Source organism: Acipenser ruthenus, chromosome 1 (assembly GCF_902713425.1).
Source record: "Acipenser ruthenus chromosome 1, fAciRut3.2 maternal haplotype, whole genome shotgun sequence".
In the NCBI taxonomy this organism is placed as follows: Eukaryota; Metazoa; Chordata; class Actinopteri; order Acipenseriformes; family Acipenseridae; genus Acipenser; species Acipenser ruthenus.
This window is the reverse complement of record NC_081189.1, coordinates 78756567-79333282: the sequence shown is the minus strand read 5'-3', so window position 1 is coordinate 79333282 and position 576716 is coordinate 78756567. Positions and strand designations below refer to the sequence as shown.

The window sequence follows — 576716 nt, the reverse complement described above, 5'->3', positions numbered from 1 at the left end:
ATTATTCAACAGAAACCCCCCCTATGGTGTGGCGTGGTGGTACAGAATTTGTTCCACTGGTTCCAAACAAATGAATCAAAACAATAGTATATTGTTTTTCTAATTTAAAATTTTAGATTTTCTCACTCAAAAACTGTTTCCTAAAAAAAGCATAATATTTACTTTTAAGAAAATATAACCTAATTATAAATCTGGTTCAAGGCATCAGTGAACTTTAGCTACATTTTTTTTATAAAAAGACATAGGGCAGATTTGGATGAAACGTGAATTTGGTTTATGTCTGAGGGGGACTGCCCGTGCTCTTCCTGTTGTTTTGAAGGGAGTTTGAACTGACACGGCACAATTCTGTTAGCACTGGCCAATGAAGAAAAAGTGGGAGGTAAAAGCAGCAAGCAAATCAAGAGCAAAAGACTTTCCCTTTAAGCAAACGATTACGCTAGCAGTTGCATTTGCTATGATCTTGAAGAAAAAGTTACTCTTTTTTGCTATATTACCATTTGTTAACGGAGTAATTAAATACCTACATTCATTAAATTGTTTTTTGTGAATGTGATTGCAGTGTTTTGCTATATTCAAACTTCTTTTTTTTTAATTCATAGGCATACATCTTAGTCGAAAGTGTTTTGAATTTGAATATTCACTTATTATTTTGTTGTCATTATTCTGAATATCCACATATGTGTTTGAAACCAAACACACAAAGAATGGTGCACAAAATTATATGAGCTGAAATAAATTCCTACACACAGCTATGAATTATGGGCTTTATAATATTGAAGAAAACAATTCTAGTTTGTTAGAAGCCTATAAAAGTTAATGAAGCCAGTACCCTATCATACTGCAGAGTCATGTCTGTGTTAGTCTATACCCAATGATTCCCAGCAATCATTTACACTTGGAGGAATATTTATATTTAGTAGGGTCTATAAAACGCATGCTGACATGTTAGTTATAAATGAGTTGCGTAATTTTGTGTTGTGCAAATTCTTTATAAAGTCAGTTACTTAAGTTTTAATCCAATACATTATTTGAAAGGCTGAAGCCATTGTTTAAAATGTGGTTATTATTTGTATATGATTGCTTTAAGAAGTGACAAAACTAAATCTAAAAAAAAACCAGTATCAACTATACAAATGAAATAGACTTTGATGATGGTTTGAGGACAGAAATGTCTGACACACTTCCAGTTACATTACCATTTTGCTGGAGGTGAGACGGTGGTTGGCAGTAAAGGTGTGGACACCACAGCAAACATTAATAAAACTGGAATTGTATGTTTAGAGATACAAATACAGCTATGGACAAAACATTTGCATCACCTTATAGAATTAACACATTTTGCTTCATAAATTTTATATTAAACCTGCTGTTTATGTCGTGTTAACACATTGAATTACATCGCACTTTATACTTAACGGAAAACTGACAAAAATTGAAAAATGTGGCATTTTGAAATCTAACATGAAAAATAATGCACTACTATTATGGTTTCTGGTAGACTTTTTCGATATCATTTTGATTACATGATGTTAAATAAAAAATCTTAATTATGTTCATATAGTTCATATATATATATATATATACATCCTAAAATTCTAGGTGAAACAAAACTTTTGGCCATAGCTGTAGAATGATAAACCAAACAATTTGTAATACTGCAATACATCAGCAGGTGGCAGCAACACATACTGCAGCTCTACAATCTGAAGTGATTGACAAGACAACAAGGACAGCACAGTAAAGAAATGTGCATTTTAAAGGACAACATCTTTTTGAACTTCCCTTGTAAAGCCTGAATACGCTTGGATTAAAAAAGTAGCTATTTCACTTTCATGGCATATCTTTAAACTTACTTGTCACTAATTAAGGACAACTCTGTGGTTTTTCCTTACACATTGATGGAAGGAAGTGCCTTCATGCATTATATTTTTAATTAGTTTGATTTCCCTTTTCTGTCTAGTTTCTTAAGACCAGTATGATCTTAAAGAAACTCAGGATGGAGGGATTGGTTACGTTCAAGTATAAACAGAGAGACGAGGAATCTCTGAAGCAACTAATGTCCTGGGTGAAGGAGGCAAACTGAATATAAAACGTCATATTATTTGGGTACCTTTCTAGAGATAAAGCTGTACTTGCTAGCACCTTCTTGTCTTTCTTTCACAGGCATTTCCTGCAAGTTGCCACCGCAAGTAACTTTTAAAAGATGGTAGATATAACATACATCCTTGACTTCCTTACTGCCTTTTTGAAGTTGTTATTATTATTATTATTATTATTATTATTATTATTATTATTATTATTATTATTATTATTATTATTATTATGTGTGCTTTTTTATTGATATGCCATTATATTTATACCAACAGTATGGCTGTAAAAGTTTAATGTTTAGCAAACAAAAAAATCCTACAACTAGTTATTACATTATGTCTGAAAACAAAATAAATCTATGTTGTCAAAGAGCTAAAAATAATATTAGGTATATTTTCTTTCTACCAAAGAGCAGATTCGCTAAACACTCATAAGCCTCTTTCACACTGGTGCTCCTACCCGGGTCCTGACCCAATGTTCTGGCTACCCGGGTCACAATCCTGCCTAGTGTGAAACCACATACCTGGGTCTTACCTGGGTCAACCCGGGTCGGCAGTGACCCACTTCAGGATGCGGGTCGACAAATATTAAAAAAGAATAGTTCTGGTAGATTTTGCCGACTCCATTTATCTCCATACTGAGCAGATTACCACACTTCAATATGTGTGCTATGATTACTCAATATAAGAAAAGATTGTAGATTTTCAAATATACACTTCCAGAAAATTACAAAAAGGGAAATCAGCATGCATTGAGTGCTGATGCAACTATGGTGACTCATTCTAGTGCAGTATACTGCATCTTTAGCGGAAGCAAGTGGTTTATGATATTTACAGTCATCCTAAATTGCTCCCTTGGCAGGAAGCTTCTGGACACAATCCAAATTCATGATGAGTCAGACTTTTTTTCATGCTGCACTATGTAGAAGTCTACCATCTTCATTATCAGATACATAAAGTGAGTAACTTACCACATTGGTTGCACTGATTCCAAAAAACCAAACCAAACACAATTAAAAGCAATAGAATACTGTTCTCATTTTTCTCCAATTTAATTTTTTATGTTACATCACTCAACCTTTCCTGTTTTCTAAAAGCGTGCTTGGATGTTTACCAGGCAGCAATACTCACCATACTCGCTGTTTCCTTTTATTAAAATAGAGACAAATTACAAAGCAGGTTCAAAGCAAAACAGACTAGACTCAACACCCACACTTCTAGTGTCGCCATGGTAGCTGCTAAAAACATGACTCATAGTATGCCTTAGGTCCACTAGGCATAAGATGTCTAGGGACTACCTGAAAATGTGATAATTTATAGCTAAATAGTCACTGATTCCAAAATGACTTGTTGCCACATGAGACGTGTGCACATTCTTTCCCCAGAGTGCTTTGAAAATGGGTGATGGGGTGAAAAAAGAGTGTTTTTAACATGTGGGCCGGTTTCAAGCTTATATCAGCTTAGCGATAGCTTTTAGCCTATCGACTTGACACTATAAAACTATGAACCTAGTTTGTGACCATGATTTTTCAGGAATCTCAGTCAACTAATAACAGAGTTATAATTAAAGAAAATTGGATAATTAGGCTGCAATATCGTGATCTGGTCCATGACGGACAGGCTATATATGGCAGATTAAGCATCATGTGTCACCTGTTCTTAGATAGTCTTGTAATATGTTCTGAGCTGTATACAATCCTGGATTTTCTGCCCCCAATGTATGAAGAGTTAAGGGGTGTGTCAAAATGGTACAGATGATCCTGTTTTTTGATCTCATTAGTACAATCGGCCCCCGGAGATCAAGAATCCATGTGTTTTGCTTGACACCGGTATGGAAGTAAAGATGACAGCGACATGTGTCAGGGCTACTGATCACAACATTAGAAAACTGAGCAGCTGCATGTTTGCTATGAAGAGCTAATCTGGTGTCAGCTTCCTCATGATCACAGCCAAGTTCTGGCACAAAAAACTGTTCCATCCTTGACTTGAATTTGGTGACAGATTTCACCATTGGCTATGAAGAGAATTGTACCTGCCAAGGTGGATGGGCTGATCCGACACCTGGAAACAAAGCAAAACTCAGTCAGAGCCTCCTTGTTTTGTCCATTCATGAGGAAATTTGTCCGCTGTTTTGGAAGCCTTTGATCTGCTCCATAGATCTGTCGAAGCTGGGATCCTGCTGAAGACCTCCGGATATGTTCAGCATATTTTTTGCTGATTTGACGGGTATCGATCACAGACAGCATCGACACAACGATAATGTTGTTGTCTGGCCTGATTAAGAATCTGTTGCCAGATAAAGACAACAAGCTCTCGAAATGTATTTGGCAGTTGTTGTGGGAGGGTATGGATTAAAGCCATTGCATCCAATATCAATGCCGAATTTGCTGGGATGCTATGAACCAGACGGTCGCTGCATTGTTCTTCGATGTGATGAAGACGTGTTGCTTTGGTTGTTTTAGCCAGCGATCCACTGGCCCGAGTGTATGAGAAAGAACTTTCCTCAAGTCAAAATTCCTTCTTCGACCAACAATCAGCAGTCGCGCAAACAATCATCTGAAGAACGACTTCCTTCCCCATCATTGTTGCTTTCAGTTTCAGTTGTTCAGAAAACGTTTGAAGCTTCACCTTAGGAATGGGATCATGGAAGCCAACTTTGTTCATTTAGATGTGATCACTCATAAACTCATTAAAATGCACTATCGCCTCGATCACGGGCATCCAGCAGGTCTCTACTGACAGATGCCATGGCAACAACTTGGGAGCTAATGCTCAACAGTTCAGAATTAGCATGACTGAATAGATTGCACATCTCATCAATACATTCAATGATACTTTTCACAGCTCTCTCATCTCGATTCCAGACTGTTTGATCAAGGTCCTTCCGCGATCTTTCAGAATCATGAAGGCCAGCCATCTTCTTATACCCACGTGCAATGGCAGCTCGCTCACTCTGCGACAAGATCCATCTGTTCACTGCACTATAGTTCACTGTTACACCAGTGATGCCCCCTGCCATTTTACAATCGCGATTGCAGGTCTGCTCTAAGACCTGATCACGAGGAATTCTCATTTTTGTGCATTGTTTGCTCGTGGTAACAAGTCTATCAATGTTGTAAAACACACAAACAAGTTATTTCAGTTGGAATCAGTTAGTCCCTCGCTCGGGGTCACAGGAGTGAATGATAAATGGTCATCACTTATGGTCTATAGCATTTAACAAAAAGTAAAGGCAGTTATCAAAATGTTATTCTAATGACAAGGCATTTTGTTTGATGACCGATTTAATGAGCAGGACGTTGGTTAAGGACTAGAAAGACTACACTCCCAGTCCTGGGGATTTTAGCCAGCACTGCAGTTGTGTCCTATTATAACACTTGTGTGGTGACACAATGATCAAAACACAAAAGTGCATCATTCTCTGTGAAAAATGAGAAGCACACACTTCAGGACCTTTTGCAAAGCTGAACCAGAGTAATACTGACAGACACCACAGTAAGTCCTTTTTAGTTTGGATCAAAGTAAGTTAGTAAATTAAATACAAAAGTAGGTTCCTATTAATTTTCACAAAAATCTGTTAAACAGAAGAAGTACGTCATGCTTACCATCTTTCCTAAGGCAAAGTACAAAAGCAATGACAATGTCTGAGTAAAGTATTGGCAACATATACTAGAATACATGATTCTAGTATATATTAGCAGAGACCGTTACCCAGGGTGACTTACAATTGTTACAAAATATCACAGGGCAAAGTATACAGGGCAAAATATCACATTTCAGAATATCACATTACAGAATATCACATCACAGATAAGGGCAGTTGTAAAGTGCAATAAATTCAGTAGCAAAAGATCACAGTCAAATAAGAGCAAAAAATAGAGAATACAGTAAATAATTACATGTAAGAGTGAGTTTGACTAAGAGCAGTTAACTGATATTAAAAATATTTGCTTATGGAAGTAAAGTCCATTAAGAGCACATAGTAAGTACGATTAATGGATGAGAATGATTTCAAATAAGAGCAATTACAAAAAATGTGTATACGGTTACCTATGAGAGTAAATTCAAATACAAGATACAGGAAATAATTATAATTAAGAGCAGTGCAAGTACAAGCTGATGCAAGTACTGGTACAATTGGGTGCCATATAGTCCAGTGTAGTCGAGAGGTGTGAGGTTTACAGATGCTGTCTGAACAGGTGTGTCTTGAGGAGGTGCCGGAAGGTGGTCAGGGACTGAGCAGTCCTGATGTCGGTGGTGAAGTAGGGATTATAAGTTTAATAAACTAATGACTAACCAGGGTGTGTATATAGACATTACACCAGCTGCAGCCACCAGATGACATGTGATGGGAAGAACACCAGGAGCCGAAACTAACCGTGGGCTATGTATGTGATAAGCTGCATGCAAGGACAGAGGGAGAACTACCCCAGAGCCAAGTACAGAAACTTCCAGAAAGTTCATCTTAGACAGCCCCTGCAGCAGAAGCAGAACCAATCACTAAGTGACAAATGGACTCACATACCTATGCGGCAAACTTTAACCAATAAGCGGTACTAATTGTGCAATCATGATAAGGTATAAGTAATGTTGCAAACTGTTGTTCTGAGAACTTGCCTTGTGAAATGCCATTCGTGTAACCTCCCGGGCTCGTGATTAAAGCTTTTCCTTTCTACAAAGACAACGGACTGGTGTGAATTTATTTCCCCTACATCAGGTGGGTAGGTCATTCCACCACTGAGGGGCAATGGTGGAGAAGGAGCGGGCTCTGAAAGAGGGGCAGTGGAGGAGGGGACAACTAATTTACCGGTGGTGGAGGAGTGGAGTGGGCGAGACGGGGTGTAGGGAGAAATGATAGTCTGGAGATAGGAGGGAGCAGAAATGTCAAGAGTTTTTAATTTGATGTGAGTAGCAATTTTATTAACACCTCTCCCCCGCACCCCCTCCTGCTCCAACCCCTACACCCACTGCATCCCCTACTAACTCACCCTCCTTCTCCACCTTCTCTCCCCTCTCAGACTCTGACCTCTCCTCCCTGATCCAGGGTCTCAAACCCACCACGTGTGCCCTGGACCCCCTCCCCACTCACCTCTTTAAAGCTGCTGCTCCTGCTCTACTTCCCTTCATCTCCTCACTCCTCAACACCTCTCTACTTTCTGGCATCTTTCCCTCTGCCTTCAAAAAAGCCTCTATCACTCCCCTCCTCAATCGACCACACCTCCCTCTAGAGCTACCATCCTGTCTCCCTCCTACCCTTCCTCTCCAAAACCCTTAAGCGGGCTGTACACCACCAGCTCTCTGCTTTCCAGTCCAACCACTCTCTGCTCGACCCTCTCCAATCCGGCTTCCGCTCTGCTCACTCCACTGAAACCGCCCTCCTGTCTGTCACCAACTCACTAAACTCTGCCCGAGCTACCTCTCTCTTCTCTGTCCTAATTCTCCTCGACCTCTCTGCTGCCTTTGACACTGTCAATCACTCTATTCTACTACCCTCTCTCGCTGACCTGGGAATCTCTGGCCTGGTTCTCCTACCTCTCCAACCGCACTTACCAGGTAACCTTGCGTGGAGCAACCTCCACACCTCACCCTCTCTCAACAGGAGTCCCCCAAGGGTCAGTCTTGGGTCCTCTCCTGTTCTCTCTCTACACCCGCTCCCTGGACCCCCTCATCGCATCCTATGGTTTCTCATACCATTTCTATGCTGATGATGCTCAGATTTTCCTCTCCTTCCCCACCTCTGACTCCACCATCCCCTCCCGTATCTCTACCTGTCTGTCTGCTATCTCCTCCTGGATGCACTCGCATCACCTCAAACTCAACCTCTTTAAATCTGACCTCATGCCTCGCTTCTCCCACACAACTCCACTGCTCTGCTCACTCCACTGGCTCCCGATCACCGCTCGCATCCAGTTCAAGACTCTTGTAGTAGCCTACAGATCCCTTAACCAGACTGCACCCAGGTACCTCCAGACCTTCATCTATCCCTACACCCCCACTCGACCTCTCCACTCCTCCTGCACTAGAAGACTGGCTCTACCTCCTCTACGCTCCCCTGCCTCCAGAGCCCGCTCCTTCTCCACCCTCACCCCGCAGTGGTGGAATGACCTTCCTACAGATGTCAAGACTGCCCAGTCCCTGACCACCTTCCGGAGCCTCCTCAAGACTCTTCAGACAGCATCTGTAGAAACTCCTCTTTTTTTCCCTCTGGACACTTATCACTCTTCCTTAAATGTGCTTTATTTGCTCTTATCTGCCCCTATTTTACTGCATTTAATCCTGTACTTTAGAGTACTGTAATCTGTCACAAGTGTTATTTAATCTGTAGTATTTTGTATTTAATTATATCCTGATGTGACTATCACTGACACTGTTATCTGCTCCGTTATTGAATCGTATTTTGTCATACTTGTATTTGCTAGAACCAAAGTCATTGTATTTATCTTGCTCTTAATTGTATTATTACTTGTACTGTGATTCTTGAAATGTATTTTTGTTTACGAATGTAAGTCGCCCTGGATAAGGGCGTCTGCTAAGAAATTAATAATAATACTATATCAGTGCCTTGCAAAAGTATTCAGACCCCTGACTAATTCTCTCATATTACTGAATTACAAATGGTACATTGAAATTTTGTTCTGTTTGATATTTTATTTTAAAACACTGAAACTCAAAATCAATTATTTTAAGGTGACATTGGTTTTATGTTGGGAAATATTTTTAAGAAAAATAAAAAACTGAAAAATCTTGCTTGCATAAGTATTCAACCCATGTTTCATTTTTGTGAATTAAAAATAGTGCGTTAGCGCATAAAAATCCATTTGTGTGTGTATTGGGTCAGTTTTTAAAGGGGCAACGAACCTGAGTGGAAGCAGCTCGGTTACTATATATATATATATATCCCAGTGTCAATGTCTAATTTAATAAATATCACAAATTTGCTAAATGTTCTGAAGAAAGAGTGCATCCCTCCTGGCACATATTTGCGGTTAAATTCTGCTGCTTAAGAACATAAGAAAGGTTACAAACATCTTGCTTGTTTGGTTGTTCGTAGTTTACTGATTATCTCATCAAGCAGCTTCTTGATGGAGCCCAGGGTGTCAGCTTCAATAACATTACTGAAGAGTTACTTTCATGCTACCCCTCTGCTTCGTATCTTCCACTGGCTACCTATCTCTTCTTGCATTCAATTCAAGACCCTTGTTCTTGCCTACCGCTCTCTTCACCACACTGCCCCTCCTTTGAATCCCATGTTCAAGACCCTTTTTCTTGTCTACCACTCTAAACATAACTTGGTACCATTTTCATTCTCTGATTGTTGGAAGGTCAGGACTATTGTCAAGCAAGACAACACAGACAGATATTGTCCTTAAAAACTTTAAAATAAATAAATAATATGTATAACTCTATAGACAGCAGTGTATATGGTACTGTATAAGCAGAAAATGAAATGGACTAATTGACCTTTTGTTTTACATTCCCTTTATGTGTACAGTGCTTTCACAGAATGCCCTCCAGCCATTTTAGTTACAAAATGTACATGCAGAATAATACATTTACTAGTTTCATCCTCTCCTTGAGAGCTTCTGTTTGATTTGAAAATGAAACTTTATTTTTAGACCTCTATTTGAATTGTATATGCTTTCCACAAGTACCTTGTTTCTATGGAAATACATTTATTATGCCAAACCTTTTATCTCAGCCACCCCCCCCCCCCCCCCCCACCCCCACCCCCCACCCCCACCGCCAACCTTTTTCTTTTTTCCCATGTAATGGCAGAGATTAAAAGGCATGATCAGACAAGATCCTGTTTGAGTAACACCTGCTGAGAAGAACTCACTAATAGGAAAGATGTGCGGTATGGAATAAATAGATAGTCTGTTGTTGTTGTTGTCAAGCACACAGGATACAGTGGGATTTGTAGGCCTAATTGTTAATAAAGAAAAAGGTCATCCTTACTAAACAGTTTCAACGCATTTTTTTTTTTACTAAAACGTTACCCAAATATGTGGGATCTGAAAAGTTTTTGCAGAAGCGGTTTATTATAAATATATAGTGCAAGGTACATGTAGGACCCTTCAGGGTTTCCAACTGAGTGATGCACAGAACGTTGTCAGCTGGTTTCAGCTAAGTGTACCAGCCTGCTGAGTCCTTTGTGCATTTGGGGGAGCCTCTATCTGCCAAGACACGATTCAGGTAATTAGACTGATTGGACAGGGTCCCATGCAGGTTGTGTGTATTTAATTGTTTTAAAATTGCGTTGTTTTTGGAGGGACAGCGATAATACAAAAATGAGTAATCAGCAATGACGTCAATAAGCGAAGCACTGGGACTGCAGGCATGGTACTTAATAGAGGTCATTATTACTGCCCCTCTTCTGTTCATTTTTTGTTGTTGTATCTTATAGTTCAAGTTGGAACATGCAAATGAAAAGGTTTGGCTGCTTTCAGGTACCTAATCACTTCAGGGATTATTTTGTCTTGGCTTATATATAATATATTTTTTTAAAATTATTTTATCTAATTTTAAAATGATGCAAACATAGCGGGATTGCATATACACCTGACAACATTGCACACTCTAGTTACATGCTGTGTCATTGGGTTTTCATGCACATTAATAATTTTATATAGATTCCCTGAAATGTCACCTCCTGTTCCTTGTCAGTTTCCTTTACAAAGGGCAAGACAGGAGATTAAATATCTAATAAGAAAGTGGATAGGTGATTCCATGCCCAAGACTGAACAAATTACTGTACATTGTAAACTGTTGGGCAAAAATTATGTAGATCTGCAAACATTGAAACATTGAAACACCAATGATTTTTCTGTTGCCATTAGAGAAGCAGACTACTCAAAGTATTGGTCATCAGACACCAACTACAATTTTCTTCCTGAATTTTGTCAGTCTTAAATATAATTTCACAAATGTCATCGGTTTTATGAATGAAAAAGAAAAAAAACTTAAATGAACATTCAAGCAGAGCATGACTAGAAATGTCACAAAATACAGTCTTTAGCCTTAGAAGAGGTAATATGTCAAAATAAAATCGTGTTCATGTAAATAGATAAATGCTACGCTTCATTAAAATAAATGCTGTATGTATGCAATTGTACCCCTGAAAAGGGAATGAGTGAAATAATGAAAATGCTGCGTTGTGTGCTTGCTGCAGGAGTGACTTTATCAACAAAATAAAAGTTTAGTCATTTCTTTTACACAGAAAATGTACCACTTACATCAGTAAAATAGCAAGTATCCTTTTAGTTGCACCAGCTCAAAAAGAGAATAAAAACGAGAACAGAACGAGTTTAGCTTTCCGTTCCTATTTTTCGACTCAGTAACTTCTTTATTAGTAGTTAATAGTTGAAATGGCACTGGCTAGTATGCTATTTTATTTGCTGTGACAAAATAGATCTTACAAGCTAATCACTTGTACTGACAAGTTCGTAAAACACATCATAAACACTTGAACAGAATTATTAGTAAAATGTACCTTTCTCATTTGCTTTTTGTAACACCGTACACAGCTGTTGTCATTAATTTTGAATTTCAACAAATGCAAATTATCGCAATAACTTGGGAGAGACTGTTGCTGTGGCGTTTTTATATATAAAATAGAAACCATTTTAAAACATAGAACAGCACTTTTGGCAAGAAGAAAGATAAATACTTCATTCAACAACGTTACGTTGTCAGACTAGTCCCGAAGCATTAATACTGTAGCGATCTTGGTTCCCACAGGCAAGCGCATCACACAGGGTGAGGGCCGGAGCAAATCCGGGACCTTTCGCACTAAAGCACAGCGCCGATACCGCTGTACAAAAGAGCCGGCTTCTTTGCAAGTATATCGGGCTTCAAGTCTGTGTGTGATTAGGTCACCTACCAGCCCTACTGCTGCCCCCCCCCCCCGTGCACGCTACAATACTTTCCTTTAATCCTTTTAACTTCTCACAGAAACTGCCATTTGGGGGCCCCCGGGCGAGTTTGGTGGCCCTGCGTCACTAGTTTGAAAAAGTAGCGTACCATATTTGCTTTCGTGCTCAGTGAGTGGTATACAGTACTGCATTTTGGTCCTGAATTTAAAAAAAAACAAGGTCTTTCACACTATCAGTGGTTCACACTAGTAAGAATGTCTGCCCTAACTCCTCCCACTTCTCTTGTTGCAAAATTTAATATTTATGAGTTGACCGGTTCTTGCAGTCAGCATGATTCAGGGAAATTGAATACAAGTTGTGTGCAAAGGGCATGTTTCTTCACTGTTCGTTTAAGTAACTTCCGTTTGGGTAAAATCTATGGAGCATTAAAAGGGTCAAAATTAAATAGTTAATTAATTTGTCAATTAATAAGTTAATTTGTTCATTAATTTGTCAATTCATAAGTTACTTCGTAAATTCATTCTTACATTTATGTATTAATTTTTAATTTATCAGTCACGCTGAAATCCAGAGACCCCAGATTACTGAAAAATCTAACCCTGGGGGAATTCGCCCTTGCCTTCCCTCTCTACAGAGATGTTGTGGTGTATGTTGTGGTGTGTATATATATATATATATATATATATATATATATATATATATATATATATATATATATATATATTTTTGCCAATTTTCCTGGTTCTGCAACCAATTAGCATGAGGGGGTGGGTCAATGTTTCATGCATGTCGTTGCCCTGTAGGATTCATTCTGCAGAACCAAGAGTGTTAACAGGCATGTTGTTCAGTTCACATTTTTCAGTTTAGTTTGTGAGTGACTTAATTATGAGATATGAAGCATTCTAGTGCCACAAGAAAGTATTTGAGTGGTGCTCAAAAGCAGAAGAATAAAGAGAGAGAGCAGATACTTAAAAGCAAATTGCAGAAAATAACAACTCTAGTTAGGCCTGCTACCCGTGATTTGGAATTAGCATCATCATCATCATCATCACAGCTAAGCCAGAGTTACACCTCAACCAAACTTCGTTATCCTGCTCCAGTCAAAACACAGACAACCCTGATGATATGCCACTAGCAACTAATGATGAGGCAAGTACTGCAAATAATGAAACTTTGATTGAAAACAAACAAGACAAACCGGAAGCTGAAACTAGCGATTGTTGTCCAGACGACCCGTTCCCAACTGATAGAGAAAATTATCCACTAAATATCGATGATGCAAATGTAAAAAAGTTAATTATTAAAAATGGGTCTTGCAAGCCCAAAGACCCATTCCCTCGAGATAACAAAAACAGATGTTTTTCAAGTGAATATTATTACAAAGTGACTAAGAATGGAGATAAGGTTCCCAGGAAGTGGCTGTGTTATTCTTTAAAACTGGCTAGTGCGTACTGTGAACCGTGTTGGCTGTCTGGAAATTGCAAACATGCTTCTCAAAAAGCATGGGCAGTTGGAATAAAAGATTGGCAGGGCATTTTTCGCGAAAAATGAAAGAACATGAAATGGAGCGTTCACATTTAGCAGCCTGCGTTATTTACGACACATGGAGAAATGACAAGATTATCGACCTGGAATTAGAAGCTGAATACAGAGACCAGGTGAGCTGCTGGACACAAGTTTTACAGAGTCAATGACATTACGCTTACATTGGCTACTTGCAATCTACCTTTCCGAGGGCATCAAGAAAAGTTAGGAGAGAAAAACAGTGGAAACTTTTTGTCAATCATAAGTAAATATGACCCAGTTTTAAAACAGTTAATTGAAAAAGACACCAAAGTAAAATATCTTAGCCCACGAATACAAAACCTGCTGATTGATTTGCTGTCAATAAAAATTCAAAATGAAATAGTTATTGAGATAAAAGGGGCTCAGTTTTATTCTGTTATTATGGACACAACACAAGATATAAAAAGGAAGACCAACTTAGCCAAGTTTTTCAATATGTGACGGTATCCCATGATGTTAATTAAATTCCAATCAAAGTGAAAATCAATGAGCTTTTTGGGTTTCCATAACACTACAGATCAAAGTGCTCCGGGGCTAGAGACCAAAATAGTGAAAATGATCGAAGACAAAGGCATAAAAAATCTGTTAAAAAATGTAGAGGACAGGGGTACGATGGAGCGAGCACAATGAGTGGAATTTACTCTGATGTCCAGAAACGAATATGTGAAAAAGAACTCAATGCTGTCTATGTGCACTGTGCTGCTCATAATTTAAATTTAGTAGTGAATGACGCTTGCATGAACATTTCTGAAATTAGGGAATTTTATGACAAAGCATCAAACGGTTGGAGGTCCTTACTAAAGTAACGTCTTCTGCAAACCCGACGCTGAAAAAACTGTGTCCCACACACTGGGCATCCAGGCACGATGCTCTCCTTGCTCTCCTTGATGTTATGAAAGTACTGAGTACAATCATTCTACAGGCTAAAAAGACAGATGAGCACTCAGAAGCAATTGGACTGAAAAAAACGCCTGGAGACCTTCGAGTTCGTTCTCATGGTTGTGATCCAGTCCAAAGTGCTAGAGACTGTAAACATTGTATCGAAACTTCTTCAGTCTAAGGTCATGGACCTTTTTCTAGCAGCTAAAATGTTATATAGTGCAACGAGACCTTTACAAGCTTTAGGAAGCAGTCTGGAGAAACTAAAGCTACAACATCTGGTCTCCACACAGCTCCTGTAGTTGTGTGATCCCATCAAAGTGTGTGAAACTATTGTCTCCAGAGCAGTTAGCAGCTAGTTCCCTTGCTAAGTGAAGGGAGTTATTTAAGGGTGGGAATCTAGTAATTAGTTCAGTCTACAGGTAACCAGGGACAGAGGCAGATAGATAAGTTCCTGCTTTTAGTATTTGTAACTAACTACATTTGGTGACATTGTAAGGTGGTGTTTGAATTGGCTGAGTTAGTGTGTGATTAGTACCAGGTGAGTGGCTAAATTGATTAGCAGTTGATTTTGCTATTTGATTGGTTTCCACACAGTTTATTTGGTTCTTTTGCCAAGCAGGTGTAACATTTAATCAAGCAGCTTATTTCAGCGCCAGCACGAAGCGCCAGCAAACTGAAGAGCCTCAACAAAAGAGCCGGGAGTCTAGCTGTGGGAGTCCAGCAAGGGGAGGCCTGCGCTGAGATGCTGTTTGACTAGATCCGAACCTAACAGGCCTCTAGAAGAAGCTATCAACTACTATCAACTACCACACTCTCTCCCTCTTCCTCAGCTAAGAACCTTGGAGTCACCCTGGACCCCTGCCTCTCTTATTCCCAGCACATCTCCACTCTGGCACGCACTTGCCGATTCTTCCTGAGCAACATCCGAAGAATCCGACCCTTCCTCACCAACTATGCTACCCAGCTCCTGGTCCAGGCCCTGGTACTCTCCCGCCTAGACTACTGCAACTCCCTCCTGGCTGGCCTCCCTGCGTCCGCCACCCATCCACTCCAGCTCATCCAGAACTCTGCTGCCCGCCTGGTGTTCTCTCTGCCTCGCTTCGCCCACGCTACTCCACTACTCCGCTCGCTCCACTGGCTCCCGATCACCGCTCGCATCCAGTTCAAGACTCTTGTACTAGCCTACAGATGCCTTGATCAGACTGCACCCAGCTACCTCCAGACCCTCATCTCTCCCTACACCCCCACTCGACCTCTCCGCTCCGCCTGCACTAGAAGACTGGCTCTACGTCCGCTACGCTCCCCTGCCTCCCGAGCCCGCTCCTTCTCCACCCTTGCTCCGCAGTGGTGGAACGACCTTCCTACAGATGTCAGGACTGCCCAGTCCCTGACCACATTCCGACGCCTCCTTAAGACTCACCTCTTCAAACAGCACCTGTAGAACTCCTCTGTTGTATCCTGGGACACCATCACCCTTCATTTAAATGTGCTTTATTTTGCTCTTATCTGCCCCCTATTTTACTGCATTTAATCCTGTATTTCAGAATATTGTAATCTGCCAAGTGTTCAACCTGTAGTATTTTGTACTTAATCGTATCCTGATGTATCTATCACTATTATCTGCTGTATTATTGAATTGTGGTTTGTCACACTTGAACAAAAATTATTGTATTTCTTGCTATTATTGTATTACTTGTATTGTAACACTTGAATATATTTGTATTTGCTTGCGATTGTAAGTCGCCCTGGATAAGGGCGTCTGCTAAGAAATAAATAATAATAATAATAACATCTTCACTTGCAAGTATACTGAGCATCAAAAGAAACGTATCACTATTATGACACATTTATTTTTGGAAAAAATAAGGTATATAAAATGATGGACATTGAAGAAATGTTTTTGCTTTCTTATTAATCACTCGATCATTCATCATTGACCATGACACGCTTGAGTGACCATGACTGAAGCATATGCACTTAATCACCTAATTATTGAGACAGTTGATTGGATGTTGATCAGAGTGATTTCAGCTGTTGAATTGCAAGCTTGAAAAAATGCAACAAAGAAAATCACAGAAAAACACTATTATGCCATGTCTGTTAAGAGAGCAGTGCCTTTGTGCAATCGGTATGTTTGAGGCTGGACTAGGGCAGCGTTCTGTGGCTCGTCGTCTTGGGTGCTCACAGCCAGCAATTTCAAAACCTGGCGAGACGGTCTAACCAGACACACTCTGTCAATGACAGGCCACAAACTGGGAGACCAAGAGTCACAGCACCTGCCCAAGATCGACAGATCATTATGCAGCATCTTGGTGATCGTTTTCGCACTGCTAGTTAAACAGCTTCTGATACTGCAGGTTGTAACAATCCACACATCAGCAGTTCAGCTGTATGAAGGTGGTTACACAGTCATCATCTACAGACCAGTTGACCACGCAGGGGTTCGGTTCTCAGCAATGTGTACCATCGCAACAGGATGAGGTGGTGCCGACAACACCTTAGGTGGACTCGCCTTTAGTGGAGCCAGGTCCTCTTCAGTGACGAATCGAGATTCTGCATAGACAGCCCTGATGGATATCAGCGAGTATGGCGTATACGTGGTGATCGATATGCTAATTGTTGTGTACGAGAGACCAGTCGGTGGGGAGGTCCAAGTGTGATGGTCTGGGCAGAAGTGTCTAGTCACTACAGAACTCCGCTGGTAGCGGTTGATGGCAACATGACTGCACAGTGATATGTTGACCAAGTCCTATGGCCTCAGTTGGTGCCCTTCTTGTAAGCCCATCCTAATGTGACAACATTCCTGCAAGACAATGCACGTCCACATGTTGCTCATGTCACGACAGCTTTCTTTCAGAATGCGAACGTGAGAGTCATGCCATGGATGCCATATTCCCCAGACCTGAGCCCAATGGAACATTTGTGGGATGAACGGAAGACGTGTGGCTTCTAGGGCTCGGAAACCACTGCAGGCAGATGCTTATCCAGGCACTACAAGAGGAATTGGCCAGGGTTCCACAAGACAACATCCGAAACCTGATGCAAAGCATGCGTCGCAGATGTACTGCTTGTGTTGCTTCCAACGGTGGCCACACACGCTACTAGCCTGTGACTTTCACAGTATCCCCCCGTCCCCCCATAATTATATGCTCAAATATAAGTGATAAGTTTATTTTGATGCTCAAATATAAGTGATAAGTTTCTTTTGATGCTCAGTACAGTTGGGGAATTGAACAAAAGTTCAGTTCCAAGCAAAAGGTCAGACAGTGTTTTTATATATTTTGAGGGGAAAGCGTTTGGATTCATAGGGAGGGGAAGTTTTAAAGGAATTAGGATTTAAAGGAATTGAATGATTTTGTTTAAGTAACTGTTGTTCATGTTGGCTAAAAGTTAAAAGTGTTTATGTGTGTGTGTGTGTGTGTGTGCTGCATGAGAGGAGGCTCCTCAGCTTTGCTGATGCCCTTAGGGCCCCCCACCAAATTTGGCGGGGTGGCCCCGGCATTTTCTGTTATGCCACTGAAACAGATATGTAATAATTTCAATTTCGGTATCTGCTCGATGAGGCAATGCAAAAATATCCATATGTGCAGTTTCTACGGGGACGCTCATTCAAAAGCTATCTGCCCAGGAGCTCCAAAGTGACTTTCTTCAACACTCCACTCCTATTAATATTCCCATATTGAAACAAAAACTTCTGGATCATCCAGATAAAATATTTGTCAACTATTTACTTGACAGACTAAAGGTTTTCGATCAAGTCAAATCCCTCCTTCCTCCATTCAAAGCAAAAACCTCCATTCTGCTACTCAGGAGCCCAAGACAGTACAATCTCTTATTCAAAAAGAGATTTAAAAAGTATTTATGGTCAGCCTGTTTGCAGCTCCCCCATTTCCAATATTCAGGATTAACCCCATCGGCATCGCCACTCGGAAAACGTCAGGAAAAAAGCGTCACATCATAGACTTGTCAGCACCATGGGGATCAAGCACCAGTAGCATCAACTCGCTCATTCCTCGAGATCAATTTTCTCTACAGTACATTACCATATCGGATGCAATTCATTCAATTAAATTGGCAGGTCGTGGCTCCTGGTTAGCAAAAGCAGATATATCAGACACATTTAAAGTAATGTCAATTCATCCTTCTCTTCGCCACCTGTTTGGGATATGCTGGGAAGAAAAATTCTATTCACCACGACGCGGACCTCGTCCTGTCAAGGGCTTGGTCCTAACTGTTGGAGGCTCTCCGAGAAGTCAGACGACACCACTACAGGTAGCCTGGCTCCCACCTCATGAACCCATCATTGAAAAAGTGAGGGGGAAATGTCCCCTATGTAAATCACGCCTATGGTTCCTAGTGTATGTCTGCAGACCGAAGGCTCAGGAACTGTACAGCTGAAGATCGTTCGCACATGTGGCGTCAACTGGATTAAAATAAGGTAAGTAGTTTATTAATTTGTAAACCTACCGCATGCACATATTTACGTATTTTAATAGCTGAAAAAAATTGCTTAAATATTTTTATATAATATATATTATATGTACCCTAATAGATAATTACTATGGAGTTCTTTATTATATATTTGGTTCGTGGTGTGTATGGTTCAATTCATGTAGGCCTGTGTGACAAATGCTTGAATGATCCCTAAATAATAAATGTACAGTGCGATAAAATACGCCACACATCACAGTAATGTCAATGACACATTGATCCCATTGCACTGTTAGAAAAGTACACATCTATGCAACAAAAACTGATTCATTAATGGGCAATTAAGCTATGTGTAAACACAAGCAAATGGAAATTAACCAAAAAAAAAGTGAAACGCAGCAATCTCAAAATGTTATTTCTGTCACGTAATAAACCCCATTTTTAATGATAATCTTATTCCTATATTGTTGAGTTGACGGTACTCCTCGTAAATATAAATAAATATAAATATTTAAAAATATAAAAAATAAATATTCATAAATATATTCAGTATAATACGTTTCCCAACCATGCACACCACGAACCAAATATATAAAGAACTCCATTGTAATTATCTATTAGTTTACATATAACATATATTTAAGTAATGTTATCAGCTATCAAAATATGTTTGTGCTAAATATGCGGGTCTGTTACAGCCTGAGGGTAAATATGTGGATGCGGTAGGTTTACAAATTAATACACTACTACCTTATTTTAAACCAGTTGACGCCACATGTGCGAACGATCTTCAGCTGTACGGTTCATGAGCCTCCGGTCTGCAGACATACACTATTGGAACACAACGACATCACGAAGGCAGAAACAATCGATTGTACACACCCCCTCGTGTGATTGACAGTGCTGAAACATAAGCTCTAAAAAGGTAAATTGCTAAATGAAATTGAAAGTTCAGTTGGCAAACAGCTCATTTACGATTTAACGTAAACGACAAATTAAATTACAAATTAATTTATATATTTAAGAATTAATTTATAAAATTTATAAATATAAGAATTAATTTACGAATTAAACTTATGAATTGACCAATTAATTTAAGAATTAATAAACTTATGAATTGCCAAATTAATTAAAAATTGAACTATTTCATTTTGACCCTTATAATGCTCCATAAAAATCACCCAGTGTGTTAAAAATAAAAATCACTGCTGGCGGTGGTTAGCAGGACTTGCAACTGCTAGCCAGATTCTTTATACATTTTGTAGGCAGTATAGTTTCTGTAAATTGGTCTCAGTGGTAGAGCTCATACTGCAAGACGTTGTTGCAAACACGTCCTTTAATGATGTAATGATTGGGAAATTGGATGATTTGGGATGGGGCAGCTGACGGGCGACTAATTTGATTTATACTAAGGTTAAAGGTGGGGCATGTATTTTGTGTTTTGGATTGTATTGTATTGTAATGGCTTATTTATCTTCCTACACTGTTGTTTTTAAGTGAAATGTCTGCAGTGTTTTGTTTTTTGAACTATCACCACTTTTATGTTTTTTAAAAAAGATCATGTTTTCTAGAAATAAAAACTTAGGAGTGAAAAAGAAGGTAAAGCACAAGTATGTCTTGGTGAGGGTTGCATGGAAACCGTGAAAGCAATCAAATCAACAGCCGAGTTGCTGCTTCTGTAAATTGTAAAGGGGGGACGGGACGTGTGGTCTTTTTTGTCTGTTGTTGTTGTTGTTGTAATTTTAGGCCTGCATACTGTTTACACACACACACACACACACACACACACACACACACATTAAACCCCTCGTGTTCTGCCTGGATCCGTGCATCCATCCCATGGGATTACACTGAACAGAGTGAAGGACAGCAGGTGCTCCTCCACCTACTATAAAGAGCCTCAGTTTTAATAAAAAAAAAACAATCCGGTCACACTTAACCCAGTAGCGGTTAAACTACAGCAAGAAAAATCGAGACACATTTCTTCTTTTCAGTTTAAGTGCATTTTTATTACCTTATACAATAATCCAGGAAAAAAAATGGTCCATGAAATCGAGGATAAGGTAAGAAAACATTAGTGTACAGTACTTCACTTTGGTTTTATAAAATCTAAGATAGGGCATTGCAGCCATGTGCTAAATTAGAGTAATTGTTAATTACATCAGTGTTCTAGTAAAAAAAAAAAATGAATAGGATCTGTAGACATAAGCGATGCAGTGGATTATTGATATTTCATATTATTGCATTGTTTTTATGCCTGCATCCATTAATGAGCAGACAGCGACAAAGAACAGAACACAATAAAAACACACGACAAGAAGACAAATTAATTCTGAACAATGACGACTATAAAAACTGATACAGTAAGTTTGGTGAAACATGTACCATTTTTAAGCTTGCATTGACCGTTTTGCTACATGTCATTAGTTATATATTTTGATAGATAAGTGAGCAATGATGACAACTTACAGGCTATGACTGTTGACCTCTTTCAAATAAGGAATATCAGGATTTTATTATTACTATATTTTTAGTATTGCTGTATTTTATTTGTGTTAATCATTAAAGCACGTATTTGCTTAATCTTGACGCTTCACCTACTGTCAGATTTCTGTATCTCTGCATACCACTATAGGGGTGAGACCATAGTCTTGACAAGAAGCAGTGTTTCCAAAACAAGGCCTTGTCCTCACAGATGCAGTGTAAAATATAAGTAGTTGGATGCCCTATGAGTTAATCTAGAGTAAAATGCATGTATTGTTTGTGTTTTATTGGCAGTTTGAGGTTGAGGCAGTTCATTCACTGTTACTGGTTGTAACACTGGTTCTCCAGGAAGAGATTTGAAGACATCCTTCTTGTCAGTCCTGTTCCATAGACATTTCTACACACAAAAAAAAGTAACTTGGGCCAACAAAAACAACAATTCTATTTTGGTCTACCACAATCAAGTTCAATTTCCTACTAAAACATGACTTTTGGGTGACACTTGTTTACTACGGTCTTCCATAGGACAGTATATTGTCCTGAAACCAGACATGGTTCTCTTCAAGTTTGTTTACATAGCCTATGACGGTTTAGGCTGCAGCCACACAAGCTCTCTCCTTGCTTGAACTAAAGCTTACTGTGTACTAAACACCCTCCTGTAACTACAGGGGGGGGTTATACTGATAACATTTTCGGAGCGTCAACTCTGAAGCTAATATTTTTTCAGCATGAGCATGTGAAGTAAAGTTTGGTACCCTGGCACTGCACAACTACACTTGGGATATACAGAGTCTGTTGTTTATCCAACTGGCTGTTTGTACCTAACTGATGAAACCGGCTAAATACATTCCTTAGCACAATAATCTGGTGGTATATGAATTATGAAGAGCTCTGTCAAACTTACATTTTATATCTATATATCACATACATTATATCATGATGATCTACTTTTTCATTGTGCTGATGGGTGCAGTTTTGAATTTACAACTGTGACTGGAGACATTCCTGTTACTAGAGCAGTCTGCAGTTTTGAGAGTACTAATCAATCTGTCTTAGACTTGAAGACAGCAGGGCTGCATAGAGTAGCGCCATCAAGTTAACCTTTCAGTGCCCAGTGACAGCACCTGTACATTTTAACCCTTATCAGAAGACCAAAGGCAGACCAGCAATTTGACAAAATACTCCACCTGAACTCAAAGGAAGCATGATGACAAAATGTTCCTTTTCTTATGTAACATGTTTTGATGTACTGATGTATTGTAATGAATTTTTTTTTTTCTTTAACGTTTTTGTATAACAGTCGTTAAAACTGTCACTATTACCTAGAATGTTTCATCTTCATAAGCTATGCAGTCTGTCCAGCAAAGTTGAATTTGGCCACCTTAGATGCCATGAAGCCAATTTCCAAAAGAAAAGATGGCTGGTATTATTTTTATGTCTTTGGATACATTTTAATGTCATAACTCTATCTCTCACTCTATTCTTTAACAGGATCAGTTTGACAAAGCTCTGAAGAATGCTGGTTCTAAACTGGTCATTGTGGATTTCACAGCTACGTGGTGTGGGCCATGCAAGTCAATTTCCCCATTTTTTGATGTGAGTTTTTCCTATGGCTCAGGACTTACAGTCAATCCTAATTCCCTTGTCTGATTCAATGGGTAACCAGGGGAAAATTAGATGGTTATAATTAGTCTACATGGGAAAGTGAAAAAAATAACACACCAGCTAATCTCTAATTAACTCTTTTTCATCCCTTCTATTTATGGACCAGTTAAACTCCAAGAAAACAGTGTTTTTAAACTAGGAGAAACTGAGGTTTTAGACTTGAAGGCAGGATGCTTTACTTAATTCAAGGAATAGAGGCGATACAAACCTAGACTTTTTGATGAAGTTTAGTTTTTGGATTTACGCTTGGTGTGTATAAATTATCAAGGGGAAATTTGATAATTTTAGCTAAATTCGACATCAAACATATATAGAAAACACATAAACTCAATCAAGCAAAATTACCTGGCAATGAGCCAAGATCTTTCTTTGTTTTTAAAGGGAAAAAAGTGTATTGTTTTTGAAAAAATAGTTAATATGCCTATTGCATCTTTTACAGGCATTGGTCTTAATGGACATTCTAATTATCTTTAATACCAACATTTTACAGTACGTAACTGAAATGAAGCAACGTAAATAACATTTAGTGCTGTATCATGCTTAAAAGCTGTACCCCAATTAAATTAGCCAACATGAAAAGCACCAGTCGATTTCACCTCTGGTTGCAGTTCCAAAGACTTGAACAAGCAGATTGAATACATTCTTTCTTAATTGGCGTGCTGTAGCCAGGCAGCCGCTCAGTGTGTGTCTCCTAGCAACTGTTTTGGAACATAAAGAAAAGTCTCAGCTGCATGAACAGTATACTAATTAGAGATGATTACACTTTCAAACCGTATTGGTCGAATGTAGAAAAATAATTTTATCTACAGTGAGTATGACCATATTTTTAAATTGCAGAAGTATTTATTATTTGATCAGGGACACTTCTGCAATTTAGTTCAGCTAGTTTTGTTGGACCACAGCTGTATAGTCAGCATCTGTTGTACATTAAGGCATTTGCTTTTTGATGAATAATATGTAATAATATTTATCTCATTCAGTCTGTTTTTATCACATTTAGGCACTTGCTGAAAAATATAAAGATGTCGTGTTTCTAAAAGTTGATGTGGATGAGGCTCAGGTAAGCTACAGTTTGTATTAATGTTCAGAGCGCATCAGCACTTACATCCATTTCTTAACATGCACTGTACATGTTATACTTGCATGATGGGAGAGATTAAAACTTTCAGTTTATTTTGCAAAGAAAAATAAACACAGCATTCGCCAAAAACTACACCTTCTGTACCAATATGCAAGATCTACTGACAGTACTGCCAACCACACTGCTGCAGAAATCATGAGACAAACTCTTAGAAATCAGGCGTTCGATTTGTGAGATTTTATTTTTCAAAACATAAACCAATATTTCAATGCTGAGAGACAACCAATATTTTCAGTTGTTTTTTAAACCTTGCTAACAACAGCTTATATTGAGTCTATAACACCTCAAATCTCTTCAAACCTCTATTAGTGCTTCTCAAAATGCATAACAAAACCAGACAATCCAGATCACCATTGAACATTACAAACAACATTATCTATTATCGTACCTGTTACTGCTGTGCAGACAGCTGCTGCAATGACAGCTACTGGAGTGTTTCATGTTTAGCAATATGAAGGAGCTGGAAAGCAGCTGCTCCAGTCTGGGTTGAATTTGCATCTACAGTGTTTGTGCTTCTTTGAGTCTTCTGCCATGACTAACATATATATCTTTTGAAAAGCGAAAAATCCAGAGATCCAACAGTACTGTCTTAATTTAACAGCTCTTAATTTAACTTAGAAATTGCGTGTCTCGCGATGAATTCGTGAGAGGCGGCAATACTGTACTGAAAAAGTATTTAAAAATCCACAAATTATGTAAGTCAGTGAGTTCAGAGAGTTGGTGCTAACTATGTACCCTGAACTTCTGTTACGGCTGCAGATTATAACTCAACCAAAATACTTCCAGTTAGCGAAATAATTGTGTGTGGAATGAATACTATAAGTTTTTTTTTTCCTTAACCGCCACTTGTAGCATTGCCTTTTGTAAAAGTTGCGATGTTCTTGCTATTGGTTTGTGGACCAAAAACGAACCTTAATGGCAGGTTCCCTTTATGTAAACACAAATTAGCTGTATATAGCCTTTTCGTCTAGCTTGTTTTATGTTGGCCAATCAGATCACTGCATTTCATTCATCAGGGCACACATTTCTGCCAGCAGGTTCTTTATCCCAACACCTTACAAAACCACACCTCCATTTTTAGATTGCTAGATTAAACTCAAAATACCATATCAGCATCTATGAACTAAAATATACAGCCAATTTCAAAACAGACATCTGACATCCCTAACCAGACTTCCTATTACATTTGTAGATGCTATATAAAAAATGTTCATGTTGTCTGGTCTGATTTATATCTTCAGTAATTGTCATCCTGTCCCTGAGATTTAGTCTGAGCCACCTCTACACAATGTATTTAAACTCATCACTCTTACTCTCTGTTGTTGTGATGAGCTTGCAAGAGACATGCAAGTCGTGCCCTGTTAGCGCATTATGTCGAAATCATTATGTTTTGAGACAAAAATATGATTCTGTAATTGCTTTTCACTTTTCTGTTACATTGTGTATTGTAGGAGGAGGGCTTTTGCAAGAGAGGAAGTGTCTAGATTTCCTAATGCAGCCTTTCATGTGTTGCATTAAATGTAGAGTTGTTCATAGGTCTGCTGTATAAGGAGTTTTCAATTGAATATCGACATTTTCCACTTACTGTTTCTTTTCCCCCCAAGGATGTGGCTGAAGAGTGTCAAATCAAGTGCATGCCCACATTCCAGTACTACAAAAAAGGCAAAAGGGTACCTTTCATTCTTTTACTTTTATATTTTTAACTGTGTACTGCAGCACATGTTTCAAACCGTACCTGACACATGAAAGGCCTTTCATTTGATCCTGTTTCTTTTACAAATGAACTGGGAAGAGGCAATGCCCGAAGAATGTCCACAATAACCAGCATGCACTGCAAGTAGTAGCTCAAACGTACCCTTTTGTATCACAGAGTGACACCACAGAATAGCCAAAGTGATCCTTCATTCAGCCTGGCTGGAAAATGTATTCATATGTTGTCGAAATAAAAATAAAAAAAATAACAAAGGAAACTTGTTTAACCTGAATTACTGATCATTTAAGATCCCCTACTATACTGAGTGTCACAGAAGTTACTCCTTGCAAGTTGGTCCCTGTTCTGTATTGCTCTACCCTATTTGTAGATAGCATGTATTTTTTTTACTGTTTTGTAGCTTGACTGTTTTTGTACAGATATTTTTGGTGATATAATGTTTTACTTGTCATTGGTCACTTATTGGATGTCATTGTTCTTTTTTTTAATTAATTTATTTTTTTGTTTACAGATCGATGAGTTTGCAGGATCCAACAGGGAGACGCTAGAACAAAAGCTTGTGGCTAATAAGTAAAAATATATAAACAAAAAAACGAAACAAAAAATTAGAATATTTCATATTTTGTGTTCTCAATTGATTCGAAAGGAATCTTCAAACTGTTTACAATAAACTATTTTTGTTGTTGTTGATCACTTCACTGCAGTACTACAATCACACTACATACACTCACATTTTGTGCTTTATTCAGTTTTTGTGAACAATGGTCATTCAACTCTAGTTCCAGACTGTTGGCTTAATGAATTAGGAAAGTTTCATGAATGTCATTACATTTTATTTCATGAAAATAGACCTTAAAAAAAACCCAGACATTCTTTAAATATGGGTTTGTCATGATTCAGTTAGTCAAATAAATAAATAAATAAATAAATGCTTGACTATCTGCCAGATTTTACAGTAATAAAGGGGGAAAAGTTTAATTTTTAATTGTAAAGCTTTTATGTATTTCTAAATTATATCTTCTGACTATGAAAAGCTGTCGTGGCAAACAATAATTGAATATTAACTAGTCTGTCAGACAGACCTGAATAAAACATTTTTAAAGGCCAGGAGCTTTTTTTCTGTTTGAAGGTTGATCATTCTTACAGAGGTTTTATATAAAATTTTGGCAGCATAGATAATACTACCAGGTGCCACCAGCAGCACATTTATCCATTGGTAGTAAAGGACTATGTTTCTATTGAATGATTTAAATATAATAATCTTGAAATGCTAAAAAATCATAATCTGTTGAACATCTGCATTTCTGCTGTATATAAATTGTATAACTTTGAGGACTCCACTGCAGTGGGATATTTCGTAGACACGAGACACGAGACATTAGACATAAAGTGATGATGTATTGCATTTGGATTGATTTTGAGTAGGGGGAAACAATTATGAAATCTGTGGGAATTAATACATTTTGTGAGTAAATTAGAAATATAATAGATGCATGTATTCTGTGCAAATTTAGCTCTGCAGTTACAGATTTCATGTTATCCAGCTGTTATGTGCAAGAGGAACTTGCATCATTTTGTTCTGAGGGTTATACAACTTTTTATGATTTTAAGCCACTTAAGCTTCCTATAAATTATTATTATTATTTATTAGCAGATACCCTTATCCAGGGCGACTTACAGTTGTTACAAGATATCATGTTATTTTTACATACAATTACAGAATTTTTATTTTTTTACCTGCCACTGTTTCTTGAACTATCTCATAAACCTTTTGAGATGCCAACTTCATATTTTTTATGTTATGAAAACTTTGCACCAACAAAAATGTAAACCTTAATAGAACTACCATTGCAGGCTTATACAGACGTGCTCAAATTTGTTGGTACCCCTCCACAAAAAACGAAGAATGCACAATTTTCTCTGAAATAACTTGAAACTGACAAAAGTAATTGGCATCCACCATTGTTTATTCCATATTTAATAGAAATCAGACTTTGCTTTTGATTTTTTATTCAACATAATATTGTAAATAATAAAACAAATGAAAATGGCATGGACAAAAATGATGGGACCGCTAACCTAATATTTTGTTGCACAACCTTACGTTTCGCTCCAGAATGCCTTGATAGTCTTGAGATTTCATTGTGCCCTGCACAGATTCAAGGCACCCTGTACCAGGCGCACCAAAGCAGCCCCAAAACATAACCGAGCCTCCTCCATGTTTCACTGTAGGTATGGTGTTCTTTTCTTTGAAAGCTTCATTTTTTCGTCTGTGAACATAGAGCTGATGTGACTTGCCAAAAAGCTCCAGTTTTGACTCATCTGTCCAAAGGACATTCTCCCAGAAGGATTGTGGCTTGTCAATATGCATTTTAGCAAATTCCAGTCTGGCTTTTTTATGTTTTTCTTTCAAAAGTGGAATCCTCCTGGGTCTTCTTCCATGGAGCCCACTTTCGCTCAAAAAGCGACAGATGGTGCGATCAGAAACTGACGTACCTTCACCTTGGAGTTCAGCTTGTATCTCTTTGGCAGTCATCCTTGGTTCTTTTTCTACCATTCGCACTATCCTTCTGTTCAATCTGGGGTCGATTTTCCTCTTGCGGCCGCGCCCAGGGAGGTTGGCTACAGTTCCATGGACCTTAAACTTCTTAATAATATTTGCAACTGTTGTCACAGGAACATCAAGCTGCTTGGAGATGGTCTTGTAGCCTTTACCTTTACCATGCTTGTCTATTATTTTCTTTCTGATCTCCTCAGACAACTCTCTCCTTTGCTTTCTCTGGTCCATGTTCAGTGTGGTGCACACAATGATACCAAACAGCACAGTGACTACTTTTCTCCATTTAAATAGGCTGAATGACTGATTACAAGATTGGAGACATGTGTGATACTAATTAAAGAAACTAATTAGTTTGAAATATCACTCTAATCCAATTATTTATTATCTTTTCTAAGGGGTACCAACAAATGTGTCCAGGCCATTTTAGAATATCTTTGTAGAATAAACAATAATTCATCTCTTTTCACAGCTTCTTTGCTTTATTCTATGACATACCAAAGGCATGCAAGTATACATGATAAAATAGCTTTTAATTTCATCACTTTTCAGGAGGAATGAAGCATTATTTCAATGAGCTGTAAGGGTACCAACAAATTTGAGCATGTCTGTATAAATACAGCATTCTAAAGATGATGTGACCTTGTCCTCTAGACCCAATAAATCCTATATATCAAAGTCATTTGAATTTTTAGGATTCTGTAAGATGAGACACAACACACACTGAGATATTGTCTTCATTATTTGGTATAGGGCTTTATTCTCAGTCAATTTCTGTTACAGTTGTTGTCCAGTAAAACCATATCACTGCCTCATTTTTAACCTCTGGCCATATGAATGACAGATCACAAATCCATTTAACTTTTCGTTTACAAACCATTCAAGCAGAACAGCTATTCCTCTACATTAGGACCCTGATGGGTTGGTATAGATTCCTATAGCTCTACAGCAGCAGCAATGATCTGAATATTCACACCCACCTCCAGCAGAAGGTGTATTCCTTGAGGCACTGAGCATGTCTGGGGGTGTAATTACTAAGATTTGCAGGATGAAGTGGGTGGTTGGGCTTCAAGGACTCATCTGCACTGCAGCCTTGGGGGCTAAGGCAGGTAAAGAGGTGCATTTAAGTGAATAAACAAGAAAATTAAGGGTCCATCTTACAAACTAGGAGGCCAACATTTTCAACCTCTTTTCCATTTCAAATGGTAACATTTATTTTTCATTACTCATGATTATTATTAATATATATATATATATATATATATATATATATATATATATATATATATATATATGCCTTGCAAAAGTATTCAGACCCCTGACCAATTCTCTCATATTACTGAATTACAAATGGTACATTGAAATTTCGTTGTTTGATATTTTATTTTAAAACACTGAAACTCAAAATCAATTATTGTAAGGTGACATTGGTTTTATGTTGAGAAATATTTTTAAGAAAAATAAATAACTGAAATATCTTGCTTGCATAAGTATTCAACCCATGTGCTGTGGAAGCTCCCAGCTTACACCGATGAAAGAAATTGCCCTAACGAGGACACAATTACCTTACCATTGGCCTCCACCTGTGAACCATTAAAGTTGCTGTCACATTTTCAGGATAAAAAACCCACTGTTGAAGGATCATTGGTCAGGCTGTGAATCTGAAGGAAAATGAAGACCAAAGAGCATTCTACAGAAGTTAGAGATAAAGTAATACAAATGCATAGATTAGGGAAAGGGTACAAAATAATATCCAAGTGTTTGGATATCCCAGTGAGCAGTTGGATCAATTATCAGGAAGTGGAAGCTGCATCACACCACACAGGCACTGCCAAGAAAAGGCCGTCCCTCAAAACTCAGCGCTCAAACAAGGAGACTTGTGAGAGAAGCCGCAGAGAGGCCAACAATCACTTTGAAGGAGCTACAGAGTTCAGTGGCTGAAAGTGGAGTAATGGTGCACCAGTCAACCATATCAAGAGCTCTGCATAACACTGGCCTGTATGGGAGGGTGGCAAGAAAGAAGCCGTTACTCAAAAAGTACCATCTGAAAGCACGTCTGGAGTTTGCCAGAAAGCATGAGAGTGACCCAGCTGTGATGTGGGAAAAGGTTTTGTGGTCAGATGAGACCAAGATAGAGCTTTTTGTCCAAAACTCAAAGCGCTATGTGTGGCGCAAACCTAAAACTGCCCATGCCTCAAGACACACCATCCCTACAGTGAAGTATGGTGGTGGCAGCATCATGCTGTGGGGATGATTCTCATCAGCAGGGACTGGGCATCTTGTTAAAATTGAAGGAAGAATGGATGGAGCAAAATAAAGGGAAATACTGCAAGAGAACCTGCTTCAGTCTGCTAAAAAACCAGGACAATGATCCCAAGCACAAGGCCAAAGCAAAATTGGAGTAGCTCAAGAACAAAAAGGTGAATGTCCTAGAGTGGCCCAGTCAAAGTCCTGATCTCAATCCCATTGAGAATCTGTGGCACTATTTGAAAATTGCGTTCCACAAGTGTCGTCCAACCAACCTGAACAACCTGGAGCAAATCTGCCAAGAAGAACGGGCCAAAATCACTCCGACACTGTGTGCAAAGCTGGTACATACTTACCCCAAAAGACTTAAAGCTGCTATTGCAGCGAAAGGTGGCTCTACCAAATATTAATGTGTGGGAGTTGAATACTTATGCAAGCAAGTTATTTCAGTTTTTTATTTTTCTTAAAAATATTTCCCAACATAAAACCAATGTCACCTTACAATAATTGATTTTGAGTTTCAGTGTTTTAACAGAACGAAATTTCAATGTACCATTTGTAATTCAGTAATATGAGAGAATTGGTCAGGGGTCTGAATACTTTTGCTAGGCACTGTATATATATATATATATATATATATATATATATATTGTAACACAGAAGGGAGGGGGTTAATATCCTACCTGCCAAAAACATAATTGTTTAATTGCTTCATTAGTTAATTATGACATGCACCTGGCTATTATTGTAAATTAGTGCCAGGTGCAGGGTATATAAAGAGAGCAGCCAGTCCCTTCAGGGCTGCTGTGTGGAGGGCCTGGTTGACTGTGTTTTCTTCCGTAATGGCAAAAGGTAAAGTGAAAAGCCTTTTTGTGTTGTCTGAAAATGATGTGTGTTTGGTTTCATTTTATGCCGGTAAACAGCTTAGTTGTCTGGCTTATTAGATAGGTTTTAGTGCGTGATAGTTTAGTGCTCAATCAGAGTTAGGTGTTTGTTTTGTTTTTATTTATTTTGTATAATTAAGTGTGGGTCAGCACTTACTCTTTCAAATTCAGTGTGTGTATAATATATATAAATAAAATGATGATGAAAGATTGAAGTTGGTCTTGTGTTTATTTAAAGCAAACTATATGTATGTGTCAAGGAGTTCAAAGTTAGTAATTGGGCAAAATATGACTGGAGCAGTTAACATTTATTGAACACCTTTTCAGAAATGTGGGTGTTGTTTCACATGCACGATAACTGAATAAAGGAAACTGGGCCGACATGAACCAATAGTGTTTATTGTATATGGTTTTTTTTTTTTTTTTTTTTTTTTAAATTCAACAGCGGGGAACAGAACACATTACTTCTGCATTAAAAAAAAAAAAAAAAAAACTACTTGTATTTCATTAGCATTTCTGAAAGTTTGTCCTTGTTGGCTCCTGAAAATTCTTCAACCTGTAACAGACAAAAATAGGCCTACATTACAAATAAGTAACAAAGTAGTTAAACGGTATACATACAGTACAATCTGGAGTATTGGGTGCTGTGATCATGCAACAACCCTGGTATTTGGCAAAATGTACAAAAGTAAAGCTTTAGGCCAGTTAAATTATTATATGAAACACCAAATCAGAAAAAAAATAATAATTTTACCATAGTTGTGATTTGTCAATTTCAAATAAAGAGTTGAATAAAAGTTAGTAATGACTTTTTTGGGAAGTCTGGCCCCAACATGCACAAGCGTCCACATTTCAACCAGAATGTTATGTGTTGAAATCGATGCTTAACATGAGTTTAAGAGTGAAGGGGGAAACGACACATCAGTAATCTTAAGTGTAGAAGTAACAGCATGACACACCTTCTGGCCATTTTTGAAGAACTGGAATGTAGGCATGCTGCTGACTTTACACATCTCAGCAACGTCCTAGGCAAATAAATGGAGACAAACGTAAATGCATGACAACATTCACAAGGGTTTGTTAGCCCCTAACCTGCAACAAGAATCCTAGAAAAAAAAAGTGCATTGCTGGAGTTTTTATGGTTTGAAATAAGTTATTTGCTTGAACATTTTAACATGTTAAAAGTAAATGCTATGTAGAGGTAGTGCTTAAATATGTAGCTTACCTGAGCATCATCCACGTCAACCTTTAGAAACACAACATCTTTGTGCTCTTCAGCAAGTTTCTGAATGAGAAGAAAATAGAGGCAATTATGAAGCTCTAAGGAGCAATACTGCATGCTACAGTATATAAAAGAGGGTTATGTGGTCCAAAGCTATTCGAAACACAAGTCCAAGGTGGAGTGTCCCTATGTTAAACTTACAAGGTGTTTTTTTTGTTTGTTTTTTTGTTATATAATTGCTGTGTTCTTAAAATGCACTTTTAGTATGCAACACTATGGACCTTTCGTGCAAAGGTCCATAGTGTTAGTTAACATTTTCCAGACAGTGAACAAAAAAGTGAAAACAGTGTATATGTCAATTTAAGATCTGTGTTAGTTTTGAAAAAAAAAAATGTTGATTTACAGTCATGCATTTTTTTTGCCTGTTAGTGTACACAAGGGAAAGATTCCTTTGTGCAACCGAGGCAAACTTAGATCTAGAAGCACTATATCTTAAATTTCTGCTGTAGTATTTGCTAGAAATAATTACTTCAAGAAAACAGACAACTTAACTCTATTAAACAGTAAGTAGCAGGGTTCCAAAAACTATAGCGCTGCACGTCCCTACGTGTTGCTACGACTGTTTTAAATAACCTACCTGTCATTTCTCTTTTCATTGCTAACATGCTGACAACTTTTTACACTTAACTTTAAAGTCGTTTTTAAAGTTATTTTCAAAATCGCCTCTAGTGCACTGGGGTTTGTCCTCTAAATCACTGCAGGAAGAGCGATAAAAACAAACAAGTGTTCCGGCTTTTCTGTTCCGTATCACATCATGGATCGTTACACCTGTGTTACCGGTTTGACAATGTGGGCAATAATCCTTACATATCAGTGCACTAGAGCGGACACTTTATTTTCATTGTCAGAACAATGAAAGTAATTTTTTTTGGAACCCCGGTACTCTAAACACCAACTCATTAAAAACGTACTTCAAAAACTGGAGAAATCATTTTGCATGGCCCACACCAGGTGGCTGTGAAATCTACAATCACAAGCATAGAACCAGCATCCTTCAGAGCTTCTTCAAACTCAGCCTGTTAAAAAAAAAAAAAATAATAATAAAATAAAACAAACATGGTTCTGATATCACCCACACATCTTTTTATATATATATATATATATATATATATATATATATCTAAAACATGGCAGCAGAGGGCGTGGCCCCAGTGTGTGTGGCCTTTAAAGCAAGATGTTACAATATGTAACACGTTAAAATAAAATATCCCAGGAGTAAAGAATACGTCGTGTAGGGCTTAATTTACTCCAGTGAATTAACTACAAAACAAAGGATGCCACATAGCAATTAAAGTTACACGTTGTTTTTATTTGAAATAAACAGTACATAAAAATGACGCTGCATTTTTTTATTCCTTGCCATTTCACAGTAAACGGTGGCCATAGACACGTTTTCATATAGTAAATGGAGGTATCCAGATATTCCAACGAACATTTTTAGGTTTACTGTGGACTCGCATGTCAAATTTGCATCCCTTCTAAAAGCTACAGTCTGTCAGGGTGGATATCATTTGCTAAATTTGACATTTATCTAGTTTACGCAATACCATTTCCTCCCATTTGCCTACACACGTACTTGCAAAATGCATACCTAATTTTGGAGCCTATTGCTGTGCCATCATTCTGTTTGTAACTTCTATTTCCAAATGTAAAATAACGATTTTTTAAAACTGTTGATCATATTTAATATATAATTTCTTCCCTAGGTATTATGCTCCTATCTACTCTACTGCTCAGTGCCTCTTTACATGCTTCTAAAGTTCCATGCCTGGGAACACTGGGGTAAAGGGATTTTACATCCCATGCAAAATAAAATGGTATTCTCTGAAAGTTTAACCTTTTATATTATTAATCCTTTTCAGAAAATGTGTTGTATCTTTAACATAGCTAGGTAAGCTAATCAAAATCGCTATGCTCAAATAACTATCCACATTCAGAGAGTATTTGGTAGCACATGGCCACATGTCTCAATAGTCATATGCCCTTCCTAGTACAGGCCGCTAACTACCACAAAACACATTTTCATACAGTTGTAATATTGGTATGCTTGTACGTGACTCGTCACTTTGGTGAGAATATATATATTTATATACACACACACACAATTTTATTCGATACAAAGCGATACATACTAACATACATAATAATTTTACAGCCATGTACCACAGATGTTATGCAACTACCTGCATTGTAATGTTACTGCAATAATTATTCCTAGTGCGAAGGCCTTTAGCGTTACCCTAGAGACACTTAGAAATACCCTATCATATAGTTATTACATCTGATGTTGGGGGTCGGACGTGGTGAAAAAAATATATCAATAATTCTGATTACAATTTTACAGCTTTATTACTGCTGTTCACGCGTTGTTAACCTAATGCAGAAATGATTACTGGTTCGGAATGTATTGGTCCTAGCAATAGCACAAATAATCTTACATTAATTTATATCCCCGGCCGAGAACTGGAAAATAAGGCTTTGGTAGCCGCATCATAACAAATTCAGTTTGCTGTAAATTAGCCAACAAAACTTTTTTTTTTTTTTTTTTTACCATTAAAATCGCTGATGTCATTGCCTAACATTCTAAACAAGTAATTGAATTAGGCGGTACTCGATTGCAAGTATATCAAACCAAAAGCAAAAAGTGTGATCTTACCTTGCTCTCGATGAAACGAACCATTTTGATAATGCGACAAGGTTAGCCTTGAATTACAATACTTTAAACCAGTCTGTGACACTGTCCCAATCTTGTCTCTTCCTTAATCGATTCAGTGATTCCAATATGTTTGCATAGGCGGAGCTCCAGCTGTAACAGTGGTATCTAGGACTTTATATAGTCCTAGGTAAGAATGAGGAAATGGGTATAACTGCAGGGCGGAGGTGTACTCTGCGGCGCTGGTCTGTGAGAGGACCGTCTCTGGGAGGCCTTGCCTGCGCAGCTTCCAAAACGTCATCACTACCTACATTTATTATAAATAATAAGCAACAATGTAGCAAAGTGTTACTTTCAATTCCACCTCGTCTTTAATCTGTACATTGCAAATTCAGTCCTATAAAATACCTTGTGCATACAGGCACTAATAAAAGTGTCTCTCTTGGTTTTATGTAACTGCAGTTGTTGATATTGCTGTCGTGGATACCTCACAAAAGATAAATTTGAGTGACCAAGTAATTTTACATTATCAGTTAGAAGTGTGTTACATTATCAGGCAGGTCAGAGTTATTACATTATCAGTGAAAAATTATTACATTGTCAGGCAGAAATTTCTAACTATCAGTTGTGTTGAGTGATTATTACATTGTAGGCAACATTATTGAGGATTATTACATTACTGGGAGAGTGTAACAAACATTAATGTAATAATCATACTTCTGGTGAATTCTTCATAATTAGCTAAATGATCTACCACAATCCCTGCAGCGAGAATGTTGAATCCCGAATACGGTCAGCTGCTTGCAGTTGTTTAAAATGTATTTTGTTTGACGCTGAAGCAACTGACCGTATTCAGGATTCAGTATTCTGACTGCAGGGATCGTGGTTAATAATTTTTTTTAAAAAAAAGCACATTAAGCACTTACAACCCTATAAAATACATTAATAAATAAATAATACAAGTTTTAGGTCAGATTAAAAAAAACATAAATAAAAACACAGCAAACAAAGACAAGCATTTAAAAGACTATATCTTTCAATTTAAGAACACAATAAAAAAATTAAAGTGTTCATAAGTGTTACACGGGCCATTTGCAACAGGGTAGTTCGTCTTCATTTTTCAATTATCACGTGATAGGGGTGTACGCCTTCAGTGTCAATTGTCACGTGATAGGGATGTAACGCCTCAGTGATATTTTGGAGTCTGTGCGCGCAAGGCCTCCCACAGAGACGGTCATCTCCCAGAGACGCCGCCACAGAGCATGCCTGCAGTTATACACTTGATAATAAGACAGATACATGGGCGCTGGCCTCTGGTCAGACAGTAGTCATGGGACTAGGGGTGGGAGTGCAGAATACATACTGTGTAGGACAGGCTATGAAAGTTAACATGGTCATGAGCATGACAAACAGAAATAAAAATATACATTTAGTAACGTTCCATGGCTAAAAGTTAAAAGTAATTAATATTGACTTTATGTATGGTGTTTTTTGTGACAACGTTAGAAGAATGTGATTATATTTGGAGAGAGATGTGGCATTTTGACAGATGAATATTCCATGCAAAAAAAATCATTTTGGAGGCTTGCAATCACAAAGATAATTATGTATTACTACTGATACCATACTATATCCTCTGTTAATACTGTTTGATTATCAAATCAATTAAATAGTTAGTATATGATACATTTAATGAAAACCAGTAATATACATAGCTATTATAAAATGGGTATTTTAAATACTCGATCCTGATTGGTGAAAACACGTCTGGGGTGTTGATATTACAGAATATCACCATAGGTCGGCACTTATTTTTAAAAAGGGGCAAATCACTGGTAGATATCCATACGCCACTACAACTTTTGGAGAAAAAAAAAAAAAAAAAAAATGGCAGCCGTTTTATTGCAATAAAAGTAACTAACCAGGTTAATGTAAATGTTGACCTTTTGGGAAACCGAAGTGTTGGTGAGATTTTGAATGATTGAACCGGACATCATTGACTAATTCTAGTAGGGGGGGGGGGGGGGGGAAGCAAAGGTATTCAAATTAATTCAAAACTCCCTATTCTGATCACTCTGCCCCTTCTCTCTGAACTCTGCCAGAAGTACACGTTTCCCTATCCCATTCTGAAAATGCTTAGTTTTAAACAAAATATCTTACAACTAATTTTATTTTTTTTATTTTTTTTAAGATTTGGGTGGCTCCAAGTGCCTTTTGTGGTTAAATGGATGTTTTGTTGCCCCTGATCTACTGTGTACTCCTTCGGTCGGTAGCATCTCCTGCCCCACACAGCTGTGTTATCGATGAGGCAGAGTACTTATAAAAGCATCTCCACAATTCCTGCCGTACATTTCTCTCCACATAAATTCGTCCCGGACCCGGTACAGTGGTATCATCTCTTCTGCTGGGCCTGCATTGTTTTAAATTGTTTAACACGGGACCAGTAGTTATCTACGTTGTCCAGCCATAAACCACAAAGTCCGTTTTATTAACCGGGTATTCCATAATGAAAATAACGTCTTTCTCGCCACTGTGAAGCAGTAGCGCTAACCTGGTATGGATACCGTCTGTCACTTCCATGGAAACAAGGACGACTTAAAAAAACAAACAAACAAACAAACAAACAAAAAAAACACCGTCACATGACACTGTCGCAGATCCTGTGAATAAAGGTCTGGGTGACTAAAGGCAGACTCATTTGTGCTGTGTCATGATGAACATGGACAGTAATATTCAGTATTGCCAGATCCCCCCTCCAAAAAACCTCTAGATGAATGCAACAAAATCTTTAGAACTGACCCTAATACCTCTAAAAATGATGTAGTATGAGGGCTCAAGTTCCTGTTTTTCTAATTGTAAACAATTGGCTAATGAAATGTTCAATATATACTGAATTTATTAAGACAATTCATGCAAGTAGCACTGAAATACAACTTTAAATAATATCAGAAGCACATCATATAAAGTCCTATTACAGTAGATGCCTGTTAATTGCATAGCCCAGGTGCCTGCTGTAACAATTTTATGCAATTATCAGTGATCTTATACTGGGCAGTCAAAGTAAATCGAACGTCTGGAGAAATCAGGGGTCGCAGCTGCCAACTGGCATGATGTCACAGTGCATCCGCCATCTTAGTAAAGGAAGGACTTAAACATTATGAATACATCTTAGGGGAACATAATGTTTTCAGACTGAAAAAAAAAAAAAAAAAAACTTTCAAAAATCCTCTAAAATTAAATGTACCTTTAAAAAAAAACTGTCCATTTCTTACCTCCAGATTGCCCTGAGCAGAAATGTGAAACCTCTAGATCTGGAGGGAAAACCTCTGATCTGGCAACGCTGGTAATATTTTACTTCAAAATGTAATGAACAAACAAAGAAGTACTGCACTTAATTCATTCCTATTCAGTTTGTCAATTTCAATGGCAATGTTCAATTCAACATCTATAAATCGCCTTTTTTTTTTTTTTTTTTTTTTTTAATTAATGCATTTTTTAAGTTACTGTATGTTGGAGCTATTTTTTTTCTTAGATCAGTTTAGGGCGGAAAGATATAAATCGAAATTACTTTTTTGTTAATTAAAGTTTAACCCATTTTATAAGCACAATAAGGTACTTCAGTGTGTGTGATGTACTCTAATATAACCACGCCCCAGCTCTGCTTCACCTCTAATATTCACACCTTGTGGAACTGAAAGATTAAAAAAGAGCAGTCACAAAAGTGACTAAATCTCTCAGACAATGGGGTATAAAAACTGCATCCCCACTTTTCCAGGTAATTCCCCACATTATCAATGAATGCTGCATAAGGTTCTGAAACCCACTCAGCATCATATTACTAAACTATAGAGAAGATGGAGCCAAACTGGCAAGCAGATTTATTGCTTACAGAGTGACTCATTTGACAGTGTACCAAATACAATATTTTAAAGTGTGGTCTGTGTCATTGTTTTGTAGACAATATCTCGGTGTGCTATCTCTATAATGTAGGCACCAACATGGCAGACATTTGTCACCTTTACAGATGCATTTAGCATGCAGTATTTATATAACTTGTATAAATGCTTACAACTTCAGCAAAACCGATGATTCTGTCCTGCTGGTTTGCTATACTCTTTCAGAGATACTGTCAGATTGTCAAAGCTACTTATTCCAAATCATCATTAGACAAGTCTTTTCTGCAAGGACAAAACACTAAATAAAATACATTCTGCAGTTTGTTTATTATTTTACTGGTATATGACTTGTTCTAGGCCAATGCTGGCTTCTCCAGCAGTCTAGAATAGTTTCATGAATATCAGATTTTATTCATAACACACATTCCTATTCATAAAACATTATTTAAATAACTTGTGAGTTATAAGCTTTATGAACAGAGCCCATATTTGCTGGACAGTGCACCTGTTTTGAAATGAGTAACCAGGAAAATATTTGCATTACTAAGCTTTTGGCACTAACCATGTTATACAAGCCAGTCTTGACAACATATGCCTCAGACTGCCTCATGCTGGGTTTAATTGGAATTCAAATCCCCCAGAAGTAATTAAATGAGAGATAATAGGGAGTAATTATGGTTTCAAGACATAGTATCACAATTACATTTAGAAAGTAGGTCTCCAAATACTCTTCAAAGCAATCTCTTCTTTAGGTTTACACTACGGTGACACAACCTTTACAAACAAAACAACACTTAAGGTCCATTAAGTGAAAATGTTAATTGTTGATGAAACTGCATTGTAAATCGGTTGACTTGTTTGTGTGTGTGAGCATTATAGCGAGGGAGCACTGTGTGTGTGTATGTATGTATGTATGTATGTATGTATGTATGTATGTATATATATATATATATATATATATATATATATATATATATATATATATATATATATATATATAATAATTTACGTACCAGTACTGTATATAAATGATATATACACATTAGTCCAATTAACTTAATTGAGAATAGTGCTTATTTATTTGACTTTAAAAGCCCCATTATTAAACATGTGACAATTGTTTACACACATATAATACATAACATGTTTTTAACAAAAACAATAAAAGTGGTAACATAAGTACAGCACCATATACTCCATACTGTATATCAGAAAAACATACAGCTTTATTTTACAATAGAAAATATAAAAAAAAATATTAAACAGACATTTTGTGGTTTAAAATGATCATGTACTGTGATCATGTTCTGAGTGTATGGCAGCAATCGTAGAAAATGATTCAGAAGAAAGGGTTGGTTATGGTTTTTAAAAATGATACAATCCTGTTTTTCTTTTCCTGCAATGAAAATAGTACATGTAATGTTAGTATCATGAAAGGAAGAAATACATTAAACATGCAATCATTTCTTTGAATTGCATTACCAGATATTAGCAGCTTTAAAATAGACTTTTGTTAGAACCCTTATAAAAGTTTACCATAGTAAAAGCACAGCAAAGTGTAATAAAGCATATGTAAGCATTGTAAAGTATATGTGAGGTTTGGTAAAACATTTTAATAAACATGGCAAACCAGGGTAAACTATGCATAGTATAACCATAGGAAAAGCATGGCAAAACTGCAAAAATACCATGGTAAACTTTCCTAAGGGAAGAATGAAAGTAATAGTTAATATACAGGAAAAGAAACAAGTTCACCTAATAACATGCTTGAGCCTATATATTTTTCTATCATTTAAATCTTTAAAGTATGCTGCATGCACCACAGTTACACCAAGCAAGTTTTTAGGAAGTGTCTTCCATTAGCTTTTCAAGCAACTTGTAGTAGATGACATTTTCAAGAATTTTTCACTATGTAGATTTATTTTGTGGCTTGATCTTTTAAAATGTCACCTACTGTACTAGAAGTAGTTGCCCAAAAGTTGCCTTGAGTTTCATGGGCTTTAAAGTTGATACATTTGTGGCAAGTATCTACTGTACCTGGAACAGTCGTGACCACTCCACCCTGGGAGACAGTGGCATCGATTTGGTCTTATGCATTTACCACCATTTAAACAAGGAGACTGGCATACAGCTGAAAAGGAAACAGTATTATATTGGATTGGGTACAACTGTCGGTAATCAAATATTGGTTAATGCTGCTGTACAGCTATGGTCACAAGTTCTGCATCACCTAGAATTTTAGGCTTGAGACACAATAAAAAAATAATATATATATACAGTGCCTTGCGAAAGTATTCGGCCCCCTTGAACTTTGCGACCTTTTGCCACATTTCAGGCTTCAAACATAAAGATATGAAACTGTAATTTTTTGTGAAGAATCAACAACAAGTGGGACACAATCATGAAGTGGAACGAAATTTATTGGATATTTCAAACTTTTTTAACAAATAAAAAACTGAAAAATTGGGCGTGCAAAATTATTCAGCCCCCTTAAGTTAATACTTTGTAGCGCCACCTTTTGCTGCGATTACAGCTGTAAGTCGCTTGGGGTATGTCTCTATCAGTTTTGCACATCGAGAGACTGAAATTTTTGCCCATTCCTCCTTGCAAAACAGCTCGAGCTCAGTGAGGTTGGATGGAGAGCATTTGTGAACAGCAGTTTTCAGTTCTTTCCACAGATTCTCGATTGGATTCAGGTCTGGACTTTGACTTGGCCATTCTAACACCTGGATATGTTTATTTGTGAACCATTCCATTGTAGATTTTGCTTTATGTTTTGGATCATTGTCTTGTTGGAAGACAAATCTCCGTCCCAGTCTCAGGTCTTTTGCAGACTCCATCAGGTTTTCTTCCAGAATGGTCCTGTATTTGGCTCCATCCATCTTCCCATCAATTTTAACCATCTTCCCTGTCCCTGCTGAAGAAAAGCAGGCCCAAACCATGATGCTGCCACCACCATGTTTGACAGTGGGGATGGTGTGTTCAGGGTGATGAGCTGTGTTGCTTTTACGCCAAACATAACGTTTTGCATTGTTGCCAAAAAGTTCGATTTTGGTTTCATCTGACCAGAGCACCTTCTTCCACATGTTTGGTGTGTCTCCCAGTTGGCTTGTGGCAAACTGTAAACGACACTTTTTATGGATATCTTTAAGAAATGGCTTTCTTCTTGCCACTCTTCCATAAAGGCCAGATTTGTGCAGTATACGACTGATTGTTGTCCTATGGACAGTCTCCCACCTCAGCTGTAGATCTCTGCAGTTCATCCAGAGTGATCATGGGCCTCTTGGCTGCATCTCTGATCAGTCTTCTCCTTGTATGAGCTGAAAGTTTAGAGGGACGGCCAGGTCTTGGTAGATTTGCAGTGGTCTGATACTCCTTCCATTTCAATATTATCGCTTGCACAGTGCTCCTTGGGATGTTTAAAGCTTGGGAAATCTTTTTGTATCCAAATCCGGCTTTAAACTTCTCCACAACAGTATCTCGGACCTGCCTGGTGTGTTCCTTGTTCTTCATGATGCTCTCTGCGCTTTAAACGGACCTCTGAGACTATCACAGTGCAGGTGCATTTATACGGAGACTTGATTACACACAGGTGGATTCTATTTATCATCATTAGTCATTTAGGTCAACATTGGATCATTCAGAGATCCTCACTGAACTTCTGGAGAGAGTTTGCTGCACTGAAAGTAAAGGGGCTGAATAATTTTGCACGCCCAATTTTTCAGTTTTTTATTTGTTAAAAAAGTTTGAAATATCCAATAAATTTCGTTCCACTTCATGATTGTGTCCCACTTGTTGTTGATTCTTCACAAAAAATTACAGTTTCATATCTTTATGTTTGAAGCCTGAAATGTGGCAAAAGGTCGCAAAATTCAAGGGGGCCGAATACTTTCGCAAGGCACTGTATATAACGAAATTTCAATGTACCATTTGTAATTCAGTAATTTGAGAGAATTGGTCAGGGGTCTGTATACTTTTGCAAGGCACTGTGTGTGTGTGTGTGTATATATATATATATATATATATATATAGTTAATTCTATAGGGTGATGCGAAACCTTTGGCCATAGCTGTACAATGAAATGTAATCCTCCTTGTTTGATTTAATCCAGACACATCATGCTATCAATGTCATGCTGACTTTACATTTGCTGTTTACAAAACACAAGAGGTCAACTGTTCGTAGCTTTATAAAGACAACAGTATAAACGCACCCAAAGCAAATACATTTTGTGTATTACAATATTTTTCAAAACTGATATGGAATGCAGCTATCCTAAATCCACCATGAAACATTTCTTTTTTCAGCTTAATGTGTTTTGAGTTTGCTTAAGGTCAGGGATAGATGATTTGCATAAAGTAGACTGATTCATTTAAAAAATAGCTGGGGAGGGCTCCCGAGTGGCGCATCCAGTAAAGGCGCTCCACGTGGAGTGCAGGATGTGCTCTATAGTCTGGACGTCGTGAGTTTGAGTCCAGGCTATTCCTTTGCCGACCGAGGACTGGAGCTTCCAGGGGCTTGCCTGTAAGCTGCCCGAGAGCTGCTTTGTCCTCCGACGCTGTAGCTCTTGGGTGGTTGCATGGTGAGTCCGCAGTGTGAAAAAAAGCGGTCGGCTGACGGCACACGCTTCGGTGGACAGCTTGTGTTCGTCTTCGCCCTCCCGAGTCAGCGCAGGGGTGGTAGCGATGAGCTACGCCTAAAAATAATTGGCCATTTCCAAATTGGGAGAAAATAATAAAAATAATTGGCAACGACTAAATTAAAAAAAAAAAAAAGCTGTGGAAAAGAGCTCTGTGAACAGATTACGGAACAAGCACAGGCTACAGGCATTCCATGCATTGTTAAGTAAAGTAATCCCTTTTAGTTTTAAACTGGAAATATAGGTAGCAGGGTTGCATTAAGTATGTGTAGAGCCCTGTGTCTTTCGCAAATACGAAATAGCACAAAATAAAACGAAACGAAATGCAACATATCAAACGAAATAAAACGAATAATCACTATAAGGGCATTATAAGGGAGGCTTATACAAAAAATACTTTAAATAAATACTTGCAATCGTAGTTGTCAAGGCTCAGCCGTTACCACAGACACGGTCTGAAGGGAAACAGAAGCTCTCACTAGCACTTGCGCAGATGTATAATTTGGAGCGAGTCGTTTGGGAATTCAAATTGTGATGGAAGAGAAGAGACATTTGTTTCTAAAATGCCCAAACCGCACATTAACAGTGGCAAAATAATGATGTGCAGATTTTGCAACTGTTAGCTGGAATGAGAGTCGAAAGATACTGTCGTTAAGCATTAGCTGTTTATTCCTTTTGGGGGGAAAATATGGCTTGTTTGCTTATATTTGGTATTAGTATGCTAATTATTTGTTTTATTTCAAGTGGTGCAAACTTTGCACTGGAGCAGATGCTGTTTTGGTTTTCAATGAATGAATCTGCTTCGTGTTTAAATACTGAGAAACCCCAAGCTTGCTGTATACTGTTAGATACTCGTATACCTTCCCAAGCTTGAAATAAAATTCCAATTGTTTTTTTTTTAATGGATAGATTGCTGTATGTATTATTATTATGACAGCCCCACAATAGTAGGGCAGTGTAAATATATATATATTTCTTTTTTGATCTTGTTGTATTTTTATAGAGGGCATGGGCAGTATTTACTGTAAATAGGCAGTTTATTAAAAAGTGGGGGACTGTACATTACTGTTACTGATGCTGATGAGAAATTATGCTAACTAAATGATTTTTCTGTGCGAGGTCTGTTTATTTCAAAATGTTATAAAAAAAAAAAGCAGAAAATGTTTAATAAATATGTATGTAGTTAAGATGATGTATACTATACTATTATTGATATACATCTATTTGAGTTGTTTTATTAATGTGTGTATCTGTAATAAAATTAAATAAAACAATTTGTGAAAAATAAAACAAAAATTATAAAATCTAAGTGTGCTACAAAGATATGTTTTTATATGAGGACCTGTTTAAATATTAGCATTATACAATTTAGCAAGTACCACATGGAAAAAAATCTGTGTTTTTTGGCAGTTCTGAGTTATGTTTATTTATTTATTTATTTATTTTTAGACATTTATTCCCCCTTATGTATGGAAGCTATAGGGAAGGCAACGTCACCATGGAGATCAATCCTGGGCATGTTGTTGTTATTTGTTATTTGTTATGTACTGTTGGCTCTCTTTAGCCTCATCACGACACTTTTGCTTTGGTTGCTCAGGTATTCTTCTTGGAATTTTATCATTAAGAAGGTGCTATGAGTTTGGTGTGTCTTATTGCTTAGTTTGACAAACATTATAATATACTTTACCTCATGTATTTCAGAATTGGTATTCTAGTTATATTACCTGCATGGCAGCGTGTGCCTGTCCAACCGGCTGGGCATTCACATTCATATGGTGCAATACATACGCCTCCGTTCAAACACGGAAGTATACACATTGCTAAAAAGAACAACAAAAAAATCAACAAACATTACTGAACATGATCAGTAGTTACATCCACATAATATACTTTTTTTTTTTAACACTAATTATTCAAATTCATAAGAACTAGACAGCCAAAAGTTGCTCTGTAGCAGGTCTTTATATATATACTGTATATATATATGAGCTAAATTTATGTTAATAAATTGACTACGCCACCTTGTGTTTATTGACAAGGACCTCGAATGGTTGGTTCCTGCACAAACTCTTTTATCCAGGAGAAACCAAGCAATCATACATCAAAAATAATCGTTACAAGTTTTTTTTTTATTAGTAATAATTGTTTTTAAAAATCTCAAGCACATTAACAGTAATGTAAACCATATGACAATGCCACCTTCAGTTCACAGTCTAACAATTGTCTAGTATATATAGGGATGATACAATAAAACAAACTCAATCTATCAGTTTCTTGTAGTGAAGTTAATTAAACTAGTTACCACAGATTATAGTATTGCAATTTATATAAAATACTTGGATCTATCAGTTTCTTAGTGTAAAGTTAATTAACCAGTTCAGCAGATCTGTTCTTTTTGCGATACATAAAGTAGACAACAACGTCAGCAATTGAATGATCTCGTTACAAACTAGACTACATTTGTAAAGTACACAGTACCAATTTCCCCCAATCTATTTAAAATGAATATATAAAACAGCTGCATGCAGACAAGAATAAAATAAAATATAACAAATAAAACAGAGGATTCCTTGCTGCAGGAGCGGGACAACTATCAAATAAACCACACAACGTTAACAATAAACTAACAGGCTCACTGACCGGGGAACCCCAACAGACACTATACCTCGTGTTGGAAATGATACACTCACGGTCAAACACAGCCTTCCCTGGTGTGCTACACGAAGCTATAGTGTCTCACCACGTTCCAGCTCCAATCTGCAGCAAGGAATCTCCTTTACAGGTAAGGGCAGCAGTGTGGAGTAGTGGTTAGGGCTCTGGACTCTTGACCGGAGTGTCGTGGGTTCAATCCCAGGTGGGGGACACTGCTGCTGTACACTTGAGCAAGGTACTTTACCGTGATTGCTCCAGTAAAAACCCAACTGTATGGGTAATTGTATGTAAAAAATAATGTGTAAAAAAATAATACAATTGTATGTAAAAATAATGTGATATCTTGTAACAATTGTAAGTCGCCCTGGATAAGGGTGTCTGCTAAGAAATAAATAATAATAATAATCTAGTAAATAAAAATGGGAGGTTTTATCAATGTGCACATTTCTTTTTATTGTTGTGTAATGACATTAAAACTTACGTTCTTCACAGAGTTGGCCCATCCATCCTTCTATACATAAGCATGTGTTAGGCCTTTCACATGTTCCACCATTTTGGCAGGGGAACCTGCAGACAGCTAGAAATAACAAAATCCATAATTATTTTGATGGCACTCATACACTTTGTATCAGGACTTTGTCAAGATCAACATCTCGTAAAAAATATCTTTTTTTTTTTTTTTTTTTTTATTATCGTTTTAAAACATTTAAACTGTAATCATCAAATTTGGACAGAAATGTAATGTAGAAAGCTAGCGTTGCTGTTGAAGAAACTTAAATCCATATCGTTAACGATGGGACAAATTCACGAAGCAATCATTCCAGTGCTGTCTAAATGGAAAAACAAACTGATGATACTCAAAAACCTTTTTAAAATGAATGGGGGGGGGGGGGGGGGGTAATATGATGTTCATATTTCTTGCTTCAGTGTAACATTGTTTTCAAAAATAATTATATATACACACACAGTGCTCCCTCGCTATAATGCTCTCGGTTATAACGCGCCTTGGATAAAACGCAGCAGGTCCTCCAATTCCCTATACTAGTGATTCATGCAGTGTTTCTACAGTAAATACAGTACCAGTGTTGTTCGGACTGTAAACAACTTCTCAGTCTAACTTCTGTTTCTGTGTCTCCCTTTTGATACAGTATCTGAACTGAAGAAATGCTGCGCTGGCACTTTATAACACAGACATCTTATTCAGCATTCATTTTATAACTAAATAAATATTAGGCCTACTGCGTGGTTATCTTTCCTAATGCATTTACTTTTTTGCTGTGAGAGGAGCTGTGGCTTTCTCCAGGAGACGAGACACTTCAGCTTTGCTTCAGCCCCGCTCCGGCAGCCAAACCTGGGGTGACCCGCTCTCCTCCTCGCACTTGGTTTGTCTGTCGCTTCGAACTGAACTCCCGACCGCCGTTTAGCCAGGCTATTTATAGTTTAAAAACTGTACATTATCTGTATGTTTATATCCGGTAATCTATGAAAGCATGTTTTGTTATCAGGGAAATGGCTTAGCTGTCCTGACAACGTAGTCAGGGACCAGAACTGATTGTGAAGTTAGCACTTGAGTACGAACTAGGTTCATTTTGTTTCTTTTTTGTTTGTGTTGACAAGTGTCAAATATCCCTGTGTGGGGCAATTAATAAAACAAAGACCTGTGTTGCAACTGCATAACCTGTTTATAAGGTATACCTTGGTCACACTGTCACTATATATATATATATATATATATATATATATATATATATATATATATATGTTAGGTTTTTATCATAACCCTAATTCCCTGAAATACAAATGTAGCCATTACCGTACGGATATTTACCTCCTAAATATCCCGAAACCTGAATAAGATATATCAAAGCTGCTCGCAGAGCCTGTGACGCAGTCATGGCCACCCCCAAGGGTATAAAAGTACTGCGCTCACAGATCTCTGCGTCATTTTCCTCCTGAGACACCACCGCAGCGTCCTGGCTACACTGGTTAGCAGTCACCGTGTAGCACTGTACAGGGATGCCCACCTGTACAAGCCACTGGCAAAATCACTCAATCAGTACACACAAACACACACGAAACTGAGGGAAGCTTGCTTGTTAGGTGGTACTCAGCCTTCCTAATGGTGATGCTAAAAGCAGTCACCAAAACGGTATCAAGATACTGTGGATGGGATTTCAAGCAATCAACACCTGAAGGGTGTATCTTGGGCCTGTGCAGTGCTTTTTGCTGCCTGCGCATAGTCTCTGTAAAAAGAAACCAAAAAAAATAAGGGAACTTCACTACAAAACAGTAATAAAATATTACAGTATAATAAAATCTTGTAGTAAAACTAGAATAGAATGTCCTGTAACAAAAATCGAGAAATAATAACTCCAGTCGGAGCTATGCAGCCTGGAGGGAGGGCACAAGTCAGCCGACTTACGTTGCTGGATCCCTGGGAAGGAGCGACTAAGCCGCTGGCTTCATGCAGGGCACGTGGCAGGGTGAAAGCCCTGCCGGTGCACGTGTGTGTGTTGGTGTGGGGAATATTGGGTTGGCAGGGAGGGGATTAAATTTCTCCCTGTGAAACACTTGGGAATGTGGCTCGGGGGTATAAAATGGGTGTTCACGGCAAAAAGGATTATGATTGATGTTGGTGATAGAGGTGGAGGGCTGTGTTCTGTGGTTCGTGTTCCGTGCTGTCTGTTTATTTTCGTGAGTTTTTGTCAAACCTTTTGTTTTGGCCCTTGTGCCTTTTATTTTGACCAGTGTGGTTTTGTTCGTGTTTTGTCCATTTTGTTTAGTATATTTGTTTAATTAAAATGCGCATTAGCACATTTAACTGTGCAGCTTTCTGTGTCCGAGTCTTTATCCCTGCAAATTTCATCTGGGCTAGGAGGCTACCACGCCACAGGGATGTAACAAGCAACAGGCTGTAGTGCACAAATTATGTATAATTAGCGAAAACTATTACAGCGATTTATTTTAATATCACATAAATGTTGTGTAAAAACACAATATATGCAAATTATATAGCATATAGCGGTAACAAGTACTTATCTGAACAAGGCTCGTATGTCAGGTCAGTATTGAAAGGAAAAACGGCGCGCAGATCTGTGAGCGCAGTGCTTTTATGCCCTCGGGTGCGGGCCATGACTGTGTCACAGGCTCTGCAAGCAGCTTTGATATACCTTAATCAGGTTTCCGGTTCTTTTGGCAGTAAATACACATACGGCAATGGTTACATTTCGTACTTAGACATATATATATATATATATATACACACACACACACATACACAAAATAAAAAATAAATAAAAATATATATTAGTGCTGTCGCTCAATTAACATTTTTGATCGGTTAATTTCTGGGCATCTGGTAGATTAATCTGTGCACATTTTTAAGAAAGGTAACGATCTTATAGCGGCTGTCCTGCATAGCAATACTTTAAATCAATAGAAACAAAAAAATTATGAGCCCCATGGGAATTTGGACTTTTTAAAAGCATATTTATTATTATTTTTATTTTAGTAAATGTAACAGATTTTCACAGAACAACGTCAATCCATGAAAGAGTTTAATAGCAAAATATAATGCACAAGAACTGAGAATGGATTTTCTTTTGTCTTTCATGCAAACATGAGTAACAATCAAGGACATTTTTATATATACTTTTTTTAAACAAAAGATGTGCAGAAAAGTGTACTGGTAAATTAAAGCCTATACATCATTTATTTATATTTATGCATTCTCTGAAATAATACTGAAAAAATAAATTCCTTTTAAAATCCTGTTATACATATTCACAGGGATGTAAAGGCTAAATAAATGTCAATCGCCATCTACCATTCTCTTTATTAATCTGCTAATAAGTGCTTTGTAGTAATAGGATGACCAATTCAAATGGTTAAAGTAATTTGGGATGACTGCAATTGATACTGCAAACTACTCACATTCCCCTTGTATGAAATCTTTGCTTGCAAATGAAACAGAACACCCTTTCTTTTCCAGTTGGGTCTAATTTATACCCACAACTAGATTTGAGTTTTCATTTAATGGTTTGTAACCCACCATTTTCTGTTCTCTCCAACTATCTCCATGTGATACTGTTTGTGACGACTTGCGTAATTACCCACGTGTTAGTTACTTTGGATTTTAACCCTATAATGCCCAGACAGAAAATAAAAAATCAAATTTTGCACGATTAAATTGTAAAGAAATTAACTGTGATCAACTCTAGTCTCTCTCTCTCTCTCTCTCTCTCTCTCTCTCTCTCTCTCTCTCTCTCTCTCTCTCTCTCTCTCTCATATATCTATATAATGCCTGAATAAGGCCCACAGTAGTTCTATAAAATGTATGGCGCCGTACCAACTAAATGACATTTTTCAATAAAAAACAAAATGATTTCAGACTTGACTAAGCTTTTGCCAAGCGTCATCATGCTTTTATAAAGCCTATACCATGCTTATACCATGCTACCCAATGCTTCCACATGCTTGGCTGTGCAACCTGACCTGGTGTACCCCAGTTAATAAGATAGGAAATGTGTACACTGAGACCACAGTTTGGACAAAGTGACATCAAATCCATCCCTTGCCCTGAACAATGGAGCAAGGTAGTTCTCTGTACCTTTGCATGCGGGTGGTGGGGTCCATGTCCCATTTTCAAGGCAAACACTTCTACTGGATCCCTCCAGCATGTAGCCACCATAACAGGAGTATGTCACCATGTCTCCATATTGAAAAACTGCACCCCTCGCTAAAGCGCTGGGAACATATATGGGCGTACCACAGGAAATTCCTATACAATAAATAAACATTGCATTATATTTATATGTATTTACTAAACTATTAGAACCAGCCCCTTTCCGTGATGAGTTGAGGAGGATCAGTACAGTAAATTATGAAATGGCATTCGATCCTTCATCAATGTACACTACAATGGTTTTACTATCTTTCTTGCTATTAGTCATTCCTTATCCCTTATCCATTCTGTGATGTGTAGACATTTCAAAATGTTCCGTTGTTTCTCACATTGATAGCTGCGCAGGCAAGCCAAACCTTTAACCCTAAAACCATGCATGGTATATGTAAATGCACTACATGATTAGAAGAAACTACCAGGTCTTTCAAAAGCAAAACTACCTGAATTGCTCAAGATAGACTTGTGTTTTGTATTTTTTGTTCAGTGTTTTTTTGTATTTTTTGTTCATAAAAATTATGTAAAATTCACAAAAAATGCACCAATTTACAATATTTTCTTCTGTAAATTTGCATGCATTTAATGTCAATTTTTCACAGTACGATGACTGTAGTAACAAGTGATGGTGTAACCACCTGTAAATACATAAATAAATGTCACAACCTCGCATGTAATTTGCTGTGTAGGAAATTGTTGTATTAGTACATAAAAGCAGCAAATGAAACATACAGTCCATTACAAGCAATATGTATTATGTTAAACTGTGTAGTATCACAGTATTATTGGACTCTTGTTTTGTATAGGGAAAAGTACATGTCAAAAAATCATACATAAAGCTAGCTAAATATTGCAATGCAATTATTCTTCCAGATATACTTGAAAGCAATTGGATCACAAGTAGGACTGTAATGATGTACCTAGTGCGGTTAGAAACTCACACTAATCCTGGGTTAGTTTCACAACTACCTTGTTTATGTATATTATTGCAATTACCAGGTTCCTGTGATTTATCACCCCCCTGTTAAATCTGCTCTGAGTTCACTTCTCACAGCAAGAATGAGTCTTTAGGTTTATTAGTAAGAGCTGTTCATGCAGCTAAAGGGGGATTTCTGTGATGACTCAAACTCCTGGCTCGGGATCATTTAAATAATATACAATATACTCTCTCTAATCTGAATCACTTGGGACTGGAACCTAATCAGATTATTGATTTGTTTAGGATACTGACCGTGATCTCTACCATACTAAAAATTGCTTTTGATAACTACATTTTATTAATTAATCCATGTGCTTATACACTTTACTATGAAGCAGATGCAGTTTTTTCCTGCATTTAAATTCTAAAGTTTAAATTAAGGACATATCTAATTGCATTAAAGTATTGCTCTGCATGCACATGCACTCTAAAAACTCTTATCTTCCTATGTATATCTTCATAACATTTACAGGAAAGCATGTGATGTTGTGATGTGGGCTTGGAAAGTCAAACACATAGCAAAGTGTAACAAAGCATAGTGAAAGTAGGGTAAAACATTGGCATGGTAAAGCAAAAAGAAGTGTAATTAAAAAAAAAACAGTAACGTTTGGTAAACTAGAAATATAGGTGCTTCTGTGACCAAAAACAAGTCGCACATGAGGTAATATTGTATGTGGACTGGCACCTCTAAACGAATGGCTTGAAAATAAAAGGCAGTAGTTGTAAAGTGTATTTGAGTATAGACAGTATGAAGCATGCATCATACATGGTTGGGGGGTTGGGGGTGGGGATCAAATGTGGTAACAAAACAATAATTACAGTATGATTCGGCAGTGAAATGGTTCATTCTTAATGGATTTTTGTATGGGTTACTTTTATAAAAGGCAGACAACTATAATGCTCTATTCGGTCATTAATTTATCTAAAACAATATTTGACTGTCTTTTCTAAAATCATACAAATAAAAATATCAATACAGTTCATTTAAAAAAAAAAATATTACATTATTTTACTTGACAGTTGATTGTCCCTAACATACATCAGCTAAAATCACAAGGTTGTCCAAAAGAAACAAAAAGATGGTATGAACAGGGAGAGATAAATATCCTCTATCAAGGTGAATAACTAGAGAATCGTAATAAATGTGGTAAAATCGACGGAAAGGGGTAAAAAGCAGGTTCACTGGTATCATGGATTTACATACTTTCACATTTGACGTCAGCTGATGTCCAGGTCTGATCAGTCTTGCAGACAATTGTGGCAGTTCCATGGGGCCGGTATCCCATTGGGCAGCTGACAGACACTGTTTGGCCAACAAAGAAGACATCCTCTGAAAGGGTAGCTTTTTCAGAGAGGCCTGAAGGTGCTGGGCAGGGTTTTGCTGTGGAACCATTTATTTTTGTCACTTCATTTGCAAAGGTTGTAATTACATATTTTAAGACCACATAGTTTATTCATAATACAGCAGAATTTGCTCTTACTGCTTTTCATATACTGGTAAAGAACATACCAACTGATATTTGCCTAGAGAGAAAGCAATAGTATCTGGGATGGTTTGTAAACATGAAGCAAAATGCATATGTGAAAAAGACTTGTCATTTATCTGTCAAGAGGTTAAAACGACATGGCATTGAAACAGTTCAGTTTTTACTGAACAACATGTGCAATAGAACTTTACTGATAGAATTCTTTGAATGAGCCACCAAGCCTGTGATGTCACAATCACCCGTCTACCTTAGTGAGTATTACTAGTTGCTTCTTAACAAACTGGTGTTTGTTAATTTCCTGTTTCTCACAATGATAGCTGCGCAGGCAAGCCAAACCTTTACCCCTAAAACCATGCATGGTATACATAAATGCACTACATGATTAGAACAACCTACCAGGTCTTTAAAAAGCAAAACTACCTGAATTGCTCAAGATAGACTTGTGTTTTGTATTTTTTGTTCAGTGTTAAAAAAAAAAAAATGTAAAATTCACAAAAGATGCACCAATTTACAATATTTTCTTCTGTAAATTTACATGCATTTAATGTCGATTTTTTACAGTACGATGACTGTAGTAACAAGTGATGGTGTAACCACCTGTAAATACATAAATAAATGTCACAACCTCGCATGTAATTTGCTGTGTAGGAAATTGTTGTATTGGTACATAAAAGCAGCAAATGAAACATACAGCCCATTACAAGCAATATGTATTATGTTAAACTGTGTAGTATCACAGTATTATAGGACACTTGTTTTGTATAGGGAAAAGTACATGTCACAAAATCATACACAAAGCTAGCTAAATATTGGAATGAAATTATTCTTCCAGATATACTTGAAAGCAATTGGATCAGAAGTAGGACTGTAATGATGTACCTAGTGGGGTTAGAAACTCACACTAATCCTGTATCTGATCCTGGGTTTCAGAACTACCTTGTTTATGTATTATTGCAATCACCAGGTTTCTGTGATTTAACACCCCCCTGTTAAATCTGCTCTGATCAGATTATTAATTTGTTTAGGGTACTGACCGTGCTCTCTACCATACTAAAAATTGCTTGCCTGGTCTCTGTTTAATGCTTTTGATAACTACATTTCATTAAAAATAAGTAATTAATCCATGTGCTTATACACTTTACTATGGAGCAGATGCAGGTTTTTCCTGCAAACTTCTGGTCTTGTTTTAAATTCTAAAGTTTAAAGGCAGTGGTTGTAAAGTGTATTTGAGTGGTTGTAAATTGTATTTGAGTGGTTGTAAAGTGTATTTGAGTGGTTGTAAAGTGTATTTGAGTGGTTGTAAATTGTATTTGTATTTGAGCATAAACAGTATGAAGCATGCATCAGAAATGGTTGGGTGGTTGGGGTGGTATTTATATAATCCTGTATATAAGTGTGACAGAGAGCGAGAGGATCTGAGCTCCAAATCTCCCTCCCGACCCAAGAGGCCACTAAGCAGAGGTACTCACACACCTGTACTGAGACGGGCCTGCTTGGAGAGAGGGGCGGAAAAGGAAGTCGGCCATCTTAGTGCAGGGCGGAATGATCAAGATTACTGTGATCAGCTGTGCTGCATTAGGTAACTGGCAGGTGTGCCGAGTTGCGCTGATCATGAGGTGGAGTCTCCTAGTATATAAGGGCTGTCATTTTGTAAGTGCAGGGCCTTTGAGGTAACACTGAACCTGGGTTGCTGAGCCGTGTTTTTGGTTTCTTTATTGTCAGGACCGGGGTCAGAGTGATCTCTCACGCCAAGGAGCTGCCGCACTACTGCCAGCACTTTCACCTTGGACCTATGATTCATATTTATGTTGCTTTGGACTGTGTTCCCCGTCAATGAAGTACGCACCTCTACCATTGTTGGTATTAGGGTTATTTGCACCTGTACCCGTGACTCTGTGACGTGTTTTCCACCACCACACATCACTACCTCAAATAGTCTAGATATGAAGCCAATATCTCAGTGTTAGGTCTTTGTCATCCAAAAACCAAAAAATTCACATGACCGCAATACATAGCATAAGCATGAGTAAAGCATGGTAGATTTTTGTAAGGGTTGCTTTTATAAAGGCAGACAAGTATAATGCACTATTCAGCTATATACTGGTACAAGATGGACATGCTAAAAACAACAGATACAAAACTATGAACAATCTCATCATGATTTTCATGATAATGATTCTCATATGTTGCATTGTTTATTAATCACACTAAATATATGAAATTACAATAGCATTATATACTACAGAATCTATAGTACTGAAAAAAAACTTAGTATACAATCAATATTACATTTGTGCGTGACATTGTTTGCATGCCGAGATTCTTTGAGAAAGTTGAAAAAACTCACCTTTACAAGTTGGGGTTGGAGAACTCCAGGTCCCGTTACCTGTGCACACTGCTATAGGCTCTCCTAGGAGTTCATAGCCCTCATCACACTGAAACTCCACTCTACTGCCTGCAGTCAGGTTGTTATATTCAGCCAGCCCGTTCACCAGCAAGCCTGGGCTTTTGCATGTGACCCCTGGGTATTGATAATCATGATAGGTTATTAACAGCAAAAACAGGTTTTTCTTCAATAAAAAGTCTGCATATTGCAGCGACCGTGGTCGGGTTTGGTTAATACTAAGACCAAGGGGAAGCCATGAGGAAGCTTTAGGAATTGTGTGGCTTTTATTTTGGTTTCATGATAGCTTAATTTCAGTTTCTAACTTCCAGAGTGTGCAACTGCAGAGTGTAAGCTCTTTCAAAACTGGCCAGGCTTATCTGAATAGTTTAAAGGCTACAAAACTCCAAAGAAATCAAATAGTTTCCTTGCTTAGATTTAGATTTCCTGCCCTCAAATACATTTGGTATTACACATTGTAAACACTTTGCGATAGGGGGGGGGGTTCATAATTTCACTTTTGGTAAATCACACCTGTACATTTGTTTTTATTATGTTGTACTTCCTTATAAAAGTTTACCATAGTAAAAGCACATGGTAAAGATGTATGGTATAGCGTCATAAAAGAAAAAAATATACGGTAAACCGAAATTAAACTATGGTAAAGGCAAAGTATAACTGTGGGAAAACTGCTAAATGACTGTATAACTTTTACTGTGGTAAACTTTTATAAGGGATGTGACTGTAATCCCTGTCTGAATATATTCTATTATTGGAAAAAAAAAATTGTTGTACAGTACTATAGCAAAAGTTTATGTGAATTTCAATGTAAATTACATGCAAAGTGCAGATGATACAAATGTAGGAAGTTCTTATACCGAGAGGAACAGGTAATCTGGAAAACTCACAACTTTTAAAAACAACAACAACAAAAAAAAAGTATTGCTCTGGGCATTACGAAAGAGGAAGGTTAGGAAAGTCCAAGAATGGCCTGATTTATAAGGCATGGGCTATCACCATATAATAATTAAACCTGCAGTTATGGGTAACTTGTAAAGCTGAAACTAAAAGTAACCAGAAGCCTTTTCTAGTACCTTCGCACACTGGAGTTGGTGTGCTCCATGAACCATTAGCCTGACAGGTAATGTTCTGAGGGCCAGATAGATGGAAACCAGAACTGCACACAAAGCTAATATTGTTTCTGTAGGTGTCTCCAGTTGCCAAGGCCACTGCATTCTCAACAGAGGGAGGAGTCCCACAAGATATCTCTGAAACAAAGCCACAAATGATCACCTTTACACTTTAGTATTTGACATACTGTATAACCAAGAAAAGGTTTTTTAACGGAGAACTAAGTAACTTGCACAAAGACACCCCTAATCTCATCTTAATTAGTTAAATAGCTTCAGTGTCTTGTAATTAGGGCTCCTGTTTTTTGGTTTTTATTAATTTCATTTTTCGGTGCTTATTTGTAGCTATTTTTGAATTTATGTAAATCTTTTTTTGGGGGGGGGGGGCTTTCGCTTTTTATATACTGTATGAAATTATTGTTCTCGGTTACTTTCCAAAATTCTTGGGCGTTTTTTTCTGTCAAAATATGTATAGTAATAGTAACAGTATTTGCACACTTAAATTGTACCTTATTTCCTTTGCTGTCTTCCACAACGCAGTCCTTATGGTCACAGGCACATTCTTCTGGGGTTTTTGTGTGTAGGCATTTTTTTACATTTCGCCACAATTTGCAATTCTGTTTTACATCCTCTGTATCTTAACTGTAATACAGCTTTAAATCCAGCAAACAAGCCTCCATTCCTAATTGTAATCTCGTTTTATATCTTGCAAGCAGAGTCTCGGTAGTTGGGGATAGTTTAAAGCAGGTTCCCAACCCTGTGTCTGCTGGTTTTCATTCCAACTGAGCGCTTAGTTACTTAACTAGACCCTTAATTGAACTGATCATTTGCTTAATTAGACCTTTTTAATTGTTTTCAGCTCTTAAACAGTTGCAGCGTTCAAGTTACTTATAAAATGGTATGGCTAACTTAAAATGTGCAACTGTTAAGAGCTGAAAACAATTAAAAAGCTCTTGATCGGAGGGTTGTGGGTTCAATCCCCAGTGGGGGACACTGCTGCTATACTCTTGAGCAAGGTACTTTACCTAGATTGCTCCAGTAAAAACCCAACTGTATAAATGGGTAATTGTATGTAAAAATAAGGTGATATCTTGTAACAATTGTAAGTCACCCTGGATAAGGGCGTCGGCTAAGAAATAAATAATAATAATAATAATAATACTCAAAACTGGGCTGGATTATTGACTATTCAGTATAGATAAGTTATTTTTTCTAGACCTATTTAGATATCTGCAGTGTTGAAAGAGTTAATAGCAATACCAAGGATGGAAATAAGACCCATTTCATAGCAATTGGATCCATTTCTGGTTTTACTGTAAGTGTAATCAGACACACCTGACCTTGTTACCTACAGTATACACTGAGGCTGATCAAGCTTGTATCAAAACCTGGAATACTGCTTTGCAATAGGAGTCTTGTTTCCATCCCTGAATATGCTTAATGGTTTCCTGGTACAGCAGAGTGGTGTAATGAGTGATGTTAAAAATATCTTAACCATTATCCAAACACACACACACACACGTTATAACTCTCCCAAAACGCAGCAACATTGACATTGTTACATGTTAGATCCTCCCATTACTTACGCACACACAGTGGGGCTGCTGGACTCCACTGTTTATTAGCCTTGCAAGTGCTTTTGCTGTGTCCCTGGAGCTCGAATCCGGGGTTGCAGCTATACACAGCCTCACCCCCAAGCGTGTAGTCATTCCCCTGAACTGAGCCATGCTCTACTGCTACAGGCTTCCCACAAGATACTTCTATAAAAGAAAGACTAAATGAGATACTTACAGTAATAACACTACTCCTTGCAAAACCTTGTATTTAAAAGTGTTTATTTGTAGAGGAAGTTGATTAAAAAAAAAAAATCTGTTTAATTGATTCCAACGTACTGTGCAAATCCTGGTAGCAAAAGGCTGCATGCAAATTAATATTATACACAAATATCCCTGCTGAAAATGCCAGCCATGACTAGCACACAGCCAGGAATGCTGGTTTTGAGCTGGTTCTGCTAGTTAATAAAAACACCAAACAAAAATCAGTGCGTTTACATAAGCATAAGAATTCCGATATTTTTCGGAAAACTAATCAAAAGTCATGTAAACACAGTTTTCGGAAAATGTATTGGAATATTCCGAAAGTCCGTTTTCGGAAAACAGCACCAGAAATTTCCGATTAAATTCCGAAAACGAACCAAATGTATATCATGTAAACACACTTTTCAGAAAACTTATTCAGATGTGCAAACTCTGACCTTCATTCTGCGCCTGGTTTTAGAAAACAGAGAAAATAATAATAATCTGCAGTCAGTCTGCATGCATCCATTTGTCTAGTTAGGGATAAAGTAATACATTTGTTAAAGTCCGTATGTATTTGTTAATAGCCCATACTGAAGCAGCAAATGTTTTCCAGCTTTAAAATTACGTGATCATTTTAAATAATGTCTGCAAAAGAAACTGGTAATATAGAACAGGATGAGCTGTTGGAAAGGCTGATTGCACATTGTGGGGAATCTGAATAGAGGTATAGGATAGTAATCTTTGAATTTAGATGAAGTACTGTATTGGATTGGTCTCCGTTCTATCGCAGAAATGTCCGGTCTTCAAATTGTACTTGGACTGCTACAGTACTTTGCATGCAAAAATATCCTGCGTTTTCCGAAAACTTCAATCTATGTACACAGTTGAAGTCGAATTAGATTTTCTATCGTTAATCATGTAAACACAGAAAAGTGATGTTTTAAGAAAATCAGTTTTCTAATTCAGTTTTCCGAAAACATTAATTTTCGGAAAACGCTTTGTCATGTAAACGTACTTGATATGTGTTCCAGCTCCAATGGTCAGTTTTACTTGTTTGTTTATTTTTTATTAAAATCAAATGTTTCTGCAAGTATTACAAGTTTAATAAAAAATCCACTTATGTCTTCAATGAGGAGAGCTTATTTCTGTTAATCTATAACAGGTATTCATATCCATGTGACGTTAGATCTATTCAGAAACATAAGAATAGCATTTTCTCCACCCTTTATTGTAACTTAAGTATTCATAATACTTGTTGAAGCAGTTAACTGCTTTGAAACCGCCCTGATCTGTTGTATTTGTATTACTGCAGTGTCATGGTCTTGAAATTCACTACCTACTTGCACAAACAGGTTGCTTTCCACTCCACACTTTGTTTACTAGGCAGATTCGTTCAGCATCACCCTGGATAAAAATAAAAAATGTTGTTACATAGTATGCAATTGTAACAGGCAGTGTTGTGAGATGCACTGCCATCAAGGATCCTGTCCCCTATCGGTAAGATGAGATAAGGTAAAAAACTGTATAACCATGAATGCTGCTTAATTTGGTAACCATATACTCTTTCAAACAATGCTGAATTCCTGTTGATAAATGTTTTTTTTTTTTTTTTTAATGCACTGAGCAATACATTGGCTTGTGCTGCACATGCCTTTGCTGTAAAACAATACCTGTATTTCATAACCTGCATGGCACATGTAGAGCACGTTGTCCATAAAATGGTATCTGGTTCCAATCACAATGCCATTCTGTGGTGGACTAGGTTTCTCACAGGACACAGGGACACAAGAATCAGAAGAAAACAAAGGGGTCCAGGTGCCATTGGGCTAGAATAAATCATAACCAGTTGAATTAGCAAATGATCATATTTTTCACTGCAGCAATCAAGAGGACTGAAGACCAATAGGAAGTTTCCATGGCCACTGTGAACTGAAAGCTTTGTTTCAGCTTCTGAGCCTAAGCAACAGCTGTTATCAAGCTACTGAACCTAGGAGTCACTGAACCATGATCTCCTTTTTTATTTCCCTAACCATCTCGCTGGAGTGCAAAGGCAATTGCAGTGCTCCCTGTGGACCCCTCACCACTGATGATTTTCAGTTATATAGTAATAAAAAGTATGTATGTATGTATGTATGTATGTATGTGTGTGTGTATATATATATATATATATATATATATAGGTACATGTTACTAAAAACATTAGCCTTGTATGGTAGGCCATGTCTTTTCAGGTGTTTAGAGGTGAAATATGTTATGCTGATAATTTAATTCTGAAAGTAAAACTATAAACATAAATGTTGACCAACCACAACCTTTATAAATCATAGTAAAATGCATACAGTAGCTGCTGGCACAACTTGTGAAAAAAAAGTATGTTACACCTTGTGAAAACATCAAAATATCACACATTTACATGTCAATTTTAATATCTACTTGCCTGGCACACAGAAATATAATCTCCAAGCAGCTGATAACCTGCCACACAAGAGAGGGTGATGCTACTATTTAGCGTGAACTCTGTCCCTGTGATGATCAGATTTTTCATCAGATTCAATGGCAATGGACACGACTGTGGTTTGCATCTGATATCATGTGTGGACCAGGCTCCATCTTGCAAACAGCTCTGGGTGTCTGCCTCTGTTTCAAGCTCATATCCTTTTAGACATCTGCAGAACAAATGAGGTTATAAAATAATAAAACACAAGTATACTTACTGTATACTTATTTAGTTCAAGATCAGTAGCTTCATATTTAAGTTGGCACTATCTTAGAAGTTCAGTACAGTTACTGGTAGTGAACACTTTAGATGAAAAAGCATAAGGTAAACAAATCATGTGCATGCACTAAACCATACCATAAATTAACATTCTTGGGAACCTGCTGAGCTTGTAAATTTAATTGCAAACTTGTTTTTCATACAGCTTATCCTTACAATGTTTAGAAATATGATGAGTTTAAAATTGTTACCTGCAATTAGATTAAAGTAGGTACATAGTCCCTTCATCTGAAGTAGATCATTTTTACTGTTATTACTTATAAATGGTACGTATCCTCTAAGTCACCAGGCTTTAGCATGCAACACACTTTAAACTAGTTGTTCATATTGTTAAATGTTGAACACCTCAATTACAGACAGATGTACTTGCACAGTATGTATCCTTACCTGTACTGAACTTTATTCCCAAATGTATATGCATCACCTATAATTTTGGCATTGGAAACAGAAGGAGGTGATCCACAAGACACTGGTTCACATACTGGATATGGTTTACTCCAAATGCCATCCTCTGTACAGATCACATGGGAATTGCTGGTCATCACGTATCCAGACATGCATCTGTATGTTATAGCATTTTGGTACAAAGAGCTGCTTCCATTAATAAATGCGTTGGGGACTGAAGGTGGGGATGCACATTTAATCTCTCCACAATATGGAAAACCAGGATTCCAGAAGCCCCCACTTTCACAGGTAGCTTCAGAAGGTCCCAGTATCCTAAATCCTTCTTGGCACTGGAATTGTACCTGATTTCCACAGTTGTAATCTTTTCCAAGGACAACTCCATTTTCAATAACGGGTGGCTGACACACACAAGGCTGACATAATGGCAATTGTCCAGTCCAGGAACCATTGGTTGAACACTTCAGAATAGCACTCCCAATTAGTTCATACCCAGGGAAGCATATATACTGAACCAGGTCACCATAGCTGAAGCTAGAACCATTAACATACCCATGGCTTATATCTTCAGGGGGATCACAACTGACAGGCACACAGCGAGGAACCTCAGCATCCCAGACCCCATTACCCTGGCACACCAGATTTGATTTCCCTTGCAATGTGTAACCTTCTTTACAGTGATACTTGACTTCCCTTTTATAACCCAATTCAGATCCAACAGTTTCACCGTTAAGAATGGGAGAAGGTCTTGAACATACTACTGGTCTGCAAACTGGTGTTGCATAACTCCAGCTGCCATTAGCAAGACACAAGCTGACACTATCACCTTCAAGGATGAATCCAGTATTACAGCTATATTCCACTTGTTGTTGATAAGTATATTTGGTTCCAGTCATGGTGCCGTCTTCAGGAATAAATGGTGGACCACATGAAATGGGTATGCACAATGGTCTAGCTCCACTCCATTTGTTATTTGCTTGGCAAGTGCTTGTATTCAGTCCCTGGAGATAGTACCCAGCATCACACTCATAATATATCACACTCATAAAACTAAATGTGTTGCCAATGATGAAGCCATTGGCAATTTCTTCAGGTGTGCCACATGACGCTATTCTACAAATAGGGACTGCACCATTCCACTGTTTACCAGAAATGCATTGTCTGATAGTCTGTCCCTCAAGTTCATAGCCTGGGTCACAGCCATACTGCACTAGACTCCCGAGCATATTGTCTGTCAGACTGACAAACCCATGGTCTGGGGCAATTGGAGGTTCACATTCCACAGGGAGACAGACTGGTGCACTTCCATTCCACAAACCATTATCCTGGCAAACAAGCATTGAGGGACCACTAAGTTCATACCCAGCGCTGCAGCTGTACATAATCACAGTGCCATGTAGGAAGTCCATCTCCAAAGGATCCATTACATCCAATTTGGAAGTTACTGTGGGTTGGTGCTGATTACCATGAGAGTGGCTCAGATCATACACTGTTTCCTTCTCCAGTGCACTGTTTGGGTCGAGAACTTTCACATATTCTCCAAAGTCAATGTGTGGAGGCAGACCACAGTCTGTAGGTAGACACAGTGGTGTAGAGCTGGACCAACCTGACTCTTCACATGTTCGCAAGGCATGGCCAGTAAGCTGAAAAGCAGGAAAGCAACTGTAGATGATGGTGGAACCATAGCTGTGATCAACCCCTTCCACAAAACCATTTTCTATAGGTTGGGGTGCCCCACAGTAAATATTTTTGCAAACTGGTGCCTGTGCATCCCACTGGCCTGTCTCCAAACAAGTGAGCTGCCCTTGTCCTTCTAGCTGGAAGCCTCTGTTGCATGTATAGGTCAGTCCATGGCTATATTGAAGTTTTGAATAAAACACCTTTCCATTGTCTATTTCTACAGGTTTTGGGCATTCAATGGGCTTGCAGTTTGGTATACCTCCTACCCAATTACCATCTTCTCCACAAAGAATAGTGTTGTTTCCAAGTAGCTCATATCCAGGTTTACAAGTGTAGAGAGCTGTGCTGAGGTATGTTAGACCCTGAACATCTACAATACAATTCTGAATCTCTTCAGGCTGTGGGCACTCAACTGGAATACATTCTGGTAAAGGTGTGCTCCATAATCCATCAGCCTGGCAGATAACTGGTAACTCTCTCTTTAATGTAAAGCCATTCATACAAGAATATTTGACAGTGCTACCAAAATACTGATGTGAGGATGATGGTTCTCCAAATGGCACATCTGGAGGCCTACCACAAGACACAAGCTTACAGACAGGGAAGGAGTCATTCCACTCTTGTGAGGGCATACACCTCATAACTGGGGAGCCATGCAAAACATATCCTTCCTCACAAGAGAGCTTGACAGTTCCAGATTCGGAGTCTAGCCCTTTGAGGACTAAGTGATTTTCTTCTAAAGGAGGTTCCGGGCACTGTACTGGAGTACAAACAGGAACTTTTGTTTTGCTCCACTTTCCATATTTAAGACAGGTCCAAATGGCATCTCCTCGGAGCTCGTAGCCTTCATTGCAAAAATATTCTATCTTACTCCCCACTTCAAATGTACCTCCTTTGTAATGACCATGTTCAATAGACTGAGGTGTTTCACAGGTTAGGAGAACGCATGAAGCAGGAGACTCACTGGACCACTGGCGATTGGCTCGGCATACCCGGACTGAGCTACCTACCAACGTGTAGCCAGGATCACAGCTATAGGTCACTTGACTTCCATATACTAAAGTGCCTTTGCTCTGTGGGGTTAAAAAAAGAAATGAAAATGTCAATGCATTGTAGACACTCGGTACTCTGCAGTATTAATTAAGAAAAGACGAAACAATCACCCAGAACTAATACGCACTAAGTAGTGCTGTAGTACATTTAGAAATGCTAAAACAAAATCCTTTAAGAACTCAGAGACAAATGTTTCCATGACATTTCCAGTTAAACGTTTTCATTGAATTTATTACATTTCTTTTAGCATTTCTGTAAGATAAAATAATTAATTGATGCACAACATACCACAATGTGCCCATTTTTTATCTGAGGGGGCTCCCCGCATGGTATTGGTTGGCAAGTAGGCAGATTTCCACCCCATTCGCCATTAGCTTCACAGGTCCTCTTCTTGTCTCCTTTTATATAAAACCCCCTGATGCAACTGTAAGCAACCACTGCCCCAAAGCTGTAGTTGGTTCCGCTCACATAGCCTTTGTCAATGCTGGAAGGTTTTGCACAGCGCACAGGAATGCACTGAATGGCAAATGGAGAAGGAGTCCACTGGCCTCCTCTAAGGCACCTCAAAGTAGCTGTTGTGTTGAGCACAAAGCCCTCCTTACACTTATAACTGACCACTGAATCAGTGGCATACTTGGCTTTGTCAGTGGATTCCAAGATGGCGTGGGACAAGTCAGACGGCTTTTCACAAAAGTCTGCAATACAACGAGGCATCTCTTTTCCTTCAGGGGGAGACCACTGACCCTGGGCATTGCAGACAAGCTGAGAGCTGTCTGCCAGACTGTAGCCATCAACACAGAAGTAGATGGCAACATCCTTGTACAGTCGATGCCCAGTCTCTGGGAAAGCATTGTCTACATGTGGGGGGTTATCACATGAACGTGGGACACACTGCGAAGAGTCATGGCTCCAATTGCCGCTGGGTAAACACTCGTTACTTTCTGGGCCAATCAGGGTGTACCTAAAATAAAAAAAAACACATGTATTTGCTTGTACTGTGGTGTTTTTCAATAAGTAAGGCTGTATTTTTCTCACGGTTATTAAGTATTTCAGGATTTCTGTGAAATGTACCCATTGCTGTGTAATATGTAGTTATATACATATTTTTTATCACTTAAAGTAAATACAGTTTGCCTTATCGATACACTACCCTTTACACTGTATTTAGGAACCTGGCAGTGGGTTTAGTTTACTTCTGGTAAATGACTGAACACATTGCATAGGCCTGCACGATTTCTTTAAAATGTCTTCAACGAAAAAGACACCAGTAGGATCAAAGATCAGAAATATTTCCACTAAAGATTGCTTTGTCCAGTACAAGAAGGGGATTGTGGCAGAGCAAGAGCTCTGCCTGTAAATATTGTGGTGTTTTGTATGTTTGGTGGTGGTTGGCAGGGATGGGGTTAATTTCTGTCGCTGCCAAAAACATGTGAGAATGTGGCTGCTCCTTTTATAGAACGTGGCTGCTCCCAATTAGCACCAATTATTCTATTAAGGAGCAGCCACATTCTCACATGTTTTTGGCTATTTCAAGTGTCTTGTTATTTTTACATTTATTCATGTTTTTTATTTTTTTGTTGATAATTCACTGATGGTGAAAATAGAATGTCTTTAAAAGGTGGACATAAAAAACAAAATATTCTACAATTCAGTATTTATTGCTTTTCAGGTACGTATTTAAATATTTAGGAACGTTTGTTGTATAACACCTGTACAGAAAATTATCAATTTTGAATGTACAGTGCCTTGCATAAGTATTCACCCCCGTTGAACTTTTCCACATTTTGTAGTGTTACGACCTGGTTTAATTGGGATTTAATTGGGATTTTTTGTCACTGATCTACACAAAATAGTCCATAATGTCGAAGTGGGGAAAAAAATCTACATATTTTTCAAAATTATTTACAAATAAAAAACTGAAAAGTTTTGATTGCATTCCTGTACCCTAAATTACTTAATTGGACCAATGAAGTGCTTATTAGAAGCTTAATTGGTCCAATGAATCAATTTAGTGTACAGTTAGAACAAAAACCAGGAGGGACAGCGGCCCTCCAGGACCAGGGTTGAGTAGCCCTGACCTAGGCTATACCGTATAAAGGAAGAATACTTTATTAGGGCTTTATTGGCTATTTTGATTGAATTGCCAATAATACTTCCACCAATCAGAGGGTTGCCTACAGTACTCGTAACGTCCCACCCTCTGTCAGACTGGTATACAGAACAGATTAAAGAAGCGCTGGACAAGAGAAATAATGTGTCAGATATCAAAGTGGATATGAGAATGGCAGTGATGAAGTCAATTTGCTTGAAAACGTCAACTATCACAGACAAGAGGAAGGGGGGCGTGGCCCAAAACCACTGCTTTAGTACATGACCTTATAAAAGTTTCCCATAGTAAAAACACAGTGAAAGCATGCTAAAGCATAGGTAAGCATTGTAAAGAATATTGAGTTATGGTAAAGCATATTAATAAACATGGCAAACCAGGGTAAATACATAGTAAAACAATGGAAAAAGCATGCTAAAACTGCAAAAATACATTTTATATAGATATGTAATACATATTAGTCTATTACATTAGTTCACTGGTTTGCCGTTGTAAGTGGAGTTATCTTTCCTAATATATTAGAGCATTCTGCAGGTCTTTCCTAGACCGTTATACAGGTCTGCAGCGTTGAAAGAGTTAATATAACAAACATTTTATCAACACACATACTGTAGGGTAAAAAGGAATACACTGTGTTCCATCTAATAATGTCTGACTACTTCCTTGAACTACATTCCAGGCATGCTTTTCAGATATGAACAAATAATTTGAATTAGAAAATACTAGAGCTTGATATAGTGATATAGATTTACTTGTTTCTTAATTTGTTTTGCCATTATTTATTGTAAAGGCAAAAACACTAGTAAATGAATAAGCAAATTACCCTTCTTTGCAGGTATAGTAAATCGTATTCCCCAAAGTGAAGTTGTCCCCAATGATGTCTGCGTCTCTCGCAGCTGGAGGTGGCCCACAGAATACCATCGTGCACACTGGGGCGGAATCATTCCATTCACCAGATGCTTCACAGGTTAATGTTGAAGAACCCTGCAATCTTAAAAAAAAAATTAAATTAGTGATACCCACTGCCCAAGACGATCTCATTATACTTTTGAGAAGCAATGCTTATAGTGCCAGTAAATACTGTTGACATCAGTTTATCCTAAGAAGACTTGTTAATAAAACTAAGGTCTCAATTTACTTCAAAGCTACATTTTAGAAAATACAAATTGGCACAATATATAGAGAAAATGGGGCTCAATACTTATAAAATGTATTGTAATTTAATTGAGCTGAAACAGAAGAGCAACCTAAGAAATAACTGGGGCTCTACTCGATCTAAATTAAATAAGATTTTATCATATTGCACAGATTCATGAGTCAGCTATTAAAAGTGTGATTTGGTTAAAAGTATTTAAATATGACCCTATTTACCCCAAAAGGGTTGCACTGAATTATGGGTTGCTAAGCAACAAGTGTTTATAAAACACATTACAAAAATTTATCTAGTAAATTATTTGAACAAGAGCTAAAAAAAAAAAAAAAAGAAAAAGAATTCCCCCACACTTTTAATATCAAACAGCAACCCTGATTGAAACCAATGTACAGGTTAGGCACTGCTTACCTGTATCCTTCATTGCACTCATAAGACACAGTGGAGAGATATGCTTGTCCACTGAGTTGGTAGTTTCCATTCTCAATGTTCTGTGGATTGCTGCACATTACAGACTCACATTTTGGAGGTTCTTTATTCCAACTACTATTAGCAAGGCAATAGATTTCTGGCTGCTCCGTCAGTATAAATCCTGCTTTACAGCTAGAAAGGACATATTAATTAATTTATTTTGTAATATAATAAATACGGCAAACACTGAAAAATGAATTTACAAATATCTCTTCTTTTGCTCATAATTAGGTTCTTATTCCTAAAGCATTAATGTGCAACTTAATGCATAGGGAGACATTGCACTCCTTTTTTTCATGCAATTTTTTTTTCTTAAATACTCAGAGTGGATTAGCCGCTGCATGAGAGTTATGAAATACAGAATAACAGAAAGCAATAAAAAAAAGACATCAAGACGTTACCAAATCGGCCTGAAGGACTACCAGTTATTTCAAGACAAACTGCCTAATTCTGTGGCGTAATGGAAAAATACATGTTGAAAGAATTACCTGAAAACCACCTTCTTGCCATAAGTAAAGTTGGATCCTTTCATGACAGCATTATCTGGAACAGTTGGTGAGTCACATGATACCGCTTTAAAAAGCAGAAACAAAACAAAAAATGTGAAGGGTTTTTTCAAGGGAAGGCCTAGATCAACCCAATTTCCCAGTTCTACTAGACCTTTAGCAGTGGCTGATTCCTGAAATTTGCTTTTTTTGCACAAACAGTATACCCACAGCATTAAAATCTGAAAGAACAGGTGGAACAGAAATGACAGAAATCCTAAATACCTTGGCAGTAAGGTATAAGGTCACTCCATGTCCCTGTCTCTGAGCATGTGATTTGGGCTGTACCGATCAGCTGATATCCCTCTTCACAAGAGAAAATCACTTCACTACCAACCATGTAGATACTGCCATTTGCATGACCAAACTCTGGAGGGCCTGGGTCCTTACACTTAATGGGCTCTGAAAGGGGCCCACACAAACAAACACAAAACAAAAGGGAATTAGACAAGTTGACACAGTTACTTTACACAAGACCATTGTCAAAAAAATCTGGTTCACTATTGGAGTGCTCACCAAGTTTTTCAAATCCATTTACTTACCTCTTATTACTGGTTACTCTTATTTTGTTCAAGATGCTTTGTTTCTTTAGTTGTATTGTAATACTTCAGTTTGGAAAATGCATGTAGTTCAAAGACAACGCTACAGATGGAAAGTGGCTGTTGTTTCCTGGTACTTGAAATATGTATATCCTGAGCTACCGTAAAATAAACAAGTGAAGAACCTAAATATTCTCAGCACAGTAAAAGGGGAGGCGCTAAAAACGTTAATACGGCTAAAAAAAGTTATTTATTATTTTAAAGCCTTGGTTAGCACTCTTTTCAAAGTTATGGTTTATGTATTCCAAAGTGCGATGTACAGTACATGGAAGTGTTATGCGTTCCAAGTCAGTCATTCCTCTGTAAATTACATTTTTTGAATTAAACAGCATAATAATGTACAGGTAGTATTTTACCATCAGTACACTGCTTTGTATGTGAAAGCAAAACACAAAAATAAATACATAACAGAAACATGCACATAACCTTTTTATATTACCTTGTGACGGGGTACACCCCACCCCTGTGTGTATTTTGTATTATTTTGTATTATTATTATTTAAATGTATGGTTTAGGGTTTAAATACACAATGTTTTGTTATTGTTGTTTGTGACAGAGATTGAATGATTCTTGGTGCTAGATCTCCCTCCTGACCTGTGAGGGCGCTGTGTAAAGGGAACAGAGTACCCTGGACTAAATGGCATGACAATTTATTCCTTGGGTTAGGTGGTAGTCGGCCATCTAGAAAAGGGGTGGAGCTACGGAACCCAAACTCAATGACCCGGACGGGAAATGGCGTGGCATCCACAGATTGGAAGAGCAGATGCGCTCGTTAACCTATGGGTCATGGGGGAGGGTATATAAGGGTCGTAGTGTAAGCAATCCGTTCCTTGGTAAATGGTTAGATACAAACCTACAAGGAGTCGTGTTATTTGCTGAGAACCATGAGTTTTTGTCTTGTGTGTTAGTGTTTGTTGTAACTGTCTGTTTGTCTTAAAAACTAGACTACCAATAACATGATCTGGAGCTGTAGCGCAAGCCAGCATCAACCCGGACATCACTTTCACCCCTGCATTCACAGAGAACTGTATTACACCACTAGCACCTATTCACTGTCACTAAAAACTCTGTTTGTGTTTTGTGTTTAGTGTTGGTGTACGAAACTGGACTTTTTGGTTACAGGTCAAACCCGGGGATTACAATGATCGAGTGATACATGCTGCTGTATCACTCCATCATTATTATTTACAGATGTTTGCCATAAGGCTCTGGACATTGTTAATCAATCAATAAACACCCTTGCACCTGGAAATCATTGTCTGTTTTGTATCCGCTCTGCACTGCACTCACCTGTATTCACTTACCACTTTGCCACATTGTTTTACAGCATGGATGGGGTTGAAATCACATTATACATTATTTCACTACTAATTTACTACTAAAAACCTGCTGCTTTGGCTGAACGAAGTTAGTGTGTTCAGAGGCGGAACGAGAGACATGTCATGAGTAAAGAGGGCAGCAGTGTGGAGTAGTGGTTAGGGCTCTGGACTCTTGACCGGAGGGTTGTGGGTTCAATCCCCAGTGGGGGACACTGCTGTTGTACCCTTGAGCAAGGTACTTTACCTAGATTGCTCCAGTAAAAACCCAACTGTATAAATGGGTAATTGTATGTACAAATAATGTGATATCTGTATAATGTGAAATAATGTATAATGTGATAACTTGTAACAATTGTAAGTCGCCCTGGATAAGGGCGTCTGCTAAGAAATAAATAATAATAATAATAATAATAATATATGTATGTACGATACCACACATCCGAAACTCTAAATAAGTAAGACTAATTTTAAAATAAATGCGTTTATATACTAAAACGCACATATACCAGCTGACTGCATAAAATAAATAAGAAAAATCCCTGGGGGAACACTGCTGTTGTACCCTTGAGCAAGGTACTTTACCTAGATTGTTCCAGTAAAAACCCAACTGTATAAATGGGTAATTGTATGTGAAATAATGTATAATGTGATATCTTGTAACAATTGTAAGTCGCCCTGGATATGGGCGTCTGCTAAGAAATAAATAATAATAATAATAATAATAATAATAATAATAATAATAATAATAATAATAATAAAGAGAACTGAAAGAGAGAAAACAATTGCTACCCGTGCTGGTTTCACACCGGTCTCTTCCTGGTCTGACGTCACGCACAAGCCTATCCGTGACATATGGGCACTCATTTACTAAAGGTTCTTAAAAGTAGCCATAAGACGTGTGTTAACACAATCCCGTGATACGTGTCTTAAAACTAGAAATTAAGACGTGTGTTGTAGAAATCATTAGCATATTAAGACGTGCCTTATCACAGAAGATAAGGTACGTCTTAACGAAATGACGACATAGGGGCCACAGACTATAAAGGAATGAGCAGAGATTGAGATATGCAGTTGTCAGTTCTTGACTTTTACTAAATATATGTTTTAAATACTCTATAACGATGTTGAAAGGCAGGATTGCAAAAATAAATAAATAAAAAGTTATAAACAATCCTACCTAGACACCATCATGGCTGTACGGTATATATAAAAAGCATTTATACAGTACAGTAGCCCATTCTTTTTTTTTATCCATCATTGATTAGATCAGTCTGCAGCCCTTAGGCTACATGAATGAAACTGTGAATACAACGAAGTATGGAGTTGGCATTTAGACCAGGTGGCATTTTTCAGCGATTAACGCATTTCTGTACATTGAAATGCCGTTCACGTGTTTTACAACGTGGATCTCGCAGACACTAATTGCAATACACTGTGTAATCTTTTGTAGCTAGACAAATAATCATTTTGTACAGAAAGGTGCAAATCGGTTACGCTGAGAAGGTAGAGAATTATTTGTACAGAAGTAAAAGCAGGTATGCAGAAGGTATCGACCCCAGTGCCAGCCGACACATGCAATGGTATAGCTGTGCCCAAATCGTGTGGAGAAGTGCACTGTATGCAGGTATGTGATTTAGGAGAACTCTTCCTTCTTTGATATTACGTGCTGTTGTGATTGTAAGCCCAATTTTCTTTATTTATTTATATTAGTGTTTCCATTATGTCTGTATGTACGCAGTTATGTCTTTTTTTCATTTCCATTTATTTCCAATGTCCAGTTACTCATTTTGTTTGTACAGTTTTATTTAATCATAATATACCTGTATATAGATGCATTTCTGTTTAAAAGTTGTTTTTCTTATTTATTTTATGCAGTCAGCTGGTATATGTGCGTTTTAGTATATAAACGCATTTATTTTAAAATTAGTCTTACTTATTTAGAGTTTCGGATGTGTGGTATCGTACATACATATATTATTATTATTATTATTATTATTTATTTCTTAGCAGACGCCCTTATCCAGGGCGACTTACAATTGTTACAAGTTATCACATTATACATTATTTCACATTATACAGATATCACATTATTTGTACATACAATTACCCATTTATACAGTTGGGTTTTTACTGGAGCAATCTAGGTAAAGTACCTTGCTCAAGGGTACAACAGCAGTGTCCCCCACTGGGGATTGAACCCACAACCCTCCGGTCAAGAGTCCAGAGCCCTAACCACTACTCCACACTGCTGCCCACAGTTTCATTCATATACAGTGCCTTGCGAAAGTATTCGGCCCCCTTGAACTTTGCGACCTTTTGCCACATTTCAGGCTTCAAACATAAAGATATGAAACTGTAATTTTTTGTGAAGAATCAACAAGTGGGACACAATCATGAAGTGGAACGAAATTTATTGGATATTTCAAACTTTTTTAACAAATAAAAAACTGAAAAATTGGGCGTGCAAAATTATTCAGCCCCCTTAAGTTAATACTTTGTAGCGCCACCTTTTGCTGCGATTACAGCTGTAAGTCGCTTGGGGTATGTCTCTATCAGTTTTGCACATCGAGAGACTGAAATTTTTGCCCATTCCTCCTTGCAAAACATCTCGAGCTCAGTGAGGTTGGATGGAGAGCATTTGTAAACAGCAGTTTTCAGTTCTTTCCACAGATTCTCGATTGGATTCAGGTCTGGACTTTGACTTGGCCATTCTAACACCTGGATATGTTTATTTGTGAACCATTCCATTGTAGATTTTGCTTTATGTTTTGGATCATTGTCTTGTTGGAAGACAAATCTCCGTCCCAGTCTCAGGTCTTTTGCAGACTCCATCAGGTTTTCTTCCAGAATGGTCCTGTATTTGGCTCCATCCATCTTCCCATCAATTTTAACCAACTTCCCTGTCCCTGCTGAAGAAAAGCAGGCCCAAACCATGATGCTGCCACCACCATGTTTGACAGTGGGGATGGTGTGTTCAGGGTGATGAGCTGTGTTGCTTTTACGCCAAACATAACGTTTTGCATTGTTGCCAAAAAGTTCGATTTTGGTTTCATCTGACCAGAGCACCTTCTTCCACATGTTTGGTGTGTCTCCCAGGTGGCTTGTGGCAAACTGTAAACGACACTTTTTATGGATATCTTTAAGAAATGGCTTTCTTCTTGCCACTCTTCCATAAAGGCCAGATTTGTGCAGTATACGACTGAATGTTGTCCTATGGACAGAGTCTCCCACCTCAGCTGTAGATCTCTGCAGTTCATCCAGAGTGATCATGGGCCTCTTGGCTGCATCTCTGATCAGTCTTCTCCTTGTATGAGCTGAAAGTTAAGAGGGACGGCCAGGTCTTGGTAGATTTGCAGTGGTCTGATACTCCTTCCATTTCAATATTATCGCTTGCACAGTGCTCCTTGGGATGTTTAAAGCTTGGGAAATCTTTTTGTATCCAAATCCGGCTTTAAACTTCTCCACAACAGTATCTCGGACCTGCCTGGTGTGTTCCTTGTTCTTCATGATGCTCTCTGCACTTTAAACGGACCTCTGAGACTATCACAGAGCAGGTGCATTTATACGGAGACTTGATTACACACAGGTGGATTCTATTTATCATCATTAGTCATTGAGGTCAACATTGGATCATTCAGAGATCCTCACTGAACTTCTGGAGAGAGTTTGAAGCACTGAAAGTAAAGGGGCTGAATAATTTTGCACGCCCAATTTTTCAGTTTTTTATTTGTTAAAAAAGTTTGAAATATCCAATAAATTTCGTTCCACTTCATGATTGTGTCCCACTTGTTGTTGATTCTTCACAAAAAATTACAGTTTCATATCTTTATGTTTGAAGCCTGAAATGTGGCAAAAGGTCGCAAAGTTCAAGGGGGGCCGAATACTTTCGCAAGGCACTGTACCTGTACCTTGTGCTGACAGACAGCTTTAAGACGGATCTCGGCTCGTAACACCTGCTTTCCATCAGTGCTGTCTAGCACGCGATGTATGGTGTGCTTCATGGTTAGCACAGTTTAGTAAATATCGTCTGAATATCATTAGCCTCATTAGTGCTCTCATGCCACTTCATTTCAAATGCCACCATGCATTTTGCATATTTAGCAGATGCTAATGTACCCATTGTGTTATTTTTAAGGCGTGCATGCTAACTCACGTCTTATGCTTTGAGTCGCGCTTTATCATGGTTGATAAATACAGGATTATCTAGCACGCGCCTTATCCTTGGATAACACCTGTGTTATCGCATAAGAACCTTTACTAAATGAGGCCCATGGTGTCAAGAAGTGGGAAACAACGCCTTCATATACGCAGGCCAGGAATAGTACTGCGGGTGGATTTATTTTTGAAAGAACAAGGTTTTTTTGTGAGTGTGTGTGTGTGTGTTTTTTTTTGAAGAATGGAGAAAGTGCGGGAATATATGCAGCAGTGGCATGCTCGTCAGTGTGAGTTGAAGGAAGGAGGGCTAACATGGTGCCTTGTCTGTCTGGAGCATGGGCACCTCCCAGACGTGTGCCCCTACGAAGACCCCATTTTGTGCAGGCCTTCGATGGGGGTGAGGTGGAGACCGCGTAGGAGTGGATCTGCCTAAAGGCTGTACCATCACCGCAGGCAGACCAGGATACCTGCCTCACCTTCCAAAAAGGGGAGAAGTGGTGCATCGCCTGTGTCGAGCCCGAACACTCCATCACATGCAGTCTCATGCACGGGTGCCTTCCGCCACCGGCTCCAAAGAGGAAAGGAAGGAGCATCCGTCCCCGGAAGAAGGGGAAGAATCCAGTGCAAGAGACAGGGCCCACAAGGGAGGAGCCCGAGTGTCCAGCGCCCACGAGGGGGAAGCACGGGCATCAAATGTCCTCGAAGGAGATCTTTGACTGGCTAAGGGACCCTGAGTGGAACTTCCAGGAGGCGGTCGACCTGCTGTGGGCTAGAGATTGGGAGCAATGGGAAGCCTGGGAGCAGCAACATCGCATCCTAGGCATCGCAGCCATGGTGATCAATTGCCCAACGCCACGGTCAGTTCGCCATCACCTGGGGATGCATGTACGTCATCGCCCAGGGCTTTGTTGTGTCCAGCAGCAGCAGTTGCACTGCTGGAAATTCTGGGGCCGGAGCCCAAAAAAAGGGAACCGTCGGTTACAGAGAAGGAAGGAGAGGAGAGGAGACCACCTCCACCCACAGTAGTTGCACTACCGGCATACGCAGTGCTGGCGGCACTTCCGGAGTGTCCCGCGCTGAGGGCAGCGTTACCGCTGCCAGCACCACCGCCACTTCCAGAGTGCACCGCACCCCTGCAAGACCTGCCTTTGCTGGAGGATCCAGCCTTGGCACTGTCAGCCTTGCAGTCGGCATGTCGGCTGCCAGAACCGCCTATTCTGGAGGAGCCAGCCTTACTGCTGTGAGCATTGCCACTGCCAGCATTGCCAATGGCAGCATTTCTGCTGCCAGGATTGCCACTGGCAACATTGCCACCAGTGGGCAAATTGATGCCTCTGTTCCTGGCCCAGGACTATGACTGAGACTGTTGGGTTTTTAAGAGGGGAGGTGGCCTTTGAGACCATGTGTGCTGCGCACAAGGGGGGGCATATGTGACGGGGTACACCCACCCCTGTGTGTATTTTGTATTATTTTGTATCATTATTATTTAAATGCATGGTTTAGGGTTTAAATACACTATGTTTTGTTATTGTTGTTTTACAGCATGGATGGGGTTAAAATTTCCCCTCCATGCTAAACTCTTGCAGAATGTAACTGTCTCCAGATTGATTAATTAAACAGAGACATGAGTCGTGAGTAAAGAGAACTGAAAGAGAGAAAACAATTGTTAACCATGCTGGTTTTACACCAGCACGATACTTGTTTGTTCCGTGTCTATTTATTTTGGCCATTGTGCCATTTTGTTTGTGTTTAGTGTTTTGGTTCCTGTTTTGTTCAAACCTTTTATTTTGTTTTGCAATAAACTTTTGCATTTGACCCCAGTACTGTGTCCGGTCTATTCCTGGTCTGACGTCACAACAAGCCATCCTTTCCACTCATGCATATAAGTAGTATATTACCTGTACAGTTTTTACCATCTCCATAGTAGGGTGGGATGCATGTACATGTGTAAGACCCATCAGTGTTGTAGCAGTTAGAATGCTCATCACAGTCTGATCCCAGAGCACACTCATCTACATCTACAATAAAATACACAACAGTCAGATGGATGCAATATTGTATATAAACTAGGCCTATATTTGATCTCTGTGCAACCAAATATTTAGGCCAACCACAACTATGAAAGAAAATACTTTAAAATTCCAAGTTAAATTCTCACATACAGGTCTAACTGTTTTGTTTTGATTTTTGAACATCTGTTCATAGAAGATGAACTGGAATTTTGGCAAATATTTCACTATGATTGGTTGATTACTGATATGTGCTTTATAATAAATAATAATGCTTACTTAAATTAATTGGAACTGTTATCCAACTTACAAAATAACTGACTGTTGTCAAGTACATATCAGTCAAACATGTCAGTCCACAATATGGACAGTGGTTTATAAGATGATTTCATATCCTCAGAAGTGGTTTCATTCTTACCAAGACAAGATGGTGAATTGCCATTCCAGTTGCCACTGTCAATACAGAATACTTTGGAGTCCCCCAGCAGATAAAAACCATTGTTGCATTGGTAAGTAACAGTGCTGCCAGCGTAGAAGTCTTCAGCTAAGTAAAATCCATTTTCCAAGAGAGGGGGAGGGCCGCAGCTAATTCCTTTAGACATATTCGAATCATAAAGAACGTAAGTTGAATATATATATATATATATATATATATATATATATATATATATATATATATATATGCAATAAAGCCCGACAGGGTGTCCATATACGTCTCAAGATGCCTCCAACCCCCAGAGAAGTCTGTATATTCAACTTATACAGACACCCTGAAGGGCCTTATTGCATTTATAATCCAATAGTGGATTTGAAAAAAATAAAACAAAGTAATTTTTAGGGCAAAAAATATACTTTTTTTTAAATTAAATATCCTTACGCCAATAAAGTAGTCCCATTTATAACTTTGAACTACACACTAAGTTAAGCTGAATCAATTGATTGAATTGAAATATGCAAACGTGTAGGCCTAAATATTTATTTTTGATAAGTTGAATTTGACATTGCCATTGAAAAGATCCAGCAGGAGGTAGAGTTGAGACAGCACTGAATTATTTTTTTTTCTGTGAGTTCAAGGCACTGTTGTTTCAGCAGAACGGGAGTAAAAAAAAATAAACAAATAATGGCGTCTCGGATTTCAGTAATTTTTCAAGGTCTGTGTCGGAGAGGGGTGGATAATGTGCAAAAGTGTCTTTTTGTGTTTTTCTGTAGTGTTTACAAACCGTTAAATACTTTATTTGAAGTGACAAAGTCAAGGTTAAGTGAGTATGAAGACAATGTTTTTTATATTTTTAATTTGTTTGGTATTTTTTTCTGTTTTGCTATCTTCCAGTTCATTTAATTGTTCTTCATCCAAATCGGCATGTCTACTTACTACTTTCAGGATTTTTTTTTGCTGGTAATTGGTAACTCAGTTTTATAGTTACTGTACATCTGTAAACAAGATGGCTACCGGTACTTTAAATTCTGTGAGGCAGCGCAGTGACTTTGAATATGTGACAAGGCTCCAATTGTCCATATCCATCCAATATACAGACAGCTGGAATCTTGCTCGACCAATCACATTGCTTGTTTCTTATTCCATTGCCAGCCCTGGATTATAAATATAAAGTCTAAGTCCCAAACATTTCTGACAATGAATTCCATCTATTTTGAGATATGCAAGCCAACTGAAAACCATTTATTTTTGGGATATAGAAACTGAAATATGGATAACCTGTTCTCTATTCAATTAAACACACAGGGTTTGTTTAGGTTAATTTCTGTTATAACATTGTTTGCATTCCGACTGGTCATATCGTGACATGTGTAATATTTTAGGAATTTTCCAACACAATGTATTTCTTCTGAAGTGTTCACAATATCAAAATAATTTAGATACTCACGACATGAGCAGCGTAAACATTTCAACCACAACTTTGTAGCTATAGTAAGTCTTGTAATATTACAACATTGTAATCACAGAGGAGCACACTATCCCATCAGAGCTTACTTTCACACTGTGGAAGAGGATCCCTCCATTTCCCTTGATTGTTACAATGCTGCTCACGATCTCCCACCAGATAGTAACCATTATCACAGAAGAGCTCCACACGAGATCCAGGGTTCACATCTGTACTTGATGATCGCAGGTGAGGAACCAAGTTTTCTAGCATGGGACAGTCTGAGTTCAAGATAATCAAGAACAGGGAATTCATATTACTGCTACACAGACAAATACTAAATCAACTAGGGGTGTTTTATTTCCTTTCAAGGTTATATGTTTTAGACATGCAGTTGATTTCAAAAATGTGTTACACTATAACACTTCTTACCTGCACAAAAACTACTCTGAGGATTCATCTTAACTCTTCCAACAATCCCTGTGAGGAAATCTGGCCATGCCAACACGTTCCCTCTTCGTAGCTCCTTTGGGCAGCTGCTAGCCAGGGCCTTGATCTATAAGGAATAGGGTTACAGAATTCAGGAGATGATTTCAGAACAGACAACTGATACACGATAGAATGGAATGGTCATAGGTACATTCATCTCTATCATTCCAATTCATATTCAGAGAGTTCATACAAATTATACAGACTGGGCAAAATGAGAATGTAGGTAGATAGATATAGACTGTATGCAACTATTCAGTCAGTCATGGGGAAAGCCCAAAAAATGGGTTTTCCTGGAATGGCAACTTTGTAGAAAACCACCACCGGTGAGTATTATGTATTAAGTATTATGATAAGCAAAAGACATGCCACAGAAACCTTCTAAAATTGAACCAGACCCATCTGTTTACACTTAAACAATGTGTCGGTACCTACAAGGTCCATATCACTGTTAAAGCCATACTCGTATTTTGCCTATCGTATTTGAACACATGATAAAATGTATACCAGATTAGTATGTGGCAGTTAGGTTCATTGCCAGAAAATCTACAAGTCTGAGCCTGTTCTCCTCCAGGACTCTTTGAAAACATGGTACCAATTTGTATCAAAAAGTTTAATCCTGGAGCCCCAATTTTTTAATAAATAAATACAGTATTTTATTGTCTATTAGCTTTTCTTCATATTAACTAACTTTAAAGAATGTTTCCCAGCATTCTTTAAAAATTGTCTCTTTTTGTTAAAAGAAATGTCTTGCATGGTTGTTAACTTGTAGTTCATTCACAAACACCCCAGTACAATTGTATTGTATACTATACATTACAACCACTTTACGTATACAGTATACAAATGCATAAATGGAAAGAAGATGTACCTGCTCTGGTGACAGACTAGAATTCCAGATGTTCAATTGGCTTATGGAGCCCACAAAAGATTCCACAGGGTTGAATCCTTCACCCTTCTGATCCTGGTCTTGTCCAAGAACCAGGGTGCCACCACCTGTTAAATAAATAAGATCACAGAAGAAATAAAGAAACATCTTAGTCTAGTAAGCATTTACATGTTGCACCCAATCAAAGGGCTGCACAGAATTCTTGGAGTACATCTATTAAAAGATTAGAAAGCAAGGGATAAAGTAGGTAACGAAAATACCTCACCTCCTAATGCTGTAAATGACATGGAAATAAAAAGTACTATGTTACACAGCAGTGTAGGACACACTGATAAATGGACTGTAGTTAAATAAATAAATAAATAAATAAAATGGATTACCTTATCGTTCCCAAGCAGCCGTCTGTAGAACAGAAGAAAACTAAACTCCTTTATATTCAATGTTAAAAGGCTGGACCAGCACAGTACCTGGAATAGTGGTGCCCATTGATAAGCCCTTCCCTCCATCTGAGAGCTCCCCATCAATGTAGACCTTCCAGTCCCCATCTATACTGTTCCAGGAGACACCAACGTGATGCCATTCCCCATCGTTCACTGCGGGGCAGTCAGTAATCCTCTCCTTTCCATTGACATACAACACCCAACTTGAAAGAGGAATAAAGTTGTGTTATTTTTACGTTGACTTTTACTGGGTCTAATTTGGTTTTTCTTTTTAACATTTAAGCAGAAAGCCTCAGCATGGAAGATACTAGTAATAGGCAGCAATAATAAAAAACAAAAATTTAAAAATTGTTTGTGTTTAAAAATTGCATTTACCTGACGTTAGCCAGTGAAAAACCAGAAGCAGGGGCCATAATGGTATTTCAAAATAAATTATTTTGTTGTTATGAGGTATAAAGCAAAGGAAATAATCTCTATTTGGTCATCTGGGGTTCTGATGGGCCTAAAGGTCATGCTATGTTAAACTCATCTTGTTATCAACACATTTAGATATACTGTATACTGTAGCTCTGAAGATTTTACTAATGCTTTATGCTGTACATTGTATTTATATTAACTATGTAAAAGGAGGTTTACCCATTGTAGTCAATCAGTAAAAAGGCATTGTCGCTTCCTCTTTCCACGGCATAAGAAATTGGGGTGCCATAGTTGGTCGTGTCAGACGATTTCATCCAGAATGTGCAGGTTATCACAGACATGGAAGGAATTTTGTTTTCCAGAATAACATAGCCATAGATACCAGAGACTTCGAAGTCCAGGTTAAAACTAGAGGACATCTCTATGACAACGGAAAAAAGCAAAACAGAGAAAGCTTGGTTTCACTGTGAATTTGAAGAATACGTTAATAAGTTTAAAACAAAATACACATATACTTCTGTAAAAGGTACGCCTTTTATTTTGAATATATACCTGCTTCACATCTAGTTCCATTAAACCCAGGAGGGCATTTGCAAGCATATGAGTCCAGGCCATCAACACAGGTGGCTTGGTTCAGGCACGGACTGGCTTCACATTCATTTACATCTGTCTCACAGACCAGCCCTGTGTAGCCAGGAGGGCACTGACACCTGTGGAACATGGAAACATAAACCCATTCTAATGACAATCCACTAGCCAAAACCTTAAAAACATGGCCAAAAAATCTCAGAGAGCAGTGTAACAACTGATTATAAATATTCCAGGATACTATAAACTAGTGGGCTCAAACAGACCATCGTATACTGTAAACAGAGAACAGCTTCTTACAGTTTAGTCCAACACACAAACCTGGGAGCGTGGAGGAGGACACCCACAGAGAATGAAATTGGGTGCACTGTAGACAATGCTGAAGCACAGTTCTACTGATAAAGTACAGTATTTATTTAATGGGCTGTGGTAGGAGGCAGTGTGGTTACTGTTTTTAAAAATATTACAAGTAACACATTCTTAGTAGCTAACTACTGTATAAATATGAATCTCTGTTTACCTGAAGCTGTTGATATCATCTGAGCACGTACCCCCGTTTAAGCAGGGTTCACTGTCACACTCATTGATATTTATCTCACATCTAGCTCCAGCAAAACCAGAAGGACACATGCATTTAAAGCTCCCTATCAGGTCTTCACAGACACCGTTGTTCACACATGGGCCTGGCTGGCACTCATCGATTTCCAGCTCACAGTGAACACCTGTCAAGAGAAACACATCAACATTCTGAGCAATAATTTATTTATGTGCTTCACTTAAACTCATTCCTAATAAAATTATTTCCATTTCCAATTGAAGCAAATGTCTTGGCAAATGATCATTTAGATTTTTTGAAAAGTGTGCCTGTGCACAAAATTAAAATATACTGTATTGCTTGAAAGGCACTGTCCATGTGGAGCCCCCAATAAAGAAATTGTTTTGAAGTAAAAGTAATGCTGGGCTGGTGATTAATGCTGAGCCATTTACTTATTGCATTCATTATTCAAATGAGGGACGGTTAATGTGTAGAAATATTTGTGTAATATTAATGGCTGAAATAAATATGTTAAGCATACTAAACTTCTTCCTACCTGTAAATCCATCAGTGCAGCTGCAGGAGTATGCGTTGATGCCATCAACACATGTCCCATCATTGAAGCATGGGGAGGAGCTACACTCATTTACCTCTAATTCACATAGCATTCCTAAACAGATTATACAAAAGATTTATTTAGAAACAAGGAAAATGTAGAAATAACCAAGCTACAGTCAAAATAGGGAAGATTCAAAATTCAAGAGATCATTGCCTTGTTTTTAAGCCTATTCATTATTTCAGTGTACTGTAAGTTAATGCAACTTTACAACATACCCACATAACCAGGTTGACACTGGCAGACAAACTCCCCCACTCCATCTTTGCAGGCAGCACCATTTTGACAAGGAGCTGATCCACATTCATCAATGTCACTTTCACATCTGGGCCCTGCAATGCACCAAACATCACCATCATCATTGAGAGGAACGGTAGTTCCTCGCATCAAAGAGAACTGCCAGAGACTCTATACAGCAAGGATAGTTTATGTGTTTTCAGGGTATTGGCACAGCAAAAGTAAATCAGCCAAAAGCACCATTTCACTTTTAATTTGTAGTTCCCAACACTTTAGGTGAAATGTAGAAGAAAAAAGTAAATACCTGTCATACAGTAAGAGAAATAAGTTGCAGACCCCAGGCACTTTTATCCACGCATATGTATATTACAGGACATCCAAGTTTAATGACAATTAACTTGTTTTGTCAACATGGAAATATACTAGGGAACACATTTATTTTGACGTCTGTATCGTTTATAGTGAACGATTTATTGATATTTTAAAATGGACACAGTGCACGCAGTGTAACGTTCATTGTGGTCCCTATTGGCGCAAGGAAGTACGGTTTCCTCTCAATACTGGTTGATGAGAGTAACGCTATTTGTGGTCCCCACTGAACAAAAAGGAACATTCATTTCTGAGAATTAGCTATGCTGAAGGGTATCCTATATATTTGGTAAAAGTAAAACATAAATAAATAAATACATTAATAAATATTGAAATAAATGCATACATAAATCAATACATTGACACTTATTTCTTTCTTTATCTATCTTGATATTTATTTATTTATTTTTCACTATCAGATATAAACACTGCCATTTAATACTGTATGAAACGTAAATAAATACACAACACCGTGTATTAGTGAAGATTTTTGTACATACAGGTCATCATGCTTTCATATATTTTTACTTTCAAATTAAAATATATATTGTAACGACCCAGACAATTGCTTTGTTGCAGGACTTGTTGTCTGTTCAGTTTGTCTCGTCTGTCTTTTATGTTACATGTATTGTAAGGGGAACGGGCCACACACAATATCAAAAATGCAAGCTGTTAGATGAAACAATTGGGGCAGCACAAAGCAAATAGGCACAACTGTAAAAGCGGTGGGGGTCAAGGTTGCCCCAATTGCCCACAAACTGAACAGACAACAAGTCCTGCTACAAAGCAATTGTCCAGGTCGTTACAATATATATTTTTTTTATTTTGAAGGTCAAAATATATGAAAGCATGACGACCTTTATGTACAGAAATCTTCACTACCATAATATACAGTGTTGTGTATTTATTTTCATTTCATGTTTTTCGCTTGTGTTTTTCATGCACAATAAAAGCGCTCGAAATTACATCAAAAACACAAGCAAAGTTTGTATGAGTATGAAGTCAATACATTGCAACCCGCTTAATATCCCCATTACCGAGTTATTTGGGGATATTATGCGGGTTGGGATATAAAACAGGGTCTCAAGTTACCCTATGGTGCCACCACGCAGAAGAAAGTAAGGGACATTTAAGCACTCCATATTCAACCGTTTTACATATAAACAAAGAAAACTGAATATAATCCATATCTGTACGTCTTATATTGCAATATTGTACTAATATTACAGTACTATAACATCAAATAGATTTTTCTAAAGAATGTTTACTTTAATTAAACAATAGCAGAAATGAATTATTTGTCTAGATAGCTCAAACAAACGCGAACAATTGCTGTCTACTTTAATTAGCCAGATGACATTACATCAGTGCAGGGGAAACGAGTCCACAAAACACTTACCGCACCATAAGCTTACGTTTATTGCTGTAACGTAACACAATTACTGTTGCTAACAACTCAGACAACGCTATGTGTACAATCAAATAAAATCAGTAACAACAAAGCCAGCCCCCGATTTCGGTAGAGTTTACTATCAGGGGACCGATCAATTCCGAATTGTTTTGCAGTGTTTTGATGTGAAATCTTTGGTGTTCCTTCACAGAGACGTATCATTTCCTGTTTCTGATTGTCTGTCAGATCTTTTTCTTTTTCAAATAGACATTTTTGCTTGTAGCTAGCTACGTACACTTACAGTACATCAGGCTATTTATGTTGCCAAAGTCAGTTTAACCGACATTTTGAAGGCGTGATTTCTGAAGTAATGCCATTCCAGTACCGCTTTTGATAGGGTTTACACAATGTTTAATAATCTAGGGATAGTATAATTGGTTAAATAATTTATTTAAAACGGTACACATCATCTGCGCAGCTTTGGTAGACGACTCAAATGGGGATAATAAGCGGGATTCCTAGTGATAATAAATGAGTTAATTTAACATAAAAACCTATGGTGAGTGGCAAATGTTTTTTTTTTTTTTTTTTTAAACGTGATAATAAGCGGGTTGCGACATTAACCGGGTTACATTGTATCTCGTTAAAAGTCACATGACCACAATATGGCCACCATCTTAGAAGCTGTTTAAGGAGTGTTTAAGGAGTTTATGAAGTCAGCATTTCAACGGTTTATCTGATATTAGTAGTGCAAACACAGGTGGCAGCAGACATGTCTTCCCGGTACAAACATCCCTCCTGGGGAAGCCTGATTATGTGTTTATTCAGGAAGTATATACAGATATTTTAGCAAGGAAATGGAGACTCTGATGTGCCTATGGGATGTTATTATACTTACAGAGACAAACAAGTTGTCCTTTATATATGTGTGCAATGACCTCTGCTGTTTAAAGCAGGATATTGCAGCTCAGTTTTTGTTGATCTTATACATTAGGAATGGTGAGTGATTTATTAGCTGGTGAGACCAAATGCAAAACTGATGTGTATAAATAGTGTATATTTCATTAAAAGAATATAATAAAGGGAAGGTATATGATGGTTATATTAAACTTTTGCAGTTTTTTTACATAATCAGTCATACTGTACAGTACATGTGATTGAAATGTTGAAATAAGCTACTGCATGTTTTTTTTTTTTTTTTTTATGTGAACCAAAACCATTTCATCAAGCACCTGACTTGAAAAATGACTTATGCAGTACCTTCATAATAATTTTTTCTTTTTATTTTTATACTGTACTTCAAACTGCACCTTGAAGCATTTGATTAAAAATAGTATTTCTCATGTTGTACTTACTGAAATATTATTTTTTTTAATTGAAATAAAAAATAAATAAATAAAACATCACTTTCCTGTAAACCCAGATGGGCACAAACAAACATATCCAGTTCCCACTTCTTCACAAGTTCCTCTGTTTTGGCATGGATTCAGGAAACATTCATGAAACACCTAGGAAAACAAAAATGAAGTGATTGAGTTTCACAACACTATATCGGTTTATTTGTGAATACCACTCTTTTTTTGTCACCAGTTCTGTGCCCACTCACAACAAAAAACAAACAAAACAAAGCTAATTCATCATAGCTCTGTTGTATGCAAGAAAAAGAATGGTGCCATGGGCACACTGGAATTACAGAAGACTTGTTTAATCCCACTATTCAGGCCACAACCCTGACCTCCCCCTGGAATCTGAATTTACAAAACAAAAAAGTTAGATGAATGCAGTTGGAACCCTACCGACACCAGGCAAGTAAATTACTCCTAAGAAGAATATGAAGTTAATTTAACTGTCTCAGTTACTGGTACACAGTAGTACAGAGGAGTCATCTATTTGGGTGATGAAATAATGTTTTTGAAAGCTGTTGGAAAGCACACCAAGATGATCAAAAAGATAACAAGCTGGCTGTCCTGCTCAAAGGCAGGGCGGACTGTCCAGGGATTCTTGTACACAGCCTTTTTCGCTGGCGGGAAATAACTTGTGCGTTCAATAGTGCAGACTACATGAACAGAAAGGCAGTGCAACGTTAAAGAACTCACACATTCAGACAACCAGGAGCACAAAGAAATCAGGACCAGTAAGGTACCTTATTAGATAAAATAATTTTACTCTGTATTTGTTGACATTCGTTAGTCTGAATTTGATAATCGGAATCAATATGGAGGCACATTTACATTATTGGTTTTCATCAGATGTTGTTGTTTTAGCTAATTTTTGTGCACATGTATGTGCTTTATCTTTCTACTGCATTTATAAAAATGTAAACTGCGCTTCTACTCACAGATTAAATGCTACTCTATACAACTGAGTGTGTCGGGTATTACAGTATAAATTGAACTGTTAATTATAGTGGCGCGGTAGCACCACAGTTAGGGCTGTGTAGGTTTGTTAAACACCAATTTTTGCACTTTAATAATTTTGACCCTGTTACATGGACTGGCATGGTCTTGTAGTGTAAATGTCTGTTGATGTGGCCAAATTCGTTCCAGTCAGATGTGCAGTTTTTGAGATCTTTTTTTTTTTTTCTAAGAGGCCTAGCCCTGAAATGTTTACGGTAGGAAGGGGATGGCCCAGATATGGTGCTTTTACTGGTAATACAGCAATATTCTTCTTCGTCGTGTCTCCAGTCCAACCTTCTATATGGTCTTCTCTCAGTATCCTGCACAGGCCACCTCTTCTGGTGTTGGTATTGACAGATCTTGTGGAGTGCATTGTGGAGCTGCAGGGCATCTCAGGAGATGGTCCATGGTTTTCTTCTCCTGACATACACAAAGGTCCCATTATTTCATGAAAAAGTTGCATCTGCCGAAACCCACTCGCAGTCTGTTCAGGCCATGTGTGCCATTTGTAATTGAGGCCAGATGCCAACTCCTCACTGGGGGTGATTCCTCGCCAGCTCCATTCAACAGCTTTGTCACTCCGTTTCTCCCATTCTTTTTGCCAGAGGGTAATTCTGGCAGATTCCGGTAAAACAAAAATATTAATATTTGGCGTTTAAAAAACACTGCATTTATAGCGAATTTCTGTAAATGTAAAATGGTGAAACGTCAGCCTACTCTCAGATCTGTAGTTCTGTGGGAGTCTTAAACAATGCAAGCTCTCAAGAGTTCACAGCACACAGCTTTTCAGAAAGTTTGGTGTAGAAACGTCTTACATTTCCCAGTTTATATAGCACAGATTTTATTCTCGATCTGAAATAATTAATCTTTTAAATCTGTATTTTTTTTTTAATTCTACAAGAAGAAACTAGGATTTTTGTGAATACTGGTGGTGTTTTTCTTGAAAAAGATTGCTCTAGCTAAAGTGTATTTACAGAAACTTATGACATCATGAATTAATAAGAGGGGCTATTTTGTACTTGTGTTTATTATTCTTCTATGAGTCTGCAAGCAACTTAAAAAGCATTATTTCTTTCACAAAGAGCAACATACAATATACAAAGGTAAATACATTTGCATTCATGTTGTATTTTATGTAACTTTACCAAAGTAATTTTTGTGCATTGCATTTAAATCATCTAATTTTAAATGTTAGCCTTTAGGCGTAATTCGGGGGATGCCGTAGAGGGCGCTCTCCCGCTTTGCGCTCCTTTTTTCTTCTTATCCTATTTCCTTTTCTTTAGCCTGTCTTACTTTCCCTCCGTGGCATCCTGCCCGGTAGCGTCCGCGATCTCTTCCGGGTGGAAGCTGATCCCAGTTCAGCCTCATTTAGTATTTCCAGCCAATCGCACAATGCAGCGCTCGCCACGTCAATTATTAGGGCATGGCCAGCACTGCTCCACGTATGTGTTATTGGCTGCCCCTCCTGTCTATCTCGCTCTCTTTTTCTACTTTAACCCAGCACTATTTCCGCTTCCTTGTCTGTGTTTGTTTTTTGTTCGTTTCTCTGCTCTTCGCTCGCAAGATAGTATCAGCTATTTTCCTACCTGCTCAGTCTGCGCCGTTCAAAACGCAGCGTCATTCTCAACTTGGTCTGCGTTTTCATCAGTTCAATGTCACCACTGCACTGCAACTGTTTTACACCGGCGCCTCACAGACCATGGTTACCACGGCAACGCCTCAGCGAGTGACTACTGGGAGTGGTAAGTTGCTACGGCGACCAGGCAGCTTTAACAGACAATGAGAGCCTGTGCCACACGACTGCAATTTCTGGCTCCTGCTGCAGCGCTTTTGCAACATGAGAGCTTCAACTCGCCGAATTGTGACATCTAAATACTGCAGGCTCCTCTTCTAGACCTACATTAACTTACTTATATCATCACTAACTGTTCTAAAGCAAATGCTTAATACATAGACAAGGATTGTAATCGCAATAACCAAATATATGCTACCCTGCTTCACTGAAGCCAATAGTTTCAATTCCAATCAAAACCTTTAGATGGCAGCATAACACCACAAGCTCTACATAATTTAAGATGATTTGCTATCGCTGCGAATCTGGCACTCTCCAAACCTTCTATCAATTCCTGCAGTTTGTTGTCTTTTTGAGGGATTCTCAGTACCCTCCTGCCTCAACCTCTTTTTCTACATATTAACTTGAATTTTTTCAAATCCAAACTCCTCCCCTTGAGAACCTTGTCATGAAGCCATGCTTATCAGCTTTCTGAGATGTTAAGAATCCACCGTCACATTAATTTACAGCTTCCCTGCATCAGGCCATTCCTGCAACCTTCTTGTTCCTGGATTTGCACTTCCTTATTTGCCCCCAACTTCATCAAGGCACTTGATATAACTTTCAAAGTCCATTTCATTCAATTTGAGCTACCAGTCACATTCGGAAACTATGTGCTACGATTATCAACATTTCAGTCAAGCGTCCTCGTATCCCGCAATACACTCTTAGACTGCTCCTGATCAAATCAATAGGTTTTGTAGCAGCCTCCGAGCAACGCATTCCTATCCTCTCAGGTTCTGCAGCGGCCTCAGATCTATGCATTCTTCATTTCTGCCCAAAGGCAGCCCCATCGCCGACATCATCTAAAAACGTCTTAACTCTCAAATACCAATTTTCACCGCATTCAGCAGCTCTCTGCTCTCTACAGCAGGCCACTGCAGACTACTGACAGCATTCCATCGTTTACCCCTCAGATCTCTGCCCGTTCAGCAGATCTTGCCTCTACTGTTAATATCTCCTCATTACAGCAAATCTCGGCTCCCTCTTCAGATCTGCTTCTATTGCAGCATACAAAAGTGGCTTTAGTTTACTGTTCAAATCTGCAACTGCTCTCCTCCAGAGCTTCCAACACTCCAGCTTTCCTCCAATACCTGGATCTAAGATATATATATATACACGGAGAGCTTGACTTCCTCAGCAATTTAGTCATATGTCCGCTCATCTTCTCAGATACTACAAGCTTTAATATATGGTACGAGACTGGAAATCTGTTTGATTTATGAATTAAGGAGTTCCACTATTTGGAGAATGATTGGAGTTGTGAAACCCAAATCTCTGATTTATGAGTTCACCTTTTCCATTCCAAACAGACAAGATGGTAGCAAACCGCTGATCAATCCCGTATTAACTAACACAGGATGGTTGGCATCTCAGCTCTCTGCCTTAGTTTTAAAAAACATCTCAGCTGTCGATTTCATATATTTGTTCAGGTCCAGCTGCCACCTCAGCCCTCATCAAACTCTGCAACACCAACATCTGCCGTTCAACTAAATACAACACTCTCCAACCTTCTGCAATCTGCTCATCACTACATGGACACACTCTTAGTCCCAGCGACCAAATCTTCATTTACCTCTGGATGGAAAACATTTACAACTTTCTGCACTCAAAATACATCCCATTCTGATTTAATGAGCAACGGATTCTAGCCTCCATCGCCCATGCAAGGGATTCTCTTCACTTAGCCCCCTCTACCGTTAAAGCCTACATCTCCGGAATTTAGTATTTCTGCCGCCTCATCTCCGTCCCTTCTTCAACACTTCTATCCATCCCATCAGTTTGCTTGACACTCGGAGAGATCCTCAAGAGCCCCCCCCCCCCCCCCCCCCCCCCCGCTGCTCCCTCCTGGCTCCCTATATCAATAGACATTCTTCACTCTTTAATATCTACCCTCAGAAAAAGCTGCTCTGTCTATGCAATGACCTTACCTTGGAAGTACTATGTCTAACTGCTCTTGTGAAGCACTTCCTCTGCAGGATTCCTGAAGGAACAGAGTGCACCCTGTGAACTTACCGTGACAACACCTGTGATTTACCGTTTAAAAAAAAAAAAAAAAAAAAAAAGCAAGAGTACCAAGACATCAAGGGGAATACAATGGATAGACTCTGACCGTTAAGCCATTTTCAACCATGAGGTCTTGTGAACCATTCCACGCACCCAGATACTGGACTTTGGCCAGCTGTAGTAATTTTACTACAGAACACTACACCTTGCAGTTAAAATAAAAATAAATAAAAAAAAAAAAAAAATCAGGACTTCATCAGGACTTCAATACAGACAGTTACATCAAGATGCAGAAGTTCTTCAACCTGGTCCCAGGAGCAGACCCCAACCCTCGTCTCGTACTACCTTTCAGCAAAACAATATTCAACTGAATAACTCTCTCTCCGGCCTCCTTCAATCACCACGTGGATTCATGGAGAACGCTCTCGCCCCATCTACCGTTCCTCCTACTCGACTGCCTGGTCTTCATTTACTCACTTTTGCGAGTAAAAAATAAATAAATAAATAATTAAAAAAAAAAAAAACGGATCTCAAACCTCTTTCAACCTACAGCACCTCCACGCCTTCATCACTCACCTCAGGCTGTCTCTATGTTTAGCCCCCTCCTCTATTTAGATGCTACCTAGCGGGCATTCAGTATCAATTTCGCCTCCAATCTTTCTCCTCTCGTCTGTTCTAGAGATAGCGGATCTAGAGAGAACGCTCAGAGGTATGGAAAAAAGCCTGCTCCCCTCCTCTCCATCAAGTTAATCAATCTCTACTGACCTTCTCCTTTGTCTCATCACTGCTCTCTGGCAAGGATGCTTCAACCTATTCAACGACATCGTCATGGAAACCCTGTGCCTGACCGTCGCCTTTGGATTTCTCCGCTGTGCAGAATTCTCAACTCCATCAATTTCCAACTTCCCAGCTCTAGGCCTCAAGTGCTCAGATCTCTCTCAAATCCCCGGAAACCACTTTATCCTCCTCATCAGATCTTCAAAAACGGTCCAATTAAGCCGAGGATTCAGTATCTTCTGTCAGATCCCCTCTTCGACAGCTCCAGATCTATACTTACGAGTCACTGGTTCTCATCCCGTTTATGCACCCTCTCGTCACGGATCGGACTTTCTTCTACTATTTTTCCCCCCATTCATTCTGGATCGGAGCAGCTGCCTCCGCGGCTAGCGTAGGTATCAACACTTTGATTAAGTCTATGGGGCGCTGGATCTCTTCAGCTGTGAACTTTTATATTAGATCATCCTCTGCAGACATCGCCACAGCTCACCAAGCACTTGTTAGCTTGCCCGGAGTGGGGGGCGCCCTCTCCGCCAGGCCCACCAGAGGTTTCCTCCCTGCAGGGGGTTTTTTCCTCTCCACAGTGCGGACGGCTAATAGGCATAGGTTGTCTACTAACATCTCTTGTCTTTTCTCTTTTCTTCTAGCTTTTGTTTATGTGTGCGGCTCTGCGATCTCTTTTCTATCCCACGGTGTGGTTCTTGCGGGGAGCCGGGGGTCCTCTTTTGGGGGGAAGTGAGTCTCACTCCCCCGGCTGTCCGGGTCGGCCTCTCGTCTCAACCACTGCCGCCCGGCTGTTCCTCGCCGGCCTGAGGGGACCCCCGGCCACATCCTATTCTTCTGCTGCTTATGCGCTAAGCCTTCCAGGCCTCAACCTTGCTGTCCCATCTCCTGTACTGTTTTACACCGGCGCCTCACAGACCATGGTTACCACGGCAACGCCTCAGCGAGTGACTACTGGGAGTGGTAAGTTGCTACGGCGACCAGGCAGCTTTAACAGGCAATGAGAGCCTGTGCCACACGACTGCAATTTCTGGCTCCTGCTGCAGCGCTTTTGCAACATGAGAGCTTCAACTCGCCGAATTGTGACATCTAAATACTGCAGGCTCCTCTTCTAGACCTACATTAACTTACTTATATCATCACTAACTGTTCTAAAGCAAATGCTTAATACATAGACAAGGATTGTAATCGCAATAACCAAATATATGCTACCCTGCTTCACTGAAGCCAATAGTTTCAATTCCAATCAAAACCTTTAGATGGCAGCATAACACCACAAGCTCTACATAATTTAAGATGATTTGCTATCGCTGCGAATCTGGCACTCTCCAAACCTTCTATCAATTCCTGCAGTTTGTTGTCTTTTTGAGGGATTCTCAGTACCCTCCTGCCTCAACCTCTTTTTCTACATATTAACTTGAATTTTTTCAAATCCAAACTCCTCCCCTTGAGAACCTTGTCATGAAGCCATGCTTATCAGCTTTCTGAGATGTTAAGAATCCACCGTCACATTAATTTACAGCTTCCCTGCATCAGGCCATTCCTGCAACCTTCTTGTTCCTGGATTTGCACTTCCTTATTTGCCCCCAACTTCATCAAGGCACTTGATATAACTTTCAAAGTCCATTTCATTCAATTTGAGCTACCAGTCACATTCGGAAACTATGTGCTACGATTATCAACATTTCAGTCAAGCGTCCTCGTATCCCGCAATACACTCTTAGACTGCTCCTGATCAAATCAATAGGTTTTGTAGCAGCCTCCGAGCAACGCATTCCTATCCTCTCAGGTTCTGCAGCGGCCTCAGATCTATGCATTCTTCATTTCTGCCCAAAGGCAGCCCCATCGCCGACATCATCTAAAAACGTCTTAACTCTCAAATACCAATTTTCACCGCATTCAGCAGCTCTCTGCTCTCTACAGCAGGCCACTGCAGACTACTGACAGCATTCCATCGTTTACCCCTCAGATCTCTGCCCGTTCAGCAGATCTTGCCTCTACTGTTAATATCTCCTCATTACAGCAAATCTCGGCTCCCTCTTCAGATCTGCTTCTATTGCAGCATACAAAAGTGGCTTTAGTTTACTGTTCAAATCTGCAACTGCTCTCCTCCAGAGCTTCCAACACTCCAGCTTTCCTCCAATACCTGGATCTAAGATATATATATATACACGGAGAGCTTGACTTCCTCAGCAATTTAGTCATATGTCCGCTCATCTTCTCAGATACTACAAGCTTTAATATATGGTACGAGACTGGAAATCTGTTTGATTTATGAATTAAGGAGTTCCACTATTTGGAGAATGATTGGAGTTGTGAAACCCAAATCTCTGATTTATGAGTTCACCTTTTCCATTCCAAACAGACAAGATGGTAGCAAACCGCTGATCAATCCCGTATTAACTAACACAGGATGGTTGGCATCTCAGCTCTCTGCCTTAGTTTTAAAAAACATCTCAGCTGTCGATTTCATATATTTGTTCAGGTCCAGCTGCCACCTCAGCCCTCATCAAACTCTGCAACACCAACATCTGCCGTTCAACTAAATACAACACTCTCCAACCTTCTGCAATCTGCTCATCACTACATGGACACACTCTTAGTCCCAGCGACCAAATCTTCATTTACCTCTGGATGGAAAACATTTACAACTTTCTGCACTCAAAATACATCCCATTCTGATTTAATGAGCAACGGATTCTAGCCTCCATCGCCCATGCAAGGGATTCTCTTCACTTAGCCCCCTCTACCGTTAAAGCCTACATCTCCGGAATTTAGTATTTCTGCCGCCTCATCTCCGTCCCTTCTTCAACACTTCTATCCATCCCATCAGTTTGCTTGACACTCGGAGAGATCCTCAAGAGCCCCCCCCCCCCCCCCCCCCCCCCCCCCGCTGCTCCCTCCTGGCTCCCTATATCAATAGACATTCTTCACTCTTTAATATCTACCCTCAGAAAAAGCTGCTCTGTCTATGCAATGACCTTACCTTGGAAGTACTATGTCTAACTGCTCTTGTGAAGCACTTCCTCTGCAGGATTCCTGAAGGAACAGAGTGCACCCTGTGAACTTACCGTGACAACACCTGTGATTTACCGTTTAAAAAAAAAAAAAAAAAAAAAAAAGCAAGAGTACCAAGACATCAAGGGGAATACAATGGATAGACTCTGACCGTTAAGCCATTTTCAACCATGAGGTCTTGTGAACCATTCCACGCACCCAGATACTGGACTTTGGCCAGCTGTAGTAATTTTACTACAGAACACTACACCTTGCAGTTAAAATAAAAATAAATAAAAAAAAAAAAAAAATCAGGACTTCATCAGGACTTCAATACAGACAGTTACATCAAGATGCAGAAGTTCTTCAACCTGGTCCCAGGAGCAGACCCCAACCCTCGTCTCGTACTACCTTTCAGCAAAACAATATTCAACTGAATAACTCTCTCTCCGGCCTCCTTCAATCACCACGTGGATTCATGGAGAACGCTCTCGCCCCATCTACCGTTCCTCCTACTCGACTGCCTGGTCTTCATTTACTCACTTTTGCGAGTAAAAAATAAATAAATAAATAATTTAAAAAAAAAAAAACGGATCTCAAACCTCTTTCAACCTACAGCACCTCCACGCCTTCATCACTCACCTCAGGCTGTCTCTATGTTTAGCCCCCTCCTCTATTTAGATGCTACCTAGCGGGCATTCAGTATCAATTTCGCCTCCAATCTTTCTCCTCTCGTCTGTTCTAGAGATAGCGGATCTAGAGAGAACGCTCAGAGGTATGGAAAAAAGCCTGCTCCCCTCCTCTCCATCAAGTTAATCAATCTCTACTGACCTTCTCCTTTGTCTCATCACTGCTCTCTGGCAAGGATGCTTCAACCTATTCAACGACATCGTCATGGAAACCCTGTGCCTGACCGTCGCCTTTGGATTTCTCCGCTGTGCAGAATTCTCAACTCCATCAATTTCCAACTTCCCAGCTCTAGGCCTCAAGTGCTCAGATCTCTCTCAAATCCCCGGAAACCACTTTATCCTCCTCATCAGATCTTCAAAAACGGTCCAATTAAGCCGAGGATTCAGTATCTTCTGTCAGATCCCCTCTTCGACAGCTCCAGATCTATACTTACGAGTCACTGGTTCTCATCCCGTTTATGCACCCTCTCGTCACGGATCGGACTTTCTTCTACTATTTTTCCCCCCATTCATTCTGGATCGGAGCAGCTGCCTCCGCGGCTAGCGTAGGTATCAACACTTTGATTAAGTCTATGGGGCGCTGGATCTCTTCAGCTGTGAACTTTTATATTAGATCATCCTCTGCAGACATCGCCACAGCTCACCAAGCACTTGTTAGCTTGCCCGGAGTGGGGGGCGCCCTCTCCGCCAGGCCCACCAGAGGTTTCCTCCCTGCAGGGGGTTTTTTCCTCTCCACAGTGCGGACGGCTAATAGGCATAGGTTGTCTACTAACATCTCTTGTCTTTTCTCTTTTCTTCTAGCTTTTGTTTATGTGTGCGGCTCTGCGATCTCTTTTCTATCCCACGGTGTGGTTCTTGCGGGGAGCCGGGGGTCCTCTTTTGGGGGGAAGTGAGTCTCACTCCCCCGGCTGTCCGGGTCGGCCTCTCGTCTCAACCACTGCCGCCCGGCTGTTCCTCGCCGGCCTGAGGGGACCCCCGGCCACATCCTATTCTTCTGCTGCTTATGCGCTAAGCCTTCCAGGCCTCAACCTTGCTGTCCCATCTCCTCTCTTCTATTTCAGGTCCAGGACCATTTCAGCCCCCTCATGCAGTAGGCCGTGCCTCCACCTGCCGAGCGGGCCCCGACCGAGGGGGGGGGGGGGTTTCTCTGTTTTCGTCTCTCCTAAACGGACCCGAGACACTTTTTCCTAAGCTCTCCACGCCGCCCAGCTGCCAGCTTAGCTGCCTGAGGATGCTGCACTGAGTTGCGAAGGATCTGTCCTTTTGTCCTGTTCGTCCCCTTCCTGTCTCTTGCTCCACTAAACGCCCAGCAGCCAGAGGATGCTGCCTGACCCGTCGGGAGCGAGAGTCAGTTTGTTGTATGTTATATGTCTAAACTTTGCTCTCTCTCTCACTTTTACGTCACCCAGCAGTCGGAGGATGCTGCCTGACCTGGCGGAAAGTGTTTATATCTAATTCTTTGCTCTTCTCATGTCTCCCTCTCTACGTCGCCCAGCAGCCAGAGGATGCTGCCTGACCCGACGAGAAGGGAAAACTCTTCGTCCCCCCTATCTTGTCCTGCTATCAGTATCTAACCTCAATGTTACTAAGCACCATTCCCAAACTCCAGCCCTCAATCTCGCCATCCCTCAAACTCGTCTCACTCTTAAACTCTCAAATGTCTCGCCCCTCTCAAGCCTCCTAAGCAATCGGAAAAATCCTCTCATCTGGTCTCATTCTTAATATCTCACTCCCAATTTCGCCTCCTCTCAAGCCCTCGTAGGCAACCAGTGAAATGCATTTGCTTGAAGCAGTGTATTAAATCAAAGTTCTTACAATGAGAATGCCCAACTGTGAATATCTTTTTCTTGCTTTGTTTTATGTGTGGTGGTGCAGACCACTTAATTTGAAAATGTTTTTAGAACAGATTTTTTTTTTTCTGTTCATAGTTATGTTCTGTGGAGGCTGTGTGGTCCAGTGGTTAAAATAATGTTTTGGAACCAGGTTCCTGGCTTTAAATCCCCAAAACCTTGAGCAATTCACTTAACCTCCTTGTGCTCTGTCTTTAGGATGAGGTGTGAAACCAAGGTCCTATTCTAATGACCCTGCAACAGTAATTGTTGTTGCATAGTTCACAGCTTAGCCTCCATAAGCTGTCTTGGATAAAGGTGTCTGTTAAATAAATAAATAATAATATTATTATATACTGCTAATACAGTTATTCATTATAAATAACATGTTTAAATCAGGAAACTTGTTTTCATGTCTTCTACAATAAAATCCTTTTTATACTTTTACCCAACTCACTAAGTTATGCTTAAGTTTAAACTGAGTATAATTAAACAGCTGCTGCTGGCCATTTACAAGATTGTAATACTGTATCTGTAGTTAGGTGTGTCAGTGCTTCAGCTCTGCAGCCACACAGACCTATGTTTTGTTTGTTTTAAATAGTTCAGTTAGGTTGGAGCAGTGTGTTTAACATGCACTTCATTACTGTAATATGTCAGTAGGTGACATATTTTGTTTTATAGTTTACACTTCCTGCTCTACTTGGTTGTGGTTGTTGTTCTTTGCAAAGTATATTTCTAATTGTTTCAAGTATGTTGCTAAAGCACATTTTATGACTGCTTTTTTCAACTTTTATTCCTACATGTTCCTCTGTGGTTAAAATAATTCTATAGATGTGGAGACAGTAGGTAACGTGTATTCTTAAATTCCACAGTCTGTGCACTTGAATAAAAGAAAGATCAAGTGTAAACGCAATAATGTGATATCTTGTAACAATTGTAAGTCACCCTGGATAAGGGCGTTTGCTAAGAAATAAATAATAATAATAACCTGAAAATGATAAGGATCTCTGCTGCCATCTGGACCTATGCTGGCTTAAGTCTGAGTTGTGAATGTAAATGAGGCTTAGCAGTATAATAATTTGTATGCTATACAAAACCATGCCCCCCCCCCCCCCTCCCCCCTCCCCCTTCCGAATTAATTCTGTGGACGCCCATGCTTACATATAGACAAAATTGTAAACACAGCATATACAACATTCTTAGTTTCAATAACATTGATACCTGTCACACCAACGTGCTAAAACTCTTGTTGCACAAACCTGGCTGCTTGCTTGGTATGATTTGCTGATGTTTTCTGGGGAAACTGGAACTAGTACACTTTCTTCCTTGGGGGAGTAGCTGGAACCAAAACCTGCATATACAAAATATGCATTTATTTTTTGGATTTATTTAAAAATGTGCCTCCCCTTTAAGTTTACAATTTGTGGATTTTTTTCTGTTGCTTTGCTTAGCCTAGGCGTTACTGTATGAGATAAGAACTGGCAGGATGTGGGCTGTTAGATGTAAGGAGATTGTTGACATAGTTACCCATCCCCTTTGGTAGGCAGTGCTCATGCAGTGTTGATGGGACCAGTTACCTAGACACACCTTAAATTCTGTCAATATTGTAGCAGGTGATTGGATTAGCAACAGGTGATCGACAGATGGAGGATTTTAGGTACAATACAGGACAGGCAGGAGATATTTTGTACAAGACCATTCAGTTTCATTCAAAGGATTTTCATTTTACAAAAATTGCCTCATTTTTGCCTTCTTTTAGTAACCCTGAATGAAATGCCCTGAACTAGTGAATGTTGTTTATAGCATATTTCTGTGAAGAAATAAAGGCTGATTATTCATTGTAAAAGCTATTTTAGTGCTGTGCATGACATTTAAATGATAGTAAAAAGCATTATTAGAAGCTGTGCAATTTATGGTAAATGCAGAATATGATAAAAAAAATAATTTAAATTATAAATGTACTACAGACAGTAAATACATTTCTGGGCACTTACTTGAACAGTCCTGAATGGCAGTAGCTCCAGTGATGGTGGTTGTACCATAAAAAGGACAGGAGAGGCAGTAGGACCTGCCCGAATCAGGCTGGTAATAGTCTCTAGGACACGGATAGCAGGGCATTAACCCAGACCGGGAAAACTGCCCGGCTGGGCATAGCACTGCATAGAAGAAATAGGACAGGATATTTATTATTGCTTATTTAATATACAGATGTCGCCTCTCCACTGACCAATACAGCTTGGCCACTACAGTACATACATATTATGGGTTATTGTGAGTGATAATTGGTGGTTTATCCTGTCAGTCATGAGTTGTCTGAGCCAGTGGTCCATGATATAATGTTAACAGTAATAGTCCGGGATACAGATATCCCACTAGTTGGGCTGTCACTATGATGCCCTTTTTACATTCTGATAAACCTGCTTCTTGATATTTAATAGCCAGCTAACAAAAAGCTAACTGTTTCTCTGTCTTACATACTGCACAACTGATCACTACATGGTTCAGCTTTGTCTTTTCAAATTCCTGCTTTATTTACTAATAATTACTAGGTGGCAACACCCAGTCTGTGATTAAAATCAATCCGGAGAGTACATTGCAGCCCTTGAGTTAAGTTATTGTTTCAAAACATGTAATATAATATGTTACTTTCTCATTATGCAACATAGCCAGAATAAGGTTTATGAATTAGGATAAGACTAAACAGAAATAATGGATAATATTTTATCCCTGTGTTGTACATAGCATATTCACACATGATCATGCTAATTCTTTTGTATAATGGGTAGGGGTCTGCAGAAAAATAGTTTTTAACTTTGACACAATTAAAGCTGTAATTATGGTATTTTCATTAATTCTGACTTACCCCCACATTCAGACACACCAACAGCACCCCTGTTCACAGTAGACATGACTTCAGGGCAGGCCACACAGAATTTAGATCCAAACACAGGCTGGTATTTTCCTAATGGACATGACTCACAGGTTTCAAGACCATTGGGTGAATATGTTCCTGGCTTACATTGTGCTAAAAAGTAAAATAAAATATATTTCAATATAACACTGAAAATATTATGCCTTGGTGTGGAATAGCTATCTCTTTCCACAGTTCAGCCTTCTGTTTCCAATATTTTTTTTTTACCTTTTCAACTAAAAAAAAAGATAATGTTGTTAATGCTAATCAAATGTTCAATGGTTACCACTTCTTTAAAATCTACAGAACAATAATCAGAAATAAATTTGAAGTCATCATCTAGCTATCGTACCCAACAAGCGATGGGTTTGGAGACACTTTCAATGGCACCACTTTTTAAAATGTATAGAATTATAGAATGTGAAGGACCTTACCTTTGCATTCGGCAGCACTTCTTGAATGCATGTAAACTGTAGAGGATCCGGCTGGACAGTTCTTACATTCCAGCTGCCCTTCTTCATCCTGATAGGACCCAATCCAGCAGCTCTCACAAGCTTTATGCTCCAATGAGAAGTACGTTCCTACAGGGCAGTTCACTGTGGCAACGGGAAGACAGACACACAAGCACTTAAAAATAGGAACCTTATGAGAAAGTATGTCATAAAAGCAGGTCACTATGACTTTGTCAGAAAATGCCCATGTTCATTAAAATCAAACCACTTAATAGCTAAGCCAATCATTGACTTAAAGCCTTCATAAACCATACCAATAGCCAGAACTTGTCCAAAGTACATCGAGATATGTTAAGGAATGGCAGTGACAGGTTTCATCACATTTGAATGTACAGTTTTACATAAAAAGCTTAAAGAGGGATATATGTGTTCGTGGGCCTCAACTATATCCAGGAAGATTATAAGAATTACACAGCATTACTCACCACACATTCGACCCTTCAACACTGAGCCAGGTCTACAGAAAAGAGCTGCTTTCTCACTCTCCAGAGATTTGGTGTCAGCCACAATCATTTCTGATGCCACTTGGAAGGTATACAATGGTTCTTTATTTAAGGTCCTTTTCAGTCTGTTGGTGATGTTTTCCAGTGCTAGGAGTAGCTTATTCTGATTCTCTGCTTCTAGGGAGTTATTTTGTTCGGCTGGCAAAGGTATGCTTGCTTTAAAAACAAAATGATTCTACCATAAAACTCTACGCAAGACAAGGTACAGGTGTGTTAACCACATTGAAATACTTTAAGTGTTTAAAATGAAGATAACTATTATCTATATTAAAATACTCAGGTATTAAAGCAATCAAATATCAGTATTGTTTTAAACATTGAGGTACATTTCTGACCATTTATTTAGCTGAACAAATACAATGGATCATCAAAGCTTAAGTTTGCAAAAGGGTGTAATGCTTTGTAAATATGGTCCACTTTCACAAACAGTCATGTGCACATAGGCATAACCAAGGCATTTTGTCTTTATTATTTTTGTCTTGAGCTAGGTATGTCGAGAATGGAGTTAAATGTCTATGCTGCAACGAACAGAGAAAGGCACAATCTGTGGAGATGTGTAATTAACTCCCAGAGCAGTGGAGATCCACTGGAAACAGGTCAAAAATTCAAATAACCTAAAAATAGCTTTTGTAGGCAAGATGGGAACTTGACCAGTCCTTATTGCCAATGACTTCCTTGCGATGTGAAATACAGGTAGGCATATTGTTAATGGCACATTAAACCCACTTTACTGAAGTCCTGTATCTGAAAGGTTAGACGTGAAATCTTTTCCCTAGGATATTTCTGTTTGTTTACTAGTCTGCATTTACATACCAGTTATATTGAAAACAATGTGTATTTTCTGGTCCGTTGCTGGGGCAGCCTTCTGGCGATGCCTCTTCCTCCTCAGAGGGGCCATTTTAGGAGAGACAGTGAAGGGCTTGTTTGTGTCTGGCTGGTCATTCTGTAGCTCGGGGTAGGCATAGTCCAGTCTGCCCTGAGCACCCCAGTTTCGGCCCCAGCCACCTGGACCTATAACAGTAAAAAAAAACCAAAAAAAACACAGCTTTAATGACCTAATACAAGTACATATGTTTTATACAATATGTAAAGAAAATAGTTTTTTTAAGAACCCTAACCTACAAGAAGTTGGTAAACTTTCAGATCACAAATCAGTATTTGCCAACATTTGGTAAAACCAAACAAAACAAAAAAACTCATGAAGTGTGCGTTCACCTGTTTCCATCTAATTAGCTAATTCTTGTTAAGTAAATCACCATTAAATAGATGTGTTATAACTTACCAATGGCAAATCCATTGTCATAGTCATAGTTGTATTCTAGGCATTGTCCATGGGGCATCACTTCTAGTCTGCATGCCACATCATCATCACTGCAAAATGATGGAACCTGAAACATCAACAAAGGAATCAAAACCTTAATCAGTTAACATGCATATTGAACACATACTAAAATCTAACAAGGGGCCAATTCTCATTGGAATATATATATTTTTCCTTTCTGAATTTGCACAACAAGGTCTTCATCTGCAACACATGAAGTGATTGGGTACCATAAAGAAGCAGCAACGCAAGCGTTGTCTTTTAAATATCTGCATATTCCAAACTGAATGAAAATATTGATAGTGCTGATAAGAATGGATTTGCTGTGCTTGCTAGGGGGTCCAAGAACACCCTAAACAAATTGCAGTATGTTCAAAACTCAGCAGACAGGGGTTTGACTAGGTCTCGATTTGGTGATTATATTACCCCTGTTCTGGAATCCTTACATTGGCTTCTTGTTAAGTTGTGCATTGATTTTAAAATCTTGCTATTGACTTTTATGGCCTTGAAGATTGTGTCTCCCCCTTACATAACTGACCTTTTGTCTATTTACACCCCTAGACGCAATTTGCAGTCCACTGATGTTGGACTCTTATGTGTCCCCATGACCAGACCATGAACTGTGGGTGATTGGGCCTTCTGTTCCTATGCACCTAGGTTGTGGAATGACCTTCCCAAAGAAATGAGGGACTCTGAATCCTTGGGTGTTTTTAAATCTCACCTTAAACTGGCTTTTTTTTAGATTTATTGTTTGATATTTTTCTTATTGTCTATTTGTATTTGTGTTCTTATGTGTTCTTATGTACAGTGCTTTATAAACTAAAGATTATTATTATTATTATTATTATTATTATTATTATTATTATTATTATTAATAATAATTTGTTAACACTCCTTTAAATAACGCTGATCTGGTTTGACGTAAGCAATTGCAAATATGCTCATACCATGCTTCCAAGCGCAGAGTAAAATTTTTCAGTGAAGGTTTCGAGCAGATTGAGGTCCTCACATCTGGATGCCTTGAACAGCATCTCAAAGGGTTTGAAGCCATGGTTTGCAAAGCGGTTCACTGTGAGGCATTGGGATAAAAACAGAAAGAGGATCTGGACCCATTTAAAAAATATTTTACACAGATTCCAATTTAATCCTTAATTCCTTTGGCGATACACTCCAATTAATTACGAACATATGGCCATTTTTTGGTCTGTAGAACATGAACATGTACTGTATATGAAAAAAAAAGGTATTCAGATGTTATTCCTATGAAAATGTTTTGGAATTCATATGAATTTTGTTGGTGAGGATTTTACACTTTCAACTGTAACTTACTTTTGATTTTAACACCTTTGGAAAGAGGTGCAACAAAAAGATATTTCGACCCTATGGTTTCTATAACACACAGGTCACAGTCAGGTACTTCTGATATTCCTCCAGTTAACCCATGTTGTATATCTCCAATGCATGTCTGCACAGCTCTACCTTTTGCATGAGAGAGGCTGAACAGTGGACAGCCCAGTAGGTGGTGCTAAAGAACTATCAATGTTATTTAATTGTAATGGGTCATTACAGTATTGTGGTATACACGTGTCCCTATTGCATTTAGTCTAAACCCAGTACAATGTTTAAAAAGCAGGTAATTATACTTACAAGAGCAGTCTGGCCACTCTGCAGAGTAAGGAGGTTTCCACACTCCATCATGGGCACAGAGATAGCTGTGAGTTGGCTCATCTGTGAAACCATAACCATCCATGCAGTACAGAGTGCAGTTCACACCCGATTCCTCTTCAGTGCAGGAAAACTCCCCATTTACTGGGTTAAAGGGCTGCTCACAAGCCGATCCTAGTTGTAAAAGGATAAAAGGACATTTTAGTTAATATAATGACCTTTTTAACTACACTTGCCCTATGCAGCTATGAAGCTAATGTAAAAGGGCTACCCTAGTGAAGAAACAATACAAATAGACCAATCATCGTCTCAGGATATTGTACTCACTGAAAAACACTGGAGAATAAACAAGTAAAGGCTTCTTCAAGTTTACACTATAAAATAATTAAAATTTGGCATAACTAATGTGAAGCAACATTAGCGTATTTTGGAGCGAGTTTCAGAAGGTTGAGTTTTGTTTCGGTACTTCATTTAGGCGACACCATGAAGGCATCCTTTCCATATTTATTGAAATCGATAATAATTTATAGGGTGGATTACAGCATACTTAAAAAAAGTCATTTTTGAAAATCCAATACATACCTCTAATGATGACGTGTATATCACAAGTCCTGTTGTTGCCTGATGGATCAGTAGCGGTGTAGTGAACAACCGTCTCTCCACGGGGGAACAAGTCTCCAGGAGAATGAGATTCTGTGATGGTCAGAGGAGCCCCTGTCATGCAAGCACATTGTTCATTATTATAGTACATGGTGAATGCTCAGGTTGGAGGGCTTTTTCTCTTAGTTTTGGTTTACACCCGTTCTTTTTTTCATTCATTTTACATTTCTTTTAAAGATGACATTCATGCATACAGACATACATTTTGTTTTAAAAGCATTTAAAATACATTTAAAATTATAAAAGCTGGAACAGCAGCTAAAATAAACCACAATATGCCACGAAGTAAACCTATGCTATAATATAAGTGTGATATGGCATAACCATAGCACAGGAGACAGTATGTCACCATTACAAATGATATGTTATGGTCTAACTGTGGTTAAAAATGGTGTATGGAATATTCCCCACAGTGACGTACAATATCCTTTGGCACATATCCGTAACAGCTGTGGTCTTTTCCTAATGAAAACACATTTCCCTTTTAGTAAAAGCAATACCTGAATTATCAGAGAACTGTGGTACCTCCCACTCTGCAGTGAGCTCACTCTCCACTGTCTGGAAGGGGGGAGGTGATCTGCACCTATCAATGACAGGGGGCTCTGTGTCTAAAAGACAAATAGACATATCAAAGGTATGGAAACATGTTTTTTTTTTATTTTATTAGCTGTCTGTACTAGATATGAATCACTTACAGAGTCACTTACAATAGGGCCTTGGTTTTACGTCTCATCCATTTTTTAATTTTTTTTTTATGAAGACTCCATGTAGTCTGTCCAATTGCTCCAGTCTACAGTCACGAAACAGATTTATGCCACAAGTTGATGCTATTGACCACACCACTTGTCTGGTAAAAATTCATCAACTGGACACCAAGCAGTATTTTCTCCAAGATGTGAGTAACAACAATCATAGTCAAAAAACCTTATGACAGTTCTGGTATTACGGTAATAAACCATTCAGATATCTTATATAGTCCAGGTCTACATAGACTATTATTTATTTAAATTAAACTTTCACGTACCAATCACTTTCACGATGAAAGAGCAACTGTCCCTGTTTCCTGATCTGTCAGTAGCTGTGTACGTGATCTTTACTTCTCCAATGGGGAAAGGGTGAGGGGGGATGAATGTTGGAGTAACTTGAATGGATACCTTGAGTTCACAATAGAAACACAGAGTTATTAAGTTGTGAGAGTACACTGTGGAAGTAATATCAACATACTCACAAAGCATTTACCAGAATTAGCATGAAAAAATGAATGTGCATGTAGTCATCTAACCTAGCAATAAGGTAAATGCTTTGTGAATATGATAAAGGGCAGATCTCTATGGTCATCAAAATGTAATTAATGTATTTTTTTTTTCTTTTAATTTAGTATTTAACAATATATATTGTGTGTGACTTATGTTGGGTTACTTTTCCTTTTTTAGACCCATAGGTCTAACATTTTATATTTTGACCAATAGATCATCTTATAAATCCGTCCTTAAATAAATAAAAGGGATAATTATATATATATTTTTTTTACTTAGTTGATTCCTAATAAATTAAGCATAGTTGCCTTTTTCTATTATGGTGTATGTATAGGTCATAGGATCACAATTTATTAGACAAAAACACAGTCAAACCTTACCTCTTCTCCAGAGTTATCTCTGGCATTGGGAATGATCCAGCTTATACTGGCTGAGCTTTGATGTTCCATTGTTTCAGTCACAATATCCTTAGGGCAATTAATTTGAGGTGGCTCAGTATCTATGTTTTCAATAAATAAACATTATTTATGAAAGACAGACTAGTTTTAAAATAATGATTAAGAGAGATACAATTATTTTACCAACTGTTATTTGTTTTAATAAAAAAAAGCATTTTTACTTTTACATTTTAATTTTTAAATAAAGTTTTTAAAATGCTGTGCAAGTAGTACCTTCCAAAAAAAGAAGCATATCTACAGTAAAATAATGCAGTGTACCTCTACATTTGGCTTTGTGGGCATTTTTGCTCCATTTTCCAGAGGTCAAACATTGAACTTCTCCTGTCACCCCTGAAAGACTGTATCCATGGACACAGCTGAGTCGACATACATCCCCTGCCTTCACTTCCTCTTCTCCACAGGTAGGGGGCAGAATTACCACATTTTTAGGCCTCTGTAGTGTGGGACAGTGGATTTCTGGAAGGAAAATACAATGGATGTGAGGTAGAAGATTCATTAACTCTGACCCTCTAAAAACAGCCAATTCTTAAATAAACAACAACAAAGGTATATATTTCTGGATACACAATTAAGAAATTGACCCCAATGACTCCTCTATTCTAAGCCTCTAGGTCTACATCTGGGGGTTTGTCTGTAACATTGAAGCAGGACTCAGGAAGAACAGATTTTTTCTTCCATTTTCTGCACCCTCCAAACAAGGTGTAAAGACCATTGTGAGATAATTTGTGATTTATAAATAGTGTTGTTTTTATTATGATGAAAGCTCCCAGACATTCTCTACACATAAACTTGGCTCAGTTATCCACAAATTGAATGACATAGAAACTACCACAAGAAGGGAGAAGTCTGTGGTTTTCACTGAAGAAGCATGTATTAAAACATCTGTGTATGAGTGGTTGGTTGAGTTTGGGTGGGTAGTGCCAAATTGTCAATGAATCAGCTTCATCAGAAAAAAATAAAAATAAAGCATTTGTTAACACTGTCTGAACATGTTACCTTTAGTAGTCACTTTGAGTATACCTGAGTAAAACCTAAATTACACCGTGTGACAATTATTTTTTTTTTGGTTCCTGGGTAGTAAGTGTTATTTCCTAATTGCTTATGCCTCAAAAGTACAGAAAATGGCTATTATTCCCCACAAACTTTGCTTTTGTGACCAGGACAGTGATATTTTGAAATGTACCTGTTTTCCAGAACATTCCAGATAGATTCAGTGCTGAGTAAACTTGGAGTAACTTCTAGAACTTTCTAGAACTTTCCAGTAATATAAATAGTAGTATAAATACAGGGGCCTTAAGCCCACCAGTTCAGTTTAGTTCCAGCTGCCTGAGTGGATACATATCTGCATTTTTCTGAGATGGCATCAATGTGACCAGTCTGTTCGAGGCAATCGGAATCGCCTGTAACCAGAATGAGTGGCGCCTCTTCATTGACAGCTCATCCAGGAGCCTCAAAGCCGTGCTGCTCCATAATGGTAACAAGTACCCGTCTCATCCTCTGGCTCACTCGGTGCACCTCAAAGAGGATTACAACAGCATCAAAACCTTGCTGAACGCCTTGAAGTATGATGAGTACGGCTGGGAGGTCATAGGAGACTTCAAAATGGTGGCATTCCTGATGGGTCTCCAAGGCGGTTTTACCAAGTTTCCCTGCTATCTTTGCCTTTGGGACAGCAGGGACACCAAGGCGCACTACCACAGGCGGGACTGGCCACAACGGACCGAGTTCTCTGTGGGGAGGAACAACGTCAAGTGGGAGCCACTGGTGGACCCCTGGAAGGTGCTGATGCCACCACTGCACATCAAATTGGGCCTTATGAAACAATTTGTCAGAGCTCTAGATAAGGAGTCGGCAGCCTTCAAGTACCTTCAAGACTTCTTCCCTAAGCTGTCTGAGGCAAAGGTCAAAGCCGGTGTCTTCGTCGGACCACAGATAAAGAAGATCCTGGAGTGCAATGAATTCCCCAAGAAGCTCACTAGTAAGGAGAAAGCGGCTTGGAACAGCTTTTTCACAGTGGTTTGGGGCTTCCTGGGTAATCACAAGGCCGAAAACTATGTGGAGCTGGTTGAGACTCTGGTGAAGAACTATGGCACAATGGGCTGTAGGATGTCCCTCAAAGTCCATATCCTTGATGCTCATCTTGATAAATTCAAGGAGAACATGGGAGCGTACTCGGAGGAGCAAGGCAAGCACTTCCACCAGGATATACTGGACTTTGAACGCCGCTACCAAGGACAGTATAACGAGTACATGATGGGAGACTACATTTGGGGGCTGATTCGTGAAAGTGATTTACAGTATAATCGTAAATCTCGAAAAACTACTCACTTCTAAATCTTTTGTAGTCATTTTTGTATTACTTTAGTATAAATACATGTTAATTTGGATTCATATGTTGTTTTTTGACTTTATGTGAACGAAGAGACACAAATTCGCCCGTTTTCTCACTGGAAATAGGTAAATTTCAAAAAATCACTGTCCTGGTCACAAAAGCAAAGTTTGTGGGGAATAATAGCCATTTTCTATACTTTTGAGGCATAAGCAATTAGGAAATAACACTTACTACCCAGGAACAAAAATTGTGTTACATAGTGTTATCAACAACAATTACCACACATCACACACGACTGCCTGTAACATGCTTGCATGCACTTTGACAGTAAATTGCCAGAATAATGGAAGGGCACTGTCACTCAACTTTTGTTCATGGTGTGTACAGCTATGGACAAAGGTGTTGCATCACCCTATAGGATTAACTAATTTTGCTTCATAAAGTCAAATGAAATGTGCTGAGTAATGTTACGTTAACATATTGATTACATACCGCTTTGTTGTTTTTCATATACTTAACAAAAAACTGACAAAAATTTAAAAAATTGACATTTTGAAATCTAACATGAAATACTGTACTACATTATGGCTTCCAGTAGACATTTGCGATATCAATTTGTAGTTTGTTTGATTACATGAAGTCAAATAAAATATCTCAATTATGGTCATATAGTTTTATTTTTTTCAATTATATCTCAATCCTAAAATTGTAGGTCATGCAAAACTTTTGGCCATAGCTGTAGTTAGTTCGACATTCACTAATAGATGGCTTTTTGAAACTCTCCGATTCATCCAGAAATTCGCCTTGACATTTGGGCAAATACTTGTACTTGCCCTTTTCTTTCCTGCCGCAGCCCAGCACATATATCAAGAGCTCAGTGTCCACCTTTTCTAACCAGCACAAACTTGTTTTACATAATAGTTTGAAAAAGAAGAGCAATGATATAACACTTTCGGATGTGATTTACTAAATGTTCTTGTAAAATGCAGACCATATGTTGAGCTACACCGGTATAACTGACAGATTTTATAATACATGTGTCATGCATGGTTGCAGATTTGCAGCGACACAGGATCTAAACAGTATTTTATTGGGCAATCAGGTTTACTCAGATAGTTTAAATATGCTTAAAACATGTTCTGAATAGTGTTAATACAATGATTTTACAGATTTGACCCATTTAGTGTATTGAATACAATAATACAATTATTGTATAGAATTATATATGTTAGCCATATTCCTTTTTCAACTTTCCTTTATGAAGAGACGTCATTGATACTCTGAATGGCACAGGTTGGAATCTGTAGTTACTGTAGGAATTGACATGTTTGACCCGATGACCATTTAGTAAACATGAAGCTTAACCAAAGTGGTGGATTCAAGACTGGCATACAAGGCAAAGGCTGCGGTTGAGGCCAGAAGCCTTAGGTCTTGCATGAGGCAACCACCCTCAAGGCACAGCTGAGGCAAAGACCTCAGCAACTCCCAATAACAGTTTAGGAGAAATAAAAGTCCTCCAATCCTACCAACAAGCAATTTTCCTTCCCCATGGAACTCCCAGCCAAGATTGCTTACTTGGCACCAGCAGAACACAAACCTCCACTCCCTGACTGCATGACTCTCCCTGCACATCACTCGAGGTTCTCAGAACACGAACCTCCACTCCCTGACTGCATGACTCTCCCTGCACACCACTCGAGGTTCTCAGAACATGAACCTCCACTCCCTGACAGCATGACTCTCCCTGCACACCACTCGAGGTTCTCAGAACACTAACCTCCACTCCCTGACTGCATGACTCTCCCTGCACACCACTCGAGGTTCTCAGAACACGAACCTCCACTCCCTGACTGCATGACTCTCCCTGCACACCACTCAAGGTTCTCAGAACACGAACCTGCACTCCCCGACAGCATGACTCTCCCTGCACACCACTCGAGGTTCTCAGAACACGAACCTGCACTCCCTGACAGCATGACTCTCCCTGCACACCACTCGAGGTTCTCAGAACACGAACCTGCACTCCCTGACTGCATGACTCTCCCTGCACACCACTCGAGGTTCTCAGAACACGAACCTCCACTCCCTGACTGCATGACTCTCCCTGCTGCCTCCAACAACAATGCTGCTGGTTTTCTGTATCTAAAGTAGCCATGCTATAGTCAGTGTTATAGGAGGGAGCATTATTTTGTTTTCGGTTTCATTCCCCCACTGTTTTAAATACCCGGAATTATGTTGAAAAATAACAGAGTTAAGGAAAGTTTTACAGCCCATTTCTTATAATCACTACAGGGTATTCTTGTAACCCTTAAAGTGGTTGGACATTTCAGGCTCCTTTATAGGAAGCCCCTTCCATGCTAGTTGCTGTCACTGTTCACTCCTGTGTCCCATGTTGGCTGTTGAGCTCTGTGGATCCCTCATACCAAGCAAGCTGGAGCTGACCTCACTATCCAGCAAACTACCAAACAGCAAAATCCAAAAAATGTTTTGCCTTCTAGCACGGATGACATTAAATTGAACTTGTCTGAATAGCACAGGCTAGGACCTATTCAATGAGGTAATCCTCAGTATACTGCTTAGAAGTTATTCCTCACGGCTAAAGAGTGTTTTGCCTCATATAATCTCGACTGAGTCCAACCTACCAACACACTGAGGCTCTGGAACATCCCACTGAGTGTTCACCTGACAGGTTAGTCTCGAGCTTCCTTCTAGACGATAGCCCTCTTCACAGGTCACCTGACACACTGTTCTGTATGATGTGTCACTAGCTGAGCAGTTAATGTGGCCGTGTACAGGTCTATAGAGTCTTGGACACATGCGAACTATGGACAGAAATAAACAAAGATGTGGAATTAGAGTGGTGAGCTGGTTTGGTTCTCTCAAATGCAGTAAGAACAGGTGCAGTAATAGTATTACAAACTCTTACAAAAATCTTATATGGTTTTAAACGAAAGTTTTATTGATGGAACATGTGAGGAATGGCAGCCAATGAAAATAAATTACGAATATGTAACATTTGTATGATATTATCAGATTAAAAATACATAACAATGAGTGCAAAACAACATAAAAATATAAATAAAATACAAAAACAAGTTCTTGAAGTAATAAATACTCAGATAACTTTAAGGATGTACTTTTTAAAATGGATTTCTTCACACAAAGTAAAGGTCAGTGTCTCCCTTAGAAAATGTGCACTGTAGGTACTGCAACTGAAAAATATGCTATTTTCTCAAAACATGAAACATGAATTTAACACGTTTATATTAGTGTTTAAAGGCTTTTCCATAAAAAAGACAAGTAAAAAAAAAAAAAAAAAGATTATAATACGCCTCTGATCACAGTAAAAAATATTTTGGAACATACCAGTACTGTATGTTTTACTTGGAATATGCTCAATTAAACTATCCTTATTACTATTAAATTAAAAAAATAATATTACTTAAAAATAATATTCTTGATCTTAATATATGCAATACTAAAGTTGCAGACAAAAGTATTGGCACTCTCTGCTTATACCATAATTCAAGGTAACAGATTACGGACAAGCATTTAGTAAACTTGAACCACTCTTTTTTATAAAACAAGCAAAATACAAATGTCTAGTAATTTAACAAATAACCTTTATCAAATAACAAACACAATTATTTGATTTAAAGTATTTGTTTATGACAAAAATGTTGGCATCTTTGTTTTCATATTTTGTGTGCCTTCCTTTTGCTTTTATTACAGCTTTCAGATGCTTATGATAATTCCTAACCAGTATATTACATATTGTTGGTGAAATCTGGGCCCATTCTGTCTTGCATATCTCCTTCAGCTCAGACAGATTGGATACACAATGCTTGGCTACAGTCCAAAGCACTTTCATTAGATTGAGATCTGGTGATTGCAAAGGCCATTCCAGAACTTTTATCTTTATTATTTCTTCAAGAATTCCAGAGTTGACTTAGCCGTTTGCTTTGGGTCACTGTCGTTGGAAGATAAACTCTGTACTTTGCAGAATGTTTAGATACATGGCTGCATTCATTGTATCTTTAATCACATAAATGTCTCCAGTCCCTGAAATGCTAAAACACCCCCATATTATGATCAAACAACTCCATGTTTAATTGTAGGTACTGTACAAGGTTTTCTTCATTGAAGGCTTTCCCTTTTTTTCTATAAACATACTTTTTGGGTAAAAGTTCTATTTTAGTGTAATATTTCTTGACAAATTTTAGATGGTTTGTTTTATTAATTTTCTTTAAAAGTGGTTTGCAGCGAGGTCCACCTGTATACAACTCTTCTGTGTTCAGGTGCCTTTGGACAGCTCTTTTATGCATTATTATGCCTGATGCTTCTAAATCTTTCTTTTTTTTTTTTTTTTTAGCTGGTCGGACGATTTTCCTACCTGCTGTACCAGTAATTTGTTTGGACGTCCACTTCTTTCAAGTGTTTCAGGTGAATTTGCTCTGTGGCACTTCTTGATTATTACTCTGATTGGGGATTTTGGTATTGCACATTCCTCTGATACTGTTCTGTAGCCATTTCCTTTGTTGCAGTTTACTACAAGTGATTTTCTCAAACATGAATCCAGCTGCTTTGTCTTGACCATCATCTGCTGTGTGCCAAAACGTTCTTCTTCAACAGATGTTGGAAATAATGACCTTGTTTTTTGGCTATTGACTTAATTACTGTGTAATGGTTTTCAATCAATGAATATATTTTTTAATTAGCTCTATAATACTTTTATAGACTTGTAATGTAAAAGTGCCAATACTTTTGTCATGAACAAATATTTGAAATTGCTAAGTGCTTTTGTTTGTTTATAAAATGTTTGCTAACCTACCAGAAATTGTGCAGTAGCTAATGTTCACTAAATTCTTGTATTTAACAAGTTTTCTTGACTAATATTACATCCCCTTATATTATATTTTTAAGCAGCTGTACAGCTAATAGAGCTAAAGCAACATGTCATATAAAAAGCCATGGATTAAAATTTTAAAAAAACCTATACCACCTCCAATAAATACACTTGCAGAAGCTGCATACAGCAAACCTTATTTTATTCACATGCCAACAATTTTCTTATTTTTATTTATTGTTTTGTCTTATACGGTACTCAATACAGCAGGTTTTTTAGAAAGTCTCCTTCCAATCTCCTATTTAAGTGTTTTAATCCTCAATCTGGTGCTGTGTTCCATTTAGCTTTTTAGAGTCATTGTCTTTATATACTTCACTTACTTTCAGTGTAAGGGTGTTAATTTAAGTTCTTCCATAACTTGTAACCATATATACACAATTAGTCCAACTTGTAAATAGTGTTAGCATTAGCAGGTCTTGTATTAGGAGTTGTTATTATTACTGTCTGGAACTGTTTTGAGTTTGAGGTACACTGTGTATCACACCAGCATTTTTGAATGTGTGGGGGGTGCTTCTGCCACTCTCGATTTTATTTAAAGAAAGTCAAAATGATTCATGGTCTGCCAGAGTACCACTAAATTTCCAGTAGCTGTTTACTTTACATTTACTTTGAAAACATATGCAAGCAATCTTTTGGATCAAATTGCGGAAACTCCAAGCCTACTCGGTGACTATTATTTCATTTCAGTGACTTTTTAAAAAGCAATATACAAGAAAAAAACAGCTATGCTTTCATAGAAAATAAACACACAGTTATATGAAAGGAAGAAAGCAATAAATAAAATGTAAGCAACTCCAGGACCTGGGGAAAGACAAAAATATGCAAGTATGCTACACTGTGAACCACTCTTGTCATTAGGGTTGCCACCTGGCCCCATAATTCAGGAACACTTTGGGACGGGTCAGGGTTTTTAAGTTGCCCTTAAACTGAAAGCAATAAACACATGAATTGAGTGCTAAACACTTGCTTTATTTATACTGCTTCTTAATTATCCAAATCATTGTGATAATACAAATCTTACAAAATAAAAAAGCATCTTGAATAAATATGTTTGTAGGTTTATTCAAAATACTTTTTATTTTGTAAAATTAGTATTTCAGTTCTCAGTATTTAAAAGTTGCTATTTATATCCTGTTAATTAGTAATATATAGCCCTAATTCACACTGACTCTCCCAATTAAATAATAACACTGATCAGGTGTTCACGCTGTCTGGTGTCAGGAATAGTGAACAGCTGGTCAGTATTAATGATTTGAGCGGGAGAAGGCGATATACTGTTAGAAACTATAAAGAAACTTTAAAATATACAGTATATATTTTAAAACTATTAATAAAATAAATAAATATTGATGATAGTACTTATTTATTTATTTAATTTGTTAAAAGCTATTATTGTATTGTCATGCTGCCTTGAGATAACTAATCAACAGAATCAATTTAGCGAAGGTTTAACACTCAGTTCACGTGTTGATTTCCTTCACTTTGAAGGCAAATTCAAAATCCTGTTCTGTCTCCCAGAATTATGGGGCCAGGTGGCAACCCTACTTGTCATGAATGAAGCAATGTGGGGTTTATGACCAATATTTAGACCGCTTTTCATCTTTAGCTCAGGCCTATTATGCCTGATAAGCCCTAAATCTAGTAATCCCTTCTAGGAATCAAATTAGTTGGTTTCTTCCTTTCTTGTGCTATGGTTGCCTGTCACCCAGGCTGCCAGGGATTATGGACTATGGTAGGCCTAAAATATATTAGAGTACAAATAAACACTTCATTTTTTTGGCTACTGGAACACATGTATGGGTTAGTTTTCATTGACTTGGTAAATCTTCTGCCCCTCAATACAGTACACGATTGGCAGCATTCAAAAAACTAATTTTGCATCAGTGAAAAAAACACACGTAAAAACAAAAATGTGAATGGATTATATAATAATTCAGTATTGTATTTTAAAGAATGCAGCATGCATATGGTGCTTAACAAAAGAAACTGAGCAGGCACAAATGTCATCTTTTGAAGGTCATTAGATGAGCTCATGTTGCTAAGCAGGGAGCAACATGGTAAAAAAAAGCACAGGCCAGCATGATGGCAATGTAAACAGGCTAACTGGATAGTTGATTGATATAGAGAATGTGTGATTAATTATAAACATATTTGTGTAATTTCTCACTGAATGTGTAGAGCTGTCATCATTAAGGTTTCCTCACAAGTAAGTCAAAACAGACATACACTGCTAAGATCCAAAGGCAGGCTTCAAAAAACGTGTTCAGGTGCACAGATCTTGCATGATAAAGTGAAATGTTCAGATTTATAATACATCATGAAAAAGGGTCAACCACTGTACACTCAGTCTGTGACTTCAGTGAAAATGTGACGCATGTATGATGTATAGAATAAGAAAATGTAAATCCTTACCTCTGCATGTTGGTTCAGATCCTGACCACTCACCACTGGGTTGGCACAGTCGTATGCTGCTTCCAACTAAATCAAAACCCAGCTTACATCGGATTCCGCAAGCTGCATTGAAGTGGTTATTGCAGACGTTCTGGATAAAAAAGCCATTTTCTGGTGGCTGAATCTCTGGGCAGTGAACCACTATTCATCGAAAGAAAGACTCGGATTCAAAGGTTCACATTGAAAATATTGAATGATATTGTTTCAAATAGAAAAATCAATTCAACAATAAAGTTTCTATTTATTAAGTTTTGATTCATTATACTGTAAACTCTCGCTAATCCGAACCCTGGTAGTTCTAGACTGACATATCATTCGAACCATGGAATGGATGTTAACAGCAGCAATGGTAAGGCTTTTTAGTAAGGTATAGATTTAGATCAGCACTAAACAGGGTTAGGGCTAACTGGTCCACATGTACAAGTGTCTACTCTACCTGCATTTTACAGTTTTATGTCGTCCCCATATTTTCATTATTATTGTCACAAGACCTACCTTCACATGACTGGCCTGCTGCACTGTAGCCATCTTTACAAACACAGTCCTCGACAGTAGTGCTTCCAGGTGGAGAGGTGTGATGCTTGTCAGGGCAGGGAATGCAGGAGCCCATTCCCCCCGGTGTACTTTCAGGCTTGTATGTGCCTGATGGGCAAGCTGGGTTAACCAACAGAAAGAACAAATTAATGCATAAGGAGTGAAGGATGTTTCTAAAAAAAAAAAAAAACACATTCCCTCACACATTATGTATGGTTTTCCTGCCAACATTTCTCTCCAAGGTCTTCAAACTCTTCGTCTGTTTTGTTCACATGCCCTGACAAAACTTTCCAAGTAAAACATCAACCTGAGAATCCTACTTGGTCTCAGAGTGAAGCCTTTTTCTATCTATCTAAGATTTCTATACAATCCTTTTCATCACTGCACCACATGTGCAGTAGACTTTTTTAGTTAGATTGATAAGTGAGACAGAGGATATAGATGGACCATTCAGAACAGGCTGCTGTAAACCATTTTAATTATAACTGTAACCATTCTGTTGATGTCAATTAGTCACTTGCATACAGTATTCTTTTTTGTTAGAGCTCCGGGGAACACTTCTAACTATTTTTTTTAAAGGCTTGATGCTGAACCCTTGCACTGATCATCTGCTACCCTATTTTCAGATGTAATTTTGAAAATACTGTGATAGATATTAGTTTAATGGGTTGTTACCATTAATTAATTTTATAATACATACAGACCAGACCAAATTAATTAAATACACATAAAACAGAAATGTTGACAGTGAGAAGGACTGAAATTATTTTTAGGAGCATGTGAAGATTGCAGGCTTTAGAGGTCATGAAAGCTCAATATGATTAATTTCCGTTATGCATATACTGTATTACATACCATATTGTGCGTGGCAGACAATATAAGCACATATTAAGGATGAAAAATAGGTAACCCCTTTCCTAGTATAGACTGTACAGGAATTTTGGATATTTGCATGTTGCTATCACCTGATACTTCACAAATTTTACATTAAAATGACTAGTGGGCTGACGCTTAAATTAATTTCTGTGATTGCTGTATACTTTTTTTGTCATGTCAAAATTGTTTCTCTAACATTCCGCTCCTGCTTTAGAAAGTAGTTTCCAGTCAAAGCATGTACTGTTAAATTTTTCTTTGCCTCTCAACCATGAAGAATGTTTATAATTCTGTCAGGAGTGTGTAACTGTGTGCTGTTTGAAGGGAGATTATACACTGAGACAGTATGAGTGATGCGACAGCACATTTATTTTGACAGACTTGCTCTATTTCATGTGTTACACAAAACAATTATGCTTGTATTCATGCATAAACAGTATGCCATGTGGATATTGTAAAGGCCATGCAGTGTTAAGATAAACAGTTCTTTGGTCAAATTGTTAGTGTCACATAATCAGATTTACAAGTAGCATGCCTGTGTCACATATTTTTCTTTTGTATATAATAACTCATATTGAATAAACTCATTTTAAGTGTCACGGGATGGTATCCAGTTCAGTTTGAATGACTGTGTATTGTAGTTTAGATCACCCCAAGCCAATGCATTCATTAATTTTCCCTACTGACAATTTGTCAGAGTAAAAGAGACACACTTGTACACATGTCTCTTAAGAAACATGTGGCTGTGCCAAGATGAACCCAATTATATGCCAAAAAAGAAACATATTACCTACTGTACCTAAAATAGATGAGGTACGGTACAGCCAAAAAACTAGTAATTAGCATTACAGACATACAATAAAAAACAGCCCCATGACTATATTGGAGGCTCTGTGGTCCAGTGGTTAAAGAAAAAGGCTTGTAACCAGAAGGGCCCCGGTTCAAATCCTACCTCAGCCACTGACTCATTGTGTGACCCTGAGCAAGTCACTTAACCTTTCAGGTGAAATGTAGTTGTAAGTGACTCTGCAGCTGATGCATAGTTCACACACCCTGGTCTCTGTAAGTCGCCTTGGATAAAGGCGTCTGCTAAATAAACAAATAATAATATCAAGTAACACAAAGAATTCCAGATAAGATAAACTATCAGGGGTTGTGAGGAACTGGACCTTTGGTCAACCTCCTTAAAACTCCACTTTAAAATGACGAACATTAGGAAGTAGTTTTGTTAAAAACATAAACCATGTTTACCGTTTAAGTAAAATATATATATATATATATATGTGTGTGTGTGTGTGTGTGTGTGTGTGTGTGTGTGTATTGACCTTTCTATTTACTGTACTTTATAACTTTAATAGCAGATACCCTGGAAACTAGCACAGAAAATACTTACTTATAAAATAAATATCTCAAAATTAGCTTAATCCTCAAGAAACCTTTTCCTTATACATCCATTTTACTTGATTCAGTGTTTTATCAGTCTTTAAAATGTTCCCTTTTTAACAATATTTGTATACTGGGATAATAACAATGTTTCCAGTAGTTTACCAATACGACCCTATATAATAACAACAATCTTTCAGATTCCTTCTAATATACTTATATTTTATATTATTGTGTAGTATTTCCTAAATCTTACAGACTGACTGATTTCGGCAACGGTCCATAACATATATATGTATACAAATACAGGTAAGAAAATACTAGTGATTATAAGCGTAGCTATCATCACCCACAACACAGCAATGTGCAGAGAATAATAAACATCGGTTTATCACCCACTCTGATTAGAATCAGTCGATTGAATGGGACGTTATCAAGGAAAATCGTCCCATAGGAATGGGCCAGTGGGTACTTAGTAGCCTCCCAACAGGTAGAGTAGGTCTGGATCAAGAGCTTAATGTACGTCGGATGGAGTAGCCACTAGAGGGTACCAAACAAGCGGTGCTGAAATAATAGTAACAGTTAGTTTAATAGTAACACAGTTAGGTTTAGGAGTAGAGATTACGTTAGTGGTAGACATTAGGTTTAGGGGTAGAGGGTAGATTTATGGGTTAGGAGGCTAGTAGTTACCTATACAGTACCAACTGATTAAATATGGGGTCTTTACCTAACTTCTTAAACTTAGCCCAGAAATTTTGCAAGACCGATGTGTGTTATTGCAGCTAAAAAAAAACACACACACACACAGCAGCAGTATGCAATATAAATGAGCTGCTGTCCAGCTTTCTTGTTATTTTGTCATATGTGTTGTTGTATTTAAACAGTCTTTGAGTCTGTCACACACAGAGAAGCAGTATTTCACAGTTTGCTGCAGGCAGTGCTGATAATTCTTTGTATAAATAAACAGCATGTGATTTGTTTGCAAAACTATCACACAAGTAGCAAATCATACAGACTTCTTCCTCCATAATCCTAACAATCTCACAAAAATATTATAATTTATACAGCAAGTGTAGAGAGATCTAGCTACAGAATGGATACACTAGAACCAGTCATATCTGATTGAATTGGTTCCAGGGGTCCGGGGAGTTGCTTTATTATCGTCGGGGCATTATAAATGATACATCAGTGTGTCTAAAACACCAAAGTATGGCACGTTTACTATAAGAAAATCAGGGGAAAATATTGCAAAACAAAGCACTGTAATACAGAATTTGGCAATTTACAAAATAGCATTCCAAAAAAAACAGTTCTTAACCTGCTTTATCATTCTATGTCAAAGTAAACCGACTTTGTTTTTTTGCACCTTGTGTGTTAACCCAAAGCAGAAACAACAAGAGAGCACGAACACAAACTGGCTTAATCCCTTTTATTTAACACGGTTAAACTGGGCAGTTACGTGAAGTAACATTATGTAAAAAGTAAAACAGAATTCCCTTTTTTTATCTGCAAATGAATCCATTCTATCCTGCTATGAGCTGAATTTACTGTTTTAAACCCATAATGAAATGTACATTCATCAGTACCGTTCCGTTGGTAGCAGCATGTGTAAATGACACATGCCAGAGGACCATCGTTAATAGAGAGTATTGTATCTTACAGGATTGGATATGACATTTTGAAAACACAATTTATTTTCCATACATTGCACTTGTTATACAGTATAAACAGAAGAATAATCCATGAACGTAGATGGAGTGCTGTGTTTACTTCACGCATGAGTATGGTGACAAGCAAGGTTTTACAGTTGTACTCTAACAGTGGCAAACTCAATCACCATGTCCAAACGTGTAATTTAGAAAATCATTCAGAATGGTTTCAGTCAAGTTTTTGTTCTACTAATAGTGATTTGTTACAAATGTGTTCTTTTGGAGAAGATACTGCAGCTTTTTATTTATTTATTTATTTATTTGTTACAAGAAAAGGACACACCAGTAACAGGTTTTCATAGATTTACTTCATCTTTTAAAAGATGAAGTAAATTTCAGGGGGGACTCTTTGATTGAAACCATGCCTCCTTGTCTCAAAGGTGACTCTTGTAAGATTTAAGATGTCATTCTGAATAGCATTTTCTACATTTTCTTTTATCTTTATACGTTTCTAAGAATGGAATACAGTAGCACAAGATGATGTACAGACTGGGGATTAAACAGGTACAGAGAGGCAAGATAGGTACAGCACAGCAATGGAGAACTTGGCTCTGGGCATGCTGGGTAACTGTGCCAGAGCATTCCATTGTTCCTGGATGGAACACAATCCACTAGAGACTGAGCTAAAACCACTTTGAGACCTGAAGGGGATTTAAACCAAAAATTCAGGCCATAAAAGAGGAAAGCAATTTCCCCACATCACCTTCTATAATATTTTCTCAAACATGAATCTATCAAATCTTCCACTAAAGGTTATTTCAGAGTAAAAATCATAAATTGTAGTACGAACCACAATAACATATTCCAGGATGTACAAATATGTTCCAAAATAGGCTTTGCAGATATTAGACCATATTTGATTACCCTGTTGTGTGTTACTGATTTCTTAGCCAAAATGGTCTGCTATTGGGAATTGAACTGATTAAACAAAGTCTAGTCAACACCAGATAATTTCACAAAGAGGTTATTCATCTCATTTAAATGGTATTTGTTAGTTAATTTTATTGCTTTTTTATATTTTTTTACATGTACCGAGAGGTTGTATCACTCATGATTTATTTGAGGAGTAAGAATTTGAGAATGGAATGTATACAATTGCCAGTGTTGCTATTAACTTGCTGCTAATACAGGAAGGCAGTTAACCTCAGTGGCTCTTTCACTCTCAAAACGAAAAGCCTTCAAACAAACAAAAACTGGACATCCAACAAAACAGCTTGACAGTTTTTAATGGCCAGTATGACAAATTCCAATGTTTTCCACAATTGAGACAAAAATAGACTTCTCGAATGCTGAACAATCCACAGACATCCCAAGTTACACATTTGCTGCTTTAACATCTGCTGTTTTATGCATCACTTGAGAGCTTATTAAAAAAAAAAAAATACATTCTTGAATTAGAGTAATAGTTGACTGGTTGTTTCTGCAGTGTCCAGAAAATCTCATTAAAGATTGGTGATCCCTGGTAGATTGCAGTTATGACAAGTGCCATAGATTTTCTATATGTTCACTTCAAAAAGTTTGTGATTGACCTTTTATATAGCAATAAACACAGTGTAAATCAAGTCACCTTAAACTTGCATCCTATTTCTTATAAATTGTATGCATTTGCCAATTGGCCCCCTACAGTACATTCTACTTTGAGAAGTAGAAATTACAGTACAAAACTGCTATTTCTTCAAAAAAACAAAACTGAGCACTACAAGTTGAAGAAAAACTAATTATACATCTTATCAAGGCCTATACTGTATTTACCGGTACTTACTTTGATAATAACCTCATTTATGTTTGTGTTTATTAACATGGAACATATCAAAGTTGAGCCATCAAGCAGAACTTTTTTTTTATCAGCTCTGATGAGTTATTGCACTCTTGTGTGCGACCAGAAATTGAATTTACAGGACTGCTTTTTTAATAATGCATAAAAACAGCTTATAATATACTAGGCAGTAGCTGTAGCAGAAACTTACATGTGCACCCCTTTTCAGTCCCTTTATGTCAACTTAATCGAACCATAACATTGTATTAGTCTGTATTTGAAAATACCCCTAAAGACATCCTTATTATTCCTAAAAGCATGTTCTGACATCAGGGTGATCTTTTTACATGCCAGTCAGAAGTATACCTTGTTAAATAACTTGTATTTTTTGTTCAACTGAGCAAACTTGCCTGGAGCCAACAGTTAATAACTACTTAAATAACCGAGGCGCTCCATAAATATAAATATTTTCAGATTTTATTTACATTTTTGCCCCATTTCCTAAGATTTCCCAAATTAACCAGACCATATGCAACAAATAGCTAGCTGCAGTGATTCAAACCATCTGGTTCCATTGCTAAACAATGTATTTGTTTTGCAGCCAAGGGCATGAGAGTCAGACAACTTCAGTTAGCTTGATGAAGTAGGGGCACACGCACTGGCTGAGGCCTAAAATTAGGATATTAATGAGCAGGATGTCTGGAGCTGCCTTGAGATAAGGCCGTTCATCCCAACCACTGCTGCTCTGGGCTTCAGTTCTGATCAATTGTAGCTTGTTCAGTGTAAGCGAAAAGGAGAAAAGAGTGACGTTTTATCTGACTGGTCTTCAAATCCTCGCCAGTGCCCCATTTTTCAAAACATAAAGACCACAGAATAGCTGTGGCTCCACTGAAGTCTTCTTTAATGTATTGCCCAGTATTGCACTCTGAAAAACACTTTACAGTTAATTAGAATGACTGTTTTATTCGGGGAGCGTTCTTGGTGTAGTGTTTTAAGTTAAACTTGCTTATAAAGGACCTTTTTTATTCCTATGTATATTTCTTGTAGTTATAAAAGATTTCTCTATGAGTTACAAGCCAAATAAAAAAAAAAATTAAAAAAATGGTGGACAGTGATAGTTTACCTTTTCATTACTCTTGAGAAACATGTTTTTAAAATGTTTGTAATCTAACAAACAACTCTTAATAATTGACTGAATATAGCAAATAGTAAATTGTCATTGCAATACATGAGTCATAAGGTGTGAACATTTGAAAAAATAATAAACTTAAGTTACATAAAGGCTTTTTATAAGAAAATAGCGAGCGTTACTTGGGAAAAACACAGACATAATGTATATAAAACATTGTGTTAGATAAATTACTCAATGTAATAGGTACTCATGTATTTTGTAGATACATACAGTACTTATGCATCAATTATACTGTAATATTTTTCATATGCATGCCATTTGAGCTCTTCAAAGCATACATTCAGTCAAACTATTTTAAACGTTTTGTTTATAAATCTAAGTAGTCCTTGTTGTATCGCATCAAAAGGAGCTGAGGTTACTGAAGAGCCTGTTTATGTACCTGTCGGGATCTCTGTTATGACTTTATTAAGCTCTGTACTCAAGCCAGTTAATCCTGATTGTGCGCACACATGCAATGAAAGCTGTGTTCAGGGTTTCCATGTGTTCAAGGAAAACAGAAGTTACGTCTTTAGGGACTGCTGTAAGCTGAGTTGCTTGTGTTTCCAGTTTGACGGCGTGTCATACTGACTGTAAATACAATAAACAGCAGTTCACATTTACGGTTACAACTGAACTGAAATGTACTTGGTTTTAAAAAAAGAAAAGACCACCAATGTAGGTGTATAACAGAGAAATTATACTTTGCGGAAAGTAACTGTAACATTATTACTCCCATTAAAAATATAACACGTTATATTACCTTGTTATTGACAAAAGTAATATTATTACAGTAACGTGTTACATAAGTAATGAGTTACCCCAACTCTGCTGATAAAACAAAAAGACCACCAAGTGTACACTTTTATACAATCATAATGTCTTAAAAAAAGGCTCATTGCATGCACACCAACATATTTTAATATGGAGCAATATGAGAATTATTATTGACCAAAATTAATTCATTTCATATTATTAAATATACACGTGTCACTGTCTGTTGGTTGTTTTTACATGCATCTTTGGTATAAGTTATGCTGTGTTTGTGTTACAAAAATTATTTATATGCTTTCACATTTATCATTGCTCCTAAGAGGATGCCAAGCTTACATTGACCTCTGAAGACCATGTACTAATTTTCACCAAAAAATTAAATAAACAAAATTCTTTTCGTAGCTCAGTTTGAGATGTTTCTGATGTTACAGAATGCCTTCTTGTTGCACTGTTAGTATTTGTCTGCCAAAACTTCAAGTGGTTCATAAAAGCTTGTTGAAAATCACTTATTGTTTACAGGAAGAACCTATTAAACCATACCAAAATAGTAGCTTGTGCAATCTCATAATGAGGTACTTAAAATATTTTTTAATAAAAAAATAAAAAATAGATAAACGCATTATTTAAAACGAATTTGAAAGGAAACTGTACATCAACAAAGAGGATGTTGTTTTAGCCACAAAAGTAATTTTATTTCCTTATTAATCATCTTTTAACTCTCTAAAAGTGAAAAAATAGTCCCTTTTCAATTATGCTCAAGCGCAGTTGGTTAGTGAGAGCAGGCCCCTATCCTGCTAACCTGCAAGTCCTAGGCTCAAATATGTACGGAAGCAGTATTTAATTATCATAAACAGCTTTGAACCTTTTAAAGGTGTAGAATATAAGGAACCAGCACCTCCCATACACAATTTAAAACAACCCCTCTCACCAGCATCTGTCATCATCAGTGGAGTAACATTTTGGGAGATCAAAGGCTTTTAAAAATCAAATTTTCTTTGGACTAGTGATCCTGAAAAAATCTACCAGAAAGTACCGGAAAGCTGTCCTGCATAATACTGTATACTTATTATAGAATTTTCAAGCCTACCCATTATATCTTTCATATATTTTAAATGTTTCTGGCAGGTTTTAAAGGAGTGCTAACCAATTTAATGTTCTTACCTATTTTTTTGCACTACCAATATATCACAGGCCAACCTTTTCTTTTAGTTCTTTGCTTGTATTTAATAATAATAAAATAAAAAAATAAAAAAAAACACTAACGGTACAAGGATTCCAAAGTTCAACTACACTATTTTATATTTGTAGTATTTTAATATTCTGTATTCAATTACATAAAAAGAGGATTCTTTGCACAATATGTTAAGCTAACAAGAGTTAACAAAATGTATTTTAAACAATTAGCTACACGTCCTTTAAGACAGAGGTTCCGAAACAGGGGACCAGGGACCTCTAGGGGACCGTAAGAGGACTTCAGGGGCGGGGCCGGGGCGTGCAATAGGGGATCAATTAATAAACATGAATGCTGCTGTTAGCTGCTTATTTCTAATGTAACATTGACATCAACTTGTGCAATAAAATTATTTTATACAACAAAAGGGCTAATTGTAAGCAGAACAAAATAGGCAATTATACTAATGCTCTTTATAATTACAGTATAACATTATTTTTCAAATTAAAATCAATCAATCATTAACAAAATAAATAAATAAATAAATAATTTCTGCCAATGTATGGTTTCGGTTGAGGTTCTTGGTATATTTTCTTCCCCCAACATAAATAAAATAAACCTTTACAGGTAGGCATTTTCATTCAGTAACTATGGTGCATAATGAAAGCGGTTGTACTTCTACCTTCTATCAGAATCAAAATGGCAGGTGGGTTCCTCAGTCAGGGTGCCTAATGTCATTGTGGGCCTTAAGCCAAGAACGTTTGGGAACCCCTGCTTTAAGACATTAGTAATATATGAATTATTTTATAATTCTTTTATTTTTACTTAAAAATGTTGAACTAGACCCACATTCTTGGCAAACAGATTCTAGGAAGTCAACATTAGCTGTTATTCAGAGCCTAAAAACAGTTGTGTTTATCAATTTGGGAAGCATCAATATGGGCAAGAGGATACAGTGGTTTAGCACTTTGTATTGTGTTTGTAAGAACCTTTTCTGGGGGTCTGCATGCTAAAGATTCCTTACACTTCATGGTTTATGTTTTATATTCATCTTGGGGCTGCCTTGAGAAATCCTAGGAATCCTGTCAAGAATACTTATTTACAGTTTGCTTTTTAAAGAAATAAATACTATTCATCTCTTAGTGAGCTGGATAAGTGCTCCGCAGATGTTACAGCTGGCACACATTACTTGCAATAACATCCCTGTGGTAATAAAACTGTTATTAACCAGTGTTTCCAGGGTTTGTTAAAAATAAAATAAAAAGATAAGCAAGCTTGACCAATTTAAAGCTATTTTTACAATGTTATGCTGCAATACCAAAGCAATAACTCATGATTGGCTTCAACCTGAGTAGCGATAAAAGACCTACTTGACAAGTAAATAAAAGCTCAATGATGATATAAGCCAGAAGGGAGTGCATGTTCATTCAAGGCTTTTCTTAAACCAATTTCAATACCTTAATTCTGTCTGAATTCTAGCCCCCTGGTGTTTAAATGTGAAATCAACCGGTCTTAAGGAAATCTGTTACGTTATTGTTAAAATGTCCCAAATTAATTCATTCCAAGATAAACTTGTTTTTTTATTATTATTATTATTGTGAGCAGATCCAGTCTTTTACCCAGGCTAGTCCAACGGTTTTTTTTTTTTGAGGCCCATGGAGGTCAAGTCCTCTGCTCATAGAAATTATGAAAAGAATAAATATATATATATATTTTTTTAACTAGACTTGTTTACATTACATATTTATGATGATGTATTTTATATAAACATGAAATACCAAAACCAAACAAGTCAATTAAATAATAATGAGATCTAATCCAGGGGTGGATACCATATTTTCCACAGGGAGACTCACAAACAGGAGAACATTGAGCTGTACTGTAGCTTTAACCACAAACAAAATATCAACCTTTTCAATTATTGCGACATAAACAAATTTGCTGTACAAAAGGGCCTGAATTATATGTGAAAAGTGCTGGAAAACTGCTAGATCAGTAATTAATAGTGTATAATTAATAGCTTAAAACAATTTACAGTGCAGACTGGCAGCCACTAGTTATCTAGGCTCACCTGAAAGCTCAGGGTTTTGGCCTTCATTGTGCTGTAACACTTAAAGAAAATACTTCCATCGATCAAACGATATCCTTCACTCTTTTGTGTAACATGGGAAGCTGGATGCTTAGAAAACTCCATCATCCGCATATGGTACTGACCAAATTTTGACAACATTTCAAGCCTTCATAAAGCAGCTTCTTCAGACAGCAGGAGAGCGCCTTCAACTAGCTGAACCCAAGACTGCCTTGTTAAAGTCTTTTGATGACATAGCTAATAATTTGTTTCAAATAACAAATTGTCAGAATGAATACATAGCGCTTTTATTTCAAAAGATTGTGTAAAAAAGTTGAGATTTCATGTTCGACAAATATTTTAATCCAGATGGGTTCAGATTCATTACGTGGGATGTTTATAATAACGTCTTGGCATGTTCATTGCAATAACTCCAACAGAGACACTTATTAGTGTCTTATTTTCCACATAACAGCCTTTTCATCTCCTAAATAGCTGGATCCAATATCAAACCATTATGTGTCAAATATTAATATAAAAATGTAGATAGTTTGGACTGAGTTACCTATTGCAGCTTCTGCTTATACATGTTTTAATTTAGTAGAAAAAGGCAGCATGTCGCTATATGTGTTGTTGGATGTATTAATATAACCTTTTTTTACAATTTATATATATATATATATGTAAGGTATAAACCACGATGGGCCGTGTGCTTCCCATGATATATACCACGCCTGGAGGCATAAGCCAAGGACCATTAACCACCCCAGAAGTAGTATATATCATCGGAACCGCACGGGCCAAAGTGGTTTATACCGCTTATAACACGGTTACCTGTCATTTGGGGGATGAAAAATAATTAAAACACATTTTAAATTAAGACAAAACCAGAAACTTCTATTGTGTATACATCCGCAGTGTAATATAGTCCCAAATTTAATTTCATTTAATTTATTGTTTGCTTATTAAAAATAAATTACACATGTTAGTTTATTGTGAATTTCTGCATCAAAAGTGGCATCTCACTAGAAACTGGAGGACTGAACACAAGCTGTGATGGGCGGAGTTTCAAATGACACTAAGTAAGCAAGGGGAGCAGCTACCATGGATGCCTTAGCTGTATCTTGAGGTGAGTTTGTGTCCTCGTTATATACACATTTAAAAGTCAGTTTTCATCCTTTTGGATCTCAAAATATGTTTTTGTTAGTTGTCGGACACCCTCGCGTCCAAGTTGTGCCAGATTAAGTTGAAATTCAAGTCAGACTTTATGCACGAATCCAACCGTGGCATCAGGAGACAGTGCCTCAGTTTCCCACAGACGCTTCAAATCCAGGCCGGTAATTCGGGGGGGTGGTGTCTGGCCTTGTTTTTACCTGCTTTTATAAAAGTTTTCATGACTGACAGGAATACGTTCTTGTTGGTTTTAAACTCGCTGTCAGCAGAGATGTTAAAATTTCTACTGTTAAAATATCTATTTAGTCCAGCTCAGCATTAACACAATTGATGTTTGATGACACCAAGTGACTTTATAACCACCATGTACAAAAATATATATATTTCTGACAGTTGTGTCTGGTCTTTAAATGTATGGATGAGGGTTGAATTAACAACTCCTGATCATAGCGAAAAGTGTGTATATGTAAGTGTTTTCTTCCTAGCTTTAAGCAAACTAAAGTCAGTGACTAGGGCTGGGACCAAATCAAAACTTTGGCAACCCGCTAATCGCACTTAACAAAACTGTATTTAATAGCGTTTTCTTTTTATGAGTAGAAGAAATAAAATACTTACAAAATAAAGAAAAAGCTATTGAATACAGTTTTGTTAAGTGCGATTAGCAGGTTGTCAAAGTTTTGATTTGGTCCCAGCCTAGGTCGGAAAAGTGAATTTCTTGGAGTAAAGCTGATTCAGCTGCCACCAGCGACAAAGCATTGAAGTGGCTTTGCTGCATTGTGGATCTCAGTTCATTAAAATACTCAAACTGTTTTCAAGGCAAGGGGGTGTCAAGTGTTATTAAATAAAAATGTACAGTATTTCCTGCTACTCAGTGATGTACACATGATATATATATATACATCACAACCTGATTTTATTGAGAAATATTATTATTAGTCCCAGAACAGCAAATTAACTGCAGAGCCTATATACATGATTAATTGTCACTGAAGTCTCAGATTTCGAAATGAGGTTTGTGCAATTACTCCAAAAAGGGGTGTTTCAAAAGGTTAAGCCTGTGCCAATCTTTGCGATCTCATTCTTGAAAAGTTTTGAAGTTGAAGGCAGTCCAGCTGTTGTAAAACCCTTCAATACCCTGGCTTTTAAATTAACACATAATTAAACTTTAAAAAAAAAAAAAAAAAAGTTGATGCAAATATCTTAAGGGTTTTTAAATCTTATGAAAGAAAAAAAAAAATTGGTCACATTGACAAAAATGTGTGTTTTTACTACTTAGCACACTCTTCTTGTAATAAGTAATCAATTGTTCTTTGCCAGGAACTTAATTGAAAATTCTCACTCAAGTGTTTGCTATGCAAGGGAACACATTTTAAAACTTAAAAAGTCCCAGTTGGAATGCATTTTAGGAAAGGTTACCATAGCATTGGTCATTTGTCATTACACCTTGTACAGTACAGATTTGGCCAAAAGTTTTGCATCACCTAGACTTTTAGGATTGAGACATAATTAAAAAAAAAAAAAAAAAAAAAACTATATGAACATAATTTGGATCTTTTGTTGAACATCATGTAATCAAAGAAACTACAGAATGATATCGCAGACGTCTACCAGAAGCCATAATAGTAGTACAGTATTTCATGTTAGATTTCAAAATGTCACATTTCTCTATTTTTTGTCAGTTTTGCATTAAGTATATGGAAAACCACAAAGCTGTATGTAATTCAGTATGCTAATGTAACATTATTCAGCAGGTTTCATTCGACTTTATGAAGCAAAATGTGTTCATTGTGTGAGGTGATGCCATTATGGCCTGGCAATTAATTATACTTTATAAATAAAAATACCAGCATACTTTTTCAGTCTGAGGAGGATATTAGGAAAGTTGATCAAACGTTCACTGTTACAAGTTGCCCCTGCTTGTACTTTAGATTTCCATGTTTTTTCATACCTGTGCACTCATGTTGCAGACCTTTCCCATAATATCCTCTCTCACAGACACAGTCATACTGGCCTGTGTGGGTCCCACATTTACAGCTCGCCATCACATCACAGCAGTCCTGCCCTGCTTCACACAGATACGAGCAGCGGGAAACATCCTCTTGAATGTAATTTCCAGATGGTAGATCTGAAAATCAGAAAAAGTATAGAAGTATAAACTTGTTTTCCTCCTCACCAATAGCCAGGTCTCAAAGGGACATGACATTTTTTTTACTCCCTCCCCATGTATGGTAACAGTGATCCTTGAAACTAGCTTGTAAAAGCCTCATGATTTACCTGCAGTCCTAATTGTCCAGTTTGATATCGATCAGATGGACAGATTTCAAATCACTTTGAACTCCCAGTGGCAGATGCTCAAAGCAATGTTATTTTACTATACGTTGCTCATTTACTTCAAGGTTTTACAGCTCCATAAACAGTTTAGGCTATAAACTTACATGCACCAGTGAACACAAGTAATCATTTTCCTCTTTAGCATGGCTCTATGCTGTTTCATTCAGCAGAACAGAATTTGTTTATTAAGAATACAGATTTATAACTGGTACTATTTTGGCATAGTTTTATAGTTATACCCTTCAGGTACTTAGACTTGACAGGAGTTGTCATTGCAGATACTAAAAATCAAAGTTAAAGGCGGCATAAGAATGAATAGAATTGAGATATTTTGAGGTCTAAATTGATTTGCCAATAATGACTGGACCAGCTATCCTAAAGCTCTGTGAATTCTATGCCAAGTTATATTAAGCAACATATGTTTTGTGTTGTCCTAGTGATTCTATTAATACTTCTGGATATTTAATGAAAAAGACATTCACAGACTACTAGCATAACAGTTTGAGATTTAGTCAGTGATTTTCAAAGTATTTGAGTTAAAAACTAAAGAATCCGATATACAAGACATTTTCACTCATATTTTTTTATGACATTATTCATCCATGAGTACGTGGTGGTTCTGAAAAAATAAAAACAAAAATAAAAAATAGCTTACTTCATGTGACCTTCAAAAGCATTTCAACGAACCAATCCTTGATTGGCATGTTTCACAAGCACTAATGTTTATTACGTAGTTCAAGATTAGTGCTAATCTGGGTTTGTAAAATAGCCATAAGTGTGCTTTTATTAAAAAGCAAGTTGCTATGATTATTATCTTAACTAATGAATTTGTCTTGTTGTTTTGGTTCACTGTGTATAATTATTTTGATATTTCTTACCCTTACCAATTTTACTTCAAATACAGTAGGACTCCTCTCTTCTGACTATACAAGGGTTTACCTTCATGAAGTGCTCGACGAGCTAAAGCCTCAAACTCAGCGAAGTTGTGCACAAGGTAGCAGTGCTCCTCCTTCGAATGGGAGGCCATGTCATGGAGCTCTCTGATGTTTCCTTGCCATATCCCAAATGTGAAGATCTCCACCCCTGCGTCGCGAAGAGACGCTGCGATGGGTCGAGGGTCGCCACCATTGGAATACCCGTCCGTAATTAGGAATATTACCTTTGTTGCGTTTCTACGTGAGTGCCGTAGTATTTGCTGAAAGAAAGAATTAAAGTAAAGTTAGATCATTTCAGAATGTAGCGAATGAAGGGCATCACTTGATTGTTGGTTTAAAAATGTCAAGGCTCCTGGGTCTTTTAAGGTCAGTCTGAGTTTTACAAATACCATAATTGACTAATAGATCAGTTTGGCTAGCATTATATGAGTTCATTTTTATTTGATGTTTATGTGAATTAATGAATGAACAAATACAATTACAGTGTTCATCCACCTTAAGATGTCACATCTTGCATTCAAGGAGATGCCAGGAAAATGACTATACAGGAACATTAAGTAGTACATGTACCTACAGTAGCTACACAGTATATTTTCTGCTATTCACTATATGCGCTTAACACATAATTATACTGTCAAGATAACCAAATTATAGAAATGTACAAACAACATGACAATGAACAACATAAAAAAGAATAGTTATACTGTGTATCAAACAGTATATTGTATACCTGTTCCAAATATTATGAACATGTTTACTAATGCAACACACTCTTAAGATGCTTTAACAGCCTATACTTACATTTGTAATACAGTGTACAGTATTGGAGTTTCTATATTGCTACAGGGCTAGTCCATGGAAATTCTACTGTGCTAGGTCATCAATACCAGACCAATGACAAGCCCATTCATTTTATGGTGTGGGTCTACCCTTATTATACAAATGTTTTATCATCAAAATGTTTTAGGCTTGCCAGTAGCCTTACTGGTGACTTTTCCAGATGGACTAACAGTGGCAGGAAAGTAATAAACCACTGCCTAGTCATTGGTAATCTTCACACACTCTTTACTTAACTCTTGCTTCTGAATAGTTAAAGCACCTTCCAGATGTCTGCAGTTTAGTAGGAGTTGTGTGAATTATAAATTACTTCCAGTATATAGGTGAACTTTTAACGACCCCTTCTCAATTGCTGTACATACCTAACATTCATCTCAATTATATGGAAGAGGGCCAAAATGTATTTAACAGAGCTAGCTAAATCTGACACCAGTGTACAATTATGTCATGGTTTTTGTTCCAACCTGTCCCCAAACATTTAGTTTTAATCTGTATTGCATCCCAGGGAACATAGCCAGTTTGCAGTCATTACTTTAAGTTATGCATCTATGAAGCCAAAAAATATGTATAATGCATACTGAAGGGTTATACTGTATCAGCTTTCACAAAATGTAGCTGTCACAAAGACGGCCAGAGTGGGTGGCGTCAGACCAGACAGGAATACACAGACAGAGACGGTGGTTGTGATGAGCTGAGTGCAATGGCTGCACTCAGCGTTTAATAACAAATAAAAGGTTTTAAACAGCACAAAACAGGACACGGCACTGGTAGCCAAAAGAAACATATAAACAAAACGGACTAAACACTTAACAAACGGTGCACGGAGACAAACAAACACGGTGAGTACAAACAAAACACTTATTATACGCTTTCTATTTACTTTACTTTCACTACTCTCTCTCTCACCCGTTCTCCTCTTCCGAACACCCAACCCTGACTGAACGAAATGTGCGTCTATATATACTATTGTGCTGGGATTCAATTACTAATTAATTATTCACTTGAATCCCAGCACGTGAATTAATTCTGTGCAACCCCGTGCTCACATATTACATTTAACCAGCACGTGAAGTGATTTGTGCTCTCCTCGTGCCTAAATACAAATCTACACTTTAAATACACGTGAAACACAGACCCGTTTATATCCCGTGTACCAATCTATACACCAACATTAACACACGCACGCAACATACAACACAGAACACACAAATGCACACAGGGGCGGGGCACTTTGCCACAGTAGCATTATATCTTGCAAGCTATCTAGTACATAGTTTACAATCTACTGTGTCAGGAACTGGTATCCCTCTGTGGCAGTGTGGCAGGGTAAGAGCCCTGCTGGTACACGTGTGTATGTGTTGGTGTGGGGAATATTGGGTTGGCAGAGGCTGGGGTTTAAATTTCTCCCTGTCAAAACATGTGGCAATGTCGCTGGAGCTGTGAATGGAATAAATGATTAATTAAGGCTCCAGCCACAGGTGTATAATAGGGTGATCACGGGTGTTAGAGAGAATGGTTAGAGTTAATGTTGGTGTTGGAGAGAGGGTATGTGTTTTTGGGTTCTTGGCTGTCCTGATATTTGTTTATGTTTTTGTGAGTGTTTTGTGTAGACCTTTTATTTTGGCCCTTGTGCCATTTTATTTTATTAATCTGTTTTGATCTGTTTAGTTTTTTGTTTATTTGTTTGTATTAGACATGCACATTAGCACTTGAAACTGCAACTTCTGTGTCTGAGTCTCCCTTCCTGGTCGAAACAGCATAGACAGTGACGCTACCCTGCCACAGGTGGTGCCAGAGTGGGATAGCGCCCCTATCAGAACAGGAACTGCAGATTTGAAGAAAAAACTGCAGCCACCTCAGAGCTACAGCGTCGGAGGACAACGCAATACTGGGCAGCTTACTGCCAAATCTACAGGCACCCGGCCAGACCACAGGGGTCGCTGGTTCATGGTGAGCCGAGGACACCCTAACCTCCACCACGGCCCCAATCACCAACCCGCCAACAAGGATCCACATGGGGAAAGAGGGACATGACGCCCACTGCTGCCAGACACAGAGCATTGGGTGTTGACACCTCAAACAGGCACGCAGATTTAACAACACACAGGTGCTGCCACTAGGGTACCAGCAATGGTAGCTCTAGTGTCAGATTGAATAAAGAAAACAACAAAACAAAGCTAAAAAATAAAAGTTTGCCATACAAGGTGAGCGCTAGCCTCACTAAAAGAGAGGAACCTACTAAACTATGTTACCCTCTTTATACTGGTTGGGATCAACATCCCCTAAAATAACCTACTGCTGTTGCTCCAGAAATCCCGGCCTCCCAGCGACTCTGGGTCTTTTTGACAGTCCTGGCTGGCCAGAGCCTTCACAAGCACCATCTTGCGGAAGGGTTCAGTAGTAGTTACCCTGTGGAGCGGATGCTGTCCTCCTTGATGTAAACAAAGAGTCTGTCTGGGTAGCATGGCAGCACAGTCACCACGAGCAGTGGCGCAGAGGCTTTTTTGAACTGCGTGCAGCCTCCCCATGTAAACCCCCCAGCTAATCTAGACCCGTTCAGCTCAGCACCGGGCTCAATTGGCCTAGCAACGCGTCTCCTGTTACGCATCCCAGCTGGACACATCCACGCAAGAACCAGCAACAGGGTTCTCCAGAGCGAAAAAAATCACTACGTTTTTAATTGAATGATACTGGCTGTTATAAATAGTCTTTATATGTAATTGGTCACAGGGAGGTAGTCTACTGTACCATAAACATACAAGGGGCTGTTTCCCTGTCATACAAATAGGATCATAAGACTTTAAAACCTGCCTCAACACATGCATTAGATTTAAAGCTAAAGCTCACATATTAACTGCATACAAAAATACTGCAGTTTTGTCAAATCCTACAATTAACAGACCCACATTAACAGCCACATTTTATAAACCATGTTGTTACGACTAGCTAAGCAGAGCACTAGTCTGCACTTTATGCACAAGTTGTTTAACAAGCATAATACAACCATAATGAACACAGCCCACAAACCCGCTCCAAATCCAAATTTAGTGACAGCACTACATGCCCCTTATAATTAAATACATTTGAATGCCTGCAAGATGACAATAAAATACAAAAACAAACTTTAACTAAAACTCATGGAGTCCATAAACTAAAGGAGGGAAGCTAAGCTGAACAAATTGAAAAGCTAAGGTAAGCTAAAGTTTTTAGACAAGTATACCTGCTTCTGTACATACTGATGAAATGTATATTCCTGACACTCAATGTATTTCCAGAAAAATAACTGAAACAACAACAGAAACATATAATTTGGCACTGTGTTGGAGAATATTGTGCCACGATAAAGTAAATCCAAATTTGGCACTGTCTTATGCAATGTAGTGGTAAGACAGTAGAACACTAATGGTGTCTTGAAATCTAATATAAGAGGTGTCAAAGAAACAACAGACTACAAGAACAAATTAAATTAAAAAAATAAAAAATTAATTTTTACAAATACCAAATAATGATTATGATTCTTTTGAACTAGTGTGCAAACTCCTCCGGAGTTCATTAGCTTAGAAACATTTGTTGCTTTGGTTAGGAGAGTGGAAAGAGGCAGTGGGACTTTTGTGCATTTCACATTGGCCTGGGTGTTGATAAGAGAGATACTGTGTATAACAATATTTTTAATAACTAGTGTGTATGAAATAGCTTTTAAACTAGTCAAAGGTGAGAACTGGTGTAAAAGAAGGTCAATGACCAAGAGCGTGACATACATACAGCACTGACACTGAAAAAGGCTTCTATTCGAAACATTTGTCATTGAGTTTCGGTTTCATTTAGTATTTCCTAATAGCTATGGATGATACAGACATACAAACATATGTACAGGCACATCCATTCTCACCAGGGATTAGCATACCCCGCAAGGGATAACACAGGAATTTGCAGAACTGAGTCGCTCATAAAGTAATGTTTAGGGTATGCAATGACCCTTTAAAAGGAGGGAAAACAGTTGAGCAATTAAGGGATTTGATTGATTGCCTTCTGACACGTGAAGACAACTGTTCTATAATCTCACACTTTGGAAAAATCTGTGTCAAACCACTGTGTTAAAGCGTAAAAAACAGCAATTATTGAAAACACTTTGATTGCACTGTTGGCTTAATTCATCCAAAAAAAAAAAAAGTCTCCAAATCCTTAAAATGGGCTTTGGCATCCACACATATTTTCTACACAAAACACTGGCTATAATGATTAACCACCATGATCTCAGCATTTAGAGGACCAATAATGTTATTCCCTGGGAAAATGTAAGTACTTAAAATAACACGACAATTACTTTGAAATTGTACTAATCCTAATGGGAATAACAACTGATTTAGTTTATTTCTATTGAACGCCTGACAATATAATTAGAAGGTATTAAACCGTTGTTCTTTTCTCATTGCCCTGAGGTAGTTAGCATTTTTTTCTTTATTTGACAGTACTCTGCAGTTGTATTGGCAGTACATACTGTTTTTTAGTTAGAAATGCATTTTTTAAACAAACGTTTACCTCTTCTGAAACAAAGGTACTGGTGCTCTTAATTCTGCCCATTTTTATTTTGTAACTTGGATAAAATCTAAAACTTGAATAAAGTCTAAATCTGTGAGTTTTTTCAGACTCATTAAAATGTAATTTAATGAAAAACTATTGTGAACAAAGGCTGAACATTATCTGAATTGCTAGTACAATGACTCTAGAATGATTTCCCCCTCACATCAAATCATGTACTTGTTTTTCATGTGTGGTTAGAAGCAGACCTAACTTTTCATTACACATAGCCAGACCATAGAATAATGTTTACTGTGGATAAACAGGCAGACGGACTGTAAAAATAATTGTAAAATGGGTACTTGAAATAATCTGTCCTGATTGGTCAAAACAGGTCACATGGGGGTGTTGCTATTACAACATCTCACCATGGGTCGCCACATTTTAAAAAAACAGGCAAACAACTGGCAGATATCCATACGCCACTAGAATTTAAAAACAAAAACGGCAGACATATTGAAATTTATCTCAATAAACATGACCCATGAGATTTAAGTAAATGTTGAACTTTTGGGAAACCGAAGCGTACAGAGATATTAAATGAATCTGAATCGGACACCAATGATTAATTAAAGTAGTGAAAAAAAGCAAAAGTAAGTATTCAAATCAATTCAAAACTCGCCATTCTGATCGCTCTGTACCTTCTCCCTGAACTACGGCATTTCCCTATCCCATTTTGAAAATAAATAGTTTAAAAAATATCTCTTAGACTTTCAGCTTTTCACAAAAGATTTGGGTCCTAAAAGAGACTTTGTGGTTAAAAGATGTTTTGTTGCCGTTGCTCCTGCTGTCCGTTCTTCAGTCTGACTGCCTGCTGCCACTGGACCCACCCCCTGCGCAGCTGCATGATCTGATGCTGAACATTTATAAATTAATCTTGACAATTCCGGCTATACCTTTTAGATGTGTCCAGGTACAATGGTATCATGTCTTCTGCTGTGCCCTGCATTGTTTTACATTGTTTCTTAACACTGGCCCTGTAGTTATCCACGTTGTCCAGCCGTAAACTACAATGTCAGTTTGATAAGTAACCGGGTATTCCATGCAATGTCTTTCTCGCCACTGTGAAGCTGTAGCACAAATCTGGTATGGATGCCTCCTGTTACTACCCCGGTTAATAAAGGATGATTAAAAAAACGCACTCTCACCTGATACTACTGCAGGTCTTGTGAGGAAGGGTCTGTGTGATTTAAAGGCAGACTCATTTGTGCTGTGTCATGATGATAATGGGCAGTAATATTTTACTTTAAAATGTAATGAATAAACCAAGAATTACAAGAAATGTAACGAATCAAAACTGCACTTTCAATGGCAATGTTCAATTCAACATCTGAAATTATTTTTTAATTAATGCATTTTTTTTTTTTGTTTTTTTTTATGTTTTAAGGGACTATTTTTTCTAAGGTCAGGCAGAGGCGGAAGGATAATTAATAAAAATGACTTTTTTGTTAATTAAAATATGTTTTTAGGGTTGTTTTTTTTTGTAATGTTGGTTTATCCATTTTAAAAGCGCAATAAGGCATGACAGGGTGTGGGATATACTCTAATATCCACACACCCCGGGCTGTTAAAGCCACTCGGCTTCGCCTCGTGACTTATAACGCACTTGGGGCGTGTGGATATTAGAGTATATCCCACACCCTGTCATGCCTTATTGCTTACTTATGAAAATATTATATATATATATATATATATATATATATATATATATATATATATATATATATATATATATATGCCTAGGTATCGTGGTATGGGTATTTCACAAGATATTTGACAATATTTTGATCATTTGTAACGAATATACAGTACTGTTTTTTAAAAGTTTGCAGGAATGTGGCAGGCATAACAAGTCCTCAGTGAAAAAGAGTGGGCATATTATACCCAATTGTCATTCCTCGACCCATACATAACATCCAGCAAGTAAGCTGAAATAAAAAACAACCAAAGTGATTCATCTTCCATTTCTGCTCAAATACTTCATTTACAGTGTGTTGATGGACGATGACAGTATGTTGATCAGGCAATAATCGAGTGACAGCCAGCTGGGTTTTCAGTCGAGCGATGGAGTGTAAACCGACCTTTACACTGATGGGTGATTGGAGGGTCCAAATGCTTTCCAAATCTCTACACGGTGGGAGGTTTCTTTAAAAAGCACAAAGACCCCCAGTTCTTATTATGTTACTCGTGCACTATAGTGAAAGTTTTCTCTTAAATTATTTTAAGGATTTGATACTGTGTTTTTGTAATGCACTTTAGTAAAAGATTTGAATTGAACAATGTAAAAAGTACAGGCACAGAAAGAACACACATGTTTTATTGGTGTTGCTGTCAAAAACTGAACATTGAAATACTTTATAAGCCCATGCATTTTTTTTTTACAACTAAAATGATAGTCTTGTCCCAACAATTAATACATTTTTAAATCTCCTGGACATTGAGGTATTGGGCCAGAAGTATAATGTTAATTATACAGTGTTTAGACAAGAAGCTGTCGGCACTATTTGAAGCCACGCAGGTGGCTGTAGCATGTCATTCATTTCCAGTGTTTGTGTAATGACATCATCTCATGTCACATTGCATTGTATGAGTGCTAATAGATATCAGGTTGTGGGGTGGACTGATGCCAGACTTTTTTTCTACTGATAAAAGAGATTTTGTTTATTTACATTGTTGTACTTCAAGGCATTCACTTTTGGGTGTACACCACAAGGCAAGAAAAATCCTGGTTGTCAACCTACTTAAACATGCCATACAAATTGAGGGCATCTAAAGTTTACCTCGTATTGTTTATCTGTAGGCAGGTACAGTATGTTACTTACTTATCACAGTGCATTAGACACAATTACTGGAGATTACAACTTCGACACCAGCTGGGGAAAAATACATGAGACAGACAATAATGATTTAAAGCTTAGCTATTTTAGAAACATGATACTGTAGAAATTAACAACATTCCTATAGTTCATCTCAGCAGGACCTGCAATTACTGGACAGCAACATACTGTGAACTGTGGTATCCAATAGTTGTAGTTTAACAAAGCAGGCTGCAGTATTTTCCTTATCAAGCTACAGGGTCCCCACAATCATGCACAATTTCATTGGTGTCTGTTCATTACAGTTTGCCTCAGTTTAGCCTTTGGTGCATTTTTCTTTTTCAGAAAGCTGACCCTATGTTACTTAGGTTTTTGTTTTACTTGCTGGCATTTTTGTATTCTGAGAGAAAAGAAAGCAATAGTTCAGTATGTGAAAGAGAAAGAAAGGTTTATATATTTGATGTCAACCTGAGTTCTGAAAGATAATTATTAAAATGAATAGGGAGGTTTAAACAACCCTGGAAAAAGGAGTAAGATCTTGACAAAAGTTAAAAGGGACAGGGTGCACGCTGTATTCCTCCAGGAGACTCATCTTTCTGACTCTGAACATGTTAAATTGACACGCATGGGATTCCAGAAAACATTCTATTCCTCTCATGGATCTGGACATAGACGTGGTGTTGCCATCTTGATACTGAATAATTCTAATTTTGAATACCTGTCAGAAATTAAAGATAAGGAAAGTAGATTCATTCTAGTTAAAGGGAGAATGTGGGGGACCTCAGTTACTTTATTTAATATTTATGCCTCTCCGGGGAGCGACAGAGTTTTCTTTAAAAAAATATTTGATTTAATGGCCCTGGAAAGTGTTGGAGTTCTAATCTGTGGAGGCGATTTAAATATTTATATGAAGCCCATTCTGAACTCCTCTGAAAACAATTTAAAAGCCCCTAAACCCTAACACATCAAATACAGTGCCTTGCGAAAGTATTCGGCCCCCTTGAACTTTGCGACCTTTTGCCACATTTCAGGCTTCAAACATAAAGATATGAAACTGTAATTTTTTGTGAAGAATCAACAACAAGTGGGACACAATCATGAAGTGGAACGAAATTTATTGGATATTTCAAACTTTTTTAACAAATAAAAAACTGAAAAATTGGGCGTGCAAAATTATTCAGCCCCCTTAAGTTAATACTTTGTAGCGCCACCTTTTGCTGCGATTACAGCTGTAAGTCGCTTGGGGTATGTCTCTATCAGTTTTGCACATCGAGAGACTGAAATTTTTGCCCATTCCTCCTTGCAAAACAGCTCGAGCTCAGTGAGGTTGGATGGAGAGCATTTGTGAACAGCAGTTTTCAGTTCTTTCCACAGATTCTCGATTGGATTCAGGTCTGGACTTTGACTTGGCCATTCTAACACCTGGATATGTTTATTTGTGAACCATTCCATTGTAGATTTTGCTTTATGTTTTGGATCATTGTCTTGTTGGAAGACAAATCTCCGTCCCAGTCTCAGGTCTTTTGCAGACTCCATCAGGTTTTCTTCCAGAATGGTCCTGTATTTGGCTCCATCCATCTTCCCATCAATTTTAACCATCTTCCCTGTCCCTGCTGAAGAAAAGCAGGCCCAAACCATGATGCTGCCACCACCATGTTTGACAGTGGGGATGGTGTGTTCAGGGTGATGAGCTGTGTTGCTTTTACGCCAAACATAACGTTTTGCATTGTTGCCAAAAAGTTCGATTTTGGTTTCATCTGACCAGAGCACCTTCTTCCACATGTTTGGTGTGTCTCCCAGGTGGCTTGTGGCAAACTGTAAACGACACTTTTTATGGATATCTTTAAGAAATGGCTTTCTTCTTGCCACTCTTCCATAAAGGCCAGATTTGTGCAGTATACGACTGATTGTTGTCCTATGGACAGAGTCTCCCACCTCAGCTGTAGATCTCTGCAGTTCATCCAGAGTGATCATGGGCCTCTTGGCTGCATCTCTGATCAGTCTTCTCCTTGTATGAGCTGAAAGTTTAGAGGGACGGCCAGGTCTTGGTAGATTTGCAGTGGTCTGATACTCCTTCCATTTCAATATTATCGCTTGCACAGTGCTCCTTGGGATGTTTAAAGCTTGGGAAATCTTTTTGTATCCAAATCCGGCTTTAAACTTCTCCACAACAGTATCTCGGACCTGCCTGGTGTGTTCCTTGTTCTTCATGATGCTCTCTGCGCTTTAAACGGACCTCTGAGACTATCACAGTGCAGGTGCATTTATACGGAGACTTGATTACACACAGGTGGATTCTATTTATCATCATTAGTCATTTAGGTCAACATTGGATCATTCAGAGATCCTCACTGAACTTCTGGAGAGAGTTTGCTGCACTGAAAGTAAAGGGGCTGAATAATTTTGCACGCCCAATTTTTCAGTTTTTTATTTGTTAAAAAAGTTTGAAATATCCAATAAATTTCGTTCCACTTCATGATTGTGTCCCACTTGTTGTTGATTCTTCACAAAAAATTACAGTTTCATATCTTTATGTTTGAAGCCTGAAATGTGGCAAAAGGTCGCAAAGTTCAAGGGGGCCGAATACTTTCGCAAGGCACTGTATGTTAATAGATCTATGGAAGAGTTAGGCATTCTGGATGTATGGAGGGATCTGAATCCTTCAGGTAGAGACTATACACATTTTTCTGCCCCTCACACATCCTATGGTAGAACAGATTACTTTTTAATGTATAATAAGGACAGAGCTAAGATTAAGGATTGTGAGATCGGAACAATTGAGTTATCTGACCATGCTCCAATCTATATGACTTTGGAATTAAATTTAAAGAAACAAAAAACTCTATGGAGAATGAACTCTGGCATTCTAAATGACAATACGATCAAAGAACAAATCAAACAAGAAATCTATACAAAATAATGATACAGGTGACGTATCCCCTGCGATATTATGGGACGCAGCTAAAGCTGTGATCAGAGGAAAATTTATTGCAATTAATTCCCATAGAAAAAAAATCAAAAGAAGCCAAAATGATTGAACTACAATCTGAATTAAAACTTTTAGAACAAAAACATAAAAAGTAACTTGCCCCTCACATGAGGGAAAAGCTCCTGAAAATTAGAGCAGAAATAAATAATATACAAACTCTTGAGGTGGAGAAATAAATTAAGTTGATAAAGCAAAAATATTACGAATCTGGAACCAAATCTATGAAAATTTTAGCAAGAAGACTATGTAAACAACAGAACAGGGCTACAGTTCATAAAATACAAGACCCAAAAACCAAGCGGATATGCTCCAAATTAGAGGAAATCCAAACAATCTTTGTAGAATATTATAACACTTTATATGCACAACCTGAGAATCAGAATAGACAAGATGCTGACTCCTTATTAAATTATCTTAATCTGCCTAATTTGAATGTGGAACAAAACAGATTTGACAACCAATAACTATTGAGGAAATTAATAAAGCTATATTGAATCTTAAATCTAATAAATCCCCAGGGGCTGATGGCTTCAGCAGTGAATTTTACAACATTTTTAAAGATCTAGTATCCCCTATGTTGCTGTCCACGTGCAACTGGTTACGGGAAGGGGGAGGACTCCCACCTTCTTGGAGGGAAGCGAATATTTCTGTAATTCCAAAGGAAGGAAAGGACCAGAGAAAATGTGGATCTTTTCGTCCAGTTTCTGTCCTCTGTGTGGACTACAAGATCTATGCTTCAGTTATAGCCAAGAGATTAGAGAATATTTTACCTCAACTAATACATCTAGATCAGACAGGTTTTATTTTAAATAGACAAACACAGGATAACATTAGGCTTACACTACATATAATGAATCATATACAAACAAAAAAGACAAGCGCGATAATGGTTAGTCTTAATGCAGAAAAGGCCTTTGACCGGGTTCGCTGGGGATTCTTGTATCAAACACTAAACAGATTTGGTTTTAAGGACAAATTCATTAAAGAAATGCAAACAATATACTCGGATCCACATGCACAAATTAAAATTAATGGTTACATTTCAGACAGATTTAAATTGAGTAGAGGTACAAGACAAGATTGCCCTCTATTTTCTTTATATATCGAACCACTTGCGCATTGATGTTCTAATATATATGGAGCGACCTGCTGCTTCCCTTGAGGGGTTGATGACTCTGGAGGAATTTGGTAAGGTCTCGGGATACAGTATGAATATAGAAAAAACTGAAATTTTATCATATAACTTCCACCCATCAGCCCAATTGGAAGAAAAATATAATCTGAAATGGCAGTCAACATCTATTAAATACTTGTGAGTCCACCTACCAAAAGACCTGTCAAAGTTATTTAATCTAAATTATAACCCCTTGACCTATAGAATCAAAGAGGATATTGCAAGGTGGAATTTGCTTCCTTTGTCTTTCATTTCTAGAGTGGAGGCTGTTAAAATTAATGTTTTGCAGAGACTACTGTACCTATTTCAAACACTGCCTATAGAGGTCTCGTTGGGTTAGTTTAATGATTGGGATAGACTCATTTCAAGGATAATTTGGAATGGCAAAAAGCCAAGAGTCAGATTTGATAACCCTTCAGCTATCCAAGAAAGGGGTGGTCTGGCATTGCCTTGTCTCCAGTCTTATTATTGTGCTGCTCAGCTGAGGCCTCTGGTATGTTGGTGCAACCCTAGATATGTTGCAAGATGGAAGGATATAGAAACCTCAATAATACATAGATTTCCAATACAAGCAGTTTTGGGGGATAAATCATTGATAAAGGATCTAAATAAACCTGAAGTGCCATGGGTCATGCCTGTTAAATTATGGTTTAAACTTATAAAGAAATACCACCTGGAGACGGATGTGGCATTGTTAAAATGGATTGCTTATGATCCAGATTTCCACCCTGCTCAGCTTGACCAGAGATTTAAATTCTGGACTGTGGGAGGTATTACTGCGATATGCACAATGGTCAGGGTCAGATGGAGCGCTTTCAAGAGCTGACACAGAAGTTTAATTTGGAAAGACAGGATTTTTTTAGATACCTCCAAATACAACACTATTTAGGTAAACATATAAAATCTAGAAGAACAGGGTCTAATACTAATGACATTCTTGATATATTCATTACTGCCTATCAACAAAGCAATCAGAAGAATATTGTATCTAAATTATACAACAGCATTCAAGACAATAAACAAGAATCAACAATATATATAAAAGCTAAGTGGGGAAAAAGGCAACAATATTGTAATATCCGTTGAACAATGGGAAGGAATATGTAAATTTCAACTCCACTAATTCACGAATTTGGAGAGAATTTGGCTGGAAAAACATAACTCGTTTTTTTATTAGTCCCAAAATACAAGCACTTCAAAAAGACAAAACATCACAGTGTTGGAGACTTTGTGGAGAACAAGTAGCGACTCATACACATATTTTCTGGTCCTGCCCAAAGATGTAGCAGTTTTGGCACTTCTTAAATGAAGCTTTTAAAAAAATAACACATTCTGATGTACCATTTGATTTTTTGTCAATGTATTTGGGAAGTTTCCCCAGTGAGGTATTTGAGAATAGAATGAGATACATCCTGGGTATTCTTCTGGTGGCCAGTAAAAACGCTATCACAAGAAAATGGCTTGCTCAAGAGCCTCCAACATATGTATATAGTTCTGCCCTCTTTATAACCAAAAAACAAGTGAGAGGTTAATGTGTATTTGTGGCAGGATGGCTTGCAGTGGTGAGGTGTGGTGACGTCATGGACCAGGAAGTAACCGAACCAAAACAGTGGATGGGCGGGTGAAAGGTGAAACGTTACGGCGTTCAGCTGCTTTTATTAAATCATAATACAAAACAAAGGATTTAAACAAATAACAAAACACAAAACAAAAAGGCGCGTTGGCCAAACAAACAGAAACAAATAAGCGTGCTGGTTTTAACCCAGCACGATACTTAGCAGTTGTTTTATTTTATTCTCCTCGCTCTCTCCGCTCCCCTTACTCTCCTCTGTACACTCTCTCCCCGCAGCATGGACAGCTGCAGGTTCTTATACTCTGGCCGAGGGGTTAACTAGCTGTTAATTATCTTATTATCCCTTGGCCACAGACTGCACAAGTTTAGTAAGGATGCGTGACTGTCAGCTAGTTAAATAATCAGTAGCTGAACAGCCACACATCCTCACGAGGTTTTTAAAATATAAATAACAAATAACAAAATCGGCTTTCACCGTAATAAACAAATCATAATAAATAAATAAACAAAGGGGCGGAACACTCCGCCACACATGCCCCCCCTCCAGCCACAGTATTTCCTGCCGCATGGCAGGACTGGTAGTGACCCCAGGCAAAACAGGACCCTTGGGAGGCGACAGCAGCAGCTGCGGACCCACGGCAGGCGACGGCAGCAGCAGCGGACCCTCGGGAGGCGAACTCGGGAGGGGAGCCCCCTGGCCATGGAGGCGGCAGCAGGAGCTCCACCTCCCTCGTACCCTGTAACTGGTGGCTCTCCAGGCGATGCGGAGCAACAGGCAGCCCCAGGCAATGCGGAGCAACAGGCAGCCCCAGGCGATGCAGAGCAGCAGGCAGCCCCAGGCGATGCAGAGCAACAGGCAGCCCCAGGCGATGCGGAGCAGCAGGCATCATTGGGTGGTGCGAAGCAGGCATCCTTGGGCGGTGCGAAGCAGGCATCCTTGGGCGGTGCAAGGCAGGCATCCTTGGGTGGTGCGAAGCAGGCATCCTTGGGCGGTGCAAGGCAGGCATCCTTGGGCGGTGCGAAGCAGGCATCCTTGGGCGGTGCGAGGCAGGCATCCTTGGGCGGTGCGAGGCAGGCATCCTTGTGCGGTGCGAGGCAGGCATCCGTGGGCGGTGCGAAGCAGGCATCCTTGGGCGGTGCGAGGCAGGCATCCTTGTGCGGTGCGAGGCAGGCATCCGTGGGCGGTGCGAAGCAGGCATCCTTGGGCGGTGCAAGGCAGGCATCCTTGGGTGGTGCGAAGCAGGCATCCTTGTGCGGTGCGAGGCAGGCATCCGTGGGCGGTGCGAAGCAGGCATCCTTGGGCGGTGCAAGGCAGGCATCCTTGGGTGGTGCGAAGCAGGCATCCTTGGGCGGTGCAAGGCAGGCATCCTTGGGCGGTGCAAGGCAGGCATCCTTGGGCAGTGCGAGGCAGGCATCCTTGGGCGGTGCGAGGCAGGCATCCTTGGGCGGTGCGAGGCAGGCATCCGTGGGCGGTGCGAGGCAGGGCAGGAGCAGTCCTTCCCATGATGGTGGATGTGGAACCAGCAGGTATTCACCTTCTGCTGGTGAAGGTGGAGATGGAACCAGCAGGTATTCACCCTCTGCTGGTGGAGGTGGGAGGGGCAAGCAGTCCTCCCACGGTGGCTGAGGCGGAACCAGCAGGCATTCACCCTCTGCTGGTGGAGCTGGGAGCAGCAAGCAGTCCTCCCACGACGGTTCAGGCGGAACCAGCAGGTATTCACCCTCTGCTGGTGGAGGTGGGAGAGGCAAGCAGTCCTCTCATGGCGGTTGAGGCGGAACCAGCAGGTATTCACCCTCTGCTGGTGGAGGTGGGAGGGGCAAGCAGTCCTCCCACGGCGGCTGAGGCGGAACCAGCAGGCATTCACCCTCTGCTGGTGGAGCTGGGAGCAGCAAGCAGTCCTCCCACAACGGTTCAGGCGGAACCAGCAGGAATTCACCCCCTGCGGGTGGAGCTGGGAGCGGTAAGCAGTCCTCCCACGGCGACTGAGGCGGAACCAGCAGGTATTCACCCTCTGCTTGTGGAGGTGGGAGGGGCAAGCAGTCCTCCCACGGCGGTTGAGGCGGAACCAGCAGGTATTCACCTTCTGCTGGTGGAGGTGGTGGAGGCAGAGGCAGCTCCTGCTGCTCTGCTCCTGGTGGTGGTGGAGACAGAGGCAGCTCCTGCTGCTCTGCTCCTGGTGGTGGTGGAGATAGAGCAGCTCCTGCTGCTCTGCTCCTGGTGGTGGTGGAGACAGAGGCAGCTCCTGCTGCTCTGCTCCTGGCGGTGGTGGAGACAGCGGGTGAAAGCTGAAACGCTATGACGTTCAGCTGCTTTTATTAAATCATAATACAAAACAAAGGATTTAAACAAATAACAAAACACAAAACAAAAAGGCGCGTTGGCCAAACAAATAGAAACAAATAAGCGTGCTGGTTTTAACTCAGCACGATACTTAGCAGTTGTTTTATTTTATTTTCCTTGATCTCTCCGCTCCCCGTACTCTTCTCTGTACACTCTCTCCCCGCAGCACGGACAGCTGCAGGTTCTTATACTCTGGCCGAGGGGTTAACTAGCTGTTAATTATCTTATTACCCCTCGTCCACAGACTGCACAAGTTTAGTAAGGATGCGTGACTGTCAGCTAGTTAAATAATCAGTAGCTGAACAGCCACGCATCCTCACAAGGTTTTTAAAATATAAATAACAAATAACAAAATCGGCTTTCGCCGTAATAAACAAATCATAATAAATAAATAAACAAAGGGGTGGGACACTGCGCCACAGTATTACAGTATTTGTGTACCTTTTTCTTATAATAAATAAAAAGTAAAAAAAAAGAAAGCTGACCGTTTGTTTAGAGTTTATTTGTTTACATACTGTGATGGGGTACACCCCGCCCCTGTGTTTATATGTATGGTTTTGTATTTGTGTTGTGTTATTGTTATTTAAATGTATGAATGTTTGGTGCGCACGGATGTTTTAGGTCGGCAAGGAAGGAGTAATTATCTTCCTTGCTAAATCACCTGCATGCAGACTGTGCCTGGGCCTGATTGAATGATTTAACAAGCAACTCAGCCCAGGCACAGCTGCATTAACGGGGTTGGGTGTTCAGGGAGTAAGAGCACAGACATGAGTAAATATAACAAATAATAATAATTGCTACATGTGCTAGCTTTAAAACAGCATGTTACATGTTTCTGTGTTGGTTCACTGTTTTGTGTGTCTGTTGTTTTGGCCATCATGCCTATTATTTTGAAGTGTGTTGTTTTGTTAAAAACGTTTATTTAATTAATAAACCTGTGCACCAGCGTTTCATACCTCGCAGTATTGTTGTCTTTCTCTTCCTGGTCTGACGTCACCACAAGCCATCCCTGCCACACATACCAAAATAAATTTTGAACTGCTGGGACACAACTTCTTTTCCTCAATCAATATAAATTGTTAATACCCTTATAAAAGTTTCCCACATTAAGCATAGCAAAGTGTAATAAAGCATAGTGAAAGCATGGTGAAGCATACCCAGAGAGGCATGGTAAAGCACATTAAAAAATGTGGCAAACCACTATTACTATGGCAAATGTATGGATAACCCTGGGAAAAGGATGGGAAAAAGCAAAATTCCATTATTTTCAAATAACAAAGACTGAATAACTACAACGGAGGTCAGAGAGCCACTGGCAAACTTCCTGAAGTTCTTTTTAAAACTCAAAAAGTAACGACTAAAGCTAAAGGTTTACAATTTTAAATAGAAGTAGATTGGAGTAAAATAGAGAAAAAATCTACAGAAAAAGGAAGGCTGTTTTTCAAAAATGTAGTACTAGAAGCTCAAACCAATCCCAAAAGTAGACAAATCAAAATCTAAAACAAAATGGGCAAAATGGTTTAATAGATCAATTTTTAAAAAATTGAGAACAAGGCACTTTAAAGGGCGTTTAAAAGGGACCAAGGACAAAGAACACAGAAAGAGTACTTGGAATTGCAAACTCAAATCAAAAAGGCCAAGAAAGAGATAGAAATGAGCATTGCTAAGGGGGATGAAATCAATTCCAAAAGTTTTTCCAATATTATAACAGCAAGAGAACATTCAAAGAGGGGGTAAAATGTCTAAGAGATACAAATGGCAAAATCATAGACAAAGAGAAAAAAATAGCAAATATACAAAATTATTCCTTTCACAAGGTTTTACAAAGGAGGATAAGGACAACATGCCCCACATGTCGACCTGTTCCTATCCAGTTTTAAATAACTTTAGCATAACAGAGGCAGAAGCGTTAAAGGGACTAGGAACTCTTAAAATAAACAAATCCCCTGGGCCAGATGAGATCCTCCCAATAGTACGCAAATAAATGAAAGAAGTTATTTACAAGCCGCTAACCAAGATCGTGCAACAGTCTCTTGACACAGGGGTTGTACAGACTGGAAAATTGCAAACGTAATACCGATCCACAGAAAGGGAGACAAAACCGAACCAGGTAACTACAGACCAATACGCCTGACTTCTATTATATGTAAACTTATGGAAACTATAATAAGATCCAAAATGGAAAATTACCTATATGGTAACAGTATCCTGGGAGACAGTCAGCATGGTTTTAGGAAACGGAGATCATGTCTAACTAACCTGCTTGATTTTTTTGAGGATGCAACATTGAACATGGATAATTGCAAAGCATATGACATGGTTTATTTAGATTTCCAGAAAGCTTTTGACAAAGTACCGCATAAAAGATGAATTCTCAAACTGAAAGCAGTAGGGATTCAAGGAAATGCATGCACATGGATTAGGGAGTGGTTAACATGTAGAAAACAGAAAGTACTGATTAGAGGAGAAACCTCAAAATGGAGCAAGGTAACCAGTGGTGTACCACAGGGATCAGTATTAGGTCCTCTGCTATTCCTAATCTACATTAATGATTTAGATTCTGGTATAGTAAGCAAACTTGTTAAATTTGCAGAGGACACAAAAATAGGAGGAGTGGCAAACTCTGTTGCAGCAGCAAAGGTCATTCAAAATGATCTAGACAGCATTCAGAACTGGGCAGACACATGACAAATGACATTTAATAGAAAAAAGTGTAAGGTACTGCACGCAGGCAATGAAAATGTGCATTATAAATATCATATGGGAGATACTGAAATTGAAGAAGGGAACTATGAAAAAGACCTAGGAGTTTATGTTGACTCAGAAATGTCTTCATCTAGACAATGTGGGGAAGCTATAAAAAAGGCCAACAAAATGCTCGGATATATAATGAAAAGTGTTGAATTTAAATCAAGGGAAGTAATGTTAAAACTTTACAATGCATTAGTAAGACCTCATCTAGAATATTGTGTTCAGTTCTGGTCACCTCCTTACAAAAAGGACATTGCTGCTCTAGAAAGAGTGCAAAGAAAAGCGACCAGAATTATTCCGGGTTTAAAAGGCATGTCATATGCAGACAGACTAAATTAATTGAATCTATTCAGTCTTGAACAAAGCAGACTATGCAGCGATCTGATTCAAGCACTCAAAATTCTAAAAGGTTTTGACAATGTCCACCCAAGGGACTTTTTTGACCTGAAAAAAGAAACAAGGACCAGAGGTCACAAATGGATTATTAGATAAAGGGGCATTCAGAACAGAAAACGCATTCAGAACAGTAAACGCTATACCACTATGCCTAAATAAATATAATCAGATGAAAAACAAAGGCACAGAAAGCGAAATATACCTAATTAGTTACACATCAGCAATTGATCAAGCCCACCGAGAAGGGAATCAATTATAGAAAAAAAGGTTGAAAAAACATTTCAAAGCTATGGTGCACTTGTAGTTTTAAATTATGCACCCAACCCAGTTGGCTGTTGACAATCATTCAGCCCTTCAATTCATTATTGGTAACCCACATATATAAAATTTCCCCCACTCCTTTACTGCAGTAAACCTCATGATGTCAATGCGGGCTTTCTCTGCATATTATAAGACAGACTTAAAGAAAAACACAATTTCCTGTCTTTTTTTTCTCAATATGGTTTCTCAAAGAAATGACTGTCTTATTGTAAATTCTACATATTTTTGGAGGGAAAAGCAACACAATCTGTGAGGAATTTATTATTATGCACCACTATAGTGTTTCCTCATGTGAAAAAAAAAAATCCAAGAAGCATGATGCCATATACAACATACGCAGCCTTTAATTGTGGGTTTTGAAAACTGCCAAGCAAGCTCATGCCTTCCATACATTCAGTAGAAAAAGAACCAAGCCGTGCAAAAAAGGGACACAAATAAGCACACATAAGAACTCTTAGTGAAGATCATTAGCACAGCCCACTCCTCCCTTGTAGTTCAAACAATTAAGCAACAGGGTGTCTACAGTCTGTGTGACACAGGTATGAGTTATTTGACCCATTGCAGATTGGACAGAAAATAGAAAAGGCATGAGTACAATTATTGTAAAATGAAAACATTTTCATTACACAAAGACAGGATCATCACTTATTCAAGCTTATAGGGCTTTTAGGCTAAATTGGATTTTGGGCACACTGTAGCTAAATTTGTACAGAGAAAGCTGGCTTGCCAAACCATTTCCTGTTTTTCTCTTCAGTGTTTTGTTTTGTTTTTTTGTATCCAGAAAAAAAACATGAGTGAACCCCACAAGGTACCCCTCAGTCATTACTGTTAGGTTTAAATGACTGGTAATTGGTCATGGAGAATACTATAACAATCGTAAATAGTGGTACCAGTAATTGTTTCCAGGTTAAGAAGACTGTTACCTTACATGCCCATACTGAAAATGCTGTATTAACTCTATAGGTGTTTTATGCACTAATATGGTGTCTCATATTAGTATGAGAGAGGTGCCATTTGGTCTTTTTAATGGTTTTGGATTTTGAGCTTGACAGACATGTATAACCACCTTATGCCACAAGTAGCATCAAAAGACTAGACATATTTTACCTCACAGAGTAATTAGTTAGCAACTGGAATTTAATGTGCTGTATATTTTAAGGGTGAAGAAGCTTGTTTTCTTAAAACTACCTTGTAGGGGAAAGTAAGCAAATGTCTTCATCTTGACAGCAGCTTTAAATCTGCACAGATAACATCAGTTATGTTTTGATGTTGTTCATGCATGAGAGTAAAGACTTTTATGACTGGTACTGAACCAGTACGGAAAATGCAGTAACTATAGCAAAGCAGAAACCATGGAGCTGTTGTATTTTAAGCTTTTGATGTAAAGACCTACATATAAATTATATTTTAGTGCCACTAAAATAAACACTGAAGTGTTAACATATAATCAACCCTATACTTAATTACAGGATCGTTTTGCAATTTAAACATATTATTCTTTAAAAGAAAACAACCGGGCCACACCAACTGAATCAAAAACACATTATAAAGATCACCAATGGATTTGGATTTGGCACGAACACAACTGTTAAACCAACCAAGGGATGGAAAAAGTACAAGTAACAGGAGTACGACTTAATAGACCAAGTATGGATAGCTGTTTGGGAAGTTTAAGAAATGTGTTTTTATTGTTTATCTTAGTCTGTCAAAACATAGAAATCAAAATAAATGAGTGGACGAAAAACTGGGAACACAGAGCAAATTCCAGCGAATGCAGATCTCATGTTAGATTACTTTTTTTTTTTTGTTTTGTTTTTAATAAAACTTCAAATAGCACCAAAAATAGATGAAAATGAAATCCATTGCACACCCAGCACAGCTTTAAACCCCATTAGGCATTTTAACTACATTACCAGTTCAGCACAAATTATTTTATTAGTGAATTATAAGTAATCTGCTTTACAGGATACATATTAACTATTACCTGACATCTTTACACAGAGGTGGTAAAAGCAAAACTCTTGAGTAGTATATTGTTTGCTGAAATGAGTTTTAAGCCATTATACATGCTAAAAAGGGTTTTATAAAGAGTTATATCCTTTTATGTGCCTCTATATCAATTGTTTCTAAAGTCTGGGTCCTCCCCATCATTTCAGTCTTTGTTTGAACACAAGTGACATGAGTGAAAGCAGAACCCATTCCTGAGTGAACGGTCCTTATTCAGATACAAAACTAAACAACTGAATCCAAATCTGTTTACTGAAATAACAAGTATTTAATTAGTTGATTCAGTATATTTGTATTCAAGCAGTTCTTTACAGTATCCAAAATGTATGTAAACCCTACATAACATTTTATTTCAACTCATTACAGTGATAGTGGCATGTATGTTAGACATATCACCAATGACAGTCTTTGTAATTTCAAAAACATGATTGGAAACTGTGACAGAGAGACAATGATTCTTGGTGGTAAATCTCCCTCTCGACCTGTGAGGGTGCGAACTAATGGGAACAGAGTACTCTGGACTACGTGGCCTGACACTTCGTTCCAAAGGGTAAAAGGAAGTCAGTCATGTAGAAAAGAGACGGAGCTGCGGTACACTAACTCATTGACCCGGAGGGGAAATGATGTGGCAGCTGCAGATCATAAAAACAGCTGCAATCGTTTACCAAGGGGTCATGAGTGACAGTATAAATAGAGGTCGAAGCAATGTTATCTGTTCCTTCGTTTTGGTTGTGTCATTTACCTGGAAGGGCCCGTACTGTTTGTGAAATAAAGCAATGGAGCCGGTACCATCTCCAGCGCCAGAGAGAGGAACTCCCTGCCTAAGTTTCAGAAAGGGAGGTGCTGCCTGCCCGAGTGCCAGAAAGGGAGGTGCTGCCTGCCCGAGTGCCAGAAAGGGAGGTGCTGCCTGCCCGAGTGCCAGAAAGGGAGGTGCTGCCTGCCCGAGTGCCAGAAAGGGAGGTGCTGCCTGCCCGAGTGCCAGAAAGGGAGGTGCTGCCTGCCCGAGTGCCAGAAAGGGAGGTGCTGCCTGCCCGAGTGCCAAAGGTTGAGGAGCCGCTGTTGTCTAAAGAGCTGGAATGGGAGGAGCCTCTGCCGTCTCCAGTGCAAAAGGGGGAGGAGCTGCTGCCGTATCCAGAGTCGGAATGGGAAGAGTTATCCCCGGCTCCAGAGTCAGCAGGGCAACCTCCGGGACAACCTCAGCAGCCGCTACACCTGTTGCTGAGTGGAGCAGGCAAAAGCCAGTCGCACATTCACATCCGTGCCCAACACCCACTCTGCTGTCAGTACCACTGCCAGAGTGCCCAGCATCGCTGCCTGCGTTGCCATTGCCGGAGTGCCAAGTGTCACCACTGCCAGAGTGCTCTGCACTGCGGGCAGCGTCACCACAGCCAGCATCGCCACTGCCAGCATCACCACTGCCTGGAGTGCCCTGCGCCACTGCCAGTGTCACCAGCGCCAGCATCATCACTGCCAGTGTCGCCACTGCCGGAGTGCTTTGCGCCGCCGCCAGCGTCGCCACAGCAAGCATCGCCACTGCCAGCATCACCACTGCCGGAGTGCTCTGCGCCGTGGGTAGCGTCGCCACAGCCAGCATCACCACTGCCAGCATCACCACTGCCTGGAGTGCCCTGCACCACTGCCAGCGTCGCCACCGCCAGCATCATCATTGCCAGTGTCGCCACTGCCAACGTCGCCACAGCCTGGAGTGCCCTGCGCGTTGCCACAGCCAGCATAGCCACTGCCAGCACCACTGCCTGGAGTGCCCTGCGCCACTGCCAGCATCGCCACCGCTAGCATTGTCACTGCCAGTGTTGCCACTGCCAGCATCGCCACTGCCGGAGTGCCCCACACCACTGCCAGTGTTGGGACAGCCCTTTATGGAAAAGCCCTGAGCGGGGTAAAGTCACTCGGGCTTAGGGGGTAAAAGGGCGGTTAAACTGGCACCCTCTCAAAAAAGCCCAGGGGTCACAAAAGGGGTTAAACAGGCGCCCCTTTACAGAAGCACAGGGCTAGTCACTGGGGTTAAATGGGCACCCCCTTATAAAGCCCAGTTTTTTTGCTCTTGTTTGATTGGGTGATTCAGACGACTCCGTACAACCCCTCACTCTTCCCGGAAGAAAAATAAACAAAAAAACCTCAAGGAGGACTGTGGCAATGTACCCCGCCCCTGTGTGCATATTATGTGTTGTATGTTGCGTGCGTGTGTTAATGTTGGTGTATAGATTGGTACACGGGATATAAACGGGTCTGTGTTTCACGTGTGATTTAAAAAGTGTAGATTTGTATTTAGGCACGAGGAGGGCACAAATCACTTCACGTGCTGGTTAAATGTAATATGTGAGCACGGGGTTGCACAGAATTAATTCACGTGCTGGGATTCAAGTGAATAATTAATTAGTAATTGAATCCCAGCACAGCAGTATATATAGATGCACGTTTCTTTCACTCGGGGTTGGGTGTTCGAGAGTGGAGAACGGGTGAGAGAGAGAAGGAGAAATAAGTTTAAAATATCAATTGCTATTACGTGCTGGTAGGACCAGCACAATACTTGTTTATTTAAAACTCACCGTGTTTGTTTGTGTGTCTGTCAGTGCACTGTATAGTCCGTTTTGTTTGTCTCTTTATTTTGGCGTGAAGTGCCGTGTCCTGTTTTGTGTTCAAACCTTTTATTTTCTGTTCTGTTTATTAAATGCTGAGCGAAAGCATTCGCTCAGCTTCACCAAACCACACATCTCTGTCTGTTTATTTCCTGCTTCTGGTCTGACGCCACCCACTCCGGCCATCTTTGTGACAAGGACTGACTCGAGGAGGGTGAGGATTGACTCGAAGAGGGGTGAGGACTGACTCGAGGAGGGGTTAAAGGGGTTAAAATGTTAAATAACTAAAATAATCACAGCCGTTGTTGCTGGGGTCACTGATGAATAAATAAGGTTCACAGATACATTATGTTACTGTGCACTGCCTCTGTCTTAATATATGACAGATATAAAGTATATACCTATTCTGTAAATTATTATGGTAAACTTTTATAAGCTGGAGTGCGCCACACAGCTTTCAGTATTTCTACTGCCAGCTTTGCCGCTGCCAGCTTTGCCTTTGCTGGCTACAGGTCTGTAGGAGCTAGCCTTTCGGCTGTCAGCATTTCCACTGACCGCATTGCCACTGCCAGTGTTGCCATGAGCAGTATTTCCGTTGCCGGAGTGGCCCACACAAATGTTAGCATTACTGCTGTCAGCATTGCCTCTAGTAGCATTTTTACTGCCGGAATACCTCGCCCTATCGCAAGCCAAATGATCATTTAGAGATATCTCAAATTGAATTACAGATATATTTAAGGGTGCCGTTTTTAAGATATCTAAAATTAATTTTAAGATCTCTGTAAATCAACTAAACTATCTGTAAAACAATTAGAGATATCTAAAAATGAAATAAAGATATCTCAAATTGATTTAAATTAGGGCTTTAAAGATATCTCTGAATCATTTGAAGATCTATCTAAATGGCTTCCTGTTAATTTAAAGATATCTCTAAATCATTTAGAGATTTCTAAATAACTTCCTGTTCATTTGTAGACATCGCTAAATGATTTATCTCTAAATAAACAGGAAGTTATTTTTTAGATATCTTCAAATGATTTAGAGATATCTTTAAATAATATGGAAACCATGTGGATTTTGCAAGCATGGTATGCTAAACTGTCATTTAGAGATATCTTAAAATGAGGCTTCAGAGCTGTTAAAACAACTACCAGAGTTCAAGCAGAACAATGAAGAAAATGCAATGTTATATTACCTTGTGGAATACTATCCATTTCAGTAATGCTGAATTTCCAGGATAATCACGCAGAGCTTTTAGCAGGGGTAATTGTAGTAATTTGTAGATAATTGGAACAGCATTTTCTTTTAACACCACATTTCTCTTGGCACCCTAATGAATGTTATCAGGTCAGCTGTTACAGCAGAATAATCAACATCTGTCTATTAAACTTTAGGGAAAGTCAGCATGGGCACAGTAGAAACAAATATGCTCTCCTGTCCTGCTATATGGAAATGTACAGTAATAACATATTTAAAGGAACTGTTATGTCTGCAATGTCCATATGTATACTATCTCCAGACTTTAATCATTTTGTTTTTATACACTGTACCTTTGCAAGAACATCTTGTTAGCATGTACAAGTATGTATCCCTCAGTCATAATTAACCAATTCTGATCTGCCAGTGTTATAATCGTACCCATGCTGGTAAAACCCAAGTCAACCCAGCCTATTGCATGTCATGCTAGATTTAAAGCTTAATTTTATTATTTTCTAGACTTCATTATATCACGCTGAGAGTGCTTTGAAAGGAACATGTGCTTTGCAAATCATTGAAAACAATAAACTTTTCCAGAGCAGCTATAAATCATGTGTCCTCATTAGCCAATCTGAGTCGCTGCATTTCATTTATGAGACAACTTATTTTCTGTGTACAGATGCTTTTGACACTCTTCAAATCTATACAGGTCCTCCCATTTTTAAAGCCCAATTTCAAAAGCATCATCACCAGTAACAATATCAAAGAAATTGAGACACCTACAGCAAATCTGGATACAGATATGAACTTTAGTTTATTCGAGAATGCCTTTACCAAAAAATGGGGGGGGGGGGGGGGGGTTTGGGGAACAGACGGACGGTAGACAAGTAATACATTTCTTTAATAAACAAAGTTGTTCTACATAAAACAAATGTATAAACTTATAACAAGAAAGCAAACCAACAGGCTATAAGAACATACAGTTACCATACAAAAATGTAAACAAAGAACTACAGTATACAAACTGACAAAAAATACAAATAAAACCCCTCAATGTGGAGAGCAATGAAACCTATGCGGTAACTGAAGACCATGAGGAAGAGGATGGTGACTGTATGGGGACACTGAACCAATACCTTATTGACATTCTATGAAGGTACTCCCTATGATGCAAGGTACCAGTCGAGTACAATATGTATTTGGCAGACTGACTCTGGTGGTTCTTTATAAAAGGGAGAATGCTGTGAGTAGGAAGAACAGGCGGCAGACATATACTCTCATTTGTAATGTTTGTTTGTAATAGTTGCATAGCTTATTGAACTGTTTTCACTAATGTCCAGATTTCAGTCTAGTCCACCCCCCTCCTCACATGATTAATTGTTCATATACCAACCCAGCCAAGAACATATCACTCCCAGCTGACTGAGGTCTGATTGTAATGTTCTCAAGAACATATCACTCCCAGCTGACTGAGGTCTGATTGTAATGTTCTCAAGAACATATCACTCCCAGCCGACAGGTCTGATTGTAATGTTATCAACCCAGTCTTCTGGGAATTACTCTTCAACTCCCAAACGCTTATCTCAGCTCTTGTTCTCTCTTGTTGCTTCTAATAGAAAGCGCTGCTAGTTCTCTTGACATGATCAAACACCCCCACGGGGGGTGGTGTTGAAGGAAGGATATGAAGCAATTTGTGTGAGAGGTCACATTAGTTATCTTCACATTCCCTAAAGAGTGAGACAAAGATGATTTGGTCTGTTTTCATTGCATTTTCTAGGCCTTTGATAAGTTGATTGTAATCAATAAAACAACATAGCCTTGGTGATCTGTAAACAAAATGTATTTACTTTCACCCATATCTTTTCAACATCTACATCCTGCTGTTCCCAGTTTTATATACATGGAAGTAATTTAATACCTAACAGGAGTAGATTGATCGTTTACTATATTTTACTGTTCTTATCATGGTTCAGTACTAGGCCTGCTCTCAGATAAGCACATTTTTCTTGGATAAAGATCACTAAAAAAAACTTGTGTTATCAGTATAAGGAACTACAAGGGAATTTTGAGAGTGTCACTAAAAGCAGCTATTCTTTATCAATGGAAGTCAAGTTGACACCTACCTTGGTGACCAGTCAATCATGTGTCAGTTCCAAGATCAATTTCATAAGGTATAATGTGACAGGATAATTTGCTAGTTAGCATATTGTAATTGGTATTGTATTAATAAAATGCACTCATTTTCAAATGTTCATTTGCTCAATCCTTAACTGAAACTCCTTGTTCAGAAATTAGGAGTGTGATGCAAGTATAGGCACAGTGCAAATAATTGCAGATGCAAAATTCAAATTGCATTGCACTGTGCCCTATGTAAGCTTAAGAGCAATGCAAATTACTCAGTTTATTCAGTGCGCACTTGCAGAGTTAGGAGTACAGAGAACAGTAGTCGCTGTATGACATTTGTGGAGCATGAAAATACAAAACAAAACAAAATATGTCAGAGGAAGGGCAGCAAAGTCCTTTTGGCACACAGAAAAAAAAGAAAAGTTTTCTGAGGAGGAGCTGAGAGTCTTTACGGCATGAAACGAAGTTGTTTGGAAAAGCCTCAGCCAACATCAGTTAAGCGAATATCCTTAGGAAATTATATGTGTTGGCCTGCCCTTTTCAGCATGACATCCAGAAATGTGCCTAGCACTCTGGAAAAAGTGGATTGGGCTATCCCTCCAGACATTCCAACTGGTCTAAAAGGAACCAGAGGCTAAGTAGTGCAGAGAATACAGCACTTTCACATGTGCAGGGATAGCGGTCCCTAGATTGACACTGAGGTCTGGCTCATCCCTCAATTCAGCTATTAGGTCTAGGATGACCTGCGGAGTGAGACGATAACACTTTAGCACCACATTTTCCGGCATCCCAAACAAAGTGACCCTGGGACTGAATATGCATGGTCTTCTTCTTGCCCTTCTCCTCCAAACGTGTTTCTGCCCCTCCTCAACAAGAGCCAAGTGTTGCCGCATCAGGAAGTGTACCACAGCAGCCATCCTGAAGCCAATGACAGGTCTCTGCAGGCGTATGCATTTTTACAGCTCTTAGTTACTCGCTTCTACAATAGTTTGCACCTTGTAAGAAGAGGTGTAAAGTTTTTGGAGGGTCAGCAATTGCCTAAGTGCAAGGCAAAATCCTTACATCACATTATAATGTTTGCACCCGCTTAGTATCCAGATCCCGCCCAATTCCATGCTCTTTTCTTTATTTGAATGCATTTCAATATCATTTTAATGGATTAATGATGGCAAAGTGCAAATTTGATAGTAGGTGCAGAACGCAGGTGAACACCACTCTTTACATACGCTGCATTTTTAGTGACCAGTAAATCAGACTTTACGGCTGCTAAGCACGATGTATGGCAGCACCCGCAAATCACTTTGATGTATCCATACATCACCCCCTAGATTTTTTTTTTTTTACATTACAATGCATTTAATAACTTCCGCTGTAGATTCAATGCAAGTGAACATATGTAAGTGAATTGCTTATCTGTATTGTATAAGTGAAATTTGGATAAAAACTAAATAAAGTTGACAAACGTTTTGACAAATGCCTTCATAAGCTTAATTTAAACTTATACATTTTAAACCTAAAATATTAAACCAATAGTTGGCTAAAAAGATAATGTATTGTCCTGAAATTATCTATTATCTACACTTCACTTCAACTACACCTCAGTTTAGCTTACGTAAGTTATTCATCTTCAGAAAAGACCCTGTGATAGTATGCAGTACACAAATACTTTTTCTGAGTTTATATTCAACATTCACATGGTCCACTTTTTTCAAGGCACAGTAGAAAGATGAAAAAGTGAGCATTCTGAAATTTAATTCTGTAAACAAATCATAATTACATTTTTGATAAGTTAATTAATATTTAAAAGGACATGAAGGCACACACTGGGAGAAGACCATTTTCTCCAAGGTAAACCAGTAAATGGAAAAGTAGATGAAACAGATATGTAAGATTTCCATTGTTTGTTTATAATGCCTGTCCATGTGCACATTTTTGGCTTTCTCATCACAAAGTGCCTGGCAGTAGGTATATTTTTCAAGCCCTGAAAAAATATAGACAGTACCTAGGATTCAGCCAGTATGCCCGCATATACATGCATGCATAACATGTTTTACCACATTTTGTATTAATACATTATTATCACAAAATCGCGTATAAAGACTTCTCATACTCAGTTGTCTGATGGGTGGTCTATGCTTCAAAAAAACGTAATCACATTCTTAAATGTCACCCCTTAGGGCCCATTGGTTTCACACTTTTCTTGCTTGACAAACTAGCATATCAATTGCAGAAATATACACATGTAAATGAATAGTACAAATAGTTGTTTTGTTCACAGTGCTGCATTCCACATATACATTCATCATTATGACAATTCTGGAAATATATAATGTCCAGTCTCTTGTTCGCTTTTACAGCATATGTTATAAAAAGAAAAACTTACTGCAGCTTGCTGGAAAGCCCCTTTGGTGTAGGTACCTCCTCCCTTGTAGTTGATGGCTGGGATCTCCTGGTTGAGAAGTGAGCATTTGTGCTGGTGCAACTGAGGTGAGGAGATATAGTCCACTCTGGGAACCACGTTGTTCTTGGACGAAAAGGTCACGATGGCCACCCGGGTAGCAGAGGGCACCACAGGGAAGTCTGACAGCAGCTTCTTGACAAACTTCAGCTCGCTGATGAAGTTGGCGCTGCCTACACTGGAGGACTCATCCACCAGGAACACCAGGTCTAGGTTGTGGCTCTTCTCCCTCAGCTTCCTGACATTGCGTTTGAAAAACTGCCCCAGCCGCTCCACTTTGCTCTCTGTGTTCTCCTGCTGCTTCATCGTCTCGGTCAGCTGGAAAGTCCGAGACAGATTCAGGTGTGGATACTTAAACAAGGAAAGCTGCTGAAAAGGAGGCCAGCAGCCAACCACCGGGAGACAAAAGCAGAAAGCCAGAAGCCACTGCATTGCAATGTTAATTCAACCAAAAGGAAGGGGTGAAAAACAAACAAACAAACGTGCAGCTTTGTTCCTTTATTCCTTGCACAGTTTCTTTTCACTTTGCAAAAAAAGTTTCTTGTGAGGTGCAAACTGTTCTGTTAGATGACAGAGAGTTCCATCTCACCTCAGGCAGTGCTGGTGTATCTGACAGAAAATGCTTTCCCCGCTCTCTTTCAAAACCATTTTAAAAGTCTTAAGAAAAAAGGGGGCAGTCACTGTGATTTTTTTTCTTCCTCCTTTTTTCATGCTTGAGTTGCTGAGATTCCATGTCACCAGAGCCCCATGTCTGTCAGACTGTCAACATTCCCAAAGAAAACATCAGCACCACAAGCCTGATTGATCCCATATGTCTGGCATGAGGCTGCACAGACATCCACACAGCAATCCAGATACCAGAAGTGCCATTGTAATTAGAAACACTTTGTACAGCAAGCACAGGGATAAATGGTTTCAGTTCACTTCAAATGAGGCTTCAGTTTACAACCCTACTGTTTATAAGAACTCAATTGCAGGGATATGCAATTGATTTAAATACATTCTGATTTCAGGGGCAATAATGTATAAACAAAACTAAGTCTTTCTATATGACTAATAAATCGTTTTATTTATAAATAACCAATAATAGCCAATAAAAATCTGATTTTGGCTCTTGTGAAAATATCTATTCTGACCTTAATATAATATATGATTTATTCTGACACAATTAGTACATCAATCCTGAATAACTTGACAGTGGATTAAGGTTTGTGGCAGATTTATTGATGACCAGTTTTGGAGTAATTATATTTGGCCTTTATCAGCACATTATACTATTTGGTGATGAGGGCATTTTTCTTCCTTAAAAATAACAAAATCTTTCATTAGGTCAGAAAATATTACTTGTACACTGGTTTTGTCAAAACATACTTCCCCATTGTACGAGAATTTTAACACTAATCAAAGTCGCCAGACCTTCAGCTGTGAATTCTCTTCCTGACTGTCACTACAGAGGCTCTGTTAAAATGGACTGTGAACACAACAAACCCTACTATTTGAATTGCTGCAATGGTCTTAAAGGGTGACTGGAGGAAGGGGGGGGGGGGAAACTGAAAGTCTTTTTATAGTATTTTATCTTGACTTTCCCTGGACTTTAATTGTCTATGTCATTTACACAAAGATAGCTACAACAGTTACATTGTTTAATTTTCTGAAGGCTCCTCCTGGTTGTTAGTACAATTCTATCACAGCTAGAAATCACACTGTGCTGACCCAGGCGCTCTCTGGCTCAAGCACTTTCAGCTTAATGCTTTGTGCTTTCAGTATTTCAGACAGGAAAGATTAATTGTATAATCTGAAAAACATGGAATAATTAAATTGGGGCCATGCACTTACTTTGCAAGAGGCAGAAGTAAATTGAAACTGCATAGCTGAAGAACTAAATTATTACAGTGTGCTCCATTTAAGCTTCATATACTATACAAAAAAAAAAACTGTAAGTAATAATAATAATAATAATAATAATAATAATAATAATAATAATAATAATAATAATAATAATAAATAAATAAATAAATAAAAATGCATTAAAAAATTAATTAAAAAAATAACAACCACTGACCCTATGGTTTTGGTACAGGTAGTAAAACAATGGTAGTAAAATTTCAATTGGGATCATACTCAAAAATCGAATGAAAAAGTAGTACAATGCACTAACAAACAATGCTAATGCTTCAGGGCTGTGGCCCAATAAGTCTTAATACAGTACGACTAATACCAAAATAAAGGCTAAAAGTGAAAAATATACATTTGACATGTGTGACCACTTCTTGAATAGTTAAAAAATAAAGTCACCTCATCTCATTTCCCAAAGTTCCATTACTACTGTGTTTTAAAATAGTTAAACAAACTCAAAAGTACCATCCACTAAACTTCAACTTTTGTATAGTTATTTATCCATGAAAAAATAAACAACAAACAGGGTTTTGCCAAGTGGTAAGGGCATAAAAATGAAGATAGTTTTACTATAGTCCTGGCCAACTGGGGGAAAGCTAACAGTATTCTTTTTTTAAATATGACAATGAAAGAAGTTTCTAGAGTTGAAAAAAGGTTCCATATCATTTTATGTTATAATGTTACAATGACCCCTTGTGGCACTTTAGTGATATTGTTTCCAGTTATAGTGCACTTTTTTTCTTGCCAGAATTGCATGTTTTACAATATATTGAGTACCAAGAGCCAAAATAGCTGTCTGGTTTTGGGAATGAAATAGCATAAAACTCATGAGTATCTACAAACTACCTATACTAGCTATTGTCCAGGAACTGATTTGAAGACCATCATACTGTGAAAACAGTGGGCAAAATATAACTTTTTTGGTAATTTAGTAACTAAAAGAATTGCAAATGCATATATATTAATCATAGCACTGTATTTTCGATGTTCATATCATTGATTTTCAACAGCCTGCTTCATATTGGATTACAGATAAAAAGCACTGTAGTTCACTGGAATCTTTTCTTATTTTATTTTATAAAGAATGGGATTCAGGAATAAACACTTACTGAGACCAATCTTTCATACGTAGAGCATACTTGCTGCAGGAGGTGCCACATACAATAGTTTCAAAAAACGTACTGTACAACAACATAAAAACAATAAGCAGGCACTGTTACATACATATTGCATTCTGTGAGGTGCCATACTGCCATCCTGTGTCTTGTATACAGAGGCCACAAAAGTAACACAATTGCTTCTCTGTTAGCAAGCATTGCTCCAGGTCAAATCATTAGAAGAAGAGTGCAATAAGTATATGCAATAAGTATATGTAATTGAGGTACAGACAATATGAAATATATAACACATTCCTTACAGAACCTAGGTGTCAATGGAATCTGTTTTGGCAAACAATGTACTGCATTCTAAGTGTTATTTATGTGTTTTTTTTTCCATTTATAAATAAGGGTCACAATTTAAAAATAAATATATTATTCAAAAACAATAGGCAATAGTGGATGATGCAATATATTGAAAGTTTCTATATTGTTTCACACATATACAGTACAAGGCATTTTGTAATCTTAATATTACTGTATGAAGAACCCAAATATTGTTGATCAATATCTGACGCAGTACATTAAGTATCCTCGGTCTATAGATCATGACAGCTCCAGAGAATATTTGCTATACACCGGGAAAATGCATAGAGACATTTTTAAAATGTGTTTAAATATTAGGGTTACATAATAGAATGCTGGGACCAATGCAACTAAAATCCTCTGATACTGTCCGGCACACCTATAGTCCTGCCCGATACCGTACACACTATGTCCCGTCCAATAAATCTGACAGTGTTCATAACCTACTGCTATTTTTATTTTATGTTGGTATGAGTAAGAGGTATGAGTAAGACTTTCTTTGCAAATGCAATTAAAGACTTCAAATTCAGAATTATAAGTCCACATCTTGCGTTTCGACCCACTGGAGTCCATCAATATTTCTGAAAGCTTGATTCTTAGTGTCGGTGGGTGTAGTTGACGAATTGCCATACAGTGCCATACAGGGCCGAGATATACCTATACTTGGGGAATTGCTGGGAGTACCTAAACCTTGTACTGTAGTAACTACTAGAGCACAGAGTAGGAAGCAGTTTGAGTCTCTGGGTGAATTGCCATTTTCTGATGTAGAGATAGAAACATCAGAAATAAGACCTAAAAAGTCAAGGAATCAGAGACGCCAAGAAAAGTTCAGAGGAACAGCTAACTCAGACAGAAAAGTTGAGTCAAATCCAACCTCCTGTGTCTGTGGAGTGGGAAGTTCTGGACAACCTAGAATAGTTACAGAGATGTGACTTTGAAGTCTCTTTATACTAGACTGTCTAGTATTGAGGGGGAGCAGGGAGGCCATAATTTAAATGATGCTTAGTTTGTTTTAATTAAGGGCCTACTGTACCATCAGAGTAAGGAGGGAGAGGAATTGGTCATTCCCAAAGCACACAGAGGGAAGATTTTGACATTGGGGCATACGATCCTGTGGGCAGGTCATTTGGGGAAGCAAAAAACACTTGCCCGTATTGCAAGCCGCATTTATTGGCCAGGCTTATATACAGAAGTTGGGGATTTTATTAAGTCTTGTCCGATGTCATGTGCAAGGGAAAAAGTAACTAAGGCCCATCTCTCCCCTCTTTCTATAATCAGTACACCATTTGAACGCATAGCAATGGATGCGGTTGGCCCCTTGGAGAGGAGTAGATCAGGGCATAAATATATACTGGTCATATGTGATTATGCAACTCGTTATCCTGAGGCGTTTCCTTTGAGGAATGTCAAGGCCAGGCAGATAGCTAATGTATTAATGCAGTTGTTTTCAAGGGTAGGGATCCCCAAAGAAATTCTTACGGATCAGGGCACATATTTTAGATCTAAACTATTACACCAGGTTTACAAGCTGATGGGTATTAACCCTTTGCGGTCCTATGTCGGACCAGGTCCGACATTACAATTTTCCCTTTCCGGTCAGATGTCGGACCCTGTCCATCATTAAAAAGACGTAAAGCACAGGTCTCTAGTCGTTGTTTCTCCGGAAAAAGCCGAGAAAACCATTCAATTGCCGAGTGAGACCGATAGGAGCCGAGAGAAGCCGAAAAAAAGGGGGCCGATCTGAGCAATACACATAGCCCCGGCACCACAGAGATAACACAGCCATAAACAAACAAGATAGCTGCTTCCGCATCCAGCGCTCAAAGAATATCACAGACATTTGCAGAGCTTTTTGAGATGTTTTCATAATAAAATAATGACTTGGATCGCATTATAGAGGAGTTTGGTGATAAAACGAGTAATCAGGAGATGATTTATCAGTTTGCACGACTATGAAGAGGTATGTGAAAAATACAGCGAACAAGGGGTGGGGCGGGGCTGGAGATGCAGTATTGAGTGTCCTGTTGATATGCCTTTTAAACCTGTTTACTGTGAAAAAAAAAACTTTTAAACAGCGCGTCTAAAATAAATAGCGCGTGTGAAAATAAATTGGACCTGACGCACCTGAGACGGGCTGAATAAATGGTCCTATGTTGGACCTGGTCCGACATCACAATTTTCCTTTTCCAGTCCAATGTCGGACCCTGTCCGACATCATCAAAACGACGCAAAAAACAGGTCTCTAGTTGTTTTTTCTCTGGAAAAAGCCAAGAAAACCATTCAATGGCCGAGTGAGACCAATAGGAGCCGAGAGAAGCCGAAAAAAAGGGCGTATCTCATGAATACTGATAGACCCAACACCAAATAGATAACACGGACATAAACAAACAAGATAGCTGCTTCCGCATCCAGTGCTCAAAGAATATCACAGACATTTGCAGAGCTTTTTTTAGATGTTATAGTAATAAAATAACGACTTGGATCGCATTATTGAGGAGTTTGGTGATAAAACAAGTGATCAAGAGGTGATTTATCGGTATGTACTATTATTAAGAGTTATTTGAAAAATATAGCGAACGAGGGGTGGGGCGGTGCTGGAGATGCAGTACTGAGTGTCCTGTTGATATGCAGTGCCTTTTAAACCTGTTTTACTGTGAAAAAAATACTTTTAAACAGCGCGTCTAAAGTAAACTGCGCGTGTGAAACTAAATTGGACCTGACGCGCATGACACGCGCTGAATAAATGGACCGCTAAGGGTTAAAAGCATTAGGACCACACCTTACCACCCTCAGACAGATGGCATGGTTGAGCGTTTTAATCAAGCCCTGAAGGCGATGCTGGGGAGATTCATGTCCAAGACAGGAGGAGATTGGGATCAGTGGATACCATACCTTCTCTTCACCTATAGGGAAGTCCCTCAGGCATCGACTGGGTTTTCACCTTTTGAACTCTTGCAGGAGGCTGTGTGGTCCAGTGGTTAAAGAAAAGGGCTTGAAACCAGGAGGTCCCTGGTTCAAATCCCACTTCAGCCACTGACTCATTGTGTGACCCTGAGCAAGTCACTTAACCTCCTTGTGCTCCGTCTTTCGTGTGGGACGTAATTGTAAGTGACTCTGCAGCTGATGCATAGTTCACACACCCTAGTCTCTGTAAGTCGCCTTGTATGAAGGCGTCTCCTAAATAAACAAATAATAATAATAATAATGGCAGACAGGTGCGAGGGCCATTGGATATCCTAAAAGAGACCTGGGAGTCAAGCCCTGCGGAAGATCAAACTGTTGTCAGCTATGTTCTTCAAATGCGCGACCAGCTGCCTTCCTTTGGTTTAGACCTGGGGATAGTTTGGAGCCCAGTAATAACCTCACTGTTGGAGCTGAGTATAATTTGGTTTTGCACCAAACTCCACCTGTTCCTGAGTGTTTCCCTGCACAATAACACCAGCCGCTGGCTGCACTTTCCAACATTGGGAACAGGAGAGCTAAGTGCCAGTGCAATCAATGCTTAGAATCTACAAAACCTTTGTAACAAAAATAATGTGCAAAAATAAACATGATTTATACATAGTGTAAAATCAAAAAGACAAACATTAAATCAAAAGTGACAAATCAAACAGCGCATCAACTACCATCTTTAATAAAATGTGCCAAATTAAACCCATTTACATATATAAAGATTATTTTTGATAAAATTGTGCAAATGTTATATATTGTAGGCTACTGAAAATTTTGTAATTGAAAAAATATATATAAGAATAAATATGAATAATAAATAACACAGATATATATTTACAGATTAATTAATTAATTAATTATTATGTAAACAGATAAGTAGGTTCATCTACCTCTCATTCAAAACCATAAACAGCTAGTGTTCGCAACGTTCCTACTTCGAGTTCTGCCACTGCAAAAACTAGGCTATGTAAAATATATCAAATGATGTTTAAATATACATCTGTATCTGTAAGAAGCTATTTATTATTAATATGCATATGTGTATTGGATGGTATCGGATGGTACAGGATGGGTTTTAGTCACACCCACTGAGACTGCTTGGCGTTTATGTCACCAGGCTTCAATACTGTTTAAGTACTGCAGTAACTCACCTTTTAGAGAAATTGGTTTAGCCAATTTGGGCTCCTCATCGAAACACCATGAAACCTGTTAATTCGTAACCAGTTTTAGGCCTCGTACACTCACACTGCGGTTAGCGCGACAACCGCATTGTGGCGAACCGCGGTTCCTGCAGGCAGGGGTTTCTGACAGACGGAGGTGGGGCGTGAACCGTAAACCTCCCGCTAGAAGCATAGCGCTGATAGCTCCCTTGCAGTAGCTGGTATCGGGCTTATGTCTTCATATTTGATTGCGTCACCTACCAGCGCTGACCCCTATCCCCGTGCATGCTACAGTATTAACAAACAGCTCTCTCGCTGTGGTTGTTTCCACGTCTTTCATTACTCAAGTGAGTGCACTCCCGTTTAACAACTGAACTCAGACCACCATTACAAAACATTTGATAGGTTTGTGTGGTGGCAGCATGCAGGCTGTTTTTGTTTATATTCTTTTGGAAGAAAGTACAGTATGTAATCGATCAAGAGCTCGTCAAGCGCAGCTATTCTCTTTTATGCAAAACCAGTGGAGACGCCGTTTAGATTTTTCTGCAATGCTGAATACAGTAGTGATGATCTGTAGTACCATGATGGATGAAAGAAACATTGGGCGATCTTCGGACCAGAAGGCTGGTGGGAATGGCTTGAGTGGTCTCGAAATGACTGGATTAAAAATGTAAGCCGGATTCGTATATGCGTCTTTGTCATTTACCGAGACCTTTCCTGGAGTGCCAAAACACACAGATGAGACGTTCAGTATTGGTGGAAAAACGAGTTGTGGTCACTTTATTTTTATTTATTTTTTTGCACTTTTTTTTTTTTGCCTGTGCTTCCTCTAAAGACATTGATTTTATTGGCATGAATTTGTCATTACAGTGATTCCTGTTGCTACTTCATGGTTTTCAGTGTGCGGATTCTTCCATACATCAACTATCTGCGAATATTGAAGTTCAACGCACCTGTTTATACTATCTGTTGGACTTTGTTTTTGAAGGCACAATAATACATGATAAATCATGATTAGAAGTAGCCACCGAACACTTACAGTATTATACAAACATTTCATCTGCATACAAACGTGTGAAGGTGAAAGTGTACGTTATACATAGTACTGGGGGAGTCTGACAACATTATGAAATACGTTTAGGCAAAATCCATGTCAATGATCTCGATCACATTCCTAGTGCATCACTGTGTGTCCTTGACACCTGTTCTTCGTTCTTGTGTGGATAAGACACAGGTGTTAAAAGTGTCCAAATAGGCTACAGTTGCATTGATAATTTCTTATAACATTACACTGGGTGCAAATAACGGTATATCATTTTAGCAATACAACAAACGCTCCGTAAGGTTACAAATGGTTAAAATAAGTGAATAAATCTCATTCATAACCACAAGTATAGAAAAGGCAAAAATATTTTCATTACTAAAAATATTGAATTATCGAGGTAGAAATTAACCTTGATCCTGTACACTCACTCTCTCTCTCTCTCTCTCTCTCTCTCTCTCTCTCTCTCTCTCTCTCTGTATGCCAAAATCAATCATAACAATGCCAAAATCAATCATACCAATTTCTTGATTAACACTGGAGTTTACGAACTTTTGAAAATCCTGCCCCAGAAAGCTTAATAGCAGTTGAAGAATTAATTACGTCCACAGTCTTTGTAGATACTGGCAGATTCACCTAAAAAATGGCAAGATGAACAGAAACAGTAAGATCTAAGGTTATGACATTCTTATCAGCTAAACCACGAGAGATTACCAGATCTAAAGTATGGCCACGATTATGCGTAGGACCTTTGACATGCAGGAAATAATCTAAGGAATCCAGTAGCCTAAAAAAATCCAAGGATCCAGTAGTCGTGTGCAAAATTATACAATGTAGCAAAAACTTGATTTCATATAGTGTATAAAAGGTTTTATTGAAAGCAGGATGGCTGAAAGGCTTCCACAGCAATTCTGCAGCACACAACTGCATGGAATACACTGATAAACAGATTTAATGCTGCCTTTCCTGTGAAGAGGCTGAAAGTAGAGACACTAGAAAGTCGTACTGGAATTATTTATTATTATTTGTTGTTTTTAATATAAAATAAGCCTATGTTAAGTTGAATAAGTTGAATAAGGATGAAACTGCTTTTGTTGCAAATGTTTTGACATTTGATTTCAAATCATCCTATATAATTTTTGGTTATTAATAATTCAGTTTCATAAAAGTTGTCAATACGTTTGGGGATTTTTTGTATTTGTTCCAATTAATACGATACCAGTCTTTAGTCTACACATATATTGCTACACAGATATTGTGTTTTAGTATCCTGAGTCTAGGGCAACAGCAGTCACTTTGGATTTGTTGCAATTGAGACCAGCCTTTGAACATTCCTCATAAAGTGAGTGATTTATTACATTATTTTTGAGCACTATGGTTTTTTTTTGGTTTTTTTTGTTTTTTTTTTTAATATAAAGCAACTATTAGTTATTAGTTGTTCTGTGAAATAAAGTGAACTGGAGAGAACAAGAAGCGCAAGGTGCTGTTGATTACTGGCTTAATTACTTAAATCCTATCCAGACTTGATTTTTTAAAATCTGTTCTAGCCCTTTTCTGTTTAATTCTGTTTAATTTCTGTTTAATTCTGAAACTTAAACAACCCAGAACACTAATTTAAAAAATAATCACTTTTCCCACCAGAAAACTGTACTTTCTATCCCCATAATATTGTGAGGATCTCTTTTTAACGAAAAACAGGCATACATGTTAGAAGGTTCAGAGGCCTAGCTTCTATAAACATCATCAATAAATATAACAACTAAACTTCATTTCACCAGACTCAAGCACAACATCACCTTTTTGTTTAACCAAACATGTAACCTGGGTTGTAGCCACATTTACAATTGATGTGATTACAATTGAAGTGTTTGCAATTGAAGTAATACCAGTATTAGCTAGTCAAATTAGCCCAAAGGGAGGAGGACTTCATTGTTCATTTTTTCGGGCTAATTTAACAACATTTCTAGAATTTACAGTGTGCTTGGTCATTGAAGTAAAGGCCAAAGACAAGTTAATAGCTACAGTGGTGAAAAAGGTAAAAGTGTTTTTTTTTTCCTAAAATAATAAAAGTCCTTAGGCTTTAATAATATTTTGCATATTTTTTCTATTATCTGTATTTGAATGTTCTTTCACCCAATTTACTGCTGTTGTGGATTACTAACTAGCTTCCCATTGTCTTATTTCTTCATTTTATAAATCCATGTGAGGATGTGACCTTTCAGATCTGTTGGGCCTCTTTTTTTGCTAATGTAGAGGTCCTTGTTCATGTCTTTGTGTCCTCTTGTTTAACTACTGCTATGTCACTTTGGCTTTTCTCCCTGCGTGTACAATTAAAGGTTATAGCTGGACCAGGGGGCGTTAGGAGCCATTAGGAGGATTTTAACTGCCAAACTGACTAAACACATACAGAAACTTACTTACTTGGTTCTCAATTGATTTGTCTCCTGTGTGTAGACATTTCGGCTCGATTTCCCTCTGCAACTATGAAGGCCTAATGTGGTTTTGGTTACATTGACTACAAATCAGCTTCCACATTAACTGCAAGGTGTCATCCATAAAGCCCTCCAGAACCTGGATCAAAGTTATCTTTTGGTTTCAGTTATCCCCTGCACCAGTTGAGGATGGGGTGTCCTGGCATTTAAATTCGCTACCTAAGTTAAGGTCATGGTGTTGGTAGTTATGTACTGTATTTGAACCAGTCCTGTCCTTTTCTTTGTATCTGTGCTGCTGGTACAGGACATGGCCACTAGATGTCAGACTGAGAGCGTATACTAGATCAAGCAAGACAGACAAGAACAAGAATAATATGTTGCTTTATTGGTTCTGATTGGCTGCTGAACTGCTGCAGTTCATTTTGACCAATGCAACCACCATACGCATCTACATACATACATTTACATGGATTTGCCATGTTTCTTTTTTTGTTTGTCAGTGCTTCGTCTATTTCACTCCTGTTTTCCTACACTTGTTTTATGCTTCCAAAGGGTATTTAAGACAATCAAAGGGTCAACAATACTATTCGATAAGAGAAAATTAACTAAATCAACAGTCTATGAATACCACCACAGGACATACCTGTTCAGAGACCAGCAGAACGTGCAGGCGCAGCTATATGTTGACACCATTGACAGCAAAATAATCAAATGGAATTTAATATCGTAAGATAAATCAGTTTGTATTCAATTACTGCACACAGGTATGAAGTATGATTTTTTTCATCATTTAAAAAACGTTTTTTATTAAAGGGTAAATCGCTTCAGATTTGCTAGCCCTTTCTGTGGATATATGGGTGTGTCTGAATGTCCTTACATTTGTTCATCTGTATGGTTGGAAAAACGTTTATTAACTTAGTATTAACATTATTTAGCACACGTTTTTAGGAGTATCAGATTGTAGGGATTGAAACCCAGTGGGTAAAATCTAACTGCATCCTTCACTTTCACCTGTGACCTAATCTAGACCGGGTCATGTGACTTTTTGGCTTCCAAATGATAAAGACCTAAGGTTTTGAGATATTCGCTTCAAACTCAAAATGCACATGTATTCTGTGATTCCCTAGTCAAAGTTTCACCCTAGGTGTCGTACAAGAAAAAAAAATCCTTTTCATAGCAGTTTTTTTGCAAAGCTGATCTCACCAAAGCCTTATATTTAAAAAAAACCAAAAAAAAACATTTGAAGTAGTAACTTCATCTTTTTCAAGGGACTTTTTAGTTGGTACACAGTTCCATTCTATGAGTCTCTCAAGTTCCACGACAGGTGGTGTCCAATCAACATTAACCGTTTCAGTTCCACATTCTTTTAACATCTGACTATATTATTGTTATAGACCATTCGCTTTCAGGACAGTGTATTTACAAGGTGTATTCTATGAGTTTGTTAATAAAGTTCCATAAAATGTAGTATCCAGTAGAAATGATCCTTTTCACAGCCGTATTTTTAACCTCCGAGATCAATTATACAAATCTTTTTTTTAATATTCCCTTATTACATGGTTACAAACAATTCCACTAACACCTAACATTAACACCTCATTTGCTTAACTAATAACATCTAGGTCTTAAATATCATCCAATTTTCATTAACATACTAATTTTCATTTCTTATTCTATACTATTTTGTACATACAGTTACTGTTGATATACATCATGGTCTTTTGGCCATACAGTCAGCTGTAATTTTAAAATTACAACCGTACTAGGGGATGTTTGTTACTGACAAACTTGTAACTAGTAGGTTTCAAGATCATGATGCTGACAAGCATCTCACAATCTGAGCCCTTTTGTCATTTAAAGCAAAAATACTATGTGAAAGCCAGATTCTTTCCTTTTCAGTTTGTGTAGATAATTATACTCCTTGACTCTTATCTATTTTTCTTTTGTCCAGATCCAAAACATATTTTTCTTTGCCTGGTTTACTTAGTTCATTCATGTCAGTAAATACTGGCTTTAGGTTTACAGGAAGCAAGCAAGGCCGGCCAGTTCCAAATTAATTAATTCATGATGTATCTGAACTAAAACATTTCAGTTGCTTTGCTTTTGTTGCCAAGCAAGGCAAGCTTCCAATGTCAGTCTTTTTTTTTTGCAAAAGACTGTATGAGATAATATCGCTAGTTTACACATCACATTTTCTTTATCCCGAAACCAAAACTCGTCATTTCCAGTCCGCGAATGTGGAGGAGAGAAGTTTCGGGACCGCCAAATGCAACATGAAAACAGCTGTTGACCAGTCCCTAGCCGGAATTTGTGACCTTTTGAAGGGGTGGAAACAAGGCAGTAACAAGCATAACAAAGGCAAAAGTGTTAAAGGGACTAGGAGCTCTTAAAATAAACAAATCCCCTGGGCCAGATGAGATCCTCCCAATAGTACTCAAAGAAATGAAAGAAGTTATTTACAAACCGCTAACCAAGATCATGCAACAGTCTCTTGACACAGGGGTTGTACCGACAGACTGGAAAATAGCAAACGTAATACCAATCCACAAAATGGGAGACAAAACCGAACAAGGTAACTACAGACCAATAAGCCTGACTTCTATTATATGTAAACTTACGGAAACTATAATAAGATCCAAAATGGACAATTACCTATATAGACAGTCAGCATGGTTTTAGGAAAGGGAGATCGTGTCTAACTAACCTACTTGACTTTTTTGAAGATGCAACATTGAAAATGGATAACTGCAAAGCATACGACATGGTTTATTTAGATTTCCAGAAAGCTTTTGACAAAGTCCCGCATAAAAGATTAATTCTCAAACTGAATGCAGTAGATATTCAAGGAAATGCATGCACATGGATTAGGGAGTGGTTAACAGAAAGTACTGATTAGAGGAGAAACTTCAAAATGGAGTGAGGTAACCAGTTGTGTACCACAGGGATCAGTATTAGGTCCTCTGCTATTCCTAATCTACATTAATGATTTAGATTCTGGTATAGTAAGCAAACTCGTTAAATCTGCAGACGACACAAAAATAGGAGGAGTGGCAAACACTGTTGCAGCAGCAAAGGTCATTCAAAATGATCTAGACAGCATTCAGAACTGGGCAGACACATGGCAAATTAAATTTAATAGAGAAAAGTGTAAAGTATTGCATGCAGGCAATAAAAATGTGCATTATAAATATCATATGGGAGATACTGAAATTGAAGAAGGGAATTATGAAAAAGACCTAGGAGTTTATGTTGACTCATAAATGTCTTCATCTAGACAATGTGGGGAAGCTATAAAAAGGCTAACAAGATGCTCGGATATATTGTGAGAAGTGTTGAATTTAAATCAAGGGAAGTAATGTTAAAACTCTTCAATGCATTAGTAAAGGGGCATTCAGAACAGAAAATAGGAGGTACTTTTTTACACAGAGAATTGTGAGGGTCTGGAACCAACTCCCCAGTAATGTTGTTGAAGCTGACACCCTGGGATCCTTCAAGAAGCTGCTTGATGAGATACTGGGATCAATAAGCTACTAACAACCAAACGAGCAAGATGGACTGAATGGCCTTCTCTCGTTTGTAAACTTTCTTATGTTCTTATGTTCTTCTTAAAGAAACTCTGTGTGAGTTTTATAAAATTAAAATGCTAAAAATTGGGGTGAATAGAACATGCAAAAACCAATGTAACACTGTCGCCAGGATCAGTACCGGTACGTATTATACAATAAGAAGTCAAAACAAATGCTATCCAGTGCCGTGGAAAGAAAAAAAGTTGATTGCAGATTCATTTTTTTTAAAACGGACAGAGTTGGGTAATTGTATTTTATTATTATTATTATTATTATTATTATTATTATTATTATTATTATTATTATTATTATTAGTTTGATCGAAGTTCAATGTAATGGAGCACTGTGCCTTTAAGAAATGAATCATTTGAACAGAGGTAGGTGACATCACAGATGACATACGAGTATGTCCATGGACTTAAAAATAAAAATTTACCGTAGTTGTCGCTTACTAAAAAGATGAGAAGTAAAAGAAAATATATATACAAAGCTTTACCATCACTGAAAGAGACACTGCTTCACGTAAAGCTCTCTGTGAGCGGAAAAGAGTTTATTGTTTGTACGTATTAAAGAAATAATACGTATAGCTTTATTAAACATTTAACTCCAACTGTGGCAAAAACAAACAAAAAAAGTAGTAGGCTAAAGAAGAAAATGGTCTTGTGCGTGTTTCGTTTAAGGGTGCAACAAACACAACATATATTATGCTAATAATAGGAATAATATATATAATAATATTTGATACTGTAAATTATTAATTTTAAATTATTCAGTGTTATGTGCAAGTGTTTGATATATGAGGTCAGTGGAGTGTCTTGAGGCACGTACTGTTTTTTTTTGTTAGTTTTTTTGCAATTATGAGCTGCTTTTTGAAGGGCGAAAAGGGCTTGTTTTGGTTCCACGAGATTTCGCTTGGAATTTTTCTTGTGTTTTATTACTGCGAATGCTTCCGCGTCCTTGTTCGCTAAGTGCTAACTTTGATTTGGTTCAGCCCTTAGTCTGGTAGGCTAATGTCTTAATGTGTCGTTTTCAGGGTCTACAGTATTTGATTTCTTATTTATCTGATAATTTATCCCTCTAATCGCCTTGCTGTCATACAAAATAATCACACACTTAACCAAAATAACTTAACACAATAATACAAAATAAGCAACAATGTACTTTGGGTACTAAACAAAAACGTAACAAATGTGAAAAAAAACTAAATACTAATATACTCTGAGGGTTCCACCTTTGGAAGTCCTTTGTTTTTTTTTGTTTTTTTAATTTATGTCCAAGTTTTTTGGTTATCTTTTTGTCTGGGCCTCAAAATAAAATGTTTTTTTTTTTGCATTTCTGTTGCTTCTCCTGACTGTTTTCTGCACAACATTAGCCACTTGACCACACTATCTTACAACAGGTATCAGTTCTGTGACTTGGTAGGATTCATGGATGGATAAAAAAACAACAATTCACATGTAGACAATTGAGTGCACTGTGCACCAAAGAGTCAAATCTCTTCCCTGGAATCACAGTTGTATTTAACATTCTTGTTAAACCACTGTGACAGTTGTAATGGCTCATTGAACTTGCAATAACTGCATGACGAAGTTCAGTCCTGTTGGGACATGATACGTATAAAACCAGACACCATGTCTGAAAGGCATGCCAATTGTAAATAACTTTTCAATGTGTGCATTTCCTATTTGTCTTTGGACAGGAAATTAAAGTAATCTATCTGTTATCCTCTCGATAGATAATGTGATCCTCTCCACAGATATTGCTTTACGGCTTCTTATGCACTTATAAATTACTTTTGTTTGCTTGCTAATTTGCACTGCCTAGCGAAAGTGTCAGAATAACAAACCTTGATGGAACAATACAGATCCTCCAAGACTTAACAAATATGGACAAACCTGGTTATTGTTGTGTAGAAATAAAAAATAAATCTAGCACTGGACGTGTTAAGTCATTTTGTCACAGGGTTGTTTTTTTTGGATGGTATGAACAATTCAAAAGCAAATTAAAGGCAAGAGACCATTACTGGGTATATATATATATATATATATATATATATATATATATATATATATATATATATATATATATATATATAAGCTTACTACTGCCTTTTTATTGTTAATGAGCAAATGTTCTTTTATTAATCTTATTTTTAAAAAATGGATATGTCTTAAAGCAGTTGTTGCTGCACACAGCCACAGTTTCCTGTCAGTAGAGAGCTCTGCCTTGCACATAGCACAAACTAGAATTCGGAACATGCTGAGCAGGTTATGGGGTAATGTGCTTGCTTTTCGTGCTAATAGAAGTATACCCATTTCCATTGATTTTATGTGCATTAAAGGAACTTGATTCACATAGTAGAGAATCAAAGTTTCCATAGAGTTAAGTTCATGTGTATTTTGGAAATTTGAATAACAGCTAATTTATGTAAATTCAGCCTGTATCCATTGGGCTTGTCTCACTTTTAAGTGCCTAGTAAACTGGAAATAAAAATGGCAATATGCATGTCCAGATGATTAAGCACTAAAAGAGTCTCATCCTAACTTTTCTGTCTGTCTGACTCGTTAATTGAAGTTACAAATTACAAGCTGTTTTACATGCATTTGTAAATTAAACATAATATATTGTTTTATGATATCCACTGTAAGTTTCTACTTGGCCTCCAAATACTGTTGTAAATTAACAGTGTTTAATCGTGCTATGAGTGATTACTGGTTAAACACAAACATGAATATCCTTGGCTACCTCAAATCATGTTGAGCGTTGTTTCTAGTACATGTTTTGTTGTTTCAGGACCTCCAGTCGTTAAACTTGTCATAGACATTCACAAGTACGAGACACAACCTTCTGTAAAATTATCTGTGTAGTTGCTACTAAAAAGTCAACATGATTGGCACATTTTTTGTCTTTATTTTTAAGTTGTTTTAAAGCTTAAAGTGTGATTCAGCACATCATTTACTGCTTCCAGCTACCAACACTAAAATGAGTCTCAACATTGTGCGCTTGCATAAATTGCAAACACTAGAGTTAGTTTGCATTGTAGTGTGATGTGTGAATCATGACAAATCAAAGTGTATTTCTTTACACTAGTAGCATTGTTCCACATTTTGACACTAGAGGGCAGCTGCTTTTCATCAAAGAAAGCCATGCTTCACCAAGACCGAATCCTGATGTCAGTAAAGATGTGTCAACTAGTTTCCTTCAGTCACGTGTGATTATGGCAGCCACTGGTATGACTCTCTCCTTAATCCTTCTTTGCTATGGCACCTTTTCAAAAGGTCCCTGGGACTGCGGTTTTACAAAGCACAATTAAAAAAAAAAATGTACAGGTTGTTCAGATACTGCCTCCAGCATGACACTGTATGAAAAGCTTGATTGCAGGGAAGCTCCGTGTACTAAAAGACATTGGCAGTGCTTTAACAATGTTCAGTGTACATTTTGAATTTATTACATTTTTTATACACATTTTTTTATACAAAAAAAAACATAATTCATAATTCCACTCTCTATATACAGTAAGCCTAGGTCTCAAATGTGAGGCGTTGAAAGAGACACATGTTAAACATGTATTTTCATTTATAAAAAAACACCTCTGTTGCAAACCTTGCTTTTAGATTGTCTGCCTGGTCCTTTCACCTAGAGAGTGAAATTGTTCCTAACTCTTCAAAACATGATTTACTGCAATAACTAACCAGTTGCTTTCCCTAATGACTGAAATTCTTTACAAGCAGTGACTTGCTTTGTTTTGCTTTGTCACAGTGGACACTGCTGGAGTGAATGACCTAGGAAATGAAAGTAAAGCAAACCAAGGCTTTCTTTAACATTAGAATAATACTGTAAGGGGTACACAATTAAATTAGTCTCTCACCCACATATGATTCATTGTATTTGGATTCTAATTCTTGTTTTATGGCGGGGTGTATAGACCGCACAGTGTGAAAATAGGAATTCAGGGATGTTTAAAAGTTTGTCCCATGTAAAAAGTGTGTGGTTGTACAAGGCAGCCTATAAATAGGTTTGTAAATACCTGTTGTAAATATTTGTATATATGGTGTTTAACTTTTGATCTGGCAGAAAAGGGGTTACAAAAGGATTTCAGTCTCCTTCTCTCATTCATGTAGCAGCAGGTCCTAATTAGCAGATGAGTCCAATTCACACACAAAGAAGCCAGTTGCTCAAGGCTGTTGGAATACCTGTGTTTAAACAATGGGCTTCAGGTATAGAGGGACATCATTAATTTAGTTAAGTGTGTGAATTACCAATCATTGGTTGATTGGTTGGCTACTTAGCTTGATAACAAAGACTCTATCCATGTGTCTGACAAGCCCAGAGCTGGACAGTACACTTTGATCAGAGAAAGACAATTTTGTTTGCTTTTCTTTTGTGGTTCAAAATGTCTTCTTTAATTTTGACTGGCAATAAAAATGTGCAAGCAACACTTGAACCTAAAATGACTTGTGTCCGCAGCTTTATGAAAACACATCTGATTAACTTGACCTTCTACATGTTTCCATTTTTATTACACCCTTGATACTTATTTTTAGATTTTTTATTACTGTGAACCATGCTAAGCTCAAGTTTGTAAGTTTGAAGCATGTAATGAAAAATGGAAACAAAACAAGAATTAGAAATCAATTGGGTATGGTTATTATTTAATTTGGAATCTATTTGTTCTACTTTTAATCTTGTACAGAACCTGATATCATTATGTTTTTAAAACTGAAAATAAAATGTGCTTCTTTCAAAACTGAATGAGACCTACACAATAGTGAATGGAAGTGCATGTCTGGCTCTGGAGATGGCAGAGGCTCCTCCCCCTCTGGCTCTGGAGACTGCAGAGGCTCCTCCCCCTCTGGCTCTGGAGACTGCAGAGGCTCCTCCCCCTCTGGCTCTGGAGACTGCAGAGGCTCCTCCCCCTCTGGCTCTGGAGATTGCAGCGGCTACTCCCCCTCTGGATCTGGAGATGGCAGCGGCTCCTCCCCCTCTGGCTCTGGAGGCGGCAGCAGCTCCTCCCCCTCTGGCTCTGGAGACGGCAGTGGCTCCTCCTCCTCTGGCTCTGGAGACTGCAGCGGCTCCTCCCCCTCTGGTTCTGGAGACTGCAGCGGCTCCTCCCCCTCTGCCTCTGGAGATGGCAGCGGCTCCTCCCCCTCTTGAGTTCGGGTATGGGCATTCTTACCATCCATGCCCAAACTGTTTGCATAGTCTACACCAGTGTGACGTGAGATCAGGGTCTCTCTCCACTGGTGACCCTGTTCCCCATAATAGTAACACAGTCTCGACATGGCCTGAATCAACTGCAGCAGGATCACTTGCTGTTCTTGGTGGGCCTGAAGGGACTGCTGCAATAGCTGTTGACCCACCTGTAGTTGCTGTTGCCCTTCTGCAAGCATCTTAATAACTTGCTCCATTGCAGTTTCCACCTGGGTCACAGTGGCATGCGGTCTAGGCTGGCCAGCGGCAGAAATAGCAAACCCACAGGTGACAGATTCAGCACTTTTGCGCACTTTTATTAACAAAACAAACACACAAGCAAACCAAAAATAAAAAACAGCACCCAAGCTACACCCTACTGCTCCCAGTCTGTTTTTTCTCTATCGTTCATTCTTTCTTTCTCTCCCTCCCTCCTCTCTTTCTCCGCTGCTCAAATAAACATTTCTTAGTTCTTTTTATAATGTGGTGTCTCAGATGGCCAACTGACTGATTGATCGTCCAATCCAGAACTGCATTCCTAGCCAATCAATCAGTCAATCAACTTCCCCTTAAAAGACAGCCACAAAATGTGCAGGTCCTCTGCCCTGTCACAATGCCCTAGTATATTGTGTCTTGACTAGCCTGCAAAAATCACATGATTGCCACTGAAAGTCAAACATGCCTGATTATAATAGCTAACTGCACCAAAGGTCAGATGACCTGACTGCAGCCAGACCTTTGAAGACCTTTGAAGTACATGGAGTGGTTATATGTTTTTGGTAATAAAGTACCAAAACTAAAAAGGCAAATCTCATTTTGTCTAATTACTGCAATAAATAACTGAACACTGAATGTACATGTGAACTGAAATGCAGAATACTGTTAAAAATGAGCTCAAGATTGACTCACAATCTGCTTACCAAGTTTTGAAAATATCATCCACCCCCCCACTCCCACTCCCACTCCCCATGCCGTATATAAGCTGCCATTACAACATATGAGTGCATGTTTGCCTAGGGGCAAAAAGTTAACTTTCCCGAATTTGACGCACATGAACAAGTGCAGACTTGCACAGTGCCAAGTGAAATGCACTGTGGATGGTTGGGTTATGTGGAATGTGCTACATCTCTTCCGTAGCTATCCCATTATTTAGAGGAATTGGTCATTGGAATTTTAAGAAAATTCAAGGTCAATTCAGCACTCTTAAGTTGTTTTTATTTCTCATATTGTAACATTTTCTCCTTTAAAAAATAGCAGTAGAATACTTACTTAACAACTTGAAAGACCAAGGTGTTTTTTCATGTCTAATGAAAGAAGTTGGGGGTGGGGCTTTTTATTACAGCTCATATTAATGCAGACAGTATAGTGATGCTGAAGTATTTTATATTTATACCAACAGGTGGAATTTAATCAACATTTATGAAACTGATCTAGAAATTGCAATTCCAGAAATGGAATAAGAGTGTTCTGAGTTACAGAATTGTGGAAAAAAAATGATTAAATGCTCAGTATAAGTGCTAGAATTATGAAGCTATCTTGGCTGAGTAAGGTCCCTATTTTCAAAAGATCTATTTTCAAAATGTACAATAAAGATCTGGAAATGCAGAAGTGCAACCTGACTAAAGACTGTTATTTTATTCCACAAAAATAGAATAAATGTTTCATATTTTCAAAACAAATGTGTAACAAATAATTACTTCATAGACTGTACACTATATATAACTCAGTCAACTGGTTGTTTGGGATTTCCAGCTTCTGGGATTTCCAAGTGGTTGTTTATTTCTGTTGGGGGGAGGCTCTGGTCTCCTCATATTTGACCTCTATCCTGTCTATGCAAACTCTCTGACAATGCTCAGTAATGCCACTTACTGTGAGATGAAGGGTGATGAGTGTTTTGTTTTTCATGCTTTGATATGACATGGTTATTTCCATTTTTATATTTGCTGATTGTGTTATAATGATCTAGTTTAGTTATTTTCCATTGCCTATTTATATGTTTTCACATGCTAGTGTAGTTTAATTTAGTTTTTGTCTCTGATATACATTTATTAAAGAATCTCCTCATTGCTCTTAGACACTCTGGTATTGAAGTACTGCCTTACAGTACATGTTTGGAATTTCCTTCTTTTCCCATCTGTGTTTTTTGGATCTATTTTTATTGTGCTGACAGTGTGATTTGTGGTTAACTTGTGTTTCTTTTGCCAGTTTTGCCATCTGGCAGGTCATGTGCTATTCTGTTTTTTCACATATATTATTTTTTATAAAATATATTATGTTTTGGTGTGGTCACTGCTTGCATTCAGCCAGCGTATAGCTTCACATCTGATTCAAGCAAAATCTTCTCCAATGGTATATAGGTAGTAGAACAGCCAGCTGACTGCTAAATTCAAGTACATATGTTTTTAGGCTTTCTGATTTCTTGTTATTAAATATGTGAAATATTCCTTTGAGATAGTAAAATAATTAAAATATAAAATAATAAAAACACTATTGACACCATAGCATATTTATTGTACCCCTGCAGCTTTATGTACCTAAAATTGAACTAAAAAAATAATATATAATTAACCTATTCACTACACTTCTTGAATGATTTGATGCTTACAAAACATAACTGCATGTGCTGCAAAGACAGGGGAGATACTGGATGTAGAAGTTCAAATAAGCCCCAAATTTTTATTTTTTTTCTACCTCTTGAAAGTATTTTTGCATTGGATCCTGGCCAGTAAGGTCCGGTGAGGAGTAGTGTTTAAATATTAAAACAAATAGATAATCAAGTACAAAAAACTCCTAATTGGACCGTTTTGAAATGTAATATCCCTTTCCTAAACTGCAGTAAAAACGAAGAAGTAACTAACCGACACTCAATGAATGAAAATATTTAAGTTACTGAAATAAATACACATCAATAGAACCCAGGTACCGGTATAGTATTTTCATGGAAAACTTGCAGAAAATAAAAATACCAATATTGTCACCTTCATAACAGGCACCATAAACCTGCAACATATACTCTCATTTAACCCTGTTAAAAAAAAGGTATTTCTTCAACTAAAAGCATTTCAATGTCTTGACCAAAAATGTAAATCAATGTAAAGAGAAACCCCACTAAGATAAGAAAATAATGTGTTTTAAGCACATCTTGAAATTCAGCCCCATAATGTTCACAATAGTAAACCAGAAATTAAAAAAAATTCCAATAGAAAACTCCTATTCCTGAAAAAGTACAAATGGGTTTATGCCCACTGTGCTTCCAAATATCTCACTTATGATTCTAGTTGAGAAAAGGCTTTTTCTAATGAAAATGTTGTAGCACCAAAAAGTGTTTAGTAGGAAGAAATCAGGCTTTATTGGGTTTAAACATGTTTTTTTTTTGTTTTTTTTTCTTAAACTGGGACCAACAACGCATGTGACACATGTTCTATGACTGTATTGCAATGTTCAAAGGGGGTTAATAATTTCCTGTGCTTATTCATGGGACTGCCCCAGAATGAGAACCTGCCAGTGATCTCATTGCTTAAAAATTGTTTCAACAGCTAAGTCACAGGACTACAGAACACTGTACCCCCAGCTCCTTTAACTTAGCCATTATTGGCCTTGTATCCATGTTCTCTCAATGCACCCTTTTTATTGATATCGTCTTTAGAAAAGTGACCACAATCAATGAGATGAAGTGTAAAGCAATATAAAACAAACTCAATGTTAAGTAATTTCTGTAACCCCAGAAATACTTTTGTAAATTGGCTTCATAAAGTTGCATCAGTGGATTTATGTGGGCAGCATACACTTTATAAATTGAAAGTTCTGCAAAGTTTAACACATTAATTTTGTTAGCTTGTTTTTTTCTAATAAAAAGAAACAAAAAATATGTTCAAATAAGCAAAGAACATGGATATTAATGACAAAAAAAACAATTTCAACATTTGTTGCTTTAAAAAAAAGTGAAACAAAGTTATAATATGTTGTTACTGTTATCTAAATATGACGATATCCTACAGAAACTGCAGATATGAAATAATGTAACATATAAACAATGGAAAATTGTCATGCAGCATAGAATCTTTTGTGTTAACCTTTGTCACATTTATGACTACCTGACATTACACCATGTGGTTTCCTAATTGATTAATCTAACAGTTTAATCATGTACTGCACAATATAGTTCACATGTAACCATTACTCATACCTCAACATCATTGTCTTTTGGTTTTTTTTTCCTGATAAGAACTAAGAAATGTGTTTTTGGTTTTTTTTAAAGAAAATTCTTGCTCTTAAGTATTAACCCTTTGCAGTCCATTTATTAAGTGCGTGTTTATTATTATTATTATTATTTATTTCTTAGCAGACGCCCTTATCCAGGGCGACTTACAATCGCAAGCAAATACAAATACATTCAAGTGTTACAATACAAGTCATACAATAAGAGCAAGAAATACAATAATTTTTTTCAAGTGTGACAAACCACAATTCAATAATACAGCAGATAATAGTGAAAGTTAAATCAGGATATGATTAAATAGTGATAGTTACATCAGGATATGATTAAGTACAAAATACTACAGGTTAAACACTTGGCAGATTACAATATTCTGAAGTACAGGATTAAATGTAGTAAAATAGGGGGTAGATAAGAGCAAAATAAAGCATATTTAAATGAAGGGTGATAGTGTCCCAGGATACAACAGAGGAGTTCTACAGGTGCTGTTTGAAGAGGTGAGTCTTAAGGAGGCGCCGGAATGTGGTCAGGGACTGGGCAGTCCTGACATCTGTAGGAAGGTCGTTCCACCACTGCGGAGCAAGGGTGGAGAAGGAGCGGGCTCTGGAGGCAGGGGAGCGTAGCGGAGGTAGAGCCAGTCTTCTAGTGCAGGCGGAGTGGAGAGGTCGAGTGGGGGTGTAGGGAGAGATGAGGGTCTGGAGGTAGCTGGGTGCAGTCTGGTCAAGGCATCTGTAGGCTAGTACAAGAGTCTTGAACTGGATGCGAGCGGTGATCGGGAGCCAGTGGAGTGAGCGGAGTAGTGGAGTAGCGTGGGCGAAGCGAGGCAGAGAGAACACCAGGCGGGCAGCAGAGTTCTGGATGAGCTGGAGCGGACGGGTGGCGGACGCAGGGAGGCCAGCCAGGAGGGAGTTGCAGTAGTCTAGGCGGGAGAGTACCAGGGCCTGGACCAGGAGCTGGGTAGCATAGTTGGTGAGGAAGGGTCGGATTCTTCGGATGTTGCTCAGGAAGAATCGGCAAGTGCGTGCCAGAGTGGTACTTCCCCTTTCTGTTATCACTGATGATTCAATTTTATTTTCTATTGCCAAATAACTACGTCACTGAATGACAATTTTGTTTTAACAGTCACAGAATATCACTGGAAGTTAGATGACCGGTTTGAAGAAGCAAAAGATGGTCTCATGATCTGGATCCAGCTTGCTAGACCATCGGAGTGAGTGAGCTAAATTACTGACACCATCTGTCTCAAAAAATGAGGCTGCTCTGCAGATAGAAAGGAAATCCCACAGTGGCTTTTTAAATTAATAATGAACTGACAATGAGTAACTGTTTTAGGTTTCACAAGGATCTGTGTTAAGCTCTAAGTCAAACCCCTAACCCAATGAAAAATAAAAAACACGCGCAGTTAATTTTAGACGCGCTGTTTAAAAGTATTTTTTCCACAGTCAAACAGGTTTAAAAGGCCCTGCATATCAGCAAAGCACTCACTGGGCATCTCCAGCCCCGCCCCACCCTTTTGTTCGCTATAGCTTTCACATATACTAAGAAATAAATAAATAATAATATTCGTACATACCGATCAATCATCTCCTGATCACTCGTTTTATCACCAAACGCCTCAATAATGCGATCCAAGTCATTATTATATTACTATAACTTTGTGAATACTTGTGAATAACTATGTGAATACTTATTGGCAACTCGGTAGATTGTAAATACTGTATATTCTCCCCATATTACAATACATTAATATTAAAAACAAGTATTTGTGTATAATATCCTACTATATTATCCTACAAAAATAGGACAGGTTAACAGCAAAAAACAAAACAAAGATGCATCCAATATGACACTTTATATATAAATATATACATTTAAAGATGTTAGTAAATATTAATAAAAAATATAGAGGACAATAATAATTAACCAAAGAACAAGTCGGGCGGGCAGGGGGTCTGGTTGTTCATACATACGTCCATCTCTATGTCAACACTTACATGTTTGCATACATCTGGAGACCTGCTTATCCAATTGCCCTGAAACTTGTTAAGTTATCAGATTCTGGGGATATAGGGAATGTCTGTCTGTCTGTTCATCCAGCTATCTATATGTCATAATTAGCTGACAAATTGGGGAACGGTAGCCTTGTGGTTTCCTATAAGTTACAGATCTTGGGTGTCGCACAATGCGCTCTGACCCATTTCCCTTTTTTTAACTTTATTTTTTTTTTTGTTTTTGCCATTTTTAAATTTTTTAACAATGTTGTTCTTTTTATTTATTTTTTGGTTTTGTGGGTTTCTTTAATTTGAGATACATGGCTACTGTAGTGATCCAGCAATGGGGTTACTAAATAAAGTACCCCGGGGGTCAAAATTTTGTATCCAAACATAGCCCTCAACCTTCCCTGGATGAAAGAGGAGGCCATGCAAAGTTTGGTTGCACTGGCTCCTGCGGGATCCGTATGCATAAAGAAACAGACAGACAGACAAACTTTCTTCTTTATATATTAAGATTTACCCTTGTGTGTATTTCCCCTTTCTGTTATCACTGATGATTCAATTTTATTTTCTATTGCCAAAGAACTACGTCACTGAATGACAATTTTGTTTTAACAGTCACAGAATATCACTGGAAGTTAGATGACCGGTTTGAAGAAGCAAACGATGGTCTCATGATCTGGATCCAGCTTGCTAGACCATCGGAGTGAGTGAGCTAAAGTACTGACACCATCTGTTTCAAAACATGAGGCTGCTCTGCAGATAGAAAGGAAATCCCACAGTGGCTTTTTAAATTAATAGTTAACTGACAATGAGTAACTGTTTTAGGATCCACAAGGATCTGTGTTAAGCTCTAAGTCAAACCCCTAACCCAATGAAAAATCAAAAATCAAAATGGTCTTGGGTTAAGGTCTTTCACCACTACATAGACCTTAACCCAGTTGCCACTACCCTGTAATCACATCATTTCCTTTTTTTTAGTGACATTATGAATCGTATATCATGACATATTTTGTTCCATATTAAAGCGAAAGTCCAATATACTGTACAGCCTCCTATCAGCATATCTACTGTCATTGTGGATCCCAATTACAGCAAGTTAAAAAATATTTAATGTTCAAATATAATATTTTATTAATTTGTCTCCCTAAAATGCTGTTAAATTAATCATTTGTAATTAGCAACAATATATATTTTTTATGTATTTGTATTTAAATTCAGTAAGTAAACTACCTTTTAATAACAAAAGAAAAATATACAACATAGATACAGTATTGAGCATATCCTGTCTGTATGATCTTATATACAAAACTAAGCAGAGACAATACACAATCATACATAGATATCATAGTGTGTGCAGCATTGTTTTAGGAGGTTTGCACCATTGCTTTACATTTAGTTTATGAAACACACACATTGAATTTTAAACTAATAATTTACAAAACTCAAACAACCACAGAAACACGGTTTTTAACCAGATATATCATATTGATTAATAAAAGTTCTTACATGAAATTGCTGATTAATAAATTCTAAAAAATGCAAAAGCGTGAAAGATGACTGTCAGCACAAATAACACAGGAGATGCTTCACACATCTTGCATAATAAAATAATTCCAGTTCTCATTTACTATTGAGTCACTTCCAGGTTCATGATATAAATACCTGAGCTCACTAGACAGCAGCAGCATCAAACTTGAGAGCTCAAAGCAGAAAGTTTCAACTCAGAATCAAGTACAGTATTCAACAAACAAAGAAGCTCGTGCAAACCATGAACTGCAAAATAACAGGAACCGTTGTCATTCTCTGTCTGGCTCTTGCTGCTGTTTCTGAAGGTAAGACTTTTGTTGTAGACCAAACCTTTGGTGTAACTAATATTACAAAGTTTATAGAACGGAAAGAGTGGTGCCATTCAATTATTCAACAGTGTGCCTGTTGTATGTGTTGTTATTATAATATAAAGCTGATGATGAGTTTTGTTACACAGGTGATTGTATTCATTTTGTGCTAAAATTATAGTTCATGACCAATACAATCTAAGCAATAATAATAACAATAATAATAATAATAATAATAATAATTATAATAATAATAATAATAATAATAATAATAATAAACAAGTACATATTTAAAAGAAAAAATGAAGATAAACTGATGTTACATTTCTTCTTCTTCTTCTTCTTCTTCTTCTTCTTCTTCTTCTTCTTCATCTTCTTCTTCTTCTTCACTGGCAATGTCATACCTGCAGGGATGTCTTTGAAAAGCATTGGACTGGAGCTCCGTTGTCAGTGCATTAAAAAAGAATCCAGATTCATCCATCCCAGGCAGATCCAGAATGTAGAGCTCTTCCCCAGTGGACCGCACTGCAAGGATGCTGAAGTCATGTGAGTGTTAAACTGAACGCCAGCATAACATTTCTCTTACTATAGTATTTAATAATAAAAGATGTATGAGATACAGTTGGGTTTATGTGGTTTTTGTGACATCAGATAAAATAAATATCCATTACAAATGAGAAAGTCACTTTGGGTGGTCCAGTGACTTCCAAAGCAAAATTTAAAAAAATACATGTCTAAGTAAATGCATTTTATAAATGTGATGGAACTGTACATTATTACATGGGTGTTTAATGTTTGTTTTTTTTGTAGTGCAACTATGAAATCTGGTCATCACATTTGCTTGGACCCAAATGCCCCTTGGGTCAAGATAGTTATTGAGAGAATTTTGAAAAGGTAATTATTGTTCATTATTTTATTTACCGACTGTAAACTGGATATGCATGAATTCATATTTCATTCCAAAATGTAAATTTTAAAAGCTGTTAAGTGTTTTTTATTTTCTTATCCTAGTAATTTACAATGCAGAGTAAAAATCTTTGAAAACCACCTCAACATCTTTAGATGGTCTATGATAGTGCTCCTCTTCAGTAGTTGCTTGATATACTGCAGATGCAGCACTGTATTTCTAGTTGGCATACATTATGTTACATAGAATGCATACAATATGTCTATGACAGGCAAATTGAACAGAAGAGCAGCTACTGAACTCCCAGTCAAACCATATACAGTATATATATATATATATATATATATATATATATATTACTGCAATATCTCAGTTAAGGTATTATTATATCAGGCTTTTAGACCTCTTTCAGTTTCAATGACTGGCATATACAATAGAAGAAGGTATCTTTACGCATGTTTATTTTGTTTATTGTAGCTCTCAGGTCTGAAGACTGCAGTGGAAATTGAGAAGAACAGAAATAATCTGAAGTCACCCTCATAGATTACCGATTTAACCACTTGCTTGTTTATCAGTGTGTTTATTTATGTGTTTATCATGTATTTATTTGTCAATGTGCTGTGCAAAATGTAATAGAATATATATATATATATATATATATATATATATATATATATATATATATATATAATTTGTTTTTGTGTCAAATGTGATTGTTCTGAAGTATATTTAATTTATAAACCAAAAAAGTATTTTATTAATCATATTTAAAATGTATTATTTATTTGTTGCATGCTGTAGCTTTCACATGTTTAAGGGATGTTGTTTTTTTTAATTTCTTATGTATGTAAAACATATTTTTAAACTTAAACTATGTCTAAAATAAAACTATTTTATAATAACACTTTGCATTCAGCAGTTATATATATATATATATATATATATATATATATATATATATATATATATATATATATATATATATTAACTAAATAATGAATGTATTTATAAACCCACTAAATTATTATTATTATTATTATTATTATTATTATTATTATTATTATTATCAGTGATTATTATATTGAGGGTGATAGCAGCACCTGAGGGTTATGGTATACAGAAAAGCACACACAGTTGCAATAAAAAGAATAATACTCAGATTAACAAATTAAATTGTCCCTGTTTATTTAATATATAATTTATGTCACAGTAGTGTGGTACTGACAAACTGCTGGTTTAGGACAGAATACCCAACCGTAATTCTTAAAATGTTTAATTTAAAGACAAGTCTTTGGATGAACAGAATCAAAAGACAGTATTTGAGAATCATCTTCGGAAACACACATATTTGACAAAGTTATTATAAATAATAGATAATAGTCTGCACTGTAAATGTTTATCACATTACTATTTACTTCCCATCTCAGCATAATTATGTGTGCCATTTAAAATGTTTACAGCATCAGAAACATTAACCTCAAGAAAATCTTTTTATTGAAGCAAACATAAAAATGATCCAAAGGGACTCGGTATAAGTTTCCGTGGCTTGGCAATTTCTATACTCTTTTGTGTTTTCTTCCTTCATTTTTCTTTTGGCAAGTACTGTAAGAAATGTATCCATTTTTTTGACCCCAGAAATGATACACAGGATAATCTAGATGTATATCAGACACCGAAAACAAATTCAACCAGCCGCTATTGCTATTACTAAAATGCAGCCGCACCTAATAAATGAAACAAAATGTCAAAGTAGGAGCATTGTGATTATTATTTATGTTTACTGGAGCATTTATACTTCTAGAAAATGCAGAGAGATTGTGCTTCACTGATTAGTATTCGATTATACAATGAGTTGAAAACTGCAAAGTTCATGAGCACCACAGGGCGCTTAATAGAAATCACGCATGCGTACAGGTGGATGATAATTTAGAAACTATAGTCAGACTGTAACCTTTGAGCTGCTAAACAAAAATGAAATATTTATATTGGTTAAGTGACAATAATATCTAATATATTTTCTTTTACTTTTATTTTAATATTTGCCTTCCTGAGTCATCCTGCACACCCCCTATGACCCTTACAAGTACCCCAGGGGTACATGTACATGTACATGTACCCCTGATTGAAAATATTTGGTCTATACTATAACCTTCAGGTGCTGCTATTACCCTCAATATAATAATCACTAAAATACATTGAAAAGCAGGAGCAATACATGCATTAAAAGGCAGGCATTGGTCCCTGGACAGGTTCTGGACTCTACTGTGGACCCATACGGTTCAGGTTATAGAGGGGGCATGTTTTACTTTTATTATTAATTTCTTAGCAGACGCCGTTATCCAGAGTGACTTACAAGATATCACATTATACATGTATCACATTATTTTTTACATACAATTACCCATTTATACAGTTGGGTTTTTACTGGAGCAATCTAGGTAAAGTACCTTGCTCAAGGGTACAGCAGCAGTGTCCCCCACCTGGGATTGAACCCACGACCCTCCAGTCAAGAGCCCAGAGCCCTAACCACTACTCCACACTGCTGAATGGATTGCATCTATCAACGCCCAGGTATAGTCACATTTTTTTCAAACACACAGATATGTAATCAGTATTTTTTTTTTAACCCACAAAATTATTTTCAAAAACTACAAATGATTATGATTTTTAAGGTACTGTAATAGCATTAGACTATTGCCAGAGGGTTAGAAAATTCAATAAGATTATACCTAGAGTCAAGGATTTCATTCTGGAGGGTTACAGTAAATGACCATTCAGTAATGACTACTGTCTCCAATTCCTTTAGGGAAGTAGGTGTCAAAAGGCTGTTCTCCAGAAAAGCTCACTTTTGATACGTGTCCAAGTGAAACATCTGTACTGTTACATGCACAAGCTTGCCAATAACAAATACATCTGTTGTTGATCTGATTTATGGCACACAGATTCTGGAAGACATCACATGATCTACAGTACCGACACAAATCATAGAAACTTTTCAGGTGGGGATGGAGATTTCATTGCCTATTTTTCCTCAGTTAAACCCTTTACTTACTAAATATCCTAGTATCCCTGAATAGATAATCGCCTCCATGTTAAAACATGTAACTTATTTAATCATGATATGATATCTCACAGTAGAATGGTACCCTGAAATGGTCTCCTTTTTCTAGGAAAGCAGTACATCTGGGGATGGGGAGGTTGTTGCCGGACAACCTCAGACTACTTGCTCACTAAATATCTTCTGCATATTTTTGAAGAGAAGAAGATAATCTATTCCAAAAAATCTAAATATGTAGTAAATAAGGGATCTGAGTGAGTGAGGAAAAAATGGTAATACAATCCCCACCCCTAGTCTTGCTGTAAATAATTTGTTGTTTCCATAATTTGTGTCTGTACTGTAACATAAGTTAACAAGTAATGTGAGGAACAGCCATGTGCAGAACATGTGTGTGCTAAATATCAAAATTGTTTCCTATGTATCTTCTGAAACCTATATTTATTTGCATTTGATAAAGAGCCATTCTCATACTAAACTAGAGGTGGTCTATCTACTGCTTCATGTTTAATGAACAGTTTAGTATCTATATTCCATTCCATGGTACCGCTTCACAAAAGTTACTTTAACCTAACCAGCTTTGTGAGAGCATCGTAAGGACATCTTTTCAACCGCAGTGTTTCCAGAACCTCTGTGTCTCTAAATGTTCATGAACTACTTACATTATTATTATTATTATTATTATTTATTTCTTAGCAGACGCCCCTATTCCAGGGCGACTTACAATTGTTACAAGATATCACATTATACATTATTTCACATACAATCACCCATTTATACAGTTGGGTTTTTACTGGAGCAATCTAGGTAAAGTACCTTGCTCAAGGGTACAACAGCAGTGTCCCCCACTGGGGATTGAACCCACAACCCTCCGGTCAAGAGTCCAGAGCCCTAACCACTAGCCCTAACCACTGCTCCACACTGCTGCCCATGAGATGTCTATGGAGGCATATAATACACCATTATATAATAATAATACTACCACTGGGAATCTCACGGACACACAATTACACATATCTTAAAAGGCACCAGTTCTATTGTTAACGGTAAATTGCAAATCAGATAGACTATCCCCTATTGTGTTTTAATACCCCCTAGAAGCCCTTAAATCAGCACCTTCATTTTGAGAAAATCCTTAAAATCGGTGCCTCAGTTTTGTTCTTTAATACAGCAGTATACAGCTATGGCCAAAAGTTTTGCACCACCTACAATTTTAAAATTGAGACATAACAAAAAAATATTTAAAAACAATATGAAAAAAATGTAGATCTTTTATTTAGCATCGTGTAATTAAATAAACTACAAACTTATATCAGAAAAGTCTACCTGGAGCAATAATAGTAGTACAGTATTTCATGTTAGATTTCTAAATGTCACATTTTTCAATTGTTGTCAGTTTTTCGTTAAGTATATGGAAAACTACAAAGCTGTAAGTAATTCAATAAGTTACCGTAACATTATTCAGCAAGTTTCATTCGACTTTATGAAGCAAAATGTATTAATTCTATAGGGTGATGAAAAACTTTTGGCCATAGCTGTACATTCACATATATTGAAAACCTATTCATACTTCATTATGAACTGACACATATTGACATGTCAGCATGAAACTGAATTCCATCCATGTATATTTTTTTTTAAAGGAGAAGTTTAAGAGCTATTTCCGAAACCACATATCTAACCACACTTTATGAAGAAACATGGCAGTCGTTTTTAGAGAGGAACAAAATCATTTTTAAAATATAAAACTGGCAACTGCAAATTTCCCCAGATAAGTTGTTTTTGAGTCAGAAAATGAGTCCTCAGCACTACTTTTAAAATGGGGCCCACAGTCTTTGAATGAATGAATAACTGATATGACATACAGCAAAACATAAAAAATTGCATAATTAGAACATATACCATATTATTTTAAAGACATTTGATCAACGTAGCTGCTCTTTGTAATAAATATCTGTCTGTTCTCAGAGCAATTTACTCATTAGCGCAATTTTTGTCTGAAAGGAAAGATAAACACTATTCACAATATTAAAACTGATAAGAAAAGAAGAATGTTAAGACTACTCATTATATAAATGTCTGATTTATTTTTATTTTTATTTCCTTTCTGAAAAAAATGTCTTGATGGCAATTTGGAGTAAATAGTTTTGAGGAGCTAGCCCACTGTCCCTAAAGTAGGATGGTAAAATATAATTGCCAAGAAAGAATGCTGCCAGGTCAGAAGGGTCAAAATACCTTGCTGGAAAGTCCACTGAGTTCTGCTGTGCGGATGAGAATCTAAACCAGCTGGTAATAATAAAAAAAAAGAGTACAGTTTCACACTGTAACCAAGAGACATCAGGTAATTTATCATGTGACTAGCTAAGTAGACCTTTATAGATGTTGTTATTTTCTTAAAACATAACCAGATCTTTAGCAGGTCTTATACTGATAGTTATTTTGAGCTTTCTCAAATAGAAATCTTAAAATTCAGGAACGCTGTACTTTTACATTGGTAAAGCCATTTAGAAGTGATCTGAGTGCCTACAAATCAACATAAGTATATTGTGTATTTTAACAGTTCACTGAATCCCAACCTCAAGAAGCACAACTGATGGCCAAAGGAAAAATGTTTCTGGAAACATGTTCCTTACAGTAGAAACCAGCTGTACTCCAGAGATCAATACTTACCATTATTATTATTATTATGATACAACATATATATTATACAGATAGCCTACTGGGCTCTTTACATGAAATTGTAAAAAAATAAAATAAAATAAAATAAATAAATAAATAAATAAATAAATAAATAAATAAATAAATTATTATTATTATTATTATTATTATTATTATTATTATTATTATTAAGTCGATACTTGTTATATTGAATAAATTATTCAATGTAGAATTAAAATGTTTACTGTTCTTTATTAACATAACACGTTTTTCTTTAATTAAACAAGATGCCAGATTGATAAATGAATTAAAAAAAATCCGGAAGATTCATAATTTAAAAAGAAGAAGTTAAAAGTGATTGTTAACAACCACAGTGTAATGTTCATCTTACATCACAACAAAAATTCCAGTTACGCAATCCTTACTGAGTCACCTCCAAACTCTGCTATAAAAGCTCGTGCTCACTACACAGCAGCAGAATCAAACTCTCAGATCTCCGAGTGAAAAGCTTCAGCTTCATTTTCCAGAAACGAACAAGCTCACGAAAATCATGAACTCCAAAACTACAGTGGCCGTGGTCATTTTCTGCCTGGCCGTTGTTGCACTATCTGAAGGTAAGGCTTCTGTTGTAATGTTGCTTAAAACTATAAGACTTGCATAACATTTAAAGAGCATATGTCTGTTGAATGCGTTCATGCTTGTGTTAAGTGCAGCAATATAAAGTACATTTTTGACCAAATTACAAGGAAATAGAATTTCAGATCAAAAGGAAAAAGTAAAAGTAAAAAACTCCAGACTCATTAAACTTTAATACAATTGCAATTTTTACCAAGTTTTTGCTTGATTTGCTATTTAAAAAAAAAAAAAAAAAAAGTTTAAGCCAAAGATTGTTTGTTGCTAGGAAAACAATGTTTAGTTCAGATGGTAAGATTTAATAAAATCAACATTAAACTCTTATTAACTGGCAATGTCATACCTGCAGGGATGTCTTTGAAAAGCATTGGACTGGAGCTCCGTTGTCAGTGCATTAAAAAAGAATCCAGATTCATCCATCCCAGGCAGATCCGGAATGTAGAGCTCTTCCCCAGTGGACCGCACTGCAAGGATGCTGAAATCATGTGAGTGTTAAACTGAACGCCAGCATAACATTTCTCTTACTATAGTATTTAATAATAAAAGACGTATGAAATACAGTTGGGTTTATAGTATTTCATAACAGCTGTGGGCGAATTTTGTAAAGTTATATATATAATTTATTTGTTTAAATAACTAAAAACAAAGTCAATTATTTTAATCAAAATTCAGATCTATTTACCCTTTTCTCTGTTTGTTTGCAGTGCCACTTTGAAATCTGGTGATCAGATTTGCTTGGAACCAACTGCCCGCTGGGTCAAGATAGTTATAAAGAAAATATTGGAAAGGTAATTATTGTTTGGCTATACTTGTATTTTCACAAACCATATATTGCATATATAAGTTAGGTTAGAGAGTCAGTATGTTACTGTGTAATGCTGCTGAGAAAGAAACAAACTCTTCACCATGGATCTATTAAAGCAACATGTGGTTCCTCTATAGCACTATAGCTCTCTGGGCTCTGGGTGACGTTTCACTGCTTAATATCGGCACTGTTTGTCTTCAGAAAGGGTAACCATTGTCAAGATCACAGTGTTGCATTTTCATAGCAAAGGTATTAACTGATGGTAATGTATGTAGAAAGGTACATGTAAAGCAAAATGCTGTAACTCAGTACAAATCAGTAACTTATTGTTACATCAGCCTTTTGAAGACCTGTTTCTGTTTTTATGGCTGACATATACAATTGCACAATTAATGGTTATGTATGTTTTGTTTTGCAGCTCCAAGGCCTGAAATCCTGCCGTGGAAATTTAGAGGAACAAACCTAAAGAGAAACTGAAGTTAATCAAGGGTTGATCTTTTTAACCACTTGTTTATTTATTAGTGTGTTTATTTATTTGCCAATTTAGTTAACAAATTGTATTTAATATGTTATTAGACTGAACAGTAGTCATTCGACATATAGGGTATGGAAGGATTGTATCAGAACACTCAGGAATGGATTTAAACTACAAACTCTGTTTGCTTAATACAGTGTTTTTCAAGTTTTTGTTAAATTCTGTTAATTGTCTTGCAGTATTACTCAGTGGGTTTTTAATTTTTTTTATAAAAAATTGAAAACGTGAACATGATATGTAAATTGTACCTTTTTTAAAAAAAAAACTGCAAATTGGTCAAAACAGTATGATGTAGTGTTATTTAAACACTTATTTAATATGTTGCATTCGTTATACGAATGCACGTGTATGGCAAACTGTCATATTTCTTTTGTTTGTTTGTCAAACTTGATTATTTTGTAAACTATACATATAATGTATTAGTTCATTGAATTTAATATGTATATTTTGTAATCTAATTGTAATATTTAATCTGTTAAAGTTATTGTTTATGTGTTGCCAGTATGAATGTGTTTAGTTTTGTCCATGTTTTTTTTTAATTAATTTTTTTTTTTTACCTATGTGTGAAACCTAATTTTAAAGATTCTGTGTCTCCATCTTTTTAGTGTCTCAATAACAATTGTTAAAAATAAAGATTTATATTTGAATAATACTTGGCTTTCAAATGTCTTATCAATCAATCAATCAATCAATCAATCAATCTTTATTTTATATTGCGCCTGTAACAGTGGACCACCATCACAAAGCACTTTACAAGATAAAAAACAATGCATAATACATTGTAGTGAATTAGGTATACAATTTATTTAATAGAAATTAGTCTCTAGTCGCCCACTCAGGGATGTCAAAATATGAGAAATGATATACCTTATTTAAGTTTATTATCACGTAGAACTCGGATTTCCGTGACAATAATTGACATTCACACAACGTGTCAGAAATATAAAACAATATCTTATTTAAGAATAAAAAGGGTGCACAACTAATCTAATATTACAGAAAGGAAAGGCGATTGGTTAGAGATATGCATGAATAGTATACAGTGATTTCATAGTCATAAGAACATAAGAAAGTTTACAAACTTGCTTGTTTGGTTGTTAGTAGCTTATTGATCCCAGAATCTCATCAAGCAGCTTCTTGAAGGATCCCAGGGTGTCAGCTTCAACAACATTACTGGGGAGTTGGTTCTTGACTCCCACAATTCTCTGTGTAAAAAAGTGCTTCCTATTTTTGGTTATCAATGCCCCTTTATCTAATCTCCATTTGTGACCCCTGGTCCTTGTTTCTTTTTTCCGGTCGAAAAAGTCCCCTGGGTCAACATTGTCAATACCTTTTAGAATTTTGAATGCTTGAATCAGATTGCCGCATAGTCTTCTTTGTTCAAGACTGAATAGATTCAATTCTTTGAGCCTGTCTGCATATGACATGCCTTTTAAACCTGGAATAATTCTGGTCGCTCTTTTTTGCACTCTTTCTAGAGCAGCAATATCCTTTTTGTAGCGAGGTGACCAGAACTGAACACAATATTCTAGGTGAGGTCTTACTAATGCATTGTTAAGTTTTAACATTACTTCCATTGATTTAAATTCAACACTTTTCATTATATATCTGAGCATTTTGTTGGCCTTTTTATAGCTTCCCCACATTGTCTAGATGAAGACATTTCTGAGTCAACATAAACTCCTAAGTCTTTTTCATAGATTCCTTCTTCAATTTCAGTATCTCCCATATGATATTTATAATGCACATTTTTATTGCCTGCATGTAATACCTTACACTTTTCTGTACTGAATGTCATTTGCCATGTGTTTGCCCAGTTCTGAATGCTGTCTAGATAATTTTGAATGACCTTTGCTGCTGCAACTGTGTTTGCCACTGTCACAAAGACGGCCGGAGTGGGTGGTGTCAGACCAGAAGCAGGAAGTAAATAAACAGAGAGATGTGGTTTGTTTAAGCTGAGCGCGTGATCGCGCTCAGCATTTAATAATTAACAGCACAGAAAATAAAAGGTTTGAAACAACAAAAACACAGGACACGGCACTTGTAGCCAAAATAAACAGACGAACAAAACGGACTAGACAGTGCACAGACAGACGAACAAAACACGGTGAGCAGATAACACTAATATTTACGTTCTTATTTTACGTTTCTCCTTCTCTCTCTCCCGTTCTCCACTCACCGAACACCTCACCCACGAGTGACTAAACGTGCATCTATTTATACTGTTGTGCTGGGATTCAATTACTAATTAATTACTCACTTGAATCCCAGCACGTGAATTCATTACGTGAAACCCCGTGTTCACATATTATATTTTAAATGCACGTGCGTGATGTGCAATCCCGTGCCTAAATACAAATATACACTTTTTAAATACACGTGAAACACAGACCCGTTTATATCCCATGTACCAATGACTATACACCAACATTTACACACGCAACATACAACACATCACACAAATGCACACAGGGGCGGGGCGCATTGCCACAGCCACTCCTCCTATTTTTGTGTCGCCCGCAAAGTTTGCTTACTATACCAGATTACAACAACCATAACATTATTAGCATACATGGTTAATATACTAATATTAATTATGGCTGATCACACAAAGTGTCTACTTTCTCATTGTAACCAATCATGTTTCATATCAAATGCACGATAATTAATTCAACTTCTCATTCAGAACGGAATCCAACATTCCAGTGCCTAATTGAGCAAATTAGTTTTACTGTGTTAATTTAGTTTAGACGTGATCTACCAAACTAATAATATGTTACCAGCCTCCATTGATTATATATTCATATTAACTCAGAAATGGGGCAATGATCAAATTCTCTGCTTTTATGAGGCAGCTCCTTTCAGTTGCACATTTTCAACAAACAAAATACATTTCTTGCATACTCCAAAACAGGAAGTTATATTCTATTCCTAGAACAATTTATCCACTAACTTGATAGCATTAGCTACAGTTAATTTCTCGAGTCACAAAATGATTTAATATTTGATATGCTGAATACTTATCGATTTTCAACAAATAAGTTAATCTTCTTTGGCGGTCAACATTGCAGCTTTTTCTCTCTCTGGATCTAAAGTTCCAATGAATATCATCTCATTGGATGTATCTCTAGAAATAGTATCTCAGTCTTCTTGTCCTTCTGTCAAAGATCTTTTAACCTTTGAAATACAACACTACAGGTAAAAAGCTGCTGCAGCTTCCTAATACCTAATTGTTGTAGTTCACAATGAATACAGTGGTCTAGCATCAATCAAATTGTGTGACATACACCAAGATATTGCAGTTTTTCAAACTATGCACAGAAAAGGAGGACAGTAAAATGTACACAATATTATTATTATTATTATTATTATTTATTTATTTCTATACACAAGCCAATGTGTGCTGTAGGAAAAGTGTTTTAAAGCATTGATTAGCATTCCTTTAACGGCAAAATAAAATCAGTACAAACATGTTTAGAGGGTCCTCATAATCACGTAATAACAGTAACTGTAAGGTTCAAATGTGTGTATACAATAGACAGTGTATCAAGTTACAGCCAAATCCAATCCAAAACGTCTATAGGAGGCTAGCAGTGTATGATACAAGTTTGGATTTAGAATAAATCAAGGCAATTATGGTGTTCATCATTTAGAGTGTGACAGACTGACGGACCGAGGGACACAATCAGCACATAAGGGTCCCGATTTTTTTTTAATAAGGACCCTTAACAGGCATAGTGCTGTATGACATGAGAATGTGACATTTCAGACAAAGTAACCAATCAGAAACAATTGAGGCTGTGTGGTCCAGTGGTTAAAGAAAGGGGCTTGTAACCAGGAGGTCCCCGGTTCAAATCCCACCTCAGCCACTGACTCATTGTGTGACCCTGAACAAGTCACTTAACCTCGTTGTGCTCCGTCTTTCAGGTGAGACGTAATTGTAAGTGACTCTGCAGCTGATGCATAGCTCACACACCCTAGTCTCTGTAAGTCGCCTTGGATAAAGGCGTCTGCTAAATAAACAAATAATAATAATAATAATTCCTCCACCCTTCCTTCATCTCTTTATTCCCCCACACACATGTAACACATGCATGCTGGGCCTGAACCTGCAAGTGGCTTAATCTTGTTGGTAGGCCATCAAATACAGAACCCCATATCGCACACTTAGTGGATGACTTAGGAAGATAAACTCACATTGAGATAATTTAAGGTAGAAATCAGGTTAAGTTTCCAAGTAAACGGTATGCAGGTATGCAAAAAAAAATAATAATAATATTCATTGAATCAATTTTGGTCATCTAAGAATTCATATTTCAAGATTAGGAAGATGTATTAGAGAAAAACAAAAAGTTAAAGCATAGTTTTGGTTGAAGAGAATAGATTTTAAAACATGACTTATTTTTTTTTTCATAAAAAAGTCAACAGCTTTGTTGCAAAATGTTTTATTTATCTGAAAAACAGATGCCTAAACGTGTCACTTCAGATAAAATTGGCAAGAACTCAAGTTGTAAATTGTAATGTCAGTTGCATCATTTTGAAATACCCCCCCCCATTCCCCATGTCCATTCTAAAGTAATTACTTCCTGTGCATCATAGGAAATGCTTTCTGGCTGATAGGTGACTAAACGTGGAAAAATGTTTTATCTTACGTCTTTGAATTTGTTTTGCAATGTATTGTCGCCATTGATTTACATTTACCCATCATTATTCACCTGTCACAAGCAGTGACAGATAAATGACAGGGAAGGAATGCTGCAAAAATGAGAACTATATTCACACAGGCCTTCAATATTGCATTGTCTTACATTTCTCAGCCATTCTTACAGGGGTTATTGGTAATTCATAATACAATAATTCTACAAATCTTTAGTCATGCACTTCCATTCACAATAGGCCTCACATGTGTAGTTTGGAAAGAAACCAGAATAAATATTCTGGTACCGATTAAAGAAAGCTCTAATTACTTTCTTACTTTCTGGTAGTGCTTTATGCTTGCAATTTCTGGGTCATTTTACCTTATGTAGCAACGTGGGGTGTTATTTACCACAGTACTCAGCAGTTTATCGCATATCCTCTCCCCCAGCTCAGGCCCCTCGGGGCGAGCGTGTACGCGGGACAGACCATCTGTGTTCCCGTGATCTTTCCCCGCCCTGTGTTCAATTGAAAAGTTAAAGCCTTGTAAACTTAAAAACCATCTAGTCACCCTAGCATTTTTTTCCTTGTTCTGATGCATCCAGGTTAATGGAGCATGGTCAGTGACCAATTTAAAGTGTCTCCCTAGTAGATAGTACTTCAGAGAGTCTAACGCCCATTTAATGGCGAGACACTCTTTCTCCACTATGGCATATTTTTTTTCTGAGGAGGTAAGTTTCCTACTAAGGAATAAAACAGGCTGTTCTTCTCCTCTGATCTTTTGGGACAACACCGCTCCTACCCCCACCTTGGAAGCATCTGTCTGTACCACAAATTCATTTGTAAAGTCCGGGGTGACTAACACCGGGTGCTCACAGAGCGCATCTTTAAGTGCCTGAAATGCCCCCTCTGTCTCTGGGGTCCATTTCACCATGATTGCACCTCTGGCTCTGGTTAGATCAGTTAGAGGGGCAGCAACCGTAGCAAAATTAGAAATGAACCGCCTGTAATATCCCGTCAAACCAAGAAATGCCCGTACTTGTCTCTTATTTACTGGCCTTGGCCATTTCTGAATCGCCTCTATTTTTCCTGTTTGGGGTTTTATTAAACCCCGACCAATGGTGTAACCGAGATATTTGGCTTCTTCTAGGCCAATAGAGCACTTCGCCGGGTTTGCTGTTAACCCTGCTACATGCAGAGTCCAGTACAGCCTGTACCCTAACCAAGTGTGTGGCCCAGTCTGTGGTGTGGATTACCACGTCATCTAGGTATTTGGCCGCATACTTACTGTGTGGTTTTAGGATCTTATCCATCATTCTTTGGAATGTGGCAGGGGCCCCATGTAGCCCAAAAGGCATGACGGTGTATTGAAACAAGCCCTCTGGAGTGCAAAAAGTGGTTTTCTCCCTAGCCTGCGGGGATATGGGAACCTGCCAATATCCCTTAGTTAAGTCTAAAGTGGTTAAAAACCTGGCTGTACCTAATCGATCCACCAGTTCGTCAACCCGTGGCATGGGATAGGTGTCAAAGAGACACTGTTCAGTTTTCTGTAATCATTGCAGAATCGAATTGACCCATCTGGTTTTGTGATTAACACAATCGGGCTAGCCCATTCACTGTTTGACTCTTCTATTACCCGTAAATCTAACATTCTTTTTACTTCATTTTTAATGACTACCCTCCTGGCTTCAGGTACCCGATAAGGCTTTACATTAACCCTTTGACCTGGCTCGGTTATAATGTCATGTTGGATTACATCTGTTTGTCCTGGTAGTTCTGAAAACACCATTCTGTTCTTTGCTATAGATTCCTGGACCTCCCGCTGCTGTTCAACCGACAGTGTTTCCCCTATTTTGACAGCTGGCTCTGCTGAATTACTGTCAGAGATGATAGCTGTTCCTACGGCACCCAGTGCGTCTCTGTCCCTCCACGTTTTTAAAAGATTTACATGATAAATCTGCTCAGGTTTCCTTCTACCTGGCTGACTAACTTTGTAATTTATTGGTCCTACTTGTTCCATAACCTCATAAGGCCCATGCCACTTAGCCAGGAACTTATTATCTACTGTGGGTACCAGAACCAACACACAATCCCCTGGTTGCATTTCTGTTGTACGTGTTTCTCTGGGTTTCCTGCGCCTCCCTCATGTGTTGTTTAACAATGGGCATGACCGGCAAGATCCGATCCTGCATTTGAGAACTGTGCTCAATTACGCTCCGGTATGGAGTTGGTTCTTGTTCCCAGGTCTCTTTGGCAATATCCAGCAAGCCTCGGGGATGTCTCCCGTATAACAGCTCAAACGGTGAGAAACCCAAAGAAGCTGCGGAACCTCACATATGGCAAACATTAAGTAGGGTATCAGACAATCCCAATTTTTCCCATCCTTGTCAACTGTTTTTTTGAGCATGTTTTTCAGAGTTTGGTTAAACGTTCCACAAGTCCATCCGTTTGCGGATGGTATACCGACGTTCTTAAGTGTTTTATTTTTAATCATTTACACAGCTCTTTGGTGACACGAGACATGAATGGGGTGCCTTGGTCTGTCAATATTTCTTTGGGAATTCCGACCCTACTGAACATTTGCATCAACTCCTTAGCAATATTTTTCGCTGCCGTGTTGCGGAGGGGGACAGCTTCGGGATACCGAGTGGCATAATCGAGAATCACCAGTATGTGTTGGTGCCCTCTAGCGGACTTCTCCAGAGGTCCCACTAAATCCATAGCAATCTGCTCAAACGGCATTTCAATAATAGGTAGTGGAATTAGTGGGCTTCTGAACCTTTTCACTGGCGCTCGTTCCTGGCAAACTGGACACCCAGTGCAGTGCCTTTCAATCTCTGCATGAAGACCTGGCCAATAAAACCGCTGAGATATGAGATCTTAGGTCTTCGATACTATAGTATTGAAATTACAGCGCATAATTGCAACTGTAAAAAATAAATAAACAGCAGCTGCACAACTAGCTTGTGCAGCTGCTGTTTATTTATTTTTTACAGTTGCAATTAGCTATCTAATTACCTACACAGGGCAGCAGTGTGGTTAGGGCTCTGGACTCCTGACCAGAGGGTCATGGGTTCAATCCCTGGTGGGGGGACACTGCTGTTGTACCCTTGAGCAAGGTACTTTACCTAGATTGCTCAAGTAAAAACCCAACTGTATAAATGGGTAATTGTATGAAAAAAATAATGTGTAAAAATAATGTGATATCTTATAACAATTGTAAGTCTCCCTGGAAAAGGGTGTCCGCTAAGAAATAAATAATAATAATAATAATAATAATAATAATAATAATAATAATAATAATAATAATAAAACCTAGCTGTGACCCTATCCTTTGTTTTCTCAATGCCCAAGTATCCCCCCAATATATGATCATGCGCTAAATCCAATACTGTAAAAGGGATTTCAGGGTTTACAGGCACCCCATTTATCATTACCACATTCTCACGAGCAAACTGCAGAGTTCGGTCATTCAGTTGAGCAGTACCGAATTTTTCCTATGGTAAGTTCAAGCCAATTAACCCTCCATCTTCTATGTTATCGGTAGAGGATGGTCCAGGGCTACTTCCTGGCCCCTGTTCATCCCCTACCATCACTACTACCGGATTGGGGTGAACTTTATTTATATCCCAGTCATACTCATTTTCCGGGCAACTGTCAGGGTTCCCCTCAGTTATAACTGAATCTGAAAATGGAAATAAGGCTGCTAGCTCCTCCCCCTGGGCCTCACTTTGTTTTCTGGCATGTCCAATTTGCCAGTTGGATCCCATAACTTAAAAAAATTGGGAAAGTCACGTCCCAGTATTACCTCATAGGGTAATTTGGCAACCACCCCTACCCTACAGCTGACAGGGCCACCACTAGAATCAATGTAAAGGTTGGCTGTAGGATATTGGTGAGTGTCCCCATGTATACAGGTGATACTGACACTATGAGTCTGGTCCAATCTATTTGCCTCCACTAAATGGGTGGAGACTAGCGTAACCATACTCTCCCCTGCCTCCAGAGCCCGCTCCTTCCCCAAATTACAGTTTCATATCTTTATGTTTGAAGCCTGAAATGTGGCAAAAGGTCGCAAAGTTCAAGGGGGCCGAATCTCCCTCCATAAAAAAGCCCTTACTGCACATAAATTGAGTTCACAATTTACTAATGTAATCAAACAGATATGTCAGTCTCTTACACTTTACACAACGTGAACATCCACATGAATTATATTGTTTCTATTGTTATTAATTCATCCCTAGGCTTCATATTTTCCAAAGTAGGAATGGAGCTCCGCTGTCAATGCATCAATAGAGAATCCAGATTCATGAAGCCAAAACAGATCAAGAATATCGAGCTCATTCCAAAAGGGCTGCACTGTGCTCAGGTAGAGGTCATGTAAGTAGATAAAAAAAAAATCTTGATAGTCAAGGGTGCAACATTTACATGCACCTCATGACACTCTGTGTCAGAGGGACACTAAAACTGGTTATAAGGACTTTAATGGAGAACACAGACTATGGCGAGAAATACAAAACATTTTCTTTGGCTGTTAATGTAATTAGAAGTAAAACAGAATCAAAGATCGTAAATAACAGTGTAATTAAATGAGGAGAAAACAGCAACCTCCAGAAAAGAAAGATTAAAAACCCGACAGTGGGTTGGGTAGTAGGACCTGTCTATGCTTCTGGTGAGCACGTGTCTAAAAATGTTGTTTCTCTTTTTATTAAAGCAACACTGTGCCTTTAAGAAGGGAGTTGTACAGTACCTGCACATGTATTGCCATATACAGTATACTAGAAGGAACACGTTACCAGTGCAGTCCAGTGGCATCCGTTAGTGCCATGTGTGCCAAAAAAAATCCATAAGTTACTTATAAAAAGTAATCCATGAAAAAGGAACCATTACAGCCATAAATTACTGAAACCTGTAATTATTATAATGTGTTTATTTAGCAGATGCCTTTATCCAAGGCGACTATGCATCAGCTGCAGAGTCACTTACAACAACACCTCATCTGAAAGACAGAGCACAAGGTGGTTAAGTGACTTGTTCAGGGTCACACAGTGAGTCAATGAGTGAGCCAGGATTTGAACCGAGGACCTCCTGGTTACAAGCCCCTTTTCTTTAACCAAGGACCACACAGCCTCCTTGTATGTAAAGCATTACACCCCAACACTGCTGATATTACATATGCTATGTACCATGTTTACCTTCTCCAGACCAAATTAGTAAAAAGTATTGACAGGTACAACAGAACAGTGAAATAATGTCTCCACATAACTAAAATCTGTATTTTCTTTTAAGTGTTTCCTTAAAATCTGGTCATCACATCTGCTTGGATCCTTCTGCTGCATGGGTGAAGATAGTTATACAGAAAATTTTAAAGAGGTAACATATTTCATTATACCAATGGGCCACATTACCAATACAATTTCCATAAGGAAGGACTCTCAAAAACAATCAAATAGTGTCTGAAACCAGTTTTAATGCAATCCTTGTCAATTTCGAAGAATCTGTTTCTGTTTCCACTCGTTGAAGGATATCCATGGAGCGACACACCCCTGATGCAATGCATTTCTTCATTGTAATGTATGGCAGTTTTCCTATCATAGAGGTTGTTGTGTCTATCTATCTAGCTATTTGGCTCCAATTCAATTTGTTTTGAAACTATTCTTGTCTTGTCATAGCCTACTTTTAAAACGTCTTAACTGATAATACATATGCTATATTCATGTATTTAAAGCAATAGATGGAAATTGATATTAAAAAAAAAAGATTTACATTTTTTGTTGCAGTTCGCAGCACAGAAATTGAGTCATGGACATGTAAATGAAAATGAAGATGAATTCAAACTGGAATGGTCAACAGAACCTCTGTAATGTAATGGATATTTGGATTGACAGATGCAGTACTAATGAGTGGAAGTACAGACTCAGGGAACACATGGAAAACTCAGTTGTATTTCTGTAAGGAGAATCCGCCCACTAATCAACACATCATATCCAAGCACCATAAAAACTCTGTGTGGCTTGCATTCATGTCGCTTCTGTTTTGTTTAGCCTCCTCCTCCCCTGCCACCACCTTGCAGTGTGCTTTGTCTGTGGCCCTACGAGCCACTTCCTATCCGCGGCACTAGACTACATGATGTCATTGTGTTGTCGCTAGTCGGCCAACATTGCAGATAGCTGTCAGCACCCACGGACAAGGTCTCCAGCCAAATTCATTATCATCATTAATTCATCTGTTCAATTGCATTTTAATTGGTTATTCTCTGAATTGGTTATTCTCTAAATTGGTTATTCTCTTCCTGAATTTTGTTTAAAATGTAAAAGAAAAAAAGAAAAAAAATGACACTGTGTATTATAAACTGTGCTATTTTGCCTTTACGAAAGTGTTATGAATGCTACACAGTACCCAATTTAAATAAAGCATTTCTGCCATTTGTTCCTCATTTCTAACATTTTCTTTTTCAGAAAAAAGCCTTATAAATATTAGGCCTTATAAATGTGCCCTTTATGTTTTATACTGTAACTTATTACAATGTGTAGTGGTGTAGGTGTAGAGTCCAATAGGGTTTTTAAAAAAGTTTTATTGTTACCCACAAATTGTGTATGACATAACATATTGCTGCTGCACTATCTGAAAGTGCATGGTACAGTATTTGGCTTTAAGGGAGTTTCTGCTGAAATTACTTCTGTAAAAAATAAAAAAATTATTAATCATTAATAATGAAAATGGTAAAAGAGTAAATATTGTTATACATATGTATGGTGATTGCTGTTTTATGATACTTTACACAGGTTATTGATTATTATTTATTATTTATTTCTTAGCAGACGCCCTTATCTAGGGCAACTTACAGTTGTAAACAAAAAATAAATTTCAAGAATCACAGTACAAGTATTAGTACAATTAAGAGCAAGATAAAATACAATGACTTTGGTTCTAGTAAGTACAAGTATATGACAAAATACGATTCAATAATGGAGCAGATAACAGTGTCAGTGATAGTTACATCAGGATACGATTAAATGCAAAATACTACAGACTGAATAACACTTGTGACAGATTACAGTACAGTACTGTGTAAAGTACAGGATTTAAAGATTACTATTCTGGATTATTTATGGTACAATATTCACACTGTTCCAAGTTGTTGTTTCTTGTAATAAATATTTAAAAACAATTATCAGGCAAATTTTCTGAAACTGTCTGTAAGAGATCAAGTTTAAACTACAAAAACTAAGCATTCAAGTACCACAGTGCCAAAAAGGCCAGTAGGTCATTGTCCACAAGTGTAGAAATGTGGCGACAGTTGAAATGCAGAGCTGAGATGAGTCATACATCACTAATTACACAATAAACAGCTCCTGGGCAATCATATGATGGACAATTTAATGAATTTAGATAACTTTCCAAACCAAACCATGATTACTGGAGTAGGGAACCACCAGAGCCATAGAGCCATTTTGCACTATTTACACTCATTCTAATAGCTTTTGTGACAGTTGTATTCTGGTGCTTGCTTGAATGTTGTTTTTGTAAAAGACCTTATGCAATTGATCAGATAATCAATCAATTTAGTAATTATCACAACAACCAGTCAGGTTACAGCTTGGGATCTTATACACCATCCACCTGAAATACATTACTGTGGTGGAGTGTCCCACCCCTATATATATATATATTTGTTCACTGTTTTATTATTATTTGTATTATTGTTTGCGGTGTGGATTTAAGTGCAGCGTATTTGTTATTGTTTTTGTGTTTTTAAAAATCTTGTGAGGATGCGTGACTGATCAGCTAGTGATTTATTTAGCTGGCTGACAGTCACGCATCCTTATTAAACCCGTGCAGACGGTGACCATCTCCCGAGTTAATTCATTGATTAATTGTTGCTAATCAGGAGATGGTCACTGTATGTAAACCTGCAGCTCTCTATCCTAGCGGAGAGTGTATTAGGAGAGAGCGGAGAGAGCGAGGAGAGAGAAAACTAAACTTAAAAATAACTGCTAAGCGTGCTGGTTTACACCAGCACGATACTTATTTGTTTATTTGTTTGGCCAACACACTTTTTTGTTTGGTGTTTGTTTAAATCGTTTGTTTGTTTTATCATTTAATAAATAACGCTGTAGTGCTGCAGTTTCACCACCATCCATTCCTTGTTTTGGTTCCTGTTTCTGGTCCATGACATCATCGCAGCAACAGTTCGGCCACAATTACTCATAATTACTCATCAGTGTACGTGCGTCTCTTTATGAAAGACCATACATGATGGAAAACATGGATTCGATTCATAGATGTCATCTGCAAATCCTACAGATTTGGACACATGACCCTGATGTCAGGTAGTTTCTGTCATCCCCAAGTAATTATTTCCACTCACCCTAAGAAAATGGCTTTTCCTTTATCTCCTGTGAAATGCTTTAATTATATCTTTTGTACACATTATTTGTGCTGATAGAAACAAAGGGTCAATAAGGATTTTTTTTTTAAATAACAGGATAACGACATTTCAGAAAAACTGATATCAGTCAGCATGTCTTTCATATATATGTCCATCTCCTTCTTTTTCTCCAGACGTATATTTTAGCAGATTTTTGCAGACCCCAGCCGCTTTTATCCACGCATATGTATATTACAGGACATCCGACTTTAATCAATCAATCAATCAATTTTTATTTTATATAGTGCCTTTCATAGAGAACCATCACAATGCGCTTTACAAGATGCAGGAATTCCATAAAAGAAGATACATATACTTTAAATACAGAGAAATGCTTAATATTATTATAGTTACATGATATCACATAATTTTTTTTTTTTACATACAATTACATTATTTTTTTTTACACATTATTATTTACATACAACAATCTATTTATACAGTTAGGTTTTTACTGGCGCAATCGAGGTAAAGCACCTTGCTCAAGGGTACAGCAGCAGTGTCCCCCACCTGGGATTGAACCCACAACTCTCCACTGAAGAGTCCAGAGCCCTAACCACTACATTAAATACAGTGGATAGTGCATAATGCATGATAGTAACATAATACATAAAATAGTAGCAGCAACACAGCAGCTAATAGCAGATATCAGGTTTAAAGAGCATGGAAACAAGAGAGAACAGGTGGGTGTTGAGAGTTGATTTAAAGCGACCGACTAGCATCACGCACCAAAGATGGGAGAGAGTTCCAGAGTCGGAGCCATGAAGCTAAACGAGCGTTCTCAAAGTGTGATGCACTTTTGCTTGCGGATAACAAGCAGCCCAGAGTCGGAGGACCTCAGCTTGCGGACAGGGACATAGCAGGTCAGCAGGTTGAGGAGGTACCCAGATAGCACACGACGTTGAGCCGACGTCGGCATATGGTTGGCATGGTTGGATAACAGCTACGGTCGGGGAGATGGACTATGACCAACTAAATGCCGACAGCTCCGGTATCCAGCTTGTTTTAATGTAATGACCAACTTTAAAATATCATATGTGTGTGTGTGTGTGTAAATAAAAAAATACATTTGATTATATTGGCAAAAAGTGTCCAGCTTCATTATTTCAGACTATCTCAAGAGAAAAAGCGTCTCCTCACAGATCTTTCTCAGACCAAAGACCGCCAGATAAGGTAGACTAATTTCACTGCCTTACATTTTTAAAATGTTTAAATTTACTGAAACGTATTTAATTGTGTAAAGTAGGTAGCTAATCCACAGGTTTATATCACCCGTACATATGTTTTAATCAATTAGAAGAGAAAGTTGGGGTAATAAATTATTCACTTTGAAGGTTTTTTCAAAATAACATTTTGTAATAAAAAAAAAATCTTTTAGAGTACATCTAGAATTCAACCCAAGACGTGTGTATCAGTTCCTGACCTGAATATTGGAATCCTCGGTCACTGAGAAGGAACATCAGACGTTTGTCGTTTACTCTTTTAAATGTTTCAGCTACTGTTTATTAATAAAATTGGTACTTGTTATTCCTTAACGCCTCGGCTGAGTGATTTGAATAAACCTAGGGTTACCACCTTTGAGATACGAAAATACCGGACGCCACATCCCCGCGCTTCTTTATTCAAAGGGCTGTCAAACTTAACAGCAGCGCGCATGCTCATACCAGAGAATACACAACGGTGAGCACACAAGAAAAACATAACGGTACAGCGTTTTGGTGGCTTACGTTGTTACTTCAATTCTTTCTGGTGCATTTACACACCGCTGTGTTATAGTATTTGAATTTTACTCATACAAGCACAACATGTTATATTAAATTGTTTATTGTAACACATTTTTTAAGAACATATCCAATAGATTAGAAAGAATTACCGGACATCTTCCAAAAAAACAGACAGGGGGAAAGTACATAAAAATACCGGACAGTTTGGTAAAATACCGGCGGGGTGGCAACCCTAAATATACCATCTTAACTGATGTCGTACTGGTGTGGGGAATCTGAATGATATTTATTGTGGTGTTTTGGTAATTATATGTGGGGGTGAGATGTAGTGAAAATATTTAAAAAAAAAAAAAAAAAGAAAAATTATTTTGTGCATTAGTGTGTGTGTAGTATATATATATATATATATATATATATATATATATATATATATATATATATATATATATATATATATATATATATATATATATTGATGCACAAAAGAAATGCAACACTCAGGCCTAATGGATTTAATCAAATGTTTTAAACAGCGATATCAAACAAAATCACAGAAAATGTGAACAAAAATACAGATCAAAGAAAAGTTTTCAGTATAAAATGTGACACACTGTCAAAATGAAAACATTACAAAGTTAGTATTGGGTATGACCTCCCTGAGCATTAACACAATCCTGGCAGCGCTGATGCATAGACCTTATCAGCCTCTGGTTAGACTGTTCTGCTCTTCCTTGCAGCTGCAGCCAGCTGGCGAAGGTTGGCTGATCGCGGTTGCCCCATTGGTTGGCCTGAACAACGCAACCGTCAGCATAACGGTCTTTGGCCGGTGTGGTGACCCTCTGCCTTCCAGGACGTGGCCTGTCCCTCACAGAGCCGGTTTCCTGGTTTCTCTGGACTAGTCTGCTGATTGTTGACGCAGAACATCTCATTCTCTGGACTTTTTCTCACAGACAGTCTGCCTTCAATCATGCCGATAGCAACCAGGTGATCTTCATTACTCAAGCGGGGCATGGTCGTATCTTTCACTGTTCTTGCGTTAATTTAAAATCATATCTATTCGAATGGCAATTTTATACAGATCCTTAACTCATTTTGGCAATTAAAGCAAATAACACTGATCATCTGGTATTTTTATGAAATCACATGACTTGAGCTTAGTATTTTTTTTGTTATCCCAAGGAACAATATACTACTCAAACAATCAACGAGAGAGAACCTGTGCGAGACTGAGTTATTGATACCTGTGAGTTTTGACCTGGACTGTTCTGATTACCCAATTTGTGGCCTGTCCCTGTTTTGTGTGGATAACCGGGTACGTGTACCTGACCCTTTCCTGTTTACTTACCTGTTCTTGGAACAGTGTAATAATAAACCAGCTGCCCTGATTTACACTGAACTTTGTTGTGTGTGAACGTATTTGTACATGTCTCTCCTGCTTTATATGTGCACAAGTTTAGACCGACCTTTTTGTCACAATGTATATAATGGCAGGATTTGAGCCCTAACTAGTCATACTTTCACTCCAACTACATAACTGCTATGCTACACAGATTCACATCTTTCACCAGACTAGGCTACTATTTACATTTACCCTATCCAAACAGCAATACATTGGCTCGGTATAGGTTGAACAATTTTGCTATTCCTGTAAAATGTGTGCGTTAAAGTAAAAAAAAAAGTGATATCTGAAACAAAAACACATTGGAAATGTGAAAAACTGCCAAGTTATCAAAGGTACTCAGCCATTTAAAGTAGAGATATCAAAAACACAAGCCATGTTTCAAGAAACCATTGGGGCAACCTTGCCCAGCACAAAGCAAATAGGCCCCACCGCTTTTACAGTTGTGCCTATTTTGTTTCCAATTGTTTCTTCTAACGTAGCTTGTGTTTTTGATTAAAGTTAGAAGAAACAATTGGGGCAACCTTGACCCCCATTGGTTTTACAGTTGTGCCTATTTCATTATTTATTTCTTAGCTGATGCCCTTATCCGGGGCGACTTACAATTGTTACAAGATATCACCTTATTTTTACATACAATTACCCATTTATACAGTTGGGTTTTTACTGGAGCAATCTAGGTAAAGTACCTTTCTCAAGGGTACAGCAGCAGTGTCCCCACCGGGGATTGAACCCACGACCCTCCGGTCAAGAGTCCAGAGCCCTAACCACTACTCCACACTGCTACCCTATTTGTTCTGTGCTGGGCAAGGTTGTCCCAATGGTTTCTTGAAACTTGGCTTGTGTGTTTGATATCTATTTTAAATGGCTGGGCACTTCTGATGACTTGGGAACTTTTCACATTTCCAATGTGTGTTTGTTTCAGATTTAAAATACATTGAACTGTAAATGTGTGTGTGTGTGATTTTATTGTATTGTTTTTAAACCCGACACCTCCTTATGTCAGCCAAACATGTCCGGTTTAGCGAGGGGCTACTGTGTAATTATGAAAAGCTTTTTGGGGTTGAAGGTTGGGGTCCCACTATAGAATCTGATGGAATTAAACTGCCTTTCATAGGGCTCTGGACTCTTGCCCGGAGGGTCGTGGGTTCAATCCCAGGTGGGGGACACTGCTGCTGTACCCTTCAGCAAGGTACTTTACCTAGATTGCTCCAGTAAAAACCCAACTGTATAAATGGGTAATTGTATGTAAAAATAATGTGATATGTTGTAACAATTCTAAGTCGCCCCTGATAAGGGCATCTGCTAAGAAATAAATAATATATATAATATTACATACTGCTCTTTTCAAGGGTACATCTACAAAAAAAACCTTATACTATGGATATAGATTGTATCACAGATATGTTCAGTAATGAAAGGGATTCATTATATGCATTTCACAAAAAAACAAGTAGCATTACTAATAAGCACGTGGAATCATGTGTTGGATTTACGGAGGAGCTGCTGTGGCTCAGTAGTTCCCCTTTCACTTTTCTTTTTAACCACTCAGCTGGCACAACTTTGACTCCTGTACTTCATCCCATGCATTACTTACAACAATACAATCACAGTAAATCTACAAATTATTTTGGGCCACGCTACAAGACTATAGAAAGAGTTTATTTAATTTTTAAATGTCCTCGATCTTTGCCTTAATTCTTGGACTTTGATATGTCCATCTCTCACTAAACAGCAACCACCCATGTACTGTATTCTGCACAAGCTAAATCACATTTTCATCATACCCATTAATACATGATTGTTTTTTGTGAATTTCCAAAACAATCCATAGGGGGTTTCAGACTCTAAGTGCTGCACATGACTTATCAGGAGGCCACAGTGTTAATATAAAGGAAGGATGCAATAGTATGAACACCAAAAACATTCATCCCTCCATGAACATTGGGTGACAAGAAGAACAACAGCAAAAAGCAGATCTGACAGGAATCTGGACATGAATCCTCGATGCCTTTTGGCTGTACTATGCCTTTCCTTCCTTCTGACAGAAAGTAAGAACATTACATTTTTAAAAATGTATGTATTTCAGACTTTAACCTCAAACAAAGGGGTTTCGATAAAAAAAAAAGAATACTGCTCGTTTACTGTAGCGTATTGTTTATTTCTGAAGGGGAAATTGATAAAGCCTTATCAAGCGGAAATATTTAGACATATTCAGCCAAACTGAACGCACCATATTTGTACTTCTTTTAAATTGTTGAATCCTTTTTGTTTTCCAATACAGGAGTTTATTCTAAAGCTGGGATGTTTGTGGTTGACACACTGTATCTATTCTAAAGAAAAGGTGCACATACTTTTTGCAAAATTGGTGTACCGATTAATGCCACAGTCCTTCAGTAGCAGTCACTTGATTGGTTCCCTCACTTGAACAGGAATAGTACTGTCACACAAGGAGACATCAGCTCCAGTTATCTGATTTGGGGCATCATATTCACACTACGGGACCTATTTTGGAGCAAGGCAAAACGCAATATGGGCAAACGGGGGAAAAAATGATGGTTTCTTGCTAGAATCACATAATTTAAACAAGGAGCAGTTGAATTATCACTCTGAGTAGTATTTTATTTTTGATATATTCAATTATGTTTAATTATGGGCTTCATCTCAACTTGTTTTGTTTTTACAATGGCAATACATAACAGTATACCTGTATGACCTTTTAAGTATTTTATAGGTGAATGTTATTCAATATTTAGAATACCTTTGGTTTGGTACATATTACTTCTATATTTACATGTTCCCTTATGTCCTCAAAGAGGCTGATTTGATCAGATATCTCATCAGGATTAGCCACACCTAGAATATTTAAAGCATTTTATTACAGCACTGAGCTGGGGGATAATAATAAAAAAAAAAAGTTGTGGGTTATCCCGACAAGGTGTAGGTCTGAGTTTTATTTTTATTTATTTTCCTTCCTGTTTTCATTAGACTGGCTAATTAACATTAATTTATTTTTACCATAACATATGTACATTTTTCTTTCAGCTGGGGCAGTGATAGGTATGGGGGTTCCTCTGCACTGCCATTGTATTAATTATGAACGCAGGATGGTCCCTTTAAAAATGATAACGAAAATAGATCTCATCCCCAGAGGATCACACTGCAGCATTGTGCAGGTCATGTATGTATTCCAAACAATATTTATATTTTCAAGTAACAGGACTTTTATTTTTATTAAACCTACTGTATATATATTTTGGTTCAAGATTAAATTTACAGTATCATTCACGCCTTCATGTGCAGTGTCTGTTGTAAACTTATAATCCCTTAAAAAGCCTTGCCCCTCATAATAACAGCTGTGTCTTATATTGAAAAATACTTAAATGGGGTGATTTACAGTCCATGTAAGTATAATAAATGAGCTTTAGTCTGCTGTTTTGAGTGGAGATATCTTTACCAGATCTGTATGCAAGTCTACAAAATGTATATCTATATCGTAGGTGAGAATTAAAACAAAATAATCAATTATAGCTCAATATAAATATATTTTCTGTTTATTTATATTGTGTATTCATGCCAAAATAAAAGCCTATATTTATAACCTTTATTTTTTAGTGCCAAATTGAAATCTGGGCACCAGATTTGTTTGAATCTTCGTGCACCCTGGGTGAAGAAATTCATTAAGAAACGGTATGTCTGCCTTACCTCCTATATTTATTAATGTTTCACAAAGCATGGGTTGCATAGTCCTAGCAACCATATCTTAAAGTATATTTATTGCCACACAATACTGTACAGCAAATCTTATAAAGCAAAGACCACACATTTTTCCAGATTGCATGACACTATAAATGCATAAACACTGCTTGTTATATCAGATGGTGTTTCTGAAGGGATTTTTTGTCTAGATGTATAGATTGTTCTAGAAAATATGCTGCATTGCCCCCATACTTTTTTTTATAGATTATTTTTCATTTTTTATTTTTTTATTTTTTAAATAAAATATAAATGATGGCTGAGTAGTCCATTGGTTAGTTCAATGGTTTCCATGGAAAAATAAAAATGTCTCATTTTTTTCATACTATTTTGGTATTACCTTTCGAGTAATTTAGGTTTCCGTGTGTACTTTTGTTTTAGAGAGAGAAATGATCCTTCCAAATGAAAATTACCAAATTAATATTGAAATTCGGGAGGGTATATTTAAATGTTTCTGTCTGTCTTCCGATTTGGCTACTCATATCATGCAGCTTTCTTAAAATAAGTTTTAGCTTGTGCAACACAGTGCTAAAGATCAGTCTATTAATTTTCCAGAAAAACACCACACAGACCTATTGTTTTTTTGTTTTTTTTTGTAAATTCAGATTCTGGGGAGGGGGGGGAGGGTGTAAGTGCCCCCCCTTGCACCTACCTGCGGACGCCCTACAGCCTACTCCAAAAACACATCTGTCACTCTGCCAAGACTGTCAGGAGGGCATGGCCCGGAGACAGACACTGTACTGCAAAAAAATGCATAGGCGTCATTTTTAAATGCATGGGTTTTGTTTATAATATACAGAAACGTAACGTATTATAGCAGGTTTTAAAGGTCATTTATTTGTCTGTTACAAAATTATAATTATACCCCAAGCAATATTTTAGTAATATTTCTTAGGGGTCCAAGTCATAATAACAAAGTTTTACACATTAATAATTTGTAAAGAATGTTATTCTAAAACATTGAACTAATGCATTTGCCACTGCAAAAAAAAATAAAAAAAAAAAAAGATAATGTGAATATACATATGTAGCGTGCACGGGGGAAGGCAGCAGTAGGGCTGGGAGGTGACGTAATCACACACAAAGACATAAGCCTGATATACGCTCCTTGCAAAGGAGCCGGCTCTTAAAAAAAGAACAGTGCTATGAAAAAAGGATGGGGGATGAAATACCCCTCAGATGTATTATGTAACAGGCACTATGAGTACTAATGATGTACTTGGCCATTTTAATCTCCCTAGCATTCTCTGAAATCATCACCATACTTTCCAGACCTTTTTCCAAATTCAGGTGAATACTTTCTTAAAAATCAGGTAGAATTATTTAATTTAAAAAATCAGGTTAAAATCAGATGGATTTTGTATATCTAATCAAGAAAAGATATATTCGGGTAGAAATCGGGTTTTATTTAGAAAGAAATAAACAAATGCTTAAGCACACAGTGTTGACAACAAAGTTGTCATCAACAGTTTAAATCCCCAACATATGTATATTTCCACACATTGGGGTATGCACACTTTTGACGACATCGCTCTCTCTCTCACACACACACACACACACACACACATACTGTATATGGAGGCATTTCTCCATTCCAATCAAGTTTTATTTTGTAGTTGAGTTGCAAGTATGATTGCATACAAAACAACTTTACTCCATACTGTTTTACAAAGAGAAACTATCGACTGTTACATCTAAATGCTCTTGGCTTAAACACACATTCATAAAACAAATAACTGGGAAGAAAAGTGTGCAAAAAAGCAAAAACCTTAAAGCTACATTGCTGTAATTTTGATAAATATATATATATATATATATATATTACAGACAACTGTGCCTGCGTTTATTCATATACAATATGTGCCTATTTGTAATATTTATCAACTATGTAATTTATGGCGAACACTGTTTTTTCCCTTCAAATTCATGTGCAGCAATGGTCGATTTGAATATTTCAGCTAGTTTCTCCACCACACCAAAGAAAATAATTATTACTTCTGTGAAAGAATCACACTCACTTCGTTCGTTGCCCCTTTAAAAACACGACCCAACACAGAAATGGATTTTTGAAAGCGCGGTTGCGCAATTTTTTTTAATAAACACAGAAACAAAAATAAACAAAACAAACACCTAGCTCTCTTTGAGCACTAACTAAAACAAAACAGGAACCTAAACTCAAACAGGACAGCTAAGCTGTTTACCTGTACAAACAAACAAAACAAAACAAAACACACAAAAAAGGCTTCACACTACCTTTTCTTTTAATTACAGCTGTACCCACACCAGCACAGTCGGGCTTCTGCCCTCTTCAGCAGCCGCCTTGAGCAGACTGACTGCTTTCCTTTTAAACCCTGCACCTGGCTCTAATTTTCAATAATAGCCAGGTGCAGGTACTGATTAAACAATAAAACAATTAAACAATTAACAAAACAAAAGTGTGCCTTCCGCACATGTTTTTTCTGCAGGGAGGTTTTAACCCCCTCCCTGCTGTCTCACACTTCATAATAATGAGAATTACTCCATTCCGCTGTTTTCATGTTGCACTGCTAAAGTCTTCTCTCGTTGATCAACGAATGAGCACTGACACAAAGCGAAATGGGCGGAGATTTGTGACTCATGCCAAAATGAAATCTGATCAGAATGAAAGCTTGGCCAATCAACATGCAGTGATTATACTGACATTAATGGTGGCCAATAGCAGCTAACAGAAACAGAAGCAGTATGAGGAAACAGAATGCAAACAGCACGAACTGTGCTGAATGGAAGCACGTTTGAGAAACGTTGAACAAGTGGATGGAATGCATCCACGTTGGATGAAAAGCAGATTAAATAAATCCCGGTACCTAGTACCAGCATCAAAATAAGTCCCGGTACCCAATACCAATGAGTTTCCATGCAAAAAAAAAATAGCATGAAGACAATGTACCTGTCATTCCATGTTCGCACTTCCTATAGCGTGAGAAATGTGTGTGATCTGTGTATGTTATGTCACATTATCATGGCAATGCAGAGATAATCTGAAGTTTCTAAAATGCATGGAAACTTCACGGATGTGTTTAATTCAGCTCCCTATTGGTTCCATTTATGGTAGCAATTTATATTGTCCCTAAATAATTTCTACCAATAATAAAATACCATTAAATTTTGCTTTCCCTATTGATTGACATTGTTTTAGACAATAACAGCTTTGACCCAGAAGGCACTGCTAGGTAAAATGACCCAGGAAGTGGATGTGTAACAGATTACCTGAGAGCAAGGCCATTTTCTTTAACCTTGCATAGGACCAGATGCTTTGACACGTTTCTTTCACAGTGGAGACTCATGTAGCAAACGAAGTTAAAAGGGTGTGATGCATTAGAATCATTTGATTGGTTACAATCACTTTAAACAACTGCATATTTTATATCACTTCCACCATAACATAACAAGTCTCTGATGAATTATACTTTTTTTCTTTTTTTTTTAGATCCAAAAATCTCCAACGACAATGAAAAGACAAAAGAAGCTGCAGCTTTCAAGAGAACACTGACTAAGAACAAGTTGATGGTTGTTTATTTATAGCAATGTGAACACCTTGTCTTTATTATCTATATGCTAAGTTAAAACATTACTATTATGTGACGGTAAGACAGACATATTAAGGGTAATAACCTATTTTTCTGAAGTCATGTAAAAAAAAATTCTGGTAGTTTTTTGTATCCTTTTGCATTATATTTAGATTAGATCATATTTGTATATATTTAATGTTATATGTATATTTAAATATAAACAATTTATTGTAAAGTAATAAAAAAAACTACATGTGATATATATAATAAAAGCAATTTAGAATGTAAAGTGGTCTTTATACAGTAATATACAGAAATGTATGTTTGCACATACAGTTGTAGTCAAAAGTTTATATACTCCAATGGAAATTTATAATTTCTAGAGATTTCAAACAATTTTAGGAAAAATCTTTTGTAGTAAAATTTGTGCTTTTGGGGATTGAAAAAAAAAATGTTACGAGAAATAGATTTATTTTCAGCAATTTATTTTGCAAAACTCCACCTTTAGCAATAACCTCTTTTAAACGATTAGGATATTTGTCAATGAGCTTTTGGCATGATTCGTTAGTGATTTTTGACCTTCAATGCAAAATTGCTCCAGCTCATTCAAATTCTGAGGACTTATCTTGTGCACAGCCTTCTTCAACTCATACCAAAGATTCTCGGATTTAGATCAGAACTTTGACTAGACCATTCCAGAACCTTAATTTTATTCTTCTTTAACCATTCTGAAGTAGATTTTGATGTGTGCTTTGGATCGCTGTTGTGGTGGAACGTTCAGTTGTGCTTTAAACCAAGTTTTGTAGCGGAGGGTCTCAGATGATTTGCCAATATCTTTTGGTATGCTATGGAATCCATTTTACCATGTATTGGGACTAAATTTCCTGTGCCATTAGAGGAAAAACAGCCCCATAGAAGGATATCATCACCTCCATGCTTGACAGTAGGTATGGTGTTCTTTTCTTTGTATGTCTCACCAGACTTTCTCCAAACGTATCGACCATCAGCGTGACCAAATGACTGATTTTTGTTTCATCACTCCACAAAACCTTTGACCAGAACTCATATCCATCATTCAAATGCTGTTTTGCAAACTTTATGCGATTGTCCTTGTGACGTTTTCCTAAGAGTCTGCGACCATTGAGACCTTCACCATGCAATAATTGACCTATGGTTGAAATGGAAACCCCAGTCCCACTTGCAACCAATTCACTTTGAATATCTTTGGCAGCCAATCTTGGATTGTTATTAACTTTCCTCACAATTCTTCTACTTGTTCCTGGTGAAAGAACCTTCTTTCTTCCAGACCGAAGGAGCATTGTACTTCTTGATAATAGAAACAATAGTTGAAATTGGGATACTCAAATGCTTGGAAATCTTGTATCCTTTTCTAGCTTTATGACAACAAATCTTTTTCTGCCTAAGGTCTTCAGCTAGCTCTTTACTTTTTCCCATATTGACTTATTGGTAATAACAGCAATCATCCTATGCCTAACTCTTTCATACTCTAAGATTGTTCACCTACAATTTTCTAGACTTTTGTAGAATTAGGTTCTGCAATGTCATATTGAAATTTATAGCACCTTATAGACAATACTATCATAGCATCGAAGCATATGAATACTTTTGAATTAGCATTTTTTGCATATTGCAAAAATAAAAATGCTGAAATAATAATTGTAGACATCCACTTCTTGTAACTTTTTTTCCTCATCCACAAAAGCCAAACATTTGCTACAAAATTCTTTGTTTTTAAGACATTTCTAGAAATGATACATTTCCATTGGGGTATGTAAATTTCACTACAGCTGTGTGTGTGTATATATATATATACACACACACACACACACATATATATATATATATATATATATTAGGGCTGTCAATTAATCGCAGTTAACTTCTTTGATTAACGCGTAAATGTTTTTAGAGATTAATTATTTTAACACGCATTAAACGCATTGCTGTGTATTGAGCCTTTCAGCACACCGTACTTCAATCCCGGCCGTAGCAACATTGTATTGAGTGTCTGAGTGCAGTTATTGTTTAAATAGAAAGTTAGTCACTGAACCGCTTAATGGAGCGAAGCACTGAAAATGAATGGGATTTTTTTTTTTTTTTTTTGACGGCTCACTGGACAGAAATACGCTTACTTCGATACTGTCAAAGTGAGTTCCAGTATCACACACAAGTACATCTAGTCTGCTGCGTGCTGAACACACCTTCATGTCTCAAAATACACTAGCAGCTCTTCTGCTACAGACAACAAATTAAACCCACCAGTTTCAACAGAAATGCAGGATCGCTGCAAGCCCATATCAAGCTAGTATGATAATACTTTTTTTTTTTTTAAATGAGTTAGGCTGCGTTGGTCCTTTTTTTTGTGCTTAGTATGTAAAGCCTAACAATTTTTAGTTTGCAGTTTTTGGATATGATGACAGTGTTTTTTTTTTTTTTTTAAATTTTTTTAATTTGTTATGTTCTCTTCAGAATTAACAGTTCATTTCCTAGAAGTGCTTACTATAGCTGTATATTTATAACCTTATTAAAAAAAAACTAATTTATTTCAGTTCACAATCACATGTAAAAATAGATATCCTATGTATTATGTTTTCTGATCTCTGTATGCTGCTGATCAAGCTTGAACCGCACATTTTACTGTGTTGGTTGTATTTGTAAATTCTAAATTATTGCCCCTAGTAAATTTTGGTGGTGGTCTCAATGGGTAAATTTCCTGGTTAAATAAATACATAAAATAAATACATTTTAAACAATGTTATTTACAGTTAAGGATAATAAAAAAAAAACAATAGCATCAGTAATAAAACAAATTTAAATTCAATGGATGTAGTAATTGTAACAATTTAATATGCGATTAAAACCGAGATTAACTAAGATTAATTTTTTTAATCATGAGATTAATCACGATTAATTTTTTTAATCACTTGACAGCCCTAATTATATATATATTCGGGGTGCATCGATAAAGATTTTCTTGGCCGATACCGATAGCCGATTGTTATCTACCCATATCGGCCGATACTGATAGGACACAGATAATAATAGACAGTGCAGGTAAGCTATTGTAAACTACTAGAACAAGACATAGGGCCTGTATTTAAACTGTTTTGTAATGATAGATGTTAAATGAACAGATGTTGTTTACGAACTGTATTTATGACAAAAACGAACAGGTATTGTTTACGTGTTGCATTTACTTCAGAAAATGAATATAAAGAATAATGTAATATTATATTGTGTGCTTGACAGCAATTTATACATTTGTTTTACAACACTTCTGTAGGAAAAAATATATAATGTGACCTTAACTTTTATAGCCACTTACTGTCAAAAATTGTGTATTATGACTTTGACCTTTAAAATGTAACCTAGGCAATGTCATCTACAACATTATTTGTTAAATTCTTATTTTAAGCATACACTGCTTAAAAATGCAGCACAACTTAAATTGTTAACTTAATCAAAAACAAAAAGATGTAAAAAATATCTGGTTACAAAATTCAGTCAAACGTGAATTTGTTACTTAACAAAAGACAGCACAGTAATCATTTCCTGTTTCAAAATGCTGCCGAATACACCCGCAACCAACTCAGATTGAGCAAGATAAACAAATTACAAAAGGTAATTTAAGTACATAGAGTAGTCGTAGTAATAAAAATAATAATGATAAATAACTTTAACCATCAGTGTTATTTAGGAGTCAACCTATTTTTATTAATTTTTTTAAAGCATCAGAATAATATTCTACTCACAGTTCATCGCTGGATTTAATGTAGCATCAATTGTGTTCTGCTGCACACAACTCGCTATCCTTTTGTCGTCTTCAGATATTTAAAAAAAAAAAATCCAAGCACCGCTCTTTTGTAGGATGATCACACGTTACACAGCACTGGGAAAATTAGTGTCTCAGTGTTCTTGCGTCATTAGTAAGCGCGCCTGACCAAACATAAAATTCTGTGCTGGAAGAAATTCAAGCATGAATATCGGTGTACATTATTGTCTAAAATAACAAAAACCGCTGATGGCCGATTGTTTTTTTTTTTTTTTCTTTATATCGGTGCCATGCCGATAGGCTACCGATAATCTGTGCATCCCTACTATATACACAGTGAACCTCGGTTAACTCAACTGGTGGATAACTTGACACACGTTAGCCTTGAGGCGGGGTTTTCGGGGAGCGAGCTAGGGCTCTGCCTATCTTTCTCTCCTGTCAATTAACATCTATTTCCTATTTAAAAGCACCGTTTCATCCTCTCTTGCTCGATAGTGTTCTCAGTTTTCTTTGACTAAGCACACATACATCTATTTTTAGCTATGGCTGAACTTTCTCTGTCATCCAACTCCGCAACTTTATTTAGTTGCCTGCCCTTCAGCAGCTTACTGGTAGATTATTGCAACAACCATGTCGCTCCAAATGTTCTCTGTCAGCATTCCCAAGCCCATCCGCGTCTGTTCTTTTCGACAAAGGCATTAACATCCCAGCTGAAAGCGATCGCCTGGCTCTCTTTAATATCCTTTGCCAGTCCGAGGCAGCAGAGCCAGTCTTTCCACCTAGCCTGCTTACCAAGTCTTGTCAGTCAGCTCAGAGCACCGCTCCAAGCAGGCCCCCTTTCCCCACTCTGAACATCGCTCTGTCCACGCCAGCAATCAATTCCGTTTTAAATCTGCACAATCCAGTTTTCAGTGACAGGAAAGCTCTCATACAACCATAAACACCCATCTCGATGTCTTTGAAAATCAAGCTAACATAAGACCATCACCAGCTGCCATTACCTCTTTCATTTCAGCTCCAGCGTCTGCGCTGGCTCCGCCTGCTTCTGTCCCTGCGATCAATGTTCCGGAATACAACCTTGCCTCAGCAGTTGCTTCAGATTACCATGCAGTCACTTCTCTACAACACCATTCTCTATCTCTTCACATCAGATGCCAAATTATCGAAGGTAAAGATGTCAATTTAGTTTCTATTCTAATAGCAACATCAGAGTTTTTAGATCATCGTGTTGTCGACTTTGGGAATGTCTCAGTAACCTTCAAGTCCAGCGATCCATGCCTTCTAACGAGCTTCACCCTTGGAGAGTTTGTCTACCGAGACATTCTATCCTCTGTTTATCCTCATCGCCGTCAGGAGCTCGATCAATATTTATTCTATATCATGGAGTTGTCGGTTAGATATGGAAGCACAATGTTTTATGATTAGCAGAAAAGGATTTATGGTAAAGCAGCGTCAATCCTTGCTGCCGATAACATCATCACTGACTTGTCATCGTCCCGATCCTGATCGCTTGAAGATATTAAATGGGTTACATGCAAAAGCCTGCAGAGTTTGCGCCTCCACAGACCATTCCACCCACCTGTGCCCTAGAGTTGTCTCCAGCTCATTCCGTATAGGTCAACGCAATATACTTTTCTGTTTCAAATCCTATCCATTCATCAGCTCCTCCTGAATATTCCACCATTTAGGACAGACATGGCCGCGCCATCAAATTTTCCGGTTCCAAACAGATCTGCAGTAATTTCAAAACCAACTTCTGTTCATCTAAATTGTGCAAAAAACCTTCACATTTGCAGCTTCTGCGGTGACGCCCATTCTAAAATCTGACCAATCGCTTCCAAATGACATTCAACAATGCTTTCAGTATTCATTCCAGTTATCGTTCCAGCCCTCACCCATGCCCTCCAGCATCACCCCAACAAACACTTCACATCGTATCTCATCGATGGCCTTCTGAATAATTTTACCAGCGGTCTTTCAAAATTACCTTCCTCCTCCTTCATCTGCGAAAACCTTCATTCTGCCATCAAACCCCAGATAACCAGCTCTCTAATTCAAGCCAAAGTGAATAAAGGCTTTATGGTCAGCCCATTCCCAGCACCTCCTTTCAGTTCTTACCGTATCGCCCCAACAGGCATCGCCACTCGCAAAGTTTCAGACAAGAAGCAATTAATTAAATCGATCTTTCAGCACCTCTTGGTTCTTCTACTTGTAGTAGCAACTTTCTAATTTCTCATGACTCATTCTCTCTCCATTATATCAAGTTAAATTCATAAAGATTGCTGGTCGCAGTTCCTGGCTAGCCAAAGCTGACATTTCTGATGTCTTTAAAGTTATGCCAGTTCATCTTTCTCTTCGTCAGTTGTTTGGAATCTGCTTGGAAGATAAATTGTACTTCACCACTCAACTCACCTTTGGCTGCCGCAGCAACCTGAAAATATTCGACTCTCTGTCTGAAGCCCTGTGCTGGATCCTTCTCAATTCCTATCACATTCACTTCCTGCTCCATCTTATGGATGATTTTCTTTTAATATCTCCTTCGGATCCTCCAGCTCAAGCAATTAACAATTTGAAATCTCTTTTCTTCAGTTTGTTCCTTTATCAGAAGACAAAACTGTCAGCCCTTCTAACTCCTTGGAATTTCTTGGAATCACTCTTAATACCTTGAAATTCAAAGCCAGGCTACCCCTCTAAATTGATCCACATTCGTTCTCTCATCAACAATTTCCAAATTTCAACTTCCATAAAAAAGAGACCTGCTATCCCTCTTCGATCATTTTAACTATGCAATTTGCATTATACTTGAGGGCAGGACCTTCATTTCTTGTCTTCTGGCCCTGTCCACCACAGTTGAGAACCTACATTGCCTACATTTACATATCCTCCGAAGCCAGGAAAGATATCAAAATGTGGGCCTGTGGCAAAGTGCCCCCCCTGTGTATGTTATATGTTACGTGTTGTGTGTAAATGTTGGTGTATAGGCATTGGTACACGGGATATAAGCGATCTGTGTTTCACGTGTGTGTAAATTGTATATTTGTATTTAGGCACGGGGATGGCACATCACATCACGTGCAAGTAAAAAGTAATATGTGAGCACGGGGAATTGCACTTTAATTAATTCACGTGCAGTTGTACCGAGATTCCAATTGAATGATTGACTAGCAATCGAATCTCGGTACAACTGCATAAAAGCTGCATGTTTTCACTCACTGGGGGTTGGTGTTCGGTGAGTGGAGAACGGGTTAGGAGACGGAGGGTATTGTAAAAGTAAAATAAGTAGTAAAAGAAGCTCACCGAGTTTGTCTGTGTAGTCCGTTTTGTTTGTCTGTTTATTTTGGCTCAAGTGCCGTGTCCTGTGTTTTGTTGCAAACCTTTTTTTTCTGTATTAAATGCTGAGCGCAATCACACGCTCAGCTTAACCAAAACCCAAATCTCTGTCTGTGTATTTCCTGCATCTGGTCTGACGCCACCCACTCTGGCCGTCTTTGTGACAGGGCCCCATTAATCACCCATTGGAATGGTCTTTATTTTATGGAGATTCCATTTTGGCTCCTCACGATCTCGCCCTCTTTACCGATGCTTCCCTCTCAGGATTCAACGGATACCTCAGATCCAAATGGTTTTCTGGCTTCCCGAAATTCAGAACCCGTCCCCCCACCTCAAAGTCACAGCTTTATTAGAAATTTACCCTATCGTTACAGTTGCACATCTCTGGGTCCACCAATGGGCAAGGAAATCAATTCTGTTCCACAGCGACAATAAACTTACAGTCCATATTATTAATAAAGGTCGCTCATCCTCTCCCGATTTATGAGTTTACTTCGTCAACTCATCTGGATCTCTGTATCTCATAACTTTATAACTCAAGCCTGCCACCTCCCAGGCATACATAATAATGCTGCTGACGCACTTCTCGCATGCAGGTGTCCAGATTCCTCCAGCTGGTTCATTCAGCCTTGCCAACACCACTTCAAACCCCACAGATTCAGCACCTACTGCTGGATTGAATTCAACCCTTTCCAGCCTGCTTCAATCCGTCCAGAGCTACATGGCTGCGACTTTAGCCCCATCTACAAATGCCGCTTATTCTTCAGGATGGTCATCATTTTGATCCTTCTGCACTCAAAACAATATCCAACCTATCCTATTCAAACAAGACTGGATTATTGCATTTATAGTTCCCGCCCGGGACTCTCTTCTCCATCGCTCCCGCTACCATCAAGTCCTACGGAATTCAATATCAGTACCGCCTCCTGTCTGTGCCCTCCCTGACTCTTCTATCCATACCCGTAGTTCGCATGACACATGCGAAATCACCAGAAGCTTATCCCTTCCTCCCCATCTCGTCTACCCATATCAACTGACCTATTATTTTCATTCATTTCAATTTTCCGCAATGGCTGTTTTTCTCCCTACAACGACTATTCATGGAAGTTCTGTGGCTCACCGCATTCTTCTGCTTCCTCAGCTGCTCAGAGTTCTCATCAGCTACGAGCTTTCCCTCCTCAGGTATACGTTCCAGCGACCTATCCTTGGTCCCTGATTTCCCATTTCATTATACTTCTATGTTCTTCAAAAACTGATCAGCTTCATCAAGGACGATTCATTCAAATATCAAAAATCAATACTCAAATATGTCTCTACTCCTCCATGCTCAAGTACATTTCCTGCAAGAGTCCTTTCCTTCCGGCAGACCCTCTATTCATAGATTCTTCCAGAACAATCATAACAAGACATTGGTTCACTGCTCATCTAGCCTCCCTCATATCCAAGGTAGGCCACTCTCCCCAGTTCTACACCCCTCACTTTCAGAATCGGAGCAACCACCTCTGCCGCCAAAGCAAACGTCAATCACCATCTCATCAAAATCACGGGTCGCTGGTCTTCAGCCATCAACGCATTTATTCGCTCTTCTGTCTCTGATATGTCAGCAGCTCACCAATCCATCACTAACAATGGGTGAGGTCTACCTAACCGCCGGGCCCACCGGAGATTTTCCCCTTATTAGAAGGGTTTTTTCCTCTCCGCTGAGCGGCAGGTAAACACACAGCCATTCCACTAACCATCCCCTCTGTTTGTCTTGTATGTTTTTTTCTATCTATGTATATGTAATGCGTTGGCACATACTCTTTTGTTTGTCTCACAGTGCGGGATTCTGCGGGGAGCTGGGGGTCCATTCTTTGGGGGTTAGTGATCACACTTTCCCGACCTCGGGTCAGGCTTCAGCCACCCTCGCCGCTCAAAGGGAGGTCCTCACCGCGTGAGTCAGAGGGGACCCTCAGCCATACTATTCTTTAGCAACTCATGTGCTTTATCTCACCTCAATCGAGAGGTTATTCTGCTTCCAATCTATATACAGGATGTGGCCCACTATACGCTTCCAGAGCTCGAGTCCTAAACTAACCGCTTCTCTTTAACTTCCCTTTAGGTTCCCTGCGGGTGCTTCTCTGTGCCTAGCTTTGGAGGCCTGTGCCTCACCTAATCAGAGGGCAGCACCAGACCAGTCAGGGAGTCCATTCTATCATTTCCTTTCAGGTTCTTAATCGCACCTAGAACCAGCTTCATAGCCTGATGGTGCCTATCATGTGTTTTCCTTGTCCCCAAGGTAATAGCCATACCTTTCAAGCACAAAACCTCAAAACAGCTAGATCACGAGCTGCTCTTTTCAATCTCAAGTTGCACAACACCTCAAACTTACTATCAAGCTTCTCAATTGCTTTCACTGTCCTAGCACCCCGCGAACTTTGTTTAACTCGACAGACAGTCTTGGTCCCAGATTTTCTCCATATAAAATATATGCATCCTGCCTCATTTAATTTTTTTATTCGACACCACGCTTTACTCGTAACTCGACACTTATTACCGGTACTGAAGGGATAAAAACTATTAAAAAGACTAGTGGGTAACTCAACACTGTCGTTTCATGTGACTGAACTCTACTTGACACTCTTGTTCCACTTGACTGACCTATGATGGGAAACGGATCGTTCTTTCATTCATTCATTCACAAATACCAAGTACAGGTTACAGTGTCAGTTCATAATGAGTGAGAAGCGAAAGTTCTCATTCAATTGGCTTTAAAGCTCAGGTTATAACAAGCTTGTCAACAGAACTTTCAAACCGGGTGTTTTTGCACGCGAAACAATCGACGATGCTTGATTTCTGTGTGAAACTGAAAGTTATTTATTATTGTGTTTGTTCACCAAGTTAATTCTGTAAAATGTACATTTGTTAACTTTTGCTATTTAAGCCTTCAAATTAGACAGTACAAGCCAGTAACGAAGTAGTCAATAGTTTGTGCACAGTTTGTAGTTGGATTGTTTTCGTAAACATAACGTTGTAGTTATTTTATTATTATTTCAATCGAACTTTACAAGTTGTACCGAGTTTGTACAGTACTGTATACTTTAATTGATTCATTCATTGCAGTTCTTTCAACCATTTTCATACGGACATTTAACTACAAATAAACTTGTAAATACAGTGATACTGTAAACGTGTAAATTCTGTTACTTACATGCATGTTAATGCCATGGCTCATGTGCATTCGAGGTTAACTTGACACCGCGGATAAGACAATACTAAATGGCATTCCAATGGGATGTGGAGTTAATCGAGGTTGACTATATATATATTTGAATGTACCATGGAGTCTTGACTTTGGTTCTTTTAAAAGCATGACATATTGGTTTAATACAAGATAAGGAATATTACTAGAATACAGTTGCATGGCTAATAAGATTCTTGTGAAGAAGAGAACCTTAATAGCCATGCTTCAATAGCTTTTCATATATTGTATATTTGAATTTACACTACTCACACATTAAATAAAACATGAACATGCAGTCAAAAAAAGTTCTTAAGGCATTCATCAGGTATACCTTTTATGTGACAACTGTTGAGATGCTGCTCAGGCAACAGAGTTGTTTGCTACTGTTGGTTTGGGAATCATGGATTCTAACGATGCCAGGAGGTAGCAGATGAAGATTTCTGACAAGTCCAGACTGCCAGACCCGTTCAAATGCTGGAATCTGGGGATACATAAAGATGTGAAGTGGGTTAATTTATGTGTTCCTTTTTATTGTTTCAAGATCATGGACACATTATCAAACCACGTGTTTTATACATTAGACATCCTGGACAAAGTCGTGGGATGTCAACCACACCATGCAATAGCCGATATCTACACAATATGGCACTGATGAATTGCCAGTCCATTGCACATGGACTCAATATCCTCTTCAGGACAGCAACTGTCATCCCCATAAGCAACCAAACTGTGAGAAACAAATTGCATGAGTCTGGTTTGAGATTAAGAAAAACAGGTACGGCTTCTCAATTGACCCTATCACGGTGAATGGCTGCTGATCGACAAAATTGGCAGCTCCATCATTGGGCACCTATTTTGTTCACTGATGAATCAAGATTATATCCATCTAATAATGATCGACATGTTTGAAAACAGTGTCCAATTTGGCTAATTTTCTCAATTTAACATAGTTGAATATGACTGTTTTGAATGGGACTCACTTATGGTGTGGGGATACATCTGTATTGGAGGTTGTGTGGATCATATTGTGCTTCCATGGGCCAGATTTACAGCTCTATGATACATAGACACAGTCTTGAATGCTGTAGTAAGACCATTTGGTAGTGCAATTGTTTTTGAGTTTGTTCTGATGCATGATAATTCATGCCAGGATTGTTATTAATTATCTTCAAGCGGAAGACTAAAGAGGTTATGGACTGGCCATCGAACATTTTTGGGACCTTCTAGGACGTTTTGTTTATCAGCATTGTAACCATTCATGTGACATCAGAGCTTGGAGTTGCACTGACTGGAGAATGGGACAAGATTTTTTGCAACTTCATGAAGATGGAAAAATAATGAAATCATATTTTTTCATGCTGTACTGTAGCAGGTAATAAGCAATATACTGTAAAGAATGCATTTATCAAAAACAGTGCTAGAAACTAATGTATCATTCACACATATTGACACACAGTTTCATGAAAATGAAAATTGGCTAAAAAAATTAATATGTAGGGCTAAATCTATAAATTTTTGAAGTGATGCAACAGCTCTACATCTACCCCAGCTCTCCAGCAACTCTCAACAATCTATTCTGACAGTAATTAGGAACTGTGATTGTGGTACATGAAAATCTTTTGTTTTTGCAACCCTCGGAAGGCAGAAAGGGGTGCAGAGGCATCCCAAAAATGTACCATGTGTACTTCAAAGAAGGATTACTCCTGTTTCCCGGACAAGGGCATGTTCATGCCAGTAGCTTTATTTTAAAAATGCTCTGGTGTATTTTCACCCCTTGGTTAAACAAATATTTTCCCTGGCTGAGAACCAATATAAACTATGCTTCCCATTTACTTTTTTCCTGGCTGTTTATTACTGGAACAGTTCACAAGATTATATTCATTACAGCGGTTTATCAGCGGTTTAAAAAAAGAGTGTGTTAACAATCCTCCCCTCGATCCAGTACACACATTTTTTTTCCAGATAATTACAGTAAATTATTTAACTAAGACTGTTATAATTTCTCTGGGTAGGGGCAGAGGATAAATGGATACATTCTTTTGGGAAAAGATTCCTTTATATTTACTTGACTAGTGTATATCAACCACGTATTAAACTCAACTGTCACTGTCCCATACATCCCAATGTTAATCCAGCGCTTTTAGAATAAGGAATCTTAAGAAATACAGTGTCTCGCACCAATGAATAAATCCAGCTCCTTTACTTGATTAGAAGATCAAGGTTCTTGAAAGTTGATTAGCAACTACCTTAAAGACAACAGTAATCCTTGCAGCAATTTACTGTGTGCAGCCAACATGGTCTGTATCTTCTTTCAAGTAGAGTATGCAGTCCTCCTCAAGCGCTGAGACCAAATAGTATTCTACCTAATAGTTGTAACCAAACCAACATAGGATACTTAGAAAATAACTAATACATATAACTGCATTTAAACAGTTTTCCTCAAACTTAAAAGTAAATAATGGTTTGTAAATAAAAAAAAATAACATCCTTTCACTGGAATTGGAAGTTTACAACTTTGTATCTCAAAGGTATTTTTCTGTTTATGTGAATTACTATAACAAGTTGACTGTGTGTGGAATAGGGCTTGGAACTGTAATGAACAGCATGTCTTAGCATCATAAAATAACCCAATTTCCTTCTTCACAGACCATCAAAAGTCCATTGTTAATGTTTTGCCTGGAGCTTTTTATCTAGATTTCCTGGATTATATACAAAGCTTTTGTTTTAGTAACAGATATACAAACTAATGTGTCACAACACTTAACTGTCAGCACTTCAGGCAGCAGGAACATGAAGAGTGCAGCCTGGAGAATTAAATGCAGCAGGAAGTGAGCAACTTTATGTCTTTGTCCATTGTTACAAAGTCTAGAGATTATCAGAATATAATTGTGAATCTCTATGGTAATACAATACCATTCAGTACTTGACTCCTGCTCATTTGTATTTATCAAAAAAATCTTTATTTGTTTAAAAACATGGTCATAAGACAGACAAACAAACAAACAACGTGCTTCGACACTAATTAATGTGAACCTGATGAAGACACGTTAGTGTCGAAACGCGCTGTTTGTTTGTCTTACGACCATATTTTTAAACAAACAGAGCTTTTTTGATGAATACAAATGAGCAGGAGCGAAGTATTGAATCCTTCTGAAGAAAAATGGTGAGAGTGTGACTATGAATGTCCCTACAGAAACTCTTTTGGCAAGTCATAACACTTTTTAACTTTTGTAATACCATAGAGACTCTGCCTTCACTGTGTGTGTATATATATATATATATATATATATATATATATATATATATATATATATATATATATATATATATATTGAGAGGATTGAGAGGAAACAGCACATATCGCAGGAAAAAAAAAAAATGCAGTGGTTTGAACTCGCAATATGACGTTCTTAAAGAGCACACGATCTTAGCCTGCTACGGCACTGCGCAGTTGTTGAAATGCGTTCATTTTTTAAGCTTACATCCAAGCCTGACCAGCTTTCGCTGAACACCTGAAGGTGCTGCTCGAGTCTAGAAATTTTCGATTTCCTGTTTGAAAATTTCTAGTTTCCTGTTTGTTTGGTAGATACCATAGAATGGAATTGCACACAAGAGTGGCATGAGGCTTCCTTGTCTAAATCCACAGCAATTGACATTTATATACCTATATAAAAAAGTACAAGTTTCATGTAAAAAAAAATGATATATATATATATATATATATATATATATATATATATATATATATATATATATATATATATATATATATATAAAGTGCTTTGCAAAAGTATTCAGACCCCTGACCAATTCTCTCATATTACTGAATTACAAATGGTACATTGAAATTTCATTCTGTTTGATATTTTATTTTAAAACACTGAAACTCAAAATCAATTATTGTAAGGTGACATTGGTTTTATGTTGGGAAATATTTTTAAGAAAAATAAAAAAATAAAATATCTTGCTTGCATAAGCATTCAACTCCCACACATTAATATTTGGTAGAGCCATCTTTCGCTGCAATAACAGCTTTAAGTCTTTTGGGGTAAGTATGTACCAGCTTTGCACAATGTCGGAGTGATTTTGGCCCATTCTTCTTGGCAGATTTGATCCAGGTTGTTTATATATATACTATATTTATACATATTACTACATAATATACACACACACACTATATCATGACTCTTTTAATTATTCTGTTTTCCTTATCCTGGAACTGTGTGTTGGCTGTTGAGAAGCCTGAACTTGGATTGCTACTGGGAGCTGTATTGTGTTTTGAAACCTCATTTTGTTTGCATTGAAGAGTTGATAATTCACATAAACCTTGACTTTTGCTGGAACTAACTGGTCTGGTTACTCAGCGCGCACATGCCTGGTCACAATCTCTCTCTCTCTCTCTCTCTCTCTGTCTCTCTCTGTCTCTCTCTCTCTCTCTCTCTCTCTCTCTCTCTCTCTCTCTCTGTCTCTCTCTGTCTCTCTCTCTCTCTCTCTCTCTCTCTCTCTGTCTCTCTCTCTCTCTCTCTCTCTCTCTCTCTCATTCTCATTGCAGGCTCTTACTATGTTGCACTGAAATAAAAAGAAAAAAAATAAGAATAAATATGAGTTAAACCCTCAGATAATGGAATAGATTTAAATATTCTGTAGGAAGTTTGTGTTTTTAGTGACAATGAGCAAAATGATTATGTATGCACTGTAGTATTTTACGGAGTGGGAATCAATATTATATGTTTTTATGCAGGGGTTTCTCAAAAACTTCAACAAAATATCAATGTTAAACACAAATTTGTGTTCACACTTAGTGATGGCTGCTAATCAGTCAACATATATTACAACCTTAAAAAAGACCCAGCAGTTTTGTTAAAATGTATAATAATTTTTTATTTTGTTAAATGTATAAGAAGTTTTTAATATGAGCTATTGGGATGAATTTATCAATCAAATCAAGTTTATTTCAAAAACAGATGGGCTTTAGAAAACTATGTTTTTGTATTTATTATTATTTTTTTATAATTTAAATAAGAAATGTCTATGTATGCATTTTTATAAAGTTTTTTTTTTTTTTAATTATATGTTTCTAGATGGAAATTTACGAAAGTCGATATGTTCTATCTATTTTGTCATTGAGTAAAATATAACACGCAACAGAAGGAGCCATATTTATCAAAGTCTTTACAAAGAAATGCATCATTTTGCACCATTTCTGGTGAAAGATAGTTTATATCAAAATGTTAGTTTGTTTTTTTTTTAAACAGAACAAAACAAGCAGGATTAGATGATTCATCTTACTCATTTAAAATGTATTCATATGAAATGAGTCACAGAATAACATAAGAAAAAAAAGGATAAAGGGCTACCAATTACATTTTTAAAAAGCTGATAAGATATAAGAAACTACCTTTGGTTGTCTGTTTCCCCAGTCTGACTGTAACATGAATATGCAGTTTACAGTAGCCTACTGAAAAGTTGACCAAACCTCCTCATAACCAACACTAATTTCTCACTCTATGTACCAGTGTAGTGTTAGAAAGTGGTACATTGTCAGAATGTGGTACGCATACCAAAACTTGACCAGTGTAATGTCAGAAAACGATACGTTGTCACATTGAAAGCGGTACACTGTCAGATTTTGGTACAGGTGCAATCAATTGCAATCTGATGGGTGTTTCCGTATTGTCAAACACTGGTACATTTACCATTAATTATACTTTTTTTTTTTTTGCAAACTTAAACTGGAAACAGACAATCAATTTATCTATAAAAAAGTAAAAAAAAAAAGAAAAGAAAATGTACAAGACCCAATGTATTGCATTATGATAAATATACACATACTGTCTTAATGTTGGAAAAAATATGACAAATTACATTAACAAAAATGTAAAATACTGGATAATATGATACATTAAATTTAAAAAGATGTAAAAGACCAAAAACATAACGAACCAGATTTGAATGGGCTCTTACCTCTTAGAGGAAGTTGTTCAGGCATGCACGAGTGCACCACTTACCTGAAAATAACACTACACCTGTACACAAGTTCAGTACAGAAAGTAACCACATTATGTTATTGGTCTTATATCACATTTCAATTATTTTAAAGTTTTTAGACAATACAATTAAATAGCATACAATTACGCTTGCAGCAAGCCGTCAAACTTTTTTTTTTTTTTTCTGGTTATCTGGTTACGTCACCGTACCTTGATTAAAGAAGTTCACCCCTTATCAGCACACTTTCTGGAAATTCCAGGTTTCCGGAGTGATGCAACACATACAACTTAAAAAGCCCCGCTGCAATGAGCAGAATCAGTTCACCACTAACCTCGAAAATGAATCACTCCTAAGAAATACGATAACGAGGCGATAACAGTGAGCAGAATCAGTTCATCACTAACCAATATAAATTACGCCAAAGGAAAACGATAACGAGGTGCAAATTCTCCCAGCAAAATGAGCAGGACGCTTTCACTGACCCTTCTGCTTCTGCTGACAGGTTGTGCATATCTTATCAATGGTAAGTGATCTATTGCGATTTATTATTATTATTTTTTATTTCTTAGCAGACAGCCTTAACCAGGGCGACTTACAATTGTTACAAGATATCACATTATTTTTTACACATTATTTTTACATACAATTACCCATTTATACAGTTGGGTTTTTACTGGAGCAATCTAGGTAAAGTACCTTGCTCAAGGGTACAGCAGCAGTGTCCCCCACCTGGGATTGAACCCACACCCCTCCGGTCAAGAGTCCAGAGCACTAACCACTGCTGCCCTATAGCCTGTACAGTACCTATTCGTGGCTATTTTGCAGTTGGACTACTAAAAATGCACTGCTATATACTGCTACATAATTGTTAACCAAAACACTCAAGATTTATAAAAGAAAGGCGTAGACTACTAGTATGCAAACGGTATAAACTGTGTTTGTTTGCCGGTAACGTTTTGTACATGAAATATTATACACCAATATTTCTTTTTTTTTTCCCAGCTGCTCCTTTGGGAGTGGAGTTGCGTTGCAAGTGCGACGAGACGGTTTCAAACTTTATCCATCCAAAACAAATCGCTAACCTAAACGTAACACCAGAAGGACCACACTGCAGTAACATGGAAGTGATGTAGGTATTTGTCTTAAAGTGCCTGACAGTCTCCTGATTAAATTATAATGTGCATTTGTTTGTTCAAAAAAAAAAAAAACAAGAAAACAATACTAGGTATGTTTATAATTGTTTTTATTGCCTTTTTTTAGTGCCACTTTAAAAAATGGGAATGAGATTTGTTTAAATCCTGAAACCAAATGGGTGAAGAGAGTTATAAGACTTTTTCACAGGTATGTTTTTCCAGTTGTTTTATATTTGTATTCAAGATTCATAACTCTTCTGTATCTTTAAATATTGGCTACTACGTGTTTAAAGTTGAATGTGAAATTCTAATGAAACATAATGTATTATGTATGATAATTTAACAATATACAGTATATATAATTAATATTTTGCCAAGTGAGTTTTATCTAAAAAATGTTGTTGTATTATTTTAAAAAAATATATATAGTCTAGTGCAAATGGCAAGATGTATTAGGAAAACAAATATTGGGTTTGTTCTTTTGATACTAAAAAAATGTATTGATCTTTTCAGTGCCAAAGAGTAACAATGAGAAAGATCGTCATCCCCTTGAGGACATAACAATTCCCTGTGAAATGTCACAGTTTAACAAATGTGAAGTCAACTGAATCAATAAGAATAAATGTGAGTTAGTCTCAGATCATTCACATTTTTGTAATTGCTCTCATTTGAGATCATTCTGATACATTTATTGTACTTACTACTTGCTCCTAATGGAATTTTAGGCCCTGTCCACACTACATAACCGATCTCGAGAACCGTACTCGAAACCGCTCTAATTAATACAGCTCAAAGCGTCCACACTGAAGTACCGTTTCATGTTTAGTCAGGCTTATTGCGTCCACACACCATTAGAATAGTTCAGTTACAATTCCCAGCAGCGCAACGAACTGTGGAAATTAATACGACAGTATCCCACCATGCACTGTATTTTATTTTTAAATAATGTGTTATGCCCCATATTAACAGAGGTGCATATTGCTAAAAAGAAATATAACAAGTTTCACCAAACATAGCACAAAGCATTTTGGGATATTGGAGGATACACAAAAAATGTAGTTTGGTATTACAGCGTCCACACTTCTGATAAACCGCACTACCTGATGCAATCTAATTAGAACCGGACACGAGACTACCTCCTGAGGTGGCTCGAGTCTGGTTCCCGAATACGGTAATAAATGCTGTGTAGTGTGGACACAAACCGTATTTAGCACTTTTAAGCCGTCTTAAATGAAACTAATATGGTTTAAAGGCATAATGTGGACAGGGCCTTACTCTTATAAGCAAATATGTGTACTGTAAGTTTAACTGCTCTTATTCTCTCATTTAAAGTTGCTCTTATTTACCACTGACTTTATTGTATTTCATAACTGCTCTTATCTGTAATGTGATATTTTGTAACAACTGTAAGTCGCCCTGGATAACGGTGTCTGCTAAGAAAAAAATAAAAAACAGAATATATTACAACCTTTAATAAAAACAGCAATTTTGTTAAAAGATACAATAAATCAGGTATTCAAATCTGAACATAAATTTCACTCTGTAAGACTGAAGTCACTCAAAATCACTTATACCTGAACACTTCTGTTCACTAGTATTTGATGTTGCTTTGTAAGTGTTTCTTAAGTACAATTTCCCTTCTCCCAATTAATACTCCAGCACTCACCTAGATATCCTTCTGCTCTAAATTCTGTAGAATGTATAGAGCTGTTACTATACAAATCACAACCACTAATTAACCAATCCTAATATGTGCACAGGTCACTGCCCAAAGATTCTCCATCGCCAAACTGGTGAAACCCTGTTGTCGCCCAGCTGTAATCCCAATCGGAGGTACCAGACTTTTTAGAAGAATATATTATCAAATTGAAAAATTTAAAGAGCCTTCACTAGTTCATGGTTCTAGAAAACTAAAAACAGCAGGGATTTATACCTAATTAAGGTATAACAGAAGATACAAATGTGTTGAGCCTTTGTGTGTGTGTATGTATCTGTAGGATGACGTGGAAGTAATAAATGCATTTGCCAATAGTATCTTGCTGTTTTAGAGTTACTGTTCAAAGCGCATGTAGATTCCTCACCCCTCCCTGAGTAGGGCCAGAACTATGTTTTGTGTCTGTCTGGTACTAATTAAAGTGATGCTGTCAACACGCTTTGTTTCCTGACTCAGTTTGAAATGCTTCCATTTAAAAGGATTACCAGAAATAAATTCAAACTTGCAAAAAAAAATACATTTGTGGAATTTTATTATCGCGGTCCAGATACGCTGCGTACCTGCTGTTTTTACGCATTAAAAAAACTGAAATACGCACTAAATTTAAATTGAATGTGTAAAAATATGCACAGCAATTTTGCCGCACAGCTCGTCTCCCCTCCCACCTCCCCTAAAACTTCCACTAACAACTACATCCCCAAGAATCCAATGTCTTCAGTTACTAGGAAACAGTACACAAGAATAAACAACCCAACAAACATTATCCAATCTCTGGCTAGCCCTGTTGTCTTTGCAGCCAATCACAGTAAGAATAAGAACAATTCAAAGCAACACATGTTGAAGCGTAAACACCCCAGTCCAGCTACAAATCCAACTGGAAACATAGTCAGAGGCAAACACTAAAAAAAGCTACCTATAATATTATCATTCCGAATTCATTCTGCATTGTCTGCAATTTGGAAGAGATGGCTATTGCCAAAATTAAGAAACTAAAAAACTTTAAAAGCAAGTCGATTCCCCTCACCCCAACAACAAGGTTCGAAAGGAGTGTTGAGGTGCCTGTGCTGCCTTACATCACAGACGGGGACGGGGACGGGGACGGGGGACGGGGGGGTTAAAATAACTGCACAGCTTTCAAAAAATGATCTGTGCTGCAGGACAGCTGCAGCGCTACAGGCTATTGAGTTTCCCTGACTTGCTCATTTGATCAGCTTAGGCGGCACAGGAAATAAAAAGACATGTTCTCAAAATATCTCTTACTTACCCTAAATAAAATACCAAAGGAACCAAAGCAACTGTCAAATCTATTTGCATTTGGAAAATCCATAGAGTACTCGCATACAAAAAGAAAATCAGATTCGATCACAGTGATTTGTTGGTTGTCTTTGTGTCATCACTCGTGGGCAGAGACATGTTTAAACGTGGTTCATGAGCATGACTATGCTTTTATAGCTGCGTGCGACGATAGGACATTATTTTAAGACATATTTGGAAGTTTAATGGGTGGAATCATGATAAGTGAGGTGGATTATCCAGGTACTTCTGTGAAGAAAAGAAAGTATGAGGATGAGTCGTCATCGACCACGAAAGCAAAGCACCGGCCACAGAACGCAGTGTTATCGCAAGGAGTGTGAGATGCAACCTTTTCATTAGGGTTTTTTATTTTATTTAGGCGACAGTAATATTATTATACAGACACCCAGATTGACTGGTGAATGCAACATAAAGAGTTTACAGAGAGATATTCTACCTGGGAGCATGAAAGTGGCACAAATCTTTCTTTTTTATTGTCTTCCAAACTTATACTATTGCTGCAAACATGTTGCCATCCATTTAGTATAATTTTCTTTCCTATTATGTATAGCCTATATCATACAGATCTCAAGATACTTCATTTAGTCCACTCCACAATAATTCTAGCTAACTACATTTGGCATTATACAAATATGCTTAATACATGCGTTGCTTTGCACTATATTCGTTTTTCATAGATAAACTCTAGGTTAACAGACAGCAATATGATCATATTAAGGACGAAAAAACATTTACAATCGTGTGTTCTTGAAGTTTGGGATGTACAGTAATTTTTCATGAAATACAATAATTTTGAGACTCCAAAACGACAGGTTACGGATGTTACCCTGGTTCCCTTTCAATTCGAAGATGACCGCCAAACCAATACTTTTGGGATATGCCTGCTTGTCCGGTATTTGATGAGCATTTTATATCAAAGCTGAAGATAGGCCCCTCGGTGGAGTGATGTCCTTTGTCCCGCCTCCCGAGGAAATAAATAGTCACTGCAAAGAGACATAAGTCTCTTTTGCATTGAACCCGTGCACGCGAGTGATGCGACCTCGCAAAGTTGGTGGTCATCTTCTCTTTCAGGGTACCGGGGTTATATCTGTAACCTATCTTTCCCTTTCAATTCGAAGATGACCACCAAACCAATACTTTTGGGAAAGTTTACCAAAGCCGTTGTGAGGGAGAATAAGCGGATAGCACATGAGGGACATCTTGCTACCGCCATCTAGTGTTGGTGGTGTGAGCGTACAACCTCAAGGACCCTGGTGCCTATTGAAGGCATCGAGGGATCTACAACATTAAGTCGGTAGAACTTAGTAAATGTATGAGGAGTAGCCCAGCTAGCCACAGTACAAATATCGGTCAACGAGGCACCTCTAAGGAGGGCCTGTGACGTAGCCACACCTCTGGTAGAGTGTGCGGCCACCCTCCCAGGTGGAGGTAGGCCTGCATTAGTATACGCAGTGGAAACTGTGTCCACAATCTAGGGACAGTCGCTGCTTAGAGAGGGCTTGACCTCGGGTCCGTTCAACATGACAAATGAAGAACTGGTCAGCCTGACGCAGCGCTCTCGTTCTATCCACATAGCATCTCAATGCCGAACCAGGCAGAGGGAATTTATTCTCCTATCCGACTCCTCTGCAAAGGGAGGGGGATGAAAAACTTCTAGTTCCACTGACTGATTCAAGTGAAAAGCTGTAATCACCTTGGAGAGGAAAGCAGGGTTCATACGCAACGACACCCTGTTTTCATTGTCCCAAACACGCATACAGGAACTGTGCACGGACAATGCCTGTAGCTCACTGACCCACTTAGCGGAGGTGATAGCTAATAGAAAGGCTGTCTTCGCAGAGAGATATTTCAGCTCTATGGCATGTATGGGCTCCAACGGAGCCTTACTGAGAGCCTTTCTAGGAGGATGTAACTGCCGAGCACCCTTTAGGAAACAGGTCACCAGTATATGAGCGCCCGGGGATACTGAGTCAATGGGAACATGGCATGCAGATATGGCTGCTAGGTACACTTTCAATGTAGAAAGGGATTTACCCACCTATAGCAGATCTTGCAGAAACTGCAAAATAATCGCTTTAGGGCAATAAACGGGATCATGGCCTTTGGCCATGCACCAATTTTGAAAATATTTCCACTTGTAAGCGTACAACGCTCTTGTGGAAGAAGCCCTAGTGTTCTTCAACATACTGACTACTGCGTCTGAGAGCCCTAAGGTGGACAGATGGTCCTGTTCAGGGGCCAGACCTGCAGCTGGAGTCTGCCCGGTTCAGGGGGCCAGAGGGTGCCTTTCGCCTGACTGAGGAGATTTCCCAGGGCTGGCCTTGCAGCAGTTGGCAGAGGTTCGAAAATCAGATTCTCCTGGGCCATCTGGGGGCCACCAAGAGAACTGTCGCCTTGTCTCTCCTGACCTTCTCGAGGAATGCAGGGAGCACCAGTATAGGCGGGAAAGCGCATAAAAGCATTTTGGGTCATTCGTGCGTTAGGGCATCTACGCCTAGTGGACCTCCGCAGCTGCGGAGGGAGAACCACAGGGGGCAATGGGTCATCTTTGCCGTGGAAAAGAGATTGACCTGGGCTTCCCCAAGCGTTCCCAAATGCGCTGCACCACCTGGGGGTGGAGAGGAGGTCCGCTGCCCAGTTCACCACTCCTGGGAGGAGTACTGCCCGGAGGGACAGGAAGTGCCTCTGTTCCCAGATCAGCAGCCGAAAGGTTATGCTGTGTAACCCAGGGGACCAAAGTCCTCCCTGGTGGTTCACGTACGCAACTACTGACACATTGTCTGTGCGGACAAGGACATGTTGGTTTGTGGAGCACAGGGAGGAAATGTTGCAGCACAAGGTGAACCGCTTTCATCTGTAGCACGTTTATGTGCAGGGATGTTGAGTTACCCGACCAGGATCCACTGACTCCTCTGCCTGCCCAGATCGCCCCCCAACCGGAGTTGGATGCGTCTGTCGTCACCACCTGACGATTGAAAATCACTCCCATTCTTACGCCTTCGCTCAGGTGAGGGACTTGCCTCTACCAGCGCAGCGCCTTCCAACATAGGTGAGACACTGTCAGCCGACAGTGTCTGTCACGCTTGGGGTGTAGCCAAAAGGCATTGACCATGCTTGGAGAGGGTACATGTGAAGTAACCCCAGTTGGATGGCTGACGAAGCTGTGGTAATCAGACCCAGTCATTTTTGGCACAACACCAATTCCACTGTGGACCCTAGTTCACACAGGACCAGACAATTGTGAATGGCAGCTACTCTGTCATCCGACAGGTAAGCTCGCATCATGAGGTAATCGGCTTTTCGCATTGTTGAGGGTGAGACCCAGCCCAGTAATATTAGATTTTTTGTAAAAAGCATACCTTTCAAACAGTGTTCTTGTTTGCTGAAGAACATACCAGTCGATCATGTCTTGCACTACATCATTTTTATTTTGAAGTGGGATGTTTTTCAGACAAACAGCCAGGCTCAGGAGGTTTACAGTGCTCATAACTGCCTCGTCCAGGTCCTTTTTATTGTCTGACTTTGAAATCTGAAAATTGAAATAACGAGAACATGCATGCACATTGAAGCAAAACATAAATCCAAGGGTCAGCATCCACAACAAATCCTCTTCAGTCCTGGCATTCAATATTTATTTTTTCTAAATATAACCTGTTAATTTATGTTTCTGGGTTTAGTACAATTTAATTTGTATAAAAATATCAATATACTTGTTTTAAATACATACAAACATCCACTAAAAAAAGGAATGAAACGGAAGAGGACAAATAATGAGATGCATTCTGAGAAGCTAGGCAAGAATGAGAATACACATGATTTCATTAAAACCTTTTTCAAGTTTAAGCAATGCTTCAAATAATCCACTTTGAAACAAGTTTTTTTGGTTTAAAAAAGGGCATAGGGGTGCTCCTTGACCAGCCAACAGCTTAAACACAAATATTTTGGGGCGTAGATACAAATTCCATACAGACACAAAAAACAAAAATATACATTGAACTTAACTATCAATCAAAACTCAATTACTGCATTTAATTTCCAGTGTACTATATCCCAGATACATACAGATTAAAAATAAAAGCCTATCAAAACGGTTTTCATCAGCTAAATACATCTCGGAAGCTAAGTTGTGTGGAAATGAAATGCAGCAATTAACTGATTCATGAATATGAAAGTGCAATGTGTCTTTTTGTTGTTTAAAAACAAGGCTTAAAAAAAAAGAAAAACCTGGTACTTTCCTTCACTATCCAATTGTCTACATATGCTACACTCCTACCTCTGACAGCTGACGTTTAAATATCAGTGTCTGTTATATCCTCGATTGCAGCATGCACGTTGTCTGGACCTTACGCTACTGCCTGGAACAACACGGTGGCAAAGAAATGTGGAGATGGTCCTCCATATACTATGCTCATAGCAATCAACTGTCCTGCATAGAAATAGCTGTTGTTTTTCAAAGCTACCAAAAAGAAAAAAATTAAATATTACTTATAAAGCAAATGTATTTTGAAGGATTGCATGTTATAGTTGGCTATGGGGTAACATAATGCCCATGATTTCAATGGAAATGGTAGTTAACAGCATTTTCATGTAATTTCAATTGTTATGTATAATATATTTGTTTCTGTCACGCAAACAACATTCTACCAAAGCAGCTTCTGAAAAACGCTTCTCAAAGTTAATTTTCAGAAACAGTGCCGGTTAATCATGCATCAATCTTTGCATCATGCACGGCTCCAGTATCTAATGTCATCACACGTCCTTCAGTTTTCTTTTCAATAATAGATACTGTGAACATTTGGCAAACCATATCTACTACTGGATTTTTATAATTTATTTTTCAGCACATAAAATAAAATTGATTTATACACTTACACTCTGCATGGCATGTTGATTTTCTGGGCCATCAAACATAGGGCTGTTTCTTATATGTTGCAGCACTAATCGGAAAAACTCCCTCATTGGCCCTCCCAAATCCACTGCTCCTTCCGAAACACCAGCATCATCTGTGAATTTCACATCTACTATTTTGTTGGTTGAAAAGTTTGGCCTCTTCATGGCTCTTGCAGCACCATCCCACACATTTCTTCTGTTTAAGATGAAGCGAATGACTTCTTCTTCATTGATTCCAACTCTCAGAGATTGTAGGATATCTTCCACACTAAAATAAAGGAAAAGATTAAAATTCGAGGAATTAAGTAACAATCAGTAAATCGCATCACATACATTAGAGGGGGGAGTATTAAAATGACCACATTTTTGCATGTGGATTTCATGTGAATACACATCAAACATCGCTATTACTAAAGATAAAATCCGACCTCTGCCATCCCATAATCTGGAACAACACAAACTGTTTACTTTCCTATGGGTGGTGTTCATTGTGTAATAATGTTACATTCACAGAAAATGGTGCTGTTCATAAATATCATGACAAAGAATTCTAAGACAAAAATATATTTAAATTAATTAATTCTAAACATACATTTAAAATATACAGTCACCAAGCAAATATTAATTTCGTTGTATGAATACATCTGTTCCTCAAGACTTACGGTTATTTTAATTGCGGGGAAAAAACATTGAATAAGGCTTGTAACACTTACTTAACAGCTGCATGTGAGCTTTCCTTTAGAGATTCCTCTACAGCTCTATTCAGCTGCTCTTCTTCAGAATCACTAAATACATTGTCTTCACTGACAAGGTCCACGCAGTCTCTAAGAAACAAAAAATAAATAAGAAATTCAGCCCACTGATAGCATTGGAAGCTCCATTCTTACTTTTCTTCTGCAGTAATAGTCCTTTGATAGTAAAAGTCTTTTAAATTACATCAATGTGAGACATTGTGTTGTGCATAAAAAAAGTATGTCATACAACAGAAATTACTGTCACGGAAACAAACATCGTACTCAATATTAATGTTAAAAAATAAAAATATTTTAATTATATAAAAATGACAATTACTTACGAGTACTCCACGTTGAAAACATTACATACCTGTACAGTCCACTACAAGAAGCATGGTGCTTGTTGTAATAATTTTGAACATGGGATGTATTGTCATGTGATGACATAGATAGTTGAGTCTCTTCAGATATCTCCATAACGACATCATCTTCCAAATCAGTGTCATAAGGCTGTCTGAATACAGTTAACAAAGACATACATGCGTTGAATGTCAAAACATATTTACCACAGATACAATACAAGTCAACCACTATGTTGTAAAAATACAGATGTGCTCAAATCTGTTGGTACCCTTACAGCTCATTGAAATAATGCTTCATTCCTCCTGAAAAGTGATTAAATTAAAAGCTATTTTATCATGTATACTTGCATGCCTTTGGTATGTCATAGAATAAAGCAAAGAAGCTGTGAAAAGAGATGAATTATTGCTTATTCTACAAAGATATTCTAAAATGGCCTGGACACATTTGTTGGTACCCCTTAGAAAAGATAATAAATAATTGGATTATAGTGATATTTCAAACTAATTAGTTTCTTTAATTAGTATCACACATGTCTCCAATCTTGTAATCAGTCATTCAGCCTATTTAAATTGAGAAAAGTAGTCACTGTGCTGTTTGGTATCATTGTGTGCACCACACTGAACATGGACCAGAGAAAGCAAAGGAGAGAGTTGTCTGAGGAGATCAGAAAAAAAATAATAGACAAGCATGGTAAAGGTAAAGGCTACAAGACCATCTCCAAGCAGCTTGATGTTCCTGTGACAACAGTTGCAAATATTATTAAGAAGTTTAAGGTCCATGGAACTGTAGCCAACCTCCCTGGGCGCGGCCGCAAGAGGAAAATCGACCCCAGAGTGAACAGAAGGATAGTGCGAATGGTAGAAAAAGAACCAAGGATAACTGCCAAAGAGATACACGCTGAACTCCAAGGTGAAGGTACGTCAGTTTCTGGTCGCACCATCCGTCGCTTTTTGAGCGAAAGTGGGCTCCATCGAAGAAGACCCAGGAGGACTCCACTTTTGAAAGAAAAACATAAAAAAGCCAGACTGGAATTTGCTAAGATGCATATTGACAAGCCACAATCCTTCTGGGAGAATGTCCTTTGGACAGATGAGTCAAAACTGGAGCTTTTTGCCAAGTCACATCAGCTCTATGTTCACAGACGAAAAAATGAAGCTTTCAAAGAAAAGAACACCATACCTACAGTGAAACATGGAGGAGGCTTGGTTATGTTTTGGGGCTGCTTTGCTGCGCCTGGCACAGGGTGCCTTGAATCTGTGCAGGGCACAATGAAATCTCAAGACTATCAAGGCATTCTGGAGCGAAACGTACTGCCCAGTGTCAGAAAGCTCTGTCTCAGTCGCAGGTCATGGGTCCTCCAACAGGATAATGACCCAAAACACACAGCTAAAAGCACCCAAGAATGGATAAGAACAAAACATTGGACTATTCTGAAGTGGCCTTCTATGAGTCCTGATCTGAATCCTATCAAACATCTATGGAAAGAGCTGAAACTTGCAGTCTGGAGAAGGCACCCATCAAACCTGAGACAGCTGGAGCAGTTTGCTCAGGAAGAGTGGGCCAAACTACCTGTTAACAGGTGCAGAAGTCTCATTGAGAGCTACAGAAAACGTTTGATTGCAGTGATTGCCTCTAAAGGTTATGCAACAAAATATTCGGTTAGCAGTCCCATCATTTTTGTCCATGCCATTTTCATTTGTTTTATTATTTACAATATTATGTTGAATAGAAAATCAAAAGCAAAGTCTGATTTCTATTAAATATGGAATAAACAATGGTGGATGCCAATTACTTTTGTCAGTTTCAAGTTATTTCAGAGAAAATTGTGCATTCTTCGTTTTTTGTGGAGGGGTACCAACAAATTTGAACACGTCTGTAAATGAACAATCTTAAATGTATTACAAATACACCAGAAAAATGGATTACCTTCCACAGTTTTCAATGTGTTCTGAAAGGCATTGCAGAGGGATATCTTTTTCACACCTTTTGCACTTCTCCCTGACCACCTCTTGACACTACAACCATCAAACACAAATTTATTTTTTACATGCTTAATTTTTATAGTATGTGTTACATATGCATTTACACCTTAAACCAGTGATCTCCAGTCCTGATTGTGGAAGGCCATAGTCCAGCAGGTTTAATAGGTTTACTTCGATAAATATTGCTCAAAAAGAAACGGTAAGAGCATGCCAGTGAAGAAATATGTTGAGAGTAGGAAACGGGGGGATCAAAGTTGACACCAAGGTTTTAGGCAGAGGAGGAAGGGGAAAGGGTGATAGAATCAAGGGCAATTCAAATAGAAAGGTCTGTAGAGGGAGGCGAAGAAGGAATATAGAGGAGATCAGATTTTGACAACTGTTCTTACCTGTTCAGCCTCACGCATCGCAATACTCTCCAGGTTATTCTGAAGTGGTCGAATATAGGCCATTGCCTGGATCAGGCCACTCTCAGTTCTCAGAAATTTCACACTGTACCCACTGGCTGGCATTGGAATTGGTGCCAATTGTTTGGTTTTATTGACGGATCTCAACATCTGAAAGCCTCCTGCACCTTTCAATTGTGGAAAATGTGAAAACAGAGTTTCACATAGTTCAGAAAATCCTCCATTTTTGTCTGCAAATGTTATTTTTTTCCTACCAAAGCCTGAATTCTGTAAACCAATGCGGTCTTCTCCATTGGGCACAGTTTGAACATTGGTCTCTGCTAAGCAAAATAAATCATGTGTCCAGGTTTCACTATGAGTTGTACCATGTGTAGTTTTCCCTTTACACTTTCCAGTGTTCTGGAACATCTTTTGCCCCCTTGCCCGATCATACGGCTGAAACAGCTGCACAAGATTTCTTTGAATGTGGTCATTTCTAGCTACAGTGCAGGGATTCCTGCCTGAATCGACTGTAGGGGTTCCTTGTTGTACTTCAGCTAGTGAGGTTTGCATGTTGTTAAACAAAACGCTAAAAGAACTGGGTGAACACGTCCCAGTACCAGTCTGTGATCCTGACCTGAGCCAGCAGTGGCTGTGCTTTCTGACTCTCGCCTCAAAATCCTTGCAGCTTCTTGAAGAAGTCGAGCAGCCTCAACATTGGCACTCTCACCACTACAAAAAGAACAGAACTGAAATCAGATATCCACATAAAATAAAATAAAATTAAGTAATTTAGCAGATGCTTTTATCCAAAGCTATTTACATACGGGCCAAGGCAGTGCCCCACCCGGGAATCAAACCCTAAACACTTGGTTGCAAGTCCAGAATCCCTACCACCACTCTACACTGCCGCACTGATGAATGTACATATATCGGATATATTGGTCTTATAACACAAATTGGGTGCCTAAAATTAATGCTGCGAGTATTTTACACATACAACTTTGCAGCACTTGTTTGACCTCTCACAAGAACTAGAACTGCCCTGCTTACACCCTTGAGCTACTCAAAGTATTGATCAGCTTTAAAATAAATTTAAAAAAAACTTAACTCTAAATACCAGCTGGTTTGTTGGATCCTGTACATCTAGCAAGTAATTAATACAAATGATAGGTAGGCCTACATTGGTACAATAAAATACAAATTTTAAGTCAACCGGTACAACTGTATAATAAAGCTACTGATGTAACATTTCATACAGGTAGCTGCATTAGTCGAGGGGGAATTCATTCTTACAAGTACTCATTTTTACCCACTTCCCCCGCCAAAAACATTAAAATAAAATAAATACCTTTCCTTGATACACGTCTGTCTCTTAATTCAACCAGAATACTGTACCTACAGTAATAATAACAATCAAAAACCCATCACGATTTTCCAATACTTATTTTTAAATACAGGTACCAATACCCACCCACCGCCGTTTTATAGTTACATACACTATATACTAGAAAACAAAAACAAAAATACAGTGACAAATGTGGTCACTATACTCTCTCAAATCATTAAAAGATGGTTATCTATAGCTAAAGTGTATCACGCGTCGTCTATGTTATGAGCACATGTGATCGAGTATTAATTTTTATACAATAACAAACAAATATAAAAAGAAAACTCGGAAAAAAAAACTCAAACTTGCATTAATTCAGGTCTATCCGCCATCTGTAACGTGAGCGATGCACCAGGACAATTGTGGGTCCACAGTTTCCATGGCAACCCTGGTAAAGGAATACGGTCTTCATGTTAATGATCCGCAAGCAGAATACCATGAGCAAGCAGAATCAAGGGCGCCCGCAGCAGTACGCACGTTACGCAGTGTGATTGGATCTTAATATTTAAGTAATCTTGTGCGATCCGCAGACGGATATTGTATTTATGAAGTGACCCGGGGTTTCGCTCTGCAGTTTGTTTACGTTCTGAATGTTTCGCGGGGTTACAGAAGGAAGGACAGGCACTCAACCGTCTGATTTTTACTTGGGGCGGAGTTCAGCTAATGCCTTACCTGGTTTGTTGAACACTGACAGGGGCGGAGTTGAGAGAAAGGGGAGTGTTGGTGTGTGTGGCGAGGAGATAAAAAAAAAAGTTGATCGATAGAGAAGTGTGAACGAACGATTATTTAGAATATATAGAGACAGTTATTTATTATTGTTTATTTAATTTGACATGGCCCGCGGCGGGCAGTGGTCTTTTTTATTTTAAGCTTTTCAAATAGTACAATATGAGCAAACGGAAGCAAGTGAGTTTATTTGATGCCGGCTTGTGCTTTCTTCTCCAGTCAGAGCAGTAAGGGTAAATCGGATCAAAATAACAATATTACAACAAGTACCGAACCGTCTGTTTCAGGGACTTTCAGAAGTGAGATTTTCAGTACTGAAAAGACGGCAGGACCAGCATTCAGTGTAAGTACTAGTAGTATATCTGAGATTGAAGATGTACAAGATATTGGCCTTGTCAGTGCAGATGCACTTAAAACGGCACCCGACGCAATAAAATTAAGTGCTTTTCAAAACCGGTTTAAGCCAATAAAAGGGATGGACAGCACCATTCCGCTGTATTTTTAGAAAGAAACGACGAGTTCCAGGTGAATTATTTGACGAGGCATTGTATCCAACATTGCGATACAGTGAAGCAAAGGATGGTGTGTTTTGTGTTACCTGTATCATATTTTCATCTGGTGACATAGTACTACGATCACGGCCTCTTGTGGACTGGAGCAACACAAAGAAAATCATTACAAAACATCTTACAACACAAACGCATCTGAGTGCTCAAATACGTGCTGCTGAATTTTTACGTGTTTGTGATAACAAGCAACAGTCCATAATTTTATCTTTGAATATGCAGAACGCAGTAAGTCAGTTCTGAGAGCAATTGTAGATTTAATAGCGGTTTGTGGTAAACAAAACGTTTCAATCAGGGGTCACACTGACGAGCGCAGCAACGTCAGAGATTTTTTAGAGTACCTAGCAAAAGAAGATGAGGCACTGACAAGGCACTTGCAGCAAGCACCGGCAACGCGAAGTACTACAGCCACACAGTACAAAACGAAATTATTGATCCGTGCGGAAAGCAAATACGTGATGGAATAGTACTTAAATGCAGAAATGCTAAATTGTTCTCGTTGCTGGCAGACGAGAGTGCTGACATTAGCTGCACAAAACAAGTGTCCCTTATTCTAAGATATGTGGATCAGTCACCATCAGGGCAGTTCTCTGTGCGAGAGGACTTAGTGGCTTTTATTTCAACAAGTGATACAACAGGTGAAACGCTTACCATCCTGCTTCTGAACCACCTGCAGCAGTCCAATTTGAACCCCTCCAACCTGGTCGGACAAGCCTACGATGATGCTGGAAATATGAGTGGCAAAATACGTGGAGTGCAGGCCCGCATCAGAGAGAAATACCTCTCAGCAGCATATGTGCACTGCAGAAACCACTCACTAAACCTTGCAATTACACACTCAACGAGAATCCCTTTAGTTCGCAATACACTGAATTCCGTTCAAGAGATCGTGGCTTTTGTGACTGCATCTCCAAAACGAATGCAGTGTTTTTTGGATAAAAGTGACACAAAGCAGCGTCTGCAGAAGTTTTCTGACACCCGCTGGTCTCAGCATGATGCGTGCCTCTCCACTGTCATCATGAACTATGAAAACGTGTTTGCCACCATCGATCATTTAAAAACAGACACAGACCACAAGTGTAGTGACACCGCTGTACCCATAGCCAGAGCAATGGAGTCATTTGAGTTTCTATCTATTATTGTGTGCCAAGGGTTACTGCAGTATCTCACTCCACTCAGCAATGCTCTTCAGAACCCGTCTTGCGATCTCGTGAAAGGCAGTCAACAAGCCAGCAATTTAGTTTCTCTGCTTGAGGACAAAAGGACAGACAGCACCTATACCAACCTGTGGGGAAATGCCTGTGCACTGGCTGAAAAGATGGAAATAACTGTCTCAATGCCTCGTATTGCAAGACTTCAAACACAGAGGTCGAATGTCCCAGCTGTAATGCCACAAGAATACTGGCGCTTGAATCTATTTCTTCCATGTTTGGATCATCTAACCACACAGTTGAATGATCGAGTGTGCAGTTCTTTGCCTCGACTTAAAGGCCAATATCTTCTCCCCAACAAGTTGCCAATGCTGACCCAAGCAATGTGGCGTGAGACGAAAGAGGAGTATGAGGCTATGATGCCCCGTGTACAAACAGCTGATGTGGAGCTGGAGCTCTGGAGGCATTGCAATACTGACAAGAGCAGCAGTGAAACATGTGAAATATTAGAGGACACAGTGATACTGTACCCTAACATCCACAACATCTTAAAAGAACTGCTTACCATGCTTACCAGCTGTTTGAGGCGCTTGAAAACTTACCTGCGCAGCACCATGTCAGACACGACTCACTGGACTAGCACTGATGAACATTCACCACAATGTAGCGATCGACAGTGAGAAAGGGCTGCAGGACTTTGATGCAACGGGAACCCGACGAATTCCTCTGCTCTTTCAGGATTGAGCAAAGTAAAAACACATTTATAGTTCTATTAAAATGAAAAACACATTATTATTATTATTATTATTATTATTATTATTATTATTGCACAATTCTGTTGCTACAACATGCAAGAAAATAAAGTTTTCTGTTTAGTTAAATGGGATGAGTAAAAGTTACATTAGTGATTGTAAAAGTAATTAGAAATGTATGGTTTGTGGTTTCCCCTCTGGTTTAAATATATATTTCAAATAGATTTATGTATACTTTTTATTGTTGTAGTATGCTATTTGGTTTACCGTTTAGTATTTTATGTGATGTCGGTGTGATTCAGTTTTATGTACCAAGTGAAATATTTCTGGGGGCGCCCCTGAGCAGAATACCATGTGCATGATCATAATCAGCAAGCAGAATACCATGTGCATGATCATAATCAGCAAGCAGAATACCATGTGCATGATCATAATCAGCAAGCAGAATACCATGTGCATGATCATAATCAGCAAGCAGAATACCATGTGCATGATCATAATCAGCAAGCAGAATACCATGTGCATGATCATAATCAGCAAGCAGAATACCATGTGCATGACCATAATCAGCAAGCAGAATACCATGTGCATGATCATAATCAGCAAGCAGAATACCATGTGCATGATCATAATCAGCAAGCAGAATACCATATGCATGATCATAATCAGCAAGCAGAATGCCATGATCATAATCATGATCAGCAAGCAGAATACCATTGGGGAAGTGCATCTTAATTTTGGCACTGATCACCCTCCATAAACTTTAGCCTCGTGTTATTTGCTGTACCTGGGTACACAGGAGCGGTATGCACTACGCAACTGACTTTTCTTACAATATTGTAGAAAAATTGAATGGTACAGTGCAGTAGTTGTCAGTACCACACCGTAGGCTATGTACTCGAATATCATTTACATACATGGCCAAATGTTTTGCATCATCTATAATGTTAGGATGTAGACATAATACTAATAGTAGGCTAATAATAATAATAAAAAAACTACTACCGGAAACTACAACAGTAGCATAGTATTTCATGTGAGATTTCGAAATGTCACATTTTTCAGTTTTTGGTAAACTACAAATCGATAAGTAATTCTATATGTTAACGTAACATTATAATCTATATTGTGTCATCTATATGCAGGTCTATGAAATGAGCGATCAATTTAGCAAAGAAACGTACAATTATTTAAAAGTTTTTAGAGAATAAAATAAAATATCATACAATACGCTTGCAGCAAGCACTCAAACTATTTTTTCCCTCGTTACGTCACGTTGATTAAAGTACATCCTTTTGCCAGCACACTTTCTGGAAATTCCAGGTTTCCGGTGTGAAGCAACACATACAACTTAAAAAGCGCCGCTGTAATGAGCAGAACCAGTTCACCACTAACCTAAATAAATCACTCCTAAGGAAAACGATAACGAGGCGATAAAAAATTATCCAAGCAAAATGAGCAGCACACTTTCACTGACCCTACTGCTTATGTTGACAGGCTGTGCATATCTTATCAATGGTAAGTGACATGTATTGCGATTTATATTAGCCTGTACAGTACCTATTCGTGGCTATTTTGCAGTTGGACGACTGTACTGCATACGCTAAAAAATACGCTGCAATGTATCGCTTCTTAATTGTAAACCAAAACACTAAACATGTCTAAATCAAAGGCGTAGACCATTATACAAAAGAGTGTTTGTTTGCCGGTAACGATGTGCAAACTATTTTTTTTTCCAGCTGCTCCTTTGGGAGTGGAGTTGCGTTGCAAGTGCGTCAAGACGATTTCAGACTTTATCCATCCAAAACAAATCGCTAACCTAATCATAACACAAGAAGGACCACACTGCAGTAACACGGAAGTAATGTAGGTATTTGTCTTAAAGTGCCTGACAGTCTCGTAATTGAATTATAATGTGCATTTGTTTGTATGTTTATAATTGTTTTCTATTGTTTTTTTAAGTATCACTCTAAAGAATGGAGGGAAGGAGATCTGTGTAAATCCCAGTGTCAAGTGGGTGCAGAGAATTATTACAACATTTTTGCACAGGTATGTGTTACCATTTGTTTTATATTTGTATTCAAGAAAAAAGTTCCATATCTTTAAATATACTACGCGTTTCAAGTGGAATGTGAAATTCTAATAAAACATAAATAAAATATATATGCAACAATATACCATAAAATTGCCAGGTGAGTTTTATCCACAAAAAAAAGTTGTTTATTATAACAAAAAAATAATACAACAAATAACATTATATAAACTATATATCAAGGTTAGGCTAATGCCAATGTCAATATTATTTTGGAAAAAAAGCTTAGATAATTGGGTTTGTTCATTGATTCTAAAAAAAATGTATTGTTTTTTTTCAGTGCTAAAGGGAAACAATGAGAAAGATCTGTGCTGCACAAAAATGTGTGCTGCAGAGCTGCATACATTGGCTTACTGCTGCAGGAAGTCAACTGAATCTAATGATGGGACAACTGAGTTAAGAAATAGGATATTGCCTTCATGCTGTACTTTGTGGTACAATACTGGTGCCACTTAAATGAATCACACCATTAAGTAAAGCATTTTGTTTTTGGTAATAATTGGACATGCCCATTTGTTATATGAGTATTCAACACTATTTGAGTTCCAAATGTTCCTGAGACATGCTTTGTTTGCAATGTCCTGACATCTTCCTACAGATGTCAGGACTGCCCAGTCCCTGACCACATTCCGGCGCCTCCTTAAGACTCACCTCTTCAAACAGCACCTGTAGAACTCCTCTGTTGTATCCTGGGACGCTATCACCCTTCATTTAAATATGCTTTATTTTGCTCTTATCTGCCCCCTATTTTACTGCATTTAATCCTGTACCTCAGAATATTGTAATCTGCCAAGTGTTTAATCTGTAGTATTTTGTACTTAATCATATCCTGATGTAACTATCACTCTTTAATCATATCCTGATGTAACTTTCACTATTATCTGCTGTATTATTGAATTGTGGTTTGTCACACTTGAGAATTATTGTATTTCTTGTTCTTATTGTATGACTTATATTGTAACACTTGAATGTATTTGTATTTGCTTGCGATTGTAAGTCGCCCTGGATAAGGGCGTCTGCTAAGAAATAAATAATAATAATAATAATGTATGACATACTGTGATGTAAGGTTGCCCGAGGCTGAGATTTGTCTGATGTGTAAAATTTGAAGCCCTCAAGAAAAGTTAACTTACTTAGGAGCCACGTTTTAATACATATAAAGAAATCTCCCATTTAAGTTACCTTTCTTAACAGTACTTGCACTGGTGGATTTAATTAAATTAAATCCAGAGCCCACTCCTTCTCCACCCTCGCCCCGCAGAGGTGGAACGACCTTCCTACGGATGTCAGGACTCTTCCCTTCTGGACAATATAGCACTCTGCCTTTAATGCACTTTAACTTGCACTTATCTGCTCCCTAGTTTACTGTATTTAATCCTGCACTTATCCCAATCTGTAGTATTTTGTATTTCACCTGGACTCGTATGTAAGCGTTGTAACTATCAACACTGTTATCTGCTCTTGGACTGCCCCGATACCCTGTGTTTTGTATTTGCTCTTATTAGGACTGAAGTCAATGTATTTTGTATCTTGCTCTTAATTGTACTGTAATTCTTGATATGTATTTTTTGTATACAATTGTAAGTCACCCTGGGTAAGGGTGTCTGCTAATAAATAAATAAATAATAATAATAATAATAATAATAATAATAATAATAATAATAATAATAATAATAATATTTGTCTGTTAATTTTGTGGTAGGTCTATTTCAATTTTTTAATACTGAAAAAAAACCAATTACAGAAACAAAAACAAAAAAATGATTTTATTTGATTCTGGTTTTTTAAATTTATTTGTGTGCAATAACATTATTTAAATACATCCTTAGTAAGTGGTGGCTATAAATGATTAAATTGTCATTCAATTATACTATAATCCCACCTGTAAAAAATGCAAGAAATCTGTAACATTTAAACACTTTGAATTTGAAAGGCACTGTGGTCTAATGATTAGATAATTAAAGAGAAGGTTTTCTGTTGAAAACACAAAGCATGTGCTGCCCCCTCCAGGCCCATCTAGTAATTGCGAAAGAATGGGTGCAGTGATGGAAAAGTAAATGACATTGGAGGCACTAGGTAGGAAAGTAGAAAATTATCCCCTTTTCAAGAGTGGTTTGGATAAACACCTGGTATTGTTGCCATTATATGAAAACTTGCCTGTGTGGGGAATGCCAGGTATTATATATATATAGGGTTTTGTAGGGTTTACGTGACGTCATAAACTATGAGACTATTCGGTCAAGTAGTTTATAAACTGTCACAGAAACCCAAGATGGAATTATTTTCCTTTAACTCACTGAAGCCTAGCTATTATTTTTTATAATACATGGATATTAGTATCTGTAATACAAATTAAAAAAAAATACAATAAACGGGTGTAAGGTTCAAATTGCAAGTGAACTTAATGAATAATAATAACGTACATTAAGTCAAATATAATTTTCTTTTTGATAATTCAGGAACAGTGAATTAAACTGGGTACATAATGAACTGCAAAAAAATAATGTATTTTTAAGGAAAATGTGTCGCTCGTTTGGTTGGTGCTCCTGTTGGTGAAGGATGATTGTAAATCTTCAGAGAACAAATTTGTTAAAAGTGCCTAAAACACAGGAATTGCTGAAATAAATAATTGTAGACATCTATTTCTTGTAATATTTTTTCTCATCCACAAAAGAAAAACCTTTGCTACAAAAGATGTTTCCTATAATTATTTGTTTTCGAGAAATTTCTAGAAATTATAAATATCGACTGGGGTATGTAAACTTTTGACTACAACTGTTATATGTGTGTGTGTATATCACCAGTAATGGACTGTTTTTATGGTAGGGGTATGTCTGTTTAATTAGGCACTATAAGGGCCAGCAAAGCAGTGGGATTATTATATTGTGTTCTACTGCCATCGATTTACCAATATCCAACATTTTTAAATTACTGTTAAACATCTTTCTCTGTTCATCAGCCATCAGATTGTAAATACTGACACAAACATGAATATGAGCAATAATGAAAGACACTTTCAATATTTACAGCAATGCAGTCTTCATTTAAACAAATAATCTCACTATTCTACCTCTTATTACACTTACATACCTTGTCCACACCCCACACACTAGTACCACAGTATAAGTGGTGTAAACTGTTACTATGAAGATATTACCTCATTGTACTGAAAGCTCTAATTCAGAATTTACAGCCATGGCAGTTGATGTATCTTACTGACATACTTGTTATTATATGTTTGTTAAATCCCTATTCCTATTTCACAAGTAATGATGTGTGTTGCCATACATTGCCAGTGGTTTTGGCATTCTCTCCATGCAATATGGTAAAGTTTTAAAGGTGTGGTATGTGGTGTGTGTGTGTATATATATATATAGGTATTTTAAATACTTTATCCTGATTGGTCAAAACAGGTCACATGGTATTACAGCATATCAACATGGGTCGGCAATTATTTTCAAAAAGGGGCAAATCACTGGTAGGTGTCCATACACCACTAGAATTTTGAAGAAAAAAAAGGCAGACATACTGGAATTTATCACAATAAACATGGCTGATGAGATGTATGTAAATGTTGACTTTTTGGGACACTGAAGTGTACATGACATATCTGTGTTGAAGATTGTTATTTTGTGTACATTTTACTATTTGAATAAAGCATTTTAAAACCAAACCAAACAAAGAGCTTTCCATTAAACGCAAGCGTGCAAAGCAGAGTTCCAGAATCCAGTGTTTCCCGAGATGGAGCGGTGCGGTGCGGTGCGGTGCGGTGCGGCGCGGTGCGGCGCGGTGAGGAGCGGCAGCAGCAGATCCAGCGTGTAAACAGAGTGAGCAGCCAGCGATTCCCGAGTCAGCATAAGAACATAAGAAAGTTTACAAACGAGAGGAGGCCATTCACAGGGATCAGTATGCCATACAATACATACTGACACTGTTATTGTATCAGTTTGCCATACAATGACAGTGTCATTATGTAGTACACCAATTGGCCTCACATGACCATCTCTGTATTGGTTATCAGGTTTTGTAAAAGGTACTTGCATATAAAAATATGCCAAGGTGGCTCTTTCCCGTTCTCTCTGGGCCACACCAGACTTGCAGGGTATTGGCGCAGCAAAAGTAAATCAGCCAAAAGCACCATTTCACTTTTAATTTGTAGTTCCCAACACTCTTACGTGAAATGCAGAAAAAATACCTGTCATACAGTAAGAGAAATAAGTAGCCAATGGAAGGTAAAAATGACCATCATCTTCTTCTTCTTCTTCTTCTTCTTCTTCTTCTTCTTCTTCTTCTTCTTCTTCTTCTTCTCTTCTTCTTCTTCTTCTTCTTCTTCTTCTTCAGAAGCCAGACACATTTACCCATGTATACTACAGGACATCCAGGTTTAACGTTAATTAACATATTTTGTCAACATGGAAATATACTGGGGAACACACTTATTTTGACGTATGTATCATGTATGTTAAAGAAGTTATTGATATTCTAAAATGGACTAGTTGCACGCATTGCAGGCAAAACATTTTTTTTTTTTTAAATTGAAGACCCCAGGCACTTTAATCCACGCATATGTATATTACAGGACATCCAATTTTAATGACAATTAACTTGTTTTGTCAACATGGAAATATACAAGGGAACACACTTATTGTGACATCTATATCATTTATATTAAATTATTTATTTCTGTTTTAAAATGGAACATTTGCCAATCCTCCGGACTTTGTTATATTTTTGAGGTTTTTCGAGCTGCCATTCATCTTCATCAATCTAATTCTGTGATTTTGATCGGGAGCTTTGAAGAGCTTTGGTTTCCTGTGGGCGTAATGCTCATTGTGGTCCCTATTGGCACAAGGAAGTACAATTTCCTGTCTCTACTCGATGTGATCTCCGCTGGACAAAAAAGGAACATCATTAGCTATACTGAAGGATAGCCTACATATCTGGTAAAAGTAAAACATAAATAAATAAATGCATTAATATAAATATTGAAATAAATGAATAGATAAATGAATACATATACATTTATGTATTTATTTATTTATCTTGATATTTATTTATTTTTCACTATCAGATAAACAATGACATTTAATACTGTATGAAACGAAACTAAATATTGAACAGTTGAATTGTATATTAGTGAAGATTTTTGTACATAAAGGCCGTCATCCTTTCATATATTTTTACTTTCAAATTTTTAAATATATTGTAACGAGAATGTGTGTTATTGTTTATTTACACATGTGTTAATACCATATTTAAATCATTTAAAACAGTTTTACATTCAGGTCTTGTTTCATTTTTACAGGAAGACAAAGTGATCTTTTGAATCTATTCATATGTGCAGTTATAACTATAGATGGTAATGTTACTTATGTGGTTTCGATAAAGATAACCATATTTGGATTGAACGTTGTTAACCTTTAACACCCTTTCACCATAAGAGGTCGGGACATCACAAAGCAATTTCCCATCTTCCCATTTGTCGGGATTCTCCCATTCGAGGGGAGCTAAACATTGCACCATTTCATACCGCCCTTCATGATCAGTGGATCATAAAAATCTCGGTGCACGTTCACACTATAAATCAACAGTATTTGACCTGCATTCCTGTCTCATCATTATACACAACTTCACTTTACCATATCCCATCTGAGGCATCATTATAGTTCATGATGAGTAAGTGCAGTTATTCAGTTTGTCAGTAAGAGTAACTTTGTCTGGTTCTTTGCATTTCCCACTATAAAAACGGCAAAGAATCAGCTCCCCAAGTTTGTCCCCAGGACACTGCATGGTTATGTTCCCACCCATTTGAACATATCTGGGCTCCAGATACTGTCCCTGTTTAGGTAATTGCCACAGTTTATCAGGGCCTAAACCTTAACCATTTTTGCACCATGCTTGCATTCCCAACGTCTTCCGGAACTGTACATACTGACCACGTTGGATGCACTGCGTCTGATTCACCACAACCGTTGGAGGGTTCCATCATGCCTCTGTTCCCTCCTCGCAGCTCCTGCAAAATCAAGCATAGTGTCTGGATCGTTTGATTCTGGCAGTCCATATGCCTTTGCCTGAGCTACATGGAACCAGGCCAGTTCCCTCCTTTTGCCCTTCACTGCTATGCAGGTCCCTAATACTTCCTGCTTTGGTCCAGTTCCGAATCATTACCTGCTGTCCAGGTTCAAACATTTTCTTGCTCGTTTGGTTGTTAGTAGCTTATTGATCCCAGAATCTCATCAAGCAGCTTCATGAAGGATCCCAGGGTGTCAGCTTCAACAGCATTACTGGGGAGTTGGTTCCAGACACTCACAATTCTAAAAAAGTGCCTCCTATTTTCTGTTCTGAATGCCCTTTTATCTAATCTCCATTTGTGACACCAGGTCCTTGTTTCTTTTTTCAGGTCAAAAAAGTCCCCTAGGTTGAAATTGTCAATACCTTTTAGAATTTTGAATGCTTGAATCAGATCACCGTGTAGTCTTCTTTGTTCAAGACTGAATAGATTCAATTCTTTGAGCCTGTCTGCATACGACATGCCTTTTAAACACGGGATAATTCTGGTTGCTCTTCTTTGCACTCTTTCTAGAGCAGCAATATCCTTTTTGTAACGAGGTGACCAGAACTGAACACAACATTCTAGATGAGGTCTTACTAATGCATTGTAAAGTTTTAACATTACTTCCCTTGATTTAAATTCAACACTTCTCACAATATATCCAAGCATTTTGTTGGCCTTTTTTATAGCTTCCCCACATTGTCTAGATGAAGACATTTATGAGTCAACATAAACTCCTAGGTCTTCTTCATAGATTCCTTCTTCAATTTCAGTATCATCCATATGATATTTATAACGGACATTTTTATTGCCTGCGTGTAGTACCTTACACTTTTCTCTATTAAATGTCATTTGCCATGTGTCTGCCCAGTTCTGAATGCTGTCAAGAAAATTTTGAATGACCTTTGCTGCTGCAACAGTGTTTGCCACTCCTCCTATTTTTGTGTCATAATTTAATAAGTTTGCTTACTATACCAGAATCTAAATCATTAATGTAGATTAGGAATAGCAGAGGACCTAATACTGATCCCTGTGGTACACCACTGGTTACCTTGCTCCATTTTGAGGTTTCTTCTCTAATCAGTACTTTCTGTTTTCTACATGTTAACCACTCCCTAATCCATGTCCATGCATTTCCTTGAATCCCTACTACATTCAGTTTGAGGACTAATCTTTTATGCAGGACATTGTCAAAAGCTTTCTGGAAATCTAAATAAACCATGTAATATGCTTTGCAATTATCCATTGTCGATGTTGCATCCTCAAAAAAATCAAGCAGGTTAGTTAGACACGATCTCCTTTCCTAAAACCATGCTGTCTCCCAGGATACTGGACATACCAACTATACTAGTGTTACTGTAGTGTTACAAAGGAATTTTTAAAAATACTTTCTTGATGACTGGACATCAGTTCACAGAGTGAATGAAATGCACACAGTAGTCACCAACTGAATCACCACAGATATATTTTCCCATACCATTTCACCATCACATCCTAATATGACAATGAAGTCACAACAGCTTATTGCAAAATGTACAAATTAATTGCATTTGTTTGTGGGTAAAATTTTCAGTGATCCATTTTGATATGTCAAACATATACATACTGTGAGCTGTTGAGTGAACTCACCCATCAGCAAGAAGCCTCACCCATTCCTCTGCATTAATTTCTTAAGACACATTTTGTTGGTTCAGTGCCTTGCTGGAACTATATACATACTTATAACTTCTAAAACAGTCAAGTCAGTCGAATGAAATCCAGCGACAGGAAGCAAACCACAGTTCACAGGATATCAGCACCCCTGTCATAGATTACTTTCTTCAGCATTATTGCTCAGAGATTGTCAACTTACCTATTAAAGAACTACTCCCAGGATGCTTAGAACACATCAGCGTGATCTGGCAACAAATTCAATCAGCTAAAAAGGAGAGGAAGGAGCCCCATGTGACATTCCTGGATTTGGCTAATGCATATGGTTCAGTGCCACATGAACTTCTTTGGGCAGCACTTGATTTTTTCAGTGTACCGATGACAATAACAAATTTAGTGAAAGCCTTCTTTGGAGATTTGCAATTTAGATTTTCAACTTCAGAATTCAGCACTACATGGCAATGCCTAGAAGTTGGAATAATGGCAGGATGCACCATTTCTCCACTGGCTTTTACCATGGCAATGGAAGTAATTATTAGGGGATCAATATGGGTAGTGGGAGGAGAGTGCTTGGCTTCTGGAATGCGACTACCACCAATTTAAGCATACATGGATGACATGACAACCATGACTACAATAGGAGGAGGCTGTGTGGTCCAGCGGTTAAAGAAAAGGGCTTGTAACCAGGAGGTCCCCAGTTCAAATCCCACCTCAGCCATTGACTCATTGTGTGACCCTGAGCAAGTCACTTAACCTCCTTGTGCTCCGTCTTTCGGGTGAGACGTAATTGTAAGTGACTCTGCGGCTGATGCATAGTTCACACACCCTAGTCTCTGTAAGTCGCCTTGGATAAAGGCGTCTGCTAAATAAACAAATAATAATAATAATAATAACAGTAGCCTGCACTAATCAGTTATTTGGCAAACTAATCAATAACATAGAATGGGCACAAATGCAATTCAAGTCCACTAAATCAAGGAGCAGCTCTATAATTAAAGGTAAAGCAGTAGATAAAAGGTTTTACATTAATGGTGGGGCAATACCAACAGTGTCTGAGAAGCCAGTGAAAAGTACTGGGAGATGGTACGACGGGGATTGAAAGGACACAATTTGTGTGGGAGAAGTTTGACAACAAGCAGTGTAAGGGTTGAAGAGTATTGACAGCAGCGCTTTACCGGGCAAACTGAAACTCTGGTGCTTTCAGTTTGGTCTACTGCCAAGGCTGCTGTGGCCACTGACTGTGTACAATGTGGGGAAGCTTTAAAAAAGGCCAACAAGATGCTTGGATATATTGTGAAAAGTGCTGAATTTAAATCAAGGGAAGTAATGTTATGCAGACAGGCTCAAAGAATTGAATCTATTCAGTCTTGAACAAAGAAGACTACGCGGTGATCTGATTCAAGCATTCAGAATTCTAAAAGGTATTGACAATGTCGACCCAGGGGACTTTTTTGACCTGAAAAAAGAAACAAGAACCAGGGGTCACAAATGGAGATTAGATAAAAGGGCATTCAGAACAGAAAATATGAGGCATTTTTTTACACAGAGAATTGTGAGGGTCTGGAACCAACTCTCCAGTAATGTTGTTGAAGCTGACACCCTGGGATCCTTCAAGAAGCTGCTTGATGAGATTCTGGGATCAATAAGCTACTAACAACCAAACAAGCAAGATGGGCCGAATGGCCTCTCATTTGTAAACTTTCTTATGTTCTTATGTTCTTGTACTTTGACAACAGTAGAGAAGCTGGATGCTTTAATCAGTTCATACGTCAGGAGTTCCATGCTGCCTCAGTAGAGTGGGACTTTATGGTAAAGGAATACTGCAGCTACCAGTCTCCGCTCTAACTGAGGAGTTTAAGTGTGCCAAGGTCCAACTGGAAATTACATTAGTAGATTCATGCGATAAAAGCGTAAGGGAGACAGCACCTGTGTTGAAAACTGGAAGAAATATTATGGTGATATTATGGGACAAGTTCAGCACGGAAGAGGGGGTCTTGGTCAAGCGACAAACACGTAAGTGAGGCAGCACCTGTGTTGAAAACTGGAAGTGGGTGGCAAAGAAAGCCATGGAATATGCAAAGGCTGCCCTTCAAATCGGTGATATCATGGGGAAAGTTACGCATGGAAGAGGGGGTCTTGGTCTCAGTTCAGCTCCTCCTACATGGCACAAAGCAGCCCCAGCTCAATGGAGGAAGCTGGTAGTCAACGAGGTGCAAAAGCAGGAAGAGAGGATGAGGTGTGTAAAGGCCGTTTCCCAGACCAAACAGGGAGAATGGATGACATGGGAGTGTGGAACAACGCAAGATTGGCTGGCAAGACCTATGGACAATGGAACAGAGAAGGATCAGTTTCTTCATCAGGTCAACATATGATGTTCTCCCATCACCACAGAACCTCAACCTCTGGGTAAGCGAGGATCTCTCATGTCCTTTGTTTTCATCACCTGCAACATTAAGGCACATTTTGACAGGATGTAAGGTGGGTCTTAGCCAAGGACGGTTTACTTGGCGCCATGACCAGGTGCTGTGTTTGGCCTTAGCATTGGAAGACAAGCATAACATGACCAATAAGTTGCCACGTTCCATCAAAGCATTACACACAAAAGACAATATTCCTCCATCCAGGAGAGCAACCACCAAGAAAAGGTGTTCAAACCAAGCCTCGCCCAAGACAACTTGAAGCTGCTAGAGACTGGCAGATGTTGGTCAACTGCTTATTTTTCAACCTGAGATTGCCACCACTAACCTTCGACCAGATATTGTCTTGTGATATGGATCAGCATGCTTTGTTCACCTGGTAGAGTTAACAGTGCCATGGGAGGATGCTGTGAATGAGGCGTATGAGAGGAAGAATGTTTGGTATGCTCAACTAGATGCTGAAGCGGAACAGCGAGGATGGAGAGTCTGGGTTTACCCAGTAGAGGTGGGTTGTCAAGGATTTGTGGCACACCCTACAGCCCGGTTTCTCAGAGATGTCGGATTCAGTGGCCAAGAGTTGCATTGCACAGTGAAGAACTTATCTGAAGCAGCAGAAAGGAGCAGCAACTGGCTGTGGTTGAGATTGAAAGATTCTGGCTGGGGATCTCAAGCACAATAGAAAGAAAGTAACGCTGATGTACAGTAAGTAAACTGGGCTGAGTTGAGTGGCAGGACAGAGGGGAGTGATGCTGGGATGCCAGAATCAGTCGATCCCTCTTGAGGTGTCGTGGGCTAGTCGACGAAACACAGAGGACGGAAGGTAACCACTTGAAGACCCCAGAGATGTACCCTACTTAGCTCAATCGAGACAGTTGTCATGCTGATACGCTGGGGAGACCACAGTGTGGTTGATCCCCGGAGTCAGCATCACAGCCATTGTGTGTGCTGACTGACTGGGGAGGCAAAATAAGCTGATCCCTGGAGCTAGCATTACACTTCAGCCATTAACACCAGGCAGAAGGATATCTACATCATCAGATGGAAAGAAACGCAAATGGATGGAGATGCAGATGGATCACATTAGTTTACTATAAAGCTATGTTTTAGTTGGTATTTATCTTGGCATGATGTTTTAACATCTACTCTCATTTAATGGAAATCTTGTAAATAAAAGTGACCTGTTGGTTTTCACTCGACTTTGATGTTGGAATGCTTTCTTTTCTTCAGTGTGTGGATCTGTGTGGGGCTTGTGATTTGTGTTATATTGGAGATACTGCTTGTTGGACACTGTTTTCAAGGTGCAGTTAACTGCACTATTCCATTACTTCACAGGCCACCCACACCTTGGCATATACCTATTTCTCACGTTACAAGTCAAACATTCTCTGTAACTCACCTTGGATAAAGGTGCATGCTAAATAAACAAATACAAATTCTGCTGTAGGATTCGTCAACATTACACATACATCTTTGTTAAAGGTCTTTAGAATTAGAGGAATATATCCGCATAGCTTATGCTTTTAAAGTCCACATTAAAACTGGTGTTTTGGACAATGTCCTGCACAGTGTCATAGTGTACATAATTGTTATGCATCAGTTCAAGAAGCCAAAGAACAAGAAACATCCTTCCATGAACACTTTATTTGCAACAACTGCAATGATTATAGACTGTTTACATAAGTTTGTTTTAAATCATTTATACATCTTATGATTGTTTATAAAACTACAGATGGATGAATAATACATTGAATATTTTGAATATCACCGGATTCTGCATAGCTTTGAGTAACTGCTGGTAATCACTGTTCATAAAATCATACATAGGAATGCCCTGAGCACAACCACACACTTATGCATGCCCTATATACAACCATACAGAAGGCAGAAGACAATAATTATAAAATTATTGAAAGTAAAAAAACAGAAAGTTATACTCAATATAGACACCAGCCCAATTCAATTTAAGGATGTTTTCCTGCATTTTTTTTACTTCATTCACATAACCCGATGAGCACTAATTTTGGAATGCCTTACCTGAGTTAACATAGGTGGTCCAAGATTCATTCTAATTAGGATTTGTGAAACCAGAAGTTCCTAATAACCTGTGTAGTCTAACAGACAAAGGCAATTACAATAGGCAGACAGTCCTGAGTTTGTTTACTGTTCTGACAACAACTATGTGTTGGCTTCTCTCTATTCACTCCACACTGTCATTAGCGCAATATTTGTATGAAAAGAAAATACACTATTTACATTTCTAAAACAAACATTAAACAGTTTACAGACTACTCACAAGCCTAAACAAAATGCATTTGGTTGCCTTCCCTTTTATGGGAAGAATGAAAAAAATAAAAATCAACTCTCATCATCAAAAACACTTTGTGGTACAAGTGACTGTGATTTAGGATTGAACCCCAGTCTTCATGATCATTGTCCACTTGCAGAGTGGGCATGCATGAATTTTTGTTATTCAACCAAGTTACAGATTGTAGCAATTGCTACACACTGCAGCACAAGAAGGGTGCTGTCTGCCACATTTAATTGCGTGGTAGCTGCCTGGCCAGGCAATCGTATGGTTTTCAATAATTAGCTAGACAGATAAGAGCGTTCTATGAAATTAGTCAAGTATTTTAAATTACATTGCCACAGAAAATGATTCCACTTATCATGCACTGCTATAAGTGCTGTTTATTTCTTCGATATGCACATGATGAGTATCTCTGAAGTTGCTAGTTGAATATGTTAAGTTGTCCCTAATGTTAATCCTGTTAAACAAGGAGTTTTGATAAAACACTTATTGTGTTTAGCTATTATCTAAATTGGTGTTAAGCTGTGTCTTGTTTAAGGGAAGAGATCCATTCTCTTTAAGGATGCTGCTTTCTGTGTGTTTTGGGCGTCTTAGCTGGTTGCTGTCTGCTCCGCGTTTGTCACGTGTTGATTTGTAAAAGTCCAGTTTAAGTGAAGCTTATATCCAAAGTTTCCAGTTATATGATATGGAAGACACCTATTGGGGTGGATCGAGGATGAAAGCCGACTGGAGTTCAGAACTAATTAAATCCGATGTTCTGTTCCGTACAGATGGCTCAGTTGTATTTTAGCGGGGTTAAAAGAGCACCTCGATACAATTGTATTTACTGGAGGAAACTCTGACAGGAAGAGGTCTGGCAGACCCAAAGCCACAACAGAATCAGAAGACAAGTTTCTGAGAGTCAACAGCTTGCGTGATAGGCGGCTCACAGGACAACAGCTTCAAGCACAGCTTAACATTGGTCGAAGTAAGCAAGTCTCAGTTTCAACTGTGAAGAGAAGACTTCGAGCTGCAGGTTTGACAGGTCAAGTGGCAGTAAGAAAGCCATTGCTAAGATGGCAAAATAAGAAAAAGAGGCTTGCCTGGGCCATGAAGCACCGCCAGTGGACTACTGAAGACTGGAAGAAGGTCTTATGGACCGATGAATCAAAATTTGAAATCTTCGGTTCATCACGCAGGGTTTTTGTATGCCGTCAAGTAGGCGAAAGGATGGTTCTTCGGTGTGTGACACCAACTGTCAAACATGGAGAAGGAAGCGTGATGGTCTGGGGCTCTTTTGCTGGGTCCAGAGTCGGCGACTTGCACAGAGTGACTGGCACCCTGAACCAAAACTGCTACCACAGCATTTTGCAGCGCCATGCAATCCCCTCTGGTATACGTCTAGTTGGTCAGCGGTTCATCCTATAGCAAGATAATGACCCAAAACATACCTCAAGGCTATGTCAGAACTACCTTAGAATTAAAGAACAAGACGGTAGGCTTCAAATCATGGAATGGCCAGCACAGTCTCCAGACTTAAAGCCCATCGAGCTGGTTTGGGATGAACTAGACAGAAGGGTGAAAGCAAAGCAACCTACAAATGCAACACATTTGTGGGAACTTCTGCAACAGTGTTGGGAAGAACTTTCCGAACAATATTTGATTTCCATTGTAGAAAGAATGCCACGAGTGTGTTCGGCTGTTATATCTGCAAAAGGTGGCTACTTTGATGAGTCAAAAATTTAGATGAAATTTGGTTAAACAAAACGATTCCATGATTTCTTTTTTTATCTCCAATTGTTTATTTGTTCTATGCTTTAATTTCAGAGTACATTTAGACATTAAACTGCGTAAATTTCAATAAAAACTGGAAAAATGGAGGTGTTCTAAAACTTTTGACCGGTAGTGTAGTTTCTTACCAAAAAGATAAGATAAGTAGCCTTTATTTAAAAATAAATAAGCAAATAAATAAAATAAAGTGGAGCACATTAAGTAAGTGTGCTTCCTCCTTTGAATGAAATATTTCCTTGGCAGAGTTTGCTAATTCCTTTTTCTCCTGCTTGGTAAAGAAATTCCACCCAATGCTTTGCTTGGATGCCATTGTTATGTATTCATAAGACAGAATTTAGTGATCAGGAACGGTACTTTTGTTAACCAAAGAGATGGACATATCTAAACCCAGCTGGCTCGATCTACGGTAGCTATTGCGACAGTCCATAAGATAATAGCGGTGCTGTACTGCTGCATTAGTTTTAAAACTGAACATAACAGCCATGTTAACAACAACAACAACAGCGGAATATGGCCAATATATGTCGTAAAGAATCCCTTAGCATAATGCAGATTTATTATTATTATTTTGATGTTTCCAGTACTGAAAAAGGTTACACAAGTCTACCGATCTGAAGGGACTAAATGTATGTGTACTATATAGTATTTAAATATGTATCATGCACTTAAAGCATTAATATATGTGATTAAAAGGGTCCGGATTTTCTACCTGTGCCAACCTCTATTTATGGCTAAACATTCGCCAAAGGGGCAATACCTACAAATCATTTAAATTAACTACAATTCATATTAATAATATACAGTGCCTATAGAAAGTCTACACCCCCTTGAACTTTTTTCTCATTTTGTTGTGTCAGTGCCTCAGAGTTTCATGCATTTAAATGAGGATTTTTTTCCACTTATCTACACACCATCTCCACACTGTTAAGGGGAAAAAAGTTTTTACTGAGAATATATATATATATATATATATATATATATATATATATATATATATATATATATATATATATATATATATATATATATACAAATACAAAACTGAAAGATCATAATTGGATAAGGCTCCACCCCCCTGAGTTAATACTTGGTGGAAGCACCTTTGGCAGCAATTACAGCTGTGAGTCTGTTGGGATAGGTCTCTACCAACTTTCCACACCTAGATTTGGCAATATTTGACCATTCTTCTTTATAAAACTGTTCAAGCTCTGTCAAGTACCTTGGGGAGCGTTGATGGACAGCAATCTTCATCATGCCACAAATTTTTGATTGGATTTAGGTCGGGGCTCTGACTGGGCCACTCAAGGACATTTACCTTTTTGTTCCTTAGCCACTCCAGTGTAGCTTTGGCTGTGTGCTTTTGGTCGTTGTTTATTATTATTATTTATTTCTTAGCAGATGCCCTTATCCAGGGCGACTTACAATTGTTACAAGTTATCACATTATTTTTTACATACAATTACCCATTTATACAGTTGGGTTTTTACTAGAGCAATCTAGGTAAAGTACCTTGCTCAAGGGTACAGCAGCAGTGTCCCCACCTGGGATTGAACCCACAACCCTCCGGTCAAGAGTCCAAAGCCCTAACCACTACTCCACACTGCTGCCCCGTTGTCATGCTGAAAGGTGAACCGTCCCAGTTTCAGCTTTCTTGCAGAAGGCAGCAGGTTTTCCTCAAGGACTTCTCTGTACTTTGCTCCACTCACTTTCCCTTCTATCCTGACAAGTGCACCAGTCCCTGCCGATGAGAAAGATCCCCATAACATGATGCTGCCACCACCATGCTTCACAGTAGAGATGGTGTTCTTTGGGTGATGCACTGTGTTGGGTTTGCGCCAAACATAATGCTTTGCATTTAGGCCAAAAAGTTCCATTTTAGTTTTGTCAGACCACAAAACTTTTTGCCACATGGCTACAGAATCTCCTGAGTGTTTTTTTGCATACTTCAAACGGGATTCAAGCTGGGCTTTCTTGAGTAATGACTTCCTTCTTGCCACCCTACCATACAGGCCAGATTTGTGGAGTGCTTGGGATATTGTTGTCACATGCACACTTTGACCAGTCTTGGCCATAAAAGCCATTGGCTTCTTTGTAGCCTCTCTGATCAGTCTCCTTCTTGCTCGGTCATCCAGTTTGGAGGGACGGCCTGATCTAGGCAGGGTCTTGGTGGTGCCATACACCTTCCACTTCTTAATAATAGTCTTGACCGTGCTCCAAAGGACATTCAAGGCCTTTGATATTTTTTTATACCCATCCCCTGATCTGTGCCTTTCAACAACTTTGTCCCGGAGTTCTTTTGAAAGCGCCTTGGTGCTCATGAGTCTTTGCTTTGAAATGCACTACCCAGCAGAGGGAACCTACAGAATCTGCTGAATTTATCTTGAAATCATGTGAATCACTACAATTTAACACAGGTGGAGGCCACTTAACTTGGTGTGTGATTTTGAAGGTGATTGGTTACACCTGGGCTAATTTAGGACTGCTATTATAAGGGAGGTGGACACTTATCCAACCAAGCTATTTCAGTTTTTATTTTTAATTAATTTTCTACAAATTTCTAGATATTTTTTTCACTTGGAAGCTGTGGGGTAGGATGTGTAGATAAATGAAAAAAAAAGCATTTTAATTCCAGGCTATAAGGCAATGCGAACAGGCTGGCTGTAGGGGTGACGTCAGGCCAGAAAGAAACACACACAGAGACAGGCAGTACTGTAGTTGAAACTGAGACGCTGCGGCATTCAGTGCATTTAATGAAACAAATAAAAGATTTAAACAAAAACAGCACACGGCACTTGAGGCAAAAATAAATACAGATAACCAAAACAAACAGACACTAACACACAGGGACGAACACTAAACAAACAAGTACCGTGCTGGTCCTCCAGCACCACGTAGCAATTGCTGCTTCTTATTATTATTATAACTATTTTTATCTCCTCACTCTCTCCTGTTCCTTTGCCCTGAACACACAACTCCGAGTGAGAGCAACATGCATCTCCATATACAATTGTGCTGGGAATCAATTACCAATTAATTATTCACTTGAATCCCAGCACGTGAACTAATCTGTGAAAACTCTGTGCTCACATATTAAGTACTTTAAATGCACGTGAAGTGAAGTGCAATCCCCGTGCCTAAATACAATTATACATTTTAAATACTCGTGCTCATTACCCACATTATATCCTGTGTACCAACTACAATACACCAACATTAACATATGCAACATACAACACATAACACACAAATGCACACAGGGGCGGAGCACATTGCCACAGGCAACAAAAGGTGAACATTTTAAAAGGGGGTGTAGACTTTCTATAAGGCACTGTACATTACAAAACATTTAGCTAAAGACATTTGAAAAACTCACCAATGTGCATAATGAGGAAAAGAAAACAATAAAGTTTAAACAAAGCTTAAACAAAGAAATATCACACTTTGGAAAGTTCCAGTCTGTTCCTGAATTAAGAAAATTTTGCAGAAAAACCACCACAGAAAAACTTGTGCAACTTATTGTGACCAGCAAAAAACTTTAGTGATCCAAGTCACATACTGTAAACCTTCAACACTGGATAAACACATCTGTTTCCACAAAACCAAGCAGCTACACATTGTCTCAATAACTTATGCTAAAGAATTTTCATCCCAATTGATATAAGCGCTGTACAAATGTAAGTGTAACATAAAATGGAGATAAGGACAGGGCACCTCCACATACCCCTAGATTGTATCTGTCGTCATTTCCATGATAAAAATTGACCCATTTTTTTTTTCTTTTTCATTTACTGGTATTTTACATTTTGGGGAACAAGTTCTATGTCACTGGGAAGAATTGGGTCAACATGAATAAAAGTGATATCACTTGAGCAATGTCTATTTATTTTTGTTAACAGATTCAAAATGCTATAGCTCTGCTCCTCACATGAGTTCAGAGCAAAACCTTGGCAGCAGACTCAGAGCCTTCCTAATTCTAGATGGCTCTGGGATGTGGTTTTTTCAGTGACGTGGGCAGGGTTTCTGTAGAGCTTATTAACTAACTGAGATACTTAACGTTTACAGGAATGTTGCATTAGTAAGCCCCTTAGTATATTATGGACCATAACCACTATTTATCCAGTGCCAAGTACACAAAGTATGTTGTAAAAGGGAATGTATCTGAGCAAGTCTGAGGAAGTCTAAATTTCAGTAATGATTTCAGTATAAAAATGACTACTAGGGGTGTACACCTGCAATATCTATCCCACTACATTTTATCAGAGAATTGAATAACAGAAAATCAACTCTGCTCAAACTTGCTCAGAGACAGACCCATTCCATATTTCATTTATCTTACACAAGAGTGACTGTAAAGGGGGGCTAGGGCTTTTTTTAATTTGCACATTACACCTACATATTTCAGATTATGGGAATTATATGAATATCCAACAGCTCTTGCTATTTCAAATGCTGACATGTACCAAACAAGCACTTGAGAATGATTGCATTTAAAACCATCTAGATAGCCCAATCTGTTATGTACTGTATATGTAGGGCTTCTGATTTTTGGTTTTAACCGATAAAACCAGATAAAACACCCCCGATACAAAAAATAAATAAATCGGTAGATAGCCAATAAACACCGGAATAACTGTGGAAATGGTTAATCTATTCACGTTGACTTTACCCTTTTCACATTAAAATAAAATAAAACGTACTACAAAAATAATAATATATACATTTCCCAGTGCTGCTGGGCAATGTCCCGCCTTCCTGACTTGTATTTATCATTGATTCATTCTGAATACTTTAAACCCACCCCAACTACTGAGTGACAGCACATTCCTACATTTCTATTGGAGACTCCGCTTGCGAGATTTAAAACGAGATTACAATCAGGATGGAGGCTTGTTAGCAGGATTTAGCCCTGTATTACAGTTAAGCTACGGAGGATTTAAAACAGAATTGTGGTGAAATGTACAAAAATGCCTACACACAAAAACCCCAGAAGAATGTGCCTGTTACAATAGGGATTTCGTTGTGGAAGACAGCAAAGGAAAGAAGGTACAATTCAGAGGTGCAAGTAATGTTGAGTTACTATACATATTTTGACACACACACAAAAAAAAACGCTAAAGCATTTTGGAAAGTAACCAAAAACACTAATTTCATACAGTATATCAAAAACGAAAGCACTGAAAAAAAAAAAAAGATTTACATAAAACTCGAAAATAACTAAAAATAAGCACTGAAAAATACAATTAATAAAACCTGAAAAACAGAAGCCCTATGTATATGTCATATTGTAACAAACTCACAAAAGAACAACAATATAGAGCATTCTTTTGTTCCAGATTTCCCCTCAAGATTATATATATAATAGAGGAAATAACATAGTGATAGTAGTGATAACATATATATATATATATATATATATATATATATATATATATATATATATATATATATATATATATATATATATATATATTGTGGTAAAGTAAGGGGTAGAATAGCAGGGATATATCGGTCCCCGTATCGCTAGGAACGTATATCCCATGTAACACTGCAGATGTAGTGGAGACAGAGAGATGTAGTTCAGTTACTAGTTCACAGGGACAGAAAACTACATCTCTCAGAATGCACTGGTCTAACAAGGCCAACTGGGTATAACAAATTAGTTAATTGTACAGCAATGTGCAATTAACTAGGAAAGGCTGGTATACAAGACCAGTTCAAACAGGCCTTGGTTGATGTTAGCATGGGGTGTGCTTGCAGACACTGCTAAAGGAAAGCATGTGAGTAGAGGGACTTACAAAGGTAAAACTAAAAATAGCCTTTTGGTGTAAGAAAAAGGGGAGCAGGAATTAACCCTCTTAATGTTTAGTCTGGAGGTAAACGGGTGAAATAACCCAAGTTAAGGTAGAGCTCGGAGAGAGCTAGGTTTTTGTTTGAATTTCGTACACAGTGTTTTTGTTTCCATGTGTTTTGGTCTTGCAGTCTGCCTACAACCTGGAAACCCTGGAAATGACATGACTGTGTGGAAGCAGTCTGGCTACACTACAAAAAGGTGGCGCTATCTATCTATAGTAAAATGGCATACAAAACATATTATACGGATAAAGGTATTCCATAAATATGAGACAATGTTATTCTAGGGAGAAGACAAATCATTTTTTTCATTGTTAAATTAGCATAGATCACACTACCTAGCTTAGTGATAACATACTTACACATTAAACATCTGTATTTTCCCTATATTATATTTCAAATACAAAGACTACCAGAATACTGAACTAAATATTTAATGTCTGTGTATTTTTACTGACTTTGCACTACTTACTATTTCTAACTGTTTTTGAATAGGAAAATTCATAAACAAAAAATAGTACAATAATATGGAAGTCAGTAAAACATTGGTTTCCCTATATACAGTACCACAGTGACACCTAGCGGTAAACTGGTAGAATACACCATAGCATGGACAGTATGAATGCAGTACCAGCCAAATATGACTAGACTTCAATATCCTAGTTTTTATTTAATTTTTTTTGGCTTTGAAGAGAGGGACTACAAATGAGCATGCAAATAGTAATAACAACTCATATGACATTTTTCTATAGAATTCTATAGTACTAATACTGTAATATTTAGAACCAAGGTGTTATTATGTAGTATTGATTATAGTATATATATATATATATATATATATATATATATATATATATATATATATATATATATATATATATATATACACAGACGTGTTCAAATCTGTTGGTACCCCTCCACAAAAAACGAAGAATGCACAATTTTCTCTGAAATAACTTGAAACTGACAAAAGTAATCATCGGCATCCGATGATTAATTTTGTCAGCTTTTGTCAGTTTCAGCAATGGCATCCACCATTGTTTATTCCATATTTAATAGAAATCAGACTTTGCTTTTGATTTTTTATTCAACATAATATTGTAAATAATGAAACAAATGAAAATGGCATGGACAAAAATGATGGGACCGCTAACCTAATATTTTGTTGCACAACCTTTAGAGGCAATCACTGCAATCAAACGTTTTCTGTAGCTCTCAATGAGACTTCTGCACCTGTTAACAGGTAGTTTGGCCCACTCTTCCTGAGCAAACTGCTCCAGCTGTCTCAGGTTTGATGGGTGCCTTCTCCAGACTGCAAGTTTCAGCTCTTTCCATAGATGTTCGATAGGATTCAGATCAGGACTCATAGAAGACCACTTCAGAATAGTCCAATGTTTTGTTCTTATCCATTCTTGGGTGCTTTTAGCTGTGTGTTTTGGGTCATTATCCTGTTGGAGGACCCATGACCTGCGACTGAGACAGAGCTTTCTGACACTGGGCAGTACGTTTCGCTCCAGAATGCCTTGATAGTCTTGAGATTTCATTGTGCCCTGCACAGATTCAAGGCACCCTGTGCCAGGCGCAGCAAAGCAGCCCCAAAACATAACCGAGCCTCCTCCATGTTTCACTGTAGGTATGGTGTTCTTTTCTTTGGAAGCTTCATTTTTTCGTCTGTGGACATAGAGCTGATGTGACTTGCCAAAAAGCTCCAGTTTTGACTCATCTGTCCAAAGGACATTCTCCCAGAAGGATTGTGGCTTGTCAATATGCATTTTAGCAAATTCCAGTCTGGCTTTTTTGTATTTTTCTGTCAAAAGTGGAGTCCTCCTGGGTCTTCTTCCATGGAGCCCACTTTCGCTCAAAAAGCGACGGATGGTGCGATCAGAAACTGACGTACCTTCACCTTGGAGTTCAGCTTGTATCTCTTTGGCAGTTATCCTTGATTCTTTTTCTACCATTCGCACTATCCTTCTGTTCACTCTGGGGTCGATTTTCCTCTTGCGGCCGCGCCCAGGGAGGTTGGCTACAGTTCCATGGACCTTAAACTTCTTAATAATATTTGCAACTGTTGTCACAGGAACATCAAGCTGCTTGGAGATGGTCTTGTAGCCTTTACCTTTACCATGCTCGTCTATTATTTTCTTTCTGATCTCCTCAGACAACTCTCTCCTTTGCTTTCTCTGGTCCATGTTCAGTGTGGTGCACACAATGGTACCAAACAGCACAGTGACTACTTTTCTCCATTTAAATAGGCTGAATGACTGATTACAAGATTGGAGACATGTGTGATACTAATTAAAGAAACTAATTAGTTTGAAATATCACCATAATCCAATTATTTATTATCTTTTCTATTCAATTCATCTTTGCTTTATTCTATGACATACCAAAGGCATGCAAGTATATATGATAAAATAGCTTTTAATTTCATCACTTTTCAGGAGGAATGAAGCATTATTTCAATGAGCTGTAAGGGTACCAACAAATTTGAGCACATCTGAATGTATATATATATATATATATAACTACTATACAATGTAACCAGCATAAGTTAAAAGCTATTTTTCAGATTTATAATTTACACATGCAGTCTTCCAAAAACACAGTACACAATTTAGTGCCAATATTAAAGGGATATAAATAAATACATGTATTGTAAAAACAAATGTAACACTCAGCCTTTACCAACACACTGCTAGTAGTTCACATTGGAAAATAAATGTAGGCTTTAATATGAGAAATATCAACATTTATTTTTCATTTTAGTTCTTAAAGCAGTCCAAAAAAACTGATATTAACTTATTATCGCCAATATTGTTAAAAATGGATTTGTTTTTTTCACGCAAGTCATACTCAAAATGTAACAATGTAAACAACGGCATCGTTTAATTTTCTAAAATCACCCTAATACTACTCTGACACCTCTCATTTAATCATGCCAATCAGGAACAAAAGATACCTAAATAGCATGAAGAACATCTTCATTCATCAAAGGACCAACCTTGGTATAGTCAGAACTTAATTACTGGGAACTTCTGGCCATTAAATAAATAGACTATCTATAACCATTAGCCCTTACTTAACTCAAATGTTGGCACTATTATCGCAAACATTTCCATGTTTATGTCTCAGGAGAACACATTTTCCTATGATATCTGATATCTGATATCCATGTGATCTGCACACTTGTGTGTTCATCACTGTCAACAACATTTGTCATGAAACTGGTGAGATTTAATTTGACATATTTGTCATAAATTGTCACCTGGTACAGTATCTCAATATTTTAAGCTTTTTTATAGAAGAAGCCCTGAACAGTCAGAAGCATCTTTGCATTTGATATGCATTTGGGACAGCTACTAAAGAGGTGATGTGACCATCAAACGTATTAGTGGCAATGACAGAGCTGTCTCTGTTAAATCCTGTTGGGGACCTAGCCATATTATATAGTTTGTTTGCGATTACACATCGCTTGTACACACTTACATTTAATTCATTTGTTTTTAAATGATTTGTTTGACCATCACACTTTTCAAATGCTACCCTCTCTCCAATCGATAAAGGCCTTTTGTTGCATTTGCCAAGAGTAACAACATCTGAATTCACATCTATAGATTCAGGGCTGTAGCCAGCCATGAAAAATGACTGAGGCACTTTCCTGTACTTTACCACACCCCCTACTCCACTAATGTTTTTCTAACTGAAGAAAAAATATATGAGCACGTTATTATATGTTGTTCATTTAAAAACAAAAGTTTAGTTAACAGTTTTTTTTTTCTGAATAAGATACTAATAGAATTTTGAGTACCTGAGGTTCTAAATTTGCAGGCCCTGTGTGGTTTTATACAGTGCAAATAAATAGTTTCAACTCAACTACCAGTGTCAATCATGCACTGTCTCAAATAAACCTTCATGTATCCCACTTACTTCAAATGCAAAAAGAGATGAAATGCATTTTTATTTGCGCCAAAGCAACGTGTAAAAGGGCTATAATAAATAATTATTAGTATGATTTTAACCGAGGTAGGTGCCTCGGGTGCTTCATAGCTGGCTACGGCCTTGTAGATTTCATTGTGTGATTGACTACCTGTCAATCTGCAGAACAGGTCACGAGCTACATCAGCAGCAATGTCAAATATTTGTCGGTCCTGTCTCATCAATTTTTGTGTAGCAAAGAATCCCTTAAAAATATCTGAAAAGGAACAGACTGGGTGCCTGAGAAAAGGTCAAGCAATTTGCCATTGGTGTCCTCATAAACAAATGCTGAATTAGCCCACAACATTCCCCACTGTGGCACACTCTCTGCCAAATGAGTAAGCAGATGACCATTGTAAGCACAGTGTTCTTTACCATACATTTCAGAAACGTGTATAACAAATGTGACTAAACATTTTTCAGCAGAGTTAATTTGATCATCAGTGACAGACAGTGATAGTAGAATGTATATAGCGTTCACTAAAAGCATCCAATGTCTGTAACATTTACTACTTAGTACATCCCAAAGCAAAACATGAGAGAATACAACAAGAGTATTGTCTTCCATTCTGGTGTTCTGTAAAGGTTCTATTAAGGTGTTCTATAAATAGAGCAAAATGTTTGTCAACATGAGGCTTCTTGGAACCAAACCACAACATATGGAGAATGATATTACCAGCCCTCTCTTCCAATGGGAGCTCATTAATGGTACACAAAATAGGCCAAATTGAATAATGAGAGGACTTGAAAACTGGAGTACCATCACAATTAAACCATCAGGGTTTTCAATAAATTCAGATAAGATGGGGTTTCTATGCTCTTTCCCTGTGTTAATGCCACTTTTCAGGTCATCAGAACTGAAATGCTGAATGTTGGGTTGTTGTAGGAGATTTTTTTATTTGTACCAATAAAGGCATTACTAGAAAGAAGTTACTGTCATCCAGACATTGCTTCTAACTTAAAACATTACTGCACTTGCCACACTTGTCTGGTGGATTCTGCCCTTGGAAAAAAAGACATTCCGGGCAATAATAATGTATTTGGCCACATCGTTTTGGATGCACAACCTGGAGCTATTGCATTCAACATCTTCAGCATGCCCTTTAATGCTACACTAGACACATGATGTTTAAGGGTATGGGCTATCAACATTGCAAGTAACTGACCTTTTGTGATGTTTGATCCTTCATAAATAGGGTTGTATGCATCAAAAGATGTTGACTCAAACAGGCATTCCTGAAATAAATAGGAAAATATATGATTATCATTAATTTATCAATATAGCAAATGCTGGTAATTAATCAAACCAATAAGCAATGTCATTATACCCCTAGAGTCTGTGAGAGGGGGTGGAAGATGACTCAATGTTGGACAACACGGTTAACAACTTAGGAACGGAAACGGATATGAGAATGGAGAGTACTTCACAAAAGACTAGTTCAAGATCTGCAGGCTGTGTCTGTGGCTGGAGCAAGGCGACAACGATCAGGGGTTGAATATTCATCAAGGGAGAATTAAATGCTTGAGGGAGAAGGGACAAGGGCCTCGCAGTGATCAGTACTTCTTACAACGTCAGTCAAGTCAGTCGAATGAAATGCAGTGACAGAAAGCAAACCACAGTTTGCAGGCTATCAGTACCTCTGTCATAGATGTGAGGAGGACTTGCATGGATACAACTAGTGATGAACCTAATGAACCCGGTCAGAACCAGAGTAAGAGAGAAAAGAACCTCAACAGGCACAAGCCTGGAGTTAAGTGGCCAAGAGCTTGTGAGAAAACTGCGTGGGACACAGTAAACACGGATCTCTGTTTTGCGTTGGAAAGGTTAAGTGGAACAGTTGAAAAGAATCTGGATAAATTTGTGGACATCATCTACGCATATGGAAGCGAGAGGTTTGGAGTTGAAAAAAGGAAGGAAAAAGTATAAACTATTCCTGGAAAGTCTAGATGGCAGCAGGAGATTGAACGCTTAGTTAGAGAAAGGAGGCAGCTGAGGAAGCAATGGAGAAGAGCAGAACAAAGTCAGAAGGAGGGACTCAATCTGTTACAAAGGGTCATAAAAGATAAGCTTGCAACATTGCGCAGAGCTGAGTGCCTACGGAAAAGCTACAAAAAGAAGGAATGTGCGACAACTAACTTTTATAAAGACCCATTCAAATTTGTAAAGAAGTTATTCACCAGTGAGAAAAATGGCACACTAAAATCATCTAAGTTTGAGCTGAAGAGATATTTGGAGGAAACACATACAGATTCAAAAAGGCAGGAGCCTATGCCAATTCCTTCAGACATCCCAGCTATCAATCCACCAGAACACCAAATGGAGGACTGTGCACCTAAGTGGAAAGAAGTAGAGCAAGCTGTGAAAAAAGCAAGGGCGTCATCATCTCCAGGGCCTAATGAAGTTCCGTACAGGGTACAAGAGTGCTTCTGGAGTTCTACGAATCCTGTGGAAACTGATAAAAGTGGCATGGGAAAAACAGGTTGTACCAAGAGCATGGCGCCGAGCAGGTGGAGTCTTTATACCAAAAGAAAAAGATTCTACAAGGATCAGTCAGTTTCGCCCTATTTCCCTATTAAACGTAGAAGGCAATATTTTCTTCAGCATTATTGCTCAGAGATTGTCAACTTACCTATTAAAGAACTGCTTCATTGACACTTCAGTACAAAAAGCAGGCATTCCAGGTTTCCCAGGATGCTTAAAACCCATCAGCGTGATCTGGCAACAAATTCAGTCAGCTAAAAAGGAGAGGAAGGAGCTCCATGTGACATTCCTGGATTTGGCTAATGCATATGGTTCAGTGCCACATGAACTTCTTTGGGCAGCATTTGATTTTTTTCAGTGTACCAATGACAATAACAAATTAGTGAAAGCCTACTTTGGAGATTTGCAATTTTGTTTTTCAACTTCATAATTCAGCACTACATGGCAATGTCTAGAAGTTGGAATAATGGCAGGATGCACCATTTCTCCACTGGCTTTTACCATGGCATTGGAAGTAATTATTAGGGCATCAAAATGGGTAGTGGGAGGAGAGCACTTGGCTTCTGGAATGTGACTACCACCAATTAGAGCATACATGGATGACATGACAACCATGACTACAACAGTAGCCCACTAAATCAAGGAACATCTCTATAATTAAAGGTAAAGTAGTAGATAAAAGGTTCTACATTAATGGTGAGGCAATACCAACAGTGTCTGAGAAGCCAGTGAAATGTCTTGGGAGATGGTACGACTGGGATCTAAAGGAGACAGTTCATGTGGGAGAAGTTAGATAACAAGCAGTGGAAGGGTTGAAGAGCATAGACAGCACCACTTTACCGGGCAAACTGAAACTGGTGCTTTCAGTTTGGTCTACTGCCACGGCTGCTGTGGCCACTGACTGTGTACAAGGCTTCTTTGACAACAGTTTTGAAGCTGGAAGCTTTAATCAGTTCATAAGTCAGGAAATGGTTGGGAGTTCCACGCTGCCTCAGCAGAGTGGGACTTTATGGTAAAGGAATACTGCAGCTACCAGCCTCCACTCTAACCAAGGAATTTAAGTGTGCCAAGGTCCAACTGGAAATGACATTAGTAGATTCATGCGACAAAAGCGTAAGGGAGGAGGCACCTGTGTTGAAAACTGGAAGAAATATTATGGTGATATTATGGGGCAAGTTCAGCATGGAAGAGGGGGTCTTGGTCTGGGTTCAGCTTCTCCTACATGGCACAAGGCAACCCCAGCTTAACGGAGGAAGCTGGTAGTCAACGAGGTGCAAAAGCAGGAGAGGATGAGGTGTGTAAAGGCCGTTTCCCAGGTCAAGCAGGGAGAATGGGTGAGATAGGAGAGTGTGGAACAACACAAGATCAGCTGGCAAGACCTATGGACAATGGAACAGAGCAGGATCAGTTTCCTCATCAGATCAACATATGATGTTCTCCCATCACCACAGAACCTACACCTCTGGGTGGGTGAGGATCCCTCATGTCCTTTGTGTTCATCACCTGCAACATTAAGGCACATTTTAACAGGATGTAAGGTGGGTCTTAGCCAAAGACAGTTTACTTGGCGCCATGACCAGGTGCTGCGATCTTTGGCCTTAGCATTGGAAGACAAGCGTAACTTGACCAATAAGTTGCCACCAGTTCCATCAAAGCATTACACACAAAAGACAATATTCCTCAGTCCAGGAGAGCAACCACCAAGAAAAGGTGTTCAAACCAAGCCTCGCCCGACAACTTGAAGCTGCTAGAGACTGGAAAATGCTGGCAGATGTTGGTCAACTGCTTATTTTTCCACCTGAGATTGCCACCACTAACCTTCGACCAGACATTGTCTTGTGATCTGGATCAGCACGCCTTATTCATCTGGTAGAGTTAACAGTGCCATGGGAGGATGCAGTGGATGAGGCGTATGAGAGGAAGAAAGTTTGGTATGCTCAACTAGATGCTGAAGCGGAACAGCGAGGATGGAGAGTCTGGGTTTACCCAGTGGAGGCTGGTGGTCGAGGATTTGTGGCCCACTCTACAACCCGGTTTCTCAGAGATGTTGGTTTCAGTGGCCCAGAGTGTCTATCACCAGGCTGGATGCTGATTGAGGGGTCCCCACAGTGACGGAGCGGAGACACAGGCCTGTTGCTGGTGGTTGCCCACGGAGACTCAGGGGGTGGGGGCGGGACTACCGAGGGTTATAAGACTGGGGAGCGGCCTGGCGCTTTCTTTCTGAATCGAAACGAGAAACGGACTGTGAAGGAGGTAGGTGGGGGGTTATAGTATTCAAAATAGTTATGGCGTGGTTGTGGCCAGCAGCAACCTTACAATTACTGTGGCAGCACATAGTTTTTTATTTTATGTATTTGCTACATTTTGTGCACATCACTGCCAATAAATGTGGTGCAGCCCTGTTTCAGCCTCCGAGTCACTGTGATTTTCGAGTACGTTACAAGATCATTGAACCTCTGGTCTGATTATTCAGTGCCACTACTGCACTCATCACTGGTGGGATATATAGAGATGTATGATCAATGGCTTATTAAAAAAAAAAAAAAAAAAAAAAAAAAAAACTGGTAAATGGGTCTGTGCAAAAATAAACAATGTTACCTGCCCTTAAACCTAAATTTATGTAGCTAAACAAAACTAGATTTTGAATTGCAATGTAATGAGAGAGTAAAATATAGAATACATTATTATATTATATTGCTGGGCGGTATAAAAAAAAGAATGGAAATGTATAGTATACATAGGAAATGTTTGATTGTTTGAACTTGACCTCAACCAATACGTTAATAAAGTTACCCACTCTGCGACAGAGCCTTGTCAACTCTAAACTGTACGTACGACTTAAGTTGATGTACATGGATAATATCGCCGACAACCGCGTGGAAGCTCACTAGGAGTAACGCATAATTTCTACTGCTTTGATGTTCTAAATCCTTCTTCAACATATCCGCAATTTCAATGGCGGAATTAATATCAAAATTATATTTCTGTATGCTTTCCACATCCCCCATTTACATCAAGTGGATTTTCACTAGGGATGGGCGGATCGATCCAAAGTATCGATACTTCCGATCCTGACGTTTCATTTATGAGAATCGATCCTCACATAAAAATATCGATACCAGGTGCTTTCTTTAGCCAGTGATTTTTTTTTTAATGAAACTAAATGTGTATCAGATATTGAAAAGTGAAAATAAAATAAAATGAAATGTAGCACATTGTTGTTTAGGATAGGAACTACTTCTCCTTCCGCCCTCTCCCTCCGCTCATATAGCCTATACACAGGCACGCCGAGACACACGCAGTCATTCAGTCACAGTCAGTCTCATATTAAGTGAACACGGTTACCAGTGCTGCTCTGCTTTCATGGCCGAAAGAAAACGAAGCATCGTTTGGAGTCATTTCACTCCAATAAACAGCAATGAAGCAAAATGTGACATATGTCAAAGTGTGTAAGATATTGTGGCAATACCACAAACCTTCTAAAACACATACAAATCAGTCACACACGAGAGCATGACGAGTTGCAGCGGAGGCGATAGATAGAGGAGGGGGAGAGAACACAGACAAATACCGCCACGTCTAGTGACAGAGAGTGAGGCAGAGTTCTCTGACAGAAGCCTTTCAGAGAGGCAGGCATTATCCAGGTATCTAAGTGATAATATTAGGTTATTTTAATCATTTGAACAGCAATCAGTTAATACTTTTTTATTTCTTGAGGAGCATAATATTACAGTGGGTGCATGTACATATACACTAATACTCCGATACCCCGACTAAGGTTAATATCCTGCTATGTAAAAAGTAATGTAAACACCTTTATCTGATATCTTTAATCGGGGTCTTAATAGCAGTAACACACCAAGATTTCTGCCAACACTTTGATTAATCTGGGCATGTTATCAGCTTTGTCAGATTTCTATCTGTTTTTTAAATGCGTTCATGTCTGACTACGTAACCGGCGCCAGGTCCTTTATAAAGAGAAACCCCACTATTTCACCGATCCCATGTAAACAAGGTTTTTTGTGTAATCGCGGTATTGCTGTGCATGTAAACACTTCAGTCGAATTATTGCCATAACCTGATTTTTTCCAGTCGGTGTTTTGTTGTGCATGTAAACGCACTCAATAGGCTGCTAGATTGGACACATTTTCTAACAATATCTGAATGCATTATATCAATTTTGTGGAAAAACTGATATGCATTGCTCAGGATTTCTAAAACATAGATTATATCTTAGAAAATGTAAGTAAAGATCTCAGGTTGCTAATACCTTCAGGAATGATGTGGTGAATATAACTCTTATGCCAGCCATCATTTTATCACAAAGGTGTCACTTTTATCAAATGGTGGATAATGCATTTTGGAATGAAACTCTTCATACATTAATTAAATTACACACTTTAAATGTTAAGTAATTGCCTGTAGCTACTTAGTCCAACTATTTTAGGCTGAATGAGTTACTCCCATATACTGCCCATACTGTATAAAGACATAACTGCATGTAGTGTAGCTTGTAGGACATACAGTAAGTATTTTTATTTTTCATGACTCCCAAAGAGCTGCAGAGGTTACAAGAAGCCTGGGAGAGATGATTGTGAGGGACCTTCAGCCAATCTCAATTGTTGAGGATAGAGGTTTTAATGCATTTCTCAAGACCCTTGATCCGCGCTATAAAATCCCAAGCCGCTTGATGGAGGGTACAATTGCCGACATGTATAAAGACTGTCAAGACAAAGTAAGGGCAAATTGTCAACGTGCACACAGTGTGGTTCTCACAACAGACATGTGGACTTCAAGGTCCACAGAGGCATATTTGACTGTGTCCTGTCATTTCATTGACAACTGGCAAATGCAGGAGTTTGTTTTAGAAACCTGTGGACAGCATACAGCTGACAACATTAGTTTAGAGCTAAAAAGAATAGCAGATGAATGGGGCGTAACTCAGAAGGTGGTAGCAGTTGTTACAGACAATGGTGCAAATATGGTTTCTGCAGTGCACAAGGCTGGGTGGAAGCACTACCCCTGTTTCGCCCACACCTTAAACTTGGTGGTAAAAGATGGAATTAAAGCTGTTCCTGAAGTTGTTCAGCTCCTGGAAAAATGCAGTAGCATTGTATCTTTTTTCCACCACAGCACGAAAGCCACAGAGAAGCTCAAACAAATACAAAAGCAACCGCAGGTGGCAGAGCATAAACTGATTCAGTCAGCAGAAACAAGGTGGAATTCTGTATTCTACATGTTGGAGAGACTCCATGAGCAGAGGGAAGCAGTTACCACAGCCCTCTGTCTACTTGGAAAGAACACCCTATGCTTAAGCAATGAAGAGCTATCCATGATCCACCTTACCATTGAGGCCCTGAGACCCTTCGAAGAGGCAACGCGGGAAGTTTCAGCCGAAAAACATGTTTCTGTCTCAAAAGTGATTCCCCTTGTGTCACTACTTCTCAGAGCAGCTGCAGCCACTGAGCGTCAAGGTAGCTCCCTTGCCACAGAACTGGCACTGCAATGTCAACGCAGATTCCGTGGGATTGAAACCTTTCACAGTCTCGTTGCCAGCACGTTCTTGGACATAAGGTTTAAAAACCTTGCATTTTGTGACAGACAATGTGGAAACTATGAAAAAGCGAATGCTTACTGAAATGCAGGAAGTCCATCAGCCCACTTCAGAGTCACCACCGCCAGGCTCTACCTCAGCACCTGTGCCAAGCTCTGCCTCTGCACCTATGCCAAGATTTGCCTCACCAGTGACTCCTGCATCTACCCCAAGCTCTGCCCCAGCTACAGCAAAAGGAGGGATATGGGCGGATTTTGACATTCAAGTTCTGTCTGCCCAACAGCACCGCTCAACAGGTACTGATGCACTCATTGAAATGCGCCGTTACTTAGAGGAAAAGTTAATTCCCCGGGACCAGGACCCATTACATTGGTGGCAAGAGCATGAGCAAACATTCCCATCCCTAAGCAGACTTGCAGCAAAATACCTGGGATTCATTGCTTCATCCGTACCCTCAGAAAGAATTTTTTCAAAGGCAGGAGAGTTAGTGAGCCAAAGAAGAAACAGACTGAAGGGGGAAAATGTCAACATGCTGTTGTTTCTAAACAAAAACCTATAAATGGGGAAAGAATCAAGGTAGAGGTTGACAATTACTTTATGTAGCCTACATTTCAAGTGCTGACCTCAGGTGCATCCTGCCTGGTGCTGTAAGAAGTTTATGTGTTAAAAATTAAAAGCTAAATTAAAAGATAAAGCTAAATTTATGTGTTCCTAGAAATCAGAGTAGCATTTATTCTTCTTTTCTTCTTAAGAGATTTTTATTTTATGTTGTTGATTTCACTTCAGGGTATCTGATTAGCCCAAATTTTCAGTTGAAGTGATGTGAAGAATAACACCTGAAAAGGGTAATAATATAATTGAACATTTGTTGAACGTTATTGAACATGTGTTTTATAATTGCTGTTATTAAACAGAAAACAAAAAGAGAAGTCTGATCATTGGTAGTTTATTTAATACTAATGCAAAGGCTTTCAAATATAATTTTTGATGTCTGCATTTACCAATTTTCACTGTAGAAATCACAAAGATTTCCCCTTTTTATGTACATAAGAAGACTTTTAAAAGTATCGGTATTGGTATTGGGATACTAGCCTTGGTATTGCTTGGTATCGCCCATCCCTAATTTTCACGGTCTCTGAAAACCCTTTGAACCCTGGGGAGGCGTTCTTTATCCTCCAGCTGGAAAAAAAAAAACAACGCAGCCATATCAACAACAACGAAAGGGACATTGTCAAGATTACAAAAATACTATCAGTGAATTTGGGGGAAAAGCATCACAAGCGAACTGCTAAACTGTGGCCTTCAGAAGACTTACTTAGATTAAACTATCAGAATCAAACTAAAACAATTCTGACAACAAGCAGAGACCGTAACTAAGATCTTAATGAGACGCAAATTAAATGATACAAAAGATATATTTATGACGGTGGAATTATATCAAGATTACGTGGTACTCCAGGGTTTAGGTATGGACATTGAGATTGACAACTCCAAACCCATGCACCCTTGCTAGGTTCAGAAATGTATCGGTGTCTAAAGGCCCTATGCATGTTGAAAAATACATTGCGATGGAGTAATTTCAATATTGTAATCAGTGTTAGGCAACAACTGAAGATGTTTTATATGAGTAAATACCCCCCACAATGACAAATGTTTTAATAGAGTTAATATAGCATGGCTTTGAGATTATCCGTTCAAAGAAAAAAGAAGTGTTACCAACATTTAAACATAGAGCATACATAAACACAAATATCCCATTTTGCTGCCTTCATTTTTTTCTTTGAACAACTACCTTCTCCACTTTTCACACAGCACTTAAAAAAATGCAATCAGAACAAACGACACAAAAAGAAAACTAATTACAGAATTGTCCTATATAGTACAGAATACATACACAATATAATGGGAGCCAGGGGGTGGGCTCTAAACAAGAACATTTTAAACAAGTTACATAGTTTCAATGTTTTCAGAGTTTTTTTGTTGTGAGAAATTTTAATAACTTTAATGTACTGCTTCATTTCTTTTATAAAAAGTAAAAAAAAAAAAGGTTTCTAATTAGAAAATGTACATTTGTGAATATGAAATGTAGCCATTAAAATAATCAAATGTATCATGTATAATTCGTTACTTTCAATTGTATTATAACTGGTGAAACCAAACAGTACATTACCAATATGTATTTTAAAGTGTTTTCCTTTTTTAATATTATTGCTGATCAAAGCAGCCAGATCCTTCCAAAACATTCTGGAGTGTCAGTACAATTCCAAAATAAGTGCTGCATTGTTTCAGTGGCGTCACTACAAAATGAGCAATTGATCAATGTCATGTTCAAGTTTTCTCAAATTGTTCTTAACAGGATAGCATTTATGTCTAACTTTATATGATATTTATTTAATCATATTGGTTAACAAGTATTTGTTGGGCAAAATCCAAGTTTTTCTCAAGTTTATACCCTGAACAAACCCATTTCCCTTTTCACACAGCACCCTGCTCTTAAAAAAAAAAAAAAAAATTGACAGCATTTGAAACCATGCCCACAAAGGACCCATTGAGGTGACAACATAGCGCCTGCATTTTAAAAACAACTGTCACACATTTTATCTAAATGTAAATGTATTATTAAAAGCTAAAAATACGATATTCAAGTCATATTATAGGGTAATTTATAAATATGTGTATATACACTTTTTATTATGAAAAAAAAACAATCAATATTTTCAGGCGGCCCAAGCAAGAAACAAACGGCCGCCTCTAGGCGCCAAAATTCAAGTCAGAAAAACAAGAAAAGTAATGGGAGAGCGGAAGCTGCAAGTATATAGTGCAAAGTCGCATTTTACATGAACTATTAGCATTATTTTGAATCTCTTTAATACAAAGTCGTATTTACTGTAACCGAGAAGACATACGTAGTTTGGGGTTATAAAAAATCGTTTTAGAACTAACCGTACACTGATTTTTGTGTTTCTTTTTTTTGGGGGGATTTCTTATTTTTTTAAAAGATGTACATCAAATCGATTATAATCGAGGGGTTCAAATCTTACGCCCAGAGGACTGAGATCAACGGGTTTGATCCGCTTTTCAACGCTATCACTGGATTGAATGGCAGCGGCAAGTCCAACATCCTTGATTCGATTTGTTTTCTGCTGGGAATCTCCAATCTGACGCAGGTATAGCAGGCTTGACAATTTTGTGTTTTTCTTAACATTACGTTTTGCGTGTCAGTTTGTCGACAGCCCACACTACATACAGTTGATACTTTTGTGTATGTACCCTAGTTAAATTACGTACGAAAATTATGACATGTATTTGTGTGTATGTATGTATTTTATTATTTTTTTATACAAATATATATATATATATATATATATATATATATATATATATATATATATGGGAAAACTGCTGTGTAACAAAAGGTGCAAAATCAAAAAGAACTAGGTACACAACAATGTGAATAATTGATTTTTAAAAATAAATAAATACATTCTATCCGGACGTTTCGTGCTGCGTCATTCAGCCGAAGGACATAGTACGAAACGACCAATATACTGTAATTGATTTTCTTGATCAATTATTCACATTTTTGTGTACCTACATTTTCTTGTTATTGTTGTTTTGTTTGTCGTTGTTATTCACGGCCATAGCCAGCCATGGAAAATCATCGAGGCACTTGCCCATACACCCCCCAACCCCGTATGGTGTCGCTGTAAAATGTGCAATGACAGTAAAATATTTTGAAGAGTACAGAAGCTATAGATGTCAGCGTGACTTTTAATGTATGCATATAACGAGAGATGAAACGCATTTATTTTGCGGCAAACCAACGTGTTAAAGAGACTAAATAATGTATTACTCTAGTATGCTTTTAACCGAGGCCCGTACCTCATAGCTGGCTGTTGCCCTGATATCATTTTTGTATTTGTCTGGTAGTCACTGCTGTATTCATTATTTACATTTTTGTTTTTTTAGGTGCGTGCCTCTAATCTCCAGGATTTAGTATACAAAAATGGTCAAGCAGGGATTACCAAAGCGACTGTTTCCATTACCTTTGACAATTCTGACAAGAAGCAGAGTCCACTGGGGTTTGAGGCCCATGATGAAATCACTGTCACCAGACAGGTAGATGTAGTTTTCATCTTTCTTTCTACTCTTGCATCATGTTTTTTTTATTGCTTTCAGTGAAACCATTTTGCACAAAAAAGGCCTCAATTATCAAATAGTTCATTGTTAAATACATACATATATCTTTTAAGTTTGTTAAAGACTAAATGGATCATTCCTTTTTAGATGTTAAGTTAGACCTGAACGCCAAACATGCAGCAGCATCCAGTGTTGCCCCTTACGTTTTAAATACATTGTCCTTCACCATTTGTAATTCATATATTTAACCTACTATTTCTTCTTTTCAAGGTTGTTATCGGTGGTAGAAACAAGTACCTCATCAATGGGGTAAATGCGAACAATACCCGTGTGCAGGATCTGTTCTGTTCAGTTGGGCTCAATGTAAACAACCCCCACTTCCTTATAATGCAGGTATGGGCTTTTGTTACAAACTGGGTGAGAGAGTTGCTGGGAGTAGTCAAAATAGATTTAAGGCAAAACTATTAAATGCTGTAGTGAATAGATTTTATAGCTTAGTCTAATTTGTTCTTTCTGATTTTATAAAAAACTATTGTCTTTGTTCTAATTTTATTTCAGGGGAGAATTACAAAGGTCCTTAACATGAAGCCTCCTGAGGTGAGCTTTTTTTTTCTTTTATACATTTTCATTGTAAAAAACAGCCAATATAGTTAAACTTGAACTGAAGCCGTGTGGCTGAATGATAAGAACTGTTGTATTTTGTTAGATTCTAGCAATGATTGAAGAAGCAGCTGGGACCAGGATGTATGAATGCAAGAAAACTGCTGCACATAAAACCATTGAGAAGAAGGAGGCCAAGCTGAAGGAAATTCAGACGGTACCTGTCATCTTTTTACAGTTAATGTGTTTTATTTTCTGACTGCTGGGGTTGGTTCCTGTATTTAACAGCATGCTCATTCTGAATTTTCTTTAGATCTTAGAAGAAGAGATCACACCAACCCTGCAGAAACTGAAGGAGGTATGCTTTTCATGATGGCAAAAAAAAGTACATTTTTAATGTACGTTATATGTTGTCAGCAATGGGCTGGAGTTCTATTAATCTGTTTGAATGATTCACAGGCAATGAATGATGTGCAAGAAGTAGTGAAGGCACCCACTTGTTGGGTGTAATTACAAAACCCTGAATAGGGGACCATTAACAGTTGTTTTTGTTTCAGCCTGTTCTTTGTAAAATGTAAATCTATAAAATGTAATATAGCATATATTTTTACATCTGTTTTGTTGTTAACCCAAGAACATTACTTAAAATAATAATACCATTTCCCCGTTATAGGCATGCATGTACTGGTAGCATTACACAAGCATCTCTTTGCAGTTCTTATCTTAATGTTTCTTTCTTGGGCGTTATTTTTTATTGTTTAACACATTAGGAACGATCCTCATATTTGGAGTATCAGAAGGTAATGAGGGAGATAGAGCACCTTAGCCGTCTGTATGTAGCCTACCTGTTTGTGTGTGCTGAGGAATCCAAGGTTAAATCAGCTGAAGACCTAAAGGAGATGCAGGACTCGATTGGCAAACTGCAGCAGAACATGGCAGAGAATGAGAGGAAAGTGAAGGAGCTCTCCCAGGAAATAGCAGAGCTGGAGAAAAAGAGGGATAAGGTAAACATCTGAGACTACAGGGTACCAGACTGTTAAGCTTCATACTGTGTCTGTCAATAACAAAAGTAAAAGAGGATTAAACAGATTATTGTATACAGTAAATTGTTAAATAATGATAATCATGCACCAACAATATTGTGTTGAGCCTCCTTCTAAAGCAATTATTCTATAAAATATGAATGCAAAATGAATTAAGTGTTGGGATTGAATTGCTATAGGATGTGGGTGGGGTCCTGCGGTCCCTGGAAGACACCCTTTCAGAGGTCCAGCGAGTAGACACCAAAGCACAGAGCGCCCTCGACCTGAAGAAGCAGAACCTGAAAGGGGAAGAAAAGAAGCGGAAAGAGTTGGTTAACAGCATGGGAGAGGTAGGAGCATCAAGTGAGATCACTAGCACACCCAGGAGCAGTAAAATCCTAGTTCAGAAATTGTTCAGATACCTAAAACAATGCCATGGGAAACTATGGTAAGAGGTAGGTTTTTAAAATTCTGGTGGGTGCCCAGAACAAACGTGCGTGTAAAAATACACCTATAGTAATTTATATATTAATAAGTTATGTAGTTTTCCTATAAAATAATACATATATTTTTCTCATTTAAACATTTCTGTTAATTCCAGAACCTTTACTTTCATAAAAGAAAGTGCCAACAAATATATTAATTTAACAAAATTGCTAATGTTACCTGGATGCATTTGTTTTCTTTACTTTTGTGGCGAATCTGCCATTGAGAATCAAAGTAGGTTTTAAAAAATAAATAAATTATATATATAAAATTTATACACATACATACTATTAGAAATATACTGAGTTTTGCACATTGCTGCTTGTATGCAGACAGTGTAATAAAATAAAGTACCTATCCTTCCATTAAAAGTTAACTCTTCTATTTATGCAACTAACCTTTTTTACAATAGCAACGCCATGGGAACAGATCTATATACAAGGGTGCTGAGCACCTGCTTATTGTTCCCCATGCGGTGCATAGGCTGCAGTGTTGTACTCATGTCTTTACTGTAGTTTAAAATAAAGAAGCAACACAGTTGTTTAGGTTATATTAAACATGTGCCAGATGGTTGTGTTTTTCTTTTTGCAAATACACTCAATTTACATATATATAAAAAAAAAATCCTGTGTCCAGAATGTTTAATAGTAAAAAGTTCCAGTTTTCTACAGTAAATTTACAGTGAGCTAGCGTTCCTATTTTTTTATTTTACAAACAACAATTTGTGTTTTTGTTAGAAAACCAGTCATGTTTTGCCAGTATACAACTTATCAAAATGAAACCATGACGTAAAGTTAAAAGCATATTGTTTTAAAATCAATAATTAACTTCCCAATGTACGCAGTGCTCACACAGATCATGTTTTTTCGCCTCAGGCAGACAGTTCAGTGCCGCTTACTGCTCGATGCAGAGCCGCTTCATTTGGTCACAGACAATAAATTATGATTATCGATAATAAGTTTTGAACGCAATCATTTTTTTGCAGCGATATATATCGTGATTATCAGTTATTGTTCCAACCCTGGTTCACATACAGTATACTGAAAGCCCAGACAAAGCAAATCTTCAGAATCACTTATTTGATATAGTAGTTGATTCAAGAATCTGTCATAATGGCTTGTCTATGCAGTAATGGGCTACTTGTTCTGACTGTTCTGTTCAAATGTATTTTTATTTTATTTTTTTACTTCAGGATCAAAAGGCCCTAGCTGCGAAGGAGAAGGAAGTGAAGAAGATTACTGGTGGACTGAGTGCCATGCAAGAGGCGAGTCAGCAAGACGCTGATGCCCTAACTGCAGCCCAGCAGCACTTCAATGCTGTGTCAGCAGGGCTGTCTAGCAACGAGGATGGGGAAGAGGCCACTCTGGCAGGGCAAATGATGACCTGTAAAAATGACATAAGCAAAGCTGAGACTGAGGCCAAACAGGTGTGCTTAACATTCTTTCAATACTGAGTCCTCTGGTAGGGGTTTGAATTAAATGCACTGTATAAAGATCTTCAAAGGTTTCTTTACAAATATACATTTTAAGGAATTGAATGTGTGTTAGATTTTTATTTTATTAATACTCCTGTTCTTTGACTTCTAGGCCCAGATGAAGCTGAAGCACGCCCAGCAAGAGTTGAAGACCAAGCAGGCTGAAGTTAAAAAGATGGATGGCGGATACAAAAAGGACCAAGATGCTTTTGAAGCTGTGAAGAAGTGCAAAGAGAAACTGGATACAGAAATGAAAAAGCTGGATTATGAAGGTTGGAAGTTCACTGGTTCACTTTTTAGTCTTCACTATCAACTGTTTATTGTTTTGAGTGGCTTATATTTGTTTTTAGATATGTGGTTGAACTGCATTCTTGTGTTTTCTCAGATGGAATGGAGGAGAATCTGATAGAGAAACGGAAGCAGCTTTCACGTGGCGTCAACCAATTGAGAGAGGAGTATGAGTCTCTTATGGCCAGGTTCCCAAACTTAAGATTTGAATACATGTAAGATTCCCAGTTATTTAAACTTTTTTGCTTCCGATTTACATCAATCAAGTGGTGTTTTTATTTATTTAATTATATATATAAATGTGTTTTATACAGTAAAACCTGTCATCTCTGATTAATTTGTTACAGGACTGCTTCGAATAGCTACAATTATTGTATTTTGTAGGGAGTTTTATATTGCTTTATATGCCTTTGGCATAAAATACAAACATAAGCATGTTGGTGTGATTTTCATTTCTGTTACTAATAATGACTTTCATTTCTTTTGGTGTACTTTGTGAGTGTGACGTCTGAGCTAGCATATAATGTACAGGCTACAAAAGTACAAACCCACCTGCAGCAGTTGAGCATAGTAGCCAGTTATTAAAAAGTCCCTCAAATATCAGAAGACAACCAGTACAAGAAAGGTTTAGGGAAAATACATGTTTCAAGGGGAGCATTCCGAAGAGCTGTATCTGCTTGGTGTACTGGTTATCAGTGTACCTCTAGGCCTATTTGTTGTAGTTGTCCCTATTCACAAACATTTTAAGGATGCTTTTTGAACAGTGTTTGTAAAAAATATATTTGGTTAAGCATTTCTGAAATGAGAATAGGTTAACAAATCCACTCTAAAACAGTTTTGTGGACTGTAAGCTTGCTTTTGAAATAATCAATATGGGCTTCAGAAAAGGGACTCAACAAAACATTCCTTAAAACAGTCCTGAAATTCTGTGAATAAGGCTTAACAGTTACATTTACATGGAGTGGATCTAATAAATAGTCATTTTCCTGGAGGAATTACTTTATTAACTTAAAGCATTCTTTGAACATCTTCAGTCTAATATACAGGGTGATTAGAAAGTTTACCACATCAACGTACCATGCGTACACCCTGTACAACAAACGGCATACCTCTCAATAATCGTATGCTACTTTTCCAGAAATCCTGAGAAGAACTGGGATGAAAGACGTGTAAAAGGACTTGTTGCAAATCTAATTGCAGTAAAAGACATCTCCACCTCCACTGCCCTAGAAGTAGTGGCAGGAGGGCGTCTGTATAATGTGGTTGTGGACACTGAGGTGAGTAATGTTTGGCAATCTTTTAAATTGATTGCTTTCATTGATTTCACCACTTTATAAAAGAAAGATACAAGGTGTATATTTTGCAGTTTTTTTTTTTTTATAAACCTAAACCTGATCATAAATGTAATTTCTAAAAATTATTTTCTGATTGAGGGCAGAAGCCTCAAATACTTACTTCTGTTATCACTAATTTGAAGAAATTAAAGCACTTCTCTAAGCTGATTGGTAAATGACTGAGATGGGAATTTGGCTGTATCCTTATTAAACCTCTAAACTATCCATTACAGGTGACTGGTAAGAAGCTATTGGAGAAAGGTGAACTAAAACGGCGATACACTATTATCCCTTTGAACAAAATTTCCGCATTCTGTATTAATGATAACACTGTAAAGACAGCCAAGAGCCTGGTACGTATCTGAGGTCAATCAAAATACAGGAAACACTGTTTTACATGCATGCATGCATACCACTTATTTTTGTCTTGGAATATATTGAACACTTTATATCAGTAAACTTACAGCTATAAATAAGATGGGTGGGTGGGACTTGCATTGTTCTTTGAAGATGTGGTCTTAATGTAAGAAATTATACATCAAATATTCCTTTTCATTAATATTTAATAACTTTATATTTTAGGTTGGTGCTAATAATGTACACACTGCCCTGTCCTTGGTTGGATATGAATCAGAACTTCAGAAAGCCATGGAATATGTTTTTGGATCCACTCTGGTGTGTGATTGCCTTGATAATGCCAAAAAAGTGACCTTCGACAAGAGGGTCATGACAAAAACTGTCACACTTGGGGGAGATTCCTTTGACCCCCAGGGAACTCTGAGTGGAGGTAATGACCTGCGCCTTGGCCAGGTTTTGCAAAAATAACACAGAAAACTGTTGTGGCCTAATAATATTCAAGTATAAATATATACTGTAGTTTGAACAGTCTTTTTAGATTGAAGATTCTACACTGTGTGTTGTTTCAACAGCAATTTAGTTAAGCTAATTCTGTTTCTATTTCTAACTTGGATGTGAAGCCATCATTTATTTAATTTATAAACAAAAAGACTGCAATGACATACCTTTCAAAACACTGTTACAAACTTAAGCTTAAATAAAGTTTTAAAATATGTTTTGAGGCATAATGGCCTACATTTGTTTTATATTAAATCCCTGCTTGCTTCAGCACTGTAGTTTTAGTGGCAATTGTGCTGAAACCTTGCTGTGCAGCAGTCAAGTTTCATGAGCATTTCTGTTTTTGTATTCCCAGGTGCCCGCACGCAGACAGCTTCAGTTCTGTCTAAACTACAGGAGCTGAAGGATGTCCAGGATAACCTAAGGACTAAAGAAGCTGAGCTGCAGGCAGTAGAGAAGCAACTGAGCAACCTGAAGGCTATTGCAGAGAAGTAGGCTGCTTTTAAACAGGGGATTTACTATTTGACAGTTAAAGCAGCAGTCATCATTAAAATATGTATGTTCGAATGATATATACAGGTAGTGGACAAAAAAAATGGAAACACCAATGTAAAGTCACTTAATAGGGCGTTGGGCCACTATGGTATCCCGCTCTGGAGTTCTCAGAGGACCGTTTTTGATGAAACTGGCCACTCGCACCCCAGGTTGAAATTTGCAGTCAGTTGATCTGCAGTTGCTCGCCTGTTTTGCCTTGCACTTCGAATTAATGCACAGATATCACGATCCTAGAATATGCGCTTCTGCCCACTGTTGCCCTTTGCTGATGATGTCTTTCCTTTGGAGTTTCATGCTGACATCACCTTAGACACCTGTTGTTCGTGAAACATCAGCAAGTTGAGCTGTCTTGGTCACTGAAGCTCCTGCCAAACGCGCCCCAACAATCACCCCTCTTTCAAAGTCACTGAGGTCTCCTCTTGCAGCCATGCTAGCCATAATTATAGGCAAAAAGGCCTGTCCAGCATTTTTATACATGACCCTAAGCATGCTGGGATGTTATTTGCTTAGTTAACACATGAGCCACACCTGTGTGAAAGCCCTTGCTTTCAGTATACTTGGTGTCCCTCATTTACCCAGGTGTTTTGATTTTTTTGTCCACTACGTTTATATATATATATAAAATATAAAAAAAAAAAAAAAAAACATTCATGTTTTACTAAGTTACCTGTTTTTCTGCCTCTAACATTCATGGATCAGATCCTCAGAACTCACTGCACAGTGGGGTGCATTTGAAAGCACATAGCTGAAAGTCTTTTGTTGTCAGTAACACAAGGTCTGAACTGTAGCGTAGCCTTTTGAATGACATTTTGTACAAGATGCAAGACCAGTCTAAGGGGGGACTGGCCCAAAAACAAATTCTTAGTATTTATTTGTAACTCGTACAATTTAACTTATCTGCTAACAATGGCATCAAACAGGACCAAATCACTTTGTACTCTATCCCAGTGGAGATAAACGCAAGGCTTAATAATATGTTTTAGTGTAGGTATAGCATATTACAGTATTGTACCAATTATACATTGTTCATAATGGATTTTTAACTCTGCAGATACAGACAGCTTAAACAACAGTTGGACATGAAAACTGAAGAGGCAGACATTTTGCAGACCAAACTTCAGCAGAGCTCATACCACAAACAGCAAGAGGAACTAGACACACTCAAGAAGACTATCGGTAAATTTGCATGTAGAAAATAAAATGAAGGACAAGGTGTTTTGGATGATCCTGTATTGTAGAAATCCTTAAGAGTATAATGTTACAAAATTATGGTGTATTTCTCATGCACTTTGCTGTGTCAGGACCGTAAGAGAAAGTACACGACTTTATTAGAGGTAGCCACCTAAGTAGGGCTGTATTTTTTTTTGCTTATTTTACGGCATGTCACAGTCTAAAAGTAGGTATTTTGAGATTTTAAACATATTTATTAAAGCAGAAAAAAATAGCGTTGTCACATTCAAAATTGATATTCTACAACAAATGTTCCTGAATATTGAAATGGTTACCTGAAATTTTATTTTGAATTATCAAACAAAATAAAAACCATAAATTAACGTGAAAAAATAACGAAACAAGTGAAATGTCCCCTTTTACTGGAGAGAGCATTCTTTAGCGGAACTATTTCTGATCTTTGCAGCTGGTGTCTTTCGTTTAAAACATTTTAAAGAAACTGTAACTATGCGTTGTGTTCAGTCATGTACCGGAAGCAAACTAAAGCTGCTAGGTTCCTATGCAGCGTAAGAGGTCAGTAAGGCAAGTATTTGCTGTATTTATTTTTATGTGATAAAAATATTTATATTTACAATTCTTTCAGAAATGGGAATTTTCACAAGGAACTATATATTGCAATATAGGGAGTACATTTATTTTGTCTGCGTCAGCTGCATACATCCCCTCATGCTCAAATTCTTTGCAGCGTTGTTTAGTTGTTATGCGCGGTTTAGGCATTTTAGAAACAAACGTCTCTTCTCTACCATCACAATTTGAATTCCCAAACGACTCGCTCCAAATTATACATCTGCACAAGTGCTAGTCGGAGCTTCCGTTTCCCTTCAGACCGTGTCTATGGTAACGGCTGAGCCTTGACAACTACGATTGCAAGTATTTATTTAAAGTACTTTTGTATAAACCTCCCAATTTAAAATTGTCATTCTGTGTTTGCTTTCTAATGTTTTTTTGTTTTATTTCATTTTATATGTTGCATTTCATTTTTTCATATTTGTTCATATACTTCCAATAAACATTTAATTGTAAGTCAAATAAGATATCTCATAGTTAAAGAATCAGATAAAAACGATTTAATTATTTTTTACTTGTATCAGATTCAGACCCCCCATCATTAGCTGTTAGAGTCCTCCTGCTATTCAGCCTCACAGTTGTCTGATTGTTACAGAGGAAAGTGAAGAGGTCCTTAAGAAAACCAAGGAAGTACAGAAGAAAGCCGAGGAGAAATACAAAGTGCTGGAAAACAAAATGAAAAATGCTGAGGCAGAGCGTGAGAAGGAGCTCAAGGAGGCTCAGCAGAAACTGAACGCAGCTAAAAAGAAGGCAGACATCTCTAATAAAAAGATGAAGGAAAAGCAGCAGGTAAATGATGTGTGGGGTAGATTTGAAAGAGGTTGAAAATTCGCTGTATTTGCAAGAAAGGTGACCCACTTCACCCTTTGTCAGATTAATTTGCAATCAGTTCCGTCGCAAACAATACATATGACACGTGTTTCTGATGATCGCACTGGTGGCAACGCCTCCTATAATTTAGATCCATGTCTTCGTTTTGATATTTTCGGTGTTTGCATATTTTTATTCTTCTGATGAATTTTCATCTTGCTCTCATACACTCATACCAAACGTAAAATATGCTGGTGACTTTATAAGCATGCCAAATATCCATGAGTGCAGAAATGTAATACATGATGATTAAGAACACTTCTGGGATAATTAACACCTTTACTTCACAGGAAGCTGATGCCTTGGTTCTGGAACTGGAGGAACTGAAGAGGGAGCAGGCTGCCTACGAGCAACAAATCGAGGCTGTGGATGAAGCTATGAAATCCATTCAGGAGCAGATTGACAGTATGGTTTCTGAAGTCTCCAAAAATAAGGTTGGTCTTTTATGTAGCAATACCATGTACATCTCAAACTTATTCTTTTTTTTGTAAAAAAAAAAAAAAAAAAAAAAAAAAAAAAAAATTAAATGAAATTGGTATTGTTTTCAGGAAGCAGTCAAGAAGGCCCAAGAGGATCTTGCCAAACAGAAAGAAATAATCCTGACACAAGACAAGGAAATCAAAGACAAATTGTCTGAGGCATCAAAGCTCAGAGAGCAGAACAATGATGCTCAACTTAAAATAAAAGAGCTGGAGCATAACATCAACAAGCATAAAAAGGATAGTGCTGATGCAACGGCTAGGGTAGGTCAGATTTCCTTTTTTTGTTTGGTTTTTTTGTTTTTTTTTTAAAGCATTCCGGCTCGGTTTCGTTTACACAACAAGTATTCCAAACTGAAACTCACTGTTGCATTCCTGGTAAATTTAACTATTTGTGTGACAATTGGTCAACAGAACTTGAAAGATACCATACTGCTGAACCTCGTCTTCTTTAAAATTAGCATCACAAGGGTATCCATGTTTTTAAAAAAATAATGTATGGGGCCTCTTCAGTGAGTTACAGGAAAACCATTCCATCTCGGGTTTCTGTGACAGTTTATAAATTACTCGACCTTCGGTCTCGTAATTTTACGTCACAGAAACCCGAAATGGAATTATTTTCCTGTATCTCACTGAAGCCCATCTATTTTATATATATATATATATATATATATAAGGGCAGCTGGCTCTTATATAAATGGTATTGTTATATATATAAAAATAAAATTACAAATTATGCTTCTTATTGACTTAATTTCTACTTTTACTGTCATGTTGCATTGAGTGCACTGAAAGTCATAAACATCTCTACATTGGACAGGGGTATAGTCAAACATCTCTACACTGGACAGGGGTATAGTCATAAACATCTCTACATTGGACAGGGGTATAGCAATTAAGATTTAATATTCTTGGCATGGGAATCCATTACTGTAGAAAAAAAGAATCTCACTAATAGCTTTATTGTAGAATGCATGCCTCAATTGCACATTGATGGTAATGTCATGTAATTTACTGTTTGACTTTCACAGGTTGCAAAGATGCTTGACGAGTATGAGTGGATTGCTACAGAAAAGCATCTCTTTGGACAGCCCAACACGGCCTATGACTTTAAAACCAACAACCCCAAGGAAGCTGGCCAGCGACTTAAAAAACTACAAGAGACTAAGGAGAAGCTGGGAAGAAATGTTAATATGAGGGCAATGAACATGCTCAGTCAGGCTGAAGAGAGGGTAATTAGCACACTTGATTTGCAAATGCAAGTACTGTATATAGTTTCTGCTGGTTTGGCATAGTGAATGACTATGGGGTAGTGGTCCAGGTTTTGCCTTGTCAAGATTCCTGCATGCAAAACACAAACACTGGCTCCACAGAACCTGTTGGTGAGAATCCCATATAACATGTACTGGGTCTTGACATGCAACATCCTTACAACTGAAGGGAATATATGTAAAGTCTGGACCAGGGTGTGATGGATTCTGAAGTGGAAAGTGGACAGTAGAAAAGGGTCCCTAGTGTTTTAACTATTCTGGCAAGAATCTGTACAGAAATCTTGTTAATTAAGTTTCATATTCTTTTTAGGTCTGAAATACATTTTTGTCTGCTTTTTCTAAAATTGAGTGTTACAAATTTGATCTATAGAATTTAGAACTATAGTTATTGCATCACTGGGAATAATAACACAGTCCTTGAAATGTGTTCAGAACAGTAAGAGTTAAAGGAATTGCTTTTGCTCTTCTGTGATAGTACAATGATCTGATGAAGAAGAAAAGAATTGTTGAGAATGATAAATCCAAAATCCTTACAACTATTGAAGAGCTGGACCAAAAGAAAAATGAGGCTCTTAACATAGCATGGCAAAAGGTGAGGAATCCTGTTTTTATTTTCTCTCCCCCCTCTTTCACCAAACTAAAAATACAAAGTTGATAAGAACTTCAGTATTGGGAACACTGTGCCTATTATGATATAACTCTGAATACTAGAACGACAGTACTAGTAGAATAACAGTTACTGATATGGTTTGAGTACTAATGTGAGAGAAGATTCAGCCAAGGGGGTACAATATTCCCACAGTAAAGTGCATTATAATGGGGTATGTATTTATAGGTAGTCCTAGGAATATTTTACATTTATTTTTAGGTGAACAAAGACTTTGGCTCCATCTTCTCCACCTTGCTGCCAGGAGCAGATGCAAGACTGGCTCCTCCTGAAGGTAAAAGTGTCCTTGATGGCTTGGAGTTCAAAGTTGCTCTTGGAAACACCTGGAAAGAAAATCTAACTGAACTTAGTGGGGGTCAAAGGTTAGTGTGTTTTTTTTTTTTGGTTATGTACATGCAAATCATAGCATACTAATGCATCATTCTAGCAATGTCATGACAAGACCCTAGAACTTCAGTTTTTCACTATCAAACATGGTTCTTTCTATTATGTTTACACTTACTACAAGTACATGGATAGTCCCTGCTTTCTCTTGCAGCAGGTCTGTAACTAGAAATAGAACTGGAGAAGCTTATAGTTAGGGGCCTGGCAAATTCACAGTATTTAAGAAATTTCACAAAATGCCAAAAAAAATAAAAACGAATTTCATGATATATCAATATCATTGATAGTTCATCAAGAACATCACCCAAAAACAACGGCTGAAACTTTAACATTTAGCCTGACTACTGAGTCGATGCTTGAAAAGTACATTGGAATATTGGAACTCAAGTCGCTATTGAAACAAGCTTTACAAATGTAACAAACATCTGCTGGAAACAAGTAGTTTTAAAAATGGTCTGTTGGCTGCAAAAAAAAAGTAACAAGCAGACAAAATAGATTTTTTTAAAAACAACCTTGAATGACAATTAAGCCACAGTTTTGTAAACCTTTAAAATATGTTGACACATTAATTAATTAAAATGACCGTGTAATTCCCATAGCCTATTTTGCTGCCTTTTAATCCAAAAATATTAAACATGAGAGAAACGTAACTGCAAACCTGAGTTGACAAAACTGAAGCTTTTGTGTTTCTTTATGCACACTGTACATTTCTAGTAGTATGTAGAAATGTCACTCTACAGTGTGAGGAATTCACCAATTATGAAGCTGCTATTTGTTTGATCCCATTGCCATAGTAACCAAATGCATGGCATTGATGCAGGACCGGGTACAGCTACTGTAGCGCTGCTTCTACTTGATAAAAGTATGAAATTAACATGGGGGTTGAAGAGTAATGTAAAATGCTTTAACCCTTAGCGGTCCAGGTTAAAACAGGTTTAAAAGGCCCTGCATATCAGTACTGCATCTCCAGCCCAGCCCCACCCCTTGTTTGCTGTATTTCACATACCTCTTCATAGTGGTGCATACTGATAAATCATCTCTTGACCACTCGTTTTAGCACCAAACTCCTCAATAGTCAAGTCATTATTTTATTACTATAACATCTCAAAAAGCTCTGCAAATGTCCGTGACATTCTTTGAACGCTGGATGCGGAAGCAGCTATCTTGTTTTTTTATGGCCGTGTTATCTCTGTGGGGCCGGGGCTATGTGTATTGCATAGATCTGCCCCCCCCCCTTTTTTTTTTTTTTTTTTTTGTTCCCCGGCTTCTCTCGGTTCCTATCAGTCTCACTCGGCCACTGAGTGGTTTTCTCTCCTTTTTTCCTGAGAAAAAACGACTAGAGACCCGTGCTTTATGTCTTTTTGATGACGTCGGACAGGGTCCAACATCGGAGCGGAAAGGGAAAATTGTAAAGTCGGACCTGGTCCAACATAGGACCGCTAAGGGTTAAGGAAAATAAAATGCATATTCACTGTAGGCAGTCAAATGCACAATTTCCGTGATGTTGTGATTTTTCCGGGGCCCTACTTATAGTACAATATAAGATGTATGATATAGAGCTGTGAGGTGTTATCCACTTCCTTCATTTGCAAATTAGAAGTGCACAGGTGTTTTATTTGTTTGAAATATTTCTGCAGGTCTCTGGTAGCCTTGTCTCTGATCTTGGCCATGCTCCTCTTCAAGCCGGCCCCAATCTACATTCTAGATGAGGTGGATGCTGCCCTGGACCTCTCCCACACACAGAACATTGGCCAGATGCTGCGGACGCACTTCCGACACTCGCAGGTATTCCACAAGTGCAGTGCCTGCATGTTGTGATTTGAATGGTTCTTTCAGAAGAATAATGGCTTGCAGCATTTTTTAGGCAGAGGATATCTAATTGTAGATGGGTGCACTGGTTTGATGAAGTGTGCTTAATGCATCCTGTGTTAGAGTTTGTGAGTTAAATAAGAAACATGCCTTATTTGCATTATGTGCTGCCAATTTAATACTGAGCCATTAAACACACATCTTGACTGGTGGTTTCTAATGAGCCCTTATAAAATGGCTTGGAAATTTCCTCAATTCTGAATGGCTGCTGACATTCCAAAGGCATACAGTACAACCAGTGGTTCATTCCATGCATTTAAGATCAAAGTGTGTTTGGGCCACCAGCTTTTTAAAGTGAAATTTGACACCATTACAGGTGGTGGTTAAGAGCTACAGGCCACACAGATAAATACATTTTTTTTTTTGTTTGTTTTTTAGTAAATGAAATTGTACAAACTTCAAATGTCAATCGTGTCCTGGATGGCTTTTCTTTAATATCACGAAATTACGATCTAGTCGGCCACTGTGAACACCTTTTTAAAGCCTTGGGCTTTAGTACAGAATGCAGCCGATCAATAGTCCATTACCTTAAATAAGAATTATGTTTTTGTAATAAAACTGGTGTCTCATTACTTTAAATCTCTCCTTTTGTTTCAGTTCATAGTGGTGTCTCTCAAGGATGGCATGTTCAACAATGCCAATGTTCTCTTCAAGACCAAGTTTGTGGATGGAGTGTCTACAGTGGCAAGGTTTGCTCAGAGCCAGAACGGGGTCAGCAAGGCTGGGCAGAATAGACCAGACAAAACAAAATCAAAAGACAAGCACAGACAGCACACTGAAAACTGAACTGACTTCATTGACCTTCAAACTCTTGCATGTATCCTGAAAATGTCCTTATCTTTGTAGATGAATTGTCTTTGTTATACACCAAAAACCTTTGCATTAGGGTTGTGCAGATTGACACGATGACTTCAGTCTAATCTAAAAACATCACAAGACTATTGGTCCAAAGTATAAAGGGATTAATGCAAACATGCAAACACCCCTAGCAGTGTACTTGATGTTTTTTAGTTGTTTTCACAGTCTCCTATGCATTTTAACTTTGTAATCCATGCTTCTTATATCCTTTTCTTTATATGATACAAAGTGATACTGTCCATTTTGTTTTGTTTTGTTTTCGCTTTTGTTGTTTTCAGTAAGACATTGCTAATAAAATGGTTTATTTATATACCGTAAAATGTAATGATTTATCTTTTTTTCTGTTAGATACACAAATTCGTCGCTGCATCTTAAACATTTATTTATCTTATGTTGTTTTAAAATGATCACTTAATAAGACACTTGCTTGAAAGCAACTATCTATTAATATGTAAGCAATAGCCCACAACATTAGTTAAGAGATGACTGCACACCCTGGGTTTATTGTGGGGCACCATGCAGAGCTAAGTGCTTTCAGCCACCCAGGAAGTGTAGTAATTTCATTACTGCACATCCTGGAGTGTTGTTGCAATTTTAAAATGGGCAATTAAATCATGACTTTCAGTGTTCACTCTGATTACAAAATTAGATATGGACTGTGTGGGAGTGTAATAATTCCTAGTCATATGATCGTTAAATGATCAGATTGCTTAGTTTTTGTCCAAAGACATTTTATAAATTTTATAAAGTTTATTAATGTTATTAGGCTAGCTAATCAGATTTAAAAAACCGCTCTTCAAAGTTATTCTTGGTAACACCTGGAAAGAAAATCAACTAGTCCTGTCTTTCTCTCATCCACAAAAAGCTCTACTATATCTTTCCTTTTAGTGCTTATACAGTAGTCTCTGCATACAGGAACAACTCTTAAGAAAACACTTTGCCTAAAGAACAACCTTGTGGTGAAACCAATTTTTCCCATTGTAAATGCTCCAGCTAAAGGAACAGGAACTTAGCTTAAAAGAACACCTTGGCATTACTAGCGATTCGTTCACAACTGATACAGTACCGTTTTGTAACCTGATAGCTTATCATCAAACTTAAATTAAAATGGTTTATTCAGTCTATTCCAAAGCGACTCATCATCGCAAGAGTGTCTTTAGGGCACACTGATTAGTTTGTCAAATCTTTCCAGAACCACCGTCATTATTGACTCTTGTATTCTGATTTCGACGAGTGCACCTCATTGCTACAAATGGCATGTAAACAAACGTAAAAATGCACTGAGGTTTCTCTTGCAATATAAAAATTTGGAGATTGTTTGAACTCTTGAAAATAACCTGAATCGGACACAAGTCACCGAGCAATTTGGTGTTTCCAGTTTTTGTGAGTTGCTTCAGCATTCTGTTAAATAATGTGCATGTCTTGTATATTGCTGCTGCATTTTGTAATATGTGTAGGGGTGCTGTGTTAATTTAGTTTGACGGTTTTATTAACGTTAATTTGTTATTTTTTCTTTTATTCAGTTAATTTCATAAGTTTTATTGCATGTGCGTCATGACAAGTAATATTTATTTATTGATTCATATTGTGTCTGGTGGGTAACTCTGCCTTAGACAACACTTTGCTTGCTTCTCAAGGGGTGTTCTCTTAGCCAGAGATTACTGTACTACATCAATAACTCTTCAACTAGCTTTAATGATGTTTACTTAGAACAGCCATGGGACCAAGAACTAGTCAATCCCGAGGGAGGGAGGGGGGAGGGGGGATTATTTAAATAAAAACATTTAGTTAAATTGAATATAATCTGCAGGTCTGAAATGTTATTCAGTGGAATCTGTTAATGACCAAAGGTACTGGAAAAAAAAGATACCAAAACAAGCATATTTTAAAAAAAAAATAATAAAAAAATTAAAATTAACCCTCATATTGCTGGAATACTTAACCTGTGAGTAAATAACTTGGATAAGCCCTGAGATGGAAGTAATATGGGCATGACAGCCAACAACTTGCACCTGTTCAATTCTGATACCACAAAGTAGCAATTGTATTGTAATGATTCATCCCTGCAGTTGCTGTACAATGCTTTGTTGAAGTCTCTATAGGTAAGTCTCAGTCATAACATTTTATATGGTGCCAGTTCCTGAAGGCTAGTTAAATGCACTGGTTTGTAGCGGAACTTGAAACAAAAAAATCCAGATAAAAACAGCTAATTTTGTGAAATACCACCTTTTAATTTTTTATTTTTAAAGACTTGTATTATCCATATAATCATATAGGAAGCTGTATGATACAAGCTGTTATCTAGGCCACAAGAGAACAGATGGCTACCCATGAGTGAAAATCAGCTTGCATCTCAACAGCACCCTAACTTTATAGTTCAGTAAGAATATTGGAGCACATTTTCATGTGACATCATCTGATACAGAGAGGTTTTAGATTACTGTATCTCATCAATCAAAGTGTCTATTCATTAAACGTGTTGCTTTCAAAACAAGAAAATATGTCCTTTACAATTTAGTACGACTTAGTAGCAATTTAACTTCCGCAACTTCAGTGTTTTAGAAGTGGATTGGAAGCTAAATTTCCTCTCATCTGGGGCACTAACATTGTCATACTTTCAATTGTAAATGTGAAGGAAAGACAGCTTTTCTTGTTTTGAAATCACTACATTAAAATAATGGATTTCCTGTCTATAAATACTTCTTAATATTGCTAGTACTGGATCGTCATTGTAAAAGAAACACCAAAACTCACAATAAAGCTACTTTATTAATACATCTTGTCATCTGGGACTTAAAAGAAGAAATATCCAAAAGATAGTGCATGCCTCTTATCTTTACCAACTTTGGCATTTTGACATTTTTTAATTTTTTAATTATTTTTTATCCACGCAACTTGAAAACATACAAGCAGAATAGTATAATTTATAAAGAGACATTGCACTAAATCTTTCTTGAACAAATCAGTTTACTAAAACGGCTGGCCTGTCCCAATGCCCTACTACAAGAAAGCAAATCTGTTTCAGTGGCAAACTGCAGCAGCGAAATATGCCCACTTTGGGCATAGTGTTTGAAAGTTTATATAGTGCAATCATTTCATTGAACATCATGGTAGCACAGCCACAATTACAAGATTCATCTGTGTCTGTCCCCCCCACCGACCGATTTAAGATTTGTTAACGAAAATATACATTTTATCAAGTTATGGTTAGTTAATGGTAGACCCAAGAGAAAAAAAAAACCCCACTACTGTAGACTTTTTCTGCATCACACTGATTTTTTTTAATCAGTGCTTCATAACGAGTATGGCTCTGGTATTTAATATACCCAAGGTGAGGTTCACCTTATGCAGACATTACAATATTCCGGACATCTACACTTAAAAAATCAAAAAAACTAAATTGTTTCATAAACATCCATGACATGTATGAATTTCCATAAAATACCAAATAAACTTGATCACAACCTAAACCATTTTGTTACAGTTTTATATTCTAATCCTTTGTAACAACATTGGGCATGGTCTATACATACATTAAATATTAACATCAAGACTTTTTAAGCATTATCTGATACATAGCAATACAGGTTGGTGAGCCTCGGGTCTTGACAAATGAAAGAACAGAGACAGCGATGAAGAACTCAAGGTTTAACAAGAGGGTGTTCCGAGTGCAGTTCACGAGAGATTTTGTAACCGTTTCCTCAACTCGGTGGCTTTCTCTCCCAATTCTGGCCTGCTGTCCGACTCCATGGTGGTTAAGGAATTGATCAGCTGGTTTCTGCTATCTGGTGTCAAACTTCCCCACTGATGACATTCTGCAATTGATAACAAAATTTAGAACAAAACAATAGATACTGTAAAGCTATAAATATTTGCGACCAAAATATTTGGTGAATCACAGCCATGAAACCTATTTTGCTCCAGAAATGTTGGCGACCTGTTACAATATACAAAGCATGTATTGTTAGTGGAATTTGATATTCATGCCAAAAATGTTTGCGTTTTTTTCCCCCATACACGGAAAAATGCATAATAAAAGGCTAGCAAATATTTATGGCTTTACAGCAAATGAAATTACTGAAATTTGTGATACTGTATAGAACAGTGTTAATCTGTTGTTAAAACCGGATTGCTTTATTGAGTTTGATTATACAGGTTCAGGTTTCATGTACATAAAAAAAAAGTCAGGTTTTACAAAATATTCAGAATAGAAAATTGTGAAATATAGCCAATTCAAATAAAAACCATGTTCAATAGTTCAAATGTTGAGTATGTAAACCACTAAAGTTTGTGGTGTAAACAGCTTCAACACAAATTTACTAAGAAAAAATACCCACCTTCAATTTTCTTTATTAGCAATTCCACTATGTTTAAAGCTTCTGTTCTTACAGATGAGTAGCTCTTGTTTTCTAGATAAATAAAAGAAAATTTAAATGTTTTAAAAAAAGTAATGTTAATAATGTTTTGCATTTACCAAGTTTACTATTGCATATTTAATTTCTGAAAAGTCTACCTTCCATAGGGTGAGAATGGTTCTCAATTTCTGAAAGCAAAAAAGCAACATGCTCACAGTTGAGATGACCCACCTGTTTAAAAAAGGAAATATAGATGCATCTTACCTAATGGAAATGTGATTGCATCGCAAGTTTTTGTTAAGATTTCTGATAATTCGACAGAATCTGTATGGTCCTTGTCTAAAAGTAACAATCTGGAAGAAGAAACAAAATAAACTGATTAATTGTTTTATACAGTACTACAAAACTAGCTCTCTACACTATTAGGATCTATTGTTGCTTACTGTCCTCCCCAATGGAACCGGGAGCTAGAAGACATTGTTGTGGCCCATCTTAAACTGCAAATTATATAAACGCCTCTCCATAGGTGGAACTAGTTTCTAACAGAAGCCAAAAATCTCAACGTAATATAATTTTAAATAACTTCCACTTACCCTTGAAAATAGGCCTTCATGGACTGCAAAACTCCAACCTGAACTCTCCATGTACTGAGCTTCAGTCTCTCACACATTAATTTACACAACTGTAACTGGTACTGATCTGAGGATGGAGCAAGTGATATTACATATTCATGCATTTTCACGTTAAAAAACAGAAATACAGAAAATCAGATCTATCCATCTCCCTAGACTTATTTTTTAATGCTTAAATTTTTAGGATACGATATAGAATAGTTCCCAACGGGATCCTGCTTGCTACTAGTTGTTTGTGGCAGTGTGATTACTCTACTGAAGAACTGCCCCTTCCATGTCCATGTTCACTCTACTCATTTTAAAAGTAAAGTGAATATTAAAGTACTCATTTATATTCCATGTCCTTACCCTGGGTCGCTGGGCTTTTGGGCCAGGCCTTGCCGAGGGATTCAAAGGCACAAAGCAGAGACTCTGTCTGCAGTTCCTTTTCTTTCTCATCCAGATCATCATCGTCATCTTCTTTGCTCTTCCGGGTATGTGCACTGGTCGGGGAATTCTGAAAGTGAAATTCCGAAACTTGAGACAAATACCAACTATCTAAGGCTTTTAAAAGTGTTATGGCCTGCATTTTCTGTTTCTCTTTTGTATTTATGCTGTCGTAGCATAGACCTCCCACCACAATTGTAAATACAAAATGTATTTATTGCTGTCATGAAAGAATAGATGTCCATGACCTACATCTACTATCCATAATCTATTGGAGGATATGTGTACATACTCAAATGGACAAGATTCCATCATATTTAACAACATCGTGCTGTTTCATTAGAAACTCTAGATATACAGTGTGTACGGGCGCCTCCACTATATCCCCAGCAGTAATTCAGGGGGATAGTGAGGGCAAAAAAAAAAAAGAAAAAAAAAAAGGGAGTTGTGCTTAACATTCCCATTTCAATTTAAATCTCAGAGCTAGTTAGAAAAAAATAATTAATTAATTAATTAATTAATTAATTAATTAAATAAATAAATAAATAAATGACAGACAAATGAATGATTTTCAATTAGTTTAAAAGTACATGGCACTTACAAATTAGTAGGGGGCACCACTGTAAATCGAGGCGCATAGCGGCGAGGGGAGTGAGTGTTCCCCTTCCCATTGTGAAGTTTTTGAAAAAAAGGGAATGGTGCATTCTTGCATGGTTTAAGCATGTGCTAGACTAGTAGTGGTCTGTGTGAAGTCTGACATAGCACTCCATTAGTGCAATGAAGGAGCTTTATTTCAGCACTGCTCACAGCAAGGCAAGATCAACAAGAAAAATGTACTACAGCTGTCATATGGGAAACGGCATGCTGTAGCTCCCACACTTGGTGAATTTCTGATCTGAAGGCATGTAACACAGACACCTCTTATGATTACATGTTACCGTTATTTTTTTAGTATTTAAATTGCAGTGAGTTCATTCTGCTATTTAAAGGATATTAAATTCACCACAGTAAGCACATTGTCATTTATTTTAGACAATTTCATTAGCCCAATTTTTCCTTTCTCAGCATGACACTTCCAAATTACAGTGCCAATTATTTCTATGCATTCTGCTTTCACCTTAAAATGGTCAGTTTGAGAAATAAATGTTTTCCCTGCAACAGCTGATCCTGTTTTAGTACAAAACTCACGCTACATTACTATTTTTCATTATGGTAATGTCTTAAATTACCATGCCTGCTTCTTTGGCTGAAGAGATATTATCAGCTCATCATCTAACTAGGGTATCTGCTGTGTGCTTTAAACTCCTAACGGTAAACAATGTAACAATGTATTTCACATGGGATAGTTGTGGCTGCTAAAGAAAATGCACAAAATAAATCTGTTCGTGTTGACTCAAACTTTAGGTACTCTACAATTTGACTGGCGAAAGATAACGTTGGTTTATTGGAGTTCACAAAGAACAACTTTTTCAGCTTGATATGGTAACCTTTTCACTTCCCTTTTTGTTTACTTATTGAGCTTTTTGCTGCATTACAGCCCTACAATAGTATTATTTCATTTATTTTAAGTTTTCATGGCATTTTGTTAATGGCACATGTGGAACACACAATTTATTTTTTTCGTTGTTCCTGTTCATTTTAAGAAACATTTTTACACAACAGTACTCACACGTTTGGTCACCATCACACAACTGTTGCATGAAACTGGGGTTACCATATTCTGCTAGCGTTGTTAATAATATACAGCATATCTCTGCACTTAAGCATTTGTATATCAACTGACCAGGGCTTGGCTGATATCCCATCATGCCGTTTTTCCTAAAGGTTTACAGCCTCTATACCTGAACCCCCAGTATGACAACCTATGGGTACATATTTTTACGATATCATAAAACAAGAAATACACTTTATATATATATACATACAGTGCCTTGCGAAAGTATTCGGCCCCCTTGAACTTTGCGACCTTTTGCCACATTTCAGGCTTCAAACAAAGATACGAAACTGTAATTTTTTGTGAAGAATCAACAACAAGTGGGACACAATCATGAAGTGGAACGAAATTTATTGGATATTTCAAACTTTTTTAACAAATAAAAAACTAAAAAATTGGGCGTGCAAAATTATTCAGCCCCCTTAAGTTAATACTTTGTAGCGCCACCTTTTGCTGCGATTACAGCTGTAAGTCGCTTGGGGTATGTCTCTATCAGTTTTGCACATCGAGAGACTGAAATTTTTGCCCATTCCTCCTTGCAAAACAGCTCAAGCTCAGTGAGGTTGGATGGAGAGCATTTGTGAACAGCAGTTTTCAGTTCTTTCCACAGATTATCGATTGGATTCAGGTCTGGACTTTGACTTGGCCATTCTAACACCTGGAGATGTTTATTTGTGAACCATTCCATTGTAGATTTTGCTTTATGTTTTGGATCATTGTCTTGTTGGAAGACAAATCTCCGTCCCAGTCTCAGGTCTTTTGCAGACTCCATCAGGTTTTCTTCCAGAATGGTCCTGTATTTGGCTCCATCCATCTTCCCATCAATTTTAACCATCTTCCCTGTCCCTGCTGAAGAAAAGCAGGCCCAAACCATGATGCTGCCACCACCATGTTTGACAGTGGGGATGGTGTGTTCAGGGTGATGAGCTGTGTTGCTTTTACGCCAAACATAACGTTTTGCATTGTTGCCAAAAAGTTCGATTTTGGTTTCATCTGACCAGAGCACCTTCTTCCACATGTTTGGTGTGTCTCCCAGGTGGCTTGTGGCAAACTGTAAACGACACTTTTTATGGATATCTTTAAGAAATGGCTTTCTTCTTGCCACTCTTCCATAAAGGCCAGATTTGTGCAGTATACGACTGATTGTTGTCCTATGGACAGAGTCTCCCACCTCAGCTGTAGATCTCTGCAGTTCATCCAGAGTGATCATGGGCCTCTTGGCTGCATCTCTGATCAGTCTTCTCCTTGTATGAGCTGAAAGTTTAGAGGGACGGCCAGGTCTTGGTAGATTTGCAGTGGTCTGATACTCCTTCCATTTCAATATTATTGCTTGCACAGTGCTCCTTGGGATGTTTAAAGCTTGGGAAATCTTTTTGTATCCAAATCTGGCTTTAAACTTCTCCACAACAGTATCTCGGACCTGCCTGGTGTGTTCCTTGTTCTTCATGATGCTCTCTGCGCTTTAAACGGACCTCTGAGACTATCACAGTGCAGGTGCATTTATACGGAGACTTGATTACACACAGGTGGATTCTATTTATCATCATTAGTCATTTAGGTCAATATTGGATCATTCAGAGATCCTCACTGAACTTCTGGAGAGAGTTTGCTGCACTGAAAGTAAAGGGGCTGAATAATTTTGCACGCCCAATTTTTCAGTTTTTTATTTGTTAAAAAAGTTTGAAATATCCAATAAATTTCGTTCCACTTCATGATTGTGTCCCACTTGTTGATTCTTCACAAAAAATTACAGTTTCATATCTTTATGTTTGAAGCCTGAAATGTGGCAAAAGGTCACAAAGTTCAAGGGGGCCGCATACTTTCGCAAGGCACTGTATGTATATATATATATATATATATATATATATATATATATATATATATATATATATATATATATACACACACACATACATAGTTATTATGTATTGTGTATAGCTATTATGTAAATCTATCTTACAGTGCGATATTAGGACCAAAAAAAATTGACAATGATAATACCTGAATATAATCTTAATATTTTGTAATAAAAGTAGCCGGCACAAATATAATTTTAGGCAGTGGATCACGCTGGTTGCCAGCTTATTTTGAAAAGCCTGAAATTGAGTCAGTCCTGGATCTTCAAAGCACAGGGAATTGGCCAATTAAGTGGGCCTGGGGCCTTGCTGAGGCTTAAGGAACAACAATGAAATTAAATAATACATGGTGTTCTCCAGTATCTCACGTATTCCTTTACAGACTTTACCTCTAGATATGTTTAGGTTACAAATGTATGTAAAAAGAGTCAATTTGCATTATGTTTACTTGCTAGGTGTAGCGTTGAAACTTTGGCTGAAGTTGCAATAGAAAGCATTCTTTGCAGGAAGTACATTCAGGTTGAAATCACCCAATTTATTATTAAAATTAATGGCTGCACAACAGACTTGCATCAAGTATTTTTTTTTTTATAATTTGGAAGCAAATACAAAATTACTGTAACCATTTTGACCTCGCATGCACATCTGCACACATGGATATAAAGAATGAAACACCTATAAACACAATAATACTGCTAAATTTGCAATTGGCTGAACAAGGAGTGCTTCTAGATGAAAATCAACATCTCTGGAATATTCTAGTCCACTTTGTGGCTAGTTTTTTGGCCGGGATGAAATGGTTAGCAGGGTACGGTAACATTTTGCATGTCCTTACAGTCAATCAGTACAACTGATGGTATTCACAAGCAGGTTAGCAGGGTGATCCTCCATTCAGACTTACTTTATTTATAGTTACCTTGTTTATCAATGGAATCAGAATGCCCACCAGTTCCTGGAACCGGTCCTCTTGAGTGGCTTGCAGGACGTCTGCGGCACATTTTAAAGCAGCTATCTTATACCTGAGGTTCTCTTTGTGGCACTCTTTTAACACTAAGTCAATGACCTCAATGATGTTGGGCTGGCCAGGTACAGACTTCTTAAGATCTCCACTAAATGAGAAAGACATTTTCATTAGGTTTTTCCTAATTAACATAGTATTATATAAGGAAGGATCAAGACTGACAGAAGACACAGCTTTTGAATTATTTGCAAAAGCTCATCAAAAATGATTCCCAAGTACACTATCTGCATGTCAGCTACAGTGGCTCTCAAAAGTATTCACCCCCCCTTGGACTTTTCCACATTTTATTGTGTTACAACATGGAATCAAAATGGATTTAATTAGGAGTTTTTGCCACTGATCAACACAAAAAAAGTCCACAATGTCAAAGTGAAGAATAAAATCTACAAATTGTTCTAAATTAATTACAAATACAAAACAGAAAATAATTGATTGCATAAGTATTCACCCCCATGAGTCAATATTTGGTAGAGGCACCTTTGGCAGCAATTACAGCCATGAGTCTATTTGGATAAGTCTCTACCAGATTTGCACATCTGGACACTGCCATTTGTGCCCATTCTTCTTTGCAAAATTGCTCAAGCTCCGTCAAGTTGGATGGGGACCTTTGGTGAACAGCAATTTTCAACTCTTTCCACATATTCTCAATTGGATTGAGGTCCGAACTTTGACTGGGCCACTCCAGGACATTGACCTATTTGTTTTTAAGCCACTCCAGTGTGGCTTTGGCTGTATGTTTGGGGTCATCGTCCTGCTGGAAGATGAATCTTCTCCCAAGTCCCAGGTCTCTTGCAGACTTCAGCAGGTTTTCCTCCAGGATTTCTCTGTACTTTGCTGCATCCATTTTGCCCTCTATCTTCACAAGCTTTCCAGGCCCTGATGCAGAGAAGCATCTCCATAGCATGATGCTGCCACCACCATACTTCATGGTAGGGATGGTGTTCTCAGGATGATGTGCGGTGTTAGGCTTGTGCCAAACATAGCGCTTAGCGTTGAGGCCAAAAAGCTCTATTTTGGTCTCATCAGACCATAGAATCTTCTTCCACTTGGTCTCAGAGTTTCCCACATGCCTTCTGGCAAACTCTAGCCGAGATTTGATGCAAGTTTTTTTCAACAATAGCTTTCTTTTTGCCACTCTCCCATAAGGCCAGTTTTGTGATGCACCCGGGCTATTGTTGCCGTATGCACAGTGTCTCCCAGCTCAGCCGTGGAAGACTGTAACTCCTTTAGAGTTGACATAGGCCTCTTGGTGGCCTCCCTGACTAGTGCCCTTCTCGCCCGGATACTCAGTTTTTGAGGACGGCCTGTTCTAGACAGATTCACAGTTGTGCCATATTCTCTCCATTTCTTAATAATGGATTTTACTGTGCTCCGGGGGATATTCAATGCCTTGGAAATGTTCTTATATCCTACCCGACTGGTGCTTTTGAAGAACCTTATTCCGGATTTGCTTTGAATGTTCCTTCGTCTTCATGATGTAGTTTTTGTTAGTGAATGTACTAACCAACTGTGGGACCTCCCAGAGACCGGTGTATTTAACCTGAAATCATGTGAAACACCTTATTTGCACACAGGTGGACTCCATTCAACTAATTATGTGACTTCTAAAGACAATTGGTTGCACCAGCGCTTATTTAGGTGTGTCATAGCAAAGGGGGTGAATACTTACGCAATCAATTATTTTCTGTTTTGTATTTGTAATTAATTTAGAACAATTTGTAGATTTTATTTTTCACTTTGACATTGTGGACTTTTCTTGTGTTGATCAGTGGCAAAAACTCCTAATTAAATCCATTTTAATTCCATGTTGTAACACAATAAAATGTAGAAAAGTCCAAGGGGGGTGAATACTTTTGACAGCCACTGTACGAGTCACATGGCTATGTGATTTCCCCAGGATTCTAGTGTTTACTTCGTCCTTACTTTGTTTTTTGTTCTTTTTTTCATAAATCAAGAAACAAGCATTGCTAATATTGTTGCATTCAACTTAAATTTGTCAGCCCTTAGGACGTAATTAATGAACTTACCTGCATGCTGACACCACACTCCCTATAGCCTTCAGTAGTTCTTCCTGGAAAGACACAAAACAAGACTGAGAATGACACCATCTTGAACACAAGCTGGTTGTGCCAACTTAATGAGGTTTTCCTGTTGTGTGTAATGTTTTTATTTTATTTAATTAAAGTAAATAAAACTATAACATACTTTTCCTGTCCAGATTCTCCCAGCCAGTCCTTGCAGCAGTGCACTCAACACCATTCCCAAGTGTGGAGCCACCAGAGACCCGGTCTGCTGTTTAGCAATGGAGGCCATTGCAGCTGCCCCCTGTGCTTTCATTTTCCAGGACTGTGACTGCAACGCTTTTTGGGTGATAGCAATAAGCTCCTGCATATACAGCCTGATGCCACCAAAACTACCTGAATAGACAAGCAAGGAAGTTTTCAAATTGATTAATTTACAGAGTATATACCTACTTCAAGTTGGCAAATGTCTTCATTATTGTTTGTTTTTGAGAAAAATGTACCAAAGTCACTGCTTTGTTCACTCTAAATACTGAAAAATACACAGTGACAGCTGTCAGTGTTAAGAAACAAAAACCTGTAGATGATTTTAGGCGTCATACAGTATGCACAAAAACATTAAATCAAACCAATCCAAGGCTAACTAATGTACAGAACGGGAGTAAAATGTATTAGGTGAAATCCTAGACTGTAATGCTACTACATACTGTATTTACATAGCAGGTATATGATAAATAGAAATGGCAAAATCAATTACCGTAAAAATCGTTGTATAGATCGCACTAGCATAAAAGTTGCTCCCCCATTTTTGAGAGGAAAACACCTTTTTTGTGTTTAAAATACTTTTTTTATAATTGATTTTTTTCCTACATGTTAAACACCGATAAAGATACACAGGTTTAGTTTAGAAATACCCTTGTTTGCAGCATTTTATTACATTATTAATTTTACAGGGTTGTTTGTTTTTAGTTAAACTTCTAGAAACTATTCCGTTTTTCAAAATTTCTAAATAATTGGTTCAAGTAAATTTAAATTCAATGTCAAAATACATAAAAATATAGATATAATAATACTACAGTACTGTAAATTCCAGTAGTAACAGTACAAACCACTGCCAAATGGTACTTGAATGGATTTAAAAAGTAATAATTAACAACATAAAATCAAGTTGTAGGCCTACATCCCACATTGCATCTGTATTAACCTATTTTATTTTAGCTTCTCAAGTACCCAAACAAGTTCAAGAACATATCATCTTTGCTTTACTGAACATTTCTTTCCAAAACAATACTTAGACAATAGTTCCCACTGCATTAGCTTTTACAAATGTGCTGTATTAATTCAAATTTAAAAGAAAAGTATTAAACAGTGCTGCTTGCATAAATTAAAGTAAAAAAAACAAAAACTAAATAAACTAAATTAATTAAATTAATTTTGTATTAGTCATTCAAAGTACTCCATCAAACAACCTGTTTTCTACATCAGACCATAAACACGTTCCTCCTCTATCAGCTCGTTTTTCTTTTGCCATATTTAAGTCTGTCTTTGTTTCGTCTCCAGTCATGTACTGTTTTTTCAGCATAGCGATTTCTGCAAATTCAACACATGCATACATTGCACCAGTGTATTAGTTGCTCCCCCCTTTTAAGGGCCACGCAAAACTGCCTAGAAAATAGACTTATACAAAGTTTTTATGGTAGTTGCAAAAATTGACTAAATCTCTGTAATACACAGTACCAGTTAATAAAAGTTATTACAAAAAAAAAAAAAAAAAAAAAAAAAAAAAAAAAATCACCATGACCAAAATTGCAAATTCCTACCAGGAACATTATCCTGCCAGACCTCTGTCCACAGGGTTGAGTCTCCATTTTCCCCTTGCTCTTCATTTGGAGCTTCATGCATTCCTAGAAACGCCAGGGGCAGTGCTTGCTCAGCATGGTTCTTCAGCACATCAGGACTGTAGTGCCCAATGGCATGCACCGTTAGAGCACAGGAGGATTTATAAATGGGTTCTAAGACAAAGTGGGAGAAAAAAAATAATAATATGCTACTGCAATATACTGCCCAACCTCCTTAAATTAGCCTTTTACATGGTTTTATTGAAGTCTAGAGCTGGTAAGGATGTTTTTGCTTTTTTTAAATATAAAAATGCCCTTAAGGTTCTCCATTATTCAGCTATGCCCATTAACGTAGAACAGGATCAGCCAAGAGAACATGTGGATATTTAAAAGGCAAAATACCATCAGCAATGAATACATAAATAAAATTTAGAAAACAGATGAAATCCCACAGCAGCCAACATAGCCCTCGGTGGTTAAGAATGCATACATTACAAATACATTGTGTTTCTGAACCTGTACTTTACAGAACATATTGTCTACAACTACAGGGAATAATTTAAGACCCAACTGCATAGTATACTGAGCAATTCTACATATTCATTTGAGTTCTAATTGTACGTCACCTGTACAAAAGGGATGTAGTATGTCTAATCAAAACTTGAATGGCTCAAACTTCCATGCAACAGGAGTCTTAAATTATACACTGAAGAGTGGTCCATGTTATTTCAAAACAAAAACTTAGCAAGCCAGACTGCATTCTATATTCAAGGGAATCCAGAGTAAGCTGCTAGGTTTGATGAGATTTTAAACTGCTGTACACACGTACATTCCAAAAAGTTTCTGATGTCAGATCCTTGAAGTAGTAAAATCACGAGGTCTTTCAGTATTATAAATAAAAGCTTTCTAAAAATCATACCTTCTTTTTCAAGATACCAGGTGCCGAGTTTCGTCAGCAGCTTTTCTACGCTGCTATCTTTTGCAGTCTGTAAAAAGGAAATCGTGTTTAAAAATCACTTGAAAAACAAAATACTAATTAACTGTTCTGCTAGGAATGACTCTTTTGAATTGAACTCACCCGAACTACATGTCCCAGGGCAAATGCAAATGACTTCTGAACCACGCTACTGCGGTCGTTTAACCCGTTCACCAAAGCACTCATCAGTTTACCTGCCCCAAAACAGAAAGACCATCCCATTCATAAACACAATAAATGTGTCAAAAACATAGCCTTGGTTTTGTAGCTTTTCGTGCAAAAAAAGGTGATGTCAGTAAATCAACACATATTTTTTTTTCTCATGATAACTGGATTACTAAATTTTACGTCAGGTTTTTAAACAGTAACTCCAAAAGCATTGGGAAAATGCATGCAAACAGGAACTGAATGATCTAATATTTACTGGAAGGAGAAACAGGTGATAATGATTGGGTAAATGACAACACCAAGCAACATACCTGAATAGGGTGTTAAGTCTTGAGGACACTGTACAGTAAGAGACACAATGACGCTAGCACAGGCTCCCTGAAAACACAAGGATTGAAAGGATTTTCTTAATTCAAATGCATTAAATATTGCTCCAAGTTGACTGAATTGGACCACTGATGAATATACAAGGATTCAGGGCACTGACCAAAATGTTTTATTTGTAGCTGTGTATTGAGGATTTCTAATAGCAGCCTCGGCTCTAATGCAATTTCCAAACGAGCCATTAACGAATTAGCTGGTATCATAACTGGTTTCCACAACGTAAGCCTAGTGAAGGACAATGTGTGGTCTAATCATGAGGGTTTCAGTTCTATAAATTCAGTTTGTCTGTACACACAAAGGTCACTTCAGTTAAGCGACATTCCCTTGTGCCCCAACTGTACATACACACACACACATATAATAATTCATCTTAAGGAACAGCATACTGAGCCCTTGACACACCTTAGAGCCTGCTGTACAACCTTACCTTTGTGCCCAGTCCTACTGCACCTTTTAACAGGTCACAAAGTCTCGGTACCAGCTGTCCAAGAACAGAAGCATCCAAATGTTGCAGGCACTGCAATACAAAATCATCATGACCATTTTATTTTATTTTATATCGATTGACCCCAAAATACAATTGGAGCTTTCAAGTCATTAACATTACATTTATAGATTTATGTTCTGAGATTTGCTGTAAAGGTTGCCTTGCCGATAATGGCGACTGAGGCCAATTGGGAATAAACATAAAACTGAGTTCTGTAAATGTAGAAACAAGTAAAGTTTATGTTTTATCAACACTGCATACCTGTATACAGGTTAAAAAGAAAACATCTCCACACAAAACTACAAGTGGTAAATTTAAGTTACTAGGTAATGGGTCTTTTTGTAAGACAGGTTAACTTACCCAAATATAGTCATTGTACATTTGAGACAAATCAAATAAACCTTTTATATTATACACTAACATAAATAAGACTGACCACATTACTAAATGTGTAAATTTACCATGTTGATGGTCTCCATCATTGGCGACGATTTTGCAGCACTAAGCCTGGCACCATCCATTGCTGTCTGAGGAGATAATAAAAACAGAGCAAATTTAACATACAATGTAATAGCTTCTGAAAATCATACAGTGCAGATATGTGGTATAAATATACACACAGTGGGCACATGATGGATCGTTATTGCTGTGGTACCTGTTTGACAATGTGGGCAATAATCTTTACGCTATCATTGCACTAGAGCGTACATTTTGAAGACAGCTTTGAAAACAGACTTTAAGGCCTGATCACATGGGCGACTTTTGTCAACACAACAAGGGGACGACAGCTGTTGCTGGCTTGTCGCCCCGTGTGACCACCCTGGTCAACACCCCGGCGACTAGGGCTGGGTATCAGCAGTGTCTTAACGATACCCATCATGATATGAGGTTCATGATACGATATGTATCACGATACAGTAAATTCAGCACGAAACATACAAATCACACAACTGTCTCATTTGCTTGTGCAAGTGTTTGCAATTACACTGGTAAACTTTTGGTCAAATGAGATTCATGACTTGTTTTGCTTTTGTTTCCTGTTTATTATTTAAAATACATTTCTTTAAAACAAAAACAAATCAGGGCTCCAGACACAACTGCCTTAGGAGCCAATGGCTCCTCAGTCAAATCCAATTGCTGGTACCACTTCAGGAGCAAGCTGGTTGCTATCTGCAACTGCTTGAAATACAACCACTTGTTAAGACACTAAAGTGATACTAAAACAGTAACTTAATGTCTATACTCCCTTGTTTATTGCCACATTCTGCAGAGTGGTTAATCTATGCAGCTGATGACTGCAATGAACTCAGCATGTTTATATTTTTTATATTTTGCAAGTGTTGTGTCTCGAATTTGTGACAGCACCTCAAATTGTATACAGTTGTAACATGGGAAAGAGCAGCTCCCATGCTCAATATCAGTGAAGTCCTGATCTGGACACAGTCAGCTCTATTGATTACGTTACCATTTATTTTTCAGTAAAATTGCAGACACCCTGGCGACAAAGTTCTATTATTCAGGTGACACGAGGGCAACTTTAGCTGAAGAGATATTATCAAAGTGAAGTTTATAGATTATGTTTCATTTTTTTATTGGTCTGAGAAATAATTACAAATAAGAAAATAAAAGGTTGCTGTGGAGGTCATCTGTTACTTTGTGCGTTCCTTTGTTTCAATATATATTTTTTATAATAAATGAAAACAAAAAGGACAATAACAATTTTATTTTTTGCTCAAGAGATAAAAAAAAATTAAAAGGCTGTAATGGTTGCATTTTTGTAACGGTTTACAAAAAAAATGCCTTCTTGTTCACCACATTTTAGAAAACAACAAAAAAAGTCATAAGGCTTCTTTTTTGTTTAAGTTTAAAAACAAGTGATACAATAATATTTCTTCACATCTCCTCCTCTTCCTCATCTAACATTGCTATTAAAACAGCAGCAGCCTTCCTTAGCAGCATGTTTACGTCTAGTGAAAAAAACATGCATTATGATTGGTTTGCATTACGTTGTTGCCTGTGTGCTGCCAGCTTGTTGACTGCATGCTTGTCTCTCGTGTGACCACCGCAAAATGCAAGGCAACACGCAGGCAAAAGTTTGACAAGGCCTTTAAAGTTATAAGTGTAAAATGCTGTCAGGATGTTAACAATGAAAAGAAAAATTACAGGTACAGTACGTTATTTAAACAGTTGTAGCAACACGTGGGGAAATATAACACTATATTTTTCGGAAACCCACTACTTACTATAACTCATGAGTTATTTAAATAAAACCTAAAAATTTGATTTTATAATTAAAAGAGCCAATAACAATTAATTTATAATTAATTAAAAGAGCCAATAACAGTCTACAACATTTGAATGAAAATCTAACTGTGGAAAATCTGACTTGTTGAAAAAACATTCTTAAAAATCACTCACAAGTTAAAGATTGTTTAACAAGGCCCAGTATTTCAAATACCAATTCAGCCAGTGACTTACTAAATGTCAGTCTGGCAATAAACTGTGACACCTGTGCCTTTATCTACCTATGTGTCCCCATAATGAGACAATGAAGCATCTCAGCTTAAAAGGTCATGTGTTTAATTGTCATACCTTCTCTTGTTCTGTGGCCCGTAGACTTAGGTAGTTAAGAACTTGTGGCTCTAACACTGTTAATGATTCCAGCAAGGCAGGAATCAGTCTTGGCGCATGAGGCTTCAGTCTGGCGCCAGCACTCTTACTGATCTTGACCAGGGTCTGAATACTGAAAGAGAATAAAGGTAACAAACTAAGATGGTGTATAGCTTAGTTTAAAAGCAGATGAACACGTATTGCAGTAGGATTCTTCTTGCAAGCTTTAAAGCTAGAAGCATTTTCTCTGAAACATTTTGTAACATGGAACCTTACCATATTAATTTTATATCAACATTTTGAAACACGTGTATATGTACATATAGTTTCAACACTAAATTATAGAGAATACAGTTATTTTAATAGTAAATTTGCTTTTTTGCGTCAATGGTCCTCTTGATTTCACCACACACAGCCTACAGTAGACATTTCTGTTAAACATACAATTGCTGGAGGTATACCTGAGCGCCCGGACCTCAGACACGTTACTCATGATGCCCTTTTCTAAGAGGCAGGGTAGGAGAACTGCAACAGTACGCTGTGCTGCTGCGCTTGAGGGCTCGCACATTCGTACACAAACCTACAAGGAAAAAAAACAAAACAATGACGATTATACAGATTTAAAACAGTCTGACAACTAGGCTTGCTACTATTCGATTTTTATTTTTTGCCAAATCGGCGATTAATATCAATGTTTATTTTAGAAAGAATTTACAGTTTTTTTCAGATCTTTATTTTTCAATTCAAGCAGAGAATGGGTGAAATTGACCTTTATGCTTTAAAAAAAAAAACACTAAAAAAAAAAAATGCCATTTTTATGCCATTGAAAAATATCTAATTTCTAATTGAAATGACATTTGGTCAAGGTAGAGCTATACCTTGTAAAGATAAAGATCCTACACAAATTCTTGTCTCAAATAAAGTGTAGAAAACGCAGCATATAAAAGTGTATTACACATACATTTACAAGTAAAAATAATATGCACAGAACAAAACATTAGATAGCTGAACAGAACTAACTTGCACTTATTCTTCAGCACAGCTGGAGTCACTGGAAGGTAAGGCAGACAGGCCCGCTCAGAGATGTCGGTCAGGGGATTGTGCACAATACTCATTGTTTTCCTTTTGCGGCCCATTTTCAAATCAAACTAATAACTGTCACTGTTTACCTAGCAAAAGCCTACCTATACCTTAACCCACTCATTTCAAAAGTAGGTGCTTTGAATGACAGGCGCTTGAGCTGGCAAATGAAAGTGGACAGTCGGTGCAGGTCTTGATGATTGAGTCATTTAAACGAATGAGAGCATTCTGCTGCTGCTTCAGTCAACAAGATCTGTCAGAACTGGGTGAAATGACAGTAACAGTGAAACTATACTAACAGATCACCGAGATGACTGACAGCGACTCCTAGCCATTCAGAGTTGAACACAGACGGAACAGACAGTAAGTATAAAAACTAATAGATGATTTCTGGTACGAAAATAAAAAATAGCGAGTGGTTTTACCGACGGTTATCCTATATAAATTTATTTCAGTTGAACTCTCATTTTTTGGGAATTCAACGTTTAACGAGCTTTACCGATTAATATCGAAACGTAGCAAGCCTACTGATAACCAAACAGGTATGTACTTTAAGTAATTTACATCTAAGAAAAAAGGCATGCTGGGATATCAGCTGAGCCCTTGTCAGCTGATATACAAATGACTAAGTGCAGAGAGATGCTGTATATTATTAACACCAGCAGAATACAGTAACCTCAGTTTCATGGAACAGTTGTGATGATGACCAAACATGTGTGAGTACTGTTGTGTAAAAATGTTTATAATGAACTGAACAGCGAAAACTTAAAACAAATGAAATAATATTAATGTAGGGCTGTAATGCAGCAAAAAGCTCAATAGTTAAACAAAAAAGGAAGTGAAAAGGTTACCATATCAAGCTGAAAAAGGTGTTCTTTGTGAACTTCAATAAACCAACGTTATCTTTTGCCAGTCAAATTGTAGAGTACCTAAAGTTTTGAGTCAACACAAACAGATTTATTTTGTTGCAACTTCTTTAGCAGCTGCAACTATCCCAGGTAAAATGCATTCAATTAATGGTTTACCGTCAGGAGGTTAACCCTTTGCGGTTCTATGTCGGACCTGGTCCGACATTACAATTTTTCCTTTCTGGTCCAATGTTGGACCGTGTCTAACATCATCAAAAAGGCATCATACACAGGTCCCTAGTCGGGTTTTCTCCAGAAAAAGCAGAGAAAAGCTTTCAATGGCCGAGAGAGGCCGATAGAAGCTGAAAGAAGCCGAAAAAAAAAAAAGGGGGCGGATCTGAGCAATACGCATAGTCTCTTCACCACAGACATAACACGGACATAAACAAACAAGATAGCTGCTTCCTCATCCAGCTCTCAAAGCAAACCTCGGACATTTGCCAAGCTTTTTGAGATGTTATAGTAACAAAATAATGACTTGGATCGCATTATTGAGGAGTTTGGTGATAAAACGAGTGAGTGATCAGGAGATGATTTATCAGCATGCACTACTATAAAGAGATATGTGATAAATACAGCGAACAAGGAGTGGGGCAGGGCTGGAGATGCAGTACTGAGTGTCCTGTTGATATGCAGTGCCTTTTAAACCTGTTTTATTGTGAATATAATTACTTTAAAACAGCGTGTGTAAAATAAACAGCTTGTGTGAAAATAAATTAGACCTGACGCACCTGACAGGTGCTGAATAAATGGACCGCAAAGGGTTAAGGATGATTTAATTGTGCAGTAGATACCCTATTTAGATAATAAGCTGATAATATCTCCAGCTAAAGAAGCAGGCACTGTAATTTAAGATGTTACCGTGTGTTTTGTACTAAAACAGGGTCAGCTGTTGCAGGGAAAATGCTTATTTCTCAAATTGACCATTTAAGGTGAAAGCAGCATAGAAATAATTGGTACTGCTGTGAAAAAAACTAAACATTTTGAGAATTAAACATGAAATGTACTGTTTTCTTGATTACAGTTAAATTAAAAAAAAAACACCATTCACTAAATTTAGCTCTCAGATTGGGCGAATGAAAATATGACAATGTGCTTGCTGTGGTGTATTTAATATCGTAAATAGCAGAATGAACTCATTGCAACTTATTTTTTTTTACTAAAAAATAAACTGTAAAATGTAATCATAAGCGCTGTCTGTGTTACATGCCTTCAGATCAGAAATTCACTAATGCAGAGCATGGGAGATACAGCATGCCGTTTCTCATATTACAGCTGTAATACATTTTTTTTTCTTGTTGATCTAGTCTTGCTGTGAGCATTGCTGAAATAAAGCTCCTTCATTGCACTAATGGAGTTCTCTGTGAGACTACATGCAGACCACTACTAGTCTAGCACATGCATAAACCATGCAAAAAATGAGCCGGAATGCACCATTTTAATCCCTTTTTTCAAAAATGTCATAATGGGAGGGGGAACACCTCCTCTAACACTCACTCCCCTTGCCGCTATGCGCCTCGATTACATCGGTGCCACCTACTAACTTGTAAGTGCTACATACTTTAAAACTAATTGAAAACCCTGTGGATGGAACTCCTTCTGAAACTTAATTCCTTTGGGAAATGTCCAATTTAAAGCAGACTTACTTTACTCAAACTCTTAAGTGTTAGGTCAGCAGCCTTCCGGACAGATTCCTGTGAAAACATGAATTGAAAAGACCCAGTGAGCATGTACAGTGGTGGGACAAAAAAAGAAAAACACCTACTGTACCATCTATAAATCACACACACTGCAAATTGGACTGTCCTTCACATGAAGTGTATCACATTGTCTCCAAGAGACCAAATATGAACAGAACATCGAAGCATGTTGAAATCAGAAATCATCATCATTTCAATTATGATGAGGATTTATTTTAATCTATGTTTCCACATGTTCTGGGAGTTTATTTTACACTCATCTCAGTGGCACTGCTTATCGAGAAATCAAAAAGAAAAACCTGTTTATCTGTAGTGAATTATTAGTATGCCTTAAATATTTTCTGAAATACACAAGGGCTGTACTTGCAAACATACCACAGTAGACAAATTACCTTGATATCATCCCTCACTCTGAACAAAGTTTCCCAGATCTCTGGAAGTTGGTCAATGATGTCATCAAGTTGCCTTCCTCGTATTAAATCATTCAGTGCCAAGCAACTATACCAAGGGACAACATTGAAAAAGAAAAGAAAAATTATTATTGAACATATGCTAATATTAAGCAGGCATTTGGAAAGCCTCTTAAGAAATTGTTACTAGTTTCATTCCAGGACAGAACATACCTCCTCCCTATGATTATTTACAATCATATTCAGGGGATACCTCCTTTATTGGTTCATGTATATGTCACATGCCACAGAGTGTAAAGGAAGGGTATATTACTAAGAAAATGAAAGTGAGGTAAGATACTTTACCTAGATTCTCGAACTCTCCACATATTATTGGTTAGGTTGGATATTACATCTTGAAGAATCTCTTTCAAGTATCGATCAACCTGTGTAGAGAAGAGGTTTAGCTTCAGTACACTTATATCCACCCTTCATCTAGAAGGCCCATTATGCAAATAGATTTTGCTGCATTGTTTTAAAACCTTTAAAAGACTATTGACTATCTAAACTAAATATACAGATGGAACATTTTTCTGACCTTTTTTATATGTCGCCTAAAATATATAAATGTGCTAGTTATAAACATAAATTTAAAACAATAAAAAGGAGACATACACATTTTTTGTCAGTAACAAGAGCATCCCATATGCTGGTCATTGCCTGTCGGATTCCCAAATTGGGATCAAACTGATAACGGTAGAGACGTGGCACCAGCTGGGACAAATAGGGAGTCAGCTGCTCTCCAGCCTTCGCTGCTATCATGTTAAAACCAAAGGCAGCTCCCTAGCATGAGAAACAAGGAGACAGAGATTAAGCCATTGCAGCAATCCCAGTAACAATTAAGTTAAAAACAAATTAAACCTCTGATATTGAAATGCCCAAAATGGTATCCATTTGTTTTTATCAATAAATTATAATATAAACACATTACCTTTCGAGAATTCCACATGGCGTGATGATTGGCCAAGTTCATAAATTTGTAGACTAGGTCTGGTTGATTAAGGTCACTGGCCAGTGCACAAAGCTCTTTGTATGTTGACAGGCTTTGACTGGGAATAAAATAAATAAATAAAAAACAATGTAATGTAAAACAGGACAGATTTAAAACACTTTATTTTATGGGAATCCAATACTTCTCAATGTAACAATGAGGGTATTACTTCCAAACCATATTTCTAAGATGTTTAGTCTCCCAAAACACTGCACATTGGTATAATTGGGTAACTGTTTGTTGGAATCAGACAGAATTCTTTGAATACAAATGGGAACCATTAACTGTCTTGAGGGCAGGGCTCAAAATTGCGAGCTGTGGGTGGCCAGGGGCGACCAAAATGAGTCTCTGTGATAATTTTTTAATATGCATTCGCCATTGGCGACTGAGGGAGTGGGCAGGTGAGGTACGAAATAAAACCTGGTTTCGCTGATATTCCATGTGTGGTTTGGTAGCCAGTTGTTCAGCATCGCAGTGACACCATAAACAACTCAATATATAGGTACTAAGAAAAATATTCTTAATTACATGGAGCTAGTACCTTGTACACAAAAATATGGTCCTGGTTTGTAAACGGTTTCTCTTTAACTACATGTTATAGGACAAAAGTATCAGAAACTGTGTTTACTACTATTACGCCATAAAATGTATTAGCAAAAGTAATATAATTGATAATATCTGGTACAGCCTACGTGTTGTTGCTAATCGTACTTTATTCAGTTACTTCAGTGTGTTCATAAAGTTTATTCAAAGTCCGCTGTGATGAGCTACTGATATCACGTTGTTTTATTTTTTACTTTTCATTAAAACCATAGTGTGTTGCTATTGCCGCTGACTGCAAACATTATTTTCAATAGATTTTTTCTTTTTACTTTCTTTGCTGTACTAAATTTAAATAGACTGAATACACATACAGATAGTGTTCATAGGGTGCGTAAACGAGAACAGAGATTTTCTTTAATAAACCAGAAAAAGGTAAATTACACAAGCGAATGCATGCTGTACTGTGTATTTACGTTTTTTCAGGCAGTTTGATTTGGAACGGTGATTAAACAGTTTGAAAACTGTATATTCGGGCCGGCTTTACAGTGGATTAAGGCACGCTTGTTGACCAGTCAGGTTACAGGAAATCTCATATCCATATTCTATACAGTAAGTTATAATATCACGTTCTGCAGCCATAAAATGCAAAAAAAAATTTTGGCGACCAAATTTTAAAATCTAGGAGCCAGATGCCCCTAAGGATTTGGGCCAACTTTGAGCCCTGCTTAAGGGTACTCTCTTCAGAGTATGGTCTGAGCCATTCCAGTACAGCAGGAAGGGAACCAGTCTGTACCTGCTCCCTGTACCTGTATTTTTTGTGTACACTTACCCATCTGGGGTTTTTCCCAGTGAACCACCCTGAAAAACCTCAGTGTCCTCTGATACTCCGTGCTTGACCCTGAGAGGGAATAAACATAACATGTCCAGATTTAAAAATGATAACCAACTATGCATCATATTCAAAAAATAAAGGATGTTCTATAGACATCATAATAAGGGGTGCAAATGAGATGAGCGTGGCAGTGGTCAAAGAATGACAGGTTGATTCTGCAATACAGCATGTGTACAAAGATTACAGTTAAAGCTTTGTGAACAGGGTCCATAAATGCAGACTCAGAAATGTACTTAGTTAGAATGCTCTTTATGGTACATCTGAAAATATTCTTAAAAAGGTTGCATCTTACAATTTTTTATTCAAAGCTAGCAAAACGAAAAGCACACATTACCTCTTTCCAGTCATCAGGGTCTCTACTAATGTGGAAACCAGCTCTTGTTGATCCTGTTCATTGCCCAGTTCATACACCATACCAAGACCCTTGGAAGCAACATCTTGGCTCAACTCTGAAAGCATTAAAAAGAAAGTACATTAAATAACATTTTTTGAAATGCAGTGTTGTCCATTTAACATGTCACAGCTACCCTACTATAATATAACAGTGCTGCATTCCTGCTTTACAATGGGAGTTTAATGCAGTTAAAAGATTTTTTGTTTTGTAGCTATTTTGAAAAGAAAAAAAAAGATTCCACTTTCAAAAGTATTTATTTTTCCCCCAGATAAGTCATAATGTGCTATTACGTTGCTTGTAAAAGCATTTGAATAAAAGATTATTCAAGCACAAAAAGTAAGGAAGTTATTATGGAAGGCATAACAACAGCCACTATTTAGTTGCTTATCTAAATATTAGATTACATCTAAACAAGCATGAACAACAGCACAAAAAGGGCAAATACTTTTGGAAGATGTAGGGAGGGTAGCTCTACTCATTCATTAACAGAAATGTTAGGCTACAATTACTCACCATCAGGATCAGACAGGATGGAAATGAAGGCAGTCTGAATTTCTTTTAGATGAGACTGACAGAAACAAACAAAAAAAAGTAGTTATACCTTGCAAATTGGAGCAAACAAAATAGACTATATAATAATGCAGTGCACTGTGTTTATAAGAATCACTGATATAAGAATCAACCGCAGATAGTGATCAAAACCACTGGGACAAAATCATTCCTATACTGACCATGCTAAAATAACCTGCTTGTAAGAATCAAACAATCCGCTTATAAGAATCATTTCGGGGCAAACTGACTACATGTAATATGGTACCGTATCCTGTGCAATGACATGTACAGCCAATAAAGCTGTTTTTGAATTTGAATTTGAATTTGATCACATCTCGCATGAATAGGCACGTACGCAGCGTGGATCGTGGAATGATGCAGGGAACGCTGGACAAGTTTGTAATCAAACAGTGACTGCGACACTACATTGTGCAGGTATGTTTTTTTGTGCTCTCTGTTAGTGAAAATGTGTTTCAATAAAGTGAATACACACTCATTGAATACATACAGAGTACAGCTCTGTTATTGTGTGGCGGCACAGCGCGGTGAGGAGGATGGGTTGAAGATTGCTGCGCGGCGCAGTGAGGAGGAGGAGGAGGAGGACAATTGTGGAGCAATGCAACTCCGCTTAGTGAAAAACTGTGAGATTTGCATCGCAACTGAAAATAAGTAATCCACAGATGCTTAAATGCAGTGGTAGTCCTAACAGTAAAATACTGTACTGTAATGCCATTTTAATTCAAAGGCCATTAACACCACACGGCAGTTAAACTAGGCACCCTCACGAGACGATCGCTTCTCAAGTATACTGTAGTAAAATAAAGTACTGCAGCCTTGAGTAAACATAATCGTGATCATATAACAAGTTGCTTATCCATGAGGACTTGTTTTGATGTATTGTCCTCAGTGATTGAGCACCACTGACATTTGTGTACTGTATTTATTTTAAACTGCTGATGGCATGCTTTTGCTAATTGTAATCTGACAGAGTGGTTGAGGGCAGTGTAAAGGATCAGGCTGGAGTCTTGATTTATAGTTTTAAACTGGTGTTGGTTTTATTTTTCTTATACTGCTGTGGGGAAACAACCGCTAATACACCAAACTACTGAACTACTAGACCAGAGGTTTTATGATGGATACAAAAATAAAAGGCACAAAATCTTTGAGAGGTTAACCATTTACTGTACCGTACCTTGATCTCTTTGTGCTGGCTCAGTTTCTTCACCAAGGACAGCAGCCAGATGCAGGAAGCTTGGCGAACATGAGGGTTTTGACTGATAATGTATTTGTTGAGGATCATGTTGAGAACCCAGGGCACAACATCATTCACCTTTACTTCTAAAGCATATTCAACAAATAACAATATTAAATTGAGAGACTGGCAAGTCATCTATATATAGTACAGAAAAAAATGGTAAGCATTTACAAAATGTGCCTTTCATACTGTAATGTTGTTTGATGTGCAAGCTACATAATGACAACGTACCTGCGGGCGGAGTGTATTCTTCTTCAGTACAGGTCCATACATCTCGTGAAGCTACAGAGCTAGTCCCTATGGCAGCACTGGTGATTGCTTCTCCCACTGTGAATTGTAGCTCTAGCTGCTTAGCCTGAGGAAAAAAGAAAAATAGTTACCGTAGGTCAAGGCAACTACTTAAAAGGACAATTTCAAAACAAGGTATCCACGATGGTCTACAGCCCCTAGTTGACTCCTTTAGCAGATTTCTCATGTCCAAAATATTAAGTATGCCATTGAGTTGAAGATAGCTTTAACAATATTATTAACTAAAAAGTTACATTAAATGTTTGTGCTTTTTAAATGTACACTTTGCCATTCCAAATTCCTGATACATTAGAAACCTACAAGGCAACCATACTGTATTCAATTTGAAATCATAAATAGTTGTCAGGTAAATCTAGTATACTGTGTATTTCAATTAAAGTCAAACTTCCATACTTCCACAGAGTCCATAAGTCCTTGTAACAATTTCTTTTGATGAGGAAATTCTCCGTCTCCCACTGGAAAGAACCCCAATGTCTGTATAGCTCGCTCCTTCATCTGAAACAAAGAAAAACAAAACTATTAACCTTTGTTCAAATGTCTTAAGCAAAATGTATTTGTTTCCATGTTTATTAACAATAATCACACATCTAGATCATACAAAGCCAGCAAATAACAAGAACATAAAGAAAAATATATATATATATATATATAAAAATTGTTGCTACTTTAAAAGCACTATACTCCACCTACTGGACACATACTAAAGGGTTTAATTTGTCTTTTGTCTAGACTGGGCTACCAAAAAAGGTTAAGGAATACAGTACATGAGGTCAAGACGGCAAGATTGCTGTAAACTCGCCTTATTATTCTCTTTTCCAGATGGTATTCTGGACAGCAAGCTTTCCACCAGATGCAGCTTTGTGAACCCTGTGCCTTCATTGGGTATCAGCAGTGCTCCATTCCTACTGATCTCACCCAGCGCTGTGCATGCTGCGACAGTCAAAAGAGGAGAGGGGCTATCTAAAAAGGAACCTAAAAATGAAGCAAAAAATATTCATGTTAGTCTTGATTTTTCCCCCCCCAGAAACTTTGTATATACAAAAAAAAAACATGAATAGACTTAGGGCTCAATTAAATTACCAATAGTATTTGTGGCAGACCGGATCAGTTCTTCATCTTCAGGTAGACTTCTGGTGATCATTGGCAGTTCTTGGTTTTGGATATCAGCTGTTACTTTCTTTTTGGCCAAGTATCGCCCTACCATGTAACCCAAAGCCAAAATTGCTCCATGCTGTGTTTCTGGACTCTAAAGAGAACATAAATAACAATAATAATAGTATAGGCTGTGTTCTTATTCTTAATGATGTCCAAGAACCCCCTTGAGGAAATGCTCACTGTAATTCACTGCAAGCAATTATTCTCTGTATAACACATAATGAAAATCCATCTGTGTATGTACTTTATGAAGGCATCCATATATAAAATTCTTCCCTACACAATTTACATTGAAAATCTACCAAAATACTTCACTGCAACTTCACTATAATGTGATATCTTGTAACAATTGTAAGTCGCCCTGGATAAGGGCGTCTGCTAAGAAATAAATAATAATAAATAATAATTAATGATACATTTATTTATCTTATTCTAGCCAAGCAATAAAACATGCATAAAGACTGGCTGTCTACAATGTTCAGCAAACAGATCTATAATATACAAAGAATAACACATGTAAACCATCTCTTGGGCATGTGCTCAGTAGCACTGGCTTGCACAGCAAAATAAAATTAATCAGTCTTGTTTGTTCTTCCCACTTCCTCAGTCCGTGGAATTCATAGGAGAGCACTTTGTTTGATCAAACCATTATAAGTACTCTTTTTGAAAGTTCAGTAGAAAAAAAGACTAGTCGCCATAAAATAGAGCATGAATATAATTTGTATAGCATTTAAGAGCCAAGTCACAGCTGATAGTTGAGTCTACTTACATGGTTGTCTTTTGTGATCTTGACAAGGTTCTGCACAGCAGTATTTAATTCATTCCCAGACATGGTCGATACCACCACTGCATACAGCTGAGCAGCCAGCTCCCGCATATCTTCTTTATTAGTGTTCATTAGACTCTGTGAAAACCAAGCAGCATTAGATTTTATATGTTTTAAAAAGAATAATCCTAAGTGCTGAAAAGGTGGGCACCAGAACTGTGTGCATGTATACACATCACATATTTTTAAAACCCCATTACCTTAATCCAGTCAATTTTGTCAGCAAATTTAGCTGCAAGTTTCTGTGGATAAACAGACACCACTTCCAACAGGCAGTACATGACTGGAACACCTATAGAAAAAAAAAATTATAAAATAGAATTATATATATATATATATATATATATATATATATATATATATATATATATATATATATATATATATATATATATATATATATACACATACACACACTGTATATATATATATATATATATATATATGTATATATATAATAAATTCAATCTTTGAAACTTTACTGTTTGATTTTGGGTGCTAGCTGAAGAGTTAAACACAAATTTGTAATGGTTAATGAAAAATTGCATGGCCAGGAATACTGAATCCTGCCCTCCCAAATTCTGTTTTTAAAACACACTCTATAGTAAAAATAAGGTTCTTATTTGTTTTTGTAATTCTACATTCATTTCTTTTTGCAACAACTCAATTTTGATCTTCACACCAATATAAACGCCTTACTAACCTCCGATTGCTGACAGCAACTGCTGAAGCAGCTCGATATAAAGCTGCACAGGGTTTGAATCCCCTCCCTTGTGCACCAGTAATGAATTGGGGTTTCCAGACAGTAGGTTTCGGACATAACTTGCAATAGCTGGAGAGTTATCTTGCATGTCAGCCAGACTCTGGGAGGTGGGCATAGCTCCGGCACTGTGAGCAAGGCACATTCGTAGGTACAAGATAATCTGAAACAAGCAATCAACATACTTGAACCATACTGGAGGTTTGGTATGTTATAACCTAGATTAACACGCTATGATCTAACTAAATGATTAGACCTCCCTTTAAATGAATGTTAATCTTTTTTCCACCCCATTCAGCCCTTCATTGGGCATGTTTAATCCTTTGCGGTCCTATGTCGGACCTGGTCAGACATTACAATTTTCCCTTTCCGGTCCATTGTTGGACCCTGTCCGACATCATCAAAAAGACGTAAAAAACAGGTCTCTAGTCATTTTTTTCACCGGAAAAAGCAGAGAAAACCATTCAATGGCCGAGTGAGACCGATAAGAGCCGAGAGAACCCGAAAAAAAAGGGGCGGATCTGAGCAACACAGATAGCCCCGGCATAACAGAGATAACATGGACATAAACAAACAAGATAGCTGCTTCTGCATCCAGCGCTCAAAGAATATCACAGACATTTGCAGAGCTTTTTGAGATGTTATTGTAATAAAATAATGACTTAGATCGCATTATCAGGAGATGATTTAATCGGTATTCAAGACTATGAAGAGGTATGTAAAAAATACAGCTAACAAGGGGTGGGGCGGGGCTGGAGATGCAGTACTGAGTGTCCTGTTGATATGCAGTGCCTTTTAAACCGTCTAAAATAAACTATGCGTGTGAAAATAAATTGGACCTGACGCGCCGAATAAATGGACCGCGAAGGGTTAACACTACCTCAGTTGAGTACTTCAAGTTGTGTATAACATTTCTACATATTCACAAACATAAAAAACAAACATAAATAAAAGCATCAACATATTTTATGTTCTAGGATAGGATATATACATGTTCTTCTATTAACCCTTTAAGGGCCGGGATCGTGTTAACATGATCATACTGAAGTGGGCTTCTAGGACCGTGATCGTGTAAACACGATAAAAAAAGCACTTCGTTCTGATGACTTACATGGCCACCGTACTTTGCAGTACAGGCTTGATACACATATCAATGTATAGGGACTGACGTTCACTTCCTGATTTTATTTGTATGACCTCACCGAGAGGGGCATTATGTGTCTAAGGCCCGAGACAGTTTACAGCAGCCCGGCAGAGATAAACGCAGAAACAAAACATCACAGGAACTTGTTTAGAGCTAAAAGAAAAGTTATTTTGAGAAAATAAAAATTGAGAGTAGTGTCCATTATTGCTTATAAAGACCCTGAGAATAAACGTGTATTATGTCATTGCAATCACTCAGGTGAAACAATGTCTTGTAATTTGCCTAAACAAAACTTTCAGTAAGTACTGCAAGGTCCCCTAGATCACAGAATTTTTATACATGTATCTCTAAGCAGAATACATAATGAAAAATACTTATTAAATAAATAAATAAATAAATAAATAAACAAACAAACAAACATTGTGTTGAAAAAAAAACACATTTCTATGGTTTCTGAAGAGTGTTCTGAAAAAGGACACCATTTCCAAGATGCTACTGTAAAAAATAGATTTTTAGTGAATTTATACAGGAAGAGAGTCAAATACAGCCAAAAAACACTTGTCCTAGGGGAGCATCCCACTGAAAAATGTGTGGTCCTGAAAGGGTTAAACTAATATGAAACAGACTGTTGCTCAAGAATATAAATTACCTCTCCAAATGCAGAAGGGTTAAAAGGAAGGATAGAAGTTCCAACAGTGTACTTTGCTGGAGTTTTCATTCTCTCTGATGCCTAAAATAAATAAATATGAATTACAAAAATTGCACAATAGTAACTGACACACATCACTAGAATCTTTAGGTTCTGCAAACAGTGCCACAATGTATATATATTTTTTTAAAAGTTGTTTTAAACGGACTATCAATGGTACATGTTAATAACATCTCTGGATTCCTTGAGTTTAAATCTAACAGTACACTTGATGAATGAAAGCATAATCTAGTAGAAATGTAGGAAAGCAACATACAATAACACATTACGCAAGTCCCCTAAATTCCATACCATGTCCAAATACTTAAAGGATTATGTGCACCTGGCAGGGGAAAAGTGGTTTTGTCAACTTACAATTTACTTATTTTGTTTACTGATTTAATCAGTTTTACATTCAACATAATGTACATTAATTTCCACAAATGATCAGGACGCCTGATTACCAAATAATGAGTAGAAATTGAATAAGTACCTTTTCCTGAATATAGCTGACCATTTCAGGGAAGGAAGGCATTGGTTTGGAACCTTCCTTTTCAGTAGTCTTGGCTGGAAGCGCTCTCAGTACACGCTGAGCTTCACCATGAACTTCTTCACGACTGTTAAAAAAAAAAAAAAAAAAAAAAAGAAAAAAGAATCTAAATGTTAAGGCTTTTACTCTATGAAAATGACATTTCTGTTGTACCATTAAGCTCCCCAACCAGCACAGTATACTACATCCACATATTGACCACCTGACAAAATCTCATTCTACTTCCAGCAGACCCATTTCTGATATCACATTGTAAATTACTTTATCTCGTTTTTACAACAGAGTTATCTGTTAAAATGCAACCTCAATGTGGTATTTACAGTCCAATGAAACTCAAAAGACAGCTTCGCAAAATAAAAAAATTGGACAGTTGGATTACTGCTATTTCTTGTGTAAGCAGGTTTTACTTGATATTTGTTTGACTACCAACCCAATATAAAATACTTACGGATCTCCAGCAGCCAGAAGGATGAGGTATCTGGAAGGTATGTGGTCAGGTGCAAATACTGTGCTAGCAAATTTCATAGCTACTTGACGAACCTGCACTTCTGGCTGTGGAAAAAATAAAGTCATACATGTTTTTAGTAAGCTGTTTAGAAAAATATTTGAATTCCTGAATAGAGAAGAAATTGTTTCACATCAGAAAAATAATTCAGCACAACAAAAAGGGCACTAGTGATAATTTACATTATTTTCTATGACAACATACCATCCCAAGTTATAATGCTGTTGGGAAGAGGACTGAAGTTTCTCTGCAGTTATCAAATCATTTCAGTTTTCAGGCTCCTGTTTGCCTGTCTGCTACAGTTTGCTCTGCATAAGCTTTGATATAAAATTATAGTGGTGCTAGTCAAGGTATTATTAAGACAGATGCACCAAGTCTTCATGTAAAAAAATAAAGGGGTCAAACCGTAATTACAGCTCAAGTCTAGCTCTGTATTAAGCTCTACAAAAAAACACTGTACTTTGGCTGTTATGGCCATTTCCAATGTCAAGGATTTGCTGCATTGTATGATGGCATGTAATTCAGAACAGAATGGTAGCAACTACCTAGAAAAACAATTCAGCTTGATTACCTTTTCCATATATGCAGCAATAAGAGCTTCCATGAGATTCAGCAGTGCCCCTTGTAAAGAGGTATATGCTCCCACCATCATGGAAAGAGCTTCCTGAATGGAGAGTCTGATCTCAGGATCATCCTGAAATGCAGTGATTTCAAGACATTAAAAAAAAAAAAACTCACATTTCAAAATCAAGTCAGAAGGTGCTGTAATTCCAGTATTCAATTGATTAAACCTACCTTGCACATAGCTTCAAAAAACTGTTGAACTAGTGCTATATCCTTTGAAAAGAGCTGAGGCATTCGGCTAACAAAAGAAAAAAGAAAGAATGTGTCAAATTCCAGCAAAAAAAAAAAGTAAAGAAGTGAGCACCACCAAAATGAGTACTTTTAGTATTTCAAATCATTTGTAACATTACAAAACATTTATATGATAATAAATTGTATTGGGGAATGTGCAACAGTACGGAAACCAATAGTCTCTAGGTAGCCTGCCCCTCTGAACGGCTCTTCTTAATTAAAATTTTACACTATCACTTATAAATTACAACTAATTTATTATTTATTAAAAATAAAAATATTTAAATATGAAGTATATTTTATATCAATGTTACCTTGATAACTTTCCCACAGCAGAGTAGGCTACACACAGCAATTTAGGCTCCTAGGAGAAGAACCAATGGTGTTTATTATCTATACAGCAACACAAAACGATCATCATCAAATATAAATTTAGTCTTCAATAGAGAATTCTGATTGTAAATTATTTTCTTACCTCTTTATATTCATTAATAAGCTTTGTCAGTCCATTTAATAGCATGAGACCCAGAGGCTTATTATTGTCAGGGCAACTATCAAAAGGGACAACAAATCCAAATTAGTGTGTTTTATTCATTTATTATTAAATTAGTAAATAGTTTTAAAGGATAAAAGAAAATCCAAAAAAAAAAAAATACTTCAGTGTATTTTAACCTTAAGTAAAATGGTTTGGTCCTATTCTAATATCTCGATCTGTCACTGTAAATCAATTATATATACGCCTTTGAGTTATAGTTTAAACACAACATAAAAATGGTTATAAGAGACCCACCCGCCCACACAAACACATTCCGATACATTTTTAATCAACTAAAAACTGCAGATCCCTGTAACTCCTGTATACAACTCACTTACTGTAAATCGATGTACAAAAGAACAAGAAAACAACCAAGTCACAAAGGCATTTGTTAATTTCAATACTCAGCACTTACACTAAACAAATGTGATGAACAAACTGCAAGGACAGGGATCTCAATTTGTTATTAGTATTTGCACCAAACAATCCATCATACACCACCTGCAAAAAAGAAAGTATGTTAGTGACATACATCCCCAGCCATAGCTGCAAGTTAGAGTAATCAGTATCATGAAAAAGTAGATCACTAAGTATAAATGCAAATGCAGCATAAGGACAGACAGGTTTGTTCCTACAGCATCTTCCCAGATTCTGATACACACACATTTAAAAAAAAAAAAAAATTGATCTCAATTAGATAATGCCTGCCTCTAGTCTAGCTTCTCGGTTAACCTCTCGTTATACACAGCAAGTACTCTACTGGAACATTTAAAGTAAACCTACAAACACTTCTTGAATAATTATTATTGATTTTTTTTTTTATTTAAACACTATTAGTTATTTTTTGGACATGCACAATCCATCGATTTGTGAAACTATTAAAACATGGAGATTGAGAAAGACGTTTATAATAATAGAAATTAAATGCTTATATATGAGATTATCTGTACAATATTGTATTATTGTTTTAAAATACAGACTGTAAATCTCATGCAATGTGTATATATTAATGAATTTATGTATTTATTTTTCAGTGAGAGTAGTACAGGGAAAGAATGTTGCTGTCCAAAAAAAAAAAAAAAAATTAGCCATTAGAGTATGAAACAGTTAGCCATCATGGGACAAGATGTTAGATGAGGAAAAATAGCTTTAAAATGTTGTACACTGTTTTAAAAAAAATAAAGTATATAATAGAAATAAACAAAAGAAAAAACAGAATTGCAGAATTTGATGGAGTCTACTGTAAAATGCGTCCATTTTGGTAGAAAAAAGGTAAAAAAAATAAATAAATAAAAAAAATCGGGGTTATACACATCCTTTATAAATTTGGGGTTCAGCAGTTACAAAACTGAAAGAACGTCAAGAAAAATCAGAATTGCACAAAGCAGCAGTAATAGTTGACAATGAATTTGTGTCTATGATGCAACAAACTAAAACACCTGTACATCAGAAGTTGAATTCAGCTTATAGAGAAATTGCCAGAAGTTATTTTTTATATTTGATTAACTCCCAAATATTGCTAATTATAGTTGTACTCTTAGTATGTTACTTAAATTTACTAGCAAATGTGTTCCAAATTGCACTGAAAGAAACATTTCCTTAAAGTATGTTATACATTTGTTGACGTGAGGTCGGGTCACAGGGAACCTTTTGTGTATCTTGAATTTGGTGAACCCATCAAGCTACAAGGTAGACCTGCCCCTGTTAATCACTAATTGATTGATTCTGTTCACTGTTAAATAAAACCAAAATCCGACAAGTTATATTCTACTTATTTTTGTGTGTGTTTTGTGCGACTGGGAAGAGGCGAGTATTTTTAAGAAGGACAAGTAGATTTTTAAGAAGAACAAGTAGATCTTTCTAGCAAGTTTTATTCAGAAATTGCACACCCCTGCACAACTAACCATCCAAAGTTGTTACAAATGATTATTACACATCTTGTACAAAAAAAAAAACACAGAAACAGAAAAAGTAGGCTATCCCGCAGCAGTCGCTTGTCTCTGCTGAGTATTGCTAATAATACATTGAGAAATCGAAACTTGTATTCTGAGTTTGACAGTTTCCTCCAAAACCATTATCAAAATACAGTAACCGGTTGACACTAGATTAAAATAAATTACATTACATACAGTAGAGCTGTGAATAAGATGATAATACCTTGTATTACTGTAGCATGATTATAAAATCATAATAAAGTTGATGTTTAAATATGATTACAAAGTATTCTTAACAGACAGTGAAGATAATAGCTTTTTTTTTTAATACAAGTTATGTTGCTAAGCCTGTGCATCTTAACACTTCTTTTGCTCTTTGCAGTGTTTTTTCTATTTTTTCTTGACATGTCGGATGTTGTAGTGCATTTATATTTTAGTTGCGACAAGCCACCTCTATACCAAACGATTTTTGCTTTTATCAGTTATGTGGGAGCCATGAGAAATATTCTCATGACATAAAATGAAGGAGACCGGGGTACCGCATGGTGACTCATATGTTAAAGTCTAAAAGTGTGAGAAGATTTTGTTCTCGACTGTTAAAATGTGCTCCAAGGCACGCATTCCTCTTGATAAATCAGTGCATGCACCCATTTGTAGTAAAACACTGCACAGCTTTGTGTCAAGATATTTTTTATTTTTGGAAAACTGCACCCCACATGCTAATGCTAGGGTAAGGATGTATTTATGATGTTAAGATCAGTTACTAACAGTATAATGTATGCTATGTGCTTTAGACAGCAGCTAAATCACTGCCGCTTGTTTGAATTATTAGGTGAAATTAAACTTCAGTATTAGCCATTTAAAATGGTGTTCAGTATCGTTATTAGTCGACGTTCATTATTAATTCTTTTTTTTTTTTTTAAACTTGTGTATTTTGTATTCACTTTTATGAACTGTTGCTTGATTCCAATAAACACAAACAACAATAACTAACAGATTGGCCTTGAACAATGTAGTTTGAAAGTTAAAAGCAGATATGTCAAGTAATAAGTAGAAAACAGAACAAAATTGAAATTACTGTTTTTTTTAAACGGAAAACTGTAGTTTTTGAAACAGAAAATCATTGGCTCTGTGAAGGGAATCACATATCATCTGATGGAATGGTTTGTAAACAAGAAGTAAAAGCATGTAATTGTATTAAGGATGTAAATACATAATTGTATTTGTAATTTCAGCAAGCAATGCTGCTGTAATTTTAATTATAACTGACCCCAGGTCTGCTTACCTTACACCATTAACTAGAATAATAAAAAATACAAAAAAAAAATAGAAAAAAATAATACATACGCCAATCCTTCTGGAGTGCTTTTGCTCTGAAATGTCCTCATTAACTTAAGAAGTAAAAGGATGTGAAGAATTTCTGTATTCTTTTTTTATACAATATAGCAGTAGTCAAAAGCTCTAATGGAACTTTATTAAGAGAATTATGGAATACAGTGTACCAGCTGCAAAGACACTAAAGCGTGTGATCTGTATAATTCATATTGCTGAAAGTGAAATCCATGTGCCAAGTGAAATCCATGTGCCAGTGAAATATGACGGGTTTACAAAAATACACAAGCTCCACTCACGGGAATGCTTAAATATAAGGTGCAGGCACCACACCAATCATTTTGTAGTGCTAGACAGACTCTCCTGGGGAATAAAAGCCAACCTGAATATTAGCTGGAAATGTGTCAGCTGCTAGCCTGGATCGCAGGAGATGAGGGAGGATCTTCAGTTTAACACGTGTACTGACCGGCTCTCGCTTTAGTTCTGGTTTCAGTGCTGCTCCCTGCAACAAATACATCAATGGGGTCAATTAGAATTGTAATTGTGTAATATGTAATTATTGTAGTTGAACCTTAGAAGCAGCTTAAGCAATCAAACCTAATTGCATTTAGCAAACAACAAGGGAGAACTATAATCTGTATAAGGACACACCTTTCCAAGCTTAATCATTCACGGCTCCATGTTGTGTTTTACATTGAGCGGTCATTATTCTTATATTTTCAACCACTTTTAGTGACCCCAATTGTTTGAAAAAATAATAAAAAAGTTATTGTATGTTTCTGTATTTGTACCTGTGATTATTGCTGGGGTATTTAGAATAAATAAACATGTTAGTATGTAGTTGTTTATGTTGCTTTTTAGTATAATTGTAATTATAATTGCAATTACTGCAGCGTAATTGTAACTGTAATTGAACAAAACATAATTGTATTTGTAATTTCAGCAAGCAATACTGCTGTAATTTTAATTATAACTGACCCCAGGTCTGCTTACCTTACACCATTAACTAGAATAATAATTAAAAAAAAAAAAAATAGAAAAAAATAATACATACGCCAATCCTTCTGGAGTGCTTTTGCTCTGAAATGTCCTCATTAACTTAAGAAGTAAAAGGATGTGAAGAATTTCTGTATTCTTTTTTTATACAATATAGCAGTAGTCAAAAGCTCTAATGGAACTTTATTAAGAGAATTATGGAATACAGTGTACCAGCTGCAAAGACACTAAAGCGTGTGATCTGTATAATTCATATTGCTGAAAGTGAAATCCATGTGCCAAGTGAAATCCATGTGCCAGTGAAATGTGACGGGTTTACAAAAATACACAAGCTCCACTCACGGGAATGCTTAAATATAAGGTGCAGGCACCACACCAATCATTTTGTAGTGCTAGAAAAAAATAAAACATATGCCAATCCTTCCGGAGTGCTTTTGCTCTGAAATGTCCTCATTAACTTAAAATACCCAATTTTTAAATATTCACCAGCTCCTATTTTTTCACTGCCACAAGCATTAAGCAAACAGATATATAATTAGAATTTTAAAAGGTAAAAATGACCATATTATTATATCAAAATACTGGAGCATTTTATGGTTTCCAATATACTTATGCCTGAATAGAATATGCCTACTTATATACACTACTCTGTTAGAAACTTACATTCTGAAGACTGAACCCTAGTAGTCTGAACTGACCTAAAGTTTGAGACATGCTGTAAGTTTTATTTAAATTAGTTATTTTTTTATACAATATGATATAAACATGAAGACATAAGAAACATCAGACTCAGATTTGTTTGTATATTACTGATTACCATCACTAACCTAAACAGTGACTAGTCCCAACTAGTTTGGACTTAGAGAAAATTGGCACTTTTCAATTATGAATAAAGCACATCTTGGGGCAGATGTAAGTATAGGCGCAGTGGAAATAATTGCGGATGCAAAATTCAAATTGCATTGCGGTCAGACAATTATTTTGCATTGCGTCCTACGTAAGCTTAGGAGCAATGCAAATTACTCACACGCACAAATAATGATCCGCAATTGATAATGAGGGTCTCAATGAGCACATCGGTCTATTTAGCGGCCACACTTGCAGAGTTAGGAGTAGAGAGAGCAGTAGTGGCTGTATGACATTTGTGGAGCACAAAAATACAAACCAAAAAAATTTCAGAAGAAGGGCAGCAAAGTCCTGTCAAAGTTTTGTCTTGGCCCACAGAAAGGAAAAGAAAAGTTTTCTGAGAAGGAGCCCACAGTCCTTACAGCTGAGGTCACTCAGCATGAAACACAGTTGTTTGGAAACGCCTCAGCTAAAATCAGTTATGCTAGTATCCTTAGGAAATTATATGTATTGGCTTGCCCTTTTCAGCATGACATCCAGAAATTTGCCTAGCACTCTGGAAAAAGTGGATTGGGCTATCCAGACATTCCAACTGTGGTCTGAAAGGAACCAGAGACTAAGTAGTGCAGAGAACACAGCACTTTCATATGTGCTGTGTTCACATTGACGCTGCGGTCTAGCTCATCCCTCAATTCAGCTATTAGGTCTAGGATGACCTGCGGAGTGAGATGAACGCTTTAGCACCACATCCCCCGGCATCCCAAACAAAGTGACCCTGGGACTGAATGTGCAGGGTCTTCTTCGTCTTGTCCTTCTCCTCTGAACGTGTTTCTGCCCCTCCTCAACAACAGCAAAGTGTCGCTGCATTAGGAAGTGTACCACAGCAGCTCTCTGCAGGTGTGTGCTTTTATACAGCTCTTAATTACTCATTTCTACAATGGTCTGCACCTTGTAAGAAGAGGTGTAAAGTTTTTGGAGGGTCAGCAATTGCCTAAGTGCAAGGCAAAATCCTTACATCACATTATAATGTTTGCACCCGCTTAGTATCCAGATCCCGCCCAATTCCATGCTCTTTTCTTCATCTGAATGCATTTCAACTGTAATGGATTGATGATGGCAAAGTGCAAATTTGATAGCGGGTGTAGAACGCCAGGTGAACAGCATTCTTTATATATGCCACATTTTTGTCAGCCGGTAAAATCAGACTTTAAGGCAGCTAAACATGATTTAAGGTAGCATTATGAGGGTTTTGCACCTGCAAATCACTGCGTGTATCCTTACATCTACCCCCATGCCTCTCAAATTCTGATATGTTGATATTTACTGCAGAGTTTAACAAACGTAGCAGTAATTTTCATATGACATCATCTTACCTCTTTTGTTTTAAGTGGAATATCCCCAAGGTACACCTTATAAATCTTGTTAATAATTAATGGATTGTTCCAGTCAATTATGCTGCAAAAGATTATATTGAGTTATGCAATGAACAAATCAGCAGACAAAAAAAAAACAAAAAACCAACACACTAAAATAACTCTCATCCAGAATCTTTAGTAACCTAGAATTTGTATTCAATAAGCCAATCTAGTTCCTAGCTAACATTTCCCATGATCACTTACCTCTAATCCACACAATGCCATCATTTCAGATAAAATAACAAATGTTTACCATGAGTTACATAATTCTGCAAAATTACTCTACATTCTCTCATGAGTAATTTATATTTTAGTACATATAAACTGATTTGCTGCAATGCAAAAACCATGAACAATAATTGAACGATGCAGAGTACAGTACAAAATGCTGCAAAGAAGGGATGCTATAAAGTAAAGGTTTATTCAGCTGCTCTCCCCCAGCATACTGCATTACTTCCCTTACCTTTGTTTGCTCTTCAGCTCCAGATCTGCTGCAGTTGCCACACTGTGACGAGTATCACTGGAAGCAATTACCAAATGCACAACTGCTTCAACTTCGGGCACCTGCTCTGCTTTAATGAACTTTACAATCCCAAGTTTACACTGTTGGTAAAAAAAATAAATAATAATAATTAATTAAAATCAATACAATTAATGATTTTGCAGTCTAAATGTTCCTGGCTAATTTTTTTTTTTTGTTTGTACAATTAGTCCAAAATTAAATTGAATTATGTTCCTAATAAGGAAAAGTGTTATTGACCCGCAAGAACTGATTTTTGCAAAAGTCTGTAGGATATCTTTTCCCAAAAGACAAGTGCCAACTGTTCAATTATTGAAGACTTTTACCCAATCTCTAACTCAATCCAATAATGTTCCACTAGATTTGAGAATTGAAGATAATCTGGGCTATGAACCAAAAACTATGAAGTTTCCACACTTAAAATGAACATTTATTTCATGCTACTGGTGGATTTTATTGAGGGACCAATGCTTATGGGGGCACCACTGTACATTGTTATTTTTTTTTTTAATATCAATACAATATAACACATGTACATGATACACACACATTTTAGTACCTGTTCAAGTTGTTCTGGAGTCCATGGTGTTTCTCCAATGATGCGTTTGGCAGCATAAAAGCTCATGCCAGGTGGTGGTTGAGGGATTCCAACACCGCCGGCACTACCATTGCCCGCAGAACTCTGAGGGGAGGCAGGGTTAGGACGACTCTGGGGTTCATTCAAAACAAACCTACAACATTGAAGAAAAGATTCAAATCAAATACATTACTACTGTCCACTAACTGCTTTTATGCAGGTCAAACCAAGGATACAGGTATGTACTATCAAGTTCACGTGCAGTACTTGTTAGAAAAGCGGCAGCCTGCCTTAATTGTGTTTACAGCTTAACTTATTTTATCTACTTATTTTCAGCTATTGTGCTATATTTTACTAACATTATATTGTACAACCAACTACAGAAACATAACATGGTATTAATGGGGCAAATAAGACAAAAAAGATGGACTTACCCATAAGGCATCATAAGAACATCTAACATGAAATCTAGAAGCAAATGCACAGTCTTTGGTTTCTCAACAAGGATAAAGGGAGATGCAACTTTTGATGGCTCTGAAGGGTATTTCATACTGAAGAGTGTTGGTATTAGAAGATGCATCAAGCTGAAAAAAATAAAAATAAGTTCTGTGTTAATCCACACATTCCTGAATACTGAATATATATATAGTGTGTACCCTAGATACAACTGTGCAAAGTCTATTCATCAGATGTACTATCATCCACTTTCCCTGATAAAAGGACACATGTTGCTTTGAAAACTTGAAAATCATGGCAGTTGAAGAAATTATTACACAATGTAGCCCAGTATCTCAATTTCCTGGACCAGTGGAATCTGTGGTCAGAGGTTAAATAGCCTTTTGTTCATTGGTCTGTTCTGTGCACCACAACAAATATATAAACATGTAAATATTTGTTTAAATCTTTTAGACTCTTGGAGATGATGATGATGATAATAATAATAATAATAATAATAATAATAATAATAATAATAATAATAATAATAATAATACCTATCCTGCTGTGGCTGTGGTTTTCCTTCCATTGCAGTTAGTAGAGTAGGAGCCAATTCACACTGTTCTTCCACATCTAAACGAGGATAACCCATCTTGATGTAAATTATAGTGAAATTCTGTTGGAACAGAGGATGGAAATAATAAGGCACATTTTTACCCAGCCTCTTTACTTTGACCCAGTAATGTTGCATTAGATTTGAAAACTAAAGATAAGCTGGGCTATGGACCGAGAACATTTTAGTGCCAGTACTATGCAAACAACCTTTATTGCACAGTACTGGTGGATTATATTGAGGATTACTTTAAGCGCATTTTAATTTTTTAAATATCAATAATAATGGTACAGTATGTGGAACTCTAGACCTGTCACACGAGCAGTGCCAAGTGTTGACTATCCCTAATTCCAACACTTAATCTACAATAAAACGTAGTGAACACCACCAAGTACTATATTTAACAAGAAGTGCGAGGAAGTCAGACAGAGAAACTTTAGATTGTACACTATATAACACTACAGGGAAAGTATCTAATGATTCAATGCAAACAGATATGGTATATCAGAATTTGGATGCTATTGTTTACTTACAGTGACAAAAGAGGCTGCAGCAGGATCCTGATATTGGACCAGTAATGTCTCAACAGGCAGCTGGATCTTAGGCCGGCTCTTTATACGTTTGTTCAGGTGCACCAGCAGCTCCATGACCTGCGTGTGTAGAAAATACAGATTAAATAGAAATATTATACAAGAATTCTTAATCACCAAACACCACTATATACTGGCACTGCACTCCTGAAAATATAAAAATAATTACCTTTTTTCTTACACCTTCCTGAATGCTGGACAACTTGAGCAAAACTGGAGGGAGGAACTTAGATATGATGTGCTGCAACTGTTCATCTGTTTCTGCATGGCCAAGGCGCAGGAAGACACGCTCCAGCTGGTCTGATGACAATTCAATAATTAATTTACAATATACACTAATAGGTTTTACTTCTGATACATGTAATGCACTGAACTGAAGGCTGGAGATCTCTAAATACAGTGAGACATGATATGAATAAAATCAACACAAATTCCCCCTCATTGTATACCTAGCATGCCTAAACTTTGTCTTGCAGACCCCACAGCAGAATAAGGTTTCCACATGAAAAGAAAGGTTAGTGTGATGTTTTGGACCTTCAACAGCCCAGAAATAATAGTGATCATGATCAACCAAGGTGCTAAACACTGTCTTAATTTTACCTAGATGCTTGTACTGTACTATGAAATGATCATCAGATCTCATGTAACCTATTTAAAAAGGACCTGGAATTATTTTAAATCAATTAAGGGAATAAAACTGTCATTGCTTTTTATGTTAAGCTGTCTCAACAGGGATTCCGATTAAAGCCAGCCACATGGCAGAAATAAAGAGACAGCAAAGGGAGTGTTTTCAGATTTCAACAAATCCCAGCACTAAATATGTGGTAGCACATTAAAATAATAATACAAAAAAAAAAAAAAATAAATAAATAAAAAATACTGTACCGCTGGAAAAGGGACATGTTAAAAAACTGACCATGCCAAACATGTTCCATTAACAACATTCACTGTAAACATACAACAGACAGAAAACGCACAACTAGCAATTTTCTTAAATTAAACAATTACACTTAGCTGTTTTGTTATTTTACATTCCAATGGAAAACACAACAAGGCAAATTGTACTGGAGAAATATTACGTTTACTTTGTTCATTTTTATGTTGTGTCTATTGCAAAATACTACAACTGTTTCCTACCACTGGGTTTATAAACTGTATTCTGTTCTCTGCTGGTAAGGCAAGTCCTTGTTAGTCGCGATTATCTCAGTTCATAAAAATTAAGGATGGGCTGCAGCAAATCTACCGTCCACCGGTTCAAAAACACAAAGTACTATATCCTCAATACAAATTCGACTAAATGTTCGTGTAATCAGGAGATTAATAAAAAAAAAAAAAAATCTGTCTAGTTTATTATTAATATCAGATATTGTGGAGATTGTAAGATATTGTTTAGGAAATGTATTTCCAGTATCAATTCAAATACTGTCTAACTTTTTGTAAAGGACAGTTTAATAGTATCAGGTAATTAAAATAACAAAATAAATAAATAAACAAAAAGCATTGTGATGTGCTGCAATATTGGCCGTTTTTTATGCTGTGCGATAAGGGAAATGCAAGCGTATTTTATTTGTTGTAGTTTAGTTTTTATATTCCTTACATTTCTCAACATGCAGCGTCAACGACTACCACTACCTAAAAACGAGCTAAAAAATCTGATTTTGATAGCCAATAATGCGATGAAATTACTAAATACACATCGATCTGCCAAATTAATAAATTAGTACGGACAAAATTTAACCATTATTTTCAATGTACAAAGTAGTTTTGTTTTCACATCATGACTGTGCACTAGGCCTAGTCTTTTTTTAGACTGCACAAGACGCTCTTTGCGTTAACAAAACCACAGCCTTTTTTTTTTAAAAAAAAAACACATTTCTTTCTTTAACAATAAATAAGATACACGGTAAATTATTCCCATAAACGACTTTCAAACTGCCGTTTCTCAATTGTACTCATAACTTACTGAGCTCATCCTGAGCAGCCATTTTTGCAGCGACACTTCCTCACACACTTAATCGAGAGCAGTCCTGCTGCCAGAGCTGCAACACACAACTGTACCGGCCTTTGACTTTTTTTTTTATTTTTATATTTAGAAATAGCTGAGACTACAGAAACTGTTCCAGAGTAACGCAACAGCACCACTTAGAGTTGGAATGAAGGTATGGCTTAGGGGGGGAATAAAAATTAAACAAAAAGTGAAGGACTCCAAAATGAAAATACTAGCCTATCTCTCCATGTTTGTGTAAGCAAGCCAATGTGCAGCTGTGTTGTGCTCAGTCCAAACCTGCAGCTATTGTAAAGTCATCCCGACCTGTATTCTCCTCTTCTTTGGGCGGGAAGTTGATTTGGTACAGTCAAGTTATGCCATCTCTGGTTTGGGGACGTAGAAGTACGTTTTTACCTATCTGTTGTATTTTGGTTAGAAGTGTTAACAGTTTACCGTGGTACATTTACTTGGCTGCACTGTTAACCGTTTTTTTTTAAAGTTGACAGTTTTATTACCAGTGGTACAGTGTCCACTTATAGTCCTCTCAGATTTGATTGACTAGCCCATATGTTGCTATACTTTTATTACAGTGATTAATAATGTTGTGTTAGAATGATCATAACTTGAATGTAAAATTACAAGAAAAGATTAGCAGTAAAAAGAAATATGTAGGCAATTTGCCGATCACATACTTTTGCAGTTATACTAAACCCATTTGTCTCATCTGATACAGTTTGGAATCATTAAGGGACAATCAAGTTGTGTGTTGTTTAATTACAAATTTCACATGCTATATATATATATATATATATATATATATATATATATATATATATATATATATATATATATATATATATATAACAGAAACTAGGAAATTGACACAAGTATTCCAGTAAATGTGTTCCAATCTGTACAAACCTCTGCAACCTGTGGAGGTATGCCTCCATAACAGCAGGGCTTGGAACTTTCAGAATCACTGCCTAATTTACTTAACAACCATATCACTGGAGTAGAGTGGGGGTGCCATTTTATAAGCACAAAAACACACTTCACGGTGTTCAAATGTGGTCCAAAATCTGCAGGCCGAGGTATATGGATATTTTACCATATTTGAATACCATGTTGTGCTATTGTGATTATAAATAAAGGTAATTTTCTCCACTGTCAATCTACAACTGGGATATACCTTGACCCTAGATCGTGTCATTCAAAAATATAGTGGATTGAATTTTGACACAGAGCTCACAACAATAACGTGGAACACTGTTGCATCCTTGTCCATGCCATTTTTATTTAATGTTTTTAAGACTTGGCATTTTGTACATGTAAAATGTTTGATCAGATTTAAACATTGAAGTAAAAAGTATAAATTAAATTTAGGACAGATACAGTACAAAATACAGGTGTACTGTAACTTATTTCCCTTTTATTTAGGAAATGAAAAGCAGTCATCTTCATAATCATTTTCTTGTTCCTTTTAATAAGTGCACTTTCTCACTGGTGCCTCTAGAGGCAATGTCAATGCGACCACTCATGCGCAGTACTTCCTATCTCTGGCTGCAGCAGTTCGTGGTGGGAAGAGAGCAAAGGAAACGAGCTGTCATTAACCGGAGGACTTGAACTACTACGAAAAAAACAAACAAACACAAACACCGTCAAAAACACAGGTAAAATAAATCAGCGAGCTGCAGGAGACTGTAGCTAATAGTCCAGTGTTTATTACAACGTGAAGGGTTCACACAGTCCAGTTATTAACAGCATTTTTGACTGAAAATGTTATCGTTTTATTGTTATGATATGTGAATGCAGAGCATAGTGTGTCAGCTCAGTGGGTTGTTGTATTCTGCTGTTCTTCCAGTTAAGTCAGCTGCTTTTGGCGTTGCCGGGCCTATGCTACCAACGTGTTTAATTTTGACGTTTGGTTTTGACAGTATAATTATTTCTTTACAGTTGTATGTGCTGTTCATGTAGATGTGGACGTGCCATGAGAGAAAAATAAAGAGAACAGAACAGGGTGAGGGAATGGGGACGAGCGACAAAGGGAGAATAAGTTAATTTGATGTTGCATCCGTGGTGGGGTTACAGTGTGTGTGTCACATCTGTCTCCTGACAGGAGTCCTGTATCTGTTTGTTTGTCTTATCATGTCGCCGTTTTTGGACAACTTGGGTAGCAGCAGAAGAGTTGAGCTTGTGGCGCATTTTAATGACACTATGTGCGTGTTTAATGAACAAAACAACAAATGCATGATGATTAAGTTGTATTCTGTAACTTGTTTGTTTTTACTGTGTCACGTCTAGATAATATAATAATCCACCTTGTATTGTTATAAATAATAAATATGTCTATAGACAAGAATAAAGCTGAATAGGTAAATAACTGTATAGCTACAGAAGGGATACGCAACGTTTTTTTTTTGACGGCAATACTAGATAAGAGTAAAAAGTGAAACAGGGCAGTGTTTACAGCTAAGACCAACCCACATTATTCATGACTGACTCGCTAATAACAGTTTTCGCTTGGTAAAGTTAATATTTGTCGGTGTGAAAGTTGAACAAAACAGAGCTTACTTTTGTTTTGTTTAATACTCCCATTACGTTGAATACTTTCTTTAGGCTCGTATTTTAGCATGGCAATTATTTGAAGCGTCTCTCGCCAGAGATTGGAAAGATGGCATTACATCTGCTAAGGCCTGGCTCGTGTCATTAAATGTCCCGAGCCGAAGTTAGGCGATAATTAAAAAAAAAAAAAAAAAAAAAAATACAAAGACGGTGAGTAACAGCTAATTGGGAAATAAACACATCAAGACACTTTTACTCTCATAACCTTTTTTTAAAAAAAGTTGATTAAATAAATATACTGACAAGTGGAGCAAATATTGAATCGAAATTTAACCTGGGTCGTAGTCGCAGCGACCCACCTCAGTATGACGGGCGTTCATCAGCCAAAGAAATAAAACAGCCACGCCTGCGTGAAGGTTTCACTTCGGCAAGGAACATTTCTGTTTATTCTTTTTAGCCATATTTTTGTTTCTTGAGACATACCATGAGTCAGATTGCAGCAAGGACGAAGAAACATTTGTTCAAATCAATATTTGGGCCGCCGGTTCAATCCAGAGAAGCTTAGATTGAAGCATCCATAACAAGCTGCTTCCAGGACATTGTGTACTACTAGGGTCTGTCACGCAGGTCAACCTTGCTTTCTCAAAAGCAGTGTGAAATCGCATAGCTGACCCGCATGACACCGGGTCCTGTTAGGTTTTGACCCGGGTAGAGCATGCCAGTTTGAAAGGGGCTGGAGAGCTTAGTTTACACTTATGGTCAGTAATCTTTACATTCACAAGAATTGAACTTAAAGCTTTATACGCTACCATGTTTGTGTGCATCATTTAACATAAGTACACAAAAGCGAAGATCAAGAAAGGTGCTGTTGTGCAGAATTACAGTGAAATTGGCACATCTCTCTAAGACTCCTGCAGTGTAAGCAGACCATCAAGACTAACACAGGTGGGGGGGAGGATACTGTGACATACTTCTCCCCACTAAATGTAAACCTTTCAGAGGCATGAGCACAACTTCAAGGTCTTCTAGTGTTGTTAGATCTTTTGCAGAAGCTTGCAGTCTTTTGCAAACGCTGCTTCCTGCTTCAAAATAAATCTCTATAACATTGCTGCAGTGGAACCCTAACCAGTACAGATATCCTATAAAAATAATAATTTTGGCTAATTATTATATTCTTTTTATGTTTTTATTGTTTATAGATATGTATATTTATAAAATGGACCAGCTGTGCTTGCCAGTTTTCTAAAATGTAAAAATAAACTGTTAACGCTACGTTACAAAACTAGTAAAAAATAGTATGTGCATATTTAATATTCTAGTTTTTATTGAAACACACAAAAATGTAATAGACTTTATATTCATAATCATTTTTGACTGAATTTCTGTGTTTCTGTTCATTTAAACATTTGCAGAAATAATTAATATTAAGTATTTTTTATTTGCTGCATTTCAGATAGTTCAGAGAATCTTAGACATTAAAAAAAAAGTTAAACCCTATTTACACATATTTCTACATTTGCACGGTAGGGCTATGTTCGAAGGGTCGAAGGTTCGTTCACTAGCCAGGAATTCGAAGGTAGTTTTAAACCTTTAAAGGCTGGTCAAGTTGTATTCACGCACTGTATGTATTTTTTTTTTTTTTTCTGGTAACAGAAACGTTTGACAATGTATGAATGCTATAAAGCACACATTAAATGTCACTTACATGCAACATTCCATCTTTTGATTTGTATAATGCTTATTATGTAAACAAACGTTGTTGTATTAAAATCCACTACTAAATCGTTATATGTAGCAAGTCTATATGGTGCCGCTGCCATGTATTGGAGCAGGGTATAGTAGCCAAAGCACTGGGGGGTACCTATAGCGGCTGTGGTGCTTCAGTAAAATATGTTCTGAATATCTAGTGTACAAGACAGTGTAAGAGAAGTGCTATGGTAGAATATGTTTGAAACATACAAAATATACAATAACATAAATCATTTTAATTTAAAAAACTGAGCACTGTCCGCCCCTCCCCGCTCCAGCTTGGGTTATCCAGAGGCAATCCTTTAATTTCTTAATTTGCCATCTCGACGGCAAAGCGTTGTAGCGTAAACTGTATTGAAAGAAACCCCCTGGTGTTTGGGATTTTTTTGTTAAATGCCCAGATGACAAAAAAAAAAAGTTGAATGCAAACTGCAAGCGACTCGTATCTTGGAGGCATAACCAATCTCTAGGGTCACTTAACAAGCGTACATTTTTATTAGTATTATTATTAATATTTTTAGTAGTAGTAAAATGTGACTGATAACCTGCTTGGAACTAGGGATGGGACGGTATAAAATTTGCACGGTATGATAACCATTAAATAAAACACCGTGGTAACCTTAATATCACGGTATACAGTACATCATATAAAATAAGGCTTAAAAAATGACGAAAGACTAATGTAAATCACTTAAATTGTTGTAATTCACAAAAATAAAACCAACAAATGACACTTCCTTTCATGGAATGATTTAACCCTGTATTGCATATTGTAACATAAAGGTAACAAACCAATCTTTGTTGCTTAATACACATAAAAATGCTTCAGTTCTGTAGTTGCATGCTGTTTCTTTTAGGTAACAGTCTAAATAAACCAATGGTAGCTTTCCATTTGGTCATATGACTTAATTATTTTTTATTTTACTTCCACAATGTGGTACTACCAGGAAGGTTGAAGGCCAACTTTTTGAGTGTTGTATTTGATGCTACTACATTGTTTTTTCTGCTTTTTTCATCAAAAGAAAAATTGGATTCATAATTATTGGTAAGCAAAGGATTATTTTCATACCTAGAACTTATTATTATATTAGTTTTACTATGAAAAATTTACGAAAATTGGTATGTATCCAGAAAGTAACATTGTGCAATCTTGATATGGAGAGATACTTGATTTACTGTTGACATATGGGAATATTTTGTATTAGGAATATTTATTATTACTATATACTATTGCTTTACTTTTATTTATTTACTATATTATATTATTATGTATTTGGTCCCATTCAAAGGAAAGAGCTCCATCAAACAGTACAATCCTAAAAAGCCAAAACGCTGGGGATACAAAATATGTGTTCTCTCAGATAGCAATGGCGTGGTTTACAACTTTGATATTTACAGTGGTCCAATTCTACCAGTTGATGGAATGCCTGACATTGGTGCAAGTGGAAACATAGTCCTCAAACTTGTGTCAATTGTACCACAGAACCTTTCCCACAAGATCTACTACAACAATTGATTTTGTAGTGTAGATTTGCAAGTGGCACTCGAGAAGAGAAAAATTCAGTGTGGGGACTGTCTGATCCAATCGCTTGGGTGGATGTCCATTCATGTCAGATGGTGAGATGAAGAAATAAGGGAGGGGAACCTTTCAAGAGAAAGAAGCAACTGTCAATAGCTTAAACATCAGGGCAGTAAAATGGTATGACAACCGTGCAGTGACAGTATGTTTGCTGCTGCCAACCCAACGCCTACTGTTGGTAGAAGGGATAGGAAGAAGGAAGTTGTTCAAGTGACCTGCCCTAGTGGTGTTCTGGTTTATAACGAATTCATGGGTTGGTGGACCTTCTGGATTCTCTCATTTCATTGTACAGGACGAAGATTAGATCCAGGAAATGGTATCATCGGTTAATCTTCCATATGCTACACCTGACTGTTGCAGAGGCATGGCTCCTATACTGCAGAGACAGTCAGGAATGCAGAGTCCCCAAGAAGGAGCAGCTTAGTCTTCTTGAGTTCAAATGTGAAGTTGCAGCTTGTCTTTGTGCAGAGAAGAAGATCCAGAAGCGCAAAGGAAGGCCAAGCTCAGATGTTGAGGAGAAGCATGCTGAAAAGAAGCGAAGAGGACCTGCAGCCCCATTGCCCTGTACATCAGTTTAACAGGACAACACTGGACACTGGCCTGTTTTTGCTGAAGCAAGAGGCAGATGCAAAAATCCAGGCTGCAAAGGGCTTATAAAATGTACAGTGTCAGAAGTGCAGTGCAAATGGCGCAAAAGTGTACCTCTGCTTCTCTGCAGAAAATAACTGTTTTATGGATTTTCACACGCAGTAGTCCTATAGCAAACGTGTCCAGAATTGTTAGTTGTTCATCATTCATTCTGTTAATACTGTTCATTTTGTTAACAGAAAAATGTTATTTTGTTAGAGAACATGCAATAAAAAAAATATTTTCAATGAATTGAATTATTTTTGTTGGTTCTTCAATTGCACAATGTTACTTCCCAAAATATATTTCACATTTTTTTTTTTTTTGTGCAATATGGACCTATTTAAGTAATAAATTCTAATTATTTTTTTCCACTCTATTATCATAATGCGTGCAATAAAGGGTTAAACATTTGGTATTTAGTATTTTACTATGCCATATAACTTGGTACATTTCTTTTTTATAAATACAATCAGAATTCAAAAAAAAAAAAAATATATATATATTATACTACACAGTATTAAGATCTGTTATTTGCTCAAAATGACGTGGTGCTGTATTTTGTTAAACATTTTAATGTATAAAATTAAATAAATAAATAAATACTTTGTTCAGCTGATGGTAAATAGAATTGGAAATGATCGGTATTATTGCTTAAAACACAAACATGTACCACAGGTTATTATTTAAGAGCAGAGATTAGTTGTTTTATTGTTTCAACCGGATCAATAAAATATGTATAGCAAAAAAGAATGTAGTTTAATACTAAAACGTATTATTGGATTTATAGCTACACGTCACGACATTGCACGAGTAAGCTTTGATGATTATTACACGTGGAGTTTGTAAAAAAAGATTTCTTCACTTACCTAAGAAAATTGGAATACTGTTATAACTTGTTTAAACAAAACTACGTCGATAATAAGTAGGCTATCCTGCTGCAGTCGCGGGTCTGTGCTAATTTTATTTGAGACATTGGTCGTGTTCTTCGATTTCTGCATTTCTGTACAGTGCTGCACAGAATTGCGAAGATGCGCTGTAGACGTCACTCAACACCCACAGAAATCTGTGCAGATTCTGCATAGCCCAACGCAGCTTTCAAATGTTACTTTGGGAGGCTGGCTGCGGCTGTGAACCAAAGGGACGATGCAGAGATCATGAGTGACCTGTTCATCGTACTGCAAATAAACACTAAAACTACTGCTGCCACCTTGTTAGCGGAGGCGAACAACATTTTATCATTACAATGAAGCCGTGAACAGCCTTGTCAATGCTATATTAAATAAATAAATCATTTATTTAAACAAACATAATGTATAAAATCTGTGATAAGTGATGTATAATTGTACAATAAAGTTAATGTTAATCAATTACATTAAACTGACTGTTGATAATACAGACAAAATATAGCACATTGAAAATGTGTGCTGCGCTGCAAGGTTTGGAGAAGGCGTTTCTCTAAAAGCTGGGTGTGTCGTCAGAAAGACAGCAGCCAAGAGCAGCTGACGCAGCAAGCTCTGGGTAACAGAACGCAGCCATTCAAACGTGTATTCTGTGTCGTTGACAGTTTCCTTCAAAATACAATATCCGTTCACAAAACGATCTTCCTCAGACACTTTGCTAAGGCCACAAGTACCATTGCTTGATTTAGAAGAAGCGTGTTTGCAGTTGAAAAAATGCGTTAATTGCGGTGTGGAATAAAAGGAACGGTATTAATACCGTAATGAATAAAAACCGGTATACCGACCCACCCCTGCTTGGAACGGTGACTGTTAAATACAGCTTTGTTTTGCCTAAGTCCGCTGCAGTTGATGCTGCAATACAAGTTTACTGTATATATATCGCAAGCAGCATCAGTTATGTGTAAATAAGCAACGTGTATTTTTTAAATTCAAATTATAAAAACATGATTTACTGTTCTATATAATGCATTTTTAAATTACATGTGAAATTTATTCCATTTATATAGATTACCTGTAAAATAATAGGATTTTCAATCAAATATAAACAAGTAGCTATGGTGACGTCACCAGTAATCATGCAAATTAGTACCATTGAAGGTTAGAACCCCCACATTAATTCCAGAATACTGCCACACAACTGATTCTTGTATTTTTTTTCAGAACAGGTTTTAGTTTGTCCCCATCCCGAAAATGTTATATATATAATAGTGCTGGGACAAATATCAGAATATTCTAACTAATATTTTTTGACATGTATTCGGATACAAAAATCTAATGTTTGTACAAATAACAAATACCTTGCGCTTACTTACTGTCTCACCAGAATGTGCGAGACAGTTTAAAAAAAATGGCAAAAGAAAGAGCTCCTTGTGATATGTGAGATAATTAATCAATTAATTAATCTGATTGATTCACAGAATCAACACAGCCACTTTTGATCCTCTATTTAAAAGTTTTAGACAGCTAAAAATAAACAAACCAGATTATGTGCGTGCACGCATAGTGATCTCTATGGAAAGCCATCTGGGACAAAAATACATTGTACTGCTTTAGAGCAAGCCAGAATCTCACGGGACAGAAAGGCAAGCACGTCATTCTGAAATGCTTCGCTTAAACAGTACCCAACTTCCTGAAAATGTTGTGTAGTGATTTTTTTATATAGACTGTATGTATATGTGTGTGTGTGTGTATATATATATGTATATGTGTATATATCTATATAAAGACGTGCTCAAATTTGTTGGTACCCCTCCACAAAAAACGAAGAATGCACAATTTTCTCTGAAGTAACTTGAAACTGACAAAAGTAATTGGCATCCGCCATTGTTTATTCCACATTTAATAGAAATCAGACTTTGCTTTTGATTTTTTATTCAACATAATATTGTAAATAAGAAAACAAATGAAAATGGCATGGACAAAAATGATGGGACCGCTAACCTAATATTTTGTTGCACAACCTTTAGAGGCAATCGCTGCAATCAAACGTTTTCTGTAGCTCTCAATGAGACTTCTGCACCTGTTAACAGGTAGTTTGGCCCACTCTTCCTGAGCAAAACTGCTCCAGCTGTCTCAGGTTTGATGGGTGCCTTCTCCAGACTGCAAGTTTCAGCTCTTTCCATAGATGTTCGATAGGATTCAGATCAGGACTCGTAGAAGGCCACTTCAGAATAGTCCAATGTTTTGTTCTTATCCATTCTTGGGTGCTTTTAGCTGTGTGTTTTGGGTCATTATCCTGTTGGAGGACCCATGACCTGTGACTGAGACAGAGCTTTCTGATACTGGGCAGTACGTTTCGCTCCAGAATGCCTTGATAGTCTTGAGATTTCATTGTGCCCTGCACAGATTCAAGGCACCCTGTGCCAGGCGCAGCAAAGCAGCCCCAAAACATAACCGAGCCTCCTCCATGTTTCACTGTAGGTATGGTGTTCTTTTCTTTGAAAGCTTTGAAATTTTTTCGTCCGTGAACATAGAGCTGATGTGACTTGCCAAAAAGCTCTAGTTTTGACTTATCTGTCCAAAGGACATTCTCCCAGAAGGATTGTGGCTTGTCAATATGCATTTTAGCAAATTCCAGTCTGGCTTTTTTATGTTTTTCTTTCAAAAGTGGAGTCCTCCTGGGTCTTCTTCCATGGAGCCCACTTTCGCTCAAAAAGCGACGGATGGTGCGATCAGAAACTGACGTACCTTCACCTTGGAGTTCAGCTTGTATCTCTTTGGCAGTTATCCTTGGTTCTTTTTCTACCATTCGCACTATCCTTCTGTTCAGTCTGGGGTCGATTTTCCTCTTGCGGCCGCACCCAGGGAGGTTGGCTACAGTTCCATGGACCTTAAACTTCTTAATAATATTTGCAACTGTTGTCACAGGAACATCAAGCTGCTTGGAGATGGTCTTGTAGCCTTTACCTTTACCATGCCCGTCTATTATTTTCTTTCTGATCTCCTCAGACAACTCTCTCCTTTGCTTTCTCTGGTCCATGTTCAGTGTGGTGCACACAATGGTACCAAACAGCACAGTGACTACTTTTCTCCATTTAAATAGGCTGAATGACTGATTACAAGATTGGAGACATGTGCGATACTAATTAAAGAAACTAATTAGTTTGAAATATCACTATAATCCAATTATTTATTATCTTTTCTAAGCGGTACCAACAAATGTGTCCAGGCCATTTTAGAATATCTTTGTAGAATAAGCAATAATTCATCTCTTTTCACAGCTTCTTTGCTTTATTCTATGACATACCAAAGGCATGCAAGTATACATGATAAAATAGCTTTTAATTTCATCACTTTTCAGGAGGAATGAAGCATTATTTCAATGAGCTGTAAGAGTACCAACAAATTTGAGCACGTCTGTATATATATTTGTGACTTTTTGTTATGTGGAATGTAACCAAAACTGAGTTTTTTCTTCGCTTTACAATGCCATTTCTACGTTTTGTTTAAAGTTAAATTTCAGTTTTTGTTTGCTTGTTCAGCTACAAGAAGGCACAAGTAAACCTCATGTTATTACTTTATCAAAACGTGTCTGGCCACTGTTTACTGTGAAGAAACAGCAATGGCAAGGAATGAAAAATAGAGAAAAATAAATAAAATGCGCTGTCAACGTTATGTACTGTTTAATTTGGGAATAAACAAAACAAAGTTTAGCTTCAACTGCTATTTTGCATCCTTTGTTTTGTAGTTAATTCACTGGGGTAAAGTAAGTCCTACACAACTTATTCTTTACTCCTGGGATATTTTTCTATTTTAACGTGTTACATATTGTAAGGTCTTGCTGTAAAATAAAAGCACACACACAGGGGCCACGACTGCAACTGCTACTATTGTAGGAACAATTCAGTAATTGATAATTTAATGTTTATCTGGGTTGATTAGTTCTCTTATTAATAATATTTAATTGACATGTTACAGAGATCGAGGATTTACTATGAACACACATTCACACGCAGACAATCAATAGTAGTTTTTTTATTAAGTACACAAATAATAAACAGAAATCAGAAAATTCAGAAAGTAAATGTCTTTGTCTCTAAGCACTAAACACAATTTAAAAACCTCTCACTACACTCATGCCTGTCTCCTCACACACAAACTGCAGCGAGCAAGCTGTGACGTAGCTAGTTGCTCGCTCTCACACACACGCCCACATCCAAGCACACAGCCTCAACTGAGATGATGCAGACAGTCTTAATGGTATATAGATTAAGCATATTGCAAGTTTACTTTTAAAGAAATCCTTCATACAACAATATGAGGTAGATTACTTATAGTTACTTAACTAAGTAATTACAGTTCAATTCTATGTGAATGTGTTACAATTAATTAATTTAGTTCCATGAAAGGAAAATGCAACTGGAATTATACTCAATGGTTCCTTGAAGCTTAGACTTTTGGTCTTCTGGGTTGGAAACTCAATCTGTTGAAGTGTCCAGTACAAAACTCTCCTCTCCACAACGAAATCTTCAGTCCCACTTTGGATCAAACTCTGCAAACATTCGCATTTACAAAACAAATTATTTTGTGAAAGAAGTAATGAATTCTTGCCTGTCTCGGGTCACACAAAATGTTTTAAATCCTTTGCAAATTTCAATGCCTGTGTCTGCCTTTCAGGTATGTGTTGATTCATTGCATCCTGAAACCAACGGCAGCATAAGCATAAGATATTTTTCTATACCGCGCACATTGTTTTAATACTCTTATAAGTATGGCTTGAATTTTTCTGTGTTTGTTTTCCTTTTAACGGTTTGCCTTTAAGTCTTAAGCCGCTACCTAGTTCCCAGGCAAGTGCGAGAATGAAATGCAAGTTGAAGTAGCATCTGGGAGAAGTGATTAATGTCATTGCTTGATCTTGTGTTCGAATAATGAAGAAGGTGAAACAGAATCATCAAGTCAATCAGGACATTAAAGTAAAAAGAAGCAACATTGTTTAGTAATTAACACAGGCCCGGCATTATGGGCGGGCCTTAGGGGGCCTGGCCCCCCCAGTTTAGGTCCAGTGCCCCCCCAGTTTCAGATTCTAAACTGATTCAGTACCGTCAGCTTCCAGTTCTAGCGGTAGATGCCTGCTGGAATGTCTCAATACCAACTGTGAATCAAATTTAAAATCAATCCGCGCAAGTGCTGGCTTTTTCTTTTTGACTTGCTGTATTTTTAAGCATAGTTCACTATTGGACAGTAAATACTAAAGAAAGACACAACTGGTTGAAATTAATTTTAATTAATTTTACCATGCGGAAAGGTACCCGACGAATCAGTACAGGTTCAAGGTAAATTAAAGTTTTAAGGGTTTTTTTTTGTTTTTGTTTTTGTAAAGAAAACAATGGTAAAATAATTTTCTAATAGAGATAGTGCCCTCTCAATGATGGCTGTACTGTGTGATAGCTGACCTTGACTTTCGACTTGGGACGCATAACTCCCGTCACGGTCAACTATCACACGTGGTTTTTATGTTCAGTATTGAATAGTCAGTTGAAAGCTTTATATGTACATTTGTTACTTTACAGTAATTTGTTGTGTATGTGAATCTTTTTATTATTATTATTATTATTATTATTATTATTATTAATAATAATAATTTCTTTGCAGACGCCCTTATCCAGGGCGACTTACAATTGTTACAAGATATCACATTATTTTTTACATACAATTACATTATTTTTTACACATTATTTTTACATACAATTACCCATTTATAGAGTTGGGTTTTTTACTGGAGCAATCTAGGTAAAGTACCTTGCTCAAGAGTACAGCAGCAGTGTCCGCCACCTGGGATTGAACCCACGACCCACAGTCCAGAGCCCTAACCACTACTCCACACTGTTGCAATCTCTGTAGAGGGCCTGCTCACTGTGTGATTGTATTTGTTTCAAGTATTGTTGCTCAGGCACCCCGTTGTTGCTAATGCGGTAATAATAATAATTTAAAAGAAAAACAAACAAACAAAAAAAAACCTTTACGGATTGAGCTGTGGTAATTCGTGCTGTGTGGATAGTTAATAATATTGTGAATATTGCGCTGTCATATGATTTATTTATTTATTTTATTTATTTATTTATTTATTTATTTATTTATTTATTTATTTATTTATTTGTTTGTTTGTTTGTTTATTGTCATCACAGTGAAGTAAAATAGTAGAGAATACGCGCTAATTGATTTGTCTTTTCCAAAATGAGCACGCCCTAAAAAAGTGGATTCCCCCCCGCAGTGTTCATGCTGCCGCCAGGCCTGAATTAACAGTTTAATTAAGATATTGAATCGGTGCAAAGCACGGTCACATGAACAAAAATAAAAACCTAAAACTTCAAGCCCTAGTTCTTTCTGTTTCAAAATGCTGTATCTGCATCTTTCTAGTGACACATTTTTCAGCAGTTTTTCTGGCACTTACTGTCTTTACAAGTTTAGTAACCTTAATTCTGTCATCTAGGGAGGACCTTTTGTTTCTCCACATTTTCTCTCTTCCTTATTGATTAAGACTGCTAAAATGGTTACCATATTTCTTTGAATTTAGGATGTACCATTTAAAACCATGTTTTCTTATAACAATAACCCTGTGTAAGGGTGCTTAATACAAGTTTGAGTCCGTTGCTGGGTAAGAGAATTGTGGTTGCTAGTTGCTTTAGACAGGTGGTTGCTTAATACAGTTAAATAAAAGCACAAAATTGGGAGGAATTTAAATTGGTCACTTAGACCAGGTGGTCGCATGAGCAGGTTTGACTGTGTAATTATATATATATATATATATATATAATAAAGAAATAAATAATGATATAATTATTTATTTCTCAGACGCCCTTACCCAGGGTGAATTGTAGTTGTATACAAAAAATACATGTCAAGAATTACAGTACAATTAAGAACAAGGTACAAAATACAACAACTTCAGTCCTAATAAGAGCAAATACAAAAAACACACATATACAGTGCCATGAAAAAGTATTTGCCCCCTTTTCTGCATGTTTGCATATTTTTGACACTGAATGTTATCAGCTCTTCAACCAAAACCTTATATTAGATAAAAGGGACCCTGAGTGAACAAATAACACAAAAATGTGATACATATTTCATTTATTTATTAAAGAAAGTTATGCAACACCCAGTGCCCCCGTGTGAAAAAGTAATCGCCCCCTTAGACTCAATAACTGGTTACACCACCTTTAGCAGCAATAACTGCAACCAAACGCTTCCTGTAGTTATTGATTAGTCTCTCACAGCGCCGTGGAGGAATTTTGGCCCACTCCTCCATGCAGAACTGCTTCAACTCTGTGACATTTGTGGGTTTTCGAGCAAGAACTGCTTGTTTCAGGTCCTGCCACAACCTTTCAATGGGGTTTAGGTCTGGACTTTGACTAGGCCATTCCAAAACTTTAAATTTCTTGTTCTTCAACCATTCTGATGTAGACTTGCTTGTGTGTTTCGGATCATTGTCTTACTGCATGACCCAGCTGCGCTTCAGCTTCAGCTCACGGACGGATGGCCTGACATTCTCCTGTAGAATTCTCTGATACAGAACACAATTCATGGTTCCTTCAATGATGGCAAGGCATCCAGGTCCTGATGCAGCAAAGCATCCCCAAACCATGACACTACCACCACCATGCTTGACCGTTGGTATGAGGTTCTTACTGTGGAATGCAGTGTTTGGTTTTCGACAGACATAACGGGGCCCATGTTGGCCAAAAAGTTCCACTTTTGACTCATCTGTCCATAGAACATTTGAGGAACTCTTGAGGATCATCCAGGTGCTTTTTGGCAAACTTGAGAAGATCATTCATGTTCTTCTTAGTGAGTAATGGTTTCCGCCTTGCTACTCTGCCATGAATCCCATTTTTGCCCAGTGTCTTTCTGATGGTGGAGTCATGAACACTGACCTCAGCCGAGGTGAGAGGGGCCTGCAAATCCCTGGATGTTGTTCTAGGGTTCTTTGTGACTTCCTGGACGATTTTACGCCTTGCTCTTGGAGAGATTTTGTCAGGACGGCCACTCCTGGGAAGATTCACTACTGTCCCAAACATTCTCCATTTGGACAATATGGCTCTGACTGTGGTTTGATGGAGCCCCAGAGCCTTAGAAATGGCTTTGTAACCCTTACCAGACTGATAGGCATCAACAACTTTTTTCAAGAGGTCTTCAGGAATTTCTTTTGTTTGTGGCATGATGTGCCTGTAGAACCTGTGTGCTGACAACTTCACTCTGATGGTAAGGGCCAAAGTTAATCAGATTTATATTGGGCAGGGCTGGCCCAAATCAGGCCTGTTTGTTAACCAAAGTACTCAAACAGCTGACCCTAACTATCCCTTTAATTGGGTTGAGTTAACTAGGAGGGGCAATAACTTTCACACCTGAAGATTGCATGTTTGATTACCTGGCACACCAAACAAATGAAAGAAAGAAACACCAAACTTTGGTGTCATTTTTTTCTCTCAGACTCCCTCTATATACCACTACAACCAGGGGTTTCGCTGTCGTTCGTCACTCTTTTTTTGAAAGTGACAACAAAAAAAATGTGGAATCGTCACTAGTGACGATCGTTTCTGTTTGTACTATAAAAAAAAAAATCCCTTTTGTTAAAGTCACACACAACGTCTCTTTCTTCAAAAGAAGGGATCGCTAAACCATAGCGTCACTGCTGCTGATCAGATCAGCGCCTCAGCCTCATCGATTCATTGACTCTGCAACGCTCTCATCCAGTGGTAGGCGACGTAAATGCAGTCAGCCATTCAGCGCCTCAGTTTCATATTGCGCAAATATAACCTCGTATCCCTGTTACACCCGACCATTACTTCTGGAAGAATAAGTAATCAGCTTCGGCAGTGACTGTTGAAATATAGGTTATTATAGTTGTACTTAAAAATACTGTGTGCAGAAGATTTGTGAAACGAAAACGCATCATTAACTAAGAAAAAAAAATAGCCTACGGTAACGTTATAAAATATGTGAAATGTGTCTTTTCTATGACCAAAAATGCTAAAATTCAGGGCCAAAATTATTCCGTATGTGTTAAGCACCAACTGTCTCTTGACCATTTCGCCAGTAGGCCTATAACGAGCATGATAAAATTATATATATACAGTGTATGTGATTTTATACAGCACTGTATATAATACATCTTGCATTGAGAAAACACCACTGGAATCGGAATGAAGGAAATTATTATGTAATACAGTTCACGTGCAGCATGGTTTTGGTAAGTAGCATTTTCAAAACCATATCATTATGTGCAGTATTAAAATAAGTTAAAAACATAGCAAATCCACAAAACCAACGAAATACATAGTGTATATTTGACATTTTATTTGTAGTGTTCTGTGTAACACGGGCCATCGTTTAACCTGAAGCAGATATACGCGTTTATCATATAATCAACAACATCAACGTGTGTTGTAAAAATAAAGCAACAATTGCTTTGAAAACTGTCCAAAATATTTACTTGGGGGCTAAGAATGAAAAATGTCAAGATAAAAATGCCATTTTTTCTATGGAAATTGTCAAAATAAAAGGGGAAGCTGGAAGAATTTACCAGTCAGGACAACGGCATTTAAATACTACTACTATTAAACTGTATCTGTTGGTAATGTGGTTTCTTCTAGCAGTTTTCAAACTGGGGTACACGTACCCCTGGGGGTACTCGAGAAGAATTCTGAAATGGCAGACAACGCATTTTATTTAGTACCACTTGCTAATCTATTGCAAACTTTTGTCATGTAATCAACGTTTAATCGCTAACACCAGACGGATGTGCTGTGACAGAGCGTTCAGTACACACATGGCTAACTTACATATTAAATATGTACATTTTAAATAAGCCCTGTTGTTTAAATGTAATATAAACAGTTGGGCCGTTACTGCAGTCTGTCTGGGATACAAAAAAAGACATTTTAAAAAACTAAACGCCTAGTCTTTAACTCATTTTATTTCCTGTGTGCGTTCATGCCTGCAAGTCGATATTTATTTGTTTCAATGACCCGATTAAAGTTTATTGTAACTTAAGTATTATTGGTTCATTTCAAAATACAGAATGTATGGCCAGTCAGAAACCGCAGTATTGTCATGCGGTCTAGTTTGACATGCCGTTACGTCTGGTGTGAGAGTAGTAAGAGTTTTTAGCTTTCAATTCAGTGAAAAAACATGGATTGTTTGCTCCATTACTAGCAAAGGGAGATCAAGACGAAATACCATCAAAGATTTAAAAACGCCAAAATGTCTTGCGACTGAAGCTCTCTAGGTAAGGTAAGCGTTTTATTATTCTTTTTTAATTAGCATCAGTACTGTACGTTTTAGTCACCAATAATTTAAAAATGCCAGTAATATGTTTTCGTATTGAGGTCAGCTGTAGAGATGCGTGGATAATGAACTTTTCTTTGCCTTCTTTTCTATAACTTTATCATCAATATAAATACATGATTGCGGTAAACTTGTGTGCGCGAATTAAAAAACAAAACTGTTAGCCAATACTGTAAAATGTTGCAGAAGAAAATCCACTCGTTTTTTCAGCAAGAGTGAAATAGAACAAACAGAACAACAAGTTGTAGAAGATGAAGACTTGGATTCGGAACACCAGACAAAAAAGAACAAACAAAGCTCACATGCGTCAGATAAAAGAAAAAGAAAACAAGCAGCAAAGTTTCAGCCTCATTGCAAAACTCTGTTTCCATGGGTTGTGTATAATATTCTAACACTGTTTTTTTTTTCTTTTTATTGTAAAAAGACATACATGGTATAAGTAATTCATAATGCATTCTATGTCTGTGTAGCTTTTCAGGGCAAATAAATCTGGTTCTTGAGTTTTAATGTTCTAAAACTTTACATCTGTAAATTACCAATTTATTTAAACTGTAGAGCATTATTAAAATGGTTTAATTAAGTAACTGTTTTGGTCAATACAGTGATTTAAGGTATAAAATAAAAACAGGACTCATAACACCCTTGAAAACTTGAGCTGTGCACCAGTAGTGACTACTGAATATCTGGAGTGACTAATGTTTTTAGAAAGTATTAGTCACTAGTGACTACAAAAATCTAGAACCCAGGGGAAACCCTGACTACAACCCACAAAAAAATCTGACCAAATACAATGTGAAAAATGTGCAAAAATGCAGAAAATCAGACAGGGGGCAAATACATTTTCACGGCACTGTATATACTGATATATAGAAACGCAACATTCAGGTCTAATGGATTTAATCAAATATTTTAAACATAGATATCAAACAAAATCACAGAAAACGTGACACTGTCAAAACGTCAAAATGAAAACATTACAAAGTTAGTTTTGGGTATGACCTCCCTGAGCATTAACACAATCCTGGCAGCGTTGACGCATAGACCTGATCAGCCTCTGGATATACTGCTGTGGGATGTTCCGCCACTCTTCCTGTGGAGCTGCAGCCAGCTGGTGAAGGTTGGCTGGTCGTGGTTGTCTCCTGCGGATGGCACTAGCGATTTGGTCCCACAGATGTTCTATTGGACTCAGGTCAGGAGAAAAGTGAGTAAAACACTCCACCACTCTCTCTGCCGCCACCTCAGATGTTCTCTGGCCCACAGAAGACGGCGATTTCGTCTCTCAGCTGTTAACATGTTACCCCTGAATGGTCTCTGTACATGCAAATCTTTTTAATGCAGACAGTGGGCTACAGTCATTCTGCTGATGTGCGGGTTACTTCTTCCTGGAATTTCTTGTGCTGTAGCCACTGTCGTCTGAAAAGGATTATGCAGATGGTTCAGTCGGATGTGACGGTTTTTTTTGTTTTTTTTTTACATATATTCTCATAGCTACCACATATAGTATGCCTGATCCTGTTGCAACTTAAATAATATGAAAGGACATTTTTGTGGCACAAACTATCCAGAAGTTAAACATACATAAATGAAAACAGTGAAAAACAGGCGGAAATAGTGCTGAGTGTAAAGAGTTAAAAAAAGAAATGGAGTGCTGGTTTAAAAGAAAATCACCTTTTTCTTCTGCTGCATGCAAAAAGTTCACGTCAGGCAATTGCAAAAGCAATGGAGAGTGCTCTGTCTCACAATGATGAACAGCTGTTAGGTCTCCTGAAAGCAGCTTATTTTAAAGCAACAACAGTGTGAATGATGGTGCAGTAAAATATATATAGTTTTTCATATGCAAAAGTGCCTTTTTTTTGCCATTCCCCCCTAAAATTTTGGAATCCCCCCATCGGCTGCAGCATACGGCAAAGTATGGTGGCCCAGTAAGTCAATGAAATGAAGTGCATTTTTTATCGTGTTTACCTGATCACGGGCCCAGAAAGACACTTCAGTATGATCGTGTATACACTATCGCGGTCCTTAAAGGATTAAGTTAGTCCAGTGATTATTTAGACAAAGAGCTGTACTAACTAGTTACTCATATAAATAGAGCCATTTGATGTGTATTTAATGTAGTAAACAAAGCAGTTATTTTTTAAATTAACAAAGCATTAAGTTAACATCATTTTGAACATGTAAATAAAAAATAACATGGAACATTGACATTTAAAAAGTTACACTTAATTAAATGATTTTCACCAAAAGCCTGTCTGCTGGATTTCATTGACTAGTACTAGGTATAAAATTAGACAACTGTTTGGATGATAATTAGGGCAGTTTCCCAAATCTCTGCTCTTTTCAACTTCAGGTACTGGATATCTTCACGTTGAATGTTATAGAAATTTAATTGACACCTTTATCTCGCTCTCTTTAGTGTTGAAAGGGTAACATATTTCAAAATATGATATAAAGTTTTATTTGAGAACATACTGTAAAATGCAGCTATTCATTTTCGCATGAAGTGTACTATTATAATTATACACAAATATAGATTGAAGAAAAATGTAAGAAAAAGACTAAAATAACACAGCTTTATAGTTGAAATATGCAGCACAGTATAACCTCAGATTTACAAACTGATCGGTCAAATGAACACCCCACTTTGAGCCGGAAGTATGCAATCACTCAGCCATGCGTGCGATGCAACCAGAATCCAGTTTAAAAAAAGCGTAAGATTAACTTACTGAAATGGTAAGAACTGGGAAACGCAAACGTGTAACACTTTCATTTTTTAGTGATAGGCAGTTCCTGTCAGCGCATGCTTGCTGACAAAGCAAGTCGCCGAAGCAAAGCAAGTTTTAAGATCAATCTGCTACTAGGAACCAGAAAAGCATTGCTGGGCTGAATGGCCTCCTCTCGTTCCTTATTTTTTGAATGTTCTAAAGTTCATCTTGATACTCCACGAATGTTAATGATGTTCTGTAGTCCGTCCTTAAATGAGGAAGACTGAATAACTTTACGTCCATCCTCATGCGTGAAAAGCCTACACTTAACAATCATTAAAATAATACAGCAACATTGAGCATGAAAACGTTATTTAAGTATAGATCTCTCGACACTTGTTGTATACATTGAGAAATTGGTTTCATATTTATATGTATGTTTCTGTTTTCATTTTTGTATTTACAGGTGATTGCGGATGCTTCCTGTAAGCTTGATTTATTGTATGTGCTTCTTCATTAATTGTGTTTTTCAGGAAAACAAAGCCACGATGGCTGGAGCAGAGGTAAAGTCCCCTGCAAACCCGGCATGTAAAATAATGACCTTCAGACCTACCATGGAGGAATTCAAAGACTTCAATAAGTACCTGGTGTACATGGAGTCTCAAGGTGCTCACAGAGCAGGACTGGCTAAGGTAGGATACTTTCTCTCCCACCTTAGATTGCTCATATCAGAGCATGACTGCATTTTTTTTTTTACATTGTTAATTGCATTTGACATGCTTTTATATTCGTCTTCTTTATTTTTATAAATATACTAATGCAAGTTGGTTTTTAATATTTTTAAAAGACTGCTGTGTTGTACTTATTCCTCAAATATATTATATAATGCATCGCGTCAACCTGTGAAAACTTCTTGTGAGCGGCACAAAAGCTTCTGTTAAAAATGGCACGTTACTTAACAGCTTCTGTTAAGTAAAGTGCCATTTATATTGGGGATCCCAAATGTACAGGGGTACCTCAATATGATATTCGTTAAATACTGAGGGCTCTATGTACTGATATTACTTACATGTTCGTAAATACTGCGAATTCATAGCCTACGTCCTTCGTAGAATTTTTGTGCGCGATGTACTAAACAGCTGTTTTTCGTGAACTACCGTAATGTCACCGCAAGTTTATGAACAGCATAAATTACTGCTCATTATACAAGAGAGAGCAGAATTTGCATCTCATTATAAATAGATTCACAACACCGAAAGTCAATATTTAGAACTTCCTTCTGGCAAAGATAAATGAGTGGTGAACAGAAAGAAGCAGTAGGGAAATATAATAGGAACAAGCTGTGGCCAAAAAGAAAAGGAAAACAGATTTCCACAAATTTAGTGAAATGGAAAAAAGCAAGAGATATTATTTAACACGTCATGGGTTCAAAAAACATTAAGAAAAGAAACATGGAAAGAAATAAGTAACAAAATAAATTCACTGGGACACTAAGCAACAGACACTGGACATTAAAAAAATAAATGGCATGACCTTAGGAGGATTACAAAAAAGAAAGCAGCAGAAAATAAAAAACAAACAGGACAAACTGAATGATGTGTTAAACGTTGTGCAGACCCTGGGCACAGTGAAAACAAACCAAAATGTAGATCTGAAAGAAAGGGTCCCCAAAAATGGAAAGCATAAACAAAACTAAGCTTGTTTCTATATATGGAAGTTTACCATGGTAAATTTGCACGGTAATGCTCCAGTTTACCATGTTTGTACCCTAACCATGCTCCCCTATGCTTTCAGTGCTTTAATTTAAGAATATCGCAGAAAACTTTTGTTTGAGTCTTTGCATATATTAGTTGTGTAAAGGAAAAAAGTACAGTACATACAGTAGGCTACGCAAGTAAATAATTTTCATCATATTTGTTGACTATGCACTACATAATTACTGAGAAGAAAATATTTATTGGTTTAAAGTGTTTCCCTTCCATTATTAATGTGGAGTTTAAAATAAAGCACCTTAAAATATAAAGTAAACCAAAACCATTGCCATTGATATTTAATTTTGACTATTAATAAATATATTTTTTGTGGTTTATTTTATATTTTAAGGAGCTTTATATTAAAGTAACTAAAAGCCTGTAAACATTTAAACAGGAAGTTTCACATACAGACATGCTCAAATTTGTTGGTACCCTTACAGCTCATTGAAATAATGCTTCATTCCTCCTGAAAAGTGATGAAATTAAAAGCTATTTTATCATGTATACTTGCATGCCTTTGGTATGTCATAGAATAAAGCAAAGAAGCTGTGAAAAGAGATGAATTATTGCTTATTCTACAAAGATATTTTAAAATGGCCTGGACACATTTGTTGGTACCCCTTAGAAAAAATAATAAATAATTGGATTATAGTGATATTTCAAACTAATTAGTTTATTTAATTAGTATCACACATGTCTCCAATCTTGTAATCAGTCATTCAGCCTATTTAAATGGAGAAAAGTAGTCACTGTGCTGTTTGGTATCATTGTGTGCACCACACTGAACATGGACCAGAGAAAGCAAAGGAGAGAGTTGTCTGAGGAGATCAGAAAGAAAATAATAGACAAGCATGGTAAAGGTAAAGGCTACAAGACCATCTCCAAGCAGCTTGATGTTCCTGTGACAACAGTTGCAAATATTATTAAGAAGTTTAAGGTCCATGGAACTGTAGCCAACCTCCCTGGGCGCGGCCGCAAGAGGAAAATCGACCCCAGATTGAACAGAAGGATAGTGCGAATGGTAGAAAAAGAACCAAGGATAACTGCCAAAGAGATACAAGCTGAACTCCAAGGTGAAGGTACGTCAGTTTCTGATCGCACCATCCGTCGCTTTTTGAGCGAAAGTGGGCTCCACTTTTGACAGAAAAACATAAAAAAGCCAGACTGGAATTTGCTAAAATGCATATTGACAAGCCACAATCCTTCTGGGAGAATGTCCTTTGGACAGATGAGTCAAAACTGGAGCTTTTTGGCAAGTCACATCAGCTCTATGTTCATGGACGAAAAAATGAAGCTTTCAAAGAAAAGAACACCATACCTACAGTGAAGCATGGAGGAGGCTCGGTTATGTTTTGGGGCTGCTTTGCTGCGCCTGGCACAGGGTGCCTTGAATCTGTGCAGGGCACAATGAAATCTCAAGACTATCAAGGCATTCTGGAGCGAAACGTACTGCCCAGTGTCAGAAAGCTCTGTCTCAGTCGCAGGTCATAGGTCCTCCAACAGGATAATGACCCAAAACACACAGCTAAAAGCACCCAAGAATGGATAAGAACAAAACATTGGACTATTCTGAAGTGGCCTTCTATGAGTCCTGATCTGAATCCTATCGAACATCTATGGAAAGAGCTGAAACTTGCAGTCTGGAGAAGGCACCCATCAAACCTGAGACAGCTGGAGCAGTTTTGCTCAGGAAGAGTGGGCCAAACTACCTGTTAACAGGTGCAGAAGTCTCATTGAGAGCTACAGAAAACGTTTGATTGCAGTGATTGCCTCTAAAGGTTGTGCAACAAAATATTAGGTTAGCGGTCCCATCATTTTTGTCCATGCCATTTTCATTTGTTTTATTATTTACAATATTATGTTGAATAAAAAATCAAAAGCAAAGTCTGATTTCTATTAAATATGGAATAAACAATGGTGGATGCCAATTACTTTTGTCAGTTTCAAGTTATTTCAGAGAAAATTGTGCATTCTTCATTTTTTGTGGAGTGGTACCAACAAATTTGAGCACGTCTGTACATAGCTAGTTGAATCTACGTCAGTGAGAGGCATGCGTAAAATAACCGAAGTCGTAAATCTGGAAAAAATGATAATGCATCAAGGGTAAGCGCGAAACTTTAATATTATAATGAGATTCGTACATTTGCATACGAAAGTAGTTTGAAACGACTGGTCATAACTAAACTACCGCAGCAGGGATGAAACTAAGTTACGGGAGTGAAAATTATTTTAATACATCGTGTGCAGGTCTACGAAGTCACAAAAACCTATGAAAAGTCAAGGTACAAAAGAAAAATCAATGATGCATAGAGCCCTGACTCTGTATAGACATTAGTGCTGACAAGATAAACTCTGCTGTCGGGTTTAGTAAGTTAATTTCTCACTTAGGATTTTTTAAGTCATCAGTGTTTTGTTATAAACTTAACAGCCTGTTAGCAAACATTTATATTTCTCCTTACAAATGACATAGATATTGTCAAAAAAAACCTAAAATAAATCTGTTACACCTATTTGCATGTTCTGCTATACTGTAGGTACCCAGCCTTGAGCAGGGTGGTAGAAAGTAAAGCCGGAATGATTACACAGAAAACCCTAGGGTCAGATTCTTCTTTTACTACAATGTGAGAAACCAATACTTTTCAATGTACAATTTCCCCCAATGGAGTTTACTGCACAGCTGCGGGGTGTTGAATTGGAGTTCAAACTGACTTCTTATTAGTAAACCTCATTCATTATTGCTCCCTACCACTGTAAATGAAAAAGAAGTTTTTGAGAAAAGGTCTGTTGCCTGATATGCCAGCTACTGTGTTGGCATCCTCGATCATGTCAGGTTACTTGGCCCTCTTTTTCTAACATCCTGTTCCCCCAGCTGCAATTCAAAGGCTGATTTTGGAAACAGACAGGCAACATCTTGGCCAAGCCAATTGGCTTTACTTTCTTTAGAACAGTAGTACATTCATACAAGAGTGCTAAAGTACAGAGCTCAGACACTGAGGCAGCTAACACAAAGTTATAGCTTAGATATGGAAGGATAAGTTTTCCTTACTGTGTTACCTATCAAAATAGAAATCAGAATATGGGGAAACCGTAATGTGTGCACACCTAATTGTGTCCACTCAAAGGAAAATGCATCTAGATATTCAGGGATGTTCTTAACATTGTGATTATTATTATTTATTTCTTAGCAGACTCCCTTATCCAGGGCGACTTACAATTGTTACAAGATATCACATTAATTTATCATTAGAAAACATGGATTGGCTTTTTTATTAAGTTGCAGACATACTCCCCTTCAGGTTTTTGTGATGGTTTTGATTTTTTCCCCATTAATCAGTTTGAGAAATGCTTCAGAGATAATTTCACTCTCACCACCAGCAGTATGTTCAGAAAACACCTGCAATCTTCTCAACGTCATATTGCTTAAATGTAAAAGCCTTAAGTTTCAACCACGCCTTTTGCTAAAACAGAAAACAGGAACATGGTTGTTGAGAGGGACTTTTATTTACACAAGAGCATGTCAATGTGACGTTAAGAAGGTTAACATTCCTCAGCTACAATCACTGTGTGAAAAAATAGAAATGTTGACCAACAACAGAAGCTTTAAAACAATCCCAAGAAATATATTAAGTAATGTATTTATATACTTGCTAGAACCAAAGTCATTGTATTTATCTTGCTCTTAATTGTATTATTACTTGTACTGTGATTCTTGAAATGTATTTGTTTACGACTGTAAGTCGCCCTGGATAAGGGCGTCTGCTAAGAAATAAATAAATAAATAAATAATAATAATAATAATAATAATAATAATAATAATAATGTGATTAGCCAAATACCCTGGCATCTATGGGTTGTATGTTTAGTTTGCTTAGGTAACAGGTATGATATGGGCAAGAATGTATGCACACATCTTCCGCTGTTCTGACATCCTTATATGTAGTACTATTAAATTAAGTTTCAACAAGTTATTTTCTGAGGAAGTGCATTCCTGCCATACGTACAAATATGTATATGTCACGTAATTACATGATGATTATCACATAATTTCGTGATAGGGAATTATCATGTAATTACATGACAATTTCTAATCACGTGATCATTCTTAACACATGGTACTGCAACGCTAGGTCGCATGGAAGATTTTTCTATATTCAGAATGACTGTGTGGTCTTTCATTTCCATGTACAAGTGACACCGTCTTAAAATTCAATTTCTGTAAGTGTGTCATATGATACTTGTTTCTTGTTGTTTGTATACTCTTAGTAAATTTAATTGTACAACCAAAAATATTTTTTAAAACAAACAGCATTTATTTAATTTAACAACAGGTTTATAGAATAGCATAAACATTATGCATGGACAAATGTGATCGCAAAGTTACGTTTTTCCAAAGCTGGTAAAGGATTTACTCATGAGTAAGGGCAGTACATGTGCTTTGATTTGAGTTACTGTATCGTACTTACAGCTTATCTACACAAACAACATAGTTGTAAAAAGCCCCCATAAATTATCCCTATCACGAAATTATGTGATAATTCCCTATCATGTGATTACGTTTTTTATGTATGGCAGCAATGCGCTTCCGTTATTTTCTAGTTTGTATGTATGTGGTTTACAGTTTGTCTGAAGTCTCACAGTGAGTCAGAATCCCCTGGCACTTTGTATCTTTCTCTTACCACAAAAAGTGCACCTTCTACCTTTTGAGAGTATTGCAAATGACAGTTGTGGTTGTGAGATGTCTAATTATGTTCTGTCCTGCCTCCTTAGGTGATCCCACCCAAGGGCTGGAAGCCAAGACGAAGTTATGATGACATTGATGACCTGGTGATACAAGCTCCGATTCAGCAGATGGTCACTGGACAGTCTGGGCTCTTCACTCAGTACAACATTCAGAAAAAACCTTTGAGTGTCAAGGAGTTCCGTCGATTGGCTAATAGTGACAAGTAAGTAACTCGTGACAAGGCAGTTATATGTGTTTCAAAAATAGAATTATTACAAACGTAACCCTTAAGTTCATTGCACCTGCTGTCAAAGTGCTCCAATTACTTGCTGGAAAACAGACCTTGGCTGATCCCTAAAGGATTAAATTACTCCACACGCCCTTTCATGAAATCATTTAAGACAAATTGGGGTCTGTTCACTATACTTGAAGGGCAGCAGCTCTAAATACAGCCACCATTTAAATAATTTGAGGGCCCAAGGATATGAAATTGAAACATATTGCAGTGAATGCTAGTCTCTTAAGTAAGGCTACCATGTTACATTTTTTTTGTAAACGTGTAAACTATCTGCAATAAACTAAACAGCACAGTTTAGATGATGGATGGGGCCTTTTCAGGAAAAAAAATACTTGTGTATTAAATTAATATAAAATATAATATTAATATAAAAACAAAAAAAAAAAAACAACACATTAACAATACACAATACACTTTTCAACAATACATAATCCTCTTTTCCATTAAGAAAAATAAATTAGGAAAGCGTATATGCTTCTGTATTGGAGTACAGAATATTTAGAAAACCTAATGGCCAAATTAACACAAAGCATGATGTATTACAGACATTCTGCAAATCTACAGGTAACACACAAACAAATTAAGAATACAAATAATCTTATTTTGTCAACATAACTGCTTTACATTTATAAAAATGTATATTGGAAATCTTATTGGAGGTTGGTTATTATATGTTGTCATCTTAAACAACAACTCTTAATTGAACTTCGCCTAACTTTTCCCTATACAGTCTATTTTCCCAAATACAAATTAAAAAAATTATTATTTTAAAATGTTGACACTGCATACAGCAAGGCAATTTACACTCCACAGATCAGCCTGTGAGTATTCTTCTTGCAGGAAGTTGAGTCCATCAGATAAGTTGTGGATTCTGCAGTTTCTTAACTGGAGCTTGCATACTGGTGCTGGCACATACTTATGTAAAAAATAATATCTACAGCCAGTCTTTGTGAGAAAAATGCAAGGTTGTTTAATAATGAACCGGAATGTCATTGAATGATTTTGCTATTGCAGTGTAGTAAACAAAATATCTGGTATAGGTGACATCATCTGCATGATCTTAGTTTATAGTTTATGGATTTTCTAAATGTTTGTTAATAGTAAACTAAACACAGGTGTTTACATGTTTTAAAGGTGGCAGCTTTACTCAAGTATTTGTCTGTCTGTAAAAGTTTGAAAAAACTCAGGAAGGTTAATATTTTATTGATTAAATGACAGAGGTATTTACTGTTGTCATTGTTTAGATCTTCAGGGTATCAAACAGAAATCATTCAAAGAAGTCCTTGGGAAGTCAAAAATATAGACCCATCCTAATAGCTCACTCTCACAAGGACGTTGCTGAATTTATGACTTATTCAGTGAGCTTGATGAACATGGGAAGCACCTGATTAGGCTACTGAATTGATGAACCAATGTATGCAACCTGTAGGTGCTAGCCGACAAATGCGTCACAGCAGTATGCACATGCTCAGGTAGCCGATGAATGCACCACAGCAGTTTACAATTGGTTAACATGGCAGGAATTTAGGAAGATAAGAAAAAAATGAATTTTCTGTGTTGCAAAATGATGCCTGTCTTTCTGACAGAGATCACATGACACTGGAAAGAGTTGCTGATTTGGCCAAATGTGTACTAATTTCGACACAAACTGGATTTGTTTGAAATCATGAGTCTTATTTCACTCATTTCCAGTTGTTGAGGGGTGGTGTAAATTTCGAAAAGCAAGTGCTTTGTTACCTGTCTGAAAGAACTGCAGATTACATTTTCCCATTGATTACAGGATTTCGACACAATGGATCTGGCATTCTCATTTCTAAAAGATCCTTTCTCTTTTGCAGTCACAAATGTGAAAGAGCTGGAAGAACTGTTATCACTGAATCGACAGCAATTTGAAAGTGACTTACTGTCCCTGCAAGCCTCAGGCAACGTTGCTCAGTCACACATTCTGAGCACCTGGCCTGATATACTTCAAGCAGAGGATTATGCTCAAGTCAAATCTGTTGGTGCCAGGCTGTTGTCTATGTTTGGGTCATCTCTGTGAAGCTACATTTTCAACAGTGAAAGTTCTTAATCAGAGTTTAGGAGCAAACTTAGTGAAGTCAATTTAGGAATGTCCTGCTGATGCGCTGTGCAGTGAACAACTCGCTGACTCCCAATTTCCAGTTATTGGTGCAGAATAAAAACTCTCAGATTTCGCACTGATAGTACAGAAAGTATTTTCCAGTACTTAATTCTGTTTTAACGGCTTACCAAAAAAGTGAACCTGATGAAGACACGTTAGGTATCGAAACGCATTGTTTGTTTTACCACCATGTTTTTAACAAATAAAGACATTTTGGCTGAATGTATATCGGCAGGAGTTATGTATTGAATCCTTTTGAAAAAGAAAAATGTTGAGAGTGCAACCAATGAATGTCTCTGCGGAAACTTTTTTGGTAAGCCATTAAAACTAAATGTTTGGCTCAAAGATTTTTGTACTTTTGTAGAACCATACCTTCACTATATACCATTACCTTATACTGGTTAGCACCTCTTCAGTATTAAGCATTGTAGTGCATTTCATTTAATTCAATTAAATTAAGTACGGTATAGTGTAAGCCAACAGACAGTACTGTATTGTAGTTACTGAAACCACTGACAAGCGAGCAGAAAGCAGACTTAAGACTCTCTTAGCCCTGCAGTCTAAATATGAAAAGCAGTTACGACAATTAAAGAGCAAGTGTTGTCAACCTGTTGCACTGGTAGTAGTATATTCCTTCATTATATGTACAGCACTGATATATTCATGCCAAAAAGGTTTGCTTTTTTTTCATATGTGGAAAAACTCACATTATATACCTGTGGCAAAGTGGCTGCTGAGTAGAACAGGTGCAGAGATGATGTAGTGCAGAAATAATCACAAATGGAAACTGTAATCCGGTTTGGAAAAGGGATCTTTATTTTGTAAAATCCCAGTTTGGTGACCAAACAATAATCCTCCGACAATACACACCAATGTGTAAAGCTCGGCAGGAAAATTATAATAATGATTTGCAAAGCAAAACAAATAATAACACGTTATCTGATCCCACAATAATACTAACACAATCACCAGTCCAGCTCTGTGCAGTAGTGCTCGAGGTGGGTGATAACAAACAAACAGTGACTGTGGTGTTGTTGTTCCGGGTAGTGCTGGCCCAAGGCGACAGCTCCGGAGGTGTGTTAGCCATCTAGTGAATTCACAAAACAAAAGGCAATTACTAACAGTGCTACAAACAAACAAAACACTCACAAATACTTTTTCACAGTTCAAAGGGGAATCTCTCCCGGTCCTTCCAGTTCCGTATGCGCTCTGAAACCAAGTGAAGGAAAAGATTTACGATTCTCCGGCCCCTTTATGCCATTACACATGACCCCTTGGTAAACGGTTGTAGCTGCTACATTGTTTCCCTTCCAGGTCAATATGTTCCTGCAACAGTCTCACCTTCTTCCAGACTGACCGACTTCCCGTCCCAGGAAAAGAAATGTCAGGCCAGCCCGTCCAAAGCCTTTCCATTTAGCTGCTTAGTGCCCTCACAGGTCGGGAGGGAGATTTACAACCAAAACTCATTATATTTCTCTCACAATACCATATATATATATATATATATATATATATATATATATATATATATATATATATATATATATATAATCAGTGCCTTGCGAAAGTATTCGGCCCCCTTGAACTTTGCGACCTTTTGCCACATTTCAGGCTTCAAACATAAAGATATGAAACTGTAATTTTTTGTGAAGAATCAACAACAAGTGGGACACAATCATGAAGTGGAACGAAATTTATTGGATATTTCGAACTTTTTTAACAAATATGATCCAATGTTGACCTAAATGACTAATGATGATAAATAGAATCCACCTGTGTGTAATCAAGTCTCTGTATAAATGCACCTGCACTGTGATAGTCTCAGAGGTCCGTTTAAAGCGCAGAGAGCATCATGAAGAACAAGGAACACACCAGGCAGGTCCGAGATACTGTTGTGGAGAAGTTTAAAGCCGGATTTGGATACAAAAAGATTTCCCAAGCTTTAAACATCCCAAGGAGCACTGTGCAAGCGATAATATTGAAATGGAAGGAGTATCAGACCACTGCAAATCTACCAAGACCTGGCCGTCCCTCTAAACTTTCAGCTCATACAAGGAGAAGACTGATCAGAGATGCAGCCAAGAGGCCCATGATCACTCTGGATGAACTGCAGAGATCTACAGCTGAGGTGGGAGACTCTGTCCATAGGACAACAATCAGTCGTATACTGCACAAATCTGGCCTTTATGGAAGAGTGGCAAGAAGAAAGCCATTTCTTAAAGATATCCATAAAAAGTGTCGTTTACAGTTTGCCACAAGCCACCTGGGAGACACACCAAACATGTGGAAGAAGGTGCTCTGGTCAGATGAAACCAAAATCGAACTTTTTGGCAACAATGCAAAACGTTATGTTTGGCGTAAAAGCAACACAGCTCATCACCCTGAACACACCATCCCCACTGTCAAACATGGTGGTGGCAGCATCATGGTTTGGGCCTGCTTTTCTTCAGCAGGGACAGGGAAGATGGTTAAAATTGATGGGAAGATGGATGGAGCCAAATACAGGACCATTCTGGAAGAAAACCTGATGGAGTCTGCAAAAGACCTGAGACTGGGACGGAGATTTGTCTTCCAACAAGACAATGATCCAAAACATAAAGCAAAATCTACAATGGAATGGTTCACAAATAAACATCTCCAGGTGTTAGAATGGCCAAGTCAAAGTCCAGACCTGAATCCAATCGATAATCTGTGGAAAGAACTGAAAACTGCTGTTCACAAATGCTCTCCATCCAACCTCACTGAGCTCGAGCTGTTTTGCAAGGAGGAATGGGCAAAAATTTCAGTCTCTCGATGTGCAAAACTGATAGAGACATACCCCAAGCGACTTACAGCTGTAATCGCAGCAAAAGGTGGCGCTACAAAGTATTAACTTAAGGGGGCTGAATAATTTTGCACGCCCAATTTTTCAGTTTTTTATTTGTTAAAAAAGTTTGAAATATCCAATAAATTTCGTTCCACTTCATGATTGTGTCCCACTTGTTGTTGATTCTTCACAAAAAATTACAGTTTCATATCTTTATGTTTGAAGCCTGAAATGTGGCAAAAGGTCGCAAAGTTCAAGGGGGCCGAATACTTTCGCAAGGCACTGTATATGTATATATATATATATATATATATATATATATATATATATATATATATATATGTATGTATATGTATTGTAGTCGAAAGTTTACATACCCCTGTGGAAATTTATAATTTCTAGAAATTTCTGAAACAAAGAAATTTAGGAAAAATCTTTTGTAGCAAAAGTTTTGCTTTTGTGGATGAGGAAAAAAGTTACAAGAAATATCTACAGTTAATTATTTCAGCAATTTGTTGTCCCTAAAAACTCAAAAAATGCTAATTAAAAAGTATTCATACCCTGACAAGGAAAATGAAATTTATAGTTAGTTGAGGCACCTTTAGCAACAACAACCTGTTTTATTTAATTTAGTAGTCGGCAATTCATTTTACCCCGATTTCTCCCAATTGTATTTAAGCTAAGCTCACTGCTACCACCCCTGCGCTGATTCGGGAGCGACGAAGACAAACACGCTGTCCTCCGACGCGTATGCCGTTATCTGACTGCTTCTTTTCACTCTGCAGGCCCACCATGCAGCCAGCCCAGTTCATTCAAATTCAGAGGACTTCTCTTGTGCACAGCCTTCTTCATCTCATACCAAACTTTCTCAGTTGGTTTTAGATTTTTTTGATGTGTGCTTTGGATCATTGTTGTGTTGGAACGTCCAGTTGTGCTTTAAACCGAGTTTTGTAGCGGAGGGTTTCAGATGATTGGACAATATATTTTCGTATGCTATGGAATCCATGTTACCATGCCATTAGAGGAAAAACAGCCCCATAGAAGGATATTACCACCTCCATGCTTGACAGTAGGTATGGTGTTCTTTTTTTTGTATGCCTCGCCAGAATTTCTCCAAATGTAACAACTATAGGTATGACCAAATAGCTCGAATTTTTTTTTGTTTGTTTCATCACTCCACAAAACCTTTGACCAGAACTCATATTCATCATTCAGGGCTTGTAACCAGACGGTCCTCGGTTCAAATCCCACCTGCTGTGTGACCCTGGTCACTTTACTTCCTTTTGCTCCATCCTGCGAATGAAATGTTAAATCAATTTCCTATTGTAAGTGACTCTGCATATAATACACAGTTCACAGCCTACCTCTGTAAAGCTCTCTGTGATAGTGGTCCACTTTGAAAGGCACTATATAAAAATAAAGATATTATTATTATTATTATTATTATTATTATTATTACTATATATTCAAATCAAATGAATCACAGAGGCACATTTTGCAATAAGAAGCCATAAAGAAATGGTGACTGGGTAAACCAGATTCTACTGTGCTTATTTTTATAATTGTTGTTAATAATAATTAGGGGTCTACTTAGATCGCGGTAAATTTACGTATTTTTCACGGGTATGTTGCGGAATAAAATTAGGATTTTGCGGACATTTCGCTGACCTGTTTAAACATTAAATAAACCTAAGTAGACAGTATTTCAGAACACTATAAAGCCTAAAAATAGCGGTACTTGCTTCCTTACTAAAACAGAGTGCTGTCATTTGTTAAAGGTGAGCAAGCAGCATCCCCCTGTAGTTGACTTGACCATACGTTGAGACTGCACATTCTGCATCCCCCCCCCCTCTCCCCCTCCCCCTCCCCCTCCTCATAACGTACCATAGTTGACTAAAACAAAAAAGCTAGTCAGTCAATGTTGTCTTTTTTTTAACATACAGATATTGTACTCCTCGGTACCTCAACTATGAAGACCTGGAGAGGAAATACTGGAAAAATTTGACCTTCGTGTCTCCCATCTATGGTGCAGATGTGAGCGGCAGTTTGTATGATGAGGTAAGAGTTCCCTTCAGAAGACAGTAAAAAAGTGGCAGATAATCGCTGATGCAGTAAATGCTCTAGCGATGGATAGCATCTAGCAAGTATAACAATAGATAGGTCTAGCAAGTATAACGGAAGGTAGTCGAAGAAGGGAAAAGAGGAGGGAGATGAAAATTGTCTATAACTGGTGAAGTAACTGTTGCTGGTATTGAAAGAGGATTGGAATAAGCAAAAAAAAAAAGCAAAGCAAATAGCCAAGCTCTTCCTGCTGCCTTTAAACCAATGACACATGTTTTGCTATCCATCTAAGTAAGCAATTATGAAAACAGATAAATAGTTATAAGTTGCACAACTTGTTAATAAAATGCATTATTATTATAATTATGATTATTATTGTTAACTTACCCACTGTCTCCCAATATCTTATCACCAATATCTCCACTGGCAAAGCGATCGGCAATATCACAATTTGCCCAAATGAAACTGCCGTTTGTACTCCCAGGGTATTGAATGACAGCATCTAACACAGACATTTTGGCATATGAGATGGCTTGAATATTAACTGAATTAAAACCTTTCCTGCAGACGGTGCTGTGGCAATGTGCCTCGCCCCTGTGTGTATTCTTGTGTTTTATGTTGTTTGTTGCGTGTGGTGTGTTAATATTGGTGTATAGAGATGGCTGCACAGGATATAAATGGGTGTGTGCAGCACGAGTTATTTAAAATGTATAATTGTATTTAGGCACGGGATTGCACTTCACGTGCATTTAAAGTATATAATATGTGAGCACGAGGTTGCACATAATTAATTCACCTGCTGGGATTCAAGTGAATAATTAATTAGGAATTGAATCCCGGCACAACAGTATATATAGATGCACGTTTCACTCACTCGGGGTTGTGTTTTTGGTGAGTGGAGAACGGGTGTGGAGAGGAGGTAAAATAAATAATAATAATAATAATAATAATAATAATAATAATAATAATAATAATAATAACTGTTTAGATTCACTGTGTTTGTTTGTCTGTCTGTCCACTGTTTGCTTAGTGTTAATCCATTTTGTTTGTCTATTTATTTTGGCCTCAAGTGCCGTGTCCTGTTTTCTGTTTAAAACCTTTTGTTTGTTTATTAAACGCACTGAGCGCTGCCATTGCGTCTCAGTTTCAAGCCCAGTACCGTCTGTCTGTGTGTTTCTTTCTGGCCTGAAGTCCTCACTGCAGCTAGCCTGTCACAGGTGCTCATTCACAGCAGAGGACAAAATTGGTATTTGAGGTCCAAATCTTTTGATCTAATAAATGCTACTTGTACATTTTTTAATTTGAATTGTCATGTTGCTTTAATATAAATGTGTATTTTATATATATATATATATATATATATATATATATATATATATATATATATATATATATATATATATATATATATATATACACAGACGTGCTCAAATTTGTTGGTACCCTTACAGCTCATTGAAATAATGCTTCATTCCTCCTGAAAAGTGATGAAATTAAAAGCTATTCTATCATGTATACTTGCATGCCTTAGACTCATAGAATAAAGCAAAGAAGCTGTGAAAAGAGATGAATTATTGCTTATTCTACAAAAATATTCTAAAATGGCCTGGACACATTTGTTGGTACCCCTTAGAAACGATTATAAATAATTGGATTATAGTGATATTTCAAACTAATTAGTTCCTTTAATTAGTATCGCACATATCTCCAATCTTGTAATCAGTCATTCAGCCCATTTAAATGGTGAAAAGTAGTCACTGTGCTGTTTGGTATCATTGTGTGCACCACACTGAACATGGACCAGAGAAAGCAAAGGAGAGAGTTGTCTGAGGAGATCAGAAAGAAAATAATAGACAAGCATGGTAAAGGTAAAGGCTACAAGACCATCTCCAAGCAGCTTGATATTCCTGTGATAACAGTTGCAAATATTATTAAGAAGTTTAAGGTCCATGGAACTGTAGCCAACCTCCCTGGGCGCGGCCGCAAGAGGAAAATCGACCCCAGATTGAACAGAAGGATAGTGCGAATGGTAGAAAAAGAACCAAGGATAACTGCCAAAGAGATACAAGCTGAACTCCAAGGTGAAGGTACGTCAGTTTCTGATCGCACCATCCATCGCTTTTTGAGCGAAAGCGGGCTCCATGGAAGAAGACCCAGGAGGACTCCACTTTTGAAAGAAAAACATAAAAAAGCCAGACTGGAATTTGCTAAAATGCATATTGACAAGCCACAATCCTTCTGGGAGAATGCCCTTTGGACAGATGAGTCAAAACTGGAGCTTTTTGGCAAGTCACATCAGCTCTATGTTCACAGACGAAAAAATGAAGCTTTCAAAGAAAAGAACACCATACCTACAGTGAAACATGGAGGAGGCTCGGTTATGTTTTGGGGCTGCTTTGCTGCGCCTGGCACAGGGTGCCTTGAATCTGTGCAGGGCACAATGAAATCTCAAGACTATCAAGGCATTCTGGAGTGAAACGTACTGCCCAGTGTCAGAAAGCTCTGTCTCAGTCGCAGGTCATGGGTCCTCCAACAGGATAATGACCCAAAACACACAGCTAAAAGCACCCAAGAATGGATAAGAACAAAACATTGGACTATTCTGAAGTAGCCTTCTACGAGTCCTGATCTGAATCCTATCGAACATCTATGGAAAGAGCTGAAACTTGCAGTCTGGAGAAGGCACCCATCAAACCTGAGACAGCTGGAGCAGTTTTGCTCAGGAAGAGTGGGCCAAACTACCTGTTAACAGGTGCAGAAGTCTCATTGAGAGCTACAGAAAACGTTTGATTGCAGTGATTGCCTCTAAAGGTATTTTGTGCAACAAAATATTAGGTTAGCGGTCCCATCATTTTTGTCCATGCCATTTTCATTTGTTTTCTTATTTACAATATTATGTTGAATAAAAAATCAAAAGCAAAGTCTGATTTCTATTAAATATGGAATAAACAATGGTGGATGCCAATTACTTTTGTCAGTTTCAAGTTATTTCAGAGAAAATTGTGCATTCTTCGTTTTTTGTGGCGGGGTACCAAAAAATTTGAGCACGTCTGTATATGTATATATATATATATATATATATATATATATATATATATATATATATATATATATATATATATATATATAAGGGCTGTCAAAAATTAATCTTGGTTTTAATCGTGTATTTAATTGATACAATTACTTCATCCATCTTATTAGTTTGTTTTATTACTGATTTTTTATTATTATTATTACTATTATTATTATTATTATTATTATTATTATTATTATTATTATTTTAACATTCTTATCACCTATAAGGCCTTACATAATCTTGGACCTTCTTATCTTCAAGATCTGTTGACCCCATATGTCCCTGGTTTTTCCCTGAGATCGGAAAATGCCAATCTTCTGACAGTCTGTGACGGGGTACACCCCACCCCTGTGTGTATTTGTGTTATTTTGTATATGTGTTGTGTTATTATTGTTTCACTGTATGGTTTGGTGTGTTAAAAACACAATGTTTTGTTATTATTGTTTACAGCCTGGATGGGGTTAAAATGCCCCATCCAGATAAAATCGTGAGAATGCCTGGTCAACAGTGAGTGATTATTGACAAACTGGCTGTTGTCCACGCATATGAGAAACCCCGTGCCGAATGTGGCAGAGGGATACACTAGGTAATAGCCAGTTAATCCCTCTGCCACAATATAAAACATGGTTGGAGTGTTCAGGAGTGGAGAACGGGAGTAAGAGAGAGGAGGTAAAAGAATAAATATAAAGAAACAATTACTACGCATGCTGGATCAACACCAGCATGATACTTGTTTTAGTTATTATTTGTTTGTCTATTTCTTTTGGCTACAGTGCATTTGTTTCTGTGAAGTGTTTTGTTTTGTTCAACTGTTTTATTTGTTTATTTATTAATAAAACGCGCAGCAGCGCTTACCTTGCAATCCTGTTTGTCAATTATCTTCCTGGTCTGATGTCACTACAAAGTCATCTTGCCACACAGTCCCTAAAATTCATTTAAACTCTGTCAGAGCCTGGTCATTTAGTTATAATGCCCCCCCGTCTTTGGAACTTGCTCCCGATTCATAGCAGGAATGCTAGCACAATTTAATCTTTTAACCTTTTGCAGTCCATTTATTCAGCGCCTGTCAGGCACGTCGCAATTTATTTTCACCCAATCTGTTTGTTTTACATGAGCTGTTTTTAAAAGTAATTTTATTCACAGTAAAACAGGTTTAAAAGGCACAGCTTATCAACAGGACACTCACTACTGCATCTCCAGCCCTGCCCCACTCCTTGTTCGCTGTATGTATCACATATCTCTTCATAGTAGTACATACTGATAAATCATCTCCTGATCACTCGTTTTATCACCGAACTCCTCAATAATGCTATCCATGTCATTATTTTGTTACTATAACATCTAAAAAAGCTTGGCAAATGTCCGTGATATTCTTTGAGCTCTGGATGCGGAAGCAGCTATCTTGTTTGTTTATGTCCGTTTTATGTCTGTGGTGAAGGGACTATGCGTATTGCGCAGACCCGCCTCCGTGTTTTTTTTTTTTCCGACTTCTATCGGCCTCACTCGGCCATTGAAAGCTTTTCTTGGCTTTTTCCAGAGAAAAAACCACTAGGGGTCTGTGCTTGACGTCTTTCTGATGATGTCGGACAGGGTCCAACATCGGACCGGAAGGGAAAAATTGTAATATTTGTTTGGGTCTGTTATAAATACCATATGGGAGATACTGAAATTGAAGAAGGAATCCATGAAAAAGACCTAGGAGTTTATGCTGACTCATAAATGTCTTCATCTAGACAATGTGGGGAAGCTACAAAAAAGACCAACAAGATGCTCGGATATATTGTGAAAAGTATTGAATTTAAATCAAGGGAAGTAATCTTACATTACAAACTTTACATTAGTAAGACCTCATCTAGAATGTTGTGTTCAGTTCTGGTCACCTCGTTACAAAAAGGATATTGCTGCTCTAGAAAGAGTGCAAAGAAGAGCGGCCAGAATTATCCCGGGTTTAAAAGGCATGTCGTCAAAGAATTGAATCTATTCAGTCTTGAACAAAGAAGACTACACGGTGATCTGATTCAAGCATTCAAAATCCTAAAAGGTATAGACAATGTCGACCCAGGGGACTTTTTTGCCCTGAAAAAAGAAACAAGGACCAGGGGTCACAAATGGAGATTAGATAAAGGGGCATTCAGAACAGAAAATAGGAGGCATTTTTTTAGGCATTGTGAGGGTCTGGAACAAATTCCCCAGTAATGCTGTTGAAGCTGACACCCTGGGATCCTTCAAGAAACTGCTTGACGAGATTCTGGGATCAATAAGCTAATAACAACCAAACGAGCAAGATGGACCGAATTGCCTCCTCTCATTTGTAAACTTGCTTATGTTATGTTCTTATGTTTATTTGTAGCTGGATTATGTATGTGGTTAAATTGAATAGAGGTTGATTTGCAATTAGATTGGTTTCCACGCAGCTTTTTGTAGTTGTGTGGTCCCATTGAAGCGCATTGAAACTATTGTATTGCTGAAGTATTGTCTTTAGCGCAGTTTAGCAGCTGTTAACCAGTTCCCTTGCAAAGTGAGGGTGCGAGTAGAGGCTGCAGGGGGAAAATCCAAACCTAGCAGCGCTCTGGAAGACGCCAACTACTAGACAGGTCTGTACCCTCCCCCCACCGCTCCTGCTCCCATTACTATTGTACCTATCTGTCTCACCTGTCCTGCTATGACTGTCTCTCACATCCCAGTTATTCTATCCTCTCGCTCCCATCCTCTCCCCCGCTGCTCCCCTAACCCCTCTAACCTCATGCCTCTGCCTCCCCCCCCCCCCCCCCCCCCCCGCACTCTCTCTGGTGCCCTCTGGAACTGTCACTCTTCTGCTAACAAAGCTGATTTCATCTCTGCCTTTGCCTCCCACCTCTCTCTCGATCTCCTTGCTCTCACTGAAACCTGGCTCTCTCCTGAGAACACTGTAACTCCTGCTGCCCTGTCCTCTCTCTATGTCCTGTCCCATACTCCTCGTCTCACTGGACAGGGAGGTGGTACTGGTCTTCTCCTCTCTCCCTCCTTACTCTTTTCTGTCCCCTCTGACCTCTCCTCACTCTCTGTTAACACCTTTGAATTTCACGCTGTCCAACTAACATCTCTCTGTCAACTCCTGCTAATTGTTTTGTACTGTCCCCCTGGACCTCTCGCTCACTTTCTTGACAAACTCGACTATCACCTCTCCTCCCTCCCCTCTCTGTCTACACCAACTATCCTGTTAGGTGATTTCAATATTCATCTATCCAACCCCACCCACTCTGCTGGATTCCTTCCTCTCCTTCACTCCTACAACTTCTTGCTCTCCATCCCCTCCTACTCACAAAGCTGGCCATCAACTGGACCTCACCGTCTCCAGGGCCTGCTGCTCCTCCACCCTCTGTGTCACCCCTCTGGACCTCTCTGATCACTATTTAATCTCTTTTTCTCTGTCTCTCCCCTCTCTCCCTACTCCACCTACCCCCACTATCACCTCCCGTCGTAACCTCCACTCTCTCTCCCCCTTTGCCCTTGCCTCCACCGCTCTCTTACCTCCCTCTATGACTCCTTCTCCCAATTCTCTATAGACTGCTACCTCCACCCTCTTCTCCCTCACTTCCTCCCTCTACTCCCCTTCATCTCCTCCCTTCTCAACACCTCTCTCTTTCTCTCTGCCTTCAAACAAGCCTCTATCACACCCCTCCTCAAAAAACCTACCATCGACCCCACCTCCCTCCAGAACTACTGTCCTGTCTCCCTGCTACCCTTCCTCTCTAAAACCCCCCGTGTGGGCAGTACACTGCCAGCTCTCTGCTTTCCTGTCTAACCACTCTCTGCTTGTCCATCTCCAATCTGGTTTCCGCTCTGCTCACTCCACTGAAACTGTTCTCCTGTCTGTCACTAACTTGCTAAACTCTGCCCATGCTGCCTCTCTCACCTCTGTCCTAGTTCTCCTTGATCTCTCTGCTGCCTTTGACACTGTTGATCGCTCTATTCTCCTATCCTCTCTTGCTGATCTGGGAATCTCCGGCACTTCTCTGGCCTGGTTCTCATCCTACCTCTCTGACCGCACATACTAGGTAACCTGGCGTGTCTCAACCTCCACACCTCACCCTCTCTCAACAGGAGTCCCCCAAGGATCAGTCTTGGGTCCTCTCCTGTTCCCTCTCTACACCCGATCCCTGGGCCATTTCTATGCTGATGATGCTCAAATCTTCCTCTCCTTCCCCACTTGTGACCCCACCATCTCCTCCCATATCTCTACTTGTCTGTCTGCTATCTTCTCTTGGATGCACTCGTATCACCTCAAACTCAACCTGTCTAAATCTGACCTCCTTTTCTTCCCCTCCTCATCTTCCACCTCATTCTGATGTCTCTATCTCTATTCCTCTGGAATCTACCACGCTCTCTCCCTCCTCCTCAGCCAAGAACCTCGGAATAACTCTGGACCCCTGCCTCTCCTACTCCCAGCACATCTAGCACGTACCTGCTGTTTCTTCCTGAGCAACATACGAAGAATCCGACCCTTCCTCACCAACTGCTCCACGCAACTCATTGTCCAGGCCCTGGTACTCTCCGGCCTAGACTACTGCAACTCCTCCTGGCCGGCCTCCCTGCGTCCGCCACCCATCTGCTCCAGCTCGTCCAGAACTCCGCTGCTCGCCTGGTGTTCTCTCTGCCTCGCTTCTCCCATGCTACTCCACTGCTCCGCTCACTCCACTGTCTCCCGATCACCGCTCGCATCCAGTTCAAGGCTCTTGTACTCGCCTACCAATGCCTTGACCAGACTGCATCCAGCTACCTCCAGACCCTCATCTCTCCCTATACCCCCACCCGACCTCTCCGCTCCACCTGAACTAGAAGACTGGCTGTACCTACGCTACGCTCCCCTGCCTCCAGAGCCTGCTCCTTCTTCACCCTCGCCCCGCAGTGGTGGAACAACCTTCCTACGGATGTCAGGACTGCCCAGTCCCTGACCACCTTCCGACACCTCCTCAAGACACACCTCTTCAGACTACACCTACAAAACTCAACTCTTCCCTTCTGGACAATACAGCACTCTGCCTTTAATGCACTTTAACTTGCACTTATCTGCTCCCTAGTTTACTGTATTTAATCCTGCACTTAACCCAATCTGTCGTATTTTGTATCTCACCTGCACTCGTATCTAACCCTGATGTAACTATCAACACTGTTATCTGCTCTTGAACTGGCCCGATATCAAATCGTACTGTGTCATTGTATTTTGTATCTTGATCTTAATTGTACTGTAATTCTTGATATGTATTTTTTGTACACAACTGTAAGTCGCCCTGGGTAAGGGCATCTGCTAAGAAATAAATAAATAAATAAATAAATAAATAAATAAATAATAATATATTAAACACATGATTTTTTTATATTTCATTTGTAAAGTGTGCTGCATGAAGAGTGCTATGTAAGTGAATTTGTATATTCTTCTACTTCTTAAAAAGTATAGTAGTCATTAGACAGATCATAGGCATTGCTCTCTGTTTCATTTTGTTGTGCTGGCTTGCTGGCATATTATAGAACACTTTCTTCACAAATCCATAAATGTTTTGTATCAATCTGTAGGTATTAGCATTCAATGTTTTAATGTAATTTAAACCACGTTAAAAATTGTATATATAAACACACACACGTGTAAATTATTATATTATACTGTATTATTTCTTTTGACGATGCAGTACGGTAATCCGTCATGTATCCGACTGCGATGGGACCAGAGTAAGGGCAAATATGTAAAAAGGCGGATAAATGAATCCTGTTTTAAATACCATTATACACAGCTGTAACAATAATTGTTTTGAGATTTAGCTTTTATTATGGAGCTCCCCTAAATCACTTGTTTAGAAAGATACAGGGTATTAATGCTTGTGACAGGGTAGCTGTCTGTCGTGTGGATGTGTGCATTCACTGCTGAGTGACAGGCAGAAGATCAAGACACAGTGTAAGAAAACTTTGGTAGGATCTACAATCTCTGAACTAATCGTCTCTGTTCAATAATAAACTAACATTGCTGAAGAGATTGATCATGACGGATAAACGGTTAGGGCGGATATGTGATTGCCGGATACGAGACAGATTACTGTATTTGTCAGGTTGAGATGAATCGATACATTTTCAGGTCCCGGTAAATGTATAGACTGTCAGCATGAATATAACAAAAACCGTTTTTATTCACGGAGGTGTAAATATATACGTATGTGTATTTTTTTTTTTTTTTTTTTTTTTTTTAAAAAAAGCACTATGAGAAGAATATTCTGTATAAAACAGGCTAATGCTCCGTTCGGTATGATTATTTTGTTACATTGCATATCACTGCCACACATCAGCTGTGATAGAATGAGAGTTTTTTGTTCTGCACACACCTCCCCACCCCTCTGTTACCAGGGGAAGTCAGGAAGCAGTCGGTGCAGCACACAAACAAACTAGATGCTGATGAAAGCCTGGTGTATAAAAGCACTAAAACTAGTATTCTCGTTACAGCACAGTCTCTTAACTATGGCTCCTGACTGCAGCATTCTAAAGGGGGCGCACTGTATAGTCAAGGTTTTCATGGGTCTACCCGGACCCGAGGACCCAAGACCCGACACACGGGTCAGGTCCGATTTTGTTTACTCAGTCAAGCCTATGTAAAGAAAGTAAGGAGATTGCCTTGCACCTGCGCATAATGAACAAGCGACACAGATTTCAACGGGGCAACGAATTGGATACTACACCGGTACAAAACATGCTCTTGTCTGGGTTTCGTATCGATACAGTTATACTGGTACGACGCAGGTAACAACTCCAGTTTGAACAGACGTTGCGATAGTCTTACGCAACAATACTGGTATACAAATGCAAGTGTGAACAGGGCATGTGTTGTGTGTGGTGACTCTGTGTGGATACCTGCAATGTGATATAGTGAAGTGTAGAGCAGTTTGGCTTTTTTAGGTATTTACAAGCAATCATACTTCAAAAGATATTTTACTGAACCAGCTTTTTTCTTCATTAATCATTTTATTGTTTTTCTTGCTTGGTCTTATTGAACCCTTTAGTCTTGGATCCCCAGTGGTTGCAGTAGGTCTTTATTGTAGTTCTTACTGTGTCTTTTATTAAAGTGAAGAGGAATCAATCATTCTAACAAAGATGAGAACAATTAGGTTTGCTGTTAAAGGATAACACAATTGAAAGTGTGAATGATATTTTTTATTTCAACAAATAGTCTTGTAATAACATGTGTAACCACTAGGTTGTAGCATTGAACAAACTGCAAAAGAAGAATTCCCTAGTAAATTTTACTAAATAATAAAGGATGCTTTTTTTCCACTTGAATTGAAGAAAAGTAGGTCACACTGGTATAAGAACAGCATTACACTCCTATTGAATTCTTGGTGATGTGCTGCCATGCTCAAATGTGGTCTGTTTTGTTCCAGGGAATTGAGGAGTGGAACATTACTCACCTGAACTCCATCCTAGATCTTGTTGGAGAAGACTGTGGCATTTCCATTGAAGGAGTAAATACACCATACCTCTATTTTGGAATGTGGAAAACAACTTTTGCATGGCATACTGAAGACATGGATCTCTACAGCATCAATTATCTCCACTTTGGAGAGCCAAAATCATGGTAAGCCTAAGAAATTGATACAAGGTTACAGAAGTCAATGGACATGTCAGTCCATGGTACTTTTTAACATTTTGTCTCCCTAAAACACAACTGGGCCTATGTTTACTCCAGTCATTAATTAACTTACAAAACTGAAAAAAAAAAATTGAGTTGAAAGTGCTTAAAGAGTAAGTAGCAGGGTTCCGAGAAATATAGCATTACACGTCCCCACGTGTTGCTACAACTGTTTTACTAATGTACCTGTGGTTTTTCTTTTCATTGTTAACATCCTGACACATTTTTACACGTATACCTTTTAAAGTCTGTTTAAAAGCTATTTTCAAAATGGCTTTTCTAGTGCACTGATAGTAAGGATTATTGCCCACATTGACAAACAGGCAACACAGCAATAATGATCCATGATGTGGTATGGAAAAGAAAAGCCAGAGCACTTTTTAGCGGACAGATCTCAAACCACTAGAGCGGCCATTTTGAAAATAGCTTCGAAACAGACTTTGAAGTTATAAGTATAAAACGGTGTCAGGATGTTAACAGTGAAAATAAAAATCACAGGTACATTACTAAAACAGTTGTAGCAACACGTGGGGGTGTGTAATGCTAACATTTTTCAGAACCCCTCTACTTACTCTTTAAGGGGGATTATTATTAATTAGTTGCTTGGTTCTCATTTTAGTTTGGTTACTGTATATCAAGATTATAAGCTGTGATGATCATACTTTGCTCCCAAAAATGTAATGTAATAATTACTGGAGAAGATTTAGCTGTCTACTTAACTGTGGACTCTGAATCTGGGGTGAGCATCTCTGGTCCTGGAGGGTCATTCTATACCAGGTTTAACAGGTATAATGGAATAATACACTGCTTTACACCGAATAATACACCGCTATAGGTACCCCCCAAGTGCTTTGGCATACTAGACCCTGCTCCATACACTGCAGCGGTGCCATATAGAGTTGCTACGTATAATGATTTGGTAATGGATTTTAATTGTTTACATAATATGCACTATATAAATCAGATTTAACCATTTAAGGACCGTGATGGGGTAAACACGATCATAATGAAGTGTCATTCTGGGCCTCTGATCGGGTAAACGCAATAAAAAATGCACTTAATTTCTTTGACTTACTGGGCCACCATACTTTGCAGTATAGCTTGTTAATTTGATAGGGGAGGGATTGAATATCACTGCCTGGTTGTTTTTTTTTGTGTGTGACATCACTGAGACAGGCATTTAATTTTTAAAGTGCAGAGACAGTTTATAGCAACATGCAAAAACTAAACACCAAAGGGACTTGTTTAAAACAAAACAAAAAAAAAAAAACTTGAAAACACTGTAAATCCAATGTATTTGACTTATAATTATATTAGCAAATGTGTTTTGTCTCATGTGTTTTAATACACCCACCCCTCGTAATATCGCCCCTCGCTATACTGCGGATTCGGATATATCGCGGTCCTGGGGTTGCCTCCCCATTTTTACAGTCTAACTGTGCATGCCTTAGCTGCAATATACATAGGCAATTGTACTTAGAATTACTGTTTTGTTTTATTTCGCACTGCACATCGCAAACAAAAATATACAAAACAAATAAAAACAAAGCATTAATATCATACTGTTGTCATATACGCACGCATCTACTTGCTGAAGCGGTTTTTATTTTAGCCAAAGACGTGTTCACTCGTGGCAGCAATGCACTAGCGAAATTTATATTGGACCCTGACACCCGCGATATATATCGAGTGGGTGGTGTATATATGTTTTTACAACATTTATACATATCAAAAAATGTGCGGATGAAAGCAGATACGTTCATGAACTGAATTGATCAGGTACTTTTTTTCCCCCTTATTACTGATGGAATGAAGAAATATTATTTTATTTATAAATTTGTATTTTGAGAAAATACATTGAGAGTAGTGTCCATTATTGCTTATAAAGACCCGGAGAATAAATGTTTATTATGGCATTGCAATCACTCAGGTGAAACAATGTCTTGTAATTTGCCCAAACATCAATATTTTTCAACAAAACTTTATTATTGTAAGGTCCCTCAGGACATAGAATCGTATGTTTTTATATATGTATCTCTAAGCAGAATACAAAAAAAAAAAAAAGACATTGTGTTTGAAAAAAAAAAAAAAACGTTTTTATGATTTCTGAAATACTTAATAATGTTCCCCAGTGTTCTGAAAAAAATGACACCAATTCCAAGATTCTATTGTAAAAAATAGATTTTTATTGAATTTTTATAGGAAGAGAGTCAGATACACTCAAAAAAAAAAAAAAAAAAAAAAACTGGTCCTGGTCCTTAAATGGTTAATTAAAAAATTAAAGAGTTCAACAATATCTGTTTGCCTTTTTCCAAAGTTCCGTTGTAGTTTACGCATGCTGAATCTACCTTGAAACAGTGTCAATCAGTTAGATTGTACATATTTATTGTAGACAGTTTCAAGAAAGCAAAGGGATCACCAACAAGAGGATTTTGTTGCCCAAATATCATTAGATAGTTAACCAATTTGGTGGACCATGTTGCATTCTATTATCAACCAGGAGGGCAAACCTACATATTTAAATTGTATGGCAGTGATACACACTAATAGTATATAATCCTACAGTATATGAAAAGTTGTCAGATGGTGATGTTGCTGAATTTAGCTGCACTCTACCATAGCTAATTAGCAATGCAAAAAGTATATGGAGAAACAGGGTAACAGTGTCTCCCACAGAAAAGCAGGCAATGCAACATCTGCTTATAAATTGAAAAGCAAAACATGTACAGGAAAAATCTAAATAAATGAAATTCACAGAAAGGTATGCATATATTGGTGTGGCAGAGTAGGGGGAGGAAGGAGACAGGGTGTGGTCCAGGGGTTTTGGTGCGGGACTGCATCCCTCTGGGTTGCCATGGGAGTGAGCTGGGATGAGTTGCACCTGGCTCTAGTTTAATGGGAGATGCCTGCCTGAGATTGAGTGGGAGGGTATGGAAGAGAAGTGAGGTGTTTGTGTGCAGTCTGTGTAGAAGGCTGTCTGTGTGAAAGCCGGAGAAGAGACCTGTGTGATAAAACCGGAAGCAAAGGTACGGTGAAAGAAATGTGTTTTGTGCCTGGAATTAATAACTATTTTTGATATAAGTACATATCTGATCTAATCTTTTGGATTCATTCTTGAGCACACAGTATGCAGGGCTGCGTGTGAACTATTGACTGGAGCAACTTCCGAGCACCCAGCACAAAGGAGGAGGTAGTGAGCCTTTGACCAGTGTTTAACTTTAACTGAACCCGACACAAAAGGCCTTTACAGGATTGTAAATAGATCGGAAAATCCGATCAGAATTTGTGGGGGAAGAAAGCTGGAACAGCAGAAGGAAGTCATAATTAGATAATGTATTCATCCCATGCAGGTTGAGGCAACCCATTGTCCAACGCAATGGAAGACAGTTGTCGGGGTAATGTATAGGTCTTTATGTGAAAGTCCTATAAGATCTGGTAACTTGCAGCAAGAACTTTGAATTGGTTTGCAGTTTGGTTCCCAAATTGGTTTCTGAGTCTAACATGGCTCTATAAGAGAAGATAGTGTTAAGCTTTATACCTCTTGACTGCAAGAAGATTCTGTACCCTACAATAAATGAACGTCCAAGAAAGTTCCCTGTCGGACTCCAGCTGGAAGGAAAGAGACGTTTGCGGGTCAGTTTATGTGTCAATAAGAACCATTCCCGGCTTTGACTAGCTTCTGTTTCAGCCGTAAACACAGCAGCTTGAGAGACTGTTGTCTGCCTACACGTGAAGCAATCAAGATTCTGTAACCGGCAATAAACAAACGTCAAAGAAAGTTCCCTGTCGGACTCCTGCTGGAAGGAAAGAGACGTCTGCAGGTCAATTATCTATGCGTCAATAAGAACCATTCCCGGCTTTGACTAGCTTCTGTTTCAACCGTAAACACAGCAGCTTGTTAGACTGTTGTCTGCCTATGGGCGAAGCAATCAAAGAAAGAAAGAACACACAGGATGTGAGTGGAGCTCAACTTGGGTTTGAAGATTTGTTGCAACAAAGTGAACACTGAACTACAGCGGAAGATTCATTCTGCACACTTTTGGTGTCTTCTCCAAGGAACCGTTGAATATTAGAAGGCAGTGTGGTCCAGTGGTTACAGTCCAGGGCTTGTAACCAGAAGGTCCCTGGTTCAAATCCCACCTCTGCCACTGGCTGACCATGAGCAAGTCACTTAACTTCCTTTTGCTCCATCCTGTGGATGAGATGTTAAATCAATGTCCTATTGTAAGTGACTCTGCATATAATGCACAGTTCACAGCCTACCTCTGTAAAGCGCTTTGTGATGGTGGTCCACTATAATTTCATTAACTTTCTCTTTTGGAGCTAGAGTAATTAATGATAATTGCAAGACATAAAAGTTGATTAAAATAGTTTTCTTAATTTGTGCTTTTAATGCGCATATGAAAATTGTTTGAACTTTGTTAAAAAGAAACGATATGCTGTTTAACTCATATTATCATATGAAGTGCTTGTTTGAAAGTATACTTGTGTAATTGTTATTAAACAATTGTAGTCCAGCATTAGCTGTGACATATTACTAAAAGAAGTTGTAATTGAACAAGGGTTGTTTTGCATGTAAGCAATAGAGGCAGAAGCATTGCCTGTGTAGCTCTCTCTGTGTAACTCAGCAGGGGACTGTCAGCAGGGTGATGTCATGCAGGCTGGACTGACATTGATTCAGAAGGGTCAGTGTACTGTGTTAGAATGAAATGTTGATGCTAGTAAAGCAAAGGGATTTCACTTGTACTGTAGTTAAGTGCATTATTGGGGAACCATATATATAGACATCTATATCCAAGGAATTAGTGTTTACTCTTGCTGCATTGATGTATGTGTTGAACTGTTACCTCACAAAGCTTTTCTTTTCTGTATCATTAGTATAATATAATAAACTGCTACTATATTTTAACCTACCTTGTTGTGGTTGAGGGTGTTTTGTGTGTTCATCGTAATTCCTCGATCTTATACACGTCATTAAATAAAATTATTATGATGAGGTCTTAATTAATGTGAATTAATACTCAGATTATTTGATAGATAACTAATAGATTATCTTTATTTAATCAATGATCTAATATGGTAATGGTCATATAGCGCCGTCTCTTCACTGTCACTTGATGTTGATGGTAAATATTCATTGCTTATGTCTTCACTGGCACACTCGCTGACATCCGATTCAGTGGAAGAATTGTATGTATTTGAATTTAAATTGGAATCTGAATTCAGTATTATTACTAATACCTCTTTCTCACTGAGCGATTTTCACCGGTTTACAAACACTGTTGACATTTTGTGAATGGGTTTATTATATGTAATTCAATCAATATCTGGCAGAGGGCGCAAAAGACCAATCTAAGGTGTTGCAGAAACCCAGTGTTACAATATTATGTGATCAGGGGTTTTGTAGGCTCAGTAATTCAAGTTTAAAGTTAGAGAACGTACCAGTACGTTCGTACACCCTGGGGACCAGAGAGCAGCGAACGTACCGGTACGTTCGTACTACTCAAAGGGTAATTATTAAACAAACTAATGTGATTAGCCCCACACAGCTTAGCTTTCTGGTTTTAGTTAGAACTTGAAAAGTTTAGTTTGCACTCCAATGGGAGTTAGGTTTTTGTTTGTTTTTTATTTGGTTAGTGTTTTGTTTAAACCTTTTTGTTTGTGTAAATAATAAAAGTGCACAAACCTGCTAAACTTGCAGTTCTGTGTCTGGGTGAGTGCTATTTCTGCCGTTGTCTGCCTTGACCACCAGCCGCATTACCACATTAGATACACACCATGACCCTAATATCAGGTTGAGCCGTCGTTTGCGCTAGTGTTTTGCAGATCACAGATATTGCACAACGTGGCATAGATTCCATAAAATGCTGGAAGGTGACTTGAGGGTTGATAATCTGTTCAGTCATTAATATTTTGGATGGGCCACTCTACCATCTTTTCCCTTTCCCCCTCTACCCATCACTGTTTTCATTCAAAAAATGGTTAAGTCTTTTCCCCTCCCCATTTCTCTTAAATGTGCTTCCCCCACAGCACTATAGTGCTGCAGGGATCACATGTCACATCACATGATCAGCCCAATTTGCATCTCTGATCCAGTCCAGTAAGCAGGTCCTAATAAAGTGGCAAGGAAGTGTACTGTGTATATACAGAACTTTTGTCAATGCTTAATGATCAATTAGGGAGTTAAAAATTACCATCTTACTGACTCCCTTCCTGAGGTGGATTTATATTAAAATATATTTGGTTTAGATGAATTAGCTATCCAGTCCATCAGGTTCACTATAACATGAATGCTTCTAACAAGTCCTGAATTAGAAAGAAAAAGTCTGATCCTGACACCTTGTCAAAGATAAGCACTAGATTACTCTGGAAATCCCCTGCATTGAGTAAAGACAGAGTACATTTACCCGGTTTCCTAGCTGTTGGGAGATAAAGCAGCAATAAGCTGTTGATGCATTAATGTGAGTTTAAACCATATTGAATCCCAGTATACAGGAGTGAACCAAAGACAGAAGGAATTGCGTATTATTTGTTATCTGCTGAATTATCTGATTGTGAAGTAAAGCCCCCTGAACCACTATGGCATTTTGTTATAAGAATAATTGGGTAAACAGGAGAAAAAGCTTCTAGTCCTTTTAGGTGAACAAAGAATTTTTGTTTTTTCGTTGTAATGTATTTCCTTTCTAGACTTACTGCTTCATTGATGATGACCTTAACACATATCTCTATATCAATTAAAAAACAAACCTTTTCTAATGTCACAAGGTTTCTACCCATACAGTTCCTCAGAGAGGAAGGGTTCATGTTTTGCTTTGATCTCTGTTCGGTGTGAAATACTGCAGTCTTAGAGGGAAGCAGAGGTCATTCTTCACAGTGAATGATGGCATAGAGGCAGAGGCGCTATGAACTAATATACTCTGTGTGTGTGTGTGTGTGTGTGTGTATATATATATATATATATATATATAGTAAATATGGACAGGAGAGGAGGGTTATAATGGAAAATTATTGCCCCAAGGGAACACTATTGTTACCAACAGGGGACTATAATGCCTGAAGCCGCAGGCTAAGGACATTGCACCCTGGAGGTAACAATAGTCTTCCCTAAGGGCATTTAATTTTACACTATGAGCTGAGTCTGCAGTACATACTTAATATATGAGGCAGTCAAAATAATAAGAGAGGCAAGGTTGGATAGTATATAAGACTTTATGTATGTGGGGTATTTATGTGGGACCTTAACATTTTTGGCATGAATATCTTGGTGCTGTACATATATTGAAGTAATATACTACTACCAGTGCAACAGTGTAGCAGGTCACAGAATCGCCATTCAGCAGTTTTTTCATTAGGCCACTTACCAGCCCAGGTGTTCATAACTGTGCTGTATTTTGTTGGAGCAGCTGTAAGAAAGAGAATACTCAATTGCTTAGGACCTACAATGCTTTCATTTTTTATTCTAATGATTTGGTTATTTTATTTTACTTTTATTTATTTATTTATTTATTTATTTATTTATGTATTATTTTGTTATACCATCTTATTACCACTAGATGTCACTCATGGTTGGCAGATTGTAAACCGTTCATATGTCAGAAGTGAGTGGTGTTTTATGATATAAATCAAATAACAAATCAAAGGGATACATTTTTGGGGGGAAATGCATGCACATTTTATATCCCAGAATTAATTTTAGAAGCTAATCTGTGTCTAGATAAATTGACATTATGTTGAAATTGAAATTCTGTTCTGTATGTGTGTGTATATGTGTATATATATATATTTTTTAAATTTACAAATTGAACAATTTTATCTCTTGGAAGCTGGGAACTCATTCTTAGATACTTAGGTACATATACAGGTAAAATAGTGTCAACCTTATAACATTAAACAAAAGTATATCTTTTTTAACATATAAATCTGAAACAAGACAGCAGTTTATTACTCTGTCATGTAAATCAATGTGGAGCTCTGGTTTTATGGTTTTACTCACATCTGTTACAAATGCCTTGTTGCTGTGGATTCAGAGAGATCTATTTTGACATTATTCCTTGAACTCGTTAGTGGAAAGAACTAAATTGAACACACAACAAATTGTTGCATCTAAGGACCCATTAACACCAAGCACTACACATTCCACATGCAAGCCCCCTCCAGACTAAGCCACAGCTGTTTCTTTAGAGCATTTTACAATGTCAGGGAATCCAATTAGATTGCATCGACCACTTAGTTTAAGGGTAATCCTAGGATAACCTGCAATCCAGAGTGATTCCCTAGTGCTGTAAAAATGCTCTGAAAAGCTTCAGAATGCTCTGAAAAAATTCAACTGTGGATTATCCTGGCAGAGTGTAGGTTGATCAAATCAACCCGTTTGAAATACTAACAGTAGAAAAGAAAAAAGAGACTGACAGTATTGACATTCTTTGCAACAAAATTGGTAACAAATTGGTTCTGAACACACAGTATAATCACATATTTAAAATATGAAACTATAATTAAGACAGTGAATTAAATGTAACATATAGTTTATCACTAATACAATTGTTAAGTGTTTGTGTTTGTTTAATTTAAAAACAGAAACTGTTTCTATTAGAGGGGTGCAGCGATTTGAAAAAGGTCCTGTCATGACTGCTACCGATGTCCTCTGTGTAGCTAAAAAAAACATTCATTGCAAAGCAGCATGATGTCACTACTGTCGACTTCAAATTCAAACCTGAATTTACATGCAGACGAATGTTTTGTTTCTGTTATATATTTTTATGGGCACAATAAAGGAAAGAAATAATTGCTCTCAGTAGATCTAAAAAGTAGCCAGACCCTTTCTAAAAGGAAATAGCTGTACAGTAGCTCTCGTTTTCTGCTTGATTTCTTCTTGATTTCTTCCTGTACTAATTAGGTAAGAACTGTCTTATTAGTGCTAATTGTAGGGTGGTCTTGACAACTGCAGTGAGCACAGTATGGTATGACATAAGTGGGGACAGAGCTGCCTTAAACGACTTTTAAGAGGGGAAAAAACAACCTTTTTTCAAGTTTTTTAGTCTCTGTCCTCCTTTCCCAATCCTCCAAATATTGTGTTTTACCTACCTGTTGTATATCTGCAGAACAAAAGTGTGATGGGGTAGAATGCTCATCGGTTTTGCTGTGGCAGAATTGATTGCTTGTATGCTCGGGAATATTTGTTGCACTATCTTTAAACATTGTAGTGATGTACATTTTCTTAAGTATGTAAGAATCTAGGCCGCTCTTATGACCTAGTTTTCGATTTCATTTTTGGCCGATGATTGGCTTGAAAAATGAAGGCTTGAACTTTGGAACTATCTTCCTGAATTTTGAAGCCATTGGTAAAGCCCAGACAAAGCCTTTTTAGTGGAAGTGTAGCAGCCGTGTAGCAATTAATTTTTATGTATTTGAAATATGTTTCCAGGAACAATCAATTTGAGATGCAGCATCTTATTTAGAATGGCGCCTGGGAGGCAGTAGGGCATTTTAAGGAGGATTGACTCATTTAAAACTTTGCCTGTAGCATATATTCTTGAATGCGTGTGGATGTGTACAGTAGGTTAAAGGGCTACTTTCTATCACCTAGATTTTACAAATACAATACACCCTCGCTATAATGAACCTATTGGGTTCCAAGTCTTTTGTTTGTTATATCGAGGGGTTCATTATAGAGAAAGAACAATCAAATTGAACAATATACTGTTGGAGTAAGTTAATGAGATGAGTGTTAATAAAAGTAGAATTACATATACCTGTTTGTCTCATGTATGCAGTATTCTGCCTTTGCTTGATCCTATCAGTTAAAGACTTAAAACACTGTACAAAAAGCAAAAAGCCAGAATTGAAGCTGAACTTTTATTCAAAATCAATCTGACATGAATTGCACCAAATCTTAATCCAACATGCGAGAATCCCAAACTGAGCTTTCATTCCAAATCAACCCGATATGAAAAGCTTGACATTAAAAGTTCATCAGATCCTCAAGTGTTTTTTGTTTTTTCTTTGATCAATTTTCCTTTGCCGCATGGTTGCTGAATAACCCAAAAAACAGAGCGATTTTTGACAAGATATATTCACTACAGAGATTTGCCTGAGTTAATCCTTTTTTCAAACGCTCAATATAGTTTCCAGCTTTCTTGCAACATGAAATGATTTTCGTTTCGGAGGCATAGTTCCACAGTGCACGCTTTTTTTTTTAAGACAAAAGAGTTGATTTCACTGCACAGGTGGCATCCCATGCGTATAGACCAGGATGTTGACATTGTGTGTTTATATTATCTTTTTTTTATTTTTTATTTTTTATTTGGGGTCCAAGGGTCAAGTTCGTTAAAGCCAAAGGTTCATTTTAATGAAGGGCGTTATAGCGAGGGTGTGCTGTATATTTGTGCTCCTGAAAAGGCACAACAAGGCTGATTGTGGGGAAGATATTTACACAGCTCTGAAGATTATTAATCATAATAATAATAATAATAATAATAATAATAATAATAATAATAATAATAATGTTGTTATTACAAGGTTACAGTGCAAAAACAATATTTAAATACAGTGTACTAGAATACAATATGAGATAAGAAGTAACAATTTAGGATGAAGACAATTTGTATTTACAATGACATAATAGTGGTGCAATAGGAGGCTGTGTGGTCCAGTGGTTAAACCAGAAGGTCCCCGGTTCAAATCCCACCTCAGCCATTGACTCATTGTGTGACCTTGAGCAAGTCACTTAACCTCCTGGTGCTCTGTCTTTCGGGTGAGACGTAATTGTAAGTGACTCTGCAGCTGATGCATAGTTGACACACCCTAGTCTCTGTAAGTCGCCTTGGATAAAGGCGTCTGCTAAATAAACAAATAATAATAATAATAATAGTGCATGGATAGTGCATCAGCGGAACATCCAGTAACATGGTGCTTTGGTCAGGCAATTCCAGTGCATAGTAGGATCTTTATAGCAATTCAACTGTGGCAGACTTTGGACAACTTGTTAGTGTTGCATTGGGTATTGAGTCAGAAAATGATGTGTTTGATGTTTCAACTATATTATACGCTATTCGGCAAGGTAGACATTTTTTTTTTTTTTTTTTAATTTAGAGTGACCAATTATTATTTTTTTCCCCCCAATTTGGAATGTCCAATTATGTTTTTTCTCCTCACCGCAGCAAGTCCCCACACAACACAGACGTTCTGGGGGCATGTGAGCATCCTCCGATCTCACAAGCCTAAAGCCAGAATCGCTTTTACGCCGAGCAATCCAGAGCAGATGTGGGCGGACTTCCGATCCCAGAGAACAGAGATCAGCCCTCTTTTTATCCACTCTGAATATGCTTGGTGTCTGGCCAGAAGGGTTTCCTGTTGTGCGATGAGGAGAAGGAATCCCTGGCAGTTTCTCATCCCCCACCCCGGGAGCATCAGGGCCAATGTGACGTCCCCTTCGGAGTGCCCAGCAAAATTCGGCCTCTTTGGACAGCCCAGACACATCCTGCGCTCCCAGCGGCAGCGCTTTAACTGGATGAGCCACTCGGGGACCCTAAGATAGACATTTTTAATGACTTGCCAGAACTGTTGGCACTGAACACCCAAAGACATACATACTGAATTGAAAGTTTTGAGTGCAACTGTTGAATTACAAACTTTGTCGTAGTCCTTGATGTTAGTTACTCAGGTGTTTCACTTTAGATTAGGATCTTAGTTGGGTTTTGTCATATACTTTTTCCTGGTCAGTACGAAGCTTTTGTATTCATAACCCCACTCTCTTTAATCTTTGAGTGTTTCAGTAAGTATTCTCTGAATTTCATTTGCCCTCTGTGAGATAACAAGACGTTGTTCCGTGTGGGAAGATTGTCTTGGCAGTTACTGTAGCTGTCTTATATTTTTCAGAAGAGAAGATTATTTTTTGCTGCACTAAAACTATAGTACAGTAAAGACATAAATATACATATTTTTGCCTTCCCTGATGACTTATTCTTGTTTTTTTCCACCAAATAATGCTTTACAATGAAGTCACATGTGCACACACCTCAAACGGAAGGTGGTTTCTGATAAACCAGTATTTGTTTTGCTGCAATGACTGGCGGCATATTAAAAATGTTCAGAATGTTGTTGGATTAAGAAAGAAAAAAAAAAAAAAAAAAACAATGTCCCTTTTTTGTGATATGAGCCAATTCCATACAGTTCCCTGTAGCTGACACCTATTAATGTTATTGTACTAACTTCACCATTTATCTCATGTAACAGGCATTCTTCTTGAAGAATGTAATCTTTACAATCACTGATTGTAATTACCCTCTATGTATAAATGTGTCAGTGCGCCTGTGATAGTGCAAGTTATATGCAGTGTGAAGTATAATAAACCACACTTTTGTTTTTCAGGTACGCAGTCCCCCCAGTGCATGGCAAAAGGCTTGAACGACTAGCTGCAGGTAATCCATTGGTATTTTGAATGCTATTTTTCCTAATACATTTTTTTAAATAAATTTTCAGTCCATTTTTTACCCAGTTCGAGTGTCGCCACAGCACAAAGGCCAATGCAGTGTCCCGCAGTAAAGCTCAGAACAAGCTTACGTGGATTCACCTTTATGGTTGTGCTTTTTACAAATTGAGTCACCCATTTAATTAGTGTTTAGTTATAATGTGGTTGCATTTTTGTGTTTTGTCGTTATGTCCCAGATGGCTTTGTGTCTGTTTATTAATATAAAACTAATTCAGATTTGGTGGTCATACAAACTATAACTAAATGTGTTATTCTTGGCTTATTATAAATAGTGTTGTTGCAATAATATGGTCCTCATATGATTTGCTGTCTTTCGAGAGACCTGTTTATTTCAGTTTACCAGAAAACATTTTCTTCTAAACTGGTTTCTGAGTACCATTGACTACACTAGCCAGCTGACATTTACCCAGTTGATGTTCATACAATTAGAATTCCTGAGATTTTAAGCTTAAGCCTATCTAGCTATATGGTGAGCTCTTTAACACTAAACATCAACAGCAAGGCAAGCTGTATTGCTTTTGTTTTTCAGTAGTTGAATGAGTGATATAGAAGAAGTAATTAATCTCACAAGTGACTAACATCTAGAAAGTTAATGAATGCCAATGAGAGAAATAGCTTTGATTTAAACTTGATCTTCAGTACCTGGATCTTAAATACGTTCATGTAACGGTTTAAAGTCTGTAAAAGATTAAAAAAAAAGGATTTAAATAATTTCAAAGTAGTTTCTTATGAAACCAAATTAAATGTATCAATACCTGTCATTTGTTGATTAAATTTAAATTGGAACAGATTTAAATGTGTTCACAGTGAATTGCTATGCGCTATATCTAACTGATGAGGTAATTCCAAAGATATGAAAGGCTGAGTCTTCTCTATTACTTTATATAATCTCCAGTCTGTCAGACATAAAGGAACCAGTTTATATTAATGAAAAAATCTGATTCAGTTTATAAATGGGGACAACTCAGAGGTGTCCAACAGGAAACTTATTGTAACACATTTATCATGTCCTTTAAGTGCTGAAAATGTGTAGTCATAACTTCACTGACCCCAAGACAAAACTTGTATTGGAAGTGTCTGCTTGCTGATCCTTGTAAAGTCATGTCCAGGACAGTGTTGCTTGTTAGGATGGACAGTGAGCACACAATTGAAGTCTTATTAGACGAGAGAACAGAGAACATATGCTACATTTTGATATACATGTGAAATGCCTTTTGGACCTTTAGTAAAAGCTTTATGTTTTGTAATTTATATTAATGCTATAAACAGTTTTCAGTAGTGTTTTAAGATAATAAACATAATGCATTGTTTGGATAGATTTCTGTTTTAGTATTTTTATAGGCTATAAATATTTAGTTTCAAACATCACATTACCCAAACCTGTGTGTGTCAAACACTTGCTCTGCAGCTGTACCGAGATTCGATTTGCTAATCAATCATTCAATTGAATCTCGGCACAGTCTTTGATCTTACCCACTTTAATCTGCACATTAAGTGATTGTGCAATCCCTGTACTTAAATACAAATATACATTTTACATCACCTGTGCTACATAACCCACGCTCTGTGCACCACTACAATAATACATATAACAGACAACATAAAATACAAAAATGTGCACAGGGGCAGGGCACCCCGCCACAGATTCCTATTGCTATTGCTATTGCACTGTATGCCCAGATATTCGAAGAAATGCACAATCCCCTTTTTGTGCCTCGCAAAAAAAATTATATTTTCCAACACGGCACAAAACAGTTACACAAAGTTGGAAAATAGCAGTTTTTTGCTCAATTCGCAAAATGTGTTTATGCCTCGCAACCACCTGCGCATTCATTACCAATATTTTGAAATGCACAAGAGCTGTCAATGCGCAGAATTGGAATACTACACGACAATGGACTGTTAACAATACCCTGCCAAGCAGCTATCATAGATGTACAGTACATACCAATATTCCCAACACGAGTCTACACTCAAATGTAACCTGCACATGCAATGCAGAATCAAAGTGCATCACACATTGGTAGCATTGGTACCCCCGAAGTTGCATGCCCACATATACAGGTAGTTGTTTAGTATCTGCCGGCTCGGTCTATGTTATATACCGACGGTATAGGAGGCTGTTTGGTCCAGTGGTTAAAGAAAAGGGCTTGTAACCAGGAGGTCCCCGGTTCAAATCCCACCTCAGCCACTGACTTATTGTGTGACCCTGAGCAAGTCACTTAACCTTCTTGTGCTCCGTCTTTTGGGTGAGACGTAATTGTAAGTGACTCTGCAGCTGATGCATAGCTCACACACCCTAGTCTCTGTAAGTCACCTTGGATAAAGGCGTCTGCTAAATTAATATAATATAATAATAATAATATAATATATATGTACTGTGATACCGTGCTGTACTCTTGATTCTATTTTGGGAGTTATTCTTTCACAACCAAGAACACATGCTTGGGAAAGTGATTAGTTTTTTTTCAGTCTGAAAGAACATGTATTAAAACCAGTGATGCTGCTCTCACAATCGTTCTTTTGAATATAATCATTATATAGATGTGGACGGAACCTTGTATGATCGCTGGGTGTTTTCCATTGTTGTAGTACCTCGGAAAACGCCTGCATTTCACTTCAGTGATTGGATGAGTGAGTGCTGGAGTGATGTGCGTGGAATTAAGGCTTGCGTTTTAAAAGCATTATTTTGTGCCTCGCAAAACCTGGTTTTGTGCTTGGCGCATCATTCCGAACATGGCAGGATCTCGCAAATTGTCGGCCACTCCCGGCAAATTGCGCTATGCATACGTTATACATAATATTATGTATTAAAAATACAAAACTGAAAGATCATAATTGGATAAGCCTCCACCCCCCGAGTTAATACTTGGTGGAAGCACCTTTGGCAGCAATTACAGCTGTGAGTCTGTTGGGCTAGGTCCCTACCAACTTTGCACACCTAGATTTGGCAATTTTTGAACGTTCTTCTTTACAAAACTGTTCAAGCTCTGTCAAGTTCCTTGGGGAGCGTTGATGGACAGCAATCTACAAGTCATGCCACAAATTTTCGATTGGATTTAGGTCGGAGCTCTGACTGGGCCACGCAAGAACATTTACCTTTTTGTTCTTTAGCCACTCCAGTGTAGCTTTGTCTGTGTGCTTTGGGTCATTGTCATGCTGAAAGGTGAACTTCCGTCCCAGTTTCAGCTTTCTTGCAGAGGGCAGCAGGTTTTCCTCAAGGACTTCTCTGTACTTTGCTCCATTCATTTTCCCTTCTATCCTGACAAGTGCCCCAGTCCCTGCCGATGAGAAACATCCCCATAACATGATGTTGCCACCACCATGCTTCACAGTAGGGATGGTGTTCTTTGAGTGATGTGCTGTGTTGGGTTTGCACCAAACATAACACTTTGCAGTTAGGCCAAAAAGTTCCATTTTAGTTTCGTCAGACCACAAAAGTTTTTGCCACATGGCTACAGAACCTCCTGAGTGTTTTTTTGCATACTTCAAATGGGATTCAAGGTGGGCTTTCTTGAGTAATGGCTTCCTTCTTGCCACCCTACCATACAGGCCAGATTTGTGGAGTGCTTGGGATATTGTTGTCACATGCACACTTTGACCAGTCTTGGCCATAAAAGCCATTGGCTTCTTTGTAGCCTCTCTGATCAGTCTCCTTCTTGCTCGGTCATCCAGTTTGGAGGGACGGTCTGATCTAGGCAGGGTCTTGGTGGTGCCATACACCTTCCACTTCTTCATAATAGTCTTGACTGTGCTCCAAGGGATATTCAAGGCCTTTGATATTTTTTTATACCCATCCCCTGATCTGTGCCTTTCAACAACTTTGTCCCGGAGTTCTTTTGAAAGCGACTTGGTGCTCATGGTTGAGGCTTTGCTTTGAAATGCACTACCCAGCAGAGGGAACCTACAGGAACTGCTGAATTTATCCTGGAATCATGTGAAACACTACAATTTAACACAGGTGGAGGCCACTTAATTTGGTGTATAACTTTGAAGGCGATTGGTTACACCTAAGCTAATTTAGGATTGCTATTGCAAGGGGGGTGGACACTTATCCAACCAAGCTATTTCAGTTTTTATTTTTAATTAATTTTCTACAAATTTCTAGAATTTTTTTTTCACTTGGAAGTTGTGGATTGGTGTAACAGGGCGAGCAGCCCTGTACATTGATTTGTTTATTTTATTTTAGAATGGGGTCCCCCTCCGCCCCTGTGCAGTGTGTTTTGTATTTGTTTTGTTTTATGATTTATTTATTATAAATATGACGGCAAAGCGTCGTGGGTATTGTTTTTGTATTTATTTATTGTTTTTGTAAATATGATGGCGTAGCCGGATGTTTATTTTGGTTAGTAGCGTGGATGGGAAACCCCATCCACAGTAATTGAAAAACTTGTGCAGATTGTGGCCGAGGGGTAATAGAATAATTGCTAGCTAGTTAAACCCCTCAGCCACGATATAAAAAGCCTGCAGATTACCAGCTCGTGTGGGTGTACGAGAGGAGCGTAGAGAGCGGAGTGAGAGGAGTGACAGAAAAAACTTAACTAAAATTAAACATAGGAACAGTGAAGGCAATCTGCCCAGCTTGACCTGTGTTTTATATATTTTGTGTTCGTGATTATTTTTGTTTACTGTTTTATTTTTGCTCTGTGAGCACAGTGTTTTTGTTTAAATATTTATTTTATTTTTGTTATTTAAAAATAAAAAGAAGCGCCGCGTCATTTACTTTAATATGCCGCCAGTCATTGCAGCAAAACAAATACTGGTTTATCAGAAACCACCTTCCGTTTGAGGTGTGTGCACATGTGACTCACCTCTTTCAAGCTGCTGCTCCTGCTCTACTCCCCTTCATCTCCTCCCTCCTCAACACCTCTCTACTTTCTGGTATCTTCCCCTCTGCCTTCAAAAAAGCCTCTATCACTCCCCTCCTCAAAAAACTTACCTTCGACCCCACCTCCCTCCAGAGCTACCGTCCTGTCTCCCTCCTACCCTTCCTCTCCAAAACCCTCGAGCGGACTGTACACCGCCAGCTCTCTGCTTTCCTGTCCAACCACTCTCTGCTTGACCCTCTCCAATCTGGCTTCCGCTCTGCTCACTCTACTGAAACCGCCCTCCTGTCTGTCACCAACTCACTTAAATGTGCCCGAGCTGCCTCTCTCTCCTCTGTCCTAATTCTCCTCGACCTCTCTGCTGCCTTTGACACTGTTGATCACTCTATTCTACTATCATCTCTTGCTGACCTGGGGATCTCTGGCACTGCTCTGGCCTGGTTCTCCTCCTACCTCTCCAACCGCACTTACCAGGTAACCTGGCGTGGAGCAAACTCCACACCTCACCCTCTCTTAACTGGAGTCCCCCAAGGGTCAGTCTTGGGTCCTCTCCTGTTCTCTCTCTACACCCGCTCCCTGGGCCCCCTCATCGCATCCTATGGTTTCTCATACCATTTCTATGCTGATGATGCTCAGATTTTCCTCTCCTTCCCCACCTCTGACTCCACCATCTCCTCCCGTATCTCTACCTGTCTGTCTGCTATTTCCTCCTGGATGCACTCGCATCACCTCAAACTCAACCTCTCTAAATCTGACCTCCTTTTCTTTCCCTCCTCCCCCCTCCTCTGATCTCTCCATCTCTGTTCCTCTGGAATCTACCACACTCTCTCCCTCTTCCTCAGCTAAGAACCTTGGAGTCACCCTGGACCCCTGCCTCTCTTATTCCCAGCACAACTCCACTCTGGCACGCACTTGCAGATTCTTCCTGAGCAACATCCGAAGAATCCGACCCTTCCTCACCAACTATGCTACCCAGCTCCTGGTCCAGGCCCTGGTACTCTCCCGCCTAGACTACTGCAACTCCCTCCTGGCTGGCCTCCCTGCGTCCGCCACCCGTCCGCTCCAGCTCATCCAGAACTCTGCTGCTCGCCTGGTGTTCTCTCTACCTCGCTTCGCCCACGCTACTCCACTACTCCGCTCGCTCCACTGGCTCCCGATCACCGCTCGCATCCAGTTCAAGACTCTTGTACTAGCCTACAGATGCCTTGATCAGACTGCACCCAGCTACCTCCAGACCCTCATCTCTCCCTACACCCCCACTCGACCTCTCCGCTCCGCCTGCACTAGAAGACTGGCTCTACCTCCGCTACGCTCCCCTGCCTCCCGAGCCCGCTCCTTCTCCACCCTTGCTCCGCAGTGGTGGAACAACCTTCCTACAGATGTCAGGACTGCCCAGTCCCTGACCACATTCCGGCACCTCCTTAAGACTCACCTCTTCAAACAGCACCTGTAGAACTCCTCTGTTGTATCCTGGGACACTATCACCCTTCATTTAAATATGCTTTATTTTGCTCTTATCTGCCCCCTATTTTACTGCATTTAATCCTGTACCTCAGAATATTGTAATCTGCCAAGTGTTTAATCTGTAGTATTTTGTACTTAATCATATCCTGATGTAACTATCACTACTTAATCATATCCTGATGTAACTTTCACTATTATCTGCTGTATTATTGAATTGTGGTTTGTCACACTTGAGAATTATTGTATTTCTTGTTCTTATTGTATGACTTATATTGTAACACTTGAATGTATTTGTATTTGCTTGCGATTGTAAGTCGCCCTGGATAAGGGCGTCTGCTAAGAAATAAATAATAATAATAATAATAATAATAATAATTTGCCTGGTGTGTGTTTACCTTCCTGCTTCTGCCTGACGTCACCGCCCAGTCATCCTGTCACAGTTGGATATGTAGATAAATGAAAAAAAAAAACTATTTTAATGCATTTTAATTCCAGGCTATAAGGCAACAAAAGGTGAACATTTTGAAAGGGGGTGTAGACTTTCTATAGGCATTGTATATTAAACTTGATCACTTGATCACTTGATTGATCATTTGAAGTTTGCGAAACATTGTTTGTCCCAAAGACAGAATGTAAAATAATATATATATATATATATATATATATATATATATATATATATATATATCTTTTTTTTCTGCAAAGGTTTTACAATAATTAAATCACCTCCGTCAAACAAGTTGATTTGGGTTCTATAAATTTGACCACAGATTGTAGGTTGTCTAAGTCAGTCAGGAGTTGATACATTAATTTATACAAAAAGCCAGGCTATTTTCCATTATCTTGTCCCCACATTATAATTATCACACTTGCTCTTTATGGTTGACTGCTTTCATCTTCCGTTCCCATTGTAATCTTGATTGACTGTGGCACCTACAAATGTTGTATCTAAAAGACATCAGACTCGCATCTAATAACGGCTGCAGTTTGATATCCTCCTTCAGCTGGTGTCTTATCTGAGGATTTTTTTTCTTCCTTTTTTCAATTTTGTGTAGGCGTAACTGTAATGTAGATTTCAAGCAAGGCGATTAATCTGAATCTGAAACTTTACTTACGGATGTCTTTCAAGCAAGTGGCTTCTACTTAAAGTCAGACTGAAACACCCTCAGTAGATTGCAGAGTGGGTTAGACATAATGATTTGGCATTTATGAATAAGACTTGTTATAAGACTGCATGTGTTTTGGGAGCTATTTTTTTCACTTGGCCGTTTTGGCTACATTCAAGGAGGTTTAACCAGTCATGGTATATTTCAGAGCAAAAGATGCATTAAACAAATCTTGTAGTACTGCACCAAAGTCCTGTATTTATTTGTGTAGCTTTGTTCTCACCTGGTTCCAGCCGTCTGTGCTATCTGGCCCATGCTATATATGCTTTGAACTACTTTGTGTAAACTGATTTATATCAAATGATCGAAACAGTATAAAATACTAATACTGCATTTAGAAACGGTTAACAGAATAGTTGCGTCCCCATAAAAGTATTTCAGTATTTTGAACGATAAAGTATGCTTGTGCATTTATCATATGGGAACATGCTTTACGTCGTGATTTAGTTCCTGTCTCAGAATTATTAAGTTAGTGAAAAGGACAACATTTCTATAGTCTTGATTTCACCTGTTGATGACAATAATAATTTAAAGAGCAACTTGGTGTTGGTCTGATGCTTTCTTGTTGTTTACAATTACATTGTATGTGATTTTCTGCATCAGTCATTTTTTACATTACATCCTTGTGACTTTTTACAACTTAGAAGTTTTAAGCAACCCTGTGACCTTTTGTATGTGTTTTTTTTTTCCTACTGACATTTCTTACGTCGTCCACGGCAGAATGTTGCATGGGAATAGGTTAATGATTACACTATGTTGTACCAGCTATACTTCAGGAGACACCACAGAGCTTGTGAGTTTTAAAAAGTCACCGGGATGTGATGACAGAAGAAACAGTAATAAGAATATATTAGACGGCTACATATCATGTCCATAGCCAAGTGACTTCATTAGGGCCACTCCTGGTGTTCAACTTTAAGGCCACATCTTGTTGGTCCCATAATTGACCTTAATACCAATATTTTCTGGGAATTTATTGTAAGCTTTTATCTTCAGCATTTTATAGTGTTTTTTTAATGTTATGTGAATATAGCAGTGTACTCAAATTGACTGTATGTAGTTATATGGGAGTACATAATGGGGTGTTAATTGTGCTGCTATTATAGAGCATTTCAGTTTGTCTTAAAGCTTAAATCTCCATATTCTCCACATCCCTAATAAGCAGTGTTCTAGATAATTGCTGATTGTGCAAAGTAAGATAAAATTTAAAAGTAGTGCTAAGGTAAAATGAAAAGTAAAAGAAATGGTTGAAAATGCATTCAAATTCCTGTGACTCATTAAGTATATTCTTTAATAAATTGGATGAGACTTAGCTTCTGGGCTAGTCCTTAAGAACTAATACATAACAAATAATGTAAAAACTAAAAAAAATGAAATTGGAATACTTTAATCTTTTGGCCAGGAGCTTTACCTGTAATTGTTATTATCTACAGTGTTTAATGTTTTCGCAAAAGTACTTAGCAGTAATGTGTCTTCCATGATGCCTTCGGGAGAGAATAAGCCACGGTGTAATAGAAACTGAATACAACAGAATGATCTGCTTGTTGTGTGGCACTAGGACTGTGTTGAAGAGATTGCATGTGCATATAAGTTTGAGCCATTCCAATTTTAATTGTGAGCTTAATTAGACACACCTGAGATTATTTACATTCACAAACAAAAGTATTGGCACCCTACACTTAATATAAGTTAAAGCATTTCTGTGACATCATCCTTTGATCTTTTGATTGATTGATTAATTCTATGAATCTACTAACTAAAAGTGGCAGAGTGGCTTTGAAGAGAAGGGGAGTGCGGGGCAGATATATTGTTGATTAACAAATCCACAGTTAGTTCTACGAATCCACCTAACTGGATTTGTTAACAAAACCACAGTGAGTCAGAGCAATTTAACAGAAAAGTGAATACCATTTTATTATGCAACAATTAGTTAATTAGTATTACACATTTCAAATGTAACGAAAAAAAGGCTTGCGATTTCAGTTTAGCATTTCATATTGTTTGCTGAAAATAGGGTAATACAATTATACATTGACAATATAAAACTTTTTTTGTTCGTAATTACAAATTGTGACAAAGCTTCTGGGTTTCTAACACGTATTTGGTGGATAAAGCACGCTCGACAACAAAGGGTGGGATTAAACAAGTCGGTACCTAGGCCCTTTATGTTTATTTTTCCACAGTATCACTTTTCCCGTGTGAACACGACATCTTTTAACAAACAGTACAAAACAAAAATAAACATTAGCGCATGTTCTGGAGTGCTAACTAAAAGGATCCCTAACTTTAGTCAGATGCTGATCCAGTTTACTGACTTTAAATACACACAAATCACAGATTTAATATACTTTGTTTTAACGTACACTGCATTCAGGTCTATACACATTTCCTTACCTTCCTACAGACAGCTTTGAAACCTGTCCTTTTATACCTGCCTGGCTTGTTAAATTACAAACAGGTGTATTAAGGTCTTTTCACACTGAGCGCGTCGCATCAAAGCGTGTTTTGACGCCGTCAAGTTGCTTTCACACCAAAGGTGTTCAAATAATTAGAACGCAAGAAACGGCAAACCTGTGATGCACAAGAAGTCGAGATGTATTATTATTAAATAATATACTTATTAATTACTACTCGTTCATGTGTATGATGGAGTACTGTCCCTTAAAATAAAAACCTAAACAGCCATAGTTAAAACAAATAAATAAAAGAGCAGAGCAAATCAGAAAAAATATCGGATTATCATTCATCATCATCATCATCATAATAATAATAATAATAATAATAATAATAATAATAATAATAATAATAATAATAATAATAATAATGATAATTACACTACTGCTGACTGTTTACATTTCTCTACCTTTTCATTTCCAAATGCTGCTCCACAAACTGCATATGCAGCATGTATTTCCATGGTTTTATTTTTTCTTACTTCCTGCCCACTCTTTGTTTTTGCTCCTTTTTTTTCTCTCGAGAAAACTGGTCCCGCAAGCTCTTCCATCGGTTTTTAACTACATCTGAGTCACAAGACGTGTGAAAAATAAATAAAACAACCAACAGTATAGTACTTTACTTGTGGTTCGCTAAAGCACTTTAACCAGAACAGAACCATTAGTGTATTGCATATTTTTAATATGTAGGCTACGGTTGTTAATCTTAAAAAAACGAAACTTTATACAACTATTCAGTTTAAAGATACTGTGGGTCTTTGAAACACAGGTCTCTATACTCATGCCGTTCTCCACAAATAAGTACACTAGTAAGCATTTTGATGACTGGACATTTATGTATTTACTGGTTGTCCTAAAGTGAAATAATGTAAAATATACATAAACAAGATTAGATACATTGTTTATACTTGTATTCATTTAATTCAGATGGAGGTATTTTTTTTAACATGTCAGGTCTCATTTTGTGTTGCTGTTAAAAATCCTTGAAAGAGTTTTCTTCTTTTCTTTACTGTAGCTCTATTTGTTTCCATTATCTTTAAGGAAACTTTTCATTTCGGCAATATCTACTGTTTTAAATCACTCGTTTTCATTAGGCCGATCTCTGTGTTATTATTATTATTATTATTTGTTTATTTAGCAGACGCCTTTATCCAAGGCGACTTACAGAGACTAGGGTGTGTGAACTATGCGTTAGCTGCAGAGACACTTACAACAACGTCTCACCCAAAAGACGGAGCACAAGGAGGTTAAGTGATTTGCTCAGGGTCACACAGTGAGTCAGTGAGTGAGCTGGGATTTGAACCGGGAACCTCCTGGTTACAGCCCCATTTCTTTAAGCACTGGACCACACAGCCTCCTATACAATATATCCGAGCATCTTGTTGGCCTTTTTTATTTTTTCATACCGACGAGGGGGTGAGAGCTGGAGTGTGATTGGTTAGAGAGACAAATTTACGCCCGACGCGCACAGAAAAATAAGACAAGGTCTATTTTTGACGCCGTTGGTTTTATGCGACACCAGTGTGAATGCCTCCATAGGATGTATTGTATTCTAAAATAAATATTTTACACCAGACTTTGACACCTTGACGCGACGCGCTCAGTGTGAAAGGACCTTTAGTTTAACTGATTGCCAGTCAATCGGTGTTCTTGGATAGCTATGGCATTCTGGGAGATGTCGTTTTTCATTCCTCGTTTAAACAGCAAGAACTACGTTTTTTTCAGTAACAAAAGCAACTACCTCATCACTTTGTAATTACAATTACACGGACGTTAGATTTAAACTCAGCTTTTGCATTTCGTTCCTGGCTTTAACCATTGTTCAAACAATCTTACAACCCACTTACATACTTCTCGAAAAGTGATCGCTTGCAACAATATTTAGGTTTTTATCTGTTTTAGGTTTGGCGTGACGATCAATAACTTTCCTCTCCGTTCCTGGTTCACTATGTTTTTTGCATTTGTATTTTTCTAATGCCACTTTCATGTTCTCATCTGAAACTTAGTGCTCGCTAATATCTTCACTTACAACAGACACTCATGACAACATTGCTGCAACTTGAGAGAGAAACATTTTAACTGTTTGAACTAAGCGTAACAAAGGAGCAAAAACCAAATCCAATTACCAAATTAACAATCAATTGAATCTCGTTATGGAACAAGTATCAATTATGAAGAAATGTTTTTAGTGGCATAAACAACTCTAGCGTTGAATCGGTATGAAAAATAATCCACAGTTTCTCGTGCTAAAGAGTGAATTATTTTTACCGATTTAACACTTCTCGTTGTTTACCCAGTACAGAATTCAAGAAAACATGTTAAATACAGCATTTAGTGAACATTTGTCACTAAGTATGACAAAGACGAAAATACAAAATTTCTGGTAGTTTAACAAACAATCTTTATAAAACAACAAAATCACTTAAGTATATCTGTGCTTTATTGACATGTGCTTCTGATGTTTCTAAATGATGTTTTAAAATGCCTAATTCCAGCAAAATACAAAAATACAAAAGCCATTTAAGCAGATTTATAAAGTGAGGAGTTTTGAGCTTGGAATTAAACACATGAAAAAAAAACCTGGACAGGGTCTCGTTCTGTGTTGAGAATGTCACAAACAGTGGACAGTCATAGTATTTAATGACTGACATGGAGGCCAATGGTTTCCCACACAGTCCATGTATGTGACTTAATTTAACTGTGTGTAACCTTGTTTTTTGAGTGTCAAGGACAAACAAACCTAACGAGTACTACAGAGGGTGATGATTTTTATTAAAAATAAAAAAAAATGAAATACTCTGAATTACATTTCAGCAATTTACAGTCAGCTGAAACACTAGAGGTAGACACTCTCAAAATAACCATCTGTTCTTCAGTACTGTTTTGCCTAATTATCAGTTTATTATCTTGTTTTGACAAGTTTGAAACTTTTATTATCCTGTTTTATTCTCAAGCTGGGTATTTGAGTACCCAAATGTATTTTTGTTCATCATAACGCTGTTTACAGGACAATTACCATGAAATTGCAATATCAATAATACAGCAAGGAATAATTTCTGGAGAATAACAGAAAGTAACAGAAGAGGGACAGCTATCTCATTTTTACCTTCTCTGTTTACTCAAAATCTTCTGAATGTGGGGCTCCCGAGTGGCGCATCCAGTAAAAGCACTCGCTAGAGTGCAGGATGCACTCTATAGCCTGGACGTCGCGAATTCGAGTCCAGGCTATTCCACAGCCGACCGTGGGCGGGAGCTCCCAGGGGGCGGCGCTCAATTGGCCAAGCGTTGCCCGGGGGGAGGGAGGGTTAGGTCGGCCAGGGTGTCCTCGGCTCCTCGTGCACCAGCGACCCCTGTAGTCTGGCCGGGCGCCTGCGGGCTTGCCTGTAAGCTGCCCAGAGCTGCGTTGTCCTCCGACACTGTAGCTCTGAGGCGGCTGCACGGTGAGTTCGCAGTGTGTAAAGAAGCGGGCGGCTGACGGCACACGCTTCGGAGGACAACGTGTGTTCATCTTCGCCCCTCCCGAGTCAGCGCAGGGGTGGTAGCGGTGAGCTGAGCCTAAAAAATAATTGGGCATTTCAAATTGGGGAGAAAATAATAATAATAAAAAAAAAACTAATTGGCAACGACTAAATTTATTAAAAAATCTTTATTAAAAAAAAAAAATTATTAAAAAATCTTATTAAAAAATCTTCTGAATGTCAATCTTTAATGTTTTTGAGGCATGTGGAAAGGTGTCTTTTACATCCATCTGTTTTTTATTTTGAATGTGGCATTTTCATGTTTTGTGGCATCATCTGCTGTTCACAATGTTTTTCTTTAACAGAATAAGATATGGTGGCCAAATGGTTTAGTTGCACATACCCACAGTATTTTTGAGAGATATACTATTGTTGATCTTGGCTAATCAAAATTCTCGTAGCACTTGGTATCTACTATGTCATTAAATGGAAATGCCTTTTGAACAGCGTGTTACCAGATATACTTTGTTGGTAACACCTTGGTAAAGGCTCCATATAATTACATAAATAGTACAATGTAATTACATGGCTCTGTATGCCACATATTCTAAATTGCGACCCATATTAATTTCAGTAGTTTTTCTTTTTTTTTTTCCCCCAAAGTCACTATCAAAGGCAAAGCAATGCTTGATAGACTAATAGATTAATTGAGATGAGCCTGCGGAAGACACTTGGCAAACACTTTTTTTTGTAGTGGCAGTTTCCAACATGAATTGAAGACAACCATTGACATTTCTTTTTGATAACTATACAGATATTACTTCAGTGATCTAACACCTCACTGTAAATTGCCTTAATTAAAACGGACTACTTCATTTTTAATTTTCATAGTATTTAAGCAGTTTAAACAATACTGATTTATATGTTGCTTTTTATGACCTTAAATTTGTAAGTGACCTTACATAGTTAACATTATTATTACAATTCAGATTTGATATGAAATACTCACATAACCTTCCCTTCAGTGGTTTTTAATTAAATCTTAACTACGGACATTCACTACAGCTGCGCTGGCACAGGCTGCAAATCCATATCCAGAAATGGGAACTGAATAGAATCTTCTTTCTTCATTGATTTTAATTTAAATATGAATTGATGAAATACAAAGAGCCATGGGCTTGCATTCTTTTGACTGTCTGGTTTAACATTTTAAAGCTAAAGTACAATAGTTAGACAAACTGATAAGACAATGAAACAATGCTTGTTTCCAATGCATTACAAGGTACGGAGCACAGTCACAGTGCAAGTGGTCTTGTAATCTGTAGAAATACCTTGTTCCAACAAATAATATTCAAGAGCCATGCAATTATGAAATAGTATATGTGTTGATGTTGAATAGAAGCAACTTGTGAGAAAGCTTGTCTTTCTTTTTGGAAATTACAGGTAGACAAAATTACAGACAGCAGTAACGCTACAATGGGTCATAATTGTTAACATCACATTCTGCACATCAATGCTGGAAATATATGGAAATACAGCACAGCCCCAGAAAATGTGTGATTTTAATGCCACAAAAAAAGAAAAAAAAACGTAATTTACTGTTTAGAAGCCTTTCAACCACAAAGAAACCAAATAAAACTGTCAATATTATAAATCCCACCTTCAACTTTCTCATCTTGAAAACATGCTATTCCTTCACAGCCATTTTTTTTTCTTTTTATTTAAATTATGTTTTTAAAGAATAAATTAAAATAAAATGCTTGTTCTTAAATGTATGTCAGTCTGGGACTGCACATCCCATTCTTTCTGACTGATAAAACGAGGAGTGTGATACCAATATGCAGGGGTCTGGGTAATGGCCTCTGTAGTCAATACAACAGCAGTTAAAAATGTTTGAGGGTAATTAAAGATTGCAGTTAATTGTGTGAGGCTGAACCAGTGTATTAGATGTAATTGATTATGTATGTCATTAAAGGCATTCTCCGCCATGAGATAAATAGTGTGCTAAACTCACCATTGGAATATAATAATGGATTTTTGACGACCATAGCTGTATTATCTATCTATATTAGGATTGAATTTAAAATAATTTACTGCTTTTATGTGGTTTGTGATAACTAGTGTATGTGCATTTATTTTCAGATAGGACTGCACATTGTACGTTCTTTGTTTTATACATAAGATCAATCTGTTATATTAAATTCTGTATAATAACATGTTTTCTTCCCCATAATACATGTCACTGTGTTTTTTAATTGTTTTTTTTACTGGGTGGTGTTGGCCCCATAAAAGCAATTTAATGAAAATTTTGGCTAAGGCAGCTCCATTCATTTTGAAGATGCATGCTTGCTGTATTCTCTACATTTGTGGAAGCTCATGTTGGTTATATATTTTTAAAGACTATTTGTAGCTTTTGTTGGCACTGTAGCATTTTTTGCATTTATGTTCTCTACTTCTCTAGTGAACTTCCATGTATCTTTTGCTGCAGCTTATATTTGTACTACTGTTATCTGAAGAATACAACTTAAAAAATGTAATCTAAAAACTATCGATTTGGCTGTTTTTGCAGGTTTCTTCCCGAATAGCTCCCAGAGCTGTGATGCATTTCTCCGCCACAAGATGACACTGATTTCTCCCTCAATACTGAAGAAGTATGGTATCCCTTTTGACAAGGTAATGACATCTGACTGAAAGGTTAATATGTTGGTCTAATGTGAGCAAGTGGAAAACAGTGGTAAGAGTGACACGAATTCAGCCTGAAGGTGCCATGAAAAAAGTAATACTAGGCTTTTATACATTTTGCATAAAGGTGCCATGAAAGCTAAATCACGTTTCATGATCAAATTGTCTACCTAATTATGTGGGATTTAATGAACTATACAGCAATTCTACATTGACGTATCTCACAGAACTCTGAAGCGCAGAAGATTAATAATTGGCATAATACTAGACATTCTTTTCTGGTGAACTTGATGGTGAGATACATTTTATTTATGTTAAAAAAACAAAACCAAAAAAAAAAAAACATCCAAATGTTTTGGTGTGGTTACTGAACATTTTGCAAGGGAACACTTGTTTGAAAACAAACAGTAGCGGTATGTATAAATTTGTGATGATTTGTTTGTTATATTTTATTCTATACCTTTAAGCTCATTATGTTGCAACATCTCTTAATATGATGCGCCAATCACCTGAATTTGCTAGGGTGTTTTGTATACTTGAAATGAACTCTGTTAATTAACATGAAATGCACTATTTTATAACAAAGTAAATTACAAACATAGAAACACACACACAAAACTATGTCCCTGATTTGTGCTTTTGTAGTAAACACACTTGGACTATGAGTGGAGAGTTAGAATGAAAAGGAGTGTGATTAAAATCATGCTTAATAGCCTGACATCAAGAATCCATGTGTATTTATATATTTATTTATTAAAACATTTACACACACCAGTAAAAACAAATTTACCAAAAAAAAAAAAAAAACAATCTCTTAACCACCGGCTTGTGGTATTAGAACCCACTATCAGTCTATTTTAAATGTACATTAATCCTCAGTCTTTCCCACCCACCTTTTGTGTCTCGGTTCTTGAATGTAAGTTTGTGACGCACGTGTATGAGGTGTTCACAGTTTTATTTATCACATGAAGATAGTTCCTTTCGCTAGGCTTTTCAGGGCCAATTCCTGTCTCAAGGGTTTTCATCTGTCACTCCAAATGCGATTTTGTAACTGAAAGGTCTGGAAGCCTTGCTGATAACAAACAAAAAGTCTCTTAAAATAAAGAGGAGGCTGAACACACACGTGTTGCCCAGGAGGATTGGTCCTCAGCTTTCAAATGCTATGGAGCAGAATGCTTGGAAGTATTGTGAGAAATGAAATGGGATCGAAGCAACTGAGTCCCAGTTGCACACCGATCTCTTTTTAAAATGAGTTTAGTTTGTGTGAGGAAAGATTCATTCTGAAAGCTCCTTATTCCAAATCATCATAAACCCAATATTGGCCTTAGTTCAACTACTCTCCCTTTTAGTAGGTATTGCAAAGAAGCAAAGAGGAACAATACTGTCAAATTAGCTATACAGTTCAATAATTTCAAAAGTATGCCCATATTAAAGTGATTTCTGGAGTCCTCTAAACATAAACTAGATTATGCAAATTATTTACTGCCATCAGTGTAGCCTAAGCTTACGTAACCCGTTATTATTATTATTTATTTCTTAGCAGACGCCCTTATCCAGGGCGACTTACAATTGTTACAAGATATCACATTATACATTATTTCACATTATACAGATATCACATTATTTTACATACAATTACCCATTTATACAGTTGGGTTTTTACTGGAGCAATCTAGGTAAAGTACCTTGCTCAAGGGTACAACAGCAGTGTCCCCCACTGGGGATTGAACCCCCAACCCTCCAGTCAAGAATCCAGAGCCCTAACCACTACTCCACACTGCTGCCCGATGGGTACTGATACCGTATATGAGTATATGCGATTCTATCACAGGGGTTCTGCCGCCGCTCCCGAGCTCCGTCTTAAAGCTTGGCTCCAGAGCTGCGCCTCGCCGATTCGTCAGCCCCGGGCGGGCAGCTTCTCTTTGTCTATCTTATCTGTCAATCTATATTCACCTATATAAGCACGATTCTAATTCCGTTCTATGTCTTGTGTTTGTTTTCTTCCTCCTCCTCCTCCTGCTACCTGGTGCCAGCCCTGTCTGAATCTTTCTTATTCCAGGTCTGCGACCTTTCTGTCCCTATGGGTAGCTGCGTCTCCCCAGGACACTGGAACGTGGTCCTCCGAGCAGTAAAGGGACTCTCCATGTGTTATATGTTCTTCAGTTCCAACCATACCGGAACCTTTTGCTCTCATGCGTATCTTGCACCCAAACCGCCGAGGAAGCTCCTCACCGTTCTCCGAGTAGTGAGAGTCATGTCTGTTCTGTCTGTCTACTAATCTCAGCCCTTAAAGACGCCCCGTGAATTTTTTTTTACTAAAACCGCAAGCCTCAATTGTGGCCTAAACTACTCTATAGCTTTTCATTTTTCGTTTATTTTTTTATTTTTATTTTTTAATATAGTTAGCCATTAGTTTAAGTGCTAAGTTACTTAATTATTCTTTACATTTTTAATTGTAGCCCTTATTTGGTTATGTGGACATCTAGAGACTATAAGGCTGCAATGCAGTTTAGTCAGTTTGTGTGCAATCTTCTGTGAATTACTCGAGGCTCAGATTATAATGAATTAGACTGTAAGTAAATGTCTGTAAAATGAAGTTGTATTTGGTTAATCAATATATCAGACTTGTTTTGAATTGTGTTAGCTAGTGATCACTAAATGGTGTGATTGAGTATTAATGTATCTGCCATAAAGACCTACTCCATGTGCCTTCATATGCTGCATATAATGGGAACTATATACTGTAAAAACACTGTTTAATTTCAGCCCTTTTTCCTATCTTTCTGTTAATTGTTTTCTGCTACTTATAAAGCTACCTATATGTTTATGTTTTGTTTTGCATGTTCCCTTCTAAAACATTCATGTCTGTTTTTTCCTTATCTGCTGTTTTATGTAGTTTACACAACTTTCAATTTTGTAAGTGGCAGTCTTGGCTGATTTTTATCCTGCTGATTTTATCTGTGCTCATTTATAAATGGGTTGTCTCAGTACCTTCAAGTTTGTGGTTGTGCTTGTAAAATTGTCTTTAAAATTATATATTAAAATTATACATTTTTATGAGATCGGAACCTGTGCACTTCCAGCATACTGTGACAATTGCATGGGGTGGAATTTTTTCATGAAAACAGGATTCTTTTTTTTTTACAACAACAATGTATGCATTAGACAAATTGATATCCTTAGACAAAATCATATTCCGTATGAATCTACCAATCACTAGTTTAGTTCGATTTGATACTTTCATGGTGGACATTTTTCATCCTTTCATTAATTACAGGAAATTCAATCTAGAAAGTGAGCATTTGGGGCACAGATTTCTCACATTGCTGTTAAAAGCTATTAGAAAGGAATCTTTTCTGTGCTGTCACCCAGTGATGGGAGAAAGCAGCCTGCTTCAGAGCGTAGTTAGTAATTAATGGGATTTGGGGAGGGTGAGGAAAGGGAAAATCAGACTATGATCTCTCACTGCTCTGAGCGATAAAACTGCAAATGTGTGGAACACTGATAAGCTTGCTGACTCTAAATCGGTGGCTGCTGCACAAGCGTTCAGTTGTAGCAGAACATCTACAAAAACTGTCAGCAGCAAGGGGAGAGAGGTAGAATAACACGGGCAAAGCTGGCAACAAGAGTGTTTCAACTTTACAACTATTCTCTGTACTCTAATCGCAACTCTGCTGTCCTGTATCTTGCAGTTTTCACACCATTTTATGCAGATATTTCAAAAGCCTCACTTCCATTAGCGACATAGGTCTCATGTGTAGATTGAGGATATAACATGTTACTGGCTGAAAGCATGTCAGTCAATAGGGGGAAGCATCTACTTGATGATTATTAACAAGAAAGAAGCCATTGAAGGGGTGGGGGCCAGTAACCCAAGTGTTATTTATTTACTACCAATGTAGAATGACTGATTGAGATGTTTGTTCTTCAAATGTGTTTCCCTTAGTGGTGACTGTCAAGATTTAACGTTGTACTAGTCTTGACATTATAGTATTTTCAGCTGTTAGGTGAGCTGGTCAGATTACCACAATGAAAAAAAAGGCTTACTTCCATCCCCAGTGATTCAATATACTTTCAGCAGCTTTTAGAAAGAAGAACACATTTAGACATGGACTGCTTCAAAACTTGAACTTAAGTTATGTAGTGCAGTCAAGTACAGAGCAAGTTGTAACATAAATTAAAAATGTGAAGAAAAACTTCTTTTTTATGTTTCGTAGATCACCCAAGAGACAGGGGAATTTATGATCACTTTTCCCTTCGGCTACCATGCTGGTTTCAATCACGGCTTCAATTGTGCTGAGTCGACAAACTTTGCCAGTGTGAGGTGGATAGACTACGGGAAAGTAGCTAAAGCAGTAAGTACGATTTTTGAGGTACTATAATTGGAGATGCTATATGTGCAGTTTGGCCCATTCCAGGTTTCACTATGAGCTTTGTCAGACACTGTGGCTAGGTAGCAAGTTTAGGGGTGTCTTAAGTAATATTAAATCTGGAAATTCAAAATTCAGGAGAAGAAAAAATGAAATAAAAAGAATGCTCTTCACCAAATGTATGGCAAATTATGTTGCTTACTGTTCATTGATCCTTTACATGTTTGAATCTGCAATCCATTTGCACTTTACTTATCTTCCCTGGTTTATTAATTTCGGAAATACTCCAGAAATGTGAATAGATTTCTTTTGTGAGGTTGTAGATTGATTGCAGACTAGTTTTAGTACTGCCAAATTGTATTTAATTCCTGGGCTGTGTAAGAAAATGGTAAGAATCAACCCACAGCTGCTTACAGACCTCTGTTGTTCAATTGAGAATAAAGCACTCTTCATGGAACAGCAGTTTTATGCAACCGTTCAAACAAATGCTGGCGATTCTACATTGTTAAAGGCCTGGGTACAGTGCCGTGTTACATTATTTACAAGTAATCTGCTCCTGGCAGCCTTGCTGTAGTCTATTTTTTTCAAAACCGACAGCATGCTTTGTTCCCAAAGGTTAAGCATTTGGAAGACTTACTTGCCTTCACAGAACTCCAAAGTAATGAAATATGGAACATTATCAACCAACTTTTCTTCCAGTGGGACAGCGGTTAATCAGAGAGCATTTAATTACAGTACTTTAATGCAAAGTGTGTCTAAACTGTTTAATAAGAAATGTATTATGTTGTATTTAAGTCTGTAATGTTTACAGTTATTACAGTCCAGTAAATAATAACTTTTACCAGGGGGTTTTATTAATATTAGGTTTGTTGGCGGTAGTTTTTCCATTTATATCACATCCTCCCTCAAATAGTCCTATTACTGACAAAAAACTATGCTCATCTTGGACCTGTGCATTTGTTTCAGATGGCCTTGTGATGTTTTTGGAAATCAGTATTCCCCTAATAACACAATCTGGCCTAAATTTAATTCCTTGCCAATACTTTAGTTTTTGAATGATAAAAATGCCCTCCCAAAAAGATTACTACATATATGTGGAGTGGTTGTAGTGTTTTAATGTCAGAAACTTGGATTTCTTCACAATTCAGGCAGTGAATGGACTTGGTGGTGGTCTCAGACTGCTCAGGAAAGAAAATACATTTGACTTTGTTAAAGTACAACCTCCCTCATCTAATAAGACATCAAACCAAACTCTATTATAGTCCATAATGTATTTTGCCAGTCACTACTTTGCAATGCACTCCAATGGGATTTATTTGGGGAGAAAAAAAAAAAACCAAATCATTAATTTCCTTAAAACCATCTTAGTGAAATGTGTGCTGTGGGTGAATAATCTTTTATAGGCCAGGTCTTGGACTTTATCAATTTTTCAAGGTTTGTTGAAATGAACACACACAATACATTTAAACACATTAAAACGATGACTTGGATTAAACGGAAAAGTGAAACCATTGTTCGCCCATCTCCCAGATGGAGGAAATTAAGGTCAGTATCCAAAATGACTGTTTCGTACATTGTCAGCATTGTTGTTTTTTAAATATATGTTTGCTTTTTGACCTCAGAGTTTTATTATAGTTGTTTGTCACAACATATATGATAAACAAATAAAGTCCCAGACTACAAACATATGAGTTACCTACTGTGACAAAGTTCTTAAGAAAAGATACCTGGCTAAATCTAGGATGCTAGTCTTAAGGGTCATTCCAGGGTCATTAGTGGTATATTTAGACAGAAGCAATTCTGATAAATAGGACCATGAATGCTTTATATATGGCAAATAAATTTAATCTTATATCCTATATATATATATATACACATATTTCCAGTGATCATGTATTTGGTGTTAAAAGTATGCAGTTTAAAATGTTACTGTTTTGTGTCTGCATTGTAAAAAGAAAAGAAAAAAATGTTTGGGTGTGTTTTAATGATTACTAGCACTTGATGTGCTTAACATCTTTAAACACGATTGATAAACTTGTCTCCCATGTCATTGTATGTGCATCACGCCCCCGAATACGCTCACAGGCTGTTACTTGCTAATGCAGGCAAATTTCCACCTGATACACCATGAAAGAGGGGTTGACAAATTGCAATTGAGCCTAAATGAGCACAGTTACTCTTAATAATGCCTTCAAAAGACTGCACAAATCTTGATAAATCAGGCCAATGGTTTCTATAAAAAGATTAGAACATTGTGTGTGTGGTGTCTTGGATGTAAATAAATCAATACAAAATGTCATTACTTGCAAATATATATATAAATTGGCTGTTTGACCAACAATCTAATGATAATGACCTAGACTAAGTTGAAAGTTGCTGTGCTGATCTTGTGATTTCTCTTTCCTTGACAGACAAGGCTGTAGCTCATATTGTTCATGCCAGTGTGTGTTTATACAGAAACTACAGTCTTTTTAAATCAATGAGACAAATCCAGTAAAACCATATGTTCAGCAGGTGTGTTTTAATATATATATATATGCACTGTGAACAGCAGCTCTCTTTGACTTATAATATTAATTGAATATGAAATGCTGCTTTCCGATCTGTCAGAACATGCCATATGTCTCTGCATGTGCAAGTAGTAGCATTGACAGTCCAGTGTTAGGTATGCAGTGGGCTTTATATGCAGTGTCTATTCTGCAAGTCGTGGTCTATGTCCTAGCTCCTGTGTGTTTTTACGATTTGTCAACAGAGTGGGATAACACTAAATTTGGGATAGGGCTTTGATATTATACATGTATGTTGTTTTGCTGAGAGTCTGCTTGTTTCTGTTCAGTTTTGACTAAAACATTAAAGTATTTTTAAAGTGGTGTTGTCTAAACCCGTGGCTGTAGAACAGAGTCTGGCTGTCTTCTCTATTGCTCCTAGGGAGCTGTCATCTCTTGTGCTAGTGATCTGAGTCAGCAGTAGTACAGTGCAGTAAATAAAATTGCATTGAAAATGTTAGTGGATACCTGTGAGGATATATTGAAAAACAAAATCGTAGTACACAGTACTCAGAAGTGTTTGATGTCTCTTTCCTGCTACCAAATGTCGCCACACGTATGAACTTGCTGGCTCATGTTTTTTAAAAAAAAGATACAACTACTACTCTACATTCTGTGCTCTATCTGTCTTTAGATCATGCCTGCTGACCAAGAAAAAGATACATTTATGTGTTTACCCACTAATTTAATATAGCCCATGTTTGCAATGCAGGAAATAGGTTGCTTACTTTACTAGTTTAAATGACCACAAATCGGTACCCCTTACACATAGTTGGGTTTGTTTTAATGATCTAAACAGTGATAAATCTTATTATTGGCACCCTAAAACTCTTAAACTTTAACATTTTCCATCATATTTATTTATTTATTTTAATTATTCTAATAATGGGGAACAATAAATCAACCTGTAGGAGAACCAGGCCCGGCGTTATGGGCGGGCCTTAGGGGGCCTGGCCCGACCAGTTTAGGTCCAGTGCCCCCCAGTTTCAGATTCTAAACTGATTCAGTACCGTCAGCTTCCAGTTCTAGCGGTAGATGCCTGCTGGAATGTCTCAGTACCAACTGTGAATCAAATTTAAAATCAATCCGCGCAAGTGCTGGCTTTTTCTTTTTGACTTGCTGTATTTTTAAGCATAGTTCACTATTGGACAGTAAATACTAAACAAAGACACAATTGGTCCAAATTAATTGTATTATCCACCAAAACCAGCTAATCAATACTTTGCATTGACGAAAGCAGCCAGTCCTGTACCTGCAACTGCTGAGAGCCAATCACAGACTGCCAGCACGACTGGAGCACACGCAGCATCTTTCAACAACAACAAAGCGAGATGCAGACAGTTCAGTAATATTGCTCTGTTCATATGTAGATTCAGGAGAGACCGTTTTTGGCAGAAGGTAGAAACATGGAGAGTTAGGAGGCATTTTAGAGTGGCAATGTCCAGATTATAAATAGGGGATTAAAACCCTAACAAGTTAATAAAACATTTAAATCGATTTACTAATTAAGACTGCATTGTTTTCTTCTTTATATGTATGTCATCCTTGTTATTATTTTAAAAAAATGTTTGGGACTATTTTCTTAGAACCTGTTTACTCAGCGGAAAGGTACCCGACAAATCAGTACAAGTTCAAGTTAAATTAGTGCCCTCTCAATGATGGCTCAAATAAATAAGCAAAATACCACAGGCTAAATTCCATCAACATGTTATCACAATTACAGTTGGTGGTGGTAGTGGTGGTTGGTTGGGGGGGGGGCACTCGAGCTCAACCAGATTTCCCTAGAGTAGGTGTTTTCACTGGGGTGATTAAAGTGACTAGTGCATAAAAGAAAATAAATGTGACAACAAAACTCATAAAAAAAAAACAATAAATAAAACTCAATTAAATCAATAAAGGCAAAAATCAAACATCGCAAATCAGCAATCAAATAGTAAAGCATATAGCCTCCCTTGAAACACGTCGTGTAGGGTTATACTGTAGTACAGGTTATCCCTCCCTCCAGAGTATAGGTGATCCGCCCGAGTATATAGCTAAAACCAGCCCCTCCCCCCAGTTAGAAAGCATACAATAATATAGGATAGGATACAAGCTAATTGATTTGTCTTTTCCAAAATGAGCCTGCCCTAAAAAAGTGGATGCCCCCCCGCACAGTTCATGCTGCCGCCAGGCCTGAGGAGAACACCAGTGGGATTAATATAGGCTTCCAAAGACATTGGTTAGTTATTTACTGTATATATACCATGTCCTTGTTTATTTAGTAATTAATTTGCTTTTCACCCTTAATCTGTTTGCATTCATGTTTAGTAGTTGTTTAATCCTAAAAAACTGGAAGAATCTCAAATGTAGTGTGATTTTGGGGAAACATTAATGGTAATATTTGGGGTTACCAATACTGTCTGTATGATGTGTCCAAGTGGTGGTACTGTAGGATCAGTCTTTGTCAAATCACCTAACAGGTAACACCTCATCCCCTCTAATTTACACAAAACTTAGTGCTTACATTTGTTTCAATCCAAAAAAAAAAAAAAACTCAAATTTACATTTTCAGCTTGATTGGATCAAGGGGTCAATAGTTAGAAAGGTAAAAATGTGATTGATTTGGGACCCCTAACCATTAATTGACCTTTTACTCAAAAACTATGTGCTAGAGGCTTGTGTTGGTGTCATTTTTATTGGAAATTGCATGATGATTCAAGAACATATATTAAAAACAGATTTGGAAAAGAAACACGCAAAGTTACCCTTTAACATATTTTTGCCCTTTGATCTTTGATAAAAATCTGAAAATACTTGCATGAAAAGGTCATCATATTTGCTTTTCATATATAAAGTTACAGGAAGGAAATTATGTCCTGTAAATGGCTAAAACAAAAGTCACACCCGTCAGTAGGGCTTTTCTCTCACTTTTTAAATGTTGGATTTAAAACCTGCAACTTGTATCCTCTTGTGGAAGATTAAGGGAGACCTAGGCATTGAACACTGCATACAGTACCATATTCTCAAGGGCTATCCAGTTTTTCCCACAGCAAACAAAAAAATATTGCGTTCCTGCAACTTTGTATATGAAAGCCATAGATCTATTGACCTTTCCATGGAATTATCATGCATGCACTTGCCAGTAAAATTATACCTAACACAAGTCTCTAGCACAAATAGTTTTTGAGTAAAAGGTTGATTAATGGTTGGGGTGTCCAAAACCGATAACATTTTGACCTCTTTGTAACCTTTGACACTGTAACAGGGACTGCGTTGTCACTGGCTTCTTGCATGCGTTTGTAGTAGAGAACCAGGCGGTCTGCCAGTGATGCTGTCAGGATGGTTGTCTACGATTCTTTGACTGGCTGGTGGGTGTGTCCCGGCGGAGTGTCTTGCTATAAAAAGGGGCCCTTAACACCCCCCACCCCCCCATCAATTTGGAATGGACCTCCCTCATATTAGGAGCAGCACACCACTGTGTTCACAGCAAGTTTTTTTTAATAAATCTGCTTTTGTACAGTGTTTTTGTATTTTGATTAGATTTTTCTGTGCACTTGCTGTATATTTACCCATGACCTACCATTACTGGTTGCAACACATATGTTTGTTTCGTGTTTATTTAAAGATCAGTCCTGCTCTCCTGAGTGGCATGTCAATGGCACTTTTGTCTGTCCATCTGGCAGAGGATAACCCACACCTCTTTATTATCATGAACCCCTTGACCCGATTAGTTTGAAAACGTAATTTAAAAAAAAAGGTTTTTTTTTCTTGTTACAACCCTAAGCACTGAGTTGTGTAAATCGGAGGGGATAGGGTCTTAAATCCAATATTTCTTGTGTGATTTGTCATGGAATGACCCTACTGCAATTTATATTTTCTTCCATTTTAGCCAATTTTGAAGTTTTCAGGGTGCAGTGGCAGGTTTTGTGGCAGCATTACAAACTGAGAGTATGATACATTTTCCCAAGGCCCTGATTACCATGTCACGTTATTGGCAGGTAGTTATTAGCACCTTTTAAAAGTGTAACTAGCATGAAATTGACATTTTGATGGTATTTGTACTTTAGAGATATTTTGAACAGTGGAAAAAAAAGCCATTTGTCCATTTTTGTAAAAAAAAAAATTGTTATTCCAAAGGTTACACTTGGAGGTTTTTATAGCTTTTTTTTTTTTTTTTTTAGTTTGTTGTTTTTGGTTTCCTGTGTTCTTTTTACCGTATCAAAATAATCCCAAGAATTAGGAAGAATTCAAAAGTAGTGGGATTCCGGGGCTTTTTGTCAGCATTCTGTTTAAAAACATGCTTAAAGTATCCCTGTAAAAAAACTCAATAACAGTCTATCTGTTACTTTATCCACTTTACAAAACCAGAGAGCAGTGGATCATTGTGTAAGCCTGGGGTGTATACACCCAGTTGAAAGATAAAAAAATAAGATAAAATATCATTCTTGACAATTTCTCTATAGGTGGTTGCCTATAGAGAAATTAATGTGTGAAATTAGAGTGTACAGTAGTTGCTAAAGATACCCAACCCTGGTGCATTTCTAGAGAATATATTGTAAGTGATATTTAATGAAAGGTGTTTTGTAATATTTACTCACCAAGACTGCCAATATTGATTTAAATGCTCAGGCTTCTACTTATAATTGTAGTTTTGTATGAATATCCTTTAATACTAAATTGTTTTGTGTACTTTAGCCATGGGGATTCTCAGACATCAATTTGCCTCCTCTCCGGTTTAATTAGGTTCATAACTATCTGTGTCTGTGTCACAGTACTAACCCCATTAGAGGTCTATCTGCAGTCTATAAGTAGGACCAAATGGTGGCCTCTAGGTTGGATCCCACACCCCCTACCCCCCCTTCGCCTCACACCCCCCAGTCATTGGATAAAGCTGGGTTGTTTTGATGTAGGATTTGATGGATTTGTTTGCCACTGCATTCATTTGCTCCATATCAGAAAACTGACAGGCTGTTAAATGAAACTTTGGCTTAGATTTTCAGCCTGACTGTTTGGAGACGTTTGTGGAGATATTTTATTTATTTATTTATTTATTTTATGTATCGCAGCCATGTATGGTAGTTTCGTGTGCTTCTTTGGGAAATAAATTATAGACTAAATAGACTGGTGTTAAATAAAAAGAAATTCACTTATGTTACAATGGAAAAAGGCATTATGTATTTTATATAAAGGAACATCTATCACCTATACCCATTGGAGGCTATGACTAGACATGGTCATAAATACAAAAAAGAAAAAAAAGAAAATGTGATTATCAATTATTCTTTTAACCCTAGTACTAAAAAAAACATTACGTGCAAAACAGTCTACATTACAGAATGTATATTAAAACTATTTGGGAAAATATTCCCTGAAATCGATTCTGCCAAGCATTAAGTCAGGTATTATAGTGCTTGGCAGGGTGTTTCATGTCAGGGTGCCTCAGTCAAAAAGGGTTACTTTACATTTTTTGTTCCTTATCCAAACTTCTCATGCAGTCAAAAAATAAAAGGGACTCCATTAGACTGGTATACCCTAACCGTGCATGGAAACTGTGGAATCAATGTATTTATTGATCAGGCACAAATGTAACAATACATTAATATATTGGACATTATGCTTGGCAAAATCATGTTTTTGTTATTCATCATTTAATTGCCTTTAATAGGAAAACCTGTTTAAAAAAAATAAAGAAATAAACTAACAAAAAAGTGTTCAAAGGAAAGTAATGGCCCTCAAGGATGGACCTGGTCTGAAGCATAGGGACACACCCTCAATATCCATTGGCTGTTTGAAAGTTCAGAGCTTAATTTTCTATGCCTGTATTAGATCCAGATAAAGCATATGCATACAGTATATTTAGCAGTGGAAACATGCAATGCTATTCATTTAATTCATCAGCACTGATCACAGTGGATGAGGCATTATGTTTGTGTATTGTTATTGGCACCCTCTGTTTCCAACGGGTCAAGGTACAGTTAATATTATAAAATAAGAAGCAGCTGTAGGTCGTATTGAAAAGAAAGACAAGACAAGGCATGGTTTGAAAAAGGTTTCTTACATAAGAGCAAGCTCTTCTTGTTTTGGTTATATTAGTTACTGTTTAGCACAGTGAAGCAGCATTGCACTAATGTTAACAACCTTGAGCTTTCATGAAAGAGGTAAAAAATATAAATAAGTTGTATAGGCAACAAAAAGTGCGGACCAGTATGGAAGAGAGGGCCACACGAGGGCCATTTTGAGAAACATTTAATATGGGTCTGTGCAAATCCCAGATTCTTCTTTTCACTTCTTCAGATGAGTTTACTGCCATTGCAAAAGGGAGACACAAAAGTGCTTGTTATGATTGTTCTAATTTCTTTTCTTTTTTTTTCTTTTTTTTTTTTTTTTTAAATTTAGTCATTGCCAATTAGTTTATATTATTTTCTCCCCAATTTGAAATGCCCAATTATTTTTTAGGCTCAGCTCACCGCTACCACCCCTACGCTGACTCGGGAGGGGTGAAGATGAACACACGCTGTCCTCCGAAGCGTGTGCCATCAGCCGCCCGCTTCTTTACACACTGCGAAATCACTGTGCAGCTGCCTCAGAGCTACAGCGTCGGAGGACAACGCAGTTCTGGGCAGCTTACAGGCAAGCCCGCAGGTGCCCGGCCAGACTACAGGGGTCGCTGCTGTGCGGTGAGCCGAGGACACCCTGGCCGACCTAACCCTCCCTCCCCCCAGGCGACGCTCGGCCAATTGAGCGCCGCCCCCTGGGAGCTCCCGTCCACGGTCGGCTGTGGAATAGCCTGGACTCGAACCGGCAACGTCCAGGCTATAGAGCGCATCCTGCACTCTAGCGAGTGCTTTTACTGGATGCGCCACTCGGGAGCCCCCCTCGTTCTAATTTCTACCAACCGAAATAAGTAACATTTACTTCTTGGGTTTCAACTAGGATTCCTGTTATTACATGTAGGGCTGTATTAGAAGGTTCGAAGGTTCGTTTGCTAGCCAGGAATTCGAAGACTGTTTTAAACCTTCGAAGGTTCGTCAGACGCCATTCACGCGCTGTATATATATATATTTTTTTTTGTTTGTTTTTTCTGTTAACATAAATCGTTTCACAGTGTGTGAATGTCATAAATCACACATTAAATATCACTCGCATGCACAATTCAATCTTTTTATTTGTATACTGCAAATTACTTAAACAAAAGTTGTAGGAAAATCCAACCAAATTGTTATACGTAGCAACTCTATAGCAGGGTATATTATCCAAAGCACTGGGGAGGTACCTATAGCGGTTGTAGTGCTTCAGTAAAATATGTTCTGAATATCCAGTGTACAAGACAGTGTAAGAGAAGTGCTATGGTAGAATATGTTTGAAACATACAAAATATACGCTAACACTAAATTTAAATTTAGAAAAAACTGAGCAACGTTCCTCCCCCCTCCAGCTAGTGTTACCCAGAGGCACATTTCTTCATTCACCAATCTACAGCAAACCGCTGTATAGCGTAAGCTGTATTGAAATAAATGTCTCAAAACCCCTCTGCTGTTTGGGATTTTTTTTGTTAAATGCCCAGACGACCAAAAAAAAAGTTGAATTCATACTGTGCAAGCGACTATTGATGTATCATGGAGGCACATCCAATCTCTGGGATCACTTTGCAATCTTAAGTTCATATTATTATTATTATTATTATTATTATTATTATTATTATTATTATTATTATTATTATTATTAGTTGTAGTAAAATGTGACTGACTGATAACCTGCTTGGAACAGTGTAAGTTTGTTTTGCCTAAGTCCGCTGCAGTTCGTGCTGCTGCAATGCAAGCAAAGTAAAATCAGACACTGTGGCATTTGTTACTCTCCTGGCTAGACGCTTAATTTTGCTAAATTGGAAGCAAGCTAATGTGTTTGAACTGACAGAGAACCACGTTTGAACGTTATTTGATCCTCTGACGTCTAAACGTCTGCTGTATCCTAGGATACAGTATAGGACTGCTTATTACAATGTCGGAATCAAAATTAAACAGCATTTTAATCAAATTATTGTGTATTTCCTAGAAAATAGTACCTGGAAAATATTGAATGATAGACAAAAATTGTGTATAGATCAGTAAAAAACGATGTCCTGTTAAAAAAAAATTTCGGTAAAATTCGGAATAAACTGGAAATGACACTATGAATATGTCATTCAAAAAATCTATTGTGTCTGCTTGTTACTTTTTTTGCAGCCAACACAGACCATTTTAAATGACTCTTGTTTCCAGCAAAAGTTTGTTACATTTTTAAAGATTGTTTCAATAGCGACTCGAGTTCTAATGTTACAATGTACATTTTAAACTTAGAGTTGACGCAGTAGCTAGGCTAAATGTTAATGTTTCAGCCTTGGTTTTTGGGTGATGTTCTTGATGAACTATCAAAAACACATAGGCAACTTGCATCAGTAGAATACATTAAGTGTCTGGCTTTCCAAATGTATTGGGGGCTATTGATTTTGTACCCACATAGCACTGTCACCACCCCAGGATACTGAACATATCTTTCGTAATAAGAAGCATTACCATTCCATTAATATACAAGTGGTGTGTGATGTGAAATTGATGATTCTGGATGTGGTCGCCAGCTATCCTGGCGCAGCCCACAACTTGTACACCCGAGGCAGGTGTATATAAAGCTGGTTGGCTTCTTGGTAAGTAATGTATACGTGTTTCATAGGGCGCTGATAGGAAGCATGGACAATTTGCTAGCATTGTTAATGCTTGTCATAGGTGATGCTGATTACAGGATCAGACCCTGGCTGCTATACACCGTTGTCAGACCCCAGAACGCAGGCAGAGATCTCTCTGATTCAGCACCAAAAGGCCTTTCATAATTCCCCACCACTTGTGCTATACATTTAGCTTGTGGTCTGTAAATTTTAGATTTCTCACTCTGTCCTCTGTGGTCGCTTCATTGTGACAAACTCAGAACCGTACTTACGTTTTCTTTCTCATAGTTGATGTGGTAAACTTACTTTATAATCACCCTGTATATACTATAATAAAGTGTATGTAAACCTTGTGCATAATTCCGTGTGCTAAATTCCACATGGTGTGACAACTTGCAAATGAATTATTTAGCTCGCTTTATTTGTGCATATAATTAGCTTAGTGAATAGAGCTACCACTGGTTCTGGTCATTTACCGCTGTTTAGTGCATGAGGCCCTATGTCTTGTGATACAGCAAATATTTAAAATATATAACCGTCATTTCTCAGGCCTTGGTGATTTGTTTGCAAGTTTAAGCTACTTTATTTAACTGATAATACTTGTTCCTTGGTTTGTACAGTATTTCTCATTGTTTGATACTTATATACACATGTTTCAAATTATGTTTCTATCTCAGTATTCCCCCAGTGAGGCTGTTTGTTTGATTTGATTCTTTTGGGGAAAAAATAAATAAACAGCATACCAATACATAAGGGAAATAAATACCATTAGGACAGCAGTGAGCACAACATTTTATGTGGATAAACACTGATACTTGAATAGATCTTGTTACTGCAAACCAGGCCTGGAGATCAATTATAGGATTCTCTGCTAAAGAATTATTCATTCTAAACCCAAAGAGGGAACTGAAGGGCACATCCAAAAATCATAAACTCACAAGGCAGCTTCTACCATCATTTGTGTGCACTTAAAAGCTACCTTTATTTTCTCCATTGCCAGTTTCACTGAACCCCCGTAAAAATGAAATATAAATCTCAATTGGTATTACTAGAAATATATAATGTTTTTTTTTTCTTATTAGAAATAAAAATACAGAAAAATACCTACTTTGAAAATTAAATGAATAACTTCCAAAATAGTGATTTTAGAGGGAATCCGGAAATAACAGATTGCCAAATTATTTCAGTCACCCTCTGCTTCTTTGAAAGCTACTGATACAAAAGGTATCATGTTGTGTTGAGAAACATTGTGAAATTGTGTGTGTTGTAATAAATGCAGATGTAGATGATGGCAATGAAAGGGATTTTGAAATGCATGTATCATACAGTAGATTCTATACCTGAAATCTATTTTTAGCCATAAATTCATTCGGTATAGACTTACAGATTTTGGGATGCTGATGCATCTATCTGGTGAACTGCTTATACAACAGGTTAATACATTGTGTGTATAATATTATTACAAGAGATTTTGTCTTGTGCAGTTTGAGTGAGAGGACCGCAAAGCTAAGCTGAGCAAAATTATTTCTCTTTTAGTAAGAGGTACCCTATACACAACATATATAACCTAATAAAATACTCAAGCATAGATTGTACTTGGGAACAACATGTTGTTTTTTACTTTAGAATTATGTCATTTTCTATACATAAGATATACTGGAACTTTGACAAATCCTATCAATGATAAATTGATTTCTCATGAAGTGGGAGCCGGAGGTTCAAACCGCAGTGATGTCGGACATCAGAATTTGCACCACAATTTCAAGTTGATGTGATTTGTTTAACCAGTATTCGGTGGCACCTGGCTATGGCACAAATACATTTTTACAATACATATACATATTGTGGTTGAAGGTCATAGTGATTTTTCAAGATAATAATGGCTCTGATTTTGTATTTACTGCAGTGCCAGGGAGAAATGTTTGTTACTAGCATACATGTTTTTAATAGAAAAACAAATCCTGGTTTACATCTAGGCAGAAAGGGTTCACATTGTTCACATAGTTATGCTTACATTTTTATTTCGTAGCTAGCATCTATTATGGGCTGCTGCACATCTGGTATAAGCATCATTTGAAATATAACAGAGAATAAAATATATAATGTACTATAGAAAACTGTAAAACATAATAGTATTTTTATTTTTGTTTTTAATGGGGTAATGAGCATTGATTGTTTTTTGTTTGAAGTGCCATTATTAATTCAGGATAGTTTTTTTTTTTTTTTATCAGATTTAACCCATGCTGTCATAATAGATTGTTCCAATATTTTCAGCACTAATACATATATAATATCATTTTTTTTATTTATTTATTTTTTTAAACCAGATTGTTAGTGGTGCTTCTCATAATTACCTCTATTGACCAGGAGTTCAAAATCATGTAATTGTCTGCCAGGATCAGAGAGCATAAATCATGGTCTGTCTTCCTGTAGAATTTGGAATAATTGTATTGTTGTAGTGCTGTTGGCCTTGGTGTGTAAAAATGTATATTTTTTTTTTTTTGTACCTTTTGTTAAATGTTGTTCCGGTATGATGAGTTTTGTTTTTTATATTAATTGCCATAAAAAATAACAGAGTGTTAAAAAAAAAAAAACATTTTTGTTTTTGTTTGTTATAGTTTAGTACTTTTTTTTTACTCTTTGACCTGGTCTCAGTGATATATGCCTAATGCCAAAATCTGTACTAATAATGAAGATATTATCGACATACTAGTCAATATGTGTAGACATATAGTTTTTAAAGAAATATCAAATGTACCATTAATAACACTTGTTTACATGCACCTATTACTTCTGTGTCTCCTTTTTATTACACTGGTATTGTAACATCAGATACTTTCAAAGGTCAGAAGAGCCCTGTAACTGTTCCAATATTTTCAGCCCTAATAGTCAGTTACCCCAGCCGATTAAAACAAAGAAAGGGTATAAAGAAACAGAATTGATTAGCCATGACAATATCCACGACTTCCTAGACATGTCCCTCTGTCTTAAAGTGATTCATATCTCTGCAGATAAATCGTCTGGGAGTGTCCCCATTCTTTTGCTTATTTCTTTTGTTTCTGCTTGTATACTGTTTTCTGTTTCAAAATCTGGGCTGCAAGATTATCTGTTTGCACATGTCATTTTCTCAATCCAGCACTACAGCTATGGCTCCCATCTTCCTGCCTTGTGACTGAAATCATATGCAGGGATTGTGAGAACCATTGGCTGCACAGCACACTCTATTGCAGATTTAGCCTAGATAATAGGACTGGGTAGAAATGTGTAAAGTTTCACTCTGCTTTAAATCAAACTTTGTACTGCTGTAATTTATCATTTTGCAATGCATGACTCCTTATTCCCCATCTTTTGTCTTCTAGTTTCTTAACCTAATTAATTTTGTATTTGTCTTTTTATATCTTTCTTCTATCTTCCTGTTTAAGGCATTTTTGTTAGATGTGTTTGCGATCACATGTGGAAAAAAAAGAACAGAGGATTTTTTTAAACCCTCATTAGTTTTTGTTATATTAGAAAGGTAACAATTACAAATATACTTAGGTGCTGCAAACCATCTCTTCAGTTAAGAAAAACATCTGAGTTGTTGAGAGAAAAAGAGCCTGCAGTGTCATCAGTGCTGATTAAAGGATGAAGTAACATCTGCAAATTATAACTGGAAAATGGAATGGAGAATAAAATGCGATACAATTACCGTAAAAATCGTTTTATAGGTCGCACTGGGGTAAAAGCCGTTCCCCTTTTTTTGAGACTTCAATTTTAGGAAAACACCTTTTTTTGTGTTTTAAAATACTTTTTTTACAATTGTTTTTCCCTACATGCTCAACACCGATAAATAAAGAAAGATACACAAGTTTAGTTTCGAAATAACCATTGTTTGCAACATTTGACTGCTAGAAACTATTCGTTTTTTCAAAATTTAAAAAGTAATAAATTGACAGAGCATAGAATCAAGTTATACATCGCACATCACATCTGTATTAAACTACCGGTATTTTATTTTAGCTTCTCAAGTACCCAAACAAGTTCAAGAACATATCTTCTTTGCTTTACTGAACATTCCTTTACAAAACCATACTGAGACAATAGTTCCCGCTGCATTGGCTTTTACAAATTTGTTGTATTAATTCAAATTTAAAAGAAAAGTATTAAACAATGCTGCTTCATCAATTAAAATGCAAAAAAAAAAACCAATAAACTAAACAGTGCCCCATTTAATAACCAGTAAACAAAGCATTTTAGTGTTGCATACGGTGCAGTACAATTGCATTCAATTTCCAACTGTACAAATACATTCATTTTCTTTCGTTAATCAGAACCAACCATACACATACTTTACAAGTGTACCACTGCGTTACACTGACATGAAGAACAAGTTACAGTATGTATTAACCCTTTGCGGTCCATTTATTCAGCATATGTCAGGCGTGTCAGGTCCAATTTATTTTCACACAAGCTGTTTATTTTACACACACTGTTTAAAAGTAATTTTATTCACAGTAAAACAGGTTTAAAAGGCACTGCATATCAACAGGACACTCAGTGCTGCATCTCCAGCCCTGCCCCACTCCTTGTTCGATGTATTTCTCTCTTCATAGTCTACAGATAAATCATCTCCTGGTCACTCGTTTTATCACCAAACTCCTCAATAATGCTATCCAAGTCATTATTTTATTACTTTAACATCTCAAAAAGCTTGGCAAATGTCCACGATATTCTTTTGAGCACTGGATGTGGAAGCAGCTATCTTGTTTGTTTATGTCCGTGTTATGACTGTGGTGAAGGGACTATGCGTATTGCTCAGATCCACGTCGCACCAGTGTATTAGTCGCTCCCCCCTTTTAAGGGCCCTGCAAAAATGCCTAGAAAATCGACTTATTCAACTTTTTTTATGGTAAGTAAAAAAAACACAAAGCAAAATGCAAATGTAGGGGGAAGGGGCATATCTCAGTGCAAATTCATCAGTCATTTTCATTTAAAACAGATTAAAAAATGTGCAGACTCACCCCTCTGGTGCTAGGGAATATTTTATGGTTGTATTTCTTACTTGACCGATGACTAAGAGTGCATATTCTCTATTGGGATGAATGGCTTCCAATGGCAAGACACAAACACACCCTCGTGCCAACAAGTCTAGATATGATGTTGGCCAACAGCTTATCTTCTTTTAGTGACATATGGTGATAAGCCACCAATCACATAGCTTGTAGCTTGTACCTTTTATGTATTGCATTTGCAGAAGGTAGTTTGTGCTTCTCAGGGCTCAATGATAGTAAAAACCCAATATAAGGGTTGATTTTGTTTATTCCCCATATTGTTATTAGGAAAAACAGGCTTCTTACAGAGCGTATTTTTGCACAGCATCTAGAAGGCATTGGACATTGAAGTTTAAGGTGGCTTTTTAGAACTGTTCAGGTAGGTACTGTTGAATGTTGCCATTATGTAATTACAATGGTTTTAGGTAGAATCAATTTGATTGGTGTCTGCAAAATAAGTTTTTCATTAGCAGACCATATGTTTATATCACATGCAAGTTTTATTAATCTTTTTAAAACAAAAAGGGTGTACAGTACTGTTTCCCTAAAAATATAATTTGGTCTTTTATCCAAAAACTAATGTTCAGCGTCATACCATCCAGCTCCATTAACTGCCTCGCAACTAAAGTTCTCTATAAAAGTTGTGGTTTTCAGTGCCGTCAGCCAGGCGGAGAAGTTTTGTGACAAAACCATGTGACTTATCTGGCAATTACACCAGTTCATTTTGCTCTGATAACCAGGCCTCTCTTGATCATGTTTTACTGTTCCCACAATATCTGAATTTATATTTTTGTATGCCTAGCAAGTCTTGCGACTTGGAACAATTTAATAGATTTCTGCATGTTGGCTAACATCTTAGGCATAGTGCTGCCTAGTAGCTTTTGATTCATTCACTAACAAATTAATTAACAGTTAATGAAGAGAGTCTCTCTTCAGTTAACCAATTAACTACCTATTCTTTTGAGATATCAATCCTGGGGAGATTCCCAGAGTATAATAAAATGTAGCATGTTATCTCCTTGTACACTCTCTGTGTGAATAAGGCTTATCATAGATGATAAATAAACAGTTCAGTACTTTAAGATGAAATCTGCACATTTGCTAAATTAAGCTTGTACAGCTCAGGAACACGTGTACAGGCATCAACAATCTGCCCAACTGCCTTCTGGATGACTGGCAGTGATACTGAAAATTGTACTGTAGTTAAAATCCCTTTTTCAAGTATAATAATCTGTCGTATATCCAACTGCGGTGGGACCAGAGTAAGGGCGGATATGTAAAAAGGCGGATAAATGAATCCTGTTTTAAATACCATTATACACAGCTGTAACAATTACTATATTAACACAATTAGATTCAGCTTTTATTAGGGAGCTCCCCTAAATCCCTTGTTTAGAAAGATAGCGTATTAATGCTTGTGACAGAGTAGACGTCTGCCACGTGGATGCATGCATTCACCGCTGAGTGACAGGCAGGAGATCGAGACGGAGGTTTGAAGTTGATACACCCCGGAAGCGAACAGGATTTATTTACATATCAAGTCAACACACTAAACAGCTCATGTGACACTACCAGCAATGGTTGCTGACAGTGCACATACAACAGTGTACGCAAACTTTGGTGAGATCTACAATCTCTGAACTAATCTTCTCTGTTCAATAATAAACTAACGTTGCTGAAGAGATTGATCATGGCGGATAAACTGTTAGGGTAGATATGTGATGGGCTGATACGCGATGGATTACTATAGTTACTATAGTAGTTATATTTATATGACTTTTGAGTTAAATAACATTTGATTCACTGTACTGCAGGTAAATATCCCAGTAACCATGCCGATTTTAATAATGTATTCATTCCAGACCCAGTTTTGTTACTGAATACTTGCTTGTTTCAATACATATCTGTTATAGTTTCCTAACTTTAATGATGCCCATATTTTGTGACAGCTGATAAAGAATTAATTTCCATTTCAAATTCACTTTTCTAGTTGAATCTATTAGACCATGTTAAGGAAATGTTATTTGGTGCATGTTCTCTGAGGCTGTAGTCAGATATCATTTTTTTCACTTTGCTGTCTTAATGGAAGTAATCTAGGTCCCGCTGGGTTCCTTGACATTTTTGGAATCAAATCATCTCTCTTACTGAGCGAGCAGGTACTAGGGAGAAAATGTGCAGCCTTTACTCCAATATGATAACAGAAAATGAGCTTGGGACACAAAAATTCACAGCAGTTCAAAAGATTATCGCAGAATAGAAATATACAAAGTTTTGACATGACGCAAGGACAGAGAATGATGGTAGGTGTTGAATTAAATTAACCTTTCAGTAGAAAGGTTACACATTTTGCACTTAAGATGTCGGGTCAGTGTTATACAGCGCAAGATCAGCTGATTAGCCTATGTCAATAGGAGGTCAGTGTTTTGCTGCATCACGACATGTTAGCAAGCAGGGGTGTCAGTAGATCATTCATACTTCATTTAGAGTGAATATTAAAAACGTATACATGAGTGGAAATAATTATGCAAACAGCATTCCAGTTTGATCCATCCTGTTTAAGTAGTCTTCCCATAAATGCAGTATTTTTAGGGTCATTGCTATCGACTTTGTCTTAATGAACATTTCAGAGATAATAAATGGCATACGAATACCATGAATTTTTAATACAAGAAACTTAGTTTGGGTAAACAAATGTTGTAATAAGTTTGCTTAGCTGAAGTTCATGTCGTTTATTTTTAACAAAGAATTTTTGATGCAGTGTTTGAAGCTGAGAACCATCATTTTTCATCAGTCACCACCACTGGAGAAACAGCCACAGACTTGCATGCAGTTCTCTTGTACATGTTTACAAGAAACAGCCTTGTAACCAGGAGGTCCCCGGTTCAAATCCCACCTCATTGTGTGACCCTGAGCAAGTCACTTAACCTCCTTGTGCTCCGTCTTTCGGGTGAGACGTAATTGTAAGTGACTCTGCAGCTGATGCATAGTTCACACACCCTAGTCCCTGTAAGTCGCCTTGGATAAAGGCGTCTGCTAAATAAACAAATAATAATGTTTAAAAAACCATTGAGTTTATTTTTACAGTGAGTAGCACATGTCCTTTTCCAATTTTTTTTCTGCAGACAATTTCATTGTCTCCTCTTTATTTCCCCATGACAGCTATGCTTTTAAACAGCGTTGTATCCACAAATGCCATTTGGAACCAATCGGTAGTGTACCAGTGTAAGGAAATCCTGAATGTTGATATTTTATTAATCTGTCTTTAACAAAACGCACCATTAGCTACTTGTCATCACTTTACCATTATCCCTCCTCCAGGGCCACTGTAACGGGGGCAAGATCTGTGTTGATTGCCTGGCACATGCGTGGTACTGCAGGAAAGGGGCAGCAGCCTTGTAGATCCGCCTGTCAGTCATGGCAGTGACACAGAGACGTGGGGAAGAGGGTGTGTTGGCTTTCCCTCTCTCTGAGTGGCTGAGAGGTGGGTCTTGGGGGATTGCTGACCCTATAAGATAACGCTCTAAGACGAAACAAGCCAGCTGGCGAAAGTGCTGCTGCCGGACCGAGCACGGCTGGAGAAGAACGAGCACAACAAAAATGAATTAGAAAGAGAAAGAAAAGGAATTTTTAGGAGCAAGGAAAAACTTGGGCAAAACCCCGAATTGTACGAGCAGGTTGAGGGAACGGGTGAGCATAGGACGGAGACCCAGGCCATGCGGATTGCGACGGTCGGGGTAACGCTGCCAAGTGTAGCACCTTTATTTTGTAGTTTTATTACTGTTTTATTTTCCCTTTTTCTTTCGCCTTTTGTTTTCATTATTATTTCTGAGCACTTGCATGTGCACTGGACTGTATACCAGTATTGGTAACCTTGTGGATACAGTATTGGTAACCTTGTGGTCCTGTTTACTGTTGCCAGTATTCAGGCCACGGACAACAGCGCCCTCTACAACCGTCTGCTCCAGCTCATCCAGAACTCCACTGCTAGCCTGGTGTTCACTCTGCCTTGCTTCTCCCACGCTACTCCACTGCTCTGCTTACTCCACTGGCTCCCGATCACCGCTCGCATCCAGTTCAAGACTCTTGTACTCGCCTACCAATGCCTTGACCAGACTGCACCCAGCAACCTCCAGACCCTCATCTCTCCCTACACCCCCACCCGACCTCTTCGCTCCGCCTGCAGTAGAAGACTGGCTGTACCTCCGCTGTGCTTCCCTGCCTCCAGAGCCCGCTCCTTCTCCACCCTCGCCCCTCAGTGGTGGAATGACCTTCCTACGGATATCAGGACTGCCCAGTCCCTGACCACCTTCCGGCGCCTCCTCAAGACACACCTTTTCAGACAACACCTACACCTAAAACTCAACTCTTACCTTCTGGACAATATGGCACTCTGCCTTTTAAAGCACTTTAATTTGCACTTATCTGCTCCCTATTATACTGTATTTATTCCTGCACGTAACCCAAATCTGTAGTATCTTGTATTTCACTTACACTCGTATCTAACTGTGATGTAACTATCAACACTGTTATCTGCTCTTGAACTGCCGCGATATCAAATCGTACTGTGTTTTGTATTTGCTCCTATTAGGATTGAAGCCATTGAATTTTGTATCTTGCTCTTAATTGTACTGTAATTCTTCATATGTATTTTTTGTATACAACAGTAAGTCGCCCTGGGTAAGGGCATCTGCTAAGAAATAATAATAATAATAATAATAATAATAATAATAATAATCAGTGCTCTATTTTCAATACGTATATAAAGCACCAGGTGACACCTGCATCTGAAATGCACTCCACCTTGATGAGTAGCTCTTTACAATAAAGTTAGCATCGCAGGTATTGTGCAATACTGTATATAGCTTTCATACCTTATTTAAAATGTGAAGGGATATTTAATTGGTGTCCTGTTTTATTTATACTTTTTTTTAACCAAATTATTTAACCAGGTTTTTTGCTTGAGATAAAGCCTCTAGTTTTAACTCTGGTCCAAAAAGGTTGCTTCATTTTTTGTTTGAAAAAGGAAATTAAAATTATTGTCCTTTTTTGCAGATTTTGTTTTATTACATTTTTTTTAAACCTAAGGATTCATTCTTGCTTGTGCATTGCTGCAGGGGGTTGAATTCTGTCATGCTCCAGATTAAAAAATACACGCCTCACAGCTTGATTGACAGTCCACTCCATCATGTCACAAGAGTTGCTTGAATTATGGTTGTCCAGAGGGTTCTTTGAGAACCCTGGGCCATGAAAACCAATCTTCGGCAGCATCTGTGTTTTGTCTGGTTTGAGACTCCTTATGTTAACTGTGGAAAGTCAAAATATGAGTCATGATTTATTGCCAGTCTTTATTGCCAGTATGATTTGCCCAGTCCCTGCTGATGAGAATCATCCCCACAGCATGATGCTGCCACCACCATATTTCACTGTAGGGATGGTGTGTCTTGAGGCATGGGCAGTGTTAGGTTTGCGCCACACATAGCGCTTTGAGTTTTGGCCAAAAAGCTCTATCTTGGTCTCATCTGACCACAAAACCTTTTCCCACATCGCAGCTGGGTCACTCTCATGCTTTCTGGCAAACTCCAGACGTGCTTTCAGATGGTACTTTTTGAGTAACGGCTTCTTTCTTGCCACCCTCCCATACAGGCCAGTGTTATGCAGAGCTCTTGATATGGTTGACTGGTGCACCATTACTCCACTCCCAGCCACTGAACTCTGTAGCTCCTTCAAAGTGATTTTTGGCCTCTCTGTGGCTTCTCTCACAAGTCTCCTTCTTGTTTGAGCGCTGAGTTTTGAGGGACAGCCTTTTCTTGGCCGTGCCTGGGTGGTGTGATGCAGCTTCCACTTCCTGATTATTGATCCAACTGTGCTCACTGGGATATCCAAACACTTGGATATTATTTTGTACCCTTTCCCTAATCTATACATTTGTATTACTTTATCTCTAACTTCTGTAGAATGCTCTTTGGTCTTCATTTTCCTCCAGATTCACAGCCTGACCAATGATCCTCCTGTATTACTTGTATTGTAACGCTTGAAATGTTTTTGCTTACGATTGTAAGTCGCCCTGGATAAGGGCGTCTGCTAAGAAATAAATAATAATAATAATAATCCTTCAACAGTGGTGTTTTTATTCAGAAAATGTGACAGCAACTTTAATGGTTCACAGGTGGTGGCCAATGGTAAGGTAATTGTGTCCTTGTTAGGGCAATTTCTTTCATCGGTGTAAACTGGGAGCTTCCACAGCACAGGGGTACAGGGGTATATGTGTGTGTGTGTGTATATATATATATATATATATATATATATATATATATATATATATATATATATATATATATATAGTTTTAAGGCATATCCTTTCAGATGAAGGCTTTCATTTGGTATTATTCAAAAAGGGGTTTTTTTTTGTTTTGTTTTTAATGAACATGCTCTCACTACATACTAAGTCTATTTAGAAAACAAACAGACAAAAAAACATCTTCCAGTTTTTATTGTTAAAGTCAAATTTGAAGCAGGTTACTGGGAACAAAACATATAACAGGGCTATAACTATGTATTTATTTATTTATTTATTTATTTATTTATTTATTTATTTAATGCATTTTTATGTTGCTTTAATAATAAAAACCTGTAAGGCATTCGTATAAAGCAATATACCAGCATACACAGTGAACAGACACCATAGAACTTACAGTAGCACTGGCATATACACTGCTTTTATGGGATTCTAATTTTATGGATTTTGGTTTTCAAATACTAATACAGTAGTCTGTCACGTATGCGACTGCGGTGGGACCTATGGCTACTCGCCCGACTGTGGACGGATTCGACTTGCTTACTCACTCTTCGGTATCCAACCCTGGTTCTGATTTTCTCTCTCTCACTCTCACTCTCTCTCACACTCTCTCTCTCACACTCTCTCTCTCTCTCACTCTCTCACTCTCACTCTCTCTCTCTCACTCCCACTCTCACTTACTCACACACACTCTGTACTGAAGAGCTTGATCATAGCGTATATGTGATGGGTGGATACATAACAGATTTCTGTACTACAACTAATAAAATAAGGGTTCAAACAAAACAGCTGACCTGCGTTTACCTGTAGTTCTAAGTCATGTACAGGATGTTCTGGATCTAAAACTTGTAAAACACAGAAAATGTATAAACTTGTCTACAATAGTAGTTGAAAAAAAATAATGCAACATGAGCTGGATGAAATTTCTTTTTCTTAATACCCACACTGAGAAAGTAACACTTCTGCACGTTGGCAGTGTTTTTAATTTCTTCTGTAATGTTCTGCAGTAGTGGGCTTTTGAAAAATCCATCCACCTTTTTAAAGTGCTAAGTAATGGAGGGAAGCTGCTTCTGGAGTAGATCAGTATTCCATTTCCTGTCTCTAGTCTGGTTTGTTAGCCCTGTTGATTTTGTAACAGCAAGGCTAGTGCTTATGTCTACACTATTCTAGGGCAGTATTGGGAAACACTTTATTTTATTAGCATTTTATGTCAGTGTTTAGCACAGTGCTAAAGTCAATTATGGCAATTGCTTGACCTTCATTAAAAACTAAATACATGTAAATGAACGATGCAGTTCAATTTTGATTTTGAAAATAAATAGATGTATCATAATATATACTAAGTATGAATAATGATGATGTTTTCAGCAACTTTGATGAGCTGATTGATTATTCACGCTAGAAGGTAATCCATGTTTCTGTTCTGGATGCCCTTAAGATGATTGCTTACATGCACTTAACTGATCTATATTTAAAGTTTAATTACCATTAACATTCCACTTTTCACTTGCATAATAGCAGTCTAGTGGGGTTGCTGCACACAGTTGAAAGCTGAAAACATTTATAGCCTATTGTTCAGAACAGGGAGTAATAAGAAACTAAGTGGCATGGTGATTCAGTGTCTGCTGAGGGTTGTACACTTGTTAGTACAATAGGTACAATCTTACTGCCTAACATGACCATCCATCCTGAAATCCCAAAATAAACCATGTCAATTTAGTGGAATTGTTTCTGTATTGTTTCTGGGTTCTGTGAACTTCCGGGTATGAGAAACAGAGGTCAATAATAACACACCTCTCTCAAGCTTCATTTTGTCCCCACGACCAGCATGACTTTCCCTATACTCCAAACGTAAGTGGCATTACTAAGTGAGCCACTGGGAACTGACTTAGCACTTTTTGTCAAGAAAATAAAATAAATAATACAGCTACAGGCGATTATTAAGAAGTGGAAGGTGTATGGCACCACCAAGACCCTGCCTAGATCAGGCCGTCCCTCCAAACTGGATGACCGAGCAAGAAGGAGACTGATCAGAGAGGCTACCTAGAAGCCAATGGCAACTTTGCAAGAGCTAAAGGCTTTTATGGCCAAGACTGGTCAAAGTGTGCATGTGATAACAATATCCCAAGCACTCCACAAATCTGGCCTGTATGGTAGGGTGGCAAGAAGGAGGCCATTACTCAAGAAAGCCCACCTTGAATCCCATTTGAAATGTGCAAAAAAACACTCAGGAGAAGCTGTAGCCATGTCGCAAAAAGTTTTGTGGTCTGACGAAACTAAAATGGAACTGCCTGGGACCAGAGCACGAGAAGCACTAACTAACCGCAGTTTCTGCAAGTTTTGTGCAAGTTTCTCAAAGCGCACGCTGGAGAAGCATGTCTCGCAGCTCTGCAGAGCGCTCGGTGTCCATTACACGTTGCGCTTCCCCATCACCTTTTGTTAAAGAGGTGGCTGCGCCCTCTCCATTTAGCTCTGTGCCAAAGCAGAGCAGGTGACGTGCCCTGGGAAATAGCCCATGTAGGAAGCCATCTTCACGGTCTTCCTCATCCTCCTCTGCCTCTCCTCCTCCTTCTCCAAGGAAGAGTCCTTGATCCAAGAGATCGGCAGACTCAGAACAGCTGGAAAAACTCTGGACAGCTGTTTCCCATGAGGGAATGATGCTTGCAGAGCTGCTGCATGAGCACACAGCTTCACCTGCCCCTAGTCCTCTTGAAGAACCTAGGGGCTACAAGTACAGACTGGCAGCAGGATGATGCCCACCTCCATCGCCAGGTGGTGGGCCAACAGGAGTTGATGTTCCCCTCTGAGGAGGTGGTCAGACAGCACATCCCCTACGGTTGAGCTCTTCCTGTCAGCAGAGCTTCCCGTCGCTGATTTAAGAGGGCTACTGCAGTTTTGCAAGTGCCCTGGCCAATAAATGAGCCTGCTGCATTTCCCGTGTGTCCCCCCCACCCCCCAGTGCACCCGGATTTTCTTTTTGAAATCCAATCGTCCTGGGGTCACCTGGCTACAGCTTCGACTGTTTCTCTGTCGATGGATGTGCTGTACAGCCTTCATGACACAGAGAAGCTGGGTTTGGCCCAATTTCTGCGTGTAGAGGCTTCAATTGCTGCTCTGCTACAGGCGCCTAAACTAGCAACCCTAACAAGCAGTGTCGGGTCTCTGCGGTGATTCTGAAGAGCGCTTACTCAGCCGGTGCATTCACCGCAAGGATGGCTAATTATAGCAGCATGCTGGTAGCTTACCAGGCCTGTTTGTTGAAATCACTTTTGGAGAATTGCAGACTCTCACCACAGCAGCTAGATCCAAATTGAACGGGCTAGCTGTTGCCAGGAACCTGGGTGCTTTGATAGCCGCAAGAAGGCAGCTTTGGCTTTCCCAGGCACTTGTGAAAAGTTAGAGGCAGTCTGAACTGTTTTTTTGTCTGTTATGGGGCGAAGTCCCATTGTCAAGCCCTGTCTAAACAGATTCTGTCCAAATGGATAACAGACACAGTCAGGACTGCCTATAAGCGAGCCAACTTGCCCCAGAAAAGCTCACTGCCCATTCCACCAGGAGCATGGGAACATTGTGGGCTTTATTTCAGGGTACATCTGTCACAGACATTTGGAATGCAGCGGTGTGGGCTACTCCCCATACATTTACGAGGTTTTATAGACTGAATGTCGTGGATCCACAAAGCTTTGGAACTAGAGTATTAAGGTCAGCCTTCGGGTCTAGACATAGAGTTTTTCCTTCAAGTTTTTTAGCCCTAGCTGCTTGTTACTGGGGTTCTGTGACTGGGTACACCCTGTCCCTGTGTGTGCTTTGTTTAGTTTGTATTATTTTGTATTATTATTATTTAAATGTACTATTTTGAGTTTTACACTGTGTTTTTTTATTGTTGTTTTACAGCATGGATGGGGTTTAAATTCCCCATCCAGCTAAACCCATGCAGTGTTGATTCATCTATTACTAATCTGGAGACGGTAAGATGTATAAAAACCCACAGCTTTGGCTGAACGGGGTTGGGTGTTCAGGGAAGAAGAACGAGAAAAATAAGAACTGAGAAACATACACTAAAAATTGCTACTCATGCCGGCTTTAAAACCAGCACGATACTTGTTTAGTTCAGTGTTTTGTGTCTGTCTGTTTATTTTGGCCACCGTGCGATTTTGTTTTGTAAAAGTCTTTTGTTTTGTTAAACCTTTTTATTTATTATTAAAACGCGCAGCAGCGCTTACCTCGTAGTACTGAGTCTGTATTGTAGTATGCTGATTGTATTGGCGATTTAAAATTGTCAAATTCTGTGATCCAAGTCAGGCTTACAACACATGCAGTTAAAGTTTCTGCAGATCACATTATGTGTGTGGATATTCGTTCTGCAAGACTAACATTAATATGAATATCAGCGTTCTGTTCTGACTGATGCAAATCTTTGCGTCTCTGTATTGCTCTCGCTGAGCTCACCTGTAATTCAGTGCCCTTGAGGACCTGCCACTTCTCAATGTTTGGCTTTGCTAACACAGACACATAAAAATACAGTAGTGTGGCAGAGCGAGAGCTCTGCCTGTAAATATTGTGGTGGTTGGCAGGGATGGGGTTAATTCCTGTCCCTGACAAAAACAGGTGAGAATGTGGCTGCTCCTTAATAGACTAATTGGTGCTAATTGGGAGCAGCCACATTCTATAAAAGGAGAGCCCAGGGCTCCATTAGGAGGAGAGAGAGAGCAGAGACGGTTTGCTGGAGAACTGAATACAATACGGTTAACAACTGCTACCTACCTGCCTGGATTTTGTTTTTGTATGATTTATTTTGGTTTTGCTTTATTTTGGCCCTCTTGCCGTTTTGTTTTGTATCATTAAGAGAAAAACCCTGAGCGCATTGGTGTCTCACCTGCATTACTGCTGCCTGCTGTGTGATACTTCCTGGTTTGAAGTCCCCACTGAAGCTATCTTGCCACAAGTAGTTATACAATTCTATGGTTATGGCAGGGAAAGAACTGAGTAACAAGTCAGTAAAGAAGGCAGACTAGTAAAAATGAGACAGAGTTCTGATTCCCCCAAAAACTCCTTCAAACCAACAGCATGTGTAAAAACTATATTTGTATAGCTCTGTGTTTGTTTGTCGGTATGGAGATGGGAGCGAAAATGTGCTCCGGACCCTGACCTTGGGGATTGGAGCCTAAAGTGACACCATCTTATCTTTTCAACTCACAATACTCCAATAAAGAAACAGCCATATTTGTACACTTTGATTTTGACAATCTGACATTGTACTGTACCACTGAAATAAATGGTTGTACGCTATACAATAGAACAGTGCACATGTGCAGTATTGTCTAAAGGGTCAGATCATTTACTGTCTTAGATTGCCCCACATGGATCACCCAAGCCTTCTAAGAAACGTGTGGGACCTGGTCCGCCTGGATGGGTGGTAATGATTGCTTTTAGTTTTGTTGGAACTGGAAGTTTAAGTGATTATCACTGGAGAGGGGAGTTTATTTGGATATCCTCAGTTTCCCATTCTCCCAACAAATCACTGATGTAGAAAGTCACTAATTTATACAAATTAATATCCTGACAACAAGAGGGTAGTATTGTATATAGTATCTATAGTGTAGCTCCCTGTCACATCAATGTTTTAATATACTCTGTAAGTTTTAAAATGTTGTCTCTGCAGTGTTGTACCAGTGTGCCTAAAGCCTGATCCGCACAGGACTAAAGATCACCACATAAACAGGTGGTTTTCAGAATTTTTACCGACATCGGTTATCCCGTGCGAACCATTTTTTTTACAGGACATCGGGACCTTCTGTAAAATTTCAAACTCAGGCATTCTGACGGGGAACCCCGCCCCTATGTATATTTCTGTGCCATTATGATGATTTATTGTATTATTTTTTATTTGTATTATTTATTGATATTATATGATTGCGAAAAGCCTGTGTATTATTTGTATTATTATTGTTTGCGGTGTGGACGAAAAGCTGCTGCCATTATTTGTTATTGTTTTGTATTTTGGTTTTAAAATACCTCGTGAAGATTCATGACTGATCAGCTACTGAGTATTTAATTAGCTGACAGTCACACATCCTTATTAAACTCGTGCAGGCTATGGCCGAGGGGTAATAAGATAATTACTAGCTAGTTAACCCCTTGGCCATAATATAAAAGACCTGTAGCTTTGGCTGCAATGGGCTACAAAGTAAACAATTGCTATACTTGTTTGTTATACTAATTATTATTTGTTTGTTCTTTTGGCCAATGTGCCCTTTTGTTTGAAAGTGTTTTGTATTTTGTTTAAATCTTTTATTGTATTATTTAATACAATAAAAGTCGCCCTGGATAAGGGCGTCTGCTAAGAAATAAATAATAATAATAATAAAAATACTGAACACCGTAGCTTCTCAGTTTCGCCCGCCAGTACTTGTGTTTTGGTTTTGTGTTTCTGGTCTGATGTCATCCTACAGCCATCTCTATCACAGGCATCCTATGTCTTTTTACTCCCATGTGAATCGACCGTGTCAGTGTTATGTTTGAATTGATACAGCATTTCCGGGGTATTCGCCTCAAAGCAATACCAGCCTTTACAATAAATAATAATTTAATATTAAAATTGGTAAGATCTGTAAGTAAAACGCAACAAATTAAGTTCTAATTGTGCTTGGCTGATTGTAAAAGGAAAAGGTGGACGGTTTGACACTATCCACACCGATTCCTTGTATTTATTTTGAGTACTAAAGAAGACAACCGTCCTTAATTGTTGTACGAATCTTTGCATGCCGTACATTAATATTTGTGAAAGTAAATGATATGTATATGGTATCAATATTTTAATTATCTTCCCAGCATGTAGCCTGCCTTAAAGAACTGTTCTGTGAGACAATAAAAATAGTTTTTTTTTTTTTTTTTTTTTTTTTTTTTTATTTATATAGTGGTACATTCTTTAAAATCTTTTTATTGGTGAACAAAACTAAATATCAGTATAAAATGTGTTAAGCGGGTTTAAACTGTCCTAAAGAACAATGTAAAATGATAATAGTATCTGTATGCTTATATTGCTTGACTGAGCTGATACAATGATTTCATAAAAGCTGATACAATGATTTCATAAAAAGTTAAGTGTTGTCATATAATTGCTTTGTAGTTTTTAATTTATCTGGATGCCTGATAAGAAAAATATTTCAATGTATCCAAAATAGTTATTTGTAGTTATTGTAGGGCGCTGTGTAAAGGGAACAGTGTGCCCCTGACTGGATGGTCTGACAATTCATTCCAGGGAAAGGTGGAAGTCAACCATCTAGAAAGGGGGCGGGGCCACAGAACCCCAAGTCATCAACCCCAGACGGGAGGCGATGTGGCAATCGCGGATTGGAGGAAAAGCGATTGCACTCGCTAACCAAGGGGGCGTGGCTGAAGGTACAAAAAGGGATGTGGCCGAGCGAACTGCTCCTTTGTTATGGTTAGGAGAGAACCACTGAAGGACTGTGATATAACCGTGAGTGTTTAGTGTTTGTTTGTTTTGTCGTACTAATTGTAAACGTTTTGCCAGGGATTATTATTATTTACGGTCGCCAAACGACCCGGATTATTAAAACAAATAAAGGATTGTTTGGACCATGAACTTTGTTGTCTGTCATCTGTTTAAGCATTGCATCACATCTACACTTGCGCACTGCAGACCACTTTACCACAATGTGCTTGTATTTAAAGACAAAGTGTCATGTAGATTTTATTTATCTTTACTGAATTATGCTCACCTAGCTAACTGTGCCTTTGCATTTTCACTTTTTGTAAACTGTACAGCCCCTAATAAGCCCTGACAATCTGTCCTGGGTAAGAGCCACTTGCTCCTCATTCCAACAGTCCTACTGGAACATCACCTATTACACGGTTGTGGTATATTTAATAATAATAATAATAATAATAATAATAATAATAATAATAATAAAAATTAAAAAAAAATTACACCCCATTTCCATATGTCTGATTTATGACATTGTGGGTAGGATTTTCAAAAGTTTGTAAACGATAACTCCAGTGTTAATCAAGAAATTGGTATGTAGCATTGATTTGGGCATTTTCAAGCGGCCGTTGTGCCTATTTCGTTATTAAATAATCGTCCTAATGTGATTTCTGAAATTATGTTGATTTACGAAATAGTGTTAATATCTTAACGAACGGTGCTTCTTTCGACTATATCATTTGTTTGCGTGGAAAGTTAAAAGCAAATCTGTGTTAATTGTCATTTATCAGGAGTTAATTTGCACTTGGAAAAAGATGGTTTTAATTAACGAAAGAGTATATAACTCACCTTGAAACAGACACTTAACAGACCGCGGTTGTGACGGCAACTCGCAACTCGGAGGAGGAGAAGGAGAGGCAGAGGAGGATGAGGGAGACCGTGAGGACGACTTCCTGCGTGGGCTACTTTCTTGGGTGCGTTGTCCACTCTCCCTTGGCACAGAGCCCTGGGGGTAGGACGCAGCCACCTCTAACAGAGGGTGATGTTGAAGAGTGCTGTCCAGGAATGAGGGACGCAGAGCGCTCTGTAGAGCTGCGCTTGGAGAAATGTGCACAAAACTTGCAGAAACTTGCCATGCTTGTCCTCAACAGACAGACTGGCCTTACATGTCTCGCAGGGATACAACTCATGCATTATGCAAGTAGCAATGCAACGTACTGTAACAATGTACTGGTGCTGCCTCAGTCTGCTAAAGACAGCAACGGACTGTTCAAGACCCGAACAAGACGCGGGAACGGAGCGGGTTGGTGACCTTGGTACCAGTACGGTACAGATCCACCGGTTTGCAGTTACCGCGGGCAGCAATGTACAGGGATGCCCACCTGTGCAAGCTACTGACAATACTCACACGAGACTGAGGGAAGCCTGTTTGTTTGAATGAACTAACAGCCCTCATGATGGTGATGCAGAGCTGTCACCAAAACGGCATCAGGATGCTGTGGGAGGGATTGCAAGCAACCATAACTGAAGCAGCCTCTTGGTCCTGCCCAGCGCAGCTGAACCTAGCAGCTGCTCTCACTACACGTGTGCCGCAGCACGCATTGTAAATAAGCCTGTGCTTAAGTCTCTGAAATTACAGAAAAATTGAATGAGAAAAGAAAATATTTCTGTCATACAAAATACAGTAATAACAATTACTTTAATTATACAAACTATGTCATAATTTTGGCCGAAGCCAAAACGAGAATAAATTAACGCCTGCCAGAGCTATTGCAGCATGGGGAGAGAGCACAAAGTAGCCGACTTACGTTGCTTGATCCCTGGGAAGGGTGACTCAAGCCGTCGGCTTCACGCGGGGCACAAGGCCACAAGTAACAAACAACAAGTTGTAGTGCACAATATCCGTGTAATTAATAACAAAAAAACCTATTACAGCGTAATAAATTATTGCATAAATCATGTAAAACATAATAATTAGCGGAAATTATAGTCATAAGTAGGGATATGATTTTGTTACGGCGGTCATGAAATTTATGAATTTTGAAATGTATTTCCACTCAGCATGAAAATAGGAAAGGAGCCATTCCCGTCTTTTGAATTGGTTTCAATGCAAAGTTTAAAGCTGTTAGCAAATGTCAAATAAAGGTGAATGCTTACACAGAACTGTAAAAAAGTAGTGAAATTCTAAACAACTAGCAGAGCAATATCCCAAACAATTTAATGAAAGCGGAGGGATCAGCTTTAATGAAAAACAACTTAACCAATTAACCAAAGCCTTTTGTGCAGAAAATATACCTCTGCATACACTTGATAATGCAAAGCTTAAAGGCAGGATGGTTTACAGTTCTAGAGAAGCACGAAGCCCGATTTGCAGCTCTTGCAGTCGTTCTCCTGCAGTGCTTAACAGTACCTGTCAACAGTGTAAATGCAGAACGATCCTTCTAATCTTTTAATGTACATCTTGTACCAAAAGCACAGCTGTGTTTAAATAGACATTAATGACAAGGATATTGTAAAATTATCAATTTACAACCAGAACATTTATTTATTTATTTATTTTTACATCAAACAGGGTATACATGTTAAAATTAAAAGGTAAGCATGTCCCTGTTATGGTTGTTTTTTAAAAGGTGCTTTTAAATGCATATATTTAAGTTGAAATTTTTGTAGCCATGACCGTTCTGTGAAATTTGTCTATTTTTAGCCATGACTGTGCTGTGATTATTACATATTTTTACAGTGACAAAATCACATCCCTAGTCGTAAGCATAAGTACTTATCTGATAGGCTCCTCCTGCCAGGTCAGTTTTTGAAAGGAAAAATGGCGTTGAGGTCTGTGACCGCAATGTTTTTATGTCCTCGGGGGCGGGCCATGACTGCGTCACAGGCTCGTCAAGCAGCTTTGATATATCTTATTCAAGTTTCGGGTCTTTAAGAAGTAAATACCCATTCGGTAATGGTTACATTTCATACGTGAAAGGGAACTTTCCAACCTTTCCACAGGGCATACACATTCAAATGTTCATCCACATATGCACCGTCTATTTTTTATGTCAGCATCTGGATGTTTATAGCCCATCATACGATTAATGGCTGCACAGATGTTTCTCAAAAAAGTTGTAATTTTCAGGTTAAAGGACAAAAACGGGATTATCTAATTGTTTATGTAATGTGTTTTGTAAGTGAGTGTTTCTACAGATACTTTTGGTTGGCAGTAATCTACGGTGCCTCATGAGTATGGGTAGACTTGATGGTGCTCTTGGTGTAATCCTTATGGGAGACGTTTTTCATAAGGCACAGTACTACACAAATATTTCAGCATCTGATATCTATGAAGAGAGATTATCCTTAAGAACAATAAAAGCTCTATCCTAGATTTAGTTGCAAAGAGTTAACCTGATCAGTTTGAATGTTCTGCTTAAAGCTCCTTACCTTTAGTAATTATAGTTAGATGTTTATTGACTGTGTTTATTTCCTCAAAGGATTTAGACTCGCTTCAGCAAAACTGTGTTTTTATAGTTCTTGTACAATATGTGTAAGCAGTCAGCTCCCAAATAACAACGGAGTTCTTAGCTTTTTGCATAATAAAAATAAACAAAAAAAACTTTAACCTTTTAATGGATACATTTAAGGATGTGGTCTGTTGGGTAAATTGAGAAACTCAATATACATTAGTACACTGAATCTCCTTGGCATTCTATTTTTCTGTTTGCAACAGTTAGCCATAAAATGTATTCTGTTTTTTAACAAATGACAAAGCCTTTCACCTCAAGTTTGAATCATCAAAAAACCATCTGCAGTAATTGAAATTATCAGATTACTTTTCTCGATGAAACAAGTTCTTGTGATCTTGGTCCAGTACCTAAAGTAGTAGACAGGACTTTAACACCACTGCACAGCTGAACGTAAGATTAGGGATATTTTGTTAATTATTTGAATATTACCACAAAAAGTGCATCCTGTTGAGTGTTGCATACTGTAATGTCTAAAATATCTCGATTTATGCATGAAGTATTTAGTTTAAGGCTGTTAATGTGTTCGAAAAGGCTGCAATGACAATTGGCTGTCTTTGGTAGAGTGGTCATTCCAGTTCAATTGGACCAACAGGGTTTAGTTGACCTTTTACTTAAATGACTTAGATCTAATAATTATTTTTTTTGTTGGAAAGCCCAAACACATTTGAGTTGCAATGAGCCAAGTAAGGAATGCAACAAAACATACTGCTCTTCCAAACTGCTTTGAAATGACACCACCCACAAGTCTGTAGTACAAACTTTTTGAGTAAAAAGGTTGGTTAACGTTAAGGGGGTACCCATCAGCCACATTTTGACCTTTATATAACTTCTGACCCCTTGACCTGATCAGTCTAAAAATGTACATTTGAGCTTGTTTGCCTGAAACAACTCTAAGAACCAAGTTTGGTGTAAATCGGAGACGGGACAGTATAAAATCCAACTTTTTTGGTGTGATTTGTCACGGAATGACCTTACCTTCACATTCATACAACTGATGATTGGAACTGTTCTTCAGTGTGTAGGTATTGATTAAAGCAACCAGGGAGTTTGTGTCTGCAAAACATTGCATGGTGTTTAAACTAGCCATGTGCTTCACTGAGGGATGTACAGGTAGGTAATTATGTACTTAATTGTAAATGTGAAGTACAAGTCGTTTAGTCATTAAATATAATTTGTTATATGTCGCTATTTTATTAATTTATACATTTTTTGCTTGAGTTGGCCACATCTATTGTTTAAACGCTGCTAAAAAACTGACTGATAAAGACCTATGTGTCACGTTGCCAGAATGTAAAAATTTAAATAAAAAAGAAAAAAAAAGACAACTTAAAGAGCTGGAACAACACATAAGTAAATGTACTGCTGTATATCTGTACACCTACCAACATACTCTTTTCATGTCTATAGGAAAATAAATGCAATTGAATTGGTCCTGCATAACATATTTAAAGGTCACTTTAAGGCTGAGTAATTTACAAATCATCTCTCTAAGTCTCACATATTTCTAAGTATAGTGAGTTGTCCTTTGTCCTGGCCAAGGTTGTATCTAGACATTCAAATATGCAGGGCATTCACAAAATATGAGCCATCATTCTTGATACCTCATCCTCTTAGATTGTGATTCCTTTAAAATCTGTATTTTGACCTGTTCCTAATGCAAATACATAGGATTTTCTTTCTGTGTTTGACATCACTGCCTCCATCAAGCTGGAATACCCAAGAGCTGGAATGGCTCTTCAGGTGTATCATTAAACTGTATGACATCTACTGCTTGCTTCCTTCAGTAGCACGAATCACCATCTCTGGTATCTAGTTATGTTTACATGCAGCCGTAAAGTCTTATTTTGGTTATGCATTTATGGCATGGCAAACAATTATGCTGCTGTATGTGTCCTACAAAGGAGAAGTGTTGCCACATTTAATGGCCTCCCAAATATCACCATCATCAGCACTGCAGTGCATTCACTCTACTGCAGACATTAAACAACTACTGAGAACAGTCAATAAGCAGCTGTAATGCGGCATTATCTTAACATGACTTGTTTAGCCACCTTATATTGTTTTGCAGAAAATAAAAAAAAGGCTTTATGGCTCTGTTTACTATGTCTCACAGAAGTCATCTCTTGGGGGAGCTTTTGCTCAGCATGTAAATGATGTCATTAGTAAAGCTTCTGGGAGTTTATAACATTTAGCACCATTATCATTGGCAGATAAAACATAACATGATGTGCACGTAGTTTGTGGTTTACCAGTCTGCATACGTTCCAGGGCACACAGTCTGGCCCTTACTGTTCACCCGTTGCCCTGCTCTTAAACACACTAGACATGCAATGAATTGACAACCTTTTCTGCACACCCTGATCTGATTCTTTAATTTCCTTCTCTCAACAGCAATGGATAATCAGCTTCATGATTTAGGAAATATTCAGATCATGAGTCCTTGCTGACTTAGGAAATTCAAACGTGGTTAAGGATGTTTGTCTTTATATCTGTAATGTGATAAAGTACATATTGAGGTTATACATTTGAAAAAAAATTGCTAACGACTAACATGGCGCTCAGATAATGGAGTACGTTGGGAACGAAGCCAAAGGGCAGGTCATTATCTACTAGTTAAGGCTGGACATGGAGGTCATTAATGCTATTCTAATGGCAGGGACAAAAACAGTTGTGTGGCTAACATTGCACATTATGCATCAGCCAGTGGAGATGGAAATGGGCATTGGATATATCAATAAACAGAACGAAAAACAAACTCTTATGAAAATCATACATAATGATAGGGCATGTGAAATTCATCATGAGGCTAATGACGGTCAAGGCAGCTGGCTTGTGAGCTGTTTACCTCCATATGGCCATATTTTCTCAAGGGAAATTTGAACATTTTCCTTGAATGCTGCAGGCACAGTTTGTTTAAAAGTCCACATATTTTGTTAAGGTCAAAGTAAACTATGGATAATTGGTATGCAGAAATCATAAAAATGTTTGCATGCTATTAACAGTAGCTTGTTTTTATTTATATTTTATATATTAAATCCTGCTATTGCAAATAACCAATCCTTTGTTTTATGCCCTAGTGGTTTTGTATAAGCATATATTTGGAAAGTGTAATGAGAGAATATTTTATTTTTCCAAAGAGAACTAAAGGCTGGTTTCACAGACCCTGATCAGCACAAGTCTTTATCTACCTTAAAAAATAAAAATAGAAATAAAGCATGTTTTGTTTCTTTACTCTGGTTTTAGCCATACATTTAATGCTTTTGTGATTACTTTGCTAATATTGCCTCAAAATCTCTTGTTCATTGTTTTAGTGCACCTGCAGCAAAGATATGGTGAAAATATCAATGGATCTCTTTGTGAAGAGGTTCCAGCCAGACAGATACCAGCTTTGGAAGCAAGGGAAAGATGTGGCCCCTATTGACCACACACAGCCCACTCCTGGGTCCACACCAGAGCTCCAGAGCTGGCTCAATAGAAGGAAGAAAGCAGGGACACCATCTAAAAGGTAAGTAACCTATACATTCAAGTAGAAATGTCTTATGTTTTCAAAGACATCGTTTAAAGACATTGTAAGAACTAAACTATTATCAAGGAGGGTCCCTGAGTGGCTCACCTGGTAGAAGCACAGCTGCTCTCCGCAGGGTGAGTCATACAGTGCAGGGTTGTTTTTCTGGCTCTGCAAAGTAGGCTGGTCTTCTCTAGGGAATCCGAAGGGAGTGTCGCATTGGCTTTGGCACTCCTGTGGGTTAGGGAGGTAAAACCGGCAGGGACTGTTTCTCCTCATCGCTCTACAGCGAACCCTGCTGACCAGGCGACCATTAAGCTCAGAGCAGACACCTGCAGGGCTGGCCTTTGTCCTCCAGAGGTCGGTAGCTCGCAGACATCCGCTCTCGAGTTCCTGGGTGAAAAAGGAAGCTGGATTGGTCATGGTATCGGATGACGCCCACTGAATCTTCGGGTCTCCTGAGCCATGTGGGAAATTGCTGCGGTGAGGAGAAAAAAGTGACTAAGCATTCCAAATTGGGAGAAAATCAGGGAGCAAATTACAGAGTAATTTTATTAAAAATATTAATTAAAAAAACTGTGTATATATATATATATATATATACTGTGTGTGTATATATATATATATATATATATATATATATATATATATATATATATATATATATATATATATATATATATACATATACATACACAGTACTGTGCAAAAGTTTTAGGCAGGTGTGAAAAAATGCTGTAAAGTAAGAATGCTTTCAAAAATAGACATGTTAATAGTTTATATTTATCAATTAACAAAATGCAAAGTGAATGAACAGAAGAAAAATCTACATCAAATCAATATTTGGTGTGACCACCCTTTGCCTTCAAAACAGCATCAATTCTTCTAGGTACACTTGCACACAGTTTTTGAAGGAACTCGGCAGGTAGGTTGGCCCAAACATCTTGGAGAACTAACCACAGTTCTTCTGTGGATTTAGGCAGCCTCAGTTGCTTCTCTCTCTTCATGTAATCCCAGACAGACTCGATGATGTTGAGATCAGGGCTCTGTGGGGGCCATACCATCACTTCCAGGACTCCTTGTTCTTCTTTACGCTGAAGATAGTTCTTAATGACTTTCGCTGTATGTTTGGGGTCATTGTCATGCTGCAGAATAAATTTGGGGCCAGTCAGATGCCTCCCTGATGGTATTGCATGATGGATAAGTATCTGCCTGTACTTCTCAGCATTGAGGAGACCATTAATTCTGACCAAATCCCCAACTCCATTTGCAGAAATGCAGCCCCAGACTTGCAAGGAACCTCCACCATGCTTCACTGTTGCCTGCAGACACTCATTCGTGTACCGCTCTCCAGCCCTTCGGCGAACAAACTGCCTTCTGCTACAGCCAAATATTTCAAATTTTGACTCATCAGTCCAGAGCACCTGCTGCCATTTTTCTGCACCCCAGTTCCTGTGTTTTCGTGCATAGTTGAGTCGCTTGGCCTTGTTTCCACGTCGGAAGTATGGCTTTTTAGCCGCAAGTCTTCCATGAAGGCCACTTCTGACCAGAATTCTCCGGACAGTAGATGGGTGTACCAGGGTCCCACTGTTTTCTGCCAATTCTGAGCTGATGGCACTGCTGGACATCTTCCGATTGCGAAGGGAAGTAAGCATGATGTGTCTTTCATCTGCTGCAGTAAGTTTCCTTGGCCGACCACTGCGTCTACGGTCCTCAACGTTGCCCGTTTCTTTGTGCTTCTTCAAAAGAGCTTGGACAGCACATCTGGAAACCCCTGTCTGCCTTGAAATATCTGCCTGGGAGAGACCTTGCTGATGCAGTATAACTACCTTGTGTCTCGTTGCTGTGCTCAGTCTTGCCATGGTGTATGACTTTTGACAGTAAACTGTCTTCAGCAACCTCACCTTGTTAGCTGAGTTTGGCTGTTCCTCACCCAGTTTTATTCCTCCTACACAGCTGTTTCTGTTTCAGTTAATGATTGTGTTTCAACCTACATATTGAATTGATGATCATTAGCACCTGTTTGGTATAATTGTTTAATCATACACCTGACTATATGCCTACAAAATCCCTGACTTTGTGCAAGTGTATAGGGCAGCAGTGTGGAGTAGTGGTTAGGGCTCTGGACTCTTGACCGGAGGGTTGTGGGTTCAATCCCCAGTGGGGGACACTGCTGTTGTACCCTTGAGCAAGGTACTTTACCTAGATTGCTCCACTAAAAACCCAACTGTATAAATGGGTAATTGTATGTAAAAATAATGTGATATCTGTATAATGTGAAATAATGTGATATCTTGTAACAATTGTAAGTCGCCCTGGATAAGGGCGTCTGCTAAGAAATAAATAATAATAATAATAATAAGTGTACCTAGAAGAATTGATGCTGTTTTGAAGGCAAAGGGTGGTCACACCAAATATGGATTTGATTTAGATTTTTCTTCTGTTCACTCACTTTGCATTTAGTTAATTGATAAATATAATCTATTAACATGTCTATTTTTGAAAGCATTCTTACTTTACAGCATTTTTTCACACCTGCCTAAAACTTTTGCACAGTACTGTGTATATATATATATATATATATATATATATATATATATATATATATATATATAATCATACAAATGTTTGATGCAGTGTTGTTTTACTGCTTAAATTGAGTCAGCATTTAAGAGTGCATTTGAGACAGTAGAAAATCCACTCTGGGCTTGTAAGGGTTGGCTTAGATTCATCCAGCCAAATATGTTATCTATGACAGCCACTCCCTACCTTGACAGTGCTATCTCTTACAGCAGCCTCTATCACCCACAATCTCGATCTAAAAAGCCTAAAACACCAGAGGAGGAGGAGGGAGCAGCCAGAAAGACAGTAGTTACAGAAACTGCAGCCATTGGAGCAGTTACAGATGGCTTCAAGGTCAAGGGAGAGCCGGAGAGGACAGCAGAGAAGCGGAAGCTGCAAGAGACAAGATTACTGTCTGGTGAAGGAGCGGCGAGCATTAGTGAAATCCAGCAGGATCACAAGCCATTGGATACAATCCAGTTCTCAGGTGAGATAAGGGCTGCTTGTGTGTCACCCTTCAATTGCATGGCCCAGCTGTCTGAAAAGCTATAAATCCACTCATGACAAGCTCTTGTTATTTTAAATTGACCTCCCCCTCCACCTCTCTCTCCTGCAGTTCTTGAGTATAATCTTTTACTTTCTCATAGACCTTGTGAGCAGGAGATATTGATTGGGTTTTGAGATTCAGGGAATGCTTACTGGATTAAGGGACATATTGAGTGCCCGAAAAGCCAGTCACACATATTACATTGCAAATATATATATATATATATATATATATTAGGGCTATCACTCAATTCCAATTTTTGATCAGTTAATTTGTGGGCATTAGTTGATTAACCAGTAGATTAATCTATCCACATTTATAAAGGCAAAGCTCTTATAGCGGCTGTCCTGCATAGTAATACATACAAAATCAATACAATCTAAAAAAAAACAAAAAAAAAACTCCCAAATGGAAATTTGGTCTTTTTAAAAGAACTTTTAAAATTATTTTTATTTCAGTAAATATAACAAATTTTCACAGAACAACCATTCTTTCGGGCCACTGTCTGTCACACACCTGAAAACACAAGACAGCTGAGCTGCGTCTCCAACATCGGTTGTTTCATCCACCAAAACATACTTGGCTTCCTGTACTTCTACTTTTATTGCATCTAGCAGAACCTGAGACACCAAAGAGATTAGGTCGTTCTGACAAGTGATTGCTTAACATGCTGTCATAGTCAGAAATCAGAGAAAGTAATTCCACATAATTACCTCTATTTGAGGAATTGGTGCCTTGATCATGCCCTCTGAATGCCAGTTCTTGCTTGCCAAGGTAAACAGCAGAATCAATTAAGCATTTAAGAACCTCACGATGTTTTCTTACTTGCTCATTGTGATGCATTGTATCCCTACGCTTCTGCTCATCCAATTGAACATCAGTCCAGTTTGTCCAAAAGTTTTGAGTGTTACAGTGGCTCGCAAGTGACTTTGGGAATGCTCATGTTTTTGTGCTGACTTCGATAGCCATCCTAGATTGCTGTAGCCAGTGCTGCTCCATATCCCATTTTCTGTACTTAACAAAATACAGTTCCAGCAGTATTTGTTTTTTAATTGACATCTACCGGTAAGCCACTGAGACCTTTAATAATTTGAATTTTGGAAGTGGCAAGTATATCCCTTCCCTTCCTGTGTCAGTTCTGGTATTTGTGGTGTATACCTCCTTTTTTTTAACAATCTATTCTTTTACCACTTACCTGCTCACTAATGATTGGACAGCTGCAAAACCAGGGCATATCTTTGACTTTCCCATTGGTTAAACTCCCAAGACCTTCAACTGAAACAGAGAAGATCTTCAATGGTTTATGTCCCGCCTCTACTCACTCATGATTGGATACCTGCATAACAAGGGGCAGATCTTTGACTCTCCAGTTTTGTTAATCTTACTCAAGACCTTCAGCCGAAGCAAGGAATACCTTCAACTGTTTATGTCCCACCTCCGCTCACTTATGATTGGACTGTTGTGGAGAAAATGGTTGATTTTATTTTATATACATTTTTTTAATTCTGCGCGAATAAATCTGCGATCAACTTTTCAGTTGATTAATCGGTCTGATTAATCTGTTAATCGGAACAGCCTTTATATATATATATATATATATATATATATATATATATATATATATATATATATATATATATATAATATATATATATATATAATATATAATTTTTATTTTTTTTATTTATTTTTTTATTCAGGAACGCCATGTAAAGCATCTGCAAAACTGAAACATTAATGGACTTTTGAACAGAAATATGTTTATATACAGACATATTACATAAAGTGCAACCTCAAAAAATGGTAAAAAATGAAATAAACAAATATTTTAAAATCAATTGTTTATACACAGGCATACTATAATTAAAATGACATGAATAAATAAACATTTGAACAGAATGAGCTTCATTTACAATCGTTTACAAAGTGCTGGTACAAATCACACAGACCTGCGCTTTTTAGACATATGCAGTGTACTTACCGCAGTCTTTGTGCGTTTGGCACAGCTATCAACAGTAACCCAGGCTTCTGGCACCAAATGTACAGCCCTATGATTTATTATTTTCTGATTTCATTTTTTTTCCATTTAAAAAAAAAATAATTCTGTCTTGTTTGATACATTGACAACAATTAAGTAGCCTTTTACATGCATAGAAAATCTTCAGAATTGGATTGTAATGGGAAAAAATGATTTGACAAAATATACAATCATTTCAACAAAACATCCTGCAGATATACAGTATATGGTAAAAATAACACTTTTCAAATCATTTTTTGAAGTAGCACTTGGTATTATGTCCAAGCTGACATAGTTGAACAGTAACACAAGAAGTAAGAGCCTCTTACAGTGTCAATTTAATTTAATTCATATATGAAAAAAAAAATGTACTGAACAGAAAATAATTAATCCTGGGCAGTGTTATCTTGTAACAATTGTAAGTCGCCCTGGATAAGGGCATCTGCTAAGAAATAATAATAATAATAATAATAATAATAATAATAATAATAATAATAAAAATAATACCTGCTGATTATCCACAGCTGGCAATCACACACACTTTTCATGTGCAGGGCTCTTGCCGTGCTACATGGGGTAACAATGAATTTCTTAGAAAAACGACTGACTTATATAGTAACCAGAGTGCAGGCAGACAGATGGGTGCCGTGAGCTGTCAAGGCTGATTGATGGGCTATCAGGAGGCTCAATGAAACAATACAAATGTCAGAAGACCGCCCACTTGAGGAGTGCAGACTGATATACTCAAACTTCAATACATGGCGGAAAGTCCCGACTGATAAATGCAAATAATACCGCAACATTTCATTGTTATAATATGTTTTATATGAAGCAGTCACTTAAGAACATAAGAACATAAGAAAGTTTACAAATGAGAGGAGGCCATTCAGCCTTGCTCGTTTGGTTGTTAGTAGCTTATTGATCCCAGAATCTCATCAAGCAGCTTCTTAAAGGATCCCAGGGTGTCAGCGTCAACAACATTACTGGGGAGTTGGTTCCAGACCCTCACAATTCTCTGTGTAAAAAAGTGCCTCCTATTTTCTGTTCTGAATGCCCCTTTATCTAATCTCCATTTGTGACCCCTGGTCCTTGTTTCTTTTTTTAGGTCAAAAAAGTCCCCTGGGTCGACATTGTCAATACCTTTTAGGATTTTGAATGTTTGAATCAGATTGCCGCGTAGTCTTCTTTGTTCAAGACTGAATAGATTCAATTCTTTTAGCCTGTCTGCACACGACATGCCTTTTAAACCCGGGATAATTCTGGTTGCTCTTCTTTGCACTCTTTCTAGAGCAGCAAAATCCTTTTTGTAACGAGGTGACCAGAACTGAACACAATATTCTAGGTGAAGTCTTACTAATGCATTGTAATCTTTGACCACTCCTGGTCGAAATAGGTATGACTGTATTTTATCTCCCTAATTCTTGCAGTTTTTTTTTTTTTTTTTTAATGGCTAAATAAATTTAAAGTTAATTGAACACTGTTATATACACCACTGTTTTTTGTCTGGTTGTTTAACGTTTTGCAGATCTTTACTCTTATACATAACTGAAATTAGGGCTTTCTCAACAATGCAACTCCAGCCTGCTGCTAGCGCAACATACCGAAATTATCCTTGATTGAAAAGAAAATGAATGAAGAGTGTGAGGTTAATATCTAGGAAAATGGAAAGCTTACTCATTAAAATGCATGAATTTGATTAAATGCTATTCAAAAAGTCCTTGACATTAGTATTTAAATAAATATGAAACAGAAGTAAATGCTTCTTTAGTGTATAACCAAGCCTTTTACTATTTATACTGGTGCAGAGTATAACAAAAAATACTTTACTTTTCTGTGCATGTTATCCAAAGATTAGTATACAGTGCATCACAAAAGATCTAATTCAACAAGTATTGGGACACCCTGGGATTTATCTTATGATTTTTTAGAACAATCACAATTCTGTAAGTTGATTTAACAACTTGGCAGCTCAACATTTTGTTTTCTTGAAACAAATGTGAAGACCTGCAGTGGCCTGCTGTCACTGTACCCACCATAAGCAGTTTATCATGATAGAATAAAGGCATTAGTCAAACTAAAATTGCCTGAATTGTATGCCCATATTAGCTAAACACCACTTTAGTTTACTCCTGTGTATCATATATCAATTTTGGAGCTGTTTTTTCTTCACAGAAATGTATGACTAGGGCCCTGCGAAATTCACGGGAGAATTAAAACTACCGGATGTCCATGTAGCCACTCCAGCTAAACTGATCTAAAGAATAAATAAGGAATCAACACATTAAATTCTGGATAATTAGAAAATAGTCCCTAATTAGGTCGACCAGTGTGTCCTTAGCTCATATGTCAAATTGGGAGAAAAGCGGGGTAAAATTAATTTGGCGACTACTACATTTAAAAAAAATACAAAATTAAAAAAGAAATGGAGGGATATTAGCTATATGCAAAAGGAAATGGTAGTGAAATTTCTTCGACCGAATTTGCAGAATAAGTATTTCCCAATTTAACAAGGAAGGCTAAAAGATAAGTAACAGGGCTCTTTATGAACAACTTTGTTTTTGTTTTTTTTACATTCTATTCAAAGAACAAAACAAAACAAATAAAAAACACATCTCATATATGTAACATAATCTATCAAATGCCCAGATTACAATAAATTGTTATATTAACTACTGTTCAGGGATCAGTGCCAGGAACAGGAAATCCATTAAAAAAAGATCTCCCATTCTGTTGACGAATTACATGTTTTTGTCCAGTGAGGTCCAGCTATCAACAAATCATTTGCATAAAGTGTACTGGTAAATTTAAAACCTATAAATGTATTTTTATTTGTACTAAAAAACAAGTTGTGAAAAATGCAGGACTCTATGACACATTAAATTATAAGGCTGCTGGATCATGAGTTTTTGATACCAAAAATGTGCCTTGGATTTCAAATAAATAAATAAATGGAATAATTAATTAATTTCATCAAGGAAACCTCTGGTGTATTTTTGTGTCCTTAACATGAACTATTAACTAAAATATACTTATTCAAGACAGCTTTTTTTATTTTAAAAAAATGTGATACATTTTTGCACAATATTCTCCTCAAAGTAGCACAGCTTTCAGCACTTATTAATTATATTAGGGAGCTAAATTGGGCAGTGTGTTTGATTTATTGCTTAACTAACTTGTTTTGTCACCCAGGGGGTAGCCAGACAGAACTGAGAGGAAAGAAGTGCAGAGAGAAAATAAATGTGGGAGAGGAGGAGAAGATCAGGATTCTCAAGAACAATTCCGGAGACTTCAGCCCAACCCGGCTCCTCCTTTCCTCTTGCTGCTCGATGAGTGTTGGAGGGGAGCAGCAGTCTCACGCTTTGGCAGGTTGTAAAGAGATAGATACTCAAGAAGTTTGCAATGAGGCAAACTCTCATATCCCCACCATTTCTGATGAGGGATGTCTAGCTACAACAGTCCAAAATGAAGCAAAGTCTCAGATCCCAGCAGGCAGTAATGTTGTAGATTCTAACAGTACCACAGTGTGTAATGAAGAAAATGATGAAATCCCAGCAATCTGTAGAGTAGAGAGTTCTTTCAATGGTGAGGCAAACTCTTTAATGCCAACGTTAAGCGCTGAAATGCACAGTAATGAGCTGAAGCCTCATAGCCCCATGGATTGCAATGAAGTTAGTACAGCCAGCAGGGCTGAAATTGCTCTGTCCCCAGAACATAATAGTATGTTAAATTTGATAATTACAGCTCAAACTGATAAAGTACAGTTCCTCACTTTAGTTAGTGAGGGTGTCAACGCCATGACTTCATCAGGTAGTGGTAGGGGGCAGTTTCAAACTCTGCAACTATGTGATGATGTACACTCTGTAATTCCAGCACTCAGTAATGAACTGAATCCGTTAATGCCAGAACTATGTGTTGAGGTAAAATCTATAGCTTCACCGGTTAGTGAAGAGGTGCAGTTTTTAACTCCAGCAAGAGATGATGAGACACAACCTCCCGATGCCACGGCAGTCTGCAGAGAGGAAGACTCTCGGCCCCAAGTGAGTGGGGTACATTCTCTACCAAGTCTCAAGGTGCAGTCTGCAGCTCAAGTAATTATCAATGAGATGCCATCTCTAACTCCAGTACATTGTGATGGGGTAAAACCGCACAGTCCCACACTTTGTGATCAAATAAACCCACCAGACCTGACGCACTGCATGGAAGATGACTCTTGGTCCCCCTCCCTCAATAACGAGGTGAATTATTCAGCTCCAGTACTTACTGAAGAGGTCCAATATCTAATGCCAGCCAGCTGTGCTGAAGTGCTGTCTGTGACTGCAGGACTGAGTAGTGATGCACAGTCTTTAACTCCAGTACTTAATAATATGGTGCCATCAGTAATTCATGCAGCAGTTAGTAATGAAGTACACACTCATTCTCAAGCTTTAAGTGATAAAGTAAAGTCTCTATCTCCAGCAGCTACTTCTGAAGTGAGCACCTTAGGTTTTGCACCAAGAGATGAGGCCAATTCTTCAATGCCAGCACTAGGTGAGGAGGTCCAGTATTTAACTACTACACTCAGTAATGAGATGAACACTGTAACTCCAGCACTTTGTAAAGGCTTGAACTCTTTAACCCCGGCACCTAGTAGTGCAATGTACACTGAAACTCAAGGAGTTACTTATGGACTTGAATCTCCAAGGCCAGCAGTTTGTGAAGAGGTCAAGCTCCTCAGCCATGATGAGGTAAGGTCCCAGGTTCCAATGATCTGGGATGACTTAAATTCTCAGACCCCAGCAGTTCTAATTGAGAGCATGATCCCTGAAATCCCAGCTGTCCTGGGTGAGGCAAAGCCTAAAGACACAACAGGTTGCTATGGTGTGAATTCTGGAGCCCCACTGTTTTGGAATGATATGACATCTCAAGCTTCTGCAGCTTGCTGTGTCTCAAAATCCCAAGCCCCAGAAGATTGCAATCAAAAGAAGCATCACATTTTAGGGGAGCTTGAATCCCAGAAGGCAGACACCTCTACTGCAGAGGCGTTGACTCTCTGCAGTGAGGTGACTCTGCAAAGAATAAAGACTGATGCTGCAGAGGATCTAACCCTTTGCAATGAGTTGACTACCCAAAGAACAGAGACACAGGACGCTGAGGCCCTGACCCTTTATGATGACATAACTCCACAGAGGACAGCAACCCAAGATAAGGGCTTTCATAACCTACAAGAGAACTCCGACACAGAAATCGAACACCCCAGAGAGGAAGAGACCAGCAGTGTTTCAACAGAAGAGGATGACGTGAGCGACCTTGAGAGTGGAGAGAATGGATTGGAGCCTGGAGAGATACCCAGTGTAAGTATTAACACATTGTTTTGGAATATTGACAATATAACCACATTGATAGTATAAGAACATACATAACTTTGGTAAAGGTCACGTGAATCTATTTTAATCATCCTGTTGATATAAATACTTTCATCCTAAAACCATTCTCTGTCATTGACGTATTTCCAGCATACAGTACTACCTAATTTTCATCATTTCATGATTTACTAATTCACTATTATGCCACGTTGACCGTACATTGTAAATTATATTTTCCCGTATACAGTGGCTCTCAAAAGTATTCACCCCCCTTGGACTTTTCCACATTTTATTGTGTTACAACATGGAATCAAAATGGATTTAATTAGGAGTTTTTGCCACTGATCAGCACAAAAAAAGTCCATAATGTCAAAGTGAAAAATAAAATCTACAAATTGTTCTAAATTAATTACAAATACAAAACAGAAAATAATTGATTGCATAAGTATTCATCCCCCTGAGTCAATATTTGGTAGAGGCACCTTTTTACAGCAATTACAGCCATGAGTCTATTTGGATAAGTCTCTACCAGCTTTGCACATCTGGACACTGCAATCTTTGCCCATTCTTCTTTGCAAAATTGCTCAAGCTCCGTCAAATTGGATGGGGACCTTTGATGAACAGCAATTTTCAACTCTTTCCACATATTCTCAGTTGGATTGAGGTCCGGGCTTTGACTGGGCCACTCCAGGACATTGACCTATTTGTTTTTAAGCCACTCCAGTGTGGCTTTGGCTGTATGTTTGGGGTCATTGTCCTGCTGGAAGATGAATTTTCTCCCAAGTCCCAGGTCTCTTGCAGACTTCAGCAGGTTTTCCTCCAGGATTTCTCTGTACTTTGCTGCATCCATTTTGCCCTCTATCTTCACGAGCTTTCCAGGCCCTGACGCAGAGAAGCATCGCCATAGCATGATGCTGCAACCACCATGCTTCACGGTAGGGATGGTGTTCTCAGGATGATGTGCGATGTTAGGCTTGTGCCAAACATAGCGCTTAGCGTTGAGGCCAAAAAGCTCGATTTTGGTCTCATCAGACCATAGAATCTTCTTCCACTTGGTCTCAGAGTCTCCCACATGCCTTCTGGCAAACTCTAGCCGAGATTTGGTGTAAGTTTTTTTCAACAATGGCTTTCTTTTTGCCACTCTCCCATAAAGGACAGTTTTGTGAAGCACCCAGGCTATTGTTGCCGTATGCACAGTGTCTCCCAGCTCAGCCGTGGAAGACTGTAACTCCTTTAGAGTTGCCATAGGCCTCTTGGTGGCCTCCCTGACTAGTGCCCTTTTCGCCCGGATACTCAGTTTTTGAGGACAGCCTGTTCTAGACAGAATCACAGTTGTGCCATATTCTCTCCATTTCTTAATAATGGACTTTACTGTGCTCCGGGAGATATTCAGTGCCTTGGAAATGTACTCGTATCCTACCCCTGATTGGTGCTTTTGAAGAACCTTATTCCGGATTTGCTTTGAGTGTTCCTTGATGTAGTTTTTGTTAGGAAATGTACTAACCAATTGTGGGACCTCCCAGAGACAGGTGTATTTAACCTAAAATCATGTGAAACACCTTAATTGCACACAGGTGGACTCCATTCAACTAATTATGTGACTTCTAAAGACAATTGGTTGCACCAGAGCTTATTTAGGTGTGTCTTAGAAAAGGGGGTGAATACTTATGCAATCAATTATTTTCTGTTTTATATTTGTAATTAATTTAGAACAATTTGTAGATTTTATTTTTCACTTTGACATTATGGACTTTTTTTTGTGTTGATCAGTGGCAAAAACTCCTAATTAAATCCATTTTGATTCCTTGTTGTAACACAATAAAATGTGGAAGGGGAGTGAATACTTTTGAGAGCCACTGTAAGGGCCCTTGATTTAATTTACCGTTTTTAATATTTTATGGTTTTTATTTTATGTGTGTCCATTTTATTTAAACATAAATTTAGTTTATAATCTAGTTCACACTTTTCGTGTAGTTTCCTAATCAGGTTGTGATTGAAGTGGGAGGAAATAAGAAGGCTAAGAGTTGGCATCTTCCACTATGCACACCTGAGACGAGTGCCCCAGTGACTGCAGTGAAACAACAGGTGGTGAGAGATGAAGGTAAATCTCATAGAAATCATTAAACTGTTGAATAAAAGTACTGTTTCATTCACACATGGTTTATTCAGCCCTGGGAAGCTGATTTCCAGAGTACCCTATCAAGCAGAAGGTTGCAATTATCACACTTTGCACATATGTAGGTAGCTTCTGCCAAGTTCTCTCTTATTGCCCTTTATTCTCTGCAATTCCCTGTAAGTAGATACACACTATTGCCTAAATTGACTCCACATGCCCGAGTTGATCATTGTATTCTGCTGTAGCAGTGCCAGTGCATAGTTCAGAGGTGTATTCAGCTCAACAATGTAGTGTCAGATTGTCACTCTTCCTCCTCATCTCTCAGACCCACCCAGCGCAAAAATACAAACTGGCACACAAATAATGTATTGTATACTTTGAGTAAAAGGAATGAGGATAAAGTAGTTATGCTGCTCAGATAGGTGTGCATCTGATTGATGCCAGATTCCTCCAAGCTGGGTTTCACGTCCATTCCATCTGGCCTGGTTGGGGTGATCTAGTTTCATTTTAATGCATGACAGGTTTTGCACTCATTTCTAAATCTAGTATACTCACTGGTGCATTTTGTTTATTGTCCTCACTTATACGTCAGAGAATATCAATGTGTGGCAACTATTGGCAGTTAGCAGAGTAACTTCAAGGCCTGTTGGGACTAGTTGACCATTGCTTGGCACCAATAAGGATAAAGGGCTTTAGCTTCATCTGTCTTTTCACGTTATTTCAATCCCTTTTCTTGACATAATGAATCCAGCAGGTTTGCTAGCTCAGCATTTTCGTTTCCACAAGAAGGATGGCTTTTATTTCCTTTTATTCTTTTAGTTTTAAAACTATTTTTTAAATGACCCTTCATTGACACCTGCTAACTTAGCTAGCATACTGTTTGTGTACAGGTTTGAAAATTATTAAAATCTCCAATAATTGTAATCTACATAAATACCCTACAGCTATTGCCAAAAGTTTTGAATCACCTGGAATTATAGGATTGAGACATAATAAAAAAAAATATATGAACATAATTTAGATCTTTTATTTAACATCATGTAATAAAAGAAACTACAAAATTATATAGCAAAAGTCTACCAGAAGCCATAAAAGTAGCACAGTATTTCACGCTAAGGTTTTTGTTAAGTATAGGTAAAACTACAAAGCAGTATGTAACTCTGTATGTTATCGTAACATTACTCAGAGGGTTTAATTCGACTTTATGTAGCAAAATTAGTTGATACAAAACATTTGTCCATAGCTGTAGCTACAGTGTATGGCACAGTACATTTAAAAAAAAAAAAAAAAAAAAAAATCTAAATTCTAAATGTGTATGACATCATAGCATGTTCAGTACAATGCTTTTTGGTGTCTCTGGCATATAAAATGCTTCATAAATAAATAGTTGTTGTTTCTGTCTTTCTGTTGCATCCCATATTGTCCATGTCGCTAAATATGACACAAGTCTACAATGTTGTCACTTCAGGATTTTCAATCTTTGCTTAAACTAGGAAGCTGAAATTGTGCCTTGTTTTATATACTGCTGTCTTGCTTATTAAAGCAATAAAAAGTAAGGTCTGCAATATGTTCAGAGGAATAACACAGGAGCTGCTTCACTTGTGCACAAATTATGTTGAATGGTCTGCTTGGGAACTCCTATTGGTGGAGATATCCAAGTGGGATTAAATTATAGCACATTATTTATTGACATTTTAATTTTTTACCAGATTTCTCCTCTGCTGGTTTTTGGCTTATCAGTTGATTCCCTAAGGAGACAAAGTGAAATTTACTAACTTTTGATCATGAGCGGTGAAAGCAAAAATCAATGTTGCCTATAAAAGGTTAGGGAGAAAGCTTTCATAATTGAATGTATATGTGGCGGAGTGTCCCGCCCCTATTTATTATTATTTGTATTTTTGTTTGCGGTGCGGATAAAAGCGCCGCGTCTTTTATTATATTTAAAAACCCCGTGAGGATGCATGGCTGATCAGCTACTGATTATTTAACTAGCTGACAGTCATGCATCCTTACCAAACGCGTGCAGACTCTGGCCGAGGGATAATAAGATAATTAACAACTAGTTAATCCCTCGGCCAGAATATATAAACCTGCAGCTCTCTGCACTCGGGGTGGAGTGTACAGAGGAGAGTACGGGGAGCGGAGAGAGCGAGCGAAAAAATAACGACAGTTAAAGACGACTGCTAAACAGTATTTGTTTATTCGTTTGGCCCTTGTGCCTTTTTGTTTTGTGTTTTGTTGTTTTGTTTAAATCTTTTGTTTTGTTTATTAATAAATACGCTGAGTAATCATTGCATTCAGCTTCACCCGCCCATCCACTGTTTTGGTTTGAGTTACTTCCTGGTCCGTGACGTCATCAACCTCACCACTGCGAGCCAACCTGCCACAGTATACCAATAGCTAGTCTGTGAAAAGTGCCACTTAAAACACTGTAATGGCCATTTATTTTTGTGTAAAAAGGCCTGCAAAGTGATAAATGCGCCAAATAAATCATAAAACTCATACAGTACATGAAAAGATACGTTATTAGAAAAATAATATAAAATGTATACCGTATGTCCTGGTTTCAGTTTAATATTCAGGGCAGTGTTCAGCTTTTACCACCTTTACATTTTATAAGACTCAAGAAAATACAGCTGTCTAACAGTGACACCTGTAACCAGATGTGAGACTGCTGATAGGTGCCTGTCCTTGGTTCAGCAGCTTGTTCTAGCTGTTTGAATGGTTGCAGGCTTTCTAAAGTTTTAGGGGTAGATGTACTAAAGTGTTGCAGCTGTCGCAAACCAGTTGCAAACCAGTTGGTGACTTTTTAGGGAATGCTTTGCGGCAGCAGTTTTGCTTTGCGGTTCAGCCTTAGATGAATATGTAATTATGGCCGTTCCTGCATAAATTCGCAAATTGCGAAATTTACAATTGCATCCATTTGTTAAGAACTTTTGAAAGCACATTTTAAACAGTCGCAATTGTTGCTGGCATTCCCAGTCCGCATTTTCTTGTGCTTTGCCAGTTGTGTTCGATGCATTTTTGAGGTGAACACCCAAATACAGTTGTCCCGCGTTATACTGCCCCCCTTTATAACGCCGCCCTCACATACCGCCAGCTATTCTCTCTGGACAAATGTCACCAATATAAAAACAGTGCTATTTTTACCCGTTATATCGCCAACCCGCTGTCCGCCACCCACCAAATTCCCCAGCCAAACAAACGTAAATATAAGCATTGTAGTTTCCCTCATTTGTAGCACCAGCGAAATAATCATGGCCAATTAAAAAAACAAAATTATGCAGTTAATTTTTGACTTGCTTTCCTAATTCGTTGTTAACTGAACATTCATAGCAAAGTCATGAACACTCCCGCTCCTAAGGCAAAACAGAAAGTACAACATGGCGAGTCGACCCTACATTTAACACCAAAGCAAAATAAACAAATCTGCATGTATGCATCTGAAAATAAGAAAGCAAGTCAGCAAGACATTGAAAATGTTTTCTCGCCTAAATGAGGCATATACTATTAATCGAAGGACAATTGGAGACATTCTAATGGATAAAACAAATGGCTTACCTTGATGGAACAGGTTGATGTGTTTAACCTGAAAAAGGCTTGACACAGTCTAAAATAAGTGACTTTGATAAACCACAGTAAATGTTAAAAAAAGTACAGTAAGAGGTTTGTTTACATGAAAGTTTTGCACAAATGAAGCCTGACTTAAACTAAAGCATCAGTTTTGTAAACAGCAGAATAGTTTTTTTTTTTTACTTTTCGTTTAAAAAGTGTTTCTGTGTACATATTCAACTTTTTTTAACTGCTTAAAAAAGAATGCTGTTTGCCACAAACAGTAAAGTTCAAATGACCAGTACAGTAAAAAAAAAAGAAAAAAATCGTGTGCTTTTTTGTTTTTATGGAATTGTTATTTTTATTTTAAGTATAAACTGTTCCTCAAAAAGTAACCATGTATGTTTCATACAGATGGGAAAAGATGGTAAAACCTCATTAGTAGACCTACTGATGTGTTAAGATCTAGTACTGTAGTTTTTAAAAAAAGATTAATGTTTTATTAAAATGGACTGGAGATACTGTAATTGTATAACTCAAAAAATAAAGCGTTTGTATTTTTTTCGTTGACCTTCACTATAACGCCACCCTCGCTTATTGCCTGTTTTTTCCCATGGCCCTTACCTGGTGGTATAAAGAGGGTACTTATTTTCCCTAAAAGCAGGGTGCACTTACAAGCATTGAAAACAAATTTCTATGACATTTCTAGTTTCCCCAACGTGTTGGGAGCAATAGACTGCACACATGTGCCGCTAACCCCTCCAGCTCATTCTGAGCGTCTGTATAGGAATAGGAAACACACCTATTCTATTAATGTGCAGGTGGTTTGTAATTGTGCACAATTTAGCACTGCACCCCTGACTAACTTAAATAAAAACTGACAGTATACATTTGGCTTACAGGCTACTCATGATAATACAAATTAGCGGTATAATGCAAAATTTGTTGCTGGTCCCTTGAAATTCGTATTAACGAGAATTGACTGTACTCCTGTAAGTATCATAACTCATCAGTGTTAATTGTCTAGGCTACTAAGTAGGCCAAGTTAAAAATAACAATAATCATAATGCTAAAATCATTTAGTTTCAATTTAAAATGATCGTTTATTTGAATTGTACAACAATGTGTATAATGCAGTAGTGCGATTTATTTTGTGTTACCGGTAGCTTACGGGCTAAAGTAAAGCTAGGTACTTATTTGATTTTACTACTGTACTGTAAACTGTACAGATGTATATTTTTACATAATGTAATGTGTAGCCTACTGTAGGTTCTATAGACATTGTCATTACAAATATATTGCAAATGTCGTGGACTTTCTTATGTTCTTATGATATTGTATACTAACAGGAATCTTCATTGAATGAACTTTAATCTAATTTGTCTAGCTTTGCTTAGAGATAACGATCAACCTAACACCTTGAATGCACCAGGCACTCAGGAAACAAAAGGCTAATCAAACCCGTCTCCGTGATTTAATTAACCCGTCTAGTGAGAGAGAGGTGGTTTAGCATAGGAGTCTGAAAGAGAGAAAAATAGCTTAAAGATTTAGAGATTTAAGACAAATATCACATCATATCGATTTAATACCACTATGAGTACAAGATGCAAGCGTTTTTATTCTTAAATTGCCTAACAAGTATAGAATAACCCAGGTAATAAATCCCTAAGAGAATTAAACTGTTTGCAATGTCTAACCAAAGTCGCAAACAGACATGTTTGGTGTCCAAAGAAATGTAATTTCTAATGGTAAAAAAAACAGGAATTCAGAAAATCTGAATTATTTAGCAAAAGTTATGCACGTTTTAAGTTTCCCCTTTCCAGATTATGATAATGAACTAATCAGACAGAGGAAGGGGGAGCAGTCAATCAAGATTTCAAGCCCATTTGCTACAAAATAGCCAATCGGAGCATGAAGCGGGAAATTCAAATAATCTCTTTGTTTGAAAAGTGTAAAAGCCCCTGCTCTGCCCCCAGCTCTACGCCCCTACGCTAGCCCCCTGATCTACCCCCCTGCTTTAGCCCCTGCTCTATCCCCCTAAGATAGCCTCTGCGCTATCCCCTGACCGCTGATCCCTGCTCGCTCAGATTCTAAGAAACTACAAGACTGCACCTGGAGCCCTCAGCTCTCAGTATTTATCCATCAAGGTTGGGGGCCCTGACACTTGGAGAAACGCAAGGTAACAGAACGATGAAACGATGGTATTGTGTGACCCCTTGTTGTTGTGTCAGTATATACTAAGATTTCTTTGGTAAATTGTTGTTTTAAACCTTAGTTCTCATTGTAATGCTTTTAATGTGACATTAATTGTGTAACTGTTTTGTGTGATTTTCAAACTTATTTTGTTGCATGCTTAATAAATACCATCTTTCTAAGAAGAGATTCCCAGTATTGAGTCATTCCCTCATGTTGAACAAACACGATTTATGAACTTTGAACAGTCTGGAATGTGGTCTATTTTTGGCTTATTGTAGCATGTAAATCCGCCATCGTTTTCAGAGAGCGATATTAAAAACGGGTTTGTACATTATGATAGGACACTGTTTATTGTAGAGGTCCCACTGAGATCTTGACAATCGAAGGTATCTGTTTATCCCCTACAGTTTTTGGAGGTCCTTTTAATGTATTGCTTTTAAGAATATATTAACTGCCTACACTACCCAAAACACATTAGTGTTATTTCAGCGCAGTGATTTATACATTTAAAATACAGTGAGCATTATAAATGTACAGTACTGTGCAAAAGTTTTAGGCAGGTGTGAAAAAATGCTGTAAAGTAAGAATGCTTTCAAAAATAGACATGTTAATAGATTATATTTATCAATTAACTAAATGCAAAGTGAGTGAACAGAAGAAAAATCTAAATCAAATCCATAATTGGTGTGACCACCCTTTGCCTTCAAAACAGCATCAATCCTTCTAGGTACACTTGCACAAAGTCAGGGATTTTGTAGGCATATAGTCAGGTGTATGATTAAACAATTATACCAAACAGGTGCTAATGATCATCAATTCAATATGTAGGTTGAAACATAATCATTAATTGAAACAGAAACAGCTGTGTAGGAGGAATAAAACTGGGTGAGGAACAGCCAAACTCAGCTAACAAGGTGAGGTTGCTGAAGACAGTTTACTGTCAAAAGTCATACACCATGGCAAGACTGAGCACAGCAACAAGACACAAGGTAGTTATACTGCATCAGCAAGGTCTCTCCCAGGCAGAAATTTCAAGGCAGACAGGGGTTTCCAGATGTGCTGTCCAAGCTCTTTTGAAGAAGCACAAAGAAACGGGCAACGTTGAGGACCGTAGACGCAGTGGTCGGCCAAGGAAACTTACTGCAGCAGATGAAAGACACATCATGCTTACTTCCCTTCGCAATCGGAAGATGTCCAGCAGTGCCATCAGCTCAGAATTGGCAGAAAACAGTGGGACCCTGGTACACCCATCTACTGTCCGGAGAAGTCTGGTCAGAAGTGGCCTTCAAGGAAGACTTGCGGCCAAAAAGCCATACCTCCGACGTGGAAACAAGGCCAAGTGACTCAACTATGCACGAAAACACAGGAACTGGGGTGCAGAAAAATGGCAGCAGGTGCTCTGGACTGATGAGTCAAAATCTGAAATATTTGGCTGTAGCAGAAGGCAGTTTGTTTGCCGAAGGGCTGGAGAGCGGTACACGAATGAGCGTCTGCAGGCAACAGTGAAGCATGGTGGAGGTTCCTTGCAAGTTTGGGGCTGCATTTCTGGAGTTGGGGATGCTGAGAAGTACAGGCAGATACTTATCCATCATGCAATACCATCAAGGAGGCATCTGATTGGCCCCAAACTTATTCTGCAGTATGACAACGATCCCAAACATACAGCGAAAGTCATTAAGAACTATCTTCAGCGTAAAGAAGAACAAGGAGTCCTGGAAGTGATGGTATGGCCCCCACAGAGCCCTGATCTCAACATCATCGAGTCTGTCTGGGATTACATGAAGAGAGAGAAGCAACTGAGGCTGCCTAAATCCACAGAAGAACTGTGGTTAGTTCTCCAAGATGTTTGGGCCAACTTACCTGCCGAGTTCCTTCAAAAACTGTGTACCTAGAAGAATTGATGCTGTTTTGAAGGCAAAGGGTGGTCACACCAAATATTGATTTGATGTAGATTTTTCTTCTGTTCACTCACTTTGCATTTTGTTAATTGATAAATATAAACTATTAACATGTCTATTTTTGAAAGCATTCTTACTTTACAGCATTTTTTCACACCTGCCTAAAACTTTTGCACAGTACTGTATATGTGTGCGATTGTATTGTATTTTTTTTAAAAACCCAACACCTTATGTCGGACAAACATGTCCGGTTTAGCGAGGGGCTACTGTATAGTTTGGAAAAGCTTTTTGATAGAAAACCATTTTTTATTTGGGGGTGAAGGTGGGGGTCCCACTATAGAATCTGATGGGATTAAACTGCCTTTTATTATTTATTAAAAAAAATGTTGCATGACTCTTGCAATGGAAAGATCTCGCTAAGATGAGGCAACACATATTTAAATTAGTATATTGTGGCTCTCTTTATTAACATGTTTTCTCTAGTACATAAGACAAAATGTATACTTTGCAAATTGTCGCAAGGAAAATGCAAATTGGGGTATGTAAAGTAAGAGGGAAAATTAGCATTTTCATGGAAACAACTTTCTTAAATATGTAAAACTACATTTTAAATCTTGTGGGGTAATTCATCTTTAAACTACCAAGACTTAATTCGAATTGGGGCGCTTAGCACCAACAGTCTGCAGTATTTAAGGTCACTAATGTATAGTGTTCTAAGTTACTAAGGTGCTAAGAAATAAATTATAAGGTATCTCTTGGTTTTCAGATTATCTCTCTTTCTGCATGTATTCATAAAAAAATGTTTTGCCGTTGCTTTTTTTAAAAAAAACCTGACCCCCTTTGCAGTCTCTAGTAGTTGCTACACTACCTTGAATGATATGTACATAACAAGGGTCCTGTATATAGAAGACAGATTCAAAATCGCCAGGGAGTTTTAAATTAATTTATCCAAAATACCAGCTTGGAACCGTAGAAAGGAGTCAGAAAGAGAAAAAAAGGGAGAGAAAAAGTATTAAGAATATATATATTTATAAAACGTGACAGGATGGAAAAGCCAATCCGTATCTTAGATTGCCTTCATCCAAGTGACAGGCCAGGAACAGCCCAGAGAATATTTGAGTGCCCAGAACAAAGTGACCCACAGGGAAAATGATTTATTGGGGTCATCGCTTTGAAAGATGTTGCGTGGTAATGAGGTTTAGTAGAGAATCATTCCATTATTTTAGTGACATAATTGTAAACCTTTTCATCTGCATATTTGATGGAACATGCAGATGGTCTGCTCCACGGTCCAACCTCTTAACTCAGGGACCCATGAATTCAATCCAGCTCAGACACGAAACTACTTTCAAACAAGAGACGAAGTGCAAGAAATTAACTTTGAATGTAGGATATTTTTTAATATAAAAATGTGTACTGTATCTCTAAATGACAGCAGGCAGGAATTAAATTAACTGAGTGCCAGGCAGTAGGAACCCACCAAGGATTAATCAAGTCCACTAGATTTTAGTAAATTAAATTCCGGGGCATTTCTGTCCAGTTCGGTTTAATACCAAACAAATAAAAACATTTACAACAGTTCTGCTCTTGTATCCAGTACTAGGAATAACATGTAAGTTTCATGTCATGATGAGCAAGACTGGAGATCTGACAGACTTTGATAGATAGCTGATTATTGGCATAGGTGCTTCCATATCCAAGATTATAGTCAAGATTTCAATCAGTGATTTTTATTTCACAATTTTTTACAATATGGTACATTACATTAATTAATAATATAATGTTTTTATAAATAAATAACACATTTTATACTATGTTTGTGTTGGTTTTGTAGTAATACCCATACCAAGTGACCTAATATATGGCTTTATTTTAAGTTGCCAAATTCCAGATTCTTCTAGTTTACTGTTTGTTAAAATCATACTTCTGCAACTGTCACTGTACTGTGATCTCTGATGCTGTTCCTGTTGTCTGCCTATCTGCTTGCATAACAATTTGAAGAAGAGTCTCACTGGACAGTTCTGAGTAATAAACCATAGCAAATAAAAACCAAGTGGTATAGGTTACTTCATAGAATAGTGTGTACTGATACAGTAATTGTATACAATTCATGCTGAATGAGGATAAATTATGTCATAATTCTTAGCACGTGGCTATTTTTTGTGTCAACTGATATTTGATTCTATACTGACTGCACCCATCCTTGAACTGGTGGGATGTCCCTGATCTCAGTTCCCTGGATGTCAGTTGGAGTCACATTTTTCATTTGTCAAAAAAAAAAAAAAAAAGTTGTCAGGATGTAAACAATTAAAATAAAAATGACAGGTACATTATTTAAACAGTTGTAGCAACACGTGGGGACGTGTAACGCTATATTTTTCAGGAACCCCACTACTCACTCTTTAAGGGCTATGATTCATCATGAAGGATTTTTCAATATAACTAAGAAAACTGTTAATATCATTAGAATCTTAGTTTTGCTTAGACTAGATCCTCGGAGACTACTGTATATTGAGGCTCCTTTACTGCATCTAGGCAAAGTACTAACTTGATTTTACATAATGGAAAATTGAAGGAGAGGACTACAGCAACGAATGCTAAGCAAGAGTCGCTCCGAAACACTTTACCAGCAACATCCTGATATAAAGAACCTGATATTGAAGATAACTGAAGTACAAAGACATACAGCATGTAACATCTCTTAAATTAATGTGGCATATTCAACTGGTAATATTGTAGGGTTACAGAGTTCAATGGCCTGTGGAGTAAACTATGGCAATCCTCTGCTAAAGCCTAAGCAATGTTCCAGGTCTAAATCTCCATAGAAACCAGGGAACATACTTTTAGTTGTTTTTATCAGATTATCAGATACAGATAGAAAGGCATTTAAATTGAAAAAAATGCATTAAAACTCAATACTTGGTAGCTTAAAGATGATCCTTTGTCATCTACCGTGTGGTAGTGCCCTGCTGTGGAGCTTCCTGATTCGCCCGTCCCCTTTCTCTCTGTTCAGCTCAGTAACTGTACAGGCACTGCCCCCTGCATGTGCACTCTACAAGGGTTACAGTACTACTGTTAACTTTATGGATATCAAAAAGTTACTAAAAATGCACCAGTGCATACCAGACTAGTACGGAGAGAATTTTTTTTATCCCTTTGCCGTCCTATGTGCATTGCACTTAGGCAAAAAAATAAACAAACAAAAAAACATAGTTTAGACAAATACAATAATAAAAAAAAAATGCTCCAACAGTTAACTTTCTTGTTTGCTGTTCACATGACAATAATGTTTAAATCAGCCTATCAATGCATCTGTACTGGCTTTTCTGTGACCTGTACTGTACAGTAGGAGGTGGGACAAAGTCTGTTGCATTGTTATTTTGTTTTAGGTTGCTAAAATCTAATCAAATTGGATGACCAAGCAAAAAAAGCAAAGTATATTTCAGCTGAGGATCGTGTCAAGAGATTTCCCAAATAAACTTTTCATACAGATGGAGGTAAATTGTTTTGCACATCTTATAATGTGGCTTTGGAGAAAATATGATCTATTTAGCTGGAGAATCGCACATTAAATGAAAGGCTACTACAGAGATTACTAAACAGAACGTAAAACAAACAACAGTTTTCAGAAAACAAACTTGAAAGTCAGCACAGACAAAAAGTATTCCTGTTGGTTAAATCAGTATTACAGTGACGATCTAGCACAGCCACCTCACTTCAAACATCCTGCTGCTTACTTTTTAAACACAGTTAGTATTCTAGACCTGAATTAGGCCTGTTTTCTTTCTTTTGACTCAGTACTAATACAATTAATTTGATGGGACAAACAAAATGACAACGAATGTGCTGCATATATGGCCTTTAATTAAAGAATGCCAGATGTCCTTGGGTAACCGAATTTTGGGACTTTTCTTTATTTTTTATTTAGTAGTCGCCAATTGATTTTACCGCGTTTTTCTCCCAATTTGAAATAGCCAGTTGTATTTTAGGCTCAGCTCACCACTACCACCCCCGTGCTGACTAGGGAGCGGTGAAGACGAACACACGCTGTCCTCCGAAACGTGTGCCGTCAGCCGACCGCTTCTTTTCACCCTGGCCAACCTAAGCCCTACCCCCCCGGCGGGCGCTCGGCCAGTTGTGCGCCGCCCCCTGGGTACTCTGCATGCTTGTCTTTAACAAATGACAGCACTCCGTTTTAGTAAGGAAGCTTTTATAGTGCTCTGAAATATTATTATAAACAGGTTAGCGAAATGTCCGCAAAATCCTAATTTTATTCCATAACCTAGCCAGGAAAAATATGTAAATTCTCGGCAATTTTAAGTAGACCCCTAACTATAAGGAACAAAGGCCTAATATTGACGGTGTTGTTATATACTGTACCATACTAAGGTTCTTGTCATTATCAGGGACATGCTGCAGATTATTTGTGATCAGGTACTGCTTTTGAATTCAGTCATAACCTGAACAGGTTAATCTTTCTTTAGTATTGTCTGATGGTAGTTGAGCTCTTTTACAAGGTGACACATACAGTGCCGTGAAAAAGTATTTGCCCACTCTGATTTTCTGCATTTTTGCACATTTTTCACATTGTATTTGATCAGATTTTCTTGTGGGTTGTAGTAGTATAAAGAGGGAGTCTGAGAGAAAAAAAATGACACCAAAGTTTGGTGCTTCTTTCATTTGTTTGGTGTGCAAGGTAATCAAACATGCAATCTTCAGGTGTGAAAAAGTTATTGCCCCCCCTAGTTAACTCAACCCAATTAAAGGGATAAATAGGGTCAGCTGTTTGCATACTTTGGTTAACAACCAGGCCTGATTTGGGCCAGCCCTGCCCAATATAAATCTGACTAACTTTGGCCTTTACCATCAGAGTAAAGTTGACACAGGTTCTAGAGACACATCATGCCACGAACAAAAGAAATTCCTGAAGACCTCCTGATGCCTATCAGTCTGGAAAGGGTTACAAAGCCATTTCTAAGGCTCTGGGGCTCCACCGAACCACAGTCAGAGCCATATTGTCCAAATGGTGAAAGTTTGGGACAGTAGTGAATCTTCCCAGGAGTGGCCGTCCTGCCAAAATCTCTTCAAGAGCAAGGCTTAAAATTGTCCAGGAAGTCACAAAGAACCCTAGAACATCCAGGGATCTGCAGGCCTCTCGCCTCGGCTAAGGTCAGTGTTCATGACTCCACCATCAGAAAGACACTGGGCAAAAATGGGATTCATGGCAGAGTAGCAAGGCGGAAACCATTGCTCACTAAGAAGAACGTGAATGCTCGTCTCAAGTTTGCCAAAAAGCACCTGGATGATCCTCAAGAGTTCTGGAACAATGTTCTATGGACAGTCAAAAGTGGAACTTTTTGGCCGACATGGGCCCCGTTATGTCTGGCGAAAACCAAACACTGCATTCCACAGTAAGAACCTCATACCAACGGTCAAGCATGGTGGTGGTAGTGTCATGGTTTGGGGATGGTTTGGGGATGCTTTGCTGCATCAGGACCTGGATGCCTTGCCATCATTGAAGGAACCATGAATTGTGCTCTGTATCAGAGAATTCTACAGGAGAATGTCAGGCCATCCGTCCGTGAGCTGAAGCTGAAGTGCAGCTGGGTCATGCAGCAAGACAATGATCCGAAACACACAAGCAAGTCTACATCAGAATGGTTGAAGAACAAGAAATTTAAAGTTTTGGAATGGCCTAGTCAAAGTCCAGACCTAAATCCCATTGAGATGTTGTGGCAGGACCTGAAACGAGCAGTTCATGCTCGAAAACTCACAAATGTCACAGAGTTGAAGCAGTTCTGCATGGAGGAGTGGGCCAAAATTCCTCCACGGCGCTGTGAGAGACTAATAAATAACTACAGGAAGCGTTTGGTTGCAGTTATTGCTGCTAAAGGTGGCGTAACCAGTTATTGAGTCTAAGGGGGCGATTACTTTTTCACACGGGGGCATTGGGTGTTGCATAACTTTCTTTAATAAATAAATGAAATATGTATCAATTTTTGTGTTATTTGTTCACTCAGGGTCCCTTTTATCTAATATTAGGTTTTGCTTGAAGATCTGATAACATTCAGTGTCAAAAATATGCAAAAATGCAGAAAATCAGACAGGGGGCAAATACTTTTTCACGGCATTGTAGGTTTTAATGAGTTATTAAATCAGCTATTCAATCAGCTATTAAAGTGACTGTGGAGGAGTGCCCAATCCTCCAGATACAGGAACTGCATGGCTGAAAATGATCTTAATATGTTAATTGCCATTAAAAGATAATTGCAACATTTGAACAACTATATGATTCCAGTGCTTCAAAAAAATTAAACACAATATTTGCCTAGTCCTTTTCCTAAAATTATGTTAATGTCTGTAATTCAATACATTAATAGCTTCTGACATCCAACATAACTAGTTTTTTTTATTTGGGATTTGGGGTATTTGCTATTGTGGATAATGCCTCCCAGGGCTGATATAATGTCAACTACCTGAATAAAGCCAAAACAAACAGATGCTCTGATACACTTCCGAATGCAGACAGGCCCTGTACACAGCTGGAAAAACATCAGTGGAACATAACCTAAAGCATAAAAAATGTTGAGATATGCAAAAGAAAATTGAACTATATTAGCGTCTATGGCTTTCCGCATCTGTTCAACAAATTTAAATTTGCTTTCTTGTTTCCCATACCTCAGATTTGAAACCCTGTTGTATTTTCTGGATTGCAAAGGCACTTTATAGGATGCACACTCCCTTAGGGTTTACTTCCATACTCTTATTGTAAGATTGTTGTATTTTGAGTCTATGCATATGGTATTGCAATTCCCAATATATATTGGCCAGTCAAATACATTAGAGAAATACCTGCAAGGTGTTCAGTTGTTCTGTATGGGGTAAGGGACCAATCATCAATTGACAGTCAAAACATTCTGTAATTACCTCTGCTGCTAAGTCTGTTCTCCAGAATGGCCTATATCTCTGGTGAAACGGTTCCTTGTGTAACGTCAGTAATTTGTGTCTTAAGTCAGATGCCATCTTTCCCATCATCACTTAACACCCGTAACTCCAAACACTCAATTATAAATTTTAAGGAAAACTAAGTGAACCATGCAAAGTTTATTGGAAGTTGTTTTATGTATACCTGAGTGTACAAAACATTAGGAACACCTTCCTAATATTGAGTTCCACCCCCTTTTGCCCTCAGAACAGCCTCAGTTCGTCAGGGCATGGAATCTACAAGGTGTCGAAAGTGTTCCACAGGGATGCTGGCCCATGTTGACTCCAATGCTTCCCACAGTTGTGTCAAGTTGGCAGGTAGTGGATCTCTACTCCGAATAGCTCGTTCCATCTCATCCCACAGATGCTCAATTGGATTGAGATCAGGTGACTGGGCAGGCCACTGCAGTAAGCTGAATTCACTGTCATGTTCGTGGAACCATTCCTGGACAGTCCTAGCCTTGTGGCATGGGGCGTTATCCTGCTGAAAAAATCCATTAGCAGATGGATACACTGCTGCCATGAAGGGATGCACCTGATTGGCAGTGATGTTCAGATATCCTGTGGCATTCAAACGTTGCTCCACTTTTATCAAGGGGCCCAATGTGTGCCATGAAAACACACCCCACACCATCACACCACCACCAGCATGCAATGTTGACACGCGGCATGATGGATGCATGTACTCATGTGGTTTTCTCCATACCCTAGTCCTCCCATCAGCGTGAAACAGCAGGAATCGGGATTCATCAGACCAGGCAATGTTTTTCCAATCCTCCAGTGTCCAGTGTTTTCATTCCTTAGCCCACTGCAACCACAGTTTCTTGTGTTTTGCTGAAAGAAGTGAAACTCTGTTAGGTCGTCGGCTGCCATACCCCATTTGTGTCAAGGTACGACGAGTTGTGCATTCTTTTATGGGTCTTTCGGCACCAATGTTGTACTGGACTGTCCGTTGACTAACTGTAGACCGTCTGTTGCTCTGCACAATTCGTGTCAGCCTCCTTTGGCCTCTTTCATCAATGAGCCGTTTTCGACCACTGGTCTGCCATTGGCTGGATGTCCTTTGGTACACACGGGAAACTGTTGAGCGTGAAAAACCCAGCGGCATTGCAGTTCTTGACACACTCAAACCGGCGCGCCTGGCACCTACTACCATACCCCGTTCAAAGGCACTTACTGTAAATCTCTTGTCTTGCCCATTTACCCTCTGAATGGCACACATACACAATCCATGTCTCAATTGTGTCAAGGCTTAAAAATCCTTCTTTAACCTGTCTCCCCTTCATCTACACTGATTGAAGTGGATTTAACAGGTTACATCAATAAGGGATCATAGCTTTCACCTGGATTCACCTTGTCAGTCTATTTCATGGAAAGAGCAGATGTTCCTAATGTTTTGTACACTCAGAGTATATATATATATATATATATATATATATATATATATATATATATATATATATATATATATATATATATATATATATATATATATATATTACTGAGCATCAAAATAAACGTATCACTTATAATTGAGCATCAAAAGAAACATATCACTTGTATTTGGATAAAATTCACTAGATGTGATCGAAAAATGACAAACTTTAGAGCAGGTGCAGTGACTTTTTACTGGGCTGATTAACAATTGACATCACGAAGATGGTGCAAAATGATCTGTCGATCTTGGGCAGATGTTGTGACTCTTGGTCTCCCAGTTTATGGCTTGCCATTGACAGAGTGTGCCTGGTTATACCGTCTTGCCAGGTTTGAAATTGCTGGCTGTGAGCACCCAAGACGGCAAGCCACTGTACGCTGCCCAAGTCCAGCCCCCAATATGCCATTTGCACGAAGGCGCTGCTCTCTTGACAGACATGGCATATTGTTTTTTTTTTCTGTGATTTTCTTTATTGCTTTTATTCAAGCTTGCAATTCAACAGCTGAAATCACTCCACCTGAAATGTCCATCATTTATATACCTATAGTTATAAATATGGTTTGTGAAAAGTAACTATAATTTGAAAATAATTAATACAGATTGCAGAAAGTAACTATTATTTGAAAATAATTACAGATTGCAAAAAGTAACTTATTTGAAAATATTTAAATATGGTTTGTGGAAAGCAAGTATTGTTTGAAAATATTTAAATATGAGTAAAGTACATTGAACATTGAAATACTCTTCATAGATATGTAACTGTAACATACAGCAGCCTAATTATTATCCTGCATTCTAAGCAGGTTAAGCCTTGTCTTTGTTAACCACTCAATTATGTTTTGGAAACTGCTCTATTTCAATTAGATTTAATTTGATCAATTAACTGAAATATTTAAATATTTTATTTCGTAGGTAAATATTTGAAAACAATGAAATAGCTTTAACCACTAGTTTAATGGCCTGTTTTGAAGTTATTGAATTGAACATGTTTAGCATTTTCCTCGTTAAAAATCCTCTTCAACCACCATGTGGTAATTGCAAGACTTGGTACATAATTGGTACATGAGAGAGAGAGAGAGAGAGAGCAATCTGTGCCCTCTGGGACAGGCCGCGACTGCGCCACATACTCTGCGAGCAGCTTTGATATATCTTATTCAGATTTCCAGGTATTTAGGAGGTAAATACCCATATGGTAATGGTTACATTTCTATTTCAGGGAATCAGGGTTATGATAATAATGTTTTTACTTGTTTACAAGGTTCTTCCATCTTAACCTCATAAGTCAGTGTTTTAAATTTCTGGTTTAACCTTTTTGACTGCCTCAAAAAGAATGTTGGTGCTCCTGTTGTGCCACAGTAAAAATGGCAAATATTATCTCTGTATATACAGTAAGAAAGAAGAATGGTAAAATGTGTTTAATATATTCATAAGGTTTATACTTACTGCTATCAATGGTTTCCGATGAAGACTGAAATAAACATCCTGAGATGTAGCATTGCAATCCCATTCACATTTGTTTATTTATTTATTTATTCCGTTTACTTTTATTTTTAAGTCTTTATTTTTGTTGAGTCATATTGTCATATTGGCACATAGGAGAGACAGTAATAAGAACACAAGAACATAAGAAAGTTTACAAATGAGAGGAGGCCATTCAGCCCATCTTGCTCATTTGGTTATTAGTAGCTTATTGATCCCAGAATCTGATCAAGCAGCTTCTTGAAGGATCCCAGGGTGTCAGCGTCAACAACATTACTGGGGAGTTGGTTCCAGACCCTCACAATTCTCTGTGTAAAAAAGTTCCTTCTATTTTCTGTTCTGAATGGCCCTTTATCTAATCTTCATTTGTGACCCCTGGTCATTGTTTCTTTTTTCAGGTTGAAAAAGTCCCCTGGGTCGACATTGTCAATACCTTTTAGAATTTTGAATGCTTGAATCAGATCACCGCGTAGTCTTCTTTGTTCAAGACTGAATAGATTCAGTTCTTTTGGCCTGTCTGCATAGGACATGCCTTTTAAACCCAGGATAATTCTGGTCGCTGTTCTTTGCACTCTTTCTAGAGCAGCAATATCCTTTTTGTAGCGAGGTGACCAGAACTGAACACAATATTCTAGATGAGGTCTTACTAATGCATTGTATAGTTCTAACATTACTTCCCTTGATTTAAATTCAACACTTTTCACAATATATCCAAGCATCTTGTTGGCCTTTTTTATAGCCCCACATTCCCCACATTGTCTAGATGAAGACATTTCTGAGTCAACATAAACTCCTAGGTCTTTTTCATAGATTCCTAATAAGACATGATCTCTCGCCAAAGGGATTTGTAAAAGGCATTTTACCTTTGAGTGTCACCAGTAACACCCATCAGTAGAAAGTGTGAGCTATATAGGTAACACTTGCTCTTTAAACCTTGTTCTAAGTATTTATATTATTCAGGTTTGTTGCATTAAGTACAAGGTATTTCTGGACAAGATGGAATCTTATTAAATAATAATAATAATTATTATTATTATTATTATTATTATTATTATTATTATTATTATTATTTATTTCTTAGCAGAGGCCCTTATCCAGGGCTTACAATCGTAAGCAAATACATTTCAAGTATCACAGTACAAGTAATAATACAATTAAGAGCAAGATAAATACCGCATCAAAGTGAAAAATAGCATGGCATACAAAGCATTAATTAGAGTTGCAAGTAGTTGCAGGAACATGCCTATTTGGCAGACTGAGTGATGTAGTGGCAACTGAGTTTCAAGGGTGGGTGGGGGCCTTATTTCCCTTATAACCAGCAACTGATGGATATAAAAATAAAATGGCTCTGTATTTTCTGATGAATTAAACTGATTAATGTGACGTAGTTTATCTTACAGTTTTACCTAAATGGATGAAGAACATGATAACCCAATGACCAAATGAATTACATTTCAGTGTACAATGTAACAGACCCAAAACCTGAATAAGATATAACAAAGCTGCTCAGCCTTTGACTCAGTCGTGCCCGCCAGATACTCTTCCTGTTTAGGGCCAGAACACGCAAAGGAGGCACTGATGAACCGCAGTGTTCTGTGAGTTTTGTGTGCATTTCTCCAAGCATATGCTGGAGAAACGTCTCTCCCACAGCTCTACAGAGCGCTATGCATCCCTCACCCCTGCACAACACTCTTCCGCATCACTCTCTGTTAGAGAGGAGGCTGCATCCTCACCCCATGGCTCTGTGGCAAGGGAGAGCGGACGACATGCACGGGAAATTGCCCATGTGGGAAGCCATCTTCACGGTCTTCCTCATCTTCTTTTGCCTCTCCTTCTCCTCCCCCGAGGAAGAAGAGTCATCATCGGTTCAAGTGATGGAACAAATGGAGAAGCCCTGGGCAGTTACATTTCTATTTCAGGGAACCAGGGTTATGATAATAACATAAGGTTGTGGAGCATTACTGCTTTAAGGTTTTAATACTGTTTGTAATGTCTGTGCTGCAGTGGTTTGCATAACACGTAAAAACATGATTCTCTTTGGGGTGATCGTAGCTATTACTTATCTTGTCTGTTTCTGAGTTCCTTCTGATTGTGAAACAAGAAAAAAAAAAAACTCTCTTTGAGTAGACTGGAAATGATGGATGTCCAGGTTACTTGTGTGCTGATTGCTCCCGAATGTGTGATTTATTCTAGGTCCCTTTTTCTTACAAAACACTTTTTTTTTCTCCTTGTAGACTTACCAGATGTTTCACCAGCAGAAGAAGAAGTGCATGAAACAGAGGCATGGGCCAAACCTCTTGTTCATCTCTGGCAAAATAAAAAGCATAATTTTCATGCAGAGAGGGAATACAACGCTACTGCTGCCAAAACTGAGCCTTACTGTGCTATCTGCACACTATTTGTGCCTTACTACCAGGTAACGAATGTGTTTTATATAGGAAAGCAAATGTGGATCAGATTATCCAACTGGAAGAAGACATTAATTAATTACTAATCCCAGTCACAGACAATATGCTAAGAGCAGTTTATTAATAATTAGTGCAGATAACTGAATATTTGAGTCTCAGTATGGTTTTTAAACCATTCAAGTTGTCTAATATAAACACCACTTAGTGTACCTTATTCTCAGTTGGGCATTGTTCTCAAGCTGCCCTTTAACATGAGTATTGAAGAAAATGTTATGTTATCAACTGCTCCAGTAGACCATGTCTTTAACATTAAATCTAAGCAGTTGCAATCAAATAAGCAATCACATTTAGCTGGAAATCTCCTACCATAGAAAATATGTTGGATATGTGTTTGCCATTTTAAGTGTACTGTATTTCAGAATACAATTGTTATTTTATTTACTATTTCCAGGTTCCATGCATTAGAAATTAAAATAAATTGTACACACAACAACAAAAAATTGGAATTCTAAAAATGCTTTCCACATGATGTCGTGTGCACAGAATGATATTTGGAATTCGGTATGAAGGACTTAATAATAAAAGTGGGTCATGCCATGCCAAGCGATCAGATTGTAGAACACAATGTGGTTGACCCATGGGATTTAACTGAAAGGCATTCACAGTTATGTATGTTTCATGAGAAACCACACCGGTTACCTTACAGTATATGCCCAGTATGTAACTGTTGTAAATTAATTTAGGGTTATATACAGTAGGTGAATGTGTCGATTTTTCTCATAGACCCTGAAGACAGCTGCAATTAAATAGATACAATTACAGCCAAATTCCCATCCACTTCCATCTGTTACCCTGGCTAAAAATCTTGTTCAACGGCCAAAAGACTAAACAAATCCTATGCCCTTGATATTTGCAGCAAGATGACAAGCATGAAGAAAGCAGAGTACTTATGGAGTCAGTTCCTGGCCCAGTGCAGGCCAAAAAGGGCCTCAAGACCAAACCCCTCATTCCAGAGGTTTGTTTCTCATACAGAGAGAACAGCGAACCCTGCCCTCCCAGCTCCCTCCTGGAGGAAAATGGATCTAGTGCGCTCATCTCCTGTAGCAAATGCCTTGTACAGGTGCATGCCAGTAAGTGTTGGTTACCATTAATAGACATAGAGTGCCAGGACTGGAGGCTTAGAGATAGATGTCAGTAAGTGTGTTTAATGGGTTGATTATTTCAAAAAGGCCTTTTACTGCAGGTCCCAGTAAAAGGAATATCCGTAGTAAATCCCATAACAATTGGATGAATGGTTCTCAAAATATATAACCCTTTGCAGTCCATTTATTAAGTGCGTGTTAGGCGCGTCAGGTCCAATTTATTTTTACACGCGCAGTTAATTTTATACGCGCTGTTTAAAAGTATTTTTTTTCCACAGTCAAACGGGTTTAAAAGGCCCTGCATATCAAAAAGCACTCACTAGGCATCTCCAGCCCCGCCCCACCCTTTCGTTCGCCATAGCTTTCACATATGCTAAGAAATAAATAATAATAATAATAATAATAATAATAGTCGTACGTACCGATCGATCATCTCCTGATCACTCGTTTTATCACCAAACGCCTCAATAATGCGATACAAGTCATTATTTTATTACTATAACATCTCAAAAAAGCTCTGCAAATGTCCGTGATATTCTCTCAGCGCTGATGCAGTACCATCCAGCTTGTTTCCTTATGACTGCCCCTATCTGATGCCAGGGGCAAATATGACTATTTATGAGATACGCCCTTATTTATTTATTTATTTTTTTCCGGCTTGTCTCGGCTCCTGTCGCTGTCGGCCATTGAATGGTTTTCTCGGCTTTTTCCGTAGAAAAAACGACTAAAAACCTGTTTTTTGCGTCTTTTTGATGATGTCGGACAGGGTCCGACATTGGACCTGATAGGAATAATTGCAATGTCGGACCAGGTCCGACATAGGACCGCAAAGGGATAAACATGTACTATGTGCACCCTTACTGCTTCCCCTGCCGAGGGGAAATAAGCAAAAGCCCTGACAGCAATCATTTGGTTTTTTGAAACTAAAACCAAATATGACTCAGGCACTGGCTGCAGAATGTTCATTGCATCTTGGATGTGAAATCATTTAGTGGTTGTGTCTTTCCATAAACCACTGCTCCCCATAGAGCATCCTTTTCATAAACTGCACATTTCCTTGGCAAATTGAAGTGCCTGTACCGCACTTCCACCAATTTCTCAGTATTTCTTTGGACAGGTTTTTTGTTGCTTTTGTTGCTAAAAACAGAGCATGTGTGTCCGTGTAAATGACATTAATAAAACAGTATTATAATTTTTAACACTGCAACAATCTATCAGTTGAACTTTATGGTTCACTACAGTGGTCCAAAATGTTTCGTTTTGATCATTAACAGAACTTGTTTACAATTTATTTTAAATGATCAGGCTTCTGGCAAAACAGCTAAGCATTTGCATTGTATCCATGAGGTTGTAGGATTGAAATAACATGTATAGGACAGATAAATGTGAGCCAGCATTAAAATAAGTTTGCAGCATGTATCACTGATTCTGCATTTTTATTAAAATGAGACGGTCTAGGTATAATAGGTAATAGGTACCATAGGTAATAATGTGACAGGTCAACAACATGCTAATGTTTTCATGTATGTTTTTAAAACTGAATTTCCAATGATTTTTGCCCCAGTTTTCGCCCCAATTTGGAATCGCCAATTGTGTTACTCCCGGTTCACTGCTGCAACCCCCCCGGCGACTCGGGAAGCGGTGGCTGAAACACGCGTCCTCCAAAACATGCATCCTCCGAAACGTGTTCCTGCCAAGCCGTCATTTTTCGCACTGCGGATCCACAGCAAAGCCATTAGACCTATAGTGCCGGAGGACAACACAGAACTGAATGGCTCCACTGCAGACCCCCAGGCGCCCTGGTGCACAGTGAACCGTGGATTCCCCTGCTGACCTAAGCCCTCCCTACCCGGACAGTGCTCGGCCAATTGTGCGCCGCCCCCTGGGAACCCCGGTCACGGTCGGCAATGACATAGCCTGGATTCGAACCTGCGATCTCCAGGCTATAGGGTGCATCCTGCACTCCACGCGGAGCGCCTTTACTGAATGCGTCACTCGGGAGCCCCCTCAAATTTTATGTTTTGACGTGTTACTGTATGTGAATCTATAGGAAAAAAAATATATATATATATATTTCTTAATAGCACACACACACGTGTTATAACTATTAATGTGTAATTACTAGTGCTTAACTAAAACAAGGAAGTCACAAAAACATTACCTTCTGCTTGTTACGTAATAATCATGGTGGTGGTAACCAACATTTATATCATACTACTGCCTAAATATTAATAACAATATTAAGAATTCCATATTTGGCATATAACTGCAATAATTTATGAAAGAACACTATGTGACATCGCAATTTCAGCAATACTGGCATCAATAACATAAACCTAATGAGAACATTATTATTTTACATGTTGCACTGATTGCGGCTCATGATTAGCTGATTTAATAGGAGTTTGATCTTATCTTGCAGTACCATCATTGTAACACAAGGAAACGATCGTGCGCATGGTCCAGAGTGTGCGTGAGTCAACAAACATTCTCACAAAACATTCTTCTGTGTTGATAAATCACATACTTTCTTTTCGAATGTGCGGACGCATGGTTTAGAAGTGAATACTTGCGCATGCATGAATGATAAATATAGGCCCTGGTTCCCCATTTTAAATGTGGGTACTACATTTGCAATGCGCCACTCAGTTGGGACATCTTCTGTCTTGATTGAATTGTCAAAAATATTTGCCAGGGGCTTTGGTAAGGGTTGTTTGAGGACTAGCTGTTTCAGGGGGCATGTTGTTGACGCCCCTGCTGGTGAAAACTTGAACAAAGTAGTCATTCAATACATGTGTTATTGTTTTGTCATCCTACATTTCCCATGTTGTCCCTCAGGCTCTTGACTTGTTCCTTTATTGTTATTTTGCTGTTGTGGTATGGGAAGAACTGTTTGAGTTCCCTTTCAAGTACAAAATGCTATCCATTACCGAATGGGTATTTAGCTTCTAAAGTACCTGAACCTGAATATTTTTTATACTAAAGCTACTCTTGGAAGCCTCTGTGCTGCAGCCACGGCCCTGCCCCCTAGGGCATATAGATAGGCTGCGCGCACGGACATCGGTGCCATTTTTTCCTTCACAATCCTGAAGTAGGAGCGTAAGATAACTACTTTGTTACTTTTAGATCTGTTTTTCACATTATATGTGTTTCCTTCCTTTAGAAAGCATAACTGCTTACTGTCTATTTATGCGTTTTTTCTACACTTTCAGCCTAGTTCTGGTAACGTCATGACGCGGCCTATTGCCCCGCCTGAAGCCGGCGAGTTTCGCTCGCCCCTTCCCCAGGGATCTGCATCCAAAATTCTTCTGACTTTGTGCTCTCCTCGTAGGCTGCTCCTGGGGCCCAAAAAACCTGGCAACGTTTGGGGCTTTCAGTGAACCACACAAAGAGCCAACTGACACCTTCACAGACAGCCTTCTATTTGGGAATGTGCTTGCACTCCAGGTCCATGATGACCACTCTCTCGAACGACAGAGTTCAGAGAATAGCCGCTTGCTTGGAGCTATTGAAGCTCAACAGAGCACTAACGGTAGTAATATACCAGAAGCTTCTGGGCCTGATGGCAGCAGCTTCCCAGAGTCTTCCATAGGGTCTCCTTTACATGCGTCCTCTGCAGGCTTGGTTCAACCACAAGGTCTTCCTGCCAACACTGAACCGCGACAGTGTTTCACCTCTTTGCCGGGGAAGCTGCCGACGCGCCGTGACCTGCTTAGTCAGGCGTGGGGGACCCTGTGGCACCTCGACCCGTCACGCCTGCAGCTCTGGGTCTGGCCCCTCAGCAGCTGCATTTGAGCCGGTTGGGTTTGTCTAATAGGGTTAGTGACACCCTACAGAATGCCAGAGCAGCATCCACGCATTCCCAGTACGTGTACAAGTGGGGCGTCTTCCAGACATGGCGTCAGCCTTTTGGGTTCGATCCCACGACTTGCCCCATGGCAGTTATACTGCAATCTTTACAAATACCTTTTTGAAGGGAAAATCTCCCACCACTAAAGGCCTATTTGGCAGCTATTTCAGCTCACCACGTCAAAATTGACACAGTCTCCCCAGGAGCCCACTTCTGGTGGGACAATGTTTGAAAGGGACAAGCCAGCTTCGGCCACCTGTAAAGGACATTGTTCCAGAAAGTGGTGCTTAATTAAAACCTCAGTTTTGAGCTCCTACATTCAGTTAAACTTTTATCGTTAAAAGCGGCTTTCTTGCTTTCCATCACTGCCGCAAAGCGGGTGAGTGAGATGCAAACATTTTCTGTTGCGAAAGCTTGCTTATTTTTTGCAGAAGCTAGGACCAAGGTCACACTTCATACCAATCCTGCCTTCCTAACGAAAACCATTTCGGCCTTCCATGCCAACCAGTCTGTGGAATTGGAGGCTTTCCATATGCCTCCCTTCCAGTCTTACAAGGAGCGGCAGCTCCACACTCTCTGCCCAGTTAGGGTATTAGCGTACTATGTTGACAGAACAAGAGATTGGCGGCAGTCTGAACTATTTTTTGTCTGTTACGGGCCTATGGTAACAGACAAAAAATAGTCCTATGGTTAAGCCCTGTCTAAACAGGGGCTGTCCAAATGGATGACAGACACGGTTTAGACTGACTATGAGCTGGCCAACTTGCCCCCTCCAGAAAAGCTCACTGCTCATTCCACCAGAGGCCTTGTAACCTCTTGGGCTCTATTCCAGGGTGCATCTGTCTCTGACATATGCAATGCGGCCTCTTCACTAGGTTCTATAGACAGTGTTGTAGACCCTCAAAACCCTGGTTTTGGGACCAGACTGCTAAGGACGGCTTCTCGACCCTTGCAGCACATACATGAAGGTGAGTTTCTCCCTCCAGTTCATTTCACCCTAGTTGCTTACCAACTTGGGTTCCAAATGATAATGCACAGGGCAGCCTATCGGCCTAGCCCTTGTTGCATTTTGCCAGTACTGCAAGTCATGTACTTCCGACGGCTTGGGTATACTATCCCCATTCAGTAATGTATAACATTTCGTGCTTGAAGGGGAATGTTAGGTTATTATCTTAACCCTGGTTCCCTGATATAGAATTATCCATTAACCTTCAAGGTTGCTGCGTCCATTCCTTCGCAGCAGGCTTGAAGAAAATAAATTAGCGCTGATGTCTATGCGCGCAGCCTCTATATGCCCTAGGGCGCGGGGCTGTGGCTGTGTGTTGGAGGATCCCAAAACAGCTTTGGTATAAAAAAAATATTCAGTTTCAAGGTCTTTGATAAATAAATGTCATCAGGATGTGACGAAACAGAAAATGATACATAAGTGAGTAAGTGATTTTAAACAAGAAGAAAAATACTGTACATTACTTAATATAACAGTGATATTTCATACTTTGCTCTTTAAGGGTAATCAGCCAACAAAAATCATAATAAATCTTTACATAATTCATTAAATGCCAGCAATTTAAACAAATTAAGTCTTTACATATTTCACACTTCAGGATTTGATATTTCCCTTACCATCTCGCAGTGATAAACCAGAATACATTTTCAGCTGATTTTAATGCTAATACTGCTCAACAAGTCTATTTAATCTTGAACAATCAGAGTATTGGTATTTACACAAAACAAATACCATTTTTAGTCCAGTGGGTGATGTGTCAGGATTCACTCACAGTCATTGATGGCTTTATTTAGACTTGAACTTATTTAGAAGGTCAGTAGTTTTTTTTTTTTTTTTTTCAGATTAGTTACAATACACACTTAAATGGTCACCTCGTAACAGATCAATCATTACATTATTTCAGCTGACTATTAGGGTTTATAATGTATAATTCTAAGTCTTTTTTTCTCAATAATCAATACAAATGAGTAAGCAGTAATAGCATTAGTTCTTTACTTGGGGGTAAATAAATAGACGTTTTTATTTCAAAGCTATACCAACCTTGCCTTGGTCAGCCATTCATGCATATTATGATATATGAGCAATTTATGTCCCCAGCCATATAACTATGGATTAAATTATAACTATGATTAAATTAACATTGATTAAAAAAAAAAAAAATTCTAGTAAAATATATATATATATATATAAAATTTAATTTGTACTACTTCTAGATAGTATGTGACTATTAAGTACATAAAGAAAGTTTAGACATTGGTCAGTTAACTAAACATCAATGGTAAAAAAAATTGAACTGTAAGTTTTGCACTGATGTTAGAAACATGTTTTTTTTTATTTCAAATGTCTAGGTTGTTATGGTGTTGGCCCTCAGGAAATTCAGAGTAACTGGTCCTGCAATCGTTGTGTAAATGGCGCCTGGACAGCAGTAAGTAGCCGTTTTCATTAGTTCTGAACAAGATTCAAGCTGAAACAAGCCTGCATCCCCATCGTCCTTCACTAAATACAGAAGCAACACATTGGGATATATTCAGTTACAGTAGTCTCTGTGTATAGGAACACTTCACCTAAGGGAACACCCTTGTGGTGAAACAGATTTTTCCCATTGTAAATGCTCAGTCTAAAGGAACAGGAACTTCGCTTAAAAGAACACCTTCTTGGCACCAGTACTGTTTTGTAAAAAAAATAAGAACCGCCGTCATGTAATTGATTTGTTTTGTATTCTGATTTCCACGAGTGCACCTCATCGCAACAAAATGGCATGTAAACAAATGGCAAAATGCGCCGCTGTTGCTCTTGCAATACAAAGTTGGAAATGGTTCAAGCTCTTGAAAAAAACCTGAATCAGACACAAGTCACAGAGCAATTTGGTGTTTCCAGTTCTTGTGAGTTGCTTCACCATTCTGTTAAATAATGTGCATGTCTTGTATATTGCTGCTGCATTTTGTAACATGTGTAGGGGTGCTGTGTTAATTTAGTTTGACAGTTCATTTATTAACGCTGTTAACCCTAAGTAACACCCATTATCTTTGCCTCTGCCATTGTGATAGACAGAAACACACCCGCCTGATCATTTCATAGTACATATCGATTTAACCTTTTTGCCCGCGTGTTGTCTTGCATTAGTTTTATTAACGTTAGTTTGTCTATTACTTTATTATTATAGTTTATTAACATACACTTACCTTTTGTTTTGCTTTTACTTATTGTGTCTGGTGGCTAACTCCGTCTTAGAGAACACTTAGGCTATAAGAACACTGCTTGCTTCCCGAGGGGGTGTTCTCTTATCTTATACTGTGATATAATTAGTGATGGATCTAAATACCTTATAAATGGCCCAAGGTTATAAAAATCAAGCATCCCACAGTTCAATCAATTTATGGAAAAAAAATGCATGTCGATCTATTATAATATCCCCAATTGTTTTAGTTTTCAAATGCATGATACGTTTTAGATTTTGACTTTTTTAAAAAGGTAAAATGGTTGTTCCCATTAAAACAGGTAACCATCAGATGCTGTCTAAGACTTGCCCGTCCATGTATCATTGTAATTTTGGGCTGAAGTATAGGGCTCCAAAAGGTTGAATGAGTTAATCAGAACAGAAAATAAATGGTTTATTTACTATGATTTACATATTTAAATCAAAGTGCTCTGGGAATTAAAGCTGTATCACCACCTGAGCTGCAGGGGGAGGAGGAGGAGGAGGGGGGGGGGGGGGGGGGGGATTATCATTTTATTAATTTAAATGAATTATAAAAGCTAATAAAGGGCTATCCTCAGGCAGTATTAACAATTACAAAATATTAACATGAAATAATTGCATGAAATAATTAAATGGTATTTGTCTTTGTATTAAAATGAAGAGAACAGGAACTTTGAAATTGTACATTTTGTAGATTAGGTATTAAATATTTCATTAGGGGGTCTGAGTTCCATTGATATTCGTCATTGGAGATGCATTTGGAATTAAAATTACCTATTAATTAATTGATTTTTAAAAGCTTTAATTTGCCCCCCAGGCAAGGCCTTGTCATGCTTGAAATTATGTCCCTTTGGTGACTGTCAAAATAACTTGTATAGTATTTTAAGTGTTCCAACGTTTAAAATCAAGAGTTTGCCCTTATGTAAAAATAAAGATTGTTCCAAGAACAATTCAGAAATTCAAAAAATAAAAAAGAAGCCGTACAAAAAAAAAAACATATTGAGGTTAGCCAGCATTTACATTTTGTAATAGGTTTTTAAGTTCCAGAACAAATGTTTTACCATGTATAGTGTAAACACAAGAGAACATCCCATGATTTACAAACAACATTTTCATTCTTAAGTCACAGGTCAGCTTTGTATTTCTTTTTTTTAATCGTATTTGTATTTTCTAATTTAATTTTTTTTTTTAAGCCAAATTACTTCAGGAGAAAACCATACTGATTATTGACTCAGTATGTGTAAATATGCAAATAAAATATAACATCACAATTATATTAAACAAATATAAGACATTATATTTGTTAAAGCCATAACATATTATATAATGATTTAATGTTCAAAAACTACTATAGTAAATTAAAATGATGTGTCAATTACCTTTATTAAAACAAAACAAAACAAAACAAAAAAACACTCAAGTTGCAGTTTAGATTTTTGTATGTTTTACTTTGTATTTTCTGTTTCTGAGCCCTAATAGCTGCATTACTCCCTCAGTACTAATACAATCGAGATGGCCTTTAATGATAATGATGCAAAATGCTAAATAAACAACTTCATTGTAAATCAGACTAGTTGAGTTTACTTAAAAACAACAGAGAATGTCATTGTCTTAAAAAAAAAACATCCAATGTAATGTCATTCAGTTCATACAATTTGGATAATTTGAGTTCCAGTAAACTGCACAAGTTCAGGTAACTCTAATTTAATTTTAGTAACTGTTTATAGTAGTTTGTATTATATGTAGATACGTTTCAGAATGCTTTTTGTATATTCTGAAATCCACCCCCACCACTCTTAAGGTCAACACAGCCAACTTGTGTCTTGAATTCTTTCAGTTTTTTTCAGTCTTATCAGGTATCAAATGGTGTGAAAATATGTCATCAGTCATGCTGGAGAAATCTGTTTGAAGCAGCAGCTTGTCTGCAATATTCCAGGTTTTCAATCCTGATAGTATACTTGCATTTCAGCACAACCCATCATGATGCTGGCTTCACTGAAGCTGAATGGAAACAAATGGCTCTGTAAAGGCAAAAATGATATTTGAGCTGTGTTGTATTGGCATTTGTTTAATTAATCTTTTGTAAATGGGTCTGTTTTCTTCAGTTTGTCAGCATTAATGTGATGCAGTCTACTGCAAGTAATACATAAACAACCCGTGTGACAGCTTTGTGATTTGTAGCTTTACAATAGCAGTGGCAGTGACAGTGACACTCCAGTGATGGGGAAGTGTTTTACTCAAATAAATGGAAGTATGACTTGCTTAATGTAATGTGCTTACTTCATTTTTATTCAGGAGTGCTGTCTCTGCAATTTGAGAGGTGGCGCACTGAAGCAAACTACTGACAACAAGTAAGGCCTGTTTTTATGATGGAAATCTAACTGACAGGAATTAGATGCATTAGAAATCTAGTTTCTGTTCATTTTGGAAATCAGGAATCAGAGATTAAATCAGTGTCAGAGAATATTATATTTAAGTTAAATATCATATCTGAAAAGGCCTGATAACTCATGGAGTCACTTCAAGCACATATTTCAGCTGTTCTGGAGGGGAAGCACTTTTCTGTGAATTCAGGGTTGGAAATGTGTTGTAAAGTCAGTTTTTTCAATGGTTCCTAAAGTTGTCACTTCTGTGATGGTTCTTCAGGAAACATCAGTAATGTCTGTTATCCTGAGTACTGGTAGAGAAACACCCAACTAAGAAGCATACAGTCAGCCCTTTATCAAAGCCTGTCAGATCAGCATTGTGACTGAAACAGACTCGCAACAGAGACATATGTATCTTTTTTGATACAGAATGCATGTCAGTAATTTAATTTTGCTGTATTCTTTAACAAATCGTATGAGGGATTTACATATAGTACATTTAGTAATGACCTGCATTTATCTAAATCTGACTAATATACACATTTGGTTCAGTATTGTAAAAAAAACCCAATGTTTTAGTTTGTCAAAAACAAAGTTCTGAAAATGCTCTAAAAGTGTAATGTTGCATTGTTTGCTTCTTGATTTTGCAGGTGGGCACATGTGATGTGTGCAGTGGCAATACCTGAAGTGAAGTTCACAAACCAAACAGAACGCAACCCCATTGACCCCAGCCAAATACCTTTGCAGAGATCCAAACTGGTGAGCAAATAGAGGTTTAACCTTCACTATCACTGAGCTCAAAAAAAGCTTAATATGGATCACCTTAAATCACTTCTGTTATCCACTCGCATTTATGACTTCTTGCCTAAAGATGCAGTGCTTTTTGTCATATAGATAGTGTATCGCAAATACTTAACCCTTCCGCTCTGGTGAACATTCAACCTATTTGAAGTCTGACAGACATAACGTGACTTTCGGCTTGTGTATTAGGACAAATATCCACTGAAAGCATACCATATTATACCTTTTTGATCAGCTGAGAATCTGAAGATTATTAAGAGAATAACATTTTCACTCAATGATGAAATATACCCTATGACTACCTAATTTGAATGTAAAAAATAAGTTTTAAAATATTCTCAAATTAATCTTTCTTTTGAATCGTATTGGGGCTTTGTAAGATACATGTACAACAAATCCATTTTCAGTTGCAACTAAAATACCTGAAATGCATGCCTGCCTTTGCTTGTTACAGCTACCCGCATGTTCTGACTGCTGTGCTGCATATCGTGTCATTGAGCACTCACATTGATTTCAGAATGACATTGCAGTGCGATAGAAACCCAGAATGAACAATGGCAGGATTTACATTTTTCAAAAAACCTGTGGAGACTTGAACTGTGACCAAACCAACTTCAACCAAGAATTCAACTAGTGCGATACCCTGAATCAGATTTTTTTAAATGTTCTCACTGCAACTATATGGGCATCCAATGCTTTACAATAGGCTATGATACTGTATTGGGCAAGCCACTATTTTCACATCTCACAACTGCAGCAGACTCGTTTTTAATATTTCAACCTCTTTTCAGTCCCAGTTTGGGGTGCTGTACATTTTTAGAGGTAAACTCCCATTGGAGAAGCTAGTGGAAGTAAACAAGGACTTATTTACTCAACATACATTTATACAAACTGAACATGCAATGTACTAAGACAGAAAAAAAATCAGAATTCAGGTAAGATAAATACTATTTACTTGATATTTCCCCTTTTAAAGGACATCTACCTCGGTGATAGGGGATGCAACGTTCCTGCTAGCCGCTCGCCACGTCGCCACGAGCGAAAGTATTTTCTGTGTGGCTAAACTAATTTTCACCTTGTTCGCCACAGTAGTGAAACCATTAAAACTGGGTGTAAATCAGACTAAACAGCATGATTTCTATTAATTATCCCTTTTTATTATATATATAAATTAGCCCATTGAAATCACTCTAGCTTGTTCACGTAACATAACCATAGCAACGCTGTACCGGAAGGTGTGTAAATAACTTTTTCATGGCGTCGAAATTACAGAAATGTTTTTAAAACAGAAAATAAAGCACACAACCTCACGAAACACACAGCTTATTTTTTTTTCTGTTAGATACAGTAGGTCCCTATCTCCGTTGTTTAATCAGAGGCGGCGGGGGGGGGGGGGGGGGGTGTGGGGGGACAATAAGGTTGGTCAGTGAATATTTATTTAACCATATAAACTACCAGTGCACAGTCAGTACACCCTCGATAGCTAACTTGGGATCCAAGTTGAACCTGGTTGAACCTGAAGCAAACATTGATTGACAGTGAATGCGAAGGCTTTCGCACAACAAAACTCATATAACCAGTCCCAACCGACAATTCGGTTTTCCTTAGAAGTTATTCCACAGAGCACTGAAGCTGCCTCACACTGTGCAGATAAACAGTTTGGGACAATAACATTGTTTTCACAAGCACAACTGTCAGCTAAGAAAGGCGCTGATGTCTTTTTATTGTTCAAGAAAGCAATTGCATTCCAAGAATGCTAATATTCTCCAGACTTCTTCATATTGATGTGAGGAAGCGAAGGGGGAAAATGGTGTGTTTAATTGCCTGATGTGTGCTGCGTGACCTGGTACTCTCTCATGATGATTCATGAATAATCAATGCTATGATGTTTAAGCGCCAACTGTACTTTATAGTTAGGGCGTCTGTTTTTTGTTTTTTTATTAATTTCATTTTTTGGTGCTTATTTTTAGCTATTTTCGAGTTATATGTCAATCGTTTTTTTTTTTTTTGGGTTGTTTGTTTGTTTTTCCGGGGCTTTTGCTTTTTATATACTGAATGAAATTATTGTTTTCGGATAATTTCATTTTTTCCTGTCACAATGTATATTGTAACTCGACAGAACTTGCACACCTTTTCAATTATACCTTATCTTCTTTCTTATCTTCCACATTTTAAATTCCATGAGTGTGTAAATATTCCCTATCAAATTGGAATATAGTGAGCAAGAACAATCCTCCGTAAGAGCAGTCCTCTGTTTCTTGTATCTCATTTTAAATCTTGCAAGCATGTTACAATCCTCCATTAGAAATGTAGGAATTTGTTGCCACTCAGTAGTTGGAGTGGGTTTAAGTATTCAGAACGAATCAATGCGAGATACAAGTCAGGAAGGAGGGACATTGCCCAACTGCACTGCACAAAGTTTTTTTGGCAGGTTATTTAAAGAAAATTAGAAATCAGAGGGAAAGGTGTCAAGTCAACGTGAATTGAGCAACCATTTCCAGTGTTTTTCCAGTGTTTATTAGATATACAGTCAACCCTCATTATACTGCCAGGTAAGGGCCATGGGTAAAACGGGTAATAAAGCGAGGGTGGTATTATAGTGAGGGTCAAAAAATCCCCCCCAAAAAAACCCTTCTATGTTTGCAATTTTAGTTCTACAATTATCTCAGGCATTTCTATAAAACATAAATCTTTTTCAACACAACAGTAGGCCTACTAGTGAAGTCTTATTCTTTTCCCATGTGTATGCAACATAAATGGTTACTTTTGAGGAACAGTTATATAGTTAGTGTCAAATCATTTAGTGTCAAATCACCCAAACAACAATTCCATAAAAACAAAAAAGCGAACGATTTCAATATGTTTTTTACGGTACTGGTCATTTTAACTTTTCTGTTTGTGGCACGACTATAAGTCTGCTGAAACTCTCCCCCATTGAACGATGCCATCTATTTATTTCACAAAGCAATTTAAGCTCAATGCTTCAAGTAGCCCACAGCATTATCATTTAAGCAGTAGAAAAAAAGGAAAAACGTTGAATATGTACAGGCAACACTTTTCTTTTAAAAAACGAAAAGTAAAAAACTATTCTGCTGTTTACAAAACTGATGTTTTAGTTTGTTAGCCTTCATTTGTGCAAAACTTGTATGTAAACAAACAAGCTTCTCATCGTACATTTCTTTTTTTTTTTTTTTTTTTTAAAAACATTTACTGTGGTTTATAAAAGTCTCTTATTTCAGACTGTGTCAAGCCTTTCAAGGTTAAACAAATCGACCTGAGACCTTAGATAAGTTAAATGCTATATCTTTGGGATTACAGCTGTCACTCCTTTCAAAAAAGCAATGTCTGCAAAGCTTCACGAGCCTGTAGCTGGGATGCTAGTTTAGACCCCAGTCCTGGAGAGCTACTGGGCCTGCTGATTTTCGTTTAAAACGAGTTCACAGTTACTTAATTGCACCAATTATTGGCTTAATTAGTCAAGATTAACACGTATTCCAGATCTTTAGCCACTGATGAGTACCTGCAGGATAGACACCTATAGAGACCTGTGTTTTGAGTGATTTGATTTCAAACATCTAATTTGTAAGCAGGTATGTATTAGTTGTCTTTACTCAATGCCATGTAAACATAGCCATATCTAACCCACTGTTCTCTTGCTGTTTCTCAGACAATAAAAAAAACAGAAAGACTGGGAGAAAAAAAGATGTGCACCAACCCTTGTGGGAATTTATTATTTCTGCCGAAGCTGGTTGTGCATATTTATTGCAATCAGGCTGCCATGTAATACCTCAATTAACAGCTTCAGGAAGATCCAGATTGCATATTTATCACAACGTTATGCCCTTTATTGACAGAAGAGCCATAACAAATCCGAAATACATTCAGGGCAGGCTGCAGACTATTAATCTCCAAGGCTCCAGGCCACACTTGTGCATGTACAGACCAAGTATATGGCAATGAAAGGAAACTGTCATACCTCAACCTTGCCATATCAGAGCAACACAGAAACAACCTGAAATTAGTAAAAAGTAAAATGAGCAATTCACAGCTATTTATATTGTTTTTTTTTTTTTGTATGTACATTGCTTCAGGGTAGAATCCTATATGTGTTTTAACCATGGGGAGCCATCACTGGAGGTGTCACTGTCAGTGTGTCTATGTACTTGCCTTTAAGCATAGAGGTGTTTCATTTAGGAAACAGATACTTTATTAGGATACTCATTTGTGCATTTAAGCATGTCTGAGTATTGTAGGTGGCCAGGCTAGTTTTTTTTGTAAATATAGGTTGGTTATAAAAATTAACAATGTCATTCCTGCTAGTAAAACATTATTTGTCTACATAATTATAAAACAAAGCCTACTAATGACAGCCATTTGATATTTAACAGATAAGGTAGGTTACTTAATATGGTTTAGTGGCTTCAAAGAGCACATTAAACTGCATCTGCTTCTCTTGTCTAAAATGATTATTGAATTATTTCAACTCATTATGCACAAGGACCATTTGGTCGCTCTTGTTTATTTTAGTCACTGTCTGCTTTAGAATATAACATTAAATTGGGAAATAGGAACTGCAGTGATGGCCCCAGGTTCTTTCTGGCTAGTAATTTGTATTTGACAAGTGAACCGAGTAGTCGCAAGTGTGCTTTGTGTGGGAAACATTATTCTGAAAAGGAATTTACTAACTGCATGAAGAGCCGAGCTCCTGCCATTCCAAGGTTGGCTTACTCCATAACATTCCGCTTTGGTGCCTTTACAATAAGAAAATAAAAATACAAAAACACCTAAAGGGAAATATTAGCAAGCTTGAGAGCCTCAATTTGTAGGTTTGAAAGGTAGATCAATTGTGAAAACCGAGTGCTTTTGCAGTGGGTTTTCTAGCTCAATACTGGAATCAGATGAAGCAGATCTGAGCATTGTACTTTAGGAGGAAATCAGTATGACAGCTGTTACGATTTCTTCTTGGGTTTTAAAGGATCAATCTCTGCAGTGGAATTGAACTAATCGATCGGATCTCGCTCAGCCTTAGACTTACTGAATATTTCAATTAACCAAAAAATGCTTTTTTAAAATAATTATTTAATATTTTCACACTTCTTGGTATTTGATATTTTGTTGTATTTGTCTGTCTGTACTCTGAGTTAGTATATGTGCCTTATTTATACCTACACACATACTCCATAATCCCAGCTTTCGGCCTATACATTAAGTTTGTCTGTGGTAGTAGTACAGAAGGTGTACGTGGATTTTGATCTCAGTTATTGTCCTTAAATTATTATTATTACATTTCTTAGCAGACGCCCTTATCCAGGGCGACTTACAATTGTTACAAGATATCACATTATTTTTACATACAATTACCCATTTATACAGCTGGGTTTTTACTGGAGCAATCTAGGTAAAGTACCTTGCTCAAGGGTACAACAGCAGTGAGCTTTTTGGAATACTGTCGCTTATGGTTTAAGCAGGCATAATCAGTATTAACTCCCCAGTATTTGTCCCCCTGCATCAGGATTTGTCTTTCCGTGTACAGTGCTTGGTGCTTTAAATGCAGGGCCGGTTTCATCAGATAGGTATACTCATCTACAATGCACGCAAATCAATGTGGTTATTTATTTGACTTATGTCATGTGATTGTATTATCCACTAGACCTGTATAGGCTGGCTCTGTTTGAGTTGATATGCAACTAAAGTACAACATATTATGACAAACAACAGATAAGTTCACTGAGGTTAAACAGACCTGTGAAACCTACTCACTGTATGACTATTCTGTATTTTAGCTATTGTTGCTTAACATCAGGAGACAAACAAGAGAGAGTATGGCATAATATTATAGATCTACATATTTACCATTATCGAGCCTGATTGAAGTAATTTCATATATGAACAGTAGATTATTTATGATCTGGGCTCACAGCAAAAGAAGGAAGGAAACTAAGGAACATTGCTGGATGATTAAGAGGTATCAACTGCTTCACACAAAAACACAGTTGATTCATATTTTAGATCTGCATCCCAACAAGATACTGTGGACTGTACACTGCAGTAAGGCCTCATGGATTTTCTGGTTAAGCTATAAAAGAACATGTAGATGTTAGGATACATAATGTATTCAGATTCTAGGAATACTTCTGTTAAAGACCCATCCCTCAATCATTGCTTAGTTGCTCCTTCATCCAGGCTTACATTGATTTGTGTCTAATGGCAAAGCAAGAATCAAACCAATACAATAAGGCTGTTTACTGTGGACTGTAAATCAAAGCCCTGGAGTAAAAAGAGTGAGGTAACAACCCAGTTCAACCAATTGCATAGTATCGTGATGGCATATGTTCCCTAAAGAGTCAAGTCTTATAAGAGAAAGCAACTGAAAATGACACGGAAAAGTCACAACAGAACAAGTGGAATAATCTTGTGACTCTGCAGAGAATTTACCAGGAGGATTGATAAAATTTGAGATAAAAAAACGGCTTGGCGTGCATGCACAATTTGAATGCAAACTAAACAATGAACTGTGGGAGTAGATATGAAAAATGCATGGGTCTGAATTGCATGCCAAAACACATTCTGAACACATAGCAAAAATGCCAGCAATAGAGCGTTGTATCTAAAGGATTAACTCAGGGGTCTTCACAAGGTCAACTCTTAACGGTCTGTTTACATAATGGATGCATGTTACTTTGTTTTATGTGTCAACTTAAAAAAATATTCAAATGATGCTGTTAGCGTTTTATGAAGGACTTTTCTATAAACTTAGGTTACCAGACAAGCTGCATGCATAAATGACCACCAAACATGTATTGTCATTTTAAAAAGAAATCTGCTTTATCCTTTGTACTTGCAGAGCCAAAGGTGAGATCTTAATTTCACATTTCATAGAACATTTACTTTTCACAGATGGTTTAGGTGCTTGTGCTATATCCTGAGGGATACTGTCTCAGTTGGTCACAGGCTTGCTGCTGGGTGTGGGCATTAGCATAACAGTGGCAGAAGTGTTAAATGAAATATGAGCTGTTAAAATATGAGATGAGATGAGATCCTCCCAATAGTACTCAAAGAAATTAGTTATTTACGAAACGTTAACTAAGATCATGCAACAGTTTCTTGAGACAAAGGTTGTACCGACAGACTGGAGAATTGCAAACGTAACACTGATCCACGAAAAGGGAGACAAAACCGAACCAGGTTAACTACAGACCAATAAGCTTGATAGTATATGTAAACTTATGGAAACTATAATAAGATCCAAAATGGAAAATTACCTATATGGTAACAGTATCCCGGGAGACAGTCAGCATGGTTTTAGGAAAGGGAGATGATTTTTTTGAGGATGCAACATCGACAATGGGTAATTGCGAAGCATATGACATGGTTTATTTGATTTCCAGACAGCTTTTGATAAAGTCTCTTATAAAAGATTAATTCTCAAACTGAATGCTGTAGGGATTCAAGGAACTGCATACACATGGATTAGTGAGTGGTTAACATGTAGAAAACAGAAAGTACCGATTAGAGGAGAAACCTCAAAATGGAGCGAGGGTAACTAGTGAAATACTACAGGGATCAGTGTTCGGTCCTCTGCTCTTCCTAATCTACATTAATGACTTAGATTCTGGTATAGTAAGCAAACTTGTTAAATTTGTAGACAACACAAAAATAGGAGGAGTGGCAAACACTGTTCAGCAGCAAAGGTCATTCAAAATGATCTAGACAGCATTCAGAACTGGGCAGTCACATGGCAAATGACATTTAATATAGAAAAGTGTAATGTGTAAAATGTCCAATTATAAATACCATATAATCTATGAAAAAGATCTAGGAGTTTATGTTGATTCAAAACTGTCTTCATCTGAACAATGTCGGGAAGCTATAAAAAAGGCCAACAAAATGCTCGGATATATAGTGAAAAGTGTTGAATTTAAGTCAATGGAAGTAATTTTAAAACTTTACAATGCATTTGTAGGACCTCATCTAGAATATTGTGTTCAGTTCTGGTCACCTCGCTACAAAAAGGATATTGCTGCTCTAGAAAGAGTGCAAAGAAGAGCAACCAGAATTATTCCTGGTTTAAAAGGCATGTCATATGCAGGCAGGCTAAAATAATTGAATGTATTCAGTCTTGAACAAAGAAGACTACGCGGTGATCTGATTCAAGCATTCAAAATTCTAAAAGGTATTGACAATGTCGACCCAGGGGACTTTTCCAACCTGAAAAAAAGAAACAAGGAACAGGAGGTCACAAATGGAGATTAGATAAAGGGGCATTCAGAACAGAAAACAGGAGGCACTTTTTTACACAGAGAATTGTGTGAGTCTGGAACCAACTCTGAAGCTGACACCCTGGGATCCTTCAAGAAGCTGCTTGATGAGATTCTGAGATCAATGAGGTACTAACAACCAAACAAGCAAGATGGGCCGAATGGCCTCCTCTCGTTTTTAACCTTTCTTATGTTCATTATCAGCATCACTACTCAGGCAGGAGTCAAGCATTGTGTGTCAGAAGAAATTAAAAGCCTGAAGCATTAACAGGCTTCAGCAAGAAGATCTGGCTGTGGATATAGGGGTCCCTCCTCCTTTTTTTTTTTTTTTTTTTTAGTAGATAAGTGAGCATATTATTTTTGTATCCAGTGCTAACATCATGCTAGGATAGGATACACTTTGCCTAATTACATAGTGACTTTGATAGTGCAGATTCAAAGAAGGAATATTGTAGTGAATACAGTATCTTACAACAACAATGTTTTAGTTTCTGTGTACAGTGAGAATGATGATTGAAGCATACTGGAAAGGGTTTTTCTTACATAGCTGATCAATCACCCCCCCACCCCCCGAAAAGAATTATGGCAGATCTAACTTTAAAAGACTATGGATGTTTGTTTGTTCTTTCCCTACTGCCCTGGTAAAATCATTATAACAATACGATTTTCATAATCACCATCATCATTTATGTTAAGAAATGTATTCTGAAAGTCATTGTCATTATGCTCAACAGAAAATATTTTGTTTTGACTAAAATATCATTTTTTATCAGGATATGTGCTTTCTGATTTCCAATGATACCACTTAAAATATCTACATTTTTCAGTAGCTTGTTTTTATGGAATACAAGTCTTCTAATAGCGATAAGGTTGTAACATTGAATTGATTGCCATCTCTACTACTAGATTGATCCGGTTCAAATTCAGACCGCTGAAGGCAGATTACAATTTTTTGAAGAATGCTTGACAATATAATATTTTACTAACACATTACAGAATGGCCAAACAACAATATACAATTCTTCTTTAAAACATAGAAGCTAGTGCTTTTGACACTTATTATTTATAAGCAGTAACCACAGAGGCAAAATCAGTTAACATAATGGGATGTGAGCTGAGTTCTCTATTGGCACATGCTGGCTGGACACACTTGGAAACCACCATGAGCATGTGTCTTTTTCCCCACTTCCCCTCTTAGAGACCCACAAACATACAGTTAGAAAATACCTTCTGAATAAGGTGGAACTAGAAGGGATGCACATAAACTCACATCTGCCTGTGCCTGCACAGGTCATTGGTCTTTTTTTAAAATTTTTTTTAACTAATCAATGCTTCTTAAATGCTTGACTGACAGCCGTTGAAAACTAATGTCACGTTTCCATATGCCATCGGGACAGAACTGAAAGCAATTTGAGATCCGTCACGGTCGTTTCGATCAGCAGCAGACCAAGCTTGTAAAACAAACTTGTTTGATTTAAAACTATAATCCCTAGTTAGGATTGTTGGCAAGCAGAACTCATTCTCACCAAATGGCTGTGGTGTGAAGGAGGAAGTTACCGATGAGGGATACAAAAGGTTTGTGTTAAAAGCATACAAAAAGAAGCTAGAATGGAGGTCTTCTCAATTAATTGTACTGTCAGGAAAATGTTGGATATAGGTGAATGCACTTATAAATGGTAGTAACAAAAGCGTGGTACAGCCTATAAACAATCTTTAACCTTTGTGTAACGTCCTGTTGCAGATTGGATTGTAGTTGGAACCAATGGCAGCCCCAGCTTGATACTGGAACAAGATTGTTTTTTTGGACTGGTTGGAATAGTGACATAACAAACTCTTTGTTGGCAGAGGAGAAACCAAACAGACTTCTGAAGTGAAGAATTTCTCAAATCCTCTGTGGTGAATTAGAATAACATTTTATTACAGACATGATTTATTTTTTAATGTTTAACTGTAAAAGGGTGTGGGAGTTCACTGGTAGATTGTGAGAGAGAGATGGAGGGACTGAGGTTGCAAACGCCACCCAGTCTCAGGTTTTATTTATTTACAACAAAAAAGACTCAGATGCAGTACCACATATCACCACCAGGCTACTAAGCTATCTGCTATCCCTCCTCCCCAACCTCAGAGTTACCATTAATAAACTGAAACTCTCCCTTTGAAAAGTTCCTATTAGAATACCAGATATACTGCTCTATAGAGATGAATCTGCTTCTGCAATGACTGGTAACAATAGGATTAATCACAGTGCCAGAGTACAAAATGCTTTTGCTTTGTGTGTGTGTGTGCCTATGTCCCACTCCTTTCTTTTCTGTGAAGTGTGGGATTTTTTTTCTATTCTATTTAAGTAAGGACAGACAGTTTTACTAGGCTGATACAATTTTAAGTAAAGCACTGCCTTTGGTGATTTAATTGGCAAATTTTATTAAAAGCTTTAGAGGAATGAAGGAATCCTTATTTTTAATAGGCTCTAAAAACTTGAAATTGAAACACTGGAGGTAAATAATTAATATTGAACAGCTGATATACACCCAAATTGCTGCTGTATACCATGTATTAAGTAGCCTGGGTTTAGGTGATTTGCAGTTCCTTCTCTAGGCATTGTATTGTAGGTACTGTTAAAGTGATTTCTTACTTTAAATGATCAGTAACAGTCAATTGTTTTTACTTGTAAGAATTTGCTGATCGCATTGTTTAATGCAACTATTAAGGACCTTCTTGTTAAGGAATCATCCTTATAAACAATTTGACCTTGCTGGGACAAATATGAAAAACAAAGATACAATCATACAAATGAGAGAAATTACTGCATTATGGTCATACTCGGTGGAACTATCAAAGATCAATTATAAGTACTGTAGGCCAAGACATTGTTTAACAAGTCATTGATACTGCCAATAGTTAATCCGTTCTAATGTACTGAACCTTACTACATTGACCACAGTAAAAAATGTATTAAAGCATAGTGAAAGCATGGTAAAGCAGACAATGACATAGTAAAGCCCAGAGAAGAGTGGTAAAGCATATTAATAAACATGGTTAATGCACAGTATAGCCACAGGAAAAGCAAGGGAAAACTGCAAAAGAGCAGTAAATCCACTGTACAGAAGAATCTTTCTTTCCTATTGTGTAGGGCACAATTATTTTTTGTTCTGTTTCATGCCTGGTAACCAGATACTTCTGATTTGTTAAAAAGCTTAGCTCAGTAGAAAGCTACTTGCTGTGTTTTACTTAATTATGTTATTGCCGTGTTTAAAAATAAACAGTATTTTTATTATGAAAGTCTGACTTAATTTTCATTTGGCAAAATATTTATAGAAAATTGATATTATAAAAATGATTCAGTAATTATTTGTGAAAATGAGTAACACTTGCTGCATGGTGAAAACACAACAAAATAAAATGTGTTTTTGCACAAATTATGATTTATTAAGCCACGGCTTTATATTAATATTATGTTTGTATTGCAAACTTGTAAAGGTAAAATGTTTTATTCATGCTTTAAATGATCATTATTTTCCATAAAAAACTAATCTACCAGTCTTTCATAAGTAGCTGTTGCTGAGATAAATTAGATCTGTTTTTGGTTTACATTTCCTAACACACTTTTGGCAGCTTTTCAGTTTTCAGTCATAAACCCATCTGGCACAGTTATGAGCCACTTGGCTCAGACAGACAGACTGTATTTATCGGGGTAATATATAGCCTGTGCAGCAAGGTTGTAGGCTTGTCAGTACCTGTAATAATTCTGAATTCCTCAACCAAGATTTTTTTTTCTTGTTTGGCTCATGGCAGACACTTGATTGTTGCTAATAATGGCACGTTATCCTGTATTAAAACTGTTATTGAGTTTCGACTTGTTTAAAGTACAGAACATAAAGTAACATCCAAAGGCATGGGCGTTGGGCAATGACACATTGTGCAGGAAGCTGTACCAAGGTCAAGCTAACCTATTAAAGAAATGTCTAAATATAATGTGTATGTCATTGTAGTAGAGGAAGATTTTCTTAAATAAAAGAATATTAACTACCAACTACTAGGTAGAAACAGTTTTTCTCATTTGAAAGAGTGACCAGGCCAAGATAGCAGACAAGCAGCCCACATTGGTACATAATAAATACCTCAAAGACATTCCAGTTAGTGGGCATTTAAAACAGATGTATTGAAGGCTGAATAATCAATACAGGTATTTTGAGCTTTGTAAAGCCCAAAAACATGTTGGATTGGTTGGTTGGATTAGACCATTAGGATTCAAAATAAGTTTAATGTTACTTTGCTCAAGAGGTACTTCACTTATGTCCTATTCACTTATAGGGTTCATTGAAGCTACTAACCAAAGACCTTCCTCTTGGTCAGCATCACGTTTGTGTTAAAGTATGCAGATATGCCAACCTGCTCTAAACACAACACATTATGCTTTACATGAATATGATCCAGAACCTGACGGTGAGTTTAGATTCCTGGTTTGCTGGCAGGTCTGGAGAATTAGCAAACAGCATTCTGATGCCAAGGGTCAACACTGGTACAATGGTTATAGGAGACATTGTGCCAGCTGTGTTCATGATTTTTTGCAATGGAGTGTGTATGATGTCAACAGACATTTATTGCTAATGTTCTCTTAGAAATCTGGTGCATTTTATAAATATACAGTACTCCATGCTAACCATGTTTTTTTTTAATACATACTGTGCATAATTACCTGATTCCGGGGATGGTGTTGATCAAATCTCATTTGCATAAAAGCTGCCAATTATGATTCCTGGTAAGTATCGCGTGAAAGCAAGTATTTTTCTTCTACCAAAAGAAAAAGCATCCATCTGTGTATTTTCAGTCAGGGTATAACGCTATAAAAATGAGTCATTTCGATTAGAGACAAGATGTGAAGCTACAGCAGTATTTTTGTTTTGTTATTTGAACGTGCATTTGTTTTAACAGCATGTTGCCTGATTTACATAATGACAAACAGGATTGTGGAAGCAGGCCTGGTGACATATTTCTGCTGTGAAAGTTTTAACTTTCAATTTCAATATATGGAAAGTGGTAGTGATGTTGTATGTTACAAATAAACTGTTCCTTGGAACGTAATGAATATATCCCCGGGAGGTTTCCTGCGTTTCTCATATTTTGTTATTCACGATACTGAATAAAAACAAAACAACAAGGCTATTGGATTGTCATTTTGATTATGATCCCATTTGCCCTACAGATGATTACAACTTGCCATCATCATGTATTTATTTAATCTAAAGCCATGATACAACTAATGTAGATAGTAGGATATCCCTTGGCTTCAAAATATGCTGTCAACACATTCATACTGTAGTAGTGAAATAACATTTGGGAACATGTGCTTGTGCGAATTCGTTAGCGGCAACCAAAAAAAGAAATGAGAGGCAATTCAGGAGCAACTGACATTCCCTTTAAGAAGATTGTAGCCCTTGTGATTGCCTTTGCCGTGATATTAATGAAGAAAAAGTTGTTGAGCTTAAATTGCTTTGTGAAATAAATAGATGGTATCGTTCAATGGGGGATAGTATTCAGCACGCTTAAAGTCGTGCCACAAACACTGACGTTCAAATGACAGTACAGTAAAAAAAAACGCTTGTTTGTTTTTATGGAATTGTTTGGGTGACTTGAAACTAAATGAGTGTTTGTTTATTTATTTATTTATTTATTTATTTATTTATTTATTTATTTATTTATTTATTTGTTTTAAGTATAAACTGTTCCTCAAAAGTAACCATGTACAGTATGTTTCATACAGATGGGAAAAGATGATAAAACATCACTATACTGCCGTGTTAAGAACTAGTACTGTAGTTTTAAAAAAAAGATTAATGTTTTATTAAAATGTCCTGGAGATACTATACTGTAATTGTATAACAAAAAATTAAAACGTTTTAATTCATTGCAAACATAGAAAGTTGTGTGTGTTGTTTTTTTTTTTTTTGGTTTTGTTTTTTTGACCCTCACGATAACGCCACCCTCGCTTATTGCCCGTTTTTGCCCATGGCCCTTACCTGGCGGTATAAAGAGGGTTGACTGTATTTCATGTTCAGGAAGTAGTACTCAGGGAGACGGTGTTGAATTCTCAAAATGTTTGTTTTATTTGAAACTACAAAGAATTACTGTCAGGGGCCGGAATTCACGACACCAAAATAATAACCCTATGTTTTAGTCTTGGCACTTTCACTGCATATTGTCTCCGGTCACAGCTCACACGCTCGCTCAGTCACATCCACAGTTTCTCATTCAAGTTCAGCACTGGACTGTCTCCAGTCCCCAGGCTCATGCACCCCCTTATTATATAACCTCCTGTAGTTTCCCACCGCTGTCTGGCTCATCAACCAGTCACATCCATGCTCTGCAACCCCTGAAAACAGCAACGCACATTCTCCCCACTCATTCACTCACTCCCCCTTCCCATGCTAAGCAACGGCATGACATGATCCACTTACAATACATGTAACATATAAAAGACAAGCGAGACAAACTGAACAGACAAGAAGTCCTGCAACAAAGCATTTGGCTGGGTCGTTAAAATATATATTTTTAATTTTAAAGTAAAAAATATATGAAAGCATGACAACCTTTATGTACAGAATTCTTCACTAATATACAATTGAACAAGAACTGTTGGGTATTTATTTTCGTTTCATATAGTATTGAATGGCAGTGTTTATGTTATAGTGAAAAGGAAATAAATAAATATCAAGAGATAAAGAATTAAATAAATGTCTATATTGATTTATACATTCGTTTATATAAATATTTATTAATGTTTTACTTTTACCAAATATATAGACTATCCTTCAGCATAGCTAATTCTCAGAAAAATTAACGTTCCTTTTTCTCCAGTGGGAACCACAAATAGCATTACTCTCATCAACCAATATCGAGACTGTACTTCCTTGCGCCAATAGGGACCACAATGAGTGTTACACTGACAGGAAACCAACATTTTTCAGATCTCAAGATCAGAATCTCAGAATGATGATGATGATGAAGATGAACGATGACTCAAAAAATCCCCAAAATTTAAAAAAGTCCCAAGAATTCTCAGCTGGTTGACTTCATCTTTCAAAATACTGCTTGTCTCAACGAATCGTTTAGCACTGACAGTATAACACAACACGCTTATAGTTTCAAATCCCACGCATGCCAGACCTTTTTTTGTATTCATGTAAAAAATGATTTTTTTGCACGCAAATGTTCTATTTTAAAACAGAAACACATCATTTGATGTAAATGATATAGACTTCTCAAAAAGTGTGTTCCCTAGTCTATGTCCATGTCGACAAAACAAGTTAATTGTCATTAAAACTTGGATGTCCTGTAATATACATATGCGTGGATAAAACTCCCTGGGGTCTTCAAAAAAGTTTTTTTTGTGTGTGTGTGTGTGCAATGTGTGAGACTAGTCCTTTTTAAAATATCAATAAATTGTTTAATGTAGGTGATACAGACGTCAAAATAAATGCGTTCCCTAGTATATTTCCATGTTAACAAAATAAGTTAATTGTCATTAAACTCGGATGTCCTGTAATATACACATGGATAAAAGTGCCTGGGGTCTGCAAAAATATATGTTGGGTGAAAAAGAAAGAGAAGAAGGAAAAGGACATATTTACACTACTTTAGCGACTTATTTCTGTTTCTGTATGACCGGTATTGACTTTTTTCTACAATTAAAAGTGAAATGGTGCTTTTGGCTGATTTACTTTTGCTGCGCCAATACCCTGAAAACACGTAAACTATCCTTGCTGTATAGAGAGTCTGGCAGTTCTCACGCTTTGCTGGTAATTTGCCGCGAGGAACTACCATTTCTCTCAATCTATGTGCTTTTTTATGTAAAAACCATTCATTCACAGAATCTTCTGGCTTGGAAGTGCAAAAATCAATAGCTCATTGGGCACATACATAATGTTATTTACATTTTAAATAGTGAGCAGATAGGTTTGTTGATTGTTTGAGTAGTATTGTTCCTTGGGATAACAAAATACTGAACTGAAGTCATGTGATTTCATAAAAACGCCAAGTGCTGAGTGTTTGGTATTTCAGTTGAGTTGAAATTGCCAAAATTAGTTTATTAAGAATCTGTATAAATAGCCATTCGAAAAGACATGATTTTAATTAACGCAAGAATAGCAAAAGATACAACCATTCCCCGCTTGAGTAATGAAGATCGCCTGGTCACTGTCTGTGAGAGAAGTTGCCTGGAGAATGAGATGTTCTGCTTCAGCAATCAGCAGACTAGTCCAGAGAAACCAGGAAACCAGCTCTGTGAGGGACAGGCCACGTCCTGGAAGGCAGAGGGTCACCACACCAGCCCAGGACTGTCTCACCCGACTGATCCATCTGCGTAATCGTTTTCAGACTGCAGTGGCTACAGCACAAGAAATTCCAGGAAGAAGTAACCCGCACATCAGCAGAATGACTGTAGCCCACTGTCTGTATGAAAATGATTTGCATGCTCAGAGACCATTCACGGGTAACATGTTGACAGCTGAGAGACGAAATCGCAGTCTTCTGTGGGCCAGGGAACATCTGAGGTGGCGGCAGAGAGAGTGGTGGAGTGTTTTACTCACCGATGAATGCCGTTTTGCCTTTGACAGACCTGACGGAAGACAATGTGTGTGGAGACGTCGTGGTGAGCATTATTGTGACTGTTGCATTGTTCAAGTCAACTGGTGGGGCGGTGGAAGTGTGATGATGTGGGGAGTAATCTCCTTTAACACAAGAACGCCTTTGGTGCAGATTGAGGGCAACTTTACTGCTCAGCGATACATTGACGAGTCCTTGAGGCAACAGTTTTTCTGTTCCTGCAAGCCAATCTGGAAGTGTCGATTTTCCAGCAGGACAATGCAAGACCACACAGTGCTAGGATTACAATTACACGACTTCAAGAAAACAATGCCAAAGTTTTGCCGTGGCCAGCTTTTTCTCCTGACCTGAGTCCAATAGAACATCTGGATAAGGGTGTCTGCTAAGAAATAAATAAAAACATCTGTGAGACCAAATCGTCAGTGCCATCCACAGGAGACGACCACGACCAGCCAACCTTCGCCAGCTGGCTGCAGCTTCACAGGAAGAGTGGTGGAACATCCCACGGCAGTCTGTCCAGAGGCTGATCAGGTCTATGCGTCAACACTGCCAGGATTGTGTTAATCCTCAGGGAGGTCATACCCGATACTAACTTTGTAATGTTTTCATACTGAAAACTTATCATGATTCTTTGATCTGTATTTTTGTTCACATTTTACGTGATTTTGTTTCATATCCTATGTTTATTAAATCCATCAGACGTGAGTGTTGCGTTTCTTGTGTGCATCAGTGTGTGTGTATGTGTGTATATATATATATATATATATATATATATATATATATATATATATATATATATATATATATATATATATATATATAAATATATATTTATATAGGGATCTACCTAAATCGCAATTTCGCGGAAATCGTGAAATTGAGGGGTCACCGCAAAATTCTTAGGGGCCAATGCATACAAACAAGTACGGAGAGGAAAAAAAAAGAACCTCATTTAAATGAACTACTGCACACAGCAAGCGACGCAAACTACGTATCTTCCTTCTGTAGATAGGCTTTTTTTATTCCTTCGCCGTCCTGTGTGCATTGCACTTAAGCAAAAAACAAACAAACAAAAAACGTCCACAAATAATATTTACACAAAGCGGTTAACGTTCTTGTTTACTATTCAAATGACAAAGTTTTAATCAGCTTATCAGTGCGTCTGTACTGCTTTTCCGTGATCTGTACTGTGCAGTAGGGGGTGGGACAAAGTTGGTGCTGCATTGTTTTGATTTAGGTTGTGTGATGAACCTAGACTTTGTCGCTTTTTAAATTGGCTGTCCGAGAGTAAAAAAAAAAAAAAAAAAAAAAAAACACTACATGTCCCAGGAGCCTCCGTGGCAGAGACAGGATGGGCGGGGACTCCTGGGTATATAAGGAGGCAAGCTGAGGGAGTCAGGGCAGTTCGTGGGAGGTTGTCGCAGGGAACAGACTCCAGTTTGCTTGGAATAAAACTGGAATTCCACAGCCTGTTGCAAGGTTGAAAGGGGTATGTGATTCAGGACTGCTGCAGTTTATGCAATGTGTTTTGTTTTTTTTTTTTAGTTAAATTTGCAGGTGAATGAAATCGCCAATATTAATTTGCTACAGTGTGGGAAAGTTAAACTAGTATAGCCAGCCAAATAGGGATCCTGGGAGTGAGAGGTAAACCTGAAGGCATGTGACTTTGTGATTGAATATAAAAATAACCACACGGACATGTGAGAGACTTTAAAAAAGAAACTTTATTTTGTTGAACACTATTTCTGGTGGGGAAACCAGAAAGCCCGCCTTCTTAACATCTGGGAGGTCTGGAACGGTCATCTCGGCAACGCAGGAAGTGTTGGACCTTGTGGAGCGGTGTTTGTTGATTTCACTGTGTAGTGAGGGACAAAGAAGAAAGTCAGTTAGGCCCGAACAGGGCTAGGCATATTATTTTTGTTTGTTTGTTTATTTTTGTGTAAATAATAAACTTACCTGGACCATACAGTCCATTCTTTGAGAAACTCCTGTCTGGATCTCCGGTTTTTGGGTCTCCCCCACTTACTTGTCATTCACAGTTGCTAAAATCTAGTTTTCAGCATTGGAGGTGAAATACCAGACATGGACTACAAAAAAAAGCAAAGTATATTTCGGCTGATGATAATTTCAAAATATTTCCCAAAGAAACTGTACATGCAGACTGAGGTAATTGTTTTCCATATCTTAATGTGTCTTTGGAGAAAATACTATCAATTTAGCTTCAGAATCACACATTAAACAAAAGGCTACTTCAGAGGCTGCTGAACAGAACGTAAAATAAACAGCTTTCAGAAACCAAACTGGAAAGTCAGCCCAGACTAAAAGTATTCCTGTCTGCAAGTTAAATCAGTACTAAAACGATCCAGCACAGCCACCTCGCTTCAACCTGCTGCTTGCTTTTTAAATGTAGTTGGAATTTTAGACCAGAATAGCCACGTTTTCTTTGTTTTGACTCGGTACTGATAAAATAGATTATTGGATGGGACAAATAACATGACAACTAATGTGCTGCATACATTACCTTTATTAAAGTATGACAGATGCCCTTTATAGTGTTCTGAAAAACTGTCTACTTAGGTTTATTTAATGTTTAACAGGTCCGCAAAATGTCCGCAAAATCCTAATTTTATTCCGCAACATACCTGTGAAAAATAAATTTACCGCGATTTAAGTATACCCCTATATATATAACAGAAGATCAACACAGCCACTCTTGGTTCCCTATTTACTTCTGGCTGTCAAAAATCTTTAGCATTTTGAAGTCCAGATTTTGCTGTGCATGCCACATTAACTGCCAAATAGTGATCTCTATATACTTCTGCAGTTGCCGGCGATGCTTCTGATTTGTGAAGCAAGTCAATCGGGGTCTGTTTCTTTGTGCATATACTACAGGTCAGGTACGTCACTTTAACTTGTAAAAGTAATGGCTGTATAGTGATCAGCGTTTTATTTGTCTTTCATGATACAAGCCTAATTCTTGTTATGTTCAATGTAATAAAGTAGATTTTCTTTTTCTTTTTTTTTTTTGCATTTTACAATGCTCCCTTTTCTACATTTTATTTTAAGTGTTTATTTGAGTTAAAGTTATGTTATTACTTCATGAAAACCTGTCGATGGCCACATTGTTTATTGCAAAGCCATGACAAGGGCAGAGATTATTTTCTTCAAAATGTGTTGTCTGTACACACAGGATTTTTTTTTTTTTTAACTGCAACTACTGTTTGTTTTGTAATTAACTCAAAAGGCTAAAGTAAGGCCTATCTTACTTCTGGGATATTTTCAGGCTACTGCCAGATTGTTTGCTCAGTGCCAAAAATGAGTAAATAGAAATGTATCACTTCCAATTAGCATGGCAGTAGGAAAAAATATATATTTCAAGAAAATATATTTTATGTGTAATCTTTAAGGAGACCTTTTCCTTATCAGTGCCATGGCAAAGCAAAGATACAGCCCCTAAAGCCTGTGTCCATTGGTAGGGAAACAGAAGTTGACAGTTTTGCTGGAGCACAGCTGACTCATATAGGCTTTGTCTCCATTAGTGTTTGTTTTCTGATGTATTTGAGTTAACTCTATGCACCAAAAGTTAAAATAGATATGAAGTATTAATGTAGACTCATACGTTTCTCATACACAACTCTGCACAATAACCAGCCAAGTAAAGCAAAATGGAAATAAATAGTTACCAATAATAATAATAATAATAATAATAATAATAATAATAATAAATAATAATAATGCTACAAAATAAACAAAAAAAAAAACACTTCTCTAAAATCTCCTGAACACCAAATTACATTTTTTTTTTTTTTTTTTTTTTTTTTTTTTTAACTCAGTTGACCTGATATTTATAATCCTGGACAAAAATAATCCTTAAACTTGAGAGTCCAATACCTGCACCACTGAGACCAAAATAAGTAATTAGTGATTATCAGTGCTTTTCTTCACAAAACTGGTGTCACTCAAACTAATTAAGTCTCACTCCTCCTTGATCAAATCTACAGAAACATTTAAAAGTTAGTCACTGAATTTCCTTTCGAGAGGTAAAGAAATTCAGAATATACATATTTTCCACAATGTATTTACAGAAACAAGTGGAAAGTGGAAGTTTTCACTTGTTTCCAACAGGCTTCAATGAAAGGTACTGCAGTCATTTTACTGTTCTTTAACCCTTTCAGGACCAAGCATTTTTCTGTGGGATGCTCCCCCAGGACCAGTCGTTTTTCTGGCTATAGTTGACTCTCTACCTATAAAAATTCACTAAAAAATATTTATTTTACAGTAGCATCTTGGAAATGGCGTCCTTTTTTCAGAACACTATTATTATTATTATTATTTATTTCTTAGCAGACGCCCTTATCCAGGGCGACTTACAATTGTTACAAGATATCACATTATACATTATTTCACATTATACAGATATCACATTATTTTACATACAATTACCCATTTATACAGTTGGGTTTTTACTGGAGCAATCTAGGTAAAGTACCTTGCTCAAGGGTACAACAGCAGTGTCCCCCACTGGGGATTGAACCCACGACCCTCCGGTCAAGAGTCCAGAGCCCTAACCACTACTCCACACTATAAAGTACTTCTCAAACGTTTTGCTTTTTTTTTTTTTTTTCAACACAATTATATATATATATATATATATATATATATATATATATATATATACATATATATATATATATATATATATATATATATATATATATATATATATATATATATATATATTTTTTTTTTTTTTTTACTGCATCATGATTCACACTGGTGCTTTAAAATAAGCTGCTTTCAGGAGACCTAGCTGTTCATCACTGTGAGAGCACTCTCCATTGCTTTTGCCATTGCCTGACATGGAGTTTTTGCATGCAGCAGAAGAAAAAGGTGCTTTTCTTTTAAATCAGCGCTCCATTTCTTTTTTTTAGCTCTTTACACTCAGCCCTATTTCTGCCTGTTTTTCACTGTTTTCATTTATGTATGTTTAACTACTGGATAGTTTGAACTGCATGCATGTAACATATCAAATATAACATTTCCTTTCATATTGTGTAAGTTGCAACATGATCAGGCATATTATATGTGGTAGAGATGAGAATTATGTGAAAAAAAAAAAAAAGTTTTTCCAAAATAATCATGTTTCGTCACTGCTATATATATATATATATATATATATATATATATATATATATATATATATATATATATATATATACACAGTATATATATATACACAGTATATATTGTAATCATAGATGGCTCCAAAAAAAAAGGCACCATTGAACCTCAATATGAAATGAACATGCTTTCCAACGATACCGTCCCTTTCAGTCTAGCTGCTACAATGATGGAGCAATAGACTCAAAATGAAACCTAAGCTGTGAACTTATTTTTTTTTAAGTTAAGTATTTTTATTATGTATTCTGCTTAGCGATACATGTATAAAAACGTTATTCTATGACCCGAGAGACCTTACAATACTTCCTGAAAGTTTTGTTGAAAAAATATTGATGTTTAGGCAATGTACAAGACATTGATTCACCTGAGTGATTGCAATGACATAATACACGTTTTTTTCTCAGGTTCTTCATAAGCAATAATGGACACTACTCTCAATTTATTTTCTCAAAATGTATATTTTAAAATAAAATAATAGTTATTCATTCCATTATTATCAGTAATAAGGAAAAAAAACACATACCTGATACATTTAGTTCATGAAATAGTATATGCTTATATCCACTCGTTTCTTGATGTTTATAAATGTTGTAAAAACATATATATATTAAAACGCATAACACATAATAAATGTTCTAATATAATTATAAGTCAAACACATCAGATTTAGTGTTTCCACTTTTATTAGCTCTAAACAAGTTCCTGTGATTTTTTGTTTCTGCTTTCGTCTGTAGGCTGCTATAAACTGTCACTGCCCTTTAGACACCAAATGCCTCTCTCAGTGACTATCATGAAGCGAATGTCAGTCCCTCCCCTATCCACTGATATGTGTTTCAAGTCTGTACAGTGGCCTTGTAAGTTATCAAAATGAAGTGCTTTTTTTAACGTGTTTACATGATCGTGGTCCTAGAAGCCCACTGCGTTATTATTGTGTTAACACGATCCCAGTCCTTAAAGGGTTAAGGACTGGGATCGTAAATTACAAGCATGTAAAAGACTTGCTTCTTTACAGGCGGCAAAATCAAAGTGCTGTCCTGTAATATTTAGAGTAGACAAATGTTTTGATTTTTGCCGCCTTAAGTTTCACTGTACTTGTGGCAGGGTGAAAGCCCTGCTGATGCAGGTGTGTGTGGGGAATATTGGGTGGCAGGGAGGGGGTTAAATTCCTTCCTGCAAAAACACATGGAGATATGGCTGGTGCAGTGAATTGAATTAATGATTGATTAAGGCTCCAGCCACAAGTTTATAAATAGGGTGATAACATGTGTTAGTTTAGATTGTGATGGTGAAGGTACTTTAAATATAAATAAATGTGCGTGAGCACTTCACTGTAGCGTTTCTGGTCTCTTGAGTCTCCTTGCCGAAGCACCCTGTCACAGTACTGCATAGATAACTTATTACCTCTGCTAGGGAATGCATATATTTGTTACTTTTAATTAAAGCTGGGAAAATACTTCTTGCAAATTACTGTCAAATGAGTGTATATATATATATATATATATATATATATATATATATATATATATATATAAGATAGATAGATAGATATAGATATATATAGTGACTTGGTTTATTTACAAAGTATTTTTCTTGTTTCTAAATGGAGGGAAAATATTTTTAACTGAATGATCTCCAAGGCATGTCTTTGTATGTGACTTAATAGACATAAAATTTGTGTCAGCCCAAACCAAAGATTTTCCTTCTGGGCATTGACTGACTGTTTCTTAGCAACATACACTCTTTGATTTATGATTACTGTCTTAAGAAAACCCACAAACTAAGAAGAGTAAAGTGTTATTGGGGGCTATATAAAAAGTTGAATTAAATTACTGTTTTGTTGTAGTTGTTTTTTAAATCTAAACCAAGGTTGTCAGAAGGCAGGTTTCTCAAGTGAAAGATAACGGGGACAGTAACATGGTTCTCTGTCTAAATACTTATCAAAAGCAGATACATTACCCAAGGCACAATACATTGCTCCAAGCACAGCTGACAAGGTATTAAAGCCACTATTCTGTTATCATTTATATTTGATCTATGTAATTACTGGCACAATTATCTGCCCTTGTGTAGCAAGATGGTGGAAGGGCAGTAGTATCGCATGATAAATGACTACCACTTTGGTTTGAGTACAATGTAAGGTTTGCTTATGCACTATGCTTTTGTCAAGATACTATGTTTTTTGAATCATAACTTTTTACTATTTGTAGCAAGAATTTAACTGTAATTATCATTCATAGCTAAAGTACAATTACATATTGAATTATAGTAGCCTTATTGGGTGTGCTTTAAAAAAACTTCACACATATTACAGTCAGCACTTACATATCCGACCCTATAAAATTTTTACTTCAGTGATGCATATCTGATTATTTCATTTTGGCCCGTTCCAACCCTTGTCCATTTTTTCAGGGAACACAAAAAAGATACAATGTCAAAAATACATAGCTGAAAGGACTATGTTTTAAAATAAGTAGGCTTCCATTTAGATGTACTGTGGTTGGTTTTGTTGGTACAGTACTATATTTTCAACAGAAGAAGTAGTTTAATTCAGAACGATTCTATAAATATCACTTGCCAAAAGAGGCGACTGTGGACACGTGGACTGTAATACAGTACATACTTTTAAATCCGGTACGTACTGTAGCAGTATGTAAAATTTCCCATTAACAACCCAACAGCAAAATGAAATCAAAATGTTACCCATGTACAGAACTGTGTAAAACGTAAAAAGCAGTGCAATTTAGCAAAAGATTAAACAAACAACACCAGTTGTCCAGAATTAAAACATGATCCAGAAAAAAAAAGCAGATAAAAGGCACCTTGCTCTGCCAACAATATACCAACTGTATACTGGCCAGTCCTTAAGCTGCCATGAAAGATACCCAGAAAAAATATTTCCTATGCTTATTAAGTATTAGTATTCCATGTGGGTATTCTTGATTGATAGTTAACTTGGCAGTTTCAAACTAAGCCGCTGTTTAGAGTGAGAGTTTCAGAATTCTAAAGCACATCTACGAAAAGCCTACTTATGCAACAGGTGGAAGCATGGAAGCACAGCTGAATCTTACTGTGGCCAGTGAAGCCGTTGACACCGAGAGGGTGTGAAATCAAGTGAAACATCTGGGTTAGATTATTGCAGTGGAGAGCACTGTGGTCCAGTACATTCATTGACTAGGAACCAACTGCAAATAAAAATAAGTATTGAGTTTCCGATTTCCTAAGAAGTGCTGAAGGAGATTTATAGTTTCTCATTTTCATTGGTCTTTGGCGATGTTTCAGCCCTTAGAAACTGGGTTGTCAACAAACTAGCACAGTTGGACTGATGGTTTTAATTATCTATTGCCAAGAACAAAGCATAACAAAACAAAACAAAAAAGTTAACATTTAAAACTTGACAGGAAGTGAACTCTGTCTGTACTTTGTGTTAATGGTAAACCAGTTTATTTTCACCAAAAAGATGCAGCAAGTGAAGAAAATGATTTTGATGATGGGCCTATCATGCTCTTGTTGGCAACAAACCATTTCTGGACAAGCTTTCCCCTTATTTTCCTTTTTATTTTATTGTAACTAGACTCTTAGGGCTGGAACAGCTGTGAGTTCTAAAGCTGCTTAATGTTAAAACCAGCACCTGAGGAACCAACGTGTGACTGACTGACAAGTTCTCCAACCTAAACCTGAAGGAACCACCGCCCGTCCCACCAATGTAGACAACTCCTAAGCTATTGTAATTGATATCTGGAAGTCCCCTGCATTCTTTTCATTTCATGCAAGAAACTGGGGGTCTGGTGCAATAGAATTGAGGAAGGAAGGAATATTTCACGTTGCTGAAATCAGTCTGGGGCTTTGAAATATCGAAGCAGGATTCCTAACTTCACTAGAGGCTAAAGTTTCTCCACAGGTTGTTCCATTACATTGCACAGTAGTTCTTTGAAATGAATGAAACCATTGATGGCAAAGTATCTACAGCTAGATGCAATATACAAGTGCTTAAATTCCATGTGTTGATAACACTTTTTTGAAGAGAAGTTAGAGTGAACACTCTACCTTAAAATAATACTTCCCTAGTACGCTTGTTAATAGAGCCGACAGAAGATACTAAGCGATGACAGAGATATCAAGTTTGGCAGCTGCAAACCAGCGTATTGTGGTGCATATTATTAACATTCTAAACCCATATGCAGTCGACGTCGCTTTATCGTGATGCCTTGGGAGAAGTAAAACTATCCAGAATAAGCAGCTGTCCCAATTAAACGACAAGGCATTTGAGATTACCTCAGTCACAGTTTTTTTTTCTAAATGAAAAGAAAAATAATGAAATTGGATCTTTCTGATGATTTTTGTATGCATGTAGAAACTTAAACAAATTAAAATTATGAAACCAGATATTACAATTAGATAGAAACTAAATATTGCTTTATTGTTCTTTTAAAATAATGAGAAATATGACTATTTTCCCTATCAGTTTCTGGCCATAAACATATTATGCTGCTCCACCAGTCTTGTGATTCAAAATTGTAATTTTCAGCCTGTATTGGAAGATGACCTGAAGTAAATATGCAACTTGAAGAGGCTACACATTCTGCTCTTGGCAGGGAACAGTCTCAGTTCTAAACACATGCTCACTCCCATTTACCTGATGCTGGATACACTAATTTTGTTAACGTGTTAAGGAACCTCCTAACGTAAAACACAGGTACTGTATCTGACTAGAATGTTCTGTATCTCCTAAGCAATATATTACCTTTTCTGTTGTATGTAATTGAAATAAATACACAACAAACAACTGGCTGTTTTTAACATAAAGTAGTATACATTATCTGTTTGTTGACAATTTGATTACTCTGAAGAAAGCCAAGCTGGCAAATAGCTTTACCCTGACTAACCCCACATCAGTTCTATTTTGTCTTAGCTGTAATGTTAGGTGGGTATTAGTCAGACGATTCGGTTTTGTAACTACAAAGAACAATAGAATGTGGTCACAAGCTCTGGTTAACGTGGTCATTATATCTGATCCTTTTAATTTTAATAGATTTTAATGACAGTGTAGTATGCTGCCAGTGGAAAATGTCATTATCAAGATTTTCATTACATAGTAATGGGTTGGCATTGACATAGTTCTGTCTGAACTTCTGCCAGTGGGTGTTTTTTTGTTAAAAAGTCTTAGAACTGTGTGTCAAGAACTTGTGAGTTCACAGCAGTAAACATTATGTTGAGCACTGTATGAACTTTGCATATTTGAAAGTTGATATACAGTATTGTATAGTTGGCTTTTAGGGTAATTTACTGTCCCTAAGACACATTTTAACGTGTTACTTAGTTACTGAATAATAGTTAGTTTACTTTCCAAACAACCATTTTAAATGTAATGAGTCAAATATACAATCTTGTGGTGGAGCCCTATCCACACATAAGGCTGGCGCAGTAGCTCCACACAAAGACAATGCTTTATGAATTGCTGTATGTTGAAGTACACAGTCAAGCTGTCTTGGTTTTGTGTCTCACAGCCATGGATGGTTTTGAAGTTGAGATGACCAGCACTTAATAACGTATCCAGCCAAGTAAGCCTGACAATGTAGAAGAACCTTGCATTAAAAAGCTGTAAGTAGCAGTTACCACTTAAATACAATCAACCCAATTGTTGGTGCGCAGCTCAAGGGTGTAATCAGAAAAACGTTAATTGTATTTAAATGTTGGTAGAAAACCCCGCTGGAATGCATTGCTTTGTATGTACCCTAAAAATAGAAGGAACACAGTGGACAATCAAACCTGGTACACCTGCTGGTGTGCCAGGTCAGTCATTGAGTGCAGGTTTGCGTCCTGGCTGTGCGGAATCGCCGGTCTTCGCTGGGGATTCTGAAGGGAGCGTCGCGTTGGTTGCTTTTGTCTGCACTATACTGTAACAACAGTGTTCTCATTGGAAGAAAACCCTTCTTTCCTATCTGCAGTCAGTGAGTCTGGTGGTGTTATGGATAAGGAAAACCACACTAGATGTTGCCAGAAATATGCTATTTATTTATTAGTGACAACATAAATATATATATTTGACAGCCCACTTTATCAACCAACCTACTGTAGTAAGAATTTGCTTTAAGCACATGTTAACAGACTTAGGGCTTAAGGCAGCACTGCCCATTAGATGTAATGCAACTTGTGCTGCCGTTATAATGACTTAAATAGAATCCTTCATTGCTCTAAAAAGCTTTTTTTTGTTAAATCAAGAGGGAAAGAGTCATGGTATAGTATGAATTTAAAACTGGAAAGTATATAATTCATGTTGCTCATTAGGAAAGATATTTAAAATGTAATATGGAAAGAAACATAACAACAATTTCACTCAGGAGGAGTTAGGCAACCATATAATGGGATCTGTGGGTATTCCCTGTTGCCTGTGAACGCCTTTGCTTGCAATTTATTAACTATAAATATATAGTAATAAACGGGTCGCTATGTACCAGAGGGCTGTTTATCGTGTAGTTTCAACATATAGTAAATGAGATACATACTTGCTAGCTTGACATTCTTACCACATCGAATATTCAATTACCTAAAACCCAAACTGTAGCAAAAATATATATATATATATATATATATATATATATATATATATATATATATATATATATATATATATTCCCATTAACAGCATTGTAGTCCTCTTGGAATTCTTCAGAAAGCACAGCACGACAAGCCAATAAATCTATTTTTATATATTTAATCATCACAGGAATAACTTTCATTAATCATTTCTTCTGTTGTGAAAAAAAACATACCAGGTAAACAATGTATTAAATTGTAGATACTATCAGGAAGATCGATGGACACAGATATCTTGCTGTATGTTGTTCAAATATTTTAAATCTGATTCAGTCCTGTGATAAACACAGAGATTTTGCCAGTGGATGAAATAAAAAATAATAATAATAGTAAGTTTAATGAAAACCATCAATCTAATAATAAACGTTTATAATAACCTAGCAGTCCTTTTTGGTAGCCGATCTTAATACTGCCACTCTAAAATATATAAACCAGATTTGACTATATTCTACTAAAGATAATGACTAGAGAATTTCTATGCTTCTAATGAAAACAATAGAAGAGCAACTGCTGTAAACACAGCCCTGTCAACCTGTAATTAATTACTTGTGTAATATGCTTCTATGGGCCTTTTATTTTCTCCTCAGAAATGTGCCTACTGCAGGAAGAGAATCAAGAAGGTCTCAGGAGCCTGCATCCAGTGCTCGTATGGCCGGTGCCCAACTTCCTTCCATGTAACGTGTGCCCATGCAGCTGGAGTGACAATGGAACCAGATGACTGGCCATATGTCGTCTACATCACATGCCACAGACACAAGATCAGTCAGACTGCGGTAAGTTGCAACTGCTACGTAGGACTAATGACAGGTCCTTAAAATTAAGGAAATAAATCATTTTACCTGCAACACCTTACCATTGGCTTCCGTCTTATGGAAGAAGAAGAAGAAAGCTTCCACAATTTAGCACATTATGGAAAAAATCTTCCTAGTGTGACATTTATATACTTTTGCAGATACTGTAACTCCAAAGATTCTTCCCTGCTCTGCCCATTCCCTAACATTGTTATAATATTTTTAGCACTGCTTGACTTAATGCATAGGACAGTTACTAAGAATTTGCTCATGTGCAAAGTTTTGTCTACTTTTCTAACAGGAATAAAGAAATAGGAAAAAATACACCTCAGGTTTTTTCTTCCAAGCATCTTAGTTGTTTTATTCTAGTTTGGGAAAAAATTTACAGAAAAAAAGTGGAGCACACTTTGCACTTGTTATTAGAACATAAGAAAGCTTACAAACGAGAGGAGGCCATTTGGCCTATCTTGCTCATTTGGTTGTTAGTAGCTTATTGATCCCAGAATCTCATCAAGCAGCTTCTTGAAGGATCCCAGGGTGTCATCTTAAACAACATTACTGGGGAGTTGTTTCCAAAAAAGTGCCTCCTATTTTCTGTTCTGAATGCCCCTTTATCTAATCTCCATTTGTGACTCCTGGTCCTTGTTTCTTTTTTCAGGTCAAAAAAGTCCCCTGGGTCGACATTGTCAATACCTTTTAGAGTTTTGAATGCTTGAATCAGATTGCCGCGTTGTCTTCTTTGTTCAAGACTGAATCAATTATTTTTATTTTTTTGCCTGTCTGCATAGGACATGCCTTTTAAACCTGGGATAATTATGGTCGCTCTTCTTTGCACTCTTTCTTGAGTAGCAATACCTTTTATAGTGAGGTGACTAGTACTGAACACAATATTCTAGATGAGGTCTTACTAATGCATTGTACATCTCCAACCAAAACTGCAATAAAAAACTAGAAATATATTTTAAGAAGGCTAATAAAGCAGTGATACATACCACAGCATACCCTCCTACTGTAGTCCAAATACCTTCTGTATGGGATTTTGCCATCATCATAGTGAAAATGCAATATCCACTAAATTTAATACTGCATCATCTAATGCCATCAGATTCTATTATTTGTTCTGTTTTTTATCTTCACAGTAGTTTTTGACATGGTGTAATAGTACATGCCTATCCCGTTTTTTATCCACAAAATATAAAATGCATTAGCCAAGAAACAACTGCTCTGTTTTATTATTCACCCATCAGTAGCTACTAGTCCTTAACAGTTATCTGCCAAGATGTTTGGCCTATGAACAGAGAAATATGCAGCTATCAGTGAACGAATGCACATTGTTCCCTTTCAAGTACGAAATGTAACCATTACCTCATGGGTATTAATCCTTTGATACCGTCTAACCTGAATAGATATTCCAAAGCTGCACGTAGTGCCAGTGATGCATATTAAAATAACGTAACTGTTTGATTACTGTTTTGTGTGAGAAGAAATAGTTTTCTCTGTTGTATTGTCTTTTTCCACAGAAATACAACAAGGCTGCTGGGCTCAGCTGTCCTGCGTTGACAGAGACGCAGGTGCTGGGTCAATCTGCTTGCAGCTTTTCCCACAGTGTCTCTGTACCACATTAAGATCTGCTTGCAGCATTAGTGTGAAGACTGTTAGGGCTCTAACAGTAGGCTTTCCTTGGGTTTCGATCTGTTGGTTCGCCAAAAAGCGTTATATGTGGGCATCCCTGTATCGCTCCTGTGGTAACTGTAGGTCCAGACCTGCTCCCGTTCCTGCCAGTACTTTGTACATCGAACGAGGTTACCCTTCCGATTCACTAGCAGTTGCTGGGTTCAGCTCTGCTTCGGGTCTGATTGCTTGCAGTCCTTCCCGCAGTGTTTCATTGCCGCTCTGGTCTCTGCTTGCAGTACCATTGCGAAGGCTGTCACGGCTTGACAGCAGGCTTCCTCCCGTCTTAGGGCTGTGTTGTGTTAAGCCAGAAGCTATACAGGTGGGCATCCCTGCATATTGCTTCTTCAGTAACTGTAGGTCACTGATCTACCACCGTTCTTAGTGAACGAGGTTACCATAACGGTACTGGTACATGCTCTGCACCGTACTATACTGTGTGCACCGTACCGTACACTGTACCGTATGTACCATGCACCTTACCGTACCAGGGGTACCATGCACTATATACTGACTGTATATACTGTACATTGGGCATTATACTATGTCTTTAGCACCATACCGTTTGTACCGTACTGTGTATCCTGTACTACACTGTGCATACCATGCATCATCTCTGTGCACTGTACCATACTGTTGCACTGTACTGTGTTTACTGTGGATGTGCACTATAGACATGTTCTGTGTGTACCGTACATTGTACTATAGTAAACAGAACAGATGTTAAGCATTCAATACAAGATGGTACCGTCATTGATCTAATCGGCACTGGTTAGAGTCATTTGACCACTGTTGTCGCACTGCCAGCTGCATAGTAACTTGCTGCATAGTAACGTGCATTGTTCAACAGTCTCGTTTGGGTACTAGTAATATTTGCTATACTGTTATAGCAGTGGTGGGCAAAGTTTTAGGACTGAGGGCCACATCAGGGTATGGAAATTGTATGGCGGACTATATAAATGTATACTTAACAAACAAACCAATCATGTTCAAACAGACACAAAACAATTTTGTGGTAAAATCATCATAAAATGGCATCATTGAGTTGTCTTTTGATTTTACGTGCTCAATTATGTTGCCCCTGTCTGAACACAAATTATGTGCATCGCTCACAATTCTCAGTGTACTGCACTACATACGTTTGGTAGTTTTCCTGTTTATTGCTATAATGAGCTTTTTTGAACCATCAATGTTTCTTTATTAAACTGTTGCAATGACCAAACATATTCAAACAATTTTAGCTTAAAAGTGAACCACAAAGCAATGTTGTTGTTAATTGATTTAACTCTGAAGAACAGGTATTAAAATAAAGATAGATATTGGGGGAAACATACAACCTTATTATTATTATAGATATATCATCATAGAAATGCATTACAAGAAAAAAGGAAACAAAACATACCCCCTTTTTTTCTCTCTCTTTGCTGTTAATGTGAACAATGCAGTTGGTCGCCCTTCTTTACGATAGCATCAAAGTCCGGTGCTGTCCTTGTTGTTGAAATCCGCAAAACAGAGCTGAGATGCTGGTCAGTTAACTGGGATCTGTAGCGAGATTTGTTGAAATTCAGTAGTGAAAATGTTTGTTCGCACACATAGGTGGAGGCGAACAACACAAGAATTGTCTGGGCTACGTTGCGGATATTTGGGAACTTTGTTTCATTCAAAGAGGCATAAAACTTGTCCAGTGTTTGTGAATGGTACTTTTCCTTCACAGTGGAGTCGCACTGGAGTTCGATGAGCTCCAGTTGTAATTCTTCTGGTGCTTTCTCGTAGTCAAATGAAAGTGGACATGACACCAGCTCCAGTGTCTTCTCGATCTTCTCAAAGTCAGAGAATCGACGAGAAAATTCTCCATGCAAGTCACTCAGAATGTTGCTGTACCTGTCTGCCCGCTCCGACGACACTTCCAAACGTTTAAGTGTTGGAAAGTGAGCGAACAGTTTGCTCTTCATTTGTTTTGAAAACAAAATGAGCTTGACTTTGAAAGCTTTCACATTGGAATACAATTCGTGAACAAACACATCCTTGCCCTGCAGCTTCACATTAAGTTCATTTAAATGTGCTATGATATCCACACCAAAAGCGAGGTCACACACCCAGTTTGAATTCCTTAATTCTGGGAAATCATTTTCTTTCCCCTGCATTTCCAAGAAAATGCTAATTTCATCTCTAAGCTCCCACACTCGCTGCAACACCTTTCCTAAACTGAGCCAGCGGACATTCGTATGATAAAGTAAGTCCTGGTGTTCAGCATCAGTGTCCTCAAGAAGGGAAATGAATTGCCGATGATTAAGCCCCCTTGCTCTAATGTAGTTCACTATTTTCACTGCTGTGTGAACAACATGATCTATGTCCAGAACATTTTTGCAGAGTGCCTCCTGATGTATGATGCAGTGCAGAAAAATGATTTCTTTCTCAGAGTCTACATCTTTTACTTTGTCCTCAATTCTTTTTAAAAGTCCTACTTTTTTCCCAGTTAAATTTGGCGATCCATCTGTCGTCACATTTGCGAGTTTACTCCAGGGGAGCTTCAGACGTTCAAGGCAACCAGACACCCTCTCATACAAATCCAATCCCTTTGTTGTGCCTTTCATTGATTCCATAGATAAAAATTCCTCTGTGATTTCAAATTTGTTGTTAATTCCTCTCACAAAAATCAAGAGCTGCGCTGTGTCTTTTATGTCAGTACTATCATCGAGAGCTAACGAAAACAGCGTGAAGCACTGTGCTTTCCTGTTCAACTGAGAGGCCAAGTCTTCATCAATTACTTCAATACGGCGAGCAACAGTTCTTCGTGACAAACTAATGTTCTCAAACGTATTTTTGTATTCAGGACACAGCATGCCAGCAACATCGACCATGCATTGTTTCAAAAACTCCCCTTCAGCAAACGGCTTATTTTGTTTAGCTATCTTGAATGCCAAAACATAACTTCGTAGTTGCTTCCTGAACCGCAGCTTGTCGCACAAAAATGTTTTGCTGAGATTTTAAATTAGAAGCGAGTTTCTGAGCTTTTCTTGACTTTTCTTCTGTTGTTAAGTTGCTGCCATAATTAGGATGTTTCGTTGTAAAATGGCGATTCAAATTGTACTCCTTAAACACAGCAATGCTCTCTTGACAAATCAGGCATACAGCCTTCGAGTCGACGTTTGTGAAAAAATATTTCTCAATCCACTCTTTTTTGAAAACTCGACACTCACTGTCCACTTTTCTTCTCTTTGAAGTGCTCATTTTTCTTCAGAAAGCATAAAAACAAAAACCTAGCTGCTGCAATTCAAACGGCTGTTTCGCAAGCTTGCATGCACTCTAGCAAAGATGAATAAACGTCATACAGATACTGCGCCCCACGTGAGACGTTGCAAAGCGATTTGTTTTTGGCAATGCAATCTCTCTGTGTCGGTCGTGAATTAGCCTAGTAAATTAGTAAATTAGTTATTTCTAACCCAAATCAATCAATAACATGGATCGATTTAATGGATTTTTATATTTGTACTATTTATAGTAATCTAGTACCTTTATTGTTAAAACACAAGGAAGCTCGCGGGCCGGATGAAAAGCTCTCGCAGGCCGTAGTTTGCCCACCCCTGTGTTATAGCAATTACAGTTAAAGGTTGTTTGCATTGCACACTACTGTAGTTACATTATGCCTGGATTTCATTCTTGCGACATGCAAGACGGGTCTCCCCACGGAAGACAGGCATGGCAGATGCGCTGCCTGTCTGGGTCCAGAGCATGCTGAAGAGGCACTCGCCGACCGCAATTACTGTGAGTTTTGTGCGTCCTTCTCTAAGCGTACATTAGAGAAACGAGTGTCATGCAGCTCTGTAGAGCGCTTTCTGTCTGTTCCACCTGGACAAGGCTCCCCTCCTTCAGCCCAGAAAGAGAGAGCTGTATCCTCTCATGAGAGCTCTGTGCCTCGGAAAAGTAGGACAACATCAAGTAAGAGGCCGGCTCCCACTCAGGTGTCTCCTCTGGTACACCCGGATTTCCTTTTTGAGGTGCATTCTTCCTTTGGTCACCCAGCTACAGCAGCTGCTGCTTCACGTTCTTTGGGAATGCTGTACAGCCTGCATGAGGCAGTAAAACTTGGCTGATTTTCTACCAGTAGATGCCGCTATTGCATTATTGGGGCAAGCCCCAAAGCTAGCGCTTTTAAACAAAGACACTACCTGCCCGAATAAACAGTGCAGGGTTTCTGAGATTATACTTAAAAAGGCTTATTCAGCTGGTGCTTTTGCTGCACAACTAGGTAATTATAACAGCATCTTGGTGGCTTACCAGAGCTGTTTGTTGAAGTTGCTTTCACAGAGTCACAGACCCACACCACAGCAGGTCGAGGAACTGTGACTGGTGAATAAGAACCTGCTCCGGATATCAAAATTCAACGGGCAGGCAGTGGGTAGGAACCTGGCTGCATTAGGTGCTGCAAGACATCAGCTCTGGCTGTCTCAGGTGCGCATAGCGGATGGTGACAAGGCACCGTTACTGGATGCTCCCATTACCCGAGGACACACTTTTGACATGGTGCAGCGCTCTCATCGGGCGAAGGAACTGGTGCACTGGTGCACCTCCAGTACACAAACCGGCACCAAACTGGAGACCAAGGTTCCAGCAGCCTCAGAGTCCAGCTCAGCCGGCTCCTGCTAAAGCCAGAGGGGGGTTTCACAACCGAACCACGGCTGCGCACAGGGGAAACTTCAATAAGTTCTGCCGTCAAGCACAAAGGCAAAAGCCTCACGCTAAGCCTCCGACAAAGCAGCAGCCCTAGCAATTTGCTGTCACAGGCCCAGGGCCCCTTTTCAGGGAGTCGCCTGGATAACTGGTGTCAATGCACCTCAGACACCTGGTTGCTGAATATTGTACAGACCGGCTATTCTCTGCAATTCAAACACGGTCCTCCTCCATTTCGGGACGTGACTACAATGTTAGTCACGGATCCCCGAGATGCATTAGTGTTGTTTCAGGAGGTGACAGCCCTGCTGCAGAAGCGGGCTATTTGCACAGCTCACCCTCTTCACTTGGTAGAAGGTTTTACTCCAGGTACTTCCTGGTGCCCAAACGGGATGGTGGTCTCGATCTCAGACAGAGTCGACAGAGATTCAAAATGTTAATATGCAGCAGTTGCAATCAATAAGACCAGGTGACTGGTTCACTATGGTGGACTTAAAAGACGCTTACTTTCACATCCCGATAAAATCAGGGCACAGGAAGTATCTGAAGTTCGTTTTCCAAGTGACAGCATACGAGTTTCTGGTTTTACCATTCGGCCTTGTGCTTTTTCAAAGTGCATGAAAGCTATTCTGGCCTCATTGAGGCTTCATTTAGGTCTGTCAGTGAACTATGCAAAGAGCCAGCTCACACCTTCGCAGACAGCCTTCTATTTAGGAGTGCGTCTGGATTCCAAGACCATATTGGCCACTCTGTTGGAGGACAGAGTGCAGAGAATAGCCGCTTGGGCTGAAAAAGCTTCAGACAACATAAGGTTTACAGTAGTGATGTTTCAGCGGCTCCTGGGCTTGATGGCAGCAGCTTCCCAGACCCTCCCTTTGGGTTTTCTGCACATGCGCCCTCTCCAAGGCTGGTTCAGCAGCAGGGTTTTTCAGCCTGCAGACCCCTGTGGCAGGGTCTCCATATAAATATTCTGGAACTGCAGGCAGTGTTTCTAGCCTTGAATTTTTTATTTATTTTTTTTGCAGTAGGTTCAGGGCAGACCTGTACTTGTCCGGACGGACAACACTACTGTGGTGGCAGACATAAACCACCAGGGTGGCCTCAGGTCCCCCAGTCTCCACCGAGTTGCCCGCAAGCTGTTGCTTTGGGCGCACTGTCACCTCTTTTCACTGCGGTCAGTACATCTTCCCCGGGTAAAGAATTAGGCAGCGGACCTCCTTTCAATGACAGTCCCCAGTGCCTCAGAATGGAGGCTTCACCTAGAAATGGTGAGCCTCATTTGGCAACAGTTCGGGAGAGCACAGGTGGACGGGGACCCACTGGCAATAGATGCCTTGGCAGCTTCTGTATGCCTTTCCTCCACTTGCCATGCTCCCTCTGTGCTTAGAAAAGGTTAGGCAGGACTAGACCAGGGAGTATTAGTGGCTCCTTATTGGCCCAGGAGACTGTGGTTTTCAGCCCTGATACAGCTCCTGAAAGGCCAGCCGCAGAGCCTACCGAAACGCCGCAGCCTGCTCAGTCAGACGCGGGGGACGTTGTGGCATCCCGACCCATCAAGCCTGCAGCTCTGAGCCTGGCCCCTGAACGGCACCATTTGAGCCGTCTGGTGCTTTCTAATAGAGTCACAGAGCGCAATCCAAGCATACCCAGTAGGGGTACAAGTGGGACGTTTTTCAAATGTGGTGTCTGCCTAAGGGGTTAGACCCTACAACCTGTCCCATAGCAGTTATACTGCAATCCCCCTCTGCATTAAAGGTCTGTTTGGCAGCCATTTCAGCTTGTCTCTTTAAAATTGATTCATTCTCCCCAGGAGCTCGTTTCCTGGCGGGGCAATTTTTAAAGGGTGCTCGGTGGCTTCGGCCACCTATGAAGGACATTGTCCCTCGTGGGAGGCTTAATTTGGTGCTGGAAGCGCTTATGAAGTCTCCCTTTGAGACCTTCCAATCAGCAGACCTGAAATACGCGGTTTACACGGTTCTATCGGCTGAATGTCGTGGATCCACAAAACCCTAGGTTTGGAACAAGAGTGTTAAGGGCGGCCTCGAGCTCGACCCTTACAGCATAAAATTGGAGGTGCGTTTCCCCTCAATTTTTAAGCCCTGTTACTTGTACTGGGTTCCTCATGGTAATGCAACAAGGTGGCCTTGGCTGAGCCTTGTAGCTTTTCACCTGGTCTGCAGTTTTCCTTGCAACATCTTTGGTATGTCAACCCATGAGGTAATGGTTACATTTCATACTTGAAAGGGAACGTTAGGTTATTATCATAACCCTGAAATAGAAATGTAACCATTAACCTTCAAGGTCGCTGCGTCTTATTGCAGCAGTCTTGAGGGGAAAATTATGACGTTTTGAGTGTCAGCAGTCTCCTTTGTGCCTTTAGGGGTGGGGCGCGCCTGCGTCACTGGCACTACGTGCAACTATTGAATATCTATATAGGTTAGATGGTGTCAAAGGATTAATACCCATGAGGTATTGGTTACATTTCTATTTCAGGGAATCAGGGTTATGATAATAACCTAACGTTATTTTGTATTTGTATTGTATTATGATTTCTGCAATTTTTTTACAGATTGGAATGCGGGGATAAAACTGGATTTACCCCTTGTCAGCAACCACGGAATAACAGAATATCAAAAATAAATCTGACATTTAAATTACTTTTACAGTATATTAGATATCAACAGAAATGTTAATTGTGTATTGAACATGTTTATATATTTGATTACCACCCACTGTATGTTCTCTAATGTCATTGGCACTTAAATATTCCTGGAGCAATCCATTTTCATCAAACACATAATAAACTAGAAGTACAACATATTGGGGGACAATGTATCAAGCATTTTTCGACGGCATTAAGGCCATAGTACTGAGTTTACACCAGCCTTAAAATTGGCCCGTATGTATCATGACACTTCTGGCGAGTTAAGGTTGTGTTAGCAATTCCAAAATGCGCTCTGCCGCTCATTAGCCATGCATTTCAAGGCGTGTGAAGCCTAAATTATATGCATGTGCAAATTGTAGGTGGGGCTCATTTGTAAATGTCTGTGATATTAAAATGAGATTTATGAAGCGGCAGAACAGCGGCGCCGGCCCTAAAAGTGTCCACAAATAAGACCGATTTCAAATTGGTCTTATTTGGGTGCAAAGAAAAAGTCAGAAAGTAGCTGATAAGAAAGAGGATTGTGGCAGTAGTCGTATAGGGGCCCGGAAAATTCACTTTATTTTTTAAAGAAATTCACGAATGACAGTAAAAAAACAACGAATTTCACAGAGTGTCACGAAACTGACATTTTATTCAAAAAAAATAAATAAATAATTCTATTTACATTATATTCTAATGATGTAAGTTGCCTAAAATGTGTTATCATTGATAGTTCATCAAGAACATCACCCCAAAACCAAGGTTCAAACTTTTTAACATTTAGCCTAGCTACTGAGTCAGTTCTTGAAAAATGTATATTGTAACTCGATTCGCTATTGAAACAATCTTTAAAATGTAATAAACTTCTGCTGGAAACAAGGCGTTTAAAATGATCTGTGTTGGCTGCAAAAAAAAAGTAGCAAGCAGACAAAATATATATATTTTAAAAACAACCTTGAATGACAAATTCAGCAACATTTTCGAGTTTTGTAAACCTTTATAACTTTAGAAAAATGTAGAAAGGGATACTTTTTTTGTAGAAAGTGACATATAAGCTACAAGTTTGAGGCAACGTTGTTGCAAGCAACTGTATCAAAGGACTACTGATTTTGTAGAAGCAACATTACATCATAGAATAAATCAGTCAATGAAAGTGATGTAAAAAGTCATGTGACTAGCTTCTTTGCTGGCGGAAAAAATCAGGGTGATTTTTTAGGTGGTATAGGCAAGTAAATAAGTGTTAATTGGTCCATTCTAGGTAGTTTATGACCAATGTGTCAGTAATGCCATGAGATATAGTGGAGTGGCATCAAGTCGACAAAATTATTAATACTATATTCCTTGAAAAATACAATTTACTGTTATGAACCGTTTTAAAGATAATATTTTGTTTGCATTATAGTATGTCTAATAATAGAAAGTACAAAAAAAGCCCAAGTTTAAGTTCCCAAGTTGTGTTTTCAGTGGTCATTTTGTCTCAAATAAAGGCTTTCATTTGATACAACTTAATATTAATGGATAAAGAGAGTCCTACTTTTTGTTTAAAGCTGTTTGTACATTGCAGTTCAGCAGACACAACTTGCAAATATTGTTACACACAGTTACCAATATCTGATTTGTAGAAGAAAAAACAATCATCGCCTGGCATAATTAGGAATTCTGTTCAAAATAATATAATAAAAAAAAACTGTAACAATAATCACATTTCAACTTCTGTCTATTTACAATTAGTTTTATTTTACTTAAATAAAAACAGAAAAAAACTTTCAAGCAAAGCATTCAAGCCAAAAAAAAAAAAAATTCAGAATCGTGACATTGTGCTGGATATTGTAATGGCTTAGAACACTGATGGACCAATCAGCATTCTAACAATCCATTTTATAAAGTCATGTAAAATACTGTAAGGAAAATAAAATGCATGTTTTTTCACGGTAGGCAGTCAAATTCATGATTTCCGTGAAATTTGTGATATCGTGAATTTTCAGGGCATTTCTTACGACAGAGTGCAGGCACAGTCCTAACCTTCCTGAACAACCCAGGAACAACCCATGAACAGATGGAGAGTACTGAGAAGAAGGGAGAGTATTTAGGGTCCGCATTACCCTTTTTGATTTCCCTAAGGATGAAATTATAGCTCGATACCGGCTATTTCATTATGTACAATTGTTTGTATTGGTCGTATAATAAACTTGGTTCATTATACCCTTTTCATTATGTATATTTTGGTTTTATCTGTTCTATAATAATAATATAAAGTCAAGACACTTAGTCAACATGGGTCATTGCCTCTCCAAATGACCTACCTATTATTCAATTGACGAAGGCCATTTGGAGGGGAGGCTCTATTTCTCAGATTAGTCTGTTAGTCTGTGCTACTGGGAGCCCATTTTGAGCGTTTCAGAACATCGGTACAGCGGAATGTTTGCATTTAAATGTGCCAGCTTACGCCGTGCCTCATTAATTTTGGACCAGTTAATGCATTCAGGATGGGGTAAAATGTGTGCCGCGGCAGAGCGCTACTTTACAATTTAGCGCTGCGTCGGTCGATCTTGATACATGTCCCCCATAGTGCTGTGATCCAGCTGTTTGTCAGACCCTACTACCCCACTTGAAAATAAAAAAGAAAAAAGTGTTAACATCAAATTTACACCCCTATCTTACTGTCATTCCAACTGTGGAATTCTTCCTTTCAACTTATTCAGGACCTGTCTTCTTAAAACTAAAACCCAAGAATAACCACTGGCTACATAATGGATTGTTTAAGTAAACAGTGCTGATGTAAAATAAAATATAATATTACTCTATTGAAAAAAAAATGTAACAAAACAATGCTCTCTTGTTGAATTGTGTTTTGAAAGTATAGTGTTTATAAAGCTACCCTGTACACAACAGCAACATGTTGGAAATAAAGTATTTCCTGGTTGTGGGTGAACTGGTTAAACAGACCTTTTTTAAAAAAAAAAAAAAAAAAAAAATATATATATATATATATATATATATATATATATATATATATATATATATATCATTTTGATTAGAAAGAAAAAAAACATCATATATTTGTGCCCTTTTTACAGAAAAGCAAGTTATGCCCAAAGGACATAGCAGTTGGGCAGACAGTCATCACAAAGCACAAGAATTTGAGGTATTACAGCTGCAGAGTCACTGAGATCACATCCCAGACCTTTTATGAGCTCACATTTGACGACGGCTCTTTCAGCAATGACACGTATCCAGAAGACATTGTCGTAAGTACTTCTTATGAGCCCTAATCCGGTTCGATATTTCTGTTTTTTGGGATAATCTATTTTTCATGTTCAGGAATGGACAGTGAGACTGGTAAATTATCACATATGATGAGCAGACCAAAATCAATCAGCATGGGCTATCCTTTATGTTTAAAATCTCATTATTAAATTGCTATGAGATACATTGTTTTGTACAAATGAAACTGATCTAGGATGCTGTTAATAAAACCAACAACAGTCAACATTAATTTCATGAACATCAAACATTGTTTAAATTATAACTAATGAGTTAAAGAGCTGTGAATAGGTTCCATTATACCAAAATGATATGTAAAATATTTTCCATTGGTATTGCCATGTGTCTTCATATTACAGGTGGAAGCAGGTTTTCTGTGGTGCTCTCTACTTGACTATGCTCGTGAATGCTTTATGACCATGGACGCAATGTGTTTGAATTTACTAGGGACAGCAGTCATTGCAGAATCTTCCTCAAGAGCAACATGTCCTCTTGACAGGTCTGGCACAGCAAACTTTTAGGTTTCTAAATGAGACATAATATGCCCTTTGAGATATTGCCTTCATATGCAGTACTAGTGGAGAACACTATGGATAAACCGTGTCCACCTATATTCTATGATTCTGTAGGTTTGATAAGAGGTACTGCCAAATACAGATGTTGGGGCAGTAATTGTACAGCTTCTGTTTTTTGTTACTTTCTAAACAGATGATGATTTAAGCCCTTGAATCTGAATATTGAGTCCAATATATGCTTGATTCAGTAAGCCAAAAATTGTCTTAGTCTTTTAAAACAACGCGTCATCTTTGAAATGAAGTGCCGAGATGCTTGTGTCACAATTGATTTTTTCATAGATTCTTGGCTGGCAGTTGACATTCTCTTGTAGTAAGTGTATAGTTTCAGCATATCTTTCAAACAAACAAGCAGCAGTGAAACTCCAGATTTCTGTGCACAGCCCATTATGTGTTGTGGGGTGAACAAGGCTGAATAACATACAATGTAGTGGCAGTGAGTTGAATTCCTGCAGTATTTTAGAATGTGATCAAACTGTTGCAGCACTGGCCACCAGTAAAATGCAAGTGATGGATTAGCAAGAGTCTTATAAAGAGCTTTCTGAATGTAAACATTAATAATTAGTCTGATACTATTGCACTGTACATACAGTGCATGGCAGGGGAGCTTAATTAAGTTACTGTGTTACTATGAATCCCAGTATGCTTGATTTGTGTGTAGTTTATATTGTTTGTTTATTTTGCTGTTTTCTTCATTGTTATTATGTCTGCCACTTCAGCCTGTTTCAACTGAGAATAAGCAGTGACAGAATGCAGTCTGGTTCACCCTGGATGACTTCCTCATGGAACAAAAGCTTAAGATTTCATGAGCAAAGTCTCTCATAAACTCTGACAAAGGCAATCAAAATGCCATATTGGTGTGTAGCACCTGGCTATGGTAAAGCACATTAGCAGCCTCAGAAAGGATTCCAAATATGCTTTGTTCTTTTCAATTCCATAGCTGGGGCCGATCAAAAATATGTGGAACTCTTTGAACATGTAAACCAGGGAAACACAACTTTTAAATTAAAAATTAAATCAATAGGCGAGGTACAGTGTAACTCACTTTGTATGCAGTTTTTTTATTATGAGTTTGTTTATGGTTATCTAGGACAGGTCCAGTGAGACACCTATCACAAGATCCTCACGTACAGTACATAATCTTTTTACTCTTTGTTTGCAGTTTTAATATTGTATTGTAAATACTGTTTGCTCTTCCAAATTATGTAGTTGCTGGAAAGCCTTTAAAAACATTAACCCTTTTCAGTGCGTCTCAGGTGCGTCAGGTCCAATTTATTTTCACACACGCAGTTTATTTTAGACGCGCTGTTTTAAAAGTTTTTTTTTTTCACAGTAAAACAGGTTTAAAAGGCACTGCATATCAACAGGTCACTCAGTACTGCATCTCCAGCACCGCCCTACCCCTTGTTCGCTGTATTTTTCACATACCTCTTCATAGTCGTGCATACTGATAAATCATCTAGTTTTATCACCAAACTCCTCAATAATGCGATCCAAGTCATTATTTTATTACTATAACATCTCAAAAAGCTCTGCAAATGTCCGTGATATTCTTTGAGCGCTGGATGCAGAAGCAGCTATCTTGTTTGTTTATGTCCGTGTTATCTCTGAGGTGCCGGGGCTTGTGTATTGCTCAGATCCGCCCCTTTTTTTTCGGCTTCTCTCGGCTCCTTTCTATTCTTTGGATGTGTCCCTGGATAAACCGATATCCGGTTTAAAAAAAAAAAAAAAGTTATGTTTCAATACTAAATCGTCCTTCCCAAGATAACAAAAACATACAAATGTGGGCTGTTGTGTAGATCATTGGTTCCTGTGAGACCGATCCTGATTGGGACTTCTTGGCACAAAGTACTTCAGTTTTTCTCCTGTGCACTGACATATAATCTGGCTTTGTTTGGCTTTGATTTAAGACAGTGTTTTATTTTTGTTTGTTAATTTATTTTCTTTTTTGTGGGGAGTAGGAGGGGGTCAAGAAGGGTGAAAAACATTGAACATGACATATAAGCACATTGCATAATTTGCCTAGCAGTTTATCTAGTGCTAAGTCTTATTAATCTTTCATTTTGCCTAAAATATATTAATGCGTCTAGTTCCTGCTAAGGAATCAAAAGATTGACCTTTAGCTACATAATCACCGCCTCTCCTTTTTCAGTGGGTCTGAAACAGAAATATTAAGGGACCCTGTAAATATGTATATGCTGCTTGCACAAATCAGTAACCTTCCAAATAATGGTCTAAATAATAATGCTCTTGATCGCAATCTTGTCAGACATACTTTGGAATGTGAAACACAAAATGTCATTTTCAGTTGATCTTATTTTGATTACTTGTCTTAGGCTTTTTTTTTTTTTCAACAACAAAAAGTACTTACAGAAAGCAGATTATTATGTAAAGCGCTTTGAGATGGATTCAAGGAAAGTACTATATTTTTTGTATTCTATTGTGTTATAATATTATTGTAATACATTCTGATTCTCCTTGAATTCTATTCAATCACACTGTTGATTAATGCATAGTAGTCAGGGATCCAGACAGCCTAAGTAGTGAATGAGTTGACACTCTTTGCTACAATTTGTAGGCCAGTGTTTTATTAAAGTTTAAACTCTTGGCCACTATGAGAAATTAGGTCATTTTGATAACATCATAAAGTTTAAGAAGAAAAAAAAGAGAAAATACTAAAAATAATATGAAGCCTTATTTTGTAGCTAATTACTTTTGTTTCAGCTTTATTTTAACTAACAGGTACACTTGGTTTTGAAGATATTTGTCAGCAGAAACTTAAAACTACCTAGACTACTGTGGTAAATTAAACAGTTTTTGACATTTTCCTGTTTTCATATTTTTTTCTGAAATTCTAAATTTGAGTGCTTAAATTACTTTTTTAAACACTAAATTGATGCTATTGTAGTAGTATGCATTCAGAAATAACACACTTAAGGAAATGAAAATCATCCAAAATTGTGAAATGGCAGCATTCTGGTGACATCATCAAACTAAAAATCAATACCAAAAGTTAAATAAAATAAAAAAAATCAAATTTTATGTTTTAACATCGGGTCCACTTTGTTTCTTCATCACTGGGTGCCCCTCATTAGTGTGAAGCATTTGCAGTGCCTCCATGTTTATAAATAGGAGGACAGAACTTTGCACTTGGCCAAGCCACATAACTAAATTTAATATAGCTGTGATGATTGGAATCCCATTAGTCATATATAGCAATAATTATGAAAGGAATATACCAATTGTAATATTATAAACTGTAAGAAATTAGCCATTTAGCCATTTCCCATGCACTCATTAATAAATACGGCAATGTGAGGGGGACATTTCCCCATCATTGAGTAAGTGAGGGGTACATGTCCCCCGTGTAAATTCCGCCTATGCATGAGAGCAAAAAACGATGGGAAAAAAGCAACTATGTAAAGTATAGGGAAAAAAAGAACATGCAAATGTGTGGGCAATTCCGACAAACCCCATTAAAGTTATTAAAGTGCAAAGTTAGAGGTTTAACATGAGCACCCAACTCAACACAAACTACTGTGTCACTGTAATATATATATATATATATATATATATATATATATATATATATATATATGTATGATTCTCTGAGAAAGATCCATATATATATGACATGTCCTAAGCTTTCCTAAATTCTAGCATACCAGAAAAATCTTATCTGAATTCATGGAAAAAATGTGGTTAATACTCCATGTGATTGTATAAAGTAAAGCAGCTGTAAAGATGAGAAAAGTCGTATGTCTGTAAGGTCAGATTTATATATTTTTATTTTTGTTGGTAATTTTCATTTCTTCAGGCAACCCTTGCTTCATTCTGCAGTAATCGCTTCTTGAGATACAGGGTCTGATGGGTGCAATGAATATGCATTCATTTACCATTTTTCCCTTATTGCCCTCCACCTCCTGTCAGCCGATAACTCCATCACTTAGGATGGGGACTTCTCTCTTGATTAATAACCTCATCAGTGAGGTAATTGACAACAGCGCCACTAACACCCCACATAATAACTGTAAGTATCTCAACTCTGTATTTTGTGCTGGGTTTTAAACATAAGCAGATATCTGATGTACTGTAAACTAAAAATATATGGGTCATTTAAGTGCTAAATCTATGAAATTAAAAAAATAATAATATTAATAATTATTATCTCACATTATTCTCAAAGGGAAACTCTTTACAAAGATTACTGGCATTTTCTAATTTATTGACATCTGCTTGCATGCCACATTTTTCAAAATACATGAAGGTGTGGAGAGAACTGACAAGGAATGATCTTAAGTGCATTTAGCCACAGACACATCTGTACACTACACTTTTAATTAAGATGGATAAACCAGAATTAAAAAGGTGACTCAAGGTAACTGTTGTCCTTTTGTCTAACATGGTCAGCCAGGGGGACCTTGTTCCATTCAAGCCCATGTCAGATTGACACAAAATCTTAACCCATCTTTTTTTTTTCAAAAATGTTGTTTCCTTCAGAGTGAGCTTACTTTCCCAACCGCTTACACTAGAACTGAAAATGACAAGCCATTCTCTGAAGTACTGAGCATGAATTACAGACATGTTCCCTGCACTTTATTAAAGACTGAACACAGCTCTGGTGAATGCGTGTCCAAGTCTCTGAATGGCAACAATTAGGAAAAAAACTAATTGTGGCACTTATAGCATCTAAGACGCAAAGATGACTTTTGATTTCTAATTGTCATTGTCTATGAAGAAAAGGCTCTTATTTTAAGAATTTGAGATGTTTGCTTTATTTGTTTTGCTCACATACCCACATTTGGAGTTTGGTGTGAAATGGTCATAACAACCACACCCAAATGTATACATATTTAATTTTATTCACATTATGTCAAAATAAAACTGCTCTTAAAGCGAGTAGGGAATCGAAGCTTGGGTTTAAAATAAAATGTCATTCCTCTCAGAGCTGAATGTTAACTAATTACTTTTTGTTATCTCTCAACATGGCGTGCAGCTCTATCAGGCTTATGTGCTAGGGAAGATAATGGTTTATGAGAGGCAGTTGATTTTTAATCATAAATATAGGCAGCTATCTTAATCAAAGTACCACTGAAGGTGGTTAGTTTAATCTAGTTTGCTCCCAAAAAACACCAGCAATTTCTTTGAATATCTTCTTTAAGTCTCAGAAATTCCAGATGCAGTGAATATCTAAAATGATGATTGCAGGTTGATTTATAGCATGCCTTATAAAAACGTGAGGTGCATTTCGTTAAGCTGTTCTCTTTATGCAAAAGTTAATATAATTTCCAAAAGCATGACTAATGGTGTACATTTAGGCAATGTGTCCCCTATTGCCACAAGATAATTAACAGTTTATACAGAACTATAATGTAGACATTTGGGGAATCAGTTGGGAAACTTGGGTACAATGATAATGATGATAAAGCCACCATCATGGTCCTCTGTCAACATTGTTGCCCCATTTGTGGGTTGTACTCCTGGAGAAATGGGCCACCCTTCACTACCCTTTACATCTATGCTAACCTTCACTTATAATTTATTACCTTTATTGTATTTCTTGGCAACATCTCTTCTTGGGGTTTCAGTGTTATGAAATTCTGCTATTCAATCAGCCTAATTGCAAACACTCGGAACCGGAGTATAATTATCACAAGTACTGTAGTGTTAACAATTATGTGCAAAGTGTTTTTCAAAACTGTTACTCAGTGAGCCTGAAGTGGGTTTCACATACGTTTCCTCCTGCCGTAATCTAGAGAGGAGTATTGCATCTGTGTGTGTCTTGAGGAGCTACAGGAAATAACAACCATTTTCCGACGGTATTTCTGTGGATTTCTGTTGCAGTTTATCCACAACAATACATTTTCTATTCAAGATTAAACCAAGCAGCAACAAAAAAGGGATGTAATATCGGTGCCTCTATAATGGGAGTAGGGGTACTATAGGCACATGTTTTGGCTAAACATATATTAGTCTGTTTCCCCATTAAACTCTACAGGCAACCGCCCAGAGCTTAGTTTAGCTATGGTTCCAGACGTCACTGTGCCGAATTTGGTTCATATTTTTGTGCTTATGGTGTTTCTGAAAGCAGTTCATTATTTGAAGAATTTGTGAGGGTTGCTTGATATGTAACCTGTTCTCCTGTATCCTTTGACAGGAGAGTTGAGTCTTTGTGTCAACTCTCTCATATCTCTGTGCTAACATTTCCTTTTCACATGCATTGCATTATGGGTTTGCATTGTTCCCCTCTTGTTAAAGATGGGACAGTGGGAATTTATACCTGATGCACTCCTGTCAGTAGGAAAAAAAACTGTTAGTCTTTACCTTTTAAAATGTATTTGTGGAACAAAGTGTGGTATGGTGTTTGGAAATGCTTGTAAAGCCATAGAAAATGCATAGCTGCATGCATGGGAATTAAAAATAGACAAAATCCAAGTTTTACTTGTAAAATTCTGCTGAAACATCCTCCTCCTCCTCAACCTAATTTATTTTTTACTCTAAACTATTGTATTGCCACATGGAACATTGTCAAATATGTGCCTCAGGGACACATAACTTTTCAACCTACTGGAAAAGGGTTAAGAAAAAATTATGAATTACCGTATACGTGTGGATGTTTTTGGACTCACACTATGCAATATAATTTTACATCTCACAATTCAAAGCATCATTTTAGAATTGCCACAGTCTCAAAGCTCATGCAGAGCAGACGTAGGTTTTGAGTTCCTTACGCTTAAGACTTGCTCTGCCACAGTAAATTATGTAACATGTTTTCTCTTTCTGCTCCCCCAGACCAGGGACTGCCTCCAGCTAGGTCCTCCAGCAGTGGGAGAAGCTGTTCAGGTCAAGTGGCCTGATGGACTGTTCTATGGAGCCAAGTATCTGGGATCCAACACTTCCCACATGTATCAGGTGAGCATTGCACTTTTATCACTAGCATTGCATCAAGGCCAACTGGGGGTGGAAAAACACACAGACCTTAAGTGAAAAGTGGCTGCCACATAAAATGAGTACTAGAAATCGAAACTCATATGCCACTTATTGGAGCACATAAAGAGCTAAAACTAAAGAGAATGTGGGCGGTTCCCAAGGCTTTGAGACTTAGCAGAGGGGTCTTGCCTATGGGTATTTGTTACAATGTAATCTGTCAGAGATTGTGAACAATTGCAATAATATTTTATTAAACAGCACTACCCTGTACAAGGTGGAGGGAAACTGGGCAATAGCTAGGGAGTACAAAGAGTGCAGACACAGCAGTTACTTCACTGTATTAAAATATTAAAGTGTCTGTTTAATTATTTATGTATCTATGGAAGTGGGAGTGAGGAACATTCTACATAGATTCACTCGCCCGCCTCAAAGAGTTTAAAGGATCTTTATATTACCTAGTGGAATTCCGTGGGTGGTTAACTTCTGTGTTGAAAGGAATGTGATTACTTTTGAAAAATAATTTATTATAAAAACAGATTCATAAAATAACTGCATTTTATAATATCTTTCTTAGTGCATTCTTATTTAATGATTATATTAATAATTCTTTTACATATTTATATAGTATATGTATTGACATTACAAACATACTGGATAGATTCAAACAAAGAATACCAATATAGACACTAAATATATATATATATATTAAAAGAGATCTCAATACAGTTAAAAAATATTTGTAACAGGGTTAAAAGCTAAAAAATAAACTCAGAGGTTTGGGCTTCTGTAGGCCAGTGGTCCCTCAGTGGAGCCTTTCCGTAGTTTTAAGAAGGCTAACAAAGGCACCTGTCGAACTAACCTCTTGCTCCCTAAAACATCTGACCCTTAAAACAGCATTTATAGTGGACATAGTTCCGGCAAGGAGAATAAGTGAATTCGATGCCCTGTTTGTGGACTATCCATGTACACAGTTCCCTATCAAGTATGAAATGTAACCATTACCGAATGGGTATTTACCTGTAAAGCTGCGCGCTAGTGCCTGTGACACAGTCATGCCCACCCCTGAAGGCATAAGAGGACTGCAGACACAGCTACCAGCATCATTTTTCATTCCAGAACTGAACCTGACGGGGGAGTAGAGACAGATAAGTACTGGTTACTTCTATCTGCATATAGTTTTGCTATTGTGTATTAACTACTAATGCGATAAAAAAAAAACATTTTTTAGTGTTGCATTTTTAGTTTTACTAATTACACGTAATTTTACACACAGCCTTTTGCTTGTTACTTCCCGCAGCGAGCATGTCCCGCTCGTGAAGCCGACTGCTTCTGCCGTCCCTTCCCAGGGATCAAGCAGCTTAAGTCGGCTGACTTGTGCTGTCCTACAGGCTGCTTAACTCCAGTTGGAGTTAAAAAATAAAACTGTTTTTGTGTTTATTAGTATTTGAACTGTAATGTTGTGATTACTGTTTTACTGTGAGAGTTTTCTCTTGTGGTATTTTCTTTTTTTTTTAAACACTGTTACTCCTGCTGGACTCAGTAGCTGTGAATTGATACGCGCTTTGGCTTAGATTACTTGCAGTCTGCCACAGTATATCACTGCTGTCTTGATGTCTGCTTGCAGCACCATTACAAAGGCTCGAACAGCAGGCTTCCCTCAGTTTTGTATGCGTTCCAACTGTTTGGGTTTGTCAGAAGCCATACAGATGGGTATCCCTGTATACTGCTTCTTGCGGTAACGCGAACCAAGTAGACCTGTAGGTCACTGACCCGCTCCGTTCCCAACCCAGTACACGTCGAACAGGGAATGAGGTTACCACACAAGTACTGTACCGACCCAGTGCAAGTCACCACACGTGAACCGTACTCAGGGTACCATAGCACCGAGGCTGTTCAGTTTTTACTGTTTCAATTTACTGTGCAGTTTTACAGTACTCTACACTGCATCCGTCCTGTTACATTCTGTACAGCGGTACTTCTGCTGAGCAGACTGAGGTAGCAGTTTTTTTCACAGAATTGTGCACTATTACCCTGTTACATTCTGTACAGCGGTGTTGCTAATGAACAGTCTGAGGCAGTACTGTACTGGTACATTACTGTGCAGCAGTGCTTGGTAGACTGAGGCAACAGACTTTCACTACATTGCTGTTTGCATCATGTTGGTTTCCTGTGACATACGCAAGGCCAGTCTGCCAGTGGAGGATAAGCACAGCAGGTGCTCTTGCCTGGGGCCAGAGCAGGCAAGACAGGCACTCACTGACCCCAGCTTCTGCAAGTTTTGTCAGAGTTTTTCTAAGTGCACGCTAGAAAAGCGTGTGTCTCTTAGCTCTGCAGAGCGCTCCATGTCCATTCCATTTGGGCAGAATTCTCCCCAATCGCCTGCTAAATATGTGGTTAAAGATGTGACTCCCCTTTTCTGCCTCCTTCCTAAGAAGAGGAAGAGTCACCGGTCTAAGAGATCGGCTGACTCCAAGCAAATGGAGAAACTGCTGAGCTGCTGCATGAGCACCTCCTGTACATGCACCCTCTCCAAGCCTAGTTCAACAACAGGGTTTTTCGGCCTGTGTTGAACCCGGGCCGCCTTGTGACAGTGTCTCGCCACTGTCTAAAGGCGCTCTCTTGGTGGACACAGCCTTCTCATTTACGTCTAGGCGTAACACTGGGCAGAGTCACCAGAAGAGAGGTCATCACCACGAACGCCTCCAGCCTTGGCCTTGGTTGTGGAACGGCAGTGGGGCACGGGGCACGGGGCACCACGTAAAACCTCCCATGTCAGGGTCGCCACATAACTCTTTTGGAGCTGCAGGCAGTTTATCTGGCCCTGCAGATGGACAACACTACCGTGGTGGCATATATAAACCACCAGGGCAGCCTCAGGTCCCCCAGTCTCCATCATGTGGCCCAAAAGTTGTTGCTCTGGGCATACAAACACCTCTCACTGTTGTATGCCTTCCCACCACTTGTCATGCTCCTGCTGTGTCAAGAGAAAATCAGGCAGGACCAGGCCAGGGTGCTATTAGTCTGTGAGGTCTGTGTGTTCAGCTTCACTTTCTTCCAGTTGAGACCTGAAAAGGTGCCTCTGCAGACTTCTGGCCTGAATAGAACACACCATCTTGAGCGCAATATCACTGACATCTTTCATATTCAGTATTTTCAGTCTGGAACCAAGCTGTTGTTGAAGATGACACCCTGGGATCCTTTAAGAAGCTGCTTCATGAGATTCTGAGATCAATAAGCTACTAACAACCAAACGAGCAAGATGGGCTGAATGGCCTCCTCTCGTTTGTAAACTTTCTTATGTTCTTCTTTTGTTCTTAATTCTTGTGTCAAATCTTTTGCAGTTATCTAAGGATTTTGCAGGGCTGCTCGAATGATTCTTCTTCCAGATATTGCAGAAACCTTTCTTGGTCTTTGTGGCAATGTGCCCCGCCCCTGTGTGCATTTCTGTGTTATATGTTGCGTGTGGTGTGTTAATGTTGGTGTATAGATATTGCTGCACGGGATATAAATGGGTGTGTGCAGCACGAGTTATTTAAAATGTATAATTGTATTTAGGCACGGGAATTGCACTTCACTTCACGTGCATTTAAAGTATTTAATAATATGTGAGCACGGGGTTGCACAAATGAGTTCACGTGCTGGGATTCAAGTGAATAATTAATTAGTAATTGAATCCCGGCACAACAGTATATATAGATGCACGTTTTACTCACTCGGGGTTGTGTGTTCAGGGCGAAGGAACGGGAGAGATAGAGGAGAGAAATAATCAATAATAATAATAAGCAATTGCTACGTGGTGCTGGAGGACCAGCATGGTACGTGTTTGTTTAGTGTTCGTCCCTGTTTGTTAGTGTTGTTCGTTTTGTTTGTCTATTTATTTTGGCAGCAAGTGCCGTATTCTGTTTTTGTTCAGCATTTTATTTTCTGTGTTTCATTAAACATACTGAGCGTGCGTGTTTCTTTCTGGCCTGACGTCACCCCTACAGCCAGCCTAATCACAGTCTTCCACAACTGGAGCTAGTTGCAGTAGTTCCTGTTCTCTTGTGTTTGTCAATAATAGCCCACAGAGTACTTTTCGGTAAACCAAGTCTTTCTGTTATTTTTCTGGTAGTTTCTCCTTTTTCGTTTGGTTTTATCACTGCCATTTTGAGAAAGTTGCTGTACTCTTTAGTTTTAACCATTTTTGTTGCTTTTTTTTAATCACAAATTTCCAATGATTTTTCAGCACAGTATTTATTTATTCTATAATTATCATCAGGTGTTGGTTTTCAGTCACGATAATTGTCAACAATTAACAACAAATGGGTTTCATACGAAATATGTTGATTGCCCAAATACTTGTCAAAATATGAAATTAGTTTTTGCATGTTATTTTTCATTTTATAATAATTTGTTGTTTTATTATAAAGCTGAATTGCTACTTTAACTTATATATTTCAATAGAACAATTAGAAATTATGGAAAACACTTTATTTGTGGGTTTTCTCATTTTTTTAAACTGCCCAAATACTTTTGTCTGTGACTGTGTAACAATTACTATATTCACACAATTATTGTTTTGAGATTCAGCTTTTATTAGGGAGCTCTCCTAAATCCCTTGTTTAGAAATATATAGGGTATTAATGCTGGTGACAGAGTAGCCATCTGCCGTGTGGGTGCGTGCATTCACTGCTGAGTGACAGGCAGGAGATCGAGACTGAGGTTGAAGTTGATACACCCCAGAAGCAAACAGGATTTATTTACATATTAAGTCAACACACTGAACAGCTTACGTGACACTACCAGCAATTGCGCACAGAGCACATACAACACAGTACCTGTAATATAATAAAAAAAACATGTCAAAATAAATGAGTGTGTAAACAGGTATATGTACATACAAAACTGTATGTCGCTGTATGTCGTATGTCGTACATACAAAAAAATGTTGTTTTGCTATTTGTAGACGCAGGTCAAAAAAGGAGTCGAGAGGAGCCGCTGTTTCTGGAAGAACGGCAGGCAGTGAGAATGGAGTAGCTTGACCTGGCTCTACAATTATTACAGCAGTGGTGGAGTGACGGCTGGTGATTCTGGGTCTTGTGTCTGTTGTGCAGGATCTGTTGACATCGCTTGGCAATATAAATTAAATAGCGAATTTTAGTTGCTCTTTGCTGGTATTGGAACTCCTTTTTTAATAGTTTTCAAAAGCTTATGGATGGGCCAGTCTTTTAGAAAAAGACGAACTGGAGAAGTTTAGAATGCAGGCGTTTAGAGCGACGGGGTGTCTGCTGGATAGCTGGAGCAGTAGAGATCAGCGGAGGTTGAAGCAGCGGGTTTAACGGAGGGACAAGATGAATGGGTCAGCGACGCTGTTGGGTAAAGACGGAGCAGTAGGTCGGTTGGATTTTTAGTAATGGTGGGTGGAAGCGGCAAAATTGAGCCAAAAATTTTTATTCCAATGGGGAAGACAGATGCTGCTGGTGAGTAGTCAGAGAGCAAACTCAAGGCTTGAGGTTTAAATAGGGGATTTAGCAGATGTTATTGGTAGGAAGGAAGTAGGGGGAGGAGACCTCGCTCGTGCCCCCCGAATAACACACAAGTTTGCAATAATATTAGGAACTGCTATATTAAGGTGAGTTGGTTGGTTATTGTATAGCCCAGTTTGATAATCAGTTGGGTTAATAATCAGTCGTTAATGGATTGTGTCCACCACCCACGGTGTTGTTAATTTAGGCAAAAAGTCCTACTCGAGCTTACATGTTCACAATTTTAGCATTATCTGAGACCTGGCTCAAAAATGCTATTTGTAATCATTGCACCATAAGTAAATTATTATTTTCAACAGATGATCTGCAACAAAAATGAAATGCTATTGTATCTGTCTGTGGAATTGCTTGTGTTAATTAGATAATTTAGTCTATGCCCCCAGCCTTTCAGTTTCCTTTTAAAGCTTCTGCTTTTTTATGCATACTGGCAGGACGGCCATCAGTTCCTGGTGTGCCTATAAATAATATATTGTACTTTAACCCTTTGCGGTCCATTTATTAATCGCGCGTCAGGCACGCCAGGTCTAATTAATTTTCACACGCGCAGTTAATTTTATACGCGCTGTTTAAAATTATTTTTTTTCACAGTCAAACGGGTTTAAATGGCCCTGCATATCAACAAAGCACACACTAGGCATCTCCAGCCCCGCCCCAGCCTTTTGTTTGCTATAGCGTTCAGCTGTGTAAGAAACAAATAATAATAATAATAATAGTCGTACATACCGATCGATCATCTCCAGATCACTCGTTTTATCACCAAACTCCTCAATAATGCGATCCAAGTCATTATTTTATTACTATAACATCTGAAAAAAGCTCTGCAAATGTCCATGATAGTCTCAGTGCGCTGACGCACTTAGCCAGCTTGTTTACTATGGACGCCCATTATCTGATATCTGATACCATGTATGACTATTCATGAAATACGCCTTTTTTTTTTTTTTTTTTTTTTTCCCCGACTTGTCTCGGCTCCTGTCGCTACCACTCGGCAATTGAATGGTTTTCTCAGCTTTTTCCGGAGAAAAAACGACTAAACACCCGTTTATTGCGTTGCTATAATGATGTCGGACCCAGTCCGACAAAGGACCTGTGAGGAATAATTGCAATGTCGGACCCAGTCCGACAATGGACCGCAAAGGGTTAATAAACCCTTAACTTGCAGTATCTGAACTTTTTTTTTTTTTTTTTTTTTTTAGAATTTAGTAGTCGCCAATTATTTATATTGTTTTCTCCCCAATTTAGTAATGCCCAATTATTTTTAGGCTCAGCTCACCACTACCACCCCTGAGCTGACTCGGGAGGGGCGAAGACGAACACATGCTGTCCTCCAAAGCGTGTGCCGTCAGCCGACAGCTTCTTTACACACTACAGACTCCCCATGCAGCCACCCAGATCTACAGCATCAGAGGACAATGCAGTCCTGGGCAGCTTATAGGCAAACCCGCAGGCACCTGACCAGACCACAGGGGTCGCTGGTGCGTGGTGAGCCGAGGACACCTAGGCCGACCTAGACCTCCCTCCCCCTGGGCAGTGCTCGGCCAATTGTGCGCCGGCCCCTGGGAGCTCCCATCCTCGGTCGGCAAAGGAATAACCTGGACTCGAACCGCCAACCTCCAGGCTATAGGGTGCATCCTGCACCCCACGCAGAGTGCCTTTACTGGATGCGCTACTCGGGAGCCCCTAATATGATCAACTTCAAAGTGTTTAATTTTGTAAAAGTTTTTAAAATACTCAGAGTCAACATGACCATGAGGACAGTGTAGTGCTAGAATTTGCTTTACATGATTTAGGGACATTTGTTTGAATTTGTTGACAATTGCCTTTGTGTTCCTCAATAGCTATAAAAGACTGAAGGGTGGAATATGTAGTAATAGTACTATGTTGTGCCGCACATGTAATACAAGAACTACAATTATTTTAGTATTACTACATTGGCCAGAGAATGTGCTGAATTGTTTAAAACTCAACATGACCCTAAAACAAATCAAGACTACAGAGAATTTGCTTATCAACTTTTAATTCACCATAGCTGGTATTTCATCCATGATACACAGAATCTTTTGTTTGTGCCACGTTGCCCTTAGAGCTGAACAACTGAATGGGGAAAATGCCCAAACAAAAGATGTCATGACTACTGAGTCATATCCAGGATTTAACACCAACTGTAACTGCAGTTGCATATAAAATTGTAAGACATGGGCTGTGTATGGTAACAGATACGTGTACACTTAAACATACTCAGGCATGGCCAATATGTAACAGATGGGTTGACTTCACAATATGAATTCCAACAATAATTTCTATATTCAGTTTATTGCCTTGTATAAAATATTTCCCCAACAGGTCCAACAACAAAACGAACCTTGCACTTCATTAATAGAATGTATCCATGTATCCCAGATTAATATCGCCACCCCCACCCCCACACCCACCCAGCTAGGGGCACACCTAGCCAGGGTAGTCAGAACAAATCCCGATAACTCTGTGAACCCTTCAGTCCCAGGGAGTAGCATGCTAGTGTCCTTTTGTTATGATTCAAACAGTCTGTTCAGTCCTTAGCTGGTTGTCTTGGTCATTTATTATTGTTTTATGGTTCACTGAGGTTTGTTGTGGTTCCAATTAGAAAGTATTCAATACCTCTCACAGAAAACCACAAATCTGTTTTGAAATCAAAACACCTGCATGGTTTAAAACATTTTTTTTTTTTTTTTAAGTTATGGTAAAGGGTATTTTTTTTTTTTTTTTACGGTTGATTTGTTGTTTTGGAAATTGTACACCTGTTATTAAACATATTATGCCTCCTTATCAATGCTTAATGTTTACTGTTGGTTCTGCTTAATGTTCACTGTTGCTTACTTATAATATTAGTTTTACGAATGAGAAAATGTCAAGAAACAAGTATGCTGTTATCTTGGCTATGGTCGAAAAAACGGTTTTCTCCCTTGGCTGCACCTCAGGCTGTAGCAATATGGTCAGACACACAAGAAAATACCCAGCTTCTACTTATCTCTTAAAGATGTCTGCTTCCCTGTATTTGATTTTTTAGGTGGAGTTTGAAGATGGCTCTCAGCTCTTAGCTAAGCGGGAGGATGTCTATACACTAGATGAAGAGCTCCCTAAAAAAGTTAAAGGACGCCTCGTAAGTATCTGTTTTGACTAGAGTTTTGATGTTTAGGCTGTTTTTCTGTGGTGTTTATATGTTGTTTTTTTAATTGGGGAAGAATGTCTGAGAGTGAAATATCACTGTAACATTTGAATGTATGAACATATAAGCATCCTCAGTGTCTGCCTCTTGTTCAGTCCCAGGTGGGGGACACTGCTGCTGTACCCTTCAGCAAGGTACTTTACCTAGATACCTCCAGTAAAAACCCAACTGTATAAATGGGTAATTGTATGTCAAAAATAATGTGAAAAAAATAATATTGTAATTGTATGTAAAAATAATGTGATATCTTGTAACAATTGTAAGTCGCCCTGGATAAGGGCGTCTGCTAAGAAATTAATAATAATAATAATAATAATTGGCAATATCCAAAACTAAGCTTCGCTCCATGGGCAATAGGGCTTTTTGCCGCCATGCGCCCAAACTTTGGAACGACCTTCCTCAATCTATCAGGGATGCTAAAACCGTTAATGCTTTAAAAAAACAGTTAAAGACACACTTTTACGTTCAGGCATTTTTATCATGATTTGGCTTTTGATTTGTGTAATTTCTTTATATGTTATGTTTACTCTTAATATGCTGTATGTATATATGGTTCTCTGTGTTTTTTTGTTTTTGTTTGTACAGCGCTTTGAGATGCGTGCATTTAGGCGCTTTATAAAATTATTATTATTATTATTATTATTATTATTATTATTATTATTATTATTATTATTATTATAGTCCAGTCTGTGAGTGTGTTTGCACAGTCTTTATTTCAAGTGAGCTGGTTTGATCATATAAATATAGCCAACTAAAGAAAGTCTTACTGAACATTATATTATTTTTGTTAAACTGCAACAATAAAACATTTCAGCACAGACTGATTTAGGAACAATAGTGCTGACTCGCAATGGGTTCTGGACGGTCAGTGCTTTTCTATGAAAAACAATTTTTATCGAGTTGCTTCATGCAAGGTTGTAAAGTATGTGGACAGCTGGTGATTATCAGTATTTTCAGCCGCAGGCATGTAATTCAGTCGAAGTTGAAACAATCAAACTCTTTCTTACAATGAGTCTCATTTCAGTCTTCAATCTTATTTAAGACACGTTTGTGTCCAGAGGGAATACAGACCCTACTTGTGTGCATGAATGTGATACTTATGATGGAAGCAGTATCATTCCCTATTTAATGCCCCACCCCCTGTGCTACAGGGTTTGCGCAGTTTAACACAAATAGACTAAATTCTACAGATATACATCACATTCAGATGTTTTTGTAAATCATTAAGCCTAGCATATCCCATGAACCCAATAATCAAATCAAGCTAGTATAAACAGCATAAGCATACTTTCACATTGTAAGACCTAATGAACATTAATGATTCTAAAATGTTATGTGTTTGTGTTTTTATGTTCCTATAGAAATGCCTTAGGACCATTAAAAACAGAAGTATTTTGATATACCCAGAAGGTTAATGGCATTAAAGTCAAAACAGAAACATTAATTTCCTTCTCGGAAAATGAATAGAATTAAAACATAATGTTTATTTTATTATACTTTGTAACTTTTTTCTTTTATATACTGGAAGTCACAAGGTTTCTGAACTATGTTTGTTGATTTTGAGCAGCATAGAAAATATGAAATATGTTCTTTATGATGTGTGAAGAAAAATAAATAAGAAACCATATATAGCCCATTAACTGTGATGGGTGGCATTAAAAAATATTAAAATAACAAGGAAAATCAATACTAATTTTAAAATCACAGAGCCCCCTTACTATATACCTGTATTTACTTTAACCCTTAGGTTCAAGCTATTTTCACCTTTTTTGAAAAATTAAATAGTCTGAAACTGTTCAATACAGATAACAAAAAACACAGGAAAAGAGACACTTTTTAGAAAAAAAAAAAAAAAAAATTCCACAAACAGGAAAGTTTACCAGAAAATAAGCCCTTGTGCCTTCGATGCCACCATTTCTCTTAATTGTAAAGATTGTGTGTGAAAATGCTTGTTTACTGCACCGCGGTAGGTCTGTCTTACAGCGCAGCAGTAACATTGCAAAGCACTCGCATTCACGGCTAGCTCCTCATATGACGTATCGCAAGCAGGGCTGTCTCTCACAGTGCCTGAGTAAAAAAGAGTTAAAGGGCCAGGTTGCTGGCGGGCAATTTAACATTGGGCTGACCCTAAATGTTAGTTTTATTTTCTTCTGTTTTTAATTTGTATTATTATTATTTTATTTAAATTGGGACTATGTTGTGTTCTGCAATGATCATTTGAAAAAGTAAAAACTGCTGTGTACCAAAAGGTGCAAAATCAAAAAGAAAAAGGTAATGTAGGTACACAAAAATGTGTTTAATTGATTAAAAACAAAAAAATCAATTATTTCAGGTCGTTTTGAACTGCAAGTCCTTCAGCTGAATGGAAAAATGCTTTAGCTGTACTAGTAGTTTAAATCAAACACTTAGATTTAGATTACAGTGAGCTGAGTTGCTCCCTTTATTTTCCTTATTCTTTTGTTGATTTAAAACTTAACCATAAACAAAATTGCAATTTAAGTACCTGACATTTACGTTTCCAAAACAGGACAAAAAAAAACAGTTTCAACTTCATAGTGGACTGTGATTGTAATATGGTTGCTCTTTAAGCCCCTTACTTGTGCAGCTTTGAGAAGTCAAAATATTACACTGATAATCGATGACAGCTCAATAATGTATAAACCAATTATTAACTTTCAGACTTAGCCTGCCCTGTTAGGTTTCTGAGTACTAGTACTGGAAATTTACTATTTGAAACCCATTTACTCAGTTCATTAAAGTTGTGTTTTCCTGCTGCATCATGTTGAACCAGAAGTTTCTAGAAAGGAAAACTGTTGTAATCTTCCAAGCAGGGAATATTGATGGTCATCTGAGGCAGTGTTTAACACATACATTTATTTCAGTCCACAGCATCCAGCATGCGTTTTGAGGACACATTCTATGGACAAGACTTAATTCAAGGGGAGAGAAAGAGACAAAGAGTGCCGAACTCAAGGTTCAAGAATGACTATGTGGCTGACCCAGGATACCGTACCTTCAAACACCAGGGCCGGAAAGGGCAGTAACAAACATTGTACACAGGAGAAAATGGAAAAGTGCAGTAGAAAAACCTAGATGAACAGAAGTGGACTTAATACACATTGGAATCAGCCTTGCTGGCATTGGACAGAACACTGTATCCTCTAAAGCAGTGCATGGAGAACCAGTGCATTCGTATCAGTCAGGGAAGAACATTTACATATATGTAATATATATTTTCAATGACAATAGATATTGAAAGCATATCTGTTTATGCTTGTTTTGTAAAGTGTTTTTAATATTTTGAGTATTTTAAGGATTTTTTAAGCTGTTAAGTTTTGACTTTTGACCCTCTTTAGGCACTTGTTTTTAGAATGGTTATTTACGATATCTAAGTTGGCAGATGTTTTTATATATTTAATTAAAAAAGAAAAATAAAAGGTTTGTAGCTTGTTTCCAGGCATGATAAGCATTACCCACTACTGTTTGTTTTCCTTTTTTATATGAAACAAAGACATAAGAACATAAAAAAGAGTTCTAAGATTTATATATCCAAATAGAATTCTCTTTTATAATAATTTATTTGTGATTTCTTTTTAAAATATTGTTAACTAACAGGTGTCTGAAGTTAATTAAAGTTATCAGATTTGCCTTTTTTCAAATGTGTGTTTTCTGTTGTGGGGTTTATAATAGATTATAAATTCTCTTCTTGTTTCATGTCTGATTATAATCTGGCCTTTTGTTTTTTTCTGTGGTAATTAAGAAAGGGTTTCAAGCTTACTTACACATGTTGTACAAGCAAATGCAAAGTTGAGACTTGTGCAATCACACAGCTGCGCCATCTATAACAAACAGGTGTCACTGTCAGGCAGTGGTGGGTGAACACGTAAAGAGACAAAGCATTAAAAATAGCTGTATTATATTTTGAAATAACAAGACAGTATAGGGGGTTTACTGTATGGTGCGAGCAGGTGACCATACATATACATCTTGCTGTATGCTATTTAGACAATTGGTAGTATATATGTATATAAGTTAGCAATCATGTACCTTTTGGAAAGCATGACTGTAGTAAAAAAAAACAATGGGTCAAATGGCAATTTTGTTTTCAAATAAAGCAGGAAAAGAATGAACAGTGGGGAAATGTAAGACTTGAAAGGGTTAACTAGTTAGCAAACACGTTCTCTTTTAAGTCCTGATCATTTTCAGTTTAAAGCCCAGGATCTCCAATGATATTCCCATTGAAAACATTTAACAAGGGTCCCCTAAGGATCCAGTGCCAAATGAGAGCCAGATATCACCAGAGCACATCCTTGGGATTGGGAGATTTATATTCATTAAGGAATCCTAGAACGAATCAAGACAGTTGAGGACTAAATTATGTAAACTGACAAGCGAAAGGAAGTCAGTAAAATGTCCTACATATCTAGGCAATGAATTCTCTCTTGCTGAGCTGTGAAGGTGTTTTTGATCTAAGAATGCATGGACAAAAGTACAGAACAGTGTGAAAGAAAACAAAATAAGGCTGTGTCATTCTGCCTTAAAAGTAAACAATAATCATCCCCTTCTTTATTGGCAGAACCTTTAATTCAAGCTAACAAAGAAGATGCCAAGATACAACTTTAATATACCAACTAGTTCAACCTTTATATGTTCTGTACATGGTTGGAAAAAGCAATGGAACTTGAACAGCAGCTATAGTAGACCCATCACAGGGCCCTGGGCAAACACTTCTGGGTCTCTACCTTCTTATATTATTAACAACAAAAAGCCAATTATTTATTTATATATATATATATATATATATATATATATATATATATATATATATATATATATATATATATATATATGAATGAACGTTAAATATTTATTCATGTTAAAAACAGCATCAAATATGAATAAAATAAAAATCTGATTTTAATGGGATACCTCTTGCTTCACCTCTGTTATCTGTTCGCAATCTAAAAGGATCTACAAGAGTGCTGCTATACCTGTTTCTGATGTGGACAAACGAGAACATTTGAATTAGCTACATCAGAGACATTCATATATTATTTTCCTTTCGTGGTAAGAACCTT

At 37.8% G+C, this 576716-nt stretch overlaps 14 protein-coding genes across 21 annotated transcripts; 10 read left to right on the top strand and 4 right to left on the bottom strand.

Annotated features, from left to right (window-relative positions):
• Positions 1–20672: 20672 nt before the first annotated feature.
• On the top strand, positions 20673–26530 carry LOC117420398 (thioredoxin-like). Its single transcript, XM_034033819.3, has 5 exons — positions 20673–20904; positions 22817–22921; positions 23991–24050; positions 25736–25801; positions 26354–26530. The coding sequence occupies exons 1-5, from the start codon at positions 20881–20883 to the stop codon at positions 26414–26416; spliced, it is 318 nt and encodes a 105-aa protein (XP_033889710.1). The 5' UTR covers positions 20673–20880; the 3' UTR covers positions 26417–26530.
• Positions 26531–32009: 5479 nt separating this feature from the next.
• LOC117421010 (thioredoxin-like) lies at positions 32010–35716 on the bottom strand. Of its 2 annotated transcripts, XM_034034851.3 has the most exons (5): positions 35469–35707; positions 33724–33828; positions 32756–32815; positions 32490–32555; positions 32010–32086 (listed from the first exon to the last, which is right to left on the bottom strand). In XM_034034851.3, the coding sequence occupies exons 1-5, from the start codon at positions 35490–35492 to the stop codon at positions 32024–32026; spliced, it is 318 nt and encodes a 105-aa protein (XP_033890742.2). In that variant the 5' UTR covers positions 35493–35707; the 3' UTR covers positions 32010–32023. The 2 variants fall into 2 exon arrangements, with proteins under 2 accessions (XP_033890742.2, XP_058886312.1); XM_059030329.1 differs by lacking the exon at positions 32756–32815 and having other exon boundaries at positions 35469–35716.
• Positions 35717–40412: 4696 nt separating this feature from the next.
• On the bottom strand, positions 40413–163397 carry svep1 (sushi, von Willebrand factor type A, EGF and pentraxin domain containing 1). Of its 2 annotated transcripts, XM_059030314.1 has the most exons (50): positions 162689–163396; positions 132609–132864; positions 131287–131463; positions 117225–117383; positions 116691–116870; positions 112015–112194; positions 107299–107496; positions 106963–107081; positions 106351–106480; positions 105827–105934; positions 105249–105380; positions 104649–104840; positions 103949–104070; positions 102963–103068; positions 102494–102691; positions 101603–101836; positions 101100–101261; positions 100618–100779; positions 99749–99910; positions 99014–99105; positions 86640–86733; positions 83448–83564; positions 83170–83283; positions 82599–82800; positions 82043–82200; positions 81710–81911; positions 81101–81276; positions 80616–80740; positions 79688–79811; positions 79366–79536; positions 77794–77967; positions 77265–77384; positions 69518–69694; positions 69236–69320; positions 68688–68879; positions 67950–68117; positions 65308–65980; positions 62272–65039; positions 61546–61774; positions 60779–60934; positions 60449–60512; positions 58896–59069; positions 57274–57447; positions 56144–56317; positions 53514–53690; positions 51262–51432; positions 47134–47229; positions 45725–45820; positions 41399–41492; positions 40413–40757 (listed from the first exon to the last, which is right to left on the bottom strand). In XM_059030314.1, the coding sequence occupies exons 1-50, from the start codon at positions 163193–163195 to the stop codon at positions 40727–40729; spliced, it is 11052 nt and encodes a 3683-aa protein (XP_058886297.1). In that variant the 5' UTR covers positions 163196–163396; the 3' UTR covers positions 40413–40726. The 2 variants fall into 2 exon arrangements, with proteins under 2 accessions (XP_058886297.1, XP_058886301.1); XM_059030318.1 differs by lacking the exon at positions 51262–51432 and having other exon boundaries at positions 162689–163397.
• A 27522-nt stretch (positions 163398–190919) lies between these two features.
• LOC117973747 (interleukin-8-like) lies at positions 190920–192036 on the top strand. Its single transcript, XM_034926959.2, has 3 exons — positions 190920–191058; positions 191323–191406; positions 191897–192036. The coding sequence occupies exons 1-3, from the start codon at positions 190925–190927 to the stop codon at positions 191907–191909; spliced, it is 231 nt and encodes a 76-aa protein (XP_034782850.2). The 5' UTR covers positions 190920–190924; the 3' UTR covers positions 191910–192036.
• Positions 192037–197625: 5589 nt separating this feature from the next.
• On the top strand, positions 197626–199757 carry LOC117421434 (interleukin-8-like). The gene is made up of 4 exons (XM_034035867.3): positions 197626–197746; positions 198115–198250; positions 198470–198553; positions 198989–199757. Exons 1-4 carry the CDS (start codon positions 197683–197685, stop codon positions 198999–199001), a joined length of 297 nt encoding a protein of 98 aa, XP_033891758.3. The 5' UTR covers positions 197626–197682; the 3' UTR covers positions 199002–199757.
• Positions 199758–217236: 17479 nt separating this feature from the next.
• LOC117421523 (interleukin-8-like) lies at positions 217237–222887 on the top strand. The gene is made up of 4 exons (XM_034036031.3): positions 217237–217345; positions 218340–218475; positions 218910–218984; positions 222517–222887. The coding sequence occupies exons 1-4, from the start codon at positions 217291–217293 to the stop codon at positions 222539–222541; spliced, it is 291 nt and encodes a 96-aa protein (XP_033891922.1). The 5' UTR covers positions 217237–217290; the 3' UTR covers positions 222542–222887.
• Positions 222888–233003: 10116 nt separating this feature from the next.
• On the bottom strand, positions 233004–252173 carry LOC117968091 (uncharacterized). The gene is made up of 7 exons (XM_059021722.1): positions 251449–252173; positions 251007–251095; positions 249088–249231; positions 248697–248807; positions 247966–248251; positions 246453–246622; positions 233004–233425 (listed from the first exon to the last, which is right to left on the bottom strand). Exons 1-7 carry the CDS (start codon positions 252016–252018, stop codon positions 233305–233307), a joined length of 1491 nt encoding a protein of 496 aa, XP_058877705.1. The 5' UTR covers positions 252019–252173; the 3' UTR covers positions 233004–233304.
• LOC117421524 (interleukin-8-like) lies at positions 239260–240703 on the top strand. Its single transcript, XM_034036032.3, has 4 exons — positions 239260–239455; positions 239935–240061; positions 240193–240273; positions 240579–240703. The coding sequence occupies exons 1-4, from the start codon at positions 239392–239394 to the stop codon at positions 240589–240591; spliced, it is 285 nt and encodes a 94-aa protein (XP_033891923.2). The 5' UTR covers positions 239260–239391; the 3' UTR covers positions 240592–240703.
• Positions 252174–253181: 1008 nt separating the features above from the next.
• Positions 253182–255958, top strand: LOC131734297 (52 kDa repressor of the inhibitor of the protein kinase-like). The gene is made up of 3 exons (XM_059021436.1): positions 253182–253320; positions 254350–254526; positions 254637–255958. The coding sequence occupies exons 1-3, from the start codon at positions 253182–253184 to the stop codon at positions 255956–255958; spliced, it is 1638 nt and encodes a 545-aa protein (XP_058877419.1).
• Positions 255959–257357: 1399 nt separating this feature from the next.
• LOC117420409 (interleukin-8-like) lies at positions 257358–259741 on the top strand. The gene is made up of 4 exons (XM_034033857.3): positions 257358–257548; positions 257770–257896; positions 257993–258079; positions 258403–259741. The coding sequence occupies exons 1-4, from the start codon at positions 257485–257487 to the stop codon at positions 258419–258421; spliced, it is 297 nt and encodes a 98-aa protein (XP_033889748.2). The 5' UTR covers positions 257358–257484; the 3' UTR covers positions 258422–259741.
• Positions 259742–289875: 30134 nt separating this feature from the next.
• On the top strand, positions 289876–290843 carry LOC131737344 (E3 SUMO-protein ligase ZBED1-like). The gene has a single exon (XM_059025950.1). It carries the CDS (start codon positions 290242–290244, stop codon positions 290737–290739), a length of 498 nt encoding a protein of 165 aa, XP_058881933.1. The 5' UTR covers positions 289876–290241; the 3' UTR covers positions 290740–290843.
• Positions 290844–292929: 2086 nt separating this feature from the next.
• LOC117420969 (structural maintenance of chromosomes protein 2) lies at positions 292930–309449 on the top strand. The gene is made up of 24 exons (XM_034034785.3): positions 292930–293347; positions 294150–294299; positions 294591–294713; positions 294879–294917; positions 295027–295137; positions 295234–295278; positions 295691–295924; positions 296143–296292; positions 297621–297854; positions 298015–298174; positions 298288–298405; positions 299329–299467; positions 299758–299877; positions 300107–300311; positions 300735–300870; positions 301986–302110; positions 303327–303520; positions 303892–304035; positions 304150–304344; positions 305112–305312; positions 305827–305943; positions 306220–306380; positions 308040–308187; positions 308869–309449. Exons 1-24 carry the CDS (start codon positions 293180–293182, stop codon positions 309055–309057), a joined length of 3606 nt encoding a protein of 1201 aa, XP_033890676.2. The 5' UTR covers positions 292930–293179; the 3' UTR covers positions 309058–309449.
• A 2430-nt stretch (positions 309450–311879) lies between these two features.
• LOC117421167 (proteasome adapter and scaffold protein ECM29-like) lies at positions 311880–355053 on the bottom strand. Its single transcript, XM_034035203.3, has 49 exons — positions 354930–355053; positions 353136–353266; positions 352910–353026; positions 352321–352439; positions 351763–351912; positions 351311–351482; positions 350695–350834; positions 350190–350271; positions 347357–347476; positions 344124–344209; positions 343649–343724; positions 343488–343537; positions 343114–343180; positions 342890–343012; positions 342262–342365; positions 341757–341880; positions 341225–341305; positions 339375–339594; positions 338872–338963; positions 338615–338749; positions 337771–337936; positions 337490–337662; positions 337084–337185; positions 336613–336736; positions 336319–336464; positions 335088–335142; positions 334515–334629; positions 334118–334186; positions 332686–332803; positions 332370–332537; positions 332061–332140; positions 331698–331803; positions 331252–331299; positions 328079–328197; positions 327600–327750; positions 325469–325534; positions 324948–325037; positions 324448–324514; positions 324071–324162; positions 323912–323978; positions 322975–323166; positions 321339–321550; positions 321161–321204; positions 319029–319221; positions 314465–314612; positions 314078–314183; positions 313749–313837; positions 313467–313538; positions 311880–312944 (listed from the first exon to the last, which is right to left on the bottom strand). The coding sequence occupies exons 1-49, from the start codon at positions 354949–354951 to the stop codon at positions 312805–312807; spliced, it is 5529 nt and encodes a 1842-aa protein (XP_033891094.2). The 5' UTR covers positions 354952–355053; the 3' UTR covers positions 311880–312804.
• Positions 355054–355058: 5 nt separating this feature from the next.
• Positions 355059–576405, top strand: kdm4c (lysine (K)-specific demethylase 4C). Of its 6 annotated transcripts, XM_059030260.1 has the most exons (23): positions 355059–355125; positions 356520–356623; positions 375955–376113; positions 381943–382118; positions 389065–389179; positions 399659–399852; positions 412276–412325; positions 428333–428436; positions 432663–432800; positions 469637–469830; positions 472623–472879; positions 478146–480286; positions 482273–482399; positions 502193–502374; positions 503283–503496; positions 509714–509790; positions 512860–512915; positions 513581–513689; positions 542953–543138; positions 555220–555390; positions 562771–562890; positions 571480–571572; positions 574521–576405. In XM_059030260.1, exons 3-23 carry the CDS (start codon positions 375970–375972, stop codon positions 574680–574682), a joined length of 5010 nt encoding a protein of 1669 aa, XP_058886243.1. In that variant the 5' UTR covers positions 355059–355125; positions 356520–356623; positions 375955–375969; the 3' UTR covers positions 574683–576405. The 6 variants fall into 6 exon arrangements, with proteins under 6 accessions (XP_058886243.1, XP_058886234.1, XP_058886229.1 ...); XM_059030251.1 differs by lacking the exon at positions 356520–356623 and having other exon boundaries at positions 472626–472879; XM_059030246.1 differs by lacking the exon at positions 356520–356623.
• The last annotated feature ends 311 nt before the right edge of the window (positions 576406–576716 follow it).

What these genes read in the sequence shown, in the direction of transcription:
- LOC117420398 (XM_034033819.3), top strand. Translation starts at nt 20,881, where the DNA reads ATGGTCCATGAAATCGAGGATAAG. An exon ending in CAATTTCCCCATTTTTTGAT is followed by an intron (nt 22,922 to 23,990) that starts GTGAGTTTTTCC and finishes TATCACATTTAG; the next exon opens with GCACTTGCTGAAAAATATAA. An exon ending in TTGATGTGGATGAGGCTCAG is followed by an intron (nt 24,051 to 25,735) that starts GTAAGCTACAGT and finishes TTTCCCCCCAAG; the next exon opens with GATGTGGCTGAAGAGTGTCA.
- LOC117421010 (XM_034034851.3), bottom strand. Translation starts at nt 35,492, where the DNA reads ATGGTTCGTTTCATCGAGAGCAAG. An exon ending in TGATTTCTCCAGTTTTTGAA is followed by an intron (nt 32,816 to 33,723) that starts GTACGTTTTTAA and finishes CTTCTCATTCAG; the next exon opens with AAACTTGCTGAAGAGCACAA. An exon ending in TTGACGTGGATGATGCTCAG is followed by an intron (nt 32,556 to 32,755) that starts GTAAGCTACATA and finishes TTATTTGCCTAG; the next exon opens with GACGTTGCTGAGATGTGTAA.
- svep1 (XM_059030314.1), bottom strand. Translation starts at nt 163,195, where the DNA reads ATGCAGTGGCTTCTGGCTTTCTGCTTTTGTCTCCCGGTGGTTGGCTGC. An exon ending in TGCCATTCAGGACTGTTCAA is followed by an intron (nt 99,106 to 99,748) that starts GTAAGTGCCCAG and finishes TTGTATATGCAG; the next exon opens with GTTTTGGTTCCAGCTACTCC. An exon ending in GGGCCAACTCTGTGAAGAAC is followed by an intron (nt 45,821 to 47,133) that starts GTAAGTTTTAAT and finishes TGTTCTTTTTAG; the next exon opens with CAATGTGTATACTTCCGTGT.
- LOC117973747 (XM_034926959.2), top strand. Translation starts at nt 190,925, where the DNA reads ATGTCTTTGAAAAGCATTGGACTGGAGCTCCGTTGTCAGTGCATTAAA. An exon ending in TGCAAGGATGCTGAAGTCAT is followed by an intron (nt 191,059 to 191,322) that starts GTGAGTGTTAAA and finishes TTTTTTTTGTAG; the next exon opens with TGCAACTATGAAATCTGGTC.
- LOC117421434 (XM_034035867.3), top strand. Translation starts at nt 197,683, where the DNA reads ATGAACTCCAAAACTACAGTGGCCGTGGTCATTTTCTGCCTGGCCGTT. An exon ending in CGTTGTTGCACTATCTGAAG is followed by an intron (nt 197,747 to 198,114) that starts GTAAGGCTTCTG and finishes TCATACCTGCAG; the next exon opens with GGATGTCTTTGAAAAGCATT. An exon ending in TGCAAGGATGCTGAAATCAT is followed by an intron (nt 198,251 to 198,469) that starts GTGAGTGTTAAA and finishes GTTTGTTTGCAG; the next exon opens with TGCCACTTTGAAATCTGGTG.
- LOC117421523 (XM_034036031.3), top strand. Translation starts at nt 217,291, where the DNA reads ATGAATCCTCGATGCCTTTTGGCTGTACTATGCCTTTCCTTCCTTCTG. An exon ending in TTCCTTCCTTCTGACAGAAA is followed by an intron (nt 217,346 to 218,339) that starts GTAAGAACATTA and finishes TTTTTCTTTCAG; the next exon opens with CTGGGGCAGTGATAGGTATG. An exon ending in AAGAAATTCATTAAGAAACG is followed by an intron (nt 218,985 to 222,516) that starts GTATGTCTGCCT and finishes TTTTTTTTTTAG; the next exon opens with ATCCAAAAATCTCCAACGAC.
- LOC117421524 (XM_034036032.3), top strand. Translation starts at nt 239,392, where the DNA reads ATGAGCAGGACGCTTTCACTGACCCTTCTGCTTCTGCTGACAGGTTGT. An exon ending in TTGTGCATATCTTATCAATG is followed by an intron (nt 239,456 to 239,934) that starts GTAAGTGATCTA and finishes TTTTTTTCCCAG; the next exon opens with CTGCTCCTTTGGGAGTGGAG. An exon ending in TGCAGTAACATGGAAGTGAT is followed by an intron (nt 240,062 to 240,192) that starts GTAGGTATTTGT and finishes GCCTTTTTTTAG; the next exon opens with TGCCACTTTAAAAAATGGGA.
- LOC117968091 (XM_059021722.1), bottom strand. Translation starts at nt 252,018, where the DNA reads ATGCAAACCTCACTAGCTGAAGTACAACAAGGAACCCCTACAGTCGAT. An exon ending in CACATTGAAAACTGTGGAAG is followed by an intron (nt 249,232 to 251,006) that starts GTAATCCATTTT and finishes AACTGTATTCAG; the next exon opens with ACAGCCTTATGACACTGATT. An exon ending in ATCAACATGCCATGCAGAGT is followed by an intron (nt 246,623 to 247,965) that starts GTAAGTGTATAA and finishes TTCAATTTTCAG; the next exon opens with ATTTCAAAGTCAGACAATAA.
- LOC131734297 (XM_059021436.1), top strand. Translation starts at nt 253,182, where the DNA reads ATGCACCAGGACAATTGTGGGTCCACAGTTTCCATGGCAACCCTGGTA. An exon ending in AGCAGTACGCACGTTACGCA is followed by an intron (nt 253,321 to 254,349) that starts GTGTGATTGGAT and finishes TTGAATATGCAG; the next exon opens with AACGCAGTAAGTCAGTTCTG. An exon ending in GCAAGCACCGGCAACGCGAA is followed by an intron (nt 254,527 to 254,636) that starts GTACTACAGCCA and finishes CGTTGCTGGCAG; the next exon opens with ACGAGAGTGCTGACATTAGC.
- LOC117420409 (XM_034033857.3), top strand. Translation starts at nt 257,485, where the DNA reads ATGAGCAGCACACTTTCACTGACCCTACTGCTTATGTTGACAGGCTGT. An exon ending in CTGTGCATATCTTATCAATG is followed by an intron (nt 257,549 to 257,769) that starts GTAAGTGACATG and finishes TTTTTTTTCCAG; the next exon opens with CTGCTCCTTTGGGAGTGGAG. An exon ending in TGCAGTAACACGGAAGTAAT is followed by an intron (nt 257,897 to 257,992) that starts GTAGGTATTTGT and finishes TGTTTTTTTAAG; the next exon opens with TATCACTCTAAAGAATGGAG.
- LOC131737344 (XM_059025950.1), top strand. Translation starts at nt 290,242, where the DNA reads ATGAAAAAGCGAATGCTTACTGAAATGCAGGAAGTCCATCAGCCCACT.
- LOC117420969 (XM_034034785.3), top strand. Translation starts at nt 293,180, where the DNA reads ATGTACATCAAATCGATTATAATCGAGGGGTTCAAATCTTACGCCCAG. An exon ending in TGGAGAAAAAGAGGGATAAG is followed by an intron (nt 295,925 to 296,142) that starts GTAAACATCTGA and finishes GAATTGCTATAG; the next exon opens with GATGTGGGTGGGGTCCTGCG. An exon ending in CACACTCAAGAAGACTATCG is followed by an intron (nt 302,111 to 303,326) that starts GTAAATTTGCAT and finishes TGATTGTTACAG; the next exon opens with AGGAAAGTGAAGAGGTCCTT.
- LOC117421167 (XM_034035203.3), bottom strand. Translation starts at nt 354,951, where the DNA reads ATGGCTGCTCAGGATGAGCTCA. An exon ending in GTTGCTGTCAGCAATCGGAG is followed by an intron (nt 338,964 to 339,374) that starts GTTAGTAAGGCG and finishes TTTTTTCTATAG; the next exon opens with GTGTTCCAGTCATGTACTGC. An exon ending in TGATTCCATTGATAAACAAG is followed by an intron (nt 314,613 to 319,028) that starts GTAACTATAAAT and finishes TTTCACTTTCAG; the next exon opens with AATTCCCCGACCAGTGCACA.
- kdm4c (XM_059030246.1), top strand. An exon ending in GGATACAATCCAGTTCTCAG is followed by an intron (nt 472,880 to 478,145) that starts GTGAGATAAGGG and finishes TTTGTCACCCAG; the next exon opens with GGGGTAGCCAGACAGAACTG. An exon ending in ACACTTCCCACATGTATCAG is followed by an intron (nt 562,891 to 571,479) that starts GTGAGCATTGCA and finishes TTGATTTTTTAG; the next exon opens with GTGGAGTTTGAAGATGGCTC.